Genomic DNA, 519892 nt, shown 5'->3' with positions numbered 1-519892 from the left:
TGTGCGACCCCATAGACGGCAGCCCACCAGGCTCCCCCGTCCCTGGGATTCTCCAAGCAAGAACACTGGAGTGGGTTGCCATTTCCTTCTCCAATGCATGAAAGTGAAAAGTGAAAGTGAAGTCGCTCAGTCGTGTCCGACTCTTAGCGACCCCATGGACTGCAGCCTACAAGGCTTCTCTGTCCATGGGGTTTTCCAGGCAAGAGTACTGGAGTGGGGTGCCATTGCCTTCTCCGGGGAAGCCCTATAAATTTATTTAAAAAAATGCAAACTCACCCAAAGGTAATGGAAGTACAGCCACCTCAACAAAGGTACCAGTGTTGCAAGCTGCCTGACTGCATCATTGCAAAGGCAGAAGTGCAGAGTTGGAGCCCAGCTTTACCTCTTACAGCCGTATACTGATGGCCAGCTGTTTTACATTTCTGAGCCTCTGTTTCTTTGATTATAGAAAGGGAACCATTTCACCTATCTTGTGAGAATGCTGTAAGTCTTAAACTAGATAATGCATGGAAAGCACTTAGCATAGTGCCTGGCTCAAAAAATTATAAATGACAAATATAACTGGCCAATGATGTGTGTAAGGAAAGGGGAAGAGAGAAGGCAAGGGAAAAAAGTGCCTATGTTCCTTAGGTTGAAATGAGAATAAGCAAAAGGCTCAGTGCCATGGGGAGGCAATGTGAATGGATATAATCAATATTTAAGAGATCCATCTGGCAGCGGGGTATATACAGGCTCTCCTGGCATGGGGAGAGAGGTGGCAGGGAGATGAAGTGGGAGAGTGCCACCGTTCTCCACACGCAGAATGATGGAAGGGGACAGGGATGGGGGCTCCAGAAATGAATAAGAAGGGATGATCTAAGAGGCCCTGTTGGGAAAGAATCAGCAGGTGTTGGTGATAAATTGGACGTGGAAGGTGAAGAGGAGAGTTGAAAATAACTTCCAGATAAGGGCTTCAGGGAGCTGGAAGAAGACTGGTGACAGTGACAAAAGGGAGGACTTGATAGCTGTCCTCCTATTATCTTCAAAGTGAAGTAACCCAACTGATAGAGTCATCAAGCAGCGCTTCTAAATTTGTAATCCTGGGTAATTAATGTTTGGGACAAGGTGAAGGGGGTAAGGTATATATTACGATACTAAACCACATTTTCTTTTAGATTTGTTTTGAAGTTTCGCAATCAATTTAGCAATGGATGGAAACAATGACTATGTTAAGGAAAGGAAAAAAAAAAAAATACTCCCATGCTTTGTTTTGGGATGAAATGACAATCTTGCTTGAGAAATACAAGGAATCAATTATACATAAATCTCTACGGCATACTAAGAGAAAAACACAGTAGTTCTCCGCATGCATCTGGTTTGGAGTAAGAATGTCAGTACCCATTTCCACTGTGCTCCTGAACTTACGCTCAGTAATCATTAAAATGAAAACAACACACACACAGCCAGGGAATAACGCTCATGCGATTGTAGTACTGAGGCAACTTCATAATTGTGCATGTTTGGGGAATCCTGCAGTAAATCTGGCCTAATGCGGTGTTGTGCCAGTATCTGCGTCACCAACCACTGTCATCATATGTCTTTCAGAGGCATCTGACAGTTTGTTTATCTTGTAAACAGTTGCAAAGCAAAAACAGTAACAAAAAAGTAATGTTATATTTTAAGTTGCTTAAAAACTCCTTGCAATTAGGAGCCCCAAATGTATCTAACTCCAAACAACCCAGTAATGTTCTCAGGATTGCTGTAAATGCAATACAGAGATGAGAATTTACAGTGTTCCATAAGCAGGGCAATTGTGATACCAGATTGCATTTACTTTTATCTTACCCAAAGTCACATTATCTTCTGCAACCATAAAGAAACTGCACTATCATATAAATCTGTTTAAAGGAACTGGCACTGTTACAATAAAGACATCCATGTACTATGGTTCATTCTCTGAAAATCACCCAAATGCCAGTGTCTAAAAACAGAGACTTGGTTTCTTCCTGGATTGCTATGAAGCACTCCCCTCACTCTGACACACATATCCCTCAAACTATGTCAGAAGCAGGAACAAATTTCCTAACCCAAACTGAAAAGTCCTTGGCTCTCCAAATGACTATAAATTGCATGGCTAAGTGCATATGGCCACAGGGCTGTCACAGCTACTTCTCCTGACAATTCATCATAGCATACTAATTCTATAATATCATTACTGCGTCTCTTCTCACTGTACTGATCCAGCCAGTTAATTTAATCAACTAATAATAGATTCAGAAATGGATGCAAGGGGCCCTAGCACTTCAAATTATATTACTAGAGATGTACCTCGGTGAGGAGGGTCCATTCCTCGCCATCTGACATAACCTCCAGAAGTTAGGCTGCCTAATAAGGTAGGCGAAGTTACCTCTGAATATTTCAGTTGGAAAGTTACAACTGCAGAATTTTCTTTCAAAATCAATACTTTTTTGCTTAGAATATATTAACCATGTCAACAGGGGGAAAAAAACTCTTTTTCTAAGTGCCGGGTTCATTATGGATATTAATAAGACATAAGAACTCTGAAGTTTTCATATGAGTAGAAGAAATCAGAGTTCTATGATTAACTACAAAGTGAGCCATTCAAGGATGGACAATTAATTTTATTAAATTTTAATCTTCTCTGCAAATGTCAATGATAATTAGAAAACATTATTCTTTAACATCACAGTCCATCTTGCATGTCATGAAGAGTAATAAGTTAATTTATTATGAAGAAAAAAATAGCCTGAAAACATAATGTTAAAAGACATACAACAGGTAAAGTAAATGTCACAAATATGCACATATAATTTATTCAAGCATATAGTAAAAGCTATAGCATATTTTTAGAAGTCACGTATTTGAAAAAATAATATAATCTCCTTTTAAACCTTTCTATCAAAATGAACAGAGATATGGTTGGAACAGAGAAAAGTTCAGTGTGCTAAGTCTGTCAGCCAACTTTGCACCTAGATTTGCTTCACAAATAACATGTGGATTAATTAAATGCTATTCACTTGTCTTGGCAGTGAGTTTTACCTGTACAGACTCATGAGGAAAGAGAATCAGCTTGCAAAAAACTTTCATCACCAGGGCATCTCAAATTCACCACCACTTGATGAAAACTTGTAATACAACATTGTCTATGTAGTGTAGTATTAACTGAGGTTTAACTGAGGTGATATTTCCCACGAAAGTTACGAAGATCTGAACATACCTGGTCCTTCCACCGATTTCTCCCAACAGTGGGAAGAATGACTCTTACTCCTCTAGATGGAGCAATGTTTTCAGAAGTTCAAAGATGAGAGGCCATAAACCAGCATTTTGTGGACTGAAAAGGGACTTAAGATGGCTTAAATTTTGTCTGTACCTTGTATTGTATTAATACATTTAATTTTACTTTTAATTTCAAACTTAAAAGACTTCATATATTAATACAAATCTGCATTCTTTTACTGCAAAACCCAAGATGCGGCACCATCATCCACTCAGATACAACAGTTGGATGAAGTCAACAAGTGAGGCACTGCTGCTCCAGTCAGCCAGGGTCCCAGCTCATCTCAGTGGTCCACATGATTGCATACATCTCTGGCTAAGTGTCAGCTACTGTTTCATCTCCTATGGAACTAACTTTATCCATTTATGTCACCTACGTTACCTGGACACGGTAGCTAGTAGAATTTCCAAATTGTACTTAATCAACCAAAACCTTCAAATAAATAAACTTATTTACAAGATAGAGACAGACTCACAGAGAAAACCAAGGGGGTTGTATGGTTACCAAAGGAGAAAGTAGAGGTGGGGGATAAATCAGGAATTTGGGGATAACATATACACATTACTATATTGTAAAACAGATAACCAACAAGGACCCACTGTATAGAACAAGGAACTCTACTCAATATTTTGTAATAACCTATATGAGAAAAGAATCTGAAAAAGAATATTTTATATATATATATATATATATATATATATATAATATCACTTTGTCCTATACCTGAAAAGAACACAAAATTGTATATGAACTATACATCAATAAAAATAAATTCTAAAAATTAAATATTATTCTAATACAAATATTTTTATAAAACATGTGTCTATCAAAAATTATTACTTTTATTTTAAAGCAGGCTTTCAGATTTTCTAAAGATGATGATAATTTTACAGGAAAGACTCATGCATTTAGAGATATCGACCTTAAAACTCCATGTGGAATTGCTTCTATCCGTGTCAGAAAATTTACAACAAAATGTGTTTCTACAAAAAGTCAGTACCCACTTTGTCTGAATCATTTCTTTTGGTTGAAAAAAGGGAGAAAACTGTATCAAGATCATGCTTCTGTATAACTATTTTGGGAAACAAACGTAAATTCAGTAAAGTGTCCATCCAATGTCACCCTTTGCTAAATGTGATTCAAATCATGTTTGCCTAGCCTAAATGCAAGGCATCTTCATGAGCACTGTAATATAACAAAACAAATAATTTTCCTTTCATCAATATACAATAGCTTTGTTCATTATTGAGAAACGTTAGGTGGTAAAGCATTGAGTGCTGTGCATTTTATGCCTAAATCAATGTACTGTCTTGCAGTTATGCCACCTAATGTGTTTTTAAGTCATCCACTACAGAGATCAATGCGATTCTTATTTGATATTCAGTGTTAAGTTCAGCCTCATAAATTTAGAATTGCACTCTGTTATTTTGATGGTTATATATTAACCACGTACTGAAAGTTTTATGATTTTATACTCAGCCTGGCTGTAAATCATACGGGTTCCATACGTAAGGCATAGGGTCTGGCTTGATTTTTATTACTCTGCCCAGAAGGCAGGGGATGGATGACTGGATATTTGAGGGAGGCAAACCTACAATGTGTTTGGATAAATACCTGAAGTCTCTGGGTATTAATGGCATGGTTCAGAAAATTCAAATTAGACAACTCACGGCAAACAGCCTCACACACATGGATAATAATGCAACAGGAGGTGTCACAAATTGGCAGTCTTTTACATTAGTATCATCACTGGCACAGGCCCTGACCTCTTACAAGTTCATGGTGTTCAAGTGAGTGAGTGTGACCAACATAGCCACACCTGGGCTAAATGTAAAAGGACTGGCCTCATATTATCCATAGAAAATTACAGTTAGAAAAGATACATGTATCCCTATGTTCATAGCAACACTATTCACAATAAACACGACATGGAAACAAGCTAAATGTCCACTGACAGATGAATAGATAAAGAAGATGTGGCGTGAGTGTGTGTGTGTGTGTGTATGAAAGCGAAAGTTAGTTGCACAGTCGTGTTTGACTCTTTGCAACCCCATGGACTGTAGCCTGCCAGGCTTCTCTGTCCATGGAATTCTCCAGCCAAGAATATGGCAGTGAGTTGCCATTTCCTTCTCTAGGGGTTTGTCCTGACCCAGGGATCAAAGCTGGGTTTGTCCTGACCCAGGGATCAAAGCTGGGTTTGTCCTGACCCAGGGATCAAAGCTGGGTCTCCTGCATTGCAGGCAGATTCTTTACTAACTGAGCCACTAGGGAAGGCCATATATACATGCATACACATATACACACACACACACACACACACAAATAAAGGTATGTGGTATATATCACATATATGATATATATAAAGAATGAAGTAATGCCATTTGCAGCAATATGGATGAACCTAGAGATTATAATATTAAGTGAAGTTAGTCAGGAAGAGAATGACAAATACCATATGATATCACTTACATGTCGAATCTAAAATATGACACAGCTGAACATATCTATGAAACAGACGCACAGAGATGGAGGGCAGACTTGTGGTCGCCAAGGAGGAGGGGAAATGGGAAGGGATGGCTTGAGAGCTTAGGATTAGTGACACAAACGTGTATATACAGGATGGATAAACAAGCAGCTCCTACCACACAGCACAGGGAACTACGTCAATATCTTGTGATAAACCATAATGGAAAAGAATATGAAAAAATGTGCATATTCATATAATTGAGTCATTTTACTGTACAGAACACAACATTTTAAATCAACTATACTTCAGTAAAATAAATTAAAAAAAAGGAGTGATCTCGATGAGAGAGACAGAAAGAGATTTGTATAATATTGTCACTCATTCTGAGACCTACATATATTTCAGAGATTAAAAAGTAATGATAGATCCCAACATCACCTCTTTGAAACAATCAACTGGATTGCAACCCTGGAAGAGATTAAAAATACTCTGATAGAATAACTGCTGATTTATGTTAAAAACTGCTGGAATTAAATACATAATGATCATCAGAACCAGTAAAATAAAAAAAATCCAGATAAAGCCTTTTTTAAAAAGATGTCAAAATGGTACAGAATTAGATACAATAATAAAAATTTCTTTTACAGAAATGGTATTCCTCAGTTAAATTACAGATATCAGTCCACTATAAATGTTTAATCTTTATTCTATTCCAGGAGATGAATACTTGGCAGGATCTCAAATGCTCATGTTCTCTGAAATGTGTATTTAGTCCATTTACTATATTTTTGTCAAAAATTGAAGTAGCTTTTTTCTTTCGATGACATATTTTCAGACTCTGCACTCATCTTCCTAAGTTAAACATGCAACATCTTAAACTATGACTAAATTGACAGACGTGGCAAAACATTTCAAAGGGAATTATACGAGGCTGGGCCAAAAGTCAGATCAATTTTGATTTAGCAGCATTTAGCAGAAATGTAACAGCCACTTTTTTGTTGTTTTTTTCCAAATGATTGGGAAGTACAAACTGCCCGAACCTTCTATTTTCCCTGGTAGAGTATTTCCTTATTTCTGACTCAAGGGAGAAACATAGTTAAAAGTATTTCATATCTTCTTTCACTATTTCCAAGATTGATAAGAGACAATCTCGTTATAACAGAAAAGTCTGACACTGCCCACAAATACAGGTGGCAACAAGTCACCAGGCAATCGCTTTCCTTACTGCAAGAATATCAGAGGGGAAAAAATATTGACAGATTACTGAAAGATAGAAATTGGGCTATCTTTCAGAGATCTGTGAAATATTTTTTAAAGAATAAAAGAACCCATTTTATTTGCAAAGTTGGCGTTCGGTTCACAAGATTGACATTACATTAGTGGTTCTCAAATCTGAGTGAGCGTCAGAATCCTCTGGCGAGCTTGTTGACATACAGATTGCAGACTGATGCAGGGCGGGATGCCTGATAATGTGCATATCTAAGAAGTTTCCTGTTGACAAACCTGAGGTTTCTGGTTTGGGGACCATACTTTGAGAACCACTGCTAAAAACACTTGGAGATTCTAAAACTTCACTGAACTGGAAGAAACACAAGTAACTTGTTAAAGCTAAATAATGTTTCAGTATAGTTTACTGGTGAAACTTCAAATCCCACTCCACTCAGTTTGGCATCTAGAGATTTATGTGCCAATGAGCACCCATAAAGTGTATCTTGTCAGCTTTCCGATAATGTCTTTCAGTAAAAATACTCACTTTAAGTACCAAACGTATTTCTGGCATTTGCATTTCTGTATTCTTTTTCCACACACATATGTGGTTTGGTCAGTAGTGATTTAGTCAAAACAGATACATTTAAACATTAACCCTTACAAATATATAGATATTATAAATAGAGCACTTAATAACTGAGGGATGGAAAAAAACTAAATCTCTCATGGTTTCAGGGGCATTCTGCACACTGAGGATTATGCTTGCCAAAACTGTTTGAGTGTCAGGAAGATCCCCTGGAGCAGAGTATGGCAACAACTCCAGTATTCTTGACTGGAGAATCCCATGGACAGAGGAGCCTGATGGGCTATATAGTCCATGGGGGCACAAAGAGTGGGCATGACTGAAGAGATTTAACATGCATGCATGCAATATGGTTTAGCAGACTAACAGTGAGAGTCCATGTTTTGTAGATTATTTTATAATTTTGAAAAATTTCTTCAAATCTCCTGGAACCTTGTGGAGAAATTTTAAGTTAAGCCATTCAGTTGCCTCTCACAAGTCTGTGTACACACACTCCCACACACAAATTGGATAACAAATACAGCTTTTGAAAACTGAGAATTTAGATCAAGTTCTTGGTCTTGCTTCTAGACTGATACTCCATCTCTTTCAGTTAAAGACTCAACATGCTTCAGAAAGATTAGAATTCTGTTTGTGTTATACAATTAAAAGCCTGAGAGATACATGTTCTCAAATAGTATGTATTTCTCAGGTGAGTTCAGTCACTTAGTCGTGTCTGACTCTTTGTGACCCCATGGACTGCAGCACGCCAGGCCTTCCTGTCCATCACCAACTCCTGGAGTTCACTCAAACTCATGTCCATCGAGTCGGTGATGCCATCCAGCCATCTCATCCTCTGTCGTCCCCTTCTCCTCCTGCCCCCAATCCCTCCCAGCATCAGAGTCTTTTCCAATGAGTCAACTCTTCGCATGAGGTGGCCAAAGTATTGGAGTTTCAGCTTCAGCATCAGTCCCTCCAATGAACACCCAGGACTGATCTCCTTTAGAATGGACTGGTTGGATCTCCTTGCAGTCCAAAGGACTCTCAAGAGCCTTCTCCAATACCACAGTTCAAAAGCATCAATTCTTCGGCACTCAGCTTTCTTCACAGTCCAACTCTCACATCTAATACATGACCACTGGAAAAACCATAGCCTTGACTAGACAGACCTTTGTTGGCCAAGTAATGTCTCTGCTTTTCAATATGCTATCTAGGTTGGTCATAACTTTCCTTCCAAGGAGTAAGTGTCTTTTAATTTCATGGCTGCAGTCACCATGCAGTGATTTTGGAGCCCCCAAAAATAAAGTTTGACACTGTTTCCACTGTTTCCCCATCTATCTGCCATGAAGTGATGGAACCAGATGCCATGATCTTGTTTTTAAATACTTATGTATTTCTAGGGGCAAAGGAATTAGTAACTGATCTACCAAATTTTAAATAAAATTCCTTAGAATGATCAGAAAATAGCACAGTTCCGTAAGTATTCATTTATACACATAAAACTAAGGTATGATTTAGTTTTGATTAATTACAGTACCATGCTTTCTAGCCTCTTAGCTTCAGAGAATTTAAGTAACTTGCCCAATAGAACACAGTGAAGCAAATGCTAGACACATGTTTGGAATCTATCTCAGTTACAAGACTCATACTCTGATCACATAACTGTGTTTCCCTAAATTGACTAAATAAGTTCCTCTGTTCATGGAATTTACACTTACTTTCCTCCCCCCTCCGGGAATGTAATATTTAAAAGAAAGGAATGCCTATCTAATGTTTAGCTTCAGATACTGGATTATTTGGATATGGCTGGAGGTTTACAGGTCCAGTTTCCATTTAATCACACATACACATAGCTGCCTATTCTGATAGAACATTCTTTACAACACTAAATACAAGGCACTGAAGTGTACTTTAAAGCACATATAATTAAAAATTAAATGAACTCACTTGTTTAAGGACCCAGAAACATTGTAAATTCCTTCTGAGCCCCTGGTCAACCTCTAACTTAAATAAATACGAATGACATGGAAGTTGCATTCCTCTCAGGGGTTCTTTCTGGAATAATTTCAGGTCTGCTTTATGTATACTAAGGAAGCTGTCAGTTTATCTGATCTTCAAACACATTGTCAACTCTACAGGGAGAATCTTTGGCAAATCAGAAACTGTTCACTTAAATGCATTGAATCCTTCCCCCCCACACACTCCCCCCACCCCAACACTTTTTCAATACAAAAGCTTCATTCCCTGTAACAGTTTTCTTGTTATTTGGAAGCTTTGCTACTTTTTATAATTGAGTTGCAGGGAATGTAGCTATGATAAAGACATTGCAGAGAGTTTTATGTCTATACCACCAAATAGAATAAATCAATTCATTGAGCATATGGCTTATTAGGCTTAAATAGCCTCTTTTCCAAGACGATTCAGAGCACCATATTTTGAAAGATAAGGTAGTGGGTTGTTGTTTTTGGATATTTGCCTTCATAAAGACAGGCCATCTGTCCCAACAAGTGAAAAGAGTCGAATGCTTTGATTGCTATTTTCCTAATCAAGACTAATTCTAGCATATTTTACTGTACTGATTAACCAGATCTGACATTAGATCTTGGAGATGTTTGCTAGTACCATCACTGAAAGAATTTCATGCTGTCCACAAATATTTCTACACACTCCATGCTAAAAATGTAGGAATTTTATTTTCTGAGAGTAGAGATAAATAATGCTAAAACAATGTAGTCATATCATCATGAAACCATAGAAGCATAGAATTTATACTTTCTAAACAGGGGAATGAAATTAATATTAATTACAAAGTTCTACTGACTCAAATTATTTTTTGATACTTTCCTTGTGACCTAATTCTACTAACATTTAAAAAAAAAAACTCAGAAAAGCAGAGGGATTTCAAAACTACATGAAAATTCTGCTATGTGGTATCATCATTAAGTGTTAGCGATTCCATCAAGTATCACTCATATAACTGAAATTTCTCTTATTATCAATAAGTTAAAAAAACTTGAATAACAAAAATGGCATTAGCACATTTAACTTCCCAATATACATACAATTTTACTTAAAAATGCTTTCTCTGTATGGTGGTGGTGGCGGCGGCGCTCGGTTGTATCCTGCTCTTCGCCACCCTATGGACAGCAGTCCTCCAGGCTCCTCTGACTATGGAATTTTGCCAGCAGGAGTACTGGAGTGGGTTGCCATTTCCTCCTCCAGGGAGTCTTCCAGGGGGTCTAATCTGCATCTCTTGATTCTCAGGCACTGGCGGGCAGATTCTTTACCACTGAGCCACCTGGGAAACACTTTCTTTGTATAAAGGAATCATATTCTTATTATTTAACAAATCAGAAAAACAGAATATGTACAAAACCACCCATAATCCTATTGTGCGTGCACACCATTGTTAGTATTTTTGAGCACATGCTTCTGGTCTGCTTTCTATGTGAGTTTATCTTTTTTTTTTTTTTTTAAAGCTTAATTGGTTCTATAATGTGCATGCCAATTTTTAGACTGCTTATTAACTTAACAATAGATGGGTGAACACTTCTCTATGTTATTAAAATTTCACAATCACTTTTGAAATTGCCCCTTCAGGATATGGAAGTTTCTTGTACCATTTTTGCAACTTTTCTATAAGTTTCTCCACTTCATTATGTTTAAATATTCCCATCACCTTTTCTTGAGCACTAAAAGCTGAGCAAAACAAATTCCTGTCTTAATTAGCAAACATCTCTTTTTACCACATTGAATCACTAATTATTCCTTGTAATATGAATAAACCTTTTAAAAATAGAATTCTTACTACTTATATCTTTTCAAATGATATCTCTGAAACTTTTCCTATATAGCTAGACTTGAGTTCATGTTTGTGAAGGACATGATCATTAAAACACTCCCCAAATGCCTTCTGAATAAGGCTGTTTTTTAAGTTTTATTCAGTGAGGTGATTTTATTACATTAAGTGACAGCAGCCTCCATTAAAAAACACTTGCAAACATGTTTGTTTGTAATTATATACACATTAGATTTGGGGGAAAATACACAGAAAGCACACAGGTGTAAAATACTATTTCTGACAGATACCTAGCCCCGGAGTACGTCCTTTAGCACATCTCTAACACACTCAATAAGCTTGCTATTATTAACTAAAGACTGCATTTCAAGTACATTATGGCATCACTTGAAGTAATAGCAACTGAAATGTATCTACTTAATGGAATCGATCTTTCATAAAGACAGCAGTAAAGTATTATCAGAAGTCACTTATTGAACTTTATTCTCAATGATATAATAAAAAGTAGCATGTCAGGAATAAAAATGTCATTTATCACCTGAATCTCTGGCACCTCAGAAATGTTCTCAAGAAGTAGGGGCATTCCTTGAGAAACACAATGAAAGTAAGGAATACTCTTCTGCTAAAGCTTCTTGTCAAAAGATCCCAGATTCATTCATACTCAAACACTAAAGTCACACAGAGATAGATTCTTGAGAAAGGGCAATGTTTATTGCATTTCTTTTTTCCAAGTCAACTCCTTAACTCCTCCAGTTTCAAGATTCCCCATGATTTTGAGAGGTGGAAGTATTTGAGAAATTTTGCTTTGATGGAGACTCAACATTTTCTTGACCATGTTTTTTCATTTTTTTTCCCTCTACTCTGTGCTTGGCTTTCTTTTCTTTTTTCTTTCATTTTTGCAAATTAAGTTTTATTTAGGGCAAAATGAGGACTGCAGACTGGGAAACAGCACCTCAGAGAGTTCTGAGGAACTGCTCCAAAGAGGCAGTGGGGAAGATCAATATGTAAGATTCTGGTTTGGGTCTATGGCATACCACCTTGAATGTGGCTGATCTCATCTGTGCTTGGTTTTTAAGGTAAATACTAGATTTGACATCTTTAATTGAACCAAGAAATCTCAGTGAGCCACAATGGAATTAAGGGAATGCAACGAAGTTTAGGGGTTTCTCCAGAGGGGGAAAGAAAAAGGTTTGGTAAAGTCTGATTCTTTGTATGAACTTCCCACTTGCAGCACTTCAGTATTTAATGGGGATGGATTCTCTTCTCAGGAGGAACATCTGTTTCTATGGAAGTTGATTAAACGGCCTGTGGACCAATAGCTGTGGCTTGTGCTTTTGTTTGTCCTACAAGTGATTTTATTTCATTGAATTTAATCAATTCAAATACTAAGTGACTTCACAACTTAAAAAAAAATTACTTTTTAAAAAAATTTTGAATATAGTTGATTTACAATGTTGTGTTAGATTCTGCTACACAGCAAAGTGAATCAGCTATACGTATACATATCTCTCCATTTCTTGGATTTCTTCCCCATTTAGGTCACAACAGAGCACTGAGTCGAGTTCCCTGGGCAGCACAGTAGGTTCTCATTAGTTATCTATTTTATACACAGTTGTGTGTTTATGTGGGTGGACCTGGAGACTGTCATACAGAGTGAAGTGAGTCAGAAAGAGAAAAGCAAATATCATATACTAATGTGTATATGAGGAATCTAGAAAAATGGTATGGATGAATTTATTTGCAAAGTAGAAATAGAGATACAAACATAGAGAACAAACATATGCCACCAAGAGGGAAGAGGGGGTGGGATGGATCACGAGAATTCACAACTTATAAGAAATACTGATTTCTGATTTTATTTGGAAAACCAGAAGATCTGGAAAAATTAGATGCTGATGTCAAGGTGGCAACAACCAACCAGAGCAAGGTGCATCTCTTTAACTTGACACATGTGCTGGCCCTCTTAGTTCCCACCACGGGCAAAACACATACACTTAGACCTCTAACCACCCAACACCCAGCCATGTATATCACCTACCTTGTTCCTATGGCATTTGAATTTGAGACCACTGTTTTCAAATACCCTATATCTCTACAAACCAGTTACCACTCACCATCACTGTAATAGCAACGTTCCTATACAGTGACAAGACTCCTAGAAAAGAAGATGACCTTGAATGTCTCTGAAGCAAAGGCGAAGCACGTGGTATCCTTCAAATGTGTACAGAATTAACTTACCCTCATTTCTTTTGCTTGCTTATTTGCATTCAGTGTTTATCAAATGAATTGCTAGTGTGTGTTTTCTTTGAATGTTTAATTACTATTGTAAACAAACACCTTATTTTTTATTAAATGATTAATGAAGAATTACATTTACCCTGCATCAGGAAATGCTGAATTCTGTCCACTACCAAGTGTCCATGTGGCTCAGTGGCCTGGGAATTAAACTAACAATACCATGGTGTGGACAGATGCTAAAATTATAACCTAAGCTAGGTAGGTACTTTCAAAGTTATAGGAACAACTCATTCCCCAAGGAGGTCATAGGATGCAGAAAATGAAATAAAGAACTAGAAGCCAAAAGGGTCTAGGTTATAATCTTGCTTCAGTACTTTTAAAATTTTTATCAGTGTATAATTGCCTTACAACGTTGTGTTGGTTTCTGCTGTACAGTGTGAATCAACCATATGTAAACACACGGCCCCTCCCTCTTGAGCCACCCTCCTAACCCTTCATCCCACCCCCTAGGTCACTACAGAGCTTCAAGCTGAGCCCCCTGTGCTATACTGCAGCTTCCTAGTGCTGTCTATTTCACACTTGACAGTGTGTATATGTCACACCTAATCCCCCAATTCACCCCCTCCCATGTCCACATAGCTTCATGTCTCTACATCTGCGTCTCTATTCCTGCCCTGGAACTACTGTATGATCTTAGATAAGACATCTTTCTTGTAGGACAGTCAGTTTCCTCATCTGTAAAGTACTTTCTGTTCACAGAGTTATGTGAGCAAAACGTTGTGCTCTTTATAAAAGACACTGTGTGAACCATAAATCAAGGAATAATATTGATGGTAATTGTCTTAAAAATCCAACTGATAAAGCAAGGATGGTGGTTTCCTGCTGATACCCATTCACATTTTCTATTTCAGGGATTTGACCAGGCTTTGAAATATTCAATCAATTCTACTTCAGCATAAGCAACTAAGCATGCAATTGCAAAAAATAATTGAGCTCTTTAAGTCCATCGATAATACTTAATTCTATGAATATTCATGTGGAGAATAATGCAATTTCCACAGGCTGCCTAATGTCAGGCTATAAAGAGGGATAAGCTGATTTTGATTCGGAAACGAAAGCAAACCCATCATTAAACATCCTGGATGAGAACTGACAAGGTGAATTACTACACACTCTAAGCAAACTTTACAAGTAAGTTTAATTAAACAAGTCTATTCGTTCTTTGCAACCTCATTTAGACGTGTTTATTTAGGTATGGCATTTCTACTTAAAGACTTGGTGAGCCACTATCTTTGACTCAATTACTAAAGAAACTCTTGGCAGACTCTCAGACTTCTCTGAAGGGTCCTATTTGTATCCTGCATACTCTTCTAGTTGAAATTCAAATGAGAAAGTTTTGACATCACATGAAAAACAGCACTTTAAATTTAAAGAGGTAAAAAGGCTTAGTTCTTAGGTTTCTGAAATCCTGGATTACCAGGTGAATCCAGGACATTACCTGTTCCTCATCAGATGATCCTGTGAAATGGGAAGAACTGTGCTAGTTCCACTTTGGGGCAGGTTGTTGGCATTGATTTAGTTTTTCTTTTTTTAATTGCCCTATATTAAACCTAGATAGCATATTGAAAAGCAGAGACATTACTTTGCCAACAAAGGTCCATCTAGTCAAGGCTATGGTTTTTCCAGTGGTCATGTATGGATGTGAGAGTTGGACTGTGAAGAAGGCTGAGCGCCGAAGAATTGATGCTTTTGAACTGTGGTGTTGGAGAAGACTCTTGAGAGTCCCTTGGACTGCAAGGAGATTCAACCAGTCCATTCTAAAGGAGATCAGCCCTGGGTGTTCTTTGGAAGAAACGATGCTAAAGCTGAAACTCCAGTACTTTGGCCACCTCATGCGAAGAGTTGACTCATTGGAAAATACTTTGATGCTGGGAGGGATTGGGGGCAGGAGGAGAAGGGGACGACAGAAGATGAGATGGCTGGATGACATCACCGACTCAATGGACATGAGTTTGAGTGAACTCCGGGAGTTGGTGATGGACAGGGAGGCCTGGCGTGCTGTGATTCATGGGATCACAAAGAGTTGGATATGACTAAGCGACTGAACTGAACTGAACTGAAGGCGAAAGTCTTTAAGGTTTAACACCTGGCACTACAGGGTGAGACTAGTTAGCAAAAGATGAGCAGAAACAACTCTCATGGATCTTTGCTGAGCCTTTCACAGAGCACACTGTCAATACCAGGAGGTGTCTCTGGAGTCTTCACTCGCTTGGTTTAAAATGGAGTATATTAGCCTGGCATTATTCAAGTTACTTTTATATAAAACACATAATATCTCTATGGGAAAGCTCATATTATATGATACCTATTTAAGAAATGGAAAATTGTTCAATGGTTATCTCATTTAATCCACACACCAAGCCAAAGGGATGGCGTAGGATGTTTAGTTGTATAAAACGAGAAAATAAAGGGCCATAAGTCTATGTAACTTGACCATGGTCCCACAGCTAGTCAGTGTCATACCATTCAGAAGTCACACACAACACCAAGGTCAACAATCACTAGAGCAGCCCCAAAGTCGAAATAACACAAATCTTAATCAACTTATAAACAAACATGGTATTTTCATAAATGGAATATTATTCATCAATAATAAGGAATGTTACACTGATATAAGGTATAATATGGACAAGCAGACTTTGAGGACAAGATGCTAAGTGACAGAAGCTAGTCAAAATGACCATGTATGACATGATTCCATTTAGATGCAATGTTCAGAATAGATAAACTCACAGGGACAAGACAGACTGATGTTTGCATACGCTGGTGGCTCAGGGGGACTGGGCAGACTAGGGAGTGACTGTTTAAAGATACTCAGTTTCTCTGTGGTGTCCTAACAATGTTCTAAAATTGATGGTGCTGATGGTGGCCCAACTCTGTGAATATACCAGAAACCAGAGAATTGCATACTTTAAATGGGTGAATGTATGCTATGTGAATTACACCTCAAGAACGCTGTTACTAAAAAATAACTTATAGGAGAAACTTGGAGAAGCACAGGCAATCTCTCAAGGGCATCAAGAAGTGGAAGGATATAATCAACACTCCCAGAGATGGTCGTTACCGATTTCTACAGTCAGCAGCACTGGTTTTGCTTTCACTGGAGAATGTGGCAAAAATATAGTTTTTCCTGCAAGAGCAATTGTGACAAACTTCCTAGGGAGTTGCTTCCGGCCTTACTGACAAAAATGGTAAAAGGGCTTCCTTCCTTCAAAGGTTTCTCTCTCTTGAATGGGCTCCATCAGAGCTTTCTCATTTTCAAGAGCTTAAACTCGCCTTGCTTTCACTTAAGGCCCAAGTGATAGTCAATCCTAACATTTGATGTAGGAATCCTGCCTTCACCGTAAGGATAGGACCTTCTGATCTTTCCCGATGCTGATGGACAGTCGGTGATTTTGTATAACCCTGAATCACCATCATTAGTGCCTTCTCAGGGAAATGCACCAGGAAATTCCCCAGTTGCAGAGGCCTTTCATCTCTCCTCCTGCCTGTTAAACACAGTGGTACCCGTCTCTCTGCTACCCCTCTCTGCTACTCATGTTCAAGTTCAATGATTTTCTCTTGGCCTACAGACCAGAGGAGAGGCAGAGATGGCCTTCTTTGAGATTCAAATTGCTTTAAAATTTCGTGCCATTTCCTTCATGAAAGGTAAGTAATGGAGGGAGGTAATTTCACAATTCTCCATGAAACCATTTTTTTTAAGTAGAGGGAAACTGGTGGTGAGGGCATTGTGTTTCACATGCTTTAACATGTGTAGCTGTTTCTGTGTGTTTCCCTTAAAAATGAAAAGAAAAAATCTTCTGATGATAAGAAAATGACTTTTTAAGAAATAGTAGTAGGATCATGGTATAAACAACCTCTGCCAAGGATGGAAGGAGGTTCATATTATGTCTATACCAATTTCAAAGTCACCACCAAGTTTCTGGGTTATTCCCTAGTGAAAGTTTGTACATCTTTATAATGCCTTCAGAATAATTTATCACATAGTAAAGATTTTAAAAAATCATTATTCTTTTGATCTAAAAATCCTTGTACTTCAACTTTAATATGTTCTTTTCTGAAGAAGTTTCCACGTATACTTTACTCCTCGGAGAAATCAACAGTAGAGCACTCAAGCAAGGTTTTAGAATCTTCCAATTTCATTTAAAAGAAACTTCTTGGGTTTTGTTGTTGTTGTTTTGTCTATCCACCATGACACATACTTTTGGGTCTAAAATGTGAAGCCCTCTGAAACATAAGTTGGTGAGTTCATTAGAAGGGAGATTCAGATATTCAAACTAATGGTTAAAAGCTAGTTTAATATTTAGAATTACTTCTTCCCTATGGCAGATACATTAGCACAGCATCAGTAAGCTAAGAAGAACATTGATTTTTGTTTCTGTCTTTAGGCTGCTTTAAACTGTATTTTTTTGTTTTTTTCACAACCAAGTATCAAGGGTGGCAGACATTTCGGTTTAGTTCAGCATCCCCAAGAAGCATCTTTGTGAAAGCAGTGGGACGCCAACCAAAAACGGTAGTATTATTCTCTCAATATCAAAGGTATTTTATTCAAAACTAACACTCATGCATACATGCACATGCACACACGTAAAATATATATAAGCTGATAAATCCTTCTTTGAGGACAGGAACTATAAACGTAATCAAATCCATTCTCCCTTGTAAAGGGTTTACCTCAAATCCATCGGAAGCTGCCCAATTTGGAGCTTTTAGTTCTTCCTGTGTATTAGCTTTAAGGAAATGTTTCTCTGATCAGGCTCTCAGAGGACCACAGAGACCAAAATTAACTGCAAAGATCCTATCGAGCCTGATCTTCCTGCATCACTGTATCACCTGAGCATGGTCACCCAAGGCTGGATTAGGTGACAAGGCTGCCTGGCTCAGAGTTCTGATACTGTTGGCTCTGAAGTTGGCTCTTCAAATCCCTTCTAATAAGCTATAGAGCAAGTTTTATTTGAAAAAAAAATTCTATTAGGAGAATAAAAGGCATTAAAACTAGTAATGGCTATTTATTGAGTGTTTACTATGTACTAGGAACTGTGGCATGCCTTGGGCTTATAGTGTTTCCCATTGTTACACTGGAGACTTCCCTGATAGTGCATGTTGGGGAGAGAAGAGAGGAAGAAGTATTCATGTTTCAGGGAGAGTGCCGATGGGAGATTTGAATCTGCTCATACGTCAGGCAAGCCATTTCCCCTCCCCGCTCACATATGTGTGTCTCCATACACTTAATATGTCCAGGTCTGATACATGTTCACGTGATTATGCTCTGGGTATCACTGTAAGCATTAAGCTTTCATACTTACTTGTCACAGTATAGGGCTGCATGCAAAAAACCATGCCTTCTCTACGTTAGAGCCAGCTTAAGGGATTTTCCAGGGATGACTGTTTCTATATATGATTCCTATTTTATCTCATTTTTGAGTATTGAACTAGGGAAGTTGCAATGCTCCTATAAGGCCCTAGCTTACATAATCCTCAGGACAACCTTTTAGAATGAGTGTTTATACCCTCTTTTGTTACTTTACAAAAGAGAAAATCAGAAAGCTTAAGAAATTGGCTGATTACCTAGCTTTCAAATGAGCGAATTGGGGTTCTGACTCAGGTCTGTTGGAATCTACAACCTAGGTAACTGCTTCTTTTTTTTTTTTTTTTAAAAAAAAAACAAAAGGTACTGCCAAGTTTGTGTTATTTTAAAAGGATTACTAAAAAGCTTTTAAAAATGACATGTTCTATTGAAGAAAATTTTTTGAAAAAAAGAGGGAGGAGTGGTTGATTCCGCATTTTCTGGAGGGTGAGCAGAGTCCAGCCTCTAGAGAGTTCTATGCCTCTACACCTTAGTTTCTCTTCCACCACCAGGCAAATGACAAAAAAAGAAGCCAAAGTTACAGATGAAAACACTCAAAACTAATTAACTTACTAGAACAAAAACTAATTTTTCAGCGATTTTTATGCCACTTGTCAAAATCTGGAATACCAGAGTTCTGGTAGGAAGATTTGTCCCCACATCTAAATCTGGAAAGTTGGGGTCTTCTTAGAAAAAAGATTTGTGATTAGGTTTTAAATGGATTACAGAAGTCTATCTATAGTTCTGAATATGGTGCAACTTGTGAATAACTGTATAACTCCAGATCAGAGATCAGTGGCTTTGATTGAAATGCACTGATTCAGCTTGCAGAGAAGCTACATTTTTCGGTTAAACATTTTAGCCTTTTATTCAGAACATTTTATACTCCTTTTTTTAAAAAATTAAAGACTTCTTGTTTTATAATCATGCCCCAAATGTTATATAAATTATGAGACACTAACGACCAATGATTCTCAGCAAATGTAATTCGTTGAGTTCTAATTTGAGTCATTCCATGCATCTGGCCCTCTCCCTAAGTATCCTTGCTCTCAACCAAGGTCCTCTTGGACAGAATATGATGAAAATTATTGCTATTGAGCATCACTCCTTTGGACTGAAAACTACAAAATACAGCAAGAGGCATGGTTAAATCATTTACTGTATAAAAAACATTAGTAGAGGGAATACAAGGTCTTTACAGATGTACGGGATGTTATGCCTGCTCTCTGCTTTCATTTTCTTTCCACCCTCCTCTCCATTAGCCATTTTAATCAAGCACCTGCAACTGCCTCACTTCAGAATGCTCCATCAAATGTTATCAATGTCAAACCCAAAGGCCTCTCCTCATCCTTCATCCTAATTAAACACTTTGGCATCACTGACCTTGCTCTTCTTGGTAATCTCCACTTCTAAGAGGAGAACAAACTTACCCCCTCTTTTCTCTGAGTATCCTTTCTCCAATGACTGTGCAGATTCATTGTCCTTGGACTGTCCTTTAAAAAAGGGTATTTCTAGGACCCTGTCCTAGGTCCTGATCGTTGGACAGCCCCACCCCAGGCATCCCACCGTTGAGATGGCCCCATTTTTAACCCACGGGTGAGAGTGTCTCTATCCCCAGGTTAACACTCTGCTTATCTTCACTAAAGCATTTCCAAATATCTATTTAATAGCTTAATACAAAAATCCAAGGAAGTCTATACTCAATATTTTCCAAAACTGAACTTGTTTCCCTGCCAGATGTTCTCCTCTTTCTTGTCTCTCTTTACTGACTTTCTTCTAACCTAGTCATCCTCGCTGTCGCCTTCTTGAATCTTCCTTCTCCCTAAGAACCCAGCCTTGCCCATGCTTGTCAGTTGCAAGCCATGTCAAGCTGCCTTTGAAACCTTCCTCCTCCCACATCACTTCCACTGCCCCAGATGGGACCATTATGGACTCTTAGGCTTCTAATTCCCCTTTCTAGTCCAAGCTCTCCTACACAATATAGACTCCATGTCTAGAATAATTTTTCTAAAATGCAAATCAAATCAAGTCACTCCTTTGTTTATAACCTTCAGCAGCCCCCACTAGCTTACATGGTAAAGTCAAAGCATTTTGCCATATAGTTCTAACTTTTTCCAAATCTGGCCCAGTGTGAACTTTCCCATCTTCCCTTTGTTCACTTCCAATTTCTCCCCTACCCCTGAGACATTGTTCTTTTCTCTATTATGAGATCGTTCTTTATTTCCCAACTATAACAACATAGTCACAGCTCTGGATTCTGTTGTAGCCTTGACACCAGATGTCATCTATTCTCTTTCCTACCTGGAACAATCTTCCTCTAGCTTCAAAGGCCAGCTCAAATAGTAACTCCTTTGTGTAACATTCATCATGTAACAATAATGCATTACTGCCTAAATTAAACAGTAGGTACTGCATTAAGCCCATTTCAATATTTTACTCATTTACTTTCCACAACAAATCCATGGGTAGGTTTTTCCATTTTACCGATTAAAAAAAAAAAAGAAAAACAACCTCAGGCTCAAAGAGATGAAGTTATTTTCCATGTCCCAAAGGGTAGGAAATGGCAGCACTGAGCTTTAAACATAGACAATCTCATTTCAAAGAAATGTGCTTAATTACTGTGCTGGTCTGCCTCCCATCTCCATTTTAGGTCTCTCTTTCTGCTAGGACGTGAGGTACTTGGGGGCAGGGATTATGTGAAGTTCATCTTTGTGTTTCTGGTTCCCAGGGTGTAGTAGATATTCAACGAACGTTTGATGACTTGTGTTCAGGGTGGGTGATACTGCAGTGTTCCCCTGTAGTTAAAAGCCTTCTGCCTGGCACACTGTTATTGGTTTCCTTGAATATTTTGATCTCATCCCCACATCTCTTGCTCTGCTCCTCACTCTGCTCATCCTGGCTCAGTGTTGGTTTCAAACCCTTTCCCACTCCTTTTCTCACAGACTCTGTAAGTCTGAAATGGTTCCATCTCCATATTTACTGGATGAGACTCCTTAATTAATATTTAATTCTCTTGCCTTGCGGAACAAAATGAAGGCACAAATGAAATCACCTTTTAGAATCCCTTATTGATATACAAGGCAGCAGTCTCACTCATGGCAGGTTCCCAGAAAAAGGGGATGGAGAATCTGAGTGCAAATGATCTAATCCTCATCGTCTTTACTGCAGGATCAATACAAGAACCGGGATTTACATTTCTGCCCAAGGACTGATAGCCATGAGTTAGGAAGAAGTCACCAGAAATCATGTTGAATCACTGGCATGTAACAAATCTATAAAAAGGTAGTCTAAATTTATTAAATATGGCAACCAAGAAAGTTATTTTTGAAACAGTAGTTCAAAAATAATCAGTACTATGCATGGAGTGTTTGCCATGTGTCTGGTACTTTGCTAACACCTTGGTATGCCCCATTTCATTTGCTAATAATAAGAATAATGAAGAGGTAGGCATCATCCCAATTTTACAGAAGACGACACAAAGGTTTTGAAAGCTTAGTGGTAAATTAGCACAGTCATTACAGCTGATAAAGGATAGAGCTAGGACTCAGAGCCTTGTCTGTTTGATTCTGTGATGCATGCACTTAGCCGTCACGCTACCCTGCCCCTAACATGTTCTCTCCATGACCTATGGACACCCAGTGAGAGTAGGTCTGTGGGCCTCAGTCATACTAGTTATGGCAGAGCTTGGACAAGAACCCGTGTTTCTGTACTTTTTCTCTTAAACCCTCCAGCCTCTCCCATTAATATATCATACCATTATTAACAGGCAACATGGAATGTATGTAGTTCTTGTATTTTCTTCAGAATATCCAGTGTTTCTTTTAACACAAGTAAATTGAAAGATGAACAAAGGTCATGGTCATGGGTACAGGCATAATCTTCCTAGGGGAAATTGTTGAATTATACCCACTTAATGGACTCAAAAGCAAGATAGAAAGTCATGTTTTAGCACCTACTTTCTTGATACCTATTTCCGGAAAGCAAAAAATAAAAGGTATAACAAGATCAAACTGTCATTGCTGCGCCTTCTAAGTACAGTCATTCCTCTTTCTTAACCTACTATTTCAGCAGGGACACTATTCTGTGCCATATTATACAGTACATACATATATTTTAGAAGGTATGGAATGATCTTCCTATTAACTTTTTCCACTTCTAGCTCACTGGTTTCTTAACTCACTGAGTTATACCTCTTCAAAATGAGAAGTATCAGTTTTATATTGAACCATGAACACACATATACTCAAGCTAAGCTAGATTCTTAATCAACAAAACCTGTCTTTCCTGGGTTCCATGCTTTGTCCTGGGTTCCATACTTTGCTTTGTAAGATCAGATCAGATCAGATCAGTCGCTCAGTCGTGTCCGACTCTTTGCGACCCCATGAATCGCAGCACGCCAGACCTCCCTGTCCATCACCAACTCCTGGAATTCACTGAGACTCACGTCCATCACGTCGGTGATGCCATCCAGCCATCTCATCCTCTGTCGTCCCCTTCTCCTCCTGCCCCCAATCCCTAGTGGACTGCAAGTTTACCAGGCCAATATAGCCTAATCTTTCATCTTTTTGAGTTTGCCTTTCTATTGTTCTTTCTGTTTCCTTCTTACCTTTTCTTGCCTTCTTTCCTATTCTTCTTATCACAGTTTTGTGACTCATCTGACAAACGGTGTGCAAGACAATATAGAAACAAGTATGAATAAGATGTAAGATGTCCCTGTCATCAGATGTCTTACAGTGTTAAATTCCTATTAGAAAATGATTCTTCCTTTTTTATACTTGAATAGGAAATATTATAAAGGATCTGTCTCCTCCTCCCTCCGAAGGACAACCATTTCCTTATCATAAGGGATGATTCCATGTTTTCTCCAGCTTTGCCAAGGGATTACTGCTTTAAATGAGAGAAAGAGACTGAGGATATTTCTTCAGGAACAATAGTGAGCCTGCACACCAGGATTAATCCACACCCCTCCTAGTTTTTCTAATCCATTCACCAGAGGTTAGAACCCACAGGTTCCATAGATCCCGCTTTCCTTATCACTTAACACCCAAAGCTTTGCCTTCACTCTCCATCTTAAATCCTTAGTATGTACTTTATCACTGAAAAAAATCTCAACCATATTTCCAAATGCACATTTCACATTGTTGCTCCAATGAAAATCCTCCTCTTCCTAGGATTTTCCTCCTGTCAGACTGCTCAAGTGGTAGCAGTTTTTCCTCCCTGTGCCTTCAAATTACTGGGACTGAAGATGCAAAAAAGGGGTATCTTACTGTCACTGGTAGACTATGCTCCCTCAGTGCTCTGTATATATTCTCAATTTTGAGTCTCTTGTCATCTGGTTATAACATGCATTGCCTCTCATTCACTGATACTATATCTCCTTGTTGTCATTCCTCCTTCTTTTTGGATAATTTTAATGCCCAGCTCTCTATCACTTACTTAGTACTCCTGTCTCCAGTGGAGGTTATTCCAGAAACAAACTGGTGATTCTTCCTATACTTTAACTTCTGTTTATGTGAACTTATCTTCTGTTTATGCCACTCTTCTTATCTTCATCCAGCTTCAGCTACTCATACTCATAGTCATATCTCATCATTTTTTATAACCCTCCCTTAATCTCAATTTCATGCAACTCACTTTCTATTAGTACTGCCTACTTCTGTAACTCAGTCTCTCTTATATCCTGACCCCATTAGTCTTTTGACACCCATCTGCCCCTCCAATCAATAGATTTTATGACCATCTATCACACCAAGATGTCCTCATTCTCATCCTTACTTAGCCTAACATTCATGGTATATCATTGTGATTATATTACTCCTTCTACTTGTTTTCCCCTCTATTGCTCGATGGTGCTTGGTACTGGCTTGGTAAAACTACAGCCTTAATTAAATCAAGCTCTACCTACTTTGTGCCTGGGCATGTTAGTAGAACATGGACAAGTACACACACACACACACGTGCACACTCAACAATGAAGAGAAGTAAATGATACTGCCTTCACTCTACTAGTAATTTCTTTTCATTTCTCTTCTTTAAAATATAACACCTCCATCTCCACCCTCTCTCTCAGCTGACAACCATATTTCATACATTACTGAGAAAACAAAAGCAAACAGTGCAGAAATTCTACAGAATTCCATCATATTTCTACCCATCTGTCATAACCTGCCCTCTCTTTTTACCATAGGTGAACTTCCCACCATCCTGTACTTGTGAAAGAGACCCCATTCTCTCTATCGTCAATGGATCTTTTCTTCTCCACTGGGTCATTCTCGCCCATTACATAAATATATAGTTCCTTCTTATTAGAAAAAAAAAGAAAGAGTTCTCTTGACTCCCCTCCATAGAGTTTCAGCAGAACTCATGAAAATTATTGTTTCTATTTGTGTCTTTATTTCTTGTAACCCTGTTCTCTGTTAATGCTGCCACATTCAGTCTTTCATCATTTTCTGCTCCAAAATATGTTCCACTTCAGTTTCAGTAGGTTGAATTGACTATTTCAGTTAGGACAAAATCATACCTCCAGTTGCTCAAGCCAAAGCCTTGGCCTCACCTTTTTCTTTTCCATTTCCTTTTCCTTTACCTTCTCTTCTTTTTGTATTGTAGTGAGAATTGACAACATGTAATCTACCTTCCGAACAAAATTTTAAGTGTACAGGACACTATTCTTAACTATAAGCACCATGTTGCAGAGCAGATCTCTGAACTTACTCATCTCGCATAACTGAAATTTTATACCCAATTGAACAGCAACTTCCAGTTATCCCCAACTCCTAGGGGGCAACCACCATTCTATTTTTTGCTTCCATGAGTTTTACTACTTTAGATACTTGATATAAGTGAAATTATGAAGCATTTCATTGACCAAATGGTTCATTTGGGTCTTTCCTTAACATGTTATGGAAAACCTGAATGAACCATTTGGTCAACCCAATATTTGTCCTTCCAGGAATGGCTTATTGTACATATCACAATGTTCTTAAGGTCTGTCCATGTTGTCACATATGGCAGGATTTCCTTAGATTTTATGGCTGAATAATATTACACTGCATGTATATACTGTATTCTCTTTATCCATTCATCCAGAGGTGGGCATTTGATTGTTTCTATATTAGCCAATCATGAATAATGCTTCATTGAAGAAGAGGTGAATACATCTTTTCAAGATCCCAATTTTCATTCTTTTGAACAAACAACCAAAAGTGGATTGCAGCATCATATGGCAATACCATCTTTAATTATTTGAGAAAATGTCATGTTGCTTTCTATAGAGGTTACACCGTTTATATTCCCAACAATACTGTACAAAAGTGCCAAATTCTCCGTATGTTTACCAATACTTTTTGTCCTTTTTAAAACACATCTTGATCATTTTAACAGGTGCAAGATAATCTCTCTTTATGATTTTGATCTGCACTTCATTATTAGTGATGTTGAGCACCTTTTCATATATGTCTTGGTCATCTGAATATATTCTTCGGAGAAACCAAAAGCTTTTCTTCTAAGATTAGAAACAAAGCAAAAATGCCCACTTCCACCACTTCTGTCTTACCTATTACTGAAAGTGGGAGACAGAGCAGTTAGCAAGAAAAAGAAACAAAGGAATGTAGGATGAAAAGGTAGAAGCAAAATGATCTGTCAATGATATGACCTTATATGTAGAAAATCTTAAAGACTCTATAAAAAACAGGTATAAATTAAAAATGAACTCAGTAACATTGTAGGGCACAAAATCAGCTTATAAAACCAGTTGCATTTCTGTACACCAACAGCAAGCAATTTGAAAAAAGAAATTAAGTAATTACATTTATAATGACATCAAAAAGAGTAAAATACTCAGGGATTAAAAAGGAGGTAAAAGACCTGTATGCTGAAAACTATAAGATTGTGATGAAAGAATTGAAGGAAGACACAAATAGCAATACAGTTCCTGTTCATGGACTGAGACTTAATATTGTTAAAATGTCCGTATTACCCAAAGCAATATGCAAGCTTAATATAGTCACACTCAAAAATTCCAATGACTTTATTTTTTTTATAAAAATAGAAGAAACAATCCTAAAATTCATATGGAACCACAAAGGACACCAAACAGCCAAAGCTATCCTGAGAAAAAGAACAAAGCTGAAGGTATCACATTTCCTGATTTCAAAATACATTATAAAGCTACAGCAATTAAAACAGCATGATACTTGTATAAAGACAGCCGTATCGACACATGGGCCAGAACAGAGAACCCAGAAATAAACTTATCAAATACCATCAACTGATCTTTGACAACACTGCCAAAAATACACAATGGGGGAAGTATATTTCTTCAACAAATAATGTTGGGTAAAATTCAACAAAATACACAAAATGCAACTCAAAATCTTAAAGATATAAAGACAAGATCTGAAACTGTAAAATCACTAGAAGAAAACAAAAGAAAACATCATGACATTAGTATCTGCAAATATTTCTTAACTTTGATATGAAAAGCACAGGCAGCAAAAGCTAAACTAGACAAGTGAGACCATGACAAAGTCTATGAAACTAGACAAGGACTCCCGCATTGCAGGCAGACGCTTTACCATCTGAGCCACCAGGGAAGCCCAAGTGAGACTGTATCAAACTAAAAAACTTCTGCACAGCAAAAGAACTATGAACAGATTTAAAAACAACCTATGGAATGGGAGATAATATTTGCAAATCATATATCTGATAAGGGTTAATGTCTAAAATATACAAAGAACTCCTAGAACTCACTACACAAAAGACAGCTTAATTAGAAAATAGGCAAGGGACTTGAGAATCATCTGTGACACCTCTTTTTCAAAAACATATTGGTCAATATCCCTAGAAATACTGCTACCTTTACCTTCAAAATATTCTGAGAATCAGACTGTTTATCTCCATTGTCATTGATCCTAGACACTATCATCTCTTGTCTGGTTACTGTAATAATCTCCTAATGATCTCTCTACTCTTGCCTCATTCACTTTATTTTAAACATAATAGCCAAAGTGATGTTTTAAAATTGGAAGTCAGATAATGACATTCCTATGCTCAAGACTCAGCATGGATATGAATTTCCCTCAGAACAAAGACCACAATGTTTAAACTATCTATGATGCCCTACATTACCTAGCTCCACTTTTACCTCTCTATCCTTATGTCCTTTTACTCTTCCCAATTTGCATTCTGCTGCAATTACACTGACTTCCTTGAAGACACCAGGAATAATCCTGCATTAAAGTCTTTGCACTCTCTTCCATCTGCCTGGGATGCTACAGCCCCAGAAATCTGCATAGTCAATTCCATTTCACAGCTGATTTCCTTGTCTCCTTTAAGTTTTGTTTGTTTGAATATCAGCTTTTTAATAAAGCCTTTCTAGCACCCCAGACATACACCCATTTAATACTGCAAAACCACAAGCACATATAATACTTCCAACTATCTTTATTCTCCACTTTTCTTTTTTTCCTATAGTATTTATCACATTCTAGGATAGTTTTCTTCTTTCCTTCCTTCTTTCCTCTTCTTGTCTGTCTTCCCTCTGTCCCTTTCCCCCACTTGCTTTCCTTCCTTTCTTCTTCTCTCTATTCATTTAATTGTCTCTCAAGTAGAATTTGAGTTCCAAGAGGGTAGAAATCTTTTTCTAGAAATCTTGTTCATTGATATGTCCTAAGCATAATACACAATAGGTGGTCAATAAACATTATGAATAAAGTAAAAGTTCATAGTTAAACATTACTGTCACTCATTACTCTACATATTTTGAAATTATCCTGGAGACCAGTTAACCCATCATATGAGAAGCCCATCACATTTACTTATGTTCCTAGTCGAGTCCACTGTCCCTTTTAAAATTAATATATTTGTTTCTTTCTATGTAATGAGTAACTCATTGAGTTTGTCTCCTTTGATTGGAATAGCAGAGTTATGGAGAGGAAAGAAAACGAGAATTTGGATTGAGATATTCTGCTGCCATGCTAAACTGGAAGCCTTCTGATTTAATGAAAATCAAAGAAGCATGAATGAATACGGAACTACTATCTGTAAGCCAGTATGTTTTCAGTCTCTTTTGAGTGATCCTTCTCCTCTGCCCAACATGTGCTATTCAGAGTTTGCTCCTGGCTCTTTCTTCTTCCTTCTCTGCTTTCTCCTTGTGTGAGCTCCTCCATGGATGTAAAGAGATGACTGTCACGCTGTTGAATTTCAAACTGAGGTCTCCAGTTTGGCACTCCCCTCTAAGTTTCATTTTTTAATAATTATATCACACAGAATTATCTTTCTATTTGGATGTCTTATGTTACTTAACAATGTCCAAAATGAAACTCTGTTTCAGCACCCCCAATCCCATCCTTTCCAAATATCCCCCATCTTAGTAATCAGGAATTCCTTCAATCACTAAAGTCAGCAATTCTCGATAGCTCTATTTTCATCAGCACCTACATTCAAACCAGTGTCAAGTTCTATATATTCTAGTTCCAAAGTGCATCTCAAATCATTTACTTCTCTTAATGAGGTCTACACCATTTCCCCTTAGTTCCAAAACAAATGGATAAATACAACGCTAAAGAATTCAAAGGAGCAGAAATTCATTTATAGTTAAAGAGACCAAAATAGTTTCACAAAGGACTTGGCATCTTAAATGATTCTTTGATGATGTACAGAAAGGTGACAGATGTGCAGGTTTGGGGATAACTGAGAGCAAAGGGAACAGGACAAACACGGCTCTGGAGGAAACTGTATGCGCTGGAAAACAGTAAGAGTCCAGTTGGGCTGGAGCTGAAAATATATTTAGAGAAGTGGAGCAAGGGCTAAGAACGTAACATTGGACTGTGTCGTGGAGGGCCTGAAATACCACAGAGGGACAGATTAAGTTGATTTGTATACTTCCTGCCTTCCCAACGTGCCTTGTTGTTTGTAGCCATAAATGTGTATCAGCGGAAGTGTATGACAGCCTGTATTCACTTAATTGTTTTGCAGTTCACTGGGGTCTTTTCCATTCTGAATATACTAGGGGATGTTCCAGAACACAGAACTTTTTCTACTCTTTTTTTCCCTACAACATCAATTATTAAGCAACTCTCTATATTAGTAAAGCCATATGCTTATTATAACAGTAATTGCTTCCCCATGATTATTTTCAGAGTATTTCTTTATGTACGGAGATATTTATCTCACATGCAAAACTACCTATTTTGTGAAAACACCAATAGCTGGAATACCACTGTGTTTATGATTACTATCCTCATTGAATCAAAAGCACCAGAGATGGAGGAAGTTTTAAGAATATTTAATACATCATTTAGTTGATTCTATCTCCTCAAGGTGCCTTGCAGATTGTCTTAGCAGATGTGAATTTCCTTTCATCATGTGGAATGCAATTCTATCCTTGGTTTGTTATAAATTAACAATCTGAAATAAAAGTCCTGCATTCTGAACAACAGCTGAAATATTCAATTAGAAAAAAAAAATTCCTTAACTTACTCAGAGCTAACTTTTCTTCTTTGGTTAATGAAACTATTTAAAAATGGTTTTCCACCTCTCAAGCCTGATAAGAGTAAGTGCATGTATGTGTGGGTGGGTATGTGTTGAGCTGGCCAAAAAGATTGTTTTGTGTTTTTCTGTAACATTTTACAAATAACTTTGACTGAACTTTTGCCCAACCCAATATATATGTATCTATTTTATATATTTCTAATGTCTATTCTACAGAAACTAAGTCATATGATTTTGAGAATGTAGCCAAATGATTTTCACACCTGTAAATGAACCTTGTAAACCATCTGCAGAAATAACAAAGCACAACAAGACTTACTCTGGCATCACTATAGGCATTGTCAAAGTCAGTACAAACAGAAAAGTGAGAACAATTCTAACATCTTCTCATCTGGAGAGAATATTTAAATCAAGAATTAAGAAATACAAATAGACAATAAACACATGACTAGTTTCTCAGCCCCAGTATTCAAATAAATAAAAATATTTTCATTAATAAATAAAAAAAATCAAGATAATTTTCAGGACTTCTAGGCACAATGTGTGTGTCAGGTCATGTGAACTGAGTCCTGGTGTGAGGGTAAACATTCCTCTAAAGTAATTGGTTGAAAAGGATGACCATTTTACATAACCATGTATGTACTCAATCTTCTAGGAATTTATTCTAGGAAAAGAGTTAGTGATATGCACAGGAATTTAGCTTCAAGGATTTTATTCATCATCCTATCCTTTATTGCTTCTAAAATAAGTTAAACACCCATTGAAAGAAAATAGAGGAAATGTCTCAGGTTACAAAACTTCTATGGAAGCTTTAACTATTGCAGAAAATATTTACTGTCATAGGGAAAGTTTATCATAGATTTACTGGGGAAAAAGAAGCCCTGACACCAACTCTGCACAAATATTCACATTGCACACACATATATACACACAGCACACATACTGTAAAAATATGCACGAAAATATTAACCATGGTTATTTCTGGTGTCAAATTACAGGTGGCTTTTATTCTTTTTCAAGCTTCTCTATATGTGTGTATGTGTGTGTGATATACACACATAAGCATATTTTTACATATTTTAGACATACTTTGCATAAGTATGTAGTTTACACATGTGTATATTTATACACACATATACCTACCAGCTCAATATGCTACTGGAGAATAGTGGATAAATAACTCCAGAAAGATCGAAGAGATGGAGACAAAACAAAAACACCAACCAGCTGTGGATGCGACTGGTGATGGAAGTAAAGTTGGATACTGTAAAGAACAATATTGCATAGGAACCTGGAATGTTAGGTCCATGAATCAAGGCAAATTGGAAGTGGTCAAACAGGAGATGGCAAGAGTGAATATTGACATCTTAGGAATCAGTGAAATAAAATGGACAGGAATGGGCGAATTTAACTCAGATGACCATTGTATCTACTACTTTGGGCAAGAATCCCTTAGAAGAAATGGAGTAGCTATCATGGTCAACAAAAGAGACTGAAATGCAGTACTTGGATGCAATCTCAAAAACGACAGAATGATCTCTGTTCGTTTCCAAGCCAAACCATTCAATATCACAGTAATCCAAGTCTATGCCCCAACCACAAATGCTGAAGAAGCTGAAGTTGAATGGTTCTATGAAGACCTACAAGACCTTTTAGAACTAACACCCAAAACAGATGTCCTTTTCATTACAGGGGACTGGAATGCAAAAGTAGGAAGTCAAGAGATACCTGGAATAACAGGCAAATTTGGCCTTGGAGTACAGAATGAAGCAGGTCAAAGGCTAACAGTTTTGCCAAGAGAATGCACTGGTCATAGCAAACACCTTCTTCCAACAACCCAAGAGAAGACTCTACAAATCGACATCACCAGATGGTCAACTGAAATCAGACTGATTATATTCTTTGCAGCCAAAGATGGAGAAGCTATATAAAGTCAGCAAAAACAATACCAGTAGCTGACTATGGCTCAGATCATGAACTCTTTATTGCCAAATTCAGACTTAAACTGAAGACAGGGAAAACCACTAGACCATTCAGGTATGACCTAAATCAAATCCCTTATGATTATATAGTGGAAGTGACAAATAGATTCAAGGGATTAGATCTGATAGACAGAGTGCCTGAAGAACTATGACACAGGCTTGTGACATTGTACAGGAGACAGGGATCAAGACCATCCCCAAGAAAAAGAAATGCAAAAAGGCAAAATGGTTGTCTGAGGAGGCCTTACATATAGCTGAGAAAAGAAGAGAAGCTAAGGGCAAAGGAGAGAAGGAAAAATATTCCCATTTGAATGCAGAGTTCCAAAGAATAGCAAGGAGAGATAAGAAAGTCTTCCTCAGTGATCAATGCAAAGAGATAGAGGAAACAATAGAATGGGAAAGACTAGAGATCTTGTCAGGAAAACTAGAGATAGCAAGGGAATATTTCATGCAAAGATGGGCTCAATAAAGGACAGAAGTGGCATGGACTTAACAGAAGCAGAAGATATTAAAAAGAGGTGGCAAAAGTAGGCAGAAGGACTATACAGAAACGATCTTAACGACCCAGATAACCATGATGGTGTGATCACTCATCTAGAGCCAGACGTCCTGGAATGTGAAGTCAAGTGGGCCTCAGGAAGCATCACTCAGCAGCAGCAACAGGAGTGGAAAAGATCAGTTTCCATTCCAATCCCAAAGAAAGGCAATGTCAAAGAATGTTCAAACTACCACACAATTGCACTCATCTCACATGCTAGCAAAATAATGCTAAAACTTTCCAAGACAGGCATGAACAGTACAAGAACTGTGAACTTCCAGATGTTCAAGTTGGATTTAGAAAAGGCAGCAGAACCAGAGATTCAACTGCCAACATCCACAGGATTATTGAAAAAGCAAGAGTTCCAGAAAAACATCTACTTCTCCTTTATTGACTATGCCAAAGCCTTTGACTGTGTGGATCACAACAAACTGTGGAAAATTCTTCAAGAGATGAGAATACCAGACCATCTGACCTGCCTCCAGAGAAATCTGTATACAGGTCAAGAAGCAACAGCTAGAACTGTACATGGAACAACAGACTGGTCCCAAATTGGGAAAGCAGTATGCCAAGGCTGTATACTGTCACCTTGTTTATTTAACTTATATGCAGAGTACAGCATGTGAAATGCTGGGCTGGATGAAGTACAAGCTGGGATCAAGATGGCCAGGAGAAATATCAATACCTCAGGTATGCAGAGACATCACCCTTACGGTAGAAAGCAAAGAAAATCTAAAGAGCCTCTTGATGAAAGTGAAAAAGGAGAGTAAAAAGTTGGCTTAAAGCTCAACATTCAGAAAACTAAGATCATGGCATCTGGTCCCATCACTTCATGGCAGATAGATGGGGAAATAATTGAAACAGTGAGAGATTTTATCTTCTGGGGCTCCAAAATCACTACAGCCATGAAATTAGAGGATGCTTGCTACTTGGAAGAAAAACTATGATAAACCTAGACAGCATATTAAAAAGCAGAGATATTACTTTGCCAACAAAGGTTCATCTAGTCAAAGCTATGTTTTTTTTCCAGCAGTCATGTGTGGATGTGAGAGTTGGAGTATAAAGACAGCTGAGCGCTGAAGAATTGATGCTTCTGAATTGTAGCGTTAGAAAAGACTCTTGAGAGTCCCTGTAAGGACTGTAAGGAAATCCAACCAGTCAATCCTAAAGGAAATCAACGCTGAATATTCATTGGAAGGACTGATGCTGAAGCTGAAACTCCAATACTTTGGCCACCTGATATGAAGAACTGACTCAGTGGAAAAGACCCTGATGCTGGGAAAGACTGAAGGCAGGAAGAGAAGGGGATGACAGAGGATGAGATGGTTGGATGGCATCACTGACTTGATGGACATGAGTTTGAGTGAACTCTGGGAGTTGGTGATGGATGGAGAAGCCTGGTGTGCTGCAGTCCATGGGGTAGCAAAGAGTTGGAGACAACCGAGTGACTGAACTGAACTGATATTTATATACATATGAGTTAATATGTTAATATTATATATATATTATATTTCACCTTGAACACTATAAAGAATTAACCAAAAATCGGCACTTTTGTTTGTCTTTTGTTTTTTAAAGCCTTTACTAGTACTAAAGAAAAAATGGTAGCATTAGGAGTCCATTTTCTTTTGAGGGTCCAGGTAGCTGAGACTCTTCAGAAAGCAACGAAGAGGGCAACACTGTGTATCAAATCCTAGGGCCCCTGTAAACATATTTACTCGTACTAAAAACATGTTCTTCCTAAGTACAATACCCACCTTAAAATGCTAGAAGAAGAACAAAATAAATTCCAAATAATAAGATGAGAGAATTATGAAATTAACTTTATAAAAAAATAATCTAGAGAAAACTATAAGGACAAATAGAAAGCTTAAAAGAAAAAAATAAATGAATCTCTTTAGAGCCTGATTGTTTTAAAAAAATGAAGATAAAAATATAAAAGATTAGGGATGAAAAGTGAAACAACACAGTTACAGAAGTCTGACAAATTACATGAAAATATGACTTCAGAAGAGCAACAAGAAATATAAAATATATTCAATATAGAAGCAGAAATAATCTTCAAGAAACTAATAATCAACGAGGAATAGTCCTAGCTAATCTTCACCTACAACACCCTAACTGTTCCTATACAAATAATATCATGACTTATATATAGCTATATTTGATGCTATTTTATTATTTAACCATGTGATTAAAAAATAATAAACACTGTATCTGGCTGATGTAATACTGTACTATATGTGTAAGCATAATAGACTGCTCTGTAAGGAACATCCAGTGTTCTCTATGAGATTCAATTTAGATGCTCTCAAATTTTAATATTTTAACTATAAATATTCAGTGTTCATATGCTAATGACAACTTAATTCTTCCTGTTGAAACGTCAAGAAGCAGGATTCTCTGTGGTCTAGAGATTTCTTGGGTCCTCCTACCTAAATTACAGCTCCTGTCTCTAATATCACTACTTCTAATTTTATTACCTTCCTGTCCAAACAATTTTTGTGTGCATATGTGTGTGTGCTTTAATTAGATGTTTCCTAAAATATTACATTTCCTACTCAAATAAACTTTTAATTGTTCTCTAATTCTTCTTAGTCAGAACACAGCTCAAAGCTCTTGGTCATTTGATTCCTATACCTCTATGTTTAGATATCTACTGCTTCCAGTGAAATCACCATGTTCCCATTAGTCTGGCTTTAGTTGGCATTTGGGGGAAGATAACATTCTTGAAAAATCATCATTATCCTTGCACCATTTCCTGTCCCCAACCATGACACACATTGCTTTTTGTTCATTTGGAGTATCTGTCATCTTATTCCCACTTATGCAAGCTCTAATCCTCATTTACTACCTAATTATTAATGAAACGATCCCCTTGAAGCTGCGCCTACTATACCTGACCATCAGCATACCATTGTAAGCTGATGCATACAATGTTTACATTCCATTTCTCTGTTGAGAAGAAACAGGGATTTCTATATAAATGTACAGTGATGCTTGCTTTCTTCAATGAACAGTGAAGTAAATATTGTTATCTATCCATAAAAGAACCGAAAGTTGACAGAAGGACTGAGAGAAGAAAATAGGAATTCTATTAAAAAAGAGTAAAGTATGATTGGTACGGATAATTCTGAATGACAAGAAAGACAATCTATTAGGCTGCCACAAGATAACTGGTTATCCAAGTATTCCCAGGCGAGACTGTTGCTTAGACTTCATCTCCTGGGAAACAGAACACCTAAAACAACAGTGATTTAACATACTGTTGTATACATGTATCAACATAAAAATTCTGAATACACTTCTAATATATACATTTCTGCATTTCTGTAATGTATCATATATGTGTGTGGGTGTGTGTAAATACACTAATATATCACATGCACTATAAAATATACTCAAAAATACAAGTTTTAAAGGATAAAAAGTACATTTAAATTAAACCTTCAATTTTGTTTTTGCAACCCAGTGAATCATGATGTTCAAATCACATTTTAAAATGTGATTCTCCTAATTTTAACATGAAGGTTGAGTCAAAGAATCAAGAAATTAGTTCATTGATGGGGTAATCATTTCTAGATGCAGGGTTGGGGGGGCTGAAGTCTTGAGGGAAGAAATCAGTTGTGGGAAGGGAGGAGAAACAGAGAAGAATATATCTTATGCTGCAAATAAATTAAGCTCCCCACCAAATCACATACTATTTCTTTGACAACTCAAACTGGTTCAGTGCCACCAAGAAGCAAGAGCTCATACATGGGAACTGAGTGAATGTGGACCCAGTAACATGCATTCCGATTTACATAGAAAAAATAGTATTCTTGGAACAGTGGCTTGAGGCCTTAAAGATGACCAACAGAGTTCAAATAAAAAAGAAGACCGGCCCATACCTTTCTCTCTCTTCTCTTTCTCCTAACACTATACACTAGAAAATATCTACAGGACTCATTCTGGCATTTTCACAAATGATCTTATGATAACAACTCCCTGGAACTGATCAATTTCTATTCCTTATGTTTCCTTCCTATTTCTCTCAATAACATCCCTCTCCTCAACTGAACTCCCCTCAGTGTACACACAACACAGACACATAAAGAGACAAGCACAGTTTTGTATAATGCTGAGCATCCAGCAGAGACTTAATTTTTTTTCAGAATGAAGCACAAGCTGGAATCAAGATTGCTGGGAGAAATATCAATAACCTCAGATATGCGGATGACACTACCCTTATAGCAGAAAGCAAAGGAAATCTAAAGAGACTCTTGAGAGTGAAAGAGGAGGGTGAAAAAGTTGGCTTAAAACACAATATTCAAAAAACTAAGATCATGGCATCTGGTCCCATCACTTCATGGCAAATGGATGGGGAAACCATGGAAACAGTGACAGACTTGTTGTTTTCTTGGGCCCCAAAATCACTGCAGATGGGGACTGCAGCCATGAAATTAAAAGACATTTGCTCCTTGGAAGAAAAGCTATGACCAACAGAGACATTATTTTGCCAACAAAGGTCTGTCTAGTCAGAGCTATGGTTTTTCCAGTAGTCATGTGTGGATGTGAGAGTTGGACACTAAAGAAAGCTGAGCACCGAAGATTTGATGCTTTTGAACTGTGGTGTTGGAGAAGACTCTTGAGAGTCCCTTGGACTGCAAGGAGATTCATCCAGTCTACCCTAAAAGAAATCAGTCCTGAATACTCATTGGAAGGACTGATGCTGAAGCTGAAACTCCAATACTTTGGCCACCTCATATGAAGAGTTGACTCATTGGAAAAAAACCCTCATGCTTGGAAAGATTGAGGGCAGGAGGAGAAGGGGATGACAGAGGATGAGATGGTGGGATGGCATCAGTGACTCGATGGACGTGAATTTGAGTAAGCTCCGGGAGTTGGTGATGGACAGGGAAGCCTGGTGTGCTGCAGTCAGTGGGGTCACAAAGGGTCGGACATGACTCGGTGACTGAACTGAACCCCTCCCCCACAAATTGATGTGTCTCCTCATCTGGGATTATTTAACTCACTTTTCGTTGATGCTGAATAAAATAGAACATAGTTTTATCAGCATCATATACTTCATGTGTATGAAAATATGCATTTTTAAGTAATGTGCATTACCTTCCAATTTTTATAAAAAATATATTTCAAGAATCCTATTGGATTAGTGAATGATGACAGTGTATTTCCTGCATAAACTACACTATAAATAAATATTTTATGAATCATCTCTTCTTTATTGGAAACTTATAAACTATTTCTTCTTGTGCTCCACTCTCTCCATGTACATCCATGCCCTGCTTTCTTATGTTTAACACAAGTAGAAATGGTATTGCTTTAGTATTGATCTTTTCTACCCTCCTAATGCCAGTATAAACCTCTAGGAATGGAGACTCCAGTCAACTCAAATATTTCAATCCATTCCATTTGTAAACATGCTTGTATTTCAATTACCCTTTCTCTTTCACAAATAGCTTAAGGATACAAAGAGAACTGGGAGTACATTGTGCTGTGACTAAGAGTTGTCCCTGAGTAATACTTGGGTGTCCTGCTTATCCACTTGTAGACAATCGTGTCTAAGTTTGTGGAGCATCATTTCTGAATCACTTTTTCCCAACTCAGCATCATCCAACATTGCTCCCAGTCTTTCTCTCTTGAGGAGCTGGAGGTCCTCACATATCACTGTATTTTCCTTTTCTAGCCTTTATTATTTTTCACTTGATTGTAACAGACTCCATGAAGTACTTGCTTGATCAAAACTGAACATACCACAAAGTCATTTTCCTCCTCTTTGAATGGCTTCTGCCTGAAAAGCCTGGGTTTTCCTTAATCAGCTGAAGTAGCTAAAGTTTTTAAAATGGATTCTCCCTTCATTTATTTCCTGAAAGTCCATCTAGATACTTCTATATTAAAATAACTTAAATGTATGTGTTAAAATGAAAGATTCTGACTTTAACTTTTCAGTATTTCAGGGCATTTACTTCAGAAGAAATGAATTGTATATTACTCACGTTACCATCCCCCAGTCCACACAGTTACTTTATTAATTTCCAGACTAAACTGACTTTCACTTGATTTCATTTTATTGGAACCCCTGTAAACTGTTTTAGAAATTTGATAAAGCAAAATGAAACCTATCCTACAGATGAGCCAAACTTACAAAAAGCAGTTGACGTTACTATGCTAACACGTTAACTTAAGCTACAATGGCCGGTTCCTACTTTCATTCTACATTTTTATGAACTCTGATCTCCCTACAGTTTGTAACATAAGGTCAAGATTGGTCATTCGAGTGCCTACAAAGGCTAAATCAGAGAGGAGTTGCCTGGAGGGAGCCCAGGTGAGTGAGAAGACATGGGTTTAACAAGATCTGCTTTGGTTACTGCTTCTACGCCTGTTTGTCCGGAGGGAAACCTGGACAATGCTATTGGGTCTTGTACATTGAAGAGAAGCCAAAAATAAACATTTCTAATATGAAATCTCCCTTTCTGAAAATGTTGATTAGTAACATTCAATGTTTAAACACTGCACTGACCAAATGAAATAACTAACCAGCAGGATCTGGCTCACAGACTATCTAGTTCATCCCCTCTGCTATTGATGACTATTCTATGACTCACTCACTCTATTCCTTTACAATTCCTGAAGGTGAGTTTAGGGAAACCCTGAAAGGACAATTTTCTAGGCAGTTCCTTCAGCTAGTAACCAAAAAATGTTACCAGTAACATTTTTACGTTTGTATATAATCATATAGACATAATAAGTACATATCTGCATTTTGTTTTACTTAGTAATACAAGTCTATCACTTGAAAATTCCCCCTTCCACTCACAAGTCCTGGTTTCAGAATGGGTAACTCTAATGTCTCATTGCTTTTCATACGCACTTCTCAAATACTTCTTGGTGTGATTTTAGGGTCAGAGCAATTCATCCTGATTCAGTTGTGTGTAGAAAATACATGCTATCAACTTCCTTAGTTTTCACTCATTTTATTTACACTCTTAGTATTTGGTTACATCTCTCCCCCAACTTGTACAGTGAACTTGATCCTTGACAAACAACAACTTAACTAAAAAATGACCAAAAAATAAATGAAAAAGTTAGAGTTTTCTTCTGAGTTAAGAGGCTCCTAATCGGGAATGGACAAGAATATGGTGCTGCTCACCGGGTGACTGCCTTTGCTCTTAACTGAAGCAAAACTACAGACACGAGAAACTCAGCAGCTTAAAAGCAAACGATTATCCACCAAGCCCAATGTCTCCCCGAAGGCCTGGAGATTACACGTGTAATAATAAGGCTGCCCTTGCCAAAAGTAAGGCTTAATGCTTCATTTTATTTATTGTATTTATTGAATGGAGCCATTGCTCGATAGCCCCTGGGAGCATTAACAAACATGAAAGAAACCACCAAAGGAAAGAAATATATAAATAAGGAAAACCCATGCCACTAAAGTTTATAATCTGGAACATGCAGTCCTGGGAATCAGGCACATACTCTTACTTCTTCAAGTACCCTGTAATACGTTAGTTATGCAAGCATTGCTTAATTTGCCAAAAACTTGAATCTCTGAAGTCCCATATAGATATATTTGCAAAACACTGATCCTTTTGCTTCTTGGTTCTCTATTATGCCATGTGACGATGTGATATTCCTAAATTTTGCCTCTAATTCTATATTATTATCAGTTGTATTTAACATTGTGAAAATCATTTATTTTGGACTCCCCTGAATAACTTATTGTAAGATAAGGTGCCCCTATGGCCTCTAGGATGTGCACTTGCAGGGAATTGGGCCACGGTTATTAAAATCAAATCATCCTTGCATTTAGGAAGAGAAACGACTAAGAAACTGTGACATTTGGTTCTCAAGTCCTTCACTTTTTTCTATCCATGATAACTCATTTCACATTCTTCTTTATAAATGTTACTCTTTCACATTTGCAAGGATAAAAATAGATAAAGCTTAGAAACACAATTTGAAATAATGGTCATCCAAAAGGGATTAAAGTGTGGTTTTTGTTTTGTTTTTGAAGGATTGAGGCAATATTTTCTTTAGCTACCGTGGAAGTTAAATCACCTACATATCAGCCTCAAAGGTACAAATTATTATCCTATGATTTTTATAGTTACTTCATTAACTATTCTAACTCAAAACATATTTGCTTTCGTGAAGAGCAAAATTATGAGCTCTTGGCTATTGTTGTCTGGTGCTTACAGTAAAACTTTATATATGTTCCAGGCATTCTCTGTAATTTTTACATGTGGGCTGGGGGTGAAGAGAGGAGTAGAGTGGATCATAACACACAAAATAAATTTAAGAATATGTAAGAGGAATAGAGCGGGGCAGAAACCTACTGGCAGGTCTTAGGTGTGTTTAATTATAGGGCACTCTAATGTAAAATGTACTTAGGAGCTGGTTTTTGAAGGGAAAGAAGGACGGCTTAAGAAACCCACCTCCTATGACAAGTGAATGCAGTGCATTAGTTTGAGGTACCAATTTATAGACACTGTTGCTGGACTAGGGAACTCCTTCATCCCATCCAAGTTCACACCTCATGGCTCTATTAACCTGCAGCAAATACTGGGGTGTGCTCAAGTTCTCCAGCAGAGAGAGAAACACTAGAGACCTCTTCCAAGAGGACTCGCAATCTAATAGCATCTGGATTCCACAAACACACTTTACACAAATCCATTATGTGCCAAGAGCCAGCTTGCTTTGTAAATGCATTTGGTGAAATGTAATGGAATTAACCCAACATTTATATTTTCAACCTCAAAGTATATTAGGAGAATTATAAATTTCCCAATTGACAACAGATGTAAATGAACATTGTCCTTATTCACTGTGGGTGGAAACAAACAGGGCAAAGGAAGGATATTTTTGCTAAAGCTTCATCCTAGGTCAGATTTGTTTTCTATAATTTCTGGCTTCCTATCCCAGAGCCAAGCTTATTTTCTTTGTCTTTTCCTCCCCGCCCCCTGTTTCTGGATTTCCAATAAAATAACTGAAACTAGAATTATGCTTTAAAAAAAAAAAAAAACTCAAGGATATTTTTAAGTCCCCAAGGTGAAGAAACTGCCTAAGGGAGTCAAGGGTACGTAGACCAGGTTTTTTACAGTGTGTGCTATTTCGCATTTTTAAGAAGGCAATTAGTTATTCTTGTGTATTAGTGACTGCCCCATTTTCTCCATAACTCAGGTGATAAAAAGGGCCTTGGAGAGGACATATTTTAAGTGGGACATTTATTACCCCAAAAAAGGAATGATTCTAATTTAGAGTTACTGGGAAAGCCCTTTCTATAGATGCAGTCAAATTTCACAGCTGCAAAAATTTGGCCTTGCTGTTTGCAACTCACACTGCCGTTTCTAGCTAAGCCCTTGTGAGCTTAAAGATAGAGTTAAAGAATCTGATAAAATAACCTGAACATTAGCGCTTTATCTATTTAAAGCGATCCAACAGTACAATATTAATTTGGTGGCCATGGAGTATGTGTAAGACGCAGAGCTGTGAGTGGTGATAACCTTGAAGAATCTACACTGGGAAAAAGAAAAAAAAGAAGGACAAATTCATCTGTGTGTTCAGTGTGATGGGACTTTCAAGTTACTAGTTCCTAGTAGGTCATTTTTGCCACAGCAGCAGGTACAAAGGACTGTTAGTAGTCAGCGAGTTTTATTACATGAGTTTGAAGGTAGGATCCATGTTTTATGTTATAGAAAGTCAAGTTGATTTTTGAGACCTGTCTTGACTTGCTACCTACGCATAGCAAAAACTACAACTGGAGTTTTTTTTAAGGGAGATTTTAAATAAGAACTGTGAATATCTCTGTACCCCAAGATAGCACCATAAAAATGAAATAAAAATATATGGGGTCCAAAGAAGAGATTCATTCTGTGTCCACATACCCTTAAATATAAAATGAGATTGGAGACATTCTTTCTCAAAGTGTAGATTCCCATTACTTCCTCTTCAAGAGAGACATGCCTAAAAGGTTATTGATTTGGTTCTGAAGGACAGAGTGTTTATTATGGAGGAAGTCATGGCGGGGCACGAGTGTGAGAAATTAATGATGGCTTTGTAAGTGTCCATGCTGTGGCATGAACCAGTGGGGCAACTGTCAATCTATATGATAATACATTCCCAAACTTCAAAAAATCAGTCAGGTGAAAACGCATTGATTTTTTGTGTGTGTGAGCTAAAAAGAATTTGTCAAAAAGAAAGAGCAAGAAGTTGACTGAAGTAACACCTCAGTCTGCAGGGTAGCTCACACCTCACTTTTTATTTGGTTAAGGAATTTATGAGGTAATGTGGACAATTTCTTATTTTTATTTCTAGTCCCCAAGAGGAACAGAGCCTGAATTATCTATATCATTGGAATATGTAAAATACTGAGAAAATTAAAGCAGAGAAAAGGAACACATTCTATCTGTAAGTTTTGAAATAACCATCTATTACCTAAACTTGAACTCTGACTTCAGAACCACTTTCATGGTCTGTCAAATGCAGGAACAAAAGAATTGCTTCCTGGTTCTAAGTGCATTATCTATGGTCATGAAATTCTGACTATATTTGAACTAGCATTACTGCGAAAAATCATCACACTATATTTAAGGGATATTTCCTATCAGGACTCGGATTTATACAGAGTTGCCCCAGGTGAAAACTGTTTGAATACAGTGTTTCAAATTATATTGGAAAAAAGTGACTGCTATTGGTTTACCAAATACATCTTGACTTGTAAAATTCATTCCTCCCTTACGGTTGTAGGTAAATTCAAGGCAAGTATTTTTGCTCCCCTTGCTTCACTAGAAACCTCCCCTCATTAGCTGAGTTTTTAAGAGGTATATAGCTTAAAAAGAAAGAGTATAAATTCTAGAAATATGTATAGGTGATTCTTTATAGATCCCACGAGACCAGCGAGAATTCCAACCAGAATATTTTCTAAAATAAGTTGTTTAAGATGTGCTGTAAGTTCTTGAATTACAAGTGATTTTATTTATTAGGTGATCAAACTGCCTGCATTTCAATAATGTCTGACACACACCAAAGCTGAAACAGTACATCAGCAAATGGATTCAATGTATGCCTTTATGAAAACTTCTAAAAGTAATTTCCTATCAAATAAGCACCTTTAGAGTGTTGAATGTGCCAAGTGTCAGAATTTTGTTAAAATTCAAAAGGAGTCAAGTGCAGATTTTTCCTTAAGAGTACACCTTGATTAGCTCCATGAACTGAGGCATAATAAGACACATTCCCTTGTCCCCACTAGAGAATAAACTATTTCGGAATTAAACATAAATTTAAATGCAATATGGTGACATCTTTCTGAATATACGCGACTTACCCTGGATATGATGTATTAATATTTTCAACATGGTTTGGAGATTAAATGATATTTAGCTATGCTTTTGCATTTACAACAAGCTGTCTGCCTGCAAATTTCTTTTTTTTAAATGCAAGAAAATACTTAGAGCTGCTCTAGTAGATGTTTACAATGTTTTATAGAAACCTTAACTGATCTATTTGTAAATATTTTAATGGTAATTCTTTTAGCAAACACAAAATCTATTCATAACAAACCACATAGCATTTGATGTTTTCTCCATAAATCCACCATACCTAATGCAATTTATCTTTTAAAAAATGTTTTGGGCTCAACACGGTTCTGAGTTGCTAAGAAAGCCACAAATAAGCACCTTATCTCTTTAATGACTTGCTTGAGCTTTCCTATATTTACTGCTTAATGATCGGAAGCATTTAATTTTCAAAGTTTCATTAAAACCCATCTACAAAGCTGGATGGATAAGCAATAGCGATTTGTGATAGAAGGTGTGGGAAGCCATTAACCTACATAGGTACCAAGGAGAAGAGTAAACATAGAAAAGAATACTTTTTTGAAGACAAGTCTCTTCCTATTTGTCATTATTAAACTCCAGAGCCTCTGTTCCAAGTTTGATCTTCAATACGGATATGAGGCATTGCTGCCTGGAAATGAAAGTCTAAGATAAGGTAGGATTCTTAAGAGATCTTCATGAAAAAAAATAACCCAGGTTGCCGTTTACTGGGAAGGGGAAATCAATACAAAGACCTAGAAACTTGTGGAGAGAGGACATTTTCTAGGTATAGGTCATAGTTTATCAAGTTGCCTCTTTTGCAATGTAATTTACTTGCTAATAAGACCAACTGATGATGTCTGAATAGTGTGTTATCATCAAAATGAGATTTTAAAATTCTCTCCTCATTTCTTGTGTGTTCGAGGTTTGCTGGTTTATTTTCCCTCAGCTCAGTGTGGGTAGACAAGGTCGATTTAAAAGAAAATGAATGGTTTTATATGCCTCTTTATTAAAAAAAAAAATCCCAAGCCCCACATGGTACAGTCCCCAAAATATTCAAAAAAATATTTAAGAAGCAGGCCTACCGTTCTCATCATCTGACTTATTTTCGTTGTCAGAATCAGTCAAGGTAAGGGCCGAGTTTTCACGACTGGACAGGCCGGAACTGCGCCTGGATTTTATCCCTCTCCCCCACAATCTGATGGCATGTTCTGGAGACATCCCTCCCTCTGTATCGGAGTCGGCGTCAGACCCTGTGCTCAGGGAGTAGCCCTGGTGAAGGATCCCCATGTCGGAACAGTAACCACTTCGGTGTGGGGAGGGCTCACAGATTCCCAGTTCCGCAAGGGTGAAGTTAGTTCCTAGGGTGACAGCAAACAAAGAGACCGATTAAAATTTGTGAAACGATTTCAAATTTCAAATTTATTCTTACAAAAAGCAGACAGTTTTTCCTAGTCAAAAAATATACCAGGTTTGCCATAGTATACAGCTAGGCAAGAGTCTTTAGGCTATTGGGGTGTATTTGAGAACTACAGCAACAAAAAAGTAAATAACTGAGATTAATTTTAATCCTAGGACAGGATGTTCAGATTTTATTTCAAAAATTTCTAATTATTTACTGATGTCTAGGTAGCACCAGGTAGCCGATAAAACACTGGATTTATAAGAAGAACTAATATATACCAAGCACTTCCTTTCTCCAGGTATCTTTTATTCTGTAATTTTTTTTCTTATATTTAAAAAGTTCACAACTTTACGATGATGATAACATTACTATAATCATTCTGTCGTTAGGGAAACTGAGGAACAGAGAACTTAAGTGACTTACCCAAGGTCACACATCTAGACTGTAGCAAAACCTGGATCTGATCCTTGAGCAGTCTGTCTTCATGCCAAAGAAGCTTAATCCTCCAATAAATGGGAGTGGTGGCCAGGAGACCTGGGGACCAGTCCTAGCTTTCCACGGGTAAGTCCCACTGTGGCAACTCTCTTAACAACTTGAGCCTCAGTTTTCTCTTCTGTAAAATCTGGGTATTAATCTCTTAAATTCCTCTCAGAATCACTGCATGGTTTATATGTGATAAGATATACACCCGAGTATTATTTTTCAAGTAAGAATAGGTAAGGTGTTACTTAAGTCAGAATCGTAGGGATGGAGTCAGTCCATTTTTATTATTTATTTTCACTGACGTATAGCTGATTGACAATCTTGTGTTAGTTCAGGTGTACTGCAAAGTGAATCAATTATATATACATATACACATACATATATCCGCCTCTTTTTCAGATTTTTTCCCTGTGTAGATTATTACAGAACACTAAGTAGAGCTTTCTGTGCTATACACTAGGTCCTTATTAGTTATCTACATTATATACATAGTAGTGTGTATATGATAAACTCAATCTCTTAGTCTATCACTTCCCCCTACATTTCCCCTCTGGTAACCATAATTTGACTGTGAGATCTGTGTTTCTGATTTGTAAATAAGTTCATTTGTATTATTTTTAAATCAGTTTCCACATATAAGTGATTTCATATAAGACTGTTTTAAAATGATATCAATTTCTTTTTGCTAATACAATTGAAAACCACAAGTGAGTTTTATCACATGTATCCATGTGGGAAGTGAAGGGATGGGCCCCTGGTTGAGGGGGAGCTGAAAAGAATAAGCATTTATTGAACACGCTCACACTACCATGTGCTGGGCATGGGGCCAGGTACTCTAAGAGGCTTTATCTCATTTAAATCTCATAAAAGCACAGCAGTTTAGGTGTTAACCACTTTACAGGGAGGCTGAATACTGTCTCCAAGGTCACACCTGGGCAAGTGGCAGATCCACGGCTCACCCCTGCATCTGTAGATCCCAAGTCCATGCTCCCTCTACAGTGTCAAATGGTCCCAATCAAAAACCAGTCTGGCAACAGTTTTGCACAGTGAATGTGCCATCTATTTGTATGCTTTAATAGCCAGCTTTAAAAAAGACATTTTAAGGTTTCACTGCATATTAGATGAAATCACGTGGCACACTGCACTTACTGACATTTAAATCTGTCCCTATTCATGGACAATGAAAAAAATATATAATGAAGAAATGCACTCTTATGCTATTGATATCAATGAAGAAAATCTTCTAAATAACACAAAACTCATGGGTTTGTTTTCTCTCTCTATTGATTACATTAGAGCCACTCATTGTTCAAACTCATGACATAATGAACACTGAATATCTACATACATGATAGCATTTCTCAGATTTTATTTTTAAGAAGCCCCAGACAATTGCACATATTAACCTCATATGAAGCTAATTTGTCATAGACACAAGTATTTTTATTCTGAGGCTTTACTTTATTGCACGATGGACTTCTACAGTCTTCTTTTGCTGTGTTAATGGAATCAAATCCAATACTATACATAACTGTCTCTGGAGAATGAGCCTGTTCATTGGAGAGACGACTCTACTACCTGTGTGGGGAGGAAGGATATCTCACTGCCAATCAGCACAGTTCTAACCGGTTATTCCCTGAGCAGAGTTTCATGATGCTGTCTGAAATTCTCTATTCAATGTATTCTCTTCCAGATTGCATCCTTGGCAATTAGGTATTATCTTCTAATTGTATACTAAAATGTGTATTTCAGTTTTAGTAGTGTATAAAACTCAAGTGGGTTCATATATATCTGAAACACTTCTATCTATATTGCTGTTTTTCTCATGCTTCAGTCTTTGGAAAAAAGTCATTTCACATGAGCATTCTTCCATCTTGCCTTCTGAGCTCAGTGATCATGAGATACACTGCTTCCATTTCCTTCATTAAAGGAAAGAAGCCCAAACTAAAACATACATGTTTTTATTTCACATGTGGTAATTTTGATTCCATGTGAAATGGAGTGTGCATGTATCAAGGCAACATTCCTGATTGTCTATTTCACATCTTATTATCTGGAACTAGGCTTCAAGACCTCCTCACGAAAAGAGATACAGCCATGTGAGCAAAGGAAGCCTCAACTTTCTGAGGAGCCCATGTGCTCCTCAATCTGGGTACTAGAATTCAGAGACAGGAAGCCTAGAACATGGCGGGCTGTGGAATAAATGCAGTGCCCTTTCTGTGGTTAGAACATTTACTTGATGATAACAAATGAAAATATGTTTCTGTTAAACTTGAAACAAACATGAGCTCTTCATCAATCAGTGAAAATTTGCATACATTTTTAAATCACCACAGTGTTAGAAAAAACACTTCAAGTGTTCCAACTTCAAGCTTACAAACCTGAAGCTGAACAAGCAATATTGTGAAGAAAATGGAAGGTATTATACCAAATTCATCAGAAAAAGTTAAGCTCACACTTATAGAAAGCCAAGTTTTCCTCTAAAAACAGAATTGTTTCTTCAAAAATATCCCTTTCTAAACTCCTTGGCTTCATCTTCCACTAGGATCGCACTTCCTCAATGCTATGTTTCCCACAATTCCTAGTTTGGTATCTTTTTGCTCTCAAATAACTCGTAGAAGAGAAAACCTTGCTCTTAAGTGTCTGGGACAGATTACGGACCAAGCCTTTCCCAAGTTTGCTGGCTTAACAACATAATGTTGGAGAGTCATGGACACGGTAGAAAGGAAAGATTGGTCTATCATTTATTAAATCATTCAACAAATATTTATTGTTCCTAGTGCTGTGCTAGACACTGGGGATTTAACAGTGAGCAGTATAAAACTACAATCATGACATTTATAGTCTAATCGGGAAAGGGGCATTAATCAAAGAATCACATAAAAAAGTACAATCTATACAATGATAAATACTATGTAGAAAAGAGACAGGGAGCCATGAAAGGTCATCCCTTCATTTTGTCACAGCTTGCCCACATGTTCATCTAGTGGCAGACACGAGGGACTAGGAATTACTCCACCGAGACGCTTACTCCACCCCTCCCATTTGCTCTTATCATACCCAGTTTCCCAAACATCCCTCCAAATGAATTTCTTTAGACAAGCAATTTTCATGTATTTTGTCTTAAAGCATGAAGCGCTCATATTATATCACTCTGCTTAGCATGTAAATAGTATGGGGGATGTTAATACTATGTCAACTTATTGTTTTACACTTACTTTGCTCATTGATGGAAGACTGATTTGGCTCTAATTCATCTTGTATAATTATGTCTTTATTAAGCTCCATGGCAGCTTTGAATAGAAGAGAGAAACTAGTCATTGTGTGATTCTCCAAGCTAAGATTTCTAGTGGAAAGCAGTCAACATTTCATTCCTTCTTTACTATCTTGCAGAAAGATAAAAAAAGAGGCACAACATTTAAGTATTCATGGAACACATATTCACACTCTCTCTGCCTCCCTGATACCACTAACGCAAGTGGGTGTGGATGATGTCTCCGACTCCTCTCAGTTATGGTTTCTTTGCTGTTGTCAATACACAGCTTAGTGGTGTCCCATATTACATTGTCAAGACCAGAGTCAATATCTATATAAATGAATGATTACACAAAATAAATGGTATTTATATCATGGAATTTTATTATAATTTAAAGTGTTATCAATGTCTGAATATTGCCATTGAGAGAATGCCAATGTCTAAAAACTGTTAGATGATCAGGAGAGCAGAACACAAGTTTTTGAAAACAACTCAGTTGATAAGTCTCTTTTGCTTTAAGTCATCTTTTATTATGAGATGAGTTTTTATTTTATATTGGAGTATAGCTGATTAACAATGTGATCATTTCAGGTACACAGCAGAGCAACTCAGCTATATATACACATGCATCCGCTCTCCCTCAAACTCCCCTCCCATCCAGGATGCCATATAACACTGAGCAGAGTTCCTTGCAATATACAGAAGGCCCCTGTTGGTTATCCATTTTAAATATAGCAGTGTGGACACGTCTTCTTTTGAATCATAACCTCGGTATATGACCCAGATCCTTTCCAAAGATTTTTTAGAGAAAAATTTTGCAATAGATTGCAGGAGTCATCCTTTGACCAACTAATTTTACTTGGGGATACAATCCTAAAGAAGGATATGTCACTGCACTGTGATCTTGGCTTTATTTTCAAAGTTCTTACCAACTTCTCACACTTTGAAATAACCTTTAAGTAGGAAAAACACATATGTCGCTAAGTCAGAATTACCATGTCATGGTAATACCAGTGAATACAAATAGCACTGAAAATGTCAGGATTTGAACAGATTTTCTACTATGAGGGCAGAAAGATAAAAGTTAACTGTAGTAATGGCCTAAATGTTTACTATGTGAGTCCCCTGAGTCTAAGAGAAGAAATTTCACACATGGGAAGAAAAGTTGCTATAGCATGAAAACAGTCAATAGTAATCATTTACGAAATAATCCCCACCTATCCCCATCCACTTATTACCACTATCTCTTCTCATATCAACCACCATATTAATGTCAATCATCAATTAGTTGCTGATAATGGGAAATGATATGGTACCAATCTAAGATTAAATTATAAAACTGGTGAAGATGCAGATTTCCATGAAGTCAGTAAAAGTGATACTAAAAACACTAGAATCATAATCAAGACTACAAAATAACCAAGATCTAACAGAATTAAGCTATTAAGAGAAAATAAAGATGAATGTTGGCATGGTAATGTCAACTGTTGGTGGGAATGTAAATTGATACAGCCACTATGAAGAACAGTATGGGGGTTCTTTAAAAAAAACTAAAAATAGAGCTCCCATATGACCCAGTGATTCCACCAGTGGGGCAAATACCCTGAGAAAACCATAGTTCAAAAAGACATATGCACCCCGATGTTCACTGCAGCACTACTTAAAATAGCCAGGGCACAGAAACAACCATAAGGGATAGATAAAGAAGATGTGGGGGTTGTGTGTATGTGTGTGTGTGTGTGTGTATATGCATGCATATACAATGGAATATTACTTAGCCATAAAAGAGAATGAAATTGGATCACTTGCAAAAATGTGGATGGACCCAGGGTCTGTCATACACAGTGAAGTCAGAAAGAGAAAAACAAATTAACACATATATGTGAACTCTAGAAAAATGGCACAAATGAGCCATTGGGAGATTAGGACTGATGCACTGCTATGTGTGAAACAGTTAGCTAGTGGGAACCTCCTACATAGCATGGGGAGCTCAGTTCAGTGTTCTGTGGTGACAGAGACGGGTGGGATGGCAGGAAGGGTGGAAGGCAGGGTCAAGAGGGAGAGGATATATGTATGCTGCTGCTGCTAAGTCACTTCAGTCATTTCCAGCTCTGTGCGACCCCAGAGACGGCAGCCCACCAGGCTCCCCTGTCCCTGGGATTCTCCAGGCAAGAACACTGGAGTGGGTTGCCATTTCCTTCTCCAATGCATGAAAGTGAAAAGTGAAGGTGAAGTCGCTCAGTCGTGTCCGACTCTTAGCGACCCCATGGACTGGAGCCCACCAGGCTCCTCCGTCCATGGGATTTTCCAGGCAAGAGTACTGGAGTGGGGTGCCATTGCCTTCTCTGGGATATATGTATACATGCAGCTAATTTACTTTGTTGTATATATTGTGAAGCAACTATACCCCAATTAAAAAAAAATCCTGGAAATAGAAAAGGTGAGGGACTTCTAGTTCTAGATCAAGATGAAATTTCCCACTTCTCTATATACCTGTCTTTAAGGACAGCTAAAATCCCTGCACTGTAAATGTAAAAACTACATAAAATGAGTCTAAAAGAGGTATGTAAGAAGATAGATCCATTTTTTCCTGGGACCTGGAGGAAAACACAGCGGTGAGTTCTCTGGGTTTCCTTTCTGCCTCATATTTCCCAGATGTGGATAGAGAAATTTGCTAGAGAAATCTGCAAACTGAAAATACCAACAGAAGCAGATCAAAGTAAAGCCTACTCCAATGAGGTGTCCTTCCCCACCTCCACAAACATACTAGGGTGGAATCAAAGACCAACTGGGGACTGGAATTATTATTGTCACTGAGGGGCGATGAGCTTTCCCTGATTCCCCTACAGAGGGTCGCTGGAGGAGAGGAAGGGAACCTCGACGCCCATCTGCACACAGTGGTAATGAAGTGCCCTTCCTTCTCCTTGCTGGTGTTTGAGGAGGATAAATGTTAAATCTAGTTTCACTACCACTGGGGGACTCACAGAGAACTCAAAGGAGGTAGCCCTCTCCCTCTCAAGCAGGTTGGTATATGCAGGGTCCTAGTAGGGAGTCTGAAACCCCAACTCTGCAAGGAGGCATTCCATCCCACTCCACCCCAATTGCCCCGCTTGTCAAAGTGAGTCAAGTGAGGAACCTGGGCTTTCACTTCCACCTGCCAGTTAAGCCTCAGGGTCCCATTGTTCCCAAAGGCTTGGTGTCAGAGGAGGCCTACTGAAACAATATTTAAATAAGATCCATATTTTTGAAACAATACTTCCAATAGCCAGGATACAATAAAAAATCATTCATCATACCAAGAATCAGGAAAATCTCAATGTGAATGAGGAAAAATAATTATTAATAAGAAATTAACTAGAGGCCATTTGGAAGATTAAAGAATCTAAATATTTTTGTTTTTGCAAAATATGGCCCTCTGTGATCATGCTGCAAAATGCAACTCAGAATGAAAGATGAAATATTGTACAGTCATACAGCTGTGCCATAAAATGTATATTGTGCCCCACACAAATTATTATTCTTTATCCTTTTGAATAATTATAGTGCAGCTGGAATAATAAATTGTATTAAACATAAAATATACTCTTGATAATCAATCTTATTTTCTCAAGATAAAGTCACAATAAATTATATTTACTATTTAATATGAAATATTGCTTCTTTCTAAACAGTGATTCATTTTTGAAGTGGCCTTTTTTCTAGGATCATTTATCCTAAGACAAAGAGAATCTCTTATAAATAAACATGGGTCACTCTTCTTGAGCAAATGTTAGACTCTACATTTTAAAGTCAGGGATGAATCCTGACTCCAAATTTTTGTACCAGATATTTAAGAAAAGAACACAAATTATAATACCATAGTTCTCTTTATCACAGAGTGAAGTAATTTAATCTAATGCCATAAGCTTTTGCAAACTAGAAAGCTATCAGGCAAAATAGGAAATTATAAGAGATAAAACACAACTTGTATTTTGGTTTGATTCATCAAAATATATCACCAAATTATTACATTTAATGTTGATACTTTAAATTTTGCACAGTTAAAGATATGTATGTGATACAAAATATTCCATCCAAAACAAATACCAACATTATCTAAAATACTATTTTCACACAAATTTAAAATCTACATATTTGTACATGCAATGGTAACAAATTTGAAAGCCAATGAAGGAGCTACTTAATGAATTCTAATGTTTTATACTTGTGTATACTAAAATTCTTCACATCAACTCTCTCTTAATGCCCTTCTAAAGTTCATCCGATTTTACACATTCAGATATTTTCCCAAATGTTGACAAGACTGTTCACAAAATATCCTGTGGCTTAAAACCACAGAGTAGGTGTACATGTATTATTATTCATAAAATGTAAGTCCAATATTTATATTTCAAAAATATCCTTTACAAATCGAAATTTTCTTTTGTGTATAGCCTAAAATGTTCATATTTTAATATTTTTAAACTTGCAGAATTATTACTTTGGTCTCTACCTGAATCTCTGACATGTCACAACTTATCAGATTTGTAACCAGAATCATTCCAATGTTAATAAACACTTTCCAAATCAAAAAAACACCAAAGTCTAGTGAAGACAGGAACGTTTCCAGTATTCAAGGTTTTCCTGTAAGCTTTATCCCCTCAAAGTCAAAAGTGAACGTGGCATTCTCCTCTGATATGGCATTTTCATGTTCCAATCTGAACAAAGCCCAATTTGGAAAACCCAAAAGCCGACTACAACAGAAGTTTCTCCTGAACAACTGCCAGTTCATAAATAGAAATGAAATGCTCCAGAGCTTGCTGGAGACTCTTTTCTGCTGATGAAAATTCCAACAAGATTAAAAATCAATTCGAGTATTAAAAACTATAGCAATCAGTTATCCTATGTAAGAGCATTACAAAGGCATACAGTCATCTGACCCTGTGAGACTCTGCTTCTTCAAACACTTTTTTGTTCATCAGAAAAAATAAAGAAAGCAAAGGACAAGAGTGGGTGAGCTGCAATGGTCTAACTGTTCTGAGTTTGAGAATGTAAGATTAGCTTATGCTTTCTCAGAGCTTCAGAAGGTGGCAGGCACTGTCTTAGATGCTGCTATATACAAATTTCCAGTTAATTAGTGTAGCAGCCTTATAAAATAGTCACTACCTACATAGCCAAGGGTTCAAATGGGATTCCACTGTCTGTTTTAAAAATACTTGTGGACCATATATTCTTAGAATTAATTACTTCTGATGAGTCTCCACTTACTTTATAAAATACACGTAAAAATAGCACCTGCCTTTATAAGATTCTTTTGAACATTGAGTTAGATAAGGCAGGTCAAAGTGCTTAAAACACTGCCTGCCACTCAGTAATTACACGACAAATCTAGATAATATGATGATCACTGGCTTACAATGAAGGAACTTGCTTTTTTAAAAAAAATTACAGGAGTATTAACACTTTATGTTTCTTGAGTTGTTTTTGAAACTTTTGGAACAATACATTTTTCTAGGGATGTATTTTCTAGGGATAAGCTTTTCCAGGGATGTATGCCTGTTTCATCTACGTCTTCAAATGGGTTGGCACAAATTTATCCAAGTATTTTTAAATCCCTTTAAATTTCTTCTGGGTTTGTAGACTGCCTTTTTTTTTTTTTAATTCCTGATATTATTTTATTTGTGCTTTCTTTTGACTGGATTGGTTTCAGCAATGATCAATTGTTTTTGTCTTTCAATAAACACATTTTTGCTTTCCTGGTTCTATCTACTATCTATACATGTTTTCTAGTTTATTCATTTTTATGGTTTTACATATATATATATATATATATATATATATATATATACACACACAAAAATTACTCCTTTCTCTTTCCTTCTTTGAGTATAGACAATTGATTTTTTTCATATGTTTAAAATTTGATTTCTTACGCCATCAGTGTTCAGCCATTTTTCCTTTTTATTATAAACATTTCAGGCTATATATTTCTAAGGACCACTTTCAATGCATCTCACAGGTTTTGACTCACAGCATCTTCACTGTGGCTTAGATTTAAATATTTTTATGTTTCTAATGAACTTATTTATTGCATTTACAAATGTACTGGGGTATTTTGTATATATTTCTGGTTTTGAGCTCTAATTTACCTGCATTTAGCTAAAGAGCATCACTTTTATATTACTAAACTTTTAAGCAATTTTTAAATTTCCTCCATAGCCTGATAAATTTTTTAAAGTATTTCATATCCACTTGAGAGAAACATATGTTCTCTAGTTATTAGGTGCAAGATTTTACATATTTCAATGAAACCAAATTATTAATCCTGTGTTCAATTTTTCTACATGGTACTAATTTGCTATTTAATTGTCTTATCAAGAATTGAAAGTTATATGATGAATTTTCCTACTATGATGGGTGTTTCTCCCCACAGCTTTCTCTGTATTTGCATTATGTCAATTTAAGGCTATATTATAGGGCTTCCCTGGTAGCTCAGTTAGTAATTATGTAAAGTTTAAAAATAAAATAAAATTAGAAAAAAAAAAAAAAAAAAGAATCTGCTTGCAGTGTAGGAGAGCTGGATTTGATCCTTGGGTTGGGAAGATCCCCTGGAGAAGGAAATGGCAACCCACTCCAGTATTCTTGCCTGGAAAATCCCATGGACAGAGGAGCCTGGAGGGCTACAGTCCATGGGGTTGCAAGAGTTGGACACAACTGAACAACTAAACCAAGGCTATATTATAGGTGTATGTTTAGAATAATTATAATAATTATAATTTTCTGATGGATTGAACATTGTCATTAATATGTAGTGACTCTTTATCTCCAATAAATTTTGAGATTATATCTGCTTTTTAATCATTGATTATATTTTACAAGGAATTTGTCCATTTCATTTAATTTGCCAAGGTTAATGACAATGTTCTTGAATACACACAGGATCCATAACGATATTCCTTCTTTCATTCCTGATTTGGAGCATTTGTGTATTCTCTTTTTTTCTTCTTGATTATTTTAGCTATTGCTTTATCAATTTTATCAGTTTTTCAAAGACCAGCTTTTGGCTTTAATATTTTCATTTACTGTTTCTTTTCCATTTCTTTAATTTTTGTTCTCATCTTAATTATTTATCTTTACTTATTTTGGGTTTCTTTGCTTAGCCTTTTCTAGTTTCTTGTGGTAGAAATGTAGATCATTGATTTAAAAACAATTTTTATTTCTTAAATAAAAATACAAACCTATCATCTGCCCCTCTTTACCTGCATCTCACAAGTTTGGATATGTTGTACATTCCATTATCATTCAATTCCAGATATTCTCTAATTTCTCTTGTACTACTTTGATTAATGGATTACTTAGAAATATGTAGTTTTATTTCCACATATTTGGGGCTTGTCTAGATTTCTTTATTGTTAATGTGATTTCTCACTTAAGTACTTGGTGGACAGAGAACAAATTCTCTTGGATTCCCTCCTGAAATTAACTGAGACTCTCTTTGTAATCCTTTGGTCAATTTCAAATATCCATCTTTTTCTCTGGTAATACTCGTGGTCTCAAAGTCTAGTTTGCCTGATATAAAAATGTTCAGCTTTGTTAAGGTTACTATAAACAGTGAACATTATGTCTAATTTCCTTCCTTTACTTTCAACTGTTCTGTGTCTTTGTATTTAAAATGCATCTCTTGTAGACAACATATATTTAGGATTTGCTATTTAAATAATCAGACAATCTTTTCCTTTTAATCAGTGTACATTTATATTAATGTAATTTTTTATTTGTCTGGATTCAGGTTCACCACTTTGCTGTTTTTCCTGTTTGTCTCTTTTCTGATGTTCCTCTTCTCTACCTTCACTTGGGTTGATAATTTTTTTTTAATTCTATTTTAATTTTCTATTGGATTCTTATCTATATCTCAACATAATGTTTTTAGTGGTAGCTTTAGGGATTACAATATGTATGTTATATCAGTCTATTTAGAGCTCTAATCTTACTTGATACAAGTTGTTCTTCCATTTCTATGACTTCCTGATTTCTTTATTCTAAAAAATTCTCATTGTCTTTTAAATATCTACTCACTCCCAAACTCTTTATTGTCTTCACTAATTAAACTAAGACTATTCTTCTCTCCTAATGTTTCTATTATATTTTTAACATTATATTCTTTCTGTGCCATCTCTTTCTAATTTCTTCTGGTTATTTTTTTTTCAGTTGACCAATTCTCTTTTTAATTGTGCCTGATGTCATATTTACTGTATGCACTAAAGTTTTTATTTCAACAATTATGTATTGACTATTTCCTTTATAAAATTTATATAGCTTAAGTGTTTCTATTCCGTTTTTCTATTATATTCTTACTTGCTAATTTGCATATTATACACAGTTGAAAGTATGTAACTGACAAATTCTAAGGTTTTGGGGCTTTAAGAATCAAAAATGGTTGTTTGTTGACTTGTTCACTCTTAAAGTTTTGTTTTCTTACATACTTAATGAGATTTAACTTTAGCTGACATTAGTTTATTTTAGTTTTTAAAAATCACAAGGGCCTATAGTAAAGACTCTTGTCTCCTGAAAAATGTCTAACTGCTCCCTTTCAGAGACTCTTCACCACATGTCTTTTATCAGGTTTCCAGAATAACATAGGAATCTCAGTTTCATGTCTTGCATCTTGCTCTGAGTTCAAGGTCAGATCTCCCTGCTGAAACTCTGAGGGTAACCCTTTTCTCTCACTGAAGTTCTCCTATGAGCTTGCAATTCAATCTTCACATTTCTGACTTCAGCTCATTTTTAGTTCTTATTTTGTTTTTTTTTATTTAGAGATTTCTCATACTCTCAGGACTGTGTTGTTTTGATCAAGCTAGTTAATATTTCTATGTTTCAAATTTCTTACCTGTAAAATGGAGGAAATTATAGCAGTACCTATCTGAAAAGGTCACTGTGTTGATGAACAAGTATATATATAAATTTAGAACAGAATAAATACTCAATAAATATTACTTATCTATGATGTTACCTGGTAAGTGTAAAACTACAAGGTGATGGGCATGATTTCATTTTCAAACTTTTCCTACCCCTATACAAATGAAATACTTTTTCCTATTAAGCTGCATATATTTAAATATATTTAATACTTATTCTATTATGTTATGTAATATCCTGCTTTCTCAAAGTAATATAAAGAAGATTTGATATGTCAGTATAGAAGCTACCAGTATTAGCTGAAATTTTGACAAAGGCATATGACATTTGCATTCTCAGCACTCATGAAGGTCCCTGTCTCCATCATGCACTTGATGTTTTGAAAACATTTTGACTTTCCCATCATTGAAGAATCATTCTAGAGCTCAAGAGTTAATTAACTCATCTACAGTCTGACATCTAGGGAGATGGATAGATCACAGTCTATCACCAGGTGAAAATATGTGTAACAGGTATTTTGCTTCAGTAACTAATCAGGATCTACACTGTAACTGCAAATATTTGGGGGAGAAATGTTAATGATGTATTCTTGTTTGTAAATCAGTTCCCTTAAATCAAATGCTTCATCACCAATTACTGTCAGGATTTAGGTACTTGTCTAAAACCAATGTAAGCATCCAGCCATTGAGCTTGTAGAAAAATAACACAACCACAGTTTCCTAGTGCCTGTTAGCATCCGTTAAACAGGGAGAGGATAATTGAAACTGAGTCAAGGGTTTTCCTTTTCTTCCTTTCCCACCTTGCTTCCTGTGTTTCAAACACATGTCGTAGGTTACGAATACATGTAAAGCCTTAATTACATTTAACATCTGGCAGCTGTTGACTTGCAGAGAGTTGTTGAGTCACATAAATTCCAAGTCAGAAAGAAATTCAGGAATAGAAGGCAGAAGTTTGCCCAATGGAGGAAAAAAATCTTATGTCATCACAGCTGAAATACTCCACTATCAGCACTATTATATTCACGGTGTGAGCGATGCGGTAACTAATCAGTCTCAGCCACACCAGAGACTATCTCACCACTAAAATACATATTTCCAAAGTGATTGAAGTCACTTAGCAGTGTAGCCAGAACATAGGGATGCTGAATAAAATGTTCTAGATACACTATCAAGTAGCGGAAACAGCAGCAGAAGCAGAGATTTTAGAACCCTCACTTGCAGAGTCTACATTTGTAGGTTCGTAGACTGATATAGTTATCTCTCCACCCCAAATCAGAGTGAGGGCTACCCCAAGAATACAGACAGCTTGACCACCTGGGAGCAAACACATGATTACACGAGAGGAGACGTATACCTAAAAGAATGGGTGGGACTTCAGGCAAGCAGATGAAGGGAAAGAACCCTCGTTCATTTCATCAGTATCTATGAAATGCTTAGTAAATGTCTGGGGCTTCCCAGGTAGCTCAGTGGTAAAGAATCTGCCTGCCAATGCAGGAGGCACAGGAGACACATGTTCAATCCTTGGGTCAGGAAGATCCCCTGGAGGATGAAACGGCAGCCCACTCCATAATTCTTGCCTGGAGAATCCCATGGACAGAGGAGCCTGGTAGGCTACAGTCCATGGGGTCGCAAAGAGTCGGACATGACTGAGTGACTGAACACACAGCATGAGTGTTCAGCCTTAGTCAAATGGCTTGGGGTATATCAGCAAACAAAGGAGATAAAGATCTGTGTTCCTCAGAAGCTTATATTTTAGCCAGGGTAGACAAAAAATAAAAAGTTAATATAATGACTAAGTACTAATATCTTCAAAGGTGAGAAGTGAAAACAGAGAAAGTAGAGTAGTGAAAGCCATTTATGAGTATTGTGAATTATTTGATCTTGGGAAGATCTCAGGGAGAAGCGGGCATTTGGCAAAGGCTGGAAGGACTTGAGGGAGTCAGCTTTCTGATACCCTGGGGGCAAAAAGCAGCTGTCTGTGCATGGGTCCCAAGGAGAAGCATACCTGGGATGTTCTAAAACGTCAAGAAGAATGGAGTGGCTGAAATGAAGTGAGCAAAGGTGCAAGCTTCACGGGAGAGCTAGAGTCTTAATGAGAGCTGGGTCTGGAAGGGCTTTGGGGTAATTTTAACGACACCGCTTTTTACTCAGAGTAAAGACAAAGCTATTATACTGTTTTGGGGGAGAGGAATGACATCACCTAACTTACATCTTTAAAGATTGCACAACTGTGTTTGACACAAGGAAGAACAGCATACAGGAGATGCTCAGAATGCGTTTGTAAGAGCTGATCACAGCCCATTCCAGTTGGAAGCAGTGGGCTGGTGGGCAGAGTGGGATTTCCTGGTGGATGGATTACATGTAGGGTGTGGCAGAAAGAGAGAAATCAGAAATAACATCAATACTTTCAAACTGAAAACTAGGAGGGAGTTGCCAGGGACTGTGATGGGGAAGGATGCAAGAAGAGCAAGTGGTATGTGTGTGTGTGTAGAGGGTCAGGATTTCAGTAATGCATATTTCAGTTTGGAATATGTGTTAGACATACAAATGGAGATTCTGAGTAGGTCAACAGATCAATAAATAACAAGTTTATTATAAGTGATAGAGATTTAGGAGTCATTGGCATATATATGCTATTCTGTGTTATGGAAGTGGACAAGACCATCAGTGTGAAAGATCTGTAGGTAGAAAAGAATACCAAAGACTGGGTCTTTGGTTATTTTTATACTCAAGAGGATGGAGCAAAGAGGAAGAAGCAATAAAGGAGTATGGAAAAGAGCAGCCAGTGCAATGGTTGGAAGGCCACAAGCATGTGCCAGGGGACACTCTAAGCGAAGAAAGTGCGTCCAAGAGGAGGCAGTGATGAACTCTTCCAAATGTTGCTGGCAGGTAAGAAGAGACCGAAAAAGTAAGCGTCACAGTGTAGTGATGTGGTGATCACTGGTGGTCTTGGCAAGACCAACTGTATGGAGGGATATGTGTGACTATCTGGTTGGGCTGTGTTTAAAGAAAATAGGGGAGCAAAAGTGGAAGTGTACAATAGCTACCTCTTCTGAGAGGTACTGCAATAAAGTGTTAAAGGACGTCGCTGGTGGAAGAAGTGGTGAACAGAAACTGGGGAAAGTCACAGCATGTTTATCTACTGGTAGGAGTGAGAAAATGGTTCATTTAGAGGTGGAGGAATTCCGGCAGCAACATCCTTGAATAGACTAGTTGGACTCTGGTGGAGCACACAGTGGGGGTTTCTCCTGGGGTAAGACTACAGACGGTTCATTTAGAGTAATAGGCTGGAAGGCAGAACTGGTGGTTGCAATGCTGGGAATGGGTAGATGGTAGATGTGTATTTGGGATTTCACTTTTGATCCATAATGGGAAGGGGGCACTAGAGGTTTTGGAGAGAGAATGGAATGAAGCTGACATGGAGAAAAGTGAGACGGCGCGCAGACCACAGTACAATCGCAGAGCACCTGGAATTTAATAAACTTCAAAATCTTCTGGGAACAGATTTGTCATAGTCCACACATTACACTGAACTGTCATCATTCAGGAGGGCTGCAGTGATTCATATGGAAAAAAGTAAATTATGGATACTGTATTCAGTTTTAACAAGTGAGACAATGATAAATGCAATGTACAAACACTGTCCTTAAAAGGAGTGGCACTTACTTTAGGGGGAAAAATAGAGCAATTAAGGTGATATGTTACCTGTGGACCAAATTATTCCTACGTGTAAACTGTAACTATGATTCTGAATCCACAGAAATTAATTTCCATTATGTCATAAGCTTCTACTTTTCCTCAGATGGAGGCACTGTCTTTAAGACAAGAGATCTTTATCTTAAAACATTGAAATTCACAGTTTTAAATCCATGAGTAAATGCAACAGAAAGACATTTCAGTTGCGATAGGACCAAGGCCAAGGTACCCAGTAGGGACTACAGACAGAGTCACTAAGACCCAGCATATTTTGGGGACCCACAAAAATAGGTTAATTTTTTTTAAAGTAAGGAAAAGAAAGTAAAATTTTAGTTTGTAGCAAAGGTTGTAATCTCTAACAATGATCTATCCATCTCCCTACCAATGCAGTTGTAAAATGTAATTTTAAATATTCTCTTTCATGGACTGTAGCCTACCAGGCTCCTCCATCCATGGGATTTTCCAGGCAAGAGTACTGGAGTGGATTGCCATTTCCTTCTGCAGGGGATCTTCCCGACAAAGGGATTGAACCCTGGTCTCCCTCACTGTAGGCAGACGCTTTTACTGTCTGAGCCACCAGGGAAGCACATTTTTAGAGAGGAGGGGTCTGCAAAGGCAGAACTGCTGAGGGGCCACAGAAATCATAGTACAGCCCTGCTTCCTCCATGAAGCCCTGACATGTACAAAACACCAAAATCATAATGAATCAAAGCACCAGCCTCCCTGAAGGATCTGGAAAAAAAAATGTAGTTTGTGTTCTAATAGTGTTATCATCCTGGAATGCACAGAAAATCTTACCCTACATCAGCATTAAACGCTCTGGCCACTTGGCTCTTTTAGAGGCAGAGAAGAGTGTCTGGTCTCGGTTTTCAGGTGCTGGCAAAGGCATGCCCAGTATTAATATCATTCTGCCTCTTCTAATTAGCAGAACAACTATTCCATCCTTACAAACGGCTCCCTTGACCATTCCCCATTTTCCCAGAACATCTTCCTGAAACCAGTGACTCTACCAACTATTGCCTCTGTTTGGTAACTGGAAAGCACATTTATATTACTGTTCAAAGCAAACTGCCTTAGGACTCAACATCACCTGTGGAAAGTAGCAGGGATTACTCCCTTGAGAAAGAAAAATAGGGACTTTCCTGGGCTTTCCAGGAATCACATAACATGCTTCTGACAGTTGTGAAGGGAGCAAGATGTCTCTTTCTCTTGCATTTCCCTGCCTCTTTTTTCCTATTAAAATCAGGGGTCACTCCAGGTAGATTGCTTCTTTCTTAAAAAGCCAACTTTTCCTAGCAAAACTGCCACTTCTCTGGAATGACAGGCAATGAAATCCAAGGTGACACTTAATTGTTCTCTATCGAGACATTTCTCTTTGCTGAGGCTTCCCCAGGTGCTCTATGAAAAACATTGGCCCTATCTGGCACTTCATCTGAGAAACAGCCTTTTCCTCATGAAGAGAGCTTTGCTATCCTGGGGGACACTGGCTGTTGGCTTTCTCATAGCCCATGGTCGGACCACCGAGGAAATGGCTGCTGCACTGACTCACGTTGCATATGCGCCTATGTCACAGGGATCAGAAGCTCCATTAATTCCTTTGCCTTCATTGTGGGTTGTTTGGGAGTCAGAAGCAGATTATTATTGCAAAGACTTATCTTTTGATTCACTCTCCCATCTTAAAATTGGCCCTAGATCATTCTTTCTTGTGTGCAGCCTGTTTCATCTCCTTTTGGATGAGAAAGTCAAAATAGTCCTTTTAGAAAATCTATCCATCAGAATTATCAGGAACACACCCCACAATGGCTTTGGTTGTCTTTCCTGCACATCTGGCAGGGTTTATGCTTCTTTGTGCTTGTCTCCCCAAGAATCACTGCTGTTATATGGCTCACACAGACCCAAGGGCACCCGCTGTTCATGTTTCAAACTGATCGGCTCAATTCAGTTCTACAAATAGACAAAAAGGTGTGCTGAGAATGAATTAGAGATACAGAGATGGAAAATCTGTGTCCTTGCTTTCAGGAATCTCCCAGATTAATAAGTAAGATAAACATAGAAAATTATAATTATAATAGCACAGGGTATTCCTTGTAAATTTATCTTCTGCTCCCCTTACATTGGTGGGGATGGGAAGACAGAGGCAGGGGGCAGGTAACTATATTTCATTGTCCTCTAGAAAACATTATTCTGGATGGAAAATCTTTGGTAAACCCCATAATGGGCTTCCCAAGTGGTGCTAGTGGTAAAGAAACCACCCGCCAATGCAGGAGACTCAAGAGACACAGCTTCCATCCCTGGGTCAGGAAGGTCGCCTGGAGAAGGAAAATGAAACCCACTTCTTGTGTTCTTGTCTGGAAAATTCCACGGGCAGAGGAGCCTGGCAGGCTACAGTTCAAGACTGAGGGACTAAGCAGAGAGAGAGAAACCCCTTAATACCCTGAGCTGTCAGGTGTTTTTGAAAGTAAAAGGATGGGAACAGAAGAGAGACATCCTTCATTCATTCATTCAAAAACATTTATGGCTTAATATTGATTATGTTGTATGATCAAGATTAATTATAAACATTGTATGTTATAAACACTGTATGTGGAAAATCTCATATAATCCTCAGAACAAAACTAGGAGGAAGGCATTAGATTCGAGATAAAAAGTGGAATAGCCTCTATTCATGCATTTATCTTTTGGCTCTAAAGCCTGTGTGGTTTCTTACATGCCAGGCTTCCTAGCTGAGTCTAAAGACTTTCACCTTTAAACTTCTGTGATTATACAATATTGCTAGCAAGAGACTAGGCATCAGAGCCACTTTTCCCACTCAGGATACTGGAAGGGGGGATACTAGGAAAGGGAAAGAGCTCTTTGAAGAATCTGTAGAAAAAAGGGCAACACAGGAAGTCACCTTTTTATAAGCGAACGGCTTATAGGCTCCTAGGCTTAATTTTCTCCCAGCTGTTCAAATCAGTGAAATACTTCACAGATTATCAAAGCGAATTTTCCTTTTTTTCTTTAAATACCCTTTTTGCTATTAACAAATGAGAAATGCACACAGACATATAGGATCTAATATAAAGAAGTGGGGGATTGAGCATCCCTCGGTCACAGTAACTAATTGTGACATGTACCCTGACACTGATTTGTTAATTTGTTGGCCTCCTCTAACACGAGATCCTCTTCAGCAACTCTGGTTGATTGTACCCTTCTAAAGTCAGGATCTAGTAGAGTAGCTGCTCAATAAATATTTGTCTAAATAATTAAACAAAGATAGGCAGGTAGATTAAAAATAGAGAAAATGTACCCATTCTTTTAATTAAGAATCAATATTTCATTTTCTTCTATGCACCCCTTTTTATTACCTTCCCTGACTTTTCCTTCTGCACATTTTACATATCTTAAAATATGCATGGAATATTAATACACATGGGATGTTAAAAATGTAAAACAGCTTTCCATATAGTGGTTTCAACATCTTGATAGTGACATCTCCCCAACCATTCTGACAATTATATAATCTTCAAAAAATATTAAAAAACAAAACAAAACAAAACACTTTATACTATCCTCAGTCATCAAGTGGGCACTTGGGCAGACCCAAAGCCTTAGACCAGGTGAGGAGTATACCTAAATATTTGTATATTTTTATTTCTCTGCATTCTATCAAGTTTTGTTTCAAGCAAGAAATAATCTGTCCCTCCTTCATTTTTGCACATCACAGAGCTAAGTTTCCCGTGTTACACCAATTTCAAAATGTTCAGCACCATTTATCCCTTTTTTATAGTTCATATAAAGACATGGCTCCAAGACCTCAAATAACAAAAAGTTTATTTATGTATTTATTTTTGCATGGCATGCACTGATGAGCTAGTCTGCTCAGCGAGCGTTTCACAGATTAGACGCCTGAGTATGGTTTCAGGCAAGGCTCCCTCATGTTTCTGCGCATTGGCTGATAAACACTTCAAAGTAAACCGCTCATAAATATGAAATGAAAAGCCGAGGAGTCGTTATGCACAGCTTTGAGATACAAATCTCTTTATTCCCTTCTGAAGTGGGGTTTGATTGACATAATGAGTCATAGAGCCTGTCCAGGGATACACTGCCTTTTCCCCTTTTTCTCTGGAGACAGGGAGACTTGAAAGAAATCCACTTCAGAACTTGGTGATAGACAGCTCACTTGAAAAAATAATAAAGTTGAATCCTATATTAAATAACTTATTATTTTGTGTTAATGCCGACTTTGACAACCATGACATATGTCAAAGTTTCACTCCACATCCTCAGAAAGACATGATTAGTTACAACTCTAAGAAAAAGATTGCCAAATTTCAAAAAAGTGCTATTATCTTTTTTGTCATATATATTGTTGCTCTACAGGCCCTTCATTTGGTAAGAGAAAAATCACTACTTCAATTAATTCAGAGTAGACTAAAATCCCAGAAGCCAAAAGGCTACAGGGAGTAATACGGGCAACTGGGAATAATTATTGTGGAAAATTCATTTCATAAATAAATGTCTTTCAAGAAGGAGAGGCTCACATAGCAGAACTTTCTATGAAAAATAGGCTGAAGAACAATTCAAAGTGGAGATTCAGTTTATTCTTGCTCACAAGTTTTTAATAATTATCTGCTTGCTTGAAAAAGATAAAAATTTCAGTGAGGTCGTACAATTTCCCATTAGATTATATTTTGTAAATGTAAATGACTTACAGAAACCCAGTGGTTAATGTAAGAAGCTAAGTCAAGTTGTGTACAGGGCAATAAGGAGTCGTGGAGACCTGTTAAAAAATGGGAGGAGGTACAGGTACCTTTCGATGAGGCAGCTATTATTCAGCCAGTAGATTTTTGTCATTCAAGAAGACAGAATTACTGTTGCTAGGTATTGCAATTTTTCCAGAAAAGCCTGATATCTAGATTTTATGGGCTATTTACCTATCGATAAATGATGGTCAAAAATGTAATTTCGAAAAAGCAATCCAATAGAAGAGATGTTTGGCCTGCCAGTCTTTCCTCTCTGCTTTAGACTTTCAGGAGCGACAATTTAAATAAGTTTTAAGAAATAGGGACTTCCCTGGTGGTCCAGTGGTTAGGACTCCATGCTTTCACTGTGGGCCCCGGTTCAATCCCTGGTCAGTGAAGTAAGATCCCACAAGATGCGTGGCCAAAAAAATAACAGAAGGAGGGAGAGAAAATGAAAACTTTACATCAGAAAACAATGAGAGAAAAAGGAATCCAAGATCCTCTTGAGTGGTTTTAATATCTCTTTCCAGGATCCCTGGGGGTCTCTTCCCGAAGTCTCTTCAACCGGAGCATTTGTGCTTTCTTATTTAAATAACGATTGTGGGCGAGCAAACTTCTGAAAACAGTTAATTAAGACCATCTCCTTGTTTGAGAGTAAAGCAATCCAGTTATCCACCACCCTCTCCTCAAATATTTAATTGGCTTAAGGTTTCTGACTCCATTAAGTTTCAGGGTCAGATCAACTCTAATCTTCTGCCTTAGAAACTCATCTTGAGTGTCAGAGATAATTAACTGTCCACCAAAATTAGTGTCTCCCTTTCCATGGTACAAAACTGCCATAGAGAGTGGTTTTCCAGCCAGGACCTGTCATTCAGTCTCCATTGCATCTAGGTGAGCCCATGTATCTAGCTCTCATCAACCTAGTGAAGCAGAAGTGATGGGGCCATTTAAAAACCAGAGACCTTAAAAGGCAAATGATCCTTTTCCAGGTTCTTTTCCCCTTATGATATGAGTGATATGTGTGAAGATGGACTCAAGATGGCAGTGCCACTAGATGAAAGAAGCCTTGTTCCCAGAGTTGCACCTGGAGGGAAGGAACCTAGGCATCAGTATTACTGATTTCTGACTTCACAGGAATGAGCCATTAATCCTGACTGAGGTGGGTCCTTCATATACTTTAGATTTCCTTGTTCCATTAACTAGATTTATCTAAAATAATGCAGTTAATATTGAATTGTTTGAAACTGTATTAATAGTAAATATACACAACTAAATGATCCAAAAAAGAAACACTGGGTTCTTATTGAGAACTTGCTAATGCCAATAACTACCATTTTCAGATCTATTTATATTAAGTAATGGAGGACCAAGGAAATGACATGACCCACCAAAGAATATAAAACTGGTCCATGTAAAAGCAGTGATTCAAACCCAGATGTTGGCAGTTCCAAATAAGTTCTCACCAACTGACACTAATTTTTGTTGCAGTGTCATGAGTTGGTATCTGAGATTTTATTAAAATCCTCACCCATCCAACTTGATAAAATTTAGCACCATTTTGATATGTCATATATTAGATCTGATTATTTGTACTACAAATTTTTAAAAAAAACTGAAAAATGCAAGTATCTCTTAATAAACTTTCTGCCGTAAAGAATTAGTTGGCTAATGAGTAACATTATAAAATTGTATTCAATTTTATTCTTCAGTAACAATAGTAAGTTAGCATCAGAAAACTGGCAGCCAATAAACCCTAACACAACTCAAAGTAAAAAAAAAGAGACATGATGTGTGTGTGTGTGTGTATACAGTATATATACATTAAGAAGAAGAGTGGAATGGTACATACATAAGAATCATCACTAATTTCCAATTTCCCTTAAAGTCCACAGTCAGGTCACTTTCTAACTACAGTGATGTGTGGCTCAGTGCAAAAGGGCCATAGAATCAGACTAAATAAAGTTCAAATCCTCCTGCTTCTTAGCTCTGGGATCTTGGGTCAATTTCCTTGCTTCTCTCAATCTCAACTGCCTTATTTATAAAATAAGGATGATAATATCTACTATATTAAAAAATACAGAAGAAAGTCCACATCCAACGAAACGAAACCTAGACCCTTCAGGTGATGAGCAGAAATCATGATCATGTGAGCTTAAAATTAAACCAGTCTGTTGCCTGGGACTGGAGCTGGGAGCAAAGGAGCAGGAGAAATCTTTTGGGGATGATAGAAATGTGCTAAATTATATTGTGGTGATGGGTGTACAACTGTTAATTTACTAAAATTAATTCAGTTGCACACTTTAAATAGGAGGATTTTATTATTTGCAATTATACCTCAGCAAAGCTGTTAAAAAATTAAACGTTGCATGTAAGTATTTCTCAGTATGGAGGTAAAAACTGCACCTGGAAAATCCAGAGAACAACAACAGAGTTAGCACTTCAGATTTATAAAATGTGGAACAAATGAAAGCTAACCTATGACTCCTGTATCATGAATTGAAAGAAGGAGAAGAGGGTGTCAGAAGATGAGATGGCTGGATAGCATCACTGATGCAATGGACATGAACTTGGGCAAACTTCAGGTAATGGTGAGGGGCAGGGAGGGCTGATATGCTGCGGTCCGTAGGGTCACAAGGAGTCAGACACGACTGCGCGACTGAACAGCAAGGATCTCTGCACAAAGAAAGCAGAATTAGCGTAACAGTGTTTCTTTTATTTTGATTCCATCACAAATTTTAGCAGCTAAAATATTCCTGGAATAATAGTTCCTCATTAACTTTTCTTTGAAAATGGGGAAGACACAAGTTCCCCTAGGATTAAAACTCTTGATGTTAACCGCAAAGGTAAAAAGAATAGTCTTTCTAAGAATAAATCTGGAACAGAATACTTCTCCATCTCCGAGGTGTTTTAATCCTCTTGACTGAAAATAGTTTGATTAAACAGGCTGCACTGGGATCATGCGTGCCGTCTCAGTCCAGGAAGAAACAGCTGTCAGTCACATATCTGTCCTCCTCCCACCGTCCCTGGAGGGCATCGTAAGCAAGCTGTCTCCAGGATAAGCGCTCCTCTGAGAGTTGCTGGCTCATCGTGGCCCGCAGCTGAAAAGCAGCCACTCTGCTCGCTCGGTCTATTAGCCCTTTGACTTTCTTCCTTCACGCACAAATATAAATATAAAGCTTAAGTGAATGATGACTACTGTCCCCAAAGAAATCTCAATTAAACACTTGGAATCCTTAGGAATGGTACCTAGGGAGATTCCCAAACAGAGCTGCAATTCGTTATGTATTATTAAGTCTGGCTTCGAATTGTAAATCTTTTTTTTTTTTTTTCTTTTCTTTTCATGGTAGCCATAGCCTTTCAAAGAACTGTCTCTCACCTGATTTGAACAACTCTTTTCCAGACTCTAAGCAGGACCAGTAGAATAGAGTTATTTCTGAATCGCAAGCCCCTGTCCAACTAAAAAGGAGATGAGCAAATTCCCATGTTCTCTACCAGAGTATTTTTGCCTGGAAAATTTCATGAACGGAGGAGTATAGACGGCTACAAGTCATGGGGTTGCAAAGAGTCAGACATGACAGGGCATGCATGCACATTTCCTCTCTTCTCAAAGGGAAGGGAGGTCATTAAGAAATGTATGATGGGTGCTGGAGTACACTCTTCCCTGCCATCTCACTGTTTCAATCCTCCACAGTCCTGCAACATAGCATGTGTGAAAGCCAATTACCTGAATTTAAGCTTCATTAAAGGAGTACTTTTTCTAACTGACTTTTGTATATTCGGCATCTACAACAATAAGGAGTGTACAGAGAGAACATTTTCCACAAACAAGTTTAAATGGATGGAAGGAAAGAAGATAAAAAGAAAGAAGGAAGGAGGAATGGAAGAAAGGATGGGGAAAGGGTAGGCTTGATTAAAAGGCCTTCACACGTGAGCCAGGTCTTTTTGTTCCACTGCTGGCAAAATTTGGTAAAACATTTCCTCGGGCCACATTTACAATTGGATTCTTTTGAAAGAATTTACTTAGGAGCCAGATATTTGGTGAAACTTATGTTATGCTTTCCTTTTACTGATTAACTGTTTTTCAGTATGTTATTCAGCTGAATTAAATGATTAGAGCTAATCAGATTATATTCAGAGATGAGAAGAAAAGTTTCCCCCCCCCCAAAAAAAAATTCACTAGGGTCAGTGGATTGCCAAATAGCATTTCCTCCTATATTGAGATTCTTTGAATCACTCTCTTTTGGTCTGTCCAAATACAGTTTTTAAAGAAATCAGGAATATGAGCTTCTTTCCAGTACTAGGTCTTATGTCAATTACATAAAACAATATTAATAATTTTAAAGGCCAGTGAGAAATCATACTTTTACCAAAGGCAACACCTATATTAATCTCTCTCTTCAAGCATTCATTCTCCAACTAAAGAAGTTGTTCTAAATTCTCTCCTTTTAGTACCAATTTCCTTTCTGTCAACTGCATATGTTCATGGTCACCAAACCTGAGAAAACTGACACATAAATGAGTTTTTGATATTTTGTCTCCTAGCAATGAAAACTATGTGCTCCCTGATACCCTGCCATGTCCCACTGGATCCAGGTGGCCACTGAAACCTGAAATGAGGGGAGGCCTGTGAACATCAGCTTTACTTTATAATCATGATGTTAGCACCTGGTACACAGCAAACGGACTCTTTGCTTACCTCCTGCAACTCTCAGTGATGCCTATTTTTGAATAATGGCTCCCAAACTAAGAGGAACAGCTCATAAGCACCTGGCCTCCAGGTCCTCTGTAAAATGCTGGTCAGGAGTACAGGAGAAGAAAGATGCTTAAGAAAGCTGAAATTCTCTCTTCACCCTCAAATGAGGCTACCTTTCCTATCTTGCTGTCTCTCGGGGTGTGGGACACCACAAGGACAAAGGAGGCTTGAAATGGGGTGATTTGGGAGGGTCAAAATGGTCATCATTTATCCATCTTTCATCATCATAGAAAGACTTTTAACACTCTACTTTCTGGTAACCCAGGAGCTAAGAAATGCTGCTCCAAGAAATTAAAGAGCAGACGTGATATCTTAATGCCTTCCAAGTTTCTGGTATGCCCACCTTACAGACGGCCTTCCTTGTCACCAATTCCAAGAATCAAAACTAAAGAAACAGAGAGAAATAAGAAACTAAGTCATGAGACAAGAAATTGCTGACATTGTTGGGAAGGATAAAGGCAACATCACTGGATTAATGACATTTTTAGGAAACATCTATATCCATTTTTAGTATCATTCAAAGAGAAATATTCTTGGTGAATCATCAAAATCAGTCATTAGCTGTGTATTTTATTTTCCTTTACATAAGTTAGTTTTTCCTTGTACATGTGGTCCCAAGCAAAGATGAACTTTTTTTCAAAAATTTTGGTTCTAGTCAGTGAATCTCAGGTCAAAAATAGCAAATGTAATTCAGATGGTCATGTCCCTACTCACCAAAATGCTTCAATGAATCAGTTTCATCTCTTGTTAGTAAATTTTGGGAGTAATTTTCTTTCTTTCTTTCTTTTTTCTATTCTAGATGGGAGTGGCATTCTAGGACACTTGAATTCTCATTCTAGTTTCATAGCTATATAAATGAATGATCTTAGATAAGTCATTTTTCTCAATATTAAGATGATTGAGTGGAAGATAGTTTTTAAGATCCCCTTCTAACAATATATTTTATGATGAAAGTAATTGCTTTAATAAACATTTTTTCCTCTTTGAAGCTGCTATCTCATGACCAATGACTCTGCAGCAATATGCCATTTCTCAGACATCTTTCGAAAGGCAGATCATTGTAACAGAGTTTAAGAAAAACGAAAGCATAATTGTTTCAAAACAATTGAACTAGTCTTGATTTTATGTTAAGGAACAAACTTCTTTCATCAATTCACTTAAAAAACTCAGTAGAGGCATTCCATTAATTTAGTTTAACTTAGTCTAGTTTAATTTCTGATATTTTCCTCACAGTTGGGTTGACTGTGGAAGAAAACTATGTTCTGTCAAACTAAAACAAAAGTGCATCCCTTTTTAGATGGTCAAAGCAGTTTGATTCTAAAGGTCCCAGACAATAAAGCAAAACAACTGGAAACAAAACCTAAAGTTCCTACAGTACATAAGTGGAAATGAAAGAAAAGATGACTTCTTCACAGTGTGTGGGACAAACATCAAGTCCTGCATGGCCAACCCACATTAAAGCTAAATCAAAACAAGAATCAAAAATATCAAATCACACTTAAATCATGGTTTCCAATATTATTCTAAAAAAAAAAAGTGGGAGGGGGATACCAGGGGCCCTTGGAGAAATGGCTGATTCTAGGGTTGGGGGCAGAAAATACACAAGCAAACATACAAAAGCCTAATGTATCTTTATAATGCCAGAAGTAAGGAAATGCTCAAAACAAAACAAAGACTCACATGATGGGAACCAAGGCCAACTGAAAGTGTTCCCAGTGGTCAAAATGGAACCTTCTGAGAAACAAAGTAAGTAACATAGTGCCAGCTTATAACCCAAAGTTAAAAAAAAAATCCAGGAGTCCATAGTAATATGAATTAATAACTGAATAAATAGTATAAATGGAGAAGGAAAAGGCGACCCACTCCAGAACTCTTGCCTGGGAAATGGCAGGGACAGAGGAGCCTGGCAGACTACAGCCCCTGTGATTACAAAGAGGTGGACATGACTAAGGAACTAAACAACAGTAAGCAGATTGTATGTAAGAATGACAACTTTCTCTTGTATAAGAATCCCAAATCATTCATGTTGATATTCTGTTCTAGACAAGGAAGGACGTAACTTCCCGCTCTTTAGGTGTGAGTGATTTTTTTCCCCAAAATAAAAATAAATAAATTATGAAAAGGAAGACAAAAGGAGTAAAATTATAGTGGAGAAACTTGAGAAACATTTCCTCAACCAGGCAATCAGCCCTAACCACAGTGATGTCACGCTGGTAGGATGTACCCTTGATATGATATAATGAAAATGGCACTTTTACCTCTGTAACCCTCCTTGTAAAAATACATTACCCCATTCTAACCAGGAGAAAACTATCAGACAATCCCAACTCAGGAACATCTTACGAAAACTGACCAGAACTCCTAAATCTACCAAGTTCTTTATAACCAAGGAAAATCTGGGAAACTGTGACAACCAAGAAAGCCTAAATAGACATGATTACTAAATGTCAAGATGGGATTCTGGAAGAGAGAAACGACATTAGGAAAAAACTAGAGGATCTGAATGAAGTATGAACTAATTATTATTAGTTAATAATAATGTGTCAATATTGGTTCATTAATTGTGACAAATGTACCATACTAATGCAAGATGTTAATAAACTGGGAATGGAAATATACAGGAACTGCGTACTATCTTTGCAGTGATTTTGTAAGTTTAAAACTTTAAAAACACTTTTTAAGATTACAGGTTTTTTTCTTCTTAAAAAAAAAATAAAAGCAAAAACAAACAAAAAAATCCCCTATTGTGTTCTGTAACCTCACTCCACTCAGAAATAGAAAAGAAAAAAGTGATTAAAAAGGGGGAAAATATCACTATTTGGGGAGATTAATTGGGGAAACTATTTGGTAAAATGTAAGTTTTGCTGTTTCTCTTTTCCTTAGGAATAGATAACATGTACTAAATGCTTTATACTATACACCATATTTTGTGCTGGAGACTTTATATTAATTACCTCACTTAAGACAAAGAATTATAAAATGATTATTTTCTCCTTTCAATCTATATATGGAAAAAATCCAAATATAAAAATCAACAGGATTTTTTTGGAACCTGAAAATATAGTTGCAGTGTACCCCTGAAAGAGTAGAGGTACAAGAGCAGTTAAGAACCATTTAGAAAGAACATCAGTGAGGGAAATTCTTGTACCATCAGTTCGAACAGTATATTATATAACTTAATTCAAAGAATTTTTTTTTTTTTAAATCACAGCAAAATTAGCCAAGTAATGTCACAGCTGTTTCTTTGCCCTCAGGCACAACAGCCATCCTTTGGTTGAGAATCAGAGACAGACAACCTCATCTTCAACAATAACACATAGACACATGATTCCTCCTTTACGAAATTTAAGACAGAAGGTTTCGTCAATCATCTCAAATGTGAAGTACTCCATAAAGATCATGCACTGCCTTGCTATGAATAATTTAACGGCACAGTATTAACCCACTGACTGAAATGTTCACAGAAAAATCAAGGGAAAAATGGAAAAAAAAAAAAAAAAGGAGGAAGAAAAGGAAGCAGTCCATGTGTTCTTTGTTGAAACAGGTAGATGGTTCCGTCAAGTTATAACACATGAATCAATTTAGTGATTAACCTTGACTGATTTTCTCACTGCCTATCCTGGCATTTTGGAGAACAAGAAAAGAAAAAAAACCAAAAACTAAAAAATCCTTCACAGTAGCAAGGAATGAAAGATAGTTTATCCTTAGGACAAACCAATAGCTAAGTTAGATTTTTAGCTAAAATAAAATAAAAATATCCTTTTCTAATTTCAAGACATGAAGATGGAAGGAAAATAATAAATGACACAGTTAAACTAGAACAACTCACAGGAGAGCTTGACATGGCCTGTTCATAGAGAAATGGTGGCATACCTATCAGTTAGCTAAAGTTAGACCCAAACAGGAATAGCAGAGGCCCGGGAATTTACTGACAGTACCTTCAGGGATGGCCTCGCACTGAGGCAGAATCTATGGTGTGTCAGCAGAATTGCCTCCATTCTGCAAACAGAGAAGGAAGGGAGGCGAGATGAAGAGTGAGAGATGAGCAGGCTCCCTCACTACTTCCTTCTGACTTGTCTGTTTTAGAATCTTGTTGAAATAAGTTAAAAAAAGAAAAGCCCATACAGGAATATTTTAGGATCTAAATCTTGACAATATTTACTAACAACTTTTAGAGCACACAGTTGAATAATTTCTCAGTGTAATTAATATGGTTTATGCTATTATACCACCAATCCATCCTTTATATGCAACAGACCATTTTGATAGTGTCATTCCCCAGGTTTATATTTAACCAAACTTTATAAAAAACCATATGATGTGCTATGGGCTGAATTGCGTTCCCTCCTATAAATTCAAACGTTGAAGCCTTAGCACTCCAAGTGATTGTATAGGAAACAGGGTCTTTAAGGGGATGATGAAGGTTAAATAAGGTCACATAAGATACAGCCCTGATCTGATAGAACTGGTACCCTTATAAGAAGACGATGAGACACCAACACTCTCTCTCTGCCACGTGAGGACGCAGTGAGAAGGTAGCTGTCTGCAAGCTAGTATAAAAGTACTTAACCAAAACCCAACCACGCTGACATCTTGATCTCTGACTTCCAGCCTCCAGATCATGAGAAAACAAATGCCTGTTGTTTCAGCCACCCAGTCTATGATATTCTGCTGAGGTAACCTGAGCTGACAAATACATTATGCAGGAAACTTTGTGTGGTCCCCAAATAATCAGGGTTCTCTTCCTTCAAGGAATATGGTAGGACTGAACTTCCTTAATTCCTTTAAGAGTAGAGAAAGCCACCTGATACCTTTTAGCCAATGAAATGTCACTAAGGGTGACATTTGTCACTTTCAGTGAGCCTTTAATAAGAAGAGAAGGTGTGATTTTCCATGTGCTTTGTTTTTCCTCTGTCTGCCACCTGCAGCGCTCCAGATGCTGAAGTCTCTATCAGAGGAATGCCTGAATGAGGATGATGGGGAACAAAGGCCCCAGTCAACCCACAGTGGACATGGAGTATGAGTGGGAAATAAACATGTGTTGTTTTGAGTCACTGAGACTTTCCATTGTTAAGGTTGATATAGCAACCTTAGTCCTATAGGGAAAAAACAAAGAAACAAAACTAAACAGCAAAGCAAGCAAGCGCACAAACAAAAAGCCCTTAGTCCTACAGGGGGCAGAAAGCAGAAGCAAACAACGATGAGAACAAACCTGGTAATGCTCTGCATAACCCACTGAATAACCACAGTGGGCATACAGCACAGAAGCATAATCAGGAAAAATGTGTTCACCTCTGCAACCATGTAGACATTTTAATTAAGAGATGGCCCACCTGATTTGGTATCTACTGAGAAAGCACAAAATTTCATTTTATGCTTTAATATTTTAATAATAATATCTATTCAGATGCCAGATAATTTTGAAACAGCATTGCGATTTCATCTAACCTTGTTTAACATTATTTGGAAAGCTTTTATTAGTTACAAGGGTGAACAATAGCAAATTAATCTTACTTGATTTATGAGAAAACATCCCGACACATATTGAGATTGCCATTTGAAATTGGTCATATTTTGGTCAAAACTTTTATCATCTAAACTATGTTCCGAAGACTGACCTTTGGTCTCCTTTTCCTTGTCAATTCCTGATGTCAGCCCACCACTTTGAACAATCCAGCTTGTCCTCGGTGGACCATATCCCTTGACTACATTGAGTCTTGACCCAATGGTCTCCTGTGCCTTGGAGGTCTCCTTCCTCCCATTTACCATCTGGATGATGACTACTCATTCCAGAAGACTCATCTCAAATGTCAATTAATCCAAACTGTCTTGGCCAAAATCTCCAGCAAAACTTCTTTCCTCCTTTAGGTTCCCAGATCATATGATCAATATCTTTACCATAGTAGTTATTCCCCTTAAATACAATTTATCTATTAATGTGTCTGCTTATGGATTTGTGAATTCCAAGTGGGTTGAAAAAAATCCCTCACTTAATGCATTCTGTAGCTACAATCTATTTGTTGAATGAATGGGTGAAGGAGTCAAATTATAAACTATTTCTACCTAAAAATGTTGACCACTTAATAAAAGTGAATATTTATATGCATAATGTTTACTTTTTTTAATCACAAAGGAAAACAGATTGTAAACTTACTTGTCTTCATTTTCCTTGCTTTCTTATTTCTGTGTATTATACATCCTATTAAAACACAGAAAGTTCTGCTATACTAGCATTTAAATTTGCTGCACTATGCTTTGTAACAGTTGGTGTGAAAGAATTTATAAGAAGACTTAGAAGTCTCTACAGCTCTGCTCCTTTGCAAAGTTCTGACATGTGATTTTTATTCCTTAGGTAATAAAGGAGCCTTCTTCAACTTTCTTCACAGCCAGCCTACTGAACCTCTTCAGTCTTCATCCCTACCACTCCTGTGGTCAAGAACAAAAGCAGAAAAAAGCCAGAGACCAGAGATGCCTTTTTGTGCTCTTAATCAAAGACTGTGGCTGCCTGAGCCTGGTGCACACTCCAAGCAGCTCTCCCAAGTAGGGATGGTCCAGCTTAGCCAGCTACAGCATAAGGCTGGCAAAACCAGAGAAACTACAAATGACCACACCCACCCTTATCCTGGCCCTCTACCTTGACAAAGAAAGGAGAAACCAAAAGGACTTATATCAGACGAGACCCTGGAGAGATGGCTGTGGGTGTGAGTGCGTGTTTACAAGTGCTCTAGTCTGAGAGATGGGAGGAATGGATTGAAAACTGTCCACGAGGCAGCACTGCATAGAGGTTGGCATCAGGAAGACAGGGGCTTAAAAGTAAACACTGCCATTTCATGGTAGTGGGTTTTGGGAAATGACTTCATCTGGGAAGGCTTTTTTCTTCATTTACTAAGGTGGGAGGAACATCAGTGATTTGGAACACAGCTCATGGCACGTAGCTCAGGACTCACTCTCAAGAAGGGTTTATGTGTTATTAGGTCCCTTAGACTATACACAGGGTCAGAGCCTTCATTATCAATAACCACTAGCATTACACCAGCAGCTGATCACAGTTTGATTAGCTCGGTTTGTTGTGATTATATGGGGCAATAGCTGGATGGATTTGGAAGACTAGAGTTTGAGGCATGGCTGAACCTCTAAGTAGTCATATTATCTTTCACAAGTCACTCTTTCAGCTTCAGTTTCCTCATCTTTAAAATAAATGCGTTACAACAATTGGTCTCATCTGCAGTGCTAATATTTGAATCTCTAGATAAACTAGACATGGCTGGATTGTGTGCAAAAGGAAGTGGTCATAATGACCAAGGTGAGAGTGTGTTCAAAAAGCAGGTGTCCTAAGGAAGTCACAGAGCAGGAGATTACTAGCCAGCCAAGTTAAAACAGTCAAGCCCTGTTCACAATAATAAGAGGTTCCAGTTAGGCAACCATCATGAGTGACTTGCCATGAAATCTGAGTTAAATTTCTACCCATCAATGGACTTTGTTAGTTTCATTTCCTGTTAGGTTTTAAACCTCTATGCATGCTCAGTCGCTCAGTAATGTCTGATTCTTTGCGATCCTACAGACTGTAGCCTGCCAGGCTCCTCTGTCCACTGGATTTCCCAGGCAGAATACTGGAGTGGGTTGCCAGTTCCTCCTCCAGGGGATCTTGACCTCAGGACTGAACCTGCATTTCCCGTGTCTCCTGCACTGGAAGGCAGATTCTTAACCACTCTGCCACTTGAGAACACACATTCTGATGTATAATGAGAAACAGGGCTAAGGTGACACCTGCAAAATGTTTGCAAATCAAACATTTTGATTTGTGTCCTTTTAGGATGTGAGGAGAGTTCACCACTTCAAATAATGGGACCTTCAAGCATGAGGATGGATTTTAAGGAGGGCTTTTACAGCCAAAATGCAATGTACCTATAGCATGTGGACCCAAAGCTGAGGGTCTGAAAAAAATGACAAGAACATGGAAGAATGAGAGAAAAAAGAAGAGAGGAAGAAAGGGAAGAGGAAGGAGGAGAAAAAAAAAGGAAAGAAAAGGAGAATGCATTATTGAATGGAAATTCCTGGATTAGCAAATACACTGTTTACTTGGCCAAGTCTAAAAAGTTCCACTAAACTTCAATTTTCAGAGACAGAGGTGGTATTTATGCAGATGTTACTTAATAACTTTACTCTATTAAGTGTATCTGGGGGCTTCCTAGGTGGCGCACTGGTAAAGGATCTGCTGGCCAATGCAAGAGACACAAGTGATGTGGGTTCAATCCCTGGGCTGGGACGATCCCCTGGAAGAAGAAATGGCAACCCACTCCAGTATTCTTGCCTGGAGAATGCCAGGGACAGAGCAGCCTGGAGGGCTACAGTCCACATGGTTGCTAAGAGTCGGACACAACTGAGCACACACACACACACAAGTGTATCTGGAAACAAATTAGTTTATTTTCAGCAGGTAAACTCTTAATACTTATGTTGAAGGAATAAAGTTCATCAAGTACCTTTAAAGAATTTAATGAGATTTCCACTGTCCTTCAATACAAATGGTGGCCATTAATTTACTTAAGGTCAGTTTTGTTTTAGTTTTGGTTAAGATGTTGGGTCCTGAATCAGGATTCCTAGGCTAGAATTCAACTCCACTATTTGATAACTGTGTGAACTTAAGCAAGTGACCTACTCTCTCTTCATCTTAGTTTTCCCATTGCCAAATGGGGAAGGATAAAACCCTAAATCATAACGGTTTAGTGGGGCAATAAAGTGATTTATAAAAGCAGTTAAAATAGTATCTGGCACATAGTAAGTATTTAATAAACATAAGCTATAATTACTAGTAGAGTTCTTATTTAAGTATTTTAAATTCTATATATTTTTGTTACAAAATATGTACATATATCAACTCATAACAGGATGCAGACAAGGCATCCTGTACCATTGACTTAATGAGTTTGTAATAATTTTATTGAAATTATTTTCTCTAACACTGCTGCCATAGAGAGGGAAGCCAAAGTAACCACTGATTCATGAGCCTAAAAGGTGTACTTTAGGAGGTTGACACAGATTTTCTAAATCTCCTTGAGGCCAGTATTATTCCAGCCTTGCTGCTTAGAGACCTACTTTTAAAGGTCACCTTCCCCATCATGCAGGTGTATCTACATCCTTCACTGTGGAGAAAGGGACAAGAACACCAAACATCCGCACCAATCACAAGCTAGAAAACAACAGCAACTCTAGCCTTCCAGCCACTGCCCTGGCAGCACTCTAACCCATACCAATACCAATGCCACCATTTGCCCATTCCTAGAGAACATGTCCTATTGTAGGTGGCCCAAGGACACAGAAAATAAATGATAATTTCACATTTCTTTGCAATTATTTTTGAGTTTAAAAGGCTCAAAAAAGTTGGGAGGGAGACTCTCTGATCAATTTGTCTAGAATATTTGTTTTCTTAAAAATAATAATGATAAAATATGTATAGTAACAATAACAACAATAGTTATTGTATAATATATACTAGCATATAATATATGCTTTAAGAAATTTCTGTAATGGTTATCTTATTACACAACTTTGGAAGATGATACGATCATTATTCCCACTTTATACATGAGAAGGGCTTCCTTGTAGCTCAGCTGGTAAAAAATCCGCCTTCAACACAAAAGACCTGGGTTCTATCCCTGGGTCAGTCCCCTGGAGAAGGAAATGGCAACCCACTCCAGTATCCTTGTCTGGAGAATCCCCATGGACAGAGGAACCTGGTAGGCTACAGTCCATGGGGTCTCAAAGTGTCAGACACAACTGAGTGACTGAGCACAGCACAATATGAGAAAGTTGAGGCTAAGAAGGTAGGTCAGTAGTTCTAGTGGCCCCACCGTCAGAAACTGGGGAAGGCAGGACCCTGAAGCCGCTTCCCATTTTCTTTGATTTGTCCCCATAATCTACCAGGAATTCAACCCTGTTCTCCTGTTCTTTGGGATACGCATACTCTACTTACTTTTCATCTCTCCATCTATTTTACTTACTGCCTGTGTCACTGAGAGAGTATATCTTTCATCTTTGTTAATGATTTATGGATTCATTTTGGCGTCTTCATGATGTCCACTATTGTTTCTGCTACTTAAATTCACACCCAATTCTTCCTGAACCTCGTCCTACCTTTTAAACTAACTCCTTCCCTGGTTTGGCACCTGTGTTTGCATGTAATTCAGAGGATCCATTTGTCTCCTCAATTAGGGACTCAGCCCTATATTCACCGCATGCAGTACCTTTTATTCCTGATTTCTTTGACAAGTGTGTCTCTATAGAATATTATGATTTTCCCAGAATGTGTAGGACAAGAAATACACACGATAACTAACTGAATCAACAACCCTGAAAGACTATTCTATAAGCACTCAGATGTTCAGTGCTTCCATTTTCACTGCGGAGCTAATTAGTTTTTTTGTAATTAGTGTTTATGAACTCAACCAGCACAAGGAAGTAACATACTGCACCAGATATTCCTGAAGTGATAGGTTACATTAAGAATCCCAAGTTATGAATGCCTGCTACTCATGGGAATGAAACTGGGGCAAAGCCAAGTGACCAGGGCCAAATGAAACAAATCCTAATCTCCTGACCCCGCCCTGACAAAACAGAAGCCTCGCCTTCACTTGTCACAAGGCTGTTTTCTAGGGAACAAAGCCCTGTTTCTGTTGAGGAGGGTGCAGCTACCAGCAAAGAAACACTCACCATGATTCAACCACGGTTCAGTTCAGAAGCGCAGAAGGCAAAGGAAGCAATTTTGACAAAGAATAGCAAGAGCTATCCATACAAATGTAGAACAAAAACACACACAAAAAAGCATAAAAGGTATTGATAATTAATTTCAAATACCATATGGAAACCGTAGCTAAAGAGAGGGAGAGAAGAAAGCCCAACAAAGACAAATGGAACTGCCGAGGCCATGAAAGCAAATGCCCCAACACTTCGGGCTGCAATTGCAACGCCCAAGTTTTTTCCTGTAATTATGGTTCTACTTATCCCATCTTAGATTCATAGAAAAATCTGAGTGGATAGGGGACTATTTCATGCTGGGAATACAAAAGTAAGTTTGAACAAATTGCCCATTTGTGATTATTTAAATAAAACATCATAATTGGAATATGTTGGTCGATAAAGGCAATTTTTTTTCCTTCTTTCTCTTTTGTATAAGAACAATAGACTAAATGCTATCCTGATTTTTTTTACTGCATTTCTGTAAATACAGTATTTAATGCCAGGTGCCCCCTCAATTTTACATTGTGATGGGCTACAGAAAAGGAGGAGTAAATGCACTCTGAGTTGTTTTCCACACCACTTGGGCTCTGACAAATCATTCACAACATTCTCTGCAAGGCTATTGTCTTCTATCATCATTCTCGGCAGCCTGACTCAGTGGTGCTCCAGTTAAAGGGGGTTCACTTTTACCACATTTATTCTAATAATGGTTCCTTTTACCACATTTATTCCAATGATGGTTCCCTTATACAGTTCTATTTGCCATCACTGTTTTCACAGACCCTTCGAAGTATATCTGTCAAATAGAAGTAAGTACTCCTTCTCTTTTATGTCCAGTAAAATATATTCTCTTTTGCTCCCAGCAAAGAAAAAGATAGTTTTTTATTATCTTGAGATAACAGAACTTCCTGCATCAAAAAATAAATGTTTCTTAGATATGGCTAACAATATTTAGATACCCCATGTCATCAATTCTGTAGGCACACATAGTCAGGTCTTGAGGTTAAAGGGCCTGGTCTTATTTCCCCAGGCACCATCTATCAAGCTTTTGATCTTCAAAGAGTTTCTAGTTGATTGGACTTTTCAGCTTTTATATATACATTTTTGAAATAGTTTCTTATTTCAACAGGCATTTAAGCAGTACTGAACAAGTTATTCTTTCATAACATCCTTCAATAGATAAGAAATAAAAAGTATGATTTAAAGGTCTACATTGAACAAAGTTTGGGTCTACAAACTTTGGAGAAAATCTGAAGATGTATACCTGTGGCGGATTCATTTGGATATTTGGCAAAACTAATACAATTATGTAAAGTTTAAAAATAAAATAAAATTAAAAAAAAGAAGAATGAAACATCACCTCTGCCTTCAAAATTAAGGGGAAGACATAAGATACAGACCTATGAGTGTTACCTTAAAAAGCAGCTATGGATCCCAGATGCTAGAGGAATTAAGAGGAAACAGAAAGGATGTTAGGTGGCAGAAAACTGCACAACTGCTGACACCTGCGTTCCCAGATTTACACAGGAGCCTGAAAGAACTAAAAAACCATCTAATTTAGCGACTAGTTTAGGTCTTTGATCTCTTTGGGAAATACTTGGTGAGTGGAAGCTTGGTCCACTCACACCCCGCCTCTCCTTGAACCTCTCTTAGGATGATCACTTCCTGTCAAAATAGCTCATCCTCTCTGTGTTTTGAAAGCTTTTTCATATGTTAATTTGGAACCATGCAAATATTCTACTTTGACCCCAGGGATGCTGCAATTTAGGCCTGTGGTTAAGAGGCCAGGACCTGAAGTCAGACAGCCTAGATCCTAATCCAGACCTTGAAGGCAACTCTCTGGTTTCCTCTTCCACAATGTTCTTTATATCATACTGTAATGATCTTTAGAGAAGTCACATGATCAAGGTCACATATCTGGTAAGTTCCAGAAACAGCAACAACTGAGATATCCTAAAAATCCAGTGACTTTGCCATTATGAAACATTTCAAGAAAGTTTCAAATGTTTTATTCAGGACAGTACTATAGTTTCTTCTGTAATAAATGGTACCACAAAATTCAAGGTAGATTTCAATATTCCAAGTGACCAATTGGTTCAAGGGCTTTGTGAGAAATAGCTGTTTTTGTTCAGTTGGTAAGCTGTGTCTGATTCTTTTGTGATATGGACTGTACCCTTCCAGGCTCCTCTGCCCATGGGATTTTCCAGGCAAGAAGAGTGGAGTGTGTTGCCATTTCCTTCTCCAGGGGATCTTCCTGACCCAGGGATTGAACCCATGTCTCCAGCATTGGCAGGTGGATTCTTTACCATGGAGCCACCTGGGAAGCCCTTGTGAGAAACTGGGGTTATGAAAAACTAAACCAATTGTCTTAATGAGAAATAAGCCCATTAACCCCAACAGTGAACTGTACTAAAATTAAGAAGCCATAATTTCCACCCCCTATATCTTCTTTCCATTTCCATATTCAAAACTCAAGTTTGGACATTTGACCTATACTCTCTAAATTGAGTAATTTCCTGACATATTTTTCCTCATTCCAAATGTATGCTTCCTCCTTCATACTATTCTCTGTTATTATTAACTCAAAACATAGGACACATTGTACCATCTTCCTCTTTAAAAATCTAATAAACCCTAAATATCCATAGCACTGTGTCCAAACTTCTTGGGAAGCTATTTAAGATTCTTTCAACCAGCCCCAAATCTATCCACCTGTAGCCAAACTCATCTCACACTGAGAAAGTTGTTGTTGTAAGGAGTCAATAAATTCAACCCCTGACAAATTCCAATTGTCAATAAACTTTAGCTATTGTAACAGCATTATCCCAGAAGGCACTACCTTCTTCTGCAACTATGGCCATTTATTTAATCATTCAATCAATGTGTATTGAATTTATATTTTAGTGAATATGCAGGCAAAAGAGTAAAAATAAATAAACTATAAACTTCATTAGATACTGGTAAATACTAAGAAGAAAAATAAAGCAGAGAGAAAGGATAAAGTATACTGGTGAGGAGGGTTTGAACATTTAGATAAGTGACCAAGGAAGACCTCAGTAAAGGGGGTATTTGAGCCAAGAGCCAAAGAAAGTGAAATATTGCTTTCATGTATATCTAGGTAATTCCATTCAGAAGGAATACCAAGGGTAAGTAGCATGAGATAGAGCATGATCACTGTGCTTGAATTCTGGGAGAAAGCCAGTGTGGCTGGCTCAGATTTAGTTAGGAGGACACTAGTAGGAAACTGATGCATAAATTTAACATGAGAGAAGAGGATTTAGGGGACTGTAGGTCAAACTGAGGAGAAGGCAATGGCAACCCACTCCAGTACTCTTGCCTGGAAAATCCCATGGACGGAGGAGCCTGGTGGGCTGCAGTACATGGGGTTGCTAAGAGTCAGACACAACGGAGCTATTTCACTTTCATTTTTCACTTTCATGCATTGGAGAAGGAAATGGCAACCCACTCCAGTGTTCTTGCCTGGAGAATCCCAGGGACAGGGGAGCCTGGTGGGCTGCCGTCTATGGGGTTGCACAGAGTTGGACACAACTGAAGCGACTTAGCAGCAGCAGCAGCAGGTCAAACTGAGAATTTTATCTTTTCCTTTTAATGTTATGGGGAACCACTGGAGGGTTTGAACAGAGGAATAAGACAGATTTTTTAAAGAAGAGAGTCACACTTCATTCTATGTCAAGCAGAACTCCCAAGTTTTTAGCTTAAAAAACTGAAAGAAGGAAAATACATCATTCCACTTCATTCAGTGACTGTATCTGGAAAACGTTTGGCCCATCCACTTTTATTCATCTATATTCTCTCTTCAGCCTAACCACCATCACTTTTTATCTAATTTAAAATACTACCATCACAAATGGTTTGCCATTATCAGCTCTTGTCCCCACTTAGTCAGTTTGTTTGGCAGAGATTAGGAGGATCCTTGAAACCTATGAAGTCCTGCAGTCGCTTACCTGTTGACTTAGAATGTGACTTAACTCTTTATGGCCTGCAAGGCAGTACCCGATTTTGCCAGTCTCTCCTTCTTCAGTGTCATCCCTCTGGCTTTATGACACAAGACCTTCATACACTTGCCCCTCTATGTAGCGGCTGCTTCTCCCTGAAGTCTTTTGAATTGATAATGTCTTCACTTTCTTTTGATCACAGCTTAAATGGTAGTTTCTCAGAGAGACTTTTTCTGACTGTGCTGTGTAAAGCATGTCACTCTCTGTTATCCTATTATTCACCATTCATTCATAAATTCAATTGATATTAAATGTCTACATGTCCGTATTCCCTTAAATGCCATTCTTTTCTTCTCATTACATTTATTCTAATTTGTGACTATATTTCATATGGACTGCATATGGACTATATTTATAAATGGACTGCAGATCCCATAAAAGCAAGAGTCACATGTGTTCTGTTCACCACTGTATTATTTCTGATATGTGACAGGTAATCAAAAAATATTTGTAGAATAAATGAATAACGTTATTCAGGATCTGCTGGGTTTTCCTTTAGGCTTCTATTATAAAATTTATTTCATTAAAATTTTATTTCATAGGTAATTTTAGATAGTTCTTTTCTTAATAGCATGTAGCTAATTTGATATAGAAGCTATTTCTTTATCATTATTGTATCTTTCAAAAGGCCTAGCTTAGTTTTGTAACTAAAAATACTTCCTGAATTGAACTAATAACTGGGTAGAACATTAGGGCTTTCTTCAATACCTCAAACACATGCTTCTTTGAAGACTTGACTTTATTCCATTTTAAAAGGGTAGTATAAAATAACTAAGGCTTTTGGTAGTTCCAGAAGTTTAACAACAAAGCAAATGCACTTTTCATTTGTTTTTTTAGTTGCTAAGTCCTGTCGGTCTTTTGTGACCCCATGGACTGCAGCCCGCCAGGCTCCTCTGTCCATGGGATTTCCCAGGCAAGAATACTGGAGTGTGTTGCCATTTCTTTCTCCAGGGATCTTCCTGACCCAGGGATCAAACCCTCATCTCCTGCACTGCAGGCAGATTCTTTACTATCTGAGCCACCAGGCAAGCCTCCACTACTTTCCATGCTTTAAAACTAATGACTTCCCATTACAATATGAAAAAATACCAAACTAGAGCCTCCAGAAGCCTCCAAAATATGTACATATGTTCACCAAACTCATTTTCTAGGATAATTTCCCTCTCTCATCTACAAATGTTCAGTCATGCTGGCCTTTTTTTTTAAGTATAGTGAATTTACAATGTTGTGTTAGTTTCGGGTTTATAGCAAAGGGATTCAGTTATACATACATACATATATATTCTTTCTCCGACTCTTTTCTTTTATAGGCTATTACAAGATGGTGGGGCTTTCCTGGCGGCTCAGTCAGTAAAGAATCCACCTACAATGTGAGGGACCTGGGTTCGATCCCTGGGTTGGGAAGACTCCCGGAGGGCATGGCAACCCACTCCAGTTTTCTTGCCTAGGGAATTTCTTGCCTGTCCATGGACAATCCCCATGGACAGAGGAGCCTGGCAGGCTACAATCCATAGGGTTGCAAAGAGTCAGACATGACTGAGTGACTAAGCACAGAACAAAATGTTGAGCATAGTTCTTTGTGCTATACTATACTTATTGTTTATCTATTTTATATATGCTGCTGCTGCTGCTAAGTCGCTTCAGTCGTGTCTGACTCTGTGCGACCCCAGAGACAGCAGCCCACTGGGCTTCCTCGTCCCCGGGATTCTCCAAGCAAGAACACTAGAGAGGGTTGCCATTTCCTTCTCCAATTCAGGAAAGTGAAAAGTGAAAGTAAAGTCGCTCAGTCGTGTCCGACTCTAGTGACCCCATGCACTGCAGCCTACCAGGCTCCTCCATCCATGGGATTTTCCAGGCAAAAGTACTGGAGTGGGGTGCCATTGCCTTCTCCCATTTCATATATAGTAGTGTGTATATGTTAATCCCCAAATCCTGATTTATCCTTCCCCTACCCCTCACTAGGGGCTTCCCTGGTGGCTTAGAGGATAAAGCATCTGCCCACAATGTGGGAGACCTGGGTTCGATCCCTGGGTAGGGAAGATCCCCTGGAGAAGGAAATGGCAATCCACTCCAGTACTCTTGCCTGGAATATCCCATGGACGGAGGAGCCTGATAGGCTATAGTCCATGGGGTCGCAAAGAGTCAGACACAACTGAGTGACTTCACTTCCACCCCTCACTGGGGCTTCCCAGGTGGCTCAGTAGTAAAGAATCCACTGGCCAATGTGGAGATGTGGGTTCAATCCCTGGGTCAGGAACATCCCCTGGAGAATGAAATGGCAACCCACACCAGTATCACTGTCTGGAAAATGGCATGGACAGAGAAGCCTGCCAGGCTAGAGTGCATGGAGTTGGAAAGAATGGGTCACAACTGAATGACTGAGCATGCTCTCCTCACTATTCCCTATGGTGACCATAAACTTGCTTTCTTTTCAAATTTTTTAATTTAAAAATACATTTTCAGTTATTTACAATGTTGTGTAAGTTTCTGCTGTATAGCAAAGTAAATCAGCTATACATACACATATATGCACTCTTTTTTAGATTCTTTTCCCATATAGGTCATTAGAGAGTAGCGTTTCCCATGCTATACAGTAGGTTCTTTTTAGTTATCTATTTTATATATAGTAGTGTGTATATGAAGACGGCAATGGCACCCCACTCCAGTACTCTTGCCTTGCAAATCCCATGGACGGAGGAGCCTGGTGGGCTGCAGTCCATGGGGTCGCTCAGAGTCGGACACAACTGAACGACTTCCCTTTCACTTTTCATTTTCATACATTGGAGAAGGAAATGGCAACCCACTCTAGTGTTCTTGCCTGGAGAATCCCAGGGACAGGGGAGCCTGGTGGGCTGCCGTCTACGGGGTCACACAGAGTTGGACACGACTGAAGTGACCTAGCAGCAGCAGCAGCAGTGTGTATGTCAACTCCAGTCTCCCAATTTATTCCCGTCTTTGGTAGCCATAAGTATGTTTTCTGTAGCTGTGACTCTGTTTTGTAAATAACAGAGCTTTCTCTGTTATTTGATGAACACTACATAAGTTCATTCGTGCCGTGTTTTTAGATTCCACGTGTGAGTGATATCATGTGATACCCGTCTTTTTCTGTCTGACTTACTTCACTCATACGACAATCTCTAGGTCCTTCCATGCTTGTTCTGTTGTGTATATGTACCACTTCTTTTTTATCCATTCATCTGTCAATAGATACTTAGGTTGTTTCCATGTCTTGGCTATTCTAAATAATGCTGCTATGAAAATTGGGGTACAGGTACCTTTTTGAATGATAGTTTTATCCAGATGTATGCTCAGGAGTGGCATTGCTGAATTATATGGTAACTGTTTTTAGTTTTTAAGAACCTCCATATAGTTTTCCATAGTGGCTTCTCCAACCACATTCCCATCATTAGTGTAGGAGGGTTTCCGTTTCTGCACACTCTCCAGCATTGATTATTTGTAGACATTTTAATGATATCCTTTCTAACTGGTGTTAGGTGTTAACTTATTGTAGTTTTAATTTACATTTCTCTAACAATTCATCCTGGCTTTTTTTTTTTTTTTTAAATCCCAAACCACAGAGAGTATATTCCCTTCTCTGGGCTGTGCACTGACCATTCCTCTACCCAGAATGCCCTTCACCCTGATTTCTACAGCACAGGCTTCTGCTCCTCCTCTAGGTTCCAATTCAAACACCACCTTTCCAGAGAGATCTTTGCAGAAAGTTGTGTACTTTCTTCACTCTTCTTCAAAGTACTCTATATATTTTCTATTTATCTTTTTGTTCTTAACACCTGCCACTCACTGCAATTAACTTATTTACAAGTTCATGGTTGATGTCTCCACTGCAGAATGTAAGTGCAATCCAGCACATATCTTGGAGTGTTCACTGCTGCTATCCTAGAACAATGACTGGTACACCTTTGAACACGCATAATAAATACTTGCAGAATGAATGAATTAACGCATACATGATGAAAATATCCCATGGGCATTTATTATAAACAGTTACATGGCTTATAGCTCTTGAATTGCATGTAAGCTAAACCCCACAAGATATAATTAAGAACAGAAATAGAACAATTCTAAATTATGAACTGGAAGTCATGTAAGTTCCCTTGTATAGGATGTTATACAAGGAAGAAAGAAGGTTTTCTGACGTAAAGGATGCTGGACTCTAATACGAGCTATTATTCCTAAATTTCCAGAATTCGGTTTTTCTCTTCTGTGGGTCTTCAAGAACTAGCATATTTCCTGGCTTAAATGAAATTACGATAGATGCTTATTGAATTGGTCTCAGATTAGAACACAAACCTACACTAGAACATTTGCTGCTATAAACTCCAGCATCACTCAAACTATATTTAAACCATATTTACTTATTTATAAGTATCATTTAAATAGATGGATATAAATTCTTGTCAGCTAATTTCCAGTGATTTACTAAAATGCTCTATTTAAAAATGTCAAGTGGCCATTAGCAGTAAATCTCCCAAAATTTATCTGCCATAATATTCCTACTTAAATATTGTCATTGCGTTATCTCATTTCATTGGTTAATTTTTAAAAAATCTTTCTGAAATTGTTGAAAGTTTGTAATAGCAATCTGTTCTCAAGAATACACAGAAGAACTGTTCAAAAAAGAGCTTCACGACCCAGATAATCACGATAGTATGATCACTCACCTAGAGCCAGACATGCTGGAAAGTGAAGTCAAGTGGGCCTTAGAAAGGCATCACTACGAACAAAGCTAGTGGAGGTGATGGAATTCCAGTTGAGCTATTGCAAATCCTAATATGCCAGCAAATTTGGAAAACTCAGCAGTGGCCACAGGACTGGAAAAGGTCAGTTTTCATTCCAATCCCAAAGAAAGGCAATGCCAAAGAATGCTCAAACTACCACACAGTTGCACTCATCTCACACGCTAGTAAAGTAATGCTCAAAATTCTCCAAGCCAGGCTTCAGCAATACGTGAACGGTGAACTTCCAGATATTCAAGCTAGATTTAGAAAAGGCAGAGGAACCAGAGATCAAATTGCCAACATCCGCTGGATCATCAAAAAAGCAAGAGAGTTCCAGAAAAACATCTATTTCTGCTTTATTGACTATGCCAAAGCCTTTGACTGTGTGGATCACAAGAAACTGTGGAAAATTCTGAAAGAGATGGGAATACCAGACCACCTGACCTGTCTCTTGAGAAACCTATATGCAGGTCAGGAGGCCAACAGTTAGAACTGGACATGGAACAACAGACTGGTTCCAAATAGGAAAAGGAGTATGTCAAGGCTGTATATTGTCACCCTGTTTATTTAACTTCTATGCAGAGTACATCATGAGAAATGCTGGGCTGGAAGAAGCACAAGCTGGAATCAAGATTGCCGGGAGAAATATCAATAACCTCAGATATGTAGATGACATCACCCTTATGGCAGAAAGTGAAGAGGAACTAAAAAGCCTCTTGATGAAAGTGAAAGAGGAGAGTGAAAAAGTTGGCTTAAAGCTCAACATTCAGAAAAGGAAGATCATGGCATCTGGTCCTATCACTTCATGGGAAATAGATGGGGAAACAGTGGAAACAGTGTCAGACTTTATTTTTTGGGGCTCCACAATCACTGCAGATGGTGATTGCAGCCATGAAACTAAAAGACACTTACTCCTTGGAAGGAAAGTTATGATCAACCTAGATAGCATATTGAAAAGCAGAGATATTACTTTGCCAACAAAGGTCTGTCTAGTCAAGGCTATGGTTTTTCCAGTGGTCATGTATGGATGTGAGAGTTGGACTGTGAAGAAAGCTGAGTCCTGAAGAAATGATGCTTTTGAACTGTGGTGTTGGAGAAGACTCTTGAGAGTCCCTTGGACTGCAAGGAGATCCAACCAGTCCATTCCAAAGGAGATAAGTCCTGGGTGTTCATTGAAAGGACTGATGCTGAATCTGAAACTTCAATACTTTGGCCACCTCATGCGAAGAGTTGACTCATTGGAAAAGACCCTGATGCTAGGAGGGACTGGGGGAGGAGGAGACGGGGACGACAAAGGATGAGATGGCTGGATGGCATCAGAGACTCGATGGACATGAGTTTGAGTGAACTCTGGGAGTTGGTGATGGACAGGGAGGCCTGGCATGCTGTGATTCATGGGGTCACAAAGAGTTGGACATGACTGAGCAACTGAACTGAACTGTTCTCAATTTAAGGTGATTAAAACACATGGAACAGAAATGGAAGGCACATTCTCCCAAGACTTAGTAAACATCTCTATACCCAGCTGCCAGTAGGGGCTGCTAAGGCAAGCTTGCAGTTGAATAAGATTGCAAGGCACAGATATTGACGTTTGCTACTCTGGGCCAGGTTGGGCCAAATTCAGTCCATCTGGACCCTCTGTAGGGTCTGCTTCTTTTACCTCGTAACTTATTTCAGCCACCTTCCCTAAGATCAATTTACCTGGTCATAGAATAACTCCAGGACTATTATCTTAAGACATTACAAATAAAACTAAAAACACATACAGTCATATTTATTTCTATTTCATATTTATTTCTATAGTCTTTTCTTTGGTTCTACCCAAATGCACTGTTTCCCAAGTGACTGTTAATCTTCTTAGGAAGAGGGATTTAACACCCTGGGTCTATTTAGATCTTTCTATTTGTGGTAAATAGAGAAGGACAAAACCCCATATAGTTTCACATCTGTAGTTCAGAGTTTTACAATAAAATTGGAGTTCTCCTCGGAGAAGCTCGTGTCCAGAATTATTAGCTCAAAATATATAGTTTAAAATGCTTTAAAAAATAGTTATGTTCCTTTAAAATGAGACAGTTGGCAAGGATGAATCACATGCTGTTTCTGAGGAGCTCACATTTGGAAACAGACAGCAATCACATCTCTCTGGCTAAACACCGTTTGCAATTTTAAATATGAACAACAGTGAGTTTCTCTTCGAGAGCACATGCAACTATATTTCTCAAGGATGAGCCATCCAACGGAACAGCTGATGAAAGCTATGATGGCCTCATGTAATGCGGTCATCAGCTGAGCTCCTTCAATGGGCTAGCCATTGTATTCAATACTCCACATAATCTGTCTCTAATCTCCACACCAGCACTTCAAGGGAAATATTATCTGTACTTCACCATGAAGAACCCAGCGCTCACAGTTGGGTGACTAACTTACTCAAGGTCACCATCTAATGAGTGTCACAGCTAAGATGAATGCAAACTCAGATCTTTCAAACTGTCCCTTATACCAAAGCCTCTCTGACTTGGTCTTTCATCAGAACAGTCAGGTGGCTTGTAAAAAACCCATATCTCTGGGCCCAGCTCCAAAGTTTCTGATTTAGTAGGTCCTACGTGGGGCCTGATGATTTGCATTTCTCTCAAGTTCACAGGTGATGATATTTCTGGTCCCAGACCACACATTGAGGAGTGTTGGCCTACATCACGCTTTTGGTTAAAATGTAAGTCTTGCCATCAGGACCAACCAAGTACTGATCTTACTTCAGAAGTTTTACATATGCTTTTATGAAATTTAAAATGTATCAACATAACATTTATCAAGACCTTTATAGATGTTACTTCTGGAATTTCAGGCAGTTTTAGTGTTCTTTATGAATTGTTTTATGTTTCAAAAATGAGCACATAATTTTGATTACTGGTGAATAAAAATGATTGCATTTAGGAAAAATAAAACATAAACCCCCAGAAGTGTGACATTTGCAGGGATCTCAGTATCTCAACACCTTTTCTAGCTGGGGAGAATATACATATATACACAGAAACACATATCTTTACATGCACAAGGATACAAACCTAATTTTTCGGCCTAACCTAGGTCAGGAAGATTTGTCAAATTCTGAACCAGCTGCTCATTCCACTTAGCCATGCCTGGTAAATTCACTCCCTCAGATAGGTTTCTTTATCTGCACATTGTGAAGACTGGACTAGAATCAAACATCTCATAGTTAAAGGACTTTTAAAAGACTATCTAGTCTCCAAAGTTCAGTCCAGTTCTGTATACTGTATTAATGTAAATTCTCCTTTCAGGGTTTGAAGGAGAAAAGACCAAATATCAGGCACCTTGGGATGTGAGGGTCATTTAAATGAGACCAGAATAAATGGAAGTGTGTTCAACAAGACGGTTAAAGATGCAGGGCCAATTGGTCAAAATAGCCTAGTTACAGTTTTACATTTTTAAATGATATCATATTACATAATGATAGCACATGACCATTTGTATCCTGCAAATTATGCCAGCTAAAGGAAACACCCTGGTATTTATGCGATGCTTAGTGCATCTGTCACCATGGCCTTGTGGCCCAAATCAAAGTGATCGGAGCAATTAGGATGATTTCCCTATTTGTGTGAATTTTAAAGACTATAGTTTTAGAGTCAGTGGCAGATGACCTACTAATGGTATTTAATGGTTCTCTCAGCAAATTGTGAAGTACCTTGAGTGACCCACTGGTTAAGTACAGAAAAGGAAAATTGGAGTTTTAACCATTTCATCCTTCATTCCTCCTTGTTTCTCTTTTGGATAACAGTGTTAGATTTTTTCCACCTTCAAGGAAGAATAGCGAGAGGAAAAAAGGGAGGGGGGTAGAAAATTAAGATTTCCTGAGCACTAGGCTAACCATCAATATTAGCCATGGTATTTGATCTTTGTAATACTACAGCAAAAGGAAATACCTTCATTTTGCAAATGAGGAACTGAGGTCACACAGCTGGGGAGAAATGAACTGGGATTTGAACTTGATCTACCTGAGTTTTCCTGGTGGCTTCCCAGGTGGCTCAGCTGGTAAAGAATCCACCTGCAATGCAAGAGACGTGGGTTCGATCCCTGGATTGGGAAGACCCCCTGGAGAAGGGAACAGCTACCCACTCCAGTATGCTGGCCTGGAGAATTCCATGGACTGTATAGTCCATGGGGTCGCAAAGAATCAGACACAACTGAGCAACTTTCACTTTCACTACCTGACTCAAGAGTACAAGTGTTTCCACAATGTTTCCCAGAGAGAGAAATGCCAAGAACATTTCTCTATGATGCTCGGGGGTGGCAGTGGAAGCTAAAAAGGACAAGATAAGACTTCAAGCCCACTAAGGCTGAGATATGACCCGCAGTGGAACCCCTACAGATGTTCTTAGATTCTTAGTTTTTCTTTTTTTAAAAAGACACTTCTTGGTATTTACATACATGAGCATCATAAACAAGCAAATCAAAGAAAGTCAAGAAGAAAGGGGAACAAAAAGGAAAGAGATTCAAAACCAAGGCAGCCATTAAGGAGAAGCAAAGACAAATTTGATCAGGGGAGGATAACTAGAGCTGAGACACGAGGAAAGCAAAACGAAGCTGGCAAGGGTAACAGAGCAGTTTGGGCATCCTGCCTTAGCTGCTTCTTCTCCCTTCTCTCTCAGCCAACAACCTAATCACTGGCCTGAAAACAAGGGGCAAGCAGTTGGCCGAGGAACCCAAGTCAAGGCAAGTTAGAGCAGACCAATTCCTGCCAAAGAAGTTTCTCACCCTGGGAGCAGGTGATAAATCCTACAAGGCTCATGTCTGTAGAAGGGGAAATATGTCTCCTCTCCAAATAAGACTAACTTCAGGGCTTCTAGGTTAGCTCTGTCTGTCAGACTCCATATAGGAAAACAAAAAATTGGAAAGCAGGCCTGAAAGGAAGAAGCTTCAAGAATGGCACCCATTTCCTTTGCTATCTTGGACCAAATACCCCGCAAATCCTCTACTATTTATGCCTGCTTTGATACACTGGCCAAATAAGTGAGTTTTTACTCTTGGACAAAAATTTCTTCATTTTGTGAATATACATCATAGCTAGAATTGTAACATAATCTCCAGAGAAGAGCATCAGTTTAAAAAATAAATAAATAAACATCTTTTTGACTGAACTAGCAATTTCCTAGTCCCTTTGTGCTTACAGGAGAGTTCATTTGAAAATGGAGGGGCCTTAAAGACTCAGAGAGTAGGTGCTCTTTATCCTAAGGAAGTGGCTTAAAATAGCAAAACGGGGAATTAGGAGTACAGGTGTGTTCTAGATGTATTTTTGTCATTACAGGAAGAGGTCCCTCTAAAAGTAAAAGAAACACTTGAAAGTCTTAATAACCCTTAAAAAAATGTTGTTTCTGTGTAGCTAGTCCATGAATGAGCTGCTTCTGCATACATCAGAAAAGAAGGCCATAATTTGACATGTGATTTAAGGCAGGATCCACCTGCATAATTAAGAATCTTATCTATTCAGGTCTTTTCCTGAACAAAATCCATCTCCTTTTGAGCCCTAACTGTAGTTTGGTACAGTGGTTTTTTATACTGCCTAGGATAGTTTTAGCGCATGAATTTTTTTTTTTTTTCATATTTACTTCACTTGTATTAGATTGTAAGTCTAGCCATTCAACAAATATTTTATTGAGCAGCCACTACGTGCCAGAAGACAAACACTGTTAGACTGAGGATTTAAATCGTATTTGATTTTGATTTTTCTTCATTTATCATAAAATGAAAATAGTAGTAGTACTTATTCCATAGGGCTTCTGTTTGAATCCAATTACAGAAGCAACCCTTTACCCATGGTCTGAAGTGTCATAAGTGTTCAATACACATTATTATATATCATTATTGCTAGCATATACATCACTATTGCTAGCACAGTGCCTGGCATACACCAGAGATTTAATAAGCATTTGCAGAAGGAATGGTCAAAGACTGGTAGCATACAGTGCCCAACAAGGCAGTGACTATGCATATTATGCCCCTGGGGAAGAGACAGGCTACCCACTCCAGTGTTCTTGGGCTTCCCCTGTGGCTCAGCTGGTAAAGAATCTGCCTGCAATGCGGGAGACCTGGGTTCCATCCCTGGGTTGGGAAGATCCCCTGGAGGAGGGAATGGCTACCCACTCCAGTTTTGTGGCCTGGAGAATTCCATGGACGAGTCCATGGGGTTGCAAAGAGTCGGACACAACTGAATGACTTTCACTTCACTCACATGCATATTATACAATTGGTTTTATCATTACTAACTGGCCCCATGGTTCCAGTCATTTAATAGGTTTTGGGAAGGTTTACTTATAGTAAGTTGACACTAAAATCATTTTGTTTTCAAAGACTTAAAAGGTGCAGTTAATTTTTAGAGTGGAATATATGAGCACTATGCGTGATAGCAGAAATCACACTGGGTTGGAATAAGCCCAGCATCCTGACAGGGTCATTTCTTCCAAATAGATGTATGACATTTAAAAGTCACTTTCTAGACCTCCCTGAACATTTCTTCTTCGATTGTAAAATGAGGAGGATTAGACTCAAACTTGATGTTTCCTTCCAGCATTAACTGTTTATGATCCTAAATAATTTTCACAGTAAGATTCTGAAAGGGCTGTAGCCTGCCAGGCTCCTCTGTCCATAGGATTTCCCAGGCAAGAATACTGGAGTGGGTTGCCATTCCCTTCTCCAGGGAATCTTCCTGACCCAGGAACACCGAACTGGGTCTCCAGCATTGTGAGCAGATTATTTACCACCTGAATGACCAGGAAAGCCCTTAACAAATGCAGATGAATAAATTATGTCAACTTTTGGTTTTCCCTCCATGACCTTCCTAGGGGTTGTGTGGACAACAATGACCATTGTTAACAGCATCTGAGGACTTCTAAAAGCCAGGTAATATGTGTTAAGTGCTTTTACATGGAGTCTCTCATTTAATAAGTTTCACAAGTCAAAATAAAGTATTATTAATATCTCCAAAACAAACTCAAATTTAGAGAAAGTTACTAACTTGCCTCTGGTCATATAGATGACAAGCAGAATTAGGACATCTGAGCTCAGTATATCTTACAAAGGTGAAATAAATTGAGTTCTGCCTGCCCCCATAAAACTAAGCTTGGTCTTAAACTCCTTTCACTGATGGGTCCTCAGTCATCCTAAATTGGCCCACTGTACCTAGATTGACAGGTAGATATTTTTAAGTCTCCAATCATGCATGGTTGTGGGATGTTTGCATCTGTGATTGCACATGTGAGACCCACACACAAGGCTGCAATGTGGGCATGGACATTCCCCATACAAGAAAGTGTCAGCTGACAAGTTGCCTTTGTAAGACATAGTTAATCACTCTACTAGGAAAATAATACTTTACACATGCTCCCCACTGCTCCTCTCTCCCTCAACTCAATGGAAGACAGCCCTAAGCTGACTGTTTCAAAAATGTAATTCTAAAATATTTAAAAAAAAATTACTTTCTAAATATGTTTCACATGTACAGATCCCACTTGTTGGATTTGGGTCACAAAACAGTTGGTAAGTTGGAGATACCCAGAAGTATATGTGTATGCTAAGTCCCTTCAGCCATGTCCGACTCTTTGTGACCCTATAGACAATAGCCTAGCAGGCTCCTCTGTCCATGGGGTTCTCTGAGCAAGAATACTGGAGTGGGTTGCTGTGCCCTCCTCCAATGGATCTTCCTGACCCAGGGATCAAACCAGCATCTCTTAACCAGTCTCCTAGAGGGTTATTTCAAATGGTCAGGAACCTGATTATCTCAATTGACCAGGAAGGTTGTATGGTGAAAGAAGGTGGAATGTCCCTTGAAATGAGAAGACTCTAAACATGATTCCTAAATGGAGAGGATTTTTTTTTTTACTATGTTGCTACTGGAAAAGTAGTTGGGCCCTATTCTTACAGTGCATCAACCGAGGCCTTAAAGTTAATTACAGTCTTGTATTTACTCTGACTCTATTATCTGATATTTACAGATGAAAAGAAGATGGTTTAATCACCAAGGTGGTTTTTAATGTGTGCTTATCTCCCTTTATTCATGCCATGGGGGAAAAAAACATGTATTTGTAATTCTAAAAAAAAGGAAAAAGAATGAAGGATTTCATCTAATCTTTAATTTCCTAACATACATCAAATGAATCTGAGTATTGCAGCCCCCTAATCTATACAGCGCAGCCTTTTTTCATTTCTCTAACATGGAACACGTGGAAAAGACTCCTCCATTCTGAAATGGTTAATTTCAAACTTTCCCTGGGTACTCTCCTCTGAGCCCCATTACCAACACATGATTGTCACTGCAGCATGGCTTTCCTGACACATGGGTGTTAAAAGGCAGTGACAGAGCCAACAGGAGTGAACCGAAGCCATTTCTCTACACTGTAGAACTACCCTGACAATCCAAAGGAACACGCCATCTGCATTCTGTGTTGCTGCAACCACTGAACTGTGGGTTTGCAATTTCAGAATTCAGAATGTCATGCCCGGCGCCACTTTAGGGAGCTCCCACAGCTGCTACTTTTGCTTCCCTGCCTTTAGAATTCTGATGCTGAAGTTAATACACGAAGACATCCTTGTGTAGTGATGGAGACATGGCAGTAGGGCATGCTAGAGCACCATATATTTTCACGCACTTATTTATTCAAGCTGTGTGGCCTTCCCCCATCTCCCTTTCCCTCTGCAACTTATCAACCCGAGCCCTCAGACACTCACACCCACACAATGATCTCAGCAGGCAAGGAGGAAAAGTAAAAGCAAATGTACTTTAGAAAAAGTACAGGAAACCAACACTGAAATGGCCATTACTTGGCATTTCAATTTTACCTGTGGTTTCAGCTTCTGCTCCAAGTACACGCAATGAATGTGGCCTGATTACCTTAATTCAGTGATATTGCCAATAATCACAATGACAGGCAGTGTCTAAGAGATTGTCCTTGATGGCAGAGTCACAGAAATGGAGATATGGAGAATGTCCGTTGAGCACAACACACAAAAGGAAGAATAGAGAGATGCTCAGTGCTCTCTATCCTTGGAGAAGGGTGGCTGGTAAGAGTGAATTCACTTTGTGATTAACAGTAGGGTTGATAAGTTGATCTTTTACTGATCTCTTCTAGCATTCTTACTCTCAATTCCATGGGAGGATCAGAGGAGAGCCGAGATACAGAACAACCACAGAGACAGTTTAGTGCTGATTTGACTTAGTATGAATAAGAGAAAGTTTTACAAAATGAGTTAGAGTTAAATATAGTCATAAAGAAAATTGATTTTAAAATACCAAGGGCTATTCCTTGAATAAAAAGAATCACCAGCCAACCAAAAGGAGCCTTTCTAGTTGCAGTACTGACTGCTGAGAGGAAGTCGATTTTCTGTCTTTGATAACCACGGACATTTTAAGGTAGGGAAATCTGTTGGGTTAGGGAAATCATAGATGAGATGGAAGGCAAGGGTTAAGGATACTGCAAGTCATTGATGTGATGACAGACTAAGAAGTGACCAATGAATATGAGAAGAACACTGAGACGTAAGAAGATATTGGTAATGGGGAGGAAGTGCAGAGAAAGGTGGAGATTCTAGACCGTGCTCTTTGTATTCTCAGCTCTCAGAAAAGCATCATTAGAAAGTATAACTCTTCACAGGATACTCTACCTCTGGCCTACACAGTATGAACATCAGAACTTGAGCTGCAGTTATCAATTGAAATTTACTTATTCCAGGCTCCTCTCCATTGCAATATCTCAAGATATTCTTAAATGGCTTTTTAAAAGATTTGAAAATATTGAGATGAACTGATTCTGTGCACCAGGATACCCCCTGCAGAGGTTAAAGTTAACTTAAACAAGACACTCACAGAATCTTGTGTGGGTAAATATATGTATTTACATGGCTATATGCTTCTAGCTATGCATATTCATGGATATCTCACATGAATATGTGTATACGTGTGTATATCCTTATCTAACTGACAATAATATGCAATGAGCTTCTGAAATCTATCTTTAATTCCTCCTCAGAAAGCAATGAAGACATGCTTAGACAGAGGCAGACAGGATCCCATCTTATCTTCTGTTTCACTGGTTGCCTTCTGTCTCCATTTGCTGCATGGTCCCAAAACTACATCTCCGTGTTTACAACACTACTCTGGAATAAGTCATTTATTTGTATCAGGTTTGATGTATCAACTAGAGTTTGGGCACAGTTTCTCCTCTGTGATATTCCACAATTCACTCATTCATTCCTTCACTCAATAAGCATTTATGAAGCACTCATTAGGGAGCAGGCATTGTTCTGTCAAGTCCTAAAAATATAGTCATGAGTCAAAGAGACACAAATTCAGTGCCTTTATGGAGCTTACATTCTTAGGGTACACAGACAAACAGATTAATCAGCAAATGTCAGATTATGAAGCATAAAGCAGGATAGAGGGGAATAGGGAGTGGGTAGCCAGTAGGGTGTGTCGGGTTTTTAGATTTTACATTAAGTAGGTAGGGTGGTGCCATTCACCTATGTGCTGTTTGTTAGTGGTCTTTCTCCTCTGTTTCTTCCTCATCTTTTTTTTTTTTTGAATAGGAGGGATTTTATAGCTCCCTGAATACTAATTAGGAAGAGTCAATTTTCATGTTTAGTACCTCTTAAAAAAGCATCCTCACTATGTCTATTAACTGACTTTACTCTATTTCTAAACACTCGGTATTTTGCTATATTAAACAGTATTATTCCTAGCAGCAGAAGACTGAAAGTAAATAAGTGTTAGTGGCTCAGTCGTGTCCAACTCTTTGTGACCCCATGAACTGCAGCCTGCCAAGCTCCTCTGTCCATGGAATCCTCCAGACAAGAATACTGGAGTGGGTTGCCATGCCCTCCTCCAGAGGATCTTCCTGATCCATAAGCTTTATCTCAATTCTATGAATATCTTAAGAATTTGCTAATGGAAAATTATGGCATCATATGCAGGCTACCTTACATATTACCACTTGTCAAAGAATAAAATATAGAAAGCCAAATTAAAAGAGAAAAATGGTCATGTTATCTAATTACCTGTGAAATTCTTGGGGCAGATTGGTTAAAAATAAGTTAACCACCATATGGTACCATCTTATCTATTAATTTTATGAAAATTATAAAATAATGATGCCATCAAATGCTGTTCAGCTTGTAGTTGAATTATCTTTTAGTGTAGTATCTTTTAAAATGTTAGTCACTCAGTCATGTCCAACTCTTTGCAACCCCAGGGACTGTAGCCTGCCAGGCTCCTCTGTCCATGGAATTCTCCAGACAAGAATGTTGGAATGGGTAGTTATTCCCTTCTCTAGGGGATCTTCCCAACCCAGGGATTGAACCTGGGTCTTCTGCATTGCAGGCACAGTCTTTGCTATTTATCAGGGAAGTCCTACCATACTTAATTTACTGATGGTAGTATAAAATGGTAAAAATTATTTGATGTGTCAAGAGTCCCAAAGGAGGTCATTCTTTTCACATATTAATTCTACTTCTATAAACTTACTGTAAATAAATACAAAATTATTTATTGAACCACGAAGTGACCTAGTTACTTAACAACCAGGAAATGGTTAGGTAAAGTCGAGTACATCAATCCTATATATGGCATTCTAAAAAGGAAATCATTGAAGATAAATAAGACTGAAGCGTAATTGAAAAAAAAAGCATATAAAAATATGACTATTCTATGTAAAAATGCACTATGTTCTATAAACTATTCTATGTATTCCAAACGATTAGTATCAAAAAGAAAAATGAAAATCAATGATTTACTAGGAAGATATAAAAATGCATATATTACTAATATATATTAATATCATATATATATACTAATAACATTTTATATATTAGGCTACCCTTGCTTAAATATTATTTCTACAATTTATAAAACATAATTTTAATGTTTGAGGCAAGCAAATTCTTGAATGAGTCTGTGAAACTGTATTAGATGCCTGATGTCCCACTTTTTGTTAACTGTGTCATGTCATCTTTAAGATGATATCCATCTCATCTTATGTAAAGATTCTGAGGCTCCTAACTATATTAAATCACATATTAAACATATTTTCTCATTTCTCCAAATTCAAGATTCTAATTCTCTTTAATGCACTATTTTAATTGGAATGTTGCTAAATCCGTTGACAGTCTTACCAACCATTTTAACAGCCTTTTAATTTGTCGTCTAGAAAATTATAACTCTTCATTAACTTTGGGAGACACAGCGTTGCAGTTGTGATATATCATTCCTCATTTTATTAACAATCTACTTAATGAAATTCAGGCTTCAAGCAGATGATGGTGATAATGTAAGCACTTGCCCTGGATTTTTTTTTTCTTTAACAAAATTAAGAATTTACTGATAAGCATAATAGGAGAACAAATATTCAATTCCTCAGGAGTGCAAGAAGCAAAAACCTAAAGAAAGAGATTTTTTTTGACTCCTCCTATATGTAATTAATATCCATATGAATTTTTCCAAAATACCTAATCCCTTTACAACATCATTTGCCACTTATGGCAATACTGGGAGGCTATGTCTGTCATTCAATATTTATAAACATAATCCACTTGGATCAAAGAAGAGGAATGACATAATCTGACAGAGAATCTCGGTGAGCGTGAAAATGACACTCAGGGCAGGAGGCAGGTGCAGGAGAAAGGACACTCCTTTGGCAGGGGGCAGGGAGCCATCTGGAGGTTCTTTAGCGGATTCCCTGGTGGCTCTGCGGTAAAGAATCTGCCTGCCAATGCAGGAAACATGGGTTCGATCCCTGGGTGAAGAAGATCCCACTGGAGAAGGGAATGGCTACCCATTCCAGTATACTTGCCTGAAGAATTCCACAGACAGACAGAGGAGTCTGGAGGGCTATTATCCACGCGGACGCAGAGTCAGGCATGACTGAGCACACATGCTGGAGGTTCTCTATTCCAAATGGCATTCACATGTATCTATACATTTAAATATAGTTGCTTTCTTGCTCATCAGATCTCTCATACTGTGGTCTTAATAATTAATTCTGAAATTAATTATGACTAGATATATTCAAAGGTCTGGCAAGTCAGTTGAAGAGCTGAGACTGAGTCTTCAGAAAAGCAGACATAGAAGGAGTAACCTGAGGGATCTTAAGGATCATTCATGTTTCTTACTCTCACTTTAGGGAAGAGAATTGAAGCTTCCAGAGGGTCACTGACTTGCCAAGGTAATATAAGTAAATTAGTGTCAGAGTCAAGGCTTCATGAGGACAGGGTAGTCCTCTGCCAGGGCCCATTCCGGCAGCACATGTGCTGGCTACACAATGACTGAGCCCTCCAAGACATCATGCCTTATCCTGCATTCACCTTGGCAGTGCCCCACGAAACTGCAGAGATGACTATAAAAGATAGCTTCAGTGGGGAAAAGCATCTTCTCACAATGTTTTATTTTTTTTTTCTTCTTTTTTTGTTCAGGTTTATATAGCAAATGTTGTAACACACTGAGATTAATTTTCACATAAGACCTATTTTTCCCACAGGAATCAGACATCATTTCATTCTTCATGCCCTTCTCATATCATGACAGTGTCCTCCCCAGAGATGATTTGTTGTATAGGTGGAAAGCTTCCCACAGACACATACAAAATAGACAGAAAAATCCAGTCATCCTTGCCTTTGTCTCTTGATTCCATCTTTTGTGTTCTGGCGTTTGTGTATTTTGAACCAGGAAGCAAGAGTTCCTTTTGAAATAAACTCTAGTCAATAATTTATAGTTAGGGCAAATGGAAACTAATAGTAGATCAGGGTATTATATGACCTGGAATTTATTGTTAATTGTTCTAATGATCATCTGATTAAAATACGTCACAACCAAATCCAATCAAAGCCCCCAACTCTATGTGCAAATTCTTTAAATAATATAATATACATTTAATAAATATGATTTTCATGTATGTTCATGAATATAAATGTGTAAATATTTTATTGTGCTTAATACACGCTGTATGTTCTCTGTGATTTATCCAACATACATGTTTAATATGTTTATACTTATGGGCTTTCCAGGTGACACAGTGTGAAGAATCTGCTTCCCACTGTAGGAGATATAGGAGATGTGGGTTTGATCCCTGGGTTAGGAAGAGCCCCTGGAGATGGAAATGGCAATCCACTCCAGTATTCTTGCCTGGAAAACCCTATGGACGGAAGAGCCTGATGGGCTACAGTCCACGGGGTCACAAAGAGCTGGACATGACTAAGCACACAAATATTTATACACATATGTATAAATAAACATGAGGAAGCCTTACAAAGCTGTGAAAAGAAGAGAAGCTAAAGACAAAGGAGAAAAGGAAAGATATGCCCATTTGAATGCAGAGTTCCAAAGAATAGCAATAAGAGAAGAAAGCCCTCCTCAGTGATCAATGCAAAGAAAGAGGAAAACAATAGAATAGGAAAGACTAGAGATCTCGTCAAGAAATTTAGAGATACCAAGGGAACATTTGATCCAAACATGGATACAATAAAGGGAAGAAGTGGTATGGACCTAACAGAAGCAGAAGATATTAAGAAGAGGTGGCAAGAATACACATAAGAACTATACAAAAAAGATCTTCATGACCCAGATAACCACAATGGTGTGATCACTCTCCTAGAGCCAGATATCTTAGAATGCAAAGACAAGTGGGCTTTAGGAAGCATCACTATGAACAAAGCTAGTGGAGGTGACAGAATTCCAGTTGAGCTATTTCAAATCCTAAAAGATGATGCTGTGAAAGTGCTGCACTCAATATGCCAGCAAATTTGGAAAACTCAGCAGTGGCCACAGGACTGGAAAAGGTCAGTTTCCATTTAAATCCCAAAGAAAAGCAATGCCAAAGAATGTTCAAACTACTGCACAATTGCACTCATTTCACATGCTAGCAAAGTAATGCTCAAAATTCTCCAAGCCAGGTTGCAACAGTATATGAACTGTGAACTTCCAGATGATCAAGCTAGATTTAGAAAAGGCAGAGGAACCATAGATCAAATTGTCAACCCCTGCTGGATCATCGAAAAAGCAAGAGAGTTCCAGATAAACAACTACCTCTGCTTTATTGACTATGCCAAAGCCTTTAACTGTGTGGATCTCAACAAACTGTGGAAAATTCTTAAAGAAGTGGGAATAACAGACCACCTGACCGGCCTCCTGAGAAATCTGTATGCAGGTCAAGAAGCAACAGTTAGAACTGGGTATGGAACAACAGACTGGTTCCAAAGTGGAAAAGGAGTATGTCAAGACTGTATACTGTCACCCTGATTGTTTAACTTATATGCAGAGTACATCATGCAAAATGTCAGGCTGGATGAAGCACAAGCTGGAATCAAGATTGACTGGAGAAATATCAATAACCTCAGATATGCAGATGATACCAACTTTATGGCAGAAAGTGAAGAAGAACTAAAGATCCTCTTGATGAAAGTGGAAGAGGAGAGTGAAAAAGCTGGCTTAAAATTCAACATTCAGAAAACTAAGATCATGGCATATGGTCCCATCACTTCATGGCAAATAGATGGGGAAACCATGGAAACAGTGAGAGACTTTATTTTGGGGGGGGCTCCAAAATCACTGCAGATGGTGACTGCAGTCATGAAATTAAAAGATTCTTGCTCCTTGGAAGAAAAGCTATGACCAACCAAGACAGCATATTAAAAAGCAGAGACATTACTTTGCCAACAAAGGTCTAGTCAAAGCTATGGCTTTTCCAGTAGTCATGTATGGATGTGAGAGTTGGACTATAAAGAAAGCCAAATGCCGAAGAATTGATGCTTTTGAACTGTGGTGTTGGAGAAGACTCTCGAGAGTCCCTTGGACAGCAAGGAGATCCAACCAGTCAATCCTAAAAGAAATCAGTACTGAACATTCATTGGAAGGACTGATGCTGAAGCTGAAGCTCCAATACTTTGGCTACCTGATGTGAAGAACTGACTCATTTGAAAAGACCTTGATGCTGGGAAAGATTGAAGGCAGAAGAAGTCAGCGACAGAGGATGAGATGGTTGGATGGCATCACCGTCTTGATGGACATGAATTTGAGTAAGCTCCGGTAGTTGGTGATGGACAGGGAAGCCTGGCGTGCTGCAGTCAGTGCGGTCACAAAGATTCGGACACAACTGAGCAACTGAACTCGACTGAATTGTATATAAATATATACGAGTACAGTCAAGTGAAAAAATTAAAAGTATATCCTACAAGTATATGGTACAACCCTTAATTTCATAGGATTTAGGAGTTAAGATGCTGTTGCAAAAATCCTGAGGTTTGAGGGGTAGTCATTTGATCTTATGGAACCCCTCCTTAACTGGGCTCTAAACAAATATGACATAGGATCTCCACGCTCATATAATAAAAACTGGTTTAGCAAAGTATCATTACAACAAAATACTTCATAAAATATGTTGGGATATGATTTGTAAATTGAATTATAATTTTATTTTTAAAAGTCCCTAAATGTTTAAACCAGTATTAAAGCCTAGCCTACTTTCTCTTTTCCCCTTCTACATTAACATGATTTAAAATGTTCACAAGTTCTTCAGATGAAATTAGTGACATGCATAGAGATTTATATAGAATCATGCTCACTGGAGCATTATAATAAAAAATGCATGAAAACTAAAATTCCATCGGAAGAAAAAGATTAAATGAAAAGCATAGTGTGGGTATATCCATATGACAATGCCACACAGCTGTTAAAGAAAACTTATATCAGAATAATATTTTCAGAAAAAGAACACATTCATGACATAGTAAGTAAAATGAGTAGGGTACTACATAGTACATATAGTTCCAAGTTTTAAAACACATTACCCAAATACATAAACAGATTAAGAGGCTAGAAAATAAATATTCCAAAATGATAATAGCAATTACTGTTGGGAGGTAAAATAATAGGTTCTTATAATTTTCCTCTTTATATACTTGGTATTTACAAATTGTCTACAATAGATGTGAATTTGTTTTATCCAGGAAAAAAAAATCTAATGGTAATAATTTAAAAGACTCTTAAAGAATGGTGGTTTAATTTCTAAGTTGTGTCTGACTCTTGAAACCCCATGGAATGTAACCTGCTAAACAGTACTGGAGTGGGTTGCCATTTCCTTCTACAAGGGATCTTCCTGACCCAGGGACCAAACCTAGGTTTCCTGCACTGCAGACAGGTTCTTTATTGACTGAGCCACGAGGGAAGCCAAATTACCCAAAACTCCATGCAGCAGCCTGTGCCCTCCCTGCCTGTTAATGCATCTTGGTTGTTACGCAGTCATGTGTAAATGTCCAGGATCTCTCAAACACTGGGCCAAGCCAAGCACTAATGAACACACTGTTTTCCAAAAATGAACAGAGAAATGAAGGAACACACTGAATTTTGAGCACTGTATGCTAAATATTGATTGTAATTATGAAGCACAATTCATTTGATTAAAAGGATAATTAATAAAATAAAAAAAATAAATACATGGGGTTTAAACTAAGTCCCTAGCTATTCAGGTTCATCTGGCTCCCAGCTTAACAATTATTTACATTTAGTATAAACTAATTTACTGTTATTATCATTTTTATTAACGTCATCAATTTCTCTGATTTACTTTCACACATTCAAGGAGAATCAACAACACTAATTTCCCAGCCTATAATTTGTATGTAACAACCAAGCCTAGTGTACACCTCTCATATGAAATTAATTCTTTTTTACTTTAGTTGTTTCGGATTCAGTCCTGATCAAATGAAATTCAAAATGCTATTTATATTTTTTCTAAGACACAAAACCTCCTCCTCAGAGGTCACCGAAACTGCATCAAACAAGAGGCTAATTAATGTGTTTATTAGGTTGTCTCTGAAATAAACACATATTTTCAAGAGTGAAAAGTCTTCTTTTTCATTTCTTTTTTCTTTTTTTTAAAACAAGTGCCAGGTGATAGCATCCATTAAACACAAACACTGCATACTCAGAGGACGACTTTCTACAAATGTTTTTAAAGGCTCCTTTTGGCTCTGAATAAAGCAATATACTGGGACTGCCATGGGAGCATGAATCGGGCTGTGAGAAGCCATAATCGGAATATGCTAAGAAAATGTAAGCAAAAAATTGCAAATAAAACTGCTTATATTCATGTAACTTGTTTGGCGACAGCCGTATAGCATAAGGAAAGCTGCTATAACTCATAACAGCATCTTGTAATAAAACAGCTCTATGCATCCCTCTCAAACTGTTCAGCGCTCAAATCTCATCAGATGGCTGAGTAAGCATTACACTTTGGGACAGTAAATCTGTTTCCAATATGGTGTACATTCACAGACAGGCGCTTTAGTATTCATCCTAAGACACTTCCAGCTAAGTACTTATAAAGAAAGGGTAATCATATATTTAAATATCGGGATGCTATTTTCTCGGTCTATTTTAGTAATCTAGTTCACACTAGAGCAATCCTAAATGGATCTTAGGAAATCTTCAGCAAACTCAACCTTGACTCGCATTGCAAAAATCTCAACAGACAATGGTCTCCAGGAAGCCTTCCCTTCTGTTTCCCTAATGCTTTGGGCTTCTGTTGGCCAGACTAGCTTCTGTCTGGTGTTAGCATGACTGAGCTCTTTACCTCTCTGGCATGAGCTTGTGAATTTCCTGAGAGCATGGACTACACCTTTTTCCTGTTTCCCTAGCTCCCAAACAAAACTAGGGACAAAGCCTGCCATAGTTAAGTGTCTGCTGACTGAGTGATCTCTGAGGGTTTAAAGTTAACTAGCCTGAATTTCAGGTTTCGAATCCTTTCCACAGCCCTGAGGTTTGAATGGGGGTGAGGATAAAGCAAACAGCGAATGAGGTTTTCAAGCTGTTTACAGAAGTTCATTCTTCTAAGAGATCCATCCCTGGTTTGAGCTGTGGAAAAGATTGCTTCTATTCTGGTACCAACCCACTGGGATCAGAGAAAGAGAGAGGACAGAGGTCTTTGTTCCTCCCGTTTTCCTTTGTGGCACTACATCCATGGCCAGCTTACCTGTCTCAGTGTAGGGACACAAAGTAGGAGAATTATTAGAGGCAACAGAAACATTCTCTTAGAAAATAGATTTTTTTTTTTTAATTTAAAAGCATCTCCATACAGATAAAGATTTTAGCTTCTATAAAATTAGATCATTTAGAACTCTAGGCAACCCTAAAGATACATTTACTATGTGGTGAGACTGGTTTTAGATGAGTTTGAGCTCTGATTGAGCAGGAATACCCCACCTCCCTGCCCCCACCCTCACCTCTGCAATGGTTTCCCTTGGTTTCTCTTTCAGGGGCTACTTTCACATGTATGTGTCCATGATCATGCCTAGAGAAATGGAAATCGCTGAACGCCGTGGTCTCAGCCTATGACGTGGCAGACTTATCTCTTAGAGAAATGTACAGGCAGAGCCTGATGGCCTAATCACATGGGGGGATTGGTGAGATCTGAGCCACAAGAAATGCTGCCTCTCCACTAAGTGATAAATGGAATTCAGAGTTGGGAAGTTGGCCCTGCTGATGGATGACACTGAAGGGCTCTGGTGAGGGGAGAGCACGGCACACTTGGACACCAGGAAGATCCAATGGCTTTGGGGAGTCCTGGGCTCAGTCTCCTGGGCTGGGACAGGCTGTCCCACAAGATGTCTCTGTCAACACAGGAATGTGTTGGGTCTTACAGGGATTTGTGAATAGAACTGTAGAGTTCCCAATCTCTTTTGTCACTACACTTTTCACTCACAGTAACAATCTGGTAGTAACAAACACTGTTTATGAATTATTTCACCATTAATAAAGTTTACCCCCAAAATTACACTTTGGAGTAGGTACCAAGATACCAATTGTATAGAGGAACACAACTTCACCCCAGGAAAACCCAAGACTTGCCCAGCATCACATGGCACATGGTGATCTGGCATAGGCTTGAAGCTCTGTCTTTCTGTCTCAAATTCTGGGTCCGTTTACTGGTTTCAAGGAGTTTGGAACATCTGAGTTGTTGGAAAATCTGTGCAGAGGAACAAGTCAGGAGGGAGGCAAGGGATGGAGAGGCAGGCACTGGGGTTTCTTGGCAGGCTGGAGCTCTGACTTGCTCTGATCCAGCCTCTCTGTTCACATAGGAAATAGCAGGAGAAAGACAGGAGATGAAGACTGTGAGGTGAGGTAAGGTAAGGACACAGCAAGGAGCTGGCGGTTACAGCAGGCAGAGAATGGCTCGGCCCATCATTTCACAGAGGTCTCCTTTGGGTCAGAGAATGCAAAGGCTCCAGCCAAAACAGGGAGAAGAGCTAAGGACCACCATTCTGTGGTTAAAATAAATAATACTTGCATGGATACTAGAGAGCAAAGGGAAAATTTTCCTGCCTGTGCTTTGTACTTTAAAAAAATTATTTATTTATTTGGCTGCACTAAGTCTTAGTTACTGCATGCAAACTCTTAGCTGGCATGCAGGATCGAGTTCTTTGACCAGGGATCGAACTTGGGCCCCTTGCTTCAGGAGCATAAAGTCTTAGCCACTGGACCACCAGGGAAGTCCCTCCTACTTTTCTTTAACCATGTTAATATACAGACAGATTCTTTACTTCACATAGAATGTAAAACTCAACTCTATGAATCCAGGGAAGGAACCATGAACTTGACCAGCAGGTGACCAAATGGGATGAACGGTGAACTGGGGCGTGGGAACTAGTGTTCTAGTTTAAACCGAGGAGCTTGTGCGACCTTGGCCACCACAGAAGCCCCAGAGTCTCAGTTTTCTTATCTGTCAAATGAGTGGTTTGAAACAGATGGTCCCCAAGGATCTGTCTGGTTCTGATATTCTCCAGCTCTAGTGCTTTTGAGCGCTTCCATGCCCTTGTCGTCCATGGTTTCCAGAGAAATAGCATCTGTCACATCAATGACACAGCATTTGTATCCCTCCCTTTATTTTTCCTCCTGCTAAGGTGTTTTAATCCTGACAGTATAATAGAATAAATCACAGCCATCAGAGATGGGAGTGACACTGGCCACACACATTAGAGATAAACAGTCAAAAATCACTCACCCATGCCTTCCCCTTGGCCCGAAGCCTCTGCTGTCTGACAACACTAAGCCTGAACTATGATTTCCATCTGGCTGCACAGATCCGAGCACTGGAATAGCCCTCTGCACTGTCTTAATAGCTGTAATGATACTTTGCTTCTCAGCAGCCTGCCCGTCCAGACCATCTCAACATTTGGATTTGATTTCCTCCCTCCAGCAAGTATAGAGGAAAGCATGGTTTTCACATAGTCAATCAACAAACATTTCCAAGCACCTACAAACAGCAGCCACTTAAGTCAGACTGTGTAAGTTTAGTTCTCATCCATTCCTTTTATACAAAGTGCCTGTCCTTAGTAGGGTAGCTAAACCCTCTAAAGCTTGGTTGTCCTTAGGTATAGTGATAATTCTCATGTATGAATCTCATACTAACATTATTGTCACAACTCTTTTGTCTCTGCCTTAAGCAAGAGGGGAGTGCTATGGTGATACAGATTTGGGGAAATGGATAATAGTGACAGTAAGCTCCAAAGAGACAGTTTTCAGAATAATTGGTTGGCCTGGGGGCTAAGTCAGTCATGCAAGTGGCACATTTTCAAGATGAGCTGTTATAGCCACGTTCATGTTTCGTTTCCTCAACACTTGGTTTAACTGGAATTTCTGCATCTCTGTACATAATCTACCTGTGAACCAGAAGCTGTGATAGTCCGTACAACCAGGGATGGTTATGTTTTTGTATAACAGAGGACTTTCTGGTCTTTAAAAATAAAGATTCTTCTCTCTTAAGAAAAAAAAAGAAGCTGATATACCAGAGTTAACTCAGCTCTGAAAAGCCAAGGAATTGTTGTTTGCTAAGGACAACTGAGGAGCAGGAAGTCAGTACTCACTGTGTGTGGAGGGCAGGGCAGTGGAGGCCAGCGGAGGGCACATGGTTTGAGATAAAGAACAGAAGGTTGGACCCACTGATCCAGAAAGTAAGACTTACAGATAAGGGCCAAGATCTAGTTGAAAAGTGCTTTCATTATGCTCTACAAAATGTCTCTGAAACTTAGCAAATCCAGAACAAGAGGTGAGCTTATTACCCTTCATGTATGAATGAACTCAGAGATTCCAAATGTCCATCAGATACATCTGAATCCCATGGAGGGCTCAGGATGCTGTTTTCCTTAAGCAATCCTAGATAGCTTTTACCTATTCTCCCTGCTGACTTTCTACCTAACTTAGGATCTGTTTCCCACAGAGAATTCAGGGATTTCTCTATGAGATAAATGATAAAACACTGCTCTTCTGCTGAAAATACTCCAGTGAATTCCCAATGTCCATTTCATTTAAGTTATCTGTGATTTCTGTTCCTGTGTTTCCATTTTTAAAATTAGGGAGATATTGAATGCATATGGGTATGGTGCATGGAAGAACTCCTGGCACTTCATAAGTACTCAATCAAAAGTATTATTATTAGAAAAAATAAGACACAACAAAACTCTGTGAAAGAAGGTATCTTTTGTTCATTTCATTCCTGACCAAACCCCTTTATTAACTGTGTTGAATCTTGTCCATAGGTTGCTGAATCCTTCTAATTCTGTGAATGACTGAAAGCAAGTAGCTTACAGTATTAAACTACTGCATAATTTAACATTCTTTAATCATTCTCCTGAGATGTAAACTATGGCAGAACAAAAGCAAGTTGTTCACAAATACATTAATTTTGTATCTTTCACAGCTTTGTGATCAAGCTGGTTGAATTTCCTGAAAAGGGTTAATAAAAGGACCTTTTTAAGGTGTTCTTAGATCTGAGACTGAAATGATAACATGTGTTATCATTGCTGATTTTTTTGTTTGTTTGTTTTTAGCCACCCAGTAAACAAGAAAGACATGCGCTTAGATGATCTAGAAAAGAAGCAAAATGCATGTTGGCTTTCACTCAGGGTTTGGCTAAAAATATATCATGACATGCAGGGCACAGGCATGTCCTAGAAAGCTCTCAGGGTACCAGGGCAGCCAAGAGGCCTCTCTGGCCGACCTGGCACTAAGATTACTTGATCGTGCCTGAGGAGGTGGGGGGTCTGGCAAAGCCAGCCTTGAGTATAAAACAGCCTTTCAATGTTCTTTCTCAGTCTTTCATGGCCAAACTGAAACAACAGGCAGGGGGAAAGCTGCCCTGTGGGGAAGGGAAAAGAGGATCTGGGGATTGGAGGCAGAGCTGGGGACTGGATGTAAATCCCTCCAGATTCTAATGTGTGATGGGGATTCCTTGTTCGACAAATCTTTATTAAATTTCCCCATGCACAGCACTCTGGCTGGTACAAAAGGGGATGGAAAGATGCATGAGGCATTGTCTTTGTCCTCAAGGAACTCACAGGATAAGCTTGCTATTCTGCACTGAGATCTGATATAATGGCTTTCAAGGGGGAAAAGCAGTATCGGGTTTGTTAGGCATGTGCTTAGGAATCTCTCATGCACTACAAACCACCAAAAACAACCAAACAGGGAACTCTGTACGTTTACAACTTTTGTGTAAAACTACTCTAAAATTAAAAGTTTATTAAGAGTTTTGACAAAAATAACCAAAGAAACAGAAAATCACATTTTATGTAAAAATCACATTTTGTGTAGAAATCACATTTCTTATGTAAAATAACATCCAAAAAGCAAATCACAAACCTTCCAAAATTTAGTAAGTACCAAGACACATCTCTAATGTAAGCTCAATGCCTTCTTTTTAGATCAACCATTTCCCAGCTAAGAAGTCTTCAGGAGCTACACCTTCTCTACAGTCTTCCTTTGGCTTACATGGTGATTCTTTCAGCAATTTAGCCGCCGAAGGCCTTAACTCACTTTGTCCTGTAAGGAGAAGCTGAGAAAAATTCTTGTGGATAGGTATATTATTGGGGACATGATTAAAAGGATTAAGAGTGAAGGACAGGATGAAAAACAGGACAGGAAGAAACAGCAATACAAGAATCAGTTGTAGAGTTGCCCATTGCTGTGGGTGTTTAGTGATGATGGAGGTGGACCCTTCCAAGAAGCTTCAGGCTGTGCTTCTCAGGACAAAGCGGGGAGGCATTTATCCTTGGCTTCCTATCTGTTGGCTTCTGAACTTACTGGTCAAGGGGGCCCCACATCTGCCAGAGGTAGACTTTCTGACACTCCATTTTTCCTGTCTTTAAGGGCATTCAGCACTTCAGCATCAGAAAATTCCAGGGCAGGAAATGAGGCCAACGTGCACAGAGCCTCCCTAAACTGCCCCACAAGTGGCCATTCTAGCAACATTTGGGATTAACATATACACACTACTATACATAAAATCGGAGAAGGCAATGGCACCCCACTCCAGTACTCTTGCCTGGAAAACCCCATGGGCGGAGGAGCCTGGAAGGCTCCGACTCGCAGTCCGACTCGCAAAGAGTCGGACACGACTGAGCGACTTCACTTTCACTTTTCACTTTCATGCATTGGAGAAGGAAATGGCAACCCACTCCAGTGTTCTTGCCTGGAGAATCCCAGGGACGGGATTCTCCATCCTGGAGAATGCCTGGTGGGCTTCCGTCTATGAGGTCGCACAGAGTCGGACACAACTGAAGTGACTTAGCAGCAGCAGCATTTATAAAATAGATAACCAAAAACGACCTACTGTATAGCATAGGAAACTCTACTCAATAGTTTGTAATAATCTATATGGAAAAAGAATTTGAAAAAAAGAATGAATATATATATAACTGAATCACTTTGGTATATACCTGAAACTAACACAATATTATAAATCAATTATACTCCAATAAAATTAAAAAAAGAAGTGATGTGAATCACCAAAAAAATAATAAATAAAATCTGAGTATTTTATGAAAATGAAATCCACATTTCTCAATTTTCTTGAAAAGCTGAAAGATCTAACAACACCAGCCCTGAATTCCCAAAGGCACCAAATCATCAGAGCTGAGAGGCACGGCCTGGACACAAATAATCCAAATCAGGACAATCTCCACCATGGCACACAGGTGAAAACCCAGCCTGCGTGGTTCCATGATCTTACCTTCCCTGTGAGTGTCCGACTTTCAATCTTATTTGAACTATTCTCAGGCTTAATAAATATTCAAATCAAAAAGCAGGTAGGAACCCACTATTAACATTACTTTTCCTCACTGCCTTCACCTTTCACCATACACGGAACCTGCCTGTCTTTCTTCTGAGGGGAGGCTTCAATTCATCATGACGGCTTTGCCATTGAAGATGTTCGATCAATGGACACAATTAATTGACTATATGCTACATTCCAAGCCAGGTGCTCAAATTAAACCTGTGTTTAATGCTTAACAGAATATATGATGGGAAGCAGGGGTTCTGGAGGAATCCAGTCCCCTTAGTTCTTGTAACTTGGAACAGGGAGACCCTGACATTGCAGAACCTATGATAAATAAGACATCATCAAATAGCTGCTCATTATTGATTTGATTTGGAAATATGATGTAATGTACTCCTGGCTGTACCATATTTATGAATCAAAGCCTCCTAAGAATTAGGAAAAAAACTGAAATTAGGGGCTTCTGCATGAAAAGTGAGATTCCAAGTCACTACGCGAAGTACTAGGCCCTGTACGCTTGAAATGCGATCAGTCGTCAAAGAAACTGTTACTTTCTGTAGTGTGTCCTTGTTGCACTCAATCCTCTGAGATATTTCATTTATGTAAAAGTACCGTTTTAAAAATACTGATGCCTAGATCCAAACCAGCGTTTCTCCCCTGCTCCCCTGCCGGAGATTTTGATTGAACTGGTTTGGGTGTGGGGGCTTTTCAAAACTCCCCAGAAGAGGCTAATGAGTGGCCACCGGTCCAGAGACAGAAATGACATGAGGCGGTGGCCCCACTTGCTGCCCCCTCGCTGCTCAGCTAGGACATCTCTGCACTCTGCTGGAGCCTCCCTGCTGTTCAGTCTCTGGGCTTGTGAAGCACAAAGTGTTAACTGGGTCACCTCCAGGCTGGGCTTTTGCAACGGGTAGAGATGGGGGTTAGGCTGTGAGCATTCACTGAATTGCCACTGTGAACTAAGGACCATTTGATCCTGAGGCTGCTAGGTGGTTGGGAACCTTTTTAAAGTCGATAGTGTCCCCTGCATCTGCAGTCATTTTGAGAGGGATTTTTGGGAGCTATGGATATTTACCTTGCAGTTGACTGTATTTTTTTTTTTTTGAGGACATTAAAGTAATAGTCCTCTCTTCTGTCAATGTTCCAGCTACAGCAAATAGATCCACAGAAACAAATTTAATCCACTGGAATTACTCTCTAAATAAATTCAACATTTTGGTTCACAGAGCTGCAAATAAATTGACTGCTTTAATTCCCTATATGTGGAGTGGACCTGAACTGTACAAGGACAGGCTGAGAAGCACCTATTATGTAGTCAAGGTGGCCATGGACGAGGGGGAATTGAAAAGGAAGCACTTCAAACTATTTTTAAAATAAAATGCATCCCACTGGGACAGTGACTGCCCGATGCCTACTATTCAGAAATCAGGGTGAACAAAGAGAAGCTTCACATTTGGTGGTTCTGGCCAAAGAAAAAGCTCTGGAAAAAGGAGGAGAATAACAGGTCCAGCTACGAATATAACAGAGTCCCTCTGACTTTTCTCTGTGTAGGTTTTTTCTTTTTTTCCCCCTAGAAAGATCTTTCCATCCTAGAGAAAATGTGTTAAAGATAATTCTCATGGTAACTTTGGTAAAATATTCCAATTATTATAAAAGGCTATTGGACATTATTAAATAAGTCTGTGTTGCACTTATTTTTAATATCTTTGTGCACACTCGGTATTTGTTCTGATGGCTCCCAGCAGACATTTATTACTAAAGTAGATCTGACTTGAGGTTGAGTGGAAAGGAAAGCAGTCAGTGTGGAAGGAATTTTGAGTAACTTGGTGGTATGATGGAATCTGGCTGCAGCAAAATGAGAGGGCCTGTGAAATATATGTGCCAATTAAGAAATGAATGTGAATTCACAGTGGCCAGACACCAGCCCCTTCCTCTTCATATGTTCCTAGAGATGCTTCTGGAATTGCCACAGCTGAAAATTAAATTATAAACCTAAAACATGACGCTGAAAATGGAGTGTCTCCTTTGATAATATCGGCATGACGATTCATGAGTGGGTGGGCCAGCACCCCTTCTGAACTCAGAGTGCAAGGCATCCTGAGACAGACATAGGCAACTACCCCACCTCTCACAGTGACGTTTTACTAAAGCTTCTGGTCTGAATTATATCCTGCCACCAATCACAGTGCACCAAAGGCTCCCTACACATAAGACATAGTAGGTCCCTACAGAGACAGGACTGCGGTACGTAACACCAGCCTAGAAAAGCCAATACGTCATTGGATTGCCAATACTCAGAAAAAGCAAATGGTAGTGAATTTCAACATAGGTGCGTCAAAGTATGTTGCAGAAAACTCTTGCAAGTTGGCATTTCACAACATGAGATTTGATATCATCATGCCGGACAGATATACAACCCAGATTTCTAAGCAGATTCCTTCTGTGAGTCATGGTGCTTTAAATTCTTCTCATTAGAACAGGAAACAAACCACTAATGGAAATAAATTTTCTTGTCACTGCCTCCATGAGTCAGAAAACCACACTCTGTTTTGAAGAGAAAAAGTTAAAATTTTACATAACCTCCTGTTCCTTCTGCCTCTGTAACTCCGCTTGCTCTTTGCAAAGTCTGGATCATATAGGTCACGTAGTCTCAGAAAGTGGGGACTTACAATACTAGGAGCTGAAGCTTATCTCACCCACCCTTGTCCTGCTCTTTGCAATTGCCCAGCCCCTGCAAACATGCTTAATCTTATGCCTGTCCCTGTAAAGGTCAGGCATTCCCCTCCCCATCTTGACTGCTGTCCCCGCGCATGTGAAACCCCTAGCTTTAAACCAGCCTATTAGCAGCGAGTGTTGCCCACTATAGTCTGTCTATAAAAACTCCGTAACCTCTTGGTTCAGGCTCAGAGTTTGGAGTATTAACTCTTCTGGGCCCACCAGTGTAATAAACCTGAGCTCTCCAACTCTCCAAGTGTGGTGCTTGGTTTCTCAATTACTGGTTTCTGCAACAGTTTATCTCCTTATTCACAGGGGTCCTAACTTCCATGTGCCAAGGTTTCTGAGTCACTCATTAAGAGGTAACAACAAGAACAGCTATGGAGGGCCTGTGGAAATCAGAAGGCTGAGCTTTCTCCATAGAGGGGATCCGAAGGAGAATAGATCTGTGGGATGAATAGATCTGGAACAGGCAGATAGATATTCAACAAGGAAGGAGTGGGCACAGGAAAGTTCTGGTTAGTTTTGCAACGGCAACACCCTTCAGGGTCCTGGCATATAACATAAGAGACTACAGAGAAGGACAGCTGTTAAGACAAAAAGCAGCCATAGCATCTGTGGCAAATGGGAACCTGAATGGATTGGCTGTGGGCACACCATTCAAATGGCTAATGCAATCTATAGGCCAAACAAAACACAGGAGCCAAGCATGGCCTGTGTGCATTGACTTTGTGATCTCTGATCTAGGGGGTAATTTGGAAGCCAAGTTGCTGTAGTGGAATGGGAAATATAATAGGTGTTGTTTTATTTATTTTTACCTGTAAGGAATGCTAAGTCAAGTTTAGATGGACTCAGTAGAGTATCTACAGAGAAGGCAATGGCAACCCACTCCAGTGCTCTTGGCTGGAGAATCCCATGGATGGAGAAGCCTGGTAGGTAACAGTCCATGTGGTAGCTAAGAGTCAGACATGACTGAGCGACTTCACTTTCACTTTTCACTTTCATGCATTGGAGAAGGAAATAGCAACCCACTCCAGTGTTCTTGCCTGGAGAATCCCAGGGACAGAGGAGCCTGTTGGGCTGCTGTCTATGGGGTCGCACAGAGTTGGACACAACTGACGCGACTTAGCAGCAGCAGAAGTAGAGTATCTAAAGGAATAATTTTTTTTCTTTGTTTCCATTCTCTTTGCAGGATCTTCTTCCTGTCTATTAATTACCTGTGTTCTCATGTGAACCCATTATTTCTGCTCCTTGTACATTTTTTCTTCACTGATCAAACCAAAGTGAAAGTGAAAGTCACTCGAACGTGTCAGACTCTTCGAGACCCTGTGGACTGCAGCCTGCCAGGCTTCTCTGTCCATGCAATTATCCAGGCAATACTGGAGTGGGTTGCCATTCCCTTCTCCAGGGGATATTCCCAACCCAGGGATCGAACCCAGGTCTCCCACATTGCAGGCAGATTTTTTATTGTCAGAGCCACCAGGGAAGCTCAAAGCATTCCCAATGACAATTAGCAAAACTAATTAGAATGACCACTAATTTCTTCACAAATACCTCTTCTATAGCAGTTTTTAGGCTGGATCACACCAAGTCCCATACAATTATTTAGCTGTCATCTCCTCAGTCTCTATCCAGCTCAAATGTCTCAGCAGAATTTCAGAGTTGTACATTCAACTGTCTATTAGACATTGACATGTGTGTGGCCTGAGGGCGCCTCAAATTCAAAAGGTCTGCAGTTATACATCCTATCTGAACCTACAAACAGCCCATCCTCAGTGATGAGCAGGAACATGCAGTCAGTTGCCATATCCAGAAACTTTAGTGATGCTCTTGACTCTACTTCCTTCCGTGACCTTGCTTGTCCCACTAGTTGCCAGGAAATATTGATTTCATATTCTCAACATCCTCTTGTTTTTGCTAGTCAAGTTTCCAATTGGCAGAAATGAAATATACACTCAGGCATGTGCTCAAATCTGCTATGAGTTCCTGATTTATTTAGCCAATAAGAGAAAATGAGCAATGTGTTGTGGTCACACAGAGGGGCAGCAGACAACACATAAATCTTTTCCTGTGTTTTCTTTGCCCTGGACCCGTATGAGATACTCTGATGTTGGTGCCATTCTTTGCATAGACAAACCTAACAAGACTGAGAAAAACATTCAAATTTTTATAATACCATATTTTTATATTCTGGCTTATGTTGCCATTGCAGGAAAATTTGAAGTAACAATTTGAGGCATTTCCACTTTAAGGGGATATTTACAGAACTGATCTTTTCTGATGCTTTAAAGTAATCTTGGCATCGGGAAGGCAATATTCTTTTTGCAGGAGAACACAGCAGTCAATGCCCAAGAGAACCAGATTAGTATGCCTGCCTCCCACTTGTATAGGGTCCTTAAAGTCAACCATCTCTGTTCCTCAACAACATTTCTCAGATCATCTCTGTTATCCCAGTTTAGGGCACCAGGCTCCCTTGCCTAAACAAAACACAGCCTCCTACCCCACCTCACTGATCATCTTGCTTCCCTGTAACATACTCCATCGACTGAAGCAAGCATAATTTCTCTGAAATGCCTTCAGGAACCAGTTTCTCCCTTCCACTCCATCTCATATGTCCCCACGCCACATTCAGCTAACCTGAAGTTCTTTTATATCCTTGGAACAACTCATCTTTGTCACATCCAGATATTTGGATATGTTATATCTTTTGCCTGAATACTCTTTCTTGCCTCTTAAATCACCTAACTCCTCCTCATCCTTCAAGAGTATGAAGGAGTGTCACAATTTCTGAGATCCATGATGCACAATTCTGGGTGAGACACCTCCCCAGAGCCATTTAATATTTTCTGTTTTGCTGTTTTTATATCAAATCTAGTTCTATATCTATTATATTTTTCCTCTTTACGATTGTGAAGTTTTGTGAGCTTGGTGGTCATGTTTGCCTTATTTATTGTTGAGCACCATAACTTAACACAGTTGCCTCATCAGATCAGATCAGATCAGATCAGTCGCTCAGTTGTGTCCGACTCTTTGTGACCCCATGAATCGCGGCATGCCAGGCCTCCCTGTCCATCACCAACTCCCGGAGTTCACTCAGACTCACTCAGTCCATCGAGTCAGTGATGCCATCCAGCCATCTCATCCTCTGTCGTCCCCTTCTCCTCTTGCCCCCAATCCCTCCCAGCATCAGAGTCTTTTCCAAGGAGTCAACTCTTCACATGAGGTGGCCAAAGTACTGGAGTTTCAGCTTTAGCATCATTCCTTCCAAAGAAATCCCAGGGCTGATCTCCTTCAGAATGAACTGGTTAGATCTCCTTGCAGTCCAAGGGACTCTCAAGACTCTTCTCCAACACCACAGTTCAAAAGCATCAATTCTTCGGCACTCAGCCATCTTCACAGTCCAACTCTCACATCCATACACGACCACAGGAAAAACCATAGCCTTGACTAGACGAACCTTTGTTGGCAAAGTAATGTCTCTGGTTTTGAATATGCTATCTAGGGTGGTCATAACTTTCCTTCCAAGGAGTAAGCGTATTTTAATTTCATGGCTGCAGTCACCATCTGCAGTGATTTTGGAGCCCAGAAAAATAAAGTCTGACACTGTTTCCCCATCTATTTCCCATGAAGTGGTGGGACCAGATGCCATGATCTTCGTTTTCTGAATGTTGAGCTTTAAGCCAATATTTTCATTCTCCACTTTCACTTTCATCAAGAGGCTTTTTAGTTCCTCTTCACTTTCTGCCATAAGGGTGGCGTCATCTGCATATCTGAGGTTATTGATATTTCTCCTGGCAATCTTGATTCCAGCTTGTGTTTCTTCCAGTACAGCATTTCTCATGATGTACTCTGCATATAAGTTAAATAAACAGGGTGACAATATACAGCCTTGACGTACTCCTTTTCCTATTTGGAACCAGTCTGTTTTTCCATGTCCAGTTCTAACTGTTGCTTCCTGACCTGCATACAAATTTCTCAAGAGGCAGATCAGGTGCTCTGGTATTCCCATCTCTTTCAGAATTCTCCACAGTTTATTGTGATACATACAAAGGCTTTGGCATAGTCAATAAAGCAGAAATAGATGCTTTTCTGGAACTCTCTTGCTTTTTCGATGATCCAGCGGATGTTGGCAATTTGATCTCTGGTTCCTCTGCCTTTTCTAAAACCAGCTCGAACATCAAGAAGTTCACGGTTCACTTATTGCTGAAGCCTGGCTTGGAGAATTTTGAGCATTACTTTACTAGCGTGTGAGATGAGTGCAACTGTGCGGTAGTTTGAGCATTCTTTGGGATTGGAATGAAAACTGACCTTTTCCAGTCCTGGGGCCACTGCTGAGTTTTCCAAATGTGCTGGCATATTGAGTGCAGCACTTTCACAGCATCGTCTTTCAGGATTTGAAATAGCTCAGCTGGAATTCCATCAGCTCCAGTAGCTCCATCACCTCCACAGTGCTTCATGGCTACTCCTTAAAACTAAGGCAGTGTTTTAGAAACACCAGACTATCCATTATACAGAAGAAAAAAAAATGCTAAGGGAAAGACTAAGGGCAAAAGGCAACTTAAATGGTGAAGCAGAGGGACAATATTGCAATGTTGGAAGCTTCCCATGGGTTAGGAAGCTTGGGACTAAAATAAAATTAAGAGGGATAATGGTCATGATATAGTGAAATAGAGAAGCAAGAAAAAAAGAGTCTTAGATGACTCTTTTAAGAGGCAAATGTTGTGATACCTTTCTCCCAAACTGGGGTTTCGGTGTCGGGGTGGGGAGGCGGCAGGAAACAGATATTGAGGAAAAGACAATTACGTTTGACACGTGACTTTTTAAGAAAAATATTCCAAAGGCAATTGGAAAAGCAGAAATGGAGCTTGGAAAGACCACATGTGTTTCATACTTGAGTGCTGCTAGTATTGGGGACATGGCAATATTTCTTACCTATGTCTGATTTCAAGACATTTATTTGCTATATAGTGTTAATGCCATCAGGCCTAGGAACTACTCATAAGCCACCTCCAGGTACAGGATAGCCTAAGCCCAAGACAAGGCCAACTGAGGGTAGAGTGACAGAGGCATGAGCATGTGTCCCATGCCAGGCCCACCTGAACCTTCGTTAGGAATGTTCTGCTGATGATTGCAAAAGACTGCTTCCAATAGTGCTACCCAGGGAAGAAATCTGAGAGTGGGGTTATCAACAGATGTCTTCAAACATCTCTCTCTCCAGCGTAAAGCCAAGTAAAGAGGAGGAGGAACAAGATACTATAAGTGTGAGGCCAGATGTACTTCTCGATTCTCCAACGATGTAAGACAATGCATCTGATGTTTTCATAAGTTAATTTCAGTTGGGATATTATCCTACTTTTACTTGTAACTGAATGAGTCTTGAGAAAGAGAAGCTGTGAACACTAACATTATACAAACAAGGCTGCTTTAAAGGAGATGCTGTGGAGATGAAAGAGGGGACGTCACAGGTGAAATGGAGAATTACCATGGGGGGGAAGAAAAAGCAGAAAAAAGGAAAACAATTCAAAGAAAGTTAGATCTGAAGTTGAAGGTATAATTGACAGTAGGTAATTACTGAAAGAATAACAACTGGGAGACAGGAAGATTGTAATCTTAGAAGGGCAGAGAATATCAACAATGAACATCCAGAAAAGCTCAACTCTCTAAGTGACAAGGGCTTCAAAGTATTACATGTAGCATGATGAGAACGAATTCATTTTCATCCAGAGTTTATATGTATAAAATCTGCTTGTAATTTAAAACCGTTCCTCAGAGTTACATGCCAATTATATGCTATAAAAGGCACATCTGTTAAAATATTGCATCCAATGCCACTATCTTCGAGCATTTTTCTGTTCTTTTCTTTACTTGTAAAATTGTCTGACTAGCAACTCTACAGTGTGTTGGCATCAGCTGGCATTTGTTAGATGGTATCTTTCATTCCTTTCTAAAAATAGGGAAATAATCTATGAGTTATGCTCATCTTTGGGAGCAAAAGGTATGGTATGTGGGGAGTCCAACAGCTGGAAGGGAATTTCTGGCTTCGAGGAGCCAGAACTATTGCAAGTCACAGGAAACAAACCTAAGCAAGGGGAAAAGGAGATTTGTGTTGCACACAGTATTGTAAGGGTAGAAAGAGGACAATCACCACTTTTGCTTGGTATAAAATTAAAATGATAGTAATTATAACTGTTAGCATGTATTCAGCACTTATTAACAGAAAGATAACATCCACAGCATGATAAATGCATTGTCAAAAGAAAGGGTCCCAATAATCATATTGTGGAAACGTTTATAAGAACAGAAAATAAGACTTAGTCTACATTCTCGAATGTGATCAAGGTCATACTGCTCAAAGACATCGATACTGAGATTTAGACACAGTTAACTCTGGGTCTGCCACTACTCTCCCATATACCTTTCAGATGAAGCAACAAGCATTTGAGTTAGCCAGCAAGAAGACAACATATCATTATCCACTGAAATGTTATAAATTCTCTTTTTTTAAGTTTTTTTTTTTTTTAAAGCAACACGACAGTAAGAAGTATTGATAAAATATTATTCTCAGTTGAAGTATGAAAAGAAGTCCTGCCTAGGGGTAGAAGAATAAATGGAATGCAATCTCCTTAAGCTACTGATCAAGTCTTCCAGATATTTATCAACCAAACTTTTGAATACTTCTAAAATATAAAAGTTTATCATTATAGGTAAATTAAAAGCCTAGGGTTTTCAAAATAGAACCTAAATGGTGCTTTGGGTACAGTGGATAAGTAACTATATTAAGACAATGGTATAAACAGAAATACTCATACATTCCCAATATACTTCAATAATTACAATATACATTAATTGATATAGGTAACCACTTGAGTTTATTGGTTTGTGAGTTTTTAGGTCATTAGCACATGTTAAAGTTATGCTATGTCAAATTACACAGAGCAAAAATGTATTGCCCAAATTATTTTAAAGATCATAAGAGTGAAAACTGGTTTACGACATGCCAAAATCAAACTCAGTGTCAAATGCATATGCGTATGTGTTGATGTATTTTTAAACGGTTAGTGAAGTTATTTCTATGCTAGATCTGATGGAGAGAAGTGATACAAGCAATCTTTCAAAACTCCAGTCTTCCCCCAATTCATTCTCAACCTTGACCCAAACAGACAGCCTGAAGTACAGAGAAAGAATTTAATCTCGGCCACCTCTCAAGAGGCTTGTACCACTAACTGGAGAGGAGGGCTGTTTGAGGGATGAGCAGCCTGGTGGAACTCTCTGGTACACTGGGCCTTAACTATAGCCCAGAAACTCTGTTTGCCTAAGAAATAGTATTTAGAGAGGGACTTCTTGCTTGGTTAGTGTTCCAGAATGAGAGGTGCTGCATAAAAGTGATGACCTCGGGGAGGGCAGAGAATCGGTGCTGACTAGCCTGGCAATCATATTGACCCTGGAAACTTTTTCCTTCAGGAGTGGGTGGTGGGAAGGTCTTGTAGGAAGGAAGGTTTCCAAGGAGTCCGGGATGGTTGTGCACATGGAGGGGAGCGGGCGAGAACAGGAATCTAGATCAGCAGTGCTGGTGGTGGTGGAGCTCGTTCTAGGTTCCATCAACCTTAGTGATTACAGTTCCTATACTGAGAAAGCCTTACAGGTGTGTTGACACCTAAAAGGTTTACACATTGAATTTCACAGCCTTTGACTGAGGCTGAATGCCTGGTTTTCATTGGTTTACTTATTTATTTGAGAAGTACTCAAATGCATTGGTTTAAAACATAGCTCTGGAATCCAGCTTCCTGTATGGGAAACCTGTCTCTAGTTCTTCCTATGTTTGTGACCTTGGATGATTTCTTTAATCTCCCCATGCCTTGCTTTCTTAATCCAGAAAAAAACGGACTAATAATAGTACCCACTTTACAACATTACCGTGAATATTAACTGAGTTACTACAAGTAAAGTGCTTAGATGGGCACCTGATGAAGAAAGTCTCCATGACTGTTAGCCATTACTCTTTGGTGATTATTATTGTTGTTATTCAGTATATCTGAAGACTCTATAATAATCCAGGTGAAGCACAGTATTAGACCAGAGCCAGAAGTACATAAATATGCAAAAGCAGAGTTCACATCTAACTTGAGGCTCTTAAGCCCCAGGAGGATGTCTTGTGTATCACACTGCTCTACACCCTAACTTCAGGGTCCAAAACGACAAGCTGATACAACCGGGCTGAGCACTTGGCTGACCTGGATTATTCAAAGTGGCATCTATTTCACAGATCAGGCAGGGCCTGGGTTTCCCCAGCGATCGGACCACTGGTCACTTTTGTCAAGTGCATTAACTTTCAGACCACTAGGATGCTATTTAGTGCAGGATTAGTCATTTACTAATTACTCCAGCGGCCACAGACCTAAGGTCAGTCATTTTCTCCCTTCACACCAGAAGAATCCAACATAATAGAGGCCAGACAGGTAATTTGCATTGTCTCTTCTTAGGAGAGACCCACAGGAGAAGGAGGCAGGAGGAGGATTCTGTGTTGAAAGCAGGCAAAGGAGTTTTACTTTGACAGGCATTTCCATAAGCTTCTCAGGGGAACTTGTGGCCCATCTTTCCTGCTGGGACCTGGCAGGTTCTCACATCTGATGCTTGCTGCTGGCCAGCTGGGGAAACCGGACAAGGTCTGACCCCAGCCCCTAATCACTTCTACTAGCTGGCAAGTCTTTTCCCCTCTGAGCATCTGGAGAGTCATCCGACTGTGTTTGCCAAACTTGCTTGCAAGTGAGAAGCGTGTTTGTTTTATGATCGCTGTCTTGGGTTTTAAATAAGAATACCGTAGGAGATGATCCCGCTCTGATCCTTGCTAATGTACCTCTAGGCTAATAAGTGCTGAGATGATCCTCCTCTTTGATTTCATGAATAAGAAAATAAAATGGGAAATGCATGACATTTAAAAAAAATTATTGTTATTACTGAGTGCAAAATTTGTTTTAACCCTCTCTGGAGTGGCTAAGTTTCACACTGAAAATGCTGCTTGCCAGATTGTATCTCCTGTTCCTCCTCTCCTTAAATATGTGCTTATTTACTTCCTGCAGAGTTCAATTTTAGAACCCATCAAAGTAGATCCACTCAGACTGACTACATTTTCATGCATAAATTCATAGATGTCTTCAGAAGGAATTGCACTTGCATATGCAAATACTTCCAATGCCTTTTCATTTCTACTTTTGGCCTGCACAGTTTTTAATTCATGCAAACACATTACACAAACAAATATGGGCTCAATAACAACACAAGGCATGTGTGAATTGTTAATTGCAAAGCGAAGGGTTTGATATGGCCAAGCGACTTTCATTATTATCAATGGAGAGGAACAAGATTAAACAGGAAGAATAAAGGTATATTTGAAAATAAAATCCCAAGCACTTGGTTTCATTTTATGTAAATATTAATAAGGGAAAAGGTGACAGGCAAATCCACAGTTCAACAGTAATCTGGGATCTACAGTTCAGTGCACAATGATCAGAAGCCAGGACGCACCTTTAATGAGACTTAGGAAGGAGAGGCCACATTTTAGCCCAGAATCATGAGAAACAAAAACATATGCAATAATATCATAAAGGAAACAGAAAACACAACAGAAAACGAAAGGCTGTCAACCTTGTTGAATGTGCATCACCTTTCAAAATATCTCAGTCTTGTACGAGAGACACCCCTGGAAGCAACAGGCAGGTATCCTCAGGTTTCAAATTGGATAGTTAAGCCTTCCTTTAATTAAGCTGTGATTCCTCGGGTTTTTTTTTTTTTTCCTTCTAATTTCCACTACATGCACTTTGGGGTCAGGTGAGAACTTAACAAAGTAAAACACTTGTTGAAGTTACTCACAGATCAAAGACATCTGATACAGAGCAATTTTCAAGCAACCCTCCTCCCCTTGTTTGCAATGTGTTTCATTTACATGCAGTTAACTCAGAAAATAAGAGTGAAGATTAAATAACAAGTGCATTCTGCAAGGGTCTACAAAGGCAGTAGAGATAAAATTTTAACTGTTTCTCCGCTGATTTTGTGGCATGTTTTATTAAATATAAAAGGTGAAGCTAGGCTAATGGAGGAGCATTTGAGAACATGTTTTTTTAGAACAATCACTGGATTATAGGAGATATACATATATATTACATATAAGTAGTGCTTTCTAAGAAATAAACAAAAGACGAAGTAAGCTAAGCTAAGGAAATTAAGAAACCAGGGATGGAATTTGAAGCTTCTACAGACTGCATGTTTGTGACTCTCCAAAATTTTTATATAAAAACTAACCCTCAATGGTATTTGGAGGTGGGGCTTTTGGGAGGTAAATGAATTACAAGGGTGGAACCCTCATAAATAGGTTTAGTGCCCTTATAAAAGAGGCCCCAGAGAGTTTCCTTGCCCTCTCAGCTGTATGAGGACACAGGACAAGATGGCCATCTATGGGCCAGGAAGACACCTCTCAGCAGCACTCAAATCTGCTAGGACTTGACCTTAACATTCCCTGCTTCCAGAACTGTGCAAACTAAATTTCTGTTATTTATAAGCCACCAGTTCACAGTATTTTGTTATAGCGGCCTGAAAGGAATAAGACACAAGCTAGGGTATCTAATGAAGAATTACATTAGTTGCAACATTTACTGACAGGGACATAGAATAAGAACTATACAATCAGTATTAACACGTGATGCAGTAAACCAGCAGCTGGAACCTTGACCCTTGGCACTGCAGAGCGCCCCTTCCTGGTGTGTTCACTGCAGTTTTGCGTGTACACTGGTAATTTTGCTAAGACTTTATGTAAATCACATATAGGGTGAGGCTGGTACACAAAGCATAAGACCTGGAGCCAGCCAGTCAACTTGGACACACTGCCTTTCAACACTGTGCCTGAGTCCAGGCGTTCACACATTTACAGCAACTCATCACAAGTGATAACAAAATTTCCCATGGATAGTGACTAAGAAGAGATTGCCAACTGTCAGTGCTTAGGATGAAAACATTCTCCTCCCCAAAGAAATCAAAATTGTATAAGAAAATTATGTTTAGGGAAAGCAGGTGTGGGAATTATACCAGTGGAATTGGAAATTGACCTATACTTCAAAACATTAAAAACATGTGTAACTCAGAATTAACACCACATGTTTTTTGAGGGGGGAGAGAGAAATGAATTATTATTATATGGGAGGGGAGTGGAGAGAGATTCAAATATGTTTTTATCATTATACGATTTGTTCAAAGAGAATATAACCGAGAAGCTCAATGTGAGAAGCAGGAGAAATCTGAACTCTTAGAGGCTTGTGTCTCGGTTACAAGGAGAATAGTTTAAAAATCACAGATAATTCCATATTCCTTGGGACTGCGATCCATGATAGTCACAGGGATATCCCTCATGGAGCCAAGGGTCTGCTCTCTGTTACATCTGATCAAAACCTACCCTGGTGTGTCTCCAAAAGTAACCAACAAACTGTCAAAGAATTGAAGTATCTAGGACAGAAGAGGCCCTTCTGTGATCCCCATAGGAATCTGACATGGGTTGACAAGAAGATTGTTCTCTTAAACTAAACTTGATTGGAGACTTGATGCAGACCTGCTTTGCTCCCTGTTTCCACCAACCTCAGTCATCGATGTGCAACAGCGCAAGCCAGTAAGACAGCTCAGACCTTCAGTGTGGTCAGCTCCACCTACCTTGTCTTGGGAACTCGTCTGACTCCCGGTGAACGAGGTCTGTGACTCGGTTTCCATAGTGCATCCTGCTGTCATGATCATAGGCCTTCAGAGTCTCGCTGGAGCTGTAGGACTTCTGGGTGGGCACACGACAGTCTTCACTGTCCAGGGAGGAGCTCGTGTAGCGACACTCTTTGCCACACCGTCCCCTGGTCAGAGAGCGGTGTCGCCGGTCTTTGACATCCATTATCCCAGGTCTGGCAGAAGGCTGAAGCTTTCTGAAAAGTCAGGCTGGGGTTTGGGCACTTGTCACTTGGCCACCTAAAAACATCACAGGAGAAAAACTCAGACTATGATTCTAAGAATTACTGCCTTCTGTTCTGATTCATGCTTCGACTTGGATCAAAACACACAAAGGCAAATTTGGTCAGTGCTGCATCATCTCTTCTGCAAACGCTTAATGTATACTTAAACAATCAGCCTAAATAGAATCATTTGACGCAGTAAATTAATTCCCATGCTATTTAGCTAAATAGATTTCAGGGGAAAATAGTAGCAAAATAACTCATATTTTGATTTTCTATATGTGTGAAAACGACATGGTAAGTCTGTCACTCTAATGAAAGATCTTACTATGAAGTGGTTCAGAGCAAAACTGATTTTATCTGACTTTAATTGCTTTCTTTTTTTCCTGCTGAAGGACTGGGGGAAAAAACACCAAAATTAAATAAATGCAAATAAAATAAAGATGTAAAAGGCATAAATATATGCTGATAATGCTTTTAATGGTACCAGGTCACACTGGACCGACATAAAACTTGCCTGGCTGGGTATGGAGAATAACAATATAAGGCATTCTTGACAAGCAGTCTTCCTCTGATTTATTTAATGAGCCTTCAGTAAAGTCCTCATCTGGTTTATCTTCTTGGCAAATCTGATTCTTGGACACACCTGGTCTTTCCCCTGGTCACCTGCCAACAGGACATCTTGCTCACAGAGGTCCAACTGGCACAGCCACATGGCCATCAACCTAAGCCCACCCTAGCGTCCTTTTCACAGTTGGGATATCCACTGTGGCAAAGAAAAATGGGGAAGAGGACTGAATGCAACAGGTAAGTTGATGGAAAGAAGCCTCTCCAACATATGATCTGGCAACCAGGGAGCCCCCCAGCTTGACACCCGGGACCTAGAAATGTAGACAAACATCACTCAGAAAACTCTAGCCTTCTGCCGAGCAAATAAGATCAAAACACTTAGATGCCTCCAAGTTCCAAATGATAGGCTCTTATTGATTTCATCGGCCATGCAAAATAGCCTGGACCACAGGGCCAGGGCCTGGACAGAATGGAAAAACGCAAATTTAATTAAAATGGCAAATACAACCCAGAGCCAGTGTAATGATTTTTATCCAGGCTTCTGATGCTCACTGTTTCCTCAATATGTCAGAATGTACTTGGGGAGCAAGTCTATAGTTTGGAGCCCCTCTGCTCTTCTTTGGTTATTTACCACACTGCAATGAGATGCTTGTGTATACCAAGGGACTAGCCTAAATGTGCAGCAATGTGGAAGACATCAGCCCCAAGAAAGCAGAAGCCAAGTTATCTCTTCCTTGTCCTTTCATACCAAGAGGTCCTTCTGGATCTCAGAAACCCTCCTAATTAAGACTATTTGTGTATAGTATCAAACATTGCCTGTAATCAGGAATAACTTTGACAACTGGCAATAAAAAGAGGGCATATCTGTGGTAAACATCAAGCAGAGTCGAGCTGTTGCCACAGTCACTTATAAAAAATTAATTCTCAGTTTCCTGGAACCTACAGTCTCTGACTTAAGTAGCTGAGAAGCATCTTTGAGAGTCACCAGTCAAGACTCCAGGACCTGCTTAGGGAGCAAAGATGATCAACGTCAGCATGGAAGTTTTGGGGGCGGCACCAAAGATTCAAGTGTCTTAACATTAATGCAATTTCTAGATGTCCAAAAACTTCTCCCTTAACACCCAACATGTGATCTTAACATTTTAGAATCCATAGTATAGGCTGGTTAAGAGCCTGGCTATTGTAGTCTTGTTGGATATCAATCTCATCATGACCACTGACTAGCCAGAGCCCTTGTAAAATTCAGGTTCTCAACCACTGAAAATAGAAAATAGGTATTTACAGATTAGAGTATCTATAAAAATTAGATGGGACACAATGGGAAAGCTCTCAATATGCTGCCTAACACATGGTAAGGGCTAAGAAGTAGTTTTTTCCTCCTCTGAATGATTAAAAATAATTTTTTGTCTAAGCTAAATAGCTGCAAATTTGCATAAGACAGAGATGATCATATGAATCCCTGAAACTCAAACTTCTAATTATAAGTATCAATACTTGAACTACATACAGATAAAGGAAGACTTTTAGTGACCACCAAGGATGTGAAAGTGAAAGTGAAGTTGCTCAGTTATGTCGGACTGTTTGCCACCCCATGGACTGTAGCCCACCAGGATCCTCAGTTCATGGGACTTTCCAGGCATGAATACTGGAGTGGGTTGCCATTTCCTTCTCCAGGGGATCTTCCTGACCCAGGGATCGAACCTGGGTCTCTCTCATTGTAGGCAGACGCTTTGCTGTCTGAGCCACCGGGGAAGCCACTAAGGATGTAGGTGGTGCTAACGCTAAAAACCTACTTGCCCATGCAGGAGACAAGATGCAAGTTTGATCCCTGGGTGGGGAAGATCCCCCAGAGAAGGGAATGGCATCACATTCTAGTATTCTTGCCTGGAAAATTCCACGGACAGAGGATCCTGGAGGGCTGCAGTCTCAGTTCAGTCGCTCAGTTGTGTCGACTCTTTGTGACCCCATGGACTGCAGCATGCCAAGCCTCCTTGTCCATTACCAATTCCCAGAGCTTACTCAAACTCATGTCCATCGAGTCAGTGATGCCATTCAACCATCTCATCCTGTGTTGTCCCCTTCTCCTCCTGCCTTGTATCTTTCCCAGTATCAGGGTCTTTTCAGAGGACTCAGTTCTTCTCATTAGGTGGTCAAAGTATTGGAGTTTCAGCTTCAGCATCAGTCCTTCCAATGAATACTCAGGACTGATCTCCTTTAGGATGGACAGGTTGGATCTCCTTGCAGTCCAAGGGACTCTCAAGAGTCTTCTCCAACACCACAGGTTCAAAACGTATCAATTCTTTGGCGCTTAGCTTTCTTTATAGTCCAACTCGCACATCCATACATGCCTACTGGAAAAACCATACATAGCTACAGTCTATGAGGTTGCAGAGAGTCTGACCCCACTGAATACCCACACAAGGATATATAAGATTGTGTGCTCTAACACTGATGAGCTACAAGTGTTCTGGGGGAGAAGGGTTGGCTGTTTTGAATGTATTTTATCATTTTTCTCTCCTCTGCTTCACAGTGAGTTTTTACTTTTTAATGTTTTCAGTGTTCCTAACTCATGAAATCCTATCTCCTCTAATTTGCATTATGCTTTGGAAATTGGGCTGATTTTCTACGTGTACATGTATGTGATTTTATTTTACACATATTTTTAAAAATCACGCTCTAAGTGGGAGCCTAAAGGCTTATTACCTATTTATAAAGTACAAGAAATTTAATGTTTGGACATTTTGACGTCTAATTTGGTTGCCTAGTGATCTCTTCCTGCTAAATTTCTCTTTCTTGCCTAGGCCCTTGATAGTTGAGTTTGTCAGCAATGTCACCTCCAGATAACTGATAGACATTTATATAAAATGAGGTAAGAAAATGACAAATTTTAGCCAAGGAAAGCTAATTTCTTAGAAAACTGAGCAGAGTATACAGGCTGTTGGATTCTAGACATTTTGTATTTATCTCGCTTGTTATTTAAAAATTAATTTCTAATAAAAAAAGAGACAAACCAGCAGAATTTATATTAAAATCTGGGTCCTGAGCTTATTATGGAAAATCACGCAGTCTAGAAATCCCCACTTCCAAAACGATTGGATAAGTGTACTTTTACAATTTTTTTCCCCCACTAGGTATAGCTAAAGACCCTATACATTATATATATAAAATAACAGTAGGAAGAATCTGAAAGGTAGGAATAAGAGACAGACTTACTAGTGCCCTCAGGACCTAAGGAACAAAACTGTGGTGAGTTTCTGAAATTTATTTTTGCCCTATATATTTCATTCTTGGAGCTAAAGATATTGTCAACCCAGAAACAGCAACAGACTCAGACAATAAAAATTCCAACAAAATCCTGCTGCCTCTAGCCAAAGGACTTTGAAGGGAGCAGCCTAACAAAAGGGGAAACATTTAGATGTTAATCATCTCACCCCAGCCAAATACCATAGGAAATGCAGTAGCCCCGACTCCCACCTTCACCAGCAAAAGCCAAGTGTGGAGCCTAGATTTCCATGTTTCTGAGGAAGCAACAAGCCACCCCAAACCCAAACAGTGGTTTACAGAAGGTTAAGAAGGCAGATAGGACTTTTATGCCTTCTAGGAAGTAATGAGGTCATCTTCTCCTCAGAGGGTGCCAGCCTGGCCTTCCACCCTCACTGGGTGGTTATAAGGTGCCACTCTTCTCCGCTGGGGTGATATAGGAGGAGGACTAGTGGAGACTCAGGACTTTCATTTTTTCCCAGCGGTAATGAGTCCTTCTGCCTATTGTTGTTGGCTATTGGTGCTAGCAGATATCATGTGGGGAGGAGTAATGGAGCACTCCTAACCCTACCACCAGGGAACTATCAGCGGAGGTCTAGTGGGGAACCAGAACTCCCAGCTCTCCTCCTCTCCCAGTTCCTAACAAGGAACTCTCTGCCCTAAAGTGCTAGCAAAGACTGAGTGAAAAACCTGGACTTTTAGGCAAAAGTAGCAATGATGAGGTAGGATCTCTCATCTTACAGAGCAGTGTCAGAGGAAACCAACTATAATAGAAGGTTTAAATAAGACATAGACTCTCATAACACAATACCTCAAATGTCCAGATTTCAAAAAACAAAACAAAACCTATACCACCAAGAGCTAGAAAATTTTCAAACGGAATGAAAAAGGTTTAATCAATAGATACCAACATTGAGAGGAGAAAGATGTTAGAATTATTTGACATAGATTTAAAAACAGCCATCATAAAATGCTTCAACAGTAATTTAAAGCACACTTTAAACAAATTAAAAAAAAAAAAAAGGTCTCAGCAAACAAATAGAAGATACAAAGGAGACTCCAATAGAAATTTTAGAAGTGAAAATTAAAATAGCCAAAAAAAATTAATAGATGGACTCAAGAGAAGAATAAAGAGAAGAAAGGATGAAGGAACTTGAAAACTGAACAATGGAAATTACCCACTCTATACAGTTGATTAAAAAACAAACTAAAGAAGAAAAAATGAACGGAGCCTTAGGGACCTATCTACAGAATTAGAACAAAATACTTAATGCTTATGTTATCAGAGTCACAGAGGAAAAGAATGTGAAAGAGGGGCGGAGAAAGTGCTAAAACAGTAGCTGAAAACATCCAAATTTGTAAACATTCAAGATGCTGAACAAACCCCCAAAAGGGTAAAGTCAAATGCATTTACTTTAAGACATTATCATAGCTAAACTTCTGAAAACTTAAGACAAAGAAAATCTAGAAGGAGTGAGGAAAAGCGATACCTTACCTTTAGGGGAAAGCAATTTGAATGAAAGTAGGTTTTTTTCTCAGACCATGGAAGCAAGATGGAAATGGCAAAACATTTTTCAAATGCTGAGAGAAAAGAAATTTCAACCCAGAAATCTAGATCAAGTGAAAATATCCTTCTAGAATGAAGGAGAAGACATGATATTCTCAGATGGATGAAAACTAGGCGACATTATGACCAGCAGACCTATTCTGAATTAATGTTGAAAGAAGTACTTCTCTAAAACAGAAGGGGGAAAAAAAATCTTGGAAATAATGAAAGAAAAAATAAGAAAGAAAGAATATATATACTTAGTGAAAGTATTAATAAAGACCAAAGACTCCCTCCTTTTGAGTTTTCCAAATTACTTTTAATGGTTGAAGTAAAAATTATAAAATTGTCTGATGAGGTTTTAAATATGTAGAGGTCATATTTAAGAAATGATATTATAAATGAGAAGGGTAAAAAGATATAAAGGGAGGTAGGGTTTCCACAATATAACTGGTAAAGTGATGAAAGCAGTAAACTGGGATAAGACATGTAGGTATAATGTAACAGCTAAAAAGACTATACAAAAGGATGCACTCAAAAACACTGTACATAAGTCAACATGGAGTTCAAAAAAAATGTTCAATAAACCACAGAAAAGTAGGAAGAAGAAAAGCGAAAAATGAAGAATAGAACAAGAGCATGAATAGAAAACAAAGAGTAAAATGGCATAATTAAGCCCTAAGATAACAATAATTATATAAAATGTAAGTGATCTAAATACACAAATTAAAAAATAGAGATCTTCAGAACGAATTAGAAAATACAACCCACTTCATACTGTCAACGAGTAAGTAAATTTAAATATAACATTGCAGGCATGTTGAAAATAAAACGAAGAAAAAAGAGATATAAAGTTAACATTAACAAAAAGAATGCAGGAGTGACTATTTGTATTAGATAAAGTCTACTTCATAGGCAAAGAAAATTATCAGAGATAGAGAGGGGCATTATATAATGATAAAAGGACCAATCTGCCAAGAAGTTGCAATTCTAAATATATATGTACAAAACAACAAACAAACAAACAAAACTGCAAAGTATATTAAGCAAAAAGTAACAGAATTGAAAAGAAAAATATATAAATCCATAAACAGAGTAGGAGCTTTCAATACTGGAATTCAACAACTAGAAAATCAAGACAGATACAGAAGAATCCCAAAACACCATCAACCAACAAGCCCTATTTATAACACTTACAGATTATTCCTCCCAACAACAGCAGACTGTCACATCCTTAAGTACCCAAGTAACATAGCCTGGATTGTAAAACAAATCTCAAACTGAAGTCATACAGAGTATGTTCTCTTACCACAATGGACTCAAACTAAATCAGTAATAGAAAAATGAGAAGAAAATACCTAAACACTTAAAAACTAAACAACAATTTTCTAAATAATACATGGACAAAAGATCATACAAGATCAAAATATACATTAAAGGAAAAAGGAAATATATCAGAATTTATAAGAAACCACAAAAACACTGCTGAGAGAGAAATTTATAAACTGAACACATTCATTGGAAAACAGGAAAATTCTCAAATCAATAATCAAAGCTTCCAGATTCTAGTAAAAGAAGAAAATACTAAAACTAAAAGTGAGAAGGAGGAGATTAATAAAGAACCAAATTAAATAAAACTGTATGGCACCCCACTCCAGTACTCTTGCCTGGAAAATCTCATGGACGGAGGAGCCTGGTAGGCTGCAGTCCATGGGGTTGCTAAGAGTCGGACACGACTGAGCGACTTCCCTTTCACTTTTCACTGTCACACATTGGAGAAGGAAATGGCAACCCACTCCAGTGTTCTTGCCTGGAGAATCCCAGGGACGGGGGAGCCTGGTGGGCTTCTGTCTATGGGGTCGCACAGAGTCGGACACGACTGAAGTGACTTAGCAGCAGCAGCAGTACGGATAAAAACAACACATAAAACAATGAAACTGGCTGCTTCTTTGGGGAAAAAAGTCAATAAAATTGACAAACTCTGGCAGAGTGACAAAGAAACAAAGAAGACACATGAGATACCACTAGATGCCTTGATGGCGTAAACAAGATTCTTAGGGACCATTTCAAAGAAATTTACAAAAATAAATTTGACAACAAAGATGAAATGGACCAACAACTCAATTCTAAGACTATGACAATTCCCCTAATATGAAATATTAGATCATTTGACTAATTTTGTGACAAATATAGAAATTTAACTTGTAATTTTAAAATTCACATAAAATCTCATGCTGAGATGATTACACTGGAGAATTCCATCAAATGTTTCAAGGAGAATTAACATCAATTCTACAAAATCTCTCCCAGAAAATAGAATAGGGAGCACTTTACAATTCATTTTATGAAGCTACTTAAACATAACAAGTACCAAAAACAAACAAACAAAAACCCCTCCAAAACTAAAGACCAATATTTCCCATGAATATAGATACATAAATTCTCATCTTAGCAAATACAAGTCAACAGTATATAAAAATAATTATACATCGTGACCACATAGGGTTTATTCTGGGGATGCAAGGATGGTTCAATATTTTAAAATATCAGTGTAGCCACCACATTAAAGAAATAAAGAAGAAAAATTACTGAAAGTACAAAAGGTATCTGGCAAAAATCTACATTTGCTCATGATAAAAATTCAAACAAAAATTTGAAGTAGAGGGAACTTCCTCAACTTGATCAAGAGAATCAACAAAAAACCTATAACCAGACCACCTGACCTGCCTCTTGAGAAATCTGTATGCAGGCCAGGAAGCAACAGTTAGAACTGGACATGGAACAACAGACTGGTTCCAAATAGGAAAAGGAGTACGTCAAGGCTGTATATTGTCAACCTGCTTATTTAACTTATATGCAGAGTACATCATGAGAAACGCTGGGCTGGAAGAAGCACAAGCTGGAATCAAGATTGCCGGGAGAAATATCAATAGCCTCAAATATGCAGATGACACCACCCTCATGGCAGAAAGTGAAGAGGAACTAAAAAGCCTCTTGATGAAAGTGAAAGAGGAGAGTGAAAAAGTGGGGTGAAAACTCAACATTCAGAAAACTAAGATCATGGCATCTGGTCCCATCATTTCATGGGAAATAGATGGAGAAACAATGGAAACAGTGTCAGACTTTATTTTCCCAGGCTCCAAAATCACTGCGGATCGTGACTGCAGCCATGAAAGTAAAAGATGCTTACTCCTTGGAAGGAAAGTTATGACCAACCTGGATGGCATATTCAAAAGCAGAGACACTACTTTGCCAACAAAGGTTCGTCTAGTCAAGGCTATGGTTTTTCCAGTGGTCATGTATGGATGTGAGAGTTGGACTGTGAAGAAGGCTGAGCACTGAAGAACTGATGCTTTTGAACTGTGGTGTTGGAGAAGACTCTTGAGAGTCCCTTGGACTGCAAGGAGATCCAACCAGTCCATTCTAAAGGAGATCAGCCCTGGGTGTTCTTTGGAAGAAATGATGCTAAAGCTGAAACTCCAGTACTTTGGCCACCTCATATGAAGAGTTGACTCACTGGAAAAAGACTCTGATGCTGGGAGGGATTGGGGGCAAGAGGAGAAGGGGACGACAGAGGATGAGATGGCTGGATGGCATCACTGACTCGATGGACGTGAGTCTGAGTGAACTCTGGGAGTTGGTGATGGACAGGGAGGCCTGGCATGCTGCAATTCATGGGGTCACAAAGAGTCAGACATGACTGAGCGACTGACTGAACTGAAGATTATATTTAATGGTGATAGACTAAATACTTGTCCCCAAGGACAGGAATGAGGCATGGGTGTCTGCTCCCATCACATTACTCAACACATTGCTATAAATTCTATTCCATACAATAACACAAGAAAGGGAAATAAAATGCATACAGAGGGGATTCCCTGGTGGTCCAGTGGTCAGGACTCTGCATTCTCACTGCCCAGGGCCTGGGTTCAATCCCTGGTCCCACAAGACACACAGCATGGCAAAAAAAAAAAAAAGCATACTAAGCAGGAAGGCAACACAAGACTGTGCCTCTTTATAGAGAACATGGTTTTATATGAAGAGAATCCTAAAAAACTTATGGAAAATAAGTGAGTTCAGTAAGATTATAGAATACAAGATAAAACATGTAAAAACCAATTGAATTTCAATATACTAGCAATAAACACATGGATACCAAAATTCAAAGTACAATGCTATCTATAATTTTCAAAAAAAAGAAAAATACTTAGATGTAAATCTAACAAAATGTGTACAGAAATGGTAAACTGAAAAGTAAACACTTTTTGATGAAAGAAATTAATTCTAACTAAACGAAGAGACAGGTTGTGTTTATGATTTGGAAGAATCATTATAGGAAAAAATACTAATTTTCTCTAGACTGATATATACATTGAAATTCATGTAAAATTCCAGCAAAAAATTTTACAGACATAGAAGAGATTATTCTAAAGTTTGTATAGAAAGGGGGAGGAACTGAAATAGCTAAAACAATTTTCAAAAAGAAGTGGAAGAAATCATCCTACCCAATTTTAAGACTTCTATATAGCTACAGTAACAGTACTTTGTGGTATTAGCATAGTGAACAGACACATAAATGTGAATTGAAGAGAATAAAATAAATAACCCAAATACAGACACAAAAATCATGGCCAATAGAATTTTTAATGATGCAAAAGTAATTCAATGGATAACAGTTTCAAGAAATGGTTTTGGAATGGGTAGACATCCATAAGTTCCCAAAAAAGAAAAAAAGAAAAGATATTGGCTTAGATTATTCAAAAATTAACTTAAAATGTATTTATTGACACAAAGTACAAAACTTTTATAAAAAGTTTTAGAAAAAACTATAAAACCTTTAGAATAAAAAGGAGAAAAACCTTTAGACTTGATACTGAATGCATAATCCACAAAATAAAACATTAATACATTGAACTTCATTAAAATTAAACACTTCTACTCTATAAAAAGACCCTGATAAGAGGCTGAAAGAAACATCTACAGACTGAAGGCAGCTATTTGCAAACCATATAGCTGATAAAGGACATATATAAAAATAAAGAAAACATTTCTCAAAATTCAACTTAAAAAAAAATCTGATTAGAAAATAGACAAAAAGACAAAGTGACATTTCACCAATTTATTTGAAAGATGTTTGACATCATTCGCCATTGCTGCTTAGTCACTAAGCTACGTCCAGCACTTTTGCAACCCCAGGAACTGCAGCCCGCCAGGCTCCTCTGTCCATGGGATTTCCCTGGCAAGAATACCAGGGTGGGTTGCCAATTCCTTCTTCAGGGATCTTTCTGACGTAGGGATCGAACCAGAGTCTCCTGCGTTGGCAGGTGGATTCTTTACCACCGACCCACCTGGGAAGCCCAATTAGCCATTAGAGAAATGCAAATTGAGACTACAATGAGATATTACTGACACAGACTTGCCATAATGACTAAAATTTTAAAAAAATAGTGACAACACTAAATACTGACAAGGATATGGAAAAACCCCTTAGACACCACTGGCTTAGGTATAAAATGACACAGCTACGTTGGAAAATGGACGAGCAGTTTTGAAAAAACACTAAATGTGAAGTAGCGTACAGTCCCGTCACTGCCCGGTTGGGCACTTACTCCACAGAAACAAAACTTGTGTTCACACAGAAGCCTACACATGAAGGTTTACAGCAGAATGTCTACACATAATAGCCCCAAACTGGAAACAACTAACTGATTGTAGACCTCTGAGAGGTACAGCACCAGAAAAGCCAAATGCCCATCTGATTCGGGATTCTGTCAGTTCTGAATACACATTCAATGGGTGACTGGTTAAACATATGGCATACACATGGCAGGAAATACTGCTCTGTAATAAAAGGGAATGGACTACTAATATAAACAAAATCAGGGTGACTCTCTAGAGAATAATGCTAAGCGAAAGCAGCCAATTCCAAAGGTTACATACTTTATGCTCCATTTATATACTGTTCTTCAAATGAAAAAAAAATATATAGAAATGAGAACAGACTAATGGTTACCAGGAAAAAGGAAGGAATGAAAGTATGAGGAAAACGATTATGGCTGCCAACGGTCAGCATGAGGAACCCGTGCTGATGGTGATGTTCTGTGTCTTGGCTGTATCACTGTCAAAATTCTAGGTTGACATCAGACTACAGTTGTGCAGGATATTGCTGTTGGTGGAAGTAGACTAAAGGTACCATGCATGTCTCTGTATTACTTCTTGAAATTATACATGACTCTGGTTATACCAAAGAGCTTGATTTAAAAATTTAATCAGACAATCAAGCAAACCTGGGTTCAAACACCATCATGAAAGCAAATGTTTAACTTGGGAGGTGACTTTTAAACTGGGTACCACGCTCCAAAATAGCAGTAGTATCATCGTATCACTCCTTTTGATTTTATAGACTGTCTGCTTCACTTATTTGAAACCCTTGCTTGGCCAATATAGCTCATTACATTTGTGATTTTTGGTACAGAAGAAAAAGAAACAATTTTGTGGTCATTGGAAAGGATCACAATGGGACAGTTATAAGATAAGAAGCAGCATCTGCCAACATGTTTCTCATCTTAAAAAAATTCTAAAATAATAAGATATTAGGGTTCCTTTGAATGTGGCTAACTATCCATCCTTTATCTAATAGAATGTATTTATTACTTCCTATGGACAAGCACTCTTTGCCTAGCTGTCCTTGAAAGTGAAGGTCAAACATTCATGTGGGAAAATGCAAGTTTAGAGACTGATTTTAAAAAGTAATTAAAATTGCCTTGAAGCAGGAGGAAAGATGGTAACCAAAATTATAAATCTTTCCCCAAGCCTCTGCCTTTACTGGCACTGAAAAATGGCAATCAATGGATGGTACTGCCTCTGCCAGCTTGTTCCTGCTATGCTGAGCTTTTATTCTGTTACATTCCACATTTCCTCCCTTGAAGAGTGTTCACACTGCTTTTTTCATCAGTTGCCTAAGTGGGTTCCATCACTTTAGCAGAAAAGACTACAGAGATCTTGCCTGCAAGCCTTTGTCTAATTAACTAATCCTATGAGCTGTAACACTGTTCACTATTAACTTTTCAGATTATCCTACTACTTAAGGGGGTTGACTTGTTAATCACTGACAGCCCATTTGAGATGTGTGTGTGTGTGTGTTGTACCTGTGTGGGTATGCAAATATGTGCAATGAATGATGCACAGGTGGACTTCACGTGTGTCTAAGGGAGAGCTACAATTTCTCTGTGACAACCAATCCTGCAGGCAGTTGTTTAAACTTGCCTCACCCTCATCAATGGTCTTTGATCACACTCTGGGAGTTGTTTCATTGTGCTTGAATATCTGTATCTTATAAATTGACTGCAGAGCTCTGAGAGGTATGGTAAAAGGAAAACCAAAAATCCATCAGATATGGGACACTGTCAAGGCTGAATACACATCACTTTGGCCAATTTTCTTCCTCATTTCAAATTATGATACATCATGGAAGCAGTTTGTCCACAAGGGTATTTGGAGAAGGGTCAGTGCATGTGGTGCTTGTTTCCTAATATGAGCTGGTATCACAGATATTTTAGAAATCTAGTAAAAAATTTCATTATATAAGCACATTTTTGTTTTTTAAAAATGTATTTTTAAAAGCTCAACCTGAAAGCTTCTATAAAATATCTTTCTTCCTCCTGATAACACGTTAATTGGATTGTCTACTTGTTTCTTAAATAATGCAGGTATCATGCTTCTGTGTTTAAGAAGATGTAACGGATAATGCACGGTCCTTTTATCCTTAACTCCTCTGCAAATTTTGTCTATTACCGAAAGCAGAAATGCTAAGTCAACCTAAAGACAGTGCATTCACAGATTCCTTTCCTCTGTACTAGAACTCCTCTGTGGAAGTGCTTTATTTTAAAACCTTTACAGCACCAAATGAAATATAATACAGAAGGCATCCATAAAAGAAAGAGGAGGCAGGCAGTCCGAGTCACACTCATTCAGCCTTCCCTACCCCCAGATAGCATTGTAAAGGACACAGTGTGAAAACCAGACTGTGTCCTGGAAGATTTCCAGTCTCTCCTCTTAGGAACATTTAAGAACAAGTCTGAACACAGATATACTCCAAAATATCTCAAGACTGACTATCCCTGTGACCTCTGAACGGACCAGGGAAAATCTGGTTTCAAATCAGCAAAAGTGGAAGATGGTGCCCTCGTAATTTAATGCACTAGTAAATAAGAGGTCAAAGGCAATTTGCTTTCTGCTCCCCTGTGCTGTTCTATTGATATGTCTGGGGATAAAAAGCCAACTCTGGTTAATGTCCAGAGCAAGAAAGGATAAGCAAATTCACAATTGTACTTTGCTCTCTAGCTTCAGAGAGACATGTTGCTGCTTTTTAGAATCTGTTAGGGTCCCTGGAGCCATTTGTGTAGGAAATGGTGAGATAGGTCCCCGGATCTGCTGTCTATAAATTTGATGAATTGTGAAATGCAATGCCATTCCTCCATGCTAGAAGTCCCTAGGATCTAGAGCCACAGAGGGGCAGAAATGCACCCTGTAAGCCAAAATATTTGTGATCATGGTCCAACCTTGTGTGTTTGTGTCTTTTTTTACTTGAATAGAAATGAGAAGTCAAAAGTCTATGTCGGACTGGTATTTAGTCTAATTCCACACCCTTTTTTCCCTCTCTCCAGTCCAAGCTGTTTAACATTCACAAAAGTCAGCCTGGCTACACCTCCTGCTAAAATTTCAATATGAAATGTGGAAGTTTACTGAAGCCTTTGCTCTTCAGCTCCGCCTTCCCCACACGTGGGCCCCTCTGCTCTCTTCCCGTGTTCCTCTCTGCCTCCTGAGATCAGGAGCTGAACAGATGGCTGCACCTTAGGCACTGGCTAAGTAACCGTAACTGGAAAGACGGTCCCTCCCCTCCTCCTCCCCGCCAGGCAGAGCTCAGAGAGCCAGGAGAGCAGGCCTGGAGCCTGCAGCCTCCAAACCTAACGAGGGCAAGCAGTGAGTACCCGCTTCCCGTCTTGTTGAGTGTGCCCGTGTATTGATACATGAGACTGAAATCAGCATCAAATTATCACAAGGAGAGAAGGGTGTTGGACCACAGGTTTCTAGATGAAATGTCAAAGTCAGCAATTATCAAGCTTCCATGTAATGAATGCCTACAAAGTGCCACGTCTTGAGTTCGACTCCTTATATAAGTTGTCACTCATTTTGACATCCTGAAACATGCTTATACTTACCCATGTTTTGGAGGTGGGGAAATGGAGACTCTAGGAGGTTAAGGGACTTGCTAACTCCACACACCCAATAAATGTTCATGCAGAGATTAGGAATGAGAGTTATCCAAGCTCTGCCTTCATTACAAAACTCAGTTATGCTACTTCTGAGTATTTATCCAAAGAATATGAAAACACTAATCTGAAAATATATCTGCACCCTCATGTTCATCTGTGCATAATTTACAATAGCAAAGATTGGAAACAACCTAAGAGCCCATCAACAGAGAAGTGAATAAAGGAGTTGTGGAATGCATACATATAATGGAAAACTATTCAGACATAAAAAGGATGAAAGCTTGCCATTTATGACAACAGGAATGGGTCTTGAGGGTATTATGCTAAATAAAAATGTCAGACAAAGAAAGGCAAATACACTATGATTTCATTCAGATGTGGAATATAAAAAATAAAAATGAACGAGCAAGCAAAAACTAAGATTTGGGGGACGGGTCTACAGCACATCAAAATGTGGAAAATTCTTAAAGAGATGGGAGTACAAGATCCCTTACCTGCCTCCTGAGATATCTGTATGCAGGTCAGGAAGCAACAGTTAGAACCGGACATGGAACAACAGACTGGTTCCAAATTGGGAAAGGAGTACGTCAAGGCTGTATATTATCACCCTGCTTATTTAACTTATATGCAGAGTACATCATGTGAAATGCCAGGCTGGATGAAGCAAGCACAAACTGCAATCAAGCTTGCTGGGAGAAATATGAATAACCTTACATACGCAGATGACACCACCCTTATGGCAGAAAGGAAAGAAGAACTAAAGAGCCTCTTGATGAAACTGAAAGAGGAGAGTGAAAAAGCTGGTTTAAAATTCAACATTCAAAAAAACTATCATGACATCTGGTCCATCACTTCATTTGAGACAAATAGATGGGGAAATAGTGGAAACAGTGACAAACTATTTTGGGGGGCTCCAAAACCACTGCAGATGGTGACTGCAGCCGTGAAATTAAGATGCTTGCTCCTTGGAAGAAAAGCTATGACCAACCTAGACAGCATATTAAAAAGCAGAGATATCTAGTCAAAGCTATGGTTTTTCCAGTAGTCATGTATGGATGTGAGAGTTGGACTATAAAGAAAGCTGAGTGTCAAAGAATTGATGCTTTTGAACTGTGGTGTTGGAGAAGACTCTTGAGAGTCCCTTGGACTGTGAGGAGATCAAATCCTAAAGGAGAATGAGTCCTGAATATTCATTGGAAGGACTGATGCTGAAGCTGAAACTCCAATATTTTGGCCACCTGATGTGAAGAACTGACTCATTGGAAAAGACTCTGATGCTGGGAAAGATTGAATGCAAGAGGAGAAGGAGATGACAGAGGATGAGATGGTTCGATGGCATCACTGACTCGATGGACATGAGTTTGAGTAAGCTCCAGGAGTTGGTGATGGACAGGGAAGCCTGGCATGCTGCAGTCCATGTGGTTGCAAACAGCTGGACAGGACTGAGCGACTGAACTGAATCTACAGCACAATCTGCATTCATATTTTTGTTATGAACTTGATTGCATAATGTGAGAGCATGGAGTCAATATTACTATTTTACTCTTACGAGAAAGTAAATAACATTCATGAAGACTTAGCTTCAATGATGACATGGTATGATACTGAGGTACAAAATCCAGAAAGGGATGAAAGCAAAGAGAAATTTTCTCAGTATCTAAGTTCTTTCTTGAGGGCAGGGACCTTGTCTCCTGTCAGTGAATCTACTTCCAGGATTGGATACATTGCAGAGAATCTGATAACATGCAGGGCATGGTGGGGCTCCTGGTCACAAGGCTTTTCTCTGTTCCCCATTTCTTTGATTATAGAAAACAGCCTTCATTTAGCCTCCATGACCTTTCCTGAGTTCCAATGGATAGACTCAAGCAATTGTTAATTAGGGAACGTAGGGAATGTGAGACCAGAAAGAAACAGTCAAGAGCAGCCATGGGACAATGTCCTGCTTCCCCATCTAAGGATGCACAGAACACTATCTTGAGCTCTTTTGCAGACACTGAAACCCCCTCCAGGTGGGAGAAATTATGGTATGCTGCCCACAAGCATGTAAACTCGGACCAGTTAAACCTGAAAATGTTGACTCCTACTTACCTTACCACCAACCCATCAGAAAAATGTCCATGAGCTTGTTAGGAGAAGCACACTGATTGAAACTGCCCACCCTGGCCAGGCACCATTTGAATGAGTTGTTTTATGACAGGAGATCCTGATAAGGAATACGGAACTAATAAGCCACCACCAACCGGAAGAGTTCAGGAAAGGTTGAAAGGAGACACCGGTTGTCCGTCCACTTCCCAGAATCTCTCTCACTAGCATCCATTTTGGCTGAGCAATTTGTGCGCCACCAGGAAAGACTCTGAATTAGAATGATTGGCCAAAGACCACCGGGAAACTAATCCCATCACCATAAACCCGAGACTGCGAGCCACGCAGCAGAGCAGTTCTCCTGGGTTCCCTTACCCTACTGCTCTCCACCCAGGTGCCCTTCCCAATAAAATCTCTTGCTTTGTCAGCACGTGTCTCTTTGGACAATTCTTTTCCAAGTGTTAGAAAAGAGCCCAGTTTCAGGCCCTGGAAAGGGTCCCCTTTCCTGCAACAAGCTGATCACATGCTCTTTTACTATAAAACTTGTCACTATTTTCCCCAAGTTGAGACACGTTGTTTTGAGGGCATGAGCCCTCTGTGTTCCCCTTTGCCCGGCAAAGCAATAAAGCTATCCTTTTCTTCTTCACCCAAAAACTCTGTCTCTAAGGTATGATTTAGTGGTGTAAAGAAAAGCTGAGCTTTCGGCATCAAACCCACCTCTGATGCTGCTAAGTCACTTCAGTCGTGTCCAACTCTGTGTGACCCCATAGACGGCAGCCCACCAGGCTCCCCCGTCCCTGGGATTCTCCAGGCAAGAACACTGGAGTGGATTGTCATTTCCTTCTCCAATGCATGAAAGTGAAAAGCGAAAGTAAAGTCGCTCAGTCGTGTCTGACTCAGCAACCCATGGACTGCAGCCTACCAGGCTCCTCCGTCCATGGGATTTTCCAGGCAAGAATACTGAAGTGGGGTGCCATTGCCTTCTCAACTATGTTTTAAATACCTGTGTATTTACATCAAGGAATCTAAAGAAAAAAAAAAAAGGGAAAAAATTTTGAAAAATCCTAGCCAATTTTTCTTTAAGTGTTAACTTCCCTGAACATATTTCTTATGTCTATTGTTAATTTGCAAGATTTCCATAAGAATTTTCATATAAATTTTGTGACACAGTTCTTCCTGCTTTGTCAAACAAATACAATGTAAGCATTCTTTTTCAAGGTAGCTTCTGCTTCCTTAAGTGGAAAACAAAGCATAAATATTGCCAACTGCCTGGAAATTTTTAAAATAGTACTCAAAGAGTAGGAGCTGGCTCCAGATACCAGGTGAAGTCAGATCAGTGGCCTGTCTTTGTGACTTAATTCTGGCTTCACATGGCCACGTGTCAAGAATCAACAAACATATCTGTAAAGATCCAAGTGGTAATTTTTCCCCCCTGCATTGTAGGATCTATTGCAACTACTTCCTTTTGCCACTGTAGCACAAAAGCCACCAGGGAAAATACCTGAATGAATGGGTGTGTTTGTGTAACAATAAGACTTTATTTGCAAAAACAGCCAGCAAGTTGGATTTGACCCTCAGGCCACAGTACTTCAACCCTTGCTCTGAGGACAGAGCCAACAAAATCAAGAAGTTTGGTTGCTGTTGTTCAGTTGCTCAGTTATGTCCCACTCTTTGCGACCCCACGGACTGTAGCACACGACTTCCCTGTCCTTCTATTTCCTGGAGTTTGCTCAAACTCATGTCCACTGAGTCAATGATGCCATCCCACCATCTCATCCTCTGTCACCCTCTGCTCCTCCTGCCTTCAGTCTTTTCCAGCACCAGGGTCTTTTCCAGTGAGTCAGCTCTTTGCATCAGGTGGTCAAAGAATTAGAGCTTCAGCTTCAGCATCAGTCCTTCCAATGAATATTCAGGGTTGATTTCCTTTAGGATGGACTGGTTTGATCTCCTTGCTGTCCACGGGACTCTCAAGAATCTTCTCCAGTATCACAGTTCGAAAGTGTCGATTCTTTGGCATTCAGTGTTCTTACAGCCCGTCTCTAACATCCATACACAACTACTGTGAAAACCATAGCTTTGACTATCCAGACTACACGGGCCTTTGTTGGTAAAGTGACATCTCTGCTGTTTTAATATGCTGTCTAGAAGTTCGGAATTCTGGCCAGTTATTAGCTTGAAACTCACCATGCCTCACCAAGTATCTCTCAGAGGAGGACTTCCTTACCAGAAATTTTGTTAACAATGTTGAATTAACATAAAGGAGACATTCATTATCAAAAAATGTTTTGTACTAACCAAAACAATGTAACTAGAGGCAATTGCTTGTATTTAGAAGGTTGCTGATTTGAAATTGATACTTTTTCTTTGGCTGCAAGCCAAAACTGTGCATCTCCAGAAGACAGACTTGTACTTCACTGCTTTTGTGACAAGTTGGAAATTTGACCTTTTTATATAATATGTGTTTAGCTCTTCCCTGACTGCTCCTGCTAATTACTATTTTGCCAATTCTTTTCTGGCATTTAGGTTTGTCACTGAATATTAAAAGCACCAATGATGATATCAAATCATTTTTTTCTTACATCACTGTTTCTCCCATGTTTATGTCTCTATTCCTTAATTTGCATGTCTAAGATCGATGATAATTCATTTACCAATGTCCAAAAATGTTGATAGCTCAGGTTTCAAGATCCAGAAGAATACAATCCCCTGGAAAGAAGCTCATATTCATTCTGGCTGAGGAGGCTATTTATCAAGAAGTAAGGGGCAAGAATTTAGGTAATAGCTTAAGAGTTCATTTATACAAACCTTTATTAAAAGGACTCTTTGTAGCCTGTGCTTACCATTGTAGCTTGGTTGTAAATCAATAGATAATATGAAAGAGGATTAGAAAATGCAGAGCCCAATAGAAAATATGTGCAAATTTAAAAAAAAAAAAAAAAACTCAATAGCATCAATCTCAAAATTATGTACTTGCATTCCTGCATTTCCTAATGATCCCTCAAGGTATACCACTTTATTTTTACAACCATTAGCACTGCCATTCACCAGAAACATAATGCTGTAAACACTTGGAGTTTCAAGGAAATGAAATTCTCTCACATTTGCCTACTACTCTCTGTTGTCTAATATAGTATCAAATGTTACAGCAGTGTAAACTCTTCCATACACGTGGATAAAAGCCTCTGCGGGAGACAGCTGTGATGTACTGCCTGAAATATAGAGGTAGCTTCTGATTTTTGAGAGGGGAATGTTCCCTCCCAAAGCAATTACCAACATCCCTCATGCTATGAAATGTTTGTGTTCTGGTACAACTGCCTGGAAAGTGAATCTGCCTTCTTCTTTGCCTTTGATTAGAAAAATGGAAGGTCATTCTTGTGGGGAAAGAATAAAGGCACAAAGAGGTCATCAAAACCCCACTTTCAACAGATAGACACTCTTTAAGTCCTGGGAGTGGAAAAGAAACCCAGGCTTGATAAATTAATATTGGTTTTCAATAGAGGTTGCTGGAAAACCTAAGTAGTCAGGATTGTGGGAAACATCAGCTGAGGACCCAAAGCACAAATGGCCGGGCAAACAAAAGAAGGGCACACACCAGAATTCAGATGTCAGACAGATTCTATCAAATACCTTCTCAGATGCCCCAGCAGGATAACCTGCAGTTTTCAGTGGGGACTCAAATACAACTTCATAACACTTTATGGAAACAGCAGGATTTTTAAAAAAGTAACAGGTTGATTTGGCCAGCAGGACCAGTTGACGACAAAGAGGAGAGACAACACAACATATTTTGAGGGATGAAAAAAACAGAGCAACATGCTTCCTGTAAACCACCAATGGAGGGATTACAGATGGGACTGGACTGTCCTAACTTATAAAAGGTGATTCACATGTCAAAGGACATTCATGATTTATGATTTGGTGTGAGTTTTATCCCAAATTGGCATTAACATGTGTACCTGGATATCTGCAATCTTCTATTTATATGAATTGGGAAGGTCTAAATTACTATACCATGTGAGAGACTATACTTGCTAACTCTTTAAACACCATTATCATCCTTTATTTTTTTATGGGTTTCCCAAGTGGTGCTAGGGGTAAAGACTCCACCTGTCAATGCAGGAGACAGAAGAGATGTGCATTCGAACCCTGGGTCAGTCCCCTGGAAGAGGGCATAGCAATACTACTCCAGTATTCTTGCCTAAAGAATCTCATGGACGGAGGAGCCTGGTGGGCTACAGTCCATAGGGTCACAAATAGTTGAACAAGGCTGAGGTGATACAGCATGCAGGAATGCAGACCACCCTTTTATTCACTAACTCCATCTGCATTTTACCAATGAGCAATAAAATAAAGAAACCTGGCTTAAGAATACATAAAAGCAGCAGAGGCTGGATAGGAATCCAGGTATCTAGTTTTAAACCTCGATTTCACCCACAAATGTCACCTCTTTTTGTTTCTATCCTGTGTCCTCTATTGTTTCTAAACAACAGGTTAAATTTCTACAATGTAAAAATGATCTAAAATTTTAAGCATTTCGAAATGACTCTATTTCCAACCACCTCTCATTATTATCTAAATTTTGGAAAATTAAACTTTATTTCCAGTAAGAAGAAACTTCAAAAACAAACGAATGATTTTCCAGCCCTCGTTTGTGTGCTAAGTCACTTCAGTCATGTCCAACTCTTTCTGACCCTATGGACTGTAGCTCCTCTGTTTATGGGATTCTCCAGGCAAGAATCCTGGAGTGGGTTGCTACTTCTTCCTCCAGGGTTCCAACCCTTAATCAAGGTTGAATTCCTTGACCTCTCTTTCAGTGTTAACCCCTTTTCCATTATACCCAAGTGTTTTCATGTGATTTGTTAAAAGATTAAATTTAAATTAAAATTTACTCCAGGGGAATTCTGCACTTCTCCTTGAGATGAGGAGTGACAATCTGCAATCTCACAATCATGATAAATGATCGCTGTAATAAGGAGACACTAAAAGGAGAGGCTCAGCTGGTTGAAGGAGGAGAAGAGTCAGACAGTCCAATAACTGGGGCTTGACTTCATTCAGTTTCTAAACTTTGCACTCAACAAGCACTTACTGTGCATCTCCAAAGAATTAGGAACTATGCTGAATACAGTCAATAGACAACAAATCAGACAGGGATTCTGTTTTGAGCTTCTTGCCCATTCCTTGGAAATCAGACCAAAGCACAGATGATTATTGTAAGTTTGTCACAGTGTCAGAGCCATGAGCAATACAATTGATACATAGTGATGATACTGTATACGGTTGTGGCGCTGGAGTGACTGAGGAGATATCCCACATCCAAGGGCAAAGGAGAAGCCCCAGCAAGACGGTAGGAGGGGCGAAATCATGTTTAGAATCAAACCCCATACCTGCCAGAGACACTCAGAGGGCTCAAACAAACCTTGTGTGCACCAGGACCCAGAGACGCCACAGAGACTGAGACAGAATTGGGTTTCAGTGTGTCCTGTGGAGGTACGGGTCAGCAGTGGACCCGCAGGGGCAGGGGCTCTGGGTGCAGCAGATTCAGGTATGGCATATGCTCTCTTGGAGGAGGTTGCCATTAACTCCACTATAGAGCTGCCAGAACTTACAGAGGACTGGGGAAATAGACTCTTGAGGGCACAGACAGAATCTTGCGCTCACCAGGAACCAGGAGAAAGGAGCAGTGACCCCACAAGAGACTGACCCAGACTTGCCCATGAGTGTCTAGGAGTCTCCAGTGGAGGCGTGAGTCAGCAGTGACCTGCTGCAAGGCTGGGGGCACTGAGCGTAGCAGTGCTTGCATGGGACCTTTTGAAGGAGGTCACCATTATCTTCATTACCTCCACCATAGTTTGGCCTCAGGTAAATAAAAGGCTTCCCTGGTGGCTTAGAGGATAAAGCTTCCGCCTGCAGTGCAGGAGACCCGGTTCGATCCCGGGTTGGGAAGATCCCCTGGAGAAGGAAATGGCAACCCACTCCAGTATTCTTGCCTGGAGAATCCCATGGACAGAGGAGCCTGGTGGGCTACAGTCCACGGGGTCACAAAGAGTCAGGCACCACTGAGTGACTTCACTTTCTTAAAATAACAGGGAGGGAACAGAGCCCCACCCTTCAACAGAAAATTGGATTAAAGATTTACTGAGCATGGCCCCGCCCGTCAGAAGGAGACCCAGTTTCCCCCTCAGTCAGTCTCTCCCATCAGGAAGCTTCCATAAGCCTCTTATCCTTCTCCATCAGCTGGCAGACAGACTGAAAACCAGTCACAGAAAACTAACCAGTCTGACCACATGGACCACAGCCTTGTCTAACTCAATGAAACTATGAGCCATGCCATGTAGGGCCACCCAAGATGGATGGGTCATAGTGGAGAATTCTGACAAAATGCGGTCCACTAGAGAAGGGAATGGCAAACCACTTCAGTATTCTTGCCTTGAGAACCTCCTGAACAGTATGAAAAGGCAAAAAGATAGGACACTGAAAGATGAACTCACCAGGTCGGTAGTTGCCCAGTATACTACTGGAGATCAGTGGAGAAATAACTCCAGAAAGAATGAAGAGATGGATTCAAAGCAAAAAAAAAATGCCCATTTGTGGATGTGACTGGTGATGGAAGTAAAGCCTGATGCTGTAAAGACCAATATTGCATAGGAACTGGAATGTTAGGTCTATGAATCAAGGCAAATTGGAAGTGTCAAACAGGAGACGGTGAGAGTGAACATCAACATTTTAGGAATCAGTGAACTAAAATGGATTGGAATGGGTGAATTTAACTCAGATGACCATTATATCTACTACTGTGGGCAAGAATCTCTTAGAAGAAACGGAATAGCCATCATAGTCAACAAAAGAGTCTAAAATGCAGCATTTCGATGCAATCTCAAAAATAACAGAATAATCTCTGTTCATTTCCAAGGCAAGGCATTCAATATCACAGTAATCCAAGTTTATGCCCTGATCAGTAACACTGAAGAAGCTGAAGTTGAATGGTTCTATGAAGACCTACAAGAACTTCTAGAACTAACACCCAAAAAAGATGTCCTTTTCATTTATAGGTGACTGGAATGAAAAAGTAGGAAGTCAAGAAATATCTGGAGTAACAGGCAAATTTGGCCTTGGAATACGGAATGAAGCAGGGCAAAGGGTAATAGAGTTTTGCCAAGAGAAATGCACTGGTCATAGAAAACACCCTTTTTCAACAACACAAGAGAATACTCTACACATGGACATCACCAGATGGCCAAAATGCCAAAATCAGAGTGATTATATTCTTTGCAGCCAAAGATGGAGAAACTCTACACAGTCAGCAAAAACAAGACCAGGAGCTGACTGTGGCTCAGATCATGAACTCCTTATTGCCAAATTCAGACTTAAATTGAAGAAAGTAGGGAAAACCACTAGATCATTCAGGTATGACCTAAATCAAATCCCTTATGATTATATAGTGGAAGTGAGAAATAGATTCAAGGAATTAGATCTGATAGACAGAGTGCCTAAAGAACTATGGACAGAGGTTCATGACATTGTGACAGGAGTCAGTGATCAAGATCATCCCCAAGAAAAAGAAATGCAAAAAGGCAAAATGGTTGTCTGAGGCAGCCTTACTAATAGCTGTGAAAAGAAGAGAAGCAAAAGGCAAAGGAGAAAAGGAAAGATATACCCATTTGAAAGCAGAGTTTCAAAGAATAGCAAGAAGAGATAAGAAAGCCTTCCTCAGCGATCAATGCAAAGAAATAGAGGAAAACAACAGAATGGGAAAGACTAGAGATCTCTTCAGGAAAATTAGAGATACCAAGCGAACATTTCATGCAAAGATGGGCACAATAAAGCAGAAGAGATTAAGAGGTGGCAAGAATACACAGAAGAACTATACAAAAGAGATCTTCACAACCCAGATAATCATAATGGTATGATCACTTCCTTAGAGACAAACATTCTGGAATGAGAAGTCAAGTGAGCCTCAGGAAGCATCACTACAAACAAAACTAGTGGAGGTGATGGAATTCAAGTTGAACTATTTTAAATCCTAAAAGATGATGCTATGAAAGTGTTGCGCTCAATATGCCAGCTAATTTGGAAAACTCAGCAGTGGCCACAGGACTGGAAAAGGTCAGTTTTCATTCCAATCCCAAAGAAAGGCAATGCCAAAGAATGCTCAAACTACATACAACTGCACTCATCTCACACGCTAGTAAAGTAATGCTCAAAATTCTCCAAGCCAGGTTTCAACAGTATGAGAACTGTAAACTTGCAGAAGTTCAAGCTGGATTTAGAAAAGGCAGAACAACCAGAGATCAAATTGCCAACGTCCATTGGATCATCGAAAAAGCAAGAGTTCCAGAAAAACATCTACCTCTGCTTTATTGACTATGCCAAAGCCTTTGACTGTGTGGATCACAATAAACTGTGGAAAATTCTGAAAGAGATGGAAATACCAGACCCTCTACCTGCCTCTTGAGAAATCTGTATGCAGATCAGGAAGCAACAGTTAGAACTGGACATGGAACAACAGACTGGTTCCAAATAGGGAAAGGAGGACATCTAGGCTGTATATTGTCAACCTGCTTATTTAACTTATATGCAGAGTACATCAAGAGCTGGAATCAAGATTGCCAGGAGAAATATCAGTAACCTCAGATATGCAGATGACACCACCCTTATGGCAGAAAGTGAAGAAGAACTAAAGAGCCTCTTGATGAAAGAGAAAGAGGAGACTGAAAATGTTGGCTTAACACTCAACATTCAAAAAACTAAGATCATGGGATCTGGTCCCATCACTTCATGGCAAATAGATGGGGAAACAATGGAAACAGTGACAGACTTTATTTTTTTGTGCTCCAAAATCACTGCAGATTATGACTGCAGCCATGAAATTAAAAGACGCTTACTCCTTGGTAGAAAAGTTATGCCCAACCTAGACAGCATATTAAAAACCAGAGAAATTACTTTGCAGACAAAGGTTCATCTAGTCAAAGCTATGGTTTTTCCAGTAGTCATGTATGGATGTGAGAGTTGGACTATAGAGAAAGGTGAGTGCCAAAGAACTGATGCTTTTGAACTGTGGTGCTGGAGAAAACTCTTGAGAGTCCCTTGGACTGCAAGGAGATCAAACCAGTCAATCCGAAAGGAAATCAGTCCTGAATATTCATTGGAAGGACTGATGTTCAAGCTGAAACTCTAATACTTTGGCCACCTGATGCGAAGAACTGACTCGTTTGAAAAGACCCTGATTCTGGGAAATATTGAAGGCAGGAGGAGAAGGGGACGACAGAGGATGAGACAGCTGGATGGCATCACTAACTGAATGGACATGAATTTGAGTAAGCTCCAGAAGTTGCTGATGGACAGGGAGGCCTTGCATGCTGCAGTCCATGGGGTCACAGAGTCGGACTGGACTGAGCGACTGGACTGAACTGACCGTAGTGTAAAATGAATCCAATCCCCATTTCTTCAGTTCGATTGGAACAGGGGTGAGCACATGACCAAAGTGAGGCCAATGACAGTATCTTCCCCAGCATTAGGGAAATATTTGGAGGTAAAGGAGAGACTAATTGAAATCAATTATATTTGAGTAGTTAGATCTGTAATGTACAAGTTTGGGAAATGTGAGATCAGAACCCCCTGCTCATAAAGAGACAAGCAGATGCAGAAAAATTGACTTTGTGAGTGAGAGAAGAATAAAGCAGTTGCACTGAGATGTAGGAATGAGAGTCTATATGGTTTTCCAACCCCTAGTTCTAGTACTTTCCAGGGCTACATAAAATTCTATACTTTGATTCACATCTCTATACCCAAAGGAAAAGAATTCCATTTCAGCTTTAACCAACTTGAGATAGTTTCACATATTTGGAACACAGAAAGATCAATTTAAGAAGCTATCACCTGGACTTACATGAAATTAAGATGATTTGATAATACCATAACCCACCCTGCATCCCCCTATCTTAGCATTCTATAAACAAAAGCCCTTGGAAATGGCCACCTTCCCCTTTGTTTATGCACTCTGGTTACATCTTCTCTGGAAAGGCTTTACTATTTTCCTTTGCACTTGACTCATATAAGAGTTAGCTGTTTCAGATAATAAAATCTTAGGCTGAAAAAGCTATTTACCCCATTTTCTGTCTGACCTTGCACATATCTTGGGCATCCAAATGCCTAGGTACAATTTGATGATGCTAACAAGTCTGTCTGCCAGTTTGACTTGCTAAGCACACGTCGGCAACATTCAATGCCCTAGATATGTAAACTGCTGAAGAAATAATATTCAGATGGAAAAATATTCATGGTCTGGTGACAGAAATGTAGCTCTCAACTCACTTCACGTAACAGAAGCCATATAGGTAGGAAGCATACAGGTAGAAGCATCTTGACACAGTGCTTGCTTGCTTGCTTGCATGGGTCAGTTTAGGAGAGACTCCACAGTGGGATGACTCCCTATTCCAGACGCCAGCGAAGGCCTCTGTTCCACTGCAGCTACCAGAGGGCCTGGAGGATGTGATGCACACTCCACGGGAAAACAGCCCAGAGTTTAGGAACAAAACACATACTACTCAACAGTCACATTTCCTACAGCACTCATGAATATGTTTCCATATGCAGTAACAGCCAAATTATTTCAAGCATGCCCCATTTTGTCTCTGCATTAGAATTTACCAAAAAATAAAAGATAAGGATGTAGGTGGAGGTGGGGAGAACACGTCCCTTGGGTCATTAGCATCAGTTCTTAAATGTAACATTTCCATGCTAGCCTTATAGCCAAATGCCAATCTTTTCAGTTTTTTCATGCAAATAACAATATCTAAAATACAAAAATACGGTGTCTTCATTTTCACACCAATCCTTCAGCGAAATCAGCCTTCAATTTCACATTTAAAATAGGCACTGTGGCTACTAGGAATTCCATGTTTGAGGAATGGAATTCTATTCCAGTACCCAGCCACCAAAGATGCAGAGCAAACAATGGAAAGCTTTTTTGCTCTTCACTGGAAAAGGAGCAGAGTTGCCCAGCATTTTTGAAGGTTTTATAAATTAAGAAAGCGGATAGTAAGTAGCTTGGAAAAGCCAGGTATATAAAAGAACAGCTGAGAAATATTAAAGAATTGCAAATGCAGGATTGAAGGGAATTTTATTATTTTAGCATAAAGGGAATTGCCAGAATGTAAATTAACATCCAAGTAGGATATGTAAAAACTAGTGGGTGGGGGAATCCACAGTATTCTACTTTGAGGTGAAAACACTGTGAATTTCCTGTCTTAGTCCACTCACTTTTCCCCTGAAGTAATATTCAAGAGTTCAGTCTCTGAGTCCACACACACAGTTTTAAATTCCAGCTTGAACACTCTTTGCTATCTCTGACCCGTCTTTCATTACCCCTCTGAGAAATGAGAATAATAATCCTCACTTTTCTAGGATAGTACTACACAGACTTAGAGCAAACATTCTAATACAGGAAAGCACCGCCTAACACAGAGTAAGCATTCATACATGCCAACAAGTCTACAAGAATTTGTTCATTTACTTAAAACAAAAAGGCAGAGGGAAGGGAACGTGATTTGGCCAAAGTCCTATAACTGAATTGTAACAGAAGTGTGTTTAGACATAATCACGCGCAGAAAACTGAAAGCCTTGCGTTGTACTTGGAAGAGTTCCCAGAAAGTTTTCCCAGGTGCATATTTGAGACCAGAAGATATATCTCCTTTAACCCCTTTTCTCACTGAAGCTTGTTAAACAGCTACTCAGACTACAGCAATTCCGCTCCTTGCCCCCTCCTTCCTGCTTATCTCCCTTATTCCAGCTTGCCTGTCCCCAAACTGACCATTGCACACATCTTTTCTCACTTAGGAAAAACAAGGGAAAAAAGTGGCAACTATACATCGTTGCTTTCTTGCCCTGTTCTGCTAAGTTGTAACATTTTAGAATTTTACAAACCCATTAACAACTTCCTTCTGTAACTTTCCAGGCACCAAAAGAAAGAAATTTAAAAAAAAAAGAAAAGAAAGAAAATACATGATTGTTATTGAGAGCTTCTTAGATTGAATATCTTAATAATTCTGTTTAAAACAAACAACATGATATAATATCATCCCATTTAAAAGATGAGGTACCTTAGGCCACTGACATCAAGTCAAACATCTGGTGAGTGTTAGAGATGGTTTTTAATTCAGTCTGATGCCAAAACAGGAGCTGTTCAACTCTTCCACTGGAAACATTAAAGAAATGGGAGACCCGGGGACTTGGCTGTCTATTCCAGAAAGATGCATTGTTTCTTTCAAATTAGAACAACTATCAGTTCAGTTCAGTCGCTCAGTCACCGACTCTTTGAGACCCCATGAATCGCAGCACGCAAGGCCTCCCTGTCCATCACCAACTCCCAGAGTTCACTCAAACTCATGTCCATCGAGTAGGTGACGCCATCCAGCCATCTCATCCTCTGTTGTCCCCTTCTCCTCCTGCCCCCAATCCCTCCCAGCATCAGATCTTTTCCAATGAGTCAACTCTTCACATGAGGTGGCCAAAGTACTGGAGTTTCAGCTTTAGCATCATTTCTTCCAAAGAACACCCAGGGCTGATCTCCTTTAGAATGGACTGGTTGGATCTCCTTGCAGTCCAAGGGACTCTCAAGAGTCTTCTCCAACACCACAGTTCAAAAGCATCAATTCTTCGGTGCTCACCTTTCTTCACAGTCGAACTCTCACATCTATACATGACCAGTAGAAAAACCATAGCCTTGATTAGATGGAGCTTTGTTGGTAAAGTAATGTCTCTGCTTTTGAATATGCTATCTAGGTTGGTCAGAACAATTATAAGGTAATATAAAAATTTGAGAAGAGGATATATCCAAACATGTTCAAAGATAGCATACTAAAAAAAAAAGTCCTTGTGGAAGATTAATCAAAAAGATTTTTGAAGGATATAGATATTAAGCTTTTAATATTTCAGTTCATTATTTGTGACCTGCTTCTGCCACAAAAGGGAGAAACTGTTCCCTTAGTCCTCTGCTTAGGAAAAGTATTTACTCTCTTTTCCCTGCCTTAATTCATGTTGCTTTCCTTGCCTGGATGGGAATAACAATGTAGATGGTGATGATGATGATGTGAAGATATTCACTATAATAAGACCTACCACTTATTGAAAGCTCACTTTGTATCAGGACCTGTGCTAAGAATTATATATGTGGTCTCATTTAATGCTGAAAACAGTGATGAGGAGTAAGGACAATGATTCTCCCCACTGTACAGATGATATGTCTGAGATTAAAGAGGGTAAGTAATGTGTTCAAGGTTGCACATGCAGTAAGTGCCAAAGATGGGACCAGTGACCAAGCATCATGACTTCTACGTCACCTGATAGACCCTCTGCTGCCCTAGCCTCTTCACTTAAAGCTGTGACTCTTGAACATCAGAGAACATCAGAATCCCCTGGGAGGTGTATCAAAACACAGATTGCTGTCCTACTCTGAGAGTCTGTCAGTCAGTAAGACTGGGCTGGGGAGGGAACAGGAGTTTTTATGTTTCCATGTGACTCTGATGCTTCTGATCCTAAGACCAGAATGTAGAGAACCACTAACCTAATAAAATCTTCTCTGCTTTTGGACCTGTGAAATGGGATCATACTAAGACCAAACTCATAGAGATCTTGTGAGGATTTAAAGACCTCGTGCATGGAAAGCTCTTAGAGCCAGTATCCCAGACAGAGTAAAGGTTCATATTGTGGTGTTTTGGTCATTATTGTTATTTCATTGTCTGAGGCTAAGCTCAGATTTTACTTAACAGTCTAGCTGGACTCATTTTCCTTTCTATGTCCTCATATTGCTTTTGCACCATCCCACACCAGTGATTACACTTTATTTTATGATGATATAGATGTCTAACTTTCAAGACAAACTGTCCGTACTACAAGGCAGAAAAGGAAGGCTCATTTCCGTTGTTTACCTATCCTCCATGGTGCCTAGCTCAGTGCTGCATAAGCATTTATTGAATTGTTTGCTGTTCAATAAATGAAATGATTCAAAAGCAGAGAGTGAAACTAGAGTAGATTTAAATTATACTATTAGATTCAATTTAGCAGAAGATTTAGTAAGATCCCTTAGGTCTCCTGATGCAGAGTCTAATGGCAGCCTTCAGTCTGTCGCACAGACTTAGATGTAACCACGGAAGAAGAGATAAACAGCCGATGTAATTACAGTGACATAATGGTTAAACTTTTATAGCTGAGGGGAGCAGCAAATAGGATTTTAAAAATCAAATTAAAGCTGTCATTCCACAACATTACGTTTCTAGAATTTTCATTTTTTAATATTAATGGTTTTTTTCTCCAAAAAGGAACAAACAATGCTAATTCTACTGCTACAATACTGTTAATGAAGAAATAAAGAATAATTTATCATTGCATAATTAACACAGTACCGTTAAGCATGTTTTAATGATTTTGTATAATGGCCTCTCATAACTAGATGATACTTGTTAGTCATAGTGAGAAAAAAAAAAAGAACTACATTATGAATCATTAATGAAGATGGATAAACTGACCAGGACTTTATTTTATTCTTTTATATAAAGTGTTTACAAGATCTCTTGATGTATTTTGGCAATGGTTTATTCCTGTAGGTGACCAGATGGTTAGTAAAACATTTTAACTGATTCAAGAAAATGAAAGGCTAAGAAATAAAAAGACTAAGAAAGCAACCCCATGCAAGTCAACAGGCTTTCCTCTTCTTTGCTTCAAAATGGTACCAATTCTTAGTTTTCAAAATAGTACCAACCTTTAACTTTATGATGTATTAGACTTTGAAGGTAGGAGCATTTTGTTATCTTTAGCCATTTATAATCTCTTACATTTATCATATGTAATAAGGATACTTATTTTTCTGTGAAAAACATTTAAAGGGCCAGGAGTTATGAGGAGTGAAAGAAAATCAAAGAAGATGAATAAAGGTGGTGATAAACATGATCTTATAGCTACTCTTTCCTTGAATGTTGTCACCAAAAATAGACATGTGCCTTACTGAAAGTTGTACCTATAGGGAGTGTTGCAAAAATGTCAGTATCTGCCTTTAATCAAAGCAGGTACATATTCAAGTTTGAGTTTTTGTTGAGTTGGGAGTGAAGGGGTGTGGTGACAGAGTTACATTTTGGCCACTCCTTGACCACATCTAAACTGCAGACACATTTATTTGACTCACATATTATTTAAATCCTATTTTAGTTAGTGTGCAAGGTATGAAAATTGAGAAAGGACTCATAAAATAAGTATTTCCAGCTGCTCTTTAGAAATCAGATCACCCAGAGACACCACAACATATAATCTGCAAAAGATTGTTGGGGGCTGTCCCCTTTCACCAGAGACTTCAGCCCCCAGATCTCTGGTTTGCCATATCTTCTGTGGTCTGGCGCTCAATCCTATTTCATCATTTATACACCTGCCAGACCTCTATTGACGTTTACATGTTTGACTCTGGTCTACCATACTTGCAGCCCAGTGGTTCTCAAAGCATAGTCCCCAAAGCAGTAGCATCGACATCATCTGTGATTTTGTTAGAAGTACCAATTCTCAGCCTCATCCTAGGCCAACTGAACCAAAACCTCTGGGCATAGGACCCACCACTCTGTGTTTAACCAGCCTCTCAAGTGATTCTAATGCCCACTCAAGTTTGAGAATCACTAGTCTAGCACATTCTTCTCATATATCCAAGCCTTAAGAAGCTATTTATTCTTGCTTTCATTTTCAGAAACCTATGAGGGATCAATAATGGTGGAGACATTAGTAAACCTCTTTTTGTTGTCAGTTGTAGCAAAATTTTCATTGCACAAAGTAAAGCAGAGACAGAGAGTAATCCCCCAAGTAGAGCTACAACCGTCTATTACCTAGACAGCATATTAAAAAGCAGAGGCATTACTTTGCCAACAAAGGTCTGTCTAGTCAAGGCTATGGTTTTTCCAGTGGTCATGTATGGATGTGAGAGTTGGACTACAAAGAAAGCTGAGTGCTGAAGAACTGATGCTTTTGAACTGTGGTGTTGGAGAAGACTCTTGAGAGTCCCTTGGACTGCAAGGAGATCCAACCAGTCCATCCTAAAGGAGATTAGTCCTGGGTGTTCACTGGAAGGACTGATGCTGAAGCTGAAACTCCAATACTTTGGCCACCTGATGCAAAGAGCTGACTCATTTGAAAAGACCCTGATGCTGGGAAAGATTGAGGGCAGGAGGAGAAGGGGATGACAGAGGATGAGATGATTAGATAGCATCATTGACTCAATGGACATGGGTTTGGGTGGACTCCGGGAGTTGGTGATGGACAGGGAGGCGTGGCGTGCTGCGGTCCATGGGGTCGCAAAGACTCAGACACGACTGAGTGACTGAACTGAACTTAACACTCCAGTTGAAGTTTTAACAGAGTTAGGAACACAAAGTTTCATCCATGTCTACATGTATTTCTTAATAGCAAGATTGACCAAGCTTTTATGATAGAAGGAAGCTAAGAGAAGAAGGAAGAGTCTGTATTTGGTACTATGGAATTCTAAATAAGAAAGTGCAAGACAAAAATGCAAAAATGTTTTGAATCACTTTTATATCACTTTCTCTACCTTCTCTCAGGCTAAGCAGAGATCCAAGGGCAGACACAAAGGCATAGAGACTGCAAAGATGGTTCATTGGGAAATGACAGTGCAACACACTACCATCATATCTAACCCCATCCTGAACCCTTGAACTGAAATCAGGAGCACCACTGCTCTGGACATTTGTTACATGAGAAAATCTAACCTCTTTTTTTAAAAAAAGAATCTCTTATTTGAAGCTTTTTTTTTTTTTTTTTTTGCAGTTTAGTACATTCCTAACTGATTTGGATAGCCATCACATATATGAGAAAAAGGTTGGTAATATTGCATGAAAATAAAAATATAAAACACAGTATCTTCAAATGTTGGTTAGTAAAAGATTTTATTTCCTCTTTGTTTGTTTAGAACTATCCATATTAAATTTCAAAGGGTGTTCTTTGTTTCTTGTTTTATGAAATAAAGAAAACAAAGGGGTGCATAACTCCTTCACTTCACGTTGGCTTCATGGTTTCATTAACCATGATCACATAAACTCTTAGTCTTCATGTGAGAGTATAATATTTGGAATATATTCTTATAAAAATTGATTCTCATGGATCTTGACTCTTGTTTTTCTTTGGATTTTTGCTAGCTTCTTTGTATCATTCTTGACTTGTTTTAATTGCTACATTACTTTGCAATTATGTGTACTAAGTATATTTTCTATTCCACTTATGATGTCTTTACAACATCTCGCTGGTCCATTTAACTATAGGACAGACGTAAAGAAAGTAACATATTCATTGCAAACCTTTTTTCAATTTATCTTGTAATATTTTTTGAGTTTGCTTAATTTTCATGTTTTTTATGCTGAAGTTCTTTATTTTTAGTTGTCTGGATTCTTGTTTTTGCTTTGCCTTAATTAATTTGGGAAATCACTCCCAGAAACTATTTGATACTTCTTAAAATTTGATCCTTTATTTCCAAACAACCTATTCCTCATCTGTTCTTGTCCTTGCAAAACAGATTAGGATATATCCAAAGATTTAGCTACATGGATATGTGTTGCAGTAGTGTTTATAGAAACTAAGCATTTGCAAACAATTGGTTGTCCAAAAATAGGAGAATGAACTAATCAATTGCAGTCCCTCACAAAATAAAATATTTTGTAACCTTCACATGGAATACAATGATATGTATCAGTATGTAAATATATTTAGTGGGAAAAACAGGTTACATTACTTAGAGTATGATCTTATTTTATGGTACGGTATTAGGAGAAAGTTGCATTATCTTTTTTGCATATTCTATTTTATCTGTATAACCTAATTTATTGATATAGTGCCTTAAGCTCTTCCATCAAAATCTTGATCTATATGCCTGTCAAATAGCAAGATCCCATCTCAGCATGGTGATGCATGAGAAAGAAGCACAACTTTAACTGAGGGTATTGAAGAAAAATGTGGATATCTTTACTGAAATGTTTTCAGAGTGTATAAAGGGATTAATGAAAAATTGCATCTCACAACATTCAGCAAACCTCCTTATCTTTTTACACAGTAAAACTTCCTTAAAAATTGTTCTACCACTTGATCTCCCCAAATTTCACACCCCATAGGAGCCATTCCACTTTCACTTTTCTTTCTCCTAAAGCCATCCAAAACCTCTCCCTTTTTCTACGTTCATTTGTCTCTTGTCTTAATGTCCCCTCCCCCTCCTAGCTACTTTTTCACCAAGCACATCAATTTAAATATATTATTCTCTTTCTGTGTACTCCACTTGTATCTCCACATGCTTTGATAGAGAAGTGACCAAAAAAATACCCTCCTTGACAGTGAGGCTGGAATGGAGGGAAGAGGATAAATTAAATTAGTTCTTCAATGTGCATATTATACTTTACTAATGCTCTTTATGTTACATTATACTTGGAGGTCAATACAATAATTTGCATCCCAATTACAACTTCTATGAAATCACTACAGATGGTGACTGCAGCCATGAAATTAAAAGACGCCTACTCCTTGGAAGGAAAGTTATGACCAACCTAGATAGCATATTCAAAAGCAGAGACATTACTTTGCCAACAAAGGTTCGTCTAGTCAAGGCTATGGTTTTTCCTGTGGTCATGTATGGATGTGAGAGTTGGACTGTGAAGAAGGCTCAGTGCCGAAGAATTGATGCTTTTGAACTGTGGTGTTGGAGAAGACTCTTGAGAGTCCCTTGGACTGCAAGGAGATCCAACCAGTCCATTCTGAAGGAGATCAGCCCTGGGATTTCTTTGGAAGGAATGATGCTAAAGCTGAAACTCCAGTGCTTTGGCCACCTCATGAGAAGAGTTGACTCCTTGGAAAAGACTCATGCTGGGAGGGATTGGGGGCAGGAGGAGAAGGGGACGACAGAAGATGAGATGGCTGGATGGCATCACTGACTCGATGGATGAGTCTGGGTGAACTCCGGGAGTTGGTGATGGACAGGGAGGCCTGGCGTGCTGCGATTCATGGGGTCGCAAAGAGTCAGACACGACTGAGCGACTGATCTGATCTGATCTGATCTGATGAACATCTATTACTTTTACAAGAAAGCAAAAGAGACACTGATGTATAGATCAGTCTTATGGATTCTGTGGGAGAGGGAGAGGGTGGGGAAATTTGGGAGAATGGCATTGAAACACGTATAATATCATGTATGCAACGAGTTGCCGGTCCAGGTTCGATGCACGATACTGGATGCTTGGGGCTGGTGCACTGGGACGACCCAGAGGGAGGGTATGGGGAGAGAGGAGGGAGGCGGGTTCAGGATGGGGAACAAATGTATACCTGTGGCGGATTCATTTCCATAATTGGCAAAACTAATACAATATTGTAAAGTTTAAAAATAAGATAAAATTTAAAAAAAAAAGAAAGAAAAATAAAGCAGAAACAAACAAACAAACAAAAACACAAAAGATGAATGCCAGCAGAAATTCCCTGGCAGTTACACTATTTCCATTGCTCTATGAATCTAAGTTTTTACTCTTTGCTTTTGTAGCTTTCCATCAGTTATTCATGACAAAGCAAGGCTTCACCACTGTCTTTTATTTCTCATGTGGTAACAACTGGAGAATTTCCACTTATTCTTCAGTGTTTTAATGTCAAAGGTTGCCAAGCTTTGCTAGCCCAAAAGCCTGCTTTTACTCGTAGCCAGAGACTACAGGGACACCAAAACCTTGTAAGCAATACCTAGATCATCTCCTTGCATCTCCAGTGATGTAAATGGGCTGGCTCCTGAAAACATACCAAAAGGCACTTCATTACTCAGAGGATGGGTACCACTTATTGTAAGATCACATCCAAAACCAAAGCTAAAGCTAAAGCCAAAAGAATGCATAATGAATGGGAATAAAGAGAATTTAACACAACAACAATCACAAGCCTCATCAATTTCCCCAAGACATTTTACGAACCACTATCAAAAACTCATTGTTTCCCAGAAAGAGACTCACAGAGTTAAAAAATGAACTTATGATTACAGGGAGGAAGGATGAGGGGAAGGCACAGGTAGCGAGTTTGGGATGGACATGTACACACTCCTACATTTAAAAAGGATGACCAACAAGGCCCTACTGTATAGCATAGGAAACTCTGCTTAATGTTTTGTGGCAGCCAGGATGGGAGGTGAGTTTGAGGTAAAACGGATACACATAAGAGCTTCACTGGTGGCTCAGCAGTAAAGAATCTGCCTGTAATGTAGGAGTTGCAAGAGACACAGGTTTGATCACTAGGTGGGGAAGATCCCCTGGAGGAAGGCAAAGCAACCTACTCCAGTATTTTTGCCTGGAGAATCCCATAGACAGAGAAGCCTGGTGGTCTACGGTACATAGTGTTGCACAGAGTCAGACACGACTGAGGTGACTTAGCACACAGGTGCATACGAACACACGTGTATTACGGCTGAGTCCCTTCACTGTTCACCTGAAACTTTCACAACACTGTTAATCAGCTATATTCCAATACAAACTAAAAGGTTTTTTAAAAAATCATTATTTCCAAATATCTCTTTAATAATCCTGAGCTCTAAACAATTTCAGAGAAAAACAAAATTATGGTAGCATGTGTTCCATGGTATCACCAGAGATGTAATAACAGACAGCACTGAATAAAAATAAAATTTAGCTCCATCAAATCTCAACTTTTCAACACACGCACCTTAGAGCTACCATTTCATTTAAATCAATGCAGCATATTCTTTAGTTTCTACTTGGAGATGTTTTACCTTAAATGAAATAGTCTGTAGTTTCTTGTTCACTTAAAATTTTTACTTCTCAAAAATGGACAAACATCAAACAAAGGAAACTATAGAAATCAAAGCAATAAATTAACTGAAATATATGCTTTCCTAAGAAAGAAAGAATTTATAATAAATGCCAATGGCTTGCATAAAACTCACAGAAAAATATACCAAGAAGAAAAGGGGAATAGAGTTGATCATCAGCTTGTCATTTCTAATTAGTACTGATTCCTTTAACTACTTCATTCATTCTTGCAAAGATAAGTGCTTTTAAATGGAAAGCATGCCTTAAAGAAAGAATGTGGCTTTTAGCAATCACCCTTTGGAAATAGGGCCTTCAAAATGGTATAATTTCTGATACATTAAATAAAAGTCCTCATTACAATCATCTGGGGAAAAAAATAAAAGATTTTACTCTTTGGCATAAATGTAATGGAAATTACAAAGGAATAAACTTTGCCATTCAAGAGCTGGCAATTTGCAAGTGTCGATAAATATTTTAAAAATTCTTTTATGAGTCTCTGTTTCTTTTGCAATTTGACAGACTAAGATTTTGAGTGCAGAGCTCAAGACACCAGAAAAAGAACTTTCAGTAGCACAGAATATTTTAACTACATGGAACAAACAAAAATAAATAAATTCTTGGTAGGTACAAATGGTTTCTTATCATACCTGGGATAAAATCTAAATGCACTTGTTCCTGGGGCCTATGAGGACCTAACTGACCTGGAATCTTCTGTTCTCACACCATCAGTCATATTGACCCACTCTAGACACAAGGGTCTTCTTGCTGTTCTCTGTACTAGTCAAAAATATTCCCACACAGTGTCTCAGCACTGAATGTTCTGTTTCCAGAAGGGTCTATCCTCAGAGTTATGTCTGATTGCCTCCTTGATTCCTCCTCGCCATCCAGGCCTCGGTTCAAATGTCCATCACCTAGAATGGTCTTCCAGGATGGATCATCTTATTTAAATTCAACACTCACTCCTTACTCCCTGTATCCAGGTATCACCTCATCAGCAGTAGTCATCATTCTCCCTAATAATCCTTTTTTCTTTTCCTAATTTTTGTTGAGACCCCTCATTTTTTTTTCTTGGTAATGTCCATGAGCGGAAGAGCCTCATAGTACCTGAGTCGAGTGAATCTTTGCAGACTGCCTGAGTAGGTGAATAAATTTAAGACAAGGGCTGGTTAATTGGCTGACCCAGATAGAATCTACTCTACCTGGGAAGGAGGATAGCTGGATGAAGGAATGACTTTGGCACAAATGCATAATAGAGAGCTGCTATTTCATCTCCACATGGAGCACAGCAGGAAAGGGAGTGCTTTCTCTATGCATTCAGCAGGAGACATGGTTCTGACACAAATGGCTTTCTTCCTGGTCTTTGTTGGAAGGCTTTGAAGAAGGCAACTCCTAGGTGGGAAAGGTCTGAAGAAGGCAGCTGTTCCTGAAACTGCCCTTTCTCTCTTTTCACCCTTTCTCTCCCTGGTTCTGAACACTTTGACTGTGATCCTTGGAAGCTCAGAAGTCCGTGGTCACCATGCTACCTGATCTCTGGGAGTGTAAATGGTTCTTTTGTTAATCCTCACTGAAGTGCAGAAAATGTCTCTTCTTTTTCCCATATGCCAGTCAAGCAATTTGTACTAAATATCTCAGAGGAAGGAAAACCAAGAGATAAAAGAGTTTACCAACTTTACTTCAAATTGATTTGGCAGGCAAGGTTTAGGTGAGCCCATCCAAATTTCTTTCTCTTGGATCACTCCCATCTAAGATAGAAAAATTGGACATCACAATCAGAGCAGAATTGTCAGAGTTTTAGCTTGCAACAAATTTGAATTGTTAATTCTGGGGCTTGTGTTGAACACAGTCAGACCTTTGGCAAGTATTTGTATAAAACCCAGTATGCACTATGGGGCTTCCCAGCTGCACAGCGGTAAAGAATCTGCTAATGTAGGAGATGCAAGAGACATGGGTTCAATTCCTGAGTTGGGAGGATCCCCTGGAGCAGGAAATGGCAACCCTCTCCAGTATTCTTGCCTGGAAAATTCCATGGACAGAGAGGCCTGGTGGGCTACAAAGAGTCAGATATGACTGAGCGTGTGGCATGCACACAGCATGCACATGCCCTACACGGCCCTACACACCACATGACTGGCAGAGTCTGGGGGGAGGGATAAAGTCGATTATTCTTACATTCATCATTTGAATGGGTAAATAAGAAAGTACTACTGTCTTCATAAATGCTAAAACATTATTTAAGAAAAGTCAACCTCTAATCTTGGTTTGTAAAAATAAATTAGTTGAGAAATAGGTATTGATAGCTATCTTAACACAAAAAATTGAGACTCAGAGCTAAGATTTTAATCCCTACAAATTATTTTACATTAAAAATATTGAGCTGCTTCGATAACTTTGAAAGGTAAATTGTTTTTCTTTTTGTTTCTGTTTTCCTCATTAAAATGTTGACTCCAAAATGCAAAGAGTTAAAGACACATAAACAAGCATACAAAGCTAGGCAGATGAAAATCAGGGCCTGAACCTACAGATGACTCCAAAAACATGGCCATTGCATTCATCATGTTGCCTATGCAGCCATGATATGAATAAGATGATGTAATGTTTATGGACAAGATGATGTAGTTATACTCATCTGAACTTGTTCCCAGAGAGCTATGACACATGAGATCACAGTGGAGCATGCAGGCCAACACAGGTAAGATAATTTTGAAAAACTGAAGTGTTACAAGTATCAGCTTGACATGGGGTGCTGTGTCAAGTCTACATAAAACTGATCCCAAGGCAAAAAGCAGATAGTGTTAAGAGTACATAGGATTGATGTTCCATTGAGCCCATCTAGCAAAAATTTCGTGCCACTGACCTAACTTTGGGTTCTCTCTGGTCTGGGTGCACATTTACACTATCTTTCACAGTCTCCCTTGCACGTAGGTGTGACTATAGAACTGAGATCTACCAATGAAAAGAGAGAAGTGAGGTGGACCATTTCCAGTCAAGAACCATTAAGACCTCCTCGATACCTCACCACATTCCTTTTCCTAGAGCTGGCCCAAATGGAGGTGATCTTGGAAGATTTATATTGAATGTAGCAGAGTCGTATTAACCTGGGTTCCCTCCCTCTTAAGGACAGTGTGAAAGAGAACTACTCACTGCTATTCACCTATCTACTACTGTTATTAAGAAACAAATGCATTCTTTGGGTTTTTTACAGCCATGGTTGGCCTACATTAACACACACACTAGATTCCATCACACTTGTTGAATTACAGTGCAGGCTAATATTTCCCCAAGCTTTGGGCTCGGTGTCTACTCCTCCTCAATATCCTTCTTTATCACCACTGGCACTCCTATTCTGTAGCTTTCTGAGTTTCTACAAAGTGTTCCCTAACCTCAGAGAAGATATTTCATAGCCCTCTAAAATTTTCACTTTTGGGTTTCAGAAGCATAGAGCAAATTAACCTTGTGAACTCTTACTTGAGCAGAAGCCAGGAGACCTCCATCATAGTAAGCCCCCCAAAAAGGCCTGATCTAGGCCCTGAATACATTTCTCTACCTTGTTCAGTTTTCCTGAGCCATCTTTGCTAAGAAATTTTTCTACAATTTCAAGTGTGGAGGATGCTTTGTCTCTTCTGATGCCAAGCGGAGATTTGCCTTGACACATAGTAGGCATACAATAAATATTTATCAAATATTATTTATCCACTAGGCCTTTGAGAAGATAGAGCCAGAATTCCAATGCTATAACTTTGCATATCGTAACAACATGATACCCACAGTACAGCTCACACACAAAATCTCAAAAATTCACACAAACAACGAAGAAGTATCATTGCCTCACTGAACTATGGTCCAAAGTCAGTTTGAGTCCCTTATTCAAAGTGAAACATCTCATACGTGAAGTTTATGAGGTCAGTGAGGTATGCTCCATCCTTTATGAAGCCAAGGTGGGCCCCAGAACTTGGCCATTTTTCAGCAGCTGTGTGGAGTGCAAACTGGATAGCATAAACTTGCCTAAATTAGTTCAACAGAGAGCAGAGAGAGAGCCTTAGCTTCTGCCCATTCTCCATCAAGAAAAGTAAAGAAAATATTACTTCTCAACTCCTCATTTGTTCCAAGCGAATGAAGGACAGAATCAGAAAATAAAAATATCATGTAAAATGTACAGTAAATATAGAGCATTAGACGTTAACATTAATTGTTTTAACCCTACCTTATCACAGTTAATGTTTAGATTTATATATTTCCCTATGGGAGAGTGTTGTTCCATTGTTTTGCTTTTATCCCTTTGTACGTTGTAACCCTACGGAATTTAGCTACTTGTTAGAATCCAAAGAGCCCCCTTGGTTGAAAGCAATTGCAAAAATGCAGTCAGTTCTCATGCTTCTGTTGCTTTATGTGCACACAAAGCTGGACCTCAGAATCAACTTTTATATCACGTTTCTTTTCTTTCCAGACGCCACAATCCCTCTGAATGTATTCAGAATATAAAGACTCTAATCATTAGCGCTGTTTCCTATTCAGGGATTTAAAACACCTACAAGCTAAGTTGTGTCTATAGAGAACGGTCACACTCTACTACCATTTCTCATAGTTTATTCTTTCTCAAAAGAGAGAGCCAATTTGCCACTATATATCACCACTTGGCCAAATAAAAACAAAACTGTCCAATCACCATAACCTCTCAAGCAAACAAACTAGGAACGGGATGCAGGAAAGAAATATGGTTGGCATTTACATCGATCACCACACTTCTCAGAAGCTGCTCACTAAATCTATTTGCTCAGCAGCATTCTCAGATACTAAAATTTCTCTATTGAGATGCACAATACAACAATCGAATAATAGGTCAAAACAGTAAGCTTTTACTACACAACAGTGTTTCAGCAAGACACATGTTTTCTCTCTGCATGGGGACTTGCCACAGTGCAGGAATGAATGCCATGAAATGCCCTCGTATTTCAGGTCAGAGAGCAGAAGTTTGCAATACACATCAGACTCCTCTCGCATGATACTTCCATCAAATAAAATCATACGTATGGTATACTAAATATGAATGCTGCGCAGTAGAAATAAAATAGGAACCACAAACACAAGTCACATATGTAACACTACGTTTTCTAGGTGACACATGAAAAAATTAAAGAAACAGGTGAAATTAATTTTAAAAGGATATGTGATTTAATCTAATGTATCCAAAAATACTATAATTTCAATATAATCAGTATTTTAAATTTTACTAACAGGTCATTTTATATTCTCTTTTTCTTACTCAGTCTTCAAAAATCTATGTGTTTTTTATATTTATAACACATCTAAACATGGACTAGCCATATTCCAAATGCTTATCAGCCATATGTTGCTAATGGCTACCATGTTGAACAGCCAAGTTCCATACATTTCTGCTCACATTTGGGCACAATATCATGCACCCCCTTTCTGGAATGCTCCCTATTACCAAGTAACCCTTCACCTAGCCAGCCCTATTCACACTCAGAGCTCAGAATTATTCATTCAACACAGGTTGATGGAGTGCACAAGATATGCTACGCAGTGCTTCAGAGGCAAAGGAAAAAGAATGGACGAGGCAAAGTCTCTGCTTTTCAAAACATAGCAAGCCTAATCATTTATCCAGAGAAATGTGGCCCAGTTCCTTGAGAGCACCTGCCCTCTGTCATAAGCATTTACAATGCACATCCTTACTTCACAGGACATGTTCTACTTTAATTTGCTTAATATCTAACATCCTTAATAGACTGCAAAGACCCATGAAGTTGTAAGGAGGATATATATCTTATTCATTGGGCTTCCCAGGTGGTTCGGTGATAAAGCATCTGCCTGCCAATGCAGGAGATGTGGGTTCGATCCCTGGGTTGGGAAGATCCCCTGGAGAAGGACATCTCACTCCAGTAATCGTGCCTGGGAAACTGCATGGACAGAGGAGCCTGGTGGGCTATAGTTCATGGGGTCTCAGAAGACTCAGACATGACTGAGCAATTAAACAACAAGTCTTATTCACAGTCAGTGCCTGACACAGAGCTGATGTGCAAAACTACTCACTGACTATAAGGAGGAGGAGGAAACAAGGGAGGGAGGGAAGGACGTAGGGAGGAAAGGAAGAGAGAAAGGAGGGAAGGAGGAGACACACACACACTGGAAGAGGTGAGACAACTCTTTCTGAGTATCAGTGATGTTCATTAACTAAATGCATAGCCAGCTGCTATAATTTACACTCCATTGCTTATTTATATACAGATCTTTCAAAATTCTCCCAAGTTCCATGGAAGTGGTACTTCATATCTTCATACTATATCTCATTGACTCTTTCCCTAGATTTGCTTCAACAATGTTTTAATTCTGGATATGCTGTAAAGAGGAGAAGGCAATGGCAACCCACTCCAGTACTCTTGCCTGGAAAATCCCATGGATGCAGGAGCCTGGTAGGCTGCAGTCCATGGGGTCGTGAAGAGTTGGACATGACTGAGCGACTTCACTTTCACTTTTCACTTTCATGCATTGGAGAAGGAAATGGCAACCCACTCTAGTGTTCTTGCCTGGAGAATCCCAGGGACGGCAGAGCCTGGTGGGCTCACAGAGTCAAACATGACTGAAGCGACTTGGCAGCAGCAGCAGCAGCATGATCTAAAGATACGGATAAAAGGGCTGTATATTTTACAGCCACTGCAGTAAATTGTGAATTTTTTTTATCCAGTTTACATCATGTCATACATATCCAAAAGAAGTTGGCTAGGTTTCACCATTGTCATCTTGTCAAAGAACAGGGTGGCTATAAGCTAACCCCACTCCCAAATCTGGGTTTTCCTGCTAGTTCAGACAGTAAAAAACCCACCTGCCATGTGGGAGATCTGGATTCTATCCTTGGGTTGGGGAGATCCTCTGGAGAAGTGAATGGCTACCCACTTCAGTATTCTTGCCTGGGAAATCCCATGAACAGAAGAGCGTGGCAGGCTACAGTCCATGGGGTCACAGAGTCAGACACAACTGAACGACTTTCATTTTCACTCCCACATCTAAATCTAATTACAGATAAGCAAACATTTCCCTTCTAGTGGCCTAGTCACTCTTACTGATTTAATTAATAGTCATCAGAATTTCATTTTTTTGGCCAGGGTTTTTCTTAATTTCTGCTAGCACATAACATATATGCATATTTATGCTTCAGTCAAGAACTTTGAAATGTTTTATGATATGTATTGAATGCTTGAATCTTTTCCCTCCAAATCCATATTTTACTCATTCTCTCATTTATTTCTTCAGTCTATATTTCAGTTACAATTATCGATGCTAAAACTGTTTGCAGCCCTCCATCCCTGCCCTCCCCGCAATACACGCATGTTCAGCATCAATTCAGTTTTTACTGACCCTGACATTCGTCGTCAGGTGTGGGAGCAACAGGGAGATGGTTTGGCTGCTTCTTCCTGTTCTATGGAAGTCAAGGGTTTTCAGAGTGTGGTCCAACGGCACACGTATCATCCAGAAACTTGCTAGAAAAGCAAATCTTCAAGCATCTCCTTAGACAAACCAAATCAGAGAATCCAGGATGGAGTTCAGCAATCTGGTTTATGGAGCCCTCCACGGGATTCTGATGATCATCCAGGTGATTCTGATGCATCACCCGACACACAGTTTAAAAACAACTGCTCTCAGGCAACCTCTCGCCCTGTGACTACGTGGGATATTACCAAGGAGATACAAGTGAATTAGCTCTTAGATGGTACCATGGTACCATGACAGAGAAACATATTTAGAGAGTTTACATATAATTTTATGATTAAAAAAATGGCTAAAAATGAAACTGAAAACAAAAATAAAATGTATAAAAAATGGTACAAGCATTGAAAAAAGTGGAAATTCATCAAATTTCATTGTAAAGGGGGAAAGAAGCCACTGGTGCTATTTTAAAATCTACAACATTTCTGAAGTGAAATTCCAAGTTGTCTTTCAGTTTTTGTTTACAGTATTTTTAGATCTCCCTCTGCATGCTATGTTTCTTTCAGACACTCTGCCAACTTTTTGTATCTGTCATCTGGTTTTGAAAATGAAGTTTCTCATCATTTTTTAAGCATTTCACCATTTCAATTGTCACACTCATGCTTGGTACATCTGGAAGTTCCTCTGATAGGATGGATTTAGAATCTATATTTAAAAGCGTATCAAATAATTACCAATATTTAATTTCATGTTACTTCGGAGGGGAGAAAAAAATCCATTAGAGGTTCTATAGCTCTTCTTCCATGCCATCCCCTAAATTAAATTTCCTATTAAAAAGACTAGATTCTAGAACTTCTCAGGCTTCACATTTTCAAATTTAAATTCAAAAAAGCAGAAAGGAATGATATGGGATGAAGTGACTTATCCCTGGGGTTTGTTCTTTTTAAACTATAAGATAAACTGAGAATCCCAAGGGGGAGGGTGGGAGAGACTCAGATAAGTCAGGTCGGCAACCTCATCTCATTTTCTTTTGTAATTACATACAGCGTTGGGGTGTTTATTTCAAGCACCAGTCATTTATATTTCTTCCTTCAGTACCAATGCACTCTTGATGACTAGAATTCCATTTTAATTATTTTTTAATAAAAACCATGTGGCACCACTGAACTTTGATGTTTCTCCAGAAGGTGCAGAATATTATACAGCTCTTCCTTTCCCCGAACTCTGATGTGCCTTCAGAAAGCTAACTCGTGTCACATTTGAACAGATCAGACTGTGAGGGCTGTGTGGAATGGTAACAAAGAGCACACAAACTTGGGAGTCAGACTGTACAGGTATGAACTTTTCTTGGTCACTTACTTGCTATATGACTGTGAGCAATTTTTAAACTCTGTGGCTGAGCTTTCTCATCTATAACACGAGCATAAGAGGGCTTTCCTAGTGGCTCAGTGATAAAGAATCTGCCTGCCAATTCAGGAGACACAGGTTCGGTACTTGATCTGGGAGGATCCCACATGCAGAGGAGCAACAGAGCATGCGTACCACAGCTACTGAGCTTGTGCTCTAGAGCCCACGAACTGCAACTATGGAAGCCCACATGCCCTAGAGCCCATGCTCTGCAACAAGAGAAGCCACAGCAATGAGAAGCCCGTGCACCGCAACTGGAGAGTAGCCCCTGCTCACTGCTTCCCTGGTGGCTCAGTGGTAAAGAATCCACATGCCAATGCAAGAGACACAGATTCGATTTCTGGGCCAACATTCCCTGGAGAAGGAAATGGCAAACCACTCCAGCATTCTTGCCTGGGAAATCCTATGGACAGAGGAGCCTGGCAGGCTACAGTCCAAGGGGTTGCAAAGAGTCAGACATGACTGAGTGAGCACACACGCACCACAACTATAGAAAATCCTGGGCAGCAATGAAGACCCACTAAAGCCAAAAATAAATAATTAAATTAAAAAACTGCTATTTCATTAAAAAAATTTAAAAAATATATAATGGCCATAAGAACTCTGGTCTAGGCATAAGAATTGCTGGTAGGGAGGATCCAAGAAGTCAGTGCATGTATAGGGTATAGTATGAGGTGTAACTCATAATATCAAATGTTTATTGTACTATTTGTTGATAATGTATTGTAAGAGGTTTATCTTGGAAATGATGACTTGATTAGAAGTCCTTCCTATGACGGGCAAGTGTTTTAATACTTTCTGTCTTGGCATTAGCTAATAGTTAATGGGTTTCCCATAAACTTGTCAAAATGAATGATGGACGTATGATTGCACAAATAAATAGGTAGGTCCAGGGAGATTCTAGGAGGGAGCTTTCCTGGCACAGGAAGAACTACTTTCCCAGCAAGCATCCTTTCTATCCACAGGGGCCTTCTGCCTCTTCCTCTCTTCCATGCCCTATGTTACCAACACAAAACTACCCCTTCATCATAACCACACAAGAGGAAGCAGAAGGGTTTGCTATGCTCAAGCATCCAACTACTTTCCTTGTCTAAGGGAGAAAGGGGCCCTGTTACATTGTATGGAATGGTTAATTTTGCACTATATTAAAGCACCTAAAGAATTTTATACCATGATATGCATCAGGTTATCTTAATAATTATACTTTTTATTTTTCTTTTTAAATATATGGGTAACTAGATACATATTTAATACCATAATATAAGTATTTGCTCAAATATACTATAAGTATTATACAAAGGAATATATTTTCATATATTTCACTATATATTGACTTCTACTGTATAGTCATAAGGGATTTGATTTAGGTCATACCTGAATGGTCTAGTGGTTTTCTCCACTTTCTTCAATTTCAGTCTGAATTTGGCAATAAGGAGTTAATGAGGCAATAAGGAGTTCTGAACCACAGTCAGCTCCCGGTCTTGTTTTTGCTGACTGTATAGAGCTTCTCCATCTTTGGCTGCAAAGAATATAATCAATCTGATTTCGGTGTCGACCATCTGGTGATGTCCATGTGTAGAGTCTTCTCTTGTGTTGTTGGAAGAGGGTGTTTGCTATGACCAGTGCATTCTCTTGGCAGAATGCTATTAGCCTTTGCCCTGCTTCATTCTGTACTCCAAGGCTAAATTTGCCTGTTATTCCAGGTGTTTCTTGACTTCCTACTTTTGCATTCCAGTCCCCTATAATGAAAAGGACAACTTTTTTGGCTGTTAGTTCTAGAAGGTCTTGTAGATCTTCATAGAGCTGTTCAACTTCAGCTTCTTCAGCGTTACTGGTCAGGGCATAGACTTGGATTACCGTGATATTAAATGGTTTGCCTTGGAAATGAACAGAGATCATTCTGTCATTTTTGAGACTGCATCCAAGTACTGAATTTTGGACCTTCTTTTTGACTATGATGGCTACTCCATTTCTTCTAAGGGATTCCTGCCCACAGTAGTAGATATAATGGTCATCTGAGTTAAATGACACCCTGGAATGTGAAGTCAAGTGGGCCTTAGGAAGCATCATTATGAACAGAGCTAGTGGAGTGATAGAATTCCAGTTGAGCTACTTCAAATGCTGAAAGATGATGCTGTGAAAGTGCTGCACTCAATATGCCAACAAATTTGGAAAACTCAGCAGTGTCCACAGGACTGGAAAAGGTCAGTTTTCATTCCAATCCCAAAGAAAGGCAATGCCACAGAAAGCTCAAACTACTGCACAATTGCAATCATCTCACACGCTAGTAAAGAAATGCTCAAAATTCTTCAAGCCAGGCTTCAGCAATACGTGAACCGTGAACTTCCAGATGTTCAAGCTGGTTTTAGAAAAGGCAGAGGAACCAGAGATCAAACTGCCAACATCCGCTGGATCATCAAAAAAGCAAGAGAGTTCCAGAAAAACATCTATTTCTGCTTTATTGACTATGCCAAAGCCTTTGACTTTGTGGATCACAATAAACTGTGGAAGATTCTGAAAGAGATGGAAATAACAGACCACCTGACGTGCCACTTGAGAAATCTGTATGCAGGTCAGGAAGCAACTGGACATGGAACAGCAGACTGGTTCCAAATAGGGAAGGGAGTACATCTAGGCTGTATACTGTCACCCTGCTTATTTAACTTATATGCCGAGTACATCATGAGAAACGCTGGGATGGAAGAAGCACAAGCTGGAATCAAGATTGCCGGGAGAAATATCAATAACCTCAGATATGCAGAAGACACAACCCTTATGGCAGAAAGTGAAGAGGAACTAAAAAGCCTCTTGATGAAAGTGAAAGAGGAGAGTGAAAAAGTTGGCTTAAAGCTCAACATTCAGAAAACTAAGATCATGGCATCTGGTCCTACACTTCATTGCAAATAGATGGGGAAACAGTGGAAACAGTGGGAGACTTTATTTTTCTGGGCTCCAAAATCACTGCAGATGGTGACTGCAGCCACGAATTTAAAAGATGCTTACTCCTTGGAAGGAAAGTTATGAACAACCTAGATAGCATATTGAAAAGCAGAGACATTACTTTGCCAACAAAGGTCCATCTAGTCAAGGCTATGGTCATGTATGGATTTGAGAGTTGTACTATAAAGAAAGCTGAGTGCAAAAGAATTGATGCTTTTGAACTGTGGTGTTGGAGAAGACTCTTGAGAGTCCCTTGGACTGCAAGGAGATCCAACCAGTCAATCCTAAAGGAGATCAGTCCTGGATGTTCATTGGAAGGACTGATGCTGAGGCTGAATCTCCAATACTTTGGCCACGTGATGCGGAGAGCTGACTCATTGGAAAAGACCCTGATGCTGGGAAAGATTGAGGGCAGGAGGAGAAGGGGACGACAGAGGATGAGATGGTTGGATGGTATCACCGACTCAATGGACATGTGTTTAGGTGGACTCCAAGAGTTGGTGATAGACAGGGAGGCCTGGCGTGCTGCGGTTCATGGGGTTGCAAAGAGTTGGACACGACTGAGTGACTGGACTGAACTGAACTATATATTTAATTTACATTTATGTGTATGTATATTTTTATTAAAGTGAAAGTGTTAGTTGCTCAGTCATGTCCAACTCTTTGTGACCCCATGGACTTTAGACTGCCAGGCAAGAATACTGGAGTGGGTTGCCATTCACTTCTCCAGGGGATCTTCCTAACCCAGAGATCAAACCTGGGTCTCCTGCATTGCAGATAGATTCTTTTATACTGTAAGTATTATACAAAGGAATACATTTTCACATACTCTATTATATATTTATTTTACATATATGGGCATGTGTAAGTTAAGTGAAGTCACTCAGTCATGTCTGACTCTTTGTGACCTCATGGACTGTAGCCCACCAGGCTCCTCCATCCATGGGATTCTCCAGGCAAGAATACTGGAGTGGGTTGCCATTTCCTTCTCCAGATGGGCATGTGTATACATATACATAATTCACTAAAAACAGTGTATGCTCCTTGTAGAAAATAGTTTGCATGGATATATGGATATTTCTAGCCATTAAATGATAGTAATACACACACACAAAAATTTGATTGTCCACTAAACATATTTATTAGTGTTTACAGAAGTAGCAAGAATAATAATCCTCTCTCCTGAGTCCCAAACTAATGAAGAAGCACTCTAAAACTGCAGCATGCAATGTGAAAACCTTTGTCCCTACTCCTCTCTTGCCATAGAAAAGAAGGAATGTCCACGTTCCAGACAAAAGAGGCATCGAGTTCCAGGATCCAGTTCCACCCCTTTGCAACTTCTTGGTTACTTCTCCCTAGAAGAGCAGGAATCACTTGTCTGATAAAAATGAAATGAAGAGGCAGATTCCACTCTCCAGTTGCTATGGTCCATGACCAGGAGACTTGGCACTGCTTGGGCCTACCTGCAACATGTACTCAGTTTCACTGGGAGGGGGTAAGTTCAAGGAGCAACAAAGAGTACTAGGAAGCTGCTATTTTAATCTCAATGATCTGGCTTTCCCTCCATTGGTTTCTAACTTAGCTTGGGAATAGAGTGAGGTTATTCTTTGGTCCTTTCTATTTCTTTTGTAAGACCCAAATCACTATTCTATAATTTGCTTGTTGCCCTTTCACATATTGAGAATATTTTCCTCTGTTGTTAAATATTCTTTCTTCTGTAGCAACATCTTTAATGGCTGTTCAGTATTTCCTTTGTATGATGCTCTGTACCTTACTGAGTCAGCCTCAAATTATTAGATAACTGGGTTTTTAAAAATTAAGTTACTGTAAATAATATAACCATACAATGATCTTCCTAAACTGTTCTGTTCATTTCCTGAGGATGAATTCTGAAATGAAGTCTTGCTGGATCAACATGTATGAATGTTTGAAATGTTATTTTAAATATACAGTGAGAATATTCAGCAAGTTTGCCTCATCTAATGCTCCCCCCAGAAGTAAATGAGAGTACCCATTAGCTTTTACCTGTACTAGAATAAAAGAACAGTATAAAAAGAGCCTGCCGTATCTCACTTCCTGCTATTTGACATGCTTTAGGCAGTGGAAGAGAGCCAGGTGCGTCCTTTGTTTGGAAGACACTGTTTCACTGCGGTTTGTCCAAGTGTGAAATGCCAGATTTCCTTAAGTCAAGTCACCTAATCTCTTGACATTACAAACATTAGCATTTTAAAACCCTGTTTTGAAATTAAGACAAAGGCAAACGTCATTACTAGAGTATGTGTGTGTGTGTGTGGAGGGGGGGAAACCATGGGAACCGGCGAAGGAATTAAGACTGAGATAACAGAATAGAGCCAGCAATGGGCCAGATGAGGCTTGTAACTGGAACCAATTTGACAAGAATCAGAAAGTGTCCATTTGCATTTTTCATTTTCTGAACCTTTTGGTCACACTTTTAGGAACCCTGGATAAATCTTTACCTCCTCTAGATTCTGCTTCTCGTAAAACTTAAAAACACCACAGGCAGTTACAACTACACACAAACACAGCTCAGTTTAGGCCACAGGATGGCACTCTGGGTGCATACAAATGATGAAGTGTCACACTCCCCCTGGAAAAAAAGGCTCTGTGTCCCTTGGGAGGCTGGAGAGCTGCCACGCACAGCCCCAGGTAAAGTCTGGCACATCCAGGGGAGGAGTTGATAGTGACTAACACTTTCTCTAGTCAGAATGCCCAGCTTCTCAGGTGTATTTTTCCCTACAAGTCAAATGCTGGCCAGAGCCTGCCTACACCAGCTGACCTCCTAAGCTTCTTGCTCCCTTCAAGGTTGCACGTACAGAGAGTGAGAATATTCTTATTTCATCAAGGGAAGCTACTATTAACATATCCTTGAGATGAACACGCAGGGAAAGGTAAACCACTTCATTGCTTGTGATAACATGGGAGAAATGCATTTCCACACCGATCATAGTTCCAAGTACCCAAGACAGAAGTGCTGTTTTTCTTTAAATATTATTAATATTCCACTGTGTAGGAGTGAGGTTAACGTGTTAAATGCGGTTTTAGGCAAATGATATAATGTTTCCCAGATCTGGACAACTGAAGTTGTCCTTGTTATCATAGTTATTATTATTGTCATTTATCATTAAAATGCAATGTAGAAAGGAAAATATCCTTAAGCTTTAAATGTTAATTTAACACTTCTGATATAATCACCAGAACATCCAAAGGAGACATAAAGGATGCCATGAGTCCTTGGCAGACAAAATACGCTTAACTACATCTTTGCTGCTGCTGCTGCTAAGTCGCTTCAGTTGTGTCCGACTCTGTGCGACCCCATAGACAGCTGCCCACCAGGCTCCCCCATCCCTGGGATTCTCCAGGCAAGAACACTGGAGTGGGTTGCCATTTCCTTCTCCAATGCATGAAAGTGAAAAGTGAAAGTGAAGTTGCTCAGTCGTGTCTGACTCTTAGCGACCCCATTACTAAAGTATAAATAATGGTAAAAAGAACTAGATTAAAACCATGATAGTGATTTTCAATGTTACAAAGAAAGGAGTTCCCAGACTAAGAGAGACGAGGGAGAATAATAGGAGACAGTGAGGAGACAGAGTGAACTTCTGTCAAGGAATCACCAGAAAATAATTCAGTATTTCAAGTGTGAGGAAATGACAGAAATCCTTGAATGCAAAGTTATGTGTTGTTTTTGTTTTTAAATTCGCCCCAGAAACAGAATGAAGCCTGGTAAGCAGGGGTGTTTTGTGATGAAGACACTGTTTTGGCATTAGTCACTTATCATTGCAGAAAAGACTGGATTAGGACCAAGGTAGAGGTGAAGAAGAGAGACGACACACAGAGATGTGTTAGGAGGATACTGTAATTGACTAATGTAACAGACGCTCTCAGATATCCCAGCATCTGAAAACCTGACCACAGATCCTTTCAGCTCAGGACAATAATTCTCTGAGCTGATCTCTAAGGACTCATTTTTCTTCTGCCGTCCCCTCCAGTCTTCGTTCCTTTTCCTGCTCTACCAGAAGTGTCCTCAGTTCCCTTACTCTCAATTTGGTAAAACCCTGAATGTATCCAACCAGCCATCAGTTTTTCTACCCCTACTGCACTCATACAGATTAACAACAATCAGACAGAAAGGTTTAAGTGTAAATTCCTGAAACAGGGCCTAAAATTGTCCCCCTGACTTTTACTACATTTCTCTCTTCTATTGTATTCTCAGCAAGTGTGACGGGTGAATTTTCACATGCCCTTCCTTACTTTCTGCTGATAATCTTGCCTCATTCTCTTGAAGAACACTTGTTGTTGACTCTCTATGTCATGTCCAACTCTTTGCGACCTTATGGATTGTAGCCCACCAGACTCCCCTGGTCCATGGGGTTCTCCAGGCAAGAATACTAGAGTGGGTTGCCATTTCCTTCTCCAGGAGGTCTTCCTGACCAAAGTATCAAACCTGTTTCTCCTGCATTACAGGCAGATTCCTTGCCACAGAAACCATGATATGGAGACTTCAGTCCAAATTGAGAAACCCATTGGATCTGCACCCATTTTTTCCTGCTTAGTATAATGGGAAAATGATTCTTTCTTCCATGAAATGCTAAAACTTTCACACATGCACAGGATCTGAGCCCTGCTCCTTCCAAAAGATTTCTGTTGTGAATTTTGGCCTCACATTTTATAATTGATAGTTCCCATTCATACATAACTACAACCTCAAATACCATTCATTTGTTTCATCATCAAAGGTTTAAAGATGTTGGGAAAGATTGAAGGCAGGAGGAGATGAGATGGTTGGGTGGCATCACCGACTCAATGGACATGAGTTTGAGTAAACCCTCAGAGTTGGTGATGGACAGGGAGGCTTGGTGTTCTGCAGTCCATGGGGTTGCAAAGAGTTGTACATGACTGAGCAACTGAACTGAACTATATATCAGGTGTTTATGAGTAAGCAATATATTAATTTTTTTAAAAGACCAAAAAATTACACATAGTTCCAGAGTCTGCTAGCAGAAATTCTAGTCTCATCTAAAATCAAACGAAAAAATAAAACAATCTACTTTCATGAACACACAGTCCCCTTCAGCTATCAAATCACGCTGCTGCATCTCATAGAGAAATTTCTTCTAAGAGTTATGTACTCACCATGTCCCCACTTTGCCATCTTACAATCATTTTTCAAACCACTCTGATTTTACTCCTGTTCTGGTCATTCCATTAAATCTGCTCCAGCTCAAGTCTCAAATGCCACCCACGTTGCCAAATCCAACGTGCATTCTTCAGTCCTCATCCTTATCTTGGCAGCACTGAATTATATCATCAATCCTTTCTTCTTGAAGCACTCTTCTCTTGCCTTCTGTTACACCACACCCTTGCTGGAGTTCTTTCAGTTCCTTGATTAGACATTGTATGTGATTCTCTCTGTGCATGCGGTTCTCTTTGTATATCTGAATCTTTCTACTCTTCAGGATTTAGCTCAAGTATGCTTCTTTGAAGAAGTCTTTTCTAGCTAACCAATCTAACGTGAACTCTAGCTTCTCTTTCATGTTGCCCAAGTCTTTGCCACCAAAATTGTCAGCTTTTGCCACAAAATTGTGTATAGATGTGCAAAATTTGCTTAAGAATATTTTCTACCACTATTGATTTTATAATACTAATCTGTCCAGAAATGGAATTATATACAATTATACCCTTAATGCCTGGTATATAGTAAATGGTAGCTGAATGCATGAGGTAGGTATTTAGTTCTCCTTATGTTGTACCATGTTTGAAACTCAATGAGACAGGGTTAAAAATAACACCCTGTCTTTTGGCATGGATAAAGAAATTTTCAATGAAATTCATTTGTTGTTCAGTCACTCAGTCATGTCCAACTCTTTGTGACCTCATGGACTGTACCACACCAGTCTTCCCTGTCCTACACCATCTCCCAGAGCTTGCTCAAACTCATGTCCATTGAGTCGGTGATGCCATCCAACCATCTAGTTCTCTGTTGTTCTCTTCTCCTCCTTCCTTCAATTTTCCCAGCATCAGGGTCTATTCTAATGAGTCAACTCTTCACATCAGGTGGCCAAAGTAGTGGAGCTTCAATTTCAGCATCAGTCCTTCCAATGAATATTCAAGGTTGATTTCCTTTAGGATCAATTGGTTTGATCTCCTTGCAGTCCAAGGGACTCTCAAGAGTCTTCTCCAACACCACAGCTCAAAAGCATCAATTCTTTGGCACTCATCCTTCTTTATGGTCCAATTCTCATATCCATACATGACTACAGGAAAGAAACATAGCTTTGACTATATAGACCTTTATTGGCAAAGTAATGTCTCTGCTTTTTAATATGCTGTCTAGGTTGGTCATAGCTTTTCTTCCAAGTAGCAAGCGTCTTTTAATTTCATGACTGCAGTTACCATTTACAGTGATTTTGGAGCCTGGGAAAATAAAGCTTGTCACTATTTCCATTGTTTCCCCATCTATTTTCCATGAAGTGATGGGACCAGATGTCATGGTCTTCATTTTCTAAATGTTGACCTTGTTTCCCCATCTATTTGCCATGAAGTGATAGGACCAGATGTCATAATCTTCATTTTTTGAATGTTGAGTTTAAGCCAACATTTTCACTCTCCTCTTTAACCTACATCAAGAGGCTCTTTAGTTCTTGTTCACTTTCTGCCATAAGGGAGGTGTTATTTGCATATCTGAGGTTATTGATATTTCTCCCAGAAATCTTAATTCCAGCTTGTGCTTCATCCAGCCTGGCATTTCACATGATGTACTCTGTGTATAAGTTAAATATGCAGGGTAACAGTATACAGCCTTGACATACTCTTTTTCCAATTTGGAACCAGTCTGTTGTTCCATGTCCAGTTCTAACTATGGCTTCTTGATCTGCATTCAGGTTTCTCAGGAGGCAGATAAGGTGGTCTGGTATTCCCATCTCTAAGAATTTTCCACAGTTTGTTGTCATCCATATAGTCAAAGGCTTTAGTGTAGTCAATGAAGCAGAAGTAGATGCTTTTCTGGAACTCTCTAGCTTTTTCTATGATCCAACAGATGTTGACAATTTGATCTCTGGTTCCTTTGCCTTCTCTAAATCCAGCTTGAACATCTGAAAAGTTCTAGGTTCACACACTGTTGAAGCCTAGCTTAGAGAAATGAGTGCAATTGTGAGTAAGTCTTAACATTCTTTGGCATTGCCCTTCTTTGGGATTGGAATGAAAACTGACCTTTTCCAGTTCTGTGGCCACTGCTGAGTTTTCTAAATTTGCTGGCATATTGAGTGCAGCACTTTCACAGCACTATCTTTTAGGATTTGAAATAGCTCAGCTTGAATTCCATCACCTCCACTAGCTTTGTTCGTAGTGATGCTTCCTAAGGCCCACAGGACTTCACACTCCAAGATTTCTGGCTCTAGGTGAGTGATCACACCATCGTGGTTATCTGCATCATTAAGGTCTTTTTTGTATAGTTCTTCTATGCAGGAAAATTTGGAAGTGGGTTTGCTCTAGGAGAAAAATTGTGATCCATTTTGGGACACTGAGTTGAGCTGTTAATATTTAAGTTGGGCTGTTACCATTTAAATTTAGCTGTTACTATTAAAAGGAAAAGATACAGCACATGGGACAGAGCCATGGTCTAGTAGACACAGTGGCTTCCTCTCCACCCCAACCTACTGTTTTGTTGTTGTTCAGTCGCCAAGTCATGTCTGACTCTTTACGACCCCATGACTGTAGCACGCCAGGTGTCTCTGTCCCTCACGTCTCCTGGAGTTTGCTCAAGTTCATGTCCATTGAATTGGTGATGCTATCCAATCATCTTATCCTCTGCTTCTCTCTTCTCCTTTTGCCTTCAATCTTTCCCAGCATCAGGGTATTGTACAACCCACTGTACTTAAGCCATAATACTTAGTGGTTTGATCTTCCCTCTAGTAGTATACCACTTATGTTACTCTTATTTTCTCTTGTCAAGGATTTGTTTGTGAACCCAGGTCTAAGCCAATTGGTGTGGAACATTCAGTGACAATAGAGATTAGCCAGGAATGAGGATGGGACCCAACTCTGTGCAAGGAGGCATGAGGAGGTTTCTTAAGATATATGGGAAAATCTTTCTTGTTCTGTGAGCATTAAAAAGAGATGCATTCTCTATCCTGCTGAACACAAGGGAGGATGCACATAGCCCTCACTGCAACTGTCAACGCACAGCCAAAGGAAAGCCATGTTTGGAATAAAGCCAATGCATGGACAGCAAAACCAAAAACATGGTTTCCTGATTCTGTCATATATGGCTGCATTAACAAACCCTGAGGCTCCCTAATTCTGCTTTTTCCTGTTATGATCAAATAATAACAGTTTATTAATAAGCTAGATTATCTTTTATCTTTATTCTTATTTTAGTTAAGAACTTCCTTATTGTTACACATCAGGAAAGATCTTAGGGGAATGAGTATAAGAAAAACCAAGAAAATGGACAAGTTTACTTAATGAGTAACATCATTAAAAAAAAAAAATGGGAGGGGACTCAAGCAACAACAATAGGCAGCCAAGTACTATATCTGAAGAAATGAGTGACTAGTTAGAAAGAATAAATATAAAAAGTGAAAAAGAGATGAATATGGCAAAAAAAGAAAAGACCACTGCCATAGTCACTTAGTTACCTATCCTATTTTGTAAAGGAGTGATGCTGGTGATATTATCCAATTATATCAGTAGAACAGTATGTGAGAGAAGTCCCAGCACCAGTAGATAAGACTGTTTATAAAAGTATTTCTGAGGAGAAACCTCAACAAAATTCCAATAAAGTCAAGCTCATCAATTTATCCATGTACATATAGTACTTTGCATGCATTTCTCAATACTTTCACCATTTATTTAGCCATGTGTCTTATTCCAGGCACTGTCCTAGTGCTGGGTCTCAGTAACAAGTCAGCCCTTAAATTGCCCACGGACTCCTGGTGGAGAGAAAGACTAGGAAAAGGTATTCCACAGTCTGGTTAATCCTGAAATGAATGTAAGGTATGGGTCCTGGCAATATGGCAACTACATAACCCTAGGTAGGTTAGGCGAAAACTCCTGGGGAAATATTGCCTGCTCCGTGTGTCTAAGGAAGAGCAGGAGTTGTCAGGCAAAAGAGAAAACAAACAGAACATGAAATGAGAGATGTATAATACAGCTCTAGAGTCTGCAGTATGACTCTTGTGTCCCGACCTGGCTTATGGCTTTCTGGTCCTCTTATATATTGCCCCATCAATCTCCAAAAGGCCAATCAGCCCAATGCAAATAAGAAAATAGATGAAAAGCATCTACTAGCCATGGCATTCGACATGATCACTTTTGGTGAGATGGATGAACATGACAAGAAACTCTTCAATGATTCCTTCAAGATGCCAGATCTTTTTGTACTCATTTTGAAAGGCAAATGACTCAGATCCCAGTTTCTCTGGGATTTATTTCATCTGCTTAAAGGAAGACATGTAGATTCAGCCACATAAGGACATTGATCTACTTATAAACCAACTATGCAAATACTGCTAATTACATTTTATACACCTCAGTACAATGCACATGGGAGTCCAGAAAAGAATTCTCTCAAAGAATATCTGACCACAAGCAAATAACTGCTTCTTATTTTCTAAAACAGAAACAAGTGAAGCAACTTGTATCTGTAATCAAGAAAATCTTTTCTTGATCAGTGGAGTGAGAGTCCAAACAACCGGACAATTCTTCATTCTTCACAGGCTTCTGCTATGTTGATTAAGACAATCTGCTAAGTCCCAATTCTTACTATAATATTTCAGAAGCTCTTCTTCTTGTGCCTAGGTAGTCAGAGGAGGGGAGGTCAGCTCACCAATCATTCTGTGAAAGGAAACAAGCACTTCACAGGGACAGCTGCTCTGTGCATGCAAACATGACCATCACTGGCACAGACAAAATTTCTTTGCAAATCTCAGTAACTAAAGAATTTACAGTCTTCCTCAATAGCTAACTCTTGTCTTCAGAACATTCTAACTTTGGAAAAACTCTTCCTCAGATCTAATCCGAGCCTATCTTCATGGAGAATATCTTAATTTAGTCTCAGGAAGAAGCAGGAAATATACTATGTGGCAAGATTTGAGGCATGATAACTGGGTCTTTAGGCCAAAAATCTCTCTCCTACTGATATTCTTGTATCTCATAGGACCTCAAATTTATTGATTGTTACGATATGCCATTACTTTCTAAATGATTAGTAAAAAATGTTGGCAATCTTCCTATGAACTAATGCTTTATCACTTACATTTTTTGAGTTTATTAAAAGAGCTTTAAAGTCTTATTTAAATATATATTTTAATAGTATAATCCTTTTGTGGAAAATATAAACAAAGTGAATTCCTAACACTTCCTCATATTCAACATCCAACTCTTCTGAACCCTTTTTTTTTAACTGAGTCATAAATATCTATGTTTTTCCACACATGAAAATTCTCTGTGCTTGAGAGTTGGTTATGCAGCATTTCTTAAAATAATGTTCTGCTATCATCTTGGTGATGTTTCTCCAAGCAGTTGACATCCATTCTATAAGTTTTGTTGTTCATGCTTTCTTGATTTAAGGAGGCTTAAATGGAAGATCATCAGAAAACAACTAGAACAAATATTTATTCCCTGCTGCTGCTGCTGCTGCTAAGTCGCTTCAGTCGTGTCTGACTCTGTGCGACCCCATAGACTGCAGCCCACCAGGCTCCCCCATCCCTGGCATTCTCCAGGCAAGAACACTGGAGTGGGTTGCCCTAAATGCCCACTAAATGAAATATCAAGTTACTGCATTTGATGCAGACAATTTTAATATATATTACTTAAAAAGCACATGAATTGATTGAAATTTTGACCATGTTTGCATACGAACAGACAAGGACAGTGCCATTACAGTGATCTCTGGCAACAGGATTCAACGTTGCCATCGATGTTTTCAGAGATGTTAAAATGTGAAAAACAGATGTCTTAAATTGATGAAATATGGATATTCCAAATAAATAATTCATTTATATTTTCATTCATTCAATCATTAAAAATTATTTTTGAGTGCTCACTGTTGACAGTGATATGAGCCACAGACTGCTAAAGTGGATGGATTGGTTTCTCCAGTCACACACCTAGAAATTCACAGATCGATAGCTACGTACTGCACCCGAGTTTATGACCTGATAGTCAACAGAGGTTCCTAGTTTTCCATAAGAAATCTTTTGATTAGGAAAAACCCCAAGGGGAGATCAGGATTGGCATGTATATACTATTGATACTATGTATAGAAGAAATAACTAATCAGCGCCTACTGCATAGCACAAGCAACTCTACTTAGTGTTCACTGGTGACCTAAATGGGAAGGAAATTCAAAAAAGAGGGTGTATATGTGTAGCAGATTCACTTTGCTGTTCAGTAAGAGCTAACACAACATTTTAAACCAATGATACTCTGATAAAAATTTTAAAAAAATGGCTATTCTGCCAAGAAGTTATATACCCTTAAGAGGAAGAAGAGGAAGTGGAGAGGTTTTGGAAATAAATAGATGTATTATCCTGAAATAATGTTTACATAGGACCAGAAAAGAACAGAGTAGACATGGACTAAGAGGACAAGGGATTCCTGCCTTTGAACTGAGAAAGAGTACAGACGCAGAGGTGAGCTGAGAGGGAGAGGCATGGAACAGCCGCTGCCAGCCGTGGCATGGAAAGATTCTTATCGAGCCTTTACTTCCCTGATTCCAGTGGATTGATTCAGTGGATGTTTTGCTGACTCCCATGAGCTCCCCAATTCAGAACTTGTTTGCCTGGCTGTAGGATCTAAATCACTCAAGCCGTACCCTGTGTCACCCCTGGGTTCAACCTTCCTGCCTGCCTCTCACTATATCGCACCTGTCATCACAAAATAATCAAATGAAGCTTTACAAAGGATCATGGACGACTTCTAAAACAATCTAAATATCAGATTGCTTTAAAAGGAAAATCACATAATAACATTCAGCTTTCTTCCTGTCATACATTTTCCTCTGACGATGAAGCTCATGTCCTCCAACCCAATTTAGGTGACAGGTATGCCTCTCAGCTACTCCCAGATAACTCTTTTTTGTTATTTATATTAGGAATCATAGTAGCTTCATGTGGAAGAAGTAACTTCCCCATTTTGTGGTTCACTGAGGTGAGCAGCTTAAAACAAGCACACACTTTACACACAGACACACAGAGACACATAGGGGACTAACTCTCATACATCAGTCGCTGTCTTGGCATTGGATGTATGAAAGGTGAAACGATAAACTGCGTCCACATGGAGTTCCCTTGGCTTGGAGAGAAAGGAAGACAGATCAAGAGTTCCTGTAATAATTAAGATGTGGACAAGGTAGCCCGCAGTGCTTCCAAAGCTGAGAATATTAAAAGATGATCTTGAGGAGGAGGAGACGCACAAGTAGAGAGATGAAAGATCACTGAGCATTTGTGAGGCAGGAGGGTGCGCTGCTGGTGGAGTGAACATCTACTGATTCTTGCCTCTAGCTGCCTTTCCTGCCTGTGATAACAGCATCATCACTACCTGAGAGACCCCCATCTCTCCATATGATTCATTCCACCTCTGATCTAGGGCCATGTATAGGACCCAGGTCCCACCCATCCGGAATCCCATTGTCCTGACCACAGGATTAGTGACAGATGAAAGACTTTGGCCAGACTAATGGGACTTGAATGCCAGACTTTTATTATACCAGCTAAGAAAGAAGTGGTCTCTTTTTGTCCTGGAGTTGCCAATAGGCTAGACCGTAATTGGGAGAAGTTGGCAGCCGTCTTATAATCCTGAGGGAAAGCTGTTTGAGACAGTCATTGTAGAAGAAAGCAGAACCGACAGACGGAGAATTAGATCAGTATCTGATAAAACCACTGAAGTATCTGGATGCAGCTTTGCCTGACTCTGTAATAAGTTTACCTCGAATTCTGTTTTCTACTTTTACTCATGCATTTAATTTGGCCACGCTGGGCCTCTGTTGCTGCACGGGGGCTTTCTCTCATCGTGGTGAGCAGGGCTACTCTTTGTTGCAGTCATGAGCTGCTCACTGGGGTGGTTTCTCTGGTTGCAGAGTATGGGCTCGAGGGTGCACAGGGGGCACACGGGCTCAGGGGTTGTGGTGTGTGGGCTCCGCAGTGCGGGCTCAGTAGCTGTGCTACACAAGCTTAGCTGCCCCACGGCATACGGAGTTTTTCTGGACCAGGGATTGAACCTGTGTGCCCTGCATTGGCAGGCAGAATTTTAACCACTGGCCCACCTGGGAAGTCCGCCCTCAAACTTTTCAATTATTTGAGTCTAGAGTTTCCCTTTTTCACTAAAGTCAGATTAAGCTCTATTGTGTTTCCTGCTTTTAAAGAGCTCCTAATAGTGGGGTTGGGTGGGTGGTGCATGGGAGAAAGACACATTTTGAGGGGCCACAAGGTGGAGTGTTAGGGGCTGAAAGTCTCTCAAAATTCAAATGTTGAAGTCCCAGACCCCAGAACTTTAGAATGTGAATATAACTGGAGACAGAGTCTTTAAAGAAGTAATTAAGGTTAAGTGAAGTAATTGGAGTGGGCCCTAATCCAATATGATTGATAACCTTTAAGAAGAAAAGAAAGACACACATGCACAAAGGGAACACCACACGAAGACATGGGGAGATACTGCCATCAAGAAGCGAAGGAGAGGGGCTGCAGAAGACGCCAAGCCTGTGACTCCTTGATCATGGACTTCTAGCTTCTGGAACTGTGAAAAAATAAATTGCTGTTGTTTAAGCCACTGAAGTAAACTCACGGAGACAGGTTCCCCAGAAGAAAGATGGCCAAGGACAGACGACTAGGGTTGTCAAAATGGGTACATTTAGATGTGATGACAGACTGAAAGCTCTAAGAGACAGAAATGGAATAGTGCAAAGTATATTTAAAAGGACACAAAAAGTGGAAGGGACATATTGTCACTTTCATCACAATTTTGTTTTCATTCCCTCTTCCTTTTATGTAATTTCTTTTTCCATGGTGGAGGATAAGCCACAGCGTGTAGTGTTTAGACTCTGTCACTCAAGTCTTCGAATACCTATTTGTTTTAAAATGTATCAGGGACCCACTTGTGCCAAATATAACCCATCTATCTTTCCTGCTAAATTTATGGAATAACCTTCTTTCACAAGAGTCCACAATTGTGATGGACAGAGTCTGATACATTTTTAAGTTCGTCTCTTCAAGTAGACTGGCTTCTAAGAAATGGGTTATTGTTGATTTTTGCTTCCAAATGGTATGTGGTTCTATTTTGTCTGTGCACAGCAGAATCCTGAAGAAACAAGGTTTAGTCTGGCCTTTAAACAATGAAGACAAAAAGCCTCAATTGTTGAACCTTCAAAAATTTCCGAACCTCAAGGACATGCTCTTCACTGTTAACTGTAATGAAGTCCTTTAGCTTTGGGAGTTAGAGAGAAGGGTAAAAGTGAACGATGATTCAAAAGCTAGCGGAAGAGAAAGAAGAACTTCTGTTTGAAAAAGAATTTTAAAAATTGGATTTGTTTGCCCTGAGCCTGGGTGTGAGAACTCGTTATGGACTAAATTCTTCATGTTTCATCTGGATACACAAAGACAGTGCTGAAGTTGGTAACTCGAGGGAACCAGTCTTCTGTGTTATTTCTAACTCTCCACTTATTAAAGTTAGACCAATACTATTTTCTCTGTATCGAGTTTTATCAGAGATATTTTCAAGTGCTCTTTACTCGCTTGATAGAAAGCATCTGGGCATTCTTGAGTGTTTTCATGGATTTTTACCCATGCTCATAAAAAAAACCATAAGGTTCTTTTTTTTTTTTTCCCTTTTAAAGCACCATTTCACTTTCTGATATAATTGTTTATTAATTTTCAGATCACTCTATAAATCATGTACTCTATATCAGGCTGTCAAAAAATACTTTTTTTTTTTGAAATGATATTGCCTTCTCAGACTCATTGTTGATGTTAGCTTTCAATCTTGGCTGGGATATTTTCTGCTGATTCATTCTAAAAACAACTCCTTCTAAATGCTTTTTATACTTAGGGAGAAAATGAAATCAAGTGCTTTTTTAAAATCATATTAAGTGAATACATTATATTAACAAGCATTTTCTTATTTTTATAATGGGGAAAATTGTTAAGCACAATTTCACTCTCCCTAATTGTAATAAAACAGAGTTGCTTTTAGACTGAAACACAATAAAGTGTCTGATAAATAGCAGTCAGCTCAAGGGAGGGTTGAAATCCTAGTGAATGTGCTGACCCTCCTCATAAATGGATGCAATTTATAGATAGGTCAAGACTTTATGCCTTCCCTAAAATATATATTTCCAGCTGTTTTCCTGCTTGAGAGTTTCAGACATTGAGGTATAAATGAAAGCGAAAAACAAAAAAGAAGAGGGGACATTATGTTTCTAAAACCCGTAGTTACACATACAAAGATGTGGCCTTCTATTTTAAAATGAAGTTTGAATAAAACTGCATGAGCAGACAGCTGCAGCTATACTGACTTTCAGAAGATTATTTATCTATTTCCTACACAAACAGCAAGGTCAGGCTTTTACGTTCCACTTTTTCTATGAGGCTTCCAATGTCAGAGTCCACAATGATGTTTTCCCTCCCTAAACTCGTATTTATTGTTGCCGCCCCTGATTTGGCACTTAGCATATGCTACTCAGTATTGTTAATTATCTTTTTTATGTGCATGTCCTGTCTGTTCACGTAACCAACGCTCCTTGACAATAAGGGCAAGATCTTAGTGTACTTTATATTGCCAGCACAGAGTAAAGTGCTTTGCTAGAGTAACATCTGTTTTGGGATGATGGTGGTGATGATGCAATAAAGAAGAGGCATTATTCAATTGCACTGGGACACTAAGGCAACTGGAAAATTCTCTGCTACCAATCCTAGAGCTTTGTATACTACAGGAACTTAGCCAATGTTTGGCAAATTTTAAGCCATTTTCTTTCAGTCCAAGTAAGCTAGTATTGAGCTACTGAATTAATTCACATTGCATTTTTTTGTTTGTTTTAATTTCCAAATAAATTTATTTTTTTATTTTTTAAATTTTATTTTATTTTTAAACTTGATATAATTGTATTAGTTTTGCCAAATATCACAATGAATCCATCACAGGTATACACGTGTTCCCCATCCTTACACACATTTTATTCTTCTAGCAGGTTCTCACTCAATAAACCCTTTGGTCAGTGGTTCTCCCTCTGGCTTAAAATCAACAATGCTTTATAAAATACAGATGCCAGGGCCCCAATCAACATCTAAAATATCAAAATATTTAGAGAGAGGATTCAATAATCCGTGTTTTTAAAATATTTCTAATTATGATTCTAATGTGCAACCACCACTGAAAATCCTTCAAAGATTATACTCATGTCAATATCCAGCCTTATTTTTACCTCTTCCAAAGTTTCTATAGACTTTACATTCTATTTAAAGCCTTCATGAAATAATGGTACGCACAAAGGAGAGATCAAATGATTATCATTTAGATGTGTTTTTGTATCACATATTTCTTCATTTCCCACATTGTTTTATAAAAGATCTGAAGTAACTTTCAAAATGCTTTTAGAATAAAATAAATATTGAGGGAATTGGAACTGAAGAAATGTAAGGGCGGGGAAAAAAACAACAATTGAAAATCATGCCGGTGATGTTTGCAAACTGGGACGCTTAGTGCCTTTTCTAAGGCTTGAAGTAGTGCACAGATTTATTTAAATCTACATTTCCTACCAGCCAAAGCAAAGAGGGAAACAAAGGTGTTATATGGTTTCCATAAAATTAAAGCAGTTAATTTTTCCAGACACTTATGGATCCTTAAGAGGAAAACTTTTAGCTGTGATAGACAACAGCTCCAACTGAGTCACTGTTACCAACAATAATGTACTTCCTCCCACTATTTCTTAAAAGTTTCTATCAGTATCGTCTGCTGGCAATGATGACAGAATACAATTTTGCAGTTTGCTCAGTCGTGTCTGACTCTTTGCAACCCCGTGGACTGTAGCCTACTAGGCTTCTCCATCCATGGAATTTTCCAGGTATGAGTACTGGAGTGGGTTGCCATTTCCTTCTCCAGGGGATCTTCCTGACCTAGGGATTGAACCCCGGGTCTCCCGCATTGCAGGCAGACGCTTTACCATCTGAGCCACCAGGGAATCTCCCATAAGGAGCCTAAATTATGCAATTATTCAGAAAGCAAATTTTAGAGAATGAATGCCCTTCAGATATTCTTCCATAAATATTATTTTTTTGTGACTGTGTTTTTGATAATGATTCACAAATGTTTTAAGACTGTCTTCAAATATGAAAGCCTTCTATGTCAATAGTCTCTATTTCTAAATAAGGGCAGACTCACTGGCTTGACCATCATCTGAGTAGAGGGACTAGTTCTGGTCTTTTCACTAAAAATAAATATCCAAAATTAACACACATGGTTGAGATGCTAAAAGCCCATTTCTAGAGTTAATTGGTGAAAGAAGGTTCCTTTCAGTTCAGTTCAGTCACTCAGTCATGTATGACTCTTTGCAATCCCATGAATCACAGCACGCCAGGCCTCCCAGTCCATCACCAACTCCCAGAGTTCACTCAGACTCACATCCATCGAGTCAGTGATGCCATCAAGGTTCCTTTAGACTGGAGCAAATCTGTTCTAGGAAAATAGTCCTTAGTCAGCTTTAATATTGGAATAAGAAGTTCTTACTTTACTGTATAACTGAAAACTTCCTAGAATTGAGCTATGCATCAAATATTTCCTTAACTATATTTCAATAAATATTTGATTACTGGCCTTATTGCTTTTCCAAATATAAGTCACTAGGGCATGAGCACCTTCACCTTCCCTACAATATCCAGTCATGCTGTAGATGTCTTTTTTTTTTTTTTAATGAGGACATTTAATCTAAGCAATGAAACCAAAAGCACAGAATTGGGATGAGAAGAGACAAGATGTAGAGCTAAAATTTTCTAAAGAATCAGTTTTTGCCTCCCACCACTCACTTGTGGCATAGCCTTGAACAAATCCATTCCTCACAGGCAAAATTTGTTTCATTCTATTTCACAATGCTGTTTAGCCCTGGTGCTAAGATTAAATGGAAACATGACACTAAACATTTTTTTGTAATGTGTAAGGTTCCTGCTGATGGCAGGTGTTCATTTCTCCCAGGATTCCTTAAGAAGAACACCAGCCCAGAGCTTGAATAGGAAATCTTGATCTCTTGTGACTCAATGGAAAGCATCCATTAACAGGTTCACCCACACACATGGGGCCCTGACCTCGTCTTGTCCCTTCATCTTTGCACATGAGTACCACGGTGGTTCTATTTTGTGGTCTTCACCTTCCTACTAGCTCAGTTCTAGGCATAAAGTCCAAAAATCTATCACTTTGGCATCCTAACTCCAAAACATTCTTTTTGTTACTTTTCTTTATTTACTGTATCTGGCAAGTTTATTTTATTTGTGGGCCTAATTATGCACTTACAACTTACTGCAGCACTTATAAGCAACAGCCTTCACATTTGTCTCCCTAAATTCACTCCCACAAACAGACAGCAAGCCCCAGGGAGGCAGGAGTCATGCCCATCTAGACTGTGTTGCATCCCCAAACCGTTGGAGATGTGACAGGCAGGGAGCATACAAGGAAGAGCAATGGCTGAGTTTCCTATTATTTGCTCATATGAGATTAGTACGATCATCCCTCTTTTTTTGGATGAAAAAAGTGATGCTCCAAGAAGTGGTGTAATTTGGCAACATAAGGAGGCTAGGCTGTAGCACAGTTGAGATTTGAACTCAGTTCTCTAAGACGATCCTTATGATCCAAATATGGACCATGTGCTGTCCATATGAGGCAGAAACCTCCAAAAACAATGATTCTTTGATGCAGCTCAGGGTTTTGTGTGTTACACATTGAGTCTTATTTTAATTTGTGATGCACTAATCTAATTAGATTTCTACATGTGAACAATGAAATAAACTATGCCCTTGATTTGGCCTATACAAGTCTTTTTTTTTTTCTTTTTTTACTTTATATTGCCTACTGTATTTTTGCACACAGTAGCTGAAATGTTCACACATTTGCTTTTTAGATTCCTTGGGACTACAAGAATCTAACACTATTAGCTCTAAGAATCATGGGGTCTCTAAGCTACCCTAAAAAAAAACAAAACACACTGGGTTTTTAAGAGAAGCATTTTTTTTTTCACACCAAAACTCATGAGTCTTTTCTCAATGAGCTTTAAAAAAGAGATGTCCTCTAGGGCATCTTTTGCCAACACTGACTGTAGGGGAAACAAACGTCAGAATCAGTACCAGCATAGTTCAAAGGCCTCAACAAACATCTATCTGACCCAGACCTTTGCATTTCAGAGGTCTGGCTTGCTTTAGAGGTACGGTTCTCCTAGTATATACTCAAATCCTATCTCCTTTGTGCGGAAAAATAAGATTTCATGCACAATCAAGTTTATCTACCTCAAATCAATAAAAGCATTAAAAGAGATATAAAAGAAATACAGTTAACCAATTTAAATATTATTGAAAGTCGTGTAGAACTACAGATATGCTGAATGTGAAATTTTCTAGTTGAAAGGTGTGTTGAAAGCGGTTCAGGCAACACTAGAATGCTTTCAAATGATGCGCAGCCACTTATGAAAACTATTCAGGTGCTTTCCCTAATCTGAAAGGGAGTGCTTTTTCATAGCATTAGTTTTATAATGAGCCTTTTCAGGCAAATTTCAAAGGGTGCATGGTTCACATACTTTAAACTAAATTCACTCATAATTTAGCATCCGACAAAAGCTAATGCTTAATTGTCTCTAAAGAGGCTATAGAAGGAAAACATTTTCCTTATTCACAAACATAGAGCTCAACTGTGGGGCTCCCTCCCATCACCACCCACCCCCCTCTATTTCATAGGAACAATGGCTCTGTTAAGAGCTGGCCATGATGAGACGTGGGACACAGATATCAGGGTGACCCGTGAGGCTATGAGATTCACTGGCTTTGCACAGTCCTGCCTGCCACCCCACAGACTTCAACCTGGAGGCTGGACGGGATCAAGATTTGTAAGGTATGTTAACTTAATGGGGGATATCCAACCATATAGCATTGGCTAACCTCCTGAGATTAGTAACTTACATGCACTGAGCTCCACCCAGCTTCCTCAAGGCAAGAGGAAGAGGCTGGGCTTGACAGATGGTCTCAATTATCGCCGAGGTTAAGAGCACAGACAAGAAAGCCAGCCAGAGGCTTGGCTTCATCATCCCTGCCCTGCCACTTACTATGATAACTTTAAAGAAACTCTCCTTGCCTCAACTGCCTCCTCTGTAAAATAGGGATATCAGTCATGCAATACTTCTGGGACTAGAGTGAGTATTAATTGAGTTCATGTACAGAAAAAAAAAAAAACAAAAACCAGAAAATATCCAGTTTGTGTACGGAAGTGCTGTCTAAGTACTCTTTTTCTTAGTGTTATTATTACATCCTTTCCAACTCTTATATTCTGAGTCTCCTGGAAAAGCAACAGTTTGTTCTATCAATTTTATCCATTTATTTTTCTTTCTTTATTACATGTCTTTCAATTACTTGCACTCCTTGCTAAAGTTTTTGGATACTCTATTTTTTCTTTCATACCAGAATTATCATAAAGTTTAAGGCTTAAATGCTTTTTGAAGTGTGAGGAGTTGGGAAGAGGGGGTCCTTCGAAACAACTGCATTAAGGAGGATGGCGACTCTCATGGAAGGTGGCGTGTTAAAATACAATGATTCAAAAAGTCCTTTGGGAAATGAAACTTTTGAACTATCCAATCCTGAGGAAACTGTAGAAATAAGCCAATCAGAGGTTGGGGGGAAGCATAAGACAAAAAAAAAATAATCTTGCTCACTTAAACCTTTTAAAATCTCAAGTAATTTTCATAATTGTGACACTTGGCACAATTTACCAGTATCTTATATTGATTCTCAGGTTTTAAGACAATAATCATTACATTATTATCTGCAGCCTAAGCACTGAAGCATAACCTCCTAATTAGGATAAAAAACAGAGCCAGGAGCAGCCCCAGCAAGTCACAACAAGTCAATATTTTTAATAAGGATTAATTAAAAAAAAAACTCTACAAGGTTGTATTAGAGGCAGTTCTGGCATGTCTATTGATTAACAGTTGGCATTACATCTCATAAAGGGCTCATTATGTAAAGCATCAATCTAAAGTGTGATGTTTCCCCCCCCTCTTAAATGCTATTGATTTGTTTTGATGTGTTTTTTTTAAGCACACTTTGGGACTGAGAAGATTGAGAACCGAATCCTGCAATCACATTGTCCATTACATTACAGGACACCCAATAGAAACGGCAAAAAGGACTGACATCCCCCTTTTTTTTGGAGCGAGGCTCCTGACATGTCAGGCTGTGAGAGGAAATCTGCTTTACCAACACTGTCAGCCAAAGGGATCCAGATTTTGTAACGGGAATTATCCACTCCCCGGGCAGCGTCAGCTCAAGCTGGCATCCTCTCGAAGGAGGACAGTTTTTTCTCACCTGGAACAATTCTATATGCATTTGCTCTCTCTACCTCCTTTACATATTTATTGACATGCAAATAAACCCCACTGCCATTCGGAAACCACCTCCAACACCCTTCTGAAGCCTGCAGCACTAGATGCTGCAGGAAGACACATGGCCACAGGTGCCTGCGACTCCTGAATACGCAGCTCTGACATTTGAAGCTCTTCAGCAGATTTCACAACCCCTTTCTTCAGTGACACCAGTTCACTCCCAATCACAAGGGTTTTCAAGCAAACAACAAACAACGTGGGTCGGAAACTGCTGCAGTACTTCCTGAAAGCATCTCTGTCCGTGGTTCTTTAAAGACTGCAGACCAATCCCCTTAATCATATTTAAAATACAGACAAATCTCAATTTTTTTAATTGAAAAAAGAAAAAAAAAAAAAAAACTGTGTGGTTGATGCTAGATGGCAGTGCTGTGTAATTAAAACTCAAAAGGATTCCATTGGAATCTGTGACTCAGGCCACCTACTTTTCTAAACACCATCCTAAGGTATAATTATGAGTAAAATACATTAGGAACTCGCAGTTCTTTCTTAGAAAGTCATTAAGAAGGTATGACAAAGCTTTTACCACTTGAAGGTCAGTAGTTTTCAAAAAGAACTTAAAATAGCATAAATCTAAGTGTATATGCTATGGATTTTTAAAATGACCATATTAGGCAATATCAATAATTTACCAGGGAATGCATTTTTTAGATAAAACAAATTCTATTTTTCTGTTATGCCTGACATTATAGATATATCATTTAAGGCATCTTTCACCAATAATCTTTTAATGATGAGAAAATAATCTAGACTACCTGCTGTCTGGATGCCATATTGCAGCATTACCAGGAATCATTCGTTCATTCGCCCCAAGTATCTATGAAGAACTACTACATGCGCTAAGGATAGCATTAGGTATGACAAAAGAGACAAATGCAACATCTCATGGTCCTCATCCTCAAGGAGAATACATTGTAGAAGGGAAAAATAGCAGATAGACAAGGCAGAACATAGGTCCCAGGCTTGCAGGAGGGCACAGAGCCTCTGAACAAAATGATTCCATGGGACAGGGCATGACTCCAGGATAGACTGGAAAACTCTGAGACTTGTCTCTGTTCCTGTTTGTTTCTAGTAAGATCCTTTCCCTGGGCTTCCCTGGTGGCTCAGTAGTAAAGAATCTGCCTGAATGCAGGAGACATAGGTTCGATCCCTGGGTTGGGAAGATCCCCTGGAGAAGAAAATGGCAACTTACTCCAGTAGTCTTGCCTGAAGAATTCCACAGACAGAAGAGCCTGGTAGGCTACAGTCCATGGGGTTAGAGTCGGACATGACTGAGTGCACGAGTATACATGCACCTGCGCACACACATGCGCGCGTGCACACACACAGACACACACACTCACACAGACACACGATCCTTTTCCCACAGATGATGTGCAATGGAAAAAACCTCTCCATTTGCTTTTTATCTGAACTGATCCCCCGCCACAGATGGAGTGACCAGAACACTGGACTGGCTGCAGCTCTTACTGTGGACCTTGGACTCTGCCCACCTGAGATTTTATTTTATTTTATTCTGGCTTTACCTTTAGTGACAAGTGTGACAATGAGCGCCCAATCCAGTGTTCTTGCCTGGAGAATCCCAGGGACGGGGGAGCCAGGTGGGCTGCCATCTATGGGGTCGCACAGAGTCGGACACAACTGAAGCGACTTAGCAGCAGCAGCAGCAGTGACAATGAGCAAGCTGCTTAATCTCTCTCTTAGTCCTATCATTAAGTAAAGTAAAACAGAATCTTTTATGACTGCTGTGAGGCTTAATGGTGCATGTTTTCCTTCTTAGGTAATAAGCATACCAAAATTAGCTATGAGGGCCTCTCTGGTGGTGCTAGTGGTAAGGAACCCACCCGCCAATACAGGAGACATAAGACATGCAGGTTTGATCCCTGGGTCAAGAAGATCCGCTGGAGGAGGTTATGGCAACCCACTCCAGTATTCTTGCCTTGAGAATTCCATGGACAGAGGAGCCTGGCAGGCTATAGTCCATGGGGTCTCAGAGTCAGACACTACTGAAGTGACTTAGCAAGTATGCATGCAAAATTAGCTTATGGTCATAGTCATTATAAAGATATACTCTGTAGGTATCATTGAAATATACACTTTATACCAGTGAACTCTTATGATATATATATATATTTTTTAATCAGTAAAGTTGTTTACAAAAATTAAAGATAAGCCAACCATGGTATATCAATACCATAGATAACTACTAGGTAATACAAAGGAAAAAATATATTTAAAAATAGTTAATACAGTAGACCTGTGAACAACACGGGCTTGAACTTTGCAAGTCCACTTGTACATGGATTTTTTCAGTAGTAAATACTGAGGGTCTAGACAATCTGTGGTTGGGTTGAATCCATAGATGCAGAGGAATGGCACCTATGGAGGGCCAGTACAAGTTATTCCTGGATTTTCAACTATGCAGAAGATTAGTACCTCTAACTGGCATGTTTTCCCAGGGTCAACTATACATGTAAAATGGTTTGGCCCAGTCAGTGTATACATTCTACAACTATGAGCTCGTTTTTTGGCCATTTGACCATAGATTACATGATCTTGGGAAAGTCACTTGGGATACTGGGTAAACCTCTTGAGGCTTCAAGTATTTTCTTTTCAACGTGAGTCATTGGACATTTTTCCTTTAATGGATTTCAGTTCCAAGATTACTCAAGACCTTACGAAATGATTTCTGAGTCTTCTCAAGTTCTTATTGCAATGATTTCCCTTTCAGTAGGGTGCAGACTCAGTATGGTTACTCCCTGGGAGCTGTATGCAACCTTTAGTTGAACATACAAGCTCTTTTCAACCTAAAGAGCCAGCCTTACTTCTATGTACTTTATGGAGTCTGAACTGCTTTTCAGTTGTGGAAAAAACTATTATATTATAGAATAGTAGTTCTCAACTCTGGCTGCATATTAGGGTCATCAAAAGTACTTTTGGAAAATATGTCAATATCTGCATCCTCAGTTCAGTTCAGTCGCTCAGTCGTGTCCGACTCTTTTCGACCCCATGAATCGCAGCACGCCAGGCCTCCCTGTCCATCACCAACTCCAGAGTTCACTCAGACTCATGTCCGTCGAGTCAGCGATGCCATCCAGCCATCTCATCCTCTGTTGTCCTCTTCTCCTCCTGCCCCCAATCCCTCCCAGCATCAGAGTCTTTTCCAATGAGTCAACTCTTCGCATGAGGTGGCCAAAGTACTGGAGTTTCAGTCAAGTGGGCCTTAGAAAGCATCACTATGAACAAAGCTAGTGGAGGTGATGGAATTCCAGTTGAGCTATTTCAAATCCTGGAAGATGATGCTGTGAAAGTGCTGCACTCGATATGTCAGCAAATTTGGAAAACTCGGCAGTGGCCACAGGACTGGAAAAGGTCAGTTTTCATTCCAATCCCAAAGAAAGGCAATGCCAAAGAATGCTCAAACTACCGCACAGTTGCACTCATCTCACATGCTAGTAAAGCAATGCTCAAAATTCTCCAAACCAGGCTTCAGCAATATGTGAACCGTGAACTTTCTGATGTTCAAGCTGGTTTTAGAAAAGGCAGAGGAACCAGAGATCAAATTGCCAACATCTGCTGGATCATGGAAAAAGCAAGAGAGTTCCAGAAAAACATCTATTTCTGCTTTATTGACTATGCCAAAGCCAGTCTGTGATCCAGCCTGTGTGGATCACAATAAACTGTGGAAAATTCTGAAAGAGATGGGAATACCAGACCACCTGACCTGCATCTTGAGAAATCTGCATCCTACCCTAGATCAATTAATTCTGATCCCTCGTGGCTCCTAAACATTGTTTTTCAAAAGCATCTTCAGCGATTTCCATGTAGTGAGAGTTCTGGGCCACTGCTAAATAAGTCCACAGAGGGTGAGACGGTGTTTAGCTAGACTGATCTGGAAGGAGGAGGTACTATTTGAACTGCATCTTGAAGGATAGTACAAGATGGATGTGAAGATGCAATGAAGGAAAGGGATTTCTAAGAAAGGCAATGCTCCTCTCTGCTCCATCATATTCTAGAAGATGAAGCATTCCTAGAGAGAATTGTATAAATAATCTTAAAAAAAAAAAGCACAAAATATATTCCAGACCAGGAGATTGGCAAGGGAGGGGACTTATATAGAAACAATGAAAAGGAAAATGCACTGCTAAAGTTATAGCACAAGGCAAAATAGAGAAAATCCCCTAGCTGAGATCTATGTCTACGTGATAAGGTAAATCTGTCTGCCACTAAGTCAACTTCAGTGAAATCATTGTATTCAATCAATAGGCCCCTCAGTCTTCCTTCACTGCTCCTGTGATACCATACCTAACGCCAATCTCCAAGCCAACCCCAGGGTCCATTATTGCTAATCAAATCAAAATGTCAAGCCTGCTTAGTTGGAAGCCCCACATGCAATTTTCTTCTGCTCTAGAGAAATAAAGATAGCTGGAGAACACTGGTTACATATCCAAATAGAATATGGTGACATTTATACTGATATATAGTCAAGGAAAAAAGCAGGCCTGTTATGAAAGAGGTGGGCCTTGTATTTTGTGTCTTTAAAATATAAGAAATGATGTCAGGTTCTGAATTATAATCATTAGCTGACAAAAGGGTTAATCTTGTTTTCTCACACCTATAGGTCCCTTCAGGGAAGAGTATATTGCAGCCAACTGGCATTAACTCAGAAATGCTGACTGTTAAATTTTCTGGAATTGGATTATCTGATTGATGTTTAGGTTGGTAGCCTGAAGTTGGTCATGGTGGGAGTACTGGCATCATAAGAAATGGCAAATACTACAGACTGGGATTCCCTTGATCCCAGAATAAGCTGTTAAACATTTATGAACACAGAACTTTTTCAGGCCACAGCTTTGCCCAACAAAGACACACCATCCATTTAGACTACAATGCGAATGGCTTCCCCAAACACTGTGATCTTGCATCCCTTCATTCAGATGTTTATTTGCTAGAATAGTAAGCCTGTTTTTCCACTTCTATCCAAATGATGCTTGTTTAAAAAAAAAAAAAAAAAAAAGGTCAGTCAGTGGCAAACTCAGCAAAAAAATTAGTCACCAGCTTTGCAGTGGTTCTCAAATTCTAACCTATTAGTGGATCATTTTTATCCAATTTGCAACTCTTGAAGACCCACATACGTCAAAACACACTATTCAAGGTAAGTTTTCCAGTAGGAATATAGACTCTTCAATCATTAGTAGTATTTGTGGTTTATTTTCAAATTTAATTTTCTCAATATTTTTGCTAGTATTTCATAGAGGCCACTGCCCAAATAAAGAAAACAGGGTTCATTGGTGGTTAGATATTCTTTACAAAATAATCACAATATATAACTTCCTTTCCAATGTTAAGGATCTTAAGAAATTTCCAAGATGAGAGACAGCATTACCATTTGATAAATATCAAATGGCATAGTTGTAACATGCAAAATACACAGCAACCGTGAACATAACGACATAGCAATAATGATCAACATTATTTATAAGTAAAAAGACAATGTGGTTCACTTCTACAAAAAAAGGCATTTGAAATTACCAACTAAACTAGCATCACTGATGGTAAAGCATGTAATTCACCTGCTCAGTCTTCTTTAAAATTGGAAAGCCCAGCTACAATTTTCTCTAACATAAGGGTATCATTTTATCTCAAATATTGCATATAATATGTATTTCATTATATTTAAATTGTACTATTTTAAGTTCACATAAAAAGTGACATACTAGTCAGCACAATAACCTGGGGTACTACAGAAAATGAAGACTTCTGGTTTCTACTCCCATGTACATACAGGATAGAGTACAATTTTGACAAGCAACCAGATTAACAATCAGAAAATGCTGGTGTGAGTGGTATAGGTGGTCCAAAGAAATACTGATCTAACACTGCTACCTTTTGAAAATCTAAGCTGAAAAATCCTCAAATGAAAGGCTTCTGCTTATATAAAATGAAGCCAATTTATTTTATTCAGTTCTTCAAGTTTAACGCCATACAAAGCAGATATACTTGAAATGTACTTCATCAGGGGAATGGTTCCATAACCCATGGTACGTCCTGGAGCCAGAGGCCAGTGACCACTTCGCACCTTATCTGGCTTAAAAAGCTCTACAGGGAAAGAGTTGTATCTGAAAGATTCATGCCACACCTCATTTTAATCATGGACACAATAACCCCCGTCTCTTCAAAGTCATTTAGCTGTGAATTTTCAAGAATACATCAAGTAGATTTTCTATGGGCCCATCTGTGCAGCACATTTATTTTCTGTGACTGTTTTGCTGAGCACAATGAAAACCTTGACTACTAATGAACAGGGACCCAGAGAATGGCAGGGCGGCGGCTGCGGCTGCTGCTGCTCCTGGTGAGAGAAGAATCCTTTTCACCTGCAGCTGCTGCCGCAGGTTTGCTATCTGCAGAAGATTTTCAAGAAAAATCTTTTACTTGAGCCGTATCTTTTCTTGCTCATCTACTCCACTTGAATAATTTCTAATACATTCTTCCTGGTTATAAAGCCCCTAAACTAAAAGATATCTTCTCTACTCTGCTCAAACCAAGAGAAGTCGGGGTACCAATGAGACATAAATGTCTTAAAACTATTATAATGACTTCTGGTGGGAAAGTGCTATGCATTTAGAAGTTGAGAATTTGGGGTTTGAAGACATTGCTTCCATAACCTTTATTTTGTCATCTGTAAAATGGGGTTATTAATAAAATTTACTTCCACAGAAGTTTGTTTCTAACTTTTTAGGGGGAAAATGAGATCAAGCATGTAAAGCTCTTAAAGTGATGTCAAATGATAACTTGATCAGATCAGTTGCTCAGTCGTGTCCGACTCTTTGCGACCCCATGAATCGCAGCACGCTGGGCCTCCCTGTTCATCACCATCACTCAGACTCATGTCCATCGAGTCAGCGATGCCATCCAGCCATCTCATCCTCTGTCGTCCCCTTCTCCTCCTCTGTCGTCCCCTTCTCCTCCTGCCCTCAATCCCTCCCAAATGAGTCAACTCTTCCCATGAGGTGGCCAAAGTACTGGAGTTTCAGCTTTAGCATCATTCCTTCCAAAGAAATCCCAGGGCTGATCTCCTTCAGAATGGACTGGTTGGATCTCCCTGCACTCCAGGGGACTCGCAAGAGTCTTCTCCAACACCACAGTTCAAAAGCATCAATTTTTCGGCGCTCAGCCTTCTTCACAGTCCAACTCTCACATCCATACATGAGCACTAGAAAAACCATAGCCTTGACTAGATGAACCTTTGTTGGTAAAGTAATGTCTCTGCTTTTCAATATGCTATCTAGGTTGGTCATAACTTTCCTTCCAAGGAGTAAGCGTCTTTTAATTTCATGGCTGCGATCACCATCTACAGTGATTTTGGAGCCCAGAAAAATAAAGTCTGACACTGTTTCCACTGTTTCCCCATCTATTTCCCATGAAGTGGTGGGACCGGATGCCATGATCTTCGTTTTCTGAATGGCTGAGCTTTAAGCCAACTTTTTCACTCTCCATTTTCACTTTCATCAAGAGGCTTTTTAGTTCCTCTTCACTTTCTGCCATAAGGGTGGTGTCATCTGCATATCTGAGGTTATTGATATTTCTCCTGGCAATCTTGATTCCAGCTTGTGTTTCTTCCAGTCCAGTGTTTCTCATGATGTGCTCTGCATATAAGTTAAATAAACAGGGTGACAATATACAGCCTTGACGAACTCCTTTTCCTATTTGGAACCAGTCTGTTGTTCCATGTCCAGTTCTAACTGTTGCTTCCTGACCTGCATACAAATTTCTCAAGAGGCAGATCAGGTGTTCTGGTATTCCCATCTCCTTCAGAATTTTCCACAGTTTATTGTGATCCACACAGTCAAAGGCTTTGGCATAGTCAATAAAGCAGAAATAGATGTTTTTCTGGAACTCTCTTGCTTTTTCCATGATCCAGCAGATGTTGGCAATTTGATCTCTGGTTCCTCTGCCTTTTCTAAAACCAGCTTGAACATCAGGAAGTTCACGGTTCACATATTGCTGAAGCCTGGTTTGGAGAATTTTGAGCATAACTTTACTAGTGCGTGAGATGAGTGCAATTGTGCGGTAGTTTGAGCATTCTTTGTAATTGCCTTTCTTTGGGATTGGAATGATAACTTATATAATCAATCTATATATTAATTTGACATATATAGTTAAAATATAATGATGTATCATCAATGTCAGCTAACATTAGTATCACTGAGAAAAACACTGTCATCATTTAATCATCCTAACCAGGTAGTCTATGGCCAGGGTTGCCAATAATAAAATCATTTTCTCGCAAGGTAGTAAATATTGAGGTGCTCACACTATCCCCTGGGATTATAGTCTTTGGAATATGGGGTAATTTACTACTTTAGCTTTGGTTGCAAAAACAAACAAAGAAACAAAAATCAGTTCTTGTTATGCTAGCACACTTAGGACTTCCCTGGTGGCTCAAATGGTAAAGCGTCTGCCTACAACGTGGGAGACATGGGTTCAGTCCCTGGGTTGGGAAGATCTCCTGGAGAAGGAAATGGCAACCCACTCCAGTATTCTTGCCTGGAAAATCCCATGGACAGAGGAGCCTGTTAGGCTACAGTTCATGGGGTTGCAAAGAGTTGGACACAACTGAGCGACTTCATTCATTCATGCTATCACACTGGTGAAAGAAAGAGGAAACCACATTCCTTAGCCAAGAATGTTTCAACAAAGAATTGTAAATGATAAATATATTAATTTTAAGGAAACATTTTAGTATCAGTTACTCAGAGAGGCCACAGGACTGGAAAAAGTCAGTTTTCATTCCAATACCAAAGAAAGGCAATGCCAAAGAATGCTCAAAGTACCGCACAATTGCACTCATCTCACACGCTAGTAAAGTAATGCTCAAAATTCTCCAAGCCAGGCTTCAGCAATACATGAACCGTGAACTTCCAGACATTCAAGCCGGTTTTAGAAAAGGCAGAGGAACCAGAGATCAAATTGCCAACATCTGCTGGATCATGGAAAAAGCAAAAGAGTTCCAGAAAAACACTTATTTCTGCTTTATTGACTATGCCAAAGCCTTTGACTGTGTGGATCACAATAAACTGTGGAAAATTCTGAAAGAGATGGAAATACCAGACCACCTGACCTGCCTCTTGAGAAACCTATATGCAGGTCTGGAAGCAACAGTTAGAACTGGACATGGAACAACAGACTGGTTCCAAATAGGAAAAGGAGTACGTCAAGGCTGTATATTGTCACCCTGCTTATTTAACTTACATGCAGAGTACATCATGAGAAATGCTGGGCTGGAAGAAGCACAAGCTGGAATCAAGATTGCCGGGAGAAATATCAATAACCTCAGATATGCAGATGATACCACCCTTATGGCAGAAAGTGAAGAGGAACTAAAAAGCCTCTTGATGAAAGTGAAAGAGGAGAGTGAAAATATTGGCTTAAAGCTCAACATTCAGAAAATGAAGATTATGGCATGTGGTCCCATCACTTCATGGGAAATAGATGGGGAAACAGTGGAAACAGTGTCAGACTTTATTTTTCTGGGCTCCAAAATCACTGTAGATGGTGATTGCAGCCATGAAATTAAAAGACACCTACTCCTTTAAGGAAAGTTATGACCACCCTAGATAGCATATTCAAAAACAGAGATATTACTTTGCCAACAAAGGTCCGTCTAGTCAAGGCTATGGTTTTTCTATTGCTCATGTATTGATGTGACAGTTGGACTGTGAAGAAGGCTGAGTGCTGAAGAATTGATACTTTTGAACTGTGGTGTTGGAGAAGACTCTTGAGAGTCCCTTGGACTGCAAGGAGATCCAACCAGTCCATCCTAAAGAAGATCCATCCTGGGTGTTCATTGGAAGGAGTGATGCTAAAGCTCAAACTCCAGTACTTTGGCCACCTCATGTGAAGAGTTGACTCACTGGAAAAGTCCCTGATGCTGGGAGGGATTGCAGGCAGGAGGAGAAGGGGACGACAGGGGATGAGATGGCTGGATGGCATCACTGACTCGATGGATGTGAGTCTGGGTGAACTCCGGGAGTTGGTGATGGAGAGGGAGGCCTGGCATGCTGTGGTTCATGGGTCGCAAAGAGTCGGACATGACTGAGTGACTGAACTGAACTGCATCTTTTAGATCCAAATGCATTATCAAAGATTATTCTCTTGAGTCCACATGTGTATCTCAATAACAGATGGTGATCAAACCATCTCATTTTATCAACACTTATAAAAATGTTCACAGTACTCTGTATAACAAAAGGGAGATTATGAAAAAAATACTATTTTGAAGAAGAAATAAATCAGGTGATGAAATTATTTCAAAAGAGAGACCAAAGGTTTAATCTTAAAGGCTTGAAAGCTCAAAGACCTTCTTGGACTCTCCCTTGAGTCTCCCCCTTTTACAAAGTTGTCACAGTTATCTGTGTATCCATCACTTATCACACAACTTTGTTTTGTCATTATTTACTTATTTGCTCGCAAAGAGTCGGACACGACTGAGAGACTAAACTGAACTGAACTCAATCTCCTGAAGGGAGGACAAGACCTTTTCATTTACATCTTTTCTTCTACAGTATTGAGCAAAGAATTTTGCGTGTGGTATTTGTTCAACAGTTAGAAAATTGCAATGAGCTGTGAATTATACTATTCCAAGTTGATAGAAAAAGGTGTGTGATGCAGGTATTTTTTTTAAAAAGGCATTGAAGGTACAAAGAGATTTGGCAGTTCAAGAATGAGTATTAATTTAGGAAAAGGAAGCCTGCTTTCTTTTTAGGTAGGGTGAACACTCTAATATTTAGAACTGCCATACAGACTACAATTGCATTCTTCATGCATGCATTCGTTCATCTCACCTGCCAGAATAAAGCAGTCAGGTGGTTAGAAATGGACTCGGATCTCAATTGTTCAGTACCAGTCCTCTATCAACCACTGCAGACCACATGGTCTCTGATAAGTTACATCTCTACATCTCTGTTTGACATTGGGTAAAAACAGGAGTAGTAGTAACAATAATATCTAATTTACTGAGTTGTCACATGCAATGGGATAAATTTAGCCATTAATTTTATTTGAGTCTATTACATTTTGGGGGCTTCCCTGGTGGCTCAGAGGGTAAAGCATCTGCCTGCAATGCAGGAGACCCGGTTTCAATCCCTGGGTCAGGAAGATACCCTAGAGAAGGAAATGGCAACCCACTCCAGTACTCTTGCCTGGAAAATCCCATGGATGGAGAAGCCTGGTAGGCTACAGTCCATGGAGTCACAAAGAGTTGGACACAACATTGTATTTCTAGCTGTGTGTAATTCACTGCATGGAGTTTAAGACACTAAGGCATGGTTTCCTACTCCCAGAAGTTTACAATATACCAGGTAGGCAAAATATAAGGCAAAAAGTTGTATGTGACTAAATACTATGCTAATTCAGTGGCCACTAACAGCTGATATAATTTAATAAGAGAATAATACATTTATTGAGGCCTATTAGTATTAGGCATTATTCCCCCAAATATATATATATATATATATATTTTTTTTTTTTCCCCCTCTTTCTCTTTTTAGCAGTTGGAATTAGCCCTGAAGAAAGCAAATTTCAAATTCTGGCATTTCAACAGAATTGTGTGAATTATATGAGGAAAACAAGTGGATTACCAAAGCAAGAAATGCTATAAAAACAAATCATTAGCTGCCTTAAATTAGAAACTTCAACTACTTAGTCAATATAAAGTGAGGAATAACAACATTACCAAAAATAACTAACACTTATTGAGTGCTTTCTATCTTCCAAGAAAGCTGTGCTTTTCACTCGCATGCCCTCATCTATTCCTCATAACAGTCCTATGAAGTAGAGTATTACGGTTATTCTCAATTGACACATAAGGAAAAGGAAACTTGAAGGACTTAAGGAAGACTTGCCCAAGGTGCTAAGACAGTATGAAGGCCTACTGAGAACCGAACAAGAAGAAACATGAGGAGTTGGGAAGAAACTTTTGTGGAACAAGTGTGGCTTCCTGAGTCTTCTAGCTGTCTTTCCCAGAAAGCTAGGAACTACCATATTCACTGTTCCCTCCTACCCAAGGCTGAGAGAAACCTCCATGGAGCAGATCTGTTCTCATTCTAACCACTGATATGAAAAGAACAAAAAAGCAAAAATGAAACAGCTTCTAAAATGTAAGAAAGAGGTAACATGTTCCACTAACTGTTGGTATGATCTGATGTGTGTTTGCATGTCAGGAGCAATGTTCTTGGGCAGAGAGCTACCTCAGAAATACAGGCAAACCCAGACATGGGAAAATATGGAAGTCCTCATTCACTCGGCTAAAACAACACTAGTCTTATTAAGTGAAGCTAAGCCAAATCCCTGTTAACTTTACATTTTCTTAAATGAAAATGTTTAAAAGATTTCTAATTCATGCCACTATACCAAAATAAATGGACTTGGCAATCTAAATCTGAAGGTAATACGCACATTCTCTGTGCCCTAAGAAAATATTAATTATGTCCATGTGGTTCTAGTGTTCTTCGGTGCATGCCTGGGTTATTTATTCGATAGCACTTCTCACTTCTAAGTTAGCAGTTCAAATTTATGAGGCTATTCAATTCCTTTCTCCCCAGGATGTGGTACCTCAGAGTGTTTTACTTGAAGCTTCTAAAGACTCAACCATCTACTATTAGCTTAGAATGCTTAAGCAGGCATTAAGCTCCATCAGTTTCTATCACATTGTTGCAATGAATGAATGTTTACTTGCCATGAATATTAGAGACGACATAGCATAACTTGCATATCAAATCATTTCTTTCTCTTTCCTCACCCTTCTCTCTCTCATTTGCATGTGAGTGCATTCACTCACACACACACACACACACACACACACACACACACACCCTTAGACGTATCTTAGGTCCTTCCTTAGAATGTATCTCTCATAGGTTGACTCCAAATTTAAAACTACATTACTTCCTTCTTACACACAATGAAAAACTTAAATACGTATACCCCTCAGTAGTCACTTTGCACGTTAGAAAGAACCCTCGTGCATGCTACCTCGTTTCACTGTAGCGAAATGAAAGTACCATAGAGTGGACTGGCCAGTGATGGAAAAGAAAACCCGGCCCAGAGAAAGCTTGAAAGAATTGCTGGGCCTGTGGGGCCGCAACCATCTAATGCCATGTCTGACTGCAAAATGGCAGTGCATGGACCTCACTTGGCCTGTAGATATATATTTTTATGGTTCATACAGGATTTTAAAAAGCTGAGTTCCTTATGTTCCTTGATGATATTTAAAAACACAGTCCTTTTGTAACATAAATAAAATCCAGATTTCCAACTCACTGTAAGATCACAAGATCTGATATCACCAGGTCTGTATCTCTTAAGAGAATATTTGGTGGGAGCTCAGTAGCTGGCCTGTGTGTTCTCTGTCCTGCTTCAGCCTAACCCCATGTGTTTGTGAACTTCCTTGATGGATCTGAATTCAACACTGCACCAACTATGTGTAATACTGCAAAGATCCCCAAACCATGGAGAAGTCCCACCAATATCCCACCAAGACAGAAGAGAAGGCAGAATAAAACTTAGCACTGGAATAAACTTTAAGATCATTCAACATCAAACCATCAAATCATTCAATCTGATCAAACCATCAGATATTGCAAGTTCCCAGGGGGGCTTCAAAATCATTTGAGTTTTTTTTTTTTTTTAATATTATAATCTAATTACCAATATCCTGACATATACTTTCAATTTCTAATACAAAATTACCTTATTTGAAACTTTCCTCTAGTGCCCTTGCTTACACCTTACTTATTCCTTCAAGATGATGATTCTTTTTTTTTTTTTGATGTGGCAATAATTATATCAGGTCACAGTAACATTAGTTACAGTCACTGATAATCAAGTGGTTTTGACAATATGTACTTTAACACATGATTTTGACAGATAAGCATGGGGAGAATTTATTTACTACTGAATAAATATACCTTGGTATTCAATATATTTTTAAACCTAAGTCCACTGATAAAAATAAGTCTGTGATTATAATGAAAAGATTGCTAAATATCAACTTATTTTAATACCTCATTTTACAGAAGAGAAAAACTGTCATCTAAATAGATTAAGTGACACATAGATGTAAGATAACTCAATGGCCAAAGCTAAAATTCTAAGTAAGGTGTTTGCTCATGATCCATAATCTGCTTAAATAATCTGTCATGGGATTTCAGGCATGCCCAGGTCTCTCCAGTATGGATTAGAACATTCACTCCTCAAGCACTGTATCAAGAACTGTGACAGGCTTTGAGGATCCCAAAGCTAACAACTATATTGTCTACCCACATGGAACCTTTCATAGCAAGATTAGGCAGGCAGAGAAATAAAAAGATGCCATAGGTACCGTGATAAAAGGGGCCAGGAGAAGAAGAAACATAGACCACAAAAGCAGAAACATTTTTGAAGGTATCAGGAATAATGATGAGTTCAGTTTTGAGTAAGACAAAGTTTGAGACTGAATTTTGGGTTGGGTAAACATCTGCTGTGGGCAGAATTTTGCTGCCCATAACCTTTACACATAGGTGTCATACCAATGAATGTTATGTGGGAAAAGGAGCTCTGCACATGTAATTAGTTTTCTGTGATTTTTGTTTTCAGCCTGTCTGCCCTCTGATGGAGAAGGATAAGAGGCTTATGGAAGCTTCCTCATAGGAGAGACTGACTGAGGGGGAAACTGGGTCTTGTTCTGATGGGCCATGCTCAGTAAATCTTTAATCCAATTTTCGGTTGATGGGTGGAGCTGTGTTCCCTCCCTGCTACTTACCTGGGGCCAAACTATGGTGGAGGTAACAGAGGGGGACCTCCTTCAAAAGATCCCATGCATATACTGCTACACTCAGTGACCCTAGCCCTGCAGCAGGCCACCACCGACCCACGCCTCTGCTGGAGACTCCTGGACACTCCCAGGCACGTGTGGGTCAGTCTCTTATGGGGTCACTGCTCCTTTCTCCTGGGTCCTGGTGCACAAGGTTCTGTTTGTGCCCTCCAAGAGTCTATTTCCCAGTCCCATGTAAGTTCTAGCAGCTCTATGGTGGGGCTACTGGCGACCTCCTCCAGGAGGGCTTATGCCATACCCAAGTCTGTTGCACCCAGAGCCCCTACCCCTGCAGCAGTCCACTTCTGACCCGTACCTCCTCAGGAGACAATCACAGTTCTGTCTCAGTCTCTGTGGGGTCCCTAGGACCTGGTGCACACAAGGTTTGTTTGAGCCCTCTGAGCATCTCTGGCGGGAATGGGGTTTGATTCTAAATGTGAATTTGCCCCTCCTATGGTCTTGCTGGGGCTTCTCCTTTGCCCTTGGACATAGGGCATCTCCTCACAGCTGCTCCAGTACTGTGCAGCCACCACGCCAGTGCCTATCGTCTTGCTGGCGTTTCTCTGACCTTGGAATGAGGGGGATCTGCTCACAGCCACTCCAGCAAAGCACAGCCATCGCTCCTGACCTTGGACATGGGGTTTTCATTCCAATCCCAAAGAAAGGCAATGCCAAAAAATGCTCAAACTACCGCACAATTGCACTCATCTCATAGGCTAATTCTTAAAGAAATGGGAATACCAGACCACTTGTCCTGCCTCTTGAGAAATCTGTATGCAGGTCAGGAAACAACAGTTAGAACTGGACATGGAACAACAGACTGGTTCCCAATAAGGAAAGGAGTACCTCAAGGCTGTATATTGTCACCCTGCTTATTTAACTTATATACAGTGTATATAAGTTATGAGAAACTTCATCATGAGAAACGCTGGGCTGGATGAAACACAAGCTGGAATCAAGATGGATGGGAGAAATATCAATAACTTCAGATATGCAGATGACATCATCCTTATGGCACAAAGCGAAGAACAACTAAAGAGGCTCTTGATGAAAGTGAAAAGAGGAAAGTGAAAAAGTTGGCTTAAAGCTCAACATTCAGAAAACTAAGATCATGGCATCCGGTCCCATCACTTCACGGCAAATAGATGGGGAAACAGTGGAAATAGTGGCCGGTTTTATTTTGGGGGGCTCCAAAATCACTGCAAATGGTGACTGCAGCCATGAAATTAAAAGACGCCTACTCCTTGGAAGGAAAGTTATGACCAACCTAGATAGCATATTCAAAAGCAGAGACATTACTTTGCCAACAAAGGTCCGTCTAGTCAAAACTATAGTTTTCCCAGTAGTCATGTATGGATGTGAGAGTTGGACTATAAAGAAAACTGAGAGCTGAAGAATTGATGCTTTTGAACTGTGGTGTTGGAGAAGACTCTTGAGAATCCCTTGGACTGCAAGGAGATCCAACAAGTCCATCATAAAGGAATTCAGTCCTGAATATTCATTGGAAGGACTGATGTTAAAGCTGAATCTCCAATACTTTGGCCACCTGATGCGAAGAACTGACTCATTGGAAAAGACCCTGATGCTGGGAAAGATTGAAGGCGGGAGGAGAAGGGGACGACAGAGGATAAGATGGTTGGATGGCATCACTGACTCAATAACATGAGTTTGAGTAAACTCTGGGAGTTGGTGATGGACAGGGAGGCCTGGTGAGATGCAGTTCATGGGGTAGCAAAGAGTCAGACATGACTGAGTGACTGAACTGAGTAATCAAGATTACTGAGTAGTTAAGATTACTCATCATTTGACCTTAAAATAGCAAGACTATTTTGGATTATCCAGGTAGGTCCAATGTAATCATATGAGGCTTTTAAAGCAGAGCTTCTCTTGACAGAGAGCAGAAGAGAAAGTCAAAGAAGTGGAAGAAGAGAAGCTGGAGAGACTCAAAACACGAGCAGGATTCAAGACACTGTCATTAGCTTGAGATGAGGTGGGCCAGGCGCCAAGGAAATGGAAACTTTATAAGGAACTAAATTCCACCAACCACTTGGATGAGCTTGGAAGTGAACTCTTGCTCTGAGTTCCAGAATCAAATACACCCTGGTGACACTTTGATTTCAGCCATGTGAGACTCTAAACACAGATAACCTTACTTAACTACACTGTACTCAGACAACTGACCCATGGCAACTGTGAAATAATTAGTAGGTAGTGTCCTAAGGTCCTAAATTTGTGATAATTTTAAGCAGTGGTAGAAAACTAATATGGCATCTTAGATGAGAGGTTTGTGGAGGATGATTAAAAAAAAATTCTTACCCATCCTCTATAACACTTTGCAATTCAAAAGGAGGCTATATCTGTAGATAAATCTGATACAACAATGGAAGATCAACATTTATATTTAATGTAGGGGTAGAAACTAGAAAGAGGAATAATTGGCATTGGAAGCAAAAGAAGGAAATACATTTAGTGCAAAGATACCTACATACCAGGCCCTGTATGACTTCCTTACTGTTTCATCACCATACCAAAGTGGCAGAGAAAACATACAATTTTCTCCATTTAACAGATGAAAAGACTAAGTCTCTTAGATATGAGTGAGAGGTTAAAGACCAACAACTAGTCCTTGGATCAGCTCTCAGATCTTTCTGAGGAGGAAGCTCCCAGCCTTCACCCGTAAGATATGCAGGGGTTCTGTTGTTCAGATCACAGTTGATTATGTGTGCAGCGCAAACAGGGTTACTGAAAGCTCTACTTGGAACAATGTTTGAGATTCTGAAGAAAGTTTCCAGCAATTAGGCATCTCATGTGAAGGAGATCTAGTTCTCCCTGGGTGACTGTCCCATTCTCTCTGAAGTAATGCCCTCAAACGAGGACCCCAGGCTTCCATGGCCCTGGCACGCTAGGAACTTCTATCACTGCAGCATATGGTGCCCAATGCTGGAAAAGTGGCCCCTCTGAATTCTAGAATTAAGATCGGCAATCCTAAATGGGATTCCGCTGAGGATGTCCATGCGTTTCTAATCCCTGCAGTGAGGGGCAAGAATCTTCTGGCATCTGCTCCAGGAAATCTGTGCATTCATTTCATCTGGAAAGCCTGGCGGATTTTCTCACCTCTGGTCCATCTCGCTCCTCTGTGGTTTGTCCACATTAATTTTCTCACTGATTTATCTCTTCTCATTCTGAATAGCTTGTATGCTATTGCTTCAATTATTTTCCATGGGAAATTATTCTGTTGTCTAATTGACCTACCATTAATTTTATTTTCTATTATCTAACTTACCCTCCCCCCTCACCCACACACACACACACGTTTCAGGCCATTACTTCTTACTTCTTTTAGTTCCAGTCAATCACCACTTGTTTTCTAAGTCCTTATACTAATCTTGAAGAACAGCAAATACAGAGAATGTAACATCTACAGCAAAAAGAAAAAAAACACTGGGATGTAAAAACTTTACATTATCCACTCACTCCTCACTGTAGACATGAACCTCTTCCCATGATTATTTAAGAATGACAGATTCTCTTTTTCTGGATTTTATAAATAAATCCTCACATTTTTTTATGGCTCAACTAAACTTTTTCTCTCCCCCACCATCTTTCTCCCCATTTTTTCTCTTCTTTCTCATTATCATTTTTTCCCTTTACCTTTCTCTCTCTCTTTTCCCTTCTTTATATAAGAGAGTTTGACCTACAGAAGCAACACTTTTATTTATTTTAGAAAATACAAGAAAGTATAAAAAGGGAAAATTAAGAAAGAAAATTAATCAATGATCCCTGTTTTTACTTTTTTTTTTTTAATCATTTTTAAAGAGAACTTTTAAACTACTTTCTTCAAATGCAGAGAACTTTGCCTTCTTCCTGATCCAGATGAAATGAAATAAATTTATGAATTCCTATACTAGTTCAAGGGAGAAAAGTGTTGCTTCAGTTTGGGAGATCCTAACACTTCATAAAAGTGGTGATAGTTAAGCTCTGCCACCAAGGGGAGTGTGGAGTCAGTTCTTGAAGCATAGGGAGAAGGAAAAGTATTGCAGGGAGAAACTGGTATGACAAAAAGAGGCACAGATTGCAATCAACCTGAAAGCATATGTGATGAGCACTGAGCAGTCCTGAAAACCTGGGCAGAAAGGGATCAGAAGTGATAAAGTGGGGATCAAAGCCGGGACGTTCTGTTAGGTACAGACTGTGAGGGAGTGGTAGCCGAGACAAGGAATGTAGGGAACAGAAGAGCCAGATTCCCAGCAGTCATGCGATGTCAAGACTGCACTTTGGAAGATGATTCAAACAGCACAGGGAGGGGACAGTGTATGGTGAAAGGGACACGTTTTCATTTGGATTGGCCCAGAGTCTGCTGCTAGCTCCTCCCATAGGATGTGTGTGACATTTGGCAAATTAAGCCTCATCACCATCCCCTAGGTTTATCATCCATAAAATATGGATAATAATGCCTCATAGGATTTGTCTGGGCTTAAGTTCCTGGGAAGTAAAGCCTGAGAAGAAGATTCATGTGCAAGATTTATCAAGGATGCTCTCCCATTGGAGACCTGGCAGGGCATAATGGAGAAAAAAAAAGGGAGTGAGTGAAGTCAGGCAAAGGCCACAGGGATCAGCTTCATCCTCACCTTCCCAGGCACCTCCAGAGTACAAGTTACACCTAAGGGATGTTGTCGTTTAGTCACTAAGTCCCTTTTGTGACCCCATGGATTGTAGCCCACCAGGCCACTCTATCCGTGGTGTTCTCCAGGCAAGAAAACTGGAGTGAGTTGCCACTTCCTTTTCCAGGAGATCTTCCCAACCCAGGGATCGAACCCATGACTCCTGCACTGGCAGGTGGGATTTTTATCATCGAGCCACCGGGGAAGCCCCTACGCCTCAGGGATATCCTGACCCAAAGCAAGAGTGATAGGGTTTGGTACTCCCTTGAGCTAGGCCTGTTTGCCTGGGAGGATGGTGGAGTCATTGCTTAGAATATGCATGTCAAGATGGAGAATTCTTCTTCTTTAAAAGAAGAGCAGGTGAATGAATTTCACTGTGGACATGATTATTCAAACCAGCAAATGAAGAATAAGCATTGCTTTCTCCCCTAGTATACTTAAACATCAGTGCAAGTTTCATTTTAATGTGTTAAGAAACATAATTAACCATGGTTCATGGTTAGTTATTTAAAATCCCTTCACTTCCCCAGCAGAGAATAGTGAGTGCCCTCCTGGAGAAGGTAGGTTCTTTGCTGAGCAAAATGAGGAGGTAGGAATGAAAACTGGGCACGTCCAGAGCAAAGTAGACTCACAAAAGAAGAGGCAAGGAAGGGCAGATCTGAGGAGGAAAGTAGGGAAGAGGCTACGAGATGCTGGTGATGCTGGAGGGGTTTAAAAGTTTATGTGGCCAAGACAGCTTCAAAGAGAGGAAACTTGGGGAACCCAACAAATCATTACCAAATTGTTCAGGGAGTTTTGTTATGTGATAGTTCTTTTCATAAAATGTCAATAAACCCTACATCTTTAACTGCTGCCCTCAAGAGTGACTGTTGGGCATATATAAGTGTGTGTTAAAGGAAATGGGTTCAGTATGAGACTGTGGGGGCCCTCTCTGTGCTCCCAACAACTGTCTTGAAGTCAATTACAGTCAGGTTGTGCAAGAAACCAGTACTGTGAGAAAATGCTAAACAGCAGCTCTGAAAGCTGTTCTCCAGGCAGTCAGAAACAACTCAGAACAGAGACGGGACCAGAAACAGTGGGGAGAGAAAGGAAACCGCATCTGAACTCAATTACATCCGCCAGCCAATCAGTTTTCCAAGGCATTGCATATTATTCCAAGTAAAAGTTAAGACAAAACAGAAAATGGAGACTAATCATAAAAAGCTTAATCATGAAAATAGAGCACACGCATCTCTAAACAAAGAGCCCTTGGAGCCAATCACAAGCGCAAAATGAAGAGATATACAGTACAGTTGTAAACTGGCTGAAGCATCAGGAAAAAATTCCGAGTTAATCAGAAGGCATTCTTTCTATACTGTAAGCTCATGCCCATTACAATCCACAGTGCTAATGACCATTCCTCAAAATGACAACATCGTAACTAAAATCACCATTTGTTCAAGTTAATTTCTTAAAAATCTGTGATTTTCCTCCATTACATTTAATATTTATGAACCCTAACTCACTGGAACTTCTCTATTTTCTGGTTATTATCATTCATTTTCAGGATGTAAAATGAAGGTCATTAAAGTTGGTCTTTTCCTTTTTCTTTTTCATTCACCTAGCATTACATCTTTAAAAGGCAATATAATTCCAATCAAATGCTTGGCATATAATAACAGTTTTACCTTTATTTGAATATGATGCTATTGGGAACAAAATTCAGGTCCCGTGAACTTGATCTGCTACATACAGATATTTCTAACTTTAAGCCATAGTTACTTTCTAATAAATCTGGCTAGAAAATGAGTCTTTTTTTTTTTTTTTTTTTTCAGGAAAATCCTGTATCACTAAGTCTTCTACCATAAGAGAGGAAAAGAAAGTTTGGAAGAAACTGAAAACCACTGGCAAGGAAGGAATGAAGTTGGCAGGCAAGCTAATGGCACCCTGGGTACAATGTTCCGGATTCTTCTTTCCCATTCCTGCCTCTTTCCCTGGAATATCCTGTTTGTTTCAGGACTCCTTTGGGATAGAATGTGCATACATCTTGGAACTCAGTCCCTTCCTCCATTTTCTGAGTTCTTAGACCGTGTAAATGCAATTGGTTTTGTTTGCCAGTCAGTTTTATAATCTAACAAATGCAATATTCTTTAATTTTATAAATCTTTGGATTTTAAAGGGAAAATGTATACCCTTTCTCAATGTGGTAAATCTCTAAAACGTAGACTACAGAGAGAAGTGGCTGCTTTACTTGCATGGTCTCATTTACTCATTCTCATGCAAGGCCTCCCATAGCTTGGCATCATTGAAAATAAGACTTCTAATTAAACACAAAAATACAAAAAAGGGAGCTTTAAATGTCCATAAGATCCTATATATTGGTGGAAGTGTTATTCTTAGATCACAGTTCTACATAACACTTCCCCACTCCTACTTCTTATATGAATTTAGAAAACAGTTTTCTCAGAGAGAAAATTCCAGAAAAGCATCTCTGACATCATGCTTGGACCTCTTCTGCCCAAAGAAGGACAGAGAGAAAGAGAGAGGAGAAGGGGGGGAGTTAGATAGACAACAAAAAAAGGAGAACTTAATGTAATAAGATAGTGACACACATAAGGGTAACTGAAAGGCAAAAGGCTCCACTCAGACTGCACTAATATGGAACGGTCTCTCATGCTGGGAAAATGAGTTGAAAAGAAACCATACTGAGAATCAACTCCCACCATCACCGTAAAAAAAATAAATATGAAAAAAAAAAAAAAAACAATCAAATTTAATTGCAGTTTTTAGTTTCAAATTAAATGCTTTGCCTTTGGAGAATTCACACAAAAGGGGAAAAAAGGTGGGGGATGGAGGGGTGTGGGAAGGCATTTCTGCTTTATTTTCTTTGAATTAGAGAAAAGATTCAATCTTTTTCTTTGGTTGGCTCATCATCATAGGAGGCAGTGGGTGGTGAGAGAAATGGGGCTTGACGTAAACCAGCCTTGCAAAGAAGTACTCCAGAGGACCAGCCCTTACTCGACCAGTCAGTCTATCCTCCTCCTTACTTGGTGGTACAGAAAGGTTTACACTTCAGTCCGAGTGCAATTACACACTATGAACAAAATGGGGATGGGGCTATTTTTAGGGCTCCCTAAAACAAAAATAAAACAGAAACAAAACCCACAAAAAACATCAGCATTTAAAACAATAAATTGGCAAGAAAATAATGCAATCTTTTCTTCCTAGGAGCTCATGTTATAACACAAGGACTTATTTGAGGCCAGTTGAGAAACATACATCAAAAGGACCTAAGGCTTTCCTTGCTGTCCTCAAACAGCTTATTTCACAAAAAGGAGAAAATGTGAAGTGAGGGAGAGAACATGGCTTGGAAGAGGCAGACAGGACAGCAGAAATAACAGCAGATGCTGAGAAAGGTTACACAGAGAAAGAGGGGACTCCCTTGTTGTTTGGTTGCTAAGTCGTGCCTGACTCTGTGATCCCATGGACTGCAGCACGCCAGGCTCCCTGCCCTTCACCGTGTCTGGAAGTGGAAGAGGGTAGCCCCGAGGTCACTGTCATGTAGATGGAAGGCAGATTTGGTGCTTGAGAGGAGATGGAGAAATAGGGATTAAGAGCTTTGAGAGTGCTCGGCCTGGAGATTGAACGGACAGGGAAACTCCAGCAGCAGCCAAGGAGTTGATCGCAAAATTGATCCTTCCCTCCGGGGAAAAGATGAGAACGCCAGCTACGAAAGAAGGTATAAATTGAACCACCAGATAGCAGGCCGATTAGAGCAGAAACATATTACTCTCGGTGCAGCTGATAGTATTCACACGTCTTTATGTTCACAGTCCTTTAAACACAGAGCAACTCAATAAATTCTTATTTATGTGATGCCATCAGCAGCAGCACAGCCTAGTTGGTTTCCTTCTTTTGTTTATAGGCAGAAGGGGAGACAATGCACATGATTTTTTTCCTTTCATATCCGCTAGTGACTGCCCTTGGAGCTGCAGGGTTAAGATGGGAATGGAAGAATGCTGACAGTTTCACCATACATCTTTTTATTCACAAAGACTTCTCATCTTGAAACCGGTTCTTTGTTTTAAATCAGGCATCTATTGATTAACCGTGAGACCCAGCGCAGCTCACCAGGGGCTGAGGTGGGGTATACACTATGGAATTAGGACAGTTAAACACTGAAATCGATCCTGCCTTTCTCCCGCCGCTGTTGCTGTAGCAAGCAGTTTCTCTAAGCTATTAATTTTATTATTAGCACACCTGGAGGCATTGCTTCCCTCAGGGAAAAGCAATTCAACTGTGTGTGCTACAAGGCTGGTGGCGGATGATCAATGGCACAGCTGGGATGGGACAGGTAGTGACGCCCTGTCCCCCCTCTTTGAAATGTGGGGGGTGATTTTTCTCTCAAAGTGAGGGACGCAGAATAAGATGTTGTTTTGGATCTCCTCCCTGGACCCTTTCAGCAAAATTTGATTACCCAAAACTTGCTTTTGTGTTTGCTTTTAAAGAAAACGTAAAAAAGAGAAGTCCTCTAAATGTGAGTTTTTAACTCTGCCACTTCACTGTGGGACTTTCTTCAAGCTGGATTGCCATCATAGCTCTGGTGTCAAGTGGAGGACTTGGAAGAGGTGGGTCACACCCAGATCATCAGGGGTCGTCAGTTGGCTGCTCACAGGCTAACCCTCTTTTCAGAGCATTACCCTCGACCAGCGAGAGGCGGGCTCTGTAAACCGTGTGAAAAATGTATGCAATTGTTGAAAATATATTGGACAACTTTCAGAAAGTAGGCTATTTCATCTGAACATCTGGATAGCTGGGTTTTCATTAGAAAATTAGGTGCATACACAACACTGAACCTCTATGGCTTGTGGTGTAATTAACAGAGTTGCAGAGGGATGGTCCTTTTTAGAAAATGCATGTGCTCCGGGTTCCCCATGTCCTCAATCAGCTCACGTCACCTGTGATGTTACGTGCTTGGCTTCTGGGAAGTAGACTTTGTGGTCTCCAGTCAAGATCATCTCCACGACAATAATTTCAATCATCGGAGAATATGCCAATATGAACAACTCCCTTCTCAGACTCCTACAAGTCTCTGTTTTTCCTACTTCTTTACTTGTTCTCTTTTCTTTCTCCCTCCTTGCTCCTCTCTCATTTTCCTTTTTTATCTCAAAGTCAGTCTCTCTCTCACATTCATACACATACAGAGGTACAGACATATACAGATGTAGATATAAGTTTAAGTATAGATATTTCATACTCCAGGAAGAAGCAAATGCTTAACAAAAGTCCATTTTATAGCAGAGAATACAGAAAGAGGACATGGAGTATATCCAAACTGATGTCACTATTTGAAAGGCATCCAGATCATTGGGTTGAGGTTGCCTGACTTATGATATGGGAAGATATTCATCTGTTCTTATAGAGCACACAGTACTGAATTACTTGCCAGATAAATCCCAGGACACAGTCTATCCATTTCCCCGGTTCATGTTCTGTACAGCCTAGGGTTGCAGGGAAAGTATAGTTTACAATGAGCAGCTGGTTTTGCTCACAAAGCATCAATATACCGAGTTCTGCTAGCATCTGGCAAACTATTAAGGTCACTGACCCTTGCCATCCAATTTCTGTATCCTCCAAAGATTGACCCTCTTTCCCATTCTTTTAACAAATGTTGACTGAGCATATACTATGTGCTAGCTTCTGTTCCAGAAACAAGTGATGGATTGGTCTCTAGCAAACCACACTGCAGAAGAAACCCAAGCTTTGGAATGAGATGGATATGGATTTGTGGCCTGGTTTTGCCACTTATTAACTGTGTCTTTCCATCAGGTTATATCATCTCTATGCTTTTATATACCTTGGCTTTTCCAAAGATCACTAGTAAAAATGGTCACAGTAATGTCCATCTCTAGTAGAACAAGAGAAAAAGAAGCAAGTGCTCCCATTCTTTGGTGACTCCATGGGGGATATCCCAACACTTACTACCAACCTTGGCATTCAGGACCCAGAATCAATAAGACTGATTGATACAATCAATCAATGTTTCTTGAGAAACATGGTAAAATATGTCATAGACATGAAAGGTATAAGAGTTACACAGTTATATACATTCGTTAGAATTTCACAGTTAAAATTTTCACACATATATATACGTTACATTAAAAACTGTAAATGAATAATAATTGTGTGGAAGGAATGAGGAGTACGTGAAGGTATAGATGATAGTGTGTGTGCTGTGCTAAGTTACTTCAGTGTCCAACTCTTTGCAGCCCCATGGACTGTAGCCCACCAGGCTCCTCTGTCCATGGGATTCTCCAGGCAAGAATACTGGAGTGGGTTTCCATGCCCTCCTTCAGGGGATCTTCCCAACACAGGGATCAAACCCTCATCTTGTGAGATCCAAAACTGCAGGCAAAGCCTGCAGAGCCATCTAGGAAGCCCAGAAACAGGTCTGCAGCTTGAATTTTCTAACTAAAGTTTTATCAGAACACATCATTCCTTTTCCTATCATCTGTAACCACCTTCATGCCCCAAATGCTGAGTTGAGTAGTTGCAATAGAGACAGTTTTGCCCACAAAGTCCTTACTTAAAGAAATAATTTGCAGATCCCTGATCTACTTTATTCCTGTCTCATAATATATGCTCAATAAAAGCTCCCACCTTTTCTGTCTGAAAGACCAGTTCCCTCAAATCGCTTGTAGGTAACTGAGAACAAACTGCACACATTAACTTTGGCTATGAACAGCTAATAATGCCTTAATACGTCACCACTCCCAGATAAGACACTAAACACTCCTGTTAAAATGTAAATTAGAGCACAAGGACACAGCTAATACATCAAATGTAGGAACTGAACTGATGAAGCTCTTCTATAGCAGGGGGACTTTTTCTGCTGAGATTGTCTTTACTGACTTTTTCCATCCATGCCATTGGCTGCTCTTGGTGTTTATTCCATTTTTATAATTTCTTGGATCAGCATACGTATATCATAAGCCCACATAGGCTGCCAGTATTCTCTATAGAGGTTAAACTCTTTTAGAAGATAAGGGGTGGGAGTATAGCCTCATAGATAAGAGCATGATATTTAGCAACTAACAGACCTCACTGCTTGGTCTATGACACACTGTTTACAAATAAAGATTTTTAAACCCAGTGTCCCCAGCCAAACAATGGAGATGAAAATAATACTCATCTTCGGGCGTTTCCTGAGGATGAATAAGAAATTGCAAAGGAGGTGCTTACCACAGCTAACATTTATGGTGCAATACTATTTTTATACCTGTGTTGCAAATGTCAGTACCTCCCAGGAATAATGATCCCTGCTAAATTGGGTTTGTCCTGGGACCAAAATTGAAGTATGTGACCTTCAAAGGGGTGCTCCCTGTCCCACCTTCTCTATTCCTTCCCAGTTTCATGAATCCTGGACTCAAAACTCAATTTCAGAAGAAGGTGAACAGCTTTCTTCAAGTCACAGGTGCCTCACACGGAAATCTCTTCCAAATTTATAATTCAGTAACTCTGCATGCTATCTTAATAGTCTACAGTTCCAGTAATAAAGATAGGTTAATTTTGCATTAGATGAGCTTTAATGTACATTTAGAAATCAGAAACTAGCTTAAGTGTTCATTAGTGGAAATCTTACCTAAAGTGGGTCATGTCAAAGTAGACGAAATTCAGAGACTTTGGGAAGAAAGGGGTGTTTGCTTCACGTGTCATCTTCTATTATTTATGATGAATTCAGTGGTTGTGAGTCAAATCAGTCTGATATGTTTTAGAATAAACACTGGTACATATCGGTTTGAGAAGTCTCCAGGGAAGTGGCTTCTCCCATGAGTTCAGTATCTTTTGTCCAACTATAGCAGAGGTGTGGGGTTGGGGTAGGAAGAAGCTGCTATGGCCTCATGACTAGAGAGTGTGTGCTGTCATGTTCGACTCTTTGTGACCCTAAGGACTACAGCCCGCCAGGCTTCTCTCTCCACGGAAGGACAGAATACTGGAGTGGGAGAAGGCAAGAATACGAAGTGGGTTGCTGTGTACTTCTCCAGGAGATCTACCCAACTCAGGGACTGAAGCCTGGTCTCTTATGTCTCCCGCACTGGCAGGCAGGTTTTTTACCACTAGCGCCACCTGGGAAGCTGATGGCCTTATCACCAGGGAAGTTATCTCTGGTCAATAACCTTTGACTTGGCCCAGAAGGAATGAGGCCTCTTTAGCAGTGACTTGTTCTTACCTAGAGATTTCATGCAAAGAACTTGGGCTTGAAATGAGACAGACCTGTAGCTGGCTTCTGGATATGCTAGTCATCTTGGGCGACATGTCTCACCTTTGTGATTTTGTTTCCTCATCCAAAAAGAAAAAAATCAGAAACATTCATTGCTAGGACAAAGAAGGATGCCTGTAAAGTACACTACACAATTTCTGTCAAATAAGCTCTAAATAAACATACTCTGTGAGGGTCCTTGAAAGGTATTTTAATAATGTAAACATTCAGTAAATGGCAATTTTCACCATCATCTTTGTTGTCACTGCTGATCTTGACTGGCAAGGTCAAAAGTTATTTTTACAGATATTGTCATCTATAACATCCCAAATAGGCTCAAAATGACAGTCTGAACTTTAAAAGTTAAGCCCACATCTGCAAATAGCTATACCTCTCCTGGGTCTGTGACTCTGCCCAGGGTTAGAGTAATTTTTATGTAGAAATAGAGAAGTCCTATCCATGTTTGAGAAGAAAGTTTTTGGGTCTTGTCTCCCCCACCACACACCTTCCATCTGATATTAGCTGTGTGGTAGAGATACTCCCCAGGCTATGTACCAAGGAAAGAATTCACAGGCTTTACTTACAATAAGTTGAAATGCTTAAGAAAACAAAGGTATCTTCTGCGTAAGTTTGCTGGGTGTACGTGGGGAATCAGATTCACACTTCCATTTAACAGTCGCAGGAACTGCACACCTACAGTGATTTCCCAGGGGTGCAATGCTACAAATGTACCCCAAGGTGTCAGGAACAAATTGTATCATGATGTCTGTCTTTCCTGACTCCAACTTCAATGTAAGGGTTTTAATGGCTTTAAAAGAAATAGGAACTGACACTAAAATGACACTTTTTGTGAACAAGATATATTAGATATTTTCTACACTCCTCCCCTCACCAGCATGATTTTCTCCTTTGAGAGAAAAGTGCTCAGTCGGTGTTTCTACGTTGTGGCAGCAATGCAGATTCAAATGCAGGTGTTTTCCATCACTGATATCAAACTTGCACAAAGAGAGGACTAGATCCCATAGATCCTGTAGGTGCCTTTGCTGCCTTCCCCCTCACAGCCACTGTGGGTATTTATGTCCTACAACACTGTCCACCTTTCTTTCTTCAACAATCCACAATGTCAGACAGGTACAAGGAACATCACCACCCACTACTTTCATGAATAAAGCTCTATATTTGTACAAACAAGAGAGTCAGAAATCATCATTCCCTATTGCATCTCAGTTAAGGGTTAATACCTTGAGATTTTCCAGCCATGGTGGGAAGGCTCAAAACCAACAAAAGGGAATTGGTTTCCTTCTTCACTATCCTATTTCACTTCTATGATACATACCATACTTTATATATGGTTTTTTCTAATAAAGGTATGAAAGTGTTAGTCTCTCAGTCATATCTGACTCTTTACAACCCCATGGACTATAGCTCGCCAGGCTCCTCCATTCACAGAAATCTCCAAGCAGGAATACTGGAGTGGGTAGTCATTCCCTTCTCCAGTGGATTTTCCTGACCCAGGGATTGAACCTAGGCCCCCTGCACTTCAGGCAGATTCTTTATCATTTGAGCCACCAGTATGCTGGGCTACAGGTCTGGAAAATCAGTTTCTACTTCTGCCCCTGTTTAGCTGTGGGCACGTGCAGAATTCCCTTCTCCTATTGAGATCTCAAGGTTCTCACTCATCACGGTCAAGAGACAGGCAATTCAACAACAAAATAGTTTTCCTGTCTTTTACTAACACCAACCTGTGGGTAGTAGCTCTACGGATCACTGAGTTGAATGGGCTCTGGTGCTGCAATCTGGACCCAGCAGAAAAGCCACTATGGTTGATAAGTGCTGCCCCGATGAAGATGAGAGGGAGGAGGAAGAAGCAGTGAATACCAGTGGGGTTACACCTAGGGTAGACCCCTGAATGATGGACATAAAACCATAAAATCCAATTTTAACAATGAGAGCTACTGAAGAACTTTTCTTGAAAATGAAATGTTTCCTTTCAAACCTGTGAAGCCATCTGTGCATGCACCATCAGTCACTCAGTCATGTCTCGCTTTTTGTGACCCTGTGGACTGTAGCTCATCATGCTTTGTCCACGGGATTGGCTTCCCTGGTGGCTTAGAGGGTAAAGCGTCTGCCTACAATGCGGGAGACCCAGGTTTGATCCCTGGGTCGGGAAGATCCCCTGGAGAAGGAAATGGCAACCCATTCCAGTACTCTTGCCTGGAAAATCCCATGGTCTGAGAAGCCTGGTAGGCTACAGTCCATGGGGTTGCAAAGAGTCGGACATGACTGAGCAACTTCACTTCACATCACTTCTTGGCAAAGTGAGTAAGAATCTGCCTACCAATGCAGGGGACATGGGTTTGATCCCTGTCCACAACGATTCCTGGAGCAACTAAGCCCGTGTGCCACAGCTACTGAGCCTGCACTCTAGAGCCCCTGAACCACAACTACTGAGCCCTTGTGCTGCAACTACTGAAGCCTGGTGTGCTCTAGAGCCAGCGATCTGCAACAAGAGAAGCCACCGCATTGAGAAGCCGGCACACAGCAATGAAGAGTAGCCCCCCACTTGCTGCAAATAGAGAAAGCACATGCAAAAAACCAATGAAGATCCAGTGCAGCTTAAAGTAATAATAATAAAATTAATAAAAAGGCACCCATGAGGTTTACCAAAACCTTATCCTAAAACATTAGCTGCTATTTTAAAAAACATACAACACAAGAATTCTCTTTGAATAAAAAAGTTCCTTTCACTGAACTTCTATCTTCTTGGTCTTTGACCCTTTTGTTTCTAGGGATACACATTAAATTTAGCAGGGAACTATTATGATTTAGTTCCAAGTTTTGAATTTAATTTTTTATCATGTGATTGCTTGAAGGAGAACTGAGATGACAACTGTACTAGTTTTCTTTGACTGTGTAACTCATAACCACAAACTTAATATCTTAAAACATTTCTTACTTCACAGTTTGTTTGGGTCAAGAGTCTGGGCATCACTTAGCTGGGTCCTCTACTCAGGGTCTCATAAGATTATAGTCAAGCAGGCGGGGGGGGTGGTGGTGGTGGTGGGATAGGGCTTGTTTGGACCTGAAATCTCATCTGAGGCTTGGGGTCCTCTCCAGATGTATTGATTCCTGGAAGAATTCAGTTCCTTATGGCTGTGGAACTGAAGCCCTCAGCTCCTAGATGTCACCTGAAGTTTCCTGCCACCTGGCTTTCTCCATGACACTTTGTTCTATCCATGAGAAGGACAATATCTCTAATATCTAAGCCTTCTTTTTAAAGTTTCACCTGATTAAGTTAGAAATTCTATGACCAACATAGATAGAATATTAAAAAGCAGAGACATTATTTTGCCAACAAAGGTGTATCTGGTCAAAGCTATAGTTTTTCCAGTAGTCATGTATTGATGTGAGAGTTGGACTATAAAGAAAGCCGAGCACCAAAGAATTGATGGTTTTGAACTGTGGTGTTGGAGAAAACACTTGAGAATCTTCTGTACTTCAACAAGATCCAACCAGTCAATCCTAAAGGAAATCATTCCTGAATATTCATTGGAAAGACTGATGCTGAAGCTAAAATTCCAATACATTGGCTGCCTGATGCAAAGAACTGACTCACTGGGAAAGACCCTGATGCTGGGAAAGATTGAGGGCAAGAGGAGAAGGGAACGACAGAGGAAGAGATGGTTGAATGGCATCACTGAGTCAGCGGACATGAGTTTGAGTAAACTCCAGGAGTTGGTAATGGACAGGTGCCGGGGTCCAGCCCGGTGGATCCAGGTAATTCGAAGGGGAGACGGCTTCGGTGATCAGGATATGATAGAATTAAAGATATAAAGAGTGGTTAAATAAGGATAGTTCAGCAAAGAAATTCAGTGAAGAAAAGAGGCTGAATAACTTGGTTTACGTGGAAAGCTAATAAAATTCCAAGACAAGGAATTTGCGTCACCTACGTAGGCCGCAGGCGTCCTTCTGTTCTCCCGAAGAAGGGGAGACACTAAGGCCTCCCGGGTCAGATCTTAGAAGCCCAGGTATAATTAGTAGGCTTGACGAGCCTCCATGCTCCAGATGGGAATTCAGCCAGAAGGTGAGAGAAAGAACGACATGGGGAGACCAAGCTTCAGTGAGCAAGGCCCGCACTTTATTTTCCAAAGTAGTTTTTATACCTTAAGTTGTGTATAGAGGATAATGGGGGAAGGTCAGCAGTCCTTGATCCTTATCGAAGCCAGGCTTTCAAACTTATCATATGCAAAAGTTTATGTGATTTACATCATCTTCTGGCCAGGGGGCCTGTTAATATTTTATGACCCTTTCTTCAGAAAAATTATTTTTCTCTAAAAGTGATTATTCTAAAGTCAGGCACCACCCTGACTTTATCTAATGCACCATTAGATAAAGTTGCATTCCTATAGGGCAAAGGTGTGGTGGGCTATAACAAGAAAATAATTAACTCAAGGGTCCAAGGTTACAAACATTAAAGCTACTACTTACATTCCTATTAACCAATACTCTCCCAGGAACACAGTAGGTAAGGGATATGGAAACTTAGCAGCAAACATTGGCCCAACAAGTGAAAAACCCTTCACCAATACAATTTCTAATCAATCTTTTAACTGCTCAAAGGAATCTGTATTTAGACAGTTTAGAACATCTCATGCCTCTCACGGTTGAGAGGCTGTGAACAATCACATGTGGCCGGAAGAACCTGTTCAGGCAGGCTAGAGGACTTCCAAAGGAGTTTGTAGGTTGAAACACTCTTGTCACACCCAGAAACTGTATTAACTGGAGCTGTAAGTTAACTCTTTTTCAGAGAGAGGCGGTGGGGGACAGCCCCCCGTAAAGTCAGAGGTGTAGGTGAGAGCACAAAGTAGTAAAGTAGGCAGACTCTGGTTTGGGGGTAGGTGCTCGAGAATTTCCAGGGGGACTCCTGAGGCTCGATACCGCCTTTGCGTATGCTGAGCCTCCTTCCTCATGACCTTTGCCACGGGCGGAGTTCCTCACTCTGGCTCCTGGCAGACAGGGAAGCCTGGTGTGCTGCAGTCCATGGGGTTGCAAACAGTCAGATACAACTGAGTGCCTGAACTGAACGGATACTTAAAATTAGTCAACATATTAGGGACTTTAATTACATATGAAAAAATCCCTCATCTATGCCATAGAAGATAACCTATAGACATGGGGATAACTACCATCATATTTATCAGATCCTACCCACACTAAAAGAGAGGGTATTACACAGGATATATAGAGAAGGGAGTGGGGACTTAGAAATCTAAACTCATCCAAGTAAGTGGAAGAACATAGTTGTCTACATGAAAAAATGGAATACTAGATACAACATTTCAGGGATTACCAGAAATAGTCTTCAATCAATCTTATTCACAGAAATCAAATATATATACATAATTATTTATATATTCCACATGATGTTATGGAAACCCTTGAAAAAACTTTGTAGCCAATCCAATATGTTCCTAGCAACATTTATTGTTGTGCTAATATACCCAAAACACAAAGAAAGGAACATATTTACCAGCTACGCAATAAGGGATAACAAGAATAACCTAAGTATATTCATATATGATTTTTAAAAATGGAAAGAAAACTGATATTTCACTTGTAGTTAATAAATTTATGCAAAAAATATTCACAATTCTAATAATAACACAAAGGAGACAGTGTTGCCCACCGGCTTAATTATCTCTTTTTGAACAATGAGCATATCCAGGTTGGTATGCTTTAGTGAAGTGGGCCCTCTGAAACACTGATGCTCCATGTGGAGAAAAGAGAAAGCCAGTGGACCTTAAAAATATTTATAGGTTTTGACCTAGAAAATGTATTAGTCTACTGGCTTCTTCTCCAAATACCATAGTCCTTAGAAACCTCAGGTAAAGTATTAAGAGGAAAAATAAATTACCAGGATAAATCCTTAGAGATTTCACTGGGCACATAGCTTACATCACATCATGAGAACCAAACAAATATAGATTCCATATTGGATCAGTGATTGCTGTGCTGTGCTCAGTTGATCAGTCATGTCTGACTTGTCACAACCCCATGGAGACATCCATAGACTACATCCATCAGATTGAGGAAGTCAGCATTATCCTCATTTCACACTTACAGCCTTGCTGTTTGAGGGCTAAAGGCATACAAAGTTACCCTGCAATCTATAACTTTTCAACTCCAAGATCTGAGGTATGAACCGAGATACTGTAGTTCAATTAACCAAAAAGAATAACACAAAGCCATACAAATGTAAAATTGCTATAATTATGCAAATGGAAGACATTTCAAAGCCAGCTTGCCTCTAAGAATCTGGATAAAGTTTGAGTGAAGGCTGTCATACTGGAAGTATTTTGAGTTCATTTACAATAATTTTCCTTTTATATTAGACTTTTGTAGGAATAGTATGTTTTACCAGATTCTAATCTGGAGAATTTATGATAAGCAAATAATCTAAATCACAAATGAAAAGTTGTATTACAAGGTACCTAGTAAGCTATTATTTTTAACAGTAGGAAAAAAAAGGGGATACTGGGCATTTAAATTTTGTTATATATATTTATGTTAGAATACCATGAATATTCCCTGTAGCTCAAATTGGAAAGAATCTGCCTGTGAGGCTGAAGACCAGGGTTCAATCCCTGGGTTGGAAAGTTCCTCTGGAGAAGGGAATGGCAATTCACTCGAATATTCTTGCCTGGAGAATTCCATGGACAGAGAAGCCTGGAGGACTACATCCCGTGGGGTCACAAAGAGTCAGACATGACTGAGTGACTAACACACACACACACCATGAATATATTAATAACCATACTATCTAAGGTTGCTGTGGTTTAGCAGTGTGAAAATTAGAACATGTATTTGAAAAAAATTCTATAAACTCTAAAATAATCAACTGGAGCCCTAATTGTTACCTGCAGCTTTCAGAAACTAAATTTACACATTTTACAACTTGGAGATGCTTTCCTTCCTTACTTTGTATTAAAAACAAATTAGAAATTTTAAGTCTCCTTCTGATCATGAGTGATTCTATAAACTACAATAATTTATAAAGTAGTTTTCTGATAAAAGACCAGTTTGTTTGTTTACTTACAGATGGCTTGACTGTATTACCACTTCCATCTCAAGTTGTAGCAAGTAACTTTCTGTGGTCATTTTCTGTGGTGGTGGGGGATTGATTCATACAAGACTTTTTACATATGTGATTACTTCATATATGAAAATAAATAGAGTACCACAAACAAGTGTTGAAATTAAAAGGCAAATATAGGAACCTCGGCAGAACAGAAACATCATGAATCTAATTAATCTAATCCACACACACTTTGGATTTACTTCATGTGCAAAAGGACCCAAAGAAAATAAATGCCAAATACTTTCTCCCTGAATAGAGAGCTAGCACAGATTTTTATCACCTTATTTGTCTCTATCTTCCAAATTTGCAAACATATATTATTTCTATAATTTTAAAGACCTCACAGACAGAAGAAACAAGGTTCAGAGTGAATATAAATGCAGCTTTCACTACCATGCAATGATTCCTCCCAGCTGTGCTAAATTATTTTCATCAGAAACAACTGTTTTAAGCCACATAGAACTGGTCACATTACTTGTCAAAAATCAAAAACCTTGTCAAACTCTTCCCTCCGTGGCATTATAAACAGTCAGTTGTCAAAAGTGAGCTGTTGGCAAAAGCAACACAAAATGGGGCGGGGGGGAATGGTATATTTCCCTTTTATTCTAAGTGAAGGGTTTCCTATAATTTTAGCAGTCATTAAGATTTACTAATGAAGACTTGAGATGGAGTCTAAAAAAGGAAATATAAAGTTAAGTGGCTCATTTTGTGTTTTGAGAGGTAAAATATTAAGAGGAAAAAGAAGTGTTATCTCATCAATCACCAACCACATAAAGCTGGGAAAGTAACACAGCCCTTTCTAGCAGTAGCCTCCACTGAAGAACGCCATTGGCCTAGCGAGACTCCCTTCTAATAGGTGAGAAGCGATTTCAATCTCCATACCCATTTAATCACAGGGCTGTTTGAGCTCTGACTGCCAATTATCCTGAATTATGTATCATATAGTAGGTTTGTGATCGGGGCTATAGTGCATTAGGGACCCAGCGGAGACCACCATGTTGATTTGACAAGGTTCTTAGAGCCGGGATGAATAAATTAACGCGACAGAATGATTCTGATGAACAGAAGATTGGAGCCAAGCTCCCAGAGATGGAAGATTAGTGACTAATCAGCTCTAACACCTGGTTTCCATAACACTCTAATAACAACTCCTCCTGCTGCTGTAACAAAACACAACAGCCTCTGCCAGGGGGGGGAAATGTGAAAGAGCCTCAAAAGTTACAGCTCGGGGTGTTTTATTCACGACAGAATGTATTTCACCTGTTCTTGGAAAATTAAGGCCAGCAGCGATCCTCCCCCACTCCACCTCCTTTATAATGGGACGGAGGGCGGGGATGCGAATTCCAAACAAGCAGGTTCCTGGGAGCACAGATTGAATGAGAAATTCACTGCTGCTAACTTTTCAATTCAACTTACATCAGCTGAAGGGCAGAGGTGGAGAGAGAGGGAAAGGGGAGGAAGGCTAGGGAGGAAGATGGGGGAAGAAGGGTCCCAACAGCTACTACTGGTGGGAGTTTGGGGCAGCTTATTGGGCTGGCTTCCCTGGTGGCTCAGTAGTAAAGAATCCCCGTGCCAATGAAGGAGATGCGGGTTCAATACCTGGGTTGAGAAGATCCACCAGAGAAAAAAATGGCAGCCCACCACTCCAATATTCTTGCCTGGAAAATCCCATGGACAGAAGAGCCTGGCAGGCCACAGTCCATGGGGTTGCAAGAGTCCAACACGACTGAAGCGAGTAGACAACACAATGGGGGAGAGACACCCCAGGTAACAATCTCGTCTGGTCTCTTACCTTTAGGTTTAGGGTAAACAAATGGAAAAGTCTCCATACCACTACTCTGGTTAATCTGGAGACAATGCCAGGCCCTTAACATCTATCATATGACAGCAAGATACAAGGCACAGGAAAGTCTCAAATGAAAGCAAGCTAAGATCTTAAAACTTACCTGGCATGGCTGCCTCTCGTTGGACATGTGAAGGAATGCCATTTTGGCCAATACTGTTATCAACACCAGAAGAGGAGGCCCTTCAGAGACTAGCGTGATCCACCGTTGACCTCCCTTTGGCCACTGGCTTCTGGACTAGAGAGGCAGGTTACTAATTAAGATGTGCCTTGTTAAATCAGAAAGCCCTTAACTGAGAACAGCTGGGAGTATCTGAAATGCATGCTGGAGTAGTGTTTTGACATCCAGCAGAACCGAGGTACCAAAGAGTTGCAGGAAGGGGGCCCCCTTCCATGGCCTGACAGCGGGCTCCTGTCTGACACTCACTCAGAAATGAACTGTCCGAGGAGACACACATGCTGACAAAGCAAGAGAGTTTCATGGGAAGGGGTGCCACACATACGATAAGGGAACTCCAGGAGAACTGCTCTGCCGGCTCATGTTTTATGGTAAGGCATTAGCTCCTGGATTGTCTCTGGCCAGTCCTTTAGCTTGCACCCGTATTTGCTGATTCAGGATCCATCTCAGTGGTGTGGGCACCTCAGCCAAGTGGAGTCCAGTGTGAAGGATTCTGGGAGGTTGGTAGGATCTATCGGCTCCTCCCTCCTTTTGGCCCCTCCCAAATTTTCTCAGTTAGTTTTACAAGGCATATTATGGGCTGGCATCTCCTTTCTCCTCCCCTTCTTTTTGGCCCCTCCTGAATCCTGAATCCACCCCTCGACCAGTTAGTTTTCAGTAGCAGTACCTTTTTTTTTTTTTTAATCAGAACCTCCTGTTGTGAGACAACTCCTGCAAGTGGTTATCAACCTACCTGGCCAAGGTGGGCAGTTTCAGGCCAACCGTTCCCTAACAAGGGTGTTAGAATGATTCTCTTATGACTGTTTAAAAATTTGTTAGGGCATCTCTGTGCTAAGCCTCCCTGGCAAATCTAAGACAATAAGAAGACCTAACTGAATGACAACAAAGTTTAAAGCCATGCTTGGTGGTGAAGAGGGGTTATTCACATTACAACACAGAGGGAGAGTTTCTTTTCCCTTTTGAAGAGGCATGGTTAATTCTGCTGGATTTTTTCAAATATGATTTGATGTAAAAGAAGGAGACTGACGCTCAAAGAAACAATCTCTTTTCTGAAAGGCGGGTTGGCCTCTCTTTATGGCTTCTATTCACAACTGATTTCTAGCCACACCACTGCACTTTTCAGTCCTAACTTGTTTGATTCTGTAACCTTGTCTCAGGTTACAGAATGGTGGGATCATCCATTTGGATTTCAGGTTTCTTTTGAATTCAGGTTGTTTCCCCACACAGGACACATGTCTGTGCCCCACATTCAGCTCAGCAGCCTGTGAAGACCCACGCTTTTTGCAGTGACTGACAGAGAAGCCAGTTCCATGTGGTCCCAAGGGTTGTTTCCAAATTTGGTCTCCCAAAGGGAATCTCACTAAACTCCTCCAGGCATGCTTTAATACAGACCCATTTTCACAGCTCCATTTGTTCTAACACCTGATTCTTTCCTTGCCTCAGCAAACCTCACTGAAGACGGAATGGAGGAGAGTAGCTCTTTTATCTATATTCCACAAGAAATCCTTTCCTTTACCCTCTTTCCAATATTTTACAATCCCCAAAATGAAATAGAAGCCTAAAGGTTAAAGGTGAGAAACCCTTTTTTTTCAAATGCAAGAAACTTACATGAGTTCATAGCTGACACTCTTTTAATTGTTTTATTTTCCCTCTCTTGAAATACTTGAGTGACTATTGTGAAATGAAGTAAAGATTCCTCTTGAAACCAGGGGGAAAAGAAGTAAATCTTCAAAGGGGTTGATTGAACTTGTAATCATGAAAGCCACACTCTGGGACATTTGCTGAATTCCACTTGGTTAAATGTTTCATCATCTGGCCCCAAATTATAAATGCCCTAAACAATAAAGTAGAAAAAAGCCAGGTATCATCAAGGTTCAGCTGAAAAATTACTACTGCCTCCACCAAAGGGACCTGCAGACAGTCACAACAGTTAGCTCAGCCTTGATGGGAACTGCGGGGAGCAGTTTTATGTGTAGAAAGCGCAGGTGACAACATAGGTGTTAGGATAACAAAACCCTCAAGTCTGGAGGGAGAGAGGCTTTGTTGTGTCCTGTTCCCCCAGAGACACTCTGGAGGTTTCTGAGGGGCATGAAAACAGCATGGATGTCTGCAGGTAATCTGAAAACATGTTGTTTTTCTAAGCAACTACAGTCAAGAAATGATCTTCAGTAAATGGAACCAAATGATAGCGTAGTCTCCCTAAGCCGCTTTATGGGCTTCGTCATCATCAAGTTTAGACAACACTGAATAGATAGGAATCTCATGGAAGAGCTTGAATCCCAAGACAGTGACTCCTGGCTCATAGCACTTCTGAGAAAGTGGCAAAATATATAAAAATCTCACTCCAAAGAAGTTCAGGTATGCAAATACATATAACAATGTGCATATCATTTCAGGGTTTTAGTTAAGGATAAGAGTCACTGTAGTGATATAAATAAAATCATTTTGGTCACATACAATATCATACCAGCATGATAAAATCCCCCAATAAGAGAATGGATACATGTATATGTATGTCGGACTCCCTTTGCTGTCTACCTGACACTATCAAAACATTGTTAATTGGTCATACTCCAATATAAAATAAAAAGTTTAAAATTCCTCAATCAATTAGATCCTTAGTTTCAAGAAAAGGATTGAAACTGGGTGTTAAATGGTTATAGTTAAGCAAAAAAGGAATCCCAATTGTTGTTCCTCTCTCCTTACATTATGCAACACTGAAAGCAATGGCACCCCACTCCAGTACTCTTGCTGGAAAATCCATGGACGGAGGAGCCTGCTGGGCTGCAGTCCATGGGGTCGCTAAGAGTCGGGAGGGAACAACTGAGCGACTTCACTTTCACTTTTCACTTTCATTGGAGTGAGGAAGTGCATTGGAGAAGGAAATGGCGACCCACTCCAGTGTTCTTGCCTAGAGAATCCCAGGGATGGGGAAGCCTGGTGGGCTGCCGTCTCTGGGGTCGCACAGAGTCGGACACGACTGAAGCGACTTAGCAGCAGCAGCAGAAAGCAAGGGCCAGGGAGACGGTGAGTAGAGAAACTGAAAAGGATAGAATATTATTTTACTCAATCTGCTACCATGGGAAGAAAATAAAACAAATGCTTTATAATAATGATCCTCATATTGGAAAGTTTCAAAAATCAATGGAGGCAAAGACTTAAGGCCAGAAGATGTTGTTGAAAGCACTTTTTCCATGGGCACTGGAGCCAGATGGTATTTCATGAAAAGAGGAAGATTCAATTCCTTAGCTATGAAAATCAGTATGTTGACTAGACCTAATTTATAGGAAGATACAGAGGGTCAAATGAGTTAAAGTGTCAGAAAAGAGATTTGCAGGTTGTTATGTACTATACACATGTCGGTTATTATTTTTACAACAGGCTTTAACTAATTTTCAGATGGGATAAAAACCTACAAGGTCCTAGAATTCCTTTTGTTTGCTCCTACATTAACCTAATGGTCCACTACTCTGAACTCTGTGTAGATTGCTAAAGAAATGGACTTACAGTTATTTATCCCAATAGAATGAGTATAGTGGCTGAAATTTTGAATTCAGTCTGCACTCATGCTAAACTAGTAATGACTACATCAGTTATACCGTGCATTTTCCAGATTATTTAAAATAGCAGCATCCAAAGTGGGTTGCATGCCTCAGGTTTTAGGGCAAAAACCCCACTGGGATAGAAGGAAGAAAACATGAGAACTACTATTCATTTTGATTTATCTTGTTTTTGAGAAAAATAGTCATTCTTATTTAACAATTTGCATGCTTTATCAGTAGAGTTACACATGTATTATATATATATGCTATACATTTACATATGTATGTGCATATATAGCACTATATATATATATATATATATATATATAAGGTGGTGGTTTAGTTGTCAAGTTGTGTCCGACTCTTGAGGCCCCATGAACTGTCACCCACCAGGCTCCTCTGTCCATGGAATTTCCCAGGAAAGAATACTGGAGTGGGTTGCCATTTCCTTCTCTGGGGGATCTTCCTGACCCAGAGATCAAACCTGGGTCTCTTGCATTGTAGATGGTCTCCTGTATTGCAGGTGGATTCTTTATCAACTGAACCACAAGGGAAGCCCCTTATACATACATATATATATAGTGTATATAGCATGCTGCAGTCCATGGGGTCGCAGAGTCAGACACGACTTAGTGACTGAACAACAATGACACAGTGTGTGTGTGTGTGTGTGTGTGTGTGTGTGTGTATAGTTTGTGTGTGTATATATATATATATATATATATATACATATATAGTTTGGTGTGTATGCTCAAGAAATGTAAAATATATAGGTCTTTATATATTATATATATATATATATAGTGATTTCCCTTGTGGCTCAGAAAGTAAAAGCAACTGCTTACAATGCAGGAGACCCGGGTTCGATCCCTGGGTCGGGATCAAATAATGTTTTATATATATAAACATTGTATATATATATATATAATACATTATATATATAAAACATTATTTGACCCTCTTAGCTATGTTAGATCATTATTACTATTATAGTGTTAAGGAAAACAAGCCTGGAATGATTTTTGCATTGTACTATCTAGGAGGACAAGGACTGAATTCCGTTTTGGCGCTAAGACCTACTATAGTCCAGAACTTTACACCAAACTGGACCCTTCTAAATTCAGCTTTTGGGAACTTCCCTGGTGGTCCAGTGGGTAAAACTCTCTGCCCCCAATTCAGGGGGCCCAAGTTCGACAAGTAAGCCCTTGAGGGGTAACTACTGAGCCCACACGCTCTAGAACCCATGTACCTCAACTATGGAAGCTTGTGCTGCCACAGCAAAGACCCATTGCAGCCAAATTAAATTTTAAAAAGTCAATTCACCTTTGGCAACTGTCACCAAAAGGTAGCCTAAGGGCTGTAACTCAGCAAGCACTGGTGGGATAAGGACATGAAAAGGGGACGTGGGTTGACTTTCTTGGGTAGGTTCAAAGCCGTTCTTCCAGTCTTACACAGAAATATACACAAATAAGTGTCAGGCATGCTATGATCCCAAACCACGGTGAACAAATCACAATTACTACCATGGATGGCCCCGTAAGTGTACCAGTAGATACTGAAATACTGTGGAAATGAGACACTTCACTCCATACCATCCCAATCAAAATAAAAACAAAAACTTGTTACCATCACTATATTTACGTATTATTTATAAATGGCATTTTCAGTGTTTGTTGCACTTTTCTACCTTAGTATAAGGTGTTATATAAATGCTAACTATTGTTTGTATTTAACAAGCCTCAGACAGACAAAAAATGTATGTACTTTGGTTTCTGCAATAAAGGGCAAAAATGGTACTGAGAAGAAATTGCCTATTCTGGGTTATAACAGCATAAACTTCACTTCCTCACCTTGGGCTCTACTCCTTGTTTTCTGGTTCAACACTATGTTCAGAGCCAAGAATTAATTTTCTGATATCTTCAAAGGATATGTTTTCAACACAGGAAGTGGGATAATTCTTGAAAATACCAAGTCATCTGTTCTTTTGACTGAGTTTTGTGTACACAGGTTGAGTGGCCAGAAATGGGTCTAAAAATAACCTACTTTCCTGAATATGCAGATTTCAAAAGTGTGCTTCTTTCTTAACAAAAATAAATGTCAGAAAGCTTTGTCTCTTTATAAGTCAAAAGGGAAATTATAAAATTACCTTTAATGAGTAAATTGAGGTGGGTGTTTAACAATAAATTTACTGTACTTGTTATATAATAGTAAATTTACTATGTTAGTAATTTCCACTTCTGAAATCCATATCTGAAATGTGGTTTAAAAATGCAGTCAGTGGCCATTTTTTTCTTTATTTTATGGTTCAGGTGGCTCCTTTCGCTGATTTTGCAAGTTAGTTTGCCTGAATGTGAATCACTTACATATAAAATACATACAATACAGAATCATAGACTGTGAAGGCTGACAAATCTTTAAAACAAACTAGTTGATCTCTCACTTTCAAGAGGAGGAGAGTACCATTCCCCAAATGGAAAATCAAATAGCTAGATCCATATATAACAGGAAAACTAGTGTATTTATTACACAGTATTTGCTGAGTATGGATCACTAGCCTGATTCTGGCTATATACATAGAATTGAAGACAATGATACGGCTATCTAAATTCTCAAAATTCAGGGAGATATGGAATGTTTCAATCGTTTACAAGGAAGATGGTTTAACAACATATTATTCGTTCTTTTCTATGTAAGTAAGTATTTTGCTAACAGGGCAACTTTAAACATCTGTTTTATTAACAAGTATTATATCTCTCAGACTTGCACACCAGGAAATTCAGGGGAGATGATATCCTTGAAACTGTATACGGAGTAAGTATTAGAGTCAGGACCGATATAAATGTCAGTTATCCAAAGCTGAATGCATCATCAAAACAGCATCATTTTCATGCTTGACCTTCCGTACCATCATTCTAATCATGTGTGTGAATGTGAAAGATAAAATAGATGACAATGAGGGATGATTTACAGCAAATCACAGTAAAAAATAACATAATGGGCCTTTAAATGCAACCTTGCCTAAACTGTATAAATAATATTAGTTCTCCTTGCCTGAATTTGTGGTAAAGAGGCAGAGGACAGAAATGACGACTTAATGGGAGATGTAAAAAAAAGAGAGAGAAAGACAGAGAGATACACTTTACTGTTAGAATGTCTTAAGTTTAAACAGTGTTAGCATTTTTTAAAATAGGGGTAAACTTTTAATAACATATTTATATTAATGGAGACTTCATACATTTCATAAGATGCCCTCCAAATAATTTTGACTGGAAAATAACAAGATACTATATTATTATGAATTTTAATTTTGGGGGAATTTCCTTGTTAAAGCAACAGAGGAAGAATGGAATCATATATTTGAAATGTCATGAACATAGAAAATTTGCAGATTTGTATGGAAGCTCCTTATATTTCTACACCTCTCCCTAAAAAATAAGAAGTTATTTTTCTGAAAATTTATTTGGCAATAGACCAAAAAGGCAAGTGTAAAATTAGAAGTTCTGAATTCTTTTCAATTAAGAAAGTTTCTCAAGTTGTAAAAACAATAAAGGACACCAAAAGCTTAGAAAATATTTTATAAAGATTTCTAAAGTCATTTAAAAAACCAAGTTTTTCTATTGACTATTAGTCACAAAATACTGTAGTAGAAAAGCAAGATTGAAAGAGTACTTTAAAAACCAACAGAAGTCTTTCAAGAAAATAAGAAATATTTATATAATGTTTAATGGATTCATTGAACTGCCGTATTAATCTATTTGAAGAATAATTTCATATTCACTCAACTAAATTTAGAAAAAAAATCTTAAAATATGTAAATATATGCAAATACACACACACACATATATATGCACACACATAGCAGAAATTCCCCTCATATAGGAATTTTTTAACAAATCTTTAGCAGTGGTGTTTTCCATTCCAGCATCCAAATAACAAATGACAAAAGTTTAATTAAAATGTTTTGCAACTGTTTTAAATTTTTATAAGAAAGCAAATTGCAGCTATGTTCTAAATTTGATAAGGATTATTAGTTAACAAAAATGACAAAATCTTTCTTAATTTAACTTGCCTCATGGATGAAATCTCGAATAAGATTGGCTGCTTACTAATGACTGCTTTTCTGGTAGAAATAAACTAACCCATACATAGCCCTAGACTTGAAAAATAAAAAAAAGCATTTTCATTCTAAATCCCTTCTAAAGAAATCTAAGATTTCAGGCAAAATGTAATATGATTTCTCAAGTTTCCTAAGAAAACAAAAATGTAAGAGCTGCACACTTTTGTATACACTGTTCTACAATGAAAATAAACATGTTTTTTTCCACCACTCCACTGAAATCAGTCTATCTCACAATTTTTATTACATACAGAATTGGCTATGTAGAATTTTAATATTTCTATTAATATAGTTATATGCAGAGAGACTCATTTAGATATTTTCTGCTTGATGCAACAATATTTCTTTTTCCCAGGTTGAGCCAAACACACATTTAGATCTTTTCTGCTTTACACAATAGTATGTCAGTTATCCTTTTTGACTAAAAGGGAACATATGTGAACCACACACACACACACACACACACACACACACATGAACAGTTTCTTAGGAAAACCAGAGAACCAAGAAAAAATTGAAGTTTTACAAAGGCAAACTCTTGTGTGATTTAAAAGAGTAAAGTGAAGGAAAGAAAAGAAGAATAAAGGCGGAAAGAAATGTTGGAAGAGAGAAAGGAAAATAATCATAAGGAAGAGAGAGTAAAGAGCTGCTGTGGATTTGCTTCTACAATGATGTTAATGGTCTCATTTCAGGCAAAATCAGGCCAACCAGTTCAGCAGTTTTGCTGTCATAGGTTCTAAAATACCATGGCTGCTGTACCCAGATTTCTTACAAAGCCTTTCAGGAGCACCACTGCTCACATATAGGCCATGGCTATTTCTAGCCTCTCTGCTGATCTGCTTGAAGACACCCCTTAGATTAATACAACTAAGAAACCCTAGGGTTGAGGAATCGAAGTACTGGCTAACAGCCAAACAGAACCAGCCTACAGGTAACTGGGCATGTCAGGCTTAGGTGATTTATTCTCTCCAGAGGGAACAGAGAATAGCCACAGAAAGGAGGCGGTAGAGGAGGATTTGTAAATAAGCACGTCATCTGAAAATAGGTGGGGATGAGGGAAAGGCAAAGCAGGTCATACGGTTTAAAGGTCACCTGGCCTCGGCCTGAGTCCGTTATTTCTCTGACTTTCTCCAGTCCTGCCTTTCAGGAATGTCCTTCCCAGTCTGTTATGTTGTCTTACTTCACCCCTGTTCTCGCAGCTGGGAAGAAACTGTATTTTTATTCTTTTACAATTTTCCACGTGAAGCTGCTATGGGCACTCCGGCTCTAGCACCGTGCCTCAGCTTCAGGGTGACGGACTCTCCGCTTTGCCCGGGACCCGGAAGCTTCCTAAGACCTGAGATGTTCAGTGCTTAAACCAGAAAAGCCATGGATAAACAAGGGCACGTTGTTGATCACCCTCCCTGCCCACAAATTTCTTCTCTTGTCCTCAGGTCCCATCAGCCACCCAGATAATCTTGCAAAGTCAGGACAAGGAAGAAAATGAGTTAAAACTACAGTTATAAGTATAAAATGGAAGTTCAGGGAAAGCCCTTAGAAAGCCTACAGCATCCATAAACTTTATTTACTAAAGTGGAAAAAATTGCCTATGGTATATAAATCCTATGGTAACTGTTAATCCCCTCCAGAAGAAAAAAAAAAATGTTAAAAATAAAATAAAAAAGAATGCAGCTGATAAATTACTTACCGAAAATGTAATGCTCAAAGCAGTTACCACAATGTAATTATTATTGGACTTGATTAAACATAAAAATAAATCTGTCTTTTACTTCTCTCTCATCCCTTTAGTGCATACAATGAAAGGAAAAGCCTTTTTAAAAGGTACCTCACGGCCAATTCTTTCCCCCCTAATTCTGCATTGTAACAAACAAAGGTAAAAATCAAAAATCATGCAGGCAGTGAAGTATAAGCTTTTTCCCATTATCCTTAGAAGGGTGACAATGCCAATTAAAAACACGTTCCCATGCAGCTCTCAGCAAATGCTTTTTTTATTCTTTTTAACTCCTTGATAGTGGAATGCCTTATAAAGAGGAAAAGTATCACAAAGTATAAGGGCTTATAAATCATCAATATTTCTGGACAATCAATCTGTGTGTCTACAGGACCTTGCCTAACCTCATTGACATAAATAATGCTCCCTGTTCATAAAGTCTGAGACGAAAAATGAGGATCTAATCTCTAAAAATGTATGCTAACAACGTTGCCTCTCTTAAAGTAACAAGAAAAGAATTGGATTATTCAATACAACGTGGCCAAATTAAGTTATTTCTGCTTTCAGCGGAAGACTGCAGCCACATTTTATACGCAAGTCTCAATGTGACTTTTTCCCTCTGTTGAGATACTTGACTTTGATTTTATTTTTATCATATACGCTCTGAAATGCCAACACCACGCCATTCCTACAAAACAGGCTTTTATCCACTTTTTTTTAAAGTCCGCGTTCAAGTTAGAAAGTAAGTCATATCTCCAGATCTCGTTTTGTAAAGGTTGTACTTGCCACAGGCTTAACACAACGGTGGGAGACAGTGTGGAAGGGATCGATAAAGTAGTATTACCCTTTGTGATGGTGAGTCTCTGCAGGACATTCCGGCTTAACTCTGCCGTCTGCGCTAACAGTCCATCCTTACCCACTGGGAGAGTGCATTAAAGCGCTCTTCTGGACCGTGAGCCCCCCGACTAGGAGGAGAAACTCACTTCCTTCACCTGGCTCTGGACCTGCTTTCATAAAGCTGGAGCAGTTCTGGATGCCAGAAGACAGGGTTTCAAATCTGAAAGACAAATGCAGAAACACCCTGAAGTCGGAGGGCATAGGCCCTGACATTCCGACAGGTGTATGCATCCTTCAGGGAAGTTTCACTTTGGCAGGAGGCTGCCAGAAGCGGCTATTCTTCAAGTTCAACATGTCACCTGTGATTTGAAAAAGGCAATGACTGTGGCGGCAAGGATGTGATGCTGCTGTGGAATAAGCTTTTAGGAATTACCTCTTTTACCGGCCAAGTGGACTCGGGCAATAATATGGAAAATTGTGCCTCCAAAGAAATGTTTATAATTTTTCATTTGTCACTGCAAGAGTAAAATTGCAACTCTGTGGGTAGGGGTGTTGCAAGGGATAAGGAGATGACCACACTGTTACTGTTCCTGTTACTAGAGATCAGTTGATGCTGTGCAGACCTGGAGACATCAGGGCTTTCAGTGTTTTACAACATAGAAAATAGGGAATACCTGTAGTTCTTTTTTTTTTTTTTCTTATAAGCACACTGGTAAAGAATCCACCTGCTATACTGCAGACTCAGGAGACTTGGGTTCAATCCTTGAGTCAGGAAGATCCCTTAGGGGAGGAAATGGCAACCCACTCAGTATTCTTGCCTGGGAAATTCCGTGGACAGAGGAGCCTGGCAGGCTATGGTCCACGGGTTTGCAAAAGAGTTGGACACAACTTAGGGACTAAGCATTAAGCACACTTAGACTTTCATTTAACTAAATGGACCTCATTTGCTACTCAGGCAATGATAAGTCATACAGATTCACTGGTAGGGCCTTATGACACACACCTGACTTCAGTCCTTTTCTGTGTCCCTAATTATCTTTCAGGCCACATTTCAACTACTTTCTCTGACACAAATATCATTCACCTCTTGCATCAACTGCTCCTCTCAGCAGACTAGATTTTTTTTTTCCCTCTGAGCCTTGATACTCACCCCAGTCCCTAGGATAAGACCAAGTCACTTCTCATTCATCTATTGCTTCTTCAAATATCTGACTCAAGATGTGTCATTATTTGACAAACGTTGACAGAGATCTTTCCATGGAATACGTGCAAATAAATAAGGACAGATCTGCAGAGAACTGTATTTTCTGCCTCTAAGCAAATTAACTGCAGGGGATTGAAGCCAACTTAAATAGGACATTTTCAGATTCAAACATGTTAGACTCTCTCTTCATTCTAGAAGGAGAACACTTAAAGAGATAGGTTTGGAACTTTGGTATAATGAGCTCTTCCCTTAGCAGTAGTGACTGCCCTGTATTTTAATATTTTAGGACTTACGTATTTACCTATATCTCAAGCGATACTTTAATATACAACTACTATCCATCCAGCACAAACACCATCTATGAAATCTTCAAGGCAGCCAGGTGAAAACCTGAACAAAAGAGCCCTTTCTCTTTATCATGTGGAACAAATTTATTTCCCTTTTGTCTAAACATCGCCTGCCTGGACTACATCTGGTTGTTACTTTTCCAACTAAAAGCATCATTAATGTGATTAACTATAACGTGGCTGCCCTGGGTCAACACCTTCAGCAACAGTAAGAACTTGTGAAAGCTCTGACATAGCAGTTTCTCTTTACCATATCCCAGATAAAAATTCTTAGGTCAAGCTACCTATGGCCCCTTGAAAGTGGGAGAGGACAGGATTAAAAATACTATTTTGGTCCTGTACCAAGATCAAACCATAAGAATCACACAGAGACTGCTTTCTTCTCCATCCTGATAGAGTTATCACTCCCTATTTATTAAATTGATATCTTTTTCTAGTAGCTCAGAAATTACAATATTTACATAGAAGATACAGTTGTAACAGTAATGCCTGCCTTCACAGGACAAAAATCTAACAGAGAAGTCACAAATACAACTAGTTATAATGGAGACCTCTTCAAAGAGCAAAGGTTTTAAAGTCAGACAAGCATGGTACCTCTTCTGCTTCGAAAGCAAATAGTCATTTGAATTTCGTGGCTACGTTTGTACCTATTTCTCAAAGAGGGATAAATGAGATCCAAATGTGAGTTCTTTAGTCCACTGCTCCCAAATAATACACATAAAATAAATAGACGTTATTTCAAGAGATAAATTTATGATAATGCACAACCCAGGAAAATGGAATTATAAAATGGTAGAAAAAAATTCAATGAGTTGCGGTAGAGGGTAGCCCTACCTGGCTTGTGGTTCAAGGGAGATTTCAGAAAGGGTAAAATGCTATATTTACTCACAAAGAAAAGTCGGGTAAATAGAATGGCAGGTGGCAGGGTTGAGGGGAGGAGTATCAGAGGAAAAAACTGGCAGCTTTAGAAATTACTAGGATTGACTAGGATGTCCAATTCCCACAGAGAATATTCTAGAAGATCAACTTGGACAAACAGGAGAAAGACTAATTGAGGGTGTATCACCAAAGGTTTACTATTGATTTGAATGAGGTTCTCTGAATGTTGCAAGATTTACCAGATTTTTGCAAAGCAATCTGATAACTTTGTGTAAAGGTTGTAAATTGGAAATGACCTCAAAACAGGGAGGCAGAAGCACTGAAATACTTTAGGATCAAAGAAACAAGGGCCTTTTATCAGATCAATGACAGAATGAAAAATAAATGACAGAAAGGAGAAACACTGAAAGAAGGAGAAAATACAGTATTTAGCAATTAATTGGACGCTGAGTAAGACAGAGGGAGAACAAATAAAAAAGACACATTTCAAGTCCAGATGTCTAACACTGGGACAAAATGTTAGAGAGAAGAAAATAATCAGTGTTGGAGATGATGTTAGCTTTTGGATCGCACAAGCTAGCTTGGCTCTTGTTAAATTCATTACATCGTTTGAAACTTAAAATGCAAATTGTCCTACCACTGGCTATCTGAAAATAAAATTACTGATGATATCAACTTCTAAATAAGTATAACATCTGTGATGCTTAATATGTTTCAGGGCATATTTAGAATTGAAGATAAAGGGGTTCTATTTCTCAAAAAATAAAAGTCAAAAGAATTTTAAAGGACAAAAACATCCATTCTACCATCTTAAAACAAAGCGATATGGCATCTAAAATATTTACACTGCATACAAAACTAAAACTTTGTCACATGCAAATTCTATTTACCAACCATTGTTCTTTAGTATTTCGTGAAAGGAGGTCTGTACTTAACAAGACTAATAATATGTCAAAACAACAGTGTGGGAAGTGAGGGCAGTAGGGAGAACCTCAAAACAAACCCGCCTGATCAGAGGAGGCATTTGCTTCATGTGACAGGGAAAATTAAATCTTCATGCCTACATAAGTGTCTAAGAATAAGCCCAAGTTGAAGGTAGCATTAATCTCAATCACTGTTTATTTGTGAGTATTTAGACATATTACATGCAGGGTATGTTTCCATTATTGTTGTTTTGAATGAAACACGCAGCATTTCATTGTGAGGAAACCAGGGAAATAATTTTCTCAGTTGCAGAACTCTGGTAACAAAGCGAAAAAAAACTACAAAACTCAGCTCACTTTATAGCTTGTGTGCTTAGCACTGTCTTTATTTCAAGGGGGTGAAGAAAGGTACTCAAGAACAAACCATTCCCTCACAAGTTATTAATAATAGAATTTTCATAAGTTATTATACATTTGATGTTTAAAAAAATGATCACATATGGATCATTAAGATGTGTCTGAAAAGAATTTCAGCAAAAAAGTGGTTAACATTCATCATAGCCTTTCAAAACCAAACTGAATTCTACTTTATCTGAAAACTTTCCAATGCAATATTACTTTTTCTTACATATACAGTCTGCAACTTACCTAGGGCACTATTTATCATTTGGACAACTTAGGTACACACACACACACCACACACTCACACACCAAAAAAAAAAAAAAAAAATCACCTTGAGACAAATAAGAAATTCTCTCCTGTGAAACTCAAAACTGTATTAAAATGATAAGTAGGAAGTCTTCACATTTTATTCATTAACTTATGCAGACAAGTATGATGTACACAAACCAAAAAAAAAAAAGGTTCCAACATGCTATTGGTCATAATAATCATCTTTGCTTCCTCCATTCCACAGAGTTTGTTCATTTTTACAAAGACAATATAAGCTGTGATGGAAAGACTAGTACCCAGAGGAGCCTTCCAACTATCCACACTGGTAGCCTAGCCCACCTGGGACCCCCAACAGGTATGGGTCAGGATTTAAGGATTCAAAATAATTATTGCAAAGGAAATGCTTGAATGAATAATTTCTCTTTGGTATTCAATTCAGATGCCATAGTGAAGCAGAGAGAAAGGAAGCAGAATTTAGGGGTTTAAAAGGTATCAATAACACGGTAATAATAAAATTCAAGTTTGTCAATTGTTTCGTGGGCATAGTACATAGATGCTAAAAGAGTCATTTCAAGGTAAAGTCCAGAGATCATACTTCCAGGTACCACAGTCAAACGAGTGTTATGTGCTACCTGCTATAAACATTCACACTTCAGAATTCTGGGTCCCACACTACAGACAAAAAGCCAGAAGGAAATCTATTTCCAGAGTTAACATGAATATTTAAGGCATGTTTTGTATACAGAGATTGGGGCAAGGAATGTGGTCAGGAGAAGAATCATGTATCTTTAGACCCTGCTCTAGATTTTTGGTCAAATCCAAGAATGTATCCAATTTACTTTTTGAGAGATAAGGTCTTACAGGAAATAAAAAGAGACTTTCCTAGGGATTTCTCTTACGAGCAGCAAAAATTAAAATGAAAGGTCAGGGACTTCCCTGGTGGTCCGGTGTTTAAGGATCCGTCTGCCAACGGAGGGGACGTGAATTCAATTCCTTGTCTTGGAAGATCCCACATGCTGTGGGACAACTAAGCCCACGCAATGCAACTCCTGAAGCCTGTGTGCCTAGAAATCCAGGCTTCAACATAAGAGAAGCCACCACAATGAGAAGCCAGAGTACTACAACTAGAGAGAGCCCTGGCACAGCAACAAAGACCCAGCACAATAGAAAATAAATACGTAAATTTATTTTAACAAAAGGAAGGTCAAAATATTAATAGCTTCTACTCTGAAACCACCACTTTCCCATCTTGGAGGCAGACTTAATATTAAGAGTAGTCAAGAGCTAGGGCTTTGGATGTAAAACTCTAGTCTGGTTGTGAGTCCAGGCATCACCACAGCTAAGTAAGTGGCCTTAGGAAAAACGCCCTTCCCTAAGCCTCAGGATCTAAACTCTTAAATGGATAAACTGACAATAGCCTGATGATTATGACTGTTGGAGGTTTAAGCGACAGGACCTCTCCATCTAGTTTAGCACACTGCCTGAGTTCTATGGGTCACATCAATTCCTGGGTATAATGCACATTTGTATCAAATGTCCTTGGAAAAGGAAAGATCTCTCCTTTCAATATGTATATCCTAGGATCTTTGAGAAATGCTCTATATTGAAACTGTGCTGTATATCCTAATATGGTTTCCTATTCTCATTTGTTGGGCAACTGTTCTCATTTGTGAGTGCCAATTTCACACTATACTTAAATATTTGAAGCAAAACTCCTGCTGTTTGGAGAAGACACACTGGCTCAATGTGACTTCAGCCTATGTTAAGTCTTCATCAAAAAAAAGGAGATGAGGAAGGTTCAATTCATTTGAAGGATATATACTAAATTAACCTTAAAAATGCATTCCAATATACAGTAGGTACAGACAAATACTGTTTGGATTCCACTTATATGAGGGACCTAGGATAGTCAAACTCACAGGGTCACAAAGTACATTTGTAGATGCCAGGGGCCAGGGAGCGGGGGTGGGGTGGGGTGAAGGGGTAGAGAGGAGGATGGGGAATTCGTGTTTAATGGGGACAGAGTTCTAGTTTAGGAAAGTAAAAAATTCAGGAGATGGATGATGGTAAGTGTTGCACAACAATGTGAATGTACTTAATGCCACTGAACTGCACAGTTAAATATAGCTAAAATAGTTTGTTTTATATTATGTGACTTTTACCACAATGAAAAAATTATTTTTTAAAAAAGGAGGTGATGACATTTAATGGTGGTTTATAATGATTTCCAGGTACAATTCCAAGTGCCAAGGGAAAAAACATCTTTTTAAAGATCCTCTGAGAGTTTGTCTTTGTTCATGCCTTGAGATCCTTTTTCCACTTTTCTCTTCCCTATTCTGGGTGCTAGGAAATGGAACTCTAGAGTTGGCTTCACCTGCCCTGTGGAAGCCTGCTGGGTTCAGCCAGTGAGAAGCGAGAACAAGTGTTTGGAGGCCAAGAGAAAGGGAAGTCCAGGGTATTGCTTCCGCAACTTATCTTCCCACCCACTCTGCTTCCTGGGAGTCTTCAGGTTCCTGAAGTGGCTGTGTCCATCTCCAGCCACACTTCTGTTCATTCTCCTTCAAAGTTCCCACTGAAAAACAGGCTCTGGTCAACACAGTGGTCCTTGCTTATCCCTTCAGGCCTGGGGTGGCAATGGTTGCCCCACAGCTGCCATTCCCTGGGTGCCTCATCACTCCTTACTGATCCCTTTAACTGTGCCTAGACCTTCATACTTAGTTACTTTATTAACTAACCTGTCTCCGGTGGAACCTTTAGAGTGAGCCATCTGTTTCCAATTGGGTCCCTGCCTGAGATAATTACTTTAAAAAGCATGACAACAAAATTCTGTAGAGCAATTATCCTTCAATTAAAAAATAAATAAATTTAGAAAAATAAAAAAGAGAATGAGAGTGAGTGGTTATGTTTTGGCGATTACACATATAGGGAAGTCAGAGAAGGTTTCACAGATAAAATGACAATTAAGACTTGTAGGAACTGATGGAGTGAGCCATGAAACTACCAGAGAGAAGTTTTGTACTTATAGTGAATAGCAAGTTTGAGAGGGGAAGCCTATTCAGAATCTTCAAGGTAGGAAAGGAGGCTGGTATGCCTGGAACAGTCAAAAGCCCTAAGCATGTAGGGTGGCATTACGTGGGCCAGGATGAGATCAGCCAGGTAATGAATTCTACAGAGAGAAGATAGAATGGCTTAGGAAAGAACTGCAGAGGGGAAGAGGGTGAGCCTGCAATCAGCAGAGGACAATGAAAAGGAGAAACCGGGGCAACACAAAGAGAACATGAGGGAGTGATATCCAAAAAATCACCTGAAATAAGCATAAGAGGCATATCATTTTCCAAAAAGGGTTATACATTCACTTTGGCCTGAACAACTTTTCTTTTTGGAAGAAATTTCACTCACACACACACACACACACACCCCATACCCAGCTAGCATTTATGCAGGAGGTTGACTTACTGTACCTGCTGCTGTTGCTGCTAAGTCGCTTCAGTCGTGTCCAACTCTGTGCGACCCCATAGATGGCAGCCCACCAGGCTCCCCCGTCCCTGGGATTCTCCAGGCAAGAATACTGGAGTGGGTTGCCATTTCCTTCTCCAATGCATGAAAGTGAAAAGTGAAAGTGAAGTTGCTCAGTTGTGTCTGACTCATAGGGAGCACCCACCAGGCTCCTCCGTCCAGGGGATTTTCCAGGCAAGAGTACTGGAGTGGGGTGCCATTGCCTTCTCCGTACTGCACCTGAGATTTAGACAAATCCTATTTAGACAGTGACCTGCAAACCAGTGTGGTTTTACTAGGTTGGAAAATGGTAGTAACAACCTGTTTGTACATTTTTCCCTGAGAAAAGAATTGAAAAGAATCATATTTGTTAATCCTCCTACAAGGATTTCTGTAGTTATTAACCCTTCTCAGAAAGAGCATCAGCTATTCTCAAGAAAGAGGGAATCAGAATCTACAGAAACACTCCAGTCATCTGTACCTACTTGTTTGACATGAACAAGAATGTGAGCCCTTAGTAGGTGGGTGCCTGGGTGCTGCAGGAAGCACTGGGACTGACTACACCCGAACTGTGTGGTCAGCAGTGCTCTGCTGTGGTCTACACATGCACCACAGTGACGGATGCCGTATCTGCCAAGAGCTGGGTCAGGTACATATACATCACTCAGGTGAGGCTACTCTTCTCCAGAGAGTTCATTTCTACATGAGTACAACTCGTGAAATAAATACATGAGGCAGGAAATAATTTTCATTTTAACTTCAACCCATTTAAAACTCATTCATCTTTTATTCTATGGCACCAAAAGGATGGACCAAAGAGGGGTATGGATCATAGTGGAATTTTCTTTTTGGAAGTTTTTTTTATGATAAATGTATCATTTCCTCCATACAGACACATCAATATGGGCAAGTAAAACTTTCAGTTAGCATAGCGGCTACTGTGAACAGCAATAACAGCCAGTATTTATTAAGTATTTAATATGGTCTACACACCGGGCTGAGTGTGTTACACAGACCTTCATTTATTCCTCTCAACAACACTGTGAGGACAGCACTGCTACCCTTTATTTTACAAAGAGAGAAAGAGAAGTTCAGGGAGTTGATGTAACTCACCCAGGATAAGAGACCACCCATAAATGGTTGGGCTATGAACATTGGAGGGGCCTCCCAGGGGGCACAGTGGTAAAAAATCTGCCTGCCAATGCAGGAGATGCGAGAGGCGCAAGTTTGATCCCTGGGTTCGGAAGATCCCTTGCAGTAAGAAGAGCCAACTTACTCCAATATTTCCTTGCCTGGAAAATCTCATGGACAGAGGAGCCTGGCAGGCTACAGTCCATAAGGGTTGGAAAGAGTCAGGCTCAACTGAGTGACTGAGTACATACAAACATGAGCAAAGGAAGGCTGACACCGGCGGCTACGAAATATAACATGACTATTACTTGCTCATGTTTAATGATGGATGTTTACCATGAAGCATAACCTTGACATGGGTTTTATTTCCATGTTTTCCTTTCCCCAACCACTATCACCCCATTTTAGAGATGAGAGAACTGAAGTATAAAGAATTGAGATGGATTGCCCTGACTCAGGCTGCCAAGGAGGGAAGAGATCTGCAATTTATACCTAAGTCTTCTGACTTCAAAGAAAGCACTATATTCCACTGCACAGACACTTCCATGCTCAAGTTTAATTTAATGCTATTATTAAACACAGGCAGCCTTTTCAAATATCCATGCACGTTTATAGCACACTTAACTACGGTCAAGTCCTTGTGCTAACTGCTACAATTGAATGCAAAGAAGTTCCGTCTATCAGTAATCTTAAAAGGAAGCTAGGCAAACAAAGCACAAAGGTTCATGAAAAATTTCAAGTTTGATTCTATTCAACATAACTTTTAAAACATATTCAGAACATGTCAGAAGCGAGGATGTGATTATGTCAATGGAGGAGAGAATTCACAGGGTGAAGACATCCTTGGGGACTTGTCCAGCTGCAAGTTTCCGGAATGAAGCTAATGCCAACCTTAAATGAGGAGACTTTCAAAAAGTGAAAAAGGAAAAAAAAAAGAATATATGAACAGAATATGGAGAAAGATGTGTGGACAACTTTACCAAAGACAGCTGGCGAATGCAGAGGGTACTTAGTGCAAACCACAGAGTCCAAATTCCAGGCAGAGTTTGGACTGTATTCTGTAAATGAAGACGTTTGACCTCAAGCACAACATGATACAAAACACTGCCTGGAGACGACAAATTTTCTACACGAGATAATTACCAACAATCCAAACTTCTACACAGAAAGTAAATAAAGCTATAGCGCACATGAGAGTGGATGTGAGATTGTTGGGAACACCTATCTGGGCTCCCCCCGTCGGCGTGTTTAGGCTCACAACGAAAACAGGCAGATTGATTTTCCCTGATTAAGGCTGCTTCAGTCTGGTCTGATGAGTAAATACCCAAAGCAGCCACATGCTTAGCTGCCCTCCCTCTGCAATTACCTTTTTTTTCCCCTACACTTCAAATTTGCAGGTCTAAATTTGTAATTCTTCACTTGTCAGAGTAAGCAAACCTATCAGTCACTTGATCTTGTAATTCCCCCCCACCCCGCCCTTCTAAGAGGGACATTCACTCCCTCATTTTTCATTTATTCAAGTATGTTTACTGAATACCTAGTACAAAGCTCCAGGCCAGGTAGGCTTTGCAGATGCAAAAATAAAATATCATCTCAGTCTTCAAAGTGCTCTTCTGTGCCCGAGGTACAGAGAAGAGGGGGCAGTCAGGATATGCTGGCCAAATGCTATAAATAGTCCTACATACAGGGCGCTATGTGATCACACATTGGAAAGCCTTAATGCTGCCTGGTGCCTCCGAGCATGCCTTCCAGAGCAAGGCATTTTTAAACTGAGGTGTGAGGGGATGGAATGAACTGGGAGATTGGGATTGACATATATACGCTACTATGCATAAAAGAGATAACTAATGAGAACTTACTCTAGCACAGGGAACTCTACTCAGTGCTCTGTGGTGACCTGAGTAGAAAGGAAATTCAAAAAACAGGGGCTATGTTTATACGTATGGCTGGTTCAGTGTGCTGTACAGTAGAAACTAACACCACATTGCAAAGCAACTATACCCCAGTAACATTTTTTTAAAGAAGCATGTATGAATAACTAGCTTCCTTCTGTCAATAGATATTAAAAAGATTTGCAAACATGAAAACAATGCCACTCTTCTCACTAAATTTTTTAATTAAAATCTTGTTTAAATTTTAAAAAACTATAAATAAATAAACTGAGATGTGAGGAATAAGGAGCTATTCTTCAGGGGGCCAAGGAGGGAAAAGACACTCCTAGCAGAGGCTGAAGAATGTCCACATGCTTAGGAATCAGGGTAAGTGTCATAGTCGTCCAGAAGGGAGTTTAGGATAGGAGAAGGATCGAGAGGGCCTTGATAGTGCAGTGTTTGAATCTGACTTGGTGACTGCATTTGTGGGAGCGTAGCGGGAGACCTAAGGAGTGAATGAACAGCAATTGAATAAAAGTCACGTACATCTCAAAGTTAATTACAAAGATAATCTAATTTTATCTTGGTGATGCCATCCAGCCTTCTCATCCTTTGTTGTTTCCTTTTTTCCTGCCTTCAATTTTCCTAGCATCAGGGTCTTTTCTGACTCAATGGACAAGAGTTTGTGTGGACTGTGGGAGATGGTAAAGGACAGGGAAGTCTGGCGTGCTGCAGTCCATGGGGTCACAAAGAACTGGACACGACTGAGCGACTGAACAACAACAAAAATTTTATCCAGTGAACCTATCTACAGTCTTAAGTAACTGGAGACACCATGATCGGTCAGAATTTGTAGGTAACTTGCTGATTCTCCCCAAAAGTATCCCTTTGTCTTCTCCCAGGACTGAGTCAATGATGTCAGCTAAAGAATCATCATTAAACCCCCATAGATATTAACTCTTTGACAACTTCCCAGCCAAGCGTTTGGCTGAGACAGTCATCCACGTGGCCACAGTTTGAAAGGGAAGGGATGATGAGAAAGGTTTGGTCTTGCCCACTGGAGGAATTTTAGGAAAAACCAGGTAATGTTTTTGGTTAATCTTGAAAGTGAAAGTGAAGTCGCTCAGTCATGTCCCACTCTCTGCGACCCCATGGACTGTAGCCCACCAGGCTCCTCCGTCCATGGGATTTTCCAGGTAAGAATACTGGAGTGGGTTGCCATTTCCTTCTCCAGGGGATCTTTCCAACCCAGGGATTGAACCCGGGTCTCCCATAATGTAGGAAGATGCTTTACCATCTGAGCCAATGCTTTGCTGCTGCTGCTGCTGCTAAGTCGCTTCAGTCGTGTCCAACTCTGTGCAGAGTCGGCAGCCCACCAGGCTCCCCTGTCCCTGGGATTCTCCAGGCAAGAACACTGGAGTGGGTTGCCATTTCCTTCTCCAATGCATGAAAGTGAAAAGTGAAAGTGAAGTAGTATCCGATTCTTCATGACCCCATGGACTACAGCCTACCAGGCTTCTCCGCCCATGGGATTTTCCAGGCAAGAGTACTGGAGTGGGGTGCCATTGCCTTCTCCAGAGCCAATGCTTTACCATCTGGTTAATCTTAACCCATCCTAAACACATGTCTAAATTGATCATGCGGCTGTGAGGACAAATTACCTTTGGTAATACTGAGAAATATCCACTCCCTGACTCTGAATCCTGGTGTCCTACACCTCCAGAAGAATTATCAGAGAGGAATGACCTAATACTGAGAATAAGCAATGTGGGTATTTAATGATCAGTAATAAAGTGGTAACAGAAAATAATGGACACCAGATATGAATGCCACCTCTATACTCGCTGTTCTATGTGTTATGTAAAGCATATTAGATTCTGGCAGAAAGTTTATATGGAGCTGAAAATTTGTATGGAGGTATGTTTTAAATAACTTTTCTTACAGGTGACCCAAGTTAACTAGACACATAATTGGGACTTAAAAAATTAAAACTATAGTAAACCTCCCTTTAAAGAACATCATCACAAGCTTAATTTTGCCCAAAGCTCTTAACAATATTATGAGGCAGAAAGGACAAAGATTTTCATGTCCAGCCTACCTGAACAGACAGATAATGGATAGAACTTTCCAAGGACAGGTTATAAAATTGGCAGAGGTGAAATAAGTGTCAGTGACCAGGAAACCAAATATCAGGGGACTTACTCTCAGCTCCAATATGAAGGCTGAAAAAACAGAGAATCTGATTCAGTCTTTTCTATGTGAAAGTGTGTTTGCATTTGGTGTGTGCATGTTAGAACAAAACTTTGTAAACATAATCTTTCCTGTGGCCATGGAATTAATACTTAACAGTAATAATAATGGAACAGCAATAGCTTTAATTTGCTATTTGAATGACCACTTATAAAATGTTTCACTATTCATTATCTAACTTGAACTTCCTTTCGATATTATGAAACTGGTAGATGATAAAGCAATATTCAGAAATTTTATTCAGGATTTTGCAGGAAGCAAATGGCAGAGAGAGTTAGAAATTCTGGTAGTTCAATTTGTAGCCCAATGATAGCAACAAAAGCTCAAGAACATTTCCAAATTCTCCCAAACTGTTAGAATATATCCCTCCCTTGAACAGTATTTATATATGTCTGGATGTACAACCACTCTTCGTTTTTTAATCACCAGCATGATTATTTGCACATCTTACTTGTCTGACTATCTCCAGTACCGCCACAGTAAAGAAACCACTGTCATGCTCAGCATAACGAATTCAGGTATTGTGTTCACCAAACCTCTGTTTAACTTACTTTAACTTGTCATGTAGGTCTCTTGGAAAGGATAATTAATGCTCATTGGTATCTGTGTCTTTTCTTCTTTGTGATCACTCAGCCAGATTACATTCTCTGCCTCTCTTTAAGTTCATGTCAGAGATCCAGCCAATGGAGCCCAAGTAGAAATGAGGCCCCCAATGCTGAGCAGAACCAATTAAGGAAAATCTCCCATTTATAATCCTCCCTCTTTTTTCTCAGTGACTCACCAAACAGAGAAGACCCCAAAAGATTGGAGCCACAATACAGAAGGGGCCTGGGACCTTGAATGCCACCTGTGATGGGCAGAGTTCATCTCCTCCCATCCCTTCTCTACTTCCTGCTCCCACCAACCTACAATGGACTGTGTGATGTAGGTGAAAAATAAACTCTTATGATGTTAAGCCACTGAAATTTGGAAGTTACTTGTTATAGCTGTTAGCCTACCCAGACTAATATAACTCTTCATTATAAGAAGTTAATATCTACAAAGAACTAATATCTTTAGACTCCAAAAGAGCACACATTGTAAAGAGATTTTAATCAGCTATTTAAAATTACTGATTCTGAGAATGCATTTGGGGGGAAACCCACAATGCTGCCCTTTCAAATAAAAACATAATCATAATTTTTATGATCAATCACAATTACTATCATAGAAATCTTTAGGTCTTGATAGATAAAATTCAATGAAGCACAGACTGTAATATAAGACTGGTATCAGATATCTGAGGCACACTAATAAGCAAAGTATAAATGGACAAATCTAATTTAAGTCAACCCTGCTGAGTCATTCGAGATATCTATCTACCCAAAATGAACATAATCCATTAGCATCAAAATAACAAAATCTCCCCACCCCCCGTAAATACAGAAGGGTCTAGTTCTGCTCATGACTTTTATCAGCATGACATGTGGCTAATATTCATTTATCAAACAGTATGGGTATTGTTTTGTGCTCAAATAATTATCAGTTAATGAAGCTTTAAAAAAGAGTCTCTCACATCTAGATTGAATTATTCTTTCTATGGTGCTTACCCTCATATTCCTAAATACTGAAAATGTTCCCATAGTAAATGAGGTCAGCTTGTGTAAGCTCAGAAGCAATAGGATATTTTAGCCTTGAAGCATAATAGGAAGAATATTAGAGCACATTCATTCAATTAAAAAATGGAGTAAAATATTCCATATGTGGCTACATGCCTTTAACATCTCTAGTAAAGATACATCATAGAAATACATATGATCTCTAAGCAACTTTTATAATAAAATTTGAAGTCCCAACAATTCCATTTGATGGAAGAGAAAAAAAATTCAGAGTCTGAGAGCTGAAGTGTCTCACCTGGAGCCACACAGGAATCTACCCCTGGATGGAGAAAGACATCTTCCAGATCTCATTTTGGTGGCTGCTGGTTCCCTGCCTTTTTATTCCCATCCTGACCCTTTCACTACTGAGATGAGAGAGGTTCTTATCTTAAGCTGGAATATTTGCCAGGTAGTATGCATAGTCTTCTAGAGCTTCTCAGGTAGTGCGGTAGTAAAGAATTCACCTGCCAATGCAAGAGACATGGGTTTGATTCCTGGGTTGAGAAGATTCTCTGGAGTAGGAAATGGCAACCCACTCCAGCATTCGTGCCTGGGAAATCCCATGGACAGAGGAGCTTGGCAGGCTACAGAGTTGGACACAACTGAGCATGTATGCATGACTAGTTTTCTAATTTGGAAAAAAAGGTTTACTTTCTCTAGCACTTTCAATGCAATCACACTAGTACCCTAAACAAAGGGCCCTGGATGCACAATTGCAGAGAGTGCCTGGAAGTTCTCAGTAGGTGGAAGGCTAGGATATGAGCATCCATTTACAGAGGATTTGGGTACCATACCACTGTCTCAGCTTTCTTTCCCTCCAGGTCTCCAGAGGACTTGACTATGGAGGCTGTGTCTACTGAAACCTTCAACACAGCTTTGTTTTGTTTTCTTATAGATACAGTAAAATAATCCAGAGACAAAAGATTTGCTGGGAGGCAACAGTGATGGGAATGAATGAAACAGCCAAATCTTCCCTGTGATGCTGGAGTTGGAGATATCATCAGGAGCATAGCCTGTGGTTACCATAATCAGAAATCCCTATGAAAAAGCTGATTTAAAAGAACTTCCAAGTTGCTGGTGAAAGTGCCAAAACCCAATACAGTGGCATGTAACAGATGGAAAAGAAAAAGTCCAGAAAGTTCACAAATGACTGATCTTTTTTTCCTCCATTTTATGATCCTCAAGATTTCTCTTTCCAGAATTTCTTTTTCTTTTTTTTTAAGTCATGCACAGATCCAGTAACCTTTCACTGCAACTAAGAGGTGAATGTATTCACATTGACAAGGGCAACAGGAAAGTTTAATTTGGTTAGTTTAGTCACTCAGTCATGTCCTGTCCAACTCTTTGTGACCCCATGGACTGAAGCACACCAGCCTTCCCTGCTAAGTCACTTCAGTCGTGTCTGACTCTGTGCGAACCCACAAACGGCAGCCCACCAGGCTCCCCCGTCCCTGGGATCCTCCAGGCAAGAACACTGGAGTGGGTTGCCATTTCCTTCTCCAATGAATGAAAGTGAAGTTATTCAGTCGTGTCTGACTCCTAGCGAGCCCATGGACTGCAACCTACCAAGCTCCTCTGTCCATGGGATTTGTCAGAGTACTGGAGTGGGTTGCTATTGCCTTCTCTATCACCAACTCCCTGCCTGCTCAAACTCATGTCCATCTAGTTGGTGATACCATCCAACTATCTCATCCTCTGTCATCCCCTTCTCCTCTCACCTTCAATCTTTCCCAGCATCAGGGTCTTTTCCAATGAGTCAGTTCTTCACATCAGGTGGCCAAAATACTGGAGTTTCAGCTTCAGCACCAGTCCTTCCAATGAATATTCAGGGCTGATTTCCTTTAGGATTGACTGGTTAGATCTCCTTGCAGTCCAAGGGACTCTCAAGAGTCTTCTCCAACACCACAGTTCAAAAGCATCAATTCTTCGGCACTCAGCTTTCTTTACAGTCCAACTCTCACATCCATATATAACTACTCGAAAAACCATAGCTTTGACTAGACAGACCTTTGCTGGCAAAGTGATGTCTCTGCTTTTTAATATGCTATTTAGGTTGGTCATAGCTTTTCTTCCAAGGAGCAAGCATCTTTTAATTTCATGGCTGCAGTCACCATCTGCAGTGATTTTGGAGCCCCCCCAAAAAAAGTATCTCACTGTTCCTATGGTTTCCCCATCTATTCGCCATGAGGTGATGGGACCGGATGCCCTGATCTTCGTTTTCTGAATGTTGAGCTTTAAGCCAACTTTTTCACTTTCCTCTTTCACTTTCATCAAGAGGTTCTTTAGATCTTCTTTGCTTTCTGCCATAAGGGTGGTGTCATCTGCATATCTGAGGTTATTGATATTTCTCCCAGCAATCTTGATTCCAGCTTGTGCTTCATTCAGTCCAGCATTTCTCATGATGTATTCTGCATAGAAGTTAAACAAGCAGGGTGACAATACACAGCCTTGATGTACTCCTTTCCCAATTTGGAACCAGTCTCTTGTTCCAGGTTCAGTTCTAACTGTTGCTTCTTGACCTGCATACAGATTTCTCAGGAGGCAGCTCAGGTGGTCTGGTATTCCCAATTCTTGAAGAATTATCCACAGTTTATTGTGATCCACACAGTCAGAGGCTTTGGCATATCAGTAAAGCAGAAGTAGATGTTTTTATGGAATTCTCTTGCTTTTTCGATAATCCATTGGATGTTGGCATGATCTCTGGTTCCTCTGGCTTTTCTAAGTCCAGCTTGAACATCTGGAATTTCACAGTTCATATACTGGTTAAGACTGGCTTGGAGAATTTTGAGCATTATTTGCTAGCCTGTGAGATGAGTGCAATTGTGCGGTAGTTTGAACATTCTTTGGCATTGCCGGTTCTTTGGGATGGGAATGAAAACTGACCTTTTCCAGTCCTGTGACCACTGCTGAGTTTTCCAAATTTGCTGGCATATTGAGTGTAGGACTTTCAGAGCATCATCTTTTAGGATTTGAAATAGCTCAACTGGAATTCCATCACCTCCACTAGCTTTGTTCATAGTGATACTTCCAAAGGCCCACTTGACTTCGCATTCCAGGATGTCTGGCTCTAGGTGAGTGATCATAGCATCGTGGTTATCTGGGTCATGAAGATCTTTTTTTGTATTGTTCTTCTTTGTATTCTTGCCCAACTCTTCTTAATATCTTTAGCTTCTGTTAGGTCCATACCATTTCTGTTCTTTATTGTGCCCATCTTTGCATGAAATGTTCCCTTGCTTTGGTATCTCTAATTTTCTTGAAGAGATCTCTAGTCTTTCCCATTCTGTTGTTGTCCTCTGTTTCTTTGCATTGATTGCTGAGGAAGGCTTTCTTATCTCCCTTTGCTATTTTTTGGAACTCTGCATTCAAATGGGTATATCTTGCCTTTTCTCCTTGCTTTTAGCTTCTCTTCTTTGCTCAGCTAACCACTGATTAAACGGTTACTATATTTTGCAAATCAAATGAGCATGCCTCTTCCTTGAAGCTCCCCACTAATGCGTATTCCAAGACAAGTCAAGAGCTTCCTATCACATTGCACCTAATTCAATTAACATACACACTCAGCCAGCAATAGATAACAATGCTTTAGTTATTTTAAAAATCACATCTGTCAACAGACTGTAATACAGCATTGGCAAGATACAGCTGAAACCTGTATTCTCCTCACATAATTTCAACCCTCTTCTGAAATGCACTTTGCTTTCTTTATGATAGAACTGGTCATGAGTGTCAGACTTTTGGAAATCAACTTATTTTTTTTTCCTTTCAATTACAAAAAAAAAAAAAAATTATTTGCTTTGTTCTTTGGCTTGGGGTTCCCTACTCCAGTCCCAGAGAAATATTTCTCATACAGAAGTAAATGGGCTTTGAAGAGGTAGGAAAAACTCTATTTAAAATTCCAAATAGTGCTTTGGCTCATCCAACCAGCTCTTGCAAGATTGACCATATGTGAAATTTGAATGTAGATTACAGTGTTTCAATTTAACAAGATTAAGGTGTGATTACATTTGTTATTTTGTAATTTCATAGTTTCTCCATTAAGGGAAGTCAGCATTTAAGATCAGTCACGTTTAATAGCATGCTGAAGTGGGGGAAGAATGCTTATCAGTTTAAGTTCCCAGCCACGTCCCTTTCTTTACTTTGTATTTTCTAATCAGTTATTTCTTTAAATACATCTCTCATATCTTCTTTACAATAATCCAAATTACACACCAGTTTACTTTCTTTTTTTTTTTTTTATCAGAATCAATAGTTTTATTGAAGGTTAAGGTACTCAAATGTTAACAGGTCATAGGCAAAGGGAAGAAACAGAAGTCTCAGATGCGTTAGTAGAGGAGGGAGGGTACAAACAGCTCTGCCCGACAAACATTCCAGATCCAGGGTTTCCATACTTCTCCAAGGCTTGATTTCTCATGGGTCACTTTCCATGCAAAAGATTTTAGAGACCAAATGCAACAGGATTCCTTCAGTTACCAACCAAGAGTCTTTGGGTCTTCTCTCAGGCGAGGCATCCAGTGAAAATAAGATCTAGTTTTCAGATTCCTCTGGAGGATTAAAAAGTCTCTTTCGCATTGCGTTGCCAAGCTCCCTGCTCTTGTTCCTCTTTTCCATGTACTCATTCTTCAAGCATTTTCTCATCTCCCGATCAAGATCATTGCAATGACCAAAAAATTTCAGAATGCTGTGATTTTTGTGACATTCCTTAAGCAAGTTAATCAAGACGTTGCATTCTTCAGTGTGCAAGTGTGGAGATAAGTCAGGATGCATCTTTAGGAGGAGATGGAACACAGCAGAGCAACCCGACTCGCGGCCACACCCGGAAAGCGGAAGCGGTATTCCCCGGCGAAGACGCTGCGCCTGCAAACGCGCGGTCTGGGCGCCGGAGCCCGGCCAGCTTCGGGTGGCGAAGGCACGGCGCCCTCCACGGCTGACACCGCTTGGCCGGCCCCCAGTTTACTTTCTTTCATTTCTATTTTTGCTTTCTTAAGCTAAATCTCCCCAATATTTTTAGCAGGAAATAGGACAGAAAGCATAAAACTTAAATATGTACAAATATACACGTGTGTACACATATACATGAATACTAAGACAATTCACTGATAGAAATCTCTTACTCACTTCCTTAGAGAAGCAGGGTGTCATGGAGTCATTCACACCCTGGCTCCTGCTGAATGCTGGTGTCCCACAAGATATGAGTTTAACGGAAAGAAGTAAATCATGGTCAAACACTAATAAGAATGCTGCATACTGTAACAGTTTCTTAGAGAGTCACAGTGCATATCTGCATATTAAAGTCTCTCACATGTCCCATATGAAGGATGTTCAATTTTCTTTCAATAATTGTATAATATCCATGATTTATTTGATCAAGATTTTTAAAAAATTCTTGGAACATCTACTAAGATATATCAGGACACTACTGTCCAAGGAACACAGTTTAGAAAAGTCAATTAGGGTTGAAAATGCATGGGTTTTATGATGTATTTTTAAATTTCTAGCTTTGATACTTGCTAGCTGTGTGACTTTGGAGAAGTTTCTTCATGTCTCTGAGCCTCCTTTCAAGTTTGCATTCCAACCAATATTTATTGAGCGTCTGTGGTGTTCCAGGCCCTGGGATAACTAGACACAGAAAACAAAACAGACATACCCCACACTCAGGGTCAGATGGAAGACAGACAATAAACAAATACATGTATAGTTAGAGTGTTGGTAAGTGCCGGAAAGGAAAAAGGGTAAGTGAAGGAGATAATTACTACAGGGAAAAGCTAATGTAGATGGAATGGGCAGGCAAGTTCTCCTGAGGAAGTAACAATTAAGTTGAGGTCTGAATAAGATGTAAGATCAAGCTAAACGAAATGTGCCAGTAAAATATTCCAGAAAGAGGAAAAGGCAAATAAAAAGGTCCCCAAACCAATTTAAACATGGCTAAGCTATAGCCTCCTGCAATGTATTGGATGAGTTTGATAGACCTAAGCAGTAGCTTCAATATGGCTGGAGCTCAGTGATTGGGAGTGGGCAGGGGGGATGATCCAAAACAAGACAACATGCAAGGGGGTCAATCCTTGGCTCTGTTGACCAACACTTCCAAGAAGGAGTCTGGGCTTCCTTCTAAGTGCAAAGGATGCTAGAGTGGCATTACCAGACTTAAGTTTTCTAAAAAGATCATACACAGGAACTAGATCAGTTAGAAGGTTATTTCTTGGTGAGAAAAAATTTCAGATTCTTCACCTGCAAAACTAAGGTGTTAACTCTTCACTGATATTGTAGAAAAGATTTAAAACCTGCACAAGAGTGTGGCACAGAGAAGGTGCCAAAATAGCACTTCCTGCTTTCCTTTCTTTCCTGAGACACGGCGCCTGCCCATCAAGAGAATGCCGTCAGTCTGCGCTGGCCTTCTCCCTCCCAATCTTGTACATTTCATCCAGCTTTCTGAATTATAACCTCTTGAGACTTTTTGTATCTCAAATGGGTCACACCATGAGTATTTGCAGAGAGAAAGCCTTCCCTTGTCTATCTTCCCTCTGCAGAAATAGATGGACAGAGCAGCACCAACCTTTCGTATAATTCAGAATTCCATCACTGGGCACAGTGTCACCGTGGCAATACTTGGGTTCAGATGGGCTTGACTATCCGAGTAGAACTGCAAGATGGGTAGCAGAAAGACCAGAAATTCACTGAACACTTACAAAGCACCTTCTAGAAATTTCTGATGCTGGCTATTTGGATAGTTTGCCTTTTATAAAGTCAGAATCATTGCTTTAAAAACAAATAAATGGCCATTTATTGCAAGGGCAGTTAAAGGATGCAAGGGGAAACTGTGGACTAAAATGGACTTAAAAATAGTCCCCCAAAATGACATCTACGAATATTTACATCCCTGGTGATAAACATTAAAAAGTGATAATATAAAATTAGATCAGATTTTGAACGATGGCAGGGGTTTATGATGAATGTGACATGCACAGGACTTATGGGTAGGGGTGACATGCACTGACAAAGTTCTATGTCTTGGCTTGAGTGGTAGTTACAATGATCAGTTCAGTTCAGTTGCTCAGTCATGTCTGACTCTTTGTGACCCCATGGACTACAGCACACCTGGCTTCCCTGTGCATCACCAACTCCCAGACCTTGCTCAAACTCATGTCCATCAAGTTGGTGATGCCATTCAACCATCTCATCCTCTGTCGTCCCCTTCTCCTCCTGCCTTCAATCTTTCCCAGCATCAGGGTCTTTGCCAATGAGTCAGTTCTTCACATCAGGTGGCCAAAGTATTGGAGTTATGATGATACTGCCTTATAGTAACTTCCTAAGTTCTATATTTGTTTCATTCCATCTGTGTCTGTGTTTTATTTTAGAATAAAATGATTAACACATGAGGAAGAAATTAAGAGCAAATAAGTAATACATTTTACATATCTGTTATTTCAGTAAAGCAATGGCACAAATTTCAAAGTCAAAAAAGACTTGAACAAAATGACTTTGATTTGTCCTGTGATAGGGGAAAAAAATAGAAAATGAGAATAATGATAATGTGGTGTTTTTCTGCTGAATTTTCTCTCCTTTCTGATTATATCAGTACATCATAAATGACTAATTAAACTGTTATTTCATTACAGAGTTCAATTAATTTATATGTCACTTAGCAGCCCCCATATCTTGATATTGTAAGACAAAGCTATTAATTAAATGAGCAACAGGAAGGTATTCCTGTTGATGAAACTTTTAGTTAGATTTATAAAAATCTTACCTTCCAAACCAATTGGACAATTAATTTTATAATCCTTTTCTTAACTTCTAAGTATTAATTCTATAATACAGATGATGGGCTTTAATATGATGATAAGTAATTAACAATTACAGCCCTTTGTGGTCATATAAATATATAAATATCTCCCTCCCTAAATTGCTTTTTTCCAAACCAGACATCAGAAGGCAAAATACAAGTCTAAAAGTCCTTACTGACTGCAAAAGATCACTCACCTGTGGATTTTTTCCACATTCCTTTATTATCTTTGGTTATTTATGTATAAACTATTTTCATACCTTCATTATTTAAAAATTTGGTAGTAGTTGGGATGTTTCATATTTTAGTACTCTATGAAAAATATAAATCATTACCTGGTAAGTAGGAAAGGAGTTCATTCTAAATGAAGGGCTTTTCCAGCCTAAATGCCCATCGACAGAGGAACAGATAGAGAAGATATGGTACATATATACAATGAAGTATTACTCAGCCATAAAAAAGAGGGAGATTGTGCCATTTGCAGAGACACAGACGGACCTAGAGACTGTCATACAGAGTGACAGAATGAGAAAAACAAATATTATATATTAACACATATATGTGGAATCTTGAAAAATGGTACAGATGAACTTTTCTGCAAAGCAGAAAGAGAGACACAGATGTAGAGAACAAATGTGTGGATACCAAGGAGGGAAGTGGAGGGATGGTATGGATCGGGACGCTGGGATTAATATATATACACTACTATGTATAAAGCAGATAACTAATGAGAATCTACTGTCCAGCACAGGGACCTCTACTCAATGCTCTGTGGTGACCTAAGTGGCAAGGAAAACCAAAAAAGAGGGGATATGTACATGTACAGCTGATTCACTTTGCTGTACAGTAGAAACTAACAGCCTTATGATCCAGCAATCCCACTGCTGGGCATACACACTGAGGAAACCAGAAGGGAAAGAGACATGTGTACCCCAATGTTCACTGCAGCACTGTTTATAATAGCCAGGACATGGAAGCAACCTAGATGTCCATCAGCAGATGAATGGATAAGAAAGAAGTGGTACATATACACAATGGAGTATTACTCAGGCATTAAAAAGAATACATTTGAATCAGTTCTAATGAGGTGGATGAAACTGGAGCCTATTATACAGAGTGAAGTAAGCCAGAAGGAAAAACATAAATACAGTATACTAACGCATATATATGGAATTTAGAAAGATGGTAACAATAACCCTGTGTACGAGACAGCAAAAGAGACACTGTTATATAGAACAGTCTTATGGACTCTGTGGGAGAGGGAGAGGGTGGGAAGATTTGGGAGAATGACATTGAAACATGTAAAATATCATGTAAGAAACGAGTTGCCAGTCCAGGTTCGATGCACGATACTGGATGCTTGGGGCTAGTGCACTGGGACGACCCAGAGGGATGGTATGGGGAGGGAGGAGGGAGGAGGGTTCAGGATGGGGAACACATGTATACCTGTGGCGGATTCATTTTGATATTTAGCAAAACTAATACAATTATGTAAAGTTTAAAAATAAAATAAAGTTAAAAAAAAAAAAGAAAGAAACTAACAGGACATTGTAAAGCAACTATACTCCAGTAAAAAATAAATAAAATATACGAGGTACTTTTCAATTAAAAAAAACACCCCTCATTCCACTTTTATTTACTCTATCTTGAAATCATGTGGTAGCTTTTTGTCTTCAAGGGAAGAGAGGCCTTTTGAAACCTATATACTGGAGAACAATAGCAGGATGGAAGTCTTTCTTTGTATAAAGTAAATGGAAGCACAGACGTGACTATATAAGATATTTTCTCCACTATAACAGATTGCCAACTTATTACAGCATTATCAATGGTATGTGAGCCTACAAAATTGCTGTATTAACTCAGGATGCTGGGATATTATGAGTCACACCTGCATGAAAACAAATAGCAATTTAGTTCATTTAAAAAATGTGGGTTTCAAAAGTTGGTCATATCATAGCTGCTGCTGCTAAGTCGCGTCAGTCGTGTCTGACTCTGTGAGACCCCATAGACGGCAGCCCACCAGGCTCCCCCGTCCCTGGGATTCTCCAGGCAAGAACACTGGAGTGGGTTGCCATTTCCTTCTCCAATGCATGAAAGTGAAAAGTGAAAGTGAAGTCACTCAGTCGTGTCTGACTATTAGTGGACACAACTGAGCGTCGTGTAGCCTACCTGGCTCCTGTAGCCTACCAGGCTCCTCCGTCCATGGGGTTTCCCAGGCAAGAGTACTGGAGTGGGGTGCCATTGCCTTCTCCGAATACCATAGCATTCACATATAAACCACAGGTCACCATATTTTACCATTTCCTCAACTTTCCCTTCAGTTTTAAACACTCTTAAAATACAACCAACATGCGACTTAAATATGACAGAGACAGCAACAGGTGCAAAGTCTAGCCATTTGGACTCAAAATTCTCATAGTCCAGGCAATTTTTTCAACTATCATTTTATTCTAGGTAAGGGCTTGCTAAGACCAGGTGCATAACCAGGAAAGCTGTTTTTGCTCTCTCTGAGATTCTCAGCAGGTGAGAGCAACGTGGCTGGAACTGCTTATTTCCATGTCAGGACCCACAATGCTTTTCGTGCCATCCGCCCTTCCCAGCAGTGGGGGGCCCAACTTCTGGTGATGAAATAAATGAAAGGTTCACATGAGAAGAGCTGCTTTCTGAGTTGTAGTTCAAAAGCAGCTTGATGTAGGGGCTGGGAGTGGTGGGAGGAATTGGGAGATTGGGGTTGACATATATACACTACTGATTCTATATATAAAACAGATAACTAATGAGAACCTACTGTGTAGCAGAGGGAACACTACTCAGGGCTCTGCAGTGACCTAAATGGGGAGGAAATCCAAAAAACAGGGGATATATGTAAACATGGGGCTTCTGTGGTGGCTCAATGGTAAAGAACCTGCCTGCCAATGCAGGAGATGCAGGTTCGATCCCTGGGTCCAGAAGATCCCCTGGAGGAGGAAATGGCAACCCACTTCAGTATTCTTATCTGGGAGATCCCACTAAGAAGCCTGTCTGGTGGGCTACAGTCTGTGGGGTCCTCAAAGTGTAGGACACCACTCAGTGATTAAATAGCAACAACATATGTAAACATATAGCTAATTCACTTTCATGTACAGCAGAAACTAACACAACATTGCAAAGTAACGATATTGCAGTAAAAATTCATTTTAATAAAAGAGTTTGATATTAGGAGAAGCAAAATCCAACTCTTCGTGAACTCATGAACTGTAGCCCGCCAGGCTCCTCTGTCCATGGGATTTCTCCAGGCATGAATACTAGAGTAGACAGCCATTCCATTCTACAGAAGATCTCCCTGACCCAGGCATTGAACCTGAGTCTCCTGCATTGCAGGTAGATTCTTTACCATCTGAGCTACCAGGAAAGTACAAGAGGAGCAGGGACAAATGAAAATCAAGAAAACATTCAGTTTTCAAAGAATGACTTCATGGATTAATTTCTATTATACTAACTAACAAAAAAAAAAAAAAAACACTGTAAACATTATAGATAGGAAGGAAGGAATAAAGAAAAAGTTTGCTTCTTGTGTGGTGAAGATGGTAACACTATGCTATTTGGAAAGCCTGAATGTAATTCAGTATTTGTAAGGGCCTAAAGGAGAAGAACAAAACAGCCATCCCCATACGTCATTTCTGTAATGGCCAGGCCATTAAAGAACCAAGCCTGAAGCCTACCTTGAATGTAGGAACAATATTTGTGCACGCTACCAAAGTTGCGTAAAGCAGGGGCCATCAATAAATCATTTCATTTGAGAAATCTCAGGTATGTCCAAAACACATGCACATTTTCCTCTGCAGGCACCTCCTTCAGAAATTTATAAATAGATTGTCAGCAAAGTAATAAAGGCACTTGTTATTTTTATTCCTTAGCAACTAGACAAAACGCACTTGTCCCGTCACTTCATTTGCCCACTAACAAGACATCTGAAAGTCATAAAATTAAAGTGCTTTGCTTTAGCTATACCCAGACAACTCAAGAGTGACAACAGAAGCAGTTAGTAAATTATGGGGCCCAGGGAATCATTTAGAGGAAAGGTAAGAGCCTAAGCCAACACGTTCAGGGATGCTGAGACATCATGTCATTTTCCACGCATGCTGCATGACCACACACGTGCAGCAAACTCCCTGTCAGTTTCCCTGGGATTCCTGCTTTTTTGCTTGAGTGACTGTGCTGCTGCTGCTGCTGCTAAGTCACTTCAGTCGTGTCCGACTCTGTGAGACCCCATGGACTGCAGCCCACCAGGCTCCTCCATCCCTGGGATTCTCCAGGCAAGAATTCTGGAGTGGGTTGCCATTTCCTCCTCCAATGCATGAAAGTGAAAAGTGAAAGTGAAGCCGCTCAGTCATGTCCGACTTGTAGCGACCCCATGGACTGCAGCCACCAGGCTCCTCCATCCATGAGATTTTCGTGGGGTGCCATTGCCTTCTCCGTGAGTGAGTGTGCTTACACACAAATGAATGGCAGAGACAGAAATACAGGGATGTCCTTAAGTTGGCTTGATCTGATTTTATTTTTTTTGGAAGTCATTCTCACATGTCAGTACTTAATTGGGGAATCCTCATGGTGTGTAAACTATCTCAGCCCTGTGGCATCACTGGGAAAGAACTACATTAGGCCTCCGGGTCCAGTCCCAGATTTAGAGCAGCAATTCCCAAATCTGAAAGATGCTCTAAAGATTTCCTTCAAGAAAGGGTTCACGGAAAGTCTGAAAACTGCCACCTCCCCTTTTTGAATGATCTTCATGCACATTACCACATGAAAAGTTCTGAGAATTCTCAGGAGCTTGATTCTTTAATCTATACTCTCAGTATTATTTGACCATAGAATTGGGTGGGGAAGGGGATTCTTAATATCTTTTGGACATAGTATCTCACAAAACATAGTTTGGAAAATTTTGCTCAGTAAAGAATAATAGTACTATCAATTATATGTACTAAAAATACATACTATATTATTATATATTATTACATGTCACAACAGGGCAGATCCCTGAATAAGTGAATTTTTGTTTGTCTGTTTTGTTTCATAGCTTATACTGGTTCTCTTGACAGCAAAATCTATGTACATTCTAGTGAATACTTAATGTGGATCCACAAAATGGACCCCATCACACAACTGATTATGTCTTTACCACTTCAACAGCAATATCAGAGAAGATATATAATAAAAACTTGACTATCAAGGTGGTTATGATATAATTAGGCATTATAATCTTTATGAAAGATTATAAGATAATATGTATGACTTTTACACTTTCATGGGGCAGAGTTGAAATATTTAATAAATGTAGATTGTACGTATTCAGCACTTTTTATGTGGTCCACACTCTTACATTTACTTTAAATGTAATAATTCATTTGTACCTACAGGCAAATAGGCAAATAAGGTTCTAATTTCTTCCAGTTTTTCAAACAAGGCCATTACGGAACTGAGAAGTTAAGCAACTTGTACAAGGTCACACAGCTAGTAGTAAATAACAACAGTGGAAAAAAGATAACACAGAAGTCGTGTGAACATCATGACAGATCAATTGACAGTGAATATGAATGCTTTGGGCTTCCCAAGTGGCGCTAGAGGTAAAGATCCCTCCTGCCAATGCAGGAGACATAAGAGATGCAGGTTCAATTCCTGAGTCAGGAAGATTCCCTGGAGGAGGGAATGGCAACCCACTGCAGTATTCTTGCCTGAAGAATCCCATGGACAGAGGAGTCTGCTGGCTACTGTCTCTAGGGTTGCAAGGGTCAGACAGGACTGAAGCGACTTAGCACATACCCACAAGAATGCTTTACTCTGATAAGCCAAAGACAGAATCAGAAGATATTTTTTCACAGAAAAATAAGAGATTTTTAAACTACAATACAGAATTTTCCTTATAATTAAAATGCCTACAAATTCAAATGTATAATCAAGTTTACACTAGTTTGTGGTTTAAGTTTTACACACATTTCCTACATTCACAAGCCCAGATTCATACCAAATTAGCACAACACCAGGTAATGGGGCTTCCCTGGTGGGCTCAGATTGTAAAGAGTCTGCCTACAATGCAGGAGACCCAGATTCGAATCCTGTGCTGGGAAAGCCCCCTGGAGAAGCGAATGGCAGCCCGCTCCAGTATTCTTGCCTGGAAAATCCCATGGACAGAGAAGCCTGGTGGGCTACAGTCTATGTGGTCGCAAAAAGTAGAACACAACTAAGCGACTAACACAGACACACACAGGCAGTGGAGAGGTATCATCAGTTCTATAGTTACCTGTGTGGTGTGTGACCTGCCAATACACTACACAAGTATAAGTATTTTCAGCCCACGGAAAATATGGCAGGTTTTTAAAAACATGTTCCAAACAAAATCTGTCATTGGTTCAATCACTTTAATAAGGGTCATTTTCACATACAAAACAAACACCCTATTCTTCAACACCTGAACACAAGAACAGATCCATCTGTCATCTTTATCATTTGGCTTCAGATCAATTGATTATTGACAGGCTATGTCTGCTCTGGACAGTATCAACAGAAATATTCATCTCTAGTAGGAAACCAGTGCTCAGGCTTCTTTTCTGCACAGAGACCTTGTCCTTGTATTTCACCAAGCTGAAAGCAGCTCCTATTGATTTCAGGTTGGACTGAATTTGTTACAGTTTCTACAGCAGTGGCAGAAACTCTATTTGGTGATATTATTAATGTAAAGGTGAAAGCATAGATTTGAAAAGGTGACTATTAGAAATGCTATGAATTTCAGGCAAATCTGATAATTGTGACATGTTTTTTTGTTTGTTTGTTTTGCTAGACAGTTTTACAAATTGGGTAAGGGGATTAAGCATTGATTTAATTATCTAATAAACATCTAACAAATACCAAAAAGAAAATATTTCTAACTTCATTCTTAAAGTCAAACTGATCCAAATTTTGTCATGTTAAATGAATACAATGACATCATAATTAAAATCAATATACACATGTGTGTCCATACATATGTATATAGGTTCATTTACTGTAATGTCCAGAAGAGTCAAAACAATTATAAACTCAATGTAGTCCAAATCACTAAACACTGCTAAGACAAGACAAGCCACTCTGTTTACTACCACACATTATTTGCCTAATGGACTTTTACAGACGTATCTAGAAATGTCCAGCGGGGCTTCCCAGGTGGCACCATGGTAAAACTCGCCTACCAAAGCAGTAAACACAGGAGACCTGAATTCTATCCCCAAGTCGGGAAAATCCCCTGGAAAAGGAATGGCAGCCCACTCCAGTTTTCTTGCCTGGAAAATTCCATGGACAGAGAAGCCTGGTGGGCTACAGTCCATGGGGTTGCAAAGAGTCACACACGGATGTGCCTGAGGGACTGAGCACACGTGCTAGAAATGCCTAACACGCATATTCTCACCATGGGCTGTTTTTGAGACGCTCCCTTTCAGCTGAACACTATTTAACAGCTACAAATTGGAGACCTATATTAAGACTTTATCCATTTTAAACCTATGAGCCTGACAGTTGATTTAATTCCCAATTTGAGAGTCAAGACACCTCTCTGCTACTATCTTTCACATTGCCTGCATCTCAGTCATGTCTGACTGTTTGCGACCCCATGGTATGAGCCTACTAGGCTCATGTCCATGTCCATGGAATTTTCCAGGCAGAAATACTGGAGTGGGTTGCCATTTACTACCCAGGGGATCTTCTGGACCCAGGGATGCACCTTGTATCGCTTGCACTGACAGACGGGTTCTTCACCACTGTGCCACCTGGGAAGTGCAGCTTTCATGTCACTGTTACACAAAGGTTTCCATGCAACAAATTTCTGTACAAATTCCTGAGCAGATCTTAACTATGTGTTTATGTGTACCTAAAATGACTGCTATAATGATATTCGAAGTTCAGTGATGCTGTCAGCTAAGCCACTACTTCTTCAGGTTCTCAAAGTGAATAAACTTCAAAATGAAATTTCTTCCCTGCTCCATGTAAATTTCCTCATGAAGAAATAGAAAAATAGAGTGCTTGGTACCTAAATAAGTAGAAGAAATCAGAACAGCTTGAAAGCATGCATAGTGTCTTGCTTTTCCAACGTGATTATTTCTCTGACAAAAAGTAGCAAATGTTGTACATAAGTGCCTCTGCCAGTGGTTCAAAATTGAGCCCCACACACTACACTGGCTTAACTATTAGGCATCTAAATGGAGCATGCGAAAAAGCCATAGTGTGTGCAATGCCTGGATGGACATGGTGGCTACTTGGAGCTGTTGAATGTGAAGGGAGTCAACAGGGATTTATTGGACTCCCACAGAGTGGAAAACCGCATATTACCAAAGGGTTTGAGGTACATTTTTAAAGAAGAAGAAAAGAGCTTGCTTTTTAGCTGTAAACATGCAGGGTTCCAAAGGAGTGCTAAGAAGCTGTGAAAATGGTCATTATGCAGCAGCTTCTGAAGGACTGCTCCTCCAGTTTCCTCCAATTCATCCTCAGAAGTCATAAATGCTGAATGCTGGTATGCTATTATGACATAATAAGAGATGTATATGAGGTTCCTGGCACAGAGCTCCAAAACCCTTGTACTTTCCTGAGTGACAGGGTTGAGAGGAGTGTCCTTTGTTATTCGTAACAAGTTCCTTTCAACCATATTTGAGTTTATGTTAATCAGGTGACTTTGGGAAAATCCTTAAAGATGAGGAGGCTGGGTGGCTGGCTGCCAGGAGAACCAATCTTGGAATCAGAAGGTTGGCACTTTCAGCTCCACTCTCAGACCTCTGGGGACAAGGGAGGGGCTAGAGATTGAGTTCAATCACCAATGGCCCAGGAGTTAATCAATCAGTTATACCTTAGTCATTCATGTCTATGTAATGAAATCTCCATAAAAACCCTAAACATCAGGGTTTGGAGAGCCTCCAGGTGGGTGAACACTTGAGGTCCTAGGAGGGGGATACACCTGGAGAAGGCATGGAAACATGGACCCACATACCTAGTTCTATACATCTCTTCCATTTGGCTGATCTTGAGTTGTACCCTTTATAATAAACCAGAAAAGTAAGGAAACTCCCTGAGTCCTGATTAAGAGTTGATCAGTCAAAAGTACAGAAGTTCCCGGAATGTGCAATTGGCCATCTGAAGTTGGGTACTGTATTAAGTGACTGAGCCCTTAACCCTTGGGATCTACACTAACTCCTGGTGGTTAGTACCAGAATTGAGTCCAATTGTAGGACATCCAGTTGATGTATACAGAAAATTGGATAATTTCTTGGTGTGGAAAAACTCATGCATTTGGTGTCAGAAGTGTTGTATGGGTAAAAAATAGATCTTAAGAGTTGAAGAGCGTTACAAGGTTTGTTGTCGCTGTTTAGTCACCAAGTTCTGTCCAAATATTTTGCAAACCTGTGGACTGGAGCCTGCCAGGCTTCTCTGTCCATGGGATTTCCCATGCAAGAATACTGGAGTGGGTTGCCATTTCCTTCTCCAGGGGATCTTCCCAACCCAGGGAATGAACCCTTGTCTCCTGTATTGACAGGTGGATTCTTTACCACTGAGCCATCAGGGAAACTCAATTATAAGATTATCAACACTTACCTACCAGACGTATCTACCCAGGTGGTACAGTGATAAAGAATCTGCCTGTAAAGGCAAGAGATGCAAGAGAAACAGGTTTGATCCCTGGGTCAGGAAGACCCCTGTATTCTTACATGGAAAATTATATAGACAGAGAAGCCTGGCAGGCTACAATCCATGAGGTCACAAAGAGTAGGACATGACTGAGTGCATACACACACACATGCTTCACTTTATTCAACGGTCACCTTGTTGAAAGCAGGTTTGTTCATAAAACATCTCCAAATGAAAATTAAAATAATGTTTTAAAAATTCCCTTACTTTCCATATATAATTGACCCTCACTTGGCAGGGGTTCCCTGGTTACTCAGACAGTAAAGAATCTGCCTGCTATGAAGGAGACATGGGTTCAATCCCTGGGTAGGGAAGATACCCTGGGAAGGGATTGACAACTCCAGTATTTTTGCCTGGGAAATCCCATGGATAGGTGAACCTGGAGGGCTAGAGTCCATGGGGTCACAAAGAGTCAGATATGACTGAGCAACTAACACTTTCACTTGGCAGAAATGCCCAAGATCCCCTTTATTGTTCTCCCAATTTGTTTTCAAGGTTTAACAATTCTTAGTCATTCCAGCTAGAGGAGGGGTTTACCAAACAAACTTGAAATCCATAAATTTTGCAAGAAAAGTCAGGAGAAATTCCAAGCATATTTGTGTTGCAGTCTTGGTTCAACAACTTTGATTTATTCTGAAGTGAATTTTGAGGAAGATTATCACCAATCTCTTAATATTGTTGTGAAATCCCATGGACAGAGCCTCCTGATGGGCTATAGTCCATAGGGTCACAAAAGAGTCGGACAGGACTTAGTGACTAAACAACATATTTATATCACATAACGTATTTGAATGGCTAAGCTCACCTAATCAATTTTCCTGAAAATGAAATTTTAATACTATATTGGCTTGTTTTATAAACATAACCATGTTTCCAACTATTGTCATGAAAGAGTTTTTCATAATCCAGGCTCCCAGATAAATCCTAAGAGAGATTTGACAATATTAACCTGGAATCTAAGTTACTTAAGTTTGAATTTCAACTAAACCTCACTTAAGATATACAACCCTGAACAAATTAGTTAACTTTCATATGCCTCAGTTTCCTCATTTACAAAAAGCATAAACTATATTTAACTGGGCTGTTGTGGAATTAAATGAGTTGATCGTGGAAAACAGAACAGTTACTGGCATAGTAGGCGCTATGTAAGAATTCACTACTATGAGAACTCAAAGAAGTCAATTCATAACAATGTTTAATTCAAGGACCAGAATGCTGTTTTGGCCTTTATGATATGTTTTGAAAACAAGATGATAAACTAATTAAATTTAAATGACCCCAGGCTTGAATATTTAAACTTGTTACACAGTAATAATATAATTCTTTATTTTTTCCTTTAATGATGATTTTTTTTCTGAACTCTCAGAAGCACACTTGCAACAATTCTAATACCAGCAGGAAGGAAGATTACATCACTAGTTCATCAATATAGGTAACCATTAAAACTCATTGCAATTTTATGGTGACAGCTACCCAAAGAAAGGGGGAATAGACACTATCAGAAATGGGCAGGACGTGGAGTAGACAGAAGGAAATGGACAGTATCTTTCATTAGATAAACACTCATAACATCTACAGTAATTTTTAAAAATCCTATATTTTCCCCTCCCTATGGTTGTTCTTCAATGGAGGCAACTTTTTAAATTTTATTTTTTTAATTGGAGGAAAACTGTTTTGCAATGTTGTGTTGGTTTCTGCCTCACAACAACACAAATCAGCCATAACTATATATATATCAGCCCCCTTTTGCTCCTCCCTCCTCCGCCCATCTCACCCCTCTAAACTGTCGCAGAGCTCCAGGCTAGGTCCCTATGTTATGGAGCAACTCCTCACCAGCCACCTGTTTTACACACAGCAGTGTATATGTGTCAGTGCTGTTCTCTCCATTTGCCCCACTTTCTCCCTCCCTCGCTGTGTCCACACGTCTGTTCTCTATGTCTGCATCTCCATTCCTTCCCTGCAAGGAGGTTCATCAATACTATTTTTCTAGATTCCATATATATGTGTTAATACACCCTATTTGCTTTTCTTTTTCTGATTTACTTCACTCTGTATAACAGGCTCTAGGTTTACTCATCTCACTAGAACTGACACAAAATCCTTCTTTTTCATGGCTGAGCAATATTCCGTTGGATATATGTACTACAACCTCTTTATCCATTCATCTGTCAATGTATATCTAGATTGTTCCTATGTCCTAGCTATTGTAATAGTGCTGCTATGAACTTTGGAGGACATGTGGAGACATCTTCTTTATAATAGTCACTGAAGAGTTTCCTTTGAGTGTTTTCCTTTTCCCTTTCATCCTTTCTTTCCTCCCTCCCTTCCTATTTTCCTTCCTCTCTCCCTCCCTTCCTTCCACCTTTTTCCTTCCTTCCATACAACATTGACAAGACCCCCTTTGTATTATGCACTCCTTTAGGCACTAGAGCTATGGCAGTGAATAAAACACAATCCTTGCCTTCAAGATCTTCACTGGTTTAGTGGAAGAAACTGACACATAAGCACATCATCAGTCAACAAAATTAATATGAAGACAGTCCAATACTTTGGCCACCTGATGCAAAGAGCCAACTCACTGAAAAAGACCCTGCTGCTGGGAAAGACTGAGGGTAGGAGAATAAGGGGGTGACAGAGGATGAGATGGTTGGTTGGTATCATCAACTCAATGGACATGAGTTTGAGCAAACTCCAGGAGATAGTGAAGGACAGGGAAGCTGGGTGTGCTGCAGGCCATGGGGTCACAGAGTTGGGCACAACTGAGTGACTGAATAAGAACATGAAGACAGTTACATATGGAAGCCAAACTATAGATGGGAGACCCTAAGGAGGTTGGAAGGAGAGATAAGAAAGGCTTTTTGAAAGAGAAACTGATTGAGTCAATCAATTTGGAGAATGACTCATGGGAGATTAGGGCAGTTGTTCACAGAGGGGAAGACTGACAAAGACAGGATATTTGGAAGCCCCATGATTTGTGTAAGGGACAGAGAATGAAGTCTCTGTTGTTGGACTATGTACACTCTGTGCAATTTTCAAGGTTTTAGGCAACCACATGTGTTGTTCTTTAAAATATCCCTCAGGACTTCCCTATGGTCCAGTGGTTAAGATGCTGCACACCCAATGCTCCCAAAGGGGGCCCAGATTCAATCCCTGGTCAGAGAATTAGATCCCACATGCTACAACTAAGAATTCATATGCTACACCTAAAGATTCCATGTGCTGCTACTGGATCTGGAACAGCCAAATAAATAAATAAACAAAATCTCTCACAGAATGTACAATAGAAGCAGAGATACTTGTATTTTTGAATATATACATTTTTTCAGAAAGACACTAGGTCCTTCCCAAGATAAATAATAATTGGAAGACTTATTTGTGACAGATTATCCTGGGCACCACAAACAGGAGTAAACCTTACAGGCCTCATGGAGCTTATACTCAAGCAGGAGAGGGAAAATAAGCACAGTTCAACAGCATAAAATGAAAATATTCTTTTTGTTTTCAAATAATGAACTAGATCTAATTTAAACTATGAAAAGAAATTAGTGAACTAGATTACTAGCTTATCAGTAACTAAGTTCCTTACTAAGTTTAGTAATAAATTTTATTGTTAAGAGATTGAGTGCATTTGTTGATTCAATTCATGTATATTTATTGACATTTACTATGGTACAGATTACTGAATTATTAACAACTTGGTTTATTGGACTATATGCACAAACAAAATGGACACAACACAAAACCTTTGAATTCTATTCTTTCCCCTTTCTGTCCTCTGAATACTAGCAATAGAAAACAAGTTTTATTCCCTTCTCATCACAAAGATTTTATGACCCTCTCTAAGAATGTCCTTGAATATCAGGAAAATAATTGACCAGAGAGCAAGAACTGCAGCAGTCTGTCCATATTCATGATCCATTCTCTTAACTAAAATTGACAGATGTTTGCATTTTTTTAAAATGCTTGATTTAAACAATCTAAATAAGAAAACAATACATCAAGGTGTCTACGTAAACGTTGGCAGCCCAATGGCATTTTTAAAGAAATACATGAACCCACTGTGGGATCCTTAATGGACACAGAAGTCATGAAACCTCAATAAGAAATGTAATGCCAACCACAAGTTATCTAATATTTCAAAGATAACAACATCCTGTAATGTTATACAATAATTTTAAGGCAGATTGAACGTAGTCTTGCAATTTTCATGGGGGAAGAAAGTCTGCACATTTTTGTGATTTTTCTTTTTTGACACATTAATTGCTCTTCCATACACAAGGAGAACAAAAGCAGCAGCATGCCATATTTATTCAATGAAGGGGGAGCCACAGGGGTTGTGGAACATTCTTTCTCCAACACTAGCCAAATTATCTCAGTGCCCAACTTGTAAGAGGCTGCAATAATACTCGATCATTTCAGAGTGCTGGTAGGGTTATGCATCATTTTAACAGCACGATGGCAGATTGTGATCATCTTCATGTTATAGGAATCTAGAGATAAGTGGCAGGCATGGTGAGTCATTTTCATACATCCTCATTCTGCAAGGAATCTTAAAGAGATAGTCAGAAATTGTTCTTCAGGCATGGAATGCATATTAACTCCAAGTGTTAAGCAGACTTGTGTACACTTGGAGGGTCATTGGTGAAATGATCATGGCTTTTGGTGTCTACTTTAAAGCAAGGGAGTGTGTAATAACGAACACTGATGTGTGGGGTCTTACCTAGTAAAAATATATCTCAGAATAAGGAAAGTTACACGAAATGGACTAGAAGCTCCATTAGGGCAGGGATATGGTCAGTTGCATTGACTGATTTGTATATGCAGAGTGTGTCACAGTACTAGAAACTTATTGATGTCTAATAAAAATCATTTCAAGGAATGAACAGACAAGCAATGCCTATTCAATAAATGTTCCCCACGTGCATTACTGTTAGCAATGCTCATGTAAAATAGTCCCTGTCAATATGAGAGGCTGGATATTTGACCATGAAAATACATCTTAAAACATCAAGTTTTTGTTTTTTTTTAACTTGTCATCATAACGTATTTGTATGCACTGAACAGCAACTGCTTAACTACTTGAATAAAAAAGACATTCAGCATGTTTATGCCAATTCAACTGCCATCAACATCCGAATACCCACAAAAAATCATCATCAGAGATAATCGGTTCTTTTGGTAAAGGCACAAAGCAGTTTGGAAAAACTTAATTGAAAACTGGACACAACTGGATGATGATTGATGATGAATGCAATAGTGATGAATTAATTTATTTCTTAATGAGCAGGCTGAGATCCTTCATTTCCTCTAAGAGATTAGCATATTTAAATACAATATGTTATGTTTCTCTATAAGATCTAATCTTTTAAGCACTATGCCTTATTCAAAGAGTATTTTAATAAAAGAGAAAGGGATAAAAATAATTCTGTGTGCAACTAAAGCTATAGAAGCACTTGTTCTAGGAGAAGGTGTGTCTGTAAATATGCTATTTGAAATACAGGAATGTTATTCTTAGGACCTGTCAAGCCAATAAGTCAAAAAACCTCAAATTCATATGATCTACCATTAAAACTATCTCATGTCCTAATACTAATACCCTCTGTGGTGTGTTGTGCTGTGTTTAGTCGCTCTTGTCCGACTCTTTGCAACCCTGTGGATTATAACCGGCCAGGCTCCTCTGTCATGGAAATTCTCCAGGAAAGAATACCGGAGTGAGCTGCCATGCTCTCCTCCAGGATTTTATATCAAATCACATTTCATGTTTCTGTTCATCTCTTCTTTGTGTGGGCCTTTTTTCTTTTCTAAACTTTAATTTCTTTTAGGTTTAATTAGTTTCTTTTCTCTTCAGTGTCCTTTTGAGGTATCTTAAAAGCAGAGACGAGGAATTTGATTTAAAATTAGTGTGACCTAAGAGTTAGTAAAGGATAGCGGAGAAGAAAGGCGTCACTTCACTGGAATGGTATTGTTTGAGTCCGTTTTCAGGCTCGAGGTGGTCAAGCTGATCTCAGTTGATATTTATTTCGTTATCATCTGCCTTGGTAAATATAGATTTGAGCTGGATCATTCCCCTCATTCAATTATAAGCACTTTACAGGGAGAGCCCAAGTCTTCGACTTCATTTCCACTCCCAAGAGTCCTTGGTAAACTCTGTCCAGAGAAGCTCAGAAAGAAGGCTGCTCCCAAGCTGCAAAACCCTAAATTTATATTACACAGAAGCTACAGAAGCAAAGGTTATCCACAGATCTCCCCAGGTCTGGATAGAAAAGAATATTGAAATAGAACTTTCCCCATGGATCTCATCAACTCACTTGGGGCACCAAGAGATCACCTGGGGCAATGTGAATTAACTCTTAGTTAATGGGATTTTTGACCAACCAGAACTTCTGTTGCTTTCCCACTCAAGATAGCAAAACTTTGATTGTGATGGTGGCATTCACAACAAGAAAGTTATCCCATATTGTCAGCTCCATAAATAATTGGGTCCCAGAAGGACTGGCAGAGAGCTTTGGTGATATATAGCTACCAAGTACACTGACAAATTGTGATCAGGCTGCCTTTGTTCGAAAAGCAGCCCGTCTCAATATAAACTCAGAATGGCAGGGGAATTGTGCAGCATAAAGCAGTCCAATAAATGAAGCTCCCATCTGTCACAGGGAGTTCCACCCTAGAACAGAGGTCACCAGATAATAATAATAATAATGAGAGCAATAATGTGAATAATGACATCATCATAATAATAGGTGAACACGCTGTAAAGAGTACAAGGGGTGCCCATTGTCAAACTCAGCCTCACTGAAGGGGAACTTTGACTGTCTTCCCACAAGATGGGCAAATCAAATTCAAATTCCTATTGTTCTCTGTAGGGGCAGAATCAGTCGTAGGGTTTTTAGTCCCACTGGCATCCTGTGAAACAAGGCAGCTGGGTGACAGGAAGAATTTGTCAGAAAACCATGAGTATACTTGACCCAATAGGGAAAAAGTACGGTGAGAAAATGCCCTAGTTTACTTACCATAGTATTAATAATAAAACCCCCTACATGCATTAATACTTCCCTAACTATGACATCTACCAAAGAGACAAAAATAAAAATGAAACAAAAAATTAAAAAGAAACAAAAATTTTAAAAAGAGTAGCCATTTCTGCTGACTAATAATTTCGCCTGATTGGACTTGTTAAATGTTCTATTCCTTCCACATTTCCTTCCACAAGGTTGGATGGGGATTACATTTATGGAACACCTACCATGTAAAGCCCATTGCTTTTTATACATTACCTGTGGAGTTGGCAGTATTAGTCCCATTTTTTGGTTAAGAAACTCAGAGTTAATAACTTTCTCAAGGATACATGGGGAGCCACTGGCCAAGTTAGAATTCACACCCAGTCCAGCCCCCTTCAAAGTTTGACCTTAAGGCTGACTATGCATCCCAAAGATATCCAGGTACAAATCCCCAGGACTGTGAATATGCCACCTTACATGGTAAAAGGGACTTTAAGTTAAAGATCTCAAAAGGGGAGATTATCATGGATTATGCAAGCAGACTCAATATCAAAGGGGTCCTTATAAGAGACAGGCAGAGGAAAACTTTAGAGAAGAATAAAGCTGGTGTGGAGGAAGCAGAGGTGGGAGTGATGTACTTAAGATGCAAGGAACATGGCCACACCTACAAGCTGAAGAACAAGGGAACAGATTCTTCCCTATGCTTCTGGAAGGAAAGAGCCCTGATGATACTTTGATTTTAGCTCAAAAAGGCTCATTTTGGACTTTCAACCTCCAAGACTATAAGATAATAAATATGTGCTGTTTTCATCTACCAGGCTTGCAATAATTTGTTACAGCAGCATTAGGAATCTAATACATTGACTCTTGTACAATATGGGCTTCAACCACACAGATTCACTTATGTACAGATTTTTTTCAGTGAATAATATCCAGTTGGCCTTCCATATCCACAGATGCAGAATCTGCAGATACCAAGAGCTGACTGTAATGCAGGAGTCCCCAACCTTTGGGATCTAATGCCTGGTGATCTGAAGTGGAACTGATGTAATAATAATAGAAATAAAGTACACAATAAATATAATGAGCTTTAATTGTCTGCAAACCATCCCCACTACCCTGGTCCTAGAAAAATTATCTTTCACAAAACCAGTCCCTGGTGCCAAAAAAGTTGGGGATTTCAAGAGCTGCCCAGGAATGGGGTGGTGTGGGTGTGGAGGGTTCTGGAACCAACCAGCAGATACTTAGTGATGACCATATGCACCTAAAGAGGAGATGCTTTCTTCACTAATGACTGAGAACACAGGCTACTCTTATATTCAGAGACAAAAGTCACCTCTGACATTTTTATTTAACTGCTATTAATGACATAAAGCTTGGAGGAAGGGGCTAATCAACAATTTCCTCCCAAAGGTACAGAAAAGAAATGGGGTCCTAATGGATCCTGCTAATCTCTTGATCTATGGAAAGTGAGTCGCCCCTGCTGACTTAAAAAAAAAAAATGCACAACTTGAGAGTCGTGAGTCAAATTTTATGTGGGGCAAAATGAGGACTATAGCCCAGCAGACAGCATATCAGAGAGCTCTGAGAAACTGCTCCAAAGAAGTAGGGGGGAATGCCAGTATATACGGAATTCTGGTGAAGGGGAAGTACATGCAATCAAGCACTTTTTTTTTCTTTTTGCAGGTTTTTGCTAGTCATGAGGAACAGATGTCACCATGAAGTGCTTTTCTAGATATGAGAAGATATAAGAATTGGGCTCATAAAATCGGCTCCTGAGAATATCTAACTGTCTGAAGACCTGTTCTACCAGTTTTCCCCTCCAGCACAGAATTCCTCATTTCTTCTCTCCACCCTGAACTCCTTTCAGGGGTGTTGAAAATCAGCAGCTGCAGCAGCACATGAATTAATCCGTATAGATGGGGATGGCAAGGGCCAATGGCAGGTGCCAATGTGTAGCTAATACCCTCCTGAGAATGTGAACTGTTTAGTGAATCGTGGCCAGCACCCAACACTACCCAGAGAAGCCAAACAAGAATTTCAGAGAAAAGAAACCTTTGACCTTTTTCAGGTTTAGCTTATTGGGAACTGTAACTCAAGAAAATGAAGTGGCCCTGGACAAAGCAGCTGGGTTTCCTTCTGCAACAAGAGTTTACCTACTTGGAGGTCATCAAACAGCCAGAATGTGTATACCGTGTTTCTGAATCACTCGCCACCTGTAGTGTGGAATAGTCCCCCTTGGAGTCCTACTAGTAGGAAGGGTACATGAACACCATTAAAGAGCAAGGAGACCTCCTTCCAGGAGCTCACACACAAACGCAAGCTGCTGCCAATACCCGTGTAGTCACTGGCATTTAAAATATTTTTTTCAAAATTAAAAATATTTAATGAGATGTTTACGTCACACCCATTTGGGGAAACTAAGCTTTTATTTTAAGTCTGAATAATACAGCTGCTTGGGTTTTAAAAATCCCCTCATTTCAATGTGAATACAGCACAGCTGCCTTGATGAGCCATCACAGAAGAGTGGCAGCACCATGGGTCCAAAGTTGGGACATGGAATGACGCTCCATTGGCCATGGCTTCGTTTCAAAAATAACGCCAGGTTGCCAGGATCGCATTGGTTCACACAGGTGTCAGTCAATGACGGATCATGTATAAGCCTGGCAGAGCAGAGTGTTGTGCTGAATGTGGTGTGTGGCATATACATGTGGATATATTTAGTTCTCCTAAAAGCAAAGTGGTCATCCATCCTCGTGCGGCTCTGGAGGAATCGGCTTAGTTAGCATCAGCTGCACAATTTGCTCGTGCATGATATATAGCTCCGATCATCTGACATTTTGTTCTAAAAACTATTTTCAAAATGTCAGCAAGTCTCCAGACTTCAACTCGGTGGTTAAGGCCTACTCAAAATCTGCTACCAGCAACCACTTTGTGGTTGGTGTGTGTCTGTATGAGTTGTTTTTTTTTTTTTTTTTCCTTCTCAGTGAATATTTATACGGGAAAGGGTTCACTCATAAGATACCAAAAGAAGTGAAAAAAGTCTTATAAATGTACAATATATAAGACACTGACTTCCATCTCTAGAAACATCATTCACAAAAGAAAAATCAGATTGAAGGAAATTATAATAAAGGAGATAAAATATAGGCATTCTAACAAATGATGGTAATGTACAGAAAACCCATGAACAATCTCTCCACTAAGGTTAATTTTGAATTATAGGTAAAGGCAAATGCAATTAAGAAAATCCATAAATCATGTTTCTCTTTGCACATTATTGTCAAGCAAACCATTTCATAGCTATTGTATCAATTATACCTATCCACAGTTGCATCCAAGCCTTGTAATGCTTATTGGTAAATAAAAGTTTGTTCCAGTGCCTATGAGGACAACAACACTGTACTAATTTGGATCACCCTGTCCTCATTCACAATGTGAGGTTAGTTGAGGCAGATAACCAACGTTTACTACAACAAGGACACCAGTAATGTGAATAATACTTAAGGGAACTTGCTTCTGGGCTTCTGCCACATGACTGATAAAGCTTACACTTGACCTTACATGTTGTAGTGACAAAGAGCAGGTATCTGAGCCACTGTAGGTCTCAACTCCCCCAAGGATGCCTCAGGGCTCCTCTGATTCCCTTCCCTTCTCTTCTGTAGGATTTAACGTGGGTGTGGGCCACTCAGATTTGCTAGCTTAAAAACGTGGATACAAGTTAAGAACAAGCCACTTAGAAAATGCCAGGATCTTAAGCAAAGTAGAGCCACAGTTGTCAGGATGGTGGGTGATAAGTCCTAAAGACTTGGAAAGCATGAATGTGGAAAGGGAAGAGCCATTATCATAACATAGCAGTTAAAATATCCATAGAGAGGGCTATATCTCGAGGTAGGAGTGACAGCTTGGTGAGCAAGGCTTCAAGAGTCCTTCCCCCTAAACAACCTAACAAGCTTAGAATGTATGGAAAAAATCTTGGAGACACACACATTTATACACCCATAGCAACATCCTTACAGGGAGTTCAGTTTTTAACACTCATGGATTTCAGATGGGTTTGTATGTAAGGAACTGTAGGCAATGTTAATACCGCTTCATTTTTTTCCCCCAGTTTGCCACTTCATGAAGATATTTTAACTACTTGTCATTGATCATGATTACACACAAGTGACTACTTCTCATTAAAAACTTGGCACTAATACACAAATAATTATTGACACAATTAAGCTTTGACACCGTGCCCATCAAATTCCTTTTGTCCTCACCATGTATCAGTCCTGCATTATTCTTATTAAAAAAGAGAAAATTATCTGTTTTAATAAGAGTTGAACTCTCTTAAGTTTGTTCACAGTATAAATATAAGGAAATGCTGAATTACTAAAAATAGCCAGTGCTGTATCCATTATATTATTAGCATTCATAAAGGGGAAATGAAAAAGCAATGTTCAGACACTGAAGGACAGGCATCTAAAGCAATAAAAAAAGAGAATAATTCAGCATGAGAGTCCCCAAAAAAGAGAAGTCAGTCATTACCAATGCCTGCAAATGCATCGTGGTGATGGTTATTTAAACAATCTATATGTCTGTATGAGCACATAACTGAATACATTATCCACAAAATGTTTAATTTCATTTCCCAATTTCTTAAATTTGACAGAGTTATATGTTTGCCAATATAGTCAGTGCATAATTACTCTGGTCAGTATGAATATTTAACAAATGTTCAAAGAAGGATAGCCACTTTTCTTTCTGAAATAAAAAATGGTGCAAAAAATTTTAAAGCCCCATGCAATACTTCCCATCAGAAAGATAATGCCATTACTCCCTTCCAAATATAGTTTAGGCCACATCTGCTACAAGAGAGCTTGAAATATTATCATAGAAATGTTTGGATAATTAGCAATTAATTTCCATTGACTAAGATACAATAAAAATAGAGCTGCGTGTGCATGCAGCAAATCGCAGTATGTGGTCTCCTTTCCTTCCTGATCACACTTCCACGGGGGGAAAATCTGGCTGATACATATTCCAAAGGCAGCCTGAATCAACTGAATAGAAAAAAAAAAAAAAAAAACCCTACAAACTATGTTACATAGAAAGTGAAGGAGGCAGAAAGCAGAACAGAAGGCCCAATGTAAAATGGGAAGGGAGACCGCTGCCAAGTTGTATACCACAATCTTGCCCCCATGCCCTCCACAGTTCACCTGATTTTATTTGTAGGTCCAGAACAGAGCTTGCATGCTAATTTTAAGTGCTTGTCTTTATTCTCTATTAAGCCCCTGATAATAAGCATTTTCTTTTTCTTCTCTTTTGGCCATGCCATGTGGCATTTGCGATGTTAGTTTCCTAGCCAGGGATCAAACCCTCGTCCCGTGCAGTATGAAGCACAGTGTCTTAACCAGAAGATGAAGAATCCCCATTGCCCATATATACCATTCTTCCAGATATCTTGGAACAGGGCATGGCAAGCCAATCCGATATTCTTGCTTGGAGAATCCCATGGACAGAGGAGCCTGGTGGGCTACAGTCCACAGCGTTGCAGAGAGCTGGCCACAACTGAAGCAACTGAGCATGCGAACACCCTTCTCCCATCTGTTGTCACTCTGCCGTGTAGTCATTGGATTCCTAAAGAATCTGAAAGCAGAGTCTGGGACAGTAGTTCTGACTTACAGTAACTTGATAGCATTTCTGTCATCATATACTGGACAACCCTCACCCTATATGATTCTACAAAAGACTTTTTTCTTATTATAAGTCTCTGAAATATTCTCCAGAAACTTTATTCAGTGCTATATGTCTCAGGTGAAATCTGAGAATCTATGAACATGAAATATTTAATTCCAGCTTCTAAAAACATAAACCTACATAAGGGAACCATGGTTGGAAGGGAGAAGAATAAGCTGAAGAGTGAAGAAGACAAACATTGACTCAATCGATAGTAGTAATCAGATATTGTGTAGTAGTGTTTGTGGAATTTCAAATAAGTATTGGAATTAGCATTGCATTCAATTTGGAATTTTGCCACTTTTTAGCTGAGAAACTTGAAGCAAATCATTCGACCTCTGTAAAAATAAGACTCATCATCTGGAGAAAAGAGAGTACAATCCATCTCATGACACTTCTGCCAGAATGAAGTGTAAAAATATACGTTAAAGTGACTAGAGCAGCATGGAACTAATAATAGCAACAGAGAACCAACCATTATGAAAGTGACTAAGGGCTGTAAGGTCCTTAAGCCCCTGGTTTTGACTTTTCAAACTTATTTACATTTCCCTTGTCCTAAATCATCTTGTTTTCAAATTTACACTTCTGTTGTGTATTTTCCTTTTTTCAGCTGCCTTAAATCTTCTGTAGAATTTGTAAGGGATAGATAAGTTACACATACATGAATTATATAGAGCATTGCAATAAAATTTTCTGTATGGCAAAATAATCTACTACCATGAGTTGGTGATTGACTTTAACTCAGGGAAAAGTGTTTCTCATATAAAAATATATATGTCAAAAGCCTCCCAGAATTTATTTTACCAAGATCATTACATAAAAACAAAAAAGGGCATATGTCCAGATATCTGCTTATGAATTTTGTTTGAAGTTCAGAGTTTCATGCCCTAAACTCCTTCTGACTTTTGGTTATACGCCCAATATGCAAATCTATGTATGATACAATTTGACTGTACACAGATCATAAAAAATACCCAGATTTTCACATACATATAACATATTCTCTGACACCTTCATTTACAACAATGACAACAGAAAAAAAATCCATTTTAATTCTCATTGTCTTCCTCTGTGTATCAGTTGAAGAAATGTTGACACTTAAAGCCAGATTGCATAAAGCAGAAGTGATAGGAAAAGATATATGCAAAACAGATCACTGAAATTTGGCCATACAAGTATAGTTATAGATGGAAAAACTGAGGCTCAGTGAAGTTCAATGCCTTGCTGGAGATCAAAGTTTCTAAGTGACAGCCTGAATTTATAAGACATCGGTCTACTACTCTTTCAAGGTTTTTAGAACCAACTGCATTGCCTCTATCACAGCTAAATGTTCAGCTTTTTCCAGGAAGTCACTGAATTTCCTGTCCATGAATACAGTTATGGGTCACTCACAGGCTTCCTTAAGAAACTTTCTCTGAGCCAATTTAAAAAAAAAGTTCATGAAATGTTTCTCAGTATATTTTAAGTTCTTTTTCTTGCACTTAGAAAAGCAAGATAGGCCATTTTACTGACAGCTAGATATCTCTTTGATTCTTTTTTTAGGTAAACATTTCTCTGATTCTTTTCTAAATCTCTGAAACCAAACCTTAGAGATCAGAGCAGACAGTAACAGGGCTGACTCCTCGTCTGCTTCCCTATGCCTAACGTTCAAGCAACGTTGGCTAAATCACTTCGTAATCTTACTCGTGAAGTAGTTATGCCAGAATTAATAATATAAATATTTTAAGCAGCTAAATAGATAGATTTTTATTTTCTTGATTCCTACCCTTAGAAAAAGGATTAGATGAGTTTTATGGTCAGTTGGCTCTCCCATCAAGAAAGCAATGGTGTCAAATTTTGAAATGTGAAAATGGCTGATTGATCTTTAATGAAAGATTCTAATTTATAAGTTTCTTTGAAAACACATGACTAGTTTCTGTTAATAGCCTAAATGATCACGGTTCCACCAATTAAAGTGCAGTAGCCGGTACAGCTCACATCAAGAAACAAATACTTATCACTAGCAGCTATAAATCTGGACTCGGACAGGAGTCACAATTCTTTCCCATTTTCCCTACTCTAGATTCGTTCTAAACTAGGTTAAGATCATTTAGTGTGGTTATACAAAAGTGGCATGGCTTCAACCAACTCTCAAACTACATCAGTAGTAGAATATTGGCACATCTAAGGCAAATCTTGAATTCAGAACCTGAACATGGTTTTCACCAGTGCTCCCCAAGTGTGCTACATGAGAGCCAGAAAAACACTTATCTTTTTTTACCATAGTTTTGTACTTATGAATTCAACTTTTATCATGGCAACTGATATTAGTCTTCTACTTACAGTGCTGATAGAATATTTCCTTTTAAAATGGAATCCAACTTTAGTAAAGATATTAAGTAATGGTGAAAAGGGTAGAGATGAGACCAAGTTTAAAACAGAAGACAGAGGAGGTCAGTGCTATGGACTGAACTGTCTTCCCCCAAAATTCCATGTGTTAAAGCCTTTACCGCAGTGTGATGGTATTGGGAAATGGGCCTTTGGGAAGTAATTAGGGTTAAATGAGCTCATGGGGGTATGATCCTCAAGATGGGATTGAGCTTCCCAGGTGACGCCAATAGTAAAGAACCTGAGTGCCAATGCAGGAAACATAAGAGATTGGGTTCAATCCCTGGGCCAGGAAGATCCCCTGGAGAAGGGCATGGCAACCTACTCTGGTATTCTTGCCTAGAGAATCCCATGGGCAGCAGAGCCTGACTGGCTAGAGTCCATGGGGTCACAAAGAGTTGGACACGACTGAAGTGACTGAGCACAAGCCTAAGAAGAGGAAGAGAGAGGCATATGTTTGCCATATGAGGAAACAGTGAGAAGGTAGCCATCTATAAATCAGAAAAAGGGCCCTCATCAAGAACCAGATCAGTTTGCACCTTGGTCTTGGAATTTCTAGCTTTCAAAACTGTGAGAAACAGGTGTCTGTTGTTTAATCCCCCCAGTCTACAGTGTTTTGTTGTAGCAGGCTGAGGAGACTAATGTAGTCAGAGATTTTAGAAAAACATATAAAATATCTACACCCTGAGATGAAAGGCAAATCAGAGGAAGAGAACTTCTGTCCACCATGAGAGTGAGGTGAGCCACGAATTCAACTGGAATTTGATCAGATGGAAGAAGGACCCTCTAAGGCTGCTTTGAGTATGTACCGCTCTTGCCCATCTTAGAAGCAGAACTCCTTCTTCATTCTAATGATGTCACAGTGAAAAAACAAGAAGTAAATGAAGAAGAAATAGAAGAGAGAGAAAAATGTGATCTAATTAGCTCAATCACCAAGGCAGATAGGGAGAAATTTGGACAAGTACAAGCGAACATGATTACAAGGATTTAACATAGCTGGAGCCCTGAGAGTTTCTGAACACTGTGTTCCCCTGTTGCTTCCTCCACTGGTTTATTCACAGTCAGCACCAATAATCCAATGCAGTGGCACTTCCACTGCTTCCCATACATTCTATCAGCGTCAACATCTGTGGGGGACTTGCAACTGAAAAGTGGTGGGACTCACTGTCCCGAGGACCCAGGCTGGAGACAACCAACAGCAGTAATGTATTTTTTAGCTCAACCAGTGAGGCTCAGACCACAGTGAGGAGGAAGGAGATAGAACCACAGATGAAAAAATAATAGCCCTCTGAGAAGGGTAGGATGGGGTGGGAGGTGGGAAGGAGGTTCAAGAGGGAGGGGACATATGTATACCTATGGCTGATTCATGTTGCTATATGGCAGAAACCAACACAATATTGTAAAGCAATTATCCTCCTATTAAAAATAAATTTTAAAAAATTAGCCCAATAGAGTTGATATTCCAACATGGGAAATAGCTAAAGAGATACAAAAAGGACTGAACTGAGAAAATACTGGTGTAATGGCAAGATTTTTAAATGCAAAATAGAAGTAATAAATACATTTAAAGGTTAATCCCCTCCCTCATTAAATATAGAGCTTAGAAGTTATCCATATTTGTGTAATACATTAATGAGTGGGGTGGAATAAGGAGTTGGATGCTACTTTGTTACCTGTCTCATTAAAATGGAAAATCCATGTGTACTAATGTACTACTGCAAATAAAATCCACTTCTTTACCTTGCTTTTGACACAGCTCTCAATGAATCAGGATAAATAACCAAGTTCATTATATGTTTCTACAAGAATTGTCAAAATATGAAGAAATAATAAAAACCAAGGATATGGAGGTTTTTTGTTTTTTTTTTTAAGAACTTGGATAAATGAGAACACAATTTTCTATTTATTGGCAAACACTTGCTTTCAGTAGACCTATAATTCTATGCTAAATGTAAGGAATTCTGTTAATAGCTTTAAAATGTACAGAGCTCCAATTCCCTTAAAGGTGAAGTGTCATACTGCAATTACTTGATGAAATAAAATCATCGTAGACCGTTCCTGTTTTAGAAGTGCTAGGAAAACCAGGATCAGATGTGACAGTCATAGAATGAGATTAATAAATAACAACAATAATAAAAACTCAGCTCTAAACCACAGAAAACCAATTTTGAAACAATTACAGGCAACTATTATGGTGTGCCTCTAAACAGTTTAAGCTAAATTCCCTCAGCACAGCTCTGATGACGATAATGTGCACTGTGTATGCAGTTCACTGCACATACTTGAAAATGTACTCTGCTGTATTTTGTATTAATGGATAAGGCTACTGGCTTAATATACCATCCTTAACAATAGAATTGTTCACAAGTGTGAGGATACAACAATGTTTCCTTTGTGGCTTCACATCCAGAAGAGGGGTAATTTATTGTGTGGGTGTTTTAAAGTTTTTACTAAGACCTCTGTGGCTAGAGTTAAACCAGGATACTTAAACTGCAGCCTGGAGTCAGGAGGGAAACTATGCACCAAGAGATATGAATTTCCTTAGCCAAGATGGTGATGGTGCTCGTCAACAAAACATGTGTTTATCCAATAAAACAGTAGGAAAAATGGATCAGAGAAAGCTGAATAATGCTAGGTCGCAGCTCTGGATAAAGGAAATATGCGAACTCAGCCAGGTCAGGTTCAGAATCCAATCCCACTCTGCCTAGGCTTTTCATAAACTCTCCACTTGCTGGGGGGAAATCAACATTCATGACAAGCTCTCATAAAAATAAAAGAAGAACTAGAATATTGCAAGTGTATGTTGTAAAAATCTACTGCTAACAATGAACGCTATGAACAATCACCTACTTAGAAAAGTCATTCACCTCCACTAATTTTTATCTTTTTTCCTTTTAGTGTTTTATTGGACTTTACACACATATGCCAAGAAAAATCAAAATTCATTATATAAAGTGATGTTACCAAGATAATAGTGAAAAAGCTGTCCAATATCTGGCTATTAATGAGTCTTTGACTGCACCAACTGACAGTTTCTTTTTAAGTTTCATATTAAAATCTTTCTGCTGTTAAAGCAATTATTTTTTTCCAAATCAATAACCATTTCTTCTCTTGACTTTCAGGAGTCCCGATTTTGCTGTTATTGTTTATTTTGAAACATGCTATTTAAATACTAGTTGTCACTGTTTTTTGTTAAATAGCAGTATTCTGACTGGTAACTCTTCTATGGGTAAATATTCTGAAAACCATGTTTCCTTGGAGGACCATGAGTTTCTACCTCTGTAGTGAATATTCTTGAAAGATTTTGGAAATTCTGAAGTAGATGTCACAATAAAAATTTTTTTTTGGAAATAAAAAAAAAAAGATCTTTGGATTAAATTTGGTGTTTACTGGATTTGTGGCCTTAGGAAACTAATTTCTGAGCCTCATTTCTCACATTTGAAAAACATGAATAATAGCAGAAAGGGAATGACTAGTCAGTCAGATTTTTTATTTCTTTATTTCTCAATTTGAGTGTCTTTAAACAAGGCACCCACCCTCAATACCCTGCACTTACAATAATTCACACAACTATACACCTTTTCTACCTACCTAGATTCCACAGGTATTTGGCTTTCAACTTATGGCACCAAGGCCTGCTTCATAGAATGGGACTTCTATTCTACCCCATCCCACTCCATTCTATTCCACTGAATTCCACTCCTCCCCACCCTAACCCACTCTACTCTATCTTAGACTCTCATCTAGTCCATGGAGGGGTCAGATGATCAACCAGACATACATAAACTTCCATGGGACTGGAGTAAGCACTGCCTCTCTGCAAACAAAATCCCATGGCAGACATACCTCACTCAGAGAGCATCCCCAGCAGAGTCCTACATGCACAGCCGTGTGTCATGGCTGGACCACAAAAGTAGGTGGACAAGGAGGCTGCATCTGCCTCAGCTCTGACCTCCAGTTCTCCCCCTTCCGTTAGGAAAGTGTTGTCTTAGCTACTTTGTCCTTAGCTTTTTATGGTCTTTCTCCCATACCGCCTTCCTCCTTTATTCTTCCCTTCCCACTGGCTGGCCCTCCCATTCGACACTGTGCTGCGTGTCTGCCTCCTTGGTCACATGCCTCTCTGATGACTGTCTCTCTCTCATTCTGAATCCCTCTCCTTGCTTTTCAAAATGCTAACATTGCCAAGTTCATATTGGTGCTTTAATAAAGGTTTCATGTGACATGCTCAGTGTCCTTGGAGAGCTTCCAGACTTTTTCACTGAATTTACCCTAGGCAGAGAGAAATGAACATATACCCCTGAGGGACCTGGGGGCTTAGCCCAAAGCAGCCCAAAGTAAGCCTGAAAGAGCTTTAAAGTATTGTGCTTTGTTTTAAAAATTCATAGGGATTTTTATATTCTGTTCTATAAATATCTCTGTATTTGTGCTACTATTAAAATAATATTTTCCCCAAATTGTTCAGTAAAATTGATGCTCCTGGAAGATGTGTCATGTTAATCCTGTGATATTTTGTGTATCTTGTTATACTATCATCTACCCTCCAGGAGTTCATGTACCTAATGCAGGTTGGGGGAGAACTTCTCCTATTTCCTCTCCTGTGACTGGATCTATTAGCATAACATGCCTGGTCAACCTAGACACCCCCTTCAATTTTTCCCAGGGGAAGGAGACGGGACTTAATCTGCTCGGCAAACTTAAAAGGAAAAACTGCTCAGCCAAAGCCCAGTCTCTCGCTGCCCCCTCCCCAACCCCTGCTCTGGGAGCCAGTTTCCCATGAGATGCACCAATACTACCCTGTTTCTCCAGATCATAACTTTTGGAAGGATCTGTCCATACTTTTGGTATAGTGCTAGAGGTTAGGGCAGGGTTTTTTCTCCAGGAAGGGGCCTTCTGGGGCGCATTTCTATGGGGTTCCGAATTCTAGCAGAGCATGTTTTTCCATTTTTGATTATGAATATAAGTGTCATTAGTCAACACAGTAAAATTTCACCTCATCTTCTTCATCCTCTTTTTATTTCTCTACTGGTTCAGAACTCTGAACTGCTGCTGATCCATGCTCCTCTGGAGTGTCTTAATAACTAAGATGGAGTCCCCTAAGGAAGCAGCTGGCTTGTTAGTAAGCCTCCCCCACATCTAGAGTGGGATTCCTAGGTGGCATCAGTGGTAAAGAATCTGCCTGCCAATACTTGAGATGCAAGAGCTGTGGGTTCAATTCCTGGGTTGGGAAGATTACCTGGAGTAAGAAATGGCAACTCACTCTAGTATTCTTGCCTGGAAAATTCCTTGGACAGAGGAACCTGGTGGGCTACAGTCCATGGGGTGGCAAAGAGTCAGACATGACTGACTCATGAGTGACTAAGCATGCACACTTGCCCTCGTACCCTTGTGTCTGGTTCTGGGTTCTCAGGTCCCAGTTCTTTGACACAGCTAAGGCAGGTGACCAGGAGGAGCCCCAGTGGTGTCTGAGATGAATCCCCAAATCTGAGCCGTATGCTGTTACCAAGGTGTTAATTCACAAGCCCTCAATCAGGAGTGTCAGCACTGAACAGGTAAGAGGTAAAACGCCCCATCCTGCAGTCAGGAAAAACATATCCCGAAGCCTGGCACATATTAAATATTTCAATAAATGCCCTCCCTTCACCTTCTCTTACCTGATTTGAGCTTCTGTGTCCCTAAGGGAAATATATCATTGATGTATTATATAGAAAACTATGTTTTCAAGAAGAAATCAACATGTTCCTCACATGGTAAGAAAATTCCCAGGTCTCCAACCCATCAGAGAATGTGTTAACCTCACCATGATAAGATACTGCTCAGCCAGAGAGCATTGCATTTTCTGCCATTTTCACAGAAAATATTCTACAGTGATTTGATGACAGGCTACAAAACTACATGTAGACATGGTCAGAGTTCAAGTTCTGCTTAATTACAGGCTGTCAGTTACCAAGTGGGAAGTTCAAAATGCAACAGTTAACCAACATGCATGCTAACCTCTTCCACCAGAAGAAAAAACATTTTTTAAACAGCATTTAACATTTGCTACAAAGCCCTGGAAAGAAGCCAGAGGAAAAGAAACAATTAAAAGATCGTTTCAAGTGACAAATTTACTTGTCTGAGCAAACAGAAGGATGGGACTAGCATTTGGGATGTGTGAGTATCCCAAGGTGGTTGGCAGTAAAAACTCACCACAGAGAGAACTGACTGAATCCTTGTCACCACGTGGATAGTAGTGGAGGGCAGCCAGTGTGAGAGGAAACCAGCGCCTGGGTGTGGTCCCACATGTTTAACCCCAGCAGTGCTGGCAGGCTACAGGCAGAGCTTTTCAGACTGGACAAGCAAACAGGAACTTGCGGTGACATTTGTCTTGAGTATACGGACTCAAAGGCCATATTGCTTTGGGTTCACATGGGGTCTTGTGAATACCCGAATGTGGCCATGTCTCAACACATCATCCATAAATTAAGCATTGTAACAGTATCTACTGGAGAAGGCAATGGCACCCCATTCCAATACTTTTGCCTGGAAAATCCCATGGATGGAGGAGCCTGGTGGGCTGCAGTCCATGGGGTCGCTAGAGTCAGACACGACTGAGCAACTTCCCTTTCACTTTTCACTTTCATGCATTGGAGAAGGAAATGGCAACCCACTCCAGTGTTCTTGCCTGGAGAATCCCAGGGATGGGGGAGCCTGGTGGGCTGTCTATGGGGTCGCACAGAGTCGGACACAACTGAAGCGACTTAGCAGCAGCAGCAGTAACAACAGTATCTACTTCATGCTGAGTAGATACTGTTCTCCTGAGTAGATACTGTTCTGAGGATTGCATGGCTTCACAAATATAAAAGCACTTAGACCCAGGCTGGACGTGTATGTGTTCACTACTATCATTTATGTCTATCCAAACTGAAAGGCTTAGGAAATCTTTCCTGAATGGCATATCTGCATATTATAAAAGAACACACACCTACTGATCTATATTTCTATTTTTGTATAAATCCATTAAAATTCCTATGTCATTCTTTTCATGGGCCTACTGTTTGTACATTGGGTTCAGATAACTCAAATGTTAGTTATGTCCAAGCCATCTAATTGAGTTTATACTGTTATACTTGTGAATGAAAAATACTGCCTGCCATATCAGTAAACAAGGCTTTTGCCACCATCAAGTCATCACATTACAGCTGCTCCATCAGTGAACCCTGAGGGAACTCAGGAGAGAGGCAGGTTCTTGACACCCCACCCCCATCTAGCGGTCAGCCACCACAGCCATCTCTGATGGTGCACCCTGAGGAGACTTAGGATGAGAGCGTATAGGACACCAGCCCCAGAGAGCTGAGGTGCATGTCAAAGGAATGATTTCAATGAGACCAGGCTTTGCATCTTCCCACACACAGAAAAGTGCTAAATTCCTTAACTTGAGATATCTGGTTTTCCTTAATCAACAGTAATCTTTTGATGTTCGAACTACCTGGTCTTTGTTGCAAAATCTCCCATATACCATGGGTCCCCCCTTGCCTCTTCAGTGCAGTCCCTCAGAGTTACCTGAGACGTTGAGTCTTAGGCCTAAATCCTCAGTTTTGTCCACTGAATAAAACATAACAATCAATTTTTAGGTTGTGCATTTTTTTCAGTCGACATATCCTTGAAAGATAAATGTTTATAGCAAAATGCAATAATAGGCATGGAATCTTACATGCTAGAAAATTCTACAGTCCCAGATCCTTCCTTTTATTTCCCATATTTCAATTAATTCTTAACTTCCAGATCCCCAAGTATGACATATTATGGAGTATAATTATTAACCAAGCCCTTCATCCCTGGTCATTACCTTTCATGAACTCCAAGCACATTAAAACCTGCACTGGATTATTTACTTGGTGATAAATACTAGACAACATATAACCAAAGGCTTCTTTGGGTGTGGTCAACTTTTCCTACCAAACTATTCTGTAAACTCTTTGTAGATAAAGAACAAAATCACATATCTTTGTGTCCATGACATAGCCTGAGCCCATTAATCACTGACACTTCATCACAGCTAACCCACATGGCTCTGTGTCTTGCATACTTTCTATATTTCAAGCACTGTACTAAGTATTTTGGGCTTCCCTGGTGGCTCAGAGGTTAAAGCATCTGCCTGGACTTCGGGAGACCCAAGTTCGATCCCTGGATCGGGAAGATCCCCTGGAGAAGGAAATGGCAACCCACTCCAGTAGTCTTGCCTGGAGAATCCCATGGAGGGAGGAGCCTGGTGGGCTACAGTCCATGCGGTTGCAAAGAGTCAGTATTTTACATGCATCACCTAATTTAATATCCATAATAATTTAGTATTCCCTTTTTACAGATAAGAAAACCAACACTTAGAATACTAAAGTACAAGACTGGTGGCAAAGTTCACTTTCACCCTAGAATGCTCAGTATTTGAAACTGGTCAATTTAGAGATTGTCTCCATCATGATTCTCCTTCCAGTAGCATCTCCAACTCATTCTCATGCTATTGCTTAATTTGGGGTGTTTCTTATTTTGCTTGCATTTTAATGGTAGCTTTCTAACTACACTCTCTGTGTCTCATATAGCCTGTAGTGTGGCAGGGCCAGGGCATTGGGATTCTGAAAGATATTTGAAAAGGGTTTCAGGAAGGGAATGGAGAGCTCAGTATACCAGTGATGAATTCAGTTCGCTTCCCAAACAAGGCTGCCTTCATTCAGAACCTTCTCTTCCCCATTCACTCATTCCACACACCTTTCCCAAGAGGTTCCTAACTTCCATCACTTGACTAGGTTCCACGGACACTGAAATCAATAAGGTATAGCTGTAGTACTTAAAAAAAAAAAACACAAAAAAACTCAGTCCAAAGAAGCAAACAACACTTGTGAGCAATGAGTATCTAGGGGAAGTAATGCTTATTCCAGCAGGTTAGGGCAAGTTTTGTCACTTAAAAAATACTAGCCCAGGGTCTTGAAGAACAAACCGGGACTTACTCTCAATCAATAACAGCATTTCTGGAGGAGAAAACTACTCCTAAAAAAGCAAAGGGATCAACAAAGGGTATGAATGTTTGGTTGTTCATTCATTCAAGCAGAGTTGATTTAGTAAACTCTGTTGCCAGGCAACACATAGGACCCTGATATTACAAAGATGGATAGGGCATGTTCCCTGCCCTGGGAAGAGTTCATGGTACAAATGGGTAGATAAAAGTGCAACATGCAAGGGAATGAGCACTGTAGAAGCAAATGGAACTGGTTATAGGGTAATGGCAAGAAAGAAAAGCCAATTCTAGCTACAGAAATTGGCAAGGACTTGGACGAGGTGCTATGAGCAGAGCCTTGGTGTCAACATTTCTGGTATAGAAGGAACAGTGGCATTTTCTAGACACAGTAGATGAGACCAGTGCTTCTCAAGGTGTGGGCTACAGACCAGCAGCATCAACATTACTTGTGAACTTTTGAATCCATCATTACTCTGAAGATGAGCCCAGCAATTTGTATTTACAAGCCTTCCAGTATATTTGTGATTCAAGTTTAAGACTCTACTGGGCCAGAACATAAAGGAAGAGGCAAGAGTTGGAAGGAAAATGGTATGCAATAACCTCTGATAGTAAACTGGGCAAGTTCATGGTGGACCTTGTAAGCCAGGCTAGGAAATACAACTTTTTACCTAATAGTTCCCTTTTTCTTTTTATTATGGATGACACCGTACCAAATTTTTGTTCAGGTCCTTTCATTTACCCTTCAGAGCAACTTCTTAAAACACTCTATTTTCTCTCGGTTAACATATATGGACTTAGAAGCACATGAAGTCTATGCAAAAGTAATATTTGTACACAGCATCATGCATTGGTGTCTTCAGCATTAACTGCTTGGCTAAAATGTCTTCTATGGGGAAAGACCCTGTGCCACAGGGCTAGAGGGTTCCAAGTAGGTCCAAGGACTTAATGGTTATTTCCAGCCCCAGTGTCTACAATGATTGCCTGGGCAGCACTAGTATTTTGGTGACAAGGTCAATTGCCAAAGAGCACCTCATGGAGGAGTTTGGGATATGCCACTGCTTCCTTGAACAAAAAAGCACTAAAATGAGTATTTTAATGTGTTCACACCATCCAACATTTCACAGCATTAATGCAAGTGAATGTGAGGAGCCCTGAGACGAAAGGCTCATTAAAGTAATTATTCATTAGTGGCTTTTTTTTCCCTCTCTTTCTTTTTTTTTTTTAAACTTGTACTTTAAAGGCAGGCCTTTCCTTTTCAACACCATTACTTTTCAACCCATTTAATGTTTCCTTGTAGGGTCACAATGTTAATTTTAAGGTTCTGTTCTAATGGCTTTCTAAATGACACTTTCATTGTGGTAAAATGAATGCATCAAGTCATTCTTGCAGGTAGAGATGTACTATTGACTCCTAGTTAGAAAGGTATGAAAATTTCCAAACTATTAATTTCAAAATGTATTAATAACCTGCGTACTTAAAGAAAGTGAATAAAAGCAGTGCTGTTTTCACTAAAGCTATTTGGTGTTGGGAAAGCTATAAATTGCTTTTTTAATCTCCTATAGACAATTGCCTTTGCTCAGTTTTGAAAACCTTTAATTCTCATTGAGAGCTGAGTTCTTAAAAGGGACCATTTTTGAGGAAGTAACAAATTTGGGAAATATTTCTCCTTCTGCTAAACTAACCAAATACTTATTCTTGGCCTGAGTCAAAAGTATTTGCCTTTCTTGGTCAAAGATGCCTTCTTGGTGGCGACATGTCACCCTGCTTTGGAAGTTTCATGTTCTGGGCCAGTTTTCAATTAGGCGTAAAGGCAAGTGAAGAAAATGCACCTGTGAATTCACTTCTATGAGTAGTGAATTCATGATTCCACCACAAATGCACTGATTTTAGGGACTATCAAAATAGCTACGCATGAAAATTTAAGTCAAAATGAGAATAGTCTAGAGCTATAACCATGTACAGAAGTTGATCTTAGGCACTTAATAAGCCCAGTGTGCCAGGGAAATGTGACTGCCTAAAATTTTCCTTCACTGCACAACTGAAATTTAGTTTCTTAAAAATTTTTCTAATTGAAGTACATTTGATTTACAATGTTGTGTTACAACTGAAATTTAAAATGATAATCCTCAGGGTTTTCTTTGATGTAGTTTTTTAAGGTAAAATAAAATGGATATGGTTTAGCTTAGAAATTAAACCAACAAAAAGTTATAATTTGCAAATACATTCCAAGCAATTCTGTATGGTGATACTGTTCCAGGTGTATTTGTATTTATTAATAATTATTACACTGTCAGCATTCTTACTATTAGATATGAATGTTTCTTTTTGTTTGCATTTTTCTAGTTTATACTGCTTCCTCATCTCAAATGGGTAAAGAGGGATGAGCAATCGGGGAAATACACATCATGTGCTTTTTTCTGATTTTATTTATATTGTTTAACATAAAGATGAAATTAACATCAAGATTATTTAAAGGGAGGAAAGAAGTCACAAAGGTGCAAGCTGAGGCAAACACATGGCAACAAGGACAGCCTAACCAGTTGCCAAGAAATAGAGAACCTGGAAGTTGAAGAGGGAAGATGTGGGATCGGTTTTGTGCCCGCTGGTAGAGACTCCTCCTTCTTTCCCAGAGGCGGCTGCCCTGAAATATGCCTGATCATCTATTTATAACGCTCGCCTCCCTAAACCCACGCTTACATCCTCATATCTATATCCTGGTTTGCCATATTTTAGGACTGGCTCAAGTTCTATATCTATATTCGTTAGAATTCTCAGCTGCTCTGGATATGTGTATGGCATTTTGGAGAATGCTTCAAATCCAATTAACTATGGCACCTGATATCTTCGAGTCATGAGAAGTCTGGGGGCGGGAAACACACAGGTCAAGACAAAAGTACACATTCCCTGCTTGTGCACATACTTTCAACTAGAAATGCATTTGATCCCATGAACTTGTCACGTAGGGGTTGAGAGAGGAATCTGGAGACAGATTGCCTGATTAAAGCCTCCTCTGTCCCTTCTTAGCAGTGTGACGTGGGACAAGTGATTTACCTTCTACTGAGCCATTTCAGTAGAATTAGTAATTCTTACTTGAAGAAATCTGAGAATTAATTTAGAAATTGTGTGTAAAAAGACCTAGGGGTAGTGCCTAGTACAGAATTGGTTATCTAATCCAAATTAATCATCACCCAATAGTATCAAGCAAGCTGCATTCTGAAATTCTAGTCATTGACAAATAGTTCTGTATACATTTATATACACATGTCTATATGGATAATTAAAGTTATGAGTCAGCTTAAGAAAAATCAGAGGATATGGCCACTAACTCCAAGAAAAGTACAGGGTAAATAATTATACAAAAGTATCTTGTTAAATAGGTTCCGTGGCTCTCGGTGAGAATCAAACAGATTTAGGGCCTCCTGACACCTACACAGCATGACAGGCACCAGCTCTGCTCACACTCCTTCCTGACTGGGTCTGGACCAAATCTCAGATGTTCAGTTCTCTCTGGAACAGGCCACGCCTGCACCCATACTTCGGGTTTGCAGCACACATCAGAGTCTGTGACTGTGAATTTATCTTACTGATGACGGACTCCCTCTGCAAGCTGTAACTCTGTGAGGGTGGTGGTTATGAAATCCCTCTTCTTTCAATCCATTTTTGTCTTTGGCATCTCGTTGCCACATGCTCCTCCCCAGGTCCATTCATCACAGCTCTACCAACATCTTGCAACAGGGGTTCTCACACTTTAGGGCACATCAGAATCACCCAGAGGCTTATTTAAATACAGATGGCTGGGGGCTTCCCTGGTGACTCAGGGGTAAAGAATCCATCTGCCAATGTAGGAGACACTTGTTCAACCCTTGATCCAGGTGGATCCCACAGGCCAAGGAGCAGCTAAGCCTGTGTGCCACAACTACTGAGACTGTGCTCTAGAGCCCTGAAGCCGCAACTCCTGAACCCACATGCCCTAGAACCTGGACACTGCAGCAAGAGAAGCCTCCACAACGAGAAGCCCATGCACTGCAACTAGAGAGCAGCCCTGCTCGCAGCTATGAGAGAAAAGCCAGTGTAGCAACGAAGACCCAGCACAGCCAAAAATACATAAAATTATAAATACAGATGGCCAGACTCCACCCTGAAGTTTCTGATCAACCCAAGGAGAACCCGCATTTCTAATCAGTTCCTAAATGATGCTGCTAGTGCTGTCTCAGGAGCCACTCTGGACATTGTCCTGAAAGCTGATTGGATGCCTGGTCCTACTGTGAGGAAACACCGTACATTTTTCAAAGCAGCACCAAAGAGTTTTAACCAAATGCAGATGCTTGTGATAAAGTCACATCATTTGAAGCACTGTCTAATCATTACAAGATGATTTATCTTGTTTTTTTTTTTTTCACATTTAACCATCTTCCATTCTAAAAATAATGAAAATAATAACACTAGAAATTGCATGCATAGCTGATGGAGAAACCAGCTGTCATTTACTGAACACTGGCTATTGCCAGACATTGCCCAGGCCCTTGACATTGGTGACTCTCTCATATGCAGATGTTCATGCACTGCCAGTATTAGAAGCTCCCCAGGATAGGAAATGGAATCTTTATAACCCTCACAGCATCTAGCACAGTGCTTTGCTCATAACAGATGTTCAGGGAAGTTTTACCAAAGGAAGGAAAGAACAGCATATCGGAAATTAAAAATAAAGCTCCGATGCCCAATTCTACAAGCCACACACGATCATTAATGTGGGAGGGAACCATACAGGGGAGGTGTGTGTGTTGGATGCCTATCCTAGGCAAGGCTTTATATAAAGTCATATTTATATCCATTTTTACCTGCAATTTAGGAGGGGGGGTAAGGCAAATACATAAATAATTATATCCCAAGATGCACATAAAACAGAACCATACAGACAAATTGCAATGGGAGTCACAGCTTAGTGTTAGGGAGATGGACCCAGGATAGTACACTGCAACATCTTTCTGTCCTTATAAAAACATTTATGGGTTCTGCTTTTATCTTAGAATCCTAACATTTTAAAGATGAGAAGTATCCAACAAATAATCTGTTACCTAACCCCTTGGCCTACAGAGGAGGAATCTGAGGTCCTGAGAAAAGCTGAGCCCAAGATGACATAGTGAGCCTTGGAAAACCCACATTGCTTCACTCCCAGACAGGCGGTGTTCTTAGCCAGACAAAAGTGGTAGCATCTGAAGCTGTTTTCCATACAGAGACCATTGGTCCACATTACACATGAAGGCCTGGAAATACATATTTACAATGATTAAAAAAAAAAAAAAAACTTTTACTAATTCCAGGCTCAAACCAGATTTATTTGAAATTACATGATCTAACTGATCTACCTGTCTCAACAGAATTTGAAAATTCACTACTGATGAGTTAAAAGTTCTGGAAGGTGTCTCTAGATATAACTTGCTCTAGGTATACTGTTTCTTTTTCTGTACTTTTGGCAGAATCATTTCCTTTCTGCATATACCTACATATACCTTTAACAGGAAGCAGAATTAAAAATTCATTTATCTTCTTTTGAGGAAGAAAATAGTACACTGGGAGATTAAAAAATTCAATATTTTTGGAGCTTAAATAAATATAATTTTAGAGTAGAATAGGAGGCATCCTTTTAAAGTGGGTTTTTCCAGACACGTCCAGGTGTACCCAGGTGTGTATACTCGGGAGATGCACTGGAAAGTGATCTCAGGGGTCCATTTATTCTGAATTCCTCCCTTATGAGTTACATCACTGGCTTATTGCAACTCAAAATAGGCTTTAAGATCATGGGTCAGCAAAAGAGAAGCAAGAACAACCAGAATCTGGCCTGTTTCTAGAAAGAATCCCATAGGAATAAAAGCCTCAACTCAAAAGATAAGAATTTTTTTTGAAGTAGATGAACACATGATTCTGCAGATAATAATTAAATGATTCCTTCTTCACTTCTTCCTCAGGTATTACTTTGCACATCAATACAAGTTTCTGCTAATTTATTGAGAAACATTTTAGGCACGGCCCGCAGTTTTATACATCCGGGTCAGAAACACCACCTGAGGGTCCATGAAATCCTGTACAATGAGACCCACCTTTTAGGATGAGAACTGGCTTTGGGAATAGGCATATCTTGATGATTTGAGGGGTACACAAAGTCCTTGACTTCCTCCAAATGTATTACTTTCAATTAGCTACACTGTTGACCTCCAAATCTACATAGCTTCCTAATTCTGCCATTAGTCATTCCATTGAGTTAGGTATTAACCATCAAAGGTCGCCATTAAAGTGTATACATGCTATGCTGAAGGGGAGTGTGGACCATTAAGATCCATTTACACATTTGCCAGGATTTATTAGGCTCATAAGCTGTCACTTGAGAGCACTGCCTATAAGGAACAGAATGTGTGGAACAGGTCAATCAGCTTGGGGAGGTGAGAGTGAGAGAGAGAGGGAAGAAATGGAAAGGACAATGCAGTTAATGGAATACATGCAACTATTCAATGGGGCAGCCTGAAAGCTGGCCGCTGTAAACCCTAGCAGAAAAGATTTAGGAAAAAATTGCCAAATAAATGTCAATAGGCTTAGCATAACACTCAAGCACATGAATCTTGAAAGATTCACTTCATTTTACTTGTTACTTATAATTAGCAAGGTACTTACATAAATTGGGACCTCAGGGTTCAAAAATTGAAAATCTTAGGGATGCTTTACCACAGTTCAGGTTTCAGCCATAGATTTATCTATCAATTAAGGTGCGTGGAAAGTATCCATGAGGTTGAATAGAAGACCAGGGGAAGAAATCTGAAATCAAGTAATCTAATCTCTCTGCCTCATTTTATCCATCTGGAAATAAAATATAACTATAGCTATTTCCTACCAATTCTCACAGGGTTGGTACAAGATTTAAATGAGCTTCACAATCTTTTTTGAGATTCTCAAGAAGCTGCTTGCAATATATCAAAGTATTTAAACTGTGTTCCCCATTGTATAAATTCAAAGTACTTGTCAGCACCCCATGAATGTTTTACTAAGGTCACCTGAAGGAAACACACTTATTCCAGGTTGCTATTTTCCACTCTAATCTATATAGAGCAAAGTTTTTGATCCTATCAGCTGTTTGATCTTGGCAGTTATAATCAAGGAGTTTCCTATAAAAAGAAAGAAAGAGTTATGTATTCCTGGAGACTTTCAAAAGCACACTGCACTAAGCAAGTGGAGACTGAGGGGTTAGTCTCTCACTTTTCTATTGCCTGGGGCCACTGAGAAAGACCCAAGACTCTCTTCCCTGAGAGATGGAGGGGGGGTACATAATCTGGACCCTGTCTGACTCCCTCATCCTTCCAGGTCCTACCGTCTTGCTCACTCATGGTGCCCTGGCCCTGCAGGCTTCCTTTCTGTTCCTCAAACGCTCACGCTCCTTTTAGCTTAAAGTCTCCGCTCGCTCTCTGTACTGCCTGGTGTTCTTTCTGTCATTTCCTCTGTCAGATCTTGGCCCCAAAGGCTCTTTCTTCTCATTCAAGTCTCAGCTAAAAAGTCCCCTTTTTTGAGGCAATTCTCCTGACCGGCTGCCCCAGTACCATGTTTTGGTTTCCCGTCACCATGCCCGAGCCTCTTGTTGTTTCCATAATCTTTAACTGCCATCTAACAGTGCCCTCCTTATTCACTTATGTATTACCCACCTCCCGCTGGAAGATGGTCTCCATGAAAGCATGGGCCTTGTCTGCAATGTTTTCTTTTTTTTAAATTGGAGCAGAGTTGCTTTACAACATTGTTTTAGTTTCTGCTGTACAATAAAATGAATCAGCTATATGTAGACATGCATGCCCTCCCTCTGGAGCCTCCCAGCCTCCCCCCATCCCGCCCCTCTAGGCCATCCCAGAGCACCCAGCTAAGCTCGCTGCACTATCCGGCAGTTTCCTACCAGCCATCTGTTTTACACACGTCGTTTATGTATGTCAATGCTACTCTCCCAGTTCATCCCACCTCCGCCTTGCCATCCCGCATGTACACACATCTATTTTCCATGTCTGAGTCTCTATTCCTACCCTGTACATAGGTTCACTTGCACCATTTGTTAAAAGTTGGAAGTCTAACACTAAAGGAAACAATGCAAGAAAAGGTGATCTGGACATGCAGTCATTCTAGGCAAATATGATAGATAAATGAAGTATCTCAGCCCTGGGAACTCTGTGACATGGTTTTCTTTGCAGCCATGCTCTTAACTGGATCAGTGATCTTTGTCAAGTCCATTAATATTACAGGCTTGGAATCTTTATCCTAGGGATGGATATATGAAGCATATGTGTTTCTGCTCCACCCTGCTGCACCCATGATGGGCATCTTTAGTTGATCTTGTCACTTTTCCACCCAGCCATATGGGACTCATATTCTTTGTCAACACAGCACTCCAAGCAGCCACTATTAAGACTTTGCTGATAGCATTTGGGATACAAACTTTTCTGCCACCATGCTATTAAGTGATTTCTAATGATCCTTTCAGGCTCTGCTCAAATATCTATGATTTAAGAAAAGAGTCAAAGAAAATCATAATCTTACCAAAAGTTCCAAAATTTCTGTTCACACCTCAGGACCTAGCAAGACAGTGGCAAGAAGCACTAGGAAGGAATCTAAGTTTACAGTGTCCTAGGATGTCATGAATGTCTCAGAGAGACAACATCTGATGACTAATTATGCATTGTCCCTCCTGAAGACTGAGAAAGGCGAGATAAGACACTGAAACACTGTGAGAAACGTAAGTCTCATTTTTGTACTTTGCCTTTTTTCAATTCAAATCCCATTCCAGGGCTCTCCCTGGTGGTCCAGTGGTTCAGACTCTGTGCTCCCAAGGGCAGGGGGCACAGGGTTGATCCCTGGTTTAGGAAACCAGGATCCCGCATACCACAGTTAATCACTCAATCGATACAAATTTTCAAAATTAAAAAAAAAAATCCCATTCTGAGATAAGAGTCACTGCTAGTAACCATGTCCATATCCATCTGTGCCTCCTCATTGCTCTCAAGGTGATGAGTTTCACGGCTCATCATCTTTCAGTGGAGATTTACCAGTTTGGGTTTTCAGCCTTTTCTAGTCTGGCCTTTTCCCAGCCTTTCTTCCACACAACATGAGACCACAGTTTATCAATGAAAATTCCTACCTCTCCATCCATATCACTCCCTGACTGAAAATGTTCCAATGGCTTCCTTTCTCTTTCAAGGTAGTGCCTATACGCTTTACCCTAAGCTGCAGAGTCCTTCCTGACCTAGCCATGCCATGGCATTTATTTCCCTCCTTAACATGCTGCTTGCTAGTCTCCAAGGGTAATCTTTTTCTCTGTGGCCAGTGCTTCCTTTCCCAACCCAGCCAGCCTGCCTAAAATGCTCCTCACACACCACCTACCCTGCAGGTCTTCTCGACCTTCAAGCCCCTTGCTCAGGTTGAGATGTGAGCTTCTCAATAGAAACCTATTACAGTGTCTACACTTATGACATCACTTGTCACTTTATCTTATAATTGCATTTCATTTTCCCTCCTCCCACAGAGTTCTTGGAGCACAGAAGTACCACTATCTCTGCCACCTCAGTGGATATCACAGTTGCTTCCATGTGTTTAATACATAGGAACTCAAAAGTGCATTTTAAAAATGTGACCTATTTCCTGCTTTGGAGGTTTGTCTGTCTTTGATGGGTTTTTTAGGTTGCTGTAATAAGTCACCAGCACCTCGCAGAGTGCTCATGACATATTATATACTCACTATGCATCTCGGTGGAACCTGCATCCCTCACCTTAGGGTTTCCATGGTGGCTCAGTGGCTAAAGAATCTGCCTGCAATGCAGGAGACCTGGGTTAAATCCCTGTGTTGGGAAGATCCCCTGGGGGAGGAAATGGCAACCCACTCCAGTATTCTTGCCTGGAGAATTCCATGGGCAGAAGAGCCTGGAAGCCTACAGCCTATGGGGTCGCAAAGAGTAAGACACAACTGAATGAGCATTTATTTTATTTATTTTATTTTTATGCATATTAAATACTTGAATAGATTATTTTCATGTAAAGATATAGTGACATCTGTTATGTGTCAGGCAATTTTCTACATATTTTTAAAACATTAACTAATTTTATTTGTATTTCAGTTGGGTACTATTCATTTCCTCATTTATAGATAAGGAAACTGAGGCAGAGAGAAACTAAGAAATTTGCTCAGGGTGACAAGGTTAATGGGCAGAGGGGACAGGGAGCAGGGATGTGTGACAGGTGACTTTTGGAATGGATGTGTGCATACGTGAAAACAGGGATCAGTCATAGTTGGGATCTCTGATGGTTGCATTAAGTGGACCCTATGATTATAACTAGGCAACTCCTTGTCAGCACTTTCTACCTTTGCAATCAAAAAGCCTGGCTTTTCTTATAATACTATCTCAAGTCCTTCTCCAGAATAAACAGTGAAGGATGAGAACTCCTTGAGAAAGGCTGAAAGGAGACAAAGCAAAATATAGAGAGCTCTGCACTGCCCTTGCTAGGCAACATCTGCTCCCTCCCTCCCCCTTCACTTGTGATATATTGGCACATAAGCACATTGATACTCATGAGAAAAATTACAGTCATCAAGGTTATCTCCCCAAGAAGCAACTCTCTTTCTTTATTAATATGCTTCAGATTGTCGCAACACTACAAAGCTCAAAATAAGTTTTCTTTGATCAATAAATTGTAGGCTGGGAAAGAAAATACTAATTTTCCATTTCTTTGAGACCCAGCACTAATACATAACAGAGCTTTCCAAAAGAGTTTTCAGAAACCTGATATAGAATTATCTGAAATTACACTTGACCATTCCAACAAGATCATTCTGTTCTCTGCCACTTTAGAGAGGTGTCTTCTGTACTTGGCAGGCATTTTTTTTTATATAGAAATCTTCATGTATAGATACATTTTTCTATTTAAGTGTAAGCTGGGCAAAGAAAGCATTCTACATCTCTAAATCAGTCCCTAAGAGAAAGATCATTGAACTCTTTCTACCCTGTCAATTTTGGGCTTCAAAACATGCCCCTTTTACCTCCAAGAGGAACTTCATTTTTAATCTAATATAGAAAGGAATAATAAACCTTGCCTTCCATGCAATAAAAAGGTGTATGATGTCAAATAGCCTGCACACTGGAAGAACGCTAGGAATAAACAGGAATAGTCATGAAAAAATAAAAGCAACACTACTTGGAGGCGCATTTAATCACACATTGAATCAGAGGCAGTGCCCCACAGTAGAAGAAGAACTGGATTCTTAGTCCTTGGGTTAGACTGTGACACTAGTTTTGCCAAGGGATTTGGTGACTTATTTAAACTCTCAAAGTTTGCTTGGTTGTCTAATCTCTAAAACAGCGGTTCTCAACTGGGGATAATTTTATCCCCTTGGGGACTTTTAACAATTCCAGACACATTATTTTTGTTGTCGCAACTGCGGGGTTGGAAGAGGAGTGCTATTGGCATCTAGTGGGTAGAGCCAGTGAAGTTGCTGAGCATCTAACAAGGCATCAGGCAACCCCTATCCACCCCCAACAAAGAATTATCTGGCCCATGTTGAGAAAATCTGCTCCAGAATAAAGTAGAATTAGATGACGAACACTCAAGATTCTATTATTTTTTGGTGGTTTTTGTGATTCTAAGAGGTATGGTCCAAACACTAGACCCATTTCTTTCTAATTTCCACAAGCATGACACATTTGGGCTTTCACCATATTTTTGTTTAGGGTCCCTCATTTCTATGATAAAAGATCACAGAGATAAAGCCAAAAAGTTTATCAGGTCAAAAAGGTTCTGTGAATCATTCTACAAATTCTTATTGGGGACCTTCTATGTCCCAATAATTTTGTGAGGCTCCATTACACAGTCATGATCAACTGATGCAGTACTTACCAGTATCCCTGACTTCTAATATGGAGCATCTTTAACACAGATTCAGTAAACTGAATTCCTCAGGTTCCATAAACTGTGTAAGGAATAGGGACAGATTCACTACCATCCCTACTTAAATAAACCATTCTATTGGTAAACCTTAAATTCTTAATTTCAAAGATAAAAGACTCTATTTGTTTTTACAGATACATAGTTTCATGTGATATTAGCTATGGTATGGTAAGTCTTATAAAAATCAAGCTAATTGAAAGGCCAGACCAATGGAAAGAAATTAGTGAATTATAAAATAGCAAAAGGAAGAAGGCTAGGGCTATTCACACTTCCAAAACACTTTTTACTATTTTAATAAAATGTTTTCATGTATAATATCACAAATCTTCAAATTAGTGCTGAAATAAGAGTCCTACCTATTATTTTACTCATTTCATAGGTGAAGAAATTTAGGTTCAGAGGCAGGGTTCCCTGAACAAAGCTACAAAAATGTTGGAGTAAATGAATATGTTAATGAATAAACTAATGACTTACAACAACTATATCAAATCTCCAGCTCAAGTGATGGGCCATGGTAGCCACAAAAATGCACTGCCCACATCTCTTCCTGTGGCTGCAAATCTCTAACTATTATCTGTGAAGATCCACAACCACATTCACAGAGTCCTCGCTTTTTCTGGAATGCTCCCAACCAATGACTGCACAGGCCTCCTCCTATAGGACACAGAGTTTCACAGGATAACTTTAGCAAGAAGACTTTGCATCAAACTGCTCCTAACAACTGTGCCACAGTCTAAGACTTTCTCAGTAGTTGCATCTTCCTTCCACCTCTTCTTTCACAGGTGTCGGACCTACATTATGGTTTGAAACCTTTCCCTGCCACTCCTGCTCCTTCTCCTTGTCCTTCACAGATATTTGCCTCCATTAATCTCCTGCATGTGTAATTTCATCACAGCATCTTCTTCTCAAAGTATCTCAACTAATCCTAAGAAGGCAGGCCTTCTCTGCTTCATGCAGGAATAAGCATTATCAGAGAAACCTCCCCATGTGCCAGGTGATGTGTAAATTGCCTTATAAGTATCTTATTTCATTTTCAAAACAACTTAACTTAGTGTGCATGTATTATTATTCCAATTTTATAATCACAGAACTGTCCCAAGATCTCTCAGCTATTTCCTGGCAAAAGTAGGCTTCCATCTAGGTGGTATGACCCTGTAGACCCAAGCTATCTTAACCATGATGCTAAACTTCCTTAACCACTTTTATTTATCATAGGTAAACATTACTACTAAAGCATGTTTAATGCATTCCCTAATTAAAATTCTTTTTTCAACATTGCTTATGCTATTTTTTCTTACACTATAATTTATTTTCTATTTTTAAGCTTATTTTTAGATTCCCAAATAATACAAGAACGTGTTTTTATTCTAATGGCATCTAATAATACAGAGACAGAAATACTATTTATAACCAACTAACTACAGACCATAGCTTTTGAGGAGGTGAATTTCCATGAAGAGTCCCATATTTGAATTATTCTTTATTCCAAGTGAGTCAAGTGTAGAGATATTTGAACCTGCAATTTGAATCCTGGTTTTTAGCTCTGAATAAATGGCAGGGCCTTGAGGGACAGTGGGTACCCTGAATTTTAAGGAGGGAATCCAGGGGGGAAATGCAGCACTTATTATTAAGAATAGATCCATATAACTGCAGGGAAGAGGCTATCTTTTAAAGGAGATAAAATGTCAATGTAGGTGCCCTCAGATTTTTTTTTTTTTTTTTGAAAGCCACAGAGAGTGGGAGTCATTCACCTCTGAGAAATCATTTCATAGACTCTGAGACTATCCCAGCCTCCTGAATTAGACTCCCCGCAACCAGCCCAGGTAGCCTTACTCCTTCAGAGTCTCCTTCCTGTGATCTCTCCTTTATTGTGCAAATTCAACTTTGGTCACCTACACACTCTTCTTTAACAAAAGTTACTCATTTTTAAGTGTGTGATCTTGGATCTCAGCTTCAAGGTCTTCCTGGAGTTTAGCTGAGATGACTTTGTTATTTGCAAATCCAGGTTGACTCCTGTCCTCTCTCTTGATGCTAATGCCCTTTCCTTCTCATTCAAAGTTTCAGAATCTCTTCTCTCAGCAAACAGCGAAGGCACGGATGAGGCCGCATTCCCTTCTCAAGAGCCACATTTCAACTTGATCTTTTCACTCTCTGTCAAATTCAAATGTCACTCCACTATTCATGTGTATGGGGAGGATTCTAATATACACCTCTTCGGCTTCTTTCAAAACTGCTTCAATTTCTCTGAAGTCAAAAACCTTTTCAACCTTTGGAAATTATCTATGGAATCCATTAACATGGCTTATTCAGTAGACAATATAGACACTGTTGAGGGTTCCCAAGAAAAGAGAGAAGGTAAAATTAAAAAAAAAAAAAAAAAAAAAAAAAGAAAGCAAATAAAGTTTTAATAAAATGGCAAAAAATTTTAAAATATTTTCTGCAAAATTTTTTTTCATGAAGAATTTTAACTTATATGAGTAAGACCTCTGACTATGTAGTTCTTCCTTGTAGAGATACATTCTCATAGCTAATTTTAACTGGCATCTTCTCTATCAAACACTCATAATTATTTTCCTGATACAAGTGGAAAGTTCAGTCAATTTTGCCCTCACATCTTAGCAAGTAAGTTTTTAAATAGGATAATTTGTTCAATTAACTCCTGTTTTTTTCTCCAAATGTATAAAAATATGGTGAAGTCTACCTTTGCTTCTCTAAAACTGAGCTAATAATTTACAACCATGTTTTTGAGTCTTCCTATAGGAAAGAGTCTTTCCTATAATATTCAAAGTAGTAAATGAATGGAAGGGCAGAGTACAACAATGCATATATACTATCAGTTTTGACAGTATGGATAGATAGATGGATAGATCAGTAGAGAGATAGATTGAGAGATAAATAGAATACAATGGCCTTTCTTGGAACTGATGTGGGTCTTTTGGTGGTGGTTTTGGTGGGGTGGTGGCCATAATGTTTAAAGATTAGGGACCGTGGACAGAGGAGCCAGGTGGGCTACAGCCCAAGGGGTCACAAAGAGTCCACATGAGTTAGTGACTGAGTACGCACGCCCCGTTTGTTTGGAGGTAAAAAAGACTGCAGATCATCGTGTCTTTTCTGGCCACATCCCTGCGAGAAGCAGAATGGGGACACCAAGCTTGCTCAGAGGTATCCTTTGTCCATACTGATTCTCAGTCTTATCGATGCCTCATAAAGCTTCTGAATAAAACTGACACTTGTCAATGAGTTTTATTCCTGTCATTTCTGTACTCATTCCCATTCTTCTAGGACCAAGAATAAGACAGTTAATCACAGTTATCTTTGGATAGGGACAGGGAAAATATTCCCTTTTAGTTTTAGAAATTTTCTACAGGTATGTATTGCTTTTACAATTAAAATGTCACAGGTAAGATAAAAGATTACATGAATTTTACATAAGGTTCTGGGAGTTTGACACTTCCTATGTGTTTTACATCTTAAAAAAGTGACTACTTGGAGCCTTCAGGACAATCCTTAGAGCAAGTCATGAAGTAACACAACTGCCACCCCATGTATCCATGGCCCTTTGTGACTCATACAATTTCTCTTCTCCAAAATAACTGGAGAAGTTCTCATCTTCACTAATTCTCCATCCTCAGTTACTCTGAAGGCCCCTGATTAAGAATTTATCTTCCAGGAAATGACTTTATCTCTTTCTTGGTTCCCACTCCCCTCGACCTCCATGTACCCTTACCTGAAACCCTGTACATTTCAGCAACTCATCTAACGGTCCTTCCAACTCCCCCATGTGAACTTCTCTTCCAGGATATGGATTGAAGACCATGGAATTAAAAATTTTTAATTTATACTGTTTTCCAAAGAGCAGCATCTCTCTCTCTCTCTTCCTCTCTTATTACCATGTGTTAATTTGACTAGGATGTATTTGGAAAGAGGCCATTGTCATGATGTTATCTCTATTTGGCCCATCTCTCTTGATGCCACACCTCTGCTCTAATTGCTCCATTCATACTGTGAATTTCCCAATCTTCCCTTAGGAAAGCTCCTTGGAATTTCAGAAGAGCAGCATGATGCCAGATTGTATAGATTGGAACATGTTCAATTCGTGAGATTCAACTGGCAATATTAAAGAATTAATTATAATGAAAATGCAAAGAAACAGAATCTTCAGTGAATTCCATCTGGGAACAGTCTTTTCTTAGGCCTCATGTGGTTTTTAAATCCAACTTAGCCTCCTATTTTCTCGTTTCTTCATGTAATGTGAAATAATCGAACATTCTGAGATATTGGACCTAAATTTTTGATAAAGGCTATCATCAGATTTCAAATTGTTCACAAAACAATTTATTACCCCCAAAAGGTGGCTACATATCAAGCCTGTATTCCAAACGCACGTGAATTTTTTTTCCCCAAGGGCCTGACTTATATTCTAACTACTCTGAGATGTTATTGCATACATATAAAAGGACTGACTCAATAGGAAACTGCTGAAGATTTACACATCTTTTATCGAGTTAAAACAGCTATTAATCTAGGTGGGAAGAATCTATTTCCATTTTCCACAGTGAAGTGAGAAGAAGAAAGACTATGGGATTCATGCCCTGCCAAACAAAATTCTTTGCTGTTTACCTGAATGATTTTTTAGGTACATTGACTCATCTCTCATGTTTAGAAACAATGATGAAGTTGTTGCCAGCAAAACAGCTTCTGTGTGTCATATATGGATTAGCCTCCTCCTTGCCCTGCAAGTTCACTGTCAATCATTTTAATGTCCCAGTCTAACATACATTCTGCAGTGTGTATTTTGGTGTCAACTCACAATATGGCAGAATAAAGAAAAAAGTGACAAGGGAATTGATATCCAGTTCACATCAGGCATACAAACATATGGTCAAGTGAACAAATGAATAAATCTAATGCAAAAATAAAGGAACACATTACTTACATTAGTAATTTGGATACGGCATACAAGAGAATAGAAACAACAGCTAAAAAACAACTGGTTAAGGTAATAATTTCATTGTCCTAGTATATGAAACAGTCTCATAAAATTATCACATCTCTTCTACTATGAAAAAAAATTATATTTCAGAACAGAAGATTTGCTCAAAATGTATCAGCTTTATAGTTCTGGTGATTTAAGAAAAGAATGGAAATGAAGTACCAAAAATCTGCATTTGTTGTTTGGAATGCAGACTGGGTATAAATTTTAATACAAACAGCAATAAATGTGGACACCAAATATAGGATAGATGACAAATCTGACCCTGGAGAGGGGACTTGGGTCATCCCTTATCTGCAGTATATGACAATGAATTCCTACTGGTTTTGCTAGTACGGTAAGCCCTCCCTCCCCTCAACACTGATCCTTGATTGAATTGATACCATACGATACCACTTTGGTTTCTTTCTTTGTAGCTTAATGAATGCACTAGGTTTTAATTTTATAATAATAATGAATATTATTATTATCATTGTCAGTGAACAAGAGCTATACCCTAGCACAGATTAAAACTCGAATACTTAAATGCATGAATAGTTAAAAGTGGCAACATTGAGATCGTACTCAAGGTCCCATATGTAATATTTTGCTCTCCAGATTATCAAGAACTACAACAGACAAATGATTGATATTATTCATCAATGAGAACAGTACATAACAGCTATGTCTAGATAAACCAAAATATAAGGGGGAGTGTTAAAGAAACATTCCTGAAACATTATTTAAAATAATATAACATATTTAAACATTCTAAGAAAACATAAATTCGGCAGTTTTTGTCATCCAAAATTCTTTGTTTCTTTGCATCTTTCCAAATGAAGCAATTCTAGGAGTTATGTCTTTGGAGAGAGAGAGAATGGAGAAGAATTGATGCTATGCAAGAAAACCAAGCAATGGCAAGAATGTATTTGCCTGCTATATTTCTGTGTTTTCTGCCATATTTCTCTTTTCACAATTAAAGTACAAATCTTCAATATAAGAAAACATGCACATGAGACATGACTGTACACAAATTTTCCATTATGGAGAGATTCTGTGTCTTTTTCTGAGCTTCAAAAAATGTTTTGATTATTAAAAAAAGACAGTCTAGTCTCAGCTCACGAGAACGTGGATTTAAACAGGGAAGATCTGAAGTCAAAGAAAAAAAGTTAAGGACTTTGGGGTGGACATGTACATACTGCTATATTTAAAATGGATCACCAACAAAGACCTACGGTATAGCACAGGGAACTCTGCTCAGTGTTGTGTGGCAGCCTGGATGGGAGGAGAGTTTGGGGAAGAAAGGACATATGGAAATGTGTGGCTCAGTCCCTTCACTGTTTACCTAAAACTACCACAGCATCGTTAATCGTCTATAATCCAAAACAAAATAAAAAGCTTAAAGTTTGGAGGGAAAAAGTTAAAGAATCATCAAGGTAATAAAGCTGGCAGAGGTGGCATTCAGATTTTCTTATTTCCAATTTATTCTGGAAAATTCTTTGATATGATGTACTTAAATGACAATCAATTAACCAGAGCATCTCAAAATACATGGGCTGAACGCCTTCAGTATGTATGTTAGGTCTTGATATATTGAGATTAAATGAGCTCTAGTGTTCTTGCCTGGAGAATCCCAGGGACGGGGGAGCCTGGTGGGCTGCCGTCCATGGGGTCGCACAGAGTCGGACACGACTGCAGTGACTTAGCAGCAGCAGGATTACCCTATTCTTGGCCTGCAAAATTCCATGGACAAAGGAGCCTGGTGAACTACCATCCATGATAAAATGAGCAGTTAATTTGGAGGGAGGGATGACTTTTCAAACATTGGTTCATTCTTTATTTATTCCCATGGATACTCTCAAGATGGCATGGCTTTAACTGCTTAGACACTTACATATGTCTCCAGTGGTCTTTATATTGTCAACAGATGGAATTACACTTTTTGTCAAAGGAACATGTCTCTAGTTCTTTAACATTGCTACACCCCAGTAAACAAGGTGAGAGACGGCAAAGCAAAATAAAAACTGTTTTACTTATCTGTTATATCAAATCTAAAATTTAAAATGTCTGAGATTTGTTAGCAGATTTAGTTAGTGATGGACAACACAACATATAAAAAGATTACCAACAGGACAGACTGGATGACAAATTATATCTTTGGAAGGGAGATCGTCAGCCTCCTAACCCCCACCACTGCTCTGCCATAAGGTAGCTAGTTATCTTGGTAACGGCAAAAGAAATTGGTGGGAGATAACTTAGAAACTTTCATCTAATTCTGGAGCTTATTAAATTTATTTACATTGTTCTGAAAGGCAAGAAATAAGACCCTAATTTTATGGCATGAGGGTATACCATATGGCCAATAAAATTTTCTAATAATCTGCCAGCCAAAAGACTTCTGTCTTTATTTCCATCACTCTAAGGCCCTAAGGACCACATGTGTGGTAAGAAATAGGGAACATTACCGTTGCTAACATTCCTAGGGCAAAGTTTGTAAAATGCTGGTACCAACACTAAATATTGAAAAACCAAAGAATGGATGTTCCAATCATTTTAGTCATTAAGGTTAAAGTGAGCAATAAACTGTATTTAAAGAGTTTAGAGAATTTGGAATCAAGAAACCAACATTCATAAGTAATATCTTTCTTTTTTTTGTTCAGTGCTCAGTACTGCTCTTTATAGTTTTCTTATAAAATATCTACTTTGTGTTGTATGAGAAATTGGTCAATGCATACTAATATGAGGTAACAAATAATAGTTTCAAGAATCTTTTAAGCTGAGTCAAAATTACTGTTTCTTAGTGAACATTCCATTACTCCGCATCCATTTTATCAAATGAGACCTGTTCAGTTATAATTAGTTCTTGGGGGCTCTGTCCTCTATACTTAAAAAAAAAAAATTAAAAGCCCTTAAAAGTGTTCTATTTGCCCATAAGGTCTAGCTGGCTTAAACAGATAGTGCCTTACTATTTTCCAATATACAGTAAAAATACCATAAAGTTTTGCAATTAGTGAAAAAAGTAAAAAACTCAGCAAGAAGTCCAGTTTTTCCTCTCAACTATCCATTAATGAAGGTTTCAACGTTAATTGCCTTTCATTAAAAATTCTTTAAAACCCTTTCTTAACATTCCATACAAAATCAAATTAGTCTCTAAGCTTTGGAACAATCTCTGTAATTCTGTTGTGGACTCCTTTGTTCATTATTTGGATGTGAGATTAAGTAATGAACGCATGCCTTTCAGATACTCCAGAATACTGACTTTAAATTTAGGGGCATTATTACTGAATTCTTTTATTCAAGTCCTCTCTGAAATGAGTCATATTAGACAGAATCCTATTACTGTGAGCACTGATTAAAAGAAAAAAGAAAAAAAAAAAACCTCTGCCATATAACAGAACTAATGTTCATGCCCCCAAAGTCTCACCTATGAAAACAGTGCTGTTGTTCATACTTGTTCCTGCAAGGATGAGGTCCTACTGTGTGCAAGGCACTGAGTCCCCTAGTACTCTTCTTGCTCTGGACAAGGGTTTGTAGTCTCACCTATGACTTAACTCTTCATGAGTCCTTGGGTAAGTTACTGATTGAGTTATGTACTTCTCCTCTAAAAGTGGAGAAAATGACAGAGTAACCTCATTCAATTATAAATGAGGCAAGGCAAGCAGAGTACTTAACACAGTGAAAGGCCCTCTCCTACCGATTATGAGAAAGGCAAGATAATGTTTAGATTCAAAATGCCTACTGTCAAGTAGGAGAGAAATAATGTGTATCAGTGTCTACGATGAAAGTAGCATCACTGTGGGTCTTAAATAATATCCAGAAGGGGTGCCAGAAGGGATAAGACAGAGGGAAGAATGTGAGGGGAAAAGAGTAGGAATAAATATCTATTGTCTGCTTTCTGCTGGATAGTTGCTGTCAACTACAAATTGGCCACTTGCCTTTGGCCCTTGCCATCTACCTCTACAAGGATTAAATCAGGTGCTGCTGCAACTACTGATTTTCAACAGCACTGAAAGAAGTTCAGGATGGAGAGCAGAAATGAGGCACTCTGTGCTGGAGGGCAAAAACTGGCAGAACAGGTCTTCAGATAGTTAGATATTTTCAGGAGCCGATTTTATGAACCCAATTCTTATATTTCCCTCCATCTAGAAAAGCACTAAAATCCTTCATGGTGACGACTGCTCCTCATGACTAGCAGAAAGCTTCACAAGACTAAAAGAAACCTTCTGCAAAAAAATACATGCTTGATTGCATGTACTCCCCTATCACCAAAATCACATATATTTTGACATTTGCCCCTACCTCTGTAGAGCAGTTTCTCAGAGCTGTCTGAAATGCTGTCTCCTGGGTGATGGTCCTCATTTTGTTCCAACTAAAACTTGGCTCACAACTCTCCTGCTGTGCAATTTTTAAGTCAACATTGTGAATAATTTCACATCAAGGAAGAGGGTAGGCTTTCCATGAAAGCCCAACAACTGTTGCCACTGAGAAGTGGATGAGTTGAAGTTGAATCAGATTTGAACTTTTCCTTATGGGATGTAGTTTAAGAGAATAGACTCTGAGATAAACAAGGATTTGAATTCCTGTTCTCTCATTTCAGTTCAGTCACTCAGTCGTGTCTGACTCTTTGCAACCCTATGGACTGCAGCACACCAGGTTTCCCTGTCTATTACCAACTCCAACTCCTTTTCTCTGCTGGGTTATTAATTTAGTCTCTCTAAGCCTCAGTTTTCTCATTGGGAAATGGAAACATTAATATCAGTTCCTCCAGATTTCCCCAAGTTTTTGAATTAACTAAGATAATTCATGTACATTTTAACCTTGGGCCTGACACATTCTTAATAATTGTTATCCATAAAAGTGAGAAGAACACAAGAGAGTTAGACTTTCATACCTGTCAAACTTCATTTTGATACATTGTTTTGACTGTTAACTAAAATTTGTCTGAGAATATAATGAAATACTATGTTGCAAAAAAAAAAAAAAACAAAATGAGAATTTAACATATGTTACAGTATTATTAATTAAAGTACAGGTTTTGTTCAAATTCCATAAAATTTTATGCTAGTGTCCATTATTTGTTTTCATACCTTATTCAAGATTCCACATTGTATTTAATTGTACTGAGCAGCTTCAGCTGCATGTAACAAATTCTGGTAAATTCTCTTCTCATTTTTATTCTATTACAAATATTTTCTAATTTTCCTTGTTATGGCTTCTTCATACATCGTCATTTAAAGCGGACATTTAACTTCCAAATACGTGGGATTTTTAAGTATCTTTGATATTAATTTCTCATTTAAATGCTTTCTTCTCTGCAATTACCTTTTGTGTTTTTTCATTCTTCTAACTTTATTCAGGCTTTCAATGGCTAAATCAAAGATCTCTTTTGGTAAATGTCACACCACATTTGAAAATACGTGGGTTATTTTCAAATATCTTGTGTGATTGATCTCTAATATAATCACACAGTGATAAGATAACAGACTTGGCATGATTTCAATACATTTAGACCATGAAAATGTTTTACTTGATCTTATGTGCCTGGACATGTTTCAGTGTCTCCTGGTTTATAGTCTATGGGAACTGAGTATAATTTTTATTCTGCTGTTGTTTGAAAATTGTATAAATCTTAATTATGTCAAATTGGTTCACATAACTTTTCAGGTCTACTATACCCTTCTACTTCTCTGTATATTCATTCTATTAACTTTTGAGAGCTTGATATTGAAACTCCAACTAAAAATCAATTTATTTACTTAAAAAAATTGCTATATATAGTGGAACTACATGTAACTTTGTTCTTTATTTTCTAAGTGTTATTATATATTCATACTTAAAAAATAAGATAACAAAATAAAATCTGTCTTAAAAGGTCTTTCATTCATATATTACCAATCACAAAAACAAGTATAACAAGACTCCTTCAAATTTTTATTCCTTCCCCCAGCCCCTCTCTTGGACTCAGGATCCGTATTAATAACACATCTGCCCATTTATCTTGCAGTTACATTACTTATGTTCAACACCAAATAGCTCTGGGACTTCTATGGTGGTCCAGTGGTTAAGATCACCTTATAATGCTGGCAGCATATGTTTGCCCACATGCCCCAACTAGAGAATCCATGCACCGCCAAGGAAAGAATGATCCCACATGCCAGCAACTAAGGCCCAACACAGCCAAATAAATGAATACCTTAAAAAAAAAAAAACAAAAAAACAACTATGCACAAGTTTTTTAAGAAAAGGTCTCCTTTACCATCATCAACTATTTTCTTTCTGCATTTTCTGTCTGTATTAATGCCTTCATTTCCTTATGCAACTTTTCAGTTATTCCCAAATTCACCTAAGCTTCCCTACCATGTATGACCTCTCACTGATGAGACCTGAGAAATGTCTTTGAAATCCCTCTCCTATCTCATTCATCTCTCTCTCCATAGCTCTAGTTTTCACTGTCTCTCACCTGGAGTACAGCAGCGATACACTGATACACACCCTTCCTGTAGGTCTCTTCCCTGCTCGAATCCCCACCACCTAAACTAGTTCTCTAAAATACAAGTTGAGTCATCTGCTTCCGGTCCCTCTAGAATTAAATGAAAATTTCTCAGTACATACGGTATTTTATGATTCCAGATTACCTTTCCAGCTTCATTTCCTGATAAATTAAGCCCTTCTCCCTGGCAACACGGTTATTAACAATACACTCAACAAGCCACCTACATTGATCATTACCATGCAGTTCCTGCCTTTTTATTTCCTTCTCATGCTTCAGGATATAGTTCAAACATTACTTTCTCCCTAGACAATCCTTCTCACCCAGCATTAGAGATGAATTCCTCCTTTGGGTCCATCACTACATGACCCTCTGAATTTTAGTTAACTCTTCCATAAAATGGAAATAAATGATACTTGTTCAGAAAGAGGACAATTGAGAACCAAATGGAACAATGTTTATTTAATACTGGAATATTCTAAATCAATATAGAACTAGTGCCAGGCAAGGAGCCAAGAACTCTATAGACATTATCTCATTCAATCCTTAAATATTAAGCAGATACCACAAGTGAGGAGTATGTTCCTATTAGAAAAAAAGAATAGGAGTAAAAACACCCAAAAAAGCCTTTCCCATTCACATCATCTTTCATTTCTATTATAACACTTTACTCTTCTCAAAATTGCTGCAACACATATCACTCTTTTGATCCCTTTTCTAAAAATTACACTTTATCCTAACTTAACAACACTTAATTACTCAACATCAACTTGTCCACTATATAGCATCAGAGGCTGTTAACCAGAGATCTAAAATGATGTAAAATAAGGTGGGGTGTTGGAGTCACATTTGAAGGGTTAAACTGCATTAATTAATTATGTAAGTTAAACTTCCTCAGGAGTCTTGGGGCAAGGGATCAATTCACAGAGCACAATTCACAGAGTAGGGGCAAAATGAAAAAAAAAAAAGAATCTAATTAATCATAATTAACTCTTTCAGTGATCTGATGATAACATGGTATAATAAAAGTGTTATGAATATGCTCAAGGACCATCAGGGCATCACTTGAATGCTTTCAAGAACACATCCACAGAGAACTATATTCAATATCCTATGATAAACCATAATGGAAAAGGATAGTTTAAAATAATGTGTATACATACATACATATGTGTATATATCAATAACACAACACTGTAAATCAACTATATATCAATTTTAAAATATTGGGAAAAACACAAAAAATAATAAAATAAAATACTGAAGGAAAACAAAAGAATGCATTTAACACTGGACTGAGAAGTTAGCCTCTTAGGCCAAAAATTATAGACTCATTTAAACTGCATCAATATACTATAAGCATTTACTGACCCTCCACAACGGAGTCTACTATTTTCCTAATTAAATGTATTTTATCTGTATACCTTGAAATACAGTCTCTGACAAAACACATTTTCTCCCTAGTTTTTGATAGACAGCAAATCTAAAATAATTCAAAGGAAAAATGTGCTTTGTGGAAGTAGCTTATTTCATCTTGGAGACTAAATGCATTTGCAGAAAGGATTACATTTTGTTTGGCAATTTATTTTATTGACAAAACATATTTCATCACATATTCCATCACATTCAGTAGACAAATGCATGTTGTCAAATACCCTATTTCCTCCTTTTGATGAAAAACACATATTTTTCAGATTCCACTTTTTTTTTTTTTTTTAATGGTGGAGTCCTACAGACAAGCTCCATTTGCTCTAATTTGGCCAGAGGTGCCTAGCTTTGGATTTTATCCAAGGTATACGGTTTCTTCTTCTAATATATTATAAATTAACCTCATAGGGATATTAATGTCCATCTTCACTTATAAAAGCATCAAAATCCAGTTTACATTGTAATCATTATGATAGGATTCTATTGTCTAAACATAAAACTCAAATGGTTCCCATACACTCACCAGCTGCTAAAATGCAATTACCCTTTACAAGGTAACACACATGCAAAGTAAATATTTAATCTAACCTATTTGTATATCTGTTTAATGTTGGTAATTCAATTATTGTCTGTCCTTTCCATATTTGCCCTCATGCCTGATATACGTATTAAATTATAAATCAGTTCTTTGAGGTCAAGAAGCAGATCTGTGTAATTTGTTCTGAGAGCACTCGGCACAGTGCTTCATGAAAACACATGCTGGATAAATTCAGGGTTGTGGCACAATAGTAACGACCTTTCCCAGCCAAGAATCTTTTTTTGCCAAAAAAATTTGCCTTTTTTAATGTCAACACTATGTATGGTCAGTACGGTAAAAATGTCAAAGGATGCAGAGACCAACAGTCGTGACACCTGTCCTCCAGGAGTTTACAATTTAATAGGAAGAGTAGGTATGAAGATAAATAATTGCAACACAGACTGATCCAGGAAAGATGGCGTTTTTGCTGGGTCCACACCCAGTACAAAGGCAAGAAGGACTGACACTGGCACACTGGAGGCAAATGGGATGCTTGAGAAATTGACATGAGTAGGGTGTTAACATCAAATGTCAATTTGCAAGTGAATACAATAGAGAAAGGGATTCCAGGAAAGGAAAAATGTGCAATGATACAGAGGAAAGAAGTGTGTGAGTAAACCCATTATTCTATCAATAGAGTAGACAGGGTAAAGTATGAGGGCAGGGTAAAGTACCCTACCTTTACAGTAGGGTAAAGTATGAGGTCCACCGACAGGAGATGGCGCTGAAGGTTGACAGGACTCTGAGGGGATTTATATGCCAAAGAGCTTGAAAAAGTCAGAATAAGTCTTGGGGAAACTGGTTGTTCAAACTGGTCAGATTTGCATGAAGAGGTTGACCTAAGAGTGTAGAGGTAATAAAGTACAACAACAAGTTAGAAGCCTGTTGAATTACTCCAAGAAATATGGAGAGAGTGTAAACAAAGGTAGTAGTAATATGATTAAGGAGAATGCAAGGATTCTAGAGATAACTGCATGGAAAATAAATGAGACAGCATATAAATGGCTCCCATCAATTCAAGGCAAATAGAAGGTGAAGAAGTGGAAGCAGTGACAGATTTTATTTTCTTGGGCTCCAAAATCACTGCGGAGAGTGACTGCAGCCATGAAATTAGAAAATGCTTGTTCCTTGGATGGAAAATTATAACAAAACTAGACAGTGTGTTAAAAAACAGATACCACTTTGCCGAGAAAAGTACATATAGTCAAAGTCATGGTTTTTCCAGTAGTCATGTACAGATGTAAGAGTTGGACTGTAAAGAAGGCTGAGTGCTGAAGAATTGATGCTTTCAAACTGTGGCACTAGAAAAGACTCTTGAGAGTCCCTTGGACTGCAAGGAGGTCAAACCAATCAATCCTAAAGGAAATCAACTCTGAATACTTGTCGGAAGGAGTGATGCTGAAGCAGAAGCTCCAACACTTTGGCTACCTGATTCGAAGAGATGACTCATTGGAAAAGACCCTGATGCTGAGAAAGACTGAAGACAAAAGAAGGGGGAAGCAGAGGATGAGATGGTTACATAGCAGCACCAACTCAGTGGACATAAACTCTGGAATATAATGAAGGACAGGGGAGCCTAGTGTGCTGCAGTCCACGGGGTTGCAAAGAATTGGATACCATTTAGTGACTTCCCTGGTGGCTCAGATGGTAAAGAATCTGCCTACAATGTTGGAGACCCAGGTTAGATCCCCAGGTTGGGAAGATCCTTTGGAGAAGGATCAACCCACTCCAGTACTCTTGCCTGGAAAATCCCATGGATGGAGGAGCGTGGTAGGCTATAGTCCATGGGGTCACAAAGAGTTGGACACAACTGAGTGACTTCACTTTCACTTTAGTGACCAACAACAACAACAAAAAAATAAAGTGTTGAGAACTAAAGTGATTCCTAGGCTTCTGCTCTGATTAAACAAAATTTGAAAACTAGATATTTATAACTTTTTAAATTCCCTGAATACAATCCATAGACAGAATGAGTTCAAGAACGCTTCTCAAGTTTTATTCAAAATTTCACTTACCCAGTAATCCAAGTTCACAGATATAATGAGGGCTTATGTGCAAGGCTGGTCGTCTAAGCCAGAAACTATAATATTGTAAATGTATGGATTACTGAGAATATTTGTGTCCCTCAGCTTCTGAGAATAAAAAAAAAATTCTCTCTCCAAGTTCAAGATCTATTAAAAAAAATAAGTTTTATAAATAGAAATAGCAGTGGATTGTGAGTTAAAGGACTTAGATCCATGATGAGCTCTTATCTATCATAGGATCTTGAACTAGGAATTCGAGCTCTAGATAATTCACTTACATCCTTGGGATATGGGACAGCCATTTGTTTCTCAGACCTAACTCATTGTCATAATGAGCATCAAACATCATAGTTGTTTATCAAATAGAGAAAAGTGAAACCTTTCAGATACAAGGCAATAAAATCATAACATATTACACTATTATTATTGTGTAAGCTTTGTCAACTTTTTCAGTACCCGAGTCTTGCAATTCTAATGCTAATGACTTTATTGGCCTTCTGTAGCAGTAATTATTTCTGGCAGTACTTGATGGAAGAGATTTTTATCACACTTCAGACTTCATTGGCTAGAAACCATTTCAGCACTTTCTATTCTTTCAACCCTATATTCAATCTATTACTAAACTCTGTCATTTATTTCTTAGAGATTTCTCTAGATTCATCCTTCATTTTATCATTGTGCCACCTGCCTATTACCCTCTCAATCTAACTGAATAACGTCTCAGCTCTTTACTTTTCTAGTAGTTGCCCACTCCCCTTAGGTTGGTCCAGTTGCCATATTGTTGCTAGAATAACCTTCCGATGAGCTATTAATCCAGACATTTTCCTCCCAGAGATCTCTAAGCCCATCCAACACCCTGCCCCATCCAACGTCTTGCACCATCCTCTTCCTCAGCTTTTCTTCTAACTGGTTTGTTCTCCATCCACACACTCATGAATTCTTTTCGTAGTTCTCTCTCTGTTCCCTTGCTTACTTCCACATTCAATACTTGCCCCTCCTCTTCTGTGCTGCTTATCTAAATCTCACATACCTGACCAGGCTTATTATAAAATTTATCTCCCCACTAAACCTTAGAAAGTCTAAAACCACCCCACTTCAGGGTGATACTGTCTGAACTCACGTGCCAAAGCTAGACTGAACCATATAGCCCTTAGATACATCATCTACCCAAGCAGTTAAGCATAGGAGCTCCACATCCTCTTCCTTCACTTACTATATAAATGCATTATTTCACCCCCTTTGCTTTAGTTCCCTCATCAACAAAGTCAGAAGTGCAATGATGCCAAACTTGGGGTCCTGGTGAGGGTTATATAAACATTAGGTCGTAAAATGTGGCACACAGCAAGCAATAAATGGGAACTTTTATCAGCTGATTATTATTATGAGTCACACAAATAGCATCTCTTTTACTGATCGCTGTTTTGCTCAAAACTTTATCATAAAATGTTGGCAAGAGTGAATCAACATTAGTGGTGTTAAAATATCACATTCTTTGGGTCAAGATTTTGAATAGGGCATGGGGGTTGGATTGCCTCTTTTCCATGATGTCTGGGGTCTCCACTGGGAAAACTGTGGTCTGGGGTCTGAAATCACCTTCACTTAAGTCTTACTCTTGGATTCAGATGACCTAACGGCAGAAATCAGGGCATCCACACAGGGCCACTTCATGTGGCCTGAGGTCTCACAGCATGGCAGCTGGGTTCTAAGAGGGCAAGTTTCCAAAAGTCCCAGGTGAAAGATCCAGGTGAAATCTACCTGACCTTTGCTGACCTAGCCTCAGAAGTCCACTGCTTACAAGTGAGTCACTAAGACTCTCCCTAATTCAGGGGATGGGAAATAGACTTGACATTTTCCTGAAGGAGTGGCAAGGCCACACTGCAGAAGAGAATGTGGGATAGGGGATATCCCTCTTGCCTCTGTCTTCGGACAATTTAAAACTCAGTTTGGTCATACATAAATAATAGTATAATCCTGTCTGGAACATAGTTGGTATTCCATAAGTAATTACTGAACAGGCAAATAAACAATTCCACATTAGTTTTATGTTAGTCTTCTCCCTTGAATTAGACCAAAGGCACCCTGAAGGCAGGAATTACACCATATATTTTTTCTACACACCAAACAAGGCCAAAAAAGTTACTAGAATTAACGTAGAATAATTATTCTATTACTGATTACTGTGAAGAATATAATATAAATCCTGAATTCATTAACATTAAATTTTAGAAGGGTATTTAAAATTTTAAGCAAGGAGAGAGAATCTCTGTAGTTTGGCTACAGGGTCAATAAATTTCAGTTATTTTTATTTTCCTGGGATCATATATTTAAAAAATGATGCAACTGATACCTAAACATATGTCTCCAGAACTTCAGCATTACTTTTCTCAATATAAACTAATTAAAGATGAATAACTGTAATTACTGCCTTTTTAATCCTTTCCTTTTCGTGTTGAATTTGTGTCACCTTGTAGTATTTAGATCGTGTTCTATTTGCTCTGATTCAGATTCTGAGTCATCAAAATGTTTGAAATAGGTCTGAAAATAGCCTGAATTAATTCTCTGGATTGCTGTTTATAACAGATATACAAGGGAAGCATTTTATAATTTTAAAGGAAAACTCACTTTGTTGCCAAAAAAGAAAAAAACTGAGAAGCTGATTCTCAGGCACCATGTATGTTATGAGAATGTGGCAGGAGCAAGGGAGACAGAAAGAAAGAAAGACATTTTCCTTACATGGAGAAAAAGGAAAATATTCTATTAAAGCAACAGGAACAGAGTCTTCAAAGCATTTATCAAGATAATTTTGAAAGACCCTCTCAGTTTTCCAAAATGTGGCCTCAAGAAAAGTAAAAGCTCTCTACCAGCAAGGACAGAAATGGTGACTTTGGAGGCCATTACAATTGACTTATGGTAACTGGAAACAGGGAACAGTGTGTTCCAGGTGAAAACAGAGGGTGTCTTGAGACCAGAAGAGACACAGCATCACTGTGTCACACCCCCTTCATGCCCACTGGAATCCAAACAGCAGGAGCCAATCACACACCATCTCTAACTGTGCCTGCCCCTTTTCCAGCTTCTGCTCGACGACCAGAGGCCAAACACTGTCATTCGCTCAGACGCTCTAATAGCTGTAATTAAAACCCTCTGATTTCCAGAAGCCCAGTGTGTGGGAACTTGGCTGGAAATGTGCACAACTGAAAGCACAAGGCCATCTTCACCTGGGGAAATGTGACGGGCATGTTTCAGATGGCTGGACGGAAGGCCTTCAGGATGCAGGTGTGAGGGGGTAGAAGGCTGCACGCAGGTTTTGGCCACAACCATTGGCAAAGGTGAAGGTACTGGAGGGTGAAGCAATGTGGGGAAATCTGCCACATGGTTCAGCCAAGGGACAAGACAGCAGGGCTCACCCTGAGCTGGTCACCTGCCCTTGAGGCAGCTTTTGATGGGTCATCACCTACAGCATCTCTCTTGAAAGCTGCTGAAATGAAGAGCCCAATGCAGAAAACCCATTCACCTCTATTTTTTTTTTTTAATTTCCATTGTGAGAGAGCTACAGAGGTCGTCATTTCTATGCTTTGAAAGTATCTGAGGTTTCTATTGGTATGATTATGCTATACATCTGTCACAGGCGTCAATATGATCATTATTACTTCTGTAATAAAATAACTGTATTAGTATAACAACAGCCACAATTAACACCTAGCAGCACATTTGATGCTTACCAAGCGCTGTGAAGAGAAGGAAAAGTCGCTCAGTCGTGTCCGACTCTTTGCGACCCCACAGACTATACAGTCCCTGGAATTTTCCAGGCCAGCATACTCTGGAGTAGGTAGTCATTCCTTTCTCCAGGGGATCTTCCCAACCCAGGGACTGAACCCAGTTTCAATCTCCTGCATTGTAGGCAGATCCTTTACCTGCTGAGCTACCAGGGAAGCCCTCCCAAGCACTGAACAAAGTGGTATAGAGGGACTGTCTCACCCAAGACCCACAAGCACCCTAGGAGGTCATACTCTTGGACCTCTCCCATTACAAGTAAGAAACAGAGAGGCCAGGGAATTCCCTGGGGGTCCAGTGGTTAAGAATCCACCTTGCAATGCAGGGGATGTGGGTTCAATCCCCGGTCAGGGAACTAAAATCCCATATGCTGCAGAGCAACTAAGCCCACCGTACAACTACTGAGCTTGTGCACCACAACTAGAGAGTCTGGGCACTGCACCAAAAGATTTCACACGACGCAACTAAGACCTGATGCAGCCAGGATACACACGCGCGTATACTGTTGTCGTTCAGTCACTGAGTTGTGTCCGACTCTGTGACCCCGTGGACTGTAGCCTGCCCGGCTTCTCAGTCCATGGGATTTTCCAGGCAAGAATATTGGAGTGTGTTGCCATGCCCTCCTTCAGGGGATCTGGAGGATCCCAGACCAGGGTTCAAACCCAGATCTCCTGCACTGCAGGTAGATTCTTTACCTTCTGAACCACCAGGGAAGCCCAGGAATACTGGAGTGGCTAGCCTATCCCTTCTCCAGGAGAACTTCCTGACCAAGGAATTGAACCAGGGTCTCCTGCATTGTGGGTGGATTCTTTACTAGCTGAGCCAGGGAAGCCCATATGCATACATATCACACACACACACACACACAAAAGGAAACAAAGAGGCCAGGTAACTGGAACAAGTGATGGTAGAGCTGGGGGTACAAAGCCAGCTGGTCAGGGTCCACATCCCACACTCTTCACTCTTAAAAGATTTTGTATTAATAAAGGCAAAAGGCATATTTTTGGCAATAGAATCTGTCATGCAGACATTTTAGAAAAGGTCTAAAGAAGCAGATCCCTGGGCCCTGGGGCCTGACTAGTGTTAGCTTCTCAATTGTGTCCAACTTTTTGTGAACCCAAGGACTGTAGACTGCCAGGCTCTCCTGCTCACGAGACTCTGCAGGCAAGAATACTAGAGTATGTAGCCATTCCCTTCTCCAGGGGATCTTCCTGACCCAGGAATTGAACCCAGGTCTCCTGAACTGCAGGCAGATTTTTTACCATCTGAGCCAGTAGGGAAGTCCTGCTATGGGCCAGGAGTCTATTACAACAAGCTCCTATGTGATGCTCTGGGCTTCCTGGGTAGCTCAGACAGTAAAGAATCTGCCTGCAATGCAGGAGACCTGGGTTCAATCCCTGGATTGGGAAGATCCCCTGGAGAAGGACATTGCAACCCACTCCAGTATTCTTGCCTGAAGAATTCCATGGACAGAGTAGCCTGGAGGGCTACAGTCCGTGGGGTCACAAAGAATCAGACACAACTGAGCAAGTAACACTTTCACTTTCATGTCATGCTAATGCATGAGCCACATAGACATGGTTCAAGAGCCAGCAGCACTAGTGACTCAACTTAGCTGATTCAGAATAGAAAAAGCCATACTTATCAACATAAATGTTTTCAATCATCACATCACTTTGGTTCATATCTATGGATAGAATAACTTTCCCAGGGCATGGAAACTAAGTCTAAGAAACAATGCGCTTTAGACATAATGCTTCTAAAATGACCATTCCCTCCTTAAGGCGTTTCTCTTTTTCTCAGTATGTTTTCAAGTTTTCTCTTTTCATCTCAAATAAAGTCTCAGTTGGGTTCTAATATGCATTTAACAGCTGTTAATCGCTTCTTTAATAAGAAAACAGGCAGAAACAATGGGGAGGACCCTCTCTGAGAGAGATGAGAGCCAGGCTGGAATAACCAATGGGTGAGGAGCTGGCTGATGCTTTGTCAGGGTAAATGGCCCACTCATGCAAGCAAGCAAAAATCTCAAATTTCAATGCTTTTGAATTAAAATAAATATTAATTTTAAAGAGGTGTAAGACTTCCTGACCATCCAAAAGCAGCTCTCTTATATCATTAATACATAAATGGAAAACCCCAATTAGAAACAAGAAGCAAAGACATAAGTGATTATCTGATTAGAACCACTCTCTTCTGTTAACACATTGTTTGTGGGACTTGCACTTAAACATCATGGGGTCCATCAGATCAAATAGTCTCAGTTCTAAATGTTATTTATCATGATTCTTGCTAAATGTTTTAAAAATAATGCACTGGAGCAGAAATAATAGCCTAAGGTAACTCTATGTTCAATTCCCAGATGATGACCATGTAAAAGTAATATATTTTAGCATAATTGGTTTTCTTGGAATAGAATTCTATGACTAAGATAACTTTTAAAGAGGAAAAAAGAAAAAAAATTGGCATGAGATTATTTCTAAGATAAGGAATATCATTCAAATACTATTGTTACTGCAGCCACAACAGGAACAAAAATTAGAAATAATTTACACAAAGAAGATTCTCCATGACAAAACAAGTAATCACCTGGAGAAGCAAGAGAATAGGAGTAGTCCTGGGCTATATTTATCGAGCACTTATTGTATGCCAGGCATTTCTCTGAGTTTGTCATCTGAGAATCATGAAAAAGAAAAGTACATACCATGAAAAAGAACTTTAAGAATGGGTCTTTTTATCCCCCCAATAAATGTCAAAGATGGGGCTTGCTTTAGAAATAAATCCAACTCTACTTAGGAGTAAACATATAAATCTTCAGCATCGTTGTCTTGATGCCAAAAAGTACTATCTAATTCACTGATGTTGAATCTTAAACACATGGAAATGCGAACGACGGACTGTGACTAATGCACAAATACACAGAATGGATCATAACTAGTGCCATTTCTTATGTACGCTACACGAAGGTGAATGCCAAAGATGACGCAAAGCTTCCACATCTGACCATCCCTGTGCTGATCATTATATTCCAGGAGCAAAGTGAGGCAGCAAGGACCACACACCTTCTTTATCCATTAACAGCATGTTACATTAACCTTTGAATATTTACCTTGATGCCAATTAAATATTTGTGATGGCAGCATGGATAAGGAACAAAATCTTGGCTGAGGCCCCACTTGCCCTTGTTTTCTCTGCAATTCTATGTAAATAACACCCTGAATTTTTAACACATCAACCCAAACAGAACACATTCAATCAAATAATCTTTAATATAAGCAAATTCTACAGATCCATTACCTCGGCAGGCCACAGGACTAGCACAAGCAAACACCCACAATCAACAAGCCAATTTCTTGAGCCTTTGACTTCCCCCCCCCCCCAAAAAAAAGGCATTAGTTAGCATTTAGATGGATGACAAGGCAGCAGACAGTGAAGTCTGAACCCGGCAGAAAGGCATCCAGTGTTCTCTGGAGTGTGTAAGCCTTCATGACTGGCTGAGTAGATCACAGACAAAAACAACTCCGTGCAAGATAAAGAGAAAAACCCAATAGTCTCAGTAGTTTTACCAAACTAATGCTGCAAGGTGTTTGGGGCCAGGTCTATATATGTTGCGTAAGACCTTCCCTTTAAAAATTATAAGGCTTCATTGAGGTAGAATTGACCTACCTGTCCTTTCTGTATTATTATCATGATCATTTTTTCTAAATCATTGAGTATATTAATTCTCATTACTATCATATAGGTCTCTTTACCCCTTGACTAGATACCATGAATAAAAACTCAGCGTGGAGTAGCTGAGAAACACTGTCAGTGTTCAGAGAACACAGATCTGTCTGGAATGGATTAATCACGGGCTTCAGGATTTATGAAATGGGAGGATGTGCACCGAGACTCGTAAGGCGGATAGAATGTGGACAAGTGGAGGAGAGACCAAAATCTCACCAGGCAGCAGCCGTGAAAACAAAGAACCCGAGAAAGTCTGAAAGAGAATGATCAGAACATAAGGTCAGTGGTAAGAAAATAACTGGGGCCAGAACAAAAGGGAATGGTGATTCTTGCTAAGTCTTATGATTCAGGAGAGAGAACTAAGAATGCAAATCAGATGCCAAGAAGGAGGTGAAACCCCTGCGAATTTTTTCAACATTGATCTTTTGAAAGTAAATCAGAAAGGCCCACAAGGGAAGTTTCTTGGAACTGAAATACCCTGTATCTTCTTTTCGATGGTGGTGGTTATACAGTAGTTACGTTCAATTGTTGCAAAACTCTATCTGCACACTTAAGATCTATTCATTTTATTGTATGGATTTGATTTGTTAATTTTATTGTTACTTTGACCTCATTTTTTAAATAAAATTAAACAATAGTAGGGAAAAAGGTCAGAGACTCGCTCATTTAAATTCCTCCAGGGGTGCCCTGGTTCACTTAAAAAAATAAAACCCCAAACTCTTAAATATGGCTGATAAAATCTCACAGGATCTTCCCCTACCTCCAGCTCAATCTTCACTTCAAGGCACTCTTAACTGCTTCACTTTCTCCTGTCAAATTCTCTTCAGTTGTGTTTCATTAATCAGAAAACCCACGTCAGTCTCTGTGCTTCTGATTCTCTGTGCCTCCTAGAATGTTCTTGCCCCAACTGCTAAGTCGTTTCAGTCGTGTCTGACTCTGTGCTACCCCATAGACGGCAGCCCACCAGGCTCCACCATCCCTGGGATTCTCCAGGCAGGAACACTGGAGTGGGTTGCCATTTCATTCTCTAATCTTGCCTCAACTACTCCTCAGCAAAGCTGCCAATGATTCCTTTCTGTAAGATGTCTTTCCTAAATTGCTACCTCATTATCCTATTTATTTCATCATAAAATTTCTCATAATCTATATCAACATGGCTTACTTATGTGCTTAATTACTATCATCTATCTCTTCTACTAGAAAGTAAGCTCTGTGATTGAAGGAAGGTGGCCATTTCCACAAAGTCCAGCTAAGACCTGGCATATAACCGATGCTCAGTAATAGCAGTTTGAAAAAATGATATATATAGTCTACCTTTTTGAAACCTGTACGCCTATTACATTAGAACTTCCAGGGCACCATGCTGTCATCATCTCTGCATCTCTGTGACGAAGCTCAGTACCTGGCACATATTAGAAGCCCATGAAATGTTTGTTGAATTTATATATAGGTTCAATAACATAGCTTCACTGGTACATTCCAATAATATTTCATTTTGCAGGGAAATTTCATTTTCCTCCTTAGAAATACACAGACTTACCTAATTTTAAATCATAGAAGCTGAGGTTTACAAGGACTGTCCTAGCCTGTTGATTAGATTTGGCTTCCTGACTCAAAGTGATAAGAAAACCAACCAGTAGTGAATTCACCCAGCTCTTCTCCTGGCAACCCATTCAAGTAGCACAATCTTTAATGGAACCATTTCAAAACGATCTGTTTTGAAGAAATTTTGTGATTCACTTTCAATGGACTGTATCAAAGTATCTAAAAACTTAGTGACAAGTGATGAAGCCTCATGTTTGATGTCTTTGGTTGGAATTATAAAGAACAATGAAAAAGTTTTAAGTTACTGATTCACCCAACATCATGGGTGAATCTCTTCCCACTGAATGAAGGAAACCAGGTCCCACACACCCCAAAGTAATATGTATTGACTGATTCCATCCATACAAAATTCTAGAAAATTTAAACATATATAATGACAGTGGTTCCCTGGAAATGGGGGTGGAGGTAGGGTGGATTACAAAGAGGCACAAGAAAAGCTTTAAGGTAATGGAATTGTGATGATGGCTTCTTGAGAGTATACCTATGTTAAACCCCTTCAAATTGTACACTCTAATAGGAGCAGTTTGCACGTCAATTGTACCCCAATAAAGTTGTAATATATAAAATAGGAAGTCTTCATTTTGGATGACGTTTAAAACTTTAAACATGCCATTAAATTAGTAGCATTTTTACTTTTGTAATTACTAGTGTGTGCTATTAGCTTGCCACAGCACACTGCCTCCTCCCTGCCATGTGCTCGTTCTTATTCACCCTCTGAAGCTCAGCTCCAGTGTCATTATTCCCTACTCTTGAGAACATCTCAGAGAGCACTTCTCATTATCTACTGGGTCAGTGAGCAATCTCTTGGCTGTGCTTTCCAAAGATATCACAGCACTTTGGTAACTCTGAGTCATCAAAGAACTATTGTATGAAAATCATCTTTTCATTTTAGTCCTTCACCAAATATAGTGATAAATTCTCTTACATTTGGTCTGCACAGTATTCAAAACTTCTTCCTCTTCCCTCTGGAAGCTGAAGAAGTCCACATGCTCCTTCCTACCTACATCTGGTGCATGAGACAATGAACACAATCTAAGACTTGGGCCATTGACTCTTCCTATTTGTAACTGTGAATTTTTATGAAAGACACAATGGTGAAGGGACAGATTCAAAGTTGATCCAAGTAGCAGCATTCAGAAGCATGCCCCATTCAGCCCAATTCTTCAGTCGTGTCTATACTGTGTCTCTTGTTGCCAGATCATCTGTCTGTGTCTCCTTTCTCAATTTTGCACTCCTGGATTCCTTATGATTCTTCAAGCTACTTGACTTTCTTCCAGTAAATTCCTTCTCTGCTTCAAGTGAATGTGAAAGTCACTCAGTTGTGTCCGACTCTTTGCAACCCCACGGACTATACAGTCCATGGAATTCTCCAAGCCAGAATACTGGAGTGGGTAGCCTTTCCCTTCTCCAGGAGATCTTCCCAACCCAGGAATTGAACCCAGGTCTCCTGCATTGCAGGTGGATTCTTAACCAGCTGAGCCACGAGGGAAGGTTGCTTACAAATTAAAATCCTAGCTCATAAAAAGACAATCTGGCACAAAACACAGGGTCAGAGAAAAGGGGTAAGTTAAGAAGTGGTATAAGACCTTTAGAATCGCCCCATGAGCATTTGGGTCCATGGAATCCTAGGTTATTAAAGTGAATTCAGGTTAAATGGTTTTCCTAACACTACAGAATTGAATCAAGACCTTCCTGGAGCATTCTTTCTCCTTGTCATAACAACTTTTTTTTTTTTTTCTCCCAGTTAATTCTCTTTCATAGAGAATACACTAGAGGAATTTACTTCTCCCATATTTTCTAGCTAGCATGATTAAGCTTTAGGCAGTGGAAATACCTGGGTAGGGAGCTGAAGGCCATGTTTCTGAAACTCTGGACACCCCACTGAATTATTTAGCAGTTTGAGTGGGAAAGAAATCCAAACCTAATACTCCAAGTCAGAAAACAAGAAAAGGCTTCAGTAATTCCTCTCATCTTCACCCCCAAATTAATAGCTGTGTAGGAAAGAAGGCATTTGTATTTCTTCCCTGAGAACATGTCTACTCATTTCATTTGCTTTTCTAGTGAACTGTTTGTCTTTTTCTCTTTGATTTGGAAGGGCTCATACTCAGAAATGACGATAATGCAGTTGTTAAAATACGGGTTTTTGCCCTCAAAGAAATCTAGTTGTAGACCCTAGCTTCACTACTTTTATTTTTGTTATCTTCGGCAAATCTTTTCCTGTAGAAAGAAAACAAATCTTGTGTTTTCTCATCTCTAAAATGGGGAAAATTCCAGTGTCTACCTCATAGAGTTGTTACAGAAATTCAAAGGAATCAGACACACAAAGTATTTAGCACAAATCCCTGACACAAGAAGATTCTTTTTACATGTTAGCTGCATGTATTAATTATTGAAAATATTGTGTGTCACATTTTAAAATATTCTCCCTGACACCATAACCTAAATGCAAAGGGAGTGTCAAAAAACTTTTGCAGAAAGGGGCAGATAGTATTTCAGGCTTTCTGGGCCAGACCATCTTTGTCATAAACTTCTCAACTCTGACACTGTAGCATGAAGCAGCCACAGACCATATGTAAATCAATGGGTGTGCTATACTCCAATACAATCTTATTTCTAAACAGTGACATTTTAATTTATATAATTTTCACATTAAAAAATATTTTCCTTTATATTTTTGCAATTATTTAGAAATGTAAAAATAATTCTTAGTTCACACACCATTTCAGAACAAGCAGTGGGGCCATTTCATCCATAGGCCACAATTCCACAATCCATTATTTAGAGAAAGAGACAAATTCCATATGTGGCCCTTGTTTGAGACAATATTCATTTCAAGTCCTGCACCTGCTGTTAAGTGACATGCTGATAGACAATATGGTAAAACTTGATCAACAAAGCCAGGACTGTAACTTTGAGATCCTCCAGACTATGTTACATCAAGTGCCAAAATTTTCTTGACACTGAATTTTTTAAACTTTCGATAAAAAGTCACCAACAGCTATTCAAGTCTATTTCTACTCAGTTGTTAGAAAAATTCCTTCTACTTTCATTCTATTAGAGGCATCTTGAAAGGAAATTAACAGTTTGTCACCTTAACAGTGCAAAATTATGCAGACAAAAATTGTAATTTATAAAAGATAATGTCTTTTATTCATTTATATTCATAAGCATATACTAGAAATATCTGTATTGAGAGGATTTTTTAAAAGAAAATACTTCAAAAATTATCTCTTCACCAAAAAGATTTACCTAACTATGCCTACATTTTTATTCCAAGATCTTATCTAATTTCTAACCATCAATGCTTAATTACCTGTAGGATGTACAAAGTACATATTCCTAGATTATGACATGAACCAAATGTCACTGTGAGTTCAAAACATGTTTCAGTTCCTCTATTTTTTATCCATACTAGGTAGACTACAACATGCCATAACAAAAGCAAAATTCTTATTCGAATTTCTGCTAAAACTGATATACATTGAATATTCATAGTATTTGCCTTGATATTTATCCATGCATATGTAAATTTTATAAACATCCTAATTTTGAAACTAGATTCAGCCTTTTTTTACACTTCCTCTTTGTAATCACCTCCCTATCCCCTTTAAAAAAACTAAAATAGGCCTATGGGGCCAATAATGCAATGAGCTATTCCACATCTGGTTATCGGAAGCGTATTTCCTGATTTTAAAAAAATTACAAAAAGCTGATTTTATATGCTTGGTTTTCTCCTTCTGTCATTACCCATTTAACAGTAGTTTCACATACATCCAGGCATGTGCCAAACACAGGGCCAATAATAAAAAATACTGACTTAATATAATTTGCTTCCTTGGCTGCTGGGAAAGCAGAAAGCATTGAAAACCTGTTTTGTGTTTATTAGTGAAGCTATTGTAGAGGGTGATTGGGGTTTCATTATAAGCGGCCTGCAAACAGTTTGAGCACAAATGCCAATATACATTTTAGAATAGAGTGCAATTTTAAGTATTTTCACTCAAATGGTTTTGCAGAATCTACAACTCAAATAAGAAGTATATTGTGTTTTAACACCACCAACAACTACTATACTATTTGTCGCATTGATCTCCATTGTGAATGCTTCAAACCTTTCTACTTTCATGAAATATAATGGGCAAATATATTCCCTGGAATCCCAAGGTATGATTAGTTACTAAGCAATCAGAAAAATCACAGCAAGGCATACTTCTGAAAGAAATTAGAAAGAGTAAAGATCATTTCTCTATTTGTGTTACATAGTGAATCACACAATACCTCATCGATGGTACTGTATATATTAGCTAACCACCATGGGCTAGCTAGAAGCTCATACATCAATGAAAAGATCTTTGTCAATTGCTGCATGCCTCATTATCTCACTAAGATTTCTTGGCAACAATTAACAGTTACCCAATTCATAGAAATTGCCTTTATTATTTTTGAAGCAGCTACTTTCTTTGGCTTTAATGACTAAGAGAATAGAGACAGATGTCTCTGTTGCTAGGGAGACTGAATTAAAAAAAAAAAAAAAAAAACCTTTGAAACGAAGTAAATAAGCAACTACCAGCTTTTTTTAAAAAGGAGAATTCTGTTAGTTTTGAATTAACTATTTGTTTTAAAAACAAACCAGCAGTAGCTCCACTTTTTGAAGGAAATACACTGGAATGGTTTATTACCATTCTTCTCTGACAGTAATAAATCATTAAAAAGGAAAAAAAGAAAAGAGAAATAGGCCCACCTGTGCACTCAATATCAATTGAGGCTGATTATCAGAAACTGGTACTGTTTTTGTACTGGCACTTGAATTCAACAGGAATTACCTTTTTATATAATCTGTCAATCCTCTATAACTAAAGAGAACAGCCTCTCCCCTGTAACACCTAAGCCTTGCAGACAAGCCTTGCCTGCTGAGTTCTAAGCCCTCTCGTCACCCAGCTCCAGTCTTACTGGCAGCCCTCTACTTTGGACCCTGGACAACAAGTAAAGCGATTTAAGCTCAGAGCAGCTTGGTGATAGGGCCTAATCCAAGCAGTATCTCTTCTTTCAAATTTCTCCCTACAGTCACCATCCCTATCCTCTGTCTTTAATTCCTGGCTCTCACTAAAACACCTAATAAACTTGCATTTTCATCTGACTTAGACCTGCAGATCCTGTTCAAACTCTCCCATCATCCTGTTCCTGTATCAACATGCTTTAAGAGGAATGATATTGTCATAAGAAAAAAAAAATCAAGCTTGAAATGAAATCACATATAGTAAAAACAATTAAGATTCACCTAAATTTTTTCAAAGAGTCTCTCGTCTCCTTTGACATCTGTACAGAATCACCCATACATCTTTTTCACCTACTCTAATTAAACCATTACTAGGTATCAGCATTCAATTTAAGTATAAACCAAAACTGAATGGGCATTTTGGCAGCCTATTTTGCTCAAATATTTGTACAGTATATTAAAACATGGACAAATTATTGTGTCTGTTTCTAAATGTCACATGCTATTGCCATAATTAAAATTAGGATGTAAAACAACATGTAAAATAAAATTACTTTCTTTTTCTTGTCCAAGAAGATGTTCAGAATTATGTTTGGCTTCTGTGGCCTGGGGATTGGGGGAGTATCCATAACATTCTTCCTTTGAGAAGGCATATTTCAAGCTCCAAATGATGGACCTTAAAAGTTCCTAAGAAATTATAATTTGAAGACTTTCTGTACTTATTAAAATTCTGATTGGGTGAGACGTAAATAGTATGAAAGACAATCATGGGGATCACGTCTGATGAAACTGGATCCAAATCAAGCAGTTCAGTATTTTGGGTGAATGCAGTAGCTTTGGGGTTCACAACTCTAGGCTCAAATCACATTTCAATTTTTAACTTGGGATGGGACTTCAGTGGATTGCTTGATCTCTGATCTCCATTTAGTCAATGGGAAGCTGTGGATAGTAATCACCTCATAAGTTTACTATGAGGGTTAAAACAATATAATAAATATGTGATAGTCACTGTTGTTGTTATTATCTGATTAGTTTTTTTGGGAATATTAATTGAAATTGAGTTTTTATGGGAGTTGGGGAATACTGTATTTTCTCCATGACAGTCATGTTCATATTATTTAGAGATATTTGCTTTAGATACCATTTGTGATCTATTTCCAAATACTGTTTTCACTTTGAATGATTTCATTATATCATGAGATGGGCTTAATTTTAGTCATAGCACATTCATCCCAGCCAAGATAACTAGCTTGTGCTACTCTGAGCTTGACTTGAATGTGAAAGTGTTAGTCGCTCAGTCGTGTCCAACTCTTTGCGACCGCATGGACTGTGTAGCCAGCCACGCTCTTCTGTCCATGGGATTCTCCAGGCAAGAATATTGGTATAGGTAGCAATTCCCTTCTTCAGGAGATCTGCCTGACCCAGGGATCGAACCTGGTCTCTAGCATTTCAGGTGGATTCTTTACCATCTGAGCCACCAGGGAAGGCTGCTCATAAGGGATACTGCTCCCTTCACAAAGATCATCTTCCCAACATCTTGTTAGAGATCACCCTCTCTTTATTTGAATCTATTCAGAACCTTACTTTGGCTATTCAAGTTTCCTGATGAATTTCAACTACTTTATATTACTGCTTTACAGCAGAGATTTTCAGCTTTGTGTATCACACACAGAACATGCATTTAACAAATGTTTATTGGGCACCAACTGTATGCAAGTTGTTATTCTAGGTACCAGAAATACAAGGCTGAACAAGCCAGAGAAAGTTTCTACCCTCTTGGCTACTACCTTTAAGTGACAGGAGATTAAAAAAATAAAAACACAGAACAATAAACAAATTGGTCTCAGTCAGTAACCTGGAAAAGGAAAAAAAAATTGAAGTAGCTGACTTGAGAGCAACTGGAGAGAGTGCTGATCATCAGGAAAGGAAGCATAAGTTTATGGCCTCTCCTGAAATGCACTTCACAACCCCAGAAGGTGTTGCTTATATATATTCCAGTAAGAGAGTCTGTGAGCTAAGAGCTAAATGGTACAAGAGGAATGGCTATGCAGAGATCTAGGTAAAGAGCATGTCTGTAGAAGGGAAAAGAAAGACCAAAGACCTGAGAGAAGTACCCAGAGGAAAGGTTGAAAGGTAGGCATTACAATTCCCAGCACCAACTACATAATATTATTTAATTAGTTTTTTGCAAAATATGGATATATGGGCCCCACCCCGGGTGAACTAAATCACATTCACTACAGGTAGAGTCCAGAGTCTGTATATGTGTATGTGTGTGTTTTAAAATTTCCTAAATTATATTAAAATGCAGCCAGCGTTAAAACCCATTGATAAAGAGTTTTGTAGTCCGTGACAAGGAGTTATGAATACTGTGTGGTGTTTTCCATGAATGTTCCTGGTTAATTGTCAATATCTCGGTCACCCATGAAAAGTTTGTGTTCCAGGCATTCCTGATCATCATGTCTTTGCAAAACGCCAACTAGAGACCTGTGCACACAATAGTTGTATTGCTGTGCAAGATGCACAATACAAGGCTGTGGTTGTCTTCTGTGCACTGAATCTGGTTTGAGTGTACTACAGAACAGACTCAGGCTTCCAGGCATATTTCCAATTACATTTTAGAAAATAAACAAACAGGTGCATGCAAACACCGGCACTTAGCAGCTGGCTCTCATGCATTTCCTCCAGGGAAATGAAGTTACTGGCTAGGAATTCTCCAAAGTATTCAAAAAAGAGACAAAGGAAGGTTCTTTTGCTTTGGGGCTAGGAGGTGAACAACACTAGGACCTCTGGACTTGGAGCAGGAGGGTCAGTACTCCCAAATACTGATAAACGTTCACCAAGATATTCAACTTGTCAGACTTTCAGTGATCTAAGAGGAAAGAATTGCTCTTCCCGGTTTTAAAAGTCAGAAATCACATATACAGGGGAAAGAGCTACCTGATGAAGTTCACATGAAAAGCAAGGAGAACATGAGCAAAAAAAAATGCAGTGTTTGAAAACGACTGTTGGCACATGTAGAACTGCAAAGAGCCACTCCAGGATTGTCTGAGGGAGTTTGAGCTGGGACATCTGTCACCACAATGGTAGCCAGGTTGAGTTTGATAAATCTCGGTTTCATATGCTCAGTTTAAGAGAAGGCCCTTCCCAACTGGAAGAGAATCGTTCTTCAAATGTAGTTGACAGGAATTTCCAGAAGTCCAAAGAGGCTTCTGGGTAACAGGGGATAGGAAAAAAGTTATATCTTTGGTGATGTATTCCTAAAATTCTGATAATGGAGCACAAAAGTAGCTGTGAGCCCTCCAGAATTGTTTCAAAGGTTTTCCTTCCTGTATTGTCCCAAATCTGACCTGTAGGTATGGCTAATCTTAAACAAGACTTTCAACATCCTATAATATTTATGTATGCTTTGATACTCTGACTCGAGTTATTTACACTAGGGTTTTTGTATTTGAACCTGGGTTTGACTCTTACATCTGGCATTTACTGTGCGGCATACACAAACCACTGGCATGCATGCTTCATGAGGATGGGGCTTTTTAACCTATTTTTTATAAAACTATGGCACTGAAAAAATTAAAATCAAATCCAAATAAACATTTAAAAGAACTTCAAAGCCTTTGTCTCCTTTGCCTTAGTTTTTGCATCTTTTAAATGGGAATGATTATACTATCTCTCTCATAGATTAAATGAAATAAAGCATGCACAAAACTTTGTGTATTGCACAGGAATAGTAAACATTCAATATTAGTTGAGAAATCACTGAGAATATAATGCCTTTTAGCAGAATATTGATAATGATAAGGACAACTGTAATTATCTGTAAATATTTTGACAATAGAAAGATGATCTCTCAGGCTACTTAACAATCATTATCTTGAGTATACAAATCCATATATAGGCTCCAAACTTCAAACTAAGCACCATATTTCTATTGATAGAAATTATATCCAGATCTTTAATTCACTTATTTCAGCATCTTTACTTTGAAAACACCTCCCCTCTCATTTTGAACTCAGTCTAGGAAAGAATAAAATCACCATGGTGACAGCTGCCCTCTCTTTAGAGCACATTCAAATTTATGTTGAGCTTTTTTTGAAGGCTGCTGTATCTTGCCTTTGAATTGTCTCTTGGAGTCACTCCAAGGTCAGGAGAATTTCTTTATCACTTAAGGTGGCCTTCAAGGATACAAAAGAGCAATTTGGAATTCATGATCTGGAATTGATAAATTTGAAAATAAATAATTCTATCATATTTGAATCAGGTGAATACTTTATGATGGCCCTCATGTTAAAGAACTTGTGACTAAGAGTCTAGTACAACAAAAATGTATGTATAATGTCTGTTTTTCCCCTAGAATGTCTGATCAAGACATTCATTAAGTATTACTTTACTCAGAAAGCTGTCATTCATAAAGTATAATATCAGCTTGAACTCTGATACTGACATGATACAGTAAACAAATTTGGGCCTTTTTATTTTATATTAAACAAAGATGCCTTGAATTATACTGTGAAAAAACTGCCCTTTCAATGTTTATCCAGCTTAGCCAGGAGAGAGTAGCTGAAAAACAATATGCAGGTAAAGCCGGGTGGTGAACAGAAGGTGTAGGGAGTACAGAAGTTGTGAGTCCGGGTGTTCCGTGAAGCATTGTGGGAATCAAATGGGATAATGTGTGCTTGTTTAGTCCTTAGCAGAGTCAACCCATGATACTATGTGATCTCCATATGTTACCTATTATTAAGTTCCAGAATTTATTATTATTGTTGTTGTTATTGAACTTCAACATTTGGTCTGAAATATCTCTACATTTTGGGAAAATTCTCAATCTGTTTCATATACATAAAAAACTAAAACGGCTCTCTAAAGCAATCTCATAATACAGAGCTTATGGGTAATTAGAGGTAAAATCCTGGATATCCTATAGATATGTCTTCAAAATATTAGTGGGTACAGGCAGAGGGGTTTTGTTTGACAAAACAGTTGGAACTCATTGTTTTGCAATAAATTTAGGAAAACATGATATGGCATCTCTAATTACAAATTCTCTGTAACCTTTATTCCTGTACCCCCACCAAAAAATCACTACCGTTTCTTATACATGAGTGAGAAAGCACATCAAAATCAGAATTATTCTACAAATGGCTAATTTCACATATCCTCATTTAAAACAATGACCTTCAATGTTCAGTTGAGGTAAGGAGGAATCTTTAGAGGGGTAGACTAGACAACTTTTCTGAAAGCACTGCTCTCGACACCCTCAACTTGCACACACAAATACACACATACATATGCACACAGAATATAGCAGAGAATTATTTGTCTCATGAATCATCCTGCTTCACATCCTGTTAAAATAGTGATGTCATTGTGCGGAAGCATCATCTCTTTGCTTTCCACTGTCCTACCAATGGGCTTTTCCACCCCAAGGTTAGCAATCTATGAAGACTCCTGACAAATACAACTGAATTAGTCATATTACTCTTGCTTGGAAAATCCCATGGATGGAGGATCCTGGTAGGCTGTAGTCCATGGGGTTGCTAAGGGTCGGACACGACTGAGAGACTTCACTTTCACTTTTCACTTTCATGCACTGGAGAAGGAAATGGCAACCCACTCCAGTGTTCTTGCCTGGAGAATCCCAGGGACGGCGGAGCCTGGTGAACTGCTTGCCATCTATGGGGTCGCACAGAGTCGGACACGAATGAAGTGACTTAGTAGTAGTAGTATTGTATACATTTATCACATTTTCTTTATCCATTCCTCTGTTGATGGATGTTTAATGTAAACAGTGCTGCTATGAACATTCGGGTGCATGTATCTTTTTTTCTTTTTTTTTAACTTTTGAGAGCTTTGTTTTTTGGGGGGTATATACAGAGGAGTGGGATTACTGGGTCATACAGTAGAAACCACACAACATTGTAAAGCAACTATACTTCAATAAAAAATTTAAAAAAAAGTCCTGAATGGATCCTTTAAGGAAACTGAATGGTTAATAACATTTCTTTTCTCCTTATCTCAGGAGGGACATCTGCATGCACTTTGGGGCTCTTGAATCAATTTAATATCACGATTTGTGGTACCTGAAAGCAGTGGGTCTCCAAAACACTTCTACAGTGAGACTGGTGACCTCACTAAAGCTCACACATCTGCTGCTGCTGCTGCTGCTGCTAAGTCACTTCAGTCGTGTCCGACTCTGTGTGACCCCATAGACGGCAGCCCAGCAGGCTCCACCATCCCTGGGATTCTCCAGGCAAGAACACTGGAGTGGGTTGCCATTTCCTTCTCCAATGCATGAAAGTGAAAAGTGAAAGGGAAGTTGCTCAGTCGTGTCCAACTCTTAGCGACCCTATGGGCTGCAGCCTGACAGGCTCCTCCATCCATGGGATTTTCCAAGCAAGAGTACTGGAGTGGGGTGCCATTGCCTTCTCCTCACATATCTACTAGATTTCAATTAATTCACTTATTATCTCTATGCCAATCCCATCAAAGTTTTTAGATGTACTCACACAAATGTAAAATGAACTCCGTAAAGGACACTCAGTGGACAGAATTCACTCATTCATTCAGAAACTTATTTAGTGAATACCAATAATGTCCCAAGCAATTGGTTAAGCTTTTAAGATTCAGTAATAAGGAAGCCAGAAGTTAGTTTCCTAAGGTGAAAAGCCTGAATCATACTGCTTATTCCAAAATGGCTTCCTGAATGTAAACTACAAAAGAAGTGGCTACTAATAGCCCTGGCCTGAATGCTGTGGTTTAGAGTGGAAGTTCACCAGTAATTGTCTATAGACCAGTGCTGCCTCCCTGACCCACAGTTTATCACTTCATGGTGAAATGAGGAAAAGGAAAGCTTCCTCAACCTTATATTCCATTAATTCTCTCCATAAACCTTCTGTTCTGGTCATAGTGGTACCACTGTGGAGTTTGCTCACTTCACTTTTTTGGTTGTTTTGTTTTTTGCCAGCTTCTTTTTTAATTTTAAAAATGTATTTATTTGGCTGTGCTGGGTCTCAGTTGCAGCATGGGACCTTGAGTTGTGGCATGCGGGATCTAGGTCCCTGATCAAGGGTCAAACTCGGGCCCCCTGCACTGGGAACATGGAGTCTTCACCACTGGACCACCAAGGAAGTCCCTCGCCAGCTTCTTACACTGCAGTATTTCCCAACCATATTTCCATCACTACCTTCCCAATGACGACTCTCTGTATGAGAGCATAAGCATTATTTCTTACCATTTTTACTTATCTTGAATAAGTACTTATGATTTTTTGTTTTTTAAGTACACATTTTAAAAGGTAATAATAATAGACTTAAACAAAAAAGCAGAATTATTTCCAATGAATAGAAGGTAGCTGTAAAAATAAATTTAATTTTTAAAACACTCCTAATTTCAAAGTAGATATAGTTAGCTATGAAAACTCTGAATATGAGCCTGTTGTCTTTTTTCCTAAAATACAGAAAAGAAGGGAATTGTTAAAATCATAGTAGCTATAAACTGAAATGCTCTTCCTGAAGTAATGGATATATCAGAGCAATTTGAAACGGGAATAACTTCCTCACTGTTCTGTTTCTCTGTTTCACTGTCTTAGGATCATTTGCATGTCCTGTACCACCAGTGATACTCATTTTGCTTTTTTGATATTAATAATAGTGTTATAATAATAACAACAAAATAATTATGCTGTTGCTACTATTAATGATAGCAATTATAACAATAATTAAAATAAAAAACTACAAAAATTAAAGTTGTTCCTACCAGCCCAGCTCTGTTTTAAATACTTTTACACAGAATAACTAACTGACTCTTCTGAATAGCCCATGAGGGAAACACTTTTACACATGGAAACCTGCAGCCCTAAAGAGTTTTGTAGCATGCTCAAGCTCAAAGGCTTGTCAAGTTGAAGGGCAGTTACTGATCAAACTTCAGCTCTAAGTCAGATAGACCTTGTGTTTGCCCTCATCATTTACTTGGCAACCCTGGGCAAGCCACTTTGATGTCACTCTGCCGAAGAAACTGAAACTTTCAGTGCAGTTGCTCAGTCGTGTCCGACTCTTTGAGACCCCATGGACTGCAGAGGTGACAGTTAAACTATATTTTTCTACCATTACTTAGATTGGAATTCACCTTCTTAGTTTCTGCTGACATGACTTTTCTCATTTCATATAATTATTTTCCTTTAGGTTGTTGTGTGTGTTTTTCTTTTTTCTTTTTTTAATGTAGGCCCTTTTTAAAGTCTTTATTGTATTTGTTAAAATATTGCTTCTGCTCTATGTTTTGGTTTTTTGGCCACAAGTCACCCGGATCTTAGCTTCCCCAACCAAGAATCGAACCTGTACCCTTTGCACTAGAAGGTGAGGTCTTATCTACTGGATCACCAGAGAAGTCCTTTTAATTGAAAAAATGAATTCACTAAATGTTTTGTGTGTGTATCTTGAGAGAATAGTATGTTAAATGTGGTAAAAAGTTTGTCTTTTTTTTGGCTTTCTAAAGGTTCAGTTACATCCAAAGTATATGGTAGTGCTTCAAAAGAATGAAAGAAGTGATATGGAATTCAGAGGAAAGAGTTATCATTGTAGTTATCATCGTGGGCAGATGCGTAAGGAAAGCACCAGAGAGTGGATGGCACAGAATGAGCCGTGAATAATGGCTGGGGTTTTGATAAGCACACTGCAGAATAATAACAAGGCTGCTTATTGAGAGCCTATTACATACCAACTACAGTGCTAGACTTTCACTACAGCCACTTCAAAACATTTACCACAACCTTATCCAGGAGTTGATATCATCTCATTTTACAAATGAAGAAAGTGAGACTTAGATATTAAACCTTAGATATTAGCCTTCTCAAGGTTAAATAGTTGACACGTGACAGGAGAAGGGTTCAAATACCACCCTCCTCTTCCTCTTTCTCCTCTTTTTTATTGACTTCTTATGGATGCTTTTGCATTATGAGCTTTCAGGCTTTATCTGAGCAATTCCTTTTCCACACAGGGTTCAGAACTGAGGGAGCTGGACTGAGTCTGACTTAAAAACCAGACTGGGGCTGGCTAAAGTCAGATTGGGTCCTTTCAGACCTTCTTCCCAAAGCTAAAATGAAACAATGTATCCACAAGGAAAGAAAAGCATTCTAAAGCCTTTGTGGAAGGATTTGCTCAAACATTCCAAAGACACCTAGTTCTAAATCTAGAACATAGGAAACTTTTGATATTCATCTTAGCTGAGGATCTTCTTCCTGATATAAAGAACCAAACTGAGGATAATGTAGTTGGATGGCTAGGTCAGTTCCTGGATACCATCCAGGTTACAACCCAACTCTATGAGAAATTAAAAAGTTGTATTTGTATTTGTCTTATAAATCTACTCTTATTAGAACAGAAATGTGACTATAGAAAAGATTCAAAGCCCACTGATCCTTTTTACCAATCCCCAAACCTCCCCCATTCAGTTGGAAGGTTTATAGATATTGTTAAAAATCTGGATTTAGGAAACAAAATCCCTTTTCTGAGAAACTTAAAACCTTTCTCTGTGCCTCTGAGATATAAATGTTCTGTCTGGTCTTCTCTAGGAAACCAGAACCATCTCTTGAAATGCAAACTTCAGGAAGATAATTCTTATTAGAAAAAAAAAAAAAAGAAAAGGAAGAAGCTATTTGGAAATTGTTGTTGTTTAGTCACCCAGTCATGTCTTCCCTCCCTCTCCCTCTCCAGACCTCCCTCTCCCTCACCATCTTTCGAAGTTTGTCCAAGTTCATGTCCATTGCATCAGTTATGCCATATAGCCATCTCATCCTTTGATGCCCTCTTCTCTTTCTGCTCTCATTCTTTCCCAGCATCAGGGAGTTTTCCAATGAGGAAATTCTTAAAAAGTCTTTCCCATAAATATTAGTAAAAGCCATAGCCACCTTAGGTGTAGATAACTTACTCTACATGCCACAAACATAATTTGGATTCAACTGTTCTTTTATACGGAGAAGGCAGTGGCAACCCGCTCCAATACTCTTGCCTGGAAAATCCCATGGACGGAGGGGCCTGGTAGGCTGTAGTCCATGGGTCACTAAGAGTCGGACACGACTGAGCGACTTCACTTTGACTTTTCACTTTCATGCACTGGAGAAGGAAATGGCAACCCGCTCCAGTGTTCTTGCCTGGAGAATCCCAGGGACGGGGGAGCCTGGCGGGCTGCCGTCTATGGGGTCCCACAGAGTTGGACACAACTGAAGCGACTTAGCAGTAGCAGTAGCAGTTCTTTTGTAAGCTAGTAAGTTTTGCATTATTTTAATTGTCTCATGGCTAAAATTTTAAAACAAAAGCTGTAAGATCTGTGAGTTTGTAAGTTGATATACATCCGCGTATGCATGTTACGGGCTTCCCAGGTGTGCTAGTGATAAAGAACCCCCCTGCCAGTGCAGGAGACAGAAAGATGGCAATTCGATCCCTGGGTCAGAAAGATGCCCTGGAGGAGGTCACAGCAACCCACTCAAGTATTCTTGCCTAGAGAACCCCATGGAGAGAAGAGCCTGGCGGGCTACAGTCCACAGGGTCACAAACAGTCAGAAATGACTGAAGAGACTTAGCGCGTGTATGTTATAGATCTGTGATATTTTTATACTTTCAGATGATATTGCCAAATTTAATTTGTAAATATTTCTATTTAATGTCTCAAAGACATAAAATTATTTATAAAATCAAGTATACTCTGAGAAATATAATAGACTCTAAAATGTTTTTCAAGTTTACATGATCTAGGATAATCATCAGTAAATGAAAGCTAATTTAAGTTTGTTGGTTTGATTGAAACAGGCATGTTTTTCGTGTTATCAACGTTAAACATACTACTTTTATTTACCTTGATTTACTAACATTCAAATAAGCTCATGTTATCTCTGTTATAGAATTTATTAGCAGAAAGATAAGATGATGGTCACTGTTAAATACCTCATGAAATTTTCATGAGTAATCTGAACATAATTGCTAAGAATAAGTAAATTTAGTGGATGTAAGTAAGATAAAAGTTTATAAATGAACTTTCAACAATAATTATGCCTTATGGCATGTCAACTTATAAGTTTCCAAAATATTTTGGTCACTTGAAACCTTAATGCTATACAGATCTTCCTATCTTAAGGTGGAGCAATATTCCAATAAACTCACTGAAAGTTGAAAATATAAATTGAAAATGCATTTAATACCCCTAACCTTCCAAACAACATAGTTGAGCTTAGACTATCTTAAATGCATCCGGAACACTTGCCTATAATTGGGTGAAATCATCTAACACAAAGCTTATTTTATAATAAAGAATTGAATATCTCATGTAGTTTATTGAATAGCATACTGAAAGTGAAAAACAAACAGTTGTGTGGGTACAAAATGGTTGTAAGTGTAGTGGCTGTTGACCCTCAGGACTGCATGGCTGACTGGGGACTGGGGGCTATGGTTCACTGCTACTGCTCAGCAACATAGAAAAGTATAGTACCACATATGCTAGCCTGAACAAAAGATCAAAATTCAAATTCGACATATGGTTTCTTCTGAAAGTGAATCTCTTTTGTACTGTCATAAAGTTTAAAATTCTTAAACCACCATAAGTCAAGAACTGTCTGTTCTGAGAGAAGGCAAATGATGACTATTCATCGAATATCTAGATCATTTCCAAATAAAACAAAATACTGAAACATTAATTATTGAACATAGGGTTATCCCCTTTTGGCTTCTCTTTATAGAGAAACTAAAGACATTTGCCACTCAAAAATCAAGACTCCTGGCACAGGATGTCACCTGATATCCACGTTCCCAACTAAAACGGAACAAGGCGACTGCCTTGCGGTATCAGTGCTCAAAAGGTCTTTTCCATTGTCTCCTTAGTGCCACGTGCTTACATTTTTGTGCATTTTCTTGGTGATTCTGCTATTTTAAATGACTCCTAAGCGTTGCAGTATAGTGTTGTCTAGTGATTTTTAAGTGCAAAAAGGCTGTGAAGTGCCTTATAGAGAAAATACATGCGCTAGATGAGCTTTGTTCAGGGGAGAGTTATGGTGCTGTCGTCTGTGAGTTCACTGTTAACAATCAACGATATATAGTAAATAAGAAGTCTTTAAACAGAAACACACATAAAACAAGGTTACATATTGATCTGTTGATTGGTTGATAAAAATGTTGCAACCACAGGGCTGCACTGACTTAATGCTTGATTCCCCCGAGGAGCAGCGGTTTAGCATTTACTAATTCAGTGTTATAGGCAACGTTATAGAACATGACTACCACCAATAAGGACAATCAAATGTATTTATTTATATTCCCTCTGCTCTTGATACTTAATTCTTTGTATGACTATGACCTTATATTCGTACATTCTTTATTAAGATGCCTACTTTCATTACCTATTTTCTATGGACCTGGGTATGATACACATGAACAACACACACACACACATACACACACACACACACACACACACACACACACACAACCATTTAAAGAGCTTAACTATAATTTTTTTCCTTATTTACAACTTATATTGTATATGATGGTATTTAATTTATATTAGACTAAACTTTTAACAACATATAGTTATGTTTTAGTTTTTCAGTTAAATTGGATTCATTTATTTTCCTTTATTTCTTCAACAGCTATTAAAATGCTTGGTTTTACCCCAATCCTGTTCTATTTGTTTATCTTGTTTTGCATAGTTCCAATGATATAATAAACATCTATAAAATACTTTTCTTTTTTTTAAAACTGTTTTGTAATAGAAAGCCAAGTCATTCAAAGGTATTTCATCTCAATGTACCAAACGAGTTACTTAAAAGTTTAAATAGCATTTAAAAATTTTATTGGTTCATGTTACAAACACCTCTTTGATACATATTGATATATTCATGGACTGAAAACGTAAATCTGCATCCAGTGAGAGTTGGCAAAAATGCTAAGTACACTAGTCCCATTTCAGCATTAAAAATTAAGTGACAAGAGCAGGAATTTAAACAAAATAATCCATAATTTAGAAAGTTATACAATTAATTAACTAGATCATAGCTTATCAGATCATATTCTTTACAGTAAAACATGGTTTTCTCTAGAATAATCCCATATTCTGGTCAAAAAATGTTCAGTTAGTGGACTGGTGTCTGGAGAAATGGATTAGACCCCAAAACTTGGTTCCCTTGAGCAAAATATTTAACCTCTTGGGACCTCAGATTTTAGGGTTAATTAAGATTTTATTTTCATGTTCAATCAAAGAATTTATGTTAAAGAGAAAGCATTTTTAAATGTGGTACATGTTATGGATTTAATAACTTCCTTTCTACTTTTTATCTATTCATAATTACTATATTAAAACACCATAAACATTATATATTAGTTCTGGTTATATAAGTTCTATGTTATTCTTAAATTTTCAAGAAAATATTTTGTGAAATATGTAACATTGCATGATTATATGTGAGAGAATGTGAAATATTTAAAGAAAACCTGTTGTAAATCTCACAATGTTAAGAAGCAACTCAAGCATGTAATGTAGGGGGAAAAAAGTCTCAAAATGCACTCATCTTAAAGGTTAGATGTTGAGTATTAAAGGGTGTTTTTCTGCTGGCAAGAAAGGAAAAGGAAAAGGGAAAAAAAGAGCTCAGTGTAATATTTTCAAAATGGTGCTAATAATTTCAGTTCTTGCATAGAAGTATATCTGAAATTAGAGAGAAAAATGTGCTAATCTTATTTTTTAAAGAGATTTGGTCACTTATATATTCAGTACATACTGATTATTATGAACTATTTAAATGGGAAAGAAAGTGAAAAATGTCACTTCCCTTCTACTGATGGAGAATTAAATCCACACATCACCCACTGCAGGATATGTAGCTGAAAACACAGCCTTCATATAGGTCTGTTGATTTTCCCTACATTTCTACCTAAAGTAGCTCTTCATTCCAATCACATTAGAAATCTAGAAACACTGGTTCTGTTTAGCCCTTATCTAAGACAATCTTTCAAAGTATAACAGTTTTTTTTTCTATAATTTTAAAGTTGCTTCCTCTTCATTTTCTTTCTTTCTTTTTTTTTTTAAGCAAAAAAATTAGCCAAAAGGCATATTTTTAGTGATAACAAAATCACGTCTTGCATTTCATCCTAGTCTGGTTGAAAGGAGATATGACTATCCTAGAACTATGAGAACCTCCATTTAAATCCCATGTATTTTATGAATCCACCATGGAGTAAAAACCATGTTATACACTACCAATGAAGCAAAAGGAGTCGCACAGAAACCTTTAAGGTAGATCCCTGGCCAGTAAAGCTGTATATTTTATACTGCTTCTTAGGAACAAAAAGAGTAGCATTTAAAACTTCAGGTATAAGCCAAAGGAAAAAAACATTGGTGGTCTAGGAGGAAAGTGAACACCTGGGGAAACACCAGTTTGTATTTATAAAGCCTCCTGTTGCCTGGGAAAGCTACTCTGATCCATTCTGTTAGGGCTACAAATGACACTGAATGAACAGCAGAGGGCAGAGCCTTGTAGAGTCCTTTTCCAAATAGGTAGGTATTAGTAATTGAGAACAGGTTTAATAGAATATAAAATATGATGCTAGAGAGTTACCGTGAATAACTTTTTCTCAAAGTTAATATTAATAGTAATTTTCTGAAAACGAAGTCTGGCCTCACTGAGGGGCTTACTATTCAGTCAAAATTCAAGACATTTTTGGTTGCAGTAGTCAATTATCAAAGTACTACCTTAACTAAATAATGGCAAAATCAAATGAGAACATTGAGAAAAATGTAATGGTTTTGCAGGCCAGCACACTAGGCAGACCACTGAAATCTGGAGACTTGCTTTCATTATCAAGGGAGTTCCTAAGAGCATGCAGGCAATTCTCCTTCCCCCATTTACAGGCTACTTCTCATTACCCTCTGCCTGTTTCCCTGAACACAACGTACCAAAGATCCATTTTCTCCAGAAATCTTAATCAAAAGATTAGATGATAAGGTTGGGAGGGTGAGCAAGAGAGAAACAGGGGACAACTGTTGGCTTCAACAAGGTTAGGAAAATTCTCTAAGAATCCTAAACATAGGCTTCATCCTCCTAGGTCCTGTCCCACCAAACTTACCTCCTCTAACTCTGCAGTGCTCTCTTCTGTCACTTGCTCTAGGAGAGGATGGATGGGCTAGCATAGGATATACCAAAGTCTTAGGTCTGTGTCACCATAAGGCCTCCTATTTCTTCCAAAACTGACAACTCTACATTTATAATGGGTTTCTACCACTTGGTGGTTGTTCCTTAAGAACAGAAACAAAAATGGACCCAAGCTTCCAAGACAGAAAATGGAATCAGGAGATGATTCTGGGATAGGATGGTATCTGATCTGTGGGGAAGCAACCATGAAGTCAGAGATATGTTCTAACAAAATCAAGTTTCCTTGTACAACCCAGTTTGGATCTGACCTCCAAAGACACTAGGAACAAGGATGCTTCAGAGAAGCTTAAGGTGTGTTGAAATTTATTAAATTGGATGCCTTTCTCAGAATCAAAGCACAATAAAATCCAAAAAGAAACCCTTAATACTCTAACAGAAGATTCTCCCCATCAGACTACACACCCAAGAAAACATAGGATGGTGAGAAAACATGGAAAACCTGCAGTAGCATAAAGGTCTATTTCAAGCCAGCTGCTTGGACTTTAGTTTCTTTGACAGCAAAATGGAGTTAGAACTGCTGATGACACTCATTTACCCCTGACTGTGTTGTTCATCTACCAGGGTAAGTACCTTATTGTATCATCTACTTTAATTGTTACTACAGCCTCATGAGATTTCCATTTAGGTGTTTTATATTGTCTGCTCCATGAGTATGTTCTAAATTGACTGTTTGAACTAAGGCTGTCTGATGGCTGTATTTCAAATGACTCCTTCAAGAGGACATACCCATCATTACCCTCCCTTATTCCCATACCCACTCCCTTAGCCACATAAGACCTGTTCTTTACTCACTGCCTCACTTTCACTGAAAAATTTCTACAAGCAGTAAAGAAAAACAAAAAAGATTTAATCCAGATACCTCTTACATTTATCCATCGAATCATTTATGAGTCTCTACTGGACCTCCTCTCACACCTTGTTCTTAAACACAAAATTTCTATACATACTCAAATCACTGGAATTAATCTGCAAACTGATGCTTTAGCTAAGTCAGATGCGCATCTTCAAATCAGAATTGCACAATGCATTGACTGTTCCCAGAGAACCCTTTAATTGTCCCACCCAAAGGTAAGCCATCGTGGTACAAGGATTTAACTTGTAAAAATATAAAAGCAAGACTGAAAAGAGCAAAACGGTATAGAAAAATGGATATAGGAAACTCAAGAAAGCCTGACGAAGGCATTTGATATATGATGCTGGATGCTGTAGAAATATATTGAGAATGCCAGTTCAGGGACAATAAAAGAGGAAGAAAGATTTTCCAGCTCCCTTTTCTCTTTCTGCCTGCACAGATTAACAATGTTAAACAGTTCTGATAAAGGGGGCCAAGTTTTTCCATCCAAAAGGTCTTTATACATGAGAATGTGATACTATGTGAGCCAGCTAATCACAACCACCACGTTTTATTTCCAAGTGTACATAGCGAATACCAAAAGTGTGATGGCCAAATTATTCTTAGAGGTCAGGGAATGAGAACTTGAGAGCTGGGGAGAGGTCCATTCAGGTAGATAAGAAACAGATGCATGACTGAAGAATGGTAAGGTCATTCTCTTGGGTTGGGAAGGAGAGAGAATTGCTGATTTCAGAGAGAGAAAATGACAGTACAAATTACTTTTGTCCATAAGGGAAAAAGAAAAAAAAAGTAAAAAAAAAAAAAAAAGAAAAGCCAGCTTTCTTACACAGAGCTGGAAAAGCCCTATTTTGCTCTCTATATGAAAGCACTTTGGTCAACAATGCAAACACAACTTGAGCAGAGCAAAACATAAAATTGTAGCTATGATTCCACTCACCAAATGGGTGGATCTTCAATATGCAATTCAGTAAGCTCTACAGGAGTGCTCCACAGCAAAGCCAAGTGATGAAGCAAGCCCCAGAATGCTTAGGCAATAAACAGCTGGATGTAACTGCTAAAAAAAAAAAAGAAGAAGAAAAGAGATAAGATTTAAATGAGCACATAAAACAAAAAAAGAATAAAAATGCAAATAAACACCATATATCTTCAAAATATAGGCAAGTTGGAATCAGGAGCTAAATTTGTTTAATTGCACACCTTACCCTTTCAAATATCTTTCAACAGAAGAATGTAAAATATGGTATAAAACATACTACTTAGTTCACGTATTTTGACTATGGCACACCATTCTCATTAAGATACAATAGTGTACCGATTTGTTATCCTTCAAATGTGATGCTGCATATTATATATACACTGAAATGCACAGTATTAGAATGGGAGAACAGTTTAAAACCATCTTTCTAGGAATATACAGCTTTTAAGGCTGCTCTTCACATTTACAAATGATTTGTTTCATCTTAAAATGTACCATTTGTTCATCCATACAATTTAAGCATTATTTTGCCAGCTTTTGCAATCAAATACTTGCTAGTTGGCACCACAGGCAAACAGGAGACGGGACGTCCCCTGACTCCAACACAACTTGCTTTGGACAAATAAGCTAAGCTTTCCTTAAATAGAAACTAAGGTACAGCAGCACTTATTTCACAGAAATGTTGTGAAGATTAAGATAAAAATCCACTAGAGCACTTAGTTCAGTGCCTTTCACACGGTGTCACTACCACACTTGTCATCTGTGATCGCCGTCATAGTTGTTATCACCACGCTGAGGCCACAGGTTCAAAATCATCAAGGAAGATTTTGTGCTCATTTCCCAACAATTAGGAAATCTTTTTAAAAATTCACGCACATACCTCTGCCCCTTTAAAAAAGAAAAAGTCCACAAATCGACTAAATTCGCAGAAGACATTCGCTCTACATTTAGGTTCCCTTCTCTCCTGGCAGTGGAATTGGGGCACTGGCGGAGATGCAGGGAGATTTCTTAAGTTTGCAAAGGGATTTCACAAATAACCCAAACATGAAAAGAGATCCACAAACAGAGAGAAGCAATAGTTGAAAACCAATGCTTTTGACTTCCCAGCTCTGTTTTAGTCATTCTCATTCCAGATCACTCCATGTCAAAAGGAGCACCCTGCCACCACCACCACCACCACCAATCAGCATTTCCCAGGCAGCCTGGAGAGCAGGAGAGCGGCTGGTCTGGCTGACCGCATCTCCAGTGCTTGGATGTAGCCACAGTTGGGTACTACACTCCTGATCACCCTCCTCCCAAGGGCAAGTGGTATTTTCACACTGATGGCTCTATCTTTCCTAACCACTCTGAAAAGCCTTCTGACCCTCCACAAAGGCTCCTGATTGTATGGAATAAAGAACAGGTGTTAGCTTCCTGATCTTCCAGATAGGAAGAGGGCTTGCCACAGAGAAGGGGAGGGTAAAAAATTTAAACCACGACTGGCATGTTTGAACTGTCTATCGCTAACAAGCACAAGCTCATACAAGGTTCCTTAGACCCTCTGAGCTTCAATCTACTTATCTGTAAAGTGGGATCAAAACTCCTATGACTCAAAATTGAGAAATAAGGAAACAAAATGTTTCTGGAACACAGTAGGCATACAACACACATTCATCACAGTTTCTGCTTGTCTTGCTCTGCTGTTTTATCTTGTACATTGATCACCTGATTATAAGGAAATGACAGATGTAGAATTGTCTGATCAAGACTATGTGTCTTTAAAAGACAAATTGACAGGACCAGACAGAATGATAAGACCTTGTGTCAACTTGCTTCAATTTTGTTCGGTTTTATTTTTTTTCCGGTTTTCAACCTGGCAATCAGAGCCCAGCAAAGCAATATGGTTCTTTGATTTCCTCTTTAGAAACTCTGCAGCCTTTATTGTCTTTATATCGCACAACTTTAGCACTTAATTATATCCTACCTTGTAATAATTAGGTGTCCTTATAATCAAATCTGTTTACTCACTTGTGCAGTTCTGATCCTTTAATCTCTCTTGAATATTAGTTTTTAATGCTAATAAGAGCCACAATTTAACAATTTTATTACTAACTAAAATCGCAAGAATATTTTGAAGATTCACTAATGCGTGGACTCTAAAAATTAATTTTATATTTAGAAATAGTACCAAACCATAAAAGTAGGCCTCAACAGTAGAAACATATGGAGCTTGTCCATCTTCCCATCAACTAACTGTACAGCCTTGGGCATGTCACTGACTTCCATCTTTGAACCTGCAGATAACCCTGTACTTGAATCAAATATTTTTTTCAGCTAGATTACCAATTTCTTTCAAAAATTATTATGAGACATTTGTTAATTTTAGGCAAGAGATATGTTACTAGTTTTGTTATTTCAGATCATGTTAATTATAAATTTGAAAGCCCATTGCCTGAATGTAAAATAAAAACAAGCATGGTCAGTGTACATACTACATTTGATACAGCACAATGATTAGTAAATCACTACGCTCTACAGTTAAACTGTTTGTGTTTAGCATATGACAAAAACACAACAGCCATGGATTCCAAGACAAATTTAGAAGGCCTATGTCCCTTAGACTCCTTCTGGGTAAAAGAGGAATAATAGCAATATCTAACTAATAGGGTTTTTATAAAGATTAAAATGATAATTCTCTTATTAACTATACAGAGTAAATGCTAGCTATTATTTTTTTATTAGTGAATTAGATTTATATAAAATACTGGTTTCTGAAGTATCAAATTTACCTCATATTTTATTATATGCATCATGAATATATTTGTCAAATGGAAATGACTTTTTGATCAGTATATTTCACTTAGCAAATATTTAGAAATAAATATTGCCTTTAAGTATGGCAATATATTTACCAAATGTTATTTATTAGATTTCCATCTGCATTGATATGTTAGATAATATACCTATAGATTTCAATTAAAGATCTTATTAATTAAATTATAATACAACTGACTCAACCCAAACTTTATATTTTTTTCTAAAATATAAGTTTCTATTAGATTTTATATATGGGAATTTATGCAACTACAATGAAATAATATTCAAATTTACTTTTGAATATTCTTTTATAGTACAATTGTAAAAAAGAAGGTACAGTAAAATAAAAACAAAGACATTTAAAGTCATTCTAAAGCATATTAGACAGTGATAATAGCTGCTTACATGTTAGTGAGCACCCTTCCAGACTTCTCTGTATAAATAAATACACATGGGATATAAAAAAAAAAATGTGCATAAATAGAACTATGCCATCCATCTATTTATTATAACAAATAGTTTTTAGAAATGCATTTTCTAGGTTACTGATGGTAGTTAATCTGGGTCCACTGTTGATTCAATCAAAATATTTTAACTTTTCATTTAATGTATATAGGAAATTTGAGAAATCTAAATACTCTTGTTAAAAGTATTATAAAATGAGCAACTTAAATTAGTTAAACATTGTTGACATTTGGGGAGTAATTTAGGAATGTCTCAATTTGCATCTTTCAGATAGACTTTTCTGCCACTAAGCATATCAGAAAAATTAAACAAATACCAGACTACCTATTTTACACAAATGCTATAAAATTAAATGATACAGACAAACCTATAAAAGGCCAAACAATAGGAGTAAAACTTGCAGGATGTTGTTATCTTCATTGAAACTACTAGTTCCCTTAATGGAAATTAAGTTTATAGGCTTAAAAGAAATATGAACAATTTTCCCTTGAGATATGAAAAGAATGATATTACAACGTGAAGAATGCAAGATTAGTAAATGCAAATTAATTGACTTCTTTCTAATGAATAAAAATAAAGATTTCATAGACATAAAAATATGAGCATATGAATTTCCTTCCACATGGCAGAAGAAAATGAAATGATGTGTTCAAATGAATGAAATCCAGAATACTCAAGCCGTTTGCACCCTACAATTCACGTAAATATTTAGAAACTGTAGCCTTATTAAAAAATGAATATTCTAATCCAGAGGAATTTAGACCTGCAATGAAATAATTTTATAAGGTAGTAAATTATTAATTGATCTGGATATACTAGAACCAGTCAATTAGTACCATTTACTCAATCATTTGACAAATACATAATAGATTATGTATCAGATATTATATCAAGTTCTAGATCTATGCTGTCCAACAGCCACTTATGGCTATTTGTTGGCTATTAAACACTTAAAATGCGGTTAGTCTGCGAGGACATGTAATGTAAATGGAAAACACATGTGACTTCACAGTTTTAGTATAAAAATATAAACTAACTCAATAAATTTTTATATTGGTTACACATTTAAAAGATAACATTGGATATTTTGAGTTAAATAAAATATACTAACTTAATTAATTTCACCAGCTTCTTTTAACTACTTTTACTGTGCCTATTGGAGCACTAAAAATAACATATGGGGTTTGCATTATACTTCTATTGGACAGTCCTTCTCTAGATGACAGTAGTTAACAAGGAAATCTGGTCTTTGTATTCACATGTGCACAGTTATTGTCAGGCACTAAGGCTGTTTAAGGACCTGTGTCAGACACAGAGGAAAAGGTGGATTAAAGTGTGAGATGCAAGCCACCCCCTGAAATCCTGCCATTTAGTCCTATGCATCAGAAGGACACATCAAAAGTCACATAAATAGCAAAGCTATTAAATGTGAATAACCTAAAACATAACACTGCTTTGTATAAAGAAGTCTCTAATACAGTCATAATACATCTTGCTTCTCTTATCATGAGGGGGTTGTTAGGCCACTCTGTGGTGCTGGGGGTGGGTAAGATCATATTTTATTTGCTTTTAATGACAAATTTGTACAGTGGAGTAAGAGAGAGGCCTCATCACAAATGCTATTTGAAATTCATTGATATCCCCAAGCTAACTAAGTTGGATCTGAAGAGGAGAGAGCCCAAGAAAACATTTCAAAACATCCGGAAGTCCCTGAAGCCTCCCTAGGGACCTTAAGGTTGTGGCAAATAGATTACAGAATTATCAAGTATATGTTAGAGGTTAATTAACAAAGCACAGTCGCTGGTGGCTCTGACCAATATCACACATAATAACAACAAGGTACACTTAGAATAATACCTATTTTTTATAATGTGATTTATTCCCTTCCAAACCACTTCTGACCAAAAAAGTCTCCTTTTCTCCCCATGTGGCATCTTTGAAATGTTCATGCTTTAGGATAACATTTCAATTAATTTAAATCATCTTCTCTCCTACACAGAGGTTTCCACAATAACCTGTTAAATACTAGCAAAATTTTACTCAGAATATGTGCTTTCTATTGTATTGGGTTTGGTGCATATATATTGGTTTGTGTGTAGAGATACACCAATCAAATCACAATCAAAACAAAATCATATTTTCAACTCTCAAATGCAGAATCTGTGATCCAAAGCTTCTGCTCAAAGGCTTCAATAAAAGGGGAAAAAAATCGACAGAAGTTTGAAAAGATACCCCGTGAAATACCAATTCATTAAGCAATTTTGAAAGGGTCAGATTTTTAGTTTGCTTAAGGGTTTTTTGATAGATACATTACTGGAGTTTTATAAAATATTCACTTTCTCCCTGCTAATTTTTTGAATGAATAAATATGAGGCCAATTTTATACAGAATCACTTCAACTTAAACTAATAATTGTGTATTGCAGCCTAGAATAATGTTTGTTTCAGAGGGATACATATAAAAGGAACAGCAAAAGAAAAACATTAAATCAGGCACTAATTATAATTAATTCATAGATAGTTGAGGTTCATTTGCTTTTGCTAAAGTATATGAAATAGCATTCTTATGGAGGCCCAGAATACAATCAAAAGAGGTCTTGATCATATATAAGAATGTTTTTATTTTCTGAATAGCTTTAGGATGCAATATATTGTGTTTAAAGACAAGTTTAAAGACAAGGTTCAAGCAGAAACCTTTAGGTCCCTGTGAATCCCCTGATGACGATTTCCTTTACATGAAGGAATGTACATGGGTCCTTCATAGAAACTTTGAAATCTTTTAGAAAAAATAAAAACTTGACAGAAGACATTGCTTAGAGTTGATATACACTGAAACATTCTGAAGCATTAGATTTGCACTGAAACATAAAAATAGGTATACAAAATTATCCTCATTTATTTTTAAGTAAGGATTGATGGACAACTAACCCTTGAAATAAGAATGCTTTTGAAATCAGAAAAAGAGTTTGACCCTCACGAATGGTAGCCATCTCTTTTTAACTGATGTCCCAGATCACTCAGGTGGTTTCACTGGAAAGTTATCAACAGATAGAACTCTTGTCCTAGAGCAAACTATGTAATCTGTTAATCTGATCCCCTCAACTATCACCCTCAATGGGTTACCTACTTGTTCATCATATTAATTTCCTGACATGGAGACAGCTGAACATCTTTCTGCTCATGCAGTGCCCTGCATTCTCCCTACCCAGGGTGGGTTATTCAAGTGAGCAAGGAACAAGTTATCAAGTGAGCCAACCACCTAACACTTAACATCAACACACAGTCATCCTTGGTGAGAGCCTGACCCAGAATACAAAATAACTATCGAATACAAATAGCCACAGCATTCCACCAAACGCTGTAAAACTACAAAATAAGCTGAAGGAAAAAGCTTAGGGAATTTCCTTTATAAGGGATTTGGTTTCCAAATACATGAATACTGACCAGGGATGGTCTATAATGATATTTCACAGAAAAGATAGAGTAGGAAATTCTTCACAAAAATTAACAGAATCAATACAGCTAGCCAGTCTGTGAACAAAAACTCCTGAAGCATCTTTAAATTTGTTTCAACTGCACTCAGTTTGAAATGATCAATTTACTAAAAATCACAATCAATTCATATCTTTCCATTAAGAATAGCTTCCAATGGACTTCTATTTATCAACACATTATCAGCCATTGCTATGCTTTATTTATACTTTGCTGAAAATAATGAAATCATATTTTTTTTAAGTAATTCATGTTTTTCTCTCATTCAGTCACACTACTCACACATGGGTATACACAACACACACACACACATACAGGTATTTTCTCTCACACACACATATACATCAACTCACTACAGGCCTTTTACAATTGGAAGGGATTTACTCTGTGTTCAATATTTCAGAATAAGAGAGGGAAAAGGAGGTAGAGAAATGTGGAAATGAGAAGTCTTTGCAATATTTTGAAAATTAAAGATCCCATATTCTAAATGTCATATAGATATAATTGTACTTTAAGATTGTCTAAAAGTACAATCACCAGACAAACGAAGCTGTTAGAATATTAAAATGTTGTGTTCTAAATTTTTTAATACAAATAATACCTATTTTAATCACACTGCTCTCAGACCTAACGGTATCAATGAAAATGAAGGATATCCAGTCGCCACTAATTTCAGAGTTAAAACATCGTATAAGGTGCTAGTGGAAACAATGCCACTCTTCCAGAAGAAGAAATAAAAATGAACTGGTTATTTACAATTTTCATCTCACCAACATGAACTGTACCCTTTAAAATATAAATTCTCCAAAAAGAATAAATATAACCACATCCCAAACAGGAAATCAGCAGGATTACTATATTAAAATATATGTATTCCCAAAAGTCATCATATTAAGTAGCAAATAAATGCCTTCATCTCTTTGGCTCCCCTCCCCCTAATTAATTAAAGATTGGCACAATCTACGAACTAAATTTACTTTCAATCAAAATAAGAAGCCCGTATGCCATGATAATTTTTTGTTACTATTTCTAATCTGTAAAACAAAGGTTTGCTGCTAGCATTGAACACAGTCATCAAAATAAATCCTTTAATTTTTCAGTAACTGTAAGGAGGCTTGAAGAGTTGTTCTCCTAGCAAGGTGCTACCTCAATGGTTAATCCTATTAAGAACTGAGCCGTGCACTGCCACTAAATCCTCTGGCGAATTTGGGGAATCAAAGGCTTACTGCACACTTAGAAGGCAACGACTTTTGTAAAGGGCTCTATTATATGAGGAACAAAAGAATACCACTTGCGTACTTAAATATCATCTGCTTTTCCGTCCAAAATACTCCATTTTTAAGTAAAGATATGTGATTTAAATGTATTTAGAGTTTAGCTTTTGGCACCACTCTCGTTTCTGAGGAGAAGAGCCATCTGTGGGCCCCATGGCTCACACGTAATGATATGCTTACAAGCTGCTTCCCTTTTCTGCACAATGTACCCTTTTCACTTTAACATACATTTTCCATAAATTTTTGAATAACAAATTGGGCTGTGGAAGTTTGTTGAAACGGGACAAGGGAAATGCCTGTAGGCTAGAAAGCGGCTATTTTACTAAAGAAGTGGTGCAGTGGAAAACAGCCACCCCATCTGCCCTCTCCCCATACCGTGCCCACACCTATCCTGAGCTGTGACGCTTTAAAACTGCAAAGGGAAACCTCTCCCCTCAATAGATTAGGCCTGTACATTAACTTGGGCAGAGAGCCCACATGCCTGCCATCCATTACACCTGCTGGGTGACAAACAGATGAGAGTCATCATGCAGACTCCCAACGTTTGATCTCCTGAAATCGCCAGATGTCCCCCATTTACATTCAAACATAACCACAGTCATTAATGCAACTCGCCCGGCTGGCACTTAATAGGGGGAAAAAGTTGAATTCTAATCTCAAATTCTAACTATCCAAAGCTTTCAGTATGTGAAGATCGACACTATTAAATATGCTTCAGTGTGTGGAATTTTCTGGCTATTAAAATAACTAGGGTGGGGGCGGGGGTGGCTGGGACAGACAGGCAGATTTTGCACATATTTCAAAACAGAAGACCTATATCTTGCCCTTTTTGGCTTCAGAATTTTGAACTGAAACAATGAAATTTACCTTTATCTGCTATATTCTTAAACACAATAAGGATTATCTTGACTGTTGCCTCCCATGTAAATATACCACTTAATACAAAAGCAAAAGTCAAGGAAGCTTTGGAAAGTAAATCTTTGTTTCTCCCCTGTCTCCCTCCCTAAATCTGACAGCACTCACAAAACTGCTTACCAATTAGACTCAACTAGAGAACTTAAAAAAAAAAAGAAATAAAGAAAATCAGATAGACAGATATCATTTCAGATCCACTGAATCAGTTCAGTTCAGTTCATTTCAGTCGCTCAGTCGTGTCCGACTCTTTGCCACCCCATGAATCGCAGCACGCCAGGCCTCCCTGTCCATCACCAACTCCTGGAGTTCAACCAGACTCACATCCATCGAGTCAGTGATGCCATCCAGCCATCTCATCCTCTGTCATCCCCTTCTCCTCCTGCCCCCAATCCCTCCCAGCATCAGAGTCTTTTCCAATGAGTCAACTCTTTGCATGAGGTGGCCATTAGCATTATTCCTTTCAAAGAAATCCCAGGGCTGATCTCCTTCAGAATGGACTGGTGAATAAGAGTCTCTAAAGGTAAGACCCAGGGATTTTAAAATGCCCTTGCTCTTTTGAAATTGACCCTAGACCTTGACAACTCTTGCAAGTATATATTCGGTAACAATTTATGAGAATATGATTTAACAGCTTGACTTTTTGAGGTGTTCCTTCCCATTATTTCTTAAAAAACATTTTTTTTTTAATTGGAGGATAATCACTTTACAATATTGTGTTGGTTTCTGCCATACATCAACATGAATCAGCCACAGGTATATATATGTCTCCTCCTTCCTGAACCCCTCTCCCATCTCCCTCGCCATCCCACCTCTCTTTTATGCAGAAAATATTTAGAGTAACTACTCTGTGCCTGGCACTGGGCACTCTGTATACTTAGAATCTGTAAGACGCAAGATTTCATCTCTGGAGTGTCAGTGGATGGCTCTAGGGACATAAAGCAGACTGCCTAATATTATAAGGACAGAGATTCCTACACAAGAACTAAAGTGAGTGAAAAAGCCCTGAGCGACTTTCCAGCAATTTACAATGTGTCTATCAATCTGGAGATTTCTAGATTTGGGAAGGAAGAAACGACTAGACTTACCAGAATGATCTCAACATCTGTGCTTAGGGGGGCTCTGAGTGTTTCAGGGAAGCCGGTTGAATTTAAGCACTACAGAGAAAGCTGAAAAGACTGCAGCTTCTTCTTGCATCCTTCCTCTGTTTAGACTTGAATCCACTTAGATCTCCCTTCTACCAGCTTCCTCTCCCTCTGGGTTGAAAATCCTTTATCTCCAGTGAGGCTGTTATTGAGCAGCTATGCTGGAGCCCCTGTCACTCCCCCATATTACTCTGTTCTATTTTCCTCATCTCATTCACTGCAATGTGAAATGATTGTGTTCATGTGTTTATCCATATCTTACCTCTCTACTAAGAGTGCTTGGCATTCCCAGGTAGTGCTAGTGGTAAAGAACCTACCGGCCAATGCCGGACATGTATCCAGGCAAGAATACTGGAGTGGGTTGTCATCTTCCCCCGGGAGAGTCCTCTGGAGCAGAACATGACAACCTACTCCAGTATTCCTGCTTGGATAATCCCATGGACAGAGAAGCCCGGTGGGCTACAGTCCATGGGGTTGCAAAGAGTCAGACGTGACTGAGCACACACACACCCCTGCCTACCCCCAAGGACCTAAAACAACCCTGGCATGAAATGGGTATCCAATACATGTTGAATGAATGAATGAATGAATCCAAAATACTTACATTTACTGTTCTCTGATTCCTTCTATCACCTGACTAGATTTTTTTTAAAGTATGTCTTCCTGGATTTACAGCATTAATGAATTTTTCATTTGAAACCCAACCTTATTCTTTTATTTATTTATTTATTTCTGATTCTTTTGGCTTATCTGTTACCTGGCTTTTACTGACTAGGGATGCTGACACTTGGATTCAGTTCAGTAGCAATCCATGTTTATGCAAACCCGGTACATCTTCAATCCATCTCTCATTATAACTTAGAAAGTATCCTAATGCCCCTCAGCAAAGACAAAATTCCAAACCTTATTCAAATCTTACGCTAATGAAGATGAACAACAAAACCCCCAAAAAGAAAAATTCTTGAGGACTTTTATTTAAAGGTCAAGGCAGCAGAGGATGGTAACAGACCATCAACTCAGAATCAGAGGAATTAAACACTGAAATCACTGATTTAAGGTTTTTGGTAATAGTGGCAAAATATTAAATCAGTCTTAAAATTACTAAGTACTATCAGGCCACTTTTATTTTAGCTTTTTTTTTCCTCCAGTAGCTCAGCACATCCCTGCAATTGGATGGCAGCTTCTAATGGAATAGGAGCTCAGATTCTATTGACAGTTCCATGACAAGTCATCCTTCACCTACCATTGTCCAGTCTTCTTAGCTGTTCATTATCTTGACTGCTGTACCTACTAGATAATGATACACTCTGCTTCTACCCCTGACTGTAACACATTTTTGCTCCAGGGTTCCTTTTAATTGAAACACACTGTCTGTATTACTGTTTTTGGTGCAGAAGTAAACACATTTAACACAAGAATTCGGTTCGTATTTGCTTCACCAACAGGAGGTGTGTAAAAAGTCACCTGCCTCTAGAAAAGGAATTGCATGATTCTTTTGAGATATTAATATTTTTATTCCTTTCTTTCACTTTCATTGCCATTCATCACTTGTGGGGATGTGATAATCAATGATCTCTGTGAGGAAAAAATGTTATGGCCATCCTGACCAATTCCCTGAGTGCACTGAACTTACTTAGGAAGTACTGAGTAATGTTTTCTCAACCCTTAAGCACAAAATTGACTAAAAATGCTTTAACTAAAAAAGGGGAAAGTCTAATAAATTGTGCCTGCTATCTGTATTCTTTGTAAATCCCGCTGAGAAGCCACCAAGTGAATAGAAGAGAATTGCCCAACTTCTAGACCAGTGGCAGCGGAACACGGGCAAAATTTTGCTCTGGCCTAACATTTTCAGAATTTGAAATCTTTCTATAAAAACAAGTGAATTATTTCTGCCAGCAAATATATTTCAAAAAAATTAAATATATGCATAAGTAGTGTTAGGTTTTATTTCCTCATTGACTAGAATAAAAAGATGTTGTGCTAACATATAAGAACCATGGCATATTAAGTACTGTTTCTTATCTCATTCATTGTTTCAATCATACCTATGTTCTTAGAGCACTCATCATTCTTATTTTACAAATGAGAACACCTAAAGCACAGAAAGAGTAAACATATTATCCAAGGACACATCATAGAGCTGGATCTCGATCTAGAATTATCTGATCCCAAAACCCAGGTTCTTTGCCAGTGCTGTGCTATGATGCCTGTTCTCTCATAATTGAATTCTTTGGAATTAAAATATAAAATCAGTTCAATGAAGTTATTTAATGACTACCATGCATTCTTATATCAAAAATATAGAATTCACATTTTGAAAATATGAAATAGACTCACAAAGTATTAAGTTATTTAAACTGTCTTAAGATCTTCAGTTCAGTTCAGTTCAGTCACTCAGTCGTGTCCGACTCTTTGAGACCCCATGAATCGAAGCATGCCAGGCCTCCCTGTCCATCACCAACTCCTGGAGTTCACTCAAACTCACGTCCATTGAGTCGGTGATGCCATCCAGCCATCTCATCCTCTGTCATCCCCTTCTCCTCCTGCCCCTAATCCCTTCCAGCATCAGGGTCTTTTCCAATGAGTCAACTCTTTGCATGAGGTGGCCAAACTACTGGAGTTTCAGCTTTAGTATCATTCCTTCCAAAGAACACCCCCAGGACTGATCTTTAGAATGGACTGGTTGGATCTCCTTGCAGTCCAAGGGACTCTCAAGAGTCTTCTCCAACACCACAGTTCAAAAGCATCAATTCTTCAGCTTAAGTTGTTAGAATTCCTTTTATTTGTAAAGTGTCACATTACTTGACTTTTCTTATCAGTGTGGAAAATATATGTATGGCATGGTTCTTGTATGTTAGCACACTATCTTTTTATTCCAGTCAATGAGGAAATAAACGCTAACACTACTTATGCATGTATTTATTTTTTGAAATATATTTGCTGGCAGAAATAATTCACTTGTTTTTATAGAAAAATTTCAAATTCTGAAAATGGGGAGAGGAAACAAAAGATAGAGAATTTACTCCCTCTTCCGGGAAGATAGTAACAAATTTAGATTAATAGTACTGGGTGTATATGTGTGTGTGTGACAGGGAGACAGAAAGACAAAGTGAGAGAGAAGTACAGATGGTAGGGAATTAATGATTTACCACACTTAGAAGTAAAATAGTTTTTAAAAGTTAACATGCAGAAGAATCAGCTGCAAAATTTTCTAAGTTTCGGATCACTAGACTCATCCTCAGAGCTTTTGATTTAGTAAGTGTCTTGTAAGAGTCAGGTACTGTAGTCTGTAACTGTGTTGTCCCATAAGGCAGCCAATAAGTATTTAAAATGTGGCCAGTCCAAAGTGAAGTGCATTGAATATAAAAAGTACACACAACGTTTTAAAGACTCAGTAAGAAAGCAACATGCTGCTAAGTTGCTGCTAAGTCGCTTCAGTCATGTCCGACTCTGTGCGACCCCAGAGATGACAGCCCACCAGGCTCCCCCGTCCCTGGGATTCTCCAGGCAAGAACACTGGAATGGGTTGCCATTTCCTTCCCCAAGAAAGCAACATAAAATATCTTGTGAATAATTTTTATTTGCTCCATGTTGATAGTATAAGTTTAGTTAAACTATATAAGTATAGTTTAGATATAAGGTTAATAAAACACATCACTAAAATTAATTTTTTACTGAGTTTTAGTGGGAGTACTCTAAAAGTTTAAATTATGTATATATTGACAGCTCATGTTGCTATGTTAACTGGACACTATATTTCCATGTCAACTTATTTTTGAGGGGAACAAGATTGGTTGACTTTCATTCCAAGACAAAGGTGATAGAAGAATTCTAAACAAAAATCAGGACCAAGGTGTGTATATAAAAACTGTGGTATGTAACATATTTTAGAATTTTCTAAGTATCTGACAAAAATATACCAAAATTTTGTTGTTTAGCTGTTAAGTCATGTCTAAGTCCTTTGTGACCCCCTGTACTGCAGCCTGCCAGGCTCTTCTGTCCATTGGATTTCCCAGACAAGAATATTGGAGTGGGTTGCCATTTCCTTCTGTGGGGGATCTTCCTGGCCCAGGGATCAAACCCACATCTCCTGACTTGGCAGGCAGATCTTTTACCACTGAGCCACCAGGGAAGCCCATATCAAAATATTTATTATTAAAAAAAAAAAACAAAAACTCGAAGCATTAACTAACTATTCTTAACTATCATTCAATGATTATCAAATCTCATGTGTGAATTGATAATCACAAATCACAAAATGGTGTTTCCCCTTCAATTATGAACTCCCTGGTGTGTGATATATGTATGTGAAAGTGAAAGTGAAGTCGCTCAGTCGTGTCTAACTCTTTGCGACCCCATGGACTGTAGCCTACCAGGCTCCTCCATCCATGGGATTTTCCAGCCAAGAGTACTGGTTGCTATCTCCTTCTCCAGGGGATCTGCCTGACCCAGGGCTCAAACCCGGGTCTCCCGCATTGTAGGCAGACGCTTTTACTGTCTGAGCCATCAGGGAAGTCTTCTATATAATATGTATGTATGTATGTGTATATGGACACTGTTCAGAAAAATCACCACAAAGTAGGATCTTTTACTCTGTGTCCTGTCCACAGAACAGTAGAAACATTTGGCAAATAAACAGGTGATATAGCCTAGTACTGTTGTAATTGGCATTAAATATGCAATGAGATAGCTAGGTTTATATAGGTGTTGCTGCTGCTGCTGCTGCTAAGTCGCTTCAGTCGTGTCCAACTCTGTGCGACCCTGTAGACGGAAGCCCGCCAGGCTCCCCCGTCCCTGGGATTCTCCAGGCAAGAACACTGGAGTGGCTTGCCATTTCCTTCTCCAATGCATGAAAGTGAAAAGTGAAAGGGAAGCCGCTCAGTCATGTCTGACTCTTTGTGACCTCATGGACTATAGCCTACCAGGCTCCTCCATCCATGGGATTTTCCAGGCAAGAGTACTGGAGTGGGGTGCCATTGCCTTCTCCAATATAGGTGTTAGGTAGGCACATAATTACCCTTGTTAATGTCCTCTCTATTGGCCGATATACACCCTTGACACCTGAACAAATGGGTTTGGACTATGCGGTTTCACATATATGCAGAATTTTTCCAATAAATACATACTACAGTGCTAAACAATTTGCAGTTGGTTGAATCAACAGATGTATAGCACAGATTTGGAAGGCCCACTATAAACTTATATACGTATTCCCCACTATGCAGAGGATTAGTGCTACTAATGCTCTCACTGTTCAAGAGTCAATTATACTATGAATTCTAAAAATTCTAAAGAGCTGACACAAATCGTACCTTTGGAAACCAACATATCAGGAATTACTACTTATATTGCAAATTAGTATTATTACTCTGTTAAGTGAGATTCATATATTTATTTTCATATCACTTTATATGTTTTAATGATTTGTGAATTTCAGTCTTAACTTTTGTCATGTATGCCATATACTCATATTGTATTCCTTTTTTGTTCCTACTGTCACCATACACTCATGTTTTGATCATGGGTTTTATCAGAGGTCCCCAAACATTCTCAGTTCATGGCACCCTTAGGGTCTCAGTAATATTTTCAGGATGCCCTTAGGGAAAATAATTATATAATAGTTTCAGTTATTAAGCAATTAAGCCCAAACAACTTAACAATATTAGTTTAGGCAGATGTTGCTGTCTTTAAATGTTTTCAATATCTCATAAGTCCCAAGTGAAAAAACTAAAGTTCATACAGTTGCCTTAGCCCAGCTTGAGAACTGTAGGACTATAAAGATTGAAATGTTTTAGGAAAAAGGTGACATTCTGTACTTTTTAAGGGAGAGAATACCTGTAATAATGATAATTATTTAAGACTTTGTTGCTTTTGATACATTTTCATTATCAGAATTCATAAACATCATCATATATTGTACCACTGCAATATTTATCTCAGACATTTAGTATAGATTATATTAATCAATCAGCTAGTGAACAACAAGTATTTGGAGAATACATTTGTAGAATGTCTATTAAATATCCAAGCCTCTACTCTCAAATAACAAATATCTTATCGTCTATCTACAAATATATCTCAAGGTCAAGAATTCCTATCATGTTTTTCTAAAAGAAACGATCATGATTCAAATAGGGAGCTCAAATGATTATTGTAATCTAGTCTTCTGTTCTTGTTTTGTTGTTTTCATTACTTCACAATTAAAGATTCTTTTGATGACTGGGAAGTCTTATGAAATTCTGAAGGTAAACTGTTTTAACCAAAACGGTGCTGTCATTTTTTAAGAACACAGATAGAGGTAGAGACTCAAACAGTGAAAGATTCAACAAAAATTAAAAACAAACTCTCAAATTCTGGTTCCTATCTTGCATGTAAGTTGCTCAGATGTTGCCACTCTGTTTGAAGAAGTAAAAAGCTGAACAAACTGAAAAATCATAACTCTTGTTTGATGTGACAGAGAAGTGACATCAAAGGCAAACCACCGCCCTCAAAAATTAGAGACAGATAGATACAGAGAATCACAAATTACCAGAGCAGAAATCCACAATAAGAAAACTCCATGGGAATCAGTGCCAGGGTAAGAAGATTTGAACTATAATTAACAAATTGCTGGAGGCTCAATCTGGACAAGTCTAAGAGTTAAAAACTCTAGGGACACCTAGTCATAGTGATTCTCCCAAATTTGTGTGAATTCAAAGAGTAGCATTGAAACATATATATTACTATATGAAAAATATATAGCCAGTGGAAATTTGCTGTATGATGTAGACAGCTCAACCTGGTGCTCTGTGACAACCAAGAGGGATGGGCTGGGGTGAGAAGTGGGAGGGAGGTTCAAGAAGGAGGGAACACATATATACCTATGGCTGATTCATGTTAATATATGGAAGAAACCAATATGACATTGTAAAGCAATTATCCTCCAATTAAAAAATAAATAAATTTTTAAAAAGAAGTTCTATTAGGTTCTCACAGAGAATATAGTAGAAAAAGTTGCCTGTGCTTCTGGCAAGGGAGAGGAAAAGAAATCCTTATTAAATAGGCTAGAGCATTCTATACTTCTTAACAAGGTCTGATCTCATGGGAAATTATATTACCAGAGCTTAGGTTGTCAGGGATTCGTCAGAGACTAACCCATCTGTGGAAAGGGAAACGCCCAATTCTAGTTCTCTATAGCCTTTCATGTAGAGGAAGAGAAATACCCGAACCCTCTCAGGCTTTCATGAGGGAAAAGAAAAGAGACAACTTCAGTCCTCTCCTCCACCCTGTTCCACCTAAGCAGGTGAAAGCACTGGTAAAGTTCACAATCAAGTTTATTAAGACCTAATGAAAAGACTATAGAACACTTACTCCATCCACATCTTACCCCCACACTACTGAAGATCTATTTATCACAATTTCTTCTACCCGATACTGGATGTCTGCCTTTCAACAACAATAACAACAAAAATTAAAGTTATACTAAAAAGGCAAGAAACATAGTTTGAAAGGACTTAAGAAGTATCAGAACAAGAGTCAGAAATAGCAGGAATATTAGAATTATTGGAATATAATATTTTTTACACTATGAATAATAGACTGAGGGTTCTAATGCAGAATGTGGACAGCATGCAAGAATAGATGGATAATCTAAGTAGAGAAATGGAAATTCTGAGAAAGAATCAAGAGGAAATGTTAAATCAAAATCATTAATATAAATGAAGAATGCTTTTGATAGGCTGATTAGTGGACTACACAAGACCAAGGAAAGAATCTTTAAACAAAAGGATATGTCAGTAGAAACTTCTATACTGATAAGAAAGAGAGAAAAAGTTCTGGGAAAAAATAAAAAAAATATTTAAGAAAGGTGAGGCAACTACAAAAGTATAACATATGAGTAATAAGAGTAACAGAGAAGGAAGAAAGAAGGGGACAAAAACAATACTTAAAGCAACAATAACTCAGAATTTCCTAAAAATTAATGTCAATAACAAACCACAGAACCAGCAAAAGCAGAGAACATCAGAATAAACACCTAAGAAACTAAAATTAACATATGTTCAAATTTTAGGAAACAAATATAAAATGTCTTGAAAGTAGCCAGAGGAAAAAGAAACACACACAGAGGCAAAATAAGAATTATATTTAAATTCTCTGCAGAAATCATGCAAGTATGAAGAGAAAAGAGTGAAACACTCAATGTTTTTGGAGGAAAAAACCCTACCAACCTAGAGTTCTATGCCCTGCAAAATTGACCTTCAAAAGTGTAAGAGAAATAAAGACCTTAATAGACAAGTAAAATGCAGAGAGTATGTTGCCAGTAGACCTAGCTTGAAAGAAAATATTAAACTTTTTCAGAGAGAATGAAAATGATATAGGTTAAAATCTTAGATCTACATTAAAAAGAGGACAAAAGAATGAATAAATAAAATTAAAATAGAACTTTATTTTTCTTAATTAATCTAAGAACAATTTGTTCAGTATAATAATAACAAGAATGTATTTGATTATCAACTCTTTGGCACTCATCTATTTCTGCTTCATTGACTATGCCAAAGCCTTTGACTGTGTGGATCACAGCAAATTGTGGAAAATTCTTAAAAAGATGGGAATACCAGACCACCTGACCTGCCTCCTGAAAACCTGTATGCAGGTCAAGAAGCAACAGTTAGAACTGTACATGGAACAACGGATTGGTTCCAAACTGGGAAAGGAGTACATCAAGGCTGTATTTCGTCACCCAGCTTATTTAACTTCTATACAGAGTACATCATGCAAAATGCCAGGCTGAATGAGGCACAAGCTGGAATCAAGATTGCCAGGAGAAATATAAAAAACCTCAGATATGCAGATGATACCACCCTTATAGCAGAAAGTGAAGAGGAACTAAAGAGCTTCTTGAAAGTGAAAAAGGAGAGTGAAAAAACCTGGTTTAAAACTCAACATTCAAAATACGAAGATCATGGCATCCAGTCCCATCACTCCATGGCAAATAGATGGAGAAATAGTGGAAACAGTGACAGACTTTATTTTCTTGGGCTCCAAAATTACTGCAGATGATGACTGCAGCCATGAAATTAAAAGACACTTTCTCCTTGGAAGCATAGCTATGACCAACCTAGATAGCATATTAAAAAGCAGAGACATTACTTTGCTAACAAAAGTACATCTTGTCAAAGCTATGGTTTTTCCAGTGGTCATGTGTGGATGTGAGAGTTGGTCTATAAAGAAAGCTGAATGCCGAAGAATTAATGTGTGTGAACTGTGGTATTGGAGAAGACTCTTGAGAGTCCCTTGGACTGCAAGGAGATCAAACCAGTCAATCCGAAAAGAAATCATTCCTGAATATTCATTGGAATGACTGATGCTAAAGCTGAAGCTCCAATACTTTGGCTACCTGATGTGAAAAACTGACTTACTGGAAAAGACCCTGATGCTGGGAAAGATTGAAGGCAGAAGAAGATGACAGAGGATGCAATGGTTAGATGACCTCACTGACTTGATGAAAATGAGTCTGAGCAAGCTCCAAGAGTTGGTGATGGACAGGCAAGCCTGGTGTGCTCCAGTCCATGGGGTTGCAAAGAGTTGGACATGACTGAGTGACTGAACCGAACTGATTTGATTAGGTTGCTTTTGTGTATGCAGGTATGTAAATACCTTAGGTAAGCTTATATATTAGTGAAATATATATAAGTGAATGAATAATAGCAATGATACAAGAAACTGGATGGAGGAATTAGGGATATTTTGTTATAAAGTTCTCATAATACCCATGTACGATATAGTATTATATGAATCTAAACTTGGATATTCTAAATATATACTGTAAACTCAGGGCAACCAATAAAAAAGCACAATTAATATATTAACAAAGGATAGAAAATAGAACCATATAAATTATCAGCTAAAATTATAAAAAAAAAAACAGAACACAAAAATAGAAATAAAGAAAAAGTACAACAGAGAAGAGTAAAAATATAGTAAATATCAATCTGACTTTTAATAATTACTTTAAAAGTCAATGGTCAAAATACATAAATTACAAAACAGAAATGGTCAGAGTAGATAAAAAAATAAGACCCAACTATACAGTCTTTATAACATATACATTAAAAGTAAAGATGTGGAAAGATATACTATGATAATTAGCTAACCAAAAGAAAGTAGAATAGCTATATTAATTTCAGACTGAGAAGGAGAGGAAACTTTAGAGCAAGGAACTTATCAGGGATAATAAGGGTATTGCATAATAATAAAAGAATCAAAACTCCATGAGTATATAACAATCCTTCTTGTGTAATGTAGAACAAACTAGCATTAAAATCTGTTATACTAAAAATGGTTAGAGCTATAAGGAGAAATAGATTAATTCACTATTACGATTGGAGGCATTAATATTCTTCTATGAGAAATCGACAGATCAAAGCCACCAGGCAGGACATCACTAAGGATACAGTTAAACTAAACAATACTGTCAACCAATTGGATATAACTGACATCTACAGACCACTTCCATCATCAACAGCAGATTACACCTATTTTCAAGCTCTCATGGAACATTCACCAAGATAGACCCATTCAGGGTCATACCATAACAAATTTAAAAATATATATAAAAAATAAAATGTCTCCTTTAAAACAACAATGGAATTAAACTTGAAAGCAGTAACAGAAAGATAGTTGGAAAATCCTAAAACACATGTAGATTAAATAACACACTTCTAAGTAACATGTGGTCAAAGAAGAAATCTCAAGAGAACTTTTAAAATATTTTGAATTAAATGAAAATGAAAATACAACTTATCAAAATACATAGGACACAGCTAAAACAAAGCTTAAAATAAAATTTATAGCACTGAATTTATATATTAGGAAAGAAGAAAGATCCCAAATCAATAAGTTTCCACCTTATAAAATTATAAAAATAAGAGCAAATAAAATTATAAGTAGACAAAAATAAATGACAAAAATTAGCAGAAATCAATGATAATGAAAACAGGAAATCAATAGAGAAAATCAGCTAAACCAAAACTTGTTCTTTGAAACAATCAAGATCAATGAGATTTTAGCCAGGCCAACTAAGAAACAGAGAGAGAAGACACAAATTACAAACATCAGAAATGAAAATGAGGACACTGTACAGATTCCATGGACACTAAAAGTATAATAATAAATATTATGAACAACACTATGCCCCTAATTTGACGACACAGATGAAATGGGCCAATCCCTTCAAAGACACAATCTGTCAGAACTCACACACGATTAAATAGGCAATCTGGATAAGTTTATATCTATTAAAGAAATAGTCCTTAATTAATAATCTTCACACACACACACACACACACACACACACACACACACACAAACTCGGTCCTAATGGAATCGCTGGTGAGTTCTACCAAACATTTTGGAAGAAATTATACTAGTTCTATCTAGTTCTCTGCAATATCTTCCAGAGATATAAGCAGAGAAAATATAACTCATTCTGTGAGGTCAACACTGCCCTAATACAAAGTCATTACAAGAAAATTACAAGCCAGTATCACTCATGAATATAGACGCAAAAATATCCAAAAAATATTGACAAACTGAATCCAAAATGTAGAAAAAGAATTACAGTACATGATAGAATGGGATTCATCCCACGTATACATGGCTGATTCAATACTCAGAAATCAGCTAATGTAATCCATCACACCAAAAGGTTAAAGAAGAAAAATCACATGATCATATCAGTAAGTTCAGAAAAAGCCTGACAAACTGCAACACCCATTCATGATTAAAAAAAAAAAAATCCTCACAAAACTAAGAATAGAGGATATTTTCTTCAACTTAATAAAGAACATATTTTTAAAAAAATACAGCTAACATCCGTCTTAATGATGAGAAACTTGAAGCATTACCATTAAGATTAGGGAAAAAATAATGGTGTCCCCTCTCACTATTGCTTTTTAGCTATAAGTCTTAGAAAATGAATTAAGGCAAGATAAGAAAATGAAAGTTATACAGATTAGAAAAGAAAATATAACATAGTCTTCGTTTGTAAATGACATGATCATCTATGTAGGAAACCCAAAAGAATCAACAAAAAAAATGTTCTGGAGCTAATAAGCAATTATAACAAGTTTGCAGAATATAGGTTAACATACAAAAGTTAATCATTTTACTATATACCATCAATTAATAAATGAAATTTGAAATTGAAAACACAATTCTATGCATATTAATAAATATATTACTTAGCATTAAATAAGTATCTGAGGAAAAGTGCAAAGCTCTGATAAAAGATATCAAAGAAGAACTAAATGAAGAGATATTCTGTTTATGAATAGAAGAGTCAGCCTTATCATGAGGTCAGTTCTCAATTTTATATATAGAGTCAATGTAATCAAAAGCAAAATCTTATTATTAAGTTATAGTAATCAAGACACTGTATTATTGTGAAAGAACAAATAAAGCTATGAGGTGGGATAGAAAACTCAGAAATAGACCCATAAATATAGTCAATTAAACTTTAATAAAGGCAAAAGGCTATACAAGGGAGCAAAGGCAGTCTCTTCAACAATTGGTAGAACAACTGCATATGGTATACAAAAAAATACATTTAAACTCAGGTCTTACTCCCTTCAAAGATTAAGTCAAGGTAATCAGATCTAAAGGTAAAACACAGAACTATAAAATTCCTAGAAGGTAACAGAGAGTAAAACTAGATGACCCTAGATGACCCTGGATATGGGTGGGAATTTTTATATACAACACCAAAAGTATGATTCATGAAATAGATAACTGATAACCTGGACTTGATTAAAATTTTTTAAAAAATTCTGCTCTACGAAAGAAATGTAAAGAGAATGATAGGAGAAGTCACAGACTGAAAGAAGGTATTTGCAAAAGACACATCTGAATCTGAAAAATGCGACACACTATTATCCAAAATATACAAAGAACTCTTAAAACTCAACAATAACAAAAACAACCGTATTTTAAAAATTGGCAAAAGACCTGAATAGATATATAAGCAAAATCTATACACAGATGGCAAATAAGTATATGAAAAGATATTCTGTATCATATGTCATTAAGGAATTACAAATGAAAAATAATATCACTATGCAACCTATTAGAATGGCCCAAATCCAGAACATTGACAATATACGCTGGTGAGAATGTGGAGCAACAGGAAATTTTAATTCATGTGCTAATGTGAGTGCAAAATGATACAGCCAATTTAGAAGAAAGTTTGTTAGTTTCTCACAAAACTAAACCATAAGATCTGACATTCATACTCCTTGGTATCCACCCCAATGAACTGAAAATTTATTTCTATACAAAATGTGCACATTAAAGTTTATATCAGTTTTATCTATAAATGCCAAAACTTGGAAGCAACCAAGGTCTCCTTCAGTAGGTGAGTGATAACTGTGGTATGTCTAGATGGTGGAATTTCACTTGGCACTAAAAAGAAATGAGCAATCAAGTCATGAAAAGAAGTCAGTGTGAAAGCACTTCACACTGAATGATTCCAACTATATGACATTCTGGAAAAGGGAAAACTATGGAGACAGTAAAAAGGTTTATAGTTGCCTGTGGTTAGTGGGGAGGAAGAAAGATGAATAAGTAGAACATAGAGGATTTTTAAGGCAGTGAAACTATTCTACAGGATACTATAGTGGTAGGTCCATGCCATTATACATTTGTTGAAATCCATTGAACATTTAATACCAAAAGTGAACCCTAATGTAACCTATGGACTTTTACTAGAAATGAAATGTCAATTTAGGTTCTCTGCTGCTGCTGCTGCTGCTAAGTTGCTTCAGTCGTGTCCAATTCTGTGTGACCCCATAGATGGCAGCCCACCAGGCTCCTCTGTCCAGGCGATTCTCTAGGCAAGAATACTGGGAGCGGGCTGCCATTTCCTTCTATGATTTAGGTTCACAAGTTGGAACAAATGCACCATTCAGGTCTGGTATGTTGACAGAGAAGGGACTGCAAGTGCTTAAGGATAGGGGATTTATGGGAACTCTTTTAATTGTATTGGGAACCTAAAATTGCTTTTAAAAAGAAAGTTTATTAAGAAAAAAAAAAAAAAAACACCTCACTCTCAAAATAGCTATGCCTGGGAATACCTGTGTTAGTCATGCAACCATACAAAATGATGAAGTGGTTAACATAAAAGATAAATACTCTGTTGTATAACGTGGATGGATAAATGGACACTTTCAACCAGTTAGGAATTCCTAATGATGAAAGAGTCGGTGCATACATAAGGGTAATAGTTGTTAATAGTTTAGAGTTGTACTTTTGATACTATAATCAGTTTAAATGGAGACATTAAGTAAAATTTATTCAAAGGGAAAGAGATGTGGCCACTCAGTAGCTTTCACCACCTACAAACATTTGCTCCAAATGTCAATCTATTCATTCCATAAACAACAGGAAGTGGCTACTGTGTAGAAGACACTGTACAAGTAAGTGCTTCAGGGCATGTGTGAGATATGGAGTCTTCTGACAAGGATCTTGGAAGTTAACACAGAGATGTCACATATATAGGAAAAAAAATCTTTTGTAAGTCTAAATGTAAAGGAAAATAATATAGTAAATAAAGGAAGCCAATGTTGGAGAAAAACTTTTGTCTGAAAAAGAGGTGGTATATGGGTCAAGTCTGGAAAGATGAAAAAAAGTCAACAGGTTGAAATGAGAGGAGGGGAAGAATTCTACCAGAGGAAACAGCACGAAGCAATGAGGGTGCAGAGAGGTCCTGTTCCAAGAACTGGAGTTTCGCTGGGACGTGAGGGATGCAAATGAAGGGAGGGGGAAGCCAGACTGGAGACTCTAAGTGGCAGTTTGGACTAGATTTTGTCAACACTGGGGAAGAAGGCTTTGAACAATTTTAAGTAGAGGAGGATAACATGATTCTCACTGAGTTTTAAAAATATCTAATCAATAGAACTGTTGATTAGATATGAGAAGAGGGAAGGGGTGGTTAAAAACTATCTCCAAGGGTGCCCAGGAGAATTAAATAATGTTTACTTTAAAAACATGTGAGAAAACTCATGTCTTAGCTTACAATATAAAAGCTGTGTGCACAGCCTATATCACAGTAACATCAACAGAACTGCAATTCTAAGAGGAATGAATATGTTTCAAAGTATGATAATCCAGTAACCTCAGATATTAAATCACCTTAAGTGAATTATAAGAGTTTATTGTCTGTAACAGAAATGAAATACAATTTAAGTAATTCACTGTTTTCCAAAGTGTCTTTTAAAAGCAGCATATTTGGTGTATCACATACTACAAGGCTTTTTCAAAGGATCTTTTTAAAATAAAGCACCACCAAATCTTCTCTGTATGTGGAACAACGTTAAATTCCAGCTCTGCTTCGAGCATAATTAAGTACCCATAACACCATAAAACTTTTATTAAATTACGGTGTTGGGAATGAAATGTAAATTTGTCTTCCAATATGATGTTGGCATTTCAACTTTTTTTTTTTTTTTTTGCAGTCTGAATATCATTAATAGTAAAAGTTCAAAGAAAAAGTAAAGCTCTAGTATTGGGTAGAATTCAAGATGTCACACATTATAAATATTAGTGCAATTATATTCTTGAGCTATTCTCCACCTCTCCTACTCTGCCTATTTTCTTAAATAACTGTCATTGATACAGTTTATGATTATAAAAGAAACAGGAAGATAGGGTTAAAATGCAAAAACCATCTATAAATGAGCTTAATCTTTTGTCATAATAAACAGAGGACATGAATGGCTTTATCTGCCAATTGTTTATGCTACAAATTGTAAAACATATACATATTATAAGCAGAAGATATTCATTCAAATTCAAAAGCACTGAGAAAATCCTGTAAGAGAATATGGGTCTCTCTTAACATACTGAAGGAATAGAGAAATCTACTTAACCTTTAAATGAACTGAAAAAATATAAATAAATATATATTGTCTTATATATACTGGTATGCTGCAGCCCATGGGGTCACAAAGAGTCAGACACAGCTTAGTGACTGAACAACAACAATATATTGTCTTTGATACAAAGTCACAAAATTAGGATATTCAGATCCTTGTTTAGTTGAATATTTCATATAAAAAACTATTTTGAGAACATCCTACCCAAATAGACTTTTTTTTCCCTTTTAGGAAAATGTTACTTTCATTTCAGAATATCCACCTTGCCCCAATATCAAAAGCTGATCATGCCAATATGTTAAGAGATCATGTCTGTCTAGAGTTTGTCATGAGCAAGCAGAAGCTCCTCTCACCTTCCCCACGTTTCCTGGAGATCTGACCCAAAGAGAATGTGAATAGAGTTTTCCATTTTGTTTCAAATCAGGGTCTCCTAAGAGCCAAAGGCCTGGAAAACTATAGCTACAATACCCAAAGCATGATGCAAGCTGATGCCCTAGTGAAGGAAACGCACACTCCAAGCTTTCTTTTATTCCAACTCGCCATTCCCTCCAAACGATAAAATCACAGCCTCAAGGAAAATCACACCTTAAAAAAATTGTTTGTGTTGGCTGTTCTTAGAGAAGTTGAGTTTTCCTGGAAAGTTAACATTCCTTGTCAGAGAGGAAATAAAAATAAATGCGGCACACGCAAAGATGACATTTGAATCCAAACAAAAGTTTGCCTTTTGCTTTTTTTCTTCTTTTCTCCTGATCATACACTAATGTGCTAAGAAAAACAGTCCCGATTTAGCTTTCCATAAGCCCTTCGGAGTGGTTCACATATATAGTCTCTCCTAGGGAGGTTCACTTGCAAACCCTTGTCAGAAAAAGGAACAAATACGCCATGTGAAAACTGAGTGTTGGTTAGAGGATCAACATGGAGGCCACAGGGGAAAAATGCCAGTGGCTTATTTATTGAATGATTCAAGGTTTCAGACAAGGGAAGACTGAAGTATGTCTCATGAGCTGAAACCACCTTCAGGCTGACAAACTTCCACCTACAGAACTGATAAACACTAGTCTGCAATACATGGAGTTCAGGATCCAATTATAAGCATCTTGACTATACCTGGGCCAATTAATAGTTCAAGACTGGTTCTTCCAGTGTCATCAGTCTAACCAACCTTACATTTACATTGGACCCAGACAAACATATGATATTAACTAAGAGTGGCAACACTCAACATTCCAGAATGAAGAACTATGCAGTCCGAATAGGGGAGGGACTTCTGATGTTCTAGGTGTTACATTCTGTTTGCATTCTTTAATGCTTATTGACCTTGGGATGAAATTGCAATGCCCTGCTTTAAGACTGCTTGAAGAACAGAGCCTGTCTTTGGGAATCTTTTCTTCACAAGCTCAGTTTCTCAAATTCCAAGTTCCAGACTTAGAGGCTTCAAATTTCCCATGCCATTTCTCCTTTGTCCAGGGATATTTGTACCACACTGTACACCCAGCCTGGAACAGTCTTCTCCTTCATCACTAGCCCTGCTTTGCTTTTATGACTAGACGCCTTTAATTGATTTCTATTATATTTAATGCTTCCTATCATTTTTATGGCCTTCCCTGGTGACTAAGTGGTAAAGAGCATGCCTACTAATGCAGGAGACACAGATTCCGTCCCTGATCTGGAAGATCCCCTGTAAATGGAAATGGCAACCTATTCCAGCATTCTTGTCTGGAGAATTCCATGGAGAGAGGAGCCTGGCAGGCACAGTCCATGGGGTCACAAAAGAGTTGGATGCAGCCCAGCAACTAAACAACAGCAACAAAGAGAATGATTTTTACTCAATAGATTGAAGTGAATGGTTCACTTTTCTTTCACATTATACTCAGTCACTAAAGACTACATAGTATAGTATCTGGTACAATGGACAGACTGAAAACAAATATTTTGAATGAATAAGTGACTGTAAAAGCAGTCATCTGTCTTCTCAGTTCTTATCAAATTGTCAAAAAAACATTCAGTATGTTGAAATCCGAACTTGAGTAGACATGGTCAAATTATCATGATATCCTAGGGCTTAATATGCATTCAGTAAAGTTTAGCACTAATCCACCCATTAGCATTTACATTACAAAGGCATTTATGATTTAGCAAATTCTTCACAACTACTATTTCTAGTGCAAAATCAGATAAAGACAATCACTTAAAACTTGTTAAAATGTTGTTTGATATATGTGCTTTTTTTTTTTTTTTCACAAAAGTGCCTTTGAGTGAAGGAAATCCATAAAGACAAGAGGACTGCCCAGTCAATAAACCATATGATTACATGCTGTTGCAACAACATCAAAAAGAATGATCAACAAAAAGCACTCACTCTATTTATGTAGAGACCAGGGAATTTTAGGAAAAGGGTAGTGATGAAGACCCCCCAAATGGTCCACAAATAAATAATTCTAGTGATATGGATGCATGTGGCTTGTGCATGCATTTCAATAAAAGTGTCTAGAGGGCACTGATTTGCCATGTTTCTATGGGTCTGTGTAGCAAGCACCGCACATGTGTGGGTATTACTTGTGGATAAGCACTATTTATTCTACAAATAAATTACTATGTAGCTTACATTGTTAGGGTCACATGATAGCCCTATAGTTTAAAAGACTGAAATAACCATGCATTTATCTTGTCACTACAGGTACTTACAGTGTAATTACAAGGTCAACAGTTACTATGTAATTACGTAGTTTCAACATTGTGGTTCTTAAAAAAAAAAAGTACACGATTCTCCTAGTACCTGCTGAGAACCCCTATCTCTACTCCAACATCCTCACTTGCAAAAAATTCTAAATAGCTTCAAACAACATTTTCAAAGGAAAACAAATCAAGGAATCTTTATTGGAATGATAGCTAACTTAGAATTAGTATACAGTGGTAGCAGTCAGACCCAAGATGTATTTTGGTTCAATGCCCTCATTTTGTTGGAAGAATTTATTTTTTTTAATTTCCTACAGAATTGTACCTAATTTAGAAAGTAACTCAAGATAGAAAGTACGGCAAATAGGTGTTTTTATTTAACAGTAACAATTTTATAAATGGCTGCTCATTTATATATAGTAATGAGATGGGTTTCCCATGTGGCTCAGTGGTAAAGAATCTGCCTGCCAATGCAGGAGATGTGGGTTTGATTCTGGGGTGGGGAAGATTCCATGGAGAAGGGAATGGCAACCCACTCTAGTATTCTTGCCTGGGAAATCCCATGGATAGAGAAGCCTGATGGGCTACAGTCCATGGGGTCGAAAAAAGAATCAGACAGGACTTAGCCACTAAAACAACAAAAACAATGAGATGGGGCACATTTTCAAAAGGGTGGATTTCCTGATTTAACTTAATCAGAAGAAGGAAGTCCTGAAGAACTTATCATGGTGCCCAGTCTGGCAGTTGTGTCTGGCTCTTTGCAACCCCATGGACAGCAGCCCGCCAGGCTCCTCTGTCCATGGAATTTTCCAGGCAAGAATACTGGAGTGGGCTGTCATTTCCCACTCCAGGGGATTTCCCTAAGCCACAGATAAGACCCATGTCTCTTGAGTGTCCTACACTGGCAGGAAGATTTTTTACCACTGAGCCGCCTGGGAAGCCCACGACACTGCGTAACAGCCCTATAGTTTCATGCTTCTGAAGTTCAGATTCTAAGTTCATTTACGTAGATCTGATGAATATTGAGATCACATTGCACATATTTTGTGCTTGTTCCTTGGTATGTGTGCTGTGCCTAAATCTCTTATTAATTTCTTTTCCAATGTATGGGTGATTCTGAAATCATGAGTGTCATTAAAGACTTATAAAACTCCTCAAATTCTTCCCACCCTCCCCCTTGCCTTATTCAGAAAGCAGAAGGACACTGCTTTGATAGTCAATATTTGAACAACTCATTTCAAATTTATTATAAGTTACTATCATTCAGAGAATAATAAAGAATTTTTTAATTACTTTAGCTCATAAGAATGGGCTGATAGATATTCCATCAATGTTATGATTCCCTTGGATGGAGAAATGCTAAATGCTAACCCAAACAGATTTTAAAACCATAATTACTTGGTAAACAAGGGAATCATAGCCAAATAATTATTCATGAATACAGATTAAATTCATCTAGATTTTTAAAAAATTTCTTATTGAATTCTTCTATCTGTGGCAGAGCCACTGAGCATAGCACTATCAAAGTGGTATTGCTTCTTCAATACGTTTTACACAAAAAAAGAGCATGCTGTGTACAGGCATTTGCTATAGGGTCTTTTCTTCTTTCTCTCTCTAGAGAAGAAGCACAGATAAGTTATCCAACACTAGTGTGCTTGCATTATATTAAAAGAGGATGCTTGTTCCCTGATGCAGGAATTCATCGACAAGCAAAAACCAGGTAATCACATCAGGAAAGCCACCACTTAGTTCTTACAACTAAAGACTTACTATGATGAGAGTCATCAGCAAGGAAACCACACTCTACACAGACAAATGGGGGAAAGTCTTCAAAACAGAACCTCAGGATAGGAGACTGTCAAGATCTCAAGGATACAAACCAGCCTCTCTGTTATCACTTGCTAAATCAAGAAGCTTACTTAAATAGTTGCAGGATTTAACTTCTAATACCTACTCATAATTGATTTACATGTGAAGGGTTTCTTCTCAACCTTTCCAAAACTCATGTGAAATTATTTTGTAAGTTTCACATGGTAAATTATGAAGGCAAAATAAGCTATCTCTAGGACATATCAGCTGGAGAAGGCAATGGCAACCCACTCCAGTACTCTTGCCTGGAAAACCCCATGGATGGAGGAGCCTCATAGGCTGCAGTCCATGGGGTCACTAAGAGTCAGACATGACAGAGTGACTTCACTTTCACTTTTCACTTTCATGCATTGGAGAAGGAAATGGCAACCCACTCCAGTGTTCTTGCCTGGAGAAACCAGGGACGGGGAAGCCTGGTGGGCTGCTGTCTATGGGGTCGCACAGAGTCGGACACGACTGAAGCGACTTAACAGCAGCAGCAGGACATATCAGAGGTTGAAAAATGTACAGATGAACACCCACTTAATGCCGTTTTGATGGTAAAAAGCAGAATGATTACCTGTGTACTAAGCTGAGCAAAGAAGCTGGGAGGGGACCTAGCTCAGGGATGAAGGTCAAAGATGGCCCTATTCTTGTCTGTGATAATTTCCTCCTACTTACAAGAAGACTGATTAGATATTCATAAAATAAAAATTAAAAATAATGAGAGTAAAGAAAATTGTAATAAAAGCTACATAAAGAAAAACATAGTATTTCTCCATTAGACTAGGGCACAGTTTTCCACTTTGCTGATGACAGATTTACCAACAGTTTGCTGGAAATCAAAGGACAGAGAAAGAAGAAATTCTTCAACCTGCTTAGTACAGAGATGCATGGAGCAAACTATAAACAGGGACACTCATACTGACCTTGGAGTTACTAGAAGTGAGAAAAATGTGTATTATTAGTAGTGTACTGACCCATAGACTCTGACCAAGAAAGGATTCACACTATTTATTCCACACTTTTAGTAGCCATGCATTTCAACATCTTTTCGCATTCCATTTGTTGGTGATAATTTTCAGTAAGTAAGAAGCACTGTACCTTTAAGTTTTAAATATAAAAAATGACACTGATTAACCTTTAAAATGGTGCCATTTAATCAAAGCGAGTGAATCTTTAATGGGTTTTCAATGGACTAATAAATCATGAGATTCTTTTTCACCATGGAAATATACAAAATATTTAGGAGGAAAACTCTTGTTATACTTCTTGGAGTGTTTGTGTGTGAGAGAATGACCAGGAAGAAAGGCAACAGGGGTTCACACATGGTTATTATCAATGTGACTGTGATTTAGAAGGGGACCACTTTGCCTTTTCTTCCAGTGAGTTCTTGATTAGTTACCTTCTCCTCTGTGTGCTGTAAGTGGCCATATTGGGATGTTTTAAGGAACTCTGACAAATCGTGAGACAGCTCTAAGAAATATAGTTGAGCATTACATTGGAGACAATTGATCTTTACTGTTCAGGAAAAACTGGTCAGAGAAAATGAGTATGGGTTACTCCACTCACCCCCTGCCATCACTCAACTCATCTCAAGGCACAAATGAAAAGTCAAGCAATGATCATTCTTGCAAAGTGGAGACTGAACTCCTTGTGTCCAGAGCTCAGTGTTTGGGCAAATAACTATTGTTTTGCCACCAGAGGTAGCATTCTCTTTGCTGTCCCGAAATGGACAGTGTGTCTTAGCACTGTGATTCATTCTCTGCCCGGCTTACAGTTGATGCATGCAAACAAGCTGAGTGAATGAACTGGGGAAAAAGTGACAGCTTGATAATGACAGATTAGTTGCACTTTCTCTTTGAACCAGGTACAAACTTAAATATAAAAGGAATAGGGTGGGGGTGGACAGATGGGAGTAGTTTTAGAGACTGATGGGGAAGAAGACTCTAGGCTGGGAGAGACTGGATTTAGAGGTGAGCAGGAATATTAAAGGAGAATGTCCCTGGATAATGTGGTCCATAGCACAGTGGGAAAGCTGCCTTTGAAAAGGAGGAGGGAGCCATTCATAATAAATGGACTTCCATCTCTAAAGAGTGACCACATAATTGGATGAGGAAGATGCCAGGGTAGGGCTGCAAGGTTGGGGAAGGAAAAGGGAGTAGAGAGAAGTATATGCCATTCATATACTTGCAGAATGAAATGGAAAAAATCAGGAAGGATGTAAGGATGATAGCTCTTCAGCCATCCCTTCATAAGAGCTGCCATTTTCAAGCACTTACGTTGTCCTTAGGTACTTAACTGAGAATTGGATAAGTGTTAACTCATTTAATCCACATAACTCAATAAGGTTTAGATAATTAGTGTCATGATTTTACAGATGAGAAAACTGAAGAAAAGAGAAATCATAAAAGTTGCCCAAGGTCACATAGTCAGTAAGCTAGGATTGCTATTCAAAACAATGCTGTCTTGGGGGTTTTCCATGGTTCTTGCTCAAGCAAGTCTACATCCACACTATCCTCCTCTGTAGTCTGAAAGTGTGCATGCTACCTCCTCCTCGTCAAAGGCAGCTTTCCCACTGTGCTATGGATCACATTATCCAGGGACATCCTCCTTTAATAGTTCCATGCATGCCAAGTCACTTCAGCCATGTCCGACTCTGTGACCCTATGGACTGTAACTCAGCAGGCTCACTGTCCATGGGATTCTCTGAGCAAGAATACTGGAGGGAGTTGCCATTTCCTTCTCCAGGGGATCTTCCTGACTCAGGGATGGAACCCACGTCTTCTATGTTTTCCTGCTTTGCAGGTGGACTCTTTACCACTAAACCATGGGGGATGCCCCAAAGTGTAAGTTGCTCAGCCGTGTCTGACTCTTTGCAACCCCATGGACTATACAGTCCATAGTATTATCCAGGCCAGAATACTGGATTGGGTAACCATTCCCTTCTTCAGGGGATCTTCCCAACCTAGGGATCGAACCCAGGACTCCCACATTGCAGGTGGATTCTTTACCAGCTGAGCCACAAGGGAAGTCCCCCTCACCTCTAAATCCAGTCTCTCCCAGTCTAGAGTCTTCATCCCCATCAGTCTCTCAAACTACTCCCATCTGCCTACCCCCACCCTATTCCTTGACTCTTGCATTTTTTCCTGACCATCACCACTTTGTGTTAGAACCTTTTATCTGTAAAAATTGACCCTTGAATATCATGGACATGAGCTCCATGGGTGAGTCCACTTATAAACAGATTTTTTTTTTCAGTAAATACTACAGTATTACGTGATCTGTGGCTGGTTGAATCCCAGGAAGTAGAACTGCAGATTTGAAGGGCCAAATATCAAGGAATATTTTGATTTTCAATTGTGAGGGAACTGACATCCTTAAAACCTCAACATTTTTCCCCAGAGACATCTGTACTTGGTTTTGCCCATCTCCTCTCTTGTCTCTGGAACAGACTGTCCCACCATGCCAGGAACTGCCTCTGCTTAAGTCACCAATATTCCACTAATGGAGAAGTCAAATGCAGTTTTCAGCACTCACCGTACTGTGACCTTAGGTTTCTGGTACATTGAAACACTCTGCCCTTATTTTCTAAAATCTCAGTGTGCTGACTCTCCACCCCTTAGTGGACTTCTATACAGTGGCTCTTCCTTTAAATATCTCAGAAATTTTGGGGGCCCTGAGAGTTTTGTGTCCTTCCATACTGCTGCCTCTCTATGTACTCTCTGGATGTTTACCATCTTTCACAAGCTTAAATGACCAGTATACCTAGGTCATTTAGGTCATTTAGCATTTAGGATTCCTTCACCTATACTACCAACCTAGATTTCTCACCAGAACTATACATGCCCTTGGGGACTGGGTACAATGACCTCATGGATGAATGCTGTGACCTCAAGCTCAATATACTCAAAACTGAGCTTACTGTATTCCCACCCTTCTTCCCTACCTCCAAGTCACTTTACATCATATACCCTTCACAGAAGTCAAAAGTCTGGAAGTCATACTTGACGCTTCTGTCTCCATGATAACATTTTCCTCCTCCCTCACGATTCCTCATGCTGACAAGTCCTCTCTAATGAATGATCACGCTTTGTCATAATCCAGGCCCTTGTCACTCTTGCCCGGGTCAAGGAGATGCTGCACAATCTGTCTCCAGTCCCACTCCCACCTCACTGTCCTCATGATGGTAGTTCTAACCCGTGAATCAGATCATGCTTTACATCTGCATAAACCTGGCTCTGGCTCTGCCAGTTTCCATAGCCAGGCTGTGGAGGATGTGGCTGCTGTCTTCCCCTTCAGCCTTATCTATCCCCTACCACACGTACCTCCATCCCCTTACCTCCTCCACAGCTGAGTGTTCTGAACGTGCTGTAATTTTTCATGTCTCCGGATATTTGCACATTCAACTTTTCTTGTCCATTCTGAATGCCACCCCCAACCATTGTTTTTTTTTTTGGGGGGGGGGGCAAGAAAACACCTATTTTCTCTTCAATACCTCATACATTCAAGAATTACCGTCTTGAAATAGTTCTTGATCTTGCCAAGAGATTAGATCATTCTTCCTTGAATGCATGAACGAATAGCATGAAGTTTCTAGCATTTATACTTTACACTATGTTGTAATTTGATTTTTACCTGAATCTGTCTGCCTCACTAGACTTTGAAATCAAAAGCTACCTATGCAGTCATTTTGCCTTTTTCCAGTACCCAGCACAGGGCCTATCACACAGGAGATGCTGTGTAAAAGCTTGTTGAATTCCACTTGATATTTGATGGACAAAGACCTTCAGTTTCAAGCGCAAGCCAATTTACAGGCAACCTCAATTATTTTGAAAACAATCAGTATACCTTTGAAGCAATTTAGCCATAGAACAAATGAAATTTATTTTGGAGATCAATAAATTGAGAGTCAAGTATGTGTAGTTCCATAGCCAGCAGTGATACTGGCCAAGTGTGAATCCTTAGACAAACCCTTTATCTCTGCTTCATCCAAGCGTTCCACCTGTAAAGTGAGGTGACTAGAATAATCTCGAGAATCTCTCTAGCTCTCACATATCTATTTTGTCATAAGAGGTCACAACTGACCACCCAGGCAGACATTCAAAGAAAAGGACTAAAAGAAAGAAAAAAAAAAAGGACCAAGAAAAAAATTGTTTGTTATAAATAACCAAAGGTATATATTGAATAAGAAGAAATAACAAATTGTTCCCAGTCATCGTCCCCAAAGTACACATATAACTGAATCTTTCATACTTAAGTTTTAAAATAACCACACAAAATTGTCTTGGAAAACAGTCCTTTGGCTAGGAAATGCATGTCTTTATAGATGCATTAAAGGTGTTTTTCTATGTTTTCCCTCCCATTTTCAAATCAAGTGCACAATCCTATCATTCACGTGAATCGTATCATTCACGGCTCGAAGTCCCCCCCCACCACCCCACCGAATGTCAAATTTGTTGTTGATTCCACAGATCCTGAATATTTATATGCCTTTCAAGTCGGTGTAGTTTATTGAGGAAAGAACACAGCTCAGTCACGTCTATTAAATATTAAGTATTTTGCTGCAAAAGCAGATACAGGTACACAGATGTGTGATCACAGCCTCTAGAGATACAAGCATGATGCTTTTCCCCCCATTTGGTTGCAAATGAGGGGGAAAAAACTGTGCTAAAAGAGCTAAAGAAAACTTGCTGAAGTAACATGGCGAGCAATAATGCAATGTTCAAATAAAATGTGTTTGAAGTTGCACATTATGTCCAGAGGAGCACCGCCATAATTCATAGTGATTAATGCTAATGTCAAAAATATTAAAGAAAGTAATAATGATTTGTATCTTCATGTAATGGGCTACTCTTTCTTTGATCTTTTATTCCTTTTGATCAATGAAATTAACGAACAATAAATTTCAAACCAATAAAAAGGAATTCATCTTTGCCCAGCACATTGGTCAGCCTGTGGGAATAATTCCTGCATGAGGTCAGGGAGACAAATGCTAAGGCTGGTGTTAAAAAGGGATCAGATAATTTTATGACCATTAATAATGTCTGTCGAGCTGCAAGCTCATGTGCCGATAAGGGTAATCCAATCATCCTTCAGGGCTCAGACTAATTACCTTCTGGGTCACAAAGACACTGTTGGACCAGCACACAGCCTGGGATACTTGGACACTCTCAGAGAGGGACTTTGCTTCCATTTCAGTGCAGAACAAGGTCAGCTGAAGACATTTGTAGGGCTCTAAAACCTGAAAATATTTGGTACTTCCTCTTGCATTTGTAATTAAAAAACAACTAAATCATAAAACATAATTTCATGTATGTGCCGAAATTAAAATGGAGTTTTTCCAAATTCCTTTGATTACAAAGTTCAACTTTGTTCTTTTTTTTTAAAGCTGATTTGTAGATATGTTTTGGTGTCCCTGCTTTCTTAGGACTCAGCACTTTCACAACTTGCCTATTTGGTAATTAGGTACTTGATGGGAAAAGTGAAGATCAGTTTGCTCACAGCTAAGAAAATCAGCCTATTCATGGTTTCCTTGCACAAGTCCAGAGTATCTGTATTTAAGAACTCTGCTTCCATATGCATTGGTGGTGGTTATGGAATTTTGAAATCTTTAGTTAGGGTTGGGTGCATAAATTACGACCTGCTGGGGGTATCTTCGGAGAAGGCAATGGCAACCCACTTCAGTACTCTTGCCTGGAAAATCCCATGGATGGAGGAGCCTGGTAGGCTGCAGTCCATGGGGGTTGCGAAGAGTCAGACACGACTGAGCGACTTCACTTTCACTTTTAACTTTCATGCATTCGATAGGGAAATGGCAACCCATCTGGAAAACCCCAGGGACAGGGGAGCCTGGTGGGCTGCCATCTATGGGATCGCACAGAGTCAGACACAACTGAAACGACTTAGCAGCAGCAGTAGCAGGGGGTATCTTCCCAACCAAAGGCATTCCTTAAGACATCCCTTATATATTATTTCCCTTATGTATTATTCCTTAAGATGACTCTTAATGAGACACATATCCACACTGATATTAGTGACCAGTGCCAGATAAATGTTGAATACCCCCAGGGAACTGCACTGGATAGAGCCTGACTTGTCACAACTTCAATGCCAATTGCTGAGGAGATGCACATTTATATGGTTTACTATCTACATGCATATAGTATTCATTTATTGGGTTCTGTTCCCCTTTTACCAAAGGCCTCAAGTGGCATGAAACAGAAAATGCATCTGATTAGTATCTAATAACCTAAGGGTTACTGAAAACTGACCACCATGTTGCAAAACGATTGTACCCACAGCTCTCATCAGCAGGAAATTGTGATTCTCCTAAAAGACTTATAATATACAGACACAATTTATGTTCATGAAACTGCAGGGGTATAGCTCTCGTTGGCTTCGGTGTGAGAGCATTCATGATCATCAATAATTTAACTCAAAGATTCATTAAAGCTCAGTGTACTTATAGCCTTCAAACTACAGTAAAGTAAGATTTGTAACTGCCAGTGAAGGAAATGCTATTTGTATAATTTTCAGCATTTATTAAGACACATTGTACAGATATTATTTTTTTTGCAGGGTAATTCAGTCAGACCTCTACAAGATAAAGTGTTAGAAAAGAAGAATTTTCTAGAACCAGACACAAGGAAATTAGACATAATTAGAGATTTAATGTCTCAAATATTAATACTTCTTTTAAGTTTCTGCTAGTGTTTCTTCTCATAGGAAGTCTGGCATCTCATCTCTTTTTTGCTGATTCTTTTTCTGCCTTCTGTGTTCCTGACCCTAACTCCACAATAAGAATTCTGTTCACTCTCTCTGTGGTTAGACTCAGACAAGGCCATGGGTCTGACCTGGGGACTTCACTTTCAGCCTTCTGCCTACATTTTAAACTCAACTTCAAGATTCATGTCAAAACTTATCTCCTCTGGTAACCACATATCCTTCCGGGTTTTGGCAAGTGAAATGGGGCTGGGAAGATCCCCTGGAGAAGGAAATGGCAACCCATTCTGGTATTCTTTCCAGAATAATCCCATGGACAGAGGAGCCTGGCAGACTATAGTCCATGGGGTGCAAAGAGCTGGACACAACTGAGTGACTGAGTATGCATGTATGCATGTCTGGGATAGTAATATATATTGGGAATGATCTTAACACTAAGAATATCTGACATCTGCAAGGTATTGAGTTAAATAAAGTATTCTTTGAAAAGAATTGAAGACCACAAGTTTAGAAAACTCCTGGAAAGTTCGGCTGAGGAGCAGATTAATGTAGTGTTAGCTAGATAGGAGTGTAAGATGAAGAGACTTGAGTGTGTGTTTTAATGTAGTGAAAATAACAGCATGTTTGCATCTTTAAAAATACTTATGGATGAATGAATGTATCCTGTAAGCCCTATTTCTGCTGCCAGAGAGAAGGCTGTGTCTTTATGCTGACAGATGAACTCCCATTGTAAATAGCAGAAGCAGAAGATTATTAGAGTCTCAATTTGGAAACTAAATCCCCAAAGAGACATGTCGAATGCTGCTGGGGCTTCAAACTCAACTCCCCTCAGGATGTATGTTGGTGAAGCAGTCGCTGAGCAGGTAAGGACTTGTACTTTTCTCTTTTTTTACAACAATGAAAGATTAACTTTTGTACACTGAATCTTTATTTCAGAACCTTTATTTTGATGACAGATATATTAATACTTATAACTTGGGAAAACTAAGTCTTTAAAGTGAAACCAGTGCTGACACTGACCTAAGGCTTCACACATTAAGGATGCAAAGATGTTTCTAAGAGCACTAAATCAAAACTTGGTGAGGCTTCAACCTTCTAGTTTTGTAATTAATACTGCATCTGTCTTTTGCATTGTTTCTGCTTGCAGCTACTACAACCAGAAAGGAAAACAAGATTCAGCTACACAACTGCGGTATGGGCAGCGGTCACACTGGACGTGACGGCACAAGGATATGAGTGCAGGAGCTGTGAGCACAGGCACCTCAGGTGCATATTACAGTGGTAACTGCAGAGCCGTGATGGTCTGGGTTCTTGGGCAGTGCCTCTTTAAGGACATGCTAACCACACCCAGAACCTCGCACAGGCAAGGGATCTTATGCTGTGAAATCCTAGAATGTTCCCCAGAGCAGGGTCCTCTATGGCATCCCGTGTGTTCAGTCAGTTAGTCTCCACTTCCAAATATCTAGAGATAGCAGCTTACTCCGCTAGGCATACCTGGTTCCAGGATTTAAAAACAGCTCTGGACATTTTGAAGTTGTTAAGTTGGTTATTATCTACTCTTCCTCCCTAGAATGCTTCAAGTTAGATTCTGTGGAGGCATATGGAATTAAATAGAGTCCTTTGTCCATGGTATATGAAGATGGGTGCCCGACTCTTTCATTTCTCACATGCTAACTATGCCCTTGCCCTTCTATCTGTTCTTCATGTGGCAAGGACGTCAGATCCTTCATCATCCTGTCACCTTGTCCTGATGCTAATTTTTCCCATTGAATTTCCCCATAGCCAGATTTGGGCTTCGTTTCTGTAGACCAAAGAGACAAAGTGTAGATATCAAATAAAGACTGAGGATGCTGACATCAAGGAGTTTCTGAGCTGTTACACTGAAACAAAGTCTCATCACTTAGTTTATATTCTTAGTAATCTCTAAAAGCAAAAAGGTAAAGGCTAGGTTGACAGCATAGAGCTACACAAGGCACAGGTACAAAAAATTAGGCCTGACCATGAACTTCATTCAAGCCCATTCCTGTGCTGATGGCTTCTCTCTCTCCTTTAAGGACAATCTAGCCTGATACCATGACTTTTCTAATTATCTGAGGCAATAAATGTCTTAAGTGACTTTTAGTTACTTAAAATGCTTTTCAAGTAAAAAAAAAAATACCTTCTACAGTTAAGATGTCCAGTCCTGAGTACTAGTTAAAACTTCAAAGTTCATTTAAATTTAAATTATTCCCTCTGTCCTCCTTCAGTCCTGTTTTGAGCCTAAACTCCATGGTCATGGAAAAGGGCCATCACAGTCCCCTTCATTCTGTTTACTGCTTTGAGTTTCTCCTCTTTCCCAATTCTTAGTTTGTCTGCCTTGAATTCTGATCCATTCAGACTTGGAGCAGGGAAGCAGAGAAAGGATAAAAGGTGCAGGGAACATAGTAATTGACATGATCAGCACTGACATGACCTGGCCTTGGAGTCACTTGGTCATGAAAAATGTTTAATGCCTGGGTGCTCAAGGATTGCTCCCCCACCATCCACCACCACGAGGACATCCCTCTCACAGATCCTCCACAGGAAGCCAATGTCTCCATTGGTTGCTCCAAGAAATGCCCTGTCACTCTCCATTTCTTCACCTGTGCTTGTCTTGCCTTTTCAGAGTCCTCCTCTAGGAAAATGTCTCCCCCAAAGCCCACAGGACACACTAACACATATTTTTCTTCAACAGAACCCAGGAATACAGGCCATTCCCAAAGCAGGCCCTCTCCTTGCTCCCTCACCAAGGCTCTCATCTCATCTCCCTTTCTCCAGGAATGGTCCCAGCACCATACTCTGTGCCAGAGATAGCAAGGGACCTGAGTGCATCAGTCTCTGGAGACTTGCTTGGTGGGCCTGAGAGGTCCACTCCTTGCCCCTCACAAGACGCTATAGAAATCTCACCCTCCATTTCCAGTTCCCCTTTGAAGCTCCTCCAGCTGCTTAACAGGAAGGTGGTTGGTGATATGAAGGAGGCAAAACGAGTCCTCAGGCATTTCGGCAGTTTTGCACAGTTGGGCTAAGACCCTGTGTTAGAATGCGAGTAATCAGGGCCTAAGATGGAAAACAAAGACCGTCCTAATGTGACTTTCTGCTACTAACTGGAAGCAACTGGCAATGAATCTGTAAAACATTGTCTGACTTTTGAATACATTTGAACCAGGGTCTAAATGAACATGTTGAAAACAAAAACCGCTAAATCATAGAACTGAGTAAAAATGGTAGTAATATATACAAATGATGTCTAGGACCTGAGATTAACCAAGAAAATGTTTCCTCTGATATGATCATCAAAGTGCCTCAAGAAATCAAATGATCATAACATAACTTACAGCTTGTAGAGCGACAATATTGAAGGGTTGTTTTTCTAATGGGGGATGAGGTTGGGTGTGGGGTGGGGATGAATGACAAAATCTGTGGAGTACTTTGCTAAAATCTTCCTCAAAATCCAATGCAAAATGTCCTTGGCAGGACTGAAGAAACCAACAGATCTTTAAATATAGCATTATGCAGCTTTTTTTTTTTTTAATAGACACTAAGGATTTGCACAATGTGCTTTCCAAACCTGGTTTAGATTAAAAGAGGAGTATTTTGTTGAAAATAGAACAGAGGATCCCAAAGCAAAATAAAATTTAAATGGCAATGCATATTCAATGTGGGAGGGTCTGCCTGGTCTTACTTAACATCTTTATTAATGGTCCAGACCAGAGAAATAAACAAGTTAATTAAACCTACAGGTAGTATTAAATCGGTTATGAGGGACAAAGACTGGTGAGAGATAATAAGAAGGCTTCCAAGGTTAGGAATACAGCAGCAAATTAAAAACAATTTGAGAAAGTGCATATAGTTAACAGGATAAGGCCCTTGGAAAACAAGACAGCTCAAAACACATTCAACTGATTATGCAGACAATTAAATAAATCCTACATTCAGTGCCTCAGAAAAATAATCACCAGCATCATTTCGCCTTCCCACTCACTGATGTAAAATAATAATAATAGGTAGGGGGAGAAAAACTTCATGAAACATACCTCAAATTGGGGTGGGGGGGGGGAGCATGTTTATGTCTGTAAGAATTCAAAGCAAAGACTTTTATTGATATAATTTGAAAACCCATAATATAATTAAAATATAAGGCTTCCCTGGTGGCTCAGATGGTAAAGAATATGCCTACAATGCAGGAGACCTGGGTTAGAAACCTGGGTTGGGAAGATCTGCCTGGAGAAGGGAGTGGCAACTCACTCCAGTATTCTTGCCTGGAGAATTCCATGGACAGAGGAGCTTGGCAGGCTATAGTCCTTGGGGACGCAGAGTCGGACACGACTGAGCGACTAACACACATACACACACAGAGCCTGAAATAGTTTGATCCCCTTACCTGTTGAGTGCCATCTTTTTCCAACTTTATTTGTGTGATATACATAACAAAGTGCCAAATTTTAAAACCATCATTCCACCTTGGTCTCCCTATGGTACCCCTGCAACAGTTTTTCCCTCATCCTAGAAGACAGGTTCCTAACCCCAGGTCACAGACCACTACTTGTCCATGTCCTGTTAGGAAATGGATCACACATCAGGAGGTCAGTGGCAGGCAAGCAAGAGAACCCTCCTCTGTTTACAGCAGCTCCCCAACATTTATTACCACTTGAGCTCTGCCTCCTGTCAGATTAGTGTCGGCATTATAAATGTAAGGGGCTTATGTTGTTACAGAGCACTGGCTTTGAGTACCCTTTGTCATATAGCAAATTCCCACTGGCTATCTATTTCACATGTGGTAATGTATATGTTTAAATGCTGCTCTTTCAAATCATCCCATCCTCTCCTTTCTCCACTGTGTCCAAAAATCTGTCCGTTATGTCTGTGTCTCCTTTGCTCCCCTGAGAACAGGATCATCAGTACCATCTTTCTAGATTCCATATACATGTGTTAATATATGATATGTGTCTTTCTCTTTCTCACTTATTTCACTGTATAATAGGCTCTCGGTTCATCCATGTTGATGTATGGCAGAAGCCATCACAATATTGTAAAGCAATTATCCTCCAATTAAAAATAAAATAAAATGTAAAAAAAAATTTTTAATAAAATATGAAAAAAAATGTAAGGGGCTTGAATCATCCTAAAATCAACCCCAACCCCACCCCCCACCCAAACCCACTCCAGTCCATGGAAAAACTGTGTTCCACAAAACTGGTCCCTGGCACCAAAATGGTTGGTGTCCTCTGTCCTAGAACATTCCTCCTCCCTCTTGTCCAGGCAGGAGTCAGGGCAGATGTCCCCTCTCAGAAAGCCTTCTCTGACCAGCATACTTAAAGGTAACCTTCCTACCAAGGCAATGTCTTATTTTCACCCTGTTTAATTTTCTTTGCAGGATCTCCCACTATCTAAAACCTCCCTACAGTCAATTATTTGTTTCCTGGCTTCTTGCTGTCTCCCCACAACTCTCCCCTCAAATATAAGCCCTGTGATAGCAGTCTCCTCACTTCCTTCACTACTGTGCCGTTAGCCTCAATAATAGTCTCTCTTTATATGATCACTGAATAAATGAATACAGGTAACCTGGCTGATAGTTAAGAGATTGTGAAAATACTACCAAGAGTAGAAGAAAGTCAATGGAACAAAGAAAATGGTGGTGGATGATATCATTATCAACGTCTAACAGCAAAGAATCTAAATTTAGACGAAAGTTTTAAATCAGCAGACACATGAACACAATTTCTTCAGAGTTGTTAAACTGCCAACTCTATAATTACACACTTGGTCATATTAGGACTCGAATAATGAACTTTTGAGGATCACTCATCTAATAACATCAAGCCAGTGCCTATATTTACTCATGAAAATTCATATGAAGTTAACTACCATGTAGTTGCTTTCAGTTTTCTTTTTCCAATAGAGTAGAATTAATGCAGGCAACCTAATGAAATATGCTGCAATTAAACAGCTACTATGCATAGTAATATCTCTGTGTGTATATGTTTCAAATAAAGTAGAGTCTGTGGTGACATTTTAGGAATGGAAAGAATGAAAAACAAAATTAAATCGCTATTTGATTTCAAACTGCATCTGGGCACCTGAATGCAAAGTCAGCCTATGAAAAACTGATGGTTTAATATGCTTCCAACCATCCTAAAACAACATAATATGTATGTCGGTTTGTTGTACTATTTATTACAAAATATAACATGGTCCACAAACCAAGAAATATGAAAACACTTTCACTTAAAATAGAAAATCACCAACACAAAGGCTTTTAACCTACTCCAGAAGAATATTTTCCCTTTTGAGGAGGAATTTTGGACCGTTAGAAGACAGAGCTAATTTCTATGGCAGCTAAGGGTCCCTGTGACCCTAAGATGTAACCAGAGTGGTCAACCTGAAGTCAAGTGAAACATAAACAAGCCAACCATGGCTTTCAGCCTCAAAGAAACTCAGAAAGTATCAATACAGTTCAAGAGTTGCTTGGAACAATTATGGAAGAATATAATAATCATAATTCATTTCATTTTCCTGAACCACTACTTTAAAATAATTTCACCTTGACACTTGCCTCTCTCTTTGCTGTCTTTTCCTCCTTAAAGTCAGAAGAAGGATTTCAGAGCCAGGATATCAATTTGGGACAATCAACTGCTTTATCCCCTAATTCTAACCTATCTATAAGGGAAGTGAAACTCTGAATAGATGAACTAGTTTTTGCTGCTGAATTCTCCAGACTGCATTAAGCAGCTAGACTCATCAGTGTTTTGGGGGATCATCTGGGCTGGTCTGGAAAGTAGGAAAGCACACTGAAATTTCTAGTGCCATTGTCCTATTCCTAACATCTTCTCTAGGTTTTCTTCATGGAGTTCAGATCAAGATGCTCTCACTTTCCTGCCCTGACTACTGCCCTCCTTAAGAGGCATTAAGTGCCCAAATTCTGATACAGCACTTTATCACTGGGGCTTTTGGACATAGGCAAATACCTACTTTTATAATTATCTTAAGGATTTAGGAAAGTCAAGGTGCATGTATAGTCAGAAAGATATGCATATTGCTTTACTGAATATGCATAAAAAATGGGTCATCCAAAAGATTTTTCTCTTGTTGAATTTTTATTTAAAGTGGGAAAAATCATTTTTTAAAAAGACAGGTCCTGCAATAAATATAAGAATTTTATTTTGTAGTATCACTTATCATTGAAAAGACCCTGATTTATCATTGAAAAGACCCTGTTGCTGGGAAATACTGAAGGCAGGAGGAGAAGCGAATGACAGAGGATGAGACGGTTGGATGGCATCACTAACTCAATGGACATGAGTTTGAGTAAACTCTGGGAGTTGGTGATGGTCAGGGAGGCCTGGCGTACTGCAGTCCATGGGGTCACAAAGAGTTGGACATGACTAAGCGACTGAACTGAATTGATCATTTACCATGTCCAAAAAAAATCTAAAAATTATATTCCACCTTCTCACAAATTCTGTTGAGTTACAAATGTTGAATGATGGTTTGGTGTTTGGAGTGTGTTTACTTACATTTGCTATAAACAAAAAGGTTTGCCCTAGGAACTTCCCTGGCAGTCCACTGGGTGGGACTTTGTCTTCCAATGCAGGGGCTGCAAATTTGATATCTTGTCATGGAGTTAAGATCCCACATGCCTCACAGCCAAAAAGCCAAAACACAAAACAGCAATACCATAACAAATTTAATAAAGACTTAGAGAATGATCCACATCAAAAAATCTTTTAAAAAAATGCTTCTCTTAAGGAGTTTCAAAGTTATTCAGAATAATATAGCTAAGGTACTTAGTAAGTCCATATGGCCTTCTTTCAAAAGTTTCATTATCATCTCTTTTTAGTATTAGGTACAAAATGCCCATAATATATTTTCTTAAAAATGACAGGGAAGAGAAACTACAAGATCCACATAAAATAAACTGAAACTGACTAGCTGGTTTTCACTTTTCAAACTGCACCTTCGACAAAAAGAAACATCCAGTAAAACTGTAAACACACCTCTCCAGGGCTACTCATCAGGGTTAAAGGCAATAATCAACTTGTCACAATCAACTCTGTAACTAAGGGAAATGAACATCAGCAAAAACAACACAATCTACAAATCTACAGCTCGAAAAATGGAATTCAGGTTGAATGAAAACTGAACATGGGCCAAACCCCTTTATTCTGTTCACCTTGTTCCATAAATCAAGTAAAAAATGTTAAGAAATATTTATAAAATGGTGGGAAATACAGGTGACAAAATCCTTCAGTTAAGTTATAAATAAAGTATGTAAATAGCTCTGTAATCCCCACAAAGTCTATAGACATCAAATGCATAAGGAAAAACAAGAATATAGTAACCATGGCTTCAATGAGGATGGGACTTGTTGCCCTGGGGTGAGGAAATGGGAGGGGGAGAGAAGAAGAGGAATCTGATACAACTTTTCATTGCGTGATTCATATACATATATATCAGAATAGTTCTCTTGGCCAAGTATTTATTAAAAATCCTCACCCAGCCTGCTTATAAACAATTTGAGAATTCATAAACTACAATATTCACAGCCATGTTCAAGAAGTGACCTTCTGAGCTGACTTTATTATGAGCTATAAAAAGTGTGAGCTAATAAAACACAAGGGCATTTAGTTGATTTCCAAGATTTTACTTTCTAGGCCTCTCACCCACTTCAAAAGAACTCTCCCACTAATGATCAGAACTGTTTTGTGATTCACCCTTGACAATACAGACTTCCAATAGCAAAGGCAGCGAAAAGAAATATCCCACTGAAACCTAGGGACACTATTTAACCTGAATTCTAAGGCCAGACTTGCAAATTGTGCCACTAAGCAGCTCTATTGTGGCTTATTTGTTGCTCAATTATATGCATGCAGTTTTTCTTTTTTTTTTTTTTTGGTGGTTTTACTCTTGAGTATGTATTCTACAAAAGTTAAATTGTTAAGTCGTATCCAACTCTTTGCGATCCCATGGACTGAAGCCTACTAGGATCCTCCATGGGACTTTTCAGGCAAGAGTACTGGAGTGGGTTGCCATTTCCTTCTCCAGGGGATCCTCCAGACCAAGGAATCGAACCCAGGTCTCCCACATTGTAGGCAGACACTTTACAGCTCATAAATTTCTTGAAATTATTTATACCTGTAATCTTATAATATTCCCAGACTGTGAATAAAATTGCACATATTCACTTAAAATTAAAGTCCTTTTCTTGATTCTCAGGGGAATTCTGACACAACACTGAATTTAATGTTTACATAGACAGGTATTTTAATCCCGCAATTGTGGCTATCTATCTTTAATAATGGCAAAGCAAGATTGAAAAGTGGCCTGCTGCTGGCAGCCTGAACCTACCAAACGAACCTGTACAAAGGTCACTTCAGGAGGAAGGATAAATGAAAAACTCACAAGGCTTTTGAAGAATTCAAAATATACAACAGGATAAAAGGAAATGCATGGAGGAAAAACTTTTTCAGTCTTAACAAGCTGTTCATTTTATTCCATAATAAGCTTAATTATGTATATGTATACCTAAATTGCCAACATCCGCTGGATCATGGAAAAAGCAAGAGAGTTCCAGAAAAACATCTATTTCTGCTTTATAGACTATGCCAAAGCCTTTGACTATGTGGATCACGATAAACTGTGGAAAATTCTGAAAGAGATGGGAATACCAGACCACCTGATCTGCCTCTTGAGAAATTTGTATGCAGGTCAGGAAGCAACAGTTATAACTGGACATGGAACAAGAAACTGGTTCCAAATAGGAAAAGGAGTATGTCAAGGCTGTATATTGTCACCCTGTTTATTTAACTTATATGCAGAGTACTTCATGAAAAACGCTGGACTGGAAAAAACACAAGCTGGAATCAAGATTGCCGGGAGAAATATCAATAACCTCAGATAGGCAGATGACACCACACTTATGGCAGAAAGTGAAGAGGAACTCAAAAGCCTCTTGATGAAGGTGAAAGTGGAGAGTGAAAAAGTTGACTTAAAGCTCAACATTCAGAAAACGAAGATCATGGCATCCGGTCCCATCACTTCATGGGAAATAGTGGAAACAGTGGCTGACTTTATTTTTTTGGGCTCCAAAATCACTGCAGATTGTGACTGGAGCCATGAAATTAAAAGATGCTTACTCCTTGGAAGGAAAGTTATGACCAACCTAGATAGCATATTCAAAAGCAGAGACATTACTTTGCCAACAAAGGTTCATCTAGTCAAGGCTATGGTTCTTCCTGTGGTCATGTATGGATGTGAGAGTTGGACTGTGAAGAAGGCTGAGCACCGAAGAATTGATGCTTTTGAACTGTGGTGTTGGAGAAGACTCTTGAGAGTCCCTTGGACTGCAAGGAGATCCAATCAATCAGTCCATTCTAAAGGAGATCAGCCCTAGGATTTCTTTGGAAGGAATGATGCTAAAGCTGAAACTCCAGTACTTTGGCCACCTCATGTGAAGAGTTCTCATTGGAAAAGACTCTGATGCTGGGAGGGATTGGGGGCAGGAGGAGAAGGGGACGACAGAGGATGAGATAGCTGGATGGCATCACTGACTGGATGGACATGAGTCTGAGTGAACGCCGGGAGTTGGTGATGGATAGGGAGGCCTGGTGTGCTGCGATTCACGGGGTCACAAAGAGTCGGACATGACTAAGCGACTTATCTGATCTGATCTGATACCTATGGAATCAACTACCACCTCAAGAACTCTGATGACTGCAAATTTACTAACTTAAGTCATATTATGTGGGCATGCAGGGTTGCCATTTCTCAAGAAAAGGCCCCAAATCTAATTTGTTTCTAATGTGAACTTTTCAACATTAAAATTCTTTTTACTTTTGGCTCAAATGAAAGCCGGTCTAAATTGGGTATTAAACTGGAAAACAAATACTCTCTGGTACTTCTGGTGAATGTTGAGATGAAGGTGGTGTCTTGGAACCTGCACATAAACACTAGTCCATCTGTAGGCTGAGTCTCTTAGACTTGCCTCTGTCCAGGTCTTAGATTTCCTATATCCAAAGTGAAGGTTTCATTACTTTCTACATATCTTTCTGGGACCAACTCCTCAAAAGACCTCAGTCACTTCTAACCACTGCTTGTTCCCTGGTCCCATTCTAGTTCTAGTGAATCAAAATTGCCAGAGGTGATGCTAAGGAAGTTCCTTAGGCAAACAAAGCCTGCAGATGGTGAGATGCAGGACTAGATGACCACGGACTAAGGCCCTTCAGCTATATCACATTAGAACATTCCAAGGAACCCCTGTAGGCAGTGATGTCCCATGCGACAGGAACAAGGAGGTACAGACTGGTAAATAAAGGGTGCCTGGCAGGCATCAGCAGTGTTTAAACGTAAGATAGGGTTGCCATCTCCTCCTTTGTGCAGGCTCTCCATCCCTTTCCTTTTCAGGACTCTCACCCCCTGCTGGTAGTACCCAGAATTTCTCACTTCCCTACTCTGTTCCTGTTACTATGGAGACAGAAGCCAGAAGCAGCAGCAATGGTGCAAAAACAGAACTGATTCCTGAAAGTGAGGAAGGAAAGAAAGGTCAGAAGAAAGAAGCAAGCAATTGAAAGTTAGGAGGAAGAACTAAACCTTCATAGGGCAGAGTCCACAAGCGGGCAAGCAATAAAGATGAAGCTGGGGGGATGGAAGGAGAGAAAGCACTGGGGGCAGGAGGGAGCAGAGCATATGACTCATCCAAGAGGGTCACCAGCCAACTGGAATTAATTGGGAATAAGAGCTCATGGCAGTCATATCTTTTTTCTCTTCAAGAAAAGCCATAAATCTAGATTTTATTTTTTTGAGATTTTTAACACACAAGTGTTTATAACTTATATATATATATATATATATATATATATATATATACATATACATATATATGTATATCGGAGAAGGCAATGGCACCCCACTCCAGTACTCTTGCCTGGAAAATCCCATAGATGGAGGAGCCTGGTGGGCTGCAGTCCATGGGGTCGCTAAGAGTCTGTCACGACTGAGCGACTTTACTTTCACTTTTTCACTTCCATGCATTGGAGAAGGAAATGGCAACCCACTCCAGTGATCTTGCCTGGAGAATCCCAGGGGCAGGAGAGCCTGGTGGGCTGCCGTCTATGGGGTCGCACAGAGTCGGACACGACTGGAGTGCCTTAGCAGCATATATGTATATATTTTAATTCCATCAACCAAACAGGCCCCTAGAAGATATGTGATGCATGAATTGTGAGAAGGTGATCAGTGAAGAAGGAAAGAGCCCAGGAAGGAAAACACAATGCAGAACAACAGAAAAGGAATCGGCTTGCAGTCACTACTGAACAGAGGACTAAGAAATTGCTAAAGATTAGCCAGGACACTTGGTCAGCCCCTGACGATCATAGATTTAACTTGTTTATTTCTAAGCAATCACTGGCTATTTTTGTCTACATCTGAGGAGTATCCATGTGGCTGTTAGTAAATCCGCAACGGACCATGACAATTCGAAGCACTAGCTGGAGGGCTGCTCCTGGGACAGAGTGAGTCAGGTAATTAGTAAGGTCCAACCAGGACACTAACCAGCATCCATGTTATATTCCCTGTAATTGGAAACTGTTATATAAACTGAACAAAGTGTTTTGCTATTTTCACCTGTGGAAGATGGCTGTGAAATTAGTAAAGCCACATTCTTTGAGGGTCAAGTATTGGGTGGGCAAGGGTTATTAGAATAACAAATCTATTCCTTAGTCCGTGGCACACAACACTGGATAAATGTTAGCCATTACTAACATCTGGGTTATCTCTGACAACAACCTCATGAGGAAGAAATTAATGTAATTTGAGATGTAATCCTAATTTGAGAAACAAAGATGATTTAGAGAGCTTGCAAAGTGATATGCCCATGTACCTCCAAAGTCATGGAGCCACATTTAGAAGATTTAATCACCAGTCTACACTACTCCCTGGAGAAGGAAATGGCAACCCACCCTAGTATTCTGGGAAATCCCATAGACAGAGAAGCCTTGAGGGTTACAGTCCATTGGATTGCAAAGAATCTGACATGACTTAGTGACTAAAAAACAACTACTACACACCTAGTGCTGAGTGTGGAGAATGAAAATGTATGGGCCAGCGTTCAACAAAATGGAGATTTTGAGTACGCTCCTTCCACATTTCCAAGATAAACCAAAGCATTGATTGTCCTATTATGTGCTGACTCATTCAGATTGTGGTGCTGGAAAATCCCTAGTGTTAGAATTGATAAATGTAATAGTATGCAAACACATTATTTATTTTGATGCATATTGTGAAATTTCCTTCACTGAATTATTAACAAGTATTTTGTGTTGACTTATCTATGTATTCACCAACAATATGTTTTATCATAATTTTACTTTTTGTCAATCTAAGTGAAAAACTGTATCTCTTTAGTTTTCATATGGTAGATTACTATTCATTTTCTAACTTTCTTCTGCCAATTTCTGTAGGCAGATGTTTGCATTTTTCTTATAAATGTGAATGAATTCAATATTTTAGATACATCAAATTACACATACACACACACACACACATACACACACACACACATATATATATATATATATAGCTTCCCAGGTGGTGCTAGTGGTAACAAACCTGCCTGACAATGCAGGAGACATTAGAGACTCAGGCTTGATTCCTGGGTCAGTAAGATGCCCTGGAGGAGGGCATGGTAACCCAATCCAGTATTCTTGCCTGGAGAATCCCATGGACAGAAGAGTCTGTCAGGCTACAGTCAATAGGGTTGCATAGAGTTGGGCATGACTGAAGTGACTTAGCTCACACACACACACACACAACATTTTATATGTATATGTGTATATATATATATATATATATATATGTATAGTAAGTAGTCATATTTTTTGACCTTTTCTTTCAATAATTTTTTCTGAAAAAAGACAAACATGATATCAAATTTAGTCAGTCCATGTATTAAAGTAACAAAAGACTAAGTTGGTGTCATCAATGAGGTCAATAGGTATCCCAAACTGTCTAAGCTGATGCTGGGAAAGACTGAGGGCAGGAGGAGAGGTGGGCAATAAAGGATGAAACAACCGAATAACATCACTGACTCAGTGAAGAGTTTGAGCAAACTCTGGGAGGTAGTGAAGGATAGGAAAGCCTGGCGTGCTGCAGTCCATGGGGTCACAAAGAGTTGAACACAACTGAGTGACTGAACAACATTAGAGTACAAAGGGGATTGTTTAAAAATTCTAGTTGTTTTTCATTAACAGTTTATGAAGAAAATGGTGTGCTTGTTATACTTACGACCTTGAGAAATTGCAAAGGTCAAGGTTCTGTACTAAAAGAGAGAATAAGAAAGGACTTCAGTTCCGCTTCCCACTATGTAAATTACAATGTAGGAAAGAGACGTAGTTATTGGGGAACTCATCTTATGATCACAAATATCCAGAGTATATAAGCCATACAATATATATGACTAGGCTGGCTTGGATAAAAAGACTAACATAATAAAAATATATCTAGGACTTTTTTAATGGAGTATTACTCAGCCATTAAAAAGAATACATTTGAATCAGTTCTAATGAGGTGGATGAAACTGGAGCCTATTATACAGAGTGAAGTAAGCCAGAAGGAAAAACATAAATACAGTATACTAACGCATATATATGGAATTTAGAAAGATGGTAACAATAACCCAGTGTACGAGACAGCAAAAGAGACACTGATGTATAGAACAGTCTTATGGACTCTGTGGGAGAGGGAGAGGGTGGGAAGATTTGGGAGAATGGCAATGAAACATGTAAAATATCATGTAGGAAACGAGTTGCCAGTCCAGATTTGATGCATGATGCTGGATGCTTGGGGCTGGTGTACTGGGACGGCCCAGAGGGATGGTATGGGGAGGGAGGAGGGAGGAGGGTTCAGGATGGGGAACACATGTATACCTGTGGCGGATTCATTTTGATATTTGGCAAAACTAATACAATTATGTAAAGTTTAAAAATAAAATAAAATTAGAGGAAGAAAAAAAAAAAAAAAGACTAACATAAAGCACAACTCTGTCTAAGTGATCACACTAGATTGCTGAGCTACAATTTTTTTATGTCCTGTTACTAAGAAATTTAGGTTATGTTTTTCAAAGTTTCAGAGATAATGTAGAAAACCCCAATAAAATGTAGCATAGATTCAAAGACTGTTAGACCTGAAAGAGTTCTTATAGATGGTTTCTCTCATACAACTCTCTCATGTAGTAAGCTAGGAAATTTAGATTTAGAAAGAATGAGAATACAAACCTCAAATCACATGGACTCATTAGTGACAGAGTTTAGACATCGTGGAATACCTACTGACCACCTCATAGATGAAACCAACTTAATCTTTTGTTACTTTAATACATGGATCCACTAAATTGATATTGCTTTCTTTTTTTTTTTCAGGAGAATATCCATGAAAGAAAAGGTCAAATAAGATTAAAAAAAAGATAAATCTAATATACTGAGTTCTTTCACATTTATAAGAAAAATGCAAGCACCTACCTACAGAATTGGCAGAAGAAATTTTAGAAAATGAATAGTAATCAAAGATATGAAAACTAAAGAAATATGCATTTTCACTTAGATTGGCAAAGAGTGAAACTATGATAAAATACATTATTGATGAATACATAAGTAAATCAACACAAAATATTTGCTGATAATTCTGTTTAGGAAATTTCACAATATGCATCAAAATATATAATGTATATGAATACCCTAAGGCTCATTCAAACACATTTTAAATTCATTTTAAAATTGAATTTTTAAAAATTCATTTCAAAAAATTAGAGAGCTTTCTAAAAGTACATGAATAAGGATGTTCATTTTAGTGTGTGCAGTGAAAACCTGGAGAAAACATATATGCCATATTAGTAAAAAGATTATATTTATTCTAATAAAGTCTTATAGTATTCATAAAAAACTATATTGCTCTGTGTCCATGAGCATGATGATAAGTTTCTATTAATATTACTAAGTGGACAAAATTTAAATAAATATGCTTAAAATGTAAACACATGTTCCATTTATATAAATTTCATATGGTACAAATAAAGAGATGTCTGGAACAGTATGCACCAAAGTATTAACAATGATAATATTTGGATGTAAGATTGTAGATGACACTTAGATTCTTCCTTATATTTTCCTGAATCATTTAAATCAAATGTAAATAATCATGCATTATAATCAGAGGAAAAAATCCACAAATACATATTTTAGCTTGATTTTTTTCTGAAGTTGAAGTACTTTTTTCTTAAATAGAAACTAGAAGCACAAGATGATATCTAATAATAGCATTTTTAAAAATAACATCTAATATTCACCATTTTAAAAAAGCAAGCGGAATCATCTTTATGATCCTAATGTAACTCTACATCTAAAGTAAGTGCCAAATATTGCTGGTTCACTTTGTTGTACAGGGAAAACTAACACAACATAGTAAAGCAATTATACTCATAAATAATAAAGATAAAAATAAACAAAGATAAAAAATAAAGATAAAATCTACTAAATGCAAAAACAAATAATACATACAATTAGATCTGAAAAAAATAAACATTTGATTTTAGGATAATGTAAGTCTTACAATAATTTTTTCTTAAAAGATATTATGTGAAACTGATCTGAAATAAAATTTTATGTTTTTCAAAACCATAATTAAAATGAAGTACAATATATATACATATATCAATGTTAATAAAGTTAAAAAAGTAAAAAAATAAATTAAAGACATAAAATAAAGAAGCATCTCCAGGTCTTTGCTGAATTAAAGGACACTTGATTTCAAATAAAAACCTCACTGCTATCTAGCTAGAGGAACTGGACTCAGTCAATGAACATTCACCAGACTTTTAACAAAGCATCACATGAGAACTTGAACTTCATAGCTTCTGAAGGCATTTCTATCCCAAATATTACCACCACCATAGAAATTCATATCACCTCAAAATGATTCCCAAGCCCTATATGAATATGACTCTAGATTATGTAGGATAAAGTCATACTTTAAATGGAGGTATGGAAATGTAAAATTTTTCCAGAAGTCCTTGAAGAGGCTCTCAAAGACAAAGCAACATATAAATTCCTACTTTAGTGATCTAGCTTCAATGACAGAGGTTGGAAAACGTTATCTGTTCTTCTTCTTCCTGAGGGCTTTGCTAGGATCTTAATCACACCATTACAAAAATGTTGACTAATCTGGAAAAACCATGTAGGGGCCCTGCCTCAAGCAGCTCATTCTCTATGCTACTGCCATTCTCGAAAAAATCCTGTTGAGAATTGATGACAACATTTAGGCCCGAAGATCACTTGGTGGGGGTGTTTACCAAAAGTGGAAGATTTTTGCCTACACACATTTCAGGACACCCACACATCTTACATCAAATACAAAACTCAAGTCCCATCTCCAAAAGTCTACAGTGAGCACTGGGAATCAGAAGCAAATGATCCAATGTCTGCATGTTAAAGTCTCCAGCTGCTTTTGGAAGGACAGGAAGAGTGTGAAGTTGGAAGGGCTCAGATTTAACACTGAAGCAGAGAAGTCATAAATTCATTGCAGTACTTCAGACAGAGAGGTAATGGTAACATGTATAATTAAACTGCAAGTATAAGAGAGATGATAAGTAGCAACTGGCATTTAACTTTAGAGTCAGAAAGACAAGAAGGAATGGTGGAAAATGTGGACACCTGGAAAATACATGTTGGCTAAAGGGAAAGCTTCAGTTTCATCCAGGAGACTGTCGTTCTGTGGAAATGCAGGCCTGACTGTGCTCACACTTCTTTCTCCTTTTATACTTTTTTCATGAGAAGCTGCAAATCTCAACTGATTGTTAAATGCGAGTAATCCATTTTTTAATCCTATATGAACCAAAATAGCACTGGGCAAAATAAAACAGGACTGTAGGTCAAATTTGGCCTGTGTGTCTCCAAAAGACAACTGCTCAGATAAAGACAATAAAACCTAGGGCAAAAAGATATTCAAATCAGTGTTAAAAGTAAAGTGTCTCCAAACGTATTAATATACACATATAAACTTACTTGGTTGAGATTTCATGGACAAGATGACACTGGAGGAAAAGTAAAGAAAGGACAGAGATGAAGGAAATTCAGAAAGATGATCACAACCAGAGGTATACAGACATAAAAGTCTTTGTCCCTTTTATTATTATGACTGGTTTTTTTTTTTTTACTTTTATTATTATAGAGATTCAACAGAGTTAAAGGATTACATATGGGATAGGTGGAGTAGTAAGGCGTAGACAAAAAATCTAGCCAGTTGAAAGTCTGTGGCATAGCACTAGATTCTTGACCTATATTTTTGTCTTTAATTCTAATGATAATAGCATAACAATATTATTCATTTTTTAGAGATATGAGAGTTAAGGTGGGCAGGCATTCATCAATCTGTAATCTCACAGCACAGAGCTGGCACTGAATTAATTAATGTCTGACTACAAAAGTCAAGTTGTTTTCTTTTTTTTAAGCCAGGACCGTGTCATGCAGGATAAAATGACAGATTTATATGGTAGAGCTTCACTGCCCAATAACATAGCTATCCACCACATACAGCCACTGACTACCTGGCTATGTGACTATGTGACTAAGGAACTTAGCTTTCAATTTTACTTCATTTTAATTCATTTATAATTAAATTCTTAAGAATGATATTCAATTCAGTTACTGGGAAAACTTTTAAGTATGTATGAATATCTTGGGTATGGGAATCTTCTCTCTCAGCTACAAATTTTATACACTCCAAATATAAATCAAGTATTCTGGTAGACATTTTCTTTCAGAATTGAAATGTACTTTAAATGTAAAATACACACTGGACTCTACAGATTTAATATGAGAAATGGAATTTGAAATATTTTTAAAATAATTTTATATTGACTACATATCAAAATAATAATATCTTGAGCATACTGGGTTAAACTGTATGATTAAAGTTTCTGTTTCTTTTTAGCTGTTTAACATGGCCAGTAGAATATATGTATTACAAATCTGTTGAATCGCACAGGTCTAGGTCAGTGTTCCTCATCATTGGTTGTAACAGAATCAACTGGAAGGCAGAGACAAATATCAGTGTCAAGTCTGATTGGATTAGCTTGGGGTGGGACTGAGTACTCATGTTTTTAAGAATATTCCAGTAATTCTAATATGCAATCAGAAATGACATGCCATTTCCCCAGCAGACAGCAGGAAGATGTTGAAAGATTTTCAAAGAGGAACTAACCAAGTGCTATCCGATGCAGCAGAAAGGTGAATCTGGGAGTCCTAGGCTAAAAACATCTATGTGTGGATGCTCCTGTCTGGTCCAGCCCATTCACCTCTCAGTCTCATCTTCATCATTCTCTCCCTGGCTCACTAGCATCCATTCACAATGAATTTCCTTCAGCTCCTTAAAATAGTCAAGCTAATCTCACTCTAAAGCTTTTATATTTGCTATCGTTTCTGCCAACAAAGGTGGTGCTAGTGGTAGAGAAATCATGTGCCAACTCAGGAGACAAAAAAGATGTGGGTTGGATCCTTGGCTTGGGAAGATGCCCTGGAGGAGGGCATGGCGAACCACTCCAGGATTCTTGCCTGGAGAACCCCCTGGACAGAGGAGCCTGGCATGCTACAGTCCATAGGGTTGCAAAGAGTGAGGCACGTCTGAATCGACTTAGCACTGCCTACAAAGCTCCTTGCACAACCACAGATGGCTCTGTGGCTCTGTTCATCCTGTTACGTGTTTCCATGCTCAAACCTGATTCCGTGATGTAAAGTACTCTCACCAGTGCAGCCTCTCACCCCATCTTCAGTTTCTTTTCTTCATGACCCCTGACACTGCCTGACATCCTCTTGTTATTTGGTTACCTCAGGTCTCTCCTACTAGAACGGGGGCTCCAGGAGAAGAGACTGGTTCCTATTAGCCAGTATTCTATCTCTGGTGCCTGGAAACTGACCAGCAAACCAGGGAACCTCATAACTCTTTAGGGAAAAAGAATGCATACCTAAGTGATAGTCGCTCGTCGTGTCTGACTCTTTCGACCTCATGGACTGTAGCCCACCAGGCTCCTCTGTCCATGGGATTTTCCAGGAAAGAATACTGGAGTGGGTTGCCACTTTTTTCTCCAGGGAATCTTCCCAACCCAGGGACTGAATTCAGGTCTGCCTGCATCACAAGCAGATTCTTTACTGTTTGAGCCACCAGGGACACCTATAATATTTAACATATATAAGTAATATTTAATATTTAACAACAAATTATAACCATGATGCTTCACTTTTCAAATAGCTTACCAAAATTTTGAGGTGATTTTTTTTTCTAAGTCTTGGAGCTAATGACTAAGTACAGAAGTAAGACAGAATTGATTAATATTCACTTCTGGTAAATCTCTGTTCTTAAGGATAATGTGGTTGCTTGTTTATTTATTTGAATAGCCTATAACCTCAATTTGAAACTTGGGTATATTAAAGTTTAAATTAAGCCTGTTTTCCTTGAGTGAAATGCCAGACTTGTGAATTTTTAAAAATTCCAATAAATAAACATATATTTATTTATTAATGGTGCTTCCCATTAGCAAGTCTTCTTTAATAATTTGCTTCCAGAAGAGAAGTGTTGACCAGAGAATAAGTCACTAAGGGAATTCTATCTTCTGTCTCAACAGCAGAACAGAAAAATGCAACAGAATCTGGACTTGTAGGCTTATGCTAAAATGTGGCTCCTTTACGTCCTGATTGTAATGTAGACACTCTCAAGTCGTGATTTCTATTTTGGACATATCAGTGCACTCTCAGTAAACATGTTGACCTGGGGGTACATAAAACCCAGAAGATAACAGGGTTTTACAATGAGATTCTTTTAATTCATTGACTTTTTGATTCTACTGCCATTCTGGTCAATGATGTAAATATAAAGTTACCCTTCAGAGATATAGAGACAAAAGAATAGCACTTTTATTAGGTGTATTTCACCTTTGAAAACTATCTATACTTCTACACTGACACCGTGAGTTCACAGTACTAGTATCACATCTAATGTCTCTGAATCTCAGAAGATTTTCAAATAATTCTCTCATGGTTTGTGTCCCCACAAACCAATAAAAGATGACACTCATCCAGGTGTATGACTTTCTCATGTGTGACAGGTATAATCTGAGGAATACTCTTCACATATTAAGCCAAGAACAATTTAAGAAATCACTAATGTTAAGTTAATATGTTTCATTACATTTTAACCACTTCAGAATGCCATGCATTAAGACACAGTCAGCTGGAAATTGCTCATGAAGTTTAGTTGCAAGGGAGTGAAAGAATTCCTGTTACTGTCCTTGGATTGGCCCCAGTAGTACAGAATATGAAAATTATTATTGCTCATCTACAAGTTGCCAGACTCTTAGAAGCTAATTCTCAAAAGGGGGCTTGAGCATTTAAGAGGACCAGTAGGCAGTAAGCCCTAGAGACTACACCAGCATATCACAGCTCTCAGAGAACCATTTTCATTTGGCTGGATAATGCCTTGGCAAAGTAGCTGCAGACCTTAGAGTAGTAAATAGATTGTGTTGTGTCTTTACTAATTTAGTGTACAATCGAACCATTATTAAAAACATTCATACTGAAATGAGCAAAATATATTAAAATCCAAAAATTCTATATAGTCATTACAGTAAAGAACTTAAAACCAAAGGTCTCCAGGAGAAAGTGGTGGAAACTAGAGACAAAAGAGTGAAGGACAATAAAGAATGGAAGACTGTGTCGATGGGAGATTATATGCCCCGCGGGAAGGGCAAGAGACGCTTCACGTCAGCTTGTCCTTGTCACATCAGTCATTTTTGCCAGATCTCTTAATTTTTTCAAAATACAAAGATAAGAATTTGTATTTTTATGTAAAATCTTCCAAATTTTAGAAGGAGGCATGAAAGCTACTTTTAGAAAGACACTGTGTAAACTGAGTTGCCAGATTTAGTGAATCAAACTACAGCACATCCATTTTATTTTGAATTTCGGATAAAAAAAAAAGAAGACTATTTTAGCTTAAGAATGTCCTGAGTGTCACATAGGATATACTTATATGAAAAATAATTGGCTGTTTATTTGGGAATTCAGATTTAGCTGTATCCTCCAGCAATCCTTGTATCTGGCAATCATGCACGGGAACCATATTTGCAAACTAGATTCAACACTGGGCTGCACCAATCTTAAAAAAAAATCCTACCTTGATGAATTCCAATGGACTTTTCATTTGGGTATTCAATTTGAATCATTATATTAGAGTTTATTATTCCATTATTCCATGCTTCTGGGTTTTTTAAATGGGGGGTGGGTCTTTTTTTAACAAGTAGATACTAAAGTCCCTTGAATGCAAAAATTTCCTGTTTTTGATAGAAGATAAATAGATGTAAGTTCAAGAGCAGATAAATGTGTTATGAAGACCTTGTACAGAAGTGCTAAATCTCATAAAGTTACGTGAATTTCCCTTGTAATTTAGATAATTCAATCAATGACAAAATAACAACAATGATAATATAATTTCTAGCATCCTTTAAGCATATATTGTGCATCAGATCTTGTTCTGAGAAGTTCACATACATCACATTACTTAATTCTCTAATTTCTGTGAATTGTGGTTCTCGCGTTATTCCCGTGAAACACTGAGGCACAGAGACGTTAAGTACCTTTCCCAGGGTCACACTGCTTGTACCCAGTGGGACCAGAATTCTACTCCAAATCTAGCTCCAGAATCTTGATATTTCCTCTACAATCTTTTACAAAAGAGCTAAAATCAATGAATAGGAACCTCTCAAAGACAGACAAACTTAGGCAAAATATCTATCAGTTTTACATAAAGCTGAGAAAGAGAAATTTAATTCAGGTTTAGATTTATGAACAAAAATCTTCCAGATCCAAAAGAGTAACATATGGTATAATTTGTGCTGCCCTTTTTGCATGCAGAGACCAAAAACAAAAACAAAAAAATTCAATAAAATCTCTTAAAAAAAAAAAAGTATATCATGAGGTGAGAATACAGCCTCACAGTCAGACGAGTAAAGTATAGCGTCAGCTTTATGAGTTGTTCTGTGAATTTTATGTTCTGTGCATTCCACAAAGTTAACGGGAAATTAAATTAACACAGTTCTTTATAGCATTTAAAATTCTTGCCACAATTAATTTCCTGTACTACTGTATTTTGGTTCTCCAGCAATCATTTGAGTAAAGTTAACTCAGATCATTCCATTCTCCAAATTAAAGAAATAAGTCATTTCTTTTTTTCTGACTTACTTCAGGACAACTCACTTGTCTGCCTTATTTTATGTGAAAGGTTATGGACGTTTAGAGTGGGAAGAAATTTAGGTCTCCTTTTAAGGGTGCTCTCTATGCCTTTTATACCTCATTCAAAAAGAGACCTCTTTATGCAATGAATAAAACATGTGGCAGACACAGGATATATATGAGCGTTAATCATTGTCTCAAGTGCCTTCCTACGAAATCAGCCATGGGCAAATTTGGTAAGAGAGATAATTCACTTTGATTCCAACTCAAACCAATAAACACCCACATTTTCAAAAGGAAGACTCAATTAGCCAATCGAGAGGCTCTTTTAATTCATATGGTCCACACTCTTGATTTTCCAGAGAGGAAACAGAGGCCCAAAGCGGTGAAATAACTAATACAACATTTTGTCTCTTTTGGAGAGATTCCTTAAGATTTCTTTTGCTCTACCTGCAGAGGCAAAGCTTGCTCAGAGTTCTTGGACAGGAAATGTCTGGGCAGAACAAATACATCCAGGGATCACACATCCACAAACTTCTTTCTTCAGCTACCGTATGAAAAGAGGGGAAGGTATTTCTAAGTTTCTTCCTAGCATTCTTCATGCTACTCTGTAGCTTCCAATGATTTCCAGGAACTTGAGTCATCAAGCCTATAGAATGTTACCTCTTAGGTGCTTCAGTGTACAGAGAAGTCTTCCTGACTTCAAAGGTAACTTTCTGCTCACTGACAGGCTATGTTCCAAAAGTGTTTGTGAGCAAAGTCTCACTCGGAATAACTTTCCAATAGAAAATTCATTATTAATATATGTGGTGATAACACAGGATGGGCCAGAAGACAAAACTTAAATACTAGGTGAGTTGTTCTCATTTCAGGGCATAGAGCTGAATCTATGCAGTTTGGAAATGGGGAAGATCTTTTTGGTATTTTTCTATATTTTTTTCCCCTCCACTTTTCATCATTCTTGTCTTTTCATCTGACCTTTATCGCCTCCACCCACTAAGGACTAAAATTTGGTAGGTTATCTTCTTGCTTTTGACCCTGAATAGAACCCTTCTTTTTTTTTTTTTTTTTTGCGGGGGGCAGGGGGGAGCTAGGGGAAGGAAATAAAGCTTGCTAAATTAATTTACTCTAAATCTGGGGGCTTGAAAGCCCCAGGATCATCACAAAAGCAGTTTAAATTTCTAGAACTGTGCTATTTTTTCCTTCCATGAAAAAGCCCATATAGCTATGGACTGTAGCCCACCAGGCTCCTTCGTTCATGAGATTCTCTAGGCAAGAATACTGGAGTGGGTTGCCAGCCCTCCTCCAGGGGATCTTCCTGACCCAGGGATCAAACTCTTGTCTCCTGCAGCTCCTGTATCACAGGCAGATTCTTTACCACTAAGTCATCGGGGGGGGAAGGTTTTTCCCTTTGGAGAAAACATCCATCAAGACTGTTGAACCATTAGTATTCTTTTGGAGACTCACCCCAATCCCACTAAATGACAGAAAATGAATCCTGAGTGAATAAATGAATGGGTGGAAGGATGGATGGATGGGTACTTGGATGAATCAATAAAAGAGACCTATGCCTTAACCTAAATCTTTAATTTGTGGAATTGAGACAAGGTAAATCAAAGAACAGCAGTGTAGATACAAAATAGTAAGACAGAATTTGCATTCATGTATGCTCACCATGTCTTAGCAGGAATCTACTCTGGGCAAAAATTTTAAATCCTTCATTTCGATACGATCACAATAGATTACAAAGCATTTTCACATGTTACCTCATTTGATTTTAACAAGCCTCTGAAGCAACCAGGAAAGGTATAGTCCCATTTCACAAATGTGGGAATCAGAGCTGCAAGAATGGTATTGCCAGGAATTCCCTAGCAGTCCGATGATAAGGACTCCACATTTTCATTGCCAAGGGCCTGGGTTCAATCCTTGCTCAGGGAACTAAGGTCACACAGGCTATAAAGCCAAAAAAAGAATGGAATTGCCTTCTTTTCTAGATCAACTAGAATGCCATACAGTCTTACAGAACTTTGCCACCTGGTTGCTCTTTTCGAAAGTTCAGATCATCTTTAAGTTTTCTTTCACTTTTGTTTGCCTTAGATAATGCTAGACATGTTTTCCCAAATGTTTTCATGGCAGTGACAGTGAATGAAGATACACAGATAGACTGAGGCAGAAATCTCATCTCCTTGCATGTCATCTGAAGTTTGGAGGTTACTTGCACACATTCCTAAAAGTGAAATTTCTACTTCTCACAGGTCATTGTTCTTAGTAGAAACTAAAGGCATACACTATAATCATAATGAACCTTCATTAATCTATTCATTCTATGACTCAAAGATGATGTATGTTTTGTCTTTATATATACGTGTGTGTGTGTGTGTGTGTGTGTGTGTGTGTGTGTGTATGGAATTCAGGCGGGAGAAAAAGCGAGAGGTAAGATGGCTTTTCAGCTATCAAGCTGTTTGATAGTTTTATTGTTGTCTGCCAAGCACGTGTCTCTTTGCTATGAGTGTAACACTGACCTACTAAAAGGAAACACTAAAACCAATTTATTTGACTCTGGGAGTAACAAGAATTGTGATATATTATTTCAGGGGAAATTGACTGAACAAGGCTTTTTTTATGCAATGTAGTTCATTTAATGTTAATGAAGGTGATTGAATGGCTTTATATACCTTTAATCTACTTGCACATTTTGTAATTAAGAGAAGAATATATTATGAAGAAGATTAGGGACTGTAAAAGACTATTGAATGTATTTTCCATGAGAAACTTTGCTTTTTATAAAAGCTGGACACATGGTAATCACATGTTGATAAACAGCTGATGGTCTCTCCCACATTTTCTCTTTTCCTAGGCCCTTTGTTCAACATTTATCGACACATACTTGTCATCTCCAACAGATCAACACGCCAGTAAAGACAGGAATGTTGCTTTCACCAATGTTAACAAGATCTGAGAGAAAATGATTCCTGAATGTCATGGCAACCCCAAATAAGACAAATTTCCTGTAGATATTCAAATTACAGAGGATAAACTTTGAAATTTTATACTGGGAAACATATAATGGAAGGCCTTAGCAATTATTAATTTTAATATCTCTTAAGTCTGTTATATCAAATATAGAAGTTCAGCTAGAATGATCCTTTCTGATTAAAAATGTATATTAAAACTGCTACTAATGTATATAATCAGCAGCCTATATTTTAGACTACAGAGACATTAGAAGTCATCCAGTTCAGGAGTTGGCAAACTAGAATCCATGGCTGGCCACCTGTTACCACATGTAAAGTGTTTTGGGACACAACTACACCCATTCGTCTACATACTGCCCATGAAAGTGTTGCACAGTGTCTGATACAACCCAGTGACTAAGCACTCGAGGCATGTTTGTTTTCATGCTGTAGCTGCAGAGTAGTTAATTGTAACAAAGCCTAAAATATTTTAGAACACTCTTACTTTGTGTGCATAGGCAATCTGAGACATGACCAAGGTTATTCAGATTATTTTCAAAGTTTTATGAAAATATATTCTCCTAAATAAACCTGATGCTCATCACAAGAGACAATAAAGAAGCCTGGGCATCTGAAATGAAAAGACTTAGTTTTACCATTAGGAATGACCCGTAAGTATTTATGAGGCCTTGCAGATCACCCAGGGCCTCTGTTGTGGACAACGATTTTTACCCAGAACTCATTCGTGCTTTCCTCCTTCTCTAGGGAACCTTAACCATGTTAGTTATCCCATACTCCTTATTGCAAGGAAAGCAAGGGGGAGGATAGCTGACTCCCACCTCCACTTTCAGGCCTGACCTCTGATATGTACAAATTTCTCACAGTAGTCCCCTTCTGCTTTGCCAGTGATTGGCCCCAGAATGAGCAAGAGATCAGGAGTGGTCAATGTGATTTGAATAAAGGCTTACTATACAGGTTTCTGGGAAAATGTTTCCTTCCCCTAGCGACTAATAGGGATTCAGTGTCTCTCTCTACCACTGGATATGAACAAGGAAGTATTTTGGTCTAGTGACTCTTGAAAGCTCTCATCTAACCAGAAAAATATTCTGAGGACAACACTGACACAGATATTAAGACAGATTGAACAGAATGACAAAAAAATAAATTAAAAAAAAAAAAAAAGCAAGCCAGAACCCTAACTAGATCCTGCCTGATACTGATACATTCCTAGATTTCCAGTTATATAAGACAAAAGGTCCTTATTGTTTCATCTGTTTCTATCAAGCTATTCCTTATAACTAAAAGCAAATGAATACATAAAACTTTCTTTAAATTCAGAATAAGAAAAATCTGTCTTACAATGCTGTTCTGAGGATTACATGGGCTAATATATCAAGCATTTGCCAAACAGCAAGTATTCAACTGATGTTAGTTATTTTCACTGATTTCAATGAATATTAATTTCCACTGGATAAAATATCTGGAAAATAGATACACATTTACAAAACTATACAAAATACGATGGGGTTGTGCATTTAACATTTAGAGTAAAAATAATATAACTTTTCTATTGCAAAATAAATAATTATATTGCAGTGTTTCCAGATAAATAATTCAGGTTTCCCATGGTGTTCTTTATTTATATGGCCAAAGGAGCACAAGGACACTAGCTTGGAAATTCGTCTGTTTATTCTGTCAAAATTAACCTAGTTGAAATACATTGATTCATCTCAGGAGACATGAAAAATCTCACAAGAATAATATTCAACATGAAACATTTTTATTTGAATAATACCAGAAAAGGAAAATACCTACTACTCAATTATATCTCTGAAGGAAATACTCAGAACATACATATATATACACACATACACACACACACACATATATATATGTACATACATACTCAGTCATGTCTGACTCTTTGTGATCCCATGAACTATAGTCCTCCAGGCTCCTCTGTTCATGGAATTCTCCAGGCAAGAATACTGGAGTGGGTTGCCATGCTTTCCTCCAGGGGATCTTCCCAACCCAGGGATCAAACCCAGTATCCAGCATTGTAGGTGGATTCTTTAAGGTCTGAGCCACCAGGGAAGCCATGACAAATAATCTACGGGAGTCCTGCTGCTGCTGCTGCTAAGTCGCTTCAGTCATGTCCCACTCTGTGCAACCCCATAGACGGCAGCCCACCAGGCTCCTCTGTCCCTGGGATTCTCCAGGCAAGAATACTGGAGTGGGTTGCCATTTCCTTCTCCAATGTATGAAAGTGAAAACTGAAAGTGAAGTCGCTCAGTCGTGTCCAACTTGTAGCGACCCCATGGACTGCAGCCTACCAGGCTCCTCCATTCATGGGATTTTCTAGGCAAGAGTACTGGAGTGGGTTGCCATAGCCTTTGGGGTCCAGTTATCACCAAATCCCATTTTCTCATTAGGTAGTTATCAGGTGGACTTTGTCATTAAACAAAAGTGTTTTTCTCTCATAGGAGAATCTATCTTAACCTCATTAAAATGTGTGATGATATCAGTAAGAATGAAAACACTTGCCTTTATCCTTTTTCCTGAGGGCAATTCCAATAACAAGGAGGGAGTTCAAAGCCATAGTGAATGGATCAACCCTAGTTTCATGACTTGTTTCATTTAACAAGAACTGGCTCAGGGTTACGAACCTTTTTCCTTCAATCCACAAATTAGAAAAGTGAAAAACTATTCTTGCAAATGTAAAGTCCATTCATATATTTGTGTTTTATTTTACCCACATAATTAGGTATTCTTTTGTTTTGGGTCCTAGCTCCTTTCTAATACACATACACACACACACACACACACACACACAAATTATAATAAAGAGACTGTCATGAGAAATGGCATTTATCAATACAATTAACAGTACACACTAATGGTTTTTCAGGTAAGGACAGAAGAGAGGAAGCCTCCGTTTCTGTTCCAGCACTAGAATTTCCCTCACTTTGGGATTCTCTGAGGATTACCCAGGGCAGAAAAGGGAAAAGTTGGTATAAGAGAGACGGAAATGAATTTGATATATCTGGAGTTAGTAACACGATGACTCAACATCACAGACTAGAGAAGCTGTGAGTCTATTCAAATCAGGGCGGGGGGAAAACAAAAACCTACATCCTGTCCTTATGATTTACCCATTTGGAATACGTGCACAATGATACACGTTGGTATCCTTACCATGAAAACACAGATGGCAAGATGTCAAACAAACAAACAAGGTGGAAATACTTCACAGAAACCATCTATCATCTTACATAATAAGGATTTTCTATGTAAGTGAGTAAACATTTTTCTAAGTTTATTTTATAAAGAATTCACTATTAAGAAAACCATCCAGTAATCCTGGGAAGTATATGAATAAACAGTAAACATAACATATGCTATGATTATGACGTTTCATATGCTCTTTGAGGAAATATCTATGTTTGAAAAGGGATTTCCAGGTTGGAATCTCAGCCAAACACCTGCATGTTAAAATATCACTGTGCGAAGTATGTTTACTACTCCTACTTAAATCCAAAAATGATCATAAATGTTGGCCTCTGCAACAATATAACTAAAAAATCTATGTTCCCTAAATTTCTATCACATTTTAGAAGAGTGTGGCATTTTGAAGAAAAAAATTGTTTTTCCCAACAACTTAAATAACTAAAAATATTTAGACTTTCAAAATATCACAGGAAACCAAAAGATTAATCCAGTTGTTCATACATTAATTAATTAAAAATATTTACTGAGAGTCCAGAAAGTACTGGAAAATGTTTAAACCACCTACACACTCCAGATATATGTGTGTGTGTGTGTGTGTGTGTGTACTGTGAACTACACCTAAGAAAATCTTGCATCAAAGCTAGAGAACAGGTTTGTATAATGATGGTTTATATAAATTTTAGACACTTCTATTGGAGAGCTAAATCACAAAGCAAAGCTACAACACCTTTTTTGTGTACCCTTTTAAAAAGGGATTAATTTAGGTAGACTCTGCAAAAGCTTCCTACACTCCCAAATGCATTTATTTAAGGGAAAAAGGTGAAATGTCACATCTGGGATTGATAATGTTTGGTTTCACCCTGATCTTGGATGATAACTCTTAGACTCCAAGCAGCATTGTATCTCGAGAAAGAAGAGTGGGTATAAGGACACTCAGCGTAATGAAACAGGCCAGGTTTAATTCCCTTAATCGCCTGGTCAGGGCAACTGAATTAACCAACCACATCTGTTCACTTTGAAGTGCCCAGTCTGGGTTCTTTCTCTTTATGTAACAGTGTTCTGTGGGGTTACTGTACTGTTTAGTCTGTTTGGCCCGTTTATTTCCTACCTCTACTCACTCTGGAGGGATGGGAGGGGCGCGGAATCCATTAAAATTCAGAATACATGCCTGTCCATGCTACCACCTTCCTTATGTGGAACTAATCCTTAAACAGTCTCCTTTTTGGGCCACATCTTTTACAATATAGTTAGGGAATGGGAGGAGGAAGGGTGAGAAAATTAAGACTCACTGAATTCAATGTTTGTTGTCTTTTTTTTCCCGCATTTCTTTTCCCTAGAGCTCAGAGCAGATCATTACAATCTTCTACTCTATTGTTAAGCCTAAAATACCCCATGTTTTAGTTTGCTTTTCTCTGAAAACTATTGTCAAATTCAAGTTCTGTGATGTTTAGAAGTGTTAAGTCCAAAAAATATCTGTCAGGGTCTTCCTCTTATAAAGCTGACAATCATTTTTGGGGAAAATGATTGGTTTTCTCAAATGGCATCAAACACCAGTAAGTAATTCCTAATTTCTACACTCTAATACATGTTTTTCACAAAATAAACTTATATAATGCATCTTAATCCTGACTCATTCAGGCAATGACAATGTACTTGTTCTACTTCTGATTTTGCAGACAGTAAGAGTGTTTTGCAATACGAGGTACTCCAATTTGCCAGCCTGCTATGTTTTCACAAGAAGCTTTTCAACATTCCCTGATGAATATATCATATTTGAAAGCTTTATTACATATCAATTGCAATTTTATATCAATGACAATCTTACAATCTAATTAAGGTCTAAGAGGTCAACTTTACACACCTAATTCACTCAAAATCATAGCCTATAGTCTTTGGCTAGAACAAAGAAAAAAAAAAAAATCTGTATACATACCCCCTGGTGGACATTGTTCTTTGTAAGAGGAGCATGAGGTTTCAGCCCCTACAGCTCCCCTTGGCAGGTACCTTTGTGCAATGCATAAGTTACACAACCTTCCATGGCAGCCCTGGAATTCCTCTGCTTGGAATCTCTTTCTTCAGACTTTTCACATTTGATTCCTTCTTGTCACTCAGATTCCAGGGCATGTCACCTCCTCTGAGAGTTCTCCCTTGACTACAATAAAACCCTTCCCAGCCCTATCACTTTCTATATACACTATGCATTTATTACCTCTACTTAGTTACCATCTGAAGTTGTCTTGATACTGGCTGTTTATATGATACTATCTGTCTTCACTTCATGAGAATATGAACTCCAAGAGTGAGGGGATCTTGTCAATCTTAGTCACCATGGTATCTCCAGAACAAATGGCATGCCTGATATGAACATCAGCATCTAATGAACATGTGTTAAATGTTCATAAATGGCAGCATCTAATGAACATGTGTTAAATGACGGCTGGATGCAGGTACTACAGCTTAGTGTGGAAGGAAAATGGAATTAATAAACATATTCACAAGTTTAGTGATTATCTTTGTGAAAGCTTTTTCATTCCAAGTATGTTTGATCTGGACACTGCAAGACTTTCTATATGGAAAGAGATGGCAAAAGGGCCAATAAAATCTGTAAAAGTACTGTAAGCCAAATTGTTTTTGTCTTCCATATTCTGATTTTTGTGATTACTGAGAGACCATAACCCCATGAAGAGAAGAATCTTGATAGCATCAGAAGAGGAGTGGCAGTCAGAAGAGGAGACTAAGTTGAAAGCTTTCATGGTTGTCAACCACCATGAGAATACACCTTAGCTAACTCACAGCCAATAGAATAACACACTTTAAAAGTCAATAACTTTGATTCCACAGCAAAGACAAAAGTAATCTAATAATAAATCATATCTTATAGCATAAGTCTATACTGCGTGTATGTGCTCATTCGCTCAGTCATGACAGACTCTGCGACCCCGTGGACTGCAGCCCACCAGGTTCATCTGTCAACGGAATTCCCCAAGCAAGAATACTGGAGTGGGTTGCCATGCCCTCCTCCAGGGGATCTTCCTGACCCAGAGAGCGGATCGGTGTCTCTTACATCTCCTGCATTGACAGGTGGATTCTTTACCATTAGCGCCACCTGGGAAACAAGTTATATCTTATGATTTTATTTCCTCTCCCAGAAATTAATATTAGTTGTATAGTAGTAGTATAGACTTATATTGATATTCCTGAGAGAGGAAATAAAATATGACACCTGCCAAATGAATTCACCAAAGAAATCAACATAACTCAGTTTCTAACAAAAGGGACAAAACCTCCAACTTTATATCTGGCCCCAAATTCTCCTATTATCAGGGAGAAGAGGGACTCCCAAACTTCGGCTGCAAAGCAAATACATATAACAAACAAGAAGGACTCCTTCTCACCCGTACTTATTCTGCTTAATCGCTCTGGCTTCAGATCCCCAGTGAGCAAGTTTCTCAGCCTCCCTCATTGAGTGCCCAAAAAATGCAGAGGTTTACTATTACTCATACACAGGACTCCATTTTCCAGTTCATAGTAAGCACCTCTCTGTAAACGCTGAAACACTGTACATGTTTAGGCTCCTACGAATAAAACCTGTACATTTAACCACTATACTGGGGACGGTAGACATTATGACACAGAGCTAGCTTTACATTTGCCTTTGTGTAATGAAGACAGGGTTTATTAAACAGGACTAATAGTACAAAGGGATTACTTAAGTAAAACTCATTGCTTAGACATTCATGGATTTCACCATTTTTTGTCAGTAAAAGTAACTCTTGCTTGAGGATGATGCTATTAACCATTTCTGTGTACGATAAAAGCAGAGGATGAAGTAATGAGCTGTTATCTTGAGTTAGTATAAGAACCAGAAAGCATAAAGCTCAGATTTCTAAAGAATGTATAGTTCCAGAAGTCCTAAACTCCAAATAAGGAATTAGGGAATTTTACTTTCTTAGACATGTCACATTATTAGTCTGACCAGGTTACTTGACCTACCAAAGATTTTTTTCTTCTTCACATCCATGAAACAAGAATGCTTATACTACCTGTGCACATGGGTGTTATGAGGAACAAATGGTATAATGTTTTATAAAGTCCTCTGCAAAACACCAGGCAGTGCTAAGTTTAACATTTGTTTATAATTTGCTATTGTATCATTTTAAAATCATTCATCCAAAAAACTATGGCCTTCGTGTGGTTGTCATGTTAAAACAATAGCCCTAGTTTCATAAAATTTGTGTGACACAAAAGGAAAAAGAGTTAAGGAATAGAATCAAAACATTTGTTTCTATTTAAAACAAATGTAATACTTCTTTTAGGGAAGGACAGATTAAAGGAGGAGCTATTAATTTTAATGAAATAGAGGTTTGCCTAAATAGTCATAAAGTAGTAGAAGAGCAAACTCTATTAGGTATCCAAGAAGGAGATTTTTATTCATTTTTCGAAATAATGAATTAGTTGCCAAAAAGTAACACTCCATATGTTCTTACCTAGCACTGCCACGCCAGTTCAAATATCCAAGAAGCTATTCATTAAAATACCAAATGGACAGCAAAGGGGTTGATTTCCTAAAAGATCAAATTCCTTTGTAAAATTTCATTGCTGTTCTGACACCAACCTATGCCACGTTCTTCACTTCCTATGATTCATAACTGAACTGAACAAATAAGAACTGTACACTAAAACCAATAAAAAAATTCAATTATATTTTGGGATAACTTCCAGTGATATCTTTAATACTAGCTTATCCATTTAAGAAATCTAGAAGTCTCTGAAAAAATGCTCCTAATTCAGATATTTTTTCTGGCTGACATTACCAGCAACCTAGAAACCAGTGTGATGAATGGAAAGAGTTAAAAATATTTCACTCTGTGGTTCCAACATTTCAGAAGCTCAATTGCTGGGAACCAGATTTAAGCTTTAATTAGGAAACATATATATCACAGGGTTGTTCATCTCCCGTGACGGGGGGCGGAGGGGCGGGGAGGGACTTCATGTGCATGAATTGACATGCAGAGATGAATAAAAAGCAAGTTCAACAACCCCAAGGCCAAAGAAGCTTTCAGGGATTTGGAGATTTAAAAAATTATCTCTATAAACCTGGGACCACACCACTTCATTATATTATCATTGAGGAGTACAAACTAGATACAGAAACCCATTGCTTAAATATTATTTAGCTTAAAAATTCTTTTTCTTATGTATTATTTTATATTTTTTAACACTTCATTCCAAAGAAAAAGTGTACTTGGCAAGAAGTCTGTTAAGTTTGTAGACACTGATTTGTTTTGAAAAGTAAATATTTTTATACTTCGAATTATCAAAAATAAGTAGAGAGGTCCAGTAATAAGGAAAAATAATGAATGGGTTAGAAAGGAAATAAAAGTGGAGAGGCACAAAGGAGTCCCCAGTGCAAGAAAGAATGTTTCTGTCTGTTCGCTCAGCTTCACCACGGGAGGGAGAGGAATGGTACGCCAGGTGGGTGCGTGGGGCTGCGCCTGTGTGCAGCTGATCACTTAATCAATACAAACTATCACAACAGATAACTCAAGCCTAAAATTTAACTTGGGAGCTCAAGTCTCTGTGGAAGGGGGTAAATGAGTTGATGCCTATGGCACAGTGGAGCTGATCCTCTCACGTTTTCTGGTGGAAGCTCATTTTCTCACAAGTGCCTGATAACCACACACTTGGGCCGCCCGGCCTCTGATCCCTGTGCTTGTCTCCTGCGTTGATGTGCCGCACAAGCTGTAAGGGGGACAGCCTGCAGGACGGATGCTAAAAGCTTTGTTGTGGGAATTCCTCAAGCGGATGCCTATAAATAGGATGGACGGCATTTACTCAAGTTGTGCACACTGACCCAAATAGGAACGATGCATATGATTCACAAATGTGTACATCAATACACTGGGCAGGCACGGTTCCCAAACCGGGGATGTTTCTAAGGAAACACCCTCAGTATTTTTAACCACCTCTCCTGCTAAATGATTTTTAAAACAAAGTCCAAACAAACGACAACTGGAAGAACGTACTTTGAATATACAAAGAATTAAGGAAACAAAGAGTTAACATATCCCACTACAAAGATATCCTACAAATTGATCGTAAAAAGGCAGCACACCCAATAGGAAATAGACTGCCAATTCATGAAGATAACGTGAATAGCAAAACTAATGGCAAACCAAACTGCCATGAAAGGAGCCCAGCTACTCTAGGAATCAGATAAATGAAAATTATAACCAAAACCATTTCTGACTCATTAGATGAGGAACATTTTTAAAAACTGTAAATACTCAACATGGTTAATGTGTAGGAAAACAGGCAGACACACTCATCCGCTGCTGGGAAGGGCTATGTATTTCTGGCAACATTTTCTGGGTTTTCTTCAGGCTCTGTCTATTAATATTTAAAAACTACATCAACTCTTTTACTCAGCAATCTCAACGTTAGGATGCATCTGTCCTTAACAAAGGAAAACGGCCATGTGCAAATTGCGTACAAGTTAGAATGATGAAGAAAAGGTTGTAAGAGTGAAAAGATAAACTACTTAAATGCCCATTATCAGGGAAGGAAACATATACACACTCTATGTCTTAGACTGAGTTTCCCGGAAATAGGCCCCAAGATGAGATTTGTACAAAATGATTCATTAGGAAGTGCTCCTGGGAAAGACAGCTAGGTGAGAGGGACAGGGAAGGGAGGGAGGCTACCATGCAATTTTAAGGAGCATCCCATAGTGAGGAAGGGGCTCAGTCCCATGGAGAAGCTCTGGAGAATGTAGAGGTCCCATTCAGTGTTGTTCCAGGCAGCCTCCTGCACCTGGAGGTCACTGGGTCTGGGCAACTCCCAAGGGGATGTAAAGCAGGCTCCAGCAGCTGGAGTTAAAGCCCTTCAGAGAGAAGAGGGTGCTGGATGGTGAAAGTAAAACCCACCTGTGGACATGAAAAAGGTGGAAAGATTGAATCTTACTTGGGGCACCATGGTATATTACATGCAATTTTTTTTTAAGTGCTCTTTTATTTCTGATGTTTTGTAAAATGTGCAAAACATACAATTTACCATGTTAGCTACTTTTTAAGTGTATGCTTCTCTGGCATTAACTGCATTCACATTGTTGTGCAACCGTCACTGCCACCCATCTCCAGAACTTCTCCATCTTCCCAAATTCAAACTCTGTACCTAAGAAACAACTCCCCATTCCTTCCTCTCCCCAGCCCTTGGCAATCACCATTTTGCTTTCTGTTCCTATGAATTTGACTATTTGAGGAAACTCGTATAAGCAGAATCACTATATTATGTGCTATTAATAAGAATGAGTTAGATATTATTTATAACACATGCAGTTAACCATAGGGTTGATCAAGGTATACAAGTAGAGTGGGAGGAGCATGTGAGAAAATACTGAGAATGATAAGATACAAGACTGTTTTTTCTTGGTGGGGAGGGGAGTGGGGCATGATATTTACTTTGTTTTGGTTGTACCACGTGGCATGCGTGATCTTAATTTCTGGACCTGGGATCAACCCTGTGCCCCCAACAGTGGAAGTGGGAGTCTTACCCACTGGACTTCTAGGGAAGTCCTGGGGCCTCTTATTTAATATGATTTACTTATATAAGCCAACACTAAAGCATGAAATGATAAGAATCAAAATATTAACATAAAAGTTACCACAGGATGGTAGGGGAGGAGTAGATTGAAGAAAGAGTGAGCAGAGAGAACTAGCAATATATATTCAGAGAACTGGATACGTATATATTTTTGTATTATACTTTTGTTTTGCCTATGCATACATTGCATTCATAAATTAAGAGCCAAATAAGATAAAAGATTAAATATGCTCCATCAAAATTAACTTCTGTGAGTGCTTTTCCTTAAATTGGAAATGCTCAGATTAACATCTTTTCTCAGAGTCAACAGGCTTATCCTTTTAACTGAAAGCTGGGAAATGCCTTCGGGACCTAAGTCTGTGTATGTGATCCTGAAATTAACAGACATGCAGACAGCGTCTTTCTGGGCAAGGAGGAATGAGGCAGAAAGAAATGGAAATATGCATGTGAAAGCAGGGCAATAGTGACATTCAAAATGCAGACACCTCCATTATTTTTAAAACTGCCAGAAATCAATGGCACGAGAATGAGTAAATGAATTCAAATGTTTTAAACAGAATCATGTACTGCACAGATATGAAATTATATTTTTGAAATTTTTATTGACCAAAAAAGCATAATAGAATATGAGGTTAAAAAAGAAACATGGAGTGCTGTATAAATAAATGATTCACTGAAAGGGAAAGTCGCTCAGTCCTGTCTGACTCTTTGGGACCCCATGGACTACAGTCCATGGAATTCTCCAGGCGAGAATACTGGAGTGGGTAGCCTTACCCTTCTCCAAAGAATCTTCCCAACCCAGGGATCAAACCCAGGTCTCCCGCATTACTGATGGATTCTTTACCAGCTGAGCCACCAGGGAAGCCCAAGAATACTGGAGTGGGTAGCCTATCCCTTCTCCAGTGGCTCTTCCCAACCCAGGAATTGAACTGGTGTCTCTTGCATTGCAGGCGGACTCTTTACTAGCTAAGCTATCAGGAAAGCCCCTCATATGCATGAATGCTGCTGCTGCAGCTAAATTGCTTCAGTCGTGTCCGACTCTGTGCAACCCCATAGGCCCACCAGGCTCCGCCATCCCTGGCATTCTCCAGGCAAGAACACTGGAGTGGGTTGCCATTTCCTTCTCCAATGCATGAAAGTGAAAAGTGAAAGTGAAGTCACTCAGTCGTGTCCGACTCTCAGTGATCCCATGGACTGGCAGGCTCCTCCGTCCATGGAATTTTCCAGGCAAGAGCACCGGAGTGGGATGCCATTGCCTTCTCCGTTGCATGAATACACACAAGTAAATAAAATGCATTCCTCTAGAAGAGCACTACCACCTCAATGCTGATACCAGTTAGAGGTAGGTTCTGGAAATATGGCTGATTGTTAAACTTTCTTCTTTTTACTTTCCTGCACTGTTTTACTTTCAGACAATACCATGCTTCAGCATTTTCATCAATGCTATGCTTTAGCATTTTCATCAAGTAAAATCAAATCAAACAATAAAATACCTATAAACAAAAAACATAACTATTAAACAACAAGCTCCCATCTACTTAGCAATTTTGACAAATTAAGAATGGAAAAAGTTATGTACATTCTTTTCTACTATTGAACTGACCAAAAGTTTTCTAAAAAGCATCAGGCATCTGGTTACTCTTATATTTTTTTTTTTTTTAAATCACAATAAATATATTAACCTGGCTATCCAAGTGCCCAATTTTAGGACCCCTAGGTTGGCTCAAAGGATGATAAAGTTGGGAGAGAATCCAAGACTTCAAGTCACTTAGGATTACAAAAGCTAGTCTAGGCTCAACGGTCTGTGTTTGCATCTGCTCTATTACACCCTACTACAATTTATTTAAAGATTTCAGCAATTAGGATAAAAATGAGCATTCATTGTCAGCATGCACATGCATATAGATGAAAAGGAGGAAAGATTAATTTAAAAAAATTAAGCATATCAGAAACATAACACTGAATTTAAAGTTTGGTATACTACCCATTAGCTTCTTGTCTGCCTTCTTAGAAGACAAGAAAACCACATTTCAAAAGTTCAAAATGGTGGAAACAGAGTAACATTCTATAATTATTATTAAATATCAACTGTATTTCTAGCAAATATCCTGCAGAATTCAGTCAAAACCTGGCATTCTCTTGACTTATGAACTGAATATATGTGATACCCAGGGAACGGGTGACAGATTTTTTTTTACACCATTTAGGTGTTGTCTACTCTATGCCTACCATTCCCCACTTTCAACAAATCTTTCTATGAAACTGTACAATCTGCATGTGGAAATAGTAAAAGGCACTAGGGAAGAAAGCCCTTGAATCCGTATAACATTGCCGTGGAAACAGTGAGGCAACAAAGAGACTCACAGAGTTCAAAACCAAAACCAACTTCCTTTATAGAACTTTTGTTTAAAATTGCTTTTGTCTTATTTTTTTCTTAATAATCTGCATTGTGGATGTTTTCCTGATCTTTAATTTTTTTTTTAATGAATGAATGAATGAATGAATTTACTTTTCCTGACTCAGTTTTCCAACCACCTTAAGAAAACAGCTGGAAAGAAAGGTCAGTTCAGGGCTGGTGCACTGGGACAACCCAGAGGGAGGGGAGGGGAGGGAGGAGGGTGGAGGGTTCAGGATGGGGAACGCGGGTATACCTGTGGCGGATTCATTTCAATATTTGGCAAAACTAATACAATATTGTAAAGTTTAAAAATAAAATAAAATTTAAAAAAATAAAATAAAATAAAATTCTAAAATTAAAAAAAAAAAGAAAGAAAGGTCAGTTCAGAAATAAAGTCCAAGTGAGTAATGTGGTCAGATATAATTCTTTTTACTTAATTTTAAAGTACATCTGACAGGCTCTGTTCCCATATTCGTTTCAGAGAAGCAGGCTACAGAGTGGAAGAAAAGCTTTTCTTTGACGTTCAACAACACAAGTCTCTTCTAACCGAGGGGAACATACTGCCTGAAATGAACACATTCTGTAAGCTTAGAAGACTATTAAACATCTTTTTATATATCATTTTATTTCCCTACTAAGGTACCTACTCATAACAAGATAATAAGCCGTATACTTATTCAAAGAGTAATAACAATTCCCATCTTTGGGTTTAAACACTAAGATCTCTAAAACCTATAGCCAATGAATCTAGCAAGTACAATAAGACTTTACAGAATATACCATTAACCATCTTCTTTTCAACTGTTTTTTATTCCTGCCTGAAATAAAAAAGTACCAGATTATATAATACTGCCACAAATAAATAACTTTTGTAAGTGATGGTTTCTCTATAAACTGTAAAATGATACTTTATTGCAGGGCAACGAATAGCTAGCGTAAAGCAAATACAGTACAGTTTATATGAAACATCTTTTTTGCAACAGATCAAAAACAGAAACTGAACTTTTCTTTTGCCAAGACATAATGCAATTTCATAGATTTCAAATGAGACCCAAAACTAAGAATTTTTCTCATCAGTAAAAACTAAAACATTTTCCTGAAATACATTTCAGGGAATAAGTTTTAAATCATTCTTCAATACATCAAATTCAATCTATTCTAATGGAGAAATGCAGTGTTGTGAATTATCCATTATGTTGGAGAATCCAGAAGTCGTTTTAATTGGTTTTGAATGAAAGCATTATTCTGCATTTCTAATCATGTTTCTACCCCTAAGGCTAATATTAAAAATGAATTACAATTCCTGAGCAAAGGAATTGACTCGGAATCATTGCTGGGATTAACATTTTGTTACAGATAATCCACAAACTAGAGAGTCCAAAAGCCTATAACTGAGAGTTGAGTATATTTTCTAAGAAGCTAAAATGCTCATTAGACACACTCCATGTTAATAATGAACCATCTGAAAAGAGTACATATGTTATGTAAAGTGTTTTACATTCTATTGTACAATGTGAGTCCCTCTTCCAAGATTATCAAAGAATTCACTGAATTTTATTTTATTTCTAGAAATGAGACACTTGCAGGGTTGTCAACTGTCTTGCCCTGAATTACACATATCTTCAAAATGACCTCATAATTTTAAGACATAAAAGAAGCTTCATTTCCAACCAGGCAATAAAGGGTGGTTGTCAATCAGAAATACATACTTATAAAGAGTTTAAAGTAAACCTGACATCCTGGTCACAATAAATTAAATTATGCTACAAGACGGGAGCTTGTCACTTGTGCCATTAAGTGGTTTCAACTAAAACTTCAAGTATAAATTAGGAGATAGGAACTGACCTATTCACTGACAATTAAGCAACTCTGATTTGAGCCCCAGAAATTATTTGCATAATGAAAATACCCTTCCCCCAATTATGCAAATACAAGTTTAAAAGGAAAAGAACACTCACGAAGAGGTTTTTATTTGTAGGGACATTTTAATGAGGTGATAGGTATCTTAATAAGTGTTCTTGGGTGAAGACACCTGGATTATTAAACAGCAATTCTGCTGTATCCTATATTAATTCACAGCAAGATTTTATCACATCTGTTTAATTTATTAGAGACTTGAACTACTTAGTATCACTCGCCTGGCTTAAAGTAAACCAATTGAAACAAAAGATGAAACAAATGGTAAGTTTGGAAAATTTGAGTTTTTCTTTCAGTTTAACAATAATTCACCACAAGTACAAATCAGGAAGATCTGCATGAAATTAACTTCAAAGAAACTTTGCAAATGAGTCCTGGAGGGTTTGATGAAAAAATGTCACCACACAAAAAATTAAATATATTAATTGCATTTTATTATTTTATGTGCAGGAACTTTAAGGGGGAAAAGAAAAATCCATATCATTGCAAAAGAACCTCTCAAATTTCTAATACTTCATAAGAGGAAATTCTTACCTGGAATAATTAAAAGAAATTATTATTAACTATTATTACTATTCATTCATTATTAAGAAATTTGGGCTATAATTTACTTAACTCCAGATTTTTCATAATTTGTTTTCCAAAATGAGATTTTTAAATATAGTATTCATTTTATTTTTAAAAAATACAGAGCTAACAATTTAATATCTTATGATTAGTTTCATCCAGGCAATATAGCAGGTTTTATGAGTGTTTTCACAACTTGTTTCATTGCTTCAAGCCCCAATTTTCCCTTTTAGGAGGTTAAACTAAATATTCTCCTAAGTGATTTACAGCTCTGAAATGGCTAGCTATTCCAGTGATAGTTTTCTGAAGAAGACAGTTTTTCCCTAGTTCTTTTTCATATGAACTACACAGTCTGTCCAAAAATATTCCTAGTCATTTCACTGCTACAAGAAGGGTAAAATATTATTGTGAATAATATAATCAATTTGATCTAGGTTCAAAAATAATTTTTATATGATATGAATTAAATCAACTCAGGCAAGCAACTCTTTCTATAAGTAACTCACTGAATAAGTAAAAGCAGGAGCAGCAGAAAGCAAAATAAGTATTTGGAGACTCCATGAGATTTGTCTATTAAAAGAGAGAGGGGAGACTAAAAGAGTAGTCACATTCTAGCTATCAACAAGTTCGCACTCTATGATTTAGTGTATAAAACAACCGCTACCAGGGACACAATATTATTTCTTTTGATCCAATGGACTATCCTTATGGATAATACAGAAAGAAACATTTGCAATAAAATGTGATGGGTGGATTCTGCAGCCTGCTTTTAAAAGCCTAAAATCTGATTGAATCTCATAGTCAAGGGCTATACAAAAATAAGGCACATTTAACCTGTTTTTGTTCTTACTTAAAAAAAAAAAAATTCCACTTAGGGTAGGCCTTGAACAGTGTTCTTTTCATGCAATAAAGTAAAATGGCAGTCATGCATGTCATCATAACTCCTCCAACCCCATAAATCAGGTCAGTACTGGTCTTAAAGAAATCAAGATTCAGGATCTAAGATTACTGCCTACGCTCTGGAGAAAAAGATATGTGAAATACGTATGAATGCCCTGAGAATGATTTTTCCATAAGCTTGAAGAAAATGAGAGTAACTCATGATGCTGTTAGTCCTAGGAGGTAATTTCCTTTTCATATCAAATGTCAGTACCTTTAACCAAGGTTTACTTTCTTTCCTGAAAATGTACACCTATAAGTTCCAAACTTCAGAGCTTCTCATCAAATTAAAATGGTATCTTAGTTTCAAAACGTGGAACTTCTGGATTTCAGAATCTCTGAGGTAGCATACAAGCTACCCCACATCTGAGGTCAGGGGCGGAGGCCGAGAGGAGCTACCCCACGTTCAAGGTCAGCAGGGGTGGCGATGAGGAGATACCCCTTGTCTAAGGTAAGGAGCAGTGGCTGCGCTTTGCTGGAGCAGCCGTGAAGAGATACCCCACGTCCAAGGTAAAAGAAACCCAAGTAAGATGGTAGATGTTGCGAGAGGGCATTAGAGGGCAGACACACTGAAACCATGATCCAGAAAACTAGCCAATCCGATCACATGGATCACAGCCTTGTCTAACTCAATGAAACCAAGCCATGCCCTGTGGGGACACCCAAAATGGATGGGTCATGGTGGAGACACCTGACAGAATGTAGTCCACTGGAGAAGGGAATGGCAAACCACTTCAGTATTCTTGCCTTGAGAACCCCATGAACAGTATGAAAAGGCAAAATGATAGGATACTGAAAGAGAAATGCCCCAGGTCGGTAAGTGCCCAATATGCCTACTGGAGATCAGTGGAGAAATAACTCAGGAAAGAATGAAGGGATGGAGCCAAAGCAAAAACAATACCCAGTTGTGGATGTGACTGGTGAAAGAAGCAAGGTCCGATGCTGTAAAGAGCAATACCGCATAAGAACCTGAAATGTTAGGTCCATGAATCAAGGCAAATTGGAAGTGGTCAAACAGGATATGGCAAGAGTGAACATCGACATTCTAGAAATCAGCAAACTAAAATGGACTGGAATGGGTGAATATAACTCAGGTGACCATTATATCTACTACTGTGAGCAGGAATCACTTAGAAGAAACAGAGTAGCCATCATGGTCAACAAAAGAGTCTGAAATACAGTACTTGGATGCAATCTCAAAAACGAGAGAATGATCTCTGTTCGTTTCCAAAGCAAACCATTCAATATCACGGTGATCCAAGCCTATGCCCCAACCAGTAATGCTGAAGAAGCTAAAGTTGAACGGTTCTATGAAGACCTACAAGACCTTTTAGAACTAACACCCAAAAAAGGTGTCCTTTTCATTAAGGGGGACTGGAATGCAAAAGTAGGAAGTCAAGAAACACCTGGAGTAACAGGCAAATTTGGCCTGGGAATATGGAATGAAGCAAGGCAAAGGCTAATAGAGTTTTGCCAAGAGAACGCACTGGTCATAGCAAACACCCTCTTCCAACAACACAAGAGAAGACTCTACACATGGACATCACCAGATGGTCAACACTGAAATCAGATTGATTATATTCCTTGCAGCCAAAACTGGAAAAGCTCTATAGAGTTAGCAAAAACAAGACCAGGAGCTGACTGTGGCTCAGATCATGAACTCCTTATTGCCAAATTCAGATGTAAATTCAAGATAGTAAGGAAAACCATGAGACCATTCAGGTATGACCTAAATCAAATCCCTTATGATTATACAGTGGAAGTGAGAAATAGATTTAAGGGCCTAGATCTGATAGACAGAGTGCCTGATGAACTATGGACAGAGGTTCGTGACATTGTACAGGAGACAGGGATCAAGACCATTCCCATGGAAAAGAAATGCAAAAAAGCAAAATGGTTGTTTGAGGAGGCCCTACAAATAGCTGTGAAAAGAAGAGAAGTGAAAAGCAATGGAGAAAAGGAAAGATATAAGCATCTGAATGCAGAGTTCCAAAGAATAGCAAGGAGAGATAAGAAAACCTTCCTCAGCGACCAATGCAAAGAAATAGAGGAAAACAACAGAATGGGAAAGACTAGAGATCTCTTCAAGAAAATTAGAGACACCAAGGGAAGATTTCATGCAAAGATGGGCTTGATAAAGGACAGAAATGGTATGGAACTAACAGAAGCAGAAGATATTAAGAAGAGGTGGCAAGAATACACAGAAGAATTGTACAAAAAAGATCTTCACGACCCAGATAATCACGATGGTGTGATCACTCACCTAGAGCCAGACATCCTGGAATATGAAGTCAAGTGGGCCTCAGAAAGCATCACTACGAACAAAGCTAGTGGAGGTGATGGAATTCCAGTGGAGCTATTTCAAATCCTGAAAGATGATGCTGTGAAAGTGCTGCACTCAATATGCCAGCAAATTTGGAAAACTCAGCAGTGGCCACAGGACTGGAAAAGGTCAGTTTCATTCCAATCCCAAAGAAAGGCAACGCCAAAGAATGCTCAAACTACCCCACAATTGCACTCATCTCACATGCTAGTAAAGGAATGCTCAAAATTCTCTAAGCCAGGCTTTAGCAATACGTGAACCGTGAACTTCCAGATGTTCAAGCTGGTTTTAGAAAAGGCAGAAGAACCAGAGATCAACTTGCCAACATCCGCTGGATCATAGAAAAAGCAAGAGAGTTCCAGAAAAGCATCTACTTCTGCTTTATTGACTATGCCAAAGCCTTTGACTGTGTGGATCACAATAAACTGTGGAAAATTCCGAAAGAGATGTGAATACCAGACTACCTGCCTGCCTCTTGAGAAACCTATATGCAGGTCAGGATGCAACAGTTAGAGCTGGACATGGAACAACAGACTGGTTCCCAAAAGGAAAAGGAGTACGTCAAGGCTGTATATTGTCACCCTGCTTATTTAACTTCTATGCAGAGTACATCATGAGAAATGCTGGGCTGGAAGAAGCACAAGATGGAATCTGGATTGCTGGGAGAAATATCAATAACCTCACATATGCAGATGACACCACCCTTATGGCAGAAAGTGAAGAAGAACTAAAAAGCCTCTTGATGAAAGTAAAAGAGGAGAGTGAAAAAGGTGGCTTAAAGCTCAACATTCAGAAAACAAAGATCATGGCATCTGGTCCCATCACTTCATGGGAAGTAGATGGGGAAACAGTGGAAACAGTGGCAGACTTTATTTTTTTGGGCTCCAAAATCACTACAGATGGTGATTGCAGCCATGAAATTAAAAGACACTTACTCCTTGGAAGGAAAGTTATGACCATCCTAGATAGCATATTCAAAAGCAGAGACATTACTTTGTCAACAAAGGTCCGTCTAGTCAAGGCTTTGGTTTTTCCAGTGGTCACGTATGGATGTGAGAGTTGGACTGTGAACAAAGCTGGGTGCTGAAGAATTGATGCTTTTGAACTGTGGTATTGGAGAAGACTCTTGAGAGTCCCTTGGACTGCAAAGAGATCCAATCAGTCCATTCTAAAGGAGATCAGCCCTGGGTGTTCATTGGAAGGACTGATGCTGAAGCTCAAGCTCCAATATTTTGGCCACCTCATGCAAAGAGTTGACTCATTGGAAAACACCCTGATGCTGGGAAGGATTGGGGGCAGGAGGAGAAGGGGACGACAGAGGATGAGATGGCTTGATGGCATTACCGACTTGATGGACATGAGTTTGGGTAAACTCTGAGAGTTGGTGATGGACAGGGAGGCCTGGTGTGCTGCGATTCATGGGGTCGCAAAGAGTCGGACACGACTGAGCCACTGAACTGAACTGAACTGAACTGAGGTAGCATTTGCAGCAGCCTACATTTCTCTCTCATCCACAGGATGAAAAACCAATTAATTAATCAGTTAATTGTTTAACTCACTAACTAACCTGTAAGCCAATATATTGGTTAATTGACTAAACTGTCATTTTGTGTTAGGCAAATAGAAACCCAGGAAATAACAGGAGCAACACAAAGTTTAAATAAAACACACAGAAAACAACTTACTTTTCCTCCAGAAAGTCTAATGATCAGATAGCTTTTACTTGAGTAAATTATAAAAGGTTTTAGGCCACCTGATTAAATTTTGAAAAAAATTTTCTGTGACTAGAACTAAAAGTTGCAATAAGCTTATCCATATACATAATCATTTATTTATACACAATCATTTAAAATAAATTTAACCATTTATTCATTCCCAAAACTAGCTCTATACAGGATATTCATACCTCTGTGTATAAAAGGGGCTTTCCAGGTGGCTCTAGTGATAAAGAACATGTCTGCCAATGCAGAAGACATAAGAAACATGAGTTTGATCCCTAGGTCATGAAGATCCCCTGGAGGAGGGAATGGGAACCTACTCTAGTACTCTTGCCTAGAGAATCCCATGGACAGAGGAGCCTGGCAGGCTACAGCATCCATGAGATTGCAAAGAGTTGGACATGACTGAAGAAACTTAGCAATCATCCACACAAGTGCATAAAATTATCCTGTTTAAAATTTTTCAATCTATCTTCTCCAATTTATTAAGTAAATTAATCCTAATTAAGCAACCAGACCAGAATAAATGTATGATATACTCAAAAAGCAAGTCTATATCATGGCCCAAACATCTACTACTTTTAGCCTCCAGAATTTTTTATCCACTATATTTTTGGTAGGCTTTTCATTAAGTAAAAAATATACAAATGGGTATAGTAGTTAGAGGTTACTTTTGAATTATAACATTCTCGTTACAGATTTCTTTCAAATATGTTCCCAATTATAAACACTATACTATGATTTATAAAATTAAACTTCCATATGAACAATCCAATTCTACAAAGCAAATTAAAGTAAAACTCATGATTATTAGTGGCAATACAGGTAAAGTTTTAACAATTTAAATAGATTTTTAGTATCTATCAGTTGATATTTGATAGCATTTCTTTCCTTTTTGATATTCCTAATTTCTATTTGGTTTTCACCTAATTTTTGGCTGGATGAGGTATCATGATTTCCATTTTCTGAACTTCCATTAACTGCTTAGGGCTTACATGGTGGGTCAGCTGGTAAAGAATCCACCTGCAATGCAGGAAACCTGGGTTTGATCCCTGGGTTGGGAAGATCCCCTGGAGAAGGGAATGGCAACCCTCCAGTTTTCTGGCCTGGAGAATCCCATGGACTAGTCCATCGGGTTGCAAAGAACTGAACACAACTGAGAGACTTTCATTTTCATTAACTGCTTAAATCAATGTAGCCCTACCTTCCAATGACTGTGATCCTGCTAAGAAATTCAACAGTGACATCTTAACAGCCCAATCTGATGGATAATTTCCAATCCAAACCTAATAAACATGTATGCAGTATCTCACACTGATTACAACATCCTGCTTCCTGAAACTCTTTTTTGCCTTAGGTTTATAACATTCCTCTCCCACGGTCTTCCACTCTTGCAGCTTTCAAGCTTACACTGGAAACACTGGTGTTTCCCAACACCCTATATCCAGCTTTCTTTTCTCTTTTTCTTACAAGTTCTCTGGGCAATTCTGCTCACGTTGACACTACTGAAGGCTCTTGTTCATAACTATCCCCTAGCTTTCAGTCTCATATATCTAATTCTACAGAATATCTCTATTAAAGGCATCTCATAACCGGGTGGTCAAAACTAAATTTCTGATCTTTTCCTCCAACACTTGTTCTGTCCTGACTGAAGTTGCTCATCATTTACCATAAGCTCACCAGCACCTATAGAGTCTTCCTTCTCCCTTCCTTCCCACCTCCAACTGATTCCTCTTCCAAAATAGGCTCTGAATCCCGCTCCTTCTCTCTTTCTAGCTTTCATCTGTTGAGTCAACATGCTCAGCATCTCTCATCAGCATCACTGTAATCATCTTTCCCCTCAAATCCAGTGACTCCATCCAAGACTCAGTCTATTCTTGATCTCGTCACCAGTCAACCTGTCTTTAGTGGATCCTCATTCCTTTTAGGGGTGGTTTAGGTGTTTACCATCCCCCAAAGGTATTCTTTCTCCATAAATGACGCCACCATTGACGACTCTAATATTCAAACCAGAACCTCAGAGGTCACCCTTGCTTCTTCTCTTATAGTCACTTTTTACATCTAACACATCTCATATCTACTGTATAATATCTTACTACCATGACAAATTTCACCTGAGTTCATCCGTGCCTGTGAATTTTAGGACAAAATGAGAATTGTGCCAATTATATCCCGGTGGGCTGTCGTCTCTCGGGTCACACGACTGAAGCGACTTAGCAGGAGCAGCAGCAGTGTCTTTGAAACATATTTCTCTTTCCCTCTCTTTCCTACAAATCAATTATCAGAGCTAGAAGTTTGATGGCTACTTTCTTTAAGTCAGATTCACTGAGGTACCATTTAGATACAGCAACATTCAAAGGAGGATGACTTTTTAATATTAATATGATCATAGCACTCCTCTGCTTAAAATATTCCAATAAATTCTTACTGCATTGTGAATAAAATCTAAAAGTTCTTCACTGAGCTCTACAGAATCCTCCACAATCCGGTCACTGACCAAATCTCATCATGGCTAACTCTCCCTCCTTGACCTCCCTGTAATCACATCTGGTGTTCTTTTCATCCCACCAACACTCCACTTTCATTCCCACCTCGGGGCCTTGGCACTAGCTGTTACTTTTGCCTGAGAAAATTCCATACCTTCACATAGAGCCCTTCTTGCTTGTTATTGAGGTCTCAGCTCAAACAGCAAGGCTTCGGGAAAGCCTTGTCTGTCTACCCTATCTAAATGAACTGGTGCAAGCTTGCACATAGATGTACACTGATGTACATAAATCTCACTCCCTCTTCTAAGTCCTTATCATTTTGTGAAATCGTCTTTTATTTCTTCACTTATTTTTTGTCTCTTTCATCCCATTTAACCCATAAACTACATGTCTATTTACTACACCTGTTCTTAGCAGAATCTCAATAAATGTTTGCTAAATAAATCGGTGGCTCATGAATAATCTGACTCCTAACATTTCCAGCACTCTCCTTCACTGATGCTCCGTTTCAGATGAAGATGTCTGTTTTCCCCAAATCCATCACACTTCCTCTGGCCTCTGCATCTTTGCATGTGATATTTGGTCTGCTTTCTTTCTGCCTCCATTTTCTGTCTTGTTCATTTAGGCTTATACTTTATGTTTCAGTTCAACATGAAAAGCCATCCATTCATGCCACATCTGTAGTATACTGTACATATAAAGCATGTTGTCCACACCTCAGGGAAAGCCCTGAAGAAGAATGGTCAGGAGTAATATTCTGTAGTCAGACAGCCTGGACTCCAGTCTATGCCCCACTACTGTGGCATTCAGGTAAATTCCATAAAACCTCTGCCTCAGTTTTATTTTCTTCCAAAGAATGGGACCCTTTTGGGAGGATTACATTATATGGTGCATGTAAAAGACTTAGAGCATTTGATCAATAAATATCATCCACTTTTATTAAGTATTATGTACATTACCTAGCATCTCATACTGAAATGATTTGGTTTAGTCTGTTTCTTACTACTGGCAGGTCTCTGATGCCATGGTAAAGCAGACTTTTTATTTCTTTCATTTTTATGATCCCAGGCTTGGGCAGCATCCCAGACATACTATAGCTCTCTGTGAATACTATAGCTCTTGTGGAAGGAATGGTACTAAAGCTGAAACTCCAGTACTTTGGCCACCTCATGCGAAGAGTTGACTCATTGGAAAAGACTCTGATGCTGGGAGCAATTGGGGGCAGGAGGAGAAGGGGATGACAGAGGATAAGATGGCTGGATGGCATCACCAACTCGATGGATGTGAGTCTGAGTGAACTCCGGGAGTTGGTTATGGACAGGGAGGTCTGGCGTGCTGTGATTCATGGGGTCGCAAAGAGTCGGACACAACTGAGCGACTGAACTGAACTGTGAATGACTATAGGTGAATCTGGTTTCCCTGACCCAGTGATACTCTTGGTGACTGAGAGAGGTATCCAAAGGAGTGTGAATAAAACCAGTAATGTACACCACCAATAATTTCACTGATAAAAAAGCAAATCCGTCAGGAATAATTGCTGTGTGTATATGGAGACTGGGAGGAGGTAGCTAATCCAACTGGCCTGAAAGGATCAGAGAAAAGGAAGAATGGACAGTTCTAACTTAAAGTTCCATTCTTTGAACACATCTTTCTTGCCTCAGAAGGAAACATTCAGTATATTCTGCTGCAACACCAAGAGCTAACTTTTTTTTTTTTTTGATTACCATATTCAGTTATTCATAAACTCAAAAATCCCAAGTCAGGGCAGACCAAATAATATATATGAACCTAGAAGCCCCTCCCTGTTGGAGAAGGAAATGGCAACCCACTCCAGTGTTCTTGCCTGGAGAATCCCAGGGACGGGGGAGCCTGGGGGGCTGCCGTCTATGGGGTTGCACAGAGTTGGACACAACTGAAGCGACTTAGCAGCAGCAGCAGCAGAAGCCCCTCCCTACTCCCCCCAAAAAAGGCACCAGTTCTACTGCATTGCCTTTGAACCACTGTAAACCACACAACATAAGGGCCAGTACATATAAAAGGACAAATAGGAAATGTTTTAGCATTATGGGTGATACTAGTCAACATGGCTGTTGCAAAAGCAGCCATCAAAAACATGCAATGAAATGGGCATGGCTGAGTTCCAGTAAAACTTTATTTATAGACAAAGACATTTTAATTTTACATAATGTTTAAGTGTCATGAAATATTACCCTTCTTTTGATTTTTTTTTCCCCTGACCATTTGAAAATAGAAAAATATTCTTGGTTTATGGGCATAATGAAACAAAACTTCACATTTCAAGGCAAGACAAGAAAAATTTCAACCTAAAATGTTTTCTCTGTCCTCCCTTTGGCCTCCCCTGGGCCCTCTAATGTACTTTGTGCATCTGTATTATATGCTAACCAGGCATCTCCAATGGCATAAATATCTGCTCAACTTTAAATATCAATTTTTCTCCTTCTGGAATTAGCAACATAACTTTTTACAAAAAAAAAACTGTGGTGTTGGAGAAGACTCTTGAGAGTCCCTTGGACTGCAAGGAGATCCAACCAGTCCATTCTAAAGGAGATCAGCCCTGGGATTTCTTTGGAAGGAATGATGCTAAAACTGAAACTCCAGTACTTTGGCCACCTCATGTGAAGAGTTGACTCATTGGAAAAGACTCTGATGCTTGGAGGGATTGAGGGCAGGAGGAGAAGGGGACGACAGAGGATGAGATGGCTGGATGGGATCACTGACTCGATGGACGTGAGTCTGGGTGAACTCTGGGAGTTGGTGATGGACAGGGAGGCCTGGCGTGCTGCAATTCATGGGGTCGCAAAAAGTCGGACACGACTGAGCGACTGAACTGAACTGAACTGATTACTTTCTTGATTCTAGAAAGTATCATGATGACACACCTCTTGCCTCATACATTCAGCACATCTTCGGTGAACTTTATGTACAATGCCAATATATCTCTTTCCTTAAAGACAGTGATTGGTGCAGGACAGGACAGACTGGTCAGATGAATTGGGGAGATACTGGACTATACCTAAGAAAGGTTCTTTACTTAAATACTTACTTATGATTTTTTAAATAGTACTAGCTATTTAACTTGCATTCTGCCTATTTTACAAGGTTATTGTTTCTTGCATTACCAACTAAGCCTTAGACATAGCTCTATGAGATCAATTATTTTGACAGTGTAACTCTAGATATGGGAAGAAGCAAAAAGAGGAAACCATTTTTCTAGACCAAAACAGACCAATAAGACAGGCAGTCTGGAGACTCTGGGTTACTGCTAACAAGGCCTAGTACAAGAATAGAACACTGAGTGGCCTATCAGTGAAATCCTTGACTGATCTGGGAATGAGCATTCTTGGTGCCCTGGAATAAATTAGTCATGAAATGCCTCCCAAACCTCGGTCGAAATTAAGACCAAAACAGCAAGGCTTATAAAATAAAGAACACTGTTCGCTATCCATTTCTACCAGAATCAAGTCATTAAGCATTGCTAATAGTTGTTGACCTACAACACACTCTGAAAGGAATTAAGGGTGAGGATCAGGATAAAGTACTCTATGTTCTGGGTCTGGGAAAACTGGCAAACAGGCCCTCAGATAGATAAGTTTCCGGAGAAATTTTTTTTATGGACCTAAATCCTTGCGTTTTCCCATACTTAAAAAAGCACTAAAACCAATTACTAAGATATCTCTTCCCTGTGGCTAACAGCAACCTTCTACTGAGATGTGTACTTAATTGCAAGTACACCCATCGCCAAAATCACATATATACTGACCTCCCTCTTTTCCTGTTTGAAAAAGTTCTCAGAGTTCTCTGAGAGATTGTCCCCCAGGTTATAATCCTCAGTTTGGCTTGAATAAAAATTTTCCATTTCTTTCTTAGATTGACTGTTGATTAGTTTTTTTCATTGACAGGCATATAAAACAGTTATTAGGCTAAATTTGGTCCACAGGTTATAGTTTGCTGACTCCTACATTAAACTAATTTTCCCAGCTTCCAATAAGACACTAAATACTTGGCTTCTCTTTGTACATGGAAAGTGATTATGATGTATTTTTCATACCAAAAAGATTACTGCTTTTATCATTTATATATAATCACTCCTAAAGCATCTTTTAAATAATGCAAAGGGTAAAAAGTAAAAATAGTTATTTAAAATATGTTCAGTCATACTAAACATTTGATGGACACATAGTTCAGGACTCTAATAATTCTAATTTTGCCACATTTATTGTTCAGTACCAGCATCTGTCCTTCAGTCTTATTTATGACAATTTTCCTATTTATAAAAGAATAGAACATGAATAATGTAATTCCAATACATTTATATTCACCAAACCAACAGAACTCATGCAGCTACTCATGGTTCTAAAAAAATTAAAATCACATGGTAGATTCTGTCCATGCTCCCAAAGGAAAAGAAATCCATGATGCTTTCACTCAACAAATATTTATCCAGCATATACAATGCCCAAGGCAATGCAAAAGGTAGCAACTTAGGCATGTGGACAAGATCTGTCATCTTTTTTGTGCATTCAAAAATAAGAATCTGAAACAGTTAAATGAGAGCTGCCATCATTATTTTGATAAACCTCAGAAGAAATGCAACCACCTTTACTCAAGGTTCAAGCTGACCAAGGGTTTTCAAGATCCAAAGTTCTCCAGAGAGTGCTACAGACTGACAGGCTCATCTGCCAGTGTCTGATTTGACATGAGGTGCACGGAAGGCACGGAAACCTCAAGTGAAGAGCCTCATCTTAGACGGTTCCATATTGGTCAGACAAGCACAGTGGCTCAAGAAGGCAGGCTACATCTTCCTCAGCTCAGTCGTGGATTACTCTTTCTAAATTGGCTCACATCTGTGATTTTCAGTACCTCGAGTACCCTCCAAATAACCGATTGGGGGGGAACATAAAAGTTTGCTTTTCCGCTAAACACAGACCTTTTGGCTAACTGCCATTCCAACTCATGAAGGACATGCAGATCAGAAAATGGTAACTTCTGAGACTCCATCGGAAAAATGATAGATGAGATGTTTGGCATAGGGGCTGCCATCAGGCATTCAAACACATAACTGCTTCCAGTTACAAGATAGATCCATGACATAAACTTGGCTTCAAGGGACCCTGAAGTCCTCAACCCCAAACAGATGAGAATCTGAGAAACTATACAAAACTCTTCTTTTGTTTATTTTCAAAAGAAATGAGGAATCTTTAAAAAGAAAGAGAGAGAGAGAGGAAGCTAAGACTATTACCTATCATAGTACCCTCTTTCGAGAAACTTGAAGGAAACTTACAATCTAACTTTATAGGCAAAAGTTTCAAAAAAATGAATTTCACCATCTTTAAGACAGCACATATTCTGCTTTTATGTAATCAACTGCATGTGCTACAGGGTCAGGAGATCTGGAAGTGCATGATAAATGTGGATGAAAGCTGATATTTCAGGATGCAAACACATGTGCATATAAAACACATACAGAGAGAAAGAAAAAGAAGCACAGTGAAGAAAAGATTATCTTTCATATACACACTTATTTTCATAAACACCCACGATACAGAAAGAGGGAACAGAGAACAAACCTAACATCTCTCAGAGAAAATGATTCAAGTCCTTTCAATCCTTCAGAAGCATGCTTTGAGTCTAGATTATTCGATGATCCCTACACTACTATTTTCTCCAGATATACATCTGAAATCATGTCAGTCATGTCATCTGCAGCTTAAATTAGGCTTCTTTATCACCTGGAGTAACTTTCAAACCCTGCAACTGGCTTTGCCACTCTTCTGGTATCATGGAAAGTTCACCAGGTTGACATTTAATTACATGACTGAATTCCTAATAAGGATTAATAAAATGATTAATTTACTCTTCTCTTCTCTCTCTCTCTCGCTGGTTTCCCCCGAGTCATGGCTGGCCATCGACAAGAACAAAATATCTAACTGAGGAAAACTGTCTTCCACGCGCAGCATCTGTCTCTCTGGCAAGCTCTGTAGACAGTTGTGTTCTGTCTCTAGAACCGCTTGAGAATCTCTTTCACTCTGTGCTATTAGTAGGCTCTCACCCTCCTAGGTGCTGCTTCCCACTGATCCCACTCAATTTGAAAGACGGATTTGTATATATTTATCCTTCTGAGAATCTGCTATTGTGCAAATATCTCAAATTGAGACCCCCGTGGGAGGGCGCACACGACAGAGGAACACTTGCTTTTCTTTTTCTGCAAAATATCCATAAAATAGCTCAGCGGTTCCCAGGGGTCTGCTTCTGGGTATTATATAAGCAGCTTCTCCTTCAGAGAGGGAAACAGAGACTTCAAGACACAGAATAAAAATGCCCACAGTTTTCTAAGGGAATTTCAAAATAGCAAGTTGCTTAAATATCAAGGAAAGCACCTGGTTTCTCTCCAAGCCTAAAGATAGCCTGTGATCCTTCCAGAAAAGTAAGCCGGGGGTGGGGGGGGGGGGTGGGGGGGTAGGGGAAAAGGGGGGACCGGGGGAGGAGGAAGGTCATGACCAGCACCGGAGAGACTGGGGAACACAGAGAATTATTTGGCAATGCATAACTGAGTAAGCTCTGTCATTTCGGCAATTCTAGAAAAAGAACTTAGTTGAAGAAGTTTTGTTTTTGGAAAAGTAGTTGAGGTGGAGGCATGTTTTGTAGGCATGATATTCCAGCAACAGCACATCTGTCTTACTCTAATTCAGACCCCAAAATACTTCTGTCAGGCTCTCCCTTGCTTCTTAAAAATTTCTTCTCAAATCCACTTTATCCACTTTTTTTTTTTTCAAATAATTACTCAATCCTTAGACCCCCTAGAGGCTTCTGATTCTTAAAAGAATTAGAAAAGATCTCCAGTTATTATTAGATTCCATTTTAGATTGAGAAGAAAGCAGAAAATGGGCAAGATAGGCCCTCCTTTATGTTGTCTGAGTTACTTTTGAAATTTGCTTCTTTCAAAGGTTGGAATAGCACGGAGCACCTTCAAACTATGAAAAATAAGTCAACCGGACCAATTATTTGGAACTCTCACATTAAAAGTAGAAATAATTTAACCACCCCTCCAAAGACCTAAAGGCATTTAAGAGAATCCAAGAAGCTCCATACGTTTCATATTTTCTAAGAATAACTACGGAGCAAAAGATTAAGCCTTCAAATATCTCACTTACGTAAGTCTGACAACAACAAAAAATACACAGTGGAAAGGATTAATCTCAAACAAAACTAGGAAAAGAGGCTTTTGCAGAAAACTATTCCTCTGGCTAGATTTCTTTTGTTTACAATAAGAAGTAGAATTTGGACCCATTATGTATTCCTTCTTATGGGTCCCCTTGTGAATTGAGGTTGTTAAAGTAACATTGTAATTATCTTTTATCTATGGCATGATTTATTTATAATATGAAATCCCCTTTCACATTTTTAGTGTCTTAATAAGTGAATGCTCTCCTTAGCAGTTAGAAAAATGTAACGCTGAGATATGAAACAAATATTTATTTCCTCAAAAACCCACTGAATGTGATTCCAATAAAAACATCATGACATATTTTGTTTGAAGCATTTAAAATTTTTGTTCAGTTTCAAAGGTCATATTTAAAACTGCACCAACTATGAATATGAATAAGTTGTAGGCCATGCCTAAAGTGGGGTGTCTTTTCAAGTAAAAGACAAGACTTACTAATAGTCCCATTTGTTTTCCATTAAAAATCTACTCATTGTATTCACAACAATCCACATGCCAGTATGGGAGCCTGCTTGGACAAAGCCTTTGCTTTGTGTGTATCAGATGCGAAATTTACTTAAATTCAAGATAATTGCAAGTGCATCTGCTACGCTTTGTCACTGGTCTATATGCACATTTCCACAGTGTATACAAAGAGCAATTATCCAACAACTAAAGAAAAAGAAACAGTCATTTCTGCAAATTGCAGCCAGCTCCTTTATCAAGGAATAAGTTTGTGCGGAAAAGAATGCTACCCCAAAACACTTTTTTAAAATAAAATGTATTCACCCACACCACATACATTAACTACACAGAACAAAAAAGGGAGCTTCTTCAACTGTTAAATTACTAGGTCTGAAACAAGGATAACTGCAATTTCAAATAAAATCATCTCACAAAACATAAAGTTCCCCTCTGGAGGAAGAAAAAACAAAAAACACAACCGATTTAAACCAATTTGATGCACTGCTTTATGTTCTTATTCTGGATTCATGACAAAATATTTCAATAATCGTCACCCTGTTTGTCATTGGGTTGTATTTTCCTAATTTGAGATATAAGTGCACAGGCACAAGAACATGAAGAAAATTCAAAATGGGATTATTTAAAATTGGACAATAAAAAATTTTAAAAGTTTTTGCTATGTTCATTAAATAGTAAATTCTACGTAGACCTAAGTTTCATCAATTGTACTATTTGGTCAATGGTTCTCTTTCTCGCTTGCATTCTTTCCTTTTTATTTTCTTTTGCCTTTTTTTTTTTTTAATTTTCATGAACAATCCCATTTCAACTGTCACATTCAACACGGCCACCATTCCTTCAAAGCCCAATCCAATTTTCAGATTTTTACACTTCATGCCAATGAAACAACATCAACGGCACTCCTCTTCAAGGGTCTAATTGACGAAACTTGTTCTTTTAGCAAATTCTCAAGGCCATCCAAAATGCTCAGATAGAGAGAAAATTAATACAAAGAGTAAAGAAATTTTTGTGACGACTGAAATCTATCACTTCAGTGAAATCTATTACTTCAGAGGCCACTTATTCCCTGCTTCACCTTCATTTAAATATCTTCAATACTATTTTGTAAAATGTATTATGCTACCAGTCAATGCTATTAGTAAACAAAACAAAACAAAAAACTTTCCCTATTCCCCAAACTGGAGAATCAGTACCATTAATATTTCATACAGCTGCATTAAATGAGACAATATTCAATATTTAACTTGTCTACTCCTTCAGTAATTTATATTAGAAAATAACAACCATGTGAGAATTCAGCCAGTCGGATTATTTTATGGGATGAACCTTTGCCGTTATTAATAACATTTCAATATCTTATGGTTTTTCAGCAAAGAATTGTAACATTCAAGGACTGAAAGAGATTTTGTTTCTAATTAATTCTCAAAATCCTTGGGAGACAGTGATAGAAGGATAAATATATTAACTTGGAATTGAAGAATAAAAGACTGAGCCTTCTGATGCAAAAGTTTTACTAGAAACATGGATTACTTGTGTGAGTCCTACATCTCACTCTGTTTGCTAATAATTTAGTGAGGAAGATGTGTTTGGACCTCAGACAGTCTAAGTCATGGGAAAAAAGAGATGCAATTTTGTTTCTTTCAAGTACCACAATTACTCTTATTAGCAATTTATAAGTACAGAGCTGGTCTGATCTTTTATCCCAAATTCCTACTAATTTCCTTGCAGGCAATTATTCAGCCATCCAGATGTCTTCTTTACAGTAATTTAAGCAAATCTTCACCTTTTTTCATACCATTTATCAACCTTATATATTTACACACAGGCAAACTTCAGCCCAATCTAAGTAGATTATCTTTAATTTTAACATGAGCAGAATTCAAATGCATCGTGATTCAATACGGCTCTTGGTGATAACAAAAACGAATTCTTCATGATGAACATATTTGAGGCTGGTGTGTGCTAAGATCAAAAGCATTTTGCTTAATACATTTACAACAGGAATGTCCTCCAATCCATTTTAAGCAAGACAGAAGTTCTCACCGCTATTTGCCTTTCAAGTTCATCCCCTAAGGTCCTGCAGGTCCCTTATTGTGAATATTTGCTGGGGAATTTTTATTTACGTTTTATTGATTGCCTCTCCCCTTTTATTTTCAGGGAATTCCACCACTTATATCTTGCTCAAAGTCTTTTTGCCTCATGATAGAATATGAAAGGGCCAGACTATTGATTTATCAGACTTTCTAGTTATAGGGATGTGACACTTGATCAAAATGCAGCCAACTGGACGAACCAGATTAGAACTTTGAGTCAAGAGCCAGGGATCCCCACTACTGAAAGGACAGTAGTTCCTTCCAGGCCTGATACAGTCACCTATCCAGGGCTGCAGTGCTAGCTGATACTAATGGCAATGGCAGAGTCCAGTGCCGGGGATGTGGAAGGCTGTAGCTGGAAACCCAGTGTTCAGTGGCAGGAGCACAAGTGTCTGTTTCCACATATTTCCTGGGGACTCCGTGCTCCCTGATATCTTCCAATACATTCCCTTTCTGTTTATGTTTGCCAGAATTAGTCTCTAACTTACAAGGAAGAACAAACCCAACCCTACCATTGAAAATAATAAATCAAATTGCACTTTTATTCTGTGCACTTTTATTCAGTTTATTAGAAACTGTTCGGAAATGAATGAAGAGAGCCTGTAATACTGCAAGCTGTAAAGAACATATTCTTATCACAAAGACTAGGGAACTTTCTGTCCAGAAGGACTCCTACAACAAATTAGAAATGATCTCAGAAATTCTCAGAAATTCATGGATCCAACAGGAAAAGAGCCAGGAGTCAAAGTTCAAATGAAGATCCCTTCCAATTTTTCTCAGCCATTGCTTCTCTGATTCAGATCCACCAGGAACAGAAGATGGAAAAGAAATTTGATGTTCTGGCTATGATTTGTTGGAAATGAGATACGTACATCTTGAAAACTCACAGCAAAAAAAAAAAAAAAAGGAGCATTAAATCAGAGCCTGACCATTGCTATCAAAAGTCAAAGCTGACTGCCGGAAGCCCAGCAAGCCATTACCTGGGGCTGTGGAAAGGGCCAGTGCTCTGTGCACTTCTCCATCCACTTTCAGAGCTATTCACCAAGCACTTTTCAAGAATATTACCATTCCAACAAATGACTGATAAGAGATAAATTTAAGAAAGTGAATAAGTTTTGAAAAGTAAATCCCTAAACCTACATATTCGCCATATGTTTTCAAGTACAACTGGGAAAATATTCCTTTAGAACAGTTTTCAACCATGGGAACACTTGGAAATTTTCTTACTGTCCCAATTCCTATCAATTTTCAAAACCCTCCAAAAAAAAAAAAAAGTAAATCATAAATTGATTCATTGGTCATAAAAAATGTAAATTGACAGCTCTGAGCCATGGAACCATTCATCCGCTCACTGATTGAATTGACACAGGTAATAGGCATGTCCTAAAAATGACCTGCATGAGTTATCTGCCCTTACTTTGAAACCTAGATGTTAACCTGGCAAGAATCCCTAGTTTAATACTAGCCCTCTGGCTTTATTCTTAAACATGTCTGCTGTATCTGAATTTAAAAGAAAGCAAGCAAGCTGAGAAGTTATATCCCTGATCTGGCTCAAAGCTATGCTTTTCTCAGAATAACTGCACTTGGAGATCTAGGACAAAGCTATTAAAAACAAAACAAAACTACTTCTAACTTCTGTAATTAAAACATTATATTATACATGTGTATATGCACACACACACACACACACACTTTTGCCTAAAGACTGTAAGCTTCTAGACCAGCAACCAATCATACACACATATACACACCCAAATAGTATATGATTCTGTGTATACCCCATGGGGGCTTAATAAACACTTATGAATTGACTGACAAGAGAAAAAAAAAAAAAAAAACAAGAAATGACAACCTTCAGGGTAGCCGTAAAACAATTTTAACTTGAAAATTGCCCAGAAATAGATTTCACAGTCCATGGGAACATACACAAATCATATAAAAAGAGCCTGTGCCCCTTATATACCTAGAGAGTCCTTAGTGAAAAATCACTGTTGTAGGAAGGAGAGTTCAGGCTCTTTATCTATTTACTCTTTGGCTTCTTCACTGAATTCAGCTGAGAGCAACTTTTTTTCTTTCTGTAATAACCTTTTCCACAGAATAACTTTTAAAATACAGATTAGAGTAAATGTAAAATTTACCTCATCACTCATATATTCTTGTGAGGTCAACAGGTATAAAATCACCTTTCCCTCTCAATTCTCAAGACTCATGTTGCCATTTGAATTTCTCTGCAGCCAAATGTAACAAAAGCATCATCTACAAAGCTTACAGTTTCTTCAACAGCAGCATCTCCAAATAAACAGAAATTAGCAATAAATCATAAGCTGCTCATAGTCTTCTCTAAAGGATGCATTGAGAGTGTGCCACAATTCTTAAAATCACACTTCAGTGCTTCCTTCAAGACAGTTTTCAAACACCTCAAGTTCAAAAGCGGTTTGCTTTTCTCCCTGAAGTTCATATGCGTGTTCTATGTTAAGGATGTGAATAGAACGGATAATTTAGTGGTCTCTGGAAAGGATCATATACACAGGATGATGCTTCTGTTTTAATTTAGCCTTGTTACATTTACTTGAAATGGTTGTTATTTCAGTTACGGTCTATTTTGAAGAACAACTTCCATACTGATAAATTTCCAAAAATGTTTGATGAGAGCAAGTGGGGAAAAAAATAAGAAATAAGCCATGCTTAAAATTGATCCCATTAATCTGGGAAGAGGGGTGGGGTAGGTAAAAAAGAGAAGAAAACATTTTTGATTGAGGTAAGGAACTTTTTAACAAAAACACATGAAACAAAAAATAAAAAGTCTGTGTATGTCTTTACCATCAAAGGTCAAAAACAAAATCTATTTTAATTCACTGCAGCTCACTGCAGTTACATGTAGTGGTCAATCGCTTTGCCAACATCATCATGCAGGTCCCCTTATGGTAGCCACCTACTATACCCCATCCCATCCCAATGCCCCAGCCCCCACCCCTGGCTCATCCCACAGTTCAACTTACAGCCAAGAGGTGGGTTTGGTCACCTGCTTCGTAGGATAAATTTGAGTTCATTTTCCAACTCATTGTTTGGGGTGACGTTTGTTTCTCAGTTTTCAGGTCTCCCACATAGATAGCAGTGTGAAAGGGTAGGGTTGTGGGTTTTTTGGTTTCTTTTTTTTTTCTTGTTTTCTTGGCACCTCCTCTGGACTGTAAGAAGTAATGATTGATCATTTTTACACAGTCATCCGTGGCCCTCTTCATGGCCACATGTAAATGCGCCAATGGATAATTAAGCAACAGACACATCCAATAAATATAATAAATAAATTTGATTTTTTCCCCTTAGTAATTGGTTTCATCTGACTGAGTCTGATTATGTGTGAGGATATGTAAACAGGATTAGAGAGGAGAAAAAATAGATGCTAGGTCACACAAATTGCAGAGCCCTAACCACTGTGAAATATTTGTGCAATAATTATATTATTATTCTTAAGGTTAGAAAAGCACTTTGCATCTTCTCCAGAACTTGAGGTGAGGCTAAAAATAAAATGGGTGGCAGGATTATTATCATAAGGAGATGGTGGCCAACTATAGAATACATTTTCCTTTGGTTTTCCCACAAAGTCTCACTACCTTGCCCTCATGCCTCCATTAAATCCATGTAGGTACCACCAAACTTTGAAGTCTCCAATCCTAGGGGTCATATCACATCAGACTACATGAATAGACATGAGCTGGGAATATATAGAAGGCAGAGAATGAGAAGATATTTGTATATAATTACAGTCTGAGCAAATCCTAAAATAAAATAAAATTAAATCATTTTTCTAATATAATCTCAAGTGACACAAAGAGCAAAGCTTTATCTTGTATTTAAAAAAGAAACATCTACTTCTATTCCCATTTACTTTCTTAGACATCACTTTGGCATCAAATTACTCTTAACCATCATATCTGGCTTTTAGCAGAACATGGTACCTGGCCTGTCTTGGGAATTTAAAACCTGCTTTTTGAAGCAATTAAAAAAAAAACAAAAACTGGAAGATTGAAATATACTTTCATGCAGCTTTAATTTGCCTATATTCTTTCTAGGAAATAGGCAGTATCTACTGAAATGTGTTGCACACAACCATATACTCTTACATTTGAAATGGTTTAGAAAAAATACCACAGTTAAGATCACAAAGTCTGTTGCAATAAGTTCTCTAATAATAACTGTGATTTTAGCTATGTAGATATTTACTGTTTGAATTAACCATAAATGTGGACACAGCTATCTTCTTTAATAGTTCAATTTCATTCTTAGAAATAATCTAAGAATCTAACTTGACTATTTCTAACATTCAAAATGAAATTTTGAAATGGCACACACAAAAAAAAAACCTGTTACGGATACAGCAAGTAGCTTATACAATTTTGTGATTTTTTTTTAACAGTATGGGATTTTTTTAACCTTTGCCAAAATCATTTCTATTTAATGATGTATTTCTTTTTCCACAGATAGTCTTATTCCTCTAATTAAAGGAGGAGAAATGTCAAAACATTGAGTATCAGTAAAATCCTAAGCAATAATAAAAATGACATTTAAACATAAGCCTTTTCCCCAAGAGAATCCTCCAGAGAATTGTCCTCTTGAAAGATTTTAAATCAGTATATTATGGTTAGCATCAATTTTATCTTCACCAAGTGAATTATATTCTCCAACTTTAGTTTTTGCCTCCTAATATTTAAATTAAGAGCTGGGGAAACTAAACAAAGAAAAATGACTTCTTCTTTTGGAGCAAATTCATTAATGATTTTTTTTTATTTTACAAGGCCCACAACTCACTTTTATATATTATAAAATAATTACTTTACCATGGTCATATTAATAGAAATGATCATACAAAATTCCTAATATTTTTTTACCAGGCTTAAGCCTCTACACCTAAATAATTTCATCATGAGGACAATTAAATAGACTGTCTTTTAGAAGAATGGGTCCTAAACTTTTATAGATCTGCATCATAGTCCAGAAATCACAAAGTAAGGCAAAGATAGGAACAACTAAGTCTAGCATCATGTTTATGTTAGAAAAACCTGTGGCAGAATCAAATTAGGGACAGAAGAAATAATGGGGCATCTTAATAGGTGATCTAAACAAGTATCAAGGAAAGGAGAGCCTTCTCTGAAAGAACTGCAGTCAAAGCATAAGAACTCTAAACTTTTAAAGAAACCATCTCTTTCCTCCCAAACCTCGCACTCATACTTTCCAAGACAGATGCAGGATATTTGCTACCCGCCACCCATATGCTGGCGCTGAGATGAGGAACACACTCAATCGTTCCATCAGAGTCAAAGATCAAGTCATATTATCCAGGATAGGGGGAAATCTTTGCTGGGGAACCTAGATTTTATTTTAACATATTAGCTGTATTATTTAGTGTCAATTTCTATTCACTAAATTTACATGAAAAGAGTTAAAACACCTGCTCTCGCTTTACTCACACTATTGCTGAAAAGCACACAACCATACCATTTTTCTGATAATCCTTTTTGTCTAAAAGGTTGGTACTGTAATGCTCTACTTAGGAGAGGGGGACCAATTTAATCCTTTCAGCAAAAACGAGAGAACTTTATTAGCAAACTATTTCTCAAGGTGCTTCATTTTTTGCCACGAGGAATTCGTAAGAAAAGGCTGCAATGCTTCAAGTTCAAAATCACACTGGAGAGTGAAATATACCAAGCAGACTGTGGGCAGTAAGTAATATGAATTTTGGGGAAAAGATTTTATACCTCTTCAACTTCATAAAAATCTTTCAGAAATATGAACAGGATACTTGCAGCAGAGGTAAAATAATACGTTAAGTAGTGGTTTTTCTTTGTTAGGTAGAGAAAACTATATACATACATATGTTATGTGTATATATATATATATAAAATTTACTGGTAGTACAAAATTCTGAATATTGTGAATATTCCTTTAACAAAAAAAAAGTGAAAGAAGGAGTATAAGGAAATACTTTGACAAGGCTACTATTTGCTCTCACTGTACACGACTCATAAAACTACTGTTGATTTCACAAAATTTTAAGGGGGGTATTATCTAATTAGATCTTACATTTTATGAAATATTGTTACATTCCTCTTTCCATTAAGAGCATATGAAAAGATAGCCATTCCCCCCGCCCCCAAAATATATATATATATATTCTTACAATCTTCCCTGAAGACTGAGACTCTGTTGTATGCACTATGAGTATAGAATGGAAGGTTTCTCTTTGTGAGTCCATCAGGGCTCCTAGAAACCAGTAAGTCAAAGAACAAAACTGTTGCTTCACACAAAGTGATGAGAGACAAAAGCATATGCTTTTTACATAGTCCCACTTGAGGTAGTAGTCTGATATAAGTTTTGTCTCTTTAAACTTGACTCGCAGTTTGAGTTCTTAAGTGGAGAGAGATAAAAGGGCCTTGGCAATGACCTTGACTATATTTCACCAGAAATCACTTCTCAAAATTAGTCTACACAGAATAGAAAACAATGGAAAAGCTCACCAATACAGGTTTTCCTCAAAAACACACAAGCAGTGCAGAGTTCCTTTCAATCACACAGTGAAAAAAAAAACAAACAAACAGTAATTACTTTTAAGAAACGTTCAGTACCTCTAGCATAATAAACACTTTACACATGCAGAAAAAACTCTACTCTTATCAAAATGAAAATAGACACCTTAAAAATACAGGCAAATATATTGTCAAGTTCCATTAACCAACAGGCTCTTTCTACACAGCCTTCTCTTCCCAAAAAAGTTACCTTCTCCCCAGAATGTCAGATGCCATGCATTTGGAAATGCTGAAATTCAATACACACACCAATTGAAGGTAAACTACCTAATGTACCAACAAACTTAGCAAGAGGATGGTATTATTCTGATACATTAAACTGAGATCAACCCCAGGCACAGAAAGTTAAAATGAGCTTAGTTATGATTTAATGGGAACCTTAACATCAATAACAATAATAAGAAAACCACCAGCAAGCCACAAACACTATACCACACAGAACCATGTAAGAGTAATTAAAAACCTAGCTGATTGAATAGTATTCTCACCAGACAATACACCCAAAATGTAGCTATGTTTAATATTTTAACACAAATTCTCTGAGCCTGTTCAAAGTTGCCAGTAAACTAGAAAGGGTAAAAACCAACCGCAACAGGAAGGAGGAGTCTGTTGTTTAAATCAATGTACTCTTGGTCTTCATAACTAGTGAAGATACTGAAACTAAAACTAATTGTGCTGCTTCATAAATAAATTCATGCACTCAATGTATTATATAACAATTAGAAATCTTGCTTCATGGGCCACGTGAAAGGACTCCTTAGTCTGGTCAGTTATCTGCTTGTGCCCCTGTGTGTGGAATATGCCAGAGAAACAATTCAGCTGCTTAGCATGGAGTATACTGCTTTCTGGTTTAGGTCCTAGAATGAGAAAACCATGCTTTAGAAGACTTGGGTTCTTAGGATCATAATTTACTATACAAATTCATTTTTCCTTGGTACCCAGGCAAATAAATGCTTCAAAGACAACTGTGATCCTAATGAATGGAAGTTGGGCTTTTCCCTCCAACTTGATCAAAATGGTAAACGGCAAGGGTCCATAAAAATATTTTAAATAGCAATATTGCCACCTCAAGGGACCCAGGAATAAGCTGAGATTGCATTCTAAGTAAAATGTCTTATACCATTAGCAGACTACAAAAGAAGAAATAAGCTTTAGATCTAAGGAACCCTGTCCACAATTTCCAAAAGAGCTTTTGTCAACACAGGCAGCTCAAAATAGGTGAATTTGCATGGTGTCTTGGAGTAGGCTTTCTTCTATAAAAAAGAGGGTCTGACTTGAGTTAATTTACAGTTCATTTTGTTCCAAGTCCTAAACTGTTTTATGCTGTTCTCCCAACATCAGCTAAGTTTACATGAAAACAAAGTTGAGCAGTATCATTGCAAACATACTCTCTGCACTTAGGTAATTGCTGGTCTATGATGTGGCAACCACAAGGCAAAAGCAGGCTTCTTTAAATACCAGTATTTTCCCTCTGTCAAATGTGTGAGCTTCAGAGTATCTCTGAACTGGATATCCTCATCTGAGTCTAGAGTTCAGAGCTCCTCAGGATGCTAACACATATAGTGGAACTGCAATTGGTTCTATCCCCTACTTCCCTCCTTACATTTCAGCTGCCATTATTTTAGCTTCTTTTCCCATAGCTTGGCAGAAATTTTCACAACTATAAACTGATTTCTTTAGAAACTGCTAATGTGCCTTTACTTAGTGACCCTTCAGCATTTCTACTAAACTGCAACTGAAAACTTAGGGGGATAAAGAGCAAAACAAACGAAAAATGGTTAACTGCTAAGGACCTTCCAAAGAACTTAAATACAAATACATCAAAGAACCGTTCTATGTTAAATTTTAAATAATATTTAAAACAGATTCTGGAAGCAAGAGTTACAGAGTCAGTTCTATTAAAAAAAAAAAAAGAGTTAAGAGTTCAATTTGCATGCATTATGCTGGCTATTTTAAATAATGTTTTTCCATGTGGATGGCAGAAACTGCCCTCCCCCTCCCCAATTGACAAGATGCCACTTCAAGTAAGATCTAAGAAAGGGGTGGTTTGGGGGTTAGAAATTGCTGTACATGTCTTGCAATTTTGCATAAAACAATACCAGCAATCTCTCTCCTTCTCCATAGCCCTAAATTTATTATTAAGTAAATTCAGCAATAGCTCAATCACTGGAGACCAGGACAGGATGTGATACACTAAAGCACTTATATGTTTATTATCTTTGCAAGCAACATGAGTAGTGGTGTCTATAACTGCCTCCTGCAAATCTGCAGCGATGTGAGGCAAAACAGCATTTTTAAGAATTTCCCTTTTGGAATGCAAATGATTCTGCCTCTAATTTTGAATATTTTAGCCAGCATGTACCACACAGTAGTTCTGGAATCACTGGCATCTGTCATGCTGTCAAAACTGAGTCAAAATGCATTGTAATCCTGAAGAACGATAACGATAAACATCAATGCAACGTTAAAATGCATCCTAAAAAAAAAAAAAATCCCCATAATTGCGATGAACATTAGAGAGAAAACGGCAGTCCTTCTGCAGGGAAATAACAGTCTGCTCTACCAATATTTCCCCTCCCCCTTGAAACTCATGCAACTAATGATGACCTCCCGAAGTGCGGAATTTAAATGTTCCAGCATTCATCTGAGGATGAAGGGGGGAAAAATACATAGAAAACCACGAAACAAGTTGCAAACTGCACAAACGCAAGGAGAGAGAGAGAGAGAAGGGAACTGCAGGCTGATTCAGGAGCGATTGCAGAATGAGGAGCAACAGAAAGGAAACACGGAAGAAAGAAAGGGGGGGAAAGCCTTAAGCATTAAAGAGTAAGAAGTGAAAAAAACATTTACCAGCGGCTCGGTCAGTAGCTTCGCTCCCTGACACCATCTATATAGAGAGAGAACTTAGCCTAGAGTCTTCGGTCCCAGCTCGCTTTGGAGCAAAATTCCTTCACTTCGAGGGGGTAACAAACGCCCTCAAGAAAGAGAGAGAGAGGGAAAGAGGGGGAAAAATAATCCCAAAGACCAAGACAGGCTTTCCCCTCCTCCCTCTTACCCGCCCCCCGGACTCCCCAAACGGTGCTCGCTTCTGCACAGTTCTGCCGGCTGTGCCGCTGAGCTGCTGCGATGCTGCCGCGGCGGCTGCTGCTGCTGGTGCTGCTGCTGCTGCTGCTGCTACTTCGGAAACGATTAGGAGGAGGACGCCCAAGCACGACCTGAGCCTGCGAGCCACCCAGGACCAATGTGCAACCTGCTCTGGAATCAAACCCATAACACACGCACGCACATCCAGTGGCTCCTGCACTAGAGCCCCCGCGCGCACACACACACGCGCCCGCCCGCGCGCAGTACAGACACACAGACACGCGCGCACACACACGCGCGCACGCGCGCACACACACAGACACAAACACACACAGACACACTGAACGCCGCGCACCTCCCGCCCGCCGGCGCAGCCCCTGAATGGGAGTGCGAACCAATCCCCAGCCCCCGAGCGCGCGCACAGGCCGAGGCCGCCGGGGCTGGGTGGTGGCACTTGGGGGCGGCAGCTGCTGTAGCTCCTGGGTATGGGACTGGGGAAGGGCGTCACGGTCGCGAAAGAGGGGCGTTAGGGGCTCCTGCACCCCTTTGTCTGCAGAGCGATCCCCCCTCGCCCAACCCTCCCCGCAGCCAGGCACAGCGCGAGCCGCGGGCGGTGTAGAGTTCAGTTTCGCTGTGGGGTTGGTTGGGGGAGGCTCGGTTCCCTGGCTGCGCGCACCCAGGCACCGCAGCTGCACCCGGATCCCTGCACTCAGTGGAGCACAGAAAGCCCGAGCACCCCGAGAGTGACCCGAGCTTGCCTTGGGTTCAGATCACACCCACTGCTCGGCTGCAACCTCAGAATCCACCTTCCAGGGTTAGGAAGCAGAGAGGGGCAGAGAGCGGTGGTTTTAAGAGGGAAGGGAGAGTTTGCAGAGCCTTTAGCCCCTGCTGACCAGCCTCACCTAGGCAGCTCAGTGGCCCTGAACTTGTCCAAGGTGGTGCGGTACCCGGGAAACTAGGTTTCCACACCTCAGAGGGGAGTTGCTTTTCTTCCTTCCATAAAGGGAATTACAAAAGGAAGCAATTCCTGGCCCAGGAAAGGCTGATTCAGTTAGAGTAACTGACAGAAAATCCAGCAGGGCCTGGCTGTGGTAATAGTAACAGCTAACAGGTATTGCTTAGTTATCCTGCGCAGGCTTTGTGCTATGCAGTGGCCATGAATTAACTGATTGTATCTTGTCCAAACAGTATCTGATTAACCCTTGAAGGAAATTTAGGCTGCAGAATATTTTACCAACTGCTAGTCAGTGATAACCAATGCATCTGGGAATTTGAACCTGCAATTTAACTCAGGCACTGGAGAGAGAATGCCTTTCTTTGAAGGGCTCTAGGCATTTCCAGAAAAGTAAAGGTCTACTGGATGTTTGCATGATAACACCCTCTGGCCTTCAAGCTGTATCCAGCCTGTCTTCAGCAATCTGCAGGTCTGAAACACTGCATGCCTGCAGTTTGCGTAATGTCCTAATACTAATAATATTCAAAATACTCATCTCTTGACTATGTACTCTGAGTCACCCTTTTAATTAGGCTCAGCAGACTTGCAATCATAATCTTTAAAATAACTCTGTAAACAAGCTATCCTTACTTCCATTTTACATATGAGGAGACTGACCCAGAGATGCCTTGTGACTTTCTCAAGGTGACAGGGCCAGAATAAGGAGGATGTGGTTTGGTCACCTCCAAGGTCCATTTTTGCAATGCAGGCATCTGCCTATAATGCAGGAGATCCAGGTTCCATCCCTGGGCCGGGAAGATCCGCTGAAGAAGGGAATGACAACCCATTCCAGGATTATTGCCTGGAGAATCCCATGGATGAAGGAGCCTGGTAGGCTACAGTCCACAGGGTTGCAAAGAGTTGGACATGACTAAGCGAGTAAGCACGTGAGGTCCCTGTCAGTTTTTTCTTTTTTTAAACTAAATTATGTGTCTTCCTTAACTGTATATTGAATAAAGTCATGAGATGAGGGCACAGCAGTTACCTTTTATTTCATTCAACAAATGCATATTGATTTCCTATTAACATTCACTCATTCAAGAAATATTTACTAAGCATTTACTTCCTTCAAGGAACTTAGAGGTGACAGAAGATGACAAAGACACATCCCAGAACTCTTTGTGTTTATAGTCTGAGAAGATAGCAATCGCATGCTTATGATGCTGATGGTGAAAGCTTACTAGCAATGAATGTCCTTCCCTTCCCTATTCATCTAGCAAACTCCTAAATGTCCTTCAGTTTTCTACTCCAGTTTCACTTCTTCAGGGAAGCCATCTGTGATCTCTCTGGCTGAATTAAATCTCCCTTAATGTAGGCTTCCAAGGCATCATGTCAATTTTCTTTTTAAAAATTGTTATGGTTCCAATTTTCCATTAGTTCTGTGATTTGCCTAGTATAATCTTCCCAATCCACACAATTCTCTAGACCATAAGCCTCACTATGAATGTGTCTTTTTATTTTCCAGTAATCTCATAGTCCCTGGTAGATATTAAACCTGCTTTCTGTTTTACATGTGTGTGCACATGTGTACAAGCACACACACAACTCTTGGAATTGGAGTAATGATTCTTGGGGTAGGGTATTTTTTTTTTTAATGATATTTTCATGTCAAAGATGAGTAACACGAAGCTGAGAGAGGTTAAGTAGCTGTCCCAAGGTCACACATTTGGATAAGTGGCAGAGAAGGACTCTAACAGCTCTATCTGATGTTTAAGTCCACGTGACTACCCACAGGCTCTGCTGTGGCCATGTTTTCCAGTAACCAATCAGACTATGTGAAAGTGGCTCATGGGAAATATAGTAGACAGATTTCTGGAGGTGGCATTATGGGGAATACAGAGATAATTTAATATTGTAGAAACTGAAAAGACCTGCAATAGGACATGAGTAGTCCACTACTGAGCGCCCACCATACGTCAGTCTTTTTGTTCAGAACTTATTTTTAAGCTTAACAATTATGGCTCGATGCTGTGATTCTCATTTTATAGACAAGGAAACCAAGGCTCCCCACAAAAAACAACCCCTGCTAAACCATAAACTTAGTTTTCTGAATGTTGAGCTTTAAGCCAACTTTTTCACTCTCCTCTTTCACCTTCATCAAGAGGCTTTTTAGTTCCTCTTCACTTTCTGCCATAAGGGTGGTGTCATCTGCATATCTGAGGTTATTGATATTTCTCCCGGCAATCTTGATTCCAGCTTGTGCTTCTTCCAGCCCAGCGTTTCTCATGATGTACTCTGCATAGAAGTTAAATAAACAGGGTGACAATATACAGCCTTGACGTACTCCTTTTCCTATCTGGAACCAGTCTATTGTTCCATGTCCAGTTCTAACTGTTGCTTCCTGACCTGCATAAAGGTTTCTCAAGAGGCAGGCAGGTGGTCTGGTATTCCCATCTCTTGAAGAATTTTCCACAGTTTATTGGGATCCACACAGTCAAAGGCTTTGGCATAGTCAATAAAGCAGAAATATATGTTTTTCTGGAACTCTCTTGCTTTTTCCATGATCCAGCGGATGTTGGCAATTTGATCTCTGGTTCCTCTGCCTTTTCTAAAACCAGCTTGAACATCTGGAAGTTCATGGTTCACGGATTGCTGAAGCCTGGCTTGGAGAATTTTGAGCATTACTTTACTAGCGTGTAAGATGAGTGCAACTGTGCAGTAGTTTGAGCATTCTTTGGCATTGCCTTTCTTTAGATGGGGAAACAGTGGAAACAGTGTCAGACTTCATTTTTTTGGGCTCCAAAATCACTGCAGATGGTGACTGCAGCCATGAAATTAAAAGATGCTTACTCCTTGGAAGGAAAGTTATGACACCCTAGATAGCATATTCAAAAGCAGAGACATTACTTTGCCAACAAAGGTCCATCTAGTCAAGGCTACGGTTTTTCCAGTGGTCATGTATGGATGTAAGAGTTGGACTGTGAAGAAAGCTGAGCACCAAAGAATTGATGCTTTTAAACTGTGGTGTTGGAGAAGACTCTTGAGAGTCCCTTGGACTGCAAGGAGATCCAACCAGTCCATTCTGAAGAAGATCAGTCCTGGGTGTTCTTTGGAATGATGCTAAAGCTGAAACTCCAATACTTGGGCCACCTCATGCGAAGAGTTGACTCATTGGAAAAGACGCTGATGCTGGGAGGGATTGGGGGCAGGAGGAGAAGGGGACGACAGAGGATGAGATGGCTGGATGGCATCACTGGCTAGATGGATGTGAGTTTGAGTGAACTCCGGGAGTTGGTGATGGACAGGGAGGCCTGGCGTGCTGCGATTCATGGGGTCGCAAAGAGTTGGACATGACTCAGTGACTGAACTGAAATGAAACCGTAAACTCCAGAGGAAAACTGAAATATCTATTTTTATTTTCCATTTTATACAACTTGTTGCTGTTGTTGTTCAGTCACTAAGTTATGTTTGACTCTTCGCAACCCCATGGACTGAAACCCTCCAGGCTCTTCTGTCCATGGAATTTCTCAGGCAAGAATACTGGAGGGGACAGCCATTTCCTACTTCAGGGAATCTTCCCAATCCAGGGATGGAACCCATCTCCTGCATAGGCAGGTAGATTCTTTACCACTGAGTCACCTGGGAAGCCCAACCTACCAAACTTTAAACTCTCTCTCTCTCACTCACTCTCTTCTCTCTCTCTCTCACTCACACACACACAGACTATCAAGCAAATTGTCCAAAGTCTTACTACTAGTAAATCAGGAGCTGGGATTTGCACCTGGGTCTGTCCGACTTCAGTGTTTCAGAGAAGATTGGGACTAGAGGGTCATTATGGGGTTTGCAGCTTAACCAGGCTATTGTATCTGAGAAGGTATCTATGTCTAACAAGAAGAGGCATTGCATGTTCTTTTCTTTCCCATTAAATCTTACAAGGAATCTGAGATTCAGAGACCGAAAGTCATTTGATCAAGGTCACAGCCAGTGTCATCATGCTGAGCTGGGTTTATACTCCAGCCTCTCTCACGACAGACTTGTGGTGCAGTGTCATGAATGGAAGACAGAGTAAACCAGATTTTCAGCCGTTCCTGGCTGGGGCGGGAGGATGGGGAGCTGGGAAATCCCTGGAGGAAATGCTGCAGAGAACCGAGCAGACCTGTGACACCTCTCTTCCTACCCGTCCCCACTCCTCCAGGTTCCATTTTTGCTCAGGCCTCTGTTCCTCTGCCTTTTCAGGTCTCACCTTGAACTTGATGCCTCCACCACCTCCCCATTCATTTGCAGCACCAGCAATGGCTCCAAATCCCAGAAAAGTGAAAACTGCATTTTGTAAGGTTGGGCTCCTAACAGACTACTGGGTTTGTTCAGTGACAAGGGGAAGCTTTGATTACAAATAGGAAGCTTTTTGTTAAACACCTTTCCATTTTGGAGTATAATAGGGGATGTTGGTGTGTAGCTCTTTGTAGAGTTTCCTAACCTATAAGAATTCATACTATAAAAATGAGACATTCAGAAACAGAAAAACATCTCCATCCCATGCATTTTCTACTCTATCTCTAGTATTCACCTCCCTGCCCTGTCCTCTCCCTGCCCACAAAATGCACCCACAAATTCTGTCCATGTATTTACATGCCTTAGAGCCATAGACATATACATTCAGCTATTAGTATAAACGCGTAGTGGTCCATGACTGCATATACTTCTCCTGCAACTGTCTGGCTATTAACTTGCCCCACACTGAAATGTTATGAATAAAGTAAGTGAGGGGTTGCTAAGAAAATGTTAAATATTAACCCTCTTTCCTTCTCCCTAAGAATACATTTATTCCTTGGAGAATGTTTCAGATGGCCGAAAGCTCTCTGGGATTCTCAATAACCCCTTCCCGGGTATATGTTAGGCAGCTGATTTTTCTTATGAGAGCAGTGGAATCTTGAAGTTATGGTAAGATAACCCATTAAGAAAGTCATGATGGCAACCTTCAAGGAAAGCTGTGTTGAAAACTTGAAATGTTAGTCAATGTTCTGCAGTGGCCCCCAGGACAGGAACTTTAAAGTTTTCTGAGAAGTGTCCTAATAATTCTACTGTTGAGAACTTTCAAAGAGACTGGCAGAGTTCTTCCCCAACACAACTTTCTGAGGCAAATGTAGTTGTGATCACCATTTTGCAGATGAAGAAACCAGGGCTCTGGGAGAGCAAACCATTTAAGGTGAAGTTACACAGCTAGAAGGCAAGCTGGGATGCAAACACAGGTCTGTCTGATGCCATCACCTGTATGGTGGGCTCTATCTTCTGCCACCTTGAATTCATGACACCCCATTGTGTGTGGAACCAGATGTGGGGAGGGCTGGTGGGGAGGGTGGAGGCTAATAGGCTTCAGGTGTGTACAATACTTCAAGTGTAGTAATATCTCTATCCTAGGAAACTAAACACAGTTTAGATAGCCCCTTAAAGGAGTGTTATTTAGTTTATCTGTCAAATTAGAAATCTGATATATATATCATATACGAGGGATATATGATACACACACACACACACACACACACACACACACACACAGACACCAGGGAGCTTGGTAGGAGGACTCAGTCACATGACTGTCATTGGGGAAAAGGCTTCTGAGTCCCCTTTGACAAGTCTTTCTTCCCTTGAATTTAAACAGCACTGCAATGTGGTTGTCAACCACATCCCAGGTCAATCACTCTTAACAGACAATCTCTTCAATTTCCTAGAATCCTTACAGAGGGTATTCTGAAAAAGTCTTCCTTTCCTAAGGATGGGAAATTTAGAAGCAAAGACAACCTGAGCTTGTTAAAATCACTGCACTTCTCCATATTGGTTTCCAGTGTCTGTAAACCGTTTTCAAAATTCAGTAGATTTCTGCTTTCGGAGAGATGTCAGGAAGGATCCTCAGAATGTGTTTCTATCCAGCCATATTAATTTGGTGCCAAGTATTGATAGTTCACCCATGTACCAGTATTTGCATTTTTACATAGGCTACACCTTGTATACAGAAGGATAACAGATGACCGTCTTGGTTCTATAACTTAATGCTAGAGATTGTGTCTTGTACAGTAATCATTCATCTTTCCAGAAATCAGTCAGATAAAAGGAATGATGTTGTGACCTTGCATAGTTGCAATAGTATCTGAATTTAAATTCTGAAACCCCCTCAAACAATAGCTTAGAGCCTACATATTTTAATTTTATGTAATATTCCAACAGGTCTGAATTTACAAGCCTATAGGGAATTAGAAAACAAGAGGTAAACTGCTCTTGTTAGAAACTTAATAATAGCAAGAAATAGATAACCAGAGAATGAAGGAGGAGATAAAATTTAAATTTTACAATGTTTGAAAAGCTTAATTTTCAGGTAAGCCTTCAAATACCACATTTCAACAGAAATTCTGTGAATCTTCAGATTACATTATTGTAGACCAGTATATGATGTTAATGTTATTGATTCAAGTCCATACTTGATTGCTACTTGAAGCCACAGAAATAAAGCCTATATTCCTCCACCTATCAGTTAAGGTTCTCCATGGTGTGGCCCAGGAGTGTCTCGTAATTTCCCCTCTGGAACAAACGTGTTTCAAGACATCTGATTAGACATGATACTAAGTGAAGCAAGTCAGACAGAGAAAGATAAACACTATATGATATCATATAATGGAATCTTAGATGTGGAATCTAACAGGTAGTATGAATGAACTTACTTACAAAACAGAAACAGGCTGACAGACATAGAAAACAAACTTTTGTCACCAAATGTGAAGGGTGAGGAGGGATAAATTGGGAGTGTGGGATTAACAGACAGACAATACCATATGTAAAACAGATGAACAGTAAGGATTTACTGGTTGGCACAGGGAGCTGTATTCAATATCTTGTAATAAATTATAGTGGAAAAGAATGGGAAAATGTATAGATATACACATATACATGTATAACTGAATCATGTTGCTGTACACCTGAAACAGATACAATATTGCAAATCAAATGTACTTCAATTAAAAAAAGTGACTGCCTGGAGAGAGGTCTCAAGATGATTTGAACACCATATTCCTGTGATCTACATTGTTCTGAGTGCTGAGATGCATTATTTGATCCAGTTAGTGGGGCTGATCCAATCTAGTGCTATACATGCCATGTGTTTCCCAAACATAGAACCAATTCTCCTTTCCTATATCATGTCCCCTAACCTTCTCCCCGAACCTCGGCTCTAGTCAAAAATTAATGATTCCCATACAACTATGCTTTCCTTTGTCCATGGATTTCCTCCTTTGTTTACACTTTATCTGGAACAACATTGCCTTCTTCACCATTTCCACAAGGCAATTCCTCTTCAAACATCCCACTCAGGTGTCATCATCTATTTCCAATAGTCTTCCCTGAGTGCCCTAGCCAGAAATCCTCTTCTTGTTTTCTAAAAGTAACTCATGTAGGTGAATATCATGTCCGCCTTATATTAAAGTTACTCATGCTCTTGTCTTTCCTCCTGGACAACAAATTTCTTGAATGCGATAACCCTATATGGGTAACTTTTTAATCCACCACCACGAGTTACACAAAGACTTTCCCTGAATAAAGTATCTGCTATAGGAGTATATATAAATGAATGGTGAATACTCAATATTTGGTGAATGAACGAACATAAAGTTATTATTACTACTTTCCTGCTATGTCACAAAGAGATAAAGTTGCATTTTGTAGGCTAGAGAATAGAGCTAATGCTGGGCAATTCCTGTGAGTAGCTAGGCTCTAAGGATATGGCAATAAACTCTCAGCTCCTAAGATGCTCCCAGGCCAGTACAGGAGACAGGAAAGAAGATGGATGGAACAGGTGACATTGCTACTTGACACTCATCAGGAATTTTTGTCTTGGCTTTGCTGGCAGGTCAGTTAAAAGCTGATAAACAGAGTAGATAAGAGAATCTTATATAATGTTGTACCATATTTAATGTCAAAGAGCATCATTATAAGGGAATATTTTGTGTCTATGTGTATGGGGGTGAGTGTGAGTGTGTGCTTACATGCTCATGCTGGCTCAGCTGCACAGTCAGAGGGGTAAGCAGCAATTTCCCCAAATCTCCTGAAATATCTCCAGAAAAAGGAAACTGATGATTCCCTTAAGACTAAAGAGAGACACCACTGAATAAATAATACCTTTCAAGAGGCTTAATACATTGTAAAGAGCGTTTTCACTGATTGGTAGAAATTCTTTTTGATTAATTAATTAGTTAATGTTTTCAAAGCACTTTCAAGATGAAAAACATTTGATGAGGACTACATAATAATTGTTATTTTTCCTGTGTACCTTGGTTTTTCACATTACTAGGTTTGCTTTGCTTCCAGATCACTCCCTGAGCCCATGTACCCTCACAGAGGCATGGTATGGAATACTCCAAGAGAAAAGAGACAAACAGATGGGATACCAGGGGTGGAGGTTATAGAAAAAAAAGACTCTGAAGATCCATTTTTAAACTATACTTGAAATCTGATCATACAAGATAATGGAGAGGACAATCATGATAAAAACTAGTGATATCCTTTACCAGAGAAATTCCGTTTGCTCCCTAGCAAAGAGTCCTAACTGCCTTGCACCATGTCTGGACTAATACCTATTTATTTGAGGAGTAACAATGACTGATTTTTTACTAAGCTTACTATATTCTAGGTATTCTTCAAGTATTTTGCATATACATGTTAATTAATTGTCTACTCAAAACTGCTATTTGAGACACCTTTGCTATACACATTTTACAGACAGAGAAACCAAGGACTAGACAGGTGAGTGCCTCATCCAAGGTCATGAACACCTTGCGACACACCTCAAAACTTGGCCACGATGCTAGGAGGAAGGACGGGGGAGAGGGCAAGAAGGGGAAAACGAGAGACAGTCAAAGACAGGAATTCCACCAAAATCCTACCCCTACAATATCTGATGACCCACTAATAAGTTAACACATAGAAACTAAAGTGATTCAGATGGCAAAGGTGATTTAGCTTCGTTTCCAAAGTGAAGATCTATATTTAATACTCCCAGGATCACCTGACATTCTGCCCACAGACAAGGCCCCTAAAATCCTCATTACCATCAAAATGACAAGGCACCACGGTGAGAATGAAGTCCTGGGTCATGAACCTCCAATTTCCCTTTGACTAAAAGCAACTGTCATAAGCTTTCTTTAAAAGCATCTCCATAGAGTGAAAGAGCAAGGGCTTTGGATGATAGCATCAGATGATCTCAGTCCCTGACTAGTTGTGTGACCCTGGTCCTTATTATTTAACATCTCTGAACTTCAATCATCGTATTGATAAAATGGAGCCATAAAAGCGCTTCTCGCCTAGATCTGTTGTGAGCATTATCTATGAAACACAGGGAAAGGAACGGGCAATGCCTAGATTGTAGTAGGTGCTGCATAAAAAAACAAAAACAAAAAAAACAGTAATTCAAATATTCTCTTCCTCCTTCTTCCTCTCTCCTCAAGCTTATGTGGCCTGACCTGTTGAAACACATATCACCACCATGCCTGTTACATTCCCAGGCAACACAGTAGTTCTCCACATTTTCTCCCAATATCTGTGAACATCTTTTGAATGATTCATAGATGCTATGATTTGCAATAGCTTCCAGGTACCAAAAATGGTAGATGGAGCAGAGTAACGCCAGGGAAACCCACTCTGTAGTTCAGCTGTGTTCCCTGAGTAACGAAAAGGTCAGTGACATGAACAAGATATATAATCTCGGAAATGGACAAGTTTATTCTGAGAACAGGTGTCCATCACCAGGACTAGAATCCGTAAGACAGATGCATGCAATTCACTGGTCTTACTGGCAGCACGGTTTTCATTAATGGTGGTGTCAATCTCTTTTCAGATGTGAGACATAGAGATGCTAAAGACAGAGAGCTGGTCAGAGCACATCTGATCCTCTTTTTCATCAGCTCAGTGATCTCAGGCAAGTTAATGCCATTTCTTTAAGCCTCAGTTTTTCCATTAAAAAAACAGTGACTAACACTGTATATAAGCCTATGTGTGTTTTATTTTACTTTTGTTGGAGTATAGTTGCTTTACCCTGTTGTGTTAGTTTCTACTGTACAACAGTGAGTCAGCTATAGATATACATTTATCCCCACTACCCCCACCACTGCTTTTTTGGATTACCTCACCACAGAGCATTATGTAGAGTCCCCTGTGCTGTACAATAGGCTCTCATTGGTTATCTATTTTATACATAGCATTGTTGCAGGAAGAGGGACCCTTTCCAAGGCCCGAAACCGGGCTCTTGTCTAACACTCGGAAACGAATTGTCCGAGGAGACGCATGCACTGACAGAGCAAGAGATTTTATTGAGAAAGGGCACCCGGGTGGAGAGCAGTAGGGTAAGGGAACCCAGGAGAACAGCTCTGCCACGTGGGTTTATGTGCCTCGGGTTTTATGCTGATGTGATTAGTTTCTGGGTTGTCTCTGGCTAATCATTCTGACTCAAGAGTCCTTCCTGGCACTGCACGCCTTGTTCAGCCAAGACGGACGCCAGAGAGGACTCTGGGAGGTGGTCACACATGCGGTGTCTCCTCTGGACCTTTCCTGAACTCTTCCAGCTGGTGGTGGCTTATTAGTTCCGTGTTTCTTACCAGGACCTCCTGTCGTAAAACAGCTCATGCAAATGGTTCCTGTGGTGCCCGGCCAGGTGGGCGGTTTCAGTCAGTGTGCTTCCCCTAACAGTATCAATAGTGTGTGTGTATATATACATCAATCCCAGTCTCCAAATTCATTTAATCAGGGCTGTTGTGAACAGAAAATGGACTAACCCACAGAAAGGATACAGACACTACCTAAGTGTCAGCAGTGGTATTGGGGGTGGTGTAAGCTCTCTCCAGGAGAAAAGAGGATTCTTAAAATAAGCTGTTCGAGGTAGGGCCAGGATAAGCAAGAAGGAGCAGGGGAATGGCGGCAACATCAAGAAAAATGTTTCTTACAGCTTACAGTTCTGTGAAGGGGCAGCGAAGAAAAGGTTCAGAAGCTATTCTCATTTGTACGCACTTTCAAGAGTCTTGAGGAACCTGGGCAGCTGTGGTCCGCTCACACACTCCACATCCTATGAGGCACAGTATACTGTGCGCTACTCAAAGAAGAGATATTGAATGGGTTGGAAGTCAACTTTCTATTTTTCTTTCTTTTTCCTTCCCTAAAATCTTTGAACAGTTCCCAGCCATCAACAAACATCCTCGGAGAAGTAACAGGTTAAGGGCAGGTGAGCACCCTGCCCAGAGACCAGTGAGGAGATGAATTAGAATAATACTGTACACATCTTACTGACCTTATTTTCTGGTAAGGAGACAAGCTTTGCTGCCAGGCTCCCAAAAGTACTCGGAAGTGCCCTGTGATGATGGCACAGTGACTGAGAAGGGCAGAACGTCTTCTACAGCACCATGATGTTTGAGAAATAAGAAGTCTGGAGGGTATTTTTTGGTTCTCAGATGAAAGGGCCTGTATCCTTTCCTGCCAGTCCGAATTCCAGCCTCCACCCCCAACCGGAAACACTTCAAAGATATTCTAATAGGAAAGATTGCCAACTAATTGTCAGAGAGGATTAGTATTATCAGTAACCAAACTGTGAGCCTTTGGTCTCCTGGCAAGCAGAGGGAAGAGAGAAGCCAGCTCCAAAAAGCAGTTTCTATGGAAAGCAGAGAAGTAGCCCTTACCCCAGGGTACCCAGACTTAGGAAGCATTTATCACCCCATATGAACAGACCACCTATTCTTAGAACAAACTAGACATCGGGCACCTTGCCCTCACTTCTATTTTATGAAAAAGACCAAACACTCAAGTTAAAGGCAAGCAATAAACAAAGTAGCCATTAAAGGATTTAGATTAGGAAATGTAATTACCCCATTCCTACCCCCAACCTCATCCCAAAAGGGTTCCAAACCTTTATAGAGAGTGCTAACAGTCCAGGGCACAGCCATGGTGACTGGAAGGAAAAAAGGAGAGTGGGACAAAGGCCAATAATACATCCCAAGCACATTTCACCCAGAGAGAAGGTCCTGAGAAGGAAGCAAGAGAGAGAGGCTTTAACAAGGGATTTAGTGTCATTCCATTCCTGGACTGTTAGGGCAAATGGTAAGAGACTGCAGCACAAACTGATTTGATAATCTAGCAGGGAAAAAAGCAGAAGTGAGAGAATCCTGGAAAATTCTTGCTGAGAATGTTTCCTCACCAAGGGTTTTCTTACAAGCCATGACAAAATTACATTCATAAATTTCTTAAAATGTCTTTATCTTACAGATTTTATCATGACATCTGTTTTGTAAATATCTTCAGTTGTTGCCTATCACCTAAAAAATGAGATTAAAACAAAACAGCAGGACGTGCCTTGCCCTTGACCATCTAGTTTAAACCTACTATCAAGTTCTGTCTTTTCCCACTTCTCAATCATGGACCCCATATTTTGATCACACAGACTCACTGTGCTTTTACAAATAAGTTATGCTCTGTGCCACGGCATGTCTTGCTTTCTACTCTATCCGTATTCTTCTTTTCATCTCCACATTTGGTGAACTATTCATCTTCAAAACTTTGATTCTTAAAAAATATTATTCTGAAATATTCCCAGAGTTCATTCTCCCTTTTGAGCTGCTATATCACCTCTTATATTTAACAATTCTTTCACTAGATAATTTCTGCTATCATAGTAATTGCCTTCTATAATACCTTACTAGAGTATTGAATTATTTGAGGGCTTGAGTTCATGTCTTATTTATATTGTGAATGCCTGCCAAGAAAAAAGCAATCCGTTAGTATTTTTTGTTTGTTTTGTTTTGTTCTCTTTTGTATAAATGAAAACAGGTTTGGGTATTCAGAGTATCAGTTCACCTATTTTAGACTAGTAGCCGTGACTGAGATCATGTGATCATGAATAAAGCAAATACTACCATCTGGTGGTAACATAGACAAATTGCAGTATCAAGTTTCAAGACATAGCTGAACTTCTGAAATTTCTATCTGCAACTTAAATTTAAAAATATGAACCACACTAAGAGTTATTATCTTGTGATCACTGTGGTAGTGTATTATTATATTAACATACAACTTCAATGATACTTGTATTTGATTATTCAGTATCTTCAGTTTTCAATTTTAAAGCCTATATACTTTAAACAAATGTGTTTTATTTTACGTAAATTCTATCCTGACAAAGTTGATTTCTAAAGCCTATTTATATGATACAATATCTTTTCATATCAAATATTTGTATTTCTTACTTTAACAAATGAAACTTTTATATGCAAAGCAATGTATTAGACATTGTATCATAAAACATTTTCTCTTAGATTAAAAAGAATATAATGTCAATGCATGTACCCAGCACTTGACCAACTAAAAATTCGAGAAATAATCTCACTTTCATGCATCAAATGATTGCTGCTCTTTTTGATGATGATCCTTAGGCACCATAGTTGCTATTGATCTTAAAGAATCTCATAACTATCAAATTAAAAAAAATAAATTTAAAATGCATTCAGAATTAAGTATTTTCAGCTGGTGTAATATCTAAGGATATAATTTCCCAAGTAGTCATAGTAACCCCTCTCACAGTCAGAATAGTTTATTAATACCCTGTCCCATGATCATATAAAAAATGTATAGTAGAATAGTTATCACATTGCTACTGGAAAAATAGAAATGTTTTTCTTATACCATTAGAATTCTGTTCTTGTTCCTCTATATACTCCTGTAATATTGGGGGGGAAGTGTACTATGGATGAAATAACAAAGCTGTTCTATATACACTGGCTGCCACTCAGGGTAAAATGTGGTCTCTATCTCTATTCAGATACATAATGTAGCTCTAAAGTCAGGCTGCTGAAAAAGATAAGAATTCCTGAAAGTAAAACAATGTGTTTTGAAGATAAGAACTCGCCCACTGAATTGCACCCTGGTCTGAGTTTCACTCCTCAGATGTTTGTGAATTGAGAACTCAAACAGACGTCTCTCCGAGTACCTCTATACCTGTGGCTTCTCCCTTCCTCTAATCTATTCTGCAATTTGTTACCAGATTATTAGCCTAAACCTTCCTTGCACGTATCACTTTTGCCTGGAAGTTTCTCAACTTCCAGGCATTTATAGAGTAAAATTTTAACTGCTTCTTTTATCAATCAAAGCAAGTCAACAAATGTGCTCCACGTGTACACTGCCTACTGGCCCTTGGTACATCTGCCAACCACCAGGTATGGCTCTGTGGGTTCCCATCTTAATTTTCTGTTGTTGTTCTGTCAGTGCTTCTCAAACAGCAGTGTGCACACAAATCACTTGGGGATGCAGATTCTGATTCGTGGGGTCTGGACAACCTGGGGTTTCACATTTCCAACCAACTCCATGGTAAGGCCGATGCTGCTGGTCCCAGGACCACAATTTGGGTAGCGAGGGATCTCTTCCATATCATAACATGACCTTCCACTCCCATTTGTACCCCTGACATTCCTGACCTTTAAAATAGTTACTTCTTCTTGACAAATCAACCCTGAATCTCTCTTCTTCCGAACATGTTCCCTACTCCCTCTAGCCCAGGGTTTTCAACTTGGCTGCACATGAGAATCACCTGGGGAGCATTAAAAACTCCAGCTGCACAAGGGCACGCCAGGTCGATTAAGTCAAAATCTCTGGGGCTGGGACCAAGGCATCGGTAATTTTTAAGCTCCTCAGGCAACTACAACCTGCTGCCAAGGTTGAGAGCCCCTGGTTTTAGGTAGAAACGAGGCTTTTCCTTTCAATGCCTATAGCTCTTTGCTTTCATCTGTTTTTATGTTTGAATTAACTATGAACTATCCTTGTGTGCTTAAGTGGCTTCTACTACCACCATACAAACTTCTTGAGGACAGGATGTTTGCCACCTCTTGGCAGGCTGAATATGTTAGCGCTTAAGCAAGGGCTGTTGAGGCAGAGTTCCTGAGTTCACTTTTGAAATCTATCATGTATAATCATGAGCTTATTTTTAAAGCTCTTTATGCCTCAGTTTTCTTCTCCATAAATTGGAAATAACACTAGCAACTGCATTGTCAGGTATTTTTAATAAGTGAGATAAACATACAAGGCACTGAGCGCCGGCTCTTAGTATCTTCTCGACAAACGTTAGCCATTATTATTATTAATTAGCCTGCTTTGTCTGCCTCACATTGTGTAACGTAGCAGTAAGCAGTCAATAATCATTTGCTGGATGAATAAGTCAACAAATGATGGAAAATAAATCATATTTAATTGCTCTAAAATAAGCCCAGAACACCAGCCTTCTACTAAAAAAGTTCAAGTGAATGCATGCTCACTGTTTATAAGGGCCTGTAGGTATCTATGATGCTACTGGCCTGAGTGAGTTCAAATCCAAGAAAAGGTAGATGGCTCCTCACTATGGGAGAGACTGGGAAAAAGATAATGACCATGTTCAAAAAAACTTTGAATGCTCTCAGTACCATGTGTCCACTAAAATTCACCAAACCTATTAAAACAAACATTAAAAAAAGTTGCACTGAAAATAATATTGTTTTGGAGAATGCCTTTAAAACCCAATCCAAACCTTTAGCAAGCACTGAATTTCATAATCTTTCAAATGTGTGAATGATCTGTCGTCCTAGACAGGGACTCACCCTACACCGGCAGGACGCTGCCTTGGCCACCGCAAGTGTAAACAGCCCAGCTTTATAACCATTCTTCTGCCAAAAGAACATTTCATCATGACTGAGCAGTGGAGTAGGTAGGTGACTGAAGATGCTAGTCATAATACATAATGTGATGGAACAGGTGAAGTCAGCCTATTACCAGTGTGAATAGAGCCCTTTTGTTGGAATTCATCCTGGTGGAATGAATAGCCTCTGTTATGTTTATTGATTACACCCTAAGTATTGAAGGAGAGGTGGCTAGAGCTGCCCAGAAAAATAGTCAGATGCCATTGTGTGTCTTTCCTTTTGGCAAGGCCAGATAAGCAGTCAGAATTCACTTTTAAACTCTAAACAAAATGTTCGATATTCTTACAACCCACAAGAATAAAATCAAGTGGATAAAGAAATGTCTTAAGTGACTCAGATCTGAGTACTTTTCACTCTCTGCAGCTGCCATCTACATCCATGCCATCTACTGACCTCGAAGAACAGCTACACAGGCCTCTGCCTCTATACTCTTTCTACGCAGTAAATATAATTTTAAAAATTCTGTCTGATCCTGCCACTGGCCCCCTTGGTTAGTTAGTTAGTTAGTTCAGTCTCTCAGTCATGTCCAAGTCTTTGCGAGCCCATGGCTTCCATGTCCATCACCAAGCTCCTGCAGAGCTTGATCAAAACTCTTGTCCATCTGCGATGCTATCCAAACATCTCATCCTCCATGGTCCCCTTCTCCTCCTGCCTTCAATTTTTCCAAGCACCTGGGGTTTTTCCAATGAGTCACTTCTTTGCATCAGTTAGCCAAAGTATTAGAGCTTCAGCTTCAGCATCAGTCCTTCCAATGAATATTCAGGACTGATTTCCTTTAGGAGCTTGCTCAAACTCATGTCCATAGAGTTGGTGATGCCATACAACCATTTCATCCTCTGCTGTCCCCTTCACCTCCTGTCTTCAATCTTTCCCAGCATCAGGGTCTTTTCTAAGGAGTCAGTTCTTCACATCAGGTGGCCAAAGTACTGGAGTTTCAGCTTCAACATCAGTCCTTCCAATGAATATTCAGGACTGATTTCCTTTAGGATGGACTGGTTGAATCTCTTTGCAGTCCAAGGGACTCTCAAGAGTCTTCTCCAACACCACAGTTCAAAGGTGCCAATTTTTTGGCACTCAGCTTTCTTTGTGGTCCAACTCTCACATCCATTCATCACTACTGGAAAAACAATAGCTTTGACTAGACAGACTTTTGTTGGCAAAGTAATGTCTCTGCATTTCGGTATGCTGTCTAGGTTTGTCCTAGCTCTTTTTCCAAGGACCAAGTATCTTTTAATTTCATGGCTGCAGTCACCATCTGCAGTGATTCTGGAGCCCAAGAGAGTAAAGTCTTTCACTGTTTCCATTGTTTCCCCATCTATTTGCCATGAAGTGACCCCAGTTTTCTGAATGTTGAGTTTTCACCCAACTTTTTCACTCTCCTCTTTCACTTTTATCAAGAGGCTCTTTAGTTCTTGTTTGCTTTCTGCCATAAGGGTGGTGTCATCTGCATATCTGAGGTTATTGATATTTCTCCCGGTAATCTTGATTCCAGCTTGTGCTTCTTCCAGCCCAGCGTTTCTCATGATGTACTCTGCACAGAAGTTAAATAAGCAGGGTGACAATATACAGCCTTGACGTACTCCTTTTCCTATTTGGAACCAGTCTGTTGTTCCATGTCCAGTTCTAACTGTTGCTTTCTGACCTGCATATAGGTTTCTCAAGAGACAGGCAGGCGGTCTGGTATTCCCATCTCTTTCAGAATTTTCCACAGTTTATTGTGATCCACACAGTCAAAGGCTTGGCATAGTCAATAAAGCAGAAGTAGATGCTTTTCTGGAACTCTTTTGCTTTTTCCATGATCCAGCAGATGTTGGCAATTTGATCTCTGGTGTCTCTGCCTTTTCTAAATCCAGCTTGAACATCTGGAAGTTCTCAGTTTACATACTGTTGAAGCCTGGCTTGGAGAATTTTGAGCATTACTTTACTAGAATGTGAGATGAGTACAATTGTGTGCTAGTTTGAACCTTCTTTGGCATTGCCTTTCTTTGGGATTGGAATGAAAACTGACCTTTTCCAGTCTTGTGGTGACTGCTGAGTTTTCCAAATTTGCTGGCATATCGAGTGCAGTACTTTAACAGCATCGTCTTTTAGTATCATCTTTTCTTTCACTTTTTTTTTTTTTTTTATGTTTGTCAAATCAAAAAACCCTAAAACTTGCCTACCCCGAGGTCATAAAGACTTACTCCTATGTGTTCTAGTATTTTAAAAGTTTTAACTCTTACATTTAGGTCTAGAATTAATTTTGAGTTAATTTTTTCATGTATGGTGTGAGGTAGGAATCCAAGTTCATTTTTATTTTTTTTTGGTATGTGGATATCCAGTTGTCCAACACCATCTGTTAAAAAGATCATTCTTTCTTTATAAAATTGACTTGCCATATGGTAGAAAATCAATTAGCCATAAATGTAAGGTGTACTTCTAGAATCTCAATTCTATTCCATTGATGTATACATCTATCCTGATGCCGTTATGACACTGTTTACAGTATTACAGCTTTTTAGTAAGTTTTTAAATCAGGAAATGGGAGTTTTCCAGTGTTGTTCATCTTTCATAAAAATTGTTTTAGATATTCTGGGTACCTCCCTTGCATTTCCACATGAATTTTTGGATTAGTTGTGCAATTTCTACCAAAAAAAAAAAAAAAGAACTAGCTGAAATTTTGATAGGGATTGTGTTGAATCTGTAGATCGATTTGAGGAATATTGCCATCTTGACAATATTAAGTCTTCTGATTAATGGTCATTGATGTCTTTCCATTTATTTAGATCTTTACTTTCTTCCAAAAGTTTTGTAGTTTTCACTGAACATGTCTCATACTCCATAATTATTTTATTCTTCTTATAAATGGGATTGTTTTCTTAATATCATTTTCATATACATTTTAAAATTAATGCACTAAACATAAATGAAGGCTTCCCTGATGGCTCAGTGGTAAAGAGACATGGGTTTGACCCCTGATCTGGGAAGATTCCCATATGCCATAGAGCAACAAAGGCCATGCACCACAACTATTGATCCTGAGCTCTAGAGCCCAGGAGTTGTAACTAGTGAGCCCCTGTGTTGTAAATACTGAAGCCCATGCACCCTAGAGCCTGTGCTCTGCAATAAGAGAAGCCACTGCAATGAGGATCCAGTGTACCACAACTACAGAACAGCCTCCACTTGCCATAACTAGAGGAAAGCCCATGCAGCAATGAAGACCCAGAATATCCAAAAATAAATTAATAAATAAAATCATTTTAAACATAAATGATCAAGGAAATTGTCTTGCAAGGGAATATGCCACACTGTTATTTTATACAAGGTTGTATAATACCAAGAATGTTTTCCATTTTAAATTTCTACCATTGTATTCCTGTTGCAGTATAAGAAAATTAGGCAACAACACCTGAAGAAGTTAAATTAGGAACATTTCTCCCACAGGCATTAAAATACCAAATGTTCAAAGAGGATGCTAAAAATGATGAGGGTTAAACTCACTTCTCCCTTTATTTCAGGTGGCATCTCTCTCTGGAAGCATACTCTCATATTAGGTCCCAATATGCACAATTTTCAGTACAGAATTCCTGAATCAGAAAAGCAAAGAGATCTTTAAAAATTGAAGTAAATCCTACAGAAAATGTAAACACAAATTTAACCTTGGACGTTTAGATCAAGGCATGTCTATGAACAGCACGATTTGAAGCACAACACATTCTTGCTTGTACTGTGTTCAGTGATGCTGTTTGTTATAATCACTGTGTTTCATGATACTGCTTCCTAGGGGTATATTTTATATATTTTACTGACTGAAGTATTGTATCCTTATAGCTTTAAAACACTGGAGCAACCAACTTAAGGCTTTTATTTTTAATTGATATTAATAATTTAGCCTTAATACTTTTTAAAGATACCAATGAAAAGATATCTACAAGTAAGGCTCCCAGGCATGGTCTGCTCTTTCTCGTCATTGCTTTTCACCATTTCTCCTTAAATTATAAAAGGAGAGCAAGATGTGTTGGGGATGTACAGCTGTGTTATTTCTTGAAACAGCTGGTACCAACTTGTCAAAAGAAAAGATCTCCTTTCCAAATATGTGCACACCTTGTGTAAGTAGATATAATGTAAGCCTGGTACCCATGGTTATTGATTCTGTTCATTGACAGCTGAGATGTTTAATACATTCGTCCTGTTTGCAATGCCATTTTCAAACTCCGAGGATTCAGAAGGTTGTTTGTCTCAAAGGCACTCTTGAGAGAGCAAAGGCTAACCAGCCCTGTAGTTGCGAGGGTTCTGACAGAAACCTGAGTGAAGAAAATGGAGCAGAGAAGCCAGCAGATATGTTCTAACCTGCCACAAATAATGATTTTTAAAAAGCCCCAGAAGAATGTGCTTTGCTGCTTTACATAATGCTATAATGCATTAACTCATGTAATATGACTAGCAAAAGTTTATTTATTCATTTATTTCTGCCGCAGGCAAATAGCGGATAAATGCTTACAATAGCAGGTTAGCAGGTGTTTCAGCTACAGCCATTAGTATCTCCTTGATGTACAGTAACTCTTCAACAGCTTGCCTAGTTCTAGCCCACATGGAAATTGTCAAAGCCTTTAGTGATTTGCAGAAAATAAAAAAAGGCCGAGATTTTAAACTGTAGTATTTAAATCAAGAGAAGGTTTAGCACATTCAGGCTTGGATAATTAGTTCACAATAGATAAGGCCACAGTTGTAGTCTATGTAATCTATACATCAAGAACCTCGTCATCATTTGCACTGACCACCCATCTTCTCACTTACTTATTTATTTGTAAAAATATCCTAAAAAAGTTCAACAGCTTCCCTAATGCACGCTGTGCTAATAAATTTTAGATACTTCTTCAGCAGTTCACTCTTATTATCTGGTATAATATACCTTCAGGCTACTGAGTGCATCTATAGGTTTCCTTCTCTCCATAACACATCGTTCTGTCTACTGAGCAGCTCACTGAACTGAACTGATGTAAATGAGGCTTGAAATGTTAAACACAACTTGTAATATCAAAGGTTTTCGTATCAAATAATTTTGTTCCTAGAGAATCCTAGGGAGATTAAGGATGCACATGGTGTCTAAAATGTCCACCAGTTACATGAAATATCCCAGCAGTAGATGGATAATTACTAGCTCACACTAGGAATACAAAGAAGGCACAGTCAGTTTATCCTGTCCATGTAAACAGACTGGGGAGTTTTTCTGGGAATTAGGTCCATATAAAACTTACTGAATACAGAACCCAAAATAACTGCAGACATCTGGCTGACAGACGCTTTTATGATTGGGCCTTGAGGTAGTATTTTCCTTACAACTACAGTCACCACAATTTTCTAAGCCCAGCTGAGAAGCAAAATGTGTAAGGCTGAGCTTTCAAACTAGCCTCTGTCAATTTATCTCAGAACCCTGTGAAATAAGTTCTTCGTAACCTGTAATGCTAAACTGATTTTCAGGGTATACTTACACTGCTGTTCGGTACTCAGTGTGAGAAGATTCCTGACTCTGGGTTGATGGGGGTAGGTAGTAAAGGCCACACATCATTCAAATTGACTTGAAAGTTTCCAGAACCAAGACACTGGGGTTTCTTAGTTAGTGAGACTCAAACAGGAATGATGTACCCCAAACTCACTGCCAAAGTTGATGCTGCTGGGGACAAATATGTAGTGTTGAGAAGCAGAATTGAGATGGCTGGCCACCAGCAAAGCAAAAAGCAGTGGTTTCCAACTGGGGACGGTTTTGATGCTCAGGGAACATTTGTCAAGGTCTGGAGACAGTTTTGATTTCCACAACTAGAGGGTGGGGCGGGTGGGTGCTACTGGCATCTGAAAGACAAGGATGATGTACATATCCCACCATACACAAGATGGCCCCAACAACAAAGAATTTCCTAAATGTTAATACTGCTGAGCTTGGGAAACCCTGATATGAAGCATTGAGGCAACTATGTCATTGACTCAAAGTGAAAGGAGATTTGGGACTGAATTGTCCAAATAATTACCCTAAACTTTCCACTTGGCTCTGTCCATGGGGGACTGGTCTGAGGCCACAAATAAAGATGCCTGTGCTTGAGTTAATCAGTATAAACATCCAAAGGTTATGAAGGTTCTTTCAGAGTGCAGGATGGGATCAGCCAATCAATTGTATCTAGTTTTAATCCATCATGAGGGGCAATTGTTCCCACAGGTACAGACCCAGTGAGGTGATGTATCTGAGCTCTATCATTACAGCAAGGGACACGCTAATTCACCGGTGTTGCAACCCCATTCCAGCAATAAACATTATTCAGTTAAGATTTATAAAGTGCTATGAAGAGAGACAATGCTATAAATGCTAAGTGTCATTATTATCGTTACCTTTCTGTGTAAGTCCTTCTGTGAGCATCGTTACAGTGTAAAACACACAGACAGCACTTTGTACCCATTTGTGGTTTTGAGGCGAGGTTACTATAATGAGTAATTCATGTTGTGTCATCTCCTTTACACTCCGAGTTAAAACAAATTAAATAAAGCTTAATTAGAGAGTGTTTTATGCACTATGAAAATGCAGCTGATTGATATTCTGAGTAAATGCAGGTTAGTTACTAAAGAAATAATACTGAAAAAGCCTCTAGAATCATAAAATCAAGACTGGAGTTCCATGATCTTAAACTTATGGTTAAAACAGATAAAATCCCTCAATATGGTTTTGACTTTTTTCAATTGCCTCTTTTCTTGATGTTATATTGAAAACAATACATTTTAAGATTTCCCCATTTTTAATGAATGTATGCTATCTGAGCATTTTCATGTTACTAAAATTTCATTTGAATTTTAGCAGTGTAGAGAAGAGTCTCTTTGTGAGAGAATAAAATAACAATCGATAACCAGGTGTAAACCTTTTTAACAAAGCCTAAAACATGCTAATGGAGTGACTGCTTAAAATATAGTATATTTGTAAATTATTTTAGATTGGATTTTGCAATGGTACTTAACTTTCTAAAGTGGAAAGCTTGTCTTAGGATTCTGACTCAGGTGGAAACTGTCAAACTGTCAATGAGTATAGTAGTTACATTTTGACTGTCATGCCCAAGGCAGTGCCGAAGACACTGATAACAATATGGCACTGCTAATGATTCAATCATTAGGAGAACACAGGAAGACACGGTTTATGCTTGCATGTGTATGCTGATGTGTATTTCTATTAGACTCTTTCATTTTTACAGAAATATGCAAGAAAACCAGTCATCAATTTAAAACATTATTGCTACTTTTTTGCCTATATAAAACTCTTTGATCCACTCCTTCCCTCTCCATTACCTAAAGTATCTTTTACATTGTCAGAGCCGGAAAGACTTTAAACTAAGGATTTATGGCAGAAACAAGTTAATTTCTAAAAGAAAAGAAAGAAAATGCCAACTATACACATCTATGAAATGCTAAAAACTATAGCACAGTTACACTCTTGCATTTCTATATATGCTAATTTTTCTACTCAGAGCCAAAGCAAGATGTATCTTGATGCTCAGCATCTGCCTTCACACACTTTTCATGCTAGGCCAACGCACAGGCAAATGAAACAATACTTAAGGCACTGGCATCATTGTAGAGTATGTCATTTGATCAAAAAGAAGAGAAAGAAAAGGCAGTTCTGATGAACTTATCTAGAGTTCTGCAACCAAAAATGTTGGAAAGCCATTCTAATTTCCACATTTATATAAATTTTGAGTTAAATTTTGTTTTCTCTTATTTTGATTTATGTGGTCAATTCACTTTTTTTTTCATAGCTGGTGGCAATGTGGTCAATTCCCTGATTAGAACCAATAAGGTCTTAAACTGTTCTTGCCTCTATCTTCAACATTCAAACATGGTCAAGGGAAAGGTGGACCAAGTGTAAGTGACTAGGGATGGAAATCGAATGTGGTATGAATAATCATGGCAGGAAGAACTGGAAATAGAATGAACTGAAATTCTTCAACATTCACATTATTTCATTTCTGTGTCTAACCAAGATAGAGCTGAAAAGTGACTCCATTTCTCAAAGAGGAGATGTACAAAGAAATGTTTGAGACTAGTACACTTTTTGAGCTATAGTTGAAATTATCAAATGTCTATACTTATATTTATTTAGTTACACATACCTAAACAAGATTACCTGTGAACACTTCGTATGTTCACATATTGTACCAATCACCAATTGTATTTTTAAAGAGTACAATTCAATGCTTTTTAGTGTATTCAGAGCTTCCTTAGGAAGCTTGAATCCTTTGGCTATCATTCCTTATCAGCCTATCACTTTCTTCAATGAAAAATCAGTAATAGGCTTTCTCTCAGAAAAATTTCCCTTTTCTGGGAATTTTATAGAAAAGGAATCATATAATATATGGTCTTTTGTAACTGGCTTATTTTACTTAGCATAGTGTTTCCAATCTTTGTCGATATTGTAGTACATATACACTCCCCATTCTCTTTTTGTAGGGCTTAATAGTATTTCATTATATGGATAGACCACTGCTGATTACTTATTAGTCAGCATGGATATCTGCATTGTTTCTACCTTTTAGCTATTATGTATAATGCTGATATAAACATTCATGTAGAGGGTTTATTTGAACATATACCTAGAATCAGATATTTTTAAATCATTAATTCAGGAATATTTTCATATATTCACATTTCCTGAAATAATTTTGTTCAAACTCTTGATGGGCATTTTCAATCAGTCTTCATAACCAATAAAGTCACCTTTTGACTTAATAGTTTTCCAGATCACATAATCTTCATTTTGTTCTAATTCGTTTGGAAACATAATTTTTGTTTGTTTGTTTTTTGGCCATGCCAAGCAGCTTGGAGGATGACAGTTCCCTGACCAGGGATGGAAACAGAGAACTTTTAAATCCATGTATGATGATCTCAATTGAAATTTTATCCCAACTCACGAGAGCTCTTTCATATAACATTTGAACACTTTGTTTGCTGCTGTTCCCATTCTTATGGGAATTTCACACATATGATCTCTAAGATGTAATCCACCTAACTTAACTGCTGCTGCTGCTAAGTCGCTTCCGTCGTGTCCGACTCTGTGCGACCCCATAGACGGCCTCCTACCAGGCTCCCCCGTCTCTGGGATTCTCCGGGCAAGAACACTGGAGTGGGCTGCCATTTCCTTCTCCAGTGCATGAAAGTGAAAAGTGAAAGGGAAGTCACTCAATTGTGTCCGACTCTTAGTGACTCCATGGACTACAGCCTATCAGGCTCCTCTGTCCATGGGATTTTCCAGGCAAGAGTACTGGAGTGGGGTGCCATTGCCTTCTCCAACTTGGCTGCTGTTAAGAGGAATTTCTCAGTGTTTGTTTACAATGGCATCCCAGTATGAGGTCAGACCATAAGAATTTGTGTTAATTTTGGGTTAAATTTCTTTATTTTCTTTATTTTCCTGGTTCCATCCATTGATTTCTTTAAGAATCCAAAGTATGCTTTGACAGAAAAAGTGTGCCAGTTGATTCACAGTGTATGAGACTTCTAGCTAGGTGCTCTACTTTCTTGTCAGAATTTCATATTATCAGGCTTTTTTATTTTAGTCATTCTGTGGGGTGTTTAATCATATCACATTGTGGTTTTAATCTGCACAACTCTGATAACTAATGAGGCTAACACAATTAACATATGTATGTGCTGTGCTGTGCTTACTCCTGTCCAGCTTTTTGCGACCCTATGGACTGTGAAAGTGAAAGTCGCTCAGTCCTGTCCAACTCTTTGGGATCCCATGGGATCCCATGGACTATACAGACCATGAAATTCTCCAGGCCAGAATACTGGAGGGGGTAGGCTTTCCCTTCTCCAGAGGTCTTCCCAACCCAGGGATCAAATCCAGGTCTCCTGCATTGCAGGCAGATTCTTTACCAGCTGAGTCACTGTGGTGTCGGAGAAGACACTTGAGAGTCCCTTAGACTGCAGGGAGATCCAACCAGTCCATCCTAAAGGATATCAGTCTTGAATATTCATTGGGAGGACTGATGCTGAAGCTGAAACTCCAATACTTTGGCCACCTGATGCAAAGAACTGACTCATTGGAAAAGACCCTGATGCTGGGAAAGATTGAAAGCAGGAGGAGAAGGGGACGGCAGAGGATGAGATGGTTGGATGGCATCATCAATGCAATGGACATGAGTTTGAGTAGACTCCAGGAGTTGGTGATGGACAGGGAAGCCTGGTGTGCTATAGTCCATGGGGTTGAAAAGGGTCAGACGTGACTGAGTGACTGAACTGATGGACTGTAGCCCCCCAGGCTCCTCTGTCCATGGGATTCTCTAGGCAAGAATACTGGAGTGGGTAGCCATGCCCTCCTCCAGGGGATCTTCCCAACCCAGGGAACCCTGGTCTCCTGTACTGCAGGCAGATCTTTTACCATCTGAGCCACCAGGGAAGCCCAAGAATACTGGAGTGGGTAGCCTATCCCTTCTACAGGGGATTTTACTAACCAAGGAACCAAACCCGGGCCTCCTGCACTGCAGGCAGATTCTTCACCAGCTGAGCTACCAGGAAAGCCCAACATATGTATACCAGGCATCTTTTATGAAATGACTGTTCAAATACTTAATCCATTTTTTTTTCTATTATGCTAGCTCTCTTTTGTGTCAGACTTCATTTTTGGGGGCTCCAAAATCACTGCAGATGGTGACTGCAGCCACAAAATTAAAAGATGCTTACTCCTTGGAAGGAAAGTTATGACCAACCTAGATAGCATATTGAAAAGCAGAGACATCACTTTGCCAACAAAGGTCTGTCTACTCAAGGCTATGGTTTTTCCAGTAGTCATGTATGGATGTGAGAGTTGGACTGTAAAGAAAGCTGAACGCTGAAGAATTGATGCTTTTGAACTGTGGTGTTGGAGAAGACTCTTGAGAGTCCCTTGGACTGCAAGGAGATCCAACCAGTCCATTCTAAAGGAGATCAGTCCTGGGTGTTCATTGGAAGGACTGATGCTGAAGCTGAAACTCCAATACTTTGGCCACCTGACGCAAAGAGTTGACTTATTGGAAAAGACTCAGATGCTGGGAGGGATTGGGGGCAGGAGGAGAAGGGGACGACAGAGGATGAGATGGCTGGATGGCATCACTGACTCGATGGACATGAGTTTAAGTGAACTCTGGAGTTGGTGATGGACAAGGAGGGTGGGCATGCTGCAATTCATGGGGTCGCAAAGAGTTGGACACGAGTGAGTGACTGAACTGAACTGAACTGAGCTTTCTTTTCCTAATTGATTTTTAGGAGATGTCTATGTATTTTGGTTTTAAGCCATTTGTGTACAATATGTAACAAAAATATATTCTCCCACTCTGAGGCTTAACTTTTCACCCTGTTAATCCTGTGCTTTACTATATCAATGTTCCTAATATAAATGCAACTAATTACCATCTTTCTTTATGTTTATGACTACTATAATACTTAAATTTTTTCCCTGTGTCAAATACTATGTTCTAAAAAGGTTATTATTTTATTTTGCATAACTTGAGTTACAATTCACCTGGAATTCATTTCTATGCAAGATATGAAGTGGGGTCATGCTTTTTCTGTATGTATTTCCAAATGAACCAGAAGCATTTGTTGAAAACGACTGTACTTGGCCCATGCTGCACTACCAACTTTGTCACAAATCAGTTATCAGTAAGTGGGTGAAATTGTTTATGGAATTTTTGTTTCATCAGTTTGTCTGCATTTATAGCAATATCATTTTATCTTAATTATCATAGCTTTATAATAAAGTCTTAATACTGGGGAGAATAAGTTCTCCAACTTTGACTTCTCCAGACTATACTGTTTATTTTCAGGCATTTCCATATGCCTTTACCATCAACTGTCAAGTTCATCAATGTGTCAACATACACCAAACAGAAGAAAAAAATAAAGCCTCCACTTGATTTACTTAGATCATCTTTATCTTCTCTCAACACTATATTATTTCATTTGTAAAGAATGCATGGCTTATTTTAGATTTGTCCTTGGGTGGTTTGTTTTTCTGACACTCTCATAAATGATGTGGGTTTATAAAATTCATTTTCTAATTGCTTGTTTAGTGCAATCAATACAGTAGATTTCATATACTGACCTTAATAAGTCAAACATTATAAAGTCAGTTTTTTAGACTTTTCATGTAGATTTGTCTGAAAATTAACCATTTTATTTCTTTGTTCCCAATTGTTACTTGATTCTTTTTTCCCTTGATTTATTATATTGGTTCCAACCAAGTGCAATATTGAATTGAAGTCATGTTACTAGGCATAGTGGCCTTACACTCAATCACATGGAGAAAGCTTGCAATATTTTACATTAAATATAAAGTTGGATGTAGTTTATTTTTTAATTTTTGAATTTGTATGTTTTATAATTAAGAAAGTTTTTTATGTTTGATATTATAGTTTATTAAAGTTTTCAGTATCTCTTGTGATAATTATATGATAGTTTTCCCTTTCTCAATATGTTGTATTACAAAGATTTTCAAATATTAAATAAACCTTGAACTCAAAGCATAAGGAAATTCACGATGCATTATTCCATTTGAAATTGCTGGATTTGGTTTGTTAGCAATTTGTTTAGGGTATGTTCATCTATGTTCATGATATTGGTCATTAATTTGCCTTTCCTTATAATGACAGTTTTAGGTTTTTTAACATCAATATTATGTATGCTGAACTCATAAAATTGGTGGTTCCTCCTTTTTCTAGGTTTTGAGGGCATTTGTGCTAGATTAACATCTTTTCTTTCAGAAATGTTTGCTAAAATTTCCTGGACCTGAAGTTTTATTTCTTGGAAGATTTTAATTTATAAATTAAATTTATTTAATAATTATAGTTATGTTTAGATTTAAAATTAATTTTTATGTAATTTTTGTGGATTTTTCTAATGTAAATAGACATGTTGATTGGCATAAAGTTGTCATATCTTTATCTTTTTAAGAATTGTAGATATGTAGTATGGACATCCTTTTTTCATCCCTGACATTGGTAGATTTTCTCATTATCTCTTCTATGTCTTTTATACTTTCTTATGAATTTCTATACTTCTATCTCTCTATGATTTAGTTTGGATATTTTCTTATTTATCTTCCAGTTCACTGTCTCTCTTTGTGTTTAATTAGCTGACAGATTTACCTATTGAGTTCTTGGTTTTGGTTGCTGCATTTTTTTTAGTTCTCAAATATCTATTTTTTTCTCTTATTTCCACTTTTCCCCATTATTATAATATTTTGTTTTCTTAATCATAGAACTTATGGTTATTTTAAAATCTATATTCTGTAACTTGAATATCTGAAGTCTCAGTGAAACTCTGTTTATTCTCTTTTGTTTCTGTTGGCATTAATTCATATTATAAGTTATTTGTACTGGTTTTTATGTTATCTTGTAACTTTGTATGCTTATTTTTAAAAATGTGTACTAAGCATTTAAACAAATGTAGAAATAGTTTGAAGTCTTGGATAATGTTATTTTTTATCTTGATAAAAACTATTATTTGTTTTAATAAGACACCCAGGAGTGCAATTAATCTATAATTCTGCAATCCAACTTCCAACTTAAGTTAGTTTAAAAGTGATCTGCAGTCCCTGTGAGAATTTATCTAGTTTCTGGTACTCTAAAGATTCAGTCCTACAGAGTAACAAACTGAAGTGATGAGAGTTTGACAACACCTCTTTTCCTTCCACTTGTGGTCTCTGATTTTCTGTTAATTTTGGTCCATGAACTATTTAACAGTGCTGCATAATCTTCAGTCTCTCAGGTTATCAGCTTAATGATCAGAAAATATTCCAGGACAAACAGCCCTAAGAATAGGATTTTTTCTTGGCCTCCACCATCTTATAGATTCTGGCCTAGTAACATTATTTTTTCTCCAAAGGTATCAAACAGGCACTTTTACATTTTGTCTAAGTTTTTTAGCTGTCTTTATAAAAATTTTTGTCCAAATTACTTGGTAATTCATTACTGGAAGCTGAAGTCTAAATAATCTTTACAATAATATAAAATACTGAATAATACAATTTTTCATAATTATATAAAAGCTTACATGATTTAGAGCAAAGCTAAAATACTATTTACATTTTATTTATTAAGCAAGTTGATTAAAAAGTAATATTGCATATTACTAAATGATCAGAGTATAAGAAAAGGTAAAGGAAATTCTAGAATAGTATTAATATTACCAAAATTGACTGAGACAATAGCACAGTTAAACAGTATAGAAAATCAGTGTTTATTAACAATTATGGCCCATCAGTCAAGAATGTGTGTGTGTATATATAATATATATGTATTATATATTTTATATATATACAAAACTTCAAATATATATGTATTCCACCCACTGTTTGATTCCAAGTTTACAAGTACATGCTGAAGGCTAATGAACCCACCATGCACCCTTGAGTGTTTCTGCCCTCTTTTGCTATATTAGTAGAGCAAGTAATTCATCTCTTCTGCCCACAATTAAAATGTAACTATCTCTGAAGTAAATGGCCAAAAAAAAACCAACCCCAAAACACTACATATTCATTCTCTAAAACATGTAATTCTAACAGGCTTTAAACATTTTTCCCCCCATCCTTCCAGTCACTCAATCCAATCTTCTCAAATACTACTAAAACAAACACTATTTACTAGCTTCTGGTTTAAAAACTCACAAAAGTTAATGGAAAATAAAATTGAGACAGGGTTGGAATAAAGTAGGGTAAAATTCAGAAACCAAGAGTTTTACTATCCAGTGGCAACAATAGATAATTAACTGAAAGCTAATTTAAGCATACATAGCTAGTCTGCGTTGAAATCTACAGAAGAGAGTTTCCAAAGAGATTCATGAGGCTGAGAGAAATTAGTTCAACTTTAAGGCTTTGATAGGGACCTGTTTTCCTCTTTATTCCTTATTAGCTATGTAACCTATTAGAACTTATTTACTTTTCTGTAAATAAGTTTTCTACCCTTATGGCAGAAAGTGAAGAGGAACTGAAGAGCCTCTTGATGAAAGTGAAAGAGGAGAGTGAAAAAGTTGGCTTTAAGCTCAACATTCAGAAAACTAAGATCATGGCATCCAGTCCCATCACTTCATGGCAAATAGATGGGGAAACAGTGGAAACAGTGTCAGACTTTATTTTTTGGGGCTCCAAAATCACTGCAGATGGTGATTGCAGCCATGAAATTAAAAGACACTTACTCCTTGGAAGGAAAGTTATGACCAACCTAGACAGCATATTGAAAAGCAGAGACATTACTTTGCCAACAAAGGTCCGTCTAGTTAAGGCTATGGTTTTTCCAGTGGTCATGTATGGATGTGAGAGTTGGACTGTGAAGAAAGCTGAGTGCCGAAGAATTGATGCTTTTGAACTGTGGTGTTGGAGAATGCTCTTGAGAGTCCCTTGGACTGCAAGGAGATCCAACCAGTCCATCCTAAAGGAGATCAGTCCTGGGTGTTCATTGGAAGGACAGATGATGAAGCTGAAACTCCAATCTTTCGGTCACCTCATGCGAAGAGCTGACTCATTTGAAAAGACCCTGATGCTGGGAAAGATTGAGGGCATGAGGAGAAGGGGACGACAGAGGATGAGATGGCTGGATGGCATCACCGACTCAATGGATATGGGTTTGGGTGGACTCCGGGAGTTGGTGATGGACAAGGAAGCCTGGCCTGCTGCAGTCCATGGAGTCACAAAGAGTCAGACACAACTGAGCGACTGAACTGAACTGAAAGTAAGGATGATAATAATTCTACTTCTTAGGTTGTTATGAAGATTGATTAACATATATCAAAGTTTAGAACAATGAAGAGACCATAGTAAAGTTTATATATCATTATTAGCATCATAACCACTAAAAGTTAGACAACTTGAAGATTTCATCATGGCTCCAGGAAATCTAAGAAGGTAGAAATATAAGAGGAGTCTACTTTACATGAACACCACACAAAATATACACCACCTACCCCCCAGAAGAAAATGGATAAGTTCCCTCTCTCTTTATTGTGAAAAGTCATTTTTTGTGACCTCTATAGACCTCCTTTGAAACATGCTAGACATGTTACACTGCTCAGTTCCAAAGAAATTGGTTGGCTTCATAAAAATAAAGCACAATGAACACGGTTTGTTTTGATCTTCTCCAGGTAACTTTGGGACCCACAGGAGTTCTTAAAATATGGGCAAACTGATATTTTAAATATCCATAGTTTGGTCTATCAACACAATATGAGCTCTATTATAACTTAGAAAGTCATATTACGAGTTAGTGAATATGAATGAGTGAGAAGTGACTTATAAATGAATTTCGGACCATGTTTGTTTCAGAAATTAGATTCTCTTATATAAATATATACTTGAAATGATTTCCTTTCTTTTTCATCTTTAGTAGCCTCCTTCTTGCTATAATGAGTACAGTCTCACATTTCTCAAGGATTCAACTTGTCACCTTTAGTAAAGCAAGTAATTAACACATATTTTCCATAAAAGGTTAGAGAGTAAATACTTTAACTTTTTCTGACCATGAGGTCTCTGTTGAAACTACTCAAGTCCAGTGTTGAAGCAGAAAAGTGACTATAGGCAATGTGTAAACAAATGGGCATTGCAATGCTACAATAAAACTTTATTAACAAAAATAGAGTGGTAACTGAATTTGAGCTATGGGACATAGTTTACCAGCCCCTGAAAAGGAACCAAAGGTCAACGATTTCTAGCATAGTCTAGGGACTTCCCTGGTTTTAACACTGTTCTCATTTACAACTATGGCTTGGGAAAAGACACATCCATTTAGTCTATGTAAAATTACATCCGAATCCCAAACACTCCTACAAAGGGAATGCCTTTGTTTTGGTTAACCATAGCCTGAAATCTTCATGTGGCTTTCTTTTATGGCTAGCTTGTGAGATATTTATTACTTATTTAAAGAATGAAATCTTGCAACAAAAGAAGGTATGCATTATTCAAACTTGTAGTAAGTTTTTTTTTAGTCTCCAGTATATAGACACTTTGAGTGTAAATGTATTTGAAAATAATTCTTTCTCTCACATGGTTATGCAGACATCCTTGAGCTATAACAAATAGTTTGCACATCTGATTCTTTTCAGTATTTTCTCACTAACACTTTTATGAAAAATACTTTGTTATTTTAGAGATAATTTGAAAACTACCAGACTTCATATTGTAGAGACTACAGTTTGAACTTATCAGGACTACAAAGCTATTTTATAAAAAGGGAGACAGGGAAAGGACTACTCTTTTTTGCTTTCTTTCCTTTTTTTTTCTAGAGGAAAGTACAGAGGAATTCTTGAAAAATTGAAATCATCCTTCCAACTTTAGCTCTCTACTTTGTGATTTTCTTTTTCCTTTTCTTGAAAGGCATGATTTCACAGCATTTGATGATACTGAGGTAGGTATCGTTTACTTAATGATTGGAACAAGTCCTGAAGCCAAATTCCTAAGCATAATTTAAATTTTGACACTGACTTATCTAAACTGGAAAACATAGCTTTCTCCTTAACCTGTATTTACTATCATTGCAATATAGTGAAAATTAATCAGTGTTAATGAAACACTTGGAAGATGAGAATGCCTTATAAGTGCTAGATATCATTCAAGAGGTCCCTGTTGGAATGAATGATTCCTGCCAAAATACTTTTAGAAAGAATACTGCCTTACATTTAAAACCCTAATTTAATTTTCGGGAAAATGTTATTGCTTTTTTTGTTAAATAGATTGAATAACCATAAAGTCTTTGATCAAATAAATGTTACCATGGATGGATTATTGTCACATTTTGGTTGGAACAAGCACTACATATTGATCTTAGTGATGTTTTATTCATATTAGAAATTATGTCAATACAAGTCATTTGGACAGATGGAGAGTCATATACTTAACTACAGAATTTAACTACCTGTGCTTGTTTTCTTAATTTTCCAAATTCATTAAAGCACCATGTTTATCAGTAAATCCAAGAATTAACGAGCTTGATGCTAGTTTACAACACTGGGCTTTCTAGTGACATTTTCTACATCACCTGCAGATTAGCCTTCTGGGTACACAAATTCATTCTCTTTCTCTCCCCTAAATCTTTGCATGAAACCTTCTTTGACATTACTAATTGCAGGCCAGAATTTAATGATTTTTCAAGTAAAATGCTCCTGGTAAATATAAGTGCATAGACTGCCTCAAATTTGTGAATAGTGCTAAAATAAACATTAGTATAATTAATGGAGTGTGGTTTTACTACCTTTCCTTCAGATAAATCCTGCCTCATATCTGTTTAAAATAAAGATGGTTTAATTGGTATGTTGTAACTGACTTTCACTGCTTTTAATATGCAAAATGATAAAATAAATTCTCTATGAACTTAACTATTTTTAGTTTGGGTTTTGTGTTTGTTCAATCATCTGAAAATCAGTGGCTAAAATTGACAATACACCCCCTCACCCCCTAAGAAAGTATACAGCATATAAATTGCTTCTTTGGATCTGGTAGCATCTAGATGTATAATCCTGTTTTTTAAATGCTATCTTACTCTAGTTTTGAGACCCTGGCTAGAAACCAGTTAATTCCTCTTTTTGAGCAGCTAAATCCACACCCCAAATATCTCCTGTGTTAGGCTCTCACACCCCTGGTCACTACAGCCCCTCCCTAAGGCTAGACACTAAATGAGGTACAAGCCCTGTGCCTCAGAGCCCCCTGAAATTGTTCAAACTAGGCAGTCCTAGTCCTTTTACCCTGATTTGCCATTTCTTCCCTTGGAAACCCAAGTAAAGTGCCTGCATGCAGCCCCTCTCTTCCTCTGCCTTGTGACCAATCCCAGCGATCTCCTATGTACCAGGTACCACCCCCAAGTGTGACCCATATGCTCAACCTTAGAACTATGAGCAGAATGAACTTTTCAGTGGTAGTTTCTCCTTATAAATTAACCTTATCATACACCTAAATAATAAAACCTATTCAAATAAGGTAGAACTATTTTGTTTTGCCTTATTATTTTTCCCCTTCTCCCTCCTTTCCTTTCTTCCTCCCTTCCTCCCTTCCTTCATTCTGCTCTTCCTTTCTCCCTCCCTCCCTTCCTCTCTTTCTCTTTATATCCCTTCATTTTTTCCTTTCTTTTTCCCCGTCTCCCTTCTTTCCTTCCACCAAGCTCAAGAAGATACCTTTGCTCTCAGGCATGAGAAAACCTCCTTACAATTTGTACTTTTTGACACATTTTGAAACCAAAAACTGAGTAATAAGTGAAATATCAAGCCGTGTGCTCCATCGAGGATTCAGCAGGCATTGTTGTGGTACCAAAAAAGGGTCATGTGAAAGGGATTTTTATCTAACTGGGCACTGGCTCAATGAAGCCATCTCAATTGGATTCACGAATGCAGTTGGTGACTTGCCTTGTATTTTTCGAGGTGTTTCCTGAAGCCTCCTGTATTACCATGCCTGGACTTCCAATAACTCCTTTCATGAAGCACACAAATAAACTGTAATTGTATCACTGCGATAAGCAGGTCTCATCCATGCAAAATGGGGGAAAGGATTCATTGCCCCCATTGTAAAATGAATTTAATTTGTGGGGATAGCATTCAACATTCAATGCTTAGCTCAAATGCTATTTTCTCAGGAAGACTTTCCCCAACTTCTCCAATGAACAGATGGCTCTTACCGCTTTAGCAGAGGAGATACAGAGTAACATGCCATTTTCATTATGTCATAGCAAAGATGGCTTATCATCTTTGATACTTTGACACTTTAATCACCTGACTGAAGCAGAGTTTATCAGATTTCTTTACTATTAAATTACTTTTTTCCCTCTTTTCAGACTGTATTCTTTGCAGAAGGAAGTCACTACGTAGAGCTCACACTTTAAGAGTGGGGAGTTACATTCCTAACTCCTTAAGAGTAAACTATCTACAAAATATTGTTTAGAATTATTCTGTTTAAATTTATTTCTTCTCCCCCATTCATTTATTTAATAATATATTTAATATATAAACTTACAATATGCAGACATTTATACTTTAGGTCATATCTTAATTTATGTTTTATGTTATGCTTAAATAGTTTCACCTTTGACCATTGAGTATTCTTTTTTTTTAATTTTATTTTATTTTATTTTTAAACTTTACATAATTGTATTAGTTTTGCCAAATATCAAAATGAATCCATCACAGGTATACATGTGCTCCCCATCCTGAACCCTCCTCCCTCCTCCCTCCCCATACCATCCCTCTGGGTCGTCCCAGTGCACTAGCCCCAAGCATCCAGTATCGTGCATTGAACCTGGACTGGCATCTCGTTTCATATATGATATTTTACATGTTTCAATGCCATTCTCCCAAATCTTCCCACCCTCTCCCTCTCCCACAGAGTCCATAAGACTGTTCCATACATCAGTGTCTCTTTTGCTGTCTCGTACACAGGGTTATTGTTATCATCTTTCTAAATTCCATATATATGCGTTAGTATACTGTATTGGTGCTTTTCCTTCTGGCTTACTTCACTCTGTATAATAGGCTCCAGTTTCATCCACCTCATTAGAACTGATTCAAATGAATTCTTTTTAATGGCTGAGTAATACTCCATTGTGTATATGTACCACAGCTTTCTTATCCATTCATCTGCTGATGGACATCTAGGTTGCTTCCATGTCCTGGCTATTATAAACAGTGCTGCGATGAACATTGGAGGAATCAACCTACCTGACTTCAGGCTCTACTACAAAGCCACAGTTATCAAGACAGTATGGTACTGGCACAAAGACAGAAATAGAGATCAATGGAACAAAATAGAAAGCCCAGAGATCAATCCACGCACATATGGACACCTTATATTTGACAAAGGAGGCAAGAATATACAATGGATTAAAGACAATCTCTTTAACAAGTGGTGCTGGGAAAACTGGTCAACCACTTGTAAAAGAATGAAACTAGAACACTTTCTAACACCATACACAAAAATAAACTCAAAATGGATTAAAGATCTAAACGTAAGACCAGAAACTATAAAACTACTAGAGGAGAACATAGGCAAAACACTCTCTGACATACATCACAGCAGGATCCTCTATGACCCACCTCCCAGAATATCGGAAATAAAAGCAAAAATAAACAAATGGGACCTAATTAACCTTAAAAGCTTCTGCACATCAAAGGAAACTATCAGCAAGGTGAAAAGACAGCCTTCAGAATGGGAGAAAATAATAGCAAATGGAGCAACTGACAAACAATTAATCTCAAAAATATACAAGCAACTCCTACAGCTCAACTCCATTGAGTATTCTTTAAGTTGATTACTATCTCCCTTTAAATACACCCCTATCATTGTGTTTTGTTTTGTTTTTAGCGTTGTCTTACTCTCTTGCACAATGAGATGCTCATCTTGTACATTTTCTGCCCCAATTCTAGAACCAGTCATTTCACCAAGAAGCCCTAATACCACTGAAGAATGGTATTAAAAACAAAAATCTGGGTACCAGGTGTGCTCATAGCTATTGAGATATCATTGGTTCTAAGCTTAACAGAGCAATTAAATACATGTGAGTATACTAACTAGAGAATACATATATATATAATTTTCCATGTTTAGCTATTTGTAACTACATTAAGCTAAACATGAGCTCATATTGGTATCTCCAGCTCTAATCCATTTCCATCTGGATCCTTCAAGACTTTCCCCTTCACTTCCCCGTTAATTCCCACCTCAAGAGTGAGAAAACTGGCTCCCACCATTTGCCATTCATTTACTTAATTTTGGATAGTAGTTTCAGAACTGTTAACTCATAAGTCTGTGAAAATCATCTTCATCAACTAGAGAACAGTGCTTATGTATAGTTTGTTTTCACTTTAGTCTTACAGACTCTGCTCATGTCCAATGTTAAGGACCACAGTTATTTTAAATTTCTCTGACTGATGATGTCAAAATCTTTGCCATATCTAGATCTGGTTCACATCTTTTCTTTGTCACTTAGGATGATGTTTTTACTCACTTTTTAACATATAAGTAATAAGAACCAAGATAAATAGAACTTCAGTTTAAGACTTTACATTAATATGGCTTGGAGCTGGTTCTGTGCTTTACCTATCATAGCTGCAGGTGTCAAGTTCAGTTCAGTTTAGTCGTTCAGTCGTGTCTGACTCTTTGTGACCCCATGAATTGCAGTACGCCCACCCTCCCTGTCTATCACCAACTCCCAGAATTCACTCAAACTCATGTCCATTGAGTCAGTGATGCCATCCAGCCATCTCATCCTCCGTTGTCCCCTTTTCCTCCTGCCCCCAATCCCTCCCAGCATCAGTCTTTTCCCATGAGTCAACTCTTTGCATGAGGTGGCCAAAGTATTGGAGTTTCAGCTTTAGCATCAGTCCTTCCAATGAACACCCAGGACTGATCTCTTTTAGAATGGACTGGCTAGATCTCCTTGCAGTCCAAGGGACTCTCAAGAGTCTTCTCCAACACCACAGTTCAAAAGCATCTTCAAAATTCTTCAGAAGTCTAGATTTTGATACCCATGATTCTTTGGGCTTTCCTAAGAATACCTCCTCAGATTAAGTCTGTGTCTTGTGGTTCTTTTAGCTTTACTACACTGGAAATGTGTTCATGTGGTGATAAAATATAGGACGCGAGGAAGCATTTCATAATCATACAATTATATCTCAATCATTCAGTGGTCATGTGTCCCTGGCCTCTAAGCACCACAAAGTATCTCTTGGATCCCTATCCTCATACTCCAGGTGATGTTTCTTCAATTTGGATAAGATTTTGGTAAAGTATTTTCTGGAGACCAGACATTAATTATGAAGAAGGTATTAGGCATTACCTTAATAATGCTTGCACATTCACAATGCTTACCCTTCCCTTTACCAGGGGATCTTTCCTGGCTTTTTGCCATGGAAACCTGGTGGGGTCTTTGGAGGTAAAGCCCTCTAATGTGTGGTGAACCTCTGAGACCATTGTCCACCAGGAGTTTCTCCCTCTCAAGCAGACCCACACTCAGGCTCCAACAAATTGTTACAATTATCATTTAAGTGTTTCTACCAGTACATGGCTCCAGCAGCTCCTGCTCAGGTATGCAGCTCTTGGCTGTGCCTCTCTGAATTCTTTCTCTCTAGAATTTTCAGTGGCAATTTGCCTTGCAACTTCAGTTCACTGATGGATTAAAAATAATAATAACAATAATGGCTTTCAGTTTATTCAGTCTTCCAACATCTTAACATATTGGAGCCAAATCTTGGAGCTAAACAACATATTTATGATGTATTATTAAGTAAAACAGAACCATCTTTTAAAACATGATATAAAGTATGCTATTTATATTTACATTTGTGTACATATAATAAAAACATAACATCAAATTATTAATAGTTCTTATTTCAGAGTACTGGGATGAAAGGTTATTTTATTTTCATCTACTTGCTTCACTGCACTTTCTAAACTTTAAACAATGAACTACATCATTTTGAAAACATTATTTTTATGTTTCTATTATGAAATATTTTAAACATATATTTTAAAAAGTAATAAACAACTAACTCTCCTTCTTTAGAGTATGTGTCATGGTATTTCCTAAGCAAGTTATACATTTCTAGTTGATATGCATGTACATAAAGTCTTTGTGCTTTAAAAATTTACAAAAATAGTATTGACTGTATATATCTTCCTGAAACTTGCATATTTAAATTGAAGATATATGCCTATGACCCAGGAATTTCTCTTCTACATAAATGCCTTAAAGATATTCCCTCATGGTTGTATAATGAACACATTTAAAATAAAATTTACTTTTGCACTATTATGTCAGGACCCACCAAAAAATCGAAAACCTAAATTTCAATCAGGTAGAGAGTAACAATAAATTAGTGTATTTGTACAAATTAATAGTATAGGAAAATTAAAATAGATGGGTTACATCTACATGCTATTAATATAGTTAAATCTCAAATAACATTATATTGACTAAAATTATAAATATTTAAATGAAAGCAGCATGCAATCTTTATTCTTGCTCCTAAATTAATAGTAATATCCTATTTTTAATAATTCAATAACTATTCTGTTCTTTTCACTTCATCACTTCCATCGTCCTTAGCTATTTCAATAGTAACACTTGTGATATCATCCCATATTTGGATTTCAAATTATTCTTCCACATTTTAATGATCATTTTCACTCATTTTTCCCATCTTTCAACACTTGATTTAATCCTGAACTTATCAATAAATAATGTCTAAGATGATAATCTCCAAAATTCCAGCATACCATCACCTTCATTTTATTTCTTCTATCATTACAGTCTTGCTGAAAATGCTACTTTTTCTTCTTGATAATCTTCATATCTCCAACTTCTTACTATTTTTCCTTTCCATGAGATTTTGGAGGATCTCATTTCCCTCTTTTCTCAGCCTTGGTATCAGATTTAGCTATGTAATTGATGTTCTCATAGATTAATGTCTCCCTCCCCTTTTCTTTTCTAACTTAACAACTCTGTTGATTTTTCACTCTTGAGTCAGTCTCCCTTCTCCCAATTCATTTTTTATATTCCTTAGCTACCGAACACTGCTGGATGAAGTTGCTGACACTAGTTCCTGACACAATTATGCTTATAAAGCTGCTTGGTAACTATTGATATCATGTGTTTGTCAGTTTCTTATTATATACCCGCAGAGGTTTCAGATCTTCTCCTGTCTTCTCAAATTACCAAAATCCCTGATTATTTCACCGACTAGAATTAGTCTTGATATCCCATTGTCTTCAGCTTTACTGAGAATACTGTTTGCTTAATTTCTCTTTATCTTTCTCTTCTCTATCTCAATATTACTCTGAACCTTCAACCAATATTTACTTCCTCCTTGTAGAAGAAATATGACTTCATTCTGTCAAAACTTACAACTATCTGTGTGCCTTTGTTTTGACATTCTACATGTGTCATCATGATTTTACTCTTTTACCTTTTATATTGTCTATTTCCCCTTTCTTCAAAACTCCTTCTCTCTTGCTTACAAATATACTTAGAGCTCCCCTCTCCAAATAGAATTTTATATTTTTCTCACTGTTCTCCTCATTATCATCTAATCTCTCTTTTAATCACCTTTTTTATTCTTACTTGCCAAAATATGAGTTTAATATTAAAAATTTAAATTAGAATTAAAACAGAAAATAATATAAAACTGCTAATCTCAAGTGAGATTTAGTAAATAATACTAGTTATCATACTTACTCAAAATACTTTAACAGAAACTAATAAATTATAACACGAAAGCCCTACTGTGCAAACCTTCCCTTACTCCCTCCTTAGAGGCTGTCACTCTCCTAAGGTCAATACTGCCATTCTCATGCATTTTAAAAATTCTGTTTTTTAAAATACAAAATTTTTGTATTTGTTTTGTACACACACATATTTGTACACACACACATACAAAATGTAAGACACAAAATACAAGAGTGTACACACAAAAGTGTATATACAAGAGTGTATTTTGTGTCTTTAAAACTTCACATAGAGTGCATGGTGTATATATTCTTTAATTTGCTTGTACTATTGCTTTATGTAATACTGGTTTATCCTACTGAAGGAGTCATACTGCTTTCCCTTTGTTACTACTAGAAAAGTGCCACGCACAGCTCCGTGACCATGTGGGAGGGTATTTGGGGAAAGTATCTAGAAGTGAAGGTGCTGGTTCAAAGCGTTTGGACAATTTTATTCATCATTACTAAAGTGAATTCCAAGATGACTGTTCAAATTTACATTCAAACCAGACTCTGTATCACTGCTTGTTTCCATAAATCCTCACCAATACTTCATGCTATCAGACTTAATTTGTTTCGCCAATCAGATGAAAAGACAATGCTATCTTCATTTAGTTTTTCATTTTGTCATTTATTACCTATAGAGCAGCTTTTCCTGTGTTGACTGATTATCTTCAGCTCAGCTGTCTCTTTAAAGCACTTGCCTACTTTCTAGCTTTTTTGTTGTTGTTGCTTTTCATTAATTTATTTATGCAACAAGCACTGATTGAACATCCACACTTTCTAGGCATTCTATTACATGTTAGAGAAAAATCAATGAAGAAAACAAAAATAGTTGCCCATTTGGAGTTTCCATAATAAAGAATGTGAAAAATAAGCAAAATATATATTATGTTGCAAGGTGATATGTAAAATAGAAAGAAAAATAGAGCACAGTAATGGTAATTGTGCAAGTTGCAGTATGTAATACTGTGGTCAGAGAAGTCCTCATTGAGGGGAGATTTGATCAGACTTGAAATTGCCAGAGAAGTTAGCAAAATTGTTTATTACAGAATAAAGCAGTACAGACAGAAGAATGATAAAGTCCATAAGGTAGGTGCATGGTAGTCATGTCTTACGAACAGACAGGATACTAGTGTGTGGCTGGACCAGAATGAATGAGAGAAGAAGAAAAAGTTGGGAGTGGAGAAGAGAGAATCACCGTAAGGTTCTGAACTATGATCTGCCCTCAGAATTTAGAAGATCATGTGGCTGCTGTGTAAGAATATGATAAAAACAGGGAGACCAAACAGAAGGCTGTATATTGGCAAGTGATAATGATGATGGCTTGAACCAGGATGGCAGCAATGTACATTATGAAAGGTAGCCAGATTGTGGGTAAATTTTGAAAATTGAGAGGGATTGGACGTGAAGTGTTAAAGGAAAGAGGAGTCAAGAATTGGTCTAGGTTAGAGTTTGACTTGAGACACTGCCAAGATGCAGGTGCCTTAAGTGAAATGGGGAAGCCTAGGAGAAGGCAATGGCACCCCACTCCAGCACTCTTGCCTGGAAAATCCCATGGACGGAGGAGCCTGGTGGGCCGCAGTCCATGGGGTCGCTAAGAGTCGGACACAACTGAGCGATTTCACTTTCAATTTTCACTTTTATGCATTGGAGAAGGAAATGGCAACTCACTCCAGTATTCTTGCCTGGAGAATCCCAGGGACGGGGAAGCCTGGTGGGCTGCTGTCTATGGGGTCACACAGAGTCTGACATGACTGAAGTGACTTAGCAGCAGCAGCAGCATAGGGATTAGATTAGATTGGGTTATTATATTTTTGTATACTGTTCTTCTGGGCTCTAAAAATTTCTCTTTAGAGTCTCTTGAGAATAATAAATATATTGGTTATTTCTGTTCCCCATATATATTTAACATTTTTTGAACTAATTAGGTTCATTATAAAATATGGAACAGAAAGGAGAAAAGAGGACATCACTGACTTTGACTTCAACATGAGTATTTTTACTTTTTATATTAAGATGCTGGCTATAAGTTTTTGGTAGTTACCTTAATATTAAGAATATCTTAGGTTCCATGGATTCTATTTTTTAATTGGAAATGGGTTTAATTGGAAATTACAAATTATTTTATTTTGTAACCTTTGAGATGACCATCTAATTCTTCTTCCTTTAACCTATTAACATATTTAATTACATTAATAATTTTTATAATGCTAGATCATCCGTGAATTCTTGAGGGAAACCCTATTTGGTCACAAAATATTTCTTATATATTTCTTTATTAAGCATGCTAAAATTCTATCTAGGATTTTTATATAGAGAATTTTAATTTAGTCAGGCTAGTGTGTTTTGTTTTTTTTTTTCTCATACTTGCTTCATTTGGGTATTGGGGTTACACATTACGTTTAAATTAATTTTGCAAAATATTCCATCTTTTTATGTCTCTTGAACAGCATGGAAGAGCCAGAGATTTCACGCTTGTGGAAGCTGTGATTAAATTCATCTCTAAAACGATCAGAACCCAATGAGGTCCATTCCACTCACCTATATAGTGCATGTTTCTACTGCATATGTGCTGAACCTGCAGCATCCTCTAACTACTCTCACAACATCCTCCATTGCCAGGATGATCTTTGTAAACTTTCAATCAAGTCATGTCACTTTTACATAATTTTGTATGGCCTGTAAGTCCTGAGTAATCCGGCCCCATCTCCCTTTCTGACCTCATCCATCAGCATTCTCTCCCTAACCCAGTACAGTGGTTCTTATTCTATTCTTGGGGCTCACCCGCTTCTTCCTCAGTGCAGGTCCCTCGCACTTTGACATGCCATCTGCTCAGAATGCTTTCCTTAGATCTGAGTTTGACTGCCTTAATCTTATCATTCACATCCTTGTTTAAACATTACCCTTCAGAAAGGGTTTTAACCTGGCTTACTTCACTCAGTATGGCAAACTCTAGGTTCATTCATGTTTGTTGTAAATGGCATTATCCAATTATTTTTAATGGCTGAATAATATTTCATTGTATATATGTACCATATCTTCTTTATCCATTCTTCTGTTGCTTCCATGTCTGGGTTATTGTAAACAGTACTGCAATGAATATCGGGGTGCATGTATACTTTTAGCCCACAGGTTTCTTTTGGATTGTATGACAAGGAGTGCAATTGCAGGGTCAACTATCACAACATTATTAATTGCCTATATGCCAATACAAAATATGTTTTTTTAAAAAAGTAATTGCAACACTTTTCAGACAAAAAAGAGAGACACTCCATCTGACTTCTCTGTGTAAAAGATCAACCCTTCCTCTAGTCCCTCTCTACTTATGACCTGCTTCTGGACGCTGTTTTTCTTGTTTGCTTTTACTAACAGTTACCAATGTCTAAACTTTTATTTATTTATTTTGAGATACCAGCATCTGAACTTAGTGTTTTTATTGCTTGTCACCTTTATTTTTTTTTAGGGGCGGGGGCATGTTGTGTTAGTTCACCGTATTTTCTCCCCTACCACAACGAAAGTTTCATGAAGGCAGGAAATATTTCTCTATTCTCCACTAGAAGTGACAGTCAAAGTGTCAGCTGCTCAGTCTTGTCTGACTTTTTGAAACACTATGGACTGCAGCCTGCCAGGTTTCTCTGTCCATGGGATTCTCTAGGCAAGAATACTAGAGTAGGTTGCTATTTCCTACTCCAGGGGATCTTCTCGACCCAGGGATCAAACCCACATCTCCTGCATTGCAGATAGATTTTCTACCATCTGAGCCAATGGGAAGTCCAACTCCACTAAAGTTCCCACAAAGATGTCTCCAAACCCTAGAACAATGTTGAGTACCTGGTACATGGTCTTTCAAAAATATTGAATGTTTAAGTTAGTGATGGATAAAAGAACCAATATCACTTTTCACAAACAGTAAAGGCCATAACATCCTAATACGTGTTCTCATCAATCCTTCATTCACAGGTGCTTACTAGTCACTGACTTTGTATCAGACATTGTCCTGGACACTATATAGACAGCAGTGAACAAAATGAGCTCTTTTCTTTCAAGCTTATACCCTGGTGGTGGACAATAGTAAGCACATAAACAAGTAAACATATGTTTTCTGGTATTTTGGCAAACCAGAAAATAAAAACTCTGAGTAGTAGCATTTGCCAATATCCATGGTGTAAATATAGCCACCCTGGTCGATTTCAAGCTCTCAGTGTTTTAATACAGTTTTAGAAAGTTTATAAATTGGCTCCTGTGGGCAGGTATTATTTTGTCAGATAGAATTAAGTATTATTGAGGAATATAATGCAGGGAGGGATATGAGGAGATTCTGAGGAAAGCGACATTTGAGCAGGGGCCTGAATTTGAGCAGAGACAGATCAGTGAGTATCTGGAGAAGGATAAACTGAAGCAGCAGGAACAGAAAACATGAAGGCCCAAGGTCAGGAGCCATGCCTGGAGGAGCAACAAGGACACTGGGACTGGGGCCGAGTGAGCTAGCGGAGGGGAGCAGTGAGGTCAGGTGAGGTCAGGGGCCTTACAGCTTATTTCAAAGCCATTTACATTTATTCTGAATAAAATGGGCACCACTAGATTGGAGCAAAGCAATAATACGATTCACAGTCATTGTAAATTATGAAGAGAACTACTGTCATGTTCTGCCTTTGAAATAAATAATAAAGCCAACAATTCAGTATAGGATAATATATAAGTCACTACTAACTCAAGTGTGTACACGGCTGAATCTTTTTATAAACCTGCAGTGGAGTTTTTTCCTTCATAAATGTAAGTTACAGATGCGTGAGGAGCAAACTTTTAGTGTCGATATCTTAAAACACTTGTTTGTAGTTCTACCAATGACTTGCAAATCTGGCAAATGCAAATGACTGGCAAATGCTGGCCTGTAATTTAGGGCAAACATTAACCTATCCATATTGCAAGTTTCTTTTGGTTTCTTTGGCATTATTTTATGGTACTCATTTGGTTTTTCAGGGGACATGCCAAGCTCAGTAACAGCCTAGAAGATAGTCTCAGATTTGTATAAGAAACTGATTTTTAATGTTAAGACTAGTTTTAATACTAGTGATTTTTGTGCAATAGCTTTTTTAAAGTGCCACTTAAGTGAATATGATAGCTAAAGAAGTGGGTAACACTGCAAGAAATCATTCTGCATTTTGAATCCATAAAGCTCTGGTTTTGGTTTGTGAATTCCACTAATGAAGTCTATATATGAGATGGTTAATACTTACTTAGCCCTCTTACAAATGCATACCCTGACAAAAGATGGCTCTAGAAAAGAGTGTGGATTTTTCTATACAAACCCATAAGAAGCATCAGGAAAAAAAAAAACAGTTGTTTCTTATTGAACACTTACTATTTGCCCAGCATAATCCTTAGAGCCTTATTTACATTCTCTCCATAATTTCCTTTGAACTAAGTACTATTTACAGGTCAGGTTCAAAGACTTTAAGTGAGTCACACAAAGTCATGTAAGTTGTAAATGGCAGTCTTAGGACTTGACCCAATAGCACTGTGTTCCCACCTGCAGAATCAGAAGGAATAATGCCATGTATGAATAGCATGTGTGTGTGTGGTCTCTCAGTCATGTCCAACTCTTTGCAACCCCGTGGACTGTAGCCCATCAGGCTTCTTTGTCCATGGAATTTTGCAGGCAAGAATACTGGAGCAGGTTGCCATTTCCTACTCCAGGGGATCTTCCTGACCCAGGGATTGAACTCATGTCTCCTGCATTGGCAGGTGGAGTCTTTACCATTGCACCAGCTGAGAATAGCATATGTTACCCCAAAGATATTATCCCTTGAAAATTTTATAAATTACAAGTCTTTAGAGGTTGTGAAAGCTATATCCATACACAAAAACTGTACTTTTTTTTATCTATTATGAACCACTTAAAACTCCTTGACTGGCATTTCCAAGGATATTCCATGGACCACTAATTCCATGGATTTTTCATAATGTTGTCTGGACAAATTAGTTTGGGATACACTGGGTAAATCAGGTTATATAGATTGTTGCTGCTGCTTCTTTATTTGTTTTTAAGGACCTCTGGGATTCTGTAATAATGGTCTTTGCAAAGTTCTAAGAGGTCAGGTCATTAATTTTATTTTCTAAACATATGTGATCAAGGAACCTTTTTTTTTTCCTACATAGTAACCCATGGAATGAATGCTTTGCAAGAACATTTCTTTGAGGGAGTAGACCTCTTATAAATTAACCTTTAATTCTGATTTATAATACAAATAGAAGCATCATCTCTTCAGGACAGTGTCTATCCAAGAGTTTAGTACTATTTCTGAAAAGGAAGACTCAGAGCCACACACTTGTTTGTTTCTGTTTTAAAGACTCTGGCACTTGTTCAGCTTCTGACAGAGATGTGTAGATCTCGCTAAAATCAAAGAACAAAATTGTATTCCTTGAAGATAACTCTTATCACATTTTTCGACACCACAGGGGTATTTTCTTTGTAACTGGTAAGATACTGAACATCACCCAAAAACAAGCTTGCTTGGTTATAGACACTGACTGGAGGCAAAAGCCTAGATCCTCCTGTCTCCCACGTTTCATTTTCCCACTTGCAGCATACGTGTACATAATATTTGTGCGTGTGTGTGCGCATGAGTGTGTATGTGTTCCTGGAAGACACCTTTGGGCAAGTTTTGGTCTTGTCAAAATAACAGAATCATCAGACTTCAGTCATCTAATCTGCCTGATTCCCTAGGAGATAAAGTAAATTGCTCGGCAGAACCAGAAAAAGGGAGGGGAGAGAATCTTGTGACTGACTGAAGACTTTGCCTCATTTGTGTGTTTCTTCTTGTATTTGAATACATTTTTATCTGAGCTGTGGATCAGAAAAATCTAACCATCATGTACCAAGTGAGGAAGGCACTGCTACAAAGAGGGTAGGTTTCAGTCAGTAAGGGCTGAATACAATCACACCTCTATCCATTAACTTCCAGGATGAATTTTAGTTTATTTAGATGCTTTTTAAAAAAAAACAACCATGCATTTATTCAGCAAACCATTGTTGAATGCATTTTATATTTCCAGACCTTGTTCTTATTCCAGGTTCACAAGATCAAACAAGGCAGATAAGTTTTTGAGTCTCACTTTTTTCAAGTATAAGTTGAGAATTTGTAGTATTGGTAGTGAGAATCCAATGAAAACACGAATATAAAGAATCTAATATGGTGCATGCCACATAAGAGATGTTTAATAAATTGTAATGATCACGAAAACTGAGGATGACAACTGCTGATGCAGAGCCCAATAAACCGAAGGTTTTATATAATCAAGAATATTCCCTTTGATAGGAGGAAAAAAAGCAGCTGCTTAAATTGTATGTTTTTCCCTTAGTAAATAGCTATAATTTTCAAAGTATTTACTCCTTGAAGTCTAGATAATAAAGATTCCTTTAAAGAAAAGATGCTGTCTTAGGTGTCATTGTAAGCCACATTTACTATGAATGCTCCAATTCATATTGGTTTATCAGATTAGTT

At 38.7% G+C, this 519892-nt stretch overlaps 2 protein-coding genes across 5 annotated transcripts; both read right to left on the bottom strand.

The window, feature by feature from the left end:
• Nucleotides 1-43791: 43791 nt before the first annotated feature.
• On the bottom strand, nt 43792-470568 carry LOC112447478 (teneurin-2). 4 transcript variants are annotated; one of them, XM_059888818.1, is made up of 5 exons: nt 470261-470568; nt 363339-363455; nt 130497-130796; nt 49394-49468; nt 43792-45648 (listed from the first exon to the last, which is right to left on the bottom strand). In XM_059888818.1, the coding sequence occupies exons 3-5, from the start codon at nt 130720-130722 to the stop codon at nt 45356-45358; spliced, it is 594 nt and encodes a 197-aa protein (XP_059744801.1). In that variant the 5' UTR covers nt 130723-130796; nt 363339-363455; nt 470261-470568; the 3' UTR covers nt 43792-45355. The 4 variants fall into 4 exon arrangements, with proteins under 4 accessions (XP_059744801.1, XP_059744803.1, XP_024851066.1 ...); XM_059888820.1 differs by lacking the exon at nt 49394-49468; XM_024995298.2 differs by lacking the exons at nt 363339-363455; nt 470261-470568 and adding an exon at nt 299678-299912.
• LOC101905951 (COX assembly mitochondrial protein 2 homolog) lies at nt 267494-268228 on the bottom strand. Its single transcript, XM_010807583.3, has one exon. The coding sequence runs from the start codon at nt 268043-268045 to the stop codon at nt 267806-267808; it is 240 nt and encodes a 79-aa protein (XP_010805885.1). The 5' UTR covers nt 268046-268228; the 3' UTR covers nt 267494-267805.
• Nucleotides 470569-519892: the final 49324 nt, after the last annotated feature.

Source organism: Bos taurus, chromosome 7 (assembly GCF_002263795.3).
Source record: "Bos taurus isolate L1 Dominette 01449 registration number 42190680 breed Hereford chromosome 7, ARS-UCD2.0, whole genome shotgun sequence".
NCBI classification, from domain to species: domain Eukaryota; kingdom Metazoa; phylum Chordata; class Mammalia; order Artiodactyla; family Bovidae; genus Bos; species Bos taurus.
This window is presented reverse-complemented; position numbering and strand designations above follow the sequence as displayed.

Excerpts from the sequence above, each read along its gene's own strand:
- LOC112447478 (XM_059888818.1), bottom strand. The coding sequence starts at position 130,722 with ATGGATGTCAAAGACCGGCGACACCGCTCTCTGACCAGGGGACGGTGT. Across the intron at positions 49,469-130,496 it reads AGACGAGTTCCCAAGACAAG|CTGCCATGGAGCTTAATAAA; the intron begins GTAGGTGGAGCT and ends TTCTATTCAAAG. Across the intron at positions 45,649-49,393 it reads GTCTTCCATCAATGAGCAAA|GAACTAACTTCACCCTTGCG; the intron begins GTAAGTGTAAAA and ends CTGTCACCCTAG.
- LOC101905951 (XM_010807583.3), bottom strand. The coding sequence starts at position 268,045 with ATGCATCCTGACTTATCTCCACACTTGCACACTGAAGAATGCAACGTC.